The sequence below is a fragment of the Ictidomys tridecemlineatus genome, chromosome 3 (genome assembly GCF_052094955.1).
Source record: "Ictidomys tridecemlineatus isolate mIctTri1 chromosome 3, mIctTri1.hap1, whole genome shotgun sequence".
Lineage (NCBI taxonomy): Eukaryota > Metazoa > Chordata > Mammalia > Rodentia > Sciuridae > Ictidomys > Ictidomys tridecemlineatus.
In genome coordinates, this window is record NC_135479.1 from 154,745,539 (window position 1) to 155,227,850 (window position 482,312).

At 38.1% G+C, this 482,312-nt stretch overlaps 8 protein-coding genes and 3 non-coding genes across 36 annotated transcripts; 3 read left to right on the plus strand and 8 right to left on the minus strand.

Moving 5' to 3' along the window:
• Nucleotides 1-4,379: 4,379 nt before the first annotated feature.
• On the plus strand, nucleotides 4,380-70,354 carry Slc9c1 (solute carrier family 9 member C1). Its single transcript, XM_078041313.1, has 27 exons — nucleotides 4,380-4,480; nucleotides 6,823-6,951; nucleotides 8,044-8,209; nucleotides 11,070-11,198; nucleotides 20,003-20,164; nucleotides 22,019-22,118; nucleotides 24,947-25,090; nucleotides 26,190-26,364; nucleotides 28,595-28,676; nucleotides 30,155-30,321; nucleotides 31,468-31,593; nucleotides 41,373-41,470; nucleotides 44,323-44,442; nucleotides 47,666-47,861; nucleotides 49,536-49,724; nucleotides 51,697-51,846; nucleotides 53,289-53,340; nucleotides 54,431-54,579; nucleotides 56,533-56,658; nucleotides 57,769-57,867; nucleotides 58,394-58,567; nucleotides 60,973-61,104; nucleotides 61,217-61,402; nucleotides 62,470-62,596; nucleotides 66,051-66,106; nucleotides 68,042-68,120; nucleotides 70,051-70,354. The coding sequence occupies exons 1-26, from the start codon at nucleotides 4,391-4,393 to the stop codon at nucleotides 68,084-68,086; spliced, it is 3,369 nt and encodes a 1,122-aa protein (XP_077897439.1). The 5' UTR covers nucleotides 4,380-4,390; the 3' UTR covers nucleotides 68,087-68,120; nucleotides 70,051-70,354.
• Nucleotides 15,658-15,734, minus strand: LOC120884624 (small nucleolar RNA R38). The gene has a single exon (XR_005727046.1). It is a non-coding gene; the product is annotated as a small nucleolar RNA R38 (small nucleolar RNA).
• LOC120884710 (U6 spliceosomal RNA) lies at nucleotides 64,375-64,481 on the minus strand. Its single transcript, XR_005727121.2, has one exon. It is a non-coding gene; the product is annotated as a U6 spliceosomal RNA (small nuclear RNA).
• Nucleotides 70,355-76,221: 5,867 nt separating the features above from the next.
• On the plus strand, nucleotides 76,222-87,124 carry Gcsam (germinal center associated signaling and motility). 2 transcript variants are annotated; one of them, XM_078044243.1, is made up of 6 exons: nucleotides 76,222-76,360; nucleotides 79,114-79,182; nucleotides 81,565-81,609; nucleotides 82,587-82,633; nucleotides 84,232-84,260; nucleotides 85,070-87,124. In XM_078044243.1, exons 1-6 carry the CDS (start codon nucleotides 76,332-76,334, stop codon nucleotides 85,388-85,390), a joined length of 540 nt encoding a protein of 179 aa, XP_077900369.1. In that variant the 5' UTR covers nucleotides 76,222-76,331; the 3' UTR covers nucleotides 85,391-87,124. The 2 variants fall into 2 exon arrangements, with proteins under 2 accessions (XP_077900369.1, XP_077900370.1); XM_078044244.1 differs by lacking the exon at nucleotides 76,222-76,360 and adding an exon at nucleotides 76,389-76,776.
• A 2,883-nt stretch (nucleotides 87,125-90,007) lies between these two features.
• On the minus strand, nucleotides 90,008-123,781 carry C3H3orf52 (chromosome 3 C3orf52 homolog). The gene is made up of 6 exons (XM_005340990.4): nucleotides 123,360-123,781; nucleotides 114,943-115,072; nucleotides 106,487-106,614; nucleotides 95,930-96,000; nucleotides 92,057-92,238; nucleotides 90,008-91,345 (listed from the first exon to the last, which is right to left on the minus strand). Exons 1-6 carry the CDS (start codon nucleotides 123,495-123,497, stop codon nucleotides 91,341-91,343), a joined length of 654 nt encoding a protein of 217 aa, XP_005341047.1. The 5' UTR covers nucleotides 123,498-123,781; the 3' UTR covers nucleotides 90,008-91,340.
• A 6,505-nt stretch (nucleotides 123,782-130,286) lies between these two features.
• Nucleotides 130,287-165,299, minus strand: Tmprss7 (transmembrane serine protease 7). 2 transcript variants are annotated; one of them, XM_078044242.1, is made up of 18 exons: nucleotides 164,635-165,015; nucleotides 162,590-162,797; nucleotides 158,440-158,570; nucleotides 156,225-156,292; nucleotides 154,941-155,134; nucleotides 154,157-154,195; nucleotides 153,176-153,404; nucleotides 151,696-151,826; nucleotides 150,918-151,030; nucleotides 147,978-148,084; nucleotides 144,460-144,596; nucleotides 142,475-142,582; nucleotides 139,817-139,927; nucleotides 138,682-138,798; nucleotides 137,605-137,776; nucleotides 135,766-136,034; nucleotides 134,084-134,220; nucleotides 130,287-131,151 (listed from the first exon to the last, which is right to left on the minus strand). In XM_078044242.1, the coding sequence occupies exons 1-18, from the start codon at nucleotides 164,704-164,706 to the stop codon at nucleotides 130,981-130,983; spliced, it is 2,514 nt and encodes an 837-aa protein (XP_077900368.1). In that variant the 5' UTR covers nucleotides 164,707-165,015; the 3' UTR covers nucleotides 130,287-130,980. The 2 variants fall into 2 exon arrangements, 1 of the variants encoding a protein (XP_077900368.1); XR_013436880.1 differs by having other exon boundaries at nucleotides 131,104-131,151; nucleotides 134,084-134,194; nucleotides 164,635-165,299.
• Nucleotides 131,309-131,415, plus strand: LOC120884566 (U6 spliceosomal RNA). Its single transcript, XR_005727001.2, has one exon. It is a non-coding gene; the product is annotated as a U6 spliceosomal RNA (small nuclear RNA).
• Nucleotides 165,300-180,587: 15,288 nt separating the features above from the next.
• On the minus strand, nucleotides 180,588-194,247 carry Tagln3 (transgelin 3). The gene is made up of 4 exons (XM_040270392.2): nucleotides 193,830-194,247; nucleotides 192,496-192,670; nucleotides 182,477-182,579; nucleotides 180,588-181,069 (listed from the first exon to the last, which is right to left on the minus strand). The coding sequence occupies exons 1-4, from the start codon at nucleotides 194,007-194,009 to the stop codon at nucleotides 180,928-180,930; spliced, it is 600 nt and encodes a 199-aa protein (XP_040126326.1). The 5' UTR covers nucleotides 194,010-194,247; the 3' UTR covers nucleotides 180,588-180,927.
• A 6,165-nt stretch (nucleotides 194,248-200,412) lies between these two features.
• On the minus strand, nucleotides 200,413-215,084 carry Abhd10 (abhydrolase domain containing 10, depalmitoylase). Of its 3 annotated transcripts, XR_005726924.2 has the most exons (6): nucleotides 213,246-215,084; nucleotides 211,093-211,276; nucleotides 206,304-206,415; nucleotides 205,820-205,957; nucleotides 205,317-205,417; nucleotides 202,231-202,290 (listed from the first exon to the last, which is right to left on the minus strand). XR_005726924.2 is itself a non-coding variant. In XM_005340981.5 (5 exons), the coding sequence occupies exons 1-5, from the start codon at nucleotides 213,385-213,387 to the stop codon at nucleotides 201,955-201,957; spliced, it is 912 nt and encodes a 303-aa protein (XP_005341038.1). In that variant the 5' UTR covers nucleotides 213,388-215,084; the 3' UTR covers nucleotides 200,413-201,954. The 3 variants fall into 3 exon arrangements, 2 of the variants coding, with proteins under 2 accessions (XP_005341038.1, XP_077900384.1); XM_005340981.5 differs by lacking the exon at nucleotides 205,317-205,417 and having other exon boundaries at nucleotides 200,413-202,290; XM_078044258.1 differs by lacking the exon at nucleotides 202,231-202,290 and having other exon boundaries at nucleotides 205,313-205,417.
• Nucleotides 215,085-215,919: 835 nt separating this feature from the next.
• Phldb2 (pleckstrin homology like domain family B member 2) lies at nucleotides 215,920-414,552 on the minus strand. 21 transcript variants are annotated; one of them, XM_078044245.1, is made up of 22 exons: nucleotides 414,385-414,550; nucleotides 319,287-319,401; nucleotides 292,108-293,453; nucleotides 274,739-275,122; nucleotides 268,006-268,149; nucleotides 266,810-266,947; nucleotides 255,059-255,187; nucleotides 249,444-249,599; nucleotides 248,420-248,530; nucleotides 244,320-244,409; nucleotides 240,950-241,024; nucleotides 240,134-240,319; nucleotides 237,296-237,436; nucleotides 236,026-236,125; nucleotides 232,422-232,442; nucleotides 230,586-230,621; nucleotides 228,789-228,993; nucleotides 224,988-225,078; nucleotides 223,909-224,055; nucleotides 222,253-222,472; nucleotides 218,213-218,298; nucleotides 215,920-217,706 (listed from the first exon to the last, which is right to left on the minus strand). In XM_078044245.1, exons 2-22 carry the CDS (start codon nucleotides 319,351-319,353, stop codon nucleotides 217,566-217,568), a joined length of 4,014 nt encoding a protein of 1,337 aa, XP_077900371.1. In that variant the 5' UTR covers nucleotides 319,354-319,401; nucleotides 414,385-414,550; the 3' UTR covers nucleotides 215,920-217,565. The 21 variants fall into 21 exon arrangements, with proteins under 21 accessions (XP_077900371.1, XP_021576333.2, XP_077900376.1 ...); XM_021720658.3 differs by having other exon boundaries at nucleotides 240,950-241,093; XM_078044250.1 differs by lacking the exon at nucleotides 255,059-255,187 and having other exon boundaries at nucleotides 240,950-241,093; nucleotides 414,385-414,552.
• A 6,094-nt stretch (nucleotides 414,553-420,646) lies between these two features.
• Nucleotides 420,647-466,832, minus strand: Plcxd2 (phosphatidylinositol specific phospholipase C X domain containing 2). 2 transcript variants are annotated; one of them, XM_078044259.1, is made up of 4 exons: nucleotides 466,600-466,832; nucleotides 439,644-440,104; nucleotides 434,032-434,273; nucleotides 420,647-426,585 (listed from the first exon to the last, which is right to left on the minus strand). In XM_078044259.1, the coding sequence occupies exons 1-4, from the start codon at nucleotides 466,619-466,621 to the stop codon at nucleotides 426,426-426,428; spliced, it is 885 nt and encodes a 294-aa protein (XP_077900385.1). In that variant the 5' UTR covers nucleotides 466,622-466,832; the 3' UTR covers nucleotides 420,647-426,425. The 2 variants fall into 2 exon arrangements, with proteins under 2 accessions (XP_077900385.1, XP_005341035.1); XM_005340978.5 differs by having other exon boundaries at nucleotides 466,111-466,832.
• Between the last annotated feature and the right edge of the window lie 15,480 nt (nucleotides 466,833-482,312).

Here is a 482,312-nt window from a genome sequence, read left to right on the forward strand (position 1 = left end):
ATCTTTGTATTGGGTAAAGATTATTTAGGATGTTTTAAAGTTTGGGGATACTAAACTAAGAATTTACCACATATTCACCATCAGAATAGAAATTGTGTCAGTTGAGAACATGTCTTTGTGAAATTCAAGGGTAATCAGGACTTCTGGCAATTTCATTATTTTCTGAAAAGAATTTATTAGGACTGAATGTGTAAACACTTATTAAGATTATTAGATAAATAATGAGAAAAATGCTATGGGAACATGTATCTGGGTATCCCCACTTAGAGTTCAGAAAACAATAGGCTTCTTAACTAATTTTTTTTTAAAGAGAGAGAGAGAAGAGAGAAAGAATTTTTTAATACTTATTTTTCAGTTTTTGGTGGACACAACATCTTTATTTTATTTTTATGTGGTGCTGAGGATCAAACCCAGCACCCCGTGCATGCCAGGTGAGCGTGTTACTGCTTGAGCCACATCCCCAGTCCCTTCTTAACTATTTTAACTTCTGAAAGCATGTAGGAATGTGTAACTATCAGAATCATCTGGTATCTTTTATTTATTTATTTGGTGGAGCCATTATGTTCCAGTATATTTGACTTTGGAGTAAGAGTGAGTGAGTTAAGAGGTGGCAATGAAAATTTTCTCCTAAATAGTTTGATCTAATTAAGAGCAAGTATCAACAATCAAAACGTTCCTCCCAAAGAACAGGGACTTCTCCAGGAGCAGTGATTTTAAAAGCTGTGTGCTTGTTAGAATCACTGGGATGCTTTTAAAGTTCCTAGTGCCCAGGCTGCACCCCAAGCCAATTAACCTCTTAGAGTGGCACCCAGGCATCTGTACTTTTAAAAAACACTCTCCAGGTAATGCCATGTGTAACCAAGGTTGAGAATCTCTCGACTTACGAGGCACAGCTGAACTTAATCACTCACATCAAGATCTCCAGGTCTACCTCTCACTCTTGATATACCAAGGTCAAGATAAGGAGTTTAAGTATGCTTTGAGGAAACAAACAAACAAACACTAAACTAAGGCAGTCTCGTAGCTGGGGCTCAGTGTTTAAAAGAACAGGCCTGATGCTAATGGCTAAAGCAAGTTGTTTCCCTCTTGGACATAAACTATCCCACAGAACATCAGTTAAGGTCATCCTAAACCACAACAAAGTGAGACAAAACAAGGTCACTGTGCAACCCTTGCAACAACAAACATTCCCACACTCTCCTACCAAGTATTGCTTTATCTTCACCCTAGTCAGCTCTCTCCAAAAACTAGATTTATTGGGATACCCAATCAGAGAATTGGCCTCACCTTTCAACAACACCCTAGCCAGAATGAACCTTAAGTTCCTTAGACCCTCTCCAAAATTGACCCAGTCTAAGTGCATGTCTTATAATGGGTTCTATTTAACACCCTTTTACTGAGAGGTCTCAGGGATCCAAGTGTAAGCAATCTCCTTTGTGGCAACAAATAATAAACAATACCTATCAATCACAGAGGTATTTCTGGTGGTCTTTGGTTGGAGAACACTGATACCCTTTCTCTTAAGGGTTACCAAGAATATTGAAAAGTTCACTTGGAGGGTCAAACTTGAGCAATGTTGCCTCTGAATTGGGCAGATCATAGTGGTTGTTAACTTTGACTACACATTAAAATCACCTGGGGAATCAAGGCTGAACCCCAGATTAAATTTAAATCAGAATCTCTGCAGATAGGACCCAAACCCCTAGTATCACTATATCTCCCCCAGATGATTCTGAAAAGTAATAAATACAGGAATAAAAATTACATAGACTGTGAAACTATACAGATTTGAAAACAGTCCAATGGAGTTGAATTAGTTTGCACAGTCTTTCAACCTACCAGCAGAAGCCTGTCAGTCAGACCTTTCTGTTCAGGAAGCCTGACCACAGGAGTCTGTACTTTTACTTTGTTGCTAATATGACCAACCTTTATAAAGGGTTGTCTGCAAGGCTTTTAGATACTGGCAATACAGTAACAAGTAAAAAGCAGCAAGAAGTATACATATTAAAAAGATGAGCTCAACTATGTAAATGAAATATAAAAGACACTTGATGATATGCATGGAGGTTTTTTTAGTGCTTTTGAAATATTTACATGTTTATTTTTAAAAAGTCAACAATAAACATGTATTAATTTGTTTTTCTCTTTCAAAATATTGTTTTCATAATCATAAAAGAACACACACACACACACACACACACACACACACACACATATATATATATCAGAAACTGAATTTAAAAAGACAAATCACTGAACTAGAGAGGAAGTTTAATGGTAACTAACTAACTGGTCACTTAGCAAGGCTGTCAGAGGGAAAGCTATGAGCAGGTACTAGGAAATGCCAAGCTACTCTTATGAGAGAATAATAAGAATTCACTGAAGGAAGTTTAAGACCTTTGATGTAAATTCTGTTTTCCATGTAAAGTAGATAAAATTAACTGAAGGTGGCTATTATCTATTGCTTCAAACCCTTATCAATTAATGATTAACCCAGTATTAAGTAAGTTCTTTTGGTTTCAATATTTCTCATATTTTTTATTGCTGTTTAAAGATATAAAACTTAAAGAAAACCTCACCTGTTGGTGTTCCAAATGAGATTAAAGAAGGTCAGGAATATGTAACAACATAAGCTATTAGTTTCTGTTCAGATAAAGCAACAATAAAGATTGGCATATTATTCCTTCATTCAACTTCCACTTGATCTTAGCCAAAAGGCCGAGAAGTGATGTTCATTCAACTTCCTACTTGGAGTTGCTGCCAGAACATGTGCATGCCCAGATCTAAGTAATCTGTTTGTGATTATATAAAGAATCCTTTCAACTAATTAGAACAAATTTAAAAAACAAAATTCAATAAGGAAAAACAAAAGAATTCTTTCAAATAGTTGGGTAGATGTGGAGTGGATAATAAATTGAGCAGTGCTTGGTATTGTAAGTGAACCCAAGGTGTCACTGGCTATTCTGCATCACAAGGGATTCTGCCCCTTTCATTTAAGTTGAAAGTATCATAAGAGAGAGGCATTACTAATTGTGGTAAATCATAAGATATCACTAGAAATAATTAAAGGAGAAATAATGGTGTTTTTTCCTTCTTTTTAGAAAACCACCTGAAGGCCTCTTAGAAGGCAAACTTCATGCTTCTGTGATCCTCTCTGAATTTTACAGAGATACATAATAAAGTCACATTCAGATTAACTGCAAGAAACAACAGTATGGATGAATACGGAGTCCATACCAATGTAACGTTTTATAACAAACTTCCTGGCACATGGATGGAATTTTTCAAGACGGTATTATTGAGCACTCCCAAGGACCTCCCTGAAATCATTCTAGTATTGTCTTTGATCTGTGCTATTGGAGGTAAGTGTCATTCTAGCTCCAATTTTACATTATGGGTATATCATATAAATGCTACTATGGGAAATTCAGGCAAGTAGCAATCATGGGAAATAAGAGTTTTGTACTTAAATTTATACTTTTATCTCAATATTTTCAATCAAAACAATTATGTAGCATATGACTTCCATATTCTTCTCCATCAGATTAAAAATATGCACAACTTCCTACTGGCTGTGTCAGGTTCAATCTCAGCAATAAGGATAATGGAAGCAAATGAGCAGAAAATCACATGTTAGGGTAGGATGTCTCATGAGTTATACTCAAATGATAAATTTATGCCTAGTTATGATACAAAGAACCAAAATAAAGTGCTGTTCTTCAGGGGGTTTTTTTCACTTTCTTTAAGAATTATATATGGGGCTGGGGATGTGGCTCAAGCGGTAGCGCGCTCGCCTGGCATGCATGCGGCCCGGGTTCGATCCTCAGCACCACATACAAAAAACAAAGATGTTGTGCGTGCCGAAAAAATAAAAAATAAATATTAAAAAATTCTCTCACTCTCTTTTTTTAAAAAAAGAATTATATATGAAAAAGCAGAAAAAAATTAAATGAAAGAAAAAGCTATGATTTATTTGTTGCACTTTGATAACAATGATAATGTTTCTCAGGAGTTTTCATTAAATGTATTCATTAATCTTTCATTGCAAAATTGCTAGTTAAACTAACCTCTTATTTATGGTGTATTCAAAAAATAATATAAATATTTCAGTAAAAACCAGACAACCAATGATTGCTAGCAATGTTACTAAAGATAAGGAAACGAGATACATCACGGGAGAAATAAAGCAAGAAACTGATAGATTAACAATTACACTGATTCTGTGTACTGCAAGTGTGAGGGAAGGTCCCAGTTATAGAAAAATAGAAAATTAGCAATGGAACAGTAATTCATTATCCTCAGTATTAAGAAATCATAGCACATAAAAGTTCTATATATGTGATATTATATTGCCTTTCAGTAACAACATTTTTTTGCAGCATTTTTGAACATGCACTTGAAAGACTTTCCAATTCCTCTCCCTGTGATATTATTTTTAATTGGATGCAGTTTTGAAATACTAAGTTTTACATCTTTCCAGGTGTGTATAATAAATGAGTATTTTGCACTATAAGAATTACATAAATGCAAAGATGGTTTAAGAAAATTTACAAAAATACTCGTCCCCTCTCTGCCCCACTTGTGTTTGTGATGGAGATGCTTGTGATATAGAAAAAGGATCAAGGGCTGAAAAAGATGAGATCCATCTAAATATAGCCAAAGAAGAACCCACAACTGAAAGTATGTAGGCAACTCAGAATGAGCGTGCCTACAGCCCCTGCGCAGCAGTGGCCAATGGGTGTTTCAGCAGAATTCAATAGCGTAGACAAGAAATTGGCTAACAAGATAGAAGCTCAGGGAGAATGTGCTGCTGGTGCAGAATTTTAGTAGCAAAATAATTCTAATATTGAACCATCTTTTGGCCTCAGAAATGTTTCATAGGGTTTCCTTAAGAATAGATGATAGTGTGTAAGCGTATCTAGGGTAGAACTTATGAAAAAATAACTTGTCTGGAGTCAGAAGTGAGGAATAAGGTAAACTACAGATATAGCCAAGGAAGCTGTAGTATTTTAAAATAGTTGGGAACAGAGTCAGGGAGAAGAAAGGGAAAATGCTTACTATAAGTTACATAGAATGCATTACTGTATGTATTAAATAGAGCTATAGCCCAGGAGTTTGTGGCAAACTTCTGTGAAGGGCCACACAGAAAATATTTTACAGTATGTGGGCCTTATGATCTCTGTCCAGCTATTAAACTCTATCACTACAGCTCAAAAGCAGCCAAGAGTAGTACATAAATGAAGTGGCATGGCTGGGTCCCAATAAAATTTTATTTACCAACAAACCCACAAAAACCAGTAGGCCAGATTTGGCCCAGGATCTATAGTTTGCCTACCCTAGTTAGTCAGCATGGATATGAGAACTTGTCTGAAAATCATTGACTTTCCCAAATAAAATTAGCCAATAATGTTAAAAATATTACAGAAAACACACATTCATGTAAAAAACCAAAAGCAGGTTATTACTTCACTTATCATAAAGAAGTTTTATAATTATATGATTTTAACAAAAATGCAATTTCAATTATTTCTATAAACTTTATTATTTGTCAGTAACTTCTTCAAAGAAAGAGACCACATGTCAAGAGTTGTGAAGGGAGTCAGATTTTACTCCACTTTCAAGCTAGCCTGCCACAATTTCATGGTCCAGGCACAAGACAGGGAATACCTGGGTTAGAGACAGAGGATTTATTATGCAATAACAATAATCAGAGTATGAGCCTTTTCCTGTGCTTGTTCTCAGAATCCCCATTGCACAAAGAGAAACAAAGAAGTGTTAGTGAAATCTGCACACCCAATGAGACTGAATTATTAAATGAGACACCTGAGTTTAGGGAACCTGAATCTTTTAAATTGGATTGTAAAATCATTTGCTTGCTTGTCCCAGAGGGAGAAGTTATTTTTATTATTCTCGGCTGTAAATTAAACCTGAACTCTCCTCTGGAGAAACACTCTTGCTCTGTATCCCAAGGCTGTTAGCCTTACAAGTATTCATGAAACACAATCAGGGCCTGCTTTCATTAGACCTGGAGTAATAAAAGTAACTTGTGGAAAATTATCACCCCCAAAATAGTCAGTGTTTATGAGTGAAAGTTGAGGGGATATCCATAACCGGATTTACTAATGTCAATTAGATATTTTATTAACTTTTCAGTTTCTATTTTTGTTAGTCTTTTATACTTTCACATGTATCTTCTATATAAGCCATGACTAAATATTTGTATTTTCTATAATTTAATATAATCATTTATTCCTTCATGGATATTTGTGCGTCAATCCATCCATCTGAAATTTTTCTCTTGTATGCCTGAAAATCTACTATGTATTCTCTGATTCCTATGTCAATGTTTCCTATACCTGTTTACAAAAATAAAATAGGCATAGAGAAGTACATTAACTTTCTTCTGTAATTGGCAATGATAATCAGATGGAAAATAATGAAAATCCAATAGAATTAAGACTTTAGCACTTAACAAACATTATGTCATAACTTTTCAGATTTTTTTTTTTTTGTAATTGTACTGGGAGTGGAACCCAGGGGTGCTTTATCACTAAAGTACATCTCCAGCCCCTTTTAAGTTTTTATTTTGAGATAGGGATCTTGCTCAATTGCTTAGGACCTCAATAAATTTCCGAAGCTGGCCTCAAACTTGAGATCCTCCTACCTCAATCTCCCAAGTTGCTAGATTTCAGATGAGTGCCACTTATATCTGATACATTTTCAGATTTTCTTTCTCCGTTGCTAGAGATAGGAGTGTGTGGTATATATTTTATACTAAGAAAGAGATGGACAAATAAGAATAAAAGAATTTTATGTTACTAGATCCAAAGATATGCAGATGCCATACAATGGATGAACCCAGAGTTATTTTTTGGTATATTTACACCAGTAATTATCTTTAATGTTGCATATGACATGGATGTATACATGCTTCAAAAGTTATTTTGGCAGGTAAGTATTCTTTTTCAGTAATACCTTTCACTCATGAACCATATAATTTATTTTCAGATTTTTAAAATTTTGCTACAAAATAGAAAACAAAAAGGATTGAAAAAAAGTACATAGTAGGGCTGGGGATGTGGCTCAAGCGGTTTGCGCACTCGCCTGGCATGCGTGCAGCCCAGGTTCAATCCTCAGCACCACATACAAAAAAACAAAGATGTCGTGTCTGCCAAAAACTAAAAAATAAATATTAAAAATTCTCTCTGTCTCTCTCTCACCTCTCTCTTAAAAAAAAAAGTACATAGTATCAGAGTCTAAATTCAGCTTAGTATTTTAGTGAATAAACTGTATCTTGGCAATCATCTAGCACATTAGCAACCCAGGAGGAAAATGATGGGGTGGGGGGAGCAATTCTGAAAATCTGACTGGCAGAACTTCAATTAAAATTTTTATTCTGAGAAGCTACAAGAGAGCTATTATGAAATATATTAGCTCTAGGAAAAAAAAACAAACTGTTAAGAAAAATCAAATTTTAGTTCTTACAGTCTAAAGCTTCCTATATCCACATTTCAAAAGAATAAAAGCAGATAAGAAAATGCATAAAAGCAGATGTAACCCTATTTAATTTTTTTTTTTTAAATCTTGGGAAATTTGGACTGTATCAGGGAAAGACCTTGTGATAAAGTACTTCAGATCAGGAGCAGGATGTATATTTCTTTCAAAGTAATCAAAACAGTTTTGTAAATAGAAGGCATTACCTAAAACAAAACTATCAGAACAATTTACATTTTAATCCAAATCCAGGTACATTAAATTCAGACAAATGACAAAAAATGAAACTGAAAAGAACAGAGATATGATTTGGGTTGGGTTGACTCAGATGATCTCCACTAAGCCATTTCCTGTATTTCTGGTCTTGTGGGATGAGGTGGGGTTTTCAGGCAGGGGTTAGCTGGAACAGGGCCAATTGAGGGTCTTCCCATTCATGCATCTCTTGGTAGGTGCTGTTAGTGTTATCTGGTTCTATGTTTCTAAAAACAAATTGTGATCATCTGCTTTATAAAACCAATCTGATTTTTCTACTCTGAACTTTCTTTGCAGATACTTTTAATCACAATTCCTGGCTTTGTGATTAATTATGTTTTAATTCTTTGGTATCTGCAATCTGTGAATAAATTACTTTTGAAGACCATCCCATGGCTCCTATTTGCAGTTATTCTTATGAGTTCAGACCCCATGCTGACTGCAGCTGCCATAAGAGACCTTGGTAGGTATATTTTTCTTATTTCCTGTATTGAATATATCATATTTTATAGTTCACATTTGTTTATTTTAAGATCCCTTTGGGTGTGGTAGTTTTCCACTATGTGAAGTAGTCTAGCAAGGAACTGGAGGATTAGTAAAGATTCTGGAAGTGAGGGTTAGGACAGAAGAATGGGCTTAGATAGTGTCAGTAATGGGCTTAGATAGTATCCAAAAAAGGCCTTATGTCTAGTTGTTAATTAGGACAGGAATAATTTAGAATTCTTTATACATGCTTCTACTTGAGCCAACAGAACAATTATGAAGCATTACACTGTTCCATACTCATGTGGTGACGTTTCTGTTACCCAGTCTTGTTTTGATTTTTTTTCTTCTCTCTTTTGAAAACAGTCATTAGGATGATGCCACTTTAAAAGAGAAATTCTTTTGGAGTCATTGTCACCATTAAGACCAAAAGCCTAAAACAGTTAAAAATGATAAAATTATCAATCACATAGTGTTTATAATATATAAATTGCTTTTTGATAAATAAATCTATATTTAAAGGTAAAATACCAAGTTAATTTAAGAAAAGCAAAACAATCTGAGAGCCTCATACAAGAAAAGTAATAAACTAATTTCCTCCCTAGTTACTTTTTAATAATGGGTACTAAAAAAAAATGCTTCAAAATAGAATACTAATATGACATGCCCATGTATATTCTCTCTCTCTCTCTCTCTCTCTCTCTCTCTCTCTCACACACACACACACACACACACACACACACACACACTCATTTCGATTTCATCTTCACGTTATGGCCAGTTAAGGAGAAAAGACCTATATAAGACAAGTGGAAAGAAAGCATGAGGTAGACACAGCTTGTGTAAATATATGAACAAATACAAGAATAAAGAAAAATTGAATATTCATGAAAAGGAGTGAGGTGAATGTTTGGAAGGAAGTGCCGATCCAACATCAATCACCCTATCCTCAATTTGTGTCTTCCTCCCCTACTCTTTTAACCCACATTGCTACTTTTATGTGACTTTGTGTCAGCATTTTCTTTTCAATAAATATGAGGAAGTTCTATAATACCTGGAATCTGATTTCACATCTTTTTTTTTTTTTTTTTTTTTTTTTTTTACTTCTTAATGTTTTTTGGTTTGTTTTGTTTTTTTCTGGTATTTGAGATTGAACCCAGGGGTGTTTTACCACTCAGCTACATCCCCAGCTGTTTCTATTTTTTTTTATTTTGAGATAGGGTCTGGCTAAATGCTTAGAGTCTCACTAACTTGCTGAGGCTGGCCGCAAACTTGTGATCCTCCTCCCTCAGCCTCCCAAACTGCTGGGATTACAGGCATGCACCACTGTGCCCAGTTTAACTTCACAATCTTGAAACCCAGTATTCTACTGATTTTTTTTCTAACCTGTCATTTTTGAATTTAAATAATCTATTTGGTAGATCTTGCAAAGTTATTCTTATAAATGTTAGCCATCTTGATACTACCTTTTTTTTACCCTTTAATTAATTAATTAATTAATTTTTACGTGATGCTAAGGCTCGAACCCAGCACCCTGCATGTGCTAGGCAAGCACTCTACGGCTGAGCCACAACCCCAGCCCCTTGACACTACCTTTTTGAGTTTCATTTTTTCCTCACTATGAATCTTTCAAAAAAATTTTAACTCATTTCCTCTTAGCAGCATTTTTGCCTGAATTTTCTAAACAAGATTTATAAATGCATGTTCATATATATTTATAAATGTGCATTGATAAATTACATTTATATATCTATTTATGAATATATTGCTATTTACACATATACATTTATATACTCTATAATTTTATTATCTTTTTATTGGTTGCTCAAAACATTACATTGATCTTGACATATCATACATCATACATTTGATTCAAATGGGGTATGAATTCTTATTTTTACCACATGTACAAATTGCAGAATCACATTGGTTATACGTTTATACATACTGTCATACTAGTGTCATATACATATGCATATGAATGATATAGTATCTTTAAAAAATTAATCTGCCAGGACTATCAGTAGACTACATGAGTACATCCATATTGTCTTGAGCTTTCTTTGTTCTTTGGCTTATTTTATACCCTTAAGTCTGTTATTTCCAAATATTCACATTTTCCTATACTATCCTATTTTCTAAAATATAAGAATTAGGCCACAATAGCAGGACTTGCTGAATAGTGAATGTAGTGTCTTACAGCAACAATGGTGTGCTATTCCTCATGAGTATGGCAGTTCCCATGAGACGGGCTGGGCTCTCCCATCTGGTGGGAAAGCCAAGGCATGCTGCCATGATGATGGCAGGCGTGCGACAGAGAAGAAGTAGAATCTTTGTGCTTTCATCAGGTCTCATAACAAAAGAGACTGGATCTTTTCACACAGCATCTTGCTGTATGGATACAGGAAAGTGGAGGACTGGACCCTCGAGGCAGATAAGCTGTCTCAGAAACTGAATGCCCCGGCCTTTCTTCTCTTCTATCAGCAGACGTATTATAGATAGATGGTGATCAGTTTATAGAGTGGTTGATTCACAGAAGGGAATTTTACTATATAATAATATTTTTCTCCTATGGTTTTTACTCAAAAATTATTAAAGATACTCAAAGTTACAATTTAGGTAGTATAGGCAGAGGAAAAAAGATGACCAATCAGTGTTTCAACTTGGAAGATCATCATAAACAGACATAAATCAGGACGAAGGTAGGTAATACCAGGGTGCTTTCTATTCATGGGGCTTGATTTCTTAATCTATGGAAAGGAATGTGTGGGAAAGTCAGGTCATTTCTAACTGGATAATCTAGACAATTGCTTTAATACTTTACTTATATATACACACAGGTCTTTCAAGAGCCCTCACAAATCTAATTAGTGGAGAAAGTCTGATGACCTCTGTTATATCAATAATTGTATTCAGTACTATTGTGAATATTAACTTCAAAAGACAATATTCGAAGGCCAAACCCCTAGGTAAGGACCCCCTTTTTTTTTCTCAATTTCTTAAAATAAGATTTCTGGATTTTCTGAAAGCTGACATGAGTTTCATAATATCTTGCCATAAACTATGCTTATAGATATAAAGTAGTATTAGTAAAGTATGGGTGCAGTGGCACATGCCTGTCATCCCAGCAGCTCAGGAGGCTAAAGCAGGAGGATCGCAAGTTCAAAACGAGCCTCAGCAAAAGTAAGGTGCTAAACAACTCAGTGAGACCCTGTCTCTAAATAAAATACAAAATTGGGCTGGGGATGTGGCTCAGTGATCAAGTGCCCCTGAATTCAATCCCCGGTACACCCCCCGCCCCCCAAAAAAGAAAGAAAATAGTATTATATACTGATTTACCCTTTATATAGTACTGCCACCACAGCATCCTTATTTAATTAATATCAGTTGTGGTTTTGTTGTGAATATGGATAGGAGCTTTTCCTAAGGAGGCCTAAAAGAGCCAGATTCCCCAGACCTAGTCTAAACCAAAATGCTTGACAGGGATGTGAGTAGGGGCTGTCGTTAAGGTGCTGCAGAACAGCTAAGAGGATAAGCCAAGACGTATATTTACCAGTAGTGGGAGGAGACAGCTTCCCTTCCATTTACCCTGGGACTATCTCCCAGGAGTATCACAGAAAGAGGTCAACCCAGGGAGAAAGTGAGTTACATAACCATCTACAGGGCCAGAGAGCAGTGCTTGCGGACAGCAGCGGTGCCATAAGTGCTCTCATTCACCCTTTTCAGATAACCCTGAAACATGAGGGATTTCCCACCCTTTACCATATGCACATGTGTGCATAAAATAAATGACATATGTGCATTATAATAAGTGATCTTAAAATATATCTGTGTAATTATCACTCAGGACAAGAAACAGACTGCTAAACTTGTAGAAGCATTCTTACTTAATCCCCCTCCCTGGTATTTTTGGTATTGGGGATAGAACTCAGAGGCACTTAATTTCTGAGCCACATCCTCAGCCCTTTTTTATATCACTGAGTTGCTTAGGGCCTCACTAAGTTGCTGAGGCTGGCTTCAAACTCGAGATCCTCCTGCCTCAGCCTCTCAAGCTTCTGGGATTACAGGCATGTGCCTCCATGCCCATGCCTAGCAAAAAAAAAAAAAAAAAAAAAAATCATTCTTAATGTGTAATCTGAATCACTAGGCAGTGGGAAAAGGGGAGAAGAGGTATCTATGAGATAAGAATATTTTCATAATAATACTAAGAATTTATTTACCTTTTTTTTTATCATGTTGGCATTTGCACTCATTTTGGGAAAAGCAGTGGTTATTGGCCTTCTTGAGAAAATGATAACAGTATTCCACTCACCAGGCGTCTTCTGTAGCATTTCCACATCCCACTATCACCTTTCTCCCCTTGAGCAAAGAATGTTTGGGAGGTGCCTCCAGGGCATGGTCTAGCCCACACCGAGGGGTCTGTATGATACCAAATAAGCCACTCTGTTGAAATGGCACTGAGTTCGATTCTCAGCACCACATATAAATAAATTCATAAATAAAGATCCATCAACAATTTAAAAAAAAAGAAATGCAATCTTTCTGCTACATTTCTCTCAGAAATGAAGACTATCCCAAATTACCTTTCTAAACACTCAAAAAGTGTGGTGCTAGCTATACTTTCTCCTGTGTTAGACAGTGCTTTGTTGTTGAACATCCAACAACTCTGTTCACTTCTATTCTGATCCACCTCTGCTTTGCCCACCCTAGGTCTAAACTTCTAAGACTATTCTTTCCCAAGAAGACCCATCTTGGGGACTACTTCTCATCTCTTCCTTAAAGGAGCTTCCTTATCCAATTTGGGAATATGAAGCCCTTGCTTTCAGCCTCTGAGACTTGTGAGCAACAAACTAGTAAAAATTTCCTGCAAATATGATCTTCCTGAATATGACTAAGGTGAAAATAGGAGATTTTCTGTGTCCAGAGCATCCTAAAAACTGAAGGGCTGCTGGGCACTGTGTCACATGCCTGTAATCCCAGCAGCTTGTGAGGATGAGGCAGGAGAATTGCAAGTTCAAACCCAGCTTCAGCAAAAGCAGAGCACTAAGCAACTCACTGAGACCCTGCCTCTAAATAAAATACAAAATAGGACTGGGGATGTGGTTCAGTGGTCGAGTGCCCCTGAGTTTAATCCCCAGCACCCACCCCACTGGCAAAAGAAAAACAAAAAAACAAAAACTGAAGGGTCAACCTAGGGATAACTGAAAAGTACAAAGAAGTAAAATGGTTCATGCCAGTCAAGAAGATTCATGTCAGCTACTAGAATAGTATTGTACCGGGCCCCATTTAAAATACGAGATATTGCCAGGTGTGATGGCGCACTCATGTAATCCCAGTCTCGGGAGGCTGAGGCAGGAGGATTGCAAATTCAAGGCCAGCTTCAGCAATTTAGCAAGACCCTAAGCAACTTAGCAAGCCCTGTCTCAAAATTAAAAAAAAAATTAAAAGATCTAGGGATGTGTCTCAGTAATAAAATGTCCCTGGGTTCAAATCTTCAATGCCAAATAAATAAATAAAATATGATATAATGGTCACAGAATTTCAGAGAAACATATCAGAAATTATATCTACAGTCTAATCTAGAGGACTTTCTTGAAAATCACTATAAGGGGAAAGAAGAGGAAGAAGGGGGGGAGTACTAATGTGAAAATTCACTCATTCTTTAATTCAGTAATTATTTAGTGATGTGCACAATGTCATAGATTTTACTCTAGGATCTAGGAATTCATGAACACAGTAGACAAAACTGCCTTCCTTTGACAGAGATTGCCTTGTAGTTTTGGATGGCCATCAATGGAACAGAACTTTGTGGACTTATTTTTAGGTTATTATTAGAGAGCTAGAAAACTAAAATAATAATAGTAATAACTCCAGAAATAAAAACCATGCTGGAGTAATTTACTTAGACATGAGGACTTTGAACTTGTAATAACTTTGAAATAAAAATTTTCCTTAAGAAATTAAACGGATGTTTTCTGAGTAAATTTGCTTCTAAACTTCTGAAGTTACTTAAATAGTGTTACTCTTTGAAGTAATGACATATTTTATAACAGAGAAAAATGAACAAGAGTATTGTTCTTACCTTATCCAACTTGTATGTTAGCATTTTAAGAAAAGTGTTATATAGTAACAAATTTATTTGCTTTGAGACTTTTCCTTGCTAACAAAACTAGGCAGCAAACATGTTATTTATTAAATGTTATTTTCCTTTCTTTTTTTCTTTTTTAAAAAATTTTTAATTTGTTTTAATTATTTATACATGACAGTAGAATGCATTTATGCACTTTGGTACATCATACATAGATGGGATATAATTTCTCTTTTTTTTCTGAGTGTACATGTTGTAGAATCACATTGGTCATGAAGTCATATATACACATAAAGTCATAATGTCTGTTTTGTTCTACTATCCTTCCTATCCCCACATCCTCTCCTCTTCCTTCCCTTCACTTCCCTCTACCTAATCTAATGTAACTCTATTCATCTCTGATGCCCCCCTACACTTAGTGTGAATTAGCATCTGCATATTATAGAACACATTCAGCCTTTAGTTTTTTGGGATTGGCTTACTTAACTTAGCATAATAGTCTCCAACTCCATTCATTTACCTGCAAATGCCATAATTTCATTCTTCTTTAATGCTGAGTAATATTCCATTGAATATATATACCACATTTTCCTTATCCAGTTATCTACTGAAGGACACTTAGGTTGGTTTCATGTTTAGCTATTGTGACTTGAACTGCTATAAACAATGATGTGGCTGCATCCCTGTAGTATGCTTATTTTAAGTCCTTTGGGTATAAACTGAGAAGTAGGATAGCTGGGTCAAATGGTGGATCTACTCCAAGTTTTCTGAGGAATCTTCATACCACTTTTCATAGATGTTGCACCAATTTGCAGTCCCACCAGAAATGTGTGAGTGTACCTTTTCCCCCACATCCTCACCAACATTTATTATTGCCTGTATTCTTGATGATTGCCATTCTGACTGGAGTGATTTTCCTTTCTTAAGGAGAAAATAACTTTCCAACAGAAGTCTTCTAACTCCAGAGGCCTGTGTGTTTCTGAAACCAGAGTCAGCCTCCATCTCATGTTTCAGTGCCAAGAAATGGCAGCTCCATGGCGAGAACTCCTGTGGCCTGGAGAGCCATGCATGGAATTCCCCTCTCACATTCAGACTATTCCAAGAGATATTATTCTTTTTAGCTGGTAAATCTAGAAACTATGGCTCTCTTTCTGACAGGGGAATGAGTTTACTTGGGAAGGAATCTCAGTCACTTCAGCAATCCTGATGGTGGCCTCCCCACCAATGGAGGTTATGAACAAAAACTTTTAATTTTTATATTTTTTTAAGAAATAAGAATAATACACTTTATTTTAACAGAAACTACTTTAATATGTATTTTCAAAATATGTGTTACAAAGCTGAACCTCAGAAGATCAGAAGTCTTCACAAAAAATGCCATTTCAGACAGGGATAACTTTAATCAACCTCAGCTTATGGACAAATACTCTTAAATGTACTTTTCCCCCTTCATCTGCCACCTCAGAGCACCATTTTAGGATTTACTTGTTTTTGTTGAGGCAGTTGTTGCTGCTCAGGGGGCCAGCCTTTGCTTTGGTTGATTTCTCTCTTTCCACCTGTTCCACTGGATTGTTCCTCTGTTGTAGGGGACAGATGAGGCAAGGCACTGAAGATAGCAGGAAACGATTTTATTTGGCTGCAGCCAGGTTCAGAGGGCACAGCTTCTGCTGTAATCAATCAATCCCCTGAACCCCAACTTCAGGGAGTTTAAGAACTTTATACCCAGCATGTAAGCAGAGGGGCTCACAAGTTCACAGTCTGCACAAGTTCACATAAAAGCAGCTTTTTCTTTCACTGTTCTGGGCAAGTTAACCCTTCAAGGACAACACCTGAGGAGGGGAGAGCTTCTCCTCCCCTTTTTTTCCTCCCCTGCCAGCTGTTACTGATACTACCAGTTATCTGTGAGTCCCGCTTCATCACATGTTGAAGTTTGAACATCAGAGAAGCACACTGAGGCAAGCACATAAAGCAGGGTTTATTTAAAGAGGGGTAACGTAGACTTCTCCTGGGAAGGAGAAAGGGGGGCCTTGTTGGGTGTGTGGAAGACCCTGCGTTTTGGTTTTATTTCCCCCATCGGGTTTCTCCCTGCTGAAGTTAAGTTTCTGTCTCCCAAGAAGAACGTCACATAATCCCTTACCCCTCCCACTACTCTCCAAAGGGCACCAAAGCCAAAAGTTTTCTCGACCAATCCCGGTGGGACACAGTGTCTGCTCGCCCATTCCTGAGTCACCCTGCCAATCAGCGCCCACCAAGTCTCCAAGCAACCCTTCTTAAACTTAAGCTTGCAAGCTCACGCTCTCTGCCCTCTTCCTCTGCCCTCTTCCTCTGCTCTCTTCCTCTCCTTTCTTCCCCTTTGGATAGCGCCCCCCCCCCGCCCCCCATTACAATCTCTTGGGTGAGTCACTCGCCTTTCAGCCATAGCTGGTATCCTGGTATATCAAGAAGTGAGGTGTTCTGCCTTGTTTATATCTCCTAGGCTTTCTTTGTTCTCCTGTCTCTTCCCCCTGATCTTTCTCCTTCTTGCATATGCGACTAGGCCTAGGAATGCTTGGTGGGATGGCCTAAAGGTGGGAAACAGGTGGGCTGAAGGGGGAAGGGCAGGGTGGAGAAGCCAAGGACACATTAACAAGTTTATAGCTCTCTGTAGGGAGGGGCAATCCTGGGACAGGTTATCTTGGCTACAGGCTGAAGCAGGGGCAGGTTCTTGATAAGGGTGGAGGAAGGGCTCTGAAGGAATTAACATTTCAATCCCTCCATGGACAGTCTCCAACTTCCAGACTCACTCATAATTGGCCACTTTGATCTGACCTGACTCAATCTTCCTAACTATACTGACTGCCTATCTAATTCTGGCTTCCTTACAATGGAGCCCAACTGGTAACTTCTCTTATCTTAGAAATGTATTCATCTCTGTGAAGCTCCAGCTCAAGGCCAGAGGCCCTGTTAAAGGATCTGCGCCTTTTTTTTTAAATCACATTTTGCATTTGCAAACACACTTCTACAAACTACTATACTGGATAAATGTTTGTGGGAAAACTAGCAAGGGGGCGTTCAGCACCTGGAGTGCTGATCTCTTTCAGGCAAGTGGCCAAGTAAAATAGAGCAACAGGAAAATAGGAAGTTTGACTGCACTGAAGTCTTGTAGAGACTCTTTTATTGATAATCCTAAAACTAATTATGCTGAAGATTTCTGGAGAAGCTTAATTAAGATTTTCTGTGGAGGAGGGGGTACCACCACACCTCAGGCTTCTGACCCCAAGACCTACTCTCAGCTGGGATTTGAATTTTGCTGCCTTGTTCTCCCCACCCTAGCCCCCACTGCCCCAGTAAAGGGGTGAGGGCTTCCTTGCCCCAGGCTGTGCCTGGTGCTGTGGCTCAGGCTGTTTTCCTTGGCAAGGCATGGGTCTTCTGGTTGCCTTGTGGAAAGCAGTTTAGCAAAACCTAAAACTGTGAAGAATAGCAAAGAAGTGACCATCTTTCAGTGCAGTGATTTCACTTTTAGTAACTAAGGAAATAAGCAAAGAAACGTAAAAAATTGACGCATGGAAATACACACTGAAGCACTGTTTATCAGGGGTAACTTTAAAGCAAATGAAATGCCCAACAATAAAGAAGCAGTCAGTTCCACAGGCCGCCACAATGCAGGAGATTCACCCAGCGGCCACCCAGAGGCATTTCTTTTTCTGTTCCCTATACATCTTACATTAGATCTAGAATGTGAATTTCATGAGTTTGGGATTTCCTAGTTCTTGCTCATTTCTGTACCTCCAAGATTTATGACACCTTTTGACTCTTTGTAGGCACTGGATGCAAATGTACTTACTCCTTAGTGCTGCCTGAACAAAAGAAGCTCCTAAACTCCTAAAACCAAATTTTACAAACTGAAGTGTGGCTTTTAGCAAATAAAAAGAAATTATTTCCTCCAGTGTGTTTGCGGGTACTTGTAATCCCAGTGACTCAGTCTGCAGAGACAGGAGGATCACAAGTTCAAGGCAGGCCTCAGTAGCTTGGTGAGACCCTGTTTCAAAATAAGAAGAAGAAGAAAATAAAAAGGGCTGGGATGTTAGCTTAATGATAGAGAAACTCTGGGTTCATGCACCAGTGCCACACCAAAAAAAGAAAACACCGTGTATGTGTTCCACAGGAAATGAGCTATTTTTAAATCAATATTACTTTAAATGTTTAATAGGCCATTCTTTTATGTACTTGTGGGGTACAATGTGATATTTTTGATACCGGTTTTGGAAATCAGGATTGCTTCCTCATTCCCTTGGTGTTGAAGATTAAAGCAAGTTTTATTTAAGAGAGAGAGAAAGTTAGAGATAGAGAGAGGGGAACCCAGAGCTGAGTATCCTCAGGGGTGGGTGTGTCTTGCCTTTTTATAGATCTCAGATTGCCTTTCCCACCTGCCTACCTTGCCTAAGGGCAGGAAAAGAGAGCTCAAGGGGTTAGGGAAGAGTGATTCCTAGGTGGAGTTAACAACTCATTTCCTTGATAATTAGCCAGTTAACCTCCCTCTTTCCAAACAGATCATTTGCTACCTAAGATGACCTTTCTGTCCTTTGTCCCATCTCATTTTCATATTAGTACACAAAGTGGAATGAAATTAAATTAATGAACATATCCACCGTTTTGCTACCTATAATTTTTTTGATGTTGAGACATTTTAAAATTAATTATTTTGAAACATGAGTCATTATTTACTGTAGTCTCTGCTATGCAATAGATCTCAAAATTGATTGTTTCTGACCATGTAAAACTTTGTACCCTTTGATCAATAATTTCCTCCTCCGTATCCCTCCTCCCCTCCAGTCTCTAGTAATCATCATTCTCCTTTCTACGTTTTTTTAAAACGCTTTTTTAGTTGTTAATAGGCCTTTATTTATTTATATGTGGTGCTGAGAATCGAACCCAGTGTCTCACACAGGCAAGTGCACCACCACTGAGCCACAGCCATAGCCCTTCTTTCTACTTTTATGAGCTCAAATTTTGTTAAATCCCACATATAAGTGAGATTGTGTGGTATTATCTTTCTGTGCCTGCCTTACTTTAATGTCCTATAGTCCATCTCTGTTGTTGCACGTGACACAATTTCCTTCTTCTTTCTCTTAATAGCTGTGTGTGTGTGTGTGTGTGTGTGCACGCGCCATATTTCTTTATCCATTTGTCTGTTGATAGACACTTGATTGATTCCGTATCTTGGAAACAAATACCTCAATTAAAAAATGGGCAAAGGATCTCAACAGACATTTCTCAAAAAATGTTCAATAACACTTATCATCATTAATCACTAGGGGAGTGTAAACTAAAGTCACAAATGAGCTCTATCTATTATAATAATTTTTGTCAAAAACATAAAATAAGTGTTGATGAATATGTGAAGAAGAGGGAATTCTTGTGCGTTGTTGGTGGGAATGTGAATCAACATAGTCATTAGGTAAATCAGTGTAGATGTTCCTCAAAAAGCTAGATAGAATCCCATATAAACCAATAATCTCACTTCAGGAGAGATATCTAAAGGAATTAAAATCAGTGTGTTGAAGGGATATCCACACTCTGATGCTCATCACAACAACGAGCTAATTTTAAAGATATGCCAAAAAGAAGAGTTGACCCAGGGTATCATTTAAAATTAAGGACAAGTAAGTTCTATTAAGAGTTTCTATTTTCTCCCTTTTCTTTTAGGCTTTTATGTCATGCATGGAATTTGGTCATATTTTCTGGAAAGTTTCTTGTTTGGAATTCTAAATTCAAAACTGATTCAATTGTGTATGTCAACAGTTTTTGGTGATGATGTCCATCATATAAGTCTCATTCTTGCAGTTCTGTACCTCATCTTTTATGTTTGTAAGTGAACTGTCAATGCCTAGTATTAAATGATATAGAAGGAGTCAAAATAAGAATACTAGGAAAACAACTACCAGGCCAAAAAGTTTATATTATTATCAATACAAGGAATTATTTTTGGTTAAAATAATCTATCAAAAAAGATAATATGTGAATATTTAGACACAGAAAACAAGCTACCAAGAATGTAAAACAAATACTGTTATAAAAGAAAGATAAATGTGACAAAATCACAGCTGCAGTAAGTACTTAATTGAATGCCTTTCCTAGAGAAAGAATTGTGTGATCAGCTGGACAAATAGTAATTTTGGTTATACAAAGATTTGTATAATAACTTATATGCTTGGTTTTTAAGATATACAAAGAATTTTACTTCCAAAGACACAATGCATATCCTTTACATATAAAGTAGGCTCTCAGTATCTCCAGATTCTACATCAACCAACCGTTGATTGAATGTGTCTCTGTATATAATTGTATATTCTTGTGTGCAGGCACAGACCTGTAATCCCAGTGACTTGGGAGGCTGAGGCAAGAGAATCACAAATTCAATATCAGCCTCAGCAATTCAGTGAGGCTCAAAGCAACTTATTAAGTCCCTGTATCAAAATAAAGAATAAAAAGGGCTGGAGATGTGGCTCTGGAGATGTGGATCAGCAGTTAAGTACCCCTGGGTTCAATCCCTGGTACCAAAAAAAAAAAAAAAAAGTAGCCAAATAAAATATTTGCTTCTGCCTTTAACTGTGTTACTAGCCAGGACAAAAATTAAAATTATAAAGTTTATAATTTTACATCTCTAGAAGGAAAGACTATTAAATTAAAATCTATCACAATCCAAATCAAACAAAAACAAAATTTCTTGACTTTGAAATTTTATAAAAACAAGTCCAAAGTTCATTTAGGAAAATTATTGTGTGTGAATACACAACACGATTTATCTTTGAAGTGGACAACCTGCCCTACCAGGTAGCTATCCAAATACTTAATATGCCTACAGCAAATGAAATACAGCTGTAGTAACACATATACAAAGTTAGTCAAAGAAACAGAAAAGGACCCAGGCAGATGCAAAGATGCGTCAGAATGGTAATTTAACATATGATAAAAATAACACATCCACAATACTCCTTAGGATTAACAACAAATTTTGTTAATTGGAACAATGTCTGTTAAACATTCAGTGGAAATAAGAGCTTTAACAGATTTTACTGTATAATCCCCTCTGTTTTTTGAATGTATGACTTTGTGTACATATACATTTGGGTGCATGCCAAGGGACCTCACTGAGTACTCCACTCCTCTTAAAGATTTTGATCCAATTATCTTAAAGTTTCAATTCTATAAAAATTCTATGGAAATCCAATGGTCTCATGATGCCTGATCCTGGGTTTTTCCTCTTCATGATCTCCTCTTCCTCCTTCTGAATATACAGTAGTTTCTGGTTTTAGACAAATTTACTGACGATGGGGAAAAGAGAAGTTCACAGGGGAAGTAATGTCACATAGTTCACAATTCTGTATGCTCTGACAGCTACCTCTAGTTCCTCACTTTTTCATCTTTCCTACTTTTCATCTTTTTCACATTTCACTGATCTCCAGCATAGAGATTCAGCAAGCAGCCAGGCCTGGTGGCACACACCTGAATTTCCAGCTAATTGGAAGCCCAAGTTCAAGGCTAACATGGGCAACTTTAATGAAAGCCTGTTTCCAAATAAGATAAAATTAGAAAGGGCTGGGATATAGCTCAGGGGTAGGGCACTTGCCTACTATATATATATGCTAACATACATATTTTTTCACCTCTGGCAAAAATTTGTGTTCCTGTTAATACTATCTTTCCCCTTTTTAACAAAAGGTGAGTTGGTTGAAATGTCTGGAATATTCACTCTGGCCATTATGGGACTTTTTTTAAATTCTACGAGTTTTAAACCAGGAGTCGAAGCGCTTCTTCTCGAGTGAGTGTCTAGCATATTTTCATTTTGTTTCATTAGAAGCTATTAGATTAAAATAGTAATTACATTTACATAGTCTAAGTAAGACATTGACAATGGAAACTATTCCACTGAAAACCTGTGTCTTCAAATGTTTTAATTTTAGGCAAAAGTTGTAACCCCACTTTTGAGTTTGTGTTGGTTCTATTTCCCTATTAAGTCCTGAAATCTCTGACCATCTACTCAATACTTTCCAATCTAAATCCTGAACCCACTTAGACCAGGCCAGGATTAAACAAGTTGAGAGACTCATCTCAGGCATAAAATTTCAAAGGAAAAAATATAATAATTGAGATAAATATTTCAATGCAGTATTTTTTAAAGAATTGAAATTTATGTAAAAACATTTGGAGACTATTGTTTTAGAAACAATGAAGAGATGCCATATAAGGTAAATTAAAAGATTAAGGCAGGTGATTTAAAGAGGAATGATAGTCTCAGGAAAGAAGGTGTGGACACACTAAATGTGAGCCAGATTATGGGTAAAAAAGTTCATGTCTTGCTCCTATGCACCCAGCCATGGGATAAGTAGGATCTGTTGTCTGAGATGCTTTAATACACAGGTTTGGTAATCCAACCTAAACACACAATGGATACGTATGTGTAAACAGAGGCCCTGAAAGTAAACGATGATTTTTTGAGTTTGAGAAATATTACAGATGATATAATAAATTCAGAAGCCAGAAGCTCAAGGAATAAGCTCTTCATCAAGGAGAACGGCAATAAAATCATGTCAACTGCAATAAAAGTCAGTTGTACCTGTAGTGAGGGAGAATTAACTGGACCACGGTTGTGAGAGGAATTTAAAAATATATGAAAGTATTTATATCTATAGGAAGTGATTCAGAAAGCTCCCTTTACCTTCTTGCTATAACTGAAGGCTGAATCCCCCCTGAATCATCATCATCATCATCATCATCATCATCATCATCTTTCCCTTATAAGTTGTTATGTGTTTCTCACCTGCACACTGGTATTATTGAGTCTGCAGTTGAGGTAGGTAATCTCTCTGCACCTCAAAGTCATTTCCAGATCATTCTTTCTCTTACTCCAGAAGAGCCCAGTTTTAAAATCCATGCTTTCAGCTTATACCATCTGCTACAATCTAGACTGTGGTTATCTCTAGAATCCTAAATTACACTCTCCATTTTGCAGCAATTTTGGCTCCTGTCTCTCTTGAACTTTTCGTCTCCAACATTTCCCCATCATTACTCTTAGTGATGTCAATATCCATTCAGTTGATACTTACACTCTGGCTTTTAGTTCCTGAACCTTCTCTCCTTTAATGAGTTTGTCTCCCACTCTACTTCAGTCACCTTCTTCCGTGGATATATAAATAAACCACTATACAATCCCAATTTCGAGACCCTTGCTATTCCTCAAACGTGCCTAGCATGCTCCCCTGTTTAGACTCAGTTCTATCACTATACATCAGACTGGTGTTTTAGTATTCTATTTAAATGTTTCCACTCTTCCCAGATTATACAATCTTTTATTCCTGTTAAATTGATTTCCCCAGAATGCCCAGTCCATTATCATCCCTCCAGACTATTGGCTATTCAACACTGGACAATAAAAAATAATAGATGTTTAGATGTACCAAAATCAATTTGAGAGTACAATCATAGGACTCATAATTTTTACACTCTCCCCATAAGCCAGGCACAGTGGTGTAGGCTTGCAATTCTAATAACTCAGAAGGCTGAGGCAGCAGGATTGCAAGTTCAAAGCCAGCATCAGCAACTTTGCAAGGCCCTAGGCAGTGTAATGAGACCCTTAAAAATTAAAAAAATAATAAAAATAGTTATTGATGTGGCTTAGTGGTTAAGCATCCCTGGGTTCACTCATGGTAAAAAAAAAAAAAAAAGGAAAGAAAGAAAGAAAGAAAAAGAAAATCAAAAGTTCAACTTGTTTCTAGGACCCAGGCTAAGGAGGGCTTCCTTCTTGAACTTCCCAGGTTGCCCAGCTCCACTGGTGTGACCGCTCTGCTTATTACATGATCACTAAGTACTATATCATATTATCATGACGTCTTATCAGGGTTTATTTAATTTTTTTTCTTGTAAGTTTGTATTCTTCACGTGCCCTACAGTTTACTTCATTATATATTTGGAATTTGCTGAGAGGACTGATAGTGTTTTTATGTCAGGCACACACAGTATTTGAGGTGATGGATATGTTAACTAGCTTTTCCGTGGTGATGATTTCTTTGATGTTTTGAGGTTTGTATTCATGTAAATATCAAATAATAGAACTTAAAAATACACAACTTGTATTTTTCAATTATCCCCCATAAGATTAGCAGGAAAAAAAGATTCACATCTCTGAACACCAGCTAGATGTTACAGGATGACTCAGTTCTATCTCTATATACATCAGACTCTGGTGTTTTAGTATTCTATTTAAATGTAAATGAGTTTAGCTTTCCTAAAAGAAATGAAAGATTTTACAATCAGTATTTTCAAGTTGCATCAGTGATGATGTCTCCATGTTTGAGTTTCATCACACAGCATGACTACAATCTGAATATTTCTTTCAGATACAATGAAATAAGAAATACACTAATTTACACACACACATTGGTTAGAATTGCTTCAGAATCTTTTGAAAATTTACTTACCTTCGTGCCCTTTCTTTGTAGTTCAATTTTAAGCCTTATTGTGTGTTGACACATGTCATATTCATCTTTATTTGATAATGAATGGCATAATAACTCATATTGGTAAACTTTGTAAAACATTTGTTAGCTTAATTATAATTAACTATATCTTAATTTTTTTCTGAAAATGCAGATTCTGGAATTGTATATCTTTTGTTGCTTTTCTTATGGTGTTTACTTTTCTTGGAGTTTTAATTCCTGCACATACATATTTATATATATCATTTTCTGATATATATTATTCATTAAATATCTACTTCACACTGATTGTTTTAAGGTAAGAATGCTATTTGAATTTTTCCATTTATAGGAAACAGAATAAGTCTTAAGAGTATTTTTTAAATATTAATAATTTTCATACTTTATATTGAACAACTGACTCAAAATTTTCAGAGTTATCAACAAATTAATGCTCAGTAGTTTTCTCAGTTAAATACTTCATAAAATTTCTGAAAATTAGAAGGAAAAAAATTTTCATAATCTGTCAAGATTACTGAGACAACCACTATTAATATTTGGCATCCATTGTTATTTTTCCTATGAAGTTTCAAGAAGTTAAGCACCTATCATAAATAGAAATCTGTGTTTTTGCTTAAAAGATAAAGCAATTCCTATGAGTTAGAATTGAAAATACCTTTTTAAAAATTGTAAAAAAACACTCTTGTAAATGACTTTTCTCCTCAAATAATTTTGTTGCCCCCTTTTTTTTGCAGTTTTTAAGGGCAGACCAGACTGCCCATGCAGTTGCTGCAGAGTAGCAAAACCTACTGTAAATTGAATCTCAGCTCCTCACTCAAATTGCTAACATTCCACTTTCATCTAGCAATGTTAGTTGGGTTGCTGACATCAACTCAGCTAGAGCTAAGTAAGTGGAAATTGGCCCCCAATTTTTTTATCAGACAAAATTAGTGTCAAAGGTAGGAATGCTATGAAACTGAAAGAAGAAATAGAAAATTATTGACTAATCTTGGACAGATTTAGCAATGCTCAAATCTAGGAATAAAAAGAAAGAAAGGACATTTTCTTCTCATTGCTTATTTATTGAATTTGTTTTATTTCTTATTGGGATATAGAATATAGCTTTAAAAATCTCCAATTTTTATTTCCACCTGAGAAAAAACCACTCAAGAGTGATGTGAAATGACTCTACCACTTGTTCAGTAGAATGAAACAAAGAGAATAATGTCATTCTCTGGGCATGTCTCTCTATGGGATACTTTGCTCTCCTTGGATTGCATGTCAACCCTGTGTAAAAGATGGCTCAGTTGTTTCAGAGTTAGCCTCTCCATGGGGAATAGAATGGAATAAAATAGAGTGAAATGATAAGAAATTTCTATGACAAGAATAACTTTTTAAAAAACTGTTTTATCTTTCAGACTTCTGGTTTTTATAATGATGAGTCCCATTTTGTCTCGACTTGGTCATGGGTTCAGCTGGCGCTGGGCATTCATAATGGTCTGGAGTGAAATGAAAGGGACACCAAACATAAGCATGGCCCTTCTGGTTGCCTACTCGAACTTTTCTGTTGGAACAGAAAGGGAAAAATCTCAAGTAAAGAAAGTTTCAGTTTCTTATTTGAATATTTTATAAAAAAGTGTTGTCATGTTTTCAAACTATGGTTTTGGAGTAAAATAGCTCAACCCTACTTGGGCTGTAGCTATCTTGGCAAGATTGGAGAGAAACTGGCAGGCTTCCTGTTCTCTTCTCCATTTTTAAGAAGCCTTAAAAATGGGTGCACTATGAAGATTCAAGGAATTAAAACTTATAAATCATTTAAAATAGTGCTTGGTATAAAATATCCAATGTTTTAAATTTTCTTTACTCCTTAATATTCACTCAGAAGAGGCAGAAATTTACTTAAAGTTACTTAAAGCCTGAGCTTACTTAAAATTAATTACTTAAAGCTCTATTGCTTTATATAACTTTATAAGGTCACTTGTAGTAATGCTGGGGGTGGGCGGGAAGCATTTTAATTATTAGGCATAGTATATCTCTAAGGTAGTATCCACAGATTGTCCAACAGCTCTTCCTCCACAGCATTTCAAGGCAAGATAATTGCAAAGAGTTCTGGGGGAAATTTTAATATATCTGCCATTTTCATTGTGCATGCATAAGTTTTATATAAATCCCAAGTGTAAAGGGAAGCATGCAAATGTAATCTTTACATGGCTAATTAAATAATAGCTCAAATATTTAAAAATACCAACTCTTTTAACTGTTTTTGAAACCAAATGATCTAATTTTAGATGATCTCCCTCCTCTTTTCAATCTATTTTCACCTGCCTGAATAATCAAAATCAACTTGACCAGTGTAATGGTGAACACTGCATATGCATCTGGGTTCTAAAATTTTTAGTTTGGCTGGGATTTTCTGTGTGGCTATCAAAAAGTTACTTTTTTCTCACCTCAAAGGTCCGTTTCCTCATTCTAAAACAGCTAATAATACCAGTGATTTGCTGGTAAGTGTTTAACAAGTATGTTCGTGTGGGGGCAGAGGTCATAATTTTCAGTATTCACTAAATTTCCGTTTTGTATTCATTCCCATCAACAGAATACAAATCTGCCCATAAGCTTCCTGAATATTCAATGATTAGCTCTCATGAGCTGGTAAGAAGAAAATCTAGCACACCATTATCTCAAAGGGTTTCTATAAGAAATAAAAATTATATGTAAAATTCTTAGGACATTATCAGATAATAAACATATATCAAATATGAGCAATGATGATTATAGTAGTTTTATTTATAATAATAAAAAAACTGAAAACAATTCAGAGATCCTTCAGCTGGTAAATGTTCCAATATACTGTTGTGGATCTGTACCATGGAATGCTACTTAGCAATGAAAAAACTGTTAAGGTCTGTAAACAAGTCAAAATAACACCTGGCATTTTGCCAGGGGAATGTTAGAGTTCGTAAACAAGTCTGGATGGTGCCTGGCAAAATGCCAGAGGGAGTGGTTTGAGAAGTAACAAAAGCAAGCCATTAAGTGTGGAGATTCCTTATTGGTTGACTGATGTATCTAGTTTATGCTAATTAAGATAAGCTGTGTGAAATGTATAAATAGCTCTGTTGTCCTACAATAAATGGCTCCCATTCCTGCTGTATCAACGTACACAAGTCGTCACCCCCCCCCCCCCGCAAAAAACAAATTATTCATACAAATTATTGATACCTTTTGAATCTCCAGAGAATTATGCTGAGTAAAAAAGCTCATCTCAAAAAGGACAATATTAGCTGATTCAAATTATATAATATTCATTAATGTCAAAATTATAGAAGCATGAAATAGGAATAAAAATAATGAAACATTTGTATTAATTATCATGGATATATGACAAATGATCCCCATGTTTAGCTGCTTCAAAGAAGAAACATTTATTATCTTGATTTTTTGAGTCAAAAGATTGGTAAGATTCAATCCTTGCAGGCAGCTGGACTATAAAGAGCCTTGAAGACGGCCACAGTTCCTTGTCACTGGGATCTCTCCATAGCTCAGTTCACAATTAAGTAGCTGACTTCCCTCAGAATGAGCAAACAAGAAAGCTAGAAAGAACACTTACAGTTCTGATTTGGGTTTCATTCTCAAACATGAATGAAGTATGCTCAGGAAGACAGAGAATCTCCAGAGTGGTTTCATCATGCTTGACATACAAATTTCTTACCTGCCATGAGCATCTATTAGCATCATACAACCTAGCTTAATTTACATTGGGAAATGCAGAATATATTATAGTAAACTATCCTGAATACTCATTTTGTATATTTCTTTTGAATTCTAGGTACTATTTCATGGAGTGTTGGTATGCTTAATTAATCTGATTATCAATAGATTTATTTTGCCGATGGCAGTCACTAAACTAGGTAAGCACTCCTATTTACTATTCTTAGTGAATAGAAAAATATTCTAAATATGCTAATGAAATATGCTAACAATAAAAAGTCCATGTAAAGATTAATCAAAGATTTCTAGCTGAAGATAAAATTAAATTTCTAGGTAAAGTTATATTGATGGTTCAGGCCAATAAGATTGTTTATTTAAAAGCATTAGTGATTTACATTAGTCTAGTGTATCTAAATCAATAGTATAATTCTAATTATTCAATAACTTTACAAGCCTCCTAGATGATTGGTACTACTCTTACTGGTAGTATTGCAATCTGAAGTCAGAAAAGATTTCTGAACTGAAAGATTCTATGTTAAAGTAAAGAGAAACGGTAAATAAGTCAGATAATATCAGAGTCATCTGTGCATCAAAATAAACAAAAAAAAAGTATTAAATAAAATAGAGAACATAGCAGATGCTAAATTCCTGAGGAAGCTAGAAACTGGGTGTGTTTAAGAACAGAAAAACGTTTGAGGTATTGGATCTTAGAGAATAATGCAGATAATTCCTCACATATGTTTAACTGGCTTATGTGATTATGGAAGCTAAGTGCCATATCTGCAGCCTGAATGCCTGGGAACCAAAAGAGTGAATGGGGTAAGTTTCAGCCTGAGTTCAAAGGCAGGAGGACACCAATGCCCCAGCTCCAAGACCATGAGGCAGATAGAGAAAGTATAATTCTCCTTTGTTCTGTCTTTATTTCATTCAAGCCTCCAACATATTGAATGAGTCTCAGTCACATTGGAGAGTCTACCATTTTAAATATTATTCTCATCCACAAGCATCCTTACAGACATACCTAGAACATTGTTTAACCAAATATGTAGGCACCCTGTGGTCCAAAACCAAATATGTAGGCACCCTGTGGTCCAAGCAAGTTAACACAAAAATTGAATCATCTGTTCTTCTGTTTCCTCATCAAATGGGAAAAAAAGGACTCACCTGAAAAGATGATCAAGATAACAAAACAAAACAAAACAAAACAAAATTTAATACATGCAAAGAGCTGAGGCATATTTTCCAGCATAAAGTAAGCACCCAATAAGCATTAGCTCTTATTGTTGTTATTGTATCTTCACTTTTTGTAAGGAGTGTGAATGTTAAAAAAAAATGTTAGCATTCCTATTATTAAACAATTTATAATGAATCTTTATTTAATGTCTAAAAACCTTTATTTATTTATTTTTTTTAAAGAGAGAGTGAGAGAGGAGAGAGAGAGAGAGAGAGAGAATTTTTTAATATTTATTTTTTAGTTCTCGGAGGACACAACATCTTTGTTGGTATGTGGTGCTGAGGATCGAACCCGGGCCGCACGCATTCCAGGCAAGCGCGCTACCGCTTGAGCCACATCTCCAGCCAAAAAAAAACCTTTATTGATAATAAGAACAAAAGTAAGCTCTATAATCTATCAAAATGATGGTGTTCTTATTTATGAAATGTGCTCTTTTCATTGAAGGTCTTCGAGATGTCACATCAACAAAATATAAATCAGTTTATTACACATTTCAACATTTTCAAGAGCTAACCAAATCTACAGCATCTGCACTCAAATTTGACAAAGATCTTGCTAATGCTGATTGGAACATGGTTGAGAAGGCAATTGTACTTCAAAATCCATATGCAGTAAGCATGTGATATCTTTCTATTCTCACAAACTAGATATGATTGTCATTTAGTACAAATCATGTCATAAATACTAATTCATGATTTTGCATATTTGTAATAAACAGAGAGGTTTTATTGGTTATTCCTTGTTTACCGTAAGAGAAAGGAGGGAATCTTGAAAAATTAAGTGATCACTGTGGGACAAATAAGTCAAAACCCCTTTGAATATTCAGAAAATATATATTGTAAGTTCAAAAGAGGGAACAGCATATTGCATTCCTCTGCAGAGGCAGAGGAGGAGGTCCAAGTTGTAAGTTGGTACAAAGTGGGTGTGTCCTGCCTCTTTTATAGATCTTAGATTTCCTTTGTTCTCAAGCCTGCTATTCTTGCATATCTTGCCTACATGATCTAAAAGGTGGGCCAAAAAGTATAGTGATCCAAGGGCAGGAAAGAAACTGCCCAGGGGTACTGGCAGGAAGCTAGCAGCCCAGAGAGTATTCATTAACAACTCTTTGTAGTAGGAACAGTTCCTTGGACACAGGTAACCTTGGCAACAGGTGACCAGGAAGGGAAGTGTCCTGAATATTTTAGCATTTTATTTCTTTTTATTTACAACCAGCCCCCATCTTCCCAAACCTACCTGATCATTCATTACCTACACTGACTGTCCTTTTGCCCCACCCCCAATCCCCGCTTCATGGTTGTCAAACTATAACTGAAGCAGAATCGTTGAATGAGTTTGTAGCAATCGCTGCCTGCCTCTCCCAGTTCTGATTTTCTGAGTCTCAGTGGTTTGAGAAAGTGCATTTCTAACAATTCCCAAGTGCTGCTGTTGTCACAAGGGGACCCCATGGAACTACTGGCTTAAAGTATGATCATTCATGTGATCACTTTTGTAAACTTAATAATGCCATGTAAAAGTAAATATATGATATTACTCCTTCCCCTAAATCTGGCAAATATTTTACCTCCAGCATTATTGAGCAAACGGTGAGGACTTTTGAGCAAATGATGAGCATAAGAACATTTTTCTGTATCTTCCAGGTTTTCTATCATTTTTTAAAACCAAACTAGTGGGAGGATTGTTTGGGGTTTATGCTAAACAGCGCATTCATATTCATGTATTTTTTGTTGCTTTTTAATTTTTTTGTGTGTTTTATTTAGTTAAAACAAGGAGAAACAACAGAACATCAGAAGGTGGTATGTCCAGACTGTAACAAGGAAATAAATGAGACCCTTAACATTGAAGCAGTAAAGCTGGCCAACAGGCGCCTCCTGTCAGCACAAATTGTGAGTACTCTATCGTACTCATTTATTGACATTTAGGGGCCTAAAGTTATACTGAAAGCCCTCTCTCTTGCTAAAAAGCAAAGAGAAGTTCAGCATTTTCTTAGAAATTTGCTTGACAAAGAAAAGGAAAAGAGGGAGGGAGGGAGAAACTGGGAAGAAGGAAATCTACTCAAAATTAGTTTAAGTAAAAGGTAATTTATTATGAAGATTTGTAAATTTCACAGATACCAGTGGGCTAACCTTCAGGTGTGTTAGACCATCAGTTCCTTCTCTAGTTCCAATTCAATTTTTCTTGGAAGGATGCCACCAAGTCCTCTAAAAAATGCAGGTAGAGGGTATCCTATCTTCATCCAAATCTGGCATAAAAGTTATAGACATTCTGTACTAGTAGAATATAAGACTCAGACATTGCTATTCAACTACCCGTCAGGATCTTGACTATTTGCTGCCACCCATCATCTCAAATATTCATGTTGGGCTTTCCTATTGTACATAGAGCTATCAAGCATTTATCAGCTATTCTAGCCATATGGGGATCTAAGAACTGTACTCACTCTGTCTAACCTGGGAAACAAAGGATCTGTTAGACATGACTGTTCTGTCCTCAGCAATAGTTTCATGAAGAATGAAACTTATGGGTTGGGGTTGGGGCTCAGTGGTAGAGCATTTGCCTAGCACGTGTGAGGTCCTGGGTTCGATCCTCAGCACCACATAAAAATAAATAAATAAAATAAAGGTATTGTGTCCAACTTCAACTAAATAATAAATATTAAAAAAAAAAGACTGAAGCTTATGCCCACATAGTTTTATTCCTCCAACAAGTTTTCCATTTGTACCAAATTAGGTATTGCTGCTGGCTAGGCAATAGTTTCCTACCACACAGCTTCACAAGGGGAAAAGTCACCTTTCTTGTTCTACCCTCTCTTCTAAATCCAATGCTGCAGGGGGCATGAGTCTGTGAGGTGAGTGGACAAAAGGCATTCATTCATCAGGTTTCCCTGGGAAACCACCTCTGAGCAGCTTCTAAAACAAAGACAAAGGGCTGGTCTGTTTGAATACAGCAAGCCAGCAGGAATGAGAGGGAAAAATTGTCAGTGGGAAGGAAACAATGGAACAGGCTAGACAAGCAACCAGACCAGAATTGCAAAATAGAAAAGGATTTAGAAAAAGGGAGTAGGGCTAGTTCTGACATAACACTGGGTGAGTTTGACTAACCCTTCATGTGTGGCTTCCTTCATCGAAAATAATTGCTCCCTTTTCTTTGGAAAGCAGAAAGGGAAGTTTGCAAAAACTTCCTCCATAACTGCAAAAAAAAAAAAAAAGTGGTAGAATAATGAAAAAGTTCATGCAATCTGCTATATAATTTAGGAAGTAGAAATCACTACTCTGTTTTTTGTTTTGTTTTGTTTTTTACAAGTCAAAACATTTGCAGTGAGATAGAAAAGAAATCCTTAGGAGAATATGAACATCACATCATGAAAAAAAAAATCAACCACTAATTACATAATCTTTACCTGCCCAATTATGCTATTCATACAAATATCACCCTCAAAATCTGTTGGCCTTTCCCTTTGTGTAAGGAGCCATCACCCATTTCTCACTATCAGATCATCCCTGAAAGCCCACACCTCATCCTTTATCTCACTTCACCTTAGACTTGAACTGGTTCACTGTGTTCTCCTCTACAAATCTACTACTCAGATTTGTAGAGACATCCATTTTGATCTCTCCCATTTCTCATTTGACTTTTCTCCAAATATTTACCTCTACTTCTCCACATAATATAATTGCTAGCTAATTTTCCTAATAACCCTTCTAGTCAAACTCATGACCAAAGGTTCTGCCACTACTACAATCAATTTCCCACCCCATCTTACTGTCACACATATTTTGTGCATATGTAGCATATGTATACATACACAGAATTTTTCCAATCTTAAAAGTATGTCATTTTGTTTACTGTTATCTTTGTACATGAAGTTATTGAATTTTACCTTTTAGTAGAAGTCATTTACTTCCAAGGTAAATCTGATAGTGAACCAGGGCAGAATCCCAAAGGTATGATCTGTCATTAAACTGTTTACCTTTAATGAATTGCATAATATGTAGCACAAAATTGGTGTTAAGTTAACGTTTGCTCAATTGATTAGTGGTGATTATGAAAACAAACAGATTGTCTATTTTGCCATCTCAATTTTGCTCTGCTTTGCCATCTGTCTTGACACTTTAATTTTCTCTCCTTGCCTGCTTTCCTTCCTTCCTTTTTTTCTTTTGTATAGAGATGTTTGTTTTATTCTAACTATCATGCTGATTAGTTATACCTTTTGTTTCTTTTGGTAAACCAATTTAAAATATATCTAACTTTATCTTAGAACATGTTATAAACATTAATATTTATGTATCTAGACCTTTTAATTAAAATGCCAACTACAGCTCTTCGTATAGATATATTTTCCCATTTCCTTTTTCTCAATAGTGCTATGACTTTATTTTTTAAAAGGCAAAAAGAAACAATGTCCTGGGCACTGCACCAGTGGCCAAGAATACAAAGATAAATTTCATTCAGTGTTCTAAAACAACTTTGTTACTCCTCTTTTAATTTTAACTTTTATATTTTATAATTTTTATTCTAACAATTATGCTCATTAGTTATTTTATAAACAAGTCTTTAATAGATGTTCTTTCTTAAGCATTATATTCTTCAACATTCAATTTAATATTATTTTATTATTGTACTGATTATTTGTAACAACATTTCCAATTGAGAACATTTAAAAATTTACGTTTTAATGGTTTGGCTCATGCTTTTGGCTTAACATTGGAGAAAAAGCAATTTGATTACTAAGTGTCTAAAGATGATTTAGATCTGAAACTATGAGAGCTGCATCTAACTGATGATATGTTCATATAAAGATAATGCAGTAATAAGTATGAAATCAATAAATTAATAGTTATGAAATTAAATATAGCCTCTTTTCCTGCTTGAATGGTTGTAAAATTTTTTTCTTGTCACTTAAAAAATTTATGAGGTCTTTAAATCACTTCCTAATTTCTTTCTTTCTTTTTTTTTGGGGGGGGGGGCGTGTACCAGGGATTGAACTCAGGAACACTCAACCACTGAGCCACATCCCCGGCCCTATTTTGTATTTTATTAGAGACAGGGTCTCCCAGAGTTGCTCAGCGCCTCGCTAAATTGCTGAGACTGGCTTTGAACTCTTGATCCTCCTGCCTCTGCCTCCTGAGTTGCTGGGATTACAGGTGTGTGCCACCATGCCCGGCTCAGATTTCTTAGTCATTTCCAAAAAATATAATATTCAAGAAGATCAAAACAAATGCAGAAGGACTTCATTTCAAGTCTTGCTATTGTCATTAGTTCGATGTGTACCTCAGGACTACTCCTTTTAGTCTTTATTCTCACAGTTATGGAACAGGAGACTTTGACCAGCCTCTTTGGTTCTTTCCTCTTCTGATAGTCTGCGTTTTCTGCAATAAACACTCCATGTGTCTTTTTGATTCCTTTTCTCAAATGTATTATTTATACTGTTACATCTCTGATTGGTGGCTCTGTACGCTATGTCTTAACCAGAAATCCCTAGTTTTCAAAGCTGAATCTCTCCCCTCTGCCTTCTAAATCCTCAGCTTACTTTGTGAGATTTTAACTCATCTTCCTTCTAGAGGCATTTTTACATTTATCTTCTTTTGCTGATTTGGTTTCTGCAATCTCAATTGTAATAATAGAAATTCATCTATAACAGTTTTCAGAGCTTTGAATCTCAGCCACTTTTTGTTAACTGGGAGAATTTCTTCTCTATTAATATATGTTAGGAAAAAAGCAGAGCATGACAGAAAAAAATGTGGTACAGAAGAGGTGGCATACCAACTCTTAGAAGAACATGTAGGGTCAACACTCCAACATAAGGCTATAGGCAATGACTATAGGACTCCTAAATTTCATGAAATAATACCAAGAATTCATAAATGGGTTGGCAACAAATTAAAAAGCTTCTGCACAACAAAGGAAACAATTAAGAATGTGAAGAAGGAACCTACAGAATGGGAGAAAAATCTTTTGCTAGCTACTCTTCTAACAGAGGATTAATATGCAGAACATGTAAAAAACTAAAAAAAATTAACATCAAGAAACAAATTACCCAATTAATAAATGGGCAAATAAACTAAACAGACAATTCTCAAAAGAAGAAATACAAATGGCCAACAATATATATTTCAAAATGTTCAATATCTTTAGCAATTAATGAAATGCAAATCAAAAGTACACTGAGATTTCATCTCATCTCAATCAGAATGACAGTCTTCAGAATACAAAAAAATAATAAAAATGAGAGGATATGGAGAAAAAGGAACACTTTTACACTGCTGATGAGATTATAAATTAGTATAACCACTATCAAATCAGACAACTAGGAATAGAAGCACCATATGACCCAGATATATCACATCTCAGTATTTATCTCATAGAATTAAAGTCATCATACTATAGTGATACATGCATATGGTGTGTTTATGGCAGTTTAATTCACAATAGTCAAACTATGTAACCAGGCTAAGTGTCCATCAATGGATTAATGCAACATATTCACACAATAGAGTTTTATTCAACTATATGAATGGAGTAGTTTTCCTATTTTCTCTTTTAGTGGTTTCATCACTGATGTATAGGAATGCGTTTGAATAATAGGTGTCGATTTTATATCCTGCTACTTCACTGAATTCATTTATTCTAGAAGTTTTCTGGTGAAATTTTTTGGACCTTCTAGATATAGAATTATGTCATCATCAAATAATGATAGTTTTTATTTACCTATTTGTATCCCTTTAATTTCTTTCTTCTAAGTACTCTGGCTAGATTTACAAGGATGATATTAAATAGAATTGATGAAAGAGGAACTTCTTGTCTTGTTCCAGTTTTTAGAGGGAATGCTTTCAATTTTTCTCCATTTAAAATGATGCTTGTCTTGGGTTTAGCATATATAGCTTTTATGATGCTGAGGAATGTTCTTACTATCCCTAGTTTTTTTGTGTGTTTTGAACATGAAGGAGTACTGTATTTTGTCGAATGCTTTTTCTGCATTGAGATGATCATTTTTGTATCTGTATTCATCAGGGATATTGGTGTGAAGTTTTCTTTCCTCATTTACAATAGCTTCAAAAAAAAAAAATACCTGGGAATCAATCTAACAAAAGAGGTGAAATGCCGGGGTCCTGCCCTAGCGGGGTCCAGGGAGTCCTGAAGGATGAGTGGCATCGGCAAAAAGATGAGATAGGAGTCGTTCTGTTGGAGCAATCTCCAGAGAGAGAGAGAGCTCTAATGCAGCTTTCTCTGGGTCATCTTTTATTGCAGTTTTTCTCATCGTTATAGATTCAGAATACGTCATTGATTATACAATCTAAAACTTTTGCCAAGACAATTTAAAACTTTTCCTTAACCATGATTAGGGGTACAAAAAATGTAACTTTAATTTACATTTTTACAGGATATGACCTTTAGTTATTTAATTATTAAAAGTACAGAATCATTAATAAAATGCATCACTAATTTACATTTTTCAGATTTTCCCAAGATTTACTATTTTCCCCAAGATATGCTATTTTTTCAACTAATGCCAAACTATGTAACCAAACTCTAAGTCTCCTAACCTATCATTAACCTTTAAGTTTAAAGTACACCTTTACTTTATTTCTAATCTAAAATTCCCATCTAAAAAAGTCCCCTTAAATCTTATACTTAAAATATCCTAAAGTTTATAAATCATTCTTAAAACATATCAGAAACCCATATGACTAAGAACTTAAGATTCTAAACCAAAAATCTAAATAGGATAATATTTCTAACATTATTCTAAAAATATATCTTATAAAGCTACTTTAATTAATTCCTAAATTTATTCTCATAAAACTGGTTGAGCTGCTTTCTCAAAGAGTTTCTTTGTTTCTCAGTCAAGGTACACTAGTTCTCATATCTTTATAATCTTTCTCAATAGAAAGTAAGTTCTAAACATCAGTCCACTTTCCACCAATATTAACTATGCTCATCATAAATTCCTATGTAAAGTAAAAAAGGGCTTATAAAAAGAGAAGAATATATCTTTATATGTTTTAACTTTCCTAAGTGTATAATATAACTTTCCTCAATCAAGAATGAGACTACATATGGTGGGCTTTGTAAAATAAGCATAATGATTAGGTTTTCTAAGAGGCCGGAAATACGGGCTTAGGTTCTAGTTGATATAATCAATGTGGTGCCTAAAATTCTCATGACCTTTCAGAAAATAATTGTTGTCCATTATCAGATTTGTCCTCAATGTACTGAGGTAGAAGAGCAGCTTTCTACTTTGTCCTTGATATGCTGAGGGGTAGTAGAACAGCCTCCAAGGCATGAACTACCTGTAATGTTCTAGCCATCTGAAATTTAATTTGTTTGGCATTTAACATACTCATGTCTCCTGTCAGAAGCATAAGCATGAAAATGAAGAGTCCCCATTACATAAAAAAGGGTCTCATGGTTTCGGTTTCCCACCAACCAGCGTGGCTTTGCCAGCATTCATTCTCACTGTGACCCTGTCAAGACAGTGGAAGAGCAGCTTTGCCAGCATTCATCCTCACTGTGACCCTGTCAAGACAGTGAGTGGGGGATCTCCTTCACCAGTGAAAGACCTCTACAATGAAAACTATGGAAGACTAAAGAAAGAAATTGAAGAAAACCTCAGAAGATGGAAAGATCTCCCATGCTCCTGAATAGGCAGAATGTGCCAAAAACATTCACTGAAGAAAAGAGCCTATTCAACAAATGGTGCTGGCAAAACTAGAAATCCATATGTAGTAAAATGAAATTAAACCTCTATCTCTCACCCTGCACAAAAATCAACTCAAAGTGGATCAAAGAATTAGGCACTAGAACAGAGACCCTGTGCCTGATAGAAGAAAAATTAGGACCAAATCTTCACCAAGTCAGCCTAGGATCTGACTTCCTTAACAAGACTCCTAAAGCACAAGAAATAAAATCAAGACTCAATAAATGGGATGGATTCAAATTAAAAAGATTCTTCTCAGCAAAGGAAACAATCAAATGTGAGGAGAGAGCCTACAGAATTGAAAGAAAATCTTTACCACATGCATCTCTAAAAAAGCATTAATCTCCAGGATATACAAAGAACTCAAAAAACTTGACACTAAAAGCAAATAACCCAATCAATAAATGGGCAAAGGAACAGAACAGACACTTCACAGAAGAAGAAATACAATCAATCAACAAATATATGAAAAAGTGTTCCACATCTCTAGAAATTAGAGAAATGCAAATTAAAACTATACTGAGATTTCATCTCACTCCAGTCAGAATGGCAATCATCAAGTATACAAACAACAATAAGTGTTGGTGAGGATGTGGGGGGAAAGGTACACTCATACATTTCTGGTGGGACTGCAAATTGGTGCAACCACTATGGAAAGCAGTATGAAGATTCCTCAGAAATCTGGATTCGCCATTTGACCCAGCTATCCCACTCCTTGGTTTATACCCAAAGGACTTAAAATCAGCATACTCTAGTGATGCAGCCACATTAATATTTATAGCAGCTCAATTTACAATAGCTAAATTATGGAGTCAACCTAGGTGTCCTTCAATAGATGACTGGATAAAGAAAATGTGGTATATATATATTCAATGGAATTTTACTCAGAGTTAAAGAAGAATGAAGTCATGGCATTAGCAGGTAAATGGTTGGAGTTGGAAATTATCATTCTAAGTGAAATAAACCCAATTCCAAAAAACCAAAGGCTGAATGTGTTCTCTAATGTGCAGATACTAATTCACAATAAGGTGGGGGGCACTAGAGAAGAACAGAGTTACATTAGATTAGGTAAAGGGAAGTGAAGGGAAGGAAGGGGAGAGGATGTGAGGATAGGAAGGATAGTAGAATTAAACAGACATTATGACTTTATGTGTATATATGACTTCATGACCAATGTGATGTGCAACATGTACACTCAGAAAAAAGAGAAATTATATCCCATCTATGTATGATGTACCAAAGTGCAGTAATGCATTCTACTGTCATGTATAACTAATTAAAACAAATTAAAAATTTTAAAAAAGAATGAAATTGTATGAATTTATTGTTACATTGTGTGCATGTACAAATATGAGACAATGAATCCCACCATTATGTATAATTATAATGAGCAATAAAAAACTATGGGAAAACAAAGAAAAAAGAGACAGCCAACCATCATGGAGCTGGGAAAGTGAGCTTTAAATTCAGAGAAATGTGAGCTTCTAATGTCATCTCTGAAAAGCTACTTAATTCTCTGAGCCTCGGCTTTCACCATTATAAAATATAGATTAGAATATTCTCAATGTTGTTGCAAGAATATAAAACATATATTAATCAGTTTATTTTATTTTTTTTAAAGAGAGAGAGAGAGAGAGAGAGAGAGAGAGAGAGAGTTTTTAGTATTTATTTTTCCGTTATTGGCGGACACAACATCTTTGTTTGTATGTGGTGCTGAGGATCGAACCCGGGCCGCACGCATGCCAGGCAAGTGTGCTACCGCTTGAGACACATCCCCAGCCCTTAATCAGTTTATTTAATGGCAGTTACTTTTTAGGAATCAGCCATTTTCTAAATTCTTCTGTTTTGGTGGAAATGATCATGTAAGGATGAACATTTTTCTAGTTATAACTGCTTTGTCATTTGTATTGCAAAGCTTTCATGAGACCCACATTATTTTAGACATCCTCATTTTTTTCTACAAGCTAAACTTTTATCTTTGAGGAAAATGAAAATGTTTTAATCTTACATGTTTCGTTTTGTTGGATTTTTTTTGTTTGTTTGTTTATAAATACTTTAATGTTGTTTTAGGAGGAGAGTACTATTCTGTAGAATTCCTGTCATTATGAACAGATAATTTTTTTAATCCCACAGATAAATTTAAATCCCCAAATTTAGTTGATATCCTTTTCTAGTAAACTCCCCAAGAACAAAACAGTGCTTTATTTGTGTGAGAGAATTCCTGCTACAGGACCCAGGAATCCTTGGTCATATCACATACTCGAGGTACAAAGTTGGTTTCTAGAGTGATTCTCAACAGGGTCAGCACACAGACATCAAGAACCATATCAGATCATGGTTTCCACAACATCCTGCTCATCCTGCTCAGACATGAAGCTACTCAACTCTCCATCTATTGGACAATTATGTTATATGCATGTATGACTATGCCACAAAGAACTTCACTATTCTGTATAATTATTATGTATAATTTAAAAAGATTGTGCTTTGCAAAGCAGTATCGGTACATTTTATCTTTATAATAGACTGTACAGAGCAGAGTTCAGATTGGAAATATTTAGGGAAGTGAAATTAAATAAAGCTGTAAACCAGAATCACTTTAATCCTTTAGGATTTCCAAGAGTCTTTTTTTTTTAGTATTCAAATATGCATTATGAACTTTTAAATGGGAATACAGCTTCCAGCCATTCTCAGATTTATTTGGCACAGAACTCCACTGATTTTTTTGGAAACTTGGTTAACAACCAGCAATAGGTCTTTTGGTGATAGCTTGTTCCACCCGAAGCTCAGGTCTTACCTTCTGTGCTGATCTGATGGTCTAGACTTCATAGAAAGATCTGTATGTAAACAAACTGGATTATCTGGGGATTTTGACTTCTTTTTCAAAGATTATCTTTTCATAAGGAAAATAATAAGTTGTCATTGTCTTCCATGCTATCCAATAATTTTAATCAATGTTCCTTTTAGGCGAGCTACCAAAGACAATACAAGAATGAGACTCTGTCCCAGAGTGCAGCCCAGGTGTTGGTTGGTGCAGCCGGAAGCTTTGGTGAAAGGAAGGGAGAGTAAGTATGTGTTAAGAGAGGCCTCCTGTCTTAAGCCAGGGCATCTAGGAAATTATGCAAGTGAATTTTTCTGCTTTTGTATGGTAATTCGGGTTCATGTGTGAGTACAAGGCACTGCCTGTTCTACCCTCAGAGTTAGGCAAAATCACCTACTTCCACTTTGCCAAGCTTGCTGCACTTGTTCATGCCTGTGCTTTTGTACAAACTGCACCTTTTGAACAAAATGCTCTCTTCTTCCTATTTTTGGCCCCTACCCCAAAGTTAAGCTGTGGTAAATTACTTTATCTAAGACTATTTGAATGTTTTAGAGCACAGTGTTCCTTCATCTCCACATGCACATCTTCCCAAAGCACAGGTGGCACTTCAAACATCATCTATTAATATTCAACATACAAATTTTGGAATATGATATTTTTTACTTATGCATGTCAGAGACATGCATTGAATGCTAATATGTGCAAAGCTGCATGTCAGGCATTGTGGGGAATATCATGATTTGTAAATTGATGTTCCAGCTTCTAGAGAATGTCTGTTGATGGAATTTGCTTCTTTGCTGGGATGTCTGAGAGCTGACTTTGCTATTTATTAACCATTCCCATAGTAGCTCCTTGGGTTGGTGTGTCCTGTGACCAAAAACCAAGTTTAAGCATAGAAAGAGTAGAGGATTTACACAAAGGTAGCATGGCCAATGCTAAAAGTCTATGAAATTGCTCAAGAATAATGTATAGTTTATTGTGTGCTGTGCCAGACACATTTTTTTAACACTGAACGCTCAAGGTCACTCCAGGTGAACTGGGCTGACACGAAACAATCACACAGAGACAGAGAAATAGCTTTTTCTTTGGGTCTTGTGATGGCTCCTCTGACCTTAGGGATCCGTGGAAAAGAGAGAGAACAAGGAGCACTTGCTGAACCCTTTCAATGGGGAGAAGCCATTCAAATAAGGCAAAGGGCCAGGTTTCAGGGGCTTGAGTCTAGCTTCCTGATGTCTGCTGTCAGCTGATTGACTGACATCTAGGAAGGCCATGCCCATCTCACGAGCTGTGTGGGGATCAGAGGAACAGCAAGTGAAAAGACCAGAGTGAGGCCTGCCAAGAGGGGCAACATTGATTCAATTCACTTTGTGCACTCAGTGCTCATAGTTCACACACACACAGCCCATGGCTGGCTTGCCACATCTCCACATTCTCATGGCTCAAGGCTAAGGGCACTCGGTTCCTATGTGGCAGCTCCTGACACTTTAGATGCATTATTTACTTTTAGCTCACAAAAATTATATGAGAGAAGTGCTATTATTATCTTTACGATGGGGGGAAGAAAATGAAGCATAAAGATTTTAGATACCTTACTCATGGTCTTTTGTATAATAAGGCAAGGTCCCTCACCATCCAGTTAGAGACATCATCTGTTCCCTACATCATGTCTAAAGAGTGAACATGTGATGTAAAATATGAATTCAGGAGCCTGCATTACTTAGAAATTTGGGCTGTAAATGATCACATACTTACTGATATCACAGAACTTTAAGATTCATAGGAACTCATGAAATCATCAGATCTTAGCTTAGATATGAATTATTTTAGGAGGGTTTCCTGCTTCTCCAGAACTCTGTTAAACGTCCCCCTTAGAGAGTGTCTCTGTGGCAACACTCACTACACTTCAATATTATTGTTATGGGCAAGTTTTATCCCTCTTGTTTTTTGGGTAAACCCCTAAGTATAAAATTGGTATTTAATTTCTTGAGGTACCACCACATTATGTCAAAGGCAGAGACTAGTAAATCCACAGCAAACAAAATGGGTGTTCAATAGATTTTTTTTTTTCAAATAGTGAATGGATCAAATCACCTCTACACTCAAGATTTTCCATGTAACTAACACATTATTGTATTGAATCTTGAAGAATCAAATGACAACATTCTTTTCCATTACATTAATATCCCTCTAGCAGAGAAATTGCACTCATTTCAAAGTGAGAGCATTTTAATCAATAGAGAGGACAAGGTTCACCTTTAAATTCAGGTTCCATTGCCCTTCCATGAAGCCACAGGACAAGCATGGGCCTCAGGCCCATTTACCCAGACCTCTGTCACCTGTCTGACGAAGGCAGTAAGGGTTTCTGGTCAACAGCAGGGAAATTTCTTATAAAACCAAAAGGGTTGACTGAACAAGATCAAGCCACAACACAGGGATCTGACCCTTCTCAGCACAAACCCTGCAGACAATCTGAAGCAGCGCTACCAGAAAGTCTTTTGGGGTCCTTCATAGCACTAACCTTTCCATTGTAATTTGACTCGTTTCCCTAAAGATGAAACAAAAGAGATAAGTGAGATGGTCTAGCTACTTTATATATACTTAAATGAGGAGATTACATATATATAATATTATATATATGTAATCTCCTCATTTAACTATCCTAGTCTGACATGATATTTTTACCCCTAGTTGTAAGTACATGTTTATGAGTTTATGTGTTTATGTGTTCACTGCCATATCAGACAGTAGGAAATCCAAAATAAAAACCAAGGTGAATCTGAATCCTGAATATTTGAATGATATTCTCTTCCTGGGCCTTGAACTCTCTGCTCTTTTAAACCAATGAATCCCCAATTTTTGTGTGCTCTTTCTTTAATGAGTGGGTCTGACAACCTAACTTTATAATTGTGTATCTACTTGAGTCTACGATTTCATGACTTTCATCCGTACTCATGAAAATGTCTCATTCACAGATATCACTGCATAAAATGTTTTTCCTGCTTTCTGACAACACTGTGTTAAACTTATCTCAACATATTTAAAGCACATTTAAAGATCTCTCTCTCTCTCTCTCTCTCTCTCTCTCTCTCTTTTTAGATATATGACTCCTGAGACAATAAAGCATTATTCTGAAAGCAAAAAACTACTTAGCTTCCTTAGAAAAGTACTGCTCAATTGGGTATACAATACTAAGAAAGATAAAGGGATTCCATCAAGGTAAATGCTTTTGAGACTTATAAGAAATGCGCTTTATGTTTTGTTTTTTTTTTTGAAATTCCCTTTTCATTCTCTTTTTAATTATAACCTAAATACTTTGCAAAATATTTTTAAGTAGCTTAAAACTAAATTACTTGTATACTAAACAAAATTACTTTAAAAAGGAAAGACAAATAATGTTCTCTTTTTTTAATTGAGATAAATCTCATATAACATAAAATTAACCACTAGTTATTTTCAAGTGTACAATTCAATATTATTTTGTACAATCACAGTGTTAGACAACCATCAATTCTGTCAAATTCTGTAACAGTTTCAATAACCCAAAAGAAAGCCAATATTCATTTAGCAGTCATTTTGCATTCTTTCCCTTCTTTCTCCAACTCCCAGATAGCACTAAATTATATTCTTTTGCCTGCTCTGAATTTTAATAGAATCATCCATGGGTAGCCTTTTATTTCTAGCTTCTTTCACTTACCATAATGTTTTCATGCACATGAATGTAGTATGTATCATTAGCATAAGGTTCATCCACTTTGTAGTTTATATCAATATTTTACTCCTTTTTGCATCTGAATGATATTCCATTGTGTGGAATATAATTTTTTTTAACCCATTCATCTGATCATGGACATTTGGACTGTTTCCACCTTTTGGCTAGTATAAATAGCACTGTTATAAATATTTGTATACAAGTATTTGTTTGAATGTTTGCTTTCCATTCTTTAGATAATTTTATATTTAACTTCTTGATAATTTTACATTTAGCTTCTTGAGCTACCACCAAATTGTTTCCCACAGCTGCTAAACAATTTTTTTTTCTGAAGGATAAAGGGTTTATTTTTTTTTATTTTTATTTTTTTGACAAATAATTTATTTTTTATTTTATTTTTTAATTTTTAATTTTTTTATTGGTTGTTCACAACATTACAAAGCTCTTGACATATCATATTTCATACATTAGATTGAAGTGGGTTATGAATGCTAAACAATTTTAATATTAGAGAGTATGAGTTCTTCAACTCTATTTTTTCTTTTATAAAACTGCAGTAGTTATTTGAAATCTCTTGAAATGCCATATGAATTTTATGATTATCCTATCTATTTCTGCAGAAAAAAAATCACTGATATGTTCATAGGGGTTGCATTGAATCTGCAGATGCATTGAATCCGTACGTTGCTGTCTGTAGTATTATAATTTAGCAATATTAAACCTTTCAATCCATGAAAATGGAATGGAATTTCTCTCTTTAAAAAATTTAGACCCTTAATTTCTTTTAGTAGTATATTGTAGTTTTCAGAGTATAAATCTTTGGTTAAATGTAATTTTAAGTATTTATTATTTTTAATGCTGTTTTAACTAGAGTTGCTTCCTTAATTTCATTTTCAGATGGTTTATTCCCAGTGTATATGCCATATAAAAATTAAGATAATTGTATTTCTTTTTTTTTTTTTAATTTGTATGCCTTATGTTTCTTTTCTTAGAACTGATGGGAAGGGATATTGACCCTGTTTCTCAACAGGAGTTTCAAAAAATTTGTGGCTACTTTAATCTACCACACTCAAATGGCAAATGTTTACATTTGTATTACATACCTTTAAGAGCTTTTAATGCTGATTTACGCTACAACTCTTCTGAGTAATCATTTCTATTGGTTAAATTTGAAAAAAAAAAGAGATTTGAAAAGCTAGTATTGGCAGTCCCTATATTCTTTAGATATTATCGTTCCTAGGTAAGTAGTGGTACAGATTCTGAAGTCAGGTGTCTCAATTTAGAATCCTAGCTGCATGATTTATTAGCCAAAAGAGCTTTTCAGGCCTCAGTCTCCTTGATCTGGGGATGGCTAAGAAATTATGTGTGTCAAGGAGCCATTTAGATGAACAGTTAACTAGAAAGACACTTTTCTAAAGAGAACCCGGTTACGAAAGGGATAAGATCGATTACTATGTGATTATTTCTCCAGATCCCTGAGGGCACATATACATAACTATCAGGTCAAACGTTCACGTGGATCCACTATCCTATTACAGCAGGAGTGGCCAAGTGGCCAAGTGGAACCAATAAACAAAATAGTAAGTAAGGCAATATAGTATTCCAAGAGGAATGAAGAAGTTAACATAACAATAAAGATTTAAAGGAAATATGAATAGCCCTATAGTCTCTATTTTTTTCTCCTTCAAAATTCACTTATCTGACACCATCAAGACAGATTATAATCAACCATAAATTTAAGCAAAAGGTATCACAAGTGCAATTCTGTGCCAATACAGCTTTGCTGCTGGAGGAGATCAAGAACAACATTCTGGAGAGCAGACCAAGAAGGGCAGATGTATTGCTGTCATGACATTAACAAGGCTTACTTACCTTGGCTCCTTGCACATGCAAGCATTGCTTAAAGCTTTGGAGGACCCTGGCAATGTTTTTGTATTCAAAAATGTCATTTTCTTTTTTTCAAATAGAACACAAAATTATAAAGAGCTTCTGCCTCATAACACAAATGTACCCCTGAGAATGGGAAAATAATCCAGCATTATTTGATTTATTAATCAATCATATCATTTAATTTAAAACAATAATATATTATTATACTACTTGAAAATATTTTTAAGTATTATCATTATTATTATTATTATTGTATATAAAGAGTAAATTTTCTCGTCCACAGTTATACTCTTTAGTATTATCCTTGGTATGAAACTATTTTTTAAAGCACATCACCATTTCAAAATTTTTTGATAAGATTTGGGTCCATACTGTTCTAATACCACACATCTCAGACTTTCTTCCCAATTTCATGCCTGGACAAGGTAATATGTTCATATAAATTTTTTTTAAAAAGCAGATTACAGAAAGACATATACATGCTATAATTCCTTTATGTTCATAATGTAGGTAAGAGGAATTCTTATTGTTTTATTTTTAAAAATATTTTCAGTTTGAATTACCCATGGCTTATTCCAAAAGCATTTCTATTAAATGTTAAATAAAAGTTAATGAAAGGTGAGAAAAGAAGGAAAGGGAAAGGGAAAACTAAACTCAAGAGATTAAGCAGAAGAGGAAATTAAAAGGACAATGTCTGTCAGGATGACAATATTAAGCCAGTGGTGGCTGCTTTTCAGACTTAAGCATGGTGCTATGGCTACTAAGAGCAGAACTGAGTGTATAATGAACACTATTTAACATAATCCTCTTGTCAGATAAAACTCTCTCTTTATTTTACAGATATTGCTTTCTTCGTCTATGTCATAAAATAGTATTTACTGATGAATTTGAGTATATTGGATACCTTGTGGTACTAATGAATATATTTCCTATTATAATCTCTTGGATATCCCAGTTAAATGACATCTATGAGCATGAAATAAGATTCACTAACTATTATTTCCTTGCATTTTATATTCTAGAGGATCTACTTAAGGTAATATAAAATTTATGTGTGTGAATTCGTTATGTTTAATGAGACTTTTTAAACACTAACTACAGACAATTTTCAAAAAGAATATATGAAATTTTCCTTCTCAAGACAGACTTTATTTTTTAAAGATGGTGTTTAGGGTGACTCAGTAGTAAATGTGCATGCTTATAGCATTGATTCCATATTGCAAAAAATCAATTTTCAACAGTATAAGTCAAAGAGACACAGTTTAAATAGTATTATGAATGTTCTTGAACTCAGCAAGGTATTAAGCTGGTGGATGTTCATTCTATTATTTTTATACTTTATATTTTTATTATATACAGATAAACAATTGAATAGATAATGTGACAGATTTTTTATACTTGAAAAAAGTCATAGCTGGATTTTTAAATGCAAGGACAGCAATATTCTGTCATATGGATCTACAAGTTGTAGTATAAGACATTTTTCGCCAGAAGATTTAAATAAAATAAATGCACATGATGTTTGGACAAAATAAATAAATGCTGTTGCAGAGTCATAGTAGTGGAAAAGAGTGGATTCAAATCCAATCACATAGTGCTTGGTAAATTCCAAGCTAGTCAGAAAGAACATAGGGGGTATCAGAATTAAAAGGAAATTAAGCAATCCGGGCTAGGTTTAATAGTGGTAAAGAGTACCCTAACATCATTTAACACACACTGGGGTGAAAAAAACATTAAGCTAGAATGCAGTCAACCTTGCCTCTGATTTTCGTTTTCTGTGATGAGTTGTAAGCTATTATCAAGTTACTGAACTTTTCCCAACCTTAATTTCCTCTACTATAGAAGGGCAGTGTTACTAAATGATATATGAAAATGCCTCTGGATCTAATAATAGATGCCTCTTTTTAAAAATATTTATTTGTTAAATGCTTCTATTAGTCTTTGTACTTTACCAAGTTTTGAGCTGCTGCCCTAGCTATAGTTGGCTTCATACAGTCCAGCTTAGTTAAGTATCAGAACTGGACTGTAAAGACATCATTGTACTTTATGGAGATACTGAGATGAAACTTCCTCTGTGCAATCCTTGTCTCTACCTTCAACTTAACTTCAAATAATTACCTCCAGAATCAAATGATTCTTAACTCAAGAATCATTCTTACTGCTCAATTTGCAACCTGGCACTTGTTTCTCTTTTATTTATTTTTTTACCCTTTTTTCTATTGATTTCAGCTCTGCCCCTTTTCATCCTGTCTTTCAAAATCTCCATTATGTTCATAACAACAATTTATCAACTATAAAGGCACCAGTTATTGCTTTCTTCGTCTATTTCAAATCCTTACATTACAAGATTTCAAATCCTTACATTAATTCTGTAAGCATTTTTGGCTGTTTGTTTTACATTAAAGGACCATGACACACAGTGTATTTGCTTGAATTTGTCTTTTCACTGCTGCCCCTTGTTTCCAGGGACATTTTATAAATCTGTTTCTTTCCATCTATGCCTATACTTGGTGACCCATTCTAAGTCAATGAGTGCCCCTTTACAGATTGCATTGCTGAACCTGTTGGTCTTTGTTTTTCGGTGGCATTTTAGACATTCAGACTCTTAGATGCATCAGAGAAAAACCTAACTGGTGAAATTTAAGGTATTGTGGAAAATGATGTAGTAAAATTGAAACCATGACCATGTAATTTCTTCTTAAATCAACAGATGGCAGCAATGAGGAAGGACTATTTTTCGCACACTTGGAATATTTTTGAGTCAGTAATTTCATTGATTGGCATCATAGATATAATACTTACTGAGACAAATTTCATTAATTATTATTTGAATTTCATTGAAGCCAAAGTGATCTTTATGAAAATAGTTCGACTCCTTCGTATATTACGCATTTTGAAGGTAAAGAGCCAGTAAATCATTCAATTTCAGATTTCTCCTGTTTCATGAAATGTGGCTGAAATCAGTTTATTTATGGCAACCACTTTCTATTGGGTTGTTTAGATCTTAAATTTTAGCTCCCTTTGATGAATCAAATTTTATAACATTTTATGTTATGAATAATTAAATTAGGGCTGGGCTTGTGGCTCAGTGGTAGAGCGCTTGCCTGGCATGTGTGATTCTCAGCACTACATATAAATAAAGATTAATCAATGACTAAATATAAGAAGTAAGAATAATAATTTAATTAAGTTAGAAATTAGTTTATCATGTGAAAGTATAGACATACTCATCACAGCTTTTCCTTTTAACAGAGAGCAGATGAAAAATTCCATACTAATACAAGTTAACCTTGAAATAATTTTTCTTTTTATAGATACAAGAAGATGAAAGATAGAGATTAAAAAAAAAAACAACATTTACTCAAAATAGTCACAGGAATAAAACAAATAGCGTACATTCACGCAAATTAAGAACAAAAACTACATGTGCCATGTTATGTACATTCATAGCACTGTTATAGAGTGGTATCAAAAATGACCTTTGAGTATCGAAAATGGGCTTCTTTTTTTGGTACTGGGAATTGAACCCGGGGCATTTAATCACTGATCCACATCCACAGCCCTTTTTTATATTTTATTTGATACAGGGTCTCACTAAGTTGCTGAGGCTGACTTTGAACTTTTCTTGCCTCAGGCTCCCGAGCTGCTGGGATTCCAGGTGTACACCACCACACCTGGCTCTAAATCATGTTTCTATAACAAGTATGATGTGTGGTTTTCATTTTTTGTATGATTATTTCAATGACATGAAACTCCATGACAAGACATGTAAGGATATATGGACGCAGATATAATTTCTCTGATTCCTTTGCTATTCGTACACAGGGCATGAACCCATTTAAGCACTGTGTGACATGCTAAGCTAAATAGACCAATTTTATCAAGAGCTTAAGATAACATTGTAGAGTGCTTATAACTTTTATTTTGCTACTGAGAGGCATAAATCAAGTAGGTTAAAAGGATGCAGTCAATACTTTAGTATTCTATGGAATAGTAAGTAATGCTAGTGTGCAATCTAACCCAAGGAAGGCAAGTCTAGTCTATTTTAACATCTAGTTAGTTCTTTCTGATAAGAGGGAGGATATACAGTACCTACCAAAAAGTTTGGATAAAGAAACTGATAACCCATCTAAGAAAAATTTTTTTGCTCATGGATTCAGGAAAGACAAATTAGATAATCTCTGCACCAAAGGAGTTTGTCGTAGAAGGAAAATGACAAGCATTTTAGGTTCCGAAGTTATATGGTAGGATAAATGCAAAACAGTAGTATGCAAGTAGTAAAGTAAAAAGCTTCCTTTATTAGGTGATACTTGAGCTGAATCTTTTTGGGATTAGTGGCAGGTGGTTGGGGGGGAGAGTATGGAGATTATGGAGCATAGATAGGAAAACAGAGGGAACAGCTGTCTCTGCTAAAGTTAGGGAGCTGCCCATTTAAAACATAGAAGCTGGAGACTTAAACCCTTGGCAAAGGGGAGAAATTAATTGTGGAATGTATCTGGGGATATGGTAGTGGTAGGTTCTCACCCGAAGAGACCATCTAATCATTTAATACTCCATAAGATACATATATAAAGAATAAAGTTATAAGCTACAAATAGGTGCCTAATATCATCCATTATGAGTTTTAGTCATGAAGTTATAAAAGACAGCATGAATAAAATAAGAACCTTGGAAGGTTACTCTAGTTACCTTAGAAGGCACATAATTTTTCATTATTAATTTGGGTTAAACTGATCAACATATAAGCAAATAAAATTTGTGCAATATATATATATATATATATATTATATCATATATATACACACACACATAGAGAGAGAGAGAGAGAAATAGATTTGTGCAATTTACAATAGTTGTCCTGTTTTTCTCAGCTCATAACTCCAAAGTTGCTGCAAATAATAGATAAAAGGATGAGTCATCAGCTGTCCTTTCGGTATGCTATACTAAAAGGATACGTCCAAGGTGAAGCAGATGTCATGAATATAATTGATCGGATTGCAAGTTCTGAACAAATTAAACAGGTGAGAAAAATTTTAAATACTAGGAAAAGACTTCACTCCTTCTACCCGGGTTGACCTCATCCATTATGTTCTGAATCAGTACATTTAGCTGTGGTCTTTGACTCCTGGTGTGTTAATTAATCTCTGCAAAAGCTTAAACTAGTCTACATTTAAATTTCTTGCTAATATGAAACACATTTCAGTAAGTTACAAGACTCTTGTAAATCAGTTTTTGGTCCTCGTTAAACTCATATGTAGTGGTCCGCTTTCTACCAATGCAAGCTCCAGGATTTATTAGGCTTATTGTTGTATTAGATAGGAAATATTGGAAAGTGAGAAGGGACGGCAGTGTAGGGCAGAGGTTCCTCATAATGCCTAAAGGCTCCTACAATCTCCTTGTTTTTTCCATAGTAAACAGTAAAGGAAATAAAAGTGAGTGATCTCACAAATAGAAGGAAGTAAAGAAAACAATAGTTTTCTACATGGAAACTTTTTGGAATTCTCTCATTAAGCAGATGAGACTTATGAGAACAAGAGGGGTTAAATGGTCGACTCAAAGTCCCATAGATAGTAAGAGGCAGAGACAGTGCTAGGGCCTAAATTCTAGGTTTCAACTAATACTGTCATGTGCCCACAAGTTTATTGTCCAGGTAGAATTCAATATTTGCCTCCAGGAGTGATTTAGAACATTTGACTATTATATTTTATGTGCGCAAAGCTTTGTAGTTACAAAAAAAACCCCACAAAAACTGTATACTCAATGTGTGGTAGAACACAAAAAGTAGTTTTTCCTCTCTTCACCACACAACTTTAAAACTGATTTCCTGAGTTTAGTTGTCTTTTTTAATCTCTGATATTTAGTCCTGGAATTGGAGGATGCACAGGAGAAAAAGCAAAAGGAGTTAGATCACTAAATTACTGTCCAATTTTTGTCTTCATTTCAACTTTCAAACACCCTTTGCCAAAACTTTTATTAACCTTGAGGTTGAAAGCCATTCCTGGTGTCCCAAATTTATAGGGTCTCATAAAGATGAATGGTCAAGTAACCCCCATGCCTTTCCGAATCAATAATATCCTAAAGTAAGTTACCTTGAGGAAAAATATATGAGGTGCCTTTAGGCTTCTCCAAACCAGCCTAGGAATGCCATTTCTTGTTTTCTGCAGTGCTCTTGCTGAAGCAAAGAAGCCTTCAGGGCTGGAGGTGTAGCCTAGTAGCTCAGTGGTAGAGTGTGTGAGGTTTGATGATTCTTAGCATCGACAAAAGAATAAAAAAAAAAGAAAAGAAAAGAAAGGAAATGGAAACTTTTCATTGCACAAAATTCAATTCTAATTCCCCCAAAGGTCTCCATCATACTTTTCTACAAAGTTTGATTTGGTTAACTATCCAAAAGTTGTAAATGTAAAGACATTTTATGAAGTTTCATTTTTCCAATAGAGATGATAATATTTCTTTTGTTCTGTAGATGTTATTAATTCAGGTAACAAGTAATATGGAACAAGCTATGAAAGAGCTGGGTAAGTACCTTTCTTCCTACATATTTAGCATGATCATCTTTTATCCTCATGATTTCAGAAAAAACAAGGATTTCTTTTATAACTAAGCTAATGTTTAAGGAAACTTATTTCCAATAATAATAATAAAGTGGATAACTTCAACAGTCATCATAATTGTATTTTCTAGTATAAGTGGGTATAGTGTAATATTACCTCCACACACTTATTCTCACTGCCAGATACAATGAAGATCTTTTAATTTCTGTTTAAATAGTCCAAACCTGCATGCCATAACTAAGCATGCCATTTTATATCCTTATTAGTTCCGTTTTCTTCCAAACTTGTGTCTTCCTGAAAAATGGGGAAAGAAATTCCTTTTTCTCTTCACTGTCCACAAAGCTGCCATTCAAAGGTTTAGGGTTACGCTGAATTAAATACAGAAGTGTGCTGCACAAGTCTTAGGAAAAAGAGGTCCAGTACCAGGGAGTAGGCAGCAAAAGAACACAGAAAAGCCTGATAATGAGGCTAGATTAGCAAGATTGTGTATGGCAGACAGTTACCAGGACAGATAAGAGGTCATGACCAAAGAAAAGTCCAAATGTAAAATCTGCATGGATAAAATTTTCCAAGGAGCCAAGAATCCAGAAGAGACGAGCAGAAAAGCACAAATGGATGAGTCATCTAGATACATAGGCCAGGTGAGAGGACCATAACCTGGATGAATGAAAGGGTTTAAATCAGAAGGCATATCTGAGCACACAGTCCATAGGAAAAAATCCTGGTCCAAACAGAATAGAAAAGTAGATCATGAACACCCAAGATTTAGAGCCCCAAGCAGCCTCCCAGTGTCCAGGGCCAATGGGTCGATATAACTCTTAGTTTTAGGGCGAGGGCTGTCTATCCTTTCCCATGGGCTCAGGCACAGGTGTGAGCGCTGTCAAGAAAATGGCAGAACTCTAATATTACTCGTAAGAGACCATTGACAACAGTGAGTGTGTCAGGGAGAGGTTCATTTCCCCGTGTTGAAGGCTTTAGTCCATTAGCTATTGTCCACATGAAGCATTTACAAGCATATTCTCATTGCATCTGAAAATCATTTGTTACTTTTCAGGTTACTTGGAGTATGATCACCCAGAAATCGCTGTCACTATGAAAACAAAGGACGAGATTAACGTCATGCTCAATATGGCGAGAGAAATTGTCAAGGCGTTCAGGTTAGAAGGAATTCTTCATAAAATTGAAGGTGCTGAAATTTTTAAGGTAAAGTGAAATATTTTGGGAGCAAATATATTTACTTCATATGTAGTCATTCACAGAATTGGAGCCTACTTTTGACTCTTTCAATAAATATCATCCTTGAGATATAAAAATCTCACTTAAAATAATTATTTAAGGGCAAGCACCCACCATAGAAAGGTTTCTTCCTGTAGCCTCAGTGGTCAACTTCTTTTTCCATTTTAGCTCCCAGTGAAAGATCATATCTTTCTCTCAAACCAATAGTCTAATTAATCTAATCTTCATCCTTCACTACCATGGATATCAATGTGTTCTTGATAATTATCTATGATACTGAAATAACATTTCCCATCCAAGCCATAATCTATGAGAATGCTCAGGTGTAGGATTAGGACTAACTACATTATCTTTCTCAAAGTTACATAAGTGGTACAGTGACATGACATATTAAAAGATAGAAAGTTTCCCAACTCATTCTATAAACTGTTGTTATTTGTTCTTCATTTAATTAAAAATCCTAAGGATTTAGTTTAAAAGCTGTAAAATTATTAAGAGAATTCAATAGAGTACCCAGAAACAAAATAGTATACAAAATGTATCCCCAGTAAGAGACAATGTAGAAAAATATTCTTTCTAATTATTCCTGGTTATCTATAGGATAGACTCAAAATCCCTTTGAACGACACGTGAAATCTTCCCACCGTCAGCTTCCTGCCAACTTCCCAGCTCTGTTTCCTGTCTATTAACAATTGCAATTAATAGTACAGACCCAACATGAATTATGTAACACCCATGTAGTAAGAGCTAAAAAAAAATCTCACTGAGCACATATTTCTGTCAAGGAGGGATTGATGCACATTTCTAGAAAGGGTAACATAGCAAATATATTATTCAAGCACTATGGTTCCTGCCACAACTATTCAATGATGTAATTGTTGCACCAGAGCAACTATAAAAAACATGTAAATGAATGATTTGGCAGTATCCTATCCCCAAAATACTCCTTACAAAAGCAAGCATCAAGTAAAGTTGGCTTATAGTAGTTTATAATAGTTTATAGTAGTTTATAATAGTAGCTTATAATAGTTTTTCAACCCATGCTGTAAAGACTCAAAAATTTAAGATGTGAATCATCCATAAAATAATAAGTTAATCTAATAAACAATAATAAAAAAATAAAACTTCAAGGGAGCCTAACCAGTAGATTACTAATACAATTTATTGCTCAAAAATTATTTTTTTTCAAAAACTGATTGTTGGACTGGGGTGCAGCTTGGCAGTGGAGTGATTACCTAGGTTTGATTCCCAACACACACGCAAAAGTGAGAGGAGAGCTCTCGAGATTCTGTTTCCCCACCTAGACAGGAATTGCACTGGAAGAATCTCTCTGAAGTAACCATGTTGGAATTCTGGAACCTACTGAAGGGTTGACATATTCCAGGGGAAGGTTTGTGGTTAATATCTGTCAAGTTTAGTCCTTAGCACAATATCAGTTACCCGTCTCTTACCTCTCAACGCCATAACAGTTAACTGTGCACATGTCTCAGAAGCACATCATATAAAACTTGCAGAAAACAGAACACACAAAAAGGACCTTATCTTCCAAGTATCAGAAATTTGACACCTGACAAAAGCAAGGAAGAAGGTTTATTTTGGCTGATGGTTTCGGAGTTTTTAGTCCATGGTCAGCCACTCCATTGCTTTGTGTGGACATTTATGATTTATGCAGTTTTTTGACATCTTCTATACTTCAGTAAGACGATTTGTTTTAAAAAGCTAAGCTACTACTTTAGAATGATGATCATACGATGATCAAAGAAACGCAAAGATGTAATAAGAGAGAAGAGGTCAGATGTTTCTATGCAAGAACAAAAATCTCAGAAGATCAAGATTAGAAAATAATAGAAAATGACTTTTTTTTAACATTCCGGGAACACCAGTTTGTTTCATCTTCTTTTTTAAATTGTATGGTTTTAGGTAATCATGGCCAAAAAAAGAGAGGTGCTTGATTTTCAATCTGTTATCAAGCCACTAACTGTTGACGAAACTATGTATCACATCCCGTGGCTTGAGAAAGACAAAGACCGTATAGACTTTATTCAGGTAAGATTTTTATTTGCTAGTAATATCATCTTTCATGTACCAACAGCTAATCTTTTCAAAAGTAAGTATTTAGCCATGATACACTCTAAGTTAAAAACTCTCTAATTGTTCCTGATTATCTGTAGGATAAAATCAAAATCCCTTTGAAATGACACGCACAGTCCTTCTACCGCGGGCTCCCTGCCTACTTCCCATTTGTCATCAGTCCCTAATATTCTACTCATACCCATCTACTCATGGTGCCCCACACACTTGACACTGTTTTCTAATTCCATTTATCTGTGGGTGCTATTTACTTTCCTTGAAATGCCCTTCAGTTCCACTTTTTTTTTTTCAAAATTTACATGCTAATTATGTCTCCAGAAACATTCTACCAGAGGTGCTCAGAGAAGTAGGCCTTGGGCTCGATTCCTTACCATCCTGTAGTCCATCTTGGATTTGGGAGGACCAAAGGTGCTACCATTGTTTCCAGTATATGCTTTCATTATAGCGTTAAGTTCATTACATGACAATTATTTTTACATCTCTGTCACCTACTGTGTTTTTTTAGCTCACTCATCTTTTGAATATCCAGTTTCTTTCACTTGCATGCTGCATAGTGGTTACTCAATGAAAGTTTTTGGAATTAAGAAATAAATGGGTCTAACTGGCTTCAATAATATTTGTTTTCTATGTCAATCTAGTGCCAAAAGACCAATTATATCTTTTCACCTACTTAAAACATTTAGAGTGAAGGAATTTTTTATTTCATGAGCATAAGTAATAGAATATGTGCCACAAACCTTCACTGTTTCCATTATCTTTCACTCACATGAAGCATTTTCATTCTTCCATTATATCCTCATTTTTAGATTATTTCTTTCCTCACCCATATATAAACACTCCAGCTGAAATTTAAAACAGTCATGAATATCTACGTGCCTCTTTATTATTCATAATCTCTATTTCCTCTTACAAATTTATTACCAATACATTAGAATTTGCTGAACATTTACAATATTTACTTTAAAAATGTAACACTTTTATTAAAATGTGAATTTCAACATTCTCAACCACTTCCAAAATATCATTGGTAAGTTACATATTTCATGATTTTTTTTTTTTTTTTAGGAAAGAGCTAAAATTGTAACATTTGATTGTGGAAATGATATATTTGAAGAAGGTGATGAGCCAAAAGGAATCTATATTATTATTTCAGGGATGGTAAAGGTAAATCAGGGATATTTATTTATAAATGTACTTGTGAGCATTAGTTTAAGAAAAACTTTTATTATAAAATTGACAATTAATATCTTTCCATGTTAAGAAGTACATAGCTTGCATAGTTCATTTTTAGGGCAGCAGATACCACTCAAACTATAATATTGTTGATGAGAGAGAATGGTTAATAATACATATAACCTTTTAAGTCATATTTTCTCCTAGATATTAAGAATCCATCAAAAGGATCATGTTTTAAGACAGAAAATTATAAATTATTGTTCATTTTATGTTTATATAAAGTAGATATAGTTGGCTGAGCAGAAGAAAAGATCAGAGTATTTATGAATGCTTTGTGTCTAGGTCATTGCTAATAATAGGTTTACTTAAGGAGAAATAAGTATTTTCATTTTTAAAATAACATTTATGCATTATAATTGTTAAAACCAAAGTGGGAAGAAACCATAAGGTTGACAGTTTGGACAACATAAATTACCTGGCAAACGCATTTTTCTGTTTCTTTGTTCTTGAACAGCTTAAAAGAGTAAATCTGGGTACAGAGAATGAGACAATACTCCTGGAGACAGAGGAGAAAGCTTACCCAGTCATTTACACAGACTATGTGCTCAGCGGTGAAATAATAGGAGAGTTAAACTGCTTAACTAATGAGCCAATGAAATATTCTGCTACCTGCAAAACTGTAGTGGAGGTCAGAAAACATCACCTATGTCTTACTGTGGTACCTCATCCAATGTCTAATATAAAATTTAAGGTCTTTTCAATGTGTAATATGTCTACTGTTTAGTTTCAATTTATTATTATTTTTAAATAAGAAAAGTAAAGGAGCAAACTTTATTGCAAAGTTGTACTCACCTAGCATAATGTCCAGATAAATGGCTTCTGAAAGTGAACCTGCCATATGGTTAAATTCCTCTTTTGATATGGCAGTGATAGAATTAATTAATGGAAAACTTCCTTAGAGATGATTGAAGACAACATCTTCAATGTGCAGGGTTCCCATTGGCATGATTTGAACTCAAAAAGAACAGAGACTTCCATTCTTGAAGTTATAAGAAAAGAGAAAATTTATAGTTCTACAAACTATTATATCAACCCAGTTTATGGAAAATATAAGCTAAAAACAAGCGACACTAGGAAGGAATACTTAGCTAAATCTAGAATATGGAAGATTCTGCAGGACAAATGACCTGACTTCATCAACAAATAGTGTGTAGAGAGAGAGGAAAAGAAGGCAAGAGAAAATTATTAAAAACAAATTTAGGAAATACAAAGTGACCAAATATAATTGTCCTAATTTGAATAAACCAATTCTTAGAAGTTTGAGATAATTTAGGAAATTTTAATATCAGCAGAATATCAGATGATACTGTTATCTTTAATTTTGTTTAAGTACGATAATTGACGTTATATTTTTGAAACATTTCTGTCATTGGGTGATGGAAATTTAAAATTTTATAAGTGAAATTATGTGATACTTAGGATTTGAATTTAAATACTAACTTTCTACTTCAGGCTTTAATGAAGTTACTAGCACACTAACCATATAGGACTACAAAACTTGACAAAATATATGAGGTAAATGTTTTCAGCCATTGAAATAGGCAGTTTATGCCTGAAAACCTTAAGAGAAATTCACAATGTAAGCCCTACATGCACCCTGATCCCACCTATGATGCAGCGGGTAAGAACCTCATGGAAGGAGAAATGGGGAAAGTTAAGATGGCGGAAATCTGCCAAGCAGGGAGCCAAAAAAGGAACTGCAGAGACTCAGGGAGTCTGCGGGATGGTTCTCCACAAGCCCTCTGTTGAGGATTGCACATGCACAGGATGAGTAAAAGTAGAGTGACTTAGTTATTCTTTTTTGACTTTGCCACTGTGCCCAGCTTTACTAGGTTGTTGAAAATGGAATAGAGACTTTTGAGGTCTAGAAGCATCAAGGATTGGGGACTTTTAAGGTTCTATCTTGCCAGAGAAAGAGATACTTGTTAAAACCAAAAGTAGACAGTTAAGGAATAAGAAAGAATAGACTTTAGGAGTGATGATCATGATCTTGATTGGGGCTTGTTATAGATCCACCCTAACAGCTTAAGAGCAAGCCCTAGCAGAATCATGAAGGAAAAGAGTTTCCAAGTTGCACTGTCTTAGAAAATATGTTTTTTTGCTGATTGGCCCAAGCAAATCATAAAACCCAGCTGACACAAGCTCACAATAATCAGATTGTATATGAATTGCCAACTCCAGCAAGAATCAACAATTTTCAAAGACAGAATTCTACAACGTATCATCAAGAGTCATACAAAGAAATATGAAGTAGTAACCTAGAGTAAAAAATAACCACAAATGGGTCATTAGCCAAAAGAAATATGAAGTAGTAACCTAGAGTAAAAAATAACCACAAATGGGTCATTAGCCAAAAGTATATATTATTATTTTTATTAATTTAAAAATAAATTAATAAAAATAAGTATGCGAGGTAATAGATATCATTTTACAATGTGTACATATATCAAAACTTCACACAATATCACATACATACAATTTAATAGAAGAATACTAAAGAACTTCTAATGGGACCGTGTGGCCTTTTGAAATTTAGTGCATAATCTCAGCTCAGTAGGGCTAAGTCAGAAAGACTGCAAGTTCAAAGCCAACCTCAGCAACTTTGTGAGGTCCTGAGCAATTTAGAGAGACCCAATTTTTCAAAATAAAAAAATGAAACAGGCTGGGGATGTGGCTCAATGGTCAAGGGTCCCTGGGTTCAATCCCTGTTACCAAAAATAAATAAATAAAATAAAATAAAATTTAGTACAATGGGGCTAGGGATGTGGCTCAGTGGTAGAGCATTTGCTTAGCATGTGCAAGTTCCTGGGTTCAATTCACCAACACCACATCACAAAAATAAAAATAAAATTTAGTACAAGACAAGATCACAAAAATTGTGACCAATATATACATTTTATTATGTTTCCAAGCCACAGTAAGAAACTTACTAAATTGAAAACCTTAGTTTTAATGTTATTTTAGGGAAAACCTTATTTCCTCAACCATAGGTGCACAGAATGAAATATTAAATTTATATCTTCCTTTTCCCAGACATATTTTATTCCAAAATCTCACTTGTATGAAGCTTTTAGACAAAAGTATCCTGGCATGGAAGATAAAATGTGGCTAAAAATTGGACGTGGAATTACTGCCCAAAAAATCAGGGAACATTTATCTTATGAGGTAAGAGGTGTTTGTACAAACTTCTCATTAAGATATTGCCAAAAATTGACCACAAATTTATATTAAACTTCATAAATAATCAATAGGCTATGAAATTGTGTTTTTCTTATAGGACTGGAATTATAAGATGCAATTAGAGCTCTATAACATGCACATAAGAGATATACCGAAAAATACCAAAATTGGTATCTATGATGAAAGTGTAACCTATGTTATCCTCATACATGGAGCTGTAGAAGATTGTCTGTCACGAAAACTTTATAAGGCACCTTTCTTAATTCCTATAACATGCCATCAGGTAAAGAAATATTGATTCGTGTCTTCAGGCCAATATGTTTTATGTCCAACAATGTATTAGTATCAGAAAAGTCGCTATTGTAATTCAACTTTCTACCTTCCCATTATCCTCTTCCCCCCCCACTCCATAAACACCCACGACAGCCACATACAGTCTTCATCGATTGCTTTGGTAAAGCATCGATTTGCAGTCAGATAGCAGCTCCATTCCTTGGGGCTTGAGGGAAGGCAGAAAATCATGAGGAAGGATGTGGCAGGGGAAAGCTGCTCAGGACATCATTGCACCAGGATGTGGGGAGAGAAACTGTGCTCACTACAGACAAAATGTAAACCCCAAAGTTATGCTTCCTATAACGCACCACCTCCAGCAGCACCCCACCTGCCTACAGGTACCACCCAGTTATTCCCTCACTGATTTAAGGGACGACACTCATAAACCCAATCATTTCACCTCAACTTTCCTGCATTGTCTCACACAAGAAAGTCCCAGAGCCCCCTTACACTTGTCTAACTCTGTCTATCCCCTACTCATACAGCCCTGCTTATTGTGGATTTGAGTGTCAGTGTGATTCAATGCATTAAAAACCAGCACATGTTGGAATGATTTCTTGAAATATTTTTAAAACTCTTTCTGCCATATAGAAAAACTCTTTGATTAATTTTTTAAATGATAATTAAACTTCATAATTTTCTCAGCTGGAAGAAAAATAAAATATTTTTAAGAATCAATAAGAGTGGGCTGTAGCTCAGTGGTAGAGTGCTTGTCTCACACATATGAGGCACTGGGTTCAATCCTCGGCACCACAGAAAATTAAATAAATAAAATAAAGATATTGTGTTTACCTACAACTAAAAATATTTTTAAAAATCAATGACAGTACATGGAATATTGACCTTCCCACGATCAGCCTACGAATTTTAAGATATCTGTCTTACTTCTGTTGATTTACTGATAATTTCAATCATCTTTTAAATATCTAGAGAGGACCTGAAATAGTAGCTAACTAGAGAAACATTTAATTGCATTTTATATATTCAGAAATTAACTTGCATTCTACGAACTTACAGATACAAGGCACAGAAGATTTCACAAAAATAATGATTATTCAAACTTCAATTGATCTGGAAAAACACACATGGAACACAAGAAAGTATATGTCTACACCTAAAACTTCCATGAAACTAGGATCAATAAGTGAGTTATTTCTTTTGGGAAATTTGAGAACTTACTATTCTTTTATAAAATAGTCGTATATATATTTGGAACAGGTATATTCATGTTGCCTAGAGTGTTTTTCAACCGCCATATTCAATACTCATACATGAACTCAAAATATCAAGTTACGCTTAGAAATTATTGTATTTTATCTATAAGAATAAACATGCATAATTATCTTAATAATATGAAAAAATTAATGAGGGAACTTCAGGCTCTTCCCCTGAATTAAAATATTTTATATGGCAATAATAATAAAAATAAAAAGAACTGACATATAAATCACTAGAATTAAATGGGTAATCTTGATATAAATTCTGTTCTTCATACAAATTTCACATGATAAAAATTATATCAAAACATAAATGATTATTTAATAACTCCTACAAATCTGTTGATGAAAATTTGAAAAATAATTTTGAGATTTAAAATCGTAAAGAATTAAATTTTGAAATAAATAATAACAATAGAAGTTAATAGTTGTCATTTATTTAAAGGAAAAATAATGTTAGAATTTAGAAATATAAAAATTAATTCTAAAATCTTGAGTGTCAATAACCATATTAGTAATGAAGAAATAAACAAAGGACAACTTTATTTATTTATGACAGCAGAATGCATTACAATATTTATTACACATAGAGCACAATTTTTCATATTTCTGGTTGTATACAAAGTATATTCACATCAATTTGTGTCTTCATACCTGTACTTTGGATAATAATGATCCTCACATTCCACCATCATTAATAACCCCATGCCCTCTCCCTTTCCCTCCCACCCCTCTGCCCTATCTAGAGTTCGTCTATTCCTCCCATGCTCCCACTCCCTATCCCACTATGAATCAGCCTCCTTATATTTAAAACAAAAAATAAATAAATAAAACAAAAAAACATTCAGCATTTGGTTTTTTTGGATTGTCTAACTTCACTTAGCATTATCTTCTCTAACTCCATCCATTTACCTATAAATGCCATGATGTTATTTGCTTTTATTGCTGAGTAATAGTCCATTGTATATATATGCCACACATTTTTATCCATTCATCTCTTGAAGGGCATCTAGATTCCACAGTTTAGCTATTGTGAATTGTGCTTTTATAAACATTGATGTGGCTGTGTCCCTGTAGTATGCTGTTTTTAAGTCCTTTGGATATAGACCAAGGAGAGGGACAGCTGGGTCAAATGGTGGTTCCATTCCCAATTTTCCAAGAAATCTCCACACTGCTTTCCATATTGGCTGCATCAATTTGCAGTCCCACCAGCAGTGTATGAGTGTACCTTTTTTCCTCACATCCTCGCCATCACTTATTGTTGTTTGTATGCATAATAGCTGCCATTCTGACTGGAGTGAGATGAAATCTTAGAGTTGTTTTGGTTTGCATTTCTCTAATTGCTAGAGATGATGAACATTTTTTCATATATTTGTTGATCGATTGTATACGCTGTTCTGAGAAGTGTCTGTTCAATTCCTTGGCCCATTTATTGATTGGATTATTTTGGTTTTTTTGGTGCTTAGCTTTTTGAGTTCTTTATATACCCTAGAGATTAGTGCTCTATCTGATGTGTGAGGGGTAAAGATTTGCTCCCAAGATTTAGGCTCTCTGTTCACCTCCCAGATTGTTTCTTTTGCTGAGAAGAAACTTTTTAGTTTGAGTCCATCCCATTTATTGATTCTTGATTTTAATTCTTGTGCCACAGGAGTCTTATTAAGGAAGCTGGGGCCTAATTCCACATGATGGAGATTAGGTCCTACTTAAAAATATGTAACGCTTCACAGATTTGCGCGTCATCCTTGCACAGGGGCCATGCTAATCTTCTCTGTATTGTTCCAATTTCAGTATGTGTGCTGCCAAAGAGAGCACAACAAAGGACAATTTAATGAAGAAATTGAAAGTGAAATGCAGAAAAATGTTCAAGGTTGTTGATATAATAACATAATAACAAATTAGATATTTGGTTTATTTTATTAGTGAGTTTTAAAAAGAATAATAATACTTATTGATTTAAAAATGTTGTGAATTTACTATATGTACTTACTTTGTTGGTACCAGAATACATTAATAAAGTTATAGAGATTGCAAAAGCCATAAAGGTATTTATAAACAATATAATTTCAAGACATTTATCCTAAAGATATAAGCAAATAAGAAATAGAAATGTTCATTGAGCATTATTTATAAAAATAAAAACTTAGAAAAAATCAAAATGTATAATGATAAATGGATGATTAAGTAACTCAACAAGCAGTCAACAAGATTATAAGTAGGCATTAAAAATTAATGTTCCAGCCTTGTGCAGTGGTGCACGCCTGTAATCCCAGCAGCTTGGGAGGGTGAGGCAGGAGGATCACAAGTTCAAAGCCAGCCTCAACAATTTCTCAAGGAGCTAAGTAACTCAGCAAGACCCTGTCTCTAAATAAAATATGAAAAAGGGCTAGGGAGGTGGCTTAGTGGTTAAGCATCCCTCGGTTCAATCCTGGTACCAAAAATAAACAAATAAATAATTAAAAAATAAATTTTCTATTTTGTAATGTAGAGAAGGACCCTAGGATATATGTCAAGTAAAAATGCCAATGATAAAAACACTAGGTTGCTAACTTTAAGTGAATTATAATTTGTTACATTACAGTTGCATGATTTTGAAACTAAGTGGACATAAAGTACTGTATTTATATAGGTTCCCACTGAATTTAAGATTAAGCGTCCACAAGAAACATTAATGGGTCCTTCACCATATGCTCCTTCATCAGATGTCTCTTCTACCTAGCCATAGCAAACTATTAATGGTTCACCTGAAATGGGAGATCTGGGTGTGTCCCACACCTGAGCCTTCACAAAACACTCCTTCTGCCTAGAACCCTCTAAACATCCCCTTACCCTCAGGTCTCCATTCCATACAGCTAACTCCTTCTTATTCCTTTAATCTTAATTTTTTCTTCAGGGAGCCATCAACGATAATTCCAAACCTCACTGAATCACTCTCCTGTACACTCCAGTAGCCCAACATGTATGTGCTGTCCCATAGGCCAATGTCAAGTTGGTTTTGGTTTTGTTTGTATATTTGCTGGTCTGCTGTTGTACTATCTAAAAAATATATATATATATATAAGATCTTAATATTGTGCTGTCTTAGGTGTCCTTATTACTTAATGTCCCTGGCACTCCAAATACAAATTGAAAGTATTTGGAGATATTGGGATAAAAGATGATTTTGTCTCCTTACCTTTCAAACTTTCTGCACATTGTTATATGATCTTTATAATAAAATATATCTAAGCCTTTTTTTAAGGTTACCCTTCACACCAATGTCAGATCACAATGTCAGATCACAGCATGAATGAGTTGAATATGGTCTAACTTAACAATTCGACTAGTTGAAATTGTGACCCACATTTCAGTAGTTGAGTTCACACCTTCTTTTTTTTTAACTAGTTTCAAGTGGATTCCTGGAAGAAGAACTGCAAGAAGAAAGTGATGTTAAGGAGGAGGTAAACTTGGAACAGTTCTTTTTTAAATTTTGTTTGAGTAAAAGAAACTCTGCAATTTATAGGAACTACCAGTGTATTTTTCTTATTCTAAAGAGAATCATTACATAGATTTTAGTATGAAAAGTTTCTATTATCACAAAGTATATGATATAAATTGTTATTTTTTGTAAATACTAAAGAAATAACAAAGGAAAACAAATGTAAAGAGATATCAGAACTTCCTTGACTTACATTAGCATCCAGGTACCACCACAGATGGCTGTGTTGTAGTGTATGAGGCCCTTCCCCTCCACCTCATGTTAAAATTGGACTGGGGTGAAGGCTCTCAGCCTGAAGGTACAATGCTCTTGTACTCACAGTGCCTGATAAAAGCAAGAGCTCAAAAACAAATGCCATATAATCTACTTATCCCACGGTAACCTAAGTTACTCAGAAGTCCCACAAATATTGATTGATGTCATGGTTCTCTATGAATTTGGATACATCACTTGGGGATCTTAAGATCTTCAAAATCATAAGCCAACTTTGCAATAGGATTCTAAGTTATGAAACAGTATTGGGACCTGAATCAAAACTGAGTGGAGAGATACAGTGAAAATACCTCATTGCATCTCTACCAGCCTACCTCTGCCTGGAAGAACAAAGGGAAATGACAATTAAAATAAAAAGATGAGGAAGACATTTAAGATAAACTGTTTCACTGCCTGCTGGTTAGGGCATCTCTCTATTTATGGGACTACCAAGTCTACCACGCGACCTGCGCCGTGGTTTCATTAATGAGGTTCTAGGCATAAAGTTAGTTAGAAGAGATCGAAATAAAAACACAAGACTCAATTACCTTATTTCTATTGCTAGGTCCCCTCTGGTTCCCTCCTCCAACCGCCCAGCAGGGCAGCAGGGATTACTCAGGGCTAGCAGGAGAGAGAGAGCAGCACACCGGGGATCAGCCTTTTATTGGGGAACAAGAGATTCAGGGGAGAATTCCATCCAATGAAGGTTGAGGGGGGGCTGCACTCCAAGGTCAGAGTCAGTGATTGGGTCCCCGGGGTCAGTGTTCAGGCACACCCCCACATGGATGGGCTCTCTCATCAGGAAAGGGTTGGGAAAACTTCGACTTTTGCCTAAGTGCCTCAGGCCCTTAACGGTCGCTCAATCACGTGTTAGAATGGCTTCCCACAACCAAGCTTGCAGGATTCAGTTTAGTGTATTTGGGGTGTGTGGGGAGGGGAGGCGGAAAGAGCAAGGGAAGCTGATGTTCTTCCTGTGCCTATTCTCAAAAAGTACTGCTTGTCCATCAATTAAAATACAAAATGATGGCATGATGGTTGAAAATGGGAGTTCACTAAAGGACTCTAACATCAGCCAATGGAAAATCATCAGACTGTGTTATCTAGTAGATACTTTTGCTCCCTGATGTTAGATCCTGGCTGTGTTTCTGTGCCAGTTCCCTTTCCACTACCCCAAACTCTTTCCCCACCAAGACCACCTTAGGATTGTGGCTTTGCTTTCACTAACTGAAAAGCTCCCTTGAAGGCCTGTCACAACATCCTTGCAAAGTGTCCTGATTCTCAGGACAATGCACACAATGCAGAAGTCCCAGCTCTCACTCCTAATAATGTTCATTGAGCATTATTTATAAGAATAAAAACTTAGAAAAAATCAAAATGTATAATGATAAATGGATGATTAAGTAACTCAATAATCAATCAACAAGATTATAAGTAGGCATTTAAAATTAGTTTTCCAGCCTTGTGCAGTGGTGCACGCCTATAATCCCAGCAGCTTGGGAGGGTGAGGCAGGAGGATTCCAAGTTCAAATCCAGCCTCAATTGGCTTTGAACTAGATTGTACACTAGATTATAGACTAGATTGTATAAATCAGACCCTTATTAACAGCCTCAGAATTTGACTTCTGTTTCCTATCCCAATTTCTAGGCTGAAGAGTCTGAAACATTACTCGAGGAGAATATTAAAGTCTAAAGCACCTCCTAGAAAAAACCTAAATGAAAACCTGGTAAGCTGCCTCAGTTTCCTCGACATGACCAGGAACATATCCAATGGAGACTGAAACCAGAAGTGCATTTGCCCTTAGTATGATAGTGTGGATTAGAGCACTTCCCACTCGCTAGTGGATTCTCCCAGTGTCTCTAAATTCCAATTTGAAAAGTTATCTTTAAAATAAGATTCCTCTGTCTAGATTTCTTAAAACATGGGTTCCTGGTTTCCCCTCTCTATTCTGCTACTTAACCCCACCATGCAACACTGGCTGCTCCCAGTTCACTAGGCTGTTTTTTCAAGTGACCATGTAATGTTGAAAGATATCAAAAGATAATAAGTTATGACTTTGCTTCTAAGGATTTATGTTTAAGTTACATAGACAAACCATACTGGAGGACAATTAAATAGCAATAGAGGATACACTGTGGATAGTGCCAGCTGATGTTGAAGGAATTTGAAATAGAAAGAGCTGGCAATGAAGAATTAACAGACTCTTTGGAGAAAAAAGAGAATGTTCAGAATGGAGGACATGAGAAAACAAGACCATTGGGGAACCATGAGTCTAGGGATCTGACTGCTGGCTGTGCCAGATGTGTCTGTTGTAAATATCTGTGTGTGTGTGTGTTTTACATGACTTATGTCACAGGGCATAGCCCTAGGTTAAAAAATAAAAACCATCAGATAAATAGGTTTATCTTTATCTAAGTAAATGTAACCTTGCATGCCACATCCTATTACAAAGGAGGCATTTAAAAATAGATTTAAATTTTTTTAAATAGATTTAAACATGAACAATACACTAGGGAAAACTATTTGCAAGAATTATGTGCTCACAATACAAGCAATATCTTTATCTAGCATATAGCATAACAAGGAAAACTATAACTCCAGTAGGCAAGCTCATGAACAGCCTGTTCAGGTACAAGACAATATCCAATGTGGTAAAACAGTAAATTACAAAATACAAACGTAAACAACAATGAAATAGAAACATTTGTCTTTTAAAATATGTACAGTTTTTAATGTCAAAATCTATTTTCTTTGAAATAGATGGAAATTAAATGATACTGGTTTTCTTGTATTTTGCTGATAGATGAGTGAAAGCAATTTATTATAACAACAACCATAAATATGCTCACATATTTTGACTCGGCGGTTCTTGGAAGTAGCCCGGGTATTAAAGTAAGCAAAACGTCCAAGACACTATACTATTTCTAATGGCAATAATAATATAATGATTAAAAGAGTCCAAGTGTCCAATATAGAACATTCATACAAGAAAATATCACACAACCACTGAAAAGACTGGCTGTGTAGTCCAATGCAGACTATGAAGAGGAAGGCAGAACATATAACATACAATAAACATCTTTTAACCCCAAAATGACCAGAAAAAAATAAATCTAAATGATTATGTTGTAATTAGGTGAAAGCAGAGGTGGTTTTGTTCACTTCTCTTATTGTGTGTCGTTCTATTGGTGCTATAATGAAAAATGATTATTAAGCATTATTGAAGTATAACTTGAGAGTTAGCTGTTCCTTTCTGTCACTCTTTACATTCATCGATGCTATATAACAGAGTGGGAAAAACCTGACCTGAAGCTCAGCGAGGGCTAAGGAACTAAGTTAGTGTTTGCCCAGAGTGGAACATCTTCCTCCTAATAATCCATACACCACCTGCATCCAGTTCAGCAAGCCCCAGGTGCTGCTCTGACTCTACCTCCAGTTTGTCTTGCTGCCACCAATTTATGATGAGATAATAATCATATTCACTCCTGCAATTTCCTTCTTTACCCTTGACCATAAAGGCCAAGAGATATTCCACGGTGAGAGAGGGAGGGGGTGGAAATGACTCTCTAGCACATCCTGTTTCAGGTTGTTGGTCAATGCTGCGAGATTCCAAAGCTCTCTGCTTTCTTTGTGTATTTTCTTCTCTCCTGGGTTAGAAGCAGTTGACAAGCCTGTTCTGAAGATGGAAGCAAGCATCGCTGTGACTGTGTTGGGAGGCCTGCTGTGGCTGCAGCACACTTCCGTCATCCAGAGGGGCCAGCTTCTCGTTGGATCCTGCTTGGATGCTCTTGGAGCTCTGCAGAAAAGGCATCTGAACGTGGTGACCAGCCAGCTCAAATCATACATATATATTTGCAAAATGTTCTTGATATAAAATATCTATTATTTTAAATATTCAGATATCTCAAAAATATTAGAATAAGTTTTAGTCTTAAGAGACAGAAAAAAAAGCTTATGTCACCTAAGGTAGTTTGAGCATTGTCTTTAGAGTGATAATGATTCGATTCATTTTATTATGGATAATAAAATGCCACTAAAATGTGGTTTAAATGTTGCTCTTGATCCAAGTATTGATTTTTGTCATTCTTCATATTTCACTCATCTTGGGAGCTCAGAATTTCTCAGTCATAATAGTGAAGAATGGAACCTGATTCAGACTGAACCACATAACCCAACCCTAAATGAAACCTCTAGAAACAATTTTGTCCAGAACAATGAGCACAATATTAGATGCACAAATTTAGAAAATAGTTATCACAGGAGAGTGCATGCTTTGTTAGGTATACTAGCCTATATAATACACTATATAGGTATGAACTCCTGTAATCTTCATAGCAACTAGGTTAAGTAGACAGACACCTTTATTTCCAATTTATGAATGAGTAAACTTGGGTGAGTTTGAGCCATTTGCAAAAAATCCTACAACTTGTAGAAAGCAGATTATAGATTTGAAAATAAGGCATCATGCCATATATTCCTCCATACTAAACACTAAGTAAATACCTACGGAATTAATAAAAATTTAAATATGCCTTCAGGTTCAGACTTTCTGGGAGTTAAGAAATCTCAATGCTGTGCCAAACAATTGATGATGGACACATTCTTAGGAGCAAAGTGCAGAGATTCCAGTCACAAAAATGTCCTTTGTGGTAAAGATAACCTGGTTCTTTACCAAATAAAAATTAAGACAAAGGATTGAGGGGAGTAGGAATCAAACACACACACACACACACACACACACACACACACACCTTTATTACTGACCTAAGAGAATTTGATTGCTTTCTTTTCTTTTCTCTGGAATTAGAAAGACTCCAAACAGCATAAATTACAAAGTTTTTAGGTGGCCTAGGTTTCCAAATAAAATCTAAGCTATTGGAGAAGCATACACTCCACAGTATTAGGGGCTGTCAATGTCTGCTAGGTTTTTGGACTGGATTGTAAACATCTCCCTACATAAGGCACTGAAACACGAAATAACCCTAGACCATGTGTGCTGGTGTGCCCCCGCCTGGTGTGCAGGAATGGGGGCTCTGTGCCCAGGACTTCACTTTTATCTGAAAGGATGTCATGCACAGATTTTGGCCTGAAGAGGGCGCTTAGAGCTTGCTTCCATTTGACTGTCAGAGGTAACCCACTTAATTTGTTTACAATGTCCATAACATTGCTTGTTTTTTAATGATATTTTGATAAAAGGCTCTTCTTGGGCCTTTCACTTTGATTTTTAAAAATTTAGCTGAGCTCTTGAACTTTTACAGTGTCTGCCCTCCTGTTTTGCTTTTTTTTTCCTGTAGTTATTTATCTTTTATATTCTATGTTACTTTTTTTTTTTTAATGAGAAACTTTGTAAAAGAAGAAACATTTTTCTCAAGGGTCACTCATTAACAAGGAAGTACTGTGCTACCCTCCTTCCAGTCACATCTATAAGAGAGTTTCAGTGAACTGAACAAATTCCCACTTGGCTTTCAGACAATGGCCTTTCCAATCAAAATAACCCTCTAGGTTACTCATTGTTCTTGACCAGCCATTGGAGCAAAATGCAAAAGCCCAACCAGAATTACTGGGACAAACAGTTATCTCCTTTTTAAAAACATTCTTTAATAAAGACTATTAGCAATGAATAGCTGTGGTTTTCAGACATCAACCAGGACTCCTAATCAGCTCCTCTTCTTCAGCACAAAGTAAGTAAAAGTTAGATTAGGAAGAAGACCTCTCAGTATTATTACACACACACACACACACACACACACACACACACACACACACACGCACGCACACTACATTTTGTCCACACACAAAATGGTAGGCCATGGTTGCTATCCCAAATTTTCTACACATAGATGATTTAGGTAACTTAGAAGATATCCTTTAATATTTATTGCAATTATCCAGCCTGGGGAAGGAAATGGCTTTAGAAGTGAAGAATGGAAGAAACAGATTAAGGTAGTCCTAGATTTCTTAAACCTATATACAATGAACACCCTAATTTTAAATGTAGACTTTGTTATATATTTTCTTATTTAACTATCTAATTTACTAGGAAGAGGAATTTTGTGATTTTCAGATGTTCACAAAATAAGAAAATTTTCTACCATAACATTTTTCCTAGAGTTAATTTTCTGAGGGATTAATAAAAAAATTAATAAAATGACTATTAGAGATAATTTAAACCAAATTCTCCTGTCTCTCCTTTAAACCTCTCCACAGAGGTAGAAGAGAAAGAAAACCCTTAATTTTTATAGATATTAAATTGGAATAAATGCAATACATATCACAATCCCTAAAAGAGTAATCTTGCCCTTTTATATAGCCAGGCAAACAATCTATTGCATACATTTTCATAACATAAAAAAGGATTAGTTTTCATATAAGAGGACATTTGTTCCATGTGGTTCATCCTCCACTCTTTGGTTAATGTGTTCACTAATTACCTTTAAAAGAAAAATATAGTTCTCATTTATCTTTAATTGCAGGTAGATTTGCAATTTGGAGCTGGGTTTCAACTGAAGTTAAGCTCCTGGCCTTCCAGGGAAACTGGAAGATAGGGTCACTGTCTTCCTCCATAGTTACTTTTTTTTTTTTTTTAGAATTTTAATATTTATTTTTCAGTTTTTGATGGACACAACATCGTTGTTTGTATGTGGTGCTGAGGATCGAACCCGGGCTGCATGCATGCCAGGCAAGCGCGCTACCACTTGAGCCACATTCCCAGCCCCCTCCATAGTTACTTTTCCAAGAGAAACCCCCTAGGTCATTAGAGAAAAATTGCTGGGTTGCATATTTTGCCTTAAAAAGAATAAAAGTACATGCATTTCAAAGACAGAGCAAAAAAAACAAGTTTTGTAAAGTAAATACTCTAAGACAAAGGAAAATCTCTTCCCTTATTTTCAATAGTGAAAATTAGACTTATTTTAAATTTGTCTTTATGCATATAAGACTAAAACATTGCAGATAATAATATAGTTTCCTTCATGCATCAAGCCTTCTGGATTGGCATTACCTCCTTTCCTTCACAGGCTGACCTGCCTCTGGAATACTTTGTTCTCCTAGGTAGGAATTGTCTGCCTCTCTATCTATTTACCTGGAAATTCCTCCCAGAGCTAGACTCAGTCTGGAGAGCAGCTGGATAAGAATGCTCTGGATGGATCTGATGTTGCTCAATTAGTTCCCTAGTTTCTCTCAAATTGTTTCTTCCAAGCCCCTCCCCTGCCCATTTCTGCCTATACGTATAACTCTGTATTATTCAAGATCAAATAAAAAAGTATTTTGCCCTTTCTTTTATTTCCTCCATAAGGGCAGGAAGGCATCTGCTTTGCTCACCATTGAATCCACAGTGCCCAGCACATGGTAAATATTCAATATATAATTGTTGAAGGAATGAACTAATGAGTGACCACACTACAAAGAGCTGTCACATACAAGAATAATGCAAAAATACCAAGAACAATACATGTGGGGAAAAAGGTATACTCATGTTATAGTTAAAGCTTCATCCTGGGGTTTCATAAATTGACTTCCGGATCACTCATGTATAATTGAATCAAGCCTTTATTGAAGCACACTGGTTGCGACTGACCAGAACATAAAGCTGTTTCCCTGTTCAGCCCTGAACAATTGCAAGGATGCTCCTTATAAGCTTGAAAATCGCAAAAGGGACGTTTGGAGGTCTAGCCAATGCAAGCAAGCCAAGTTGCAGAAGTGAGAGAGTGCAGTCAGGCAGCAGGACGCTTAGCCAATCACAATTAGCCCAGTCACCCCAGTTACAGAAACATAGCCCCATTACCCTAGTTACAGAAACAATGCTCCATTAGGTAGTTCTGTGTTCTTAAAGGTTTCTATAGCAAAAGGAAAAGAACATCTTACCCTGGTCATGACCCTTCTACTTGGCATGGTTGTTTTATAAAATGGAGTTACTAAACAAAATGGAGTGACTTTGGCTTGACTATCACACTCACACATTGCTGGTGGGACTCTAAATTTGTGCAACCACTATGGAAAGCAGTATGGAGATTCCTCAGAAAACTTTGAATGGAACTACCATTTGACCCAGTTATTCCACTCCACATACCAGTGATGTTATGTGTTATGTCACGTCAATGTTTACAGTAGGTCAATTTACAATAGCTGAACTATGGAACTGAACTAGGTGCCCTTCAACATATGAATGGATAAAGAAAATATGGTATATATACACAATGCAATATTACTCATCTTTAAAGAAGAATGAAATTATAGCATTTGCTCGTAAATGGATGGAACTGGAGACTATCACGCTAAGTGAAATAAGCTAATCATCAAAATCCAAAGGCTAAGTGTTCTCTCTGATGATAACCCACAAGGCAGAAGAGGATAGAAGTTCACTGAATTAGACAAAGGGGAATGAAGAGCAGGGAGCGGGCATGGAATAGGAAAGACAGTAGAATGAATCAGACATAACTTTCCTATGTTCATGTATAAATACATGATCAGTGTAACTCCACAAGAATGGATCCTAATTAGAATAAGTTATACTACATGCATGTATAATATGTCAAAATACACTCTACTGTCATATAGATCTAAAAAAGAACAAATAAAAAATAAAAGAATAATTCAAAATAAATCCATGATTTCTATCCCCAAATTTCTTTCTTTTTAAATCTCTTTTCTTCCTCTTGAGATATATATAAAACTAATAAATCCTTTATAATCTACAGTTCTGTGACAAGGAATGCAAAGAGACATACCACCACCACTACTATCAGGATAAAGAAAAGAGCAGAAATTCCCTCAGTACCTTTGAAAATCACTTTCTCTCCTAACCCTTGCTTGTGGCAGACTTTGGTTTTGTCTTGTCCTGAATGTCACAAAATGTCAGTTTTATGTCTGTTTTTTAAAAATAATGCATTTGAGATTCATCAAGTTGTTGCACCAATTGGTATTCCACTCCATAGTTTGTTCAGCCATTCACCAGTGGAAGATTATTTGGGCTATTTCCAATTTGGGGGGGCAGATATACAACTTTACATACAGGTTCTTAGAGGATGTAGGTTTCACTTGGGTAACATAAACTTTGTTAAGAATTTACTTTCTTTGCTATTTCGTCTAATTTACTGGTGAGGGAGATTTTGTGAGTCTCAGATAAGCAGGATTGCTGGGTTGCATGGGAAGTCTAACTTTACACATAACTGCCATTTGGTTTACAAAGAGGCTATACCATTTCAGATTGCCAAGAACAATGTGTAACACCCTCACTTGTACTCCATTCCTTGTGGGCACTCAGTATTGTCAGGTTCTGTTTTCATTTTTCAACATTAGCCCTTCTAAAGAGTGTGCAAAGGTATTGCTTTTGGTTTTGGGCTATATCATCCTAATGACTGTGATGGTGAGCATCTTTTCAGGCATTTATTTGCTATCCATACAGTGTCTTTGGTGAAGAGTCTGTTCATATAGTTTGCCATTTTTGTTACTGGACGTTTGTTTTCTCATGAGTGAGTTCTGAGAATTCTTTATATATTTTCTACTAGCCTGTGGTTTAACCCTTTGGTTTACCCTTTTCTCTTTTAAAACAAAATTCCCCCCCCCCGACTTAGTTCTAAGACAACATGATTTAATAGGTATCTGAAATGGAAAAAAACCTCACAACCCACTTGTCATTGCAGACCGGGGGTTCCCCAGGTTCTCAGAGCTTGCACTGACCAGCAGATTCTGGTTTTGGCTAATAGTCCAGTGCACAAAGGCTTTGACATTTCTGCACGTTCTGCGTGTGTGCCTCTAACGCTCCTCCCCCGGCCTCTTCCTCCCCTAGACAGATACCCTTCTCTTTTCTGCTCTGCACAGGTGGCCAGAGCCATGCAGCCCATTCTCTAAGTCAGGAGTTGCCCTGTCAGAGTGCAAGGGGTGAGAAGGAAGTGGTAAAGGAACGGTTGGCTGAGAAGGTGCTGAGAGGACTGAGAGGATGGGGAACCATCTACAGAGGGAAAACAGGTGAGTCCAGACTCCCTACAAGGGAGCAGGGGAGAGGGTGAGGGCAACATGAGAAAAAGAGGGCGGTTCTTGGGGGTGAAGGGAATTGAATAAGGAATCTGACAAGAAATTCAGTTCCTCCTATGTGTCAGACACCCCACCAAGTTCCTTAAATACAACTTGGCCCAGAATCCTAGTGAGCAACTGCTGTGAAATGCGGAACAACTTCATCCAGAGAGGCCTCTGTGCTAGGCCACCTCCTAAGAAAGGAGCAGTTTTCTGAGGTCCTGGGGAGGGACTGCTCCCTTGAGCACAATGCTCTACAAGGAGCTCCAAGACACCTACTCTTTCTGTCACTGTTTTAAGTTCAAAACAATTAGCAAGTTTCCTGCCACCATGAAGCCTCATGTACTGCAGACTTCCTGGATTTAAAACAGGTAAGCAGAGGTCATGTACATAGGTAGAGAGTTTGGTTTAACTTTTCTAGACCTCAGTTTCCTCATTTTAAATGGAAAAAAATTATATGATACCTACCATGGAAACCTCTCGTGTGCATAATGCTAACTTAATGTCTGACGCATAAAATGATTCAGTAATCAGAAGTAAATTTTTTTTAACCAGTCTTCCTTCGCATCAAAGCAAATGATGTAAAAATAAGTACCACCCAAACTAAGGGGATCTTTAGGGTATAAAGTGACGTGGTCTAGGGAGAGGGAGCTTGCAGAATGGTATTGTTTATGGGATTTTTTGGTGTCCAAGATCTCAGATCATGCCACTGGAAAGTGGAGTACAGAAAAAGGGCGTATCCCCAAAATACCACTTACCAAAAGAAGGCTTGGAAATCATATGGAACGTCTCATGTTCCTTCTTGAGGATCAGTATTGTCTGAGACTCCTCCTCCCTGGATATTCAGAGCCCTTTGTCAGTCTTCTTCTCTAACGGTCTTCTGAAAGAGTATACATCCCTGTTTTTAAATGTGGGTGTGAGATCTTTGAATGTAGGGATTATTTTTCATTGTTTATTCACTGTTTCTTAAATTCTTGGGTCCTAGCATTGTTCCTGGATCATAACAGGCACTCCATAAGCATTATTTGAATGGTTGAAAACAAAGAAAAAACTGTCTTGAAAATAGAAACAAAATATAGATATGTTGTGAACAAGAAAGTAGAGATTGATGTCACAAGGGTAATTTTGCAGGACTTCAGTGGGAGGGTGGTGGATTATGACATTAACACATAAACATTCTGAAAAATTCTTGAGACAAACTTCTAATCATGGTTATAACATTAGATGCATTATATTTATTTTAAGTTGTAGAAGTCATTTGATTTCTTTATGTGTAAAGAGCCAATAATGTCTTTTCCCCATTTTTGTTTTGGATTTTGGTTTCTTTTGTGTTATTGATGGTAAAAGTTATTTGTACTTTAAAGAAATTAGTCCTTACATAAATATTGCAAATATATATGTATGTATGTATGTATGTATATATGTGTGTGTGTGTATGTGTGTGTATATATATATATATATATATATATATATATATATATATATATACTTATATATATTTCAGTTTGTGTGTCTTGGGCCATGCTAACTTTTATGGTTGTATGTTTGTTATATTTTAAAGATAATTGAATTAAATGTAGAAAGTATTTAGGTTTCTTGCATTTTTGCTTTAATTCTTTCCCCCTTCTAAGATAAGACCAATCCACACCTACATGTTTTGTGTGGTTTTGTTTTATGTTTAGCCCTATATATTCAACATATGCTTTCAGATTTAATGTTTTTTCAAATGGTTGATCAGTTGGCCTAGGATCCTCATTTTCATGCTGATTTAAAATGTTTTTCTTGACATATTCAAAAGTCTTGTATTGACTGGGAACTAAGTTTTTTACTTTACCCCATCACCCAGTTCCCACCCTGTCAGCACGCCCCTTACCATGTCTTTCCTGATCAAATTTGTTACAAAAACTGGGAAAACTCCCCCATAGGATAGAAGGGCACCTATGCTTTCAGGAGAAGAGCTCAGGGTTTCTGAAGGAAGAATCTGCCCCAGGGCAACCCAGACTCTCTCCATTACTGGTTGTGGATCCTTAAACAAATTGCCTATTTCAGCCTCACTTTCTTCATCGATTGGTAAGTAATAGTATGATAATATGAACTTCATGGTGGTTATATTCTGGGATTAAGTGAAATATGGCGCATAAAATGACTGGCACAAAGTAAGCAGTGTTTGTTAGTTTCTTTTTCTTCATACTCTCAACTTCCAGCAAATGAAAACGGGATTTTGCAGATATACAACCCAAACAATGAACCTATTCATTGTCTTTATTTAATTCTTTTCCTCTTCTTTTAGCCTGGTTCTCTGTCTGCCTCCTTGCTTTCTGTGAAAGATGGTGGTTTACAGGAACCCACTGCTTGTGTGCAGCCCCTGGAACCCCACCAGTGAAGGACCGCTGAGGAGCCCAGGCCTTCTCTCTGTACATTGACACTTTAGGGAATGTGATGAGGGTTCCTGGAAATTTGGGAACAAATGATTTAGGACCAGAGGTGCATGCCTAGGGGCTTTTCTGTGGCAATGGAAAGAATATCAGGTCAGAGACAGCTGTGGCGTGTCATTAGGAGGGAGTGTTAACAACTGCAAGAATGGCCGGGAAAGCTGAAGCGATTCTAGGATTACACAAACAGCACAAGTGAGCAAAGTGGGGAAAACAGAAAGAGTGAAAATCCTGGAGAGGAATTACTGAGCTCATTTCTGATACATTGAGTTTTAGGTGGCAGCGGGACACTCAAGAGATGCCTTGGAAACTCAGACTCCAAAACACCAAGCAGAGAACATCCAGGTGAGAGAACCCTATACCTAACTCTGTACCAGACTCCTCCCAGCTTCTGCTCAAGAAAAAGGTAGCCTGACAGGTCCTAGCCCTCAAATACCCATCACACACACACACACAACACACACACACACACACACACACACACACACACACACACACACCCTGCGTCAGCATAAGTGTACTTAATGTGAAGACAGGATAATAGACAATGGGGAAACTTTGGATGGGACTTGTGCTGCTTTGCTAGGAGTCTGAAGTAACTGTGAGCAACAGTCAATAAGACAGTGTCAGACTCTCTCCTACCCTGTTATAAAATAAGGGGTCCTATATCCTATTGTGTCTTTGTTTGCCTGTCTCAAATCCTTTGTGCCCAAGTTCCATCTAGACCTTCCATTTGAAACTTTATCTGTTTCTGAAGTCATCTCATTCCCCACATCATGACAATTCTTGGAAGGTTTATGAAGAAGTCCTTGAGTTTACCCTGATGCTGTTAAACAGAGCCTCATCAATTCTTCCTAACCTTCGGAGTGCCCAATTCTAAAGAATCTCCTCTAGGAAAAGAATCACCACAATGTGGAATTTGTATCCCAATGTCCAAGAATCCCAAAGTATGGTAAAATCTGTTATCCTGTTTCCTATGGAATTATTTGCACTTTTCTCATGGTTTCAGAAGGATCTTTTGAAAGAGTGGAACTAAAAATCAACTGCTGGGCCAAGGCTGTGTGGGGGCTGCCGACCCAGTGATTGGCCAACAGACCACATTCTTTAGTGCAAGCTGAGAATCATAAATTTTGGGGCAGGCAACATTGGGCATATAGTTCAAATATCCTAAAGCATATAATCCAAATGATGAAATAAATAAGAAAGACCAGGACCATTAAAACAAGGGAGAGATTGGATAGACCTGGGAGCAAGGGAAGTCTCTGTCGAAAAACGGGAACCTACAATCGCTGACTTGTAGGGGAGGTTATAGAAATTTGATTTGAGATGTGGAAATTATTGGATCTCATCCTAATCCAAAAACATTCACATTGAAATGCAAGAATATGTTTCAGAAAAGGCTTAATAGAGGAAAGAACTTACAAGTAGCTTTTTTCTATAGTCAACTTTATCTGATCCTTACAAACCCATTAGCTAAGCAGTATATATATATATATCCTCATTTTAAAATTTAAAAACTGTGGTTCAAGGAGTTCAGATATATAGATCCAGTAGTTTGAAATATACCATCTCCTTTTATCTCACTCTCATATCCCTTTTGTGAACTTTTTTCTTAGCATTGGTTTGACTCAGTAGTTTCCTTATGATGCCTTTTAGTTACAGAAGAAGGAGATGGAAACAAATGGCTTAAAGGGAACCAAAGGCAGCCAAAGAAGAGGAAGAGCTGCAGGCTGTGCCCTTCAGCCTCAAAGGATCTGATGACACACAGCCCCTGGAGGCTGTCACTACCCTCAGCCAACATGGTGGCCACAGCCACTGTTACAGTGCAGCTGGCCACTCCTCCACCGTCCCCTCTGACAAAATTCCCTGGGAAAGGTCATCAGAGAGACCTTTTTTGGACAGTGTTTTCCAAATATTCTTAACTAATGTAATAATTTATAGAAGGCTTTCACATCCAACCATGGGGGGGGGGGAGTTGACCATGTCTGAAATTCAGAAAGATGCACAGAATGATATTTAGATTTTAATCCAATATCTGTGCAGAGGGGATTTTTATTTTATCTATTGTCAATGACATGTCTGGCTATCTAGCTATGCCATTGGAGTCAGGTGATAGATGATCTTAGGTGCCAGCTAGTGTTACTTTGTTCTTGGCTACTCATTTCTTATTCATATTCTTATCAAGTATCTACTGAAAACATTTATTCTATGTCAGATGTGGCACATGCTGGTGTCATGTACCATGATAAATGAAGCAAGTATGACTCACCAATCTTGTGAAGCTCACATTCTAATAAAGAATATAGACAGGTGAGCAGACCATTAAAATGTAGTACGAAAAGGAGAAATTCAGAGTGCCCTGAAATTATGTGTAGATATGCCAAACCCACACTGGAATAAAATGACCTTTAAAGATGTCCACAGGCCTGTATCTTGATTTCCTGAAGATAATCCTGTGTTCCTCATCACAAAGGAACAAAGCAAATCTCTAGTATGGGGTGTGAGAAAACTTTTCCCTTTGCTGGGAATACAGTAAATGTTCTTTCCCCTGATTTGGAACCAGTGATGTCATCTTCGTCTTCAGAGGGATGTGTCCAAGTCACCTAAGGTGAAGGCATGCCTGGGGAAACAAAGGGTTTTCTACAGAAATGGTGAAGGGTAGGCAGCCACCTTAACAAAGCTGCATAAACCAGTCTTGTGACTGTGAGTTTCTCTTGGGTATTTCAGATGCTGGGATTGCCACGACACAGAAGAGTGTTTCTGCCTCCCGTGGTAAGTGGAGAATCACTCTTATGAGTGATTTCCCTATGTGTGGTTTCAGTGTGGTGTTTGCTCTAAGTTACCTGTGAACTCTGGGCTTTCCGTGGCCACAGTTGCAATCCTGGCACCAACCCCAGACCGCAGTCACTTAGAGTCGATCTGGGAAGCAACCCTCGGAATCGGGTGAGAAAGAGGAACAGTTGTCTCATGAGTGGTACACTCTCCTCAAACTGGCAAGCCTCAGAAGTGAGAGTGAAACTGGCTACTAATATGAAGACTTTTTTTCACACTGAAAATTCCAGGGTCTCCATGTGTAGAAGCACACCTTTCTGTTCCTTGCACAGATCATTTACAGACAGTATACTAATATAATTTACTATCCAAACTGGGACACCTTTGGAAATGATGAATATGCTAAACATAGTTAATAACTGCTAAGTGATTGGTAATGCAATTAACCACTGAGCAAATTAGGCAATATGGTGATCCTCCTCAGAGCAATGCATCCTTGTCTCCGGAGATGGTAATGGATGTCCACTACATTTATATTCCATTTTTCCAGGAGACCTTCTCTACAGTGTGTTCTAATGGAAAATGTTTAGAAGATCATAGATTAGGACTGGGAATGGCAATTATCCTGGCTCCCCCACTCATATGATATAAAATAAACTATTATTGTATTAGAAATAAACAAATAAACCTCCAAACAACCATAGTTCCCCTATACGTAAATTCCACATCAGGTTTAGAAAAGGGAAGAAAGGGAACAAAGAGAAAAAGGGAGCAGGGAGATATATGTCTATCTGGTCTCATCTTTCAATTTCTCTTTCTTATCCTCTGATTCCTGTAAGCTGAAAAGTCATCATAAAAGTCATATAAATTTAACAACTTAAAGATTTAGAATTAAATTGCAAAGGTTATTGTAATTTCTTTGGAGAGCTTCTGAATATCAAAAAAAAATTTACTTTTCTCTTTTTTTGTTTTTGCAGGAAAAAATTATGTGTTTTTAAAGCAAGGCAAGATTCCCAAAAGAAAAGTAAGTCATTGCCTTCCCATCATTTTCAATTTTGATAGGCATGTTTCCAAACTGTCCCTTCTCTATGCAGTAAAAGCCCTGTGGGCATATATCTAGGATAATATCTACATATGTTACCACAATGTATCCAATTATCTGTCTTTTGTCCCTACTGGATTGTGAGCTCACTGAAGAGAAGATAGGCTTATTCATCTCCATAAGTCCTTAGTGTCTGTGGTCTGGAGGATGAAGGAATGAACTGCAGAAAATAAATGTAAAAAGTGGAGACAGAAGACATTTATAAGGAGCTTCGAAAAAGCACAGGGATGGACAGTTAAAGATTTAGATCCTTGTCATGAGAGCACAGGAGAATCAGCAGCTACACAAGGAGCAAAGGGGCAGAGATGATAGGCTCTGCATAACAGCAATCGTACTCCTTCTGTGTGGATAACAGTTTTGGCAGGGAAAGACAAGAGCAGCTGCCAAAAGCCCACTCAGGTGGCTGGTGCACTGGTCTCCAGGGACAGATCAGTGAAGTTAAGGAGAGAGACAAATTTTGGAAGGAACAGGCAGTGAATGGCATTACATTTAGGATGCCTTTGCTTTCCTGGGCAGAGGGGAATGTAGTTTATTCACACACCAAATCCTTAAATCCTGCTTTGCAAGGTGTTTAAGTGAATAAGCTTACCCTCCCAGGCCAGCCATTTTACCCCAGGAATGGTGGGTCCCAAGAAATTCTAATCTTCATCAGAGTAAAATATGATATAAATAAGACCCCTGATGCTTACAGTCACAGACCCTGTTCTTTAATGATCATCGGGGGTTCTGGATAGCTGTAGAAGCACCTGGGGATGTGAGGCCCTGAGGAATGTAAATCTGTGCACCGCATGGCAAGCTGCATGCCACACCTGCCTCCTGTGCAGGCTGTGTGGAGGGCACCTGTTTATTTACGAGCTGGCCCTTTTGCCATTTTGGGGAGTGGGGGTTGGGGAGGGTGGCAGATGTGTTCATTTGCCTTTTTTGCTGAGTGGTCAGAGCCAGTCGATGACAAAAAACTGGCTTTTGAAAAACAGTCTTACTTGTGTCCCCATTCCCTGCAGCTTCAGGAATGGGAAAGCTCCCCTTAAGAGTTTCCCTTCTGTAAGACTTTCCTTGACCACAGCCACCACAGGAGCACCATCTCCTGCTGCCCTGCAGGACAAGCAATCCCCTCCTCATTGCATTCTGGGTCTCTCCAGTCTGTGTGCCTCCTAGGCTAGCCTGTGAGCCTCTAGAGGACAGGACTGTTTCTGATGCTTGTCCCCCATGTTCCTTCTAACAGAGTAGGTATGCAAAGGATTTTATTAAGTAAGGAGAACAGAGGGAGGAAAGCAAGGGGAGTGTGATTTCCCGTTTCACCAAGTGTGTCTCCTTCCACTTGATCTCTCAGCTTGAGCAAGCTTGGGCTGTTTCTTGTTCAGATAGCTCTGTGACTCCCCAGGGGTCTTCTGCAGATCATAAGAGCCCAATAAGGGCACCTCAGCTGCCCCTTGGTTCTCTGGTTGCTGATATTCCAGTTCTCACTCTTCTTAAATCACCTTGAGATGTGAAATTCATTGAGTTTTATTTTCTTTCTCTAGATGAAGGAATGACACCTACTCCTATCCAGGTAATAAGACCTCTTCTGACCCTAACATGGAAGAAGAACTTTTTAGATGCCAGGAATGTGAACCCAGGGCCATATGCAGGGCCTGGTGGCAGAAGTAGCAGCCCCTCTGTTGCACAATTTAGTTTAAGGAACTAATATTTACTGAGCATTTGATTTATGACAAGCAATGTACTGAGTGCTTTAGAGGCATCATCTCATGCAGCTGTCACAACAACCTCATAAAATGGTACCATTGTTTCTCCATCATTTAACATATGAGGAAACAGATTAAGTGATACTTCCCAAGGCTAGACAGCTGAAAGATGGCAGAGCCAGGAACCAAAGATCACTCCAAAATGCATGTTCTCTCCCTCTACTTGGCTCCCTTTGTTTTTATCTTCTGCAACCCCACCATAAGTAAGGCCTTTCCTTGAATTCTTTCTCTTTTTTAAGATGCAATGATCTCTATAATAAGTGATTATATCATCACCCAATTACATTAATATATCATCAGATCATTGACTTTTATGAGAAAGGGCTGCCCAGGGCCCAAGACTTAGGGAATTATACAAGGTGTTCAAGGGTCATTCTGAAACATGGGGTACAGAGAATACACGTGGGTAGTCTGTGTACACTGGGCAATATGAATGCTCAGGCTACCTTGTCTAGAGGTTGGAGTGGAGGCCATTTTTAGGAAAAATGGCCAAGAGATGGAAAGGAAATGGTAGTAGAAGAGAGACTTTACCCAGGATCAGGCCTGTGTGGAGACTAAAGTGTGAAGGGAATAGCATGAGGCCAAATCTTGATGATGACTCTCCTTTGGCCAGCAGGACGGTGCTAATCAGAGCCACACGGAGGAGCTCTGCTATGTCCTTATCCATCATCACAAGGACCAGGGAAGAAGGCCTTCAGGGACTTCTGCTGAGGTGTACTATGAGAATGTTTCCTGCAAGGCTGAGAGACCCAAAGAGTCTTTGGGAGGAACAGAGACTGAGTACTCACTTCTCCATGTGCCCTCCACTCCTAGGCAACCCCCTTCCCCAGAAGATGAATATGAACTTCTCATGCCGAGCACAATCTCCTCTCCCTCCCTAAAACAGCCACACGTACTTCCCTCCCCTTTTGAGACACAGTTTTCCCTTTTACAATGAAGAAGCTGGACTAGTGTTAATTTAGCACCAGCAGGTAAAAGTGGAAAGTGGGTGTCTCTGCCTGAAGCCAGCCTTAGGCAGGAAGCCCTTCTGTGTACAGTTTGCTAAAGACAAGGGCCTCTAAAATCCTGCTCAACATTCAACATCTGAGAGTCAACCAGTCATCCTGAACAGCACTATTTGAGAAAGGAGTGATCATCCTTGGTTCTAAAAAGAACTGGAAGTACTGTGTGGTGGAAAGAGATTTGTGGTTCCCCTGCAGCTCTGTTCACCACGAAATGTTCTTGGATTCTTACAAAATATCTTCATGATTGTTATCTGAAGGCACAAGGAAGTTTTCTCATTATATCAAGTGACCCGAGGGGGAAGTCACTGATTGCAGTGACTCAGTCCTACTCCCAATGACAGCCTGAGATACTCCTCTGAGGAATGTCCTTGATACAATGTCCTTCGACTCATTGGTTCCTGTGCCTGGGTTGGTTATGGGTTGAACCAGGAGGGTACAGTATAGGTTTTTATAAATCTTTAACCATGTTTTTTTTAAGCTTTATATTTCTCCCCATTAATTTATTTTGGTGGGGAGAGCTAGAGATTGAAACTACATACTAGGCAAGCAAGCTACTACTGAGCTACATCTCAGTCCCCCACCCCCCCACCCAGTAAACCTTAATAAGACAATCAGTCTCAAAAAATCATACTGCAGAAAGACCTTTGGAGATCCTTTAATCCCCTCATCTTTTTTTGGACTCAGAGACTAATTTGCCCATTGGTATACTAAGTTAATGGCACAACTTTAGCTAAGAGAGTGATTTCCTGGCTTCCGACTCAGTACTCCTCCAACATACTTACAGAAGAGCCTCTTCTTTGTAGTCAATCTCTCTATTAAATAGCATGTCATGTATAAAATAGGAATAAGAAGTCTACATGGGAAACAAAACTCACATCTACCCCTTCTCTGATGAGCACGTCTCCTTTGGCCTCGATTACTTATTGTCTCTCTTCTCCTTTTTTTAGTATTTCTAGAATTATGTCTATCCCTAAATCAAGTTCATCACACTGTGGCCCACTAACCGAATCTGTCCCATCACCTATTTTTGTAAATAATGTTTTATTGAGACACAGCCACACTTATTTCTTTGCATTGTCTGCTCAACCATGGAGGAGAGTTGAGTAGTTGTGACATAGACCACAGACCCTGAAAAGTCAAAAATATTAATGTTTTGTCCATTTATAGTTTTTAAAAAAATTGCAGACCTCTGCCCTACATGATCATATTTGAGATTAACTTAACAGGAATATGTTTGGTTATTGATGTAACTCATAAGAGTAGTACCAATAAAATGATATGAAAATATTAAACCACAAATGAGATGAGTGAGACCAAGAAAATTAGCAAATTAGGCTATTTCTATATTCACACCTGTGTCCTCCACTTGCTGTTTTGTTTTACTCATGGCCATTGTCCTAATTTTGGAGAAGTTAAAATAGTAAATGGTTTGTTGAAACAAACAGTAGATACATTATATGTTTCATTATTGTTTTGTTCTCAAAGCTAACCCAAGCTCAACTCTGCTATTTAAAATATGGCAAGTGCCCAATGAGGAGAAATCCAGTGGCTTGAGGCTAGGTGATCAACGCAGGCTTGCTGGGCTTTCAGCCAGCTGATGGTCTGCAGCTAAGAGTCAATCACATCCTGACATCTTCGCTTCTGCTAGTCTCCTACTTTTAGCAAAATTCTTTCCCAGGTAACCCTAACTTGGATCTCTGGCTGGAGTTCACTCAGGTTTGAAAGGAGGTGTTCATGGTAGCAGAGAACACTGTGCAAGGTGTAACTCGGCTGGGGGAAGAGTATGGACCCAAGACAGACAACCAGTGGTTCAAATCCTGGTTCTTTCTCTTCCTCTTCTGTGACCTTGAGTCTGTTACCCAGATGCTCAGGTTTTTCACTCACTTGGGAGGATTTACATTTAATATAGTAAGCAGAACCTCTATCATAAACCCCAAATAGAAATCATATCAAAAAGTAAGGAGAAACAGAAATCTTTTATGATGTATGGAGAAGAGCATGTTGATACATCTGGTGATCCAGGGCCACACAGGGACTTTCCAGCAAGGCAAAAACAAACTGATGGGTTTTTGCTGGGATTTTTTTACATGGATATGAAACCACTATGGAATTTGGTTGGTTGATATATTCTTAGTACAAAATGGTAACCTATACGTGTTTGAGTCTTATACTGTCCCAAACAGTATTTGCCTCCCCTCAGGACCACATTAAGTATAAATTCCTAGCCAAAAAGAAAAAAAGAAGAAGAAAAAGTTGTTCTTATACTGAAATTAGAAGGATTGTAAAAGGAAATTATTATGTGCTAGAGAACCACTTTGACGTGTTTTGAAATACCCACAATGATGTATGCAATGTTATTTGTCAATCAGAAATAATAAAAATAACTTATTTTTATTATTTAAGGAATGAGTTTAGTACACTTCATGTCCTTCGACTCATTGGTTCCTGTGCCTGGGATGGTTATGGGTTGAACTAGGAGGGTACAATACAGATTTTTAAATATATATTTAACCATTTTTTAAGCTTTATATTTCTCCCCATTAATTTATTTTGGTGGGGAGAGCTAGGGATTGTAACTAGAATATCTCAATTTTTCTAATAAAATTGAATGTTGAAAAAACCCTATACGTCTGTATGTAATGCTGATCCTATTTTCCAGAGATTTCTAGATTTCTGATGAAAGCTGTATACTCTATTGGTGGAAAATACATACATACACACACACACATACACACACACACATTTGTATACAATCTCATTGGGTTGAGGATGAACTCCTTACTTAAGCAATCTGTGTTCTTGATATAGACCCCCGGGGTGGAGCATTTACTCTCCCATGTCATAAATATAACCAGAAAACCCCCATCCCCTGCGCTGGGCTTCAAAGAGTACATGGCCAAAATCCAGAGGTACAATATCCAGCAACAGCAGGCTCTGTGGTCCCCATTTACATTCGTATGAGCCTCTATAAATAATCTCTCACTTTGAAAAACTTATTTGGGACAAAAGACATAAATGGGAAAGGGGCAAAGATAGGGCAGGAAATCTGTTGAGAAGTTCAAAGGTTGACACTTTTAGGACAAGCAATTTTAGGATGACGGGTAGTTCGAATCTTCTCAGAGATGAAAGGGCACAGGCAGAAGAGAAGCGACAAGTCTCTATGACTCCAGGAGGGCCTTCAGGGAAAAGGAGGTTCTGTTTTTCCATGTGTCTGACTGTTCTTTTCTAAGCCTAGACTCTTAAGTGCAGACCGACAACTTGGTCTGATGATGCTCTGCTTCTGCCAATTGTTGAATGAATCTCTCCCACTTTCTAGAGGGCACTTTAGCAAGTGCTTGGGGGAAACACTGTGTGGAGGTTGTCGTCATTGAGTCTCCTACAGCCGGATAGCCACACCTTTCGATTTATCTTTCCCGGACCATTTGTGCTCCTCATAGATCCCAGATGTCAACCCAAACCAGCACTGAACATGACTTTGGGGCACCCACCAGGGTTGGTGGCCAGTCACCATGTGTGGTGAATGGACTAGGCTTTGCCCACAAGGAATAATGGGACAATGGGCTGGTCCTCCTGGCTCTTCAGGTCTTGGTTTCCCAGGTGTAAGATGAGGGTGTTCCCTTTCGATGTTAAAAATCAATGATTTCTAATCATATAGAAAACATTAAAATCTGTCTATGGATAAAACTATCCGCAACATTGTGAATTACCTTATTAAAAAGCAATAAAACAGTAATGGGAGAGAATGAGAGCCTTTGAGAGATTGATCCCTTTTTTCTTTTCATGGATCGTACTCTGAATAGGGCAGGAGTTTATATCAAGAATCCACATATAAAAGGAAAAGGTGAGAATGTGAACTGCATCCTAAGAAGATACAGACATGTGCTAAAGAGGGCAATTATTCAAATCCCACCAGTGCTTCAGGGTTCAGCTGGAACTTCCTTCTTGTATGCAAAACCTGCTCCAACTGAATTACACTGACCTCGCATTTCTCTGAGCACCCATGACTTACATTTTGTCTTTATTTTTCAAATCTGGATATGGAACCTGGGTATCTTCCCCTGCTATTTCCTCTTTCAGATTCTGACTCCCTGATTATATGAACAGCTTCTTTTTCTCATTATTTTCTCCACAGAGAACCTCGATAAAACATATCACTTAAAAAAATATATAGAAAAAAATTTAAATTGAAAAGCAAAAAATAATTGGACACATGGCTAGAATTTTTGGTGGCAGCAGAGACAGAAGGGATTCTGCTGATCTGGCTGTCTCCTTTCTATGCATATCTAGGTGACTTCTGAAAAAGAGCAGAAATTCAAACCCTCCAATTATTTTGCAGATACTTATTGAAACCTCTTCCTGTGCTGAATGGAATGCACAGAGAAGAATTCTGCCTACCCCAGTCCAAACAGCTCCATCTTATTCATAAAGAAGAGGAAGCTGCCCTTGGGAATATGAAAAATCACTTCTGACCCCATTTACTGCAAGAAAATGCCAGTCCAAAGCATGACCCTGGAGAGACAACACTCATGAGACAAATCTGAGCACAAAAATTCAGATGCAAAAATAATTTATTGTAAATGTTTTTAAATCATTCTCCATTATATTCCAAAAAGTACAAATACACTAAAAGATTCATGTTTGACATGTAAAAAATAAAGAGGAAGAAGAAAAATTCACTAATTTAAGGAACCATCCTTATAATGAAACAATGAGTTGTAATACATGTGTCTTCTAGTTAAATAAAAAAGCAAATTCACATTATCCAGAATCCTGGCTCATAACAAGCTCAAGTCACTCTGGCACGCACCCATACATAGCAGTCCCTCACAGACTTCCACCTGTGGCAGCTAAAACACTGAGATACTGCAGCTAAAATATCTCCTTATAGGACCACACAACTGTTTCTCCTGGAAAATGTGTACAAAGGTATTTTTCTCCCAAAACAAATATTCTATACCTTCACAACAGGCAATTCTATATCCATTGAAGACTGATACAGTCCCTAACATTCCTCCTGCCCTCAAATGACAGACATAAGCTCTCAACAATTTATGCCAAAGGGACATTAGTTCTTCCTGTTTCACAGCCATTGTAGATAAAGACACACAATCAATGCCTCAAAACACCAAGTCCCCCACAAGAAGGCCAGTAACACGGGTAATACAAAGCACATGTGTGGTATCCACAGCAGAAGTTAAGCAATCTTGACGGTTATTTGATGGAAGTTTATAAAAATATAAAGGAGTGACAATGCAAAATGATGGTCACATGTTCAAAACCCACAAGGACTCATGTTTCCACAAGAGGTGTTTAGGAGTCACAGGAAGAAGGAGATGTCAAATAATTAGTAATCCCTTTCGTATTTCTGTGACTGTGTATGTAAAAGTAACACTGGATGATGTGCTTAAGGATGGTTTGCTAAGATACCCAGATATTCTGTAAAGGTGGGAAGAGTTGGAGATTTCAAAGACCAATTGGTTGAGTTCTCCCTTGCCTGGAAACTCGCTTCTCCCTGCCCCAACACAGGCTGATAGGAACCTGTCTAAAACAAAGCACTACACCACCCTTGTGCTAAAGAGAAAGTATCCACACATGGGTAAAGAGAGCCAGAGCCTCAAGAACTGCAGCGCCCACACATCAAGTGACCTGCCCCCACCCAACCCTCCCACCCATCTGACTTCCTGCTTCCTCAAGACTTGACCCAAGTGGGTCAGCGCTTGGGAGCTGCCTTGCTGGGTGTGGAGTCAGACTTCCTATCTGTGCAGAATCAGGAGGAAGGACAGTCTGGTCATTGTCACAGGATCTTTCCTGTAAAAGAGAATGAGTTCTTTTCTCTCCAAAAACTCAAGAGGAGCACCTTCTGACAGACCAGCCTCAACCACTTCATTCTGAAAAGAAAACACAGAAGAACAAGTCGTTACTTCTAAAAAACAAGATTATTTTAAACATTAATGGTTTTTTTTTTCCCCTTCTGGTTTCATTGAGTTTGAAAATAAAATTTTAGGTAAAACTGAAATGTGTGTCATTTCTGAACAGAGAATGTTCACTCTCCAGTCGGCATACATGCGTGTGTGTGCACACACACCACCCTGGACACTTTCCCAAAGGTAAATAACATTTATTGTCTACTTTTTTGGTTTTGATATAAATCATGATAAATAACATTTTGAAGCAACATTTTGGATACTGAAGATATCTTACTGTTTGGCTATTTTCTTGTACTCTAACCATAAGAACATCTCCAAAGGGTCAACGTTTTGAATCATGTTCCAGAGAGGAAAATGATGGGACTTGGCTGAGCTGGAGGTGCTGATGGAGACCCTGGCAGAACACACAGACAGCTCCTGTGCTCAACAGCATGGTTCTCTTCATGGTTTATTTTTTCTGTAACTTTTCCCAACTATGCTGTCAGCTTATGGAGGGCAGGGACTGACCTCCATCCACAATGTGGAACATTCCCGCACAGAAGCAATACCAGCTGCGTGGAGGAGTGAATGGATGGGTGGTTTGTACACAACAAGCTACTACAAGCCAAACCAAATTCACCTGCCCCCAAACTGTTCACCTACCATCCCGATTCTGACTTCTTTTCTACTTACCATAGAGCAAGAGAGATGCTGGATCAAGCCCCAGACTCTCACAATGAGGTACACTCTGATCATAGAAATCCTGTAGCAAAACTCCCAGTACAAGCTCCTCACTCATCATGTACTTCATAAAGCCATCATCTTCCCATGGAACCCCAAACTGCAGGTGATAGGTTGCTGTGGCGTTTTCACCACTGAAAGCCAAACCAGAGACAGTAAGACACAAGCAGAATCATACTGAAATTCGGGAAATCCATCTTATCAACAATATGTGTTTAGTTCTTCATCTTCTTCCTCTAAACAATAGCAAAGGGTGTACTGTCCTGAGAGAATGTACTATACTAGAAAAATCTTCCCTAGACCCATCACAGAAAGTGTGATACCCAAAGGACTTAAAATTAGCATACTATAGTGACACAGCTACATCAATGTTTACAGCAGCTCGATTCACAATAGCTAAACTGTGGAAGCAACCTAGATGCCCTTCAGTAGATGAATGGATAAAGAAACTGTGGTATATATACACAAAGGAATATTATTCAACATTAAAAGAGAATAAAATTGTGACATTTGGTAAATGGATTAGGTAAATCGATGGAGTTGGAGAATATCATGCTAAGCAAAGTAAGCCAATCCCCCAAAACCAAAAGGCAGAATGTTCTCTCTGACAAGTGAATGCTGAACCATAATGGGGGGGGGGCGGGAGAGGGTGTGAGGTGTAGAATGGAACTTTGATTGGGCAAAGGGGAGGGAGAGGAGAGGAGTAGGCCTGGGGGTAGGAAAGATGGTGGAATGAAATGAACATCATTACCCTAAGCACATGTATGACTGCTCATATGGTGTGACTCTACATTGTGTGCAACCAGAGAAATGAAAAGCTGTGCTTCATTTGTGTACAATGAATCAAAATGCATTCTGCTGTCATGTATAACTAATTAGAACAAATTTAAAAAAAAAAAAAGAAAAAGAAAATGTGATCACAGCCTCCTCCCTCTACCTAGTACTCATCCCTCAGAGTTCACTGGCAGAAGCCATTGAAGGGAGAGATACAGCCTACAGTTAAAGAATATGGCATGCTGGCATGTCCTCTGTCCCAACAGCAGTCTTCCACCCTCTGAGGCAAGTCAGGAAGCTTGGTCTCCACTCCTTGCGTACTTCCACCTGCCCATTCTCAATGCTACCCCCCAAAGTGAGGGTTAGAGTTATTCAGTTTAACATGCTCTTTATTAAACTTATAAAAGTGTTAAAGGTAAGGCCCATAGCTACCTACCATTGGCTGAGTGCAGGACCCCTGAACCACTAGGCTGCCTTGTGCACCAGCAGAGAACCACACCGCCTGTGTTTGTCCCCAAAGTTGGATTATTTTTTTTTCTGTTCCTTTTTCAGTTCCAGAGACCCCCTAAAGCAGGATGACCAAGATTTCCTGAGGAAACTCCAATGAAGAGGAAATCCTAATTCTTTCATCTTCCTAGAACATATTTTTCCCATTTTCAGAATAAAATTAATCATAGGTCTATCCTCAGTTAATTAGTAGCTTATGCTGCTCTTTGACTCTGATTCAACATTTAGGGTTTTCACAGTTATTCTAATTGTTTGGTTCACGATGACCTACATTATGCAATAAAATAATTAGTAGGTGGTCACAGCTGAGACTACTACTCTAGTACAAGTTTAAAGACATTCAAGTCCCACCAGCATGAATCAGCTACCGTCCTTGCTAAGGACAGGCAGAGAGCTCCCTCTTGTGGCCAGAAGTTAAACCAGCCAATAATTGAAACATTTCACAAAGTGGCTGACAATTCAGTCTGTAAACTCTACTATGGCCAAGTAGAGCGCCAAACCCTGTAGATGAAATGAATAAGACAGAATTGGAACTCTGAAGAAGCACAGTTTCAAGAGTGTCATTCAAGTCAGGCTGAAATATGAACTTGCAAACTCCAATCCATCTACCCTAATTTGCAGGTGCCATTACTTATCCTCTGATCTCTGCCCTTTAATTATGATTAATGGTGGTCAGCACCTTGACAGAAAGCCACCCTGCAAGCCATGGGCAAGGACTTGGAAGGGCTAATGAAAAAGTCCAGAGGCAGAATTTCAGAAGACCAGCTGAATGAAAATTTGGACTGCCTAAACCAGCCTGGCTAGCCCATCCTCGTCCCCCATGTCAGGCAACTAGGTGAACTTACACTAGGCTGCATTTTGAGGGGAGAATTTTCAAGGAAGCAATGAATCCTGTGAGCTCTGCCCCAGCAGCCCACCCACCTCTGGAGTGCGTCTAGCAGCTGATAAGCCAAAGGGCATTTTCCAGATGCCTGCTGGATCAACCTTGACTGAGGTCAGGAAACCCCAGAGACATGAATACCCAAGGCAGGGAAGTGCCGTCTCTTGCCTGTATGCAATAGCGTCCTTTTAGAAACAATGGCTTTTGTGTCTCATTTCAACATTTTAGAAACTTTTCCTGGCTTTAGAAAAAAACAAACATGCTTTTCAAAGATAATTTTTTTAATCTAAAATACAAAAATACTTAACTTTTTTCCCCCAAACAACTTTATTTCTTTTCTTTTCTTTTTTTTCAAATTAGTTATACCCCAGATAATGTTCAATGACAGATTCTCTAACACCAAGTCTTGGCTAGATTTCAGGTCATGTTTTACTCGATTTTTTGATGGGTTTTTCCCACTGTCTATCTTTACTCTGATTATATGGTCCCAGCTCCTCTGGACCCATAACCTAGAGCTAGATTCCTGAAGGCTGTGTGAGGGTCTTTTCTCTCCCAGCGTTGCTTCAATCTTTGAATTGCAAGTGGGGTCAAGGGGATGGAGGAAAGCATGCTGGGTCTGATTATATATTATAATCATATATATCTGATTATATATTATATATTATATTTCTATTGGCATTTAGTACCAGTGGTTTATGATTAAAGGGAACAATGTCAAGGATGGCAACATTAAGCAGCATGTGACTTGGGGGACAATTAAGAAAGAAAGAAGGCAGTCTGACACCACCTAGGTTTGCATACTTCAGATCCATTTTGGCCCAACCCCATGGTGTTACTACTGGCTTTAGATGCTTCCTCTCCCAGGTATCCTACTATTACAGTTTGGAAAATGTCTGGTTTTAGAGGGAGATCTCAATATGTAATATATCCTTTAATGGTCACATCGCAGAGACATCTCAGGAACATAAGACAATAAAGCTTTGCTATGTAAATCTTCTTCAAATAATTTCCAATAGTCTCAATGATATAAAGTCCTAGTAAAATGACCTCTACGAACCTAGACCCTTTTGACTACATTCCAAGCATACTAAAGATCAGGGGGAAATTGAAAAATAAAAAAAGTGTATACACATGCATAAGAAATCACAACAAACTATTAATAGTGGCTAATTTCGTAGAAGGGGGTATGATCAATTATTGGTAGTAGTGCAGGAGAAAAGAGGCATAGGTTGACTTATCCTGTAAAAGTTATGTTTTTAAATTACACAAGGAGAATCTACTCCTGTATTGTGCTCTTCAAAGGAGAAATCCAGCATATGGATTATATCATTTCCATCACATCACTATCTGAGATCTATTTCTCTTTCCACTCTTAATTTACTTGTGCATCCACATTTAAGTAGAAATGGTTTACCTGGGACTGGTTTTTCCCCTCTCCTTGTGACCTAGTTGAGTTACATAATTAATCTGGGCTTCCTTTTTCTCGTTTGTAAAATTAAAGAATTGAGCTAGTTGATGCTCAAGGAAGTTGTGACACTTGGAGATTCTGTTATTGGTTCCCTTCCTGCTCTGAGGCTCAGGGAAGTCCTCGTAGGTACAGGGTACCCGGGGTGAGCCAGAGAGGCAAGAGAAAGAGATCATAATGTTATGCTGCACACTCTTACCTGAAGTCCACTATTTCAACTGATGTGAAATAACGACTCAGAGATGGAGATTTACTGTACACATCTTCAAGCTAATCAAATAGAAAAAAAAAAATAACATTATTGATGATTATCTTCCACATCACTGGACAAAACAAGACTACCTCTAGATGAGAGATTCCACCCTAGGAATCAACCTATCTGGGCTGAGAAAGGGAAGGTGTTAGCCTATCACGAACAAAGGCTGAAGTTAGCACTCAATTAAAAGAGCCTCCTTGACCAGGCCCAGGTGACTCTGCTGGAATTCTCAACTCCTCTCATGAGCAGTGATGACATCCTATGGCCTGAGTGATGAGGATGGCCAGTGGTCACAGCAGGAGCCCACACAGTCCCCAAGGACCATGGGAAAGAGAGAAAATCCCAAGGTGGGATTGGGGGTGCATCAGCATGGGCCACTCAGCACTGGGAATGTCACTGGCCAAGGGCTTCTTTCTCCCTTCTGCAGAGCTACATTGCAAGGAGCAATGGCTGTGATGGGCCACAGGTGTAGCACTGCCCCCTGCACAAAGGGATAAATCGGGGAGTGGCAAAGATACGGAGGTTTTATTTTATACGTGAAATACAGCAAACATGAGAAAAATTTCTGACCTGTGTCTCACCTCCTAGATCTTATGCCTTATATTGTGCTACACAGATGCCCCTTAATTTATGATGGGCTTCTATCCTGATAAAATCCATTGTAAGCTGAAAATATAAAAAGTAAAAAATGCATTTAGTAGACCTATACAAAGCTGAGCCTTGTCTACCTGCACTGTTCTCAGAACACTCAGATTGGCCTGCAGTTGGGCAGAATCATCTAACACGTGTCTATTGTATAAGAAAGTGTTGAATGTCTCATAGAATTAATTGAATACTATTCTGAGAGTGAAAAACAGAATGGGTGTATGAGCGTGCTTGCACACCATCATAGAGTAATCGGAAGAGAAACCATTGTAAATTAGGGACTGTCATTATTGAGTTCAGATCTTTATTTTGGGAAACAAAATAGGGCTAAAGTGACTTCTACACCCTATTCAATTTTTCCCTCCTCTCTCCCCTAGTGCTAAAGACAATCCTGACAATTTTTCCTTGCATGTTTCTTTAAATTAGTACTTCCTTACATCCTTATGTAATAAGAATATATGATTTAATTTGTGCTTTTATTCGAATAAGAAGAGGAACCATATTCTACACAATCTTCTAAGATCTGATTCCTCCTACCCCTTTGTTGGTATGGAAATCAGGGCCTCATGCAAATGCTCTGCCACTGAGCTACACCCCAGCCCTGATTTGTTTTTGGGTTTTTTTGTTTGTTTGTTTGTTTGTTTTTGTTTGTTTGTTTTAAGATGTGTTCTCTCTCTATTGCCCAGTCTGATCTCAAACTCAAGTGATCCTCCTACTTCAGTTCCAGAGTAGCTGGAACTACAGGTGTGTACCACCACACCCAGCTTAAAACTTGCTTTTTCTTTTCTTCTTTTATTTTTTCCACAAAAAATTACATTTGAGATTTATTTGTCAGGTACATCTCAATGAAGGCATTTAGTCTAACTCCTAGGTAGATTCCATCACAGGATTATACCAATGTATCTGTTCTACTGATGGTCATGTGCATTGCTTCTGATTTTTTCCCTTATTACAAAGTATGCTGAAGCAATTGTCCTTAAACATTTCTGTTCATCTCTCTTTGTACATGTAAGGCATGCCCAGCTGCACATGTAATAGTTTCTCTGGGCTATATACCAAGAAATGGAATTGCTGGATCGAAATAAATCTTGCCAAATTGCTTTCATTTTACTCTTCTCCCCGCAATGTATACATGATTCCTTTCCCACATTCTTTCCAAACTTTTAAATTTTTCCAATTTAAGGAATAAAAAATTGTGTTTCGTATTGTGTATTCTCTTTTTCTTACTAATGAGTCTGTTTTCCTGTGTTTTACTCTGAATTGCTCATTAGTCGGGTTCTTTTCCTATCTTTTTCTTGTCTCCCTAAAGTGGTTAGTTTTATGTTATGGATGCGTGCTGTTGATAGTATGTTACAGAATCTTTTCCCAGGCTTTGATTAGTCTTTTCATCACGTATCAGAGATACTAATCCTAACCTCACAATTAGGAGAACATGCAGCTGAACCCATGTACCTTGTATTCCTTCTAAATTTACACTGGAAGGTTAAACACCTTGGTCTCTAGCAGATTAGTTCTAACATAAATCAGGACTGTACTAAAGTCTGGCTACACTCCCGGCAGGCACCTGCCCCTGGGGTTGGAGTGAGACTACAGCCAAGTATCTAAGAGCACCACCAGACCCTCTCCTCCCAGCCTGATTTCAGCACAGGCATTGTTTGGGAAATCTCGCCAGCATCTAGTGGTACATCTGTGCTGAACAAGGCTTGCCCAGCTGCACCGTTAAGGCTCAGTACCTGTTACTTTATCCAATAACAAGCATCAGAAGACACAAAGCAGCTGTGCCCAATCGGGAGCTCACCTGTCTCCTATCCAATTCCAGTGGGATCACAAGGAGGCTGTGCTTCACAGCACTCTCCCATCTAATTCACACGGTGACAACTCAGTCGCTCATTAAGCACAGATTAGAACATTTGCAGTGTGTTGTTTTTAATTTTTTAAAATTAGAGCTTAATGGTTATACTTGGCAGTTGGGTTCATCCCATCAAACTCATACACGCAGGGAAATGGATTTCAGCTCATGATCCTCCCTTTTCCCACCCCTTTTCCTTCTGCCCCCCCCCTTTTGTTTCTCTCACTAGACTTCCTTTCGCTCATCTATTAATTTGCCTTTGATTGGTTCCTTATGTAATCTTACTCTTCCATCCGCTTTCCTTTATTTTACTCCAGCTTCTGCATATGAGAGAAAACATTCAACCTTTGATTTTCTGAGTTTGGCTTAGCGTGATATTCTCTATTTCTGTCCCTTTATGGGAAAATGCCATAATTTCATTCTTTTTATGGCTGAGTAGAGCCCCATTGTGTGCAGAGCTCAACACAATTTCTTAATCCATTCACCTAATGATGGGCATCTGGGTTGATTCCATAATTTAGCTATTGCAAACACTGACTATTTGTATCTTTCTAATCTGTCTAATGGTCACATCCCAGAGACATCTCAGGAACAGAAGACAATAAAGCTTTGCCATGTAAATCTTCTTCAAATTATTTCCAAATTATTTATAAGAACCTGACTTAACAGACATTAATACATCTCCCCTTTTTGCAGGTTAAGAAACCAGCCTTCCAAGATATTAAGAAACCAATAGTACCTTCTTACTCTACTAGCGAATGGTAAAGGCAAAATTCAATTGTATGGGCAGACACGAAATCTCAGCTTTGTCCCATTTGACCTCACTACTCAGAGAGGCTGAAGCAATGTAGGAGAGTGGCTCCTGAATATCAGGGTGGGAAGAAACGATGCCCTAGTGACACGGGGAATGGTTCTGGAGCTCACAGGAGGTGGCTGTTGAGCCAGTCATCAGAAAACTTGGGAACTAGGAAAGCAGCTTTAGGGGGGATGCTAAATAGAATGAAAGACAGAAGGAGAGTGAGGATGCTATAAAGCACTAAAAATATTAGCAATATTAAACAATTATAATGTTTCTTCCTTTTGGATTGAGTTTCCTATGAGAAGGGTTACGTCATCATTTCTTCCAGTTTTCTTTGTTCTCTCTCTCCCCACCACCTCCTTCCTATGCTAATTTCTAGAGTCTAGTACTATGCTTTGTTCCTAGTAGACTCCTACAATTTTTTTGTACTGGGAATTGAACCCAGGGGCTCTTTACCACTGAGCCACATCCCCAGTCCTTTCACTTTTTATTTTGAGATAGTCTTACTAAGTTGCTGAGGCTGACCTCCAACTTGTCTCAGCCTCCCAAGTTGCTAGAATTACAGGTGTGCACCACTGCAAAAATTTTTAAGTGTTCTAGCCATCTATTGCTAGTGTTCACACTAAGATTCTTTTTGCTGAGTACAGTCTCCTTCTATATTTAGGGCATATTTACATTTGAGGAGTTGTTAGTTACACTATCCAATCTGGGCCCAAAGAAATGGAATAGGGGCCTCCCTAGCCTTAATTCAAGTGTCCCCCACTCTGTGCCTATGAGGCTTGGTACCAACAGAACTAGGAGACCAGTGAGCTAATTAGGAGAGTCTGACTCCATGGCTAAGAGGAATCACCCCTGGGTGCCTTCTCTAGGTTATTAGAGCACCATTGCTAATCCCAACCACGCCCAGGAGGATGCAGTGCACCACATGAGCAACAGGTGGCCTTAAGCAGCATAACAGCCCCAACTTTGAGGGAAGAAAACCGGCAATGGGATATTAGAAGGCCCAGAAAAACTATTAAGAAAAGCAAGGGCAATGGCATCACTTTCCAATATACTGGGACATAATAAAGAATGCAAGTGTGGCATCTGTCCCCAGTTCCTGGCACAGAGTTCCTAAAACCCCATGATGACCTGGTAATAGGGATCCTGGTACATCTCTTTTGCTAATCTTTGTTCTTCAGTCTCAGCTCCTAAACACCTTGGAATCTCCTGGGTGGTAGGAGCATCTTCTGTTCTAGTGAGGTGACTCTTGGTGAGCATCTGATTGGAGGCAGGTCACCAGAAACACCAAGCCAGGGTAAAAGCTTGGAACTCTCAGTACCTTCCCCACCATACAGACAGAGTAGGGCTAAAGAGTGATTAAATAATCCATTATGCCTGTGTGTCGAAGACTCCATAAAGATCCCTAAAACCCAGGGTTGGAAAACTTTTGAGCAGTAAAACATCCACATTCTGGGAGGGTGGCATGCAGGAGAGGCGGGCTCCGCACCTCTTCCCACATAGCTGCCCTCCTCTGGCTTTTAATCTGTATTCTTTATAAAAACTAGTAAACTGAACTCGCTGAGTTCTGTGAGTTTTTCTAGAAAGGAGGAGTAGTGGGGACCTCTGAGTTATAGCCAGTTGATCAGAAGCCCAGATGACAAGCCCTGGATGTGTGATTGGCATCTGAAATAAGGGAAGTCTTGAGATTGAGTACTTAATATGTGGGGCCTATCCTAATTTCAGGTAGATAGTGGAGGATAGTTTGGTGTTGGAAAAAGCTCCCAGAGAAGTGTTCTGCACTGAATGGGAGGATAGAGAAAAAGTTCATTTTTCCTGTACAAATACTCACTTCCGTTTACTATCCATATTTAAGAACTTCTGGAATTTGGCCTAATGGAAGAGACAGGTTATAGACCTGACAATAAGCCAGTAATATCTTAAAGTTCCTAATTTTTGTTCCTGAATCTTTTGGTTGGAAAGTGTGGGCAGGAGTCTTTTACCTCCCTATAGGTTACTTCTGTCATCTGTAAATCAGATAAATCTAGAAAGAAAGTTTTTTGAAATTCTTTTTGTGCAATTTCATTTTATACCTTTGAGACACGGCAAGTGTGGTGATTTTCATTTTTCAGAGGGAACTGGCTCAAAGCAATCTATATTTGCCTCCGCTCTGAGTGCCAAGTGCTATTTCCTTGCCAATGCATGATGATGAGCTAAAAGCATCTGGAGAATTTACTGATTTTTGGGGGGCTCTGTACAGGAGATTCAGATCTAAAGTGCAAAAGTAACATCTAAAAGTTCCTTTGACACAGAGTCCAGTCTGTATCGTGTGGTTGCTGATATTTTATTTCTGCTAGGCAAACGCAAAGCCACTCCATGAAAATAGGAAGCCAGGGGAAAGTAGCAAGAAGCTATTCACTCAATAACTGCTCTGGGAAGAATGTGGGAAGAAAAGACAAAAGGGAACCACAGACAACAGATATTAACATAGAAGAGAAGGAGAAAAAGAAACCTGGAATAATCATCACACACACACACACCACACAAACTCCTGTGATAAAAGAAGCAATTCAATCTCATGCAGTTGTTCTGACACAATCTAGATGGCGTTGCCTCTTCAGAAGCTTCTGCAGGAATCAAATGGAAAACAGATAAAGAGGACTCTCTCCATTCCATGTAGCCATGGTAGAGCAGAATCATGGAGGGCAGGTTGGTCTTGATTGGATTTTTTTTAAATCAAAAAACTTCCAGAAGACATTTATTCTGTTTTATGGAATAAAATGTGGCCTAATACAAGAAGTGAAAATACAGCCAATTGAGATCTTAAACTAAATTGTTGCGATTTTGTCCTTTGACAGATCTAGCAACTATAAAATGGGACCAGAAGGAAAGTGTTGATAACTCTCGAAACCCCTTGAGGAATGCAGAAAGGTGCCACTGACGTCCTGGGGGTGCCCTCTACCTTCCTCTCAGACCGGATTCTGCTCTTTTTGTCATGGACCTCCTTTGGCTCTTAGGGTGCCGGGGTTAGTTTGTGTTGTGAGAGAGCCTTTGAGTTTTCATTAGTAGTGACTGGCCAAGAAGTCACTGGAGAAATTTCCAGTTTTAAAGGTAACTAGTAAAAATTCAGACTTAAGGAAACTTTTTCTTTTAGGCTATCTATAGTTTATTGCAACCTGGCAAAGATTCGTTTTATAAACAAATATTGAAACATTTGCTTTTCTCCAGACTCTGGAAACTATTCGTGAATGTTCTTACATTTATGAGAACATGGCTATGTTATAAGTTCAATAAAAATTTAATCTCTTTATGACAGGATACAATTGGAAATACTGGCTTTGACCAGGATGTCATATTTAGTAATGTGCTTGGAATGACTGGCTTCAAGGGTCCCCAGACTTACAGTGTGTGAGTAAAAGCTGTCACTCGCTGACAAGCCCAGGAACCTCAAGATACTATGTGCTACTGTTAGGTACAGATAGTCTGTACAGATAGTCTGAAGTCTTCCTTGGTTGAGCTTCCTAACCTGGAGGTTTTTAAAAGTCCAATCAGATATTCCTCGTCAAATGTACAATAAAACCAATTGTAAAAGAGCCTCCATGGTTATTTTAGATATATTTATACAAACAATTAGACTAGGCCCATTCTGCAAACAAATTGGTCCTACCACAATTGTCTTTGATTAAAAAGACATTGAGGGTGATTATATAGAAAAAAAAAGTTACACTTCAGGAGAAAATCATAACAGACCTGTTATTTGATTGTAGTCCTGCTCACTGCTTTTTATGATCTACCTGTAGACTGGACTGGATTCTGAATTTTCCTAGGTTTCTGTAGGATTTAGCTATCACTCTCCAACTAAGAACAAAATGAAACTTGGTAGTTTGGCGCTGGGCAACTTGATATAAATAGGCCACTGCTATGGTATGTCCCCCAAGGCCCAGTTGTTAAAGGCTTTAATCACTGCCTATAGCATTACAGAGAGGCAGAGGTACATTTAAGGTGGGACCTAGTGGAAGGAAGTTAGGTAACTGAGGGCATGTTCTTGAGGGAGACTTGGGTGCCCCTTTTCTCCCTCCCTTTCCCCTGCCCCCCCCTTCTGCCACACACTCCTTATAATGGTATACTGTGTAGCCACAGGCCCAAAAGCAATGGGCTAAAACCTCTGAAACTGTGGACCAGAATAAACCTTGCCTTCTTATAAGTTAAATATCTGGCTATAGTAACACAAAGTAGACTAACACGGCCACAGAGTTCACCAAAACATCCGATGTTCCCAATCAGAGACAATCAGACTGCAAAGTGGGAGTGGAAGTTGATATCATGCTGTAGGCAAGTTTTCCGAAGATATTTCAAGACCCTATTAATTTCTCCTTGTTAATGCCAATCTCTTTCACTTTGAAGGATGTTATGGTCTGAATTTCATAATAACAGTAGCTTTATGAGTAACTTGACAATGTTGGATCTGCCATATCAAACACAAACCCAGGTCCTAAAAGATTCTTTGTCTACCAAACGAGTAACTTTAGCAACATCCCTAATGCAACCATTTGTTCAAATTGTCCCAGTGGTCTCTCTTAGAGTTGGCACTCTCTGCTATAATGTAACCCATCCTGGGATGCTAGGTGACAGAATTGCTGCTACTGCCTGAGCAAACAGGAATCTGTATAGTTACTTATACTTCCTGATACACATAGCTACACATTGGATATCAAAGAGATCCAGTTGCAAAACTGAACAAATAGGCTACTTGATTTAGACAGATAGGTAGATTCCTCCCCTGTCTCATTCTTTGATCTACTTTATTTTAATTGGTTTGGTTTACCTGGACCCTAGCTAAGGAACATACTTCAAACTCACGGATTATCTTTCTGATAGTCCTAATAGCAGTCCTTCTGATGTTTTATATCATCTCAAAAGTTTAAAATATTTGCAAACAGTCATCCGTTGAACACCAAATGCTTTCTCTTTGGCTGGAATGACAAAAATTGAAAGAACTCTGTGATCATGAGATTACCATAATCAATAGATGGTGTGTTGAGACCAGAGCCCAAAATGATGATAGCTGAGAGTGCTCATGCCCTCAGTTTTTATCACACTCTCATTTAGGTGTAACCCTGACAACAGAGGGGAATTCTTAAATAAAGTTACAGGACGCCATTGTTTTGAGCTAAGCTCCTGCATATACCAGTCTAAAATCAAAATAGTGTGTCATTCAGGTCACCAAGCCGAAACTAGACTGTTAGTATCTGACCTTAAGTGAAATCCAGATTAGAGAGATAATTAAATTTCCCAAACAGACCAGTTTCAATTAACATAATAATGAAGTTCCCTCCACTTTAGCATTAATCCTAACCCACACATAAAAAAGGTAACTTGAAGTAATCTAATGCTAACCAATCAGATACCAATCAGATATTTTCCTATTGTTCTACCTCTGTGTCCCCACCTTATCAGGAAAGCAACTTTGAAATGATAGATCCACTTTTGATTTTTGTTTCTTCAAGCCCTTGTCTGTTTATAAAACCTAACACCTTTGCTCAGACCATTAGAGCACTTATTCTAGTTTTTATGGAATGAAATCTTTCCTGTGGGAGACCACCTTGCATGTGACTTGAGTTAAATCCCCTGCTTGGCGATGTGACCTAAGGCACCCATGCTGCTAGACTGCCCCGCTTGGTGGAGCTAAACTCACCTATTCCTTTGTATTATTACCCCTTGCCCTGTTTAGGGTAGAATCTTCCATGGAAGTGCCTTGTGTGTGTCCCCTTCTCTCACTGTGCCCTTGGGTGTGACCTACCCACATGTGTCAACCTGCTGACAGTGGACATCATGCAGATAAACTCAGCCCCCCCAAACATGATCCCTTGCCTCATTTGAATAGCTTCTCCTCAATAAAAGGGGTCATCGCGTGCTCTCGCTGTCTCTCTTCTTGCAGACCCTTAAGGTCAGAGGAGCCATCACAGCGACCCCAAATAAAAAGGTATTTGTGTCTCTTGTGTGGTTATTTTGCGCAGCCCAGTCATCCCAGTTTACCTGGAGTGACCCCTGAGCCTTTTAGTCGCGAACAGAAACCCAGCACTTTCCCAATGCTAGAATTAAAAATAAAGCCAATTAACATCTTTAAAAATTGTGGGTCAGACTGTGAACTGTGGGTCTTTGACAGGATGGCAGCAGAGAATGCCCCAACCAACCCTAGTGATCTGGCTGCAGAGCCCCATCTTACACAGAAGGCTCATCCTCTGGCATTCCTACCCCATAAATGAAGCCGCCATCCATCTACCCAACCACCCAACTAGGAGAAGGGAATCAGCTCCCCCCATTCCCATCCAATCAGTCATTCAGTCTTGTTAAGTGAGGGTACCTCTTAGATCTCTCTGGAATCCTCCTCATTCCTCCTCATACTGCCCTAACTCAAACCTCCCTCATTTCTCAGCTGAGTGGCTACAAGACCTTCTCACTGTTCTCTTCCTGTAATCTTTCTCCTTCATCACACAGAAAGACTAAAATGAAAATCTGACCAAGTCAGTCTGCTGATTAACGTCTTTCAGTGCCTTACAAAAGACCAGGAAAAGTTCATGATCTGACCCCTACCTTCCTCCTCAGCTTCTCCCAGAGTCCTCTGAACGCAGCAGACACAGTAACCACTGTGCAGATTCTCAAGGTCCTGAGCTCTTCTAACTAGAACATTCCTACCTTGTATTTCAAAACTCATCCTGAGAATCACCTTCTCCAAGAGGCTTACACACCTCTAACCTCTCCTCAGGTTGTATAGCTGCCCCTCCTTTGTGGTACTAAAGCACACTGTGCATATCTCAATAATAGAACATACCTCAGGATTTTATGTTGATTTAATGGCTTCCTCTGCTTAGACTGTGAGCCCATTGAGGGCACAGACCACGTGGCCCTGGCACGTTATATATTGCGAGCACATATCAAATTTCCCAAACAGACCAGTTTCAATTAATATACAAATTGGATCTTCAATGAACACTACAAATTAGATCAAATACAGGACTAGAACTGTTCTCCACTGTTCTCCAAGATGCAGCTGGAGGCTAGATCTCTGCCCTTTGGCTTTTCACCATAGAAAATGCATTTCTAAGCATCCTTTTCTACCAAAATTCAAAGAATAATAGCTCCTTACTCTAAAGTTCTATGCCATTTTCTAGCAGAGTTCAGACTCTAGTGTTAAGAATTCAGTGAGCAATGTGTAAGACATAATTACCCTTTTAGTGAGCAGGTGAGGCAATTCCTCTTCTGTAATGCACTCTTCTGGAATCTTGAGCATGATGAAGAATGTTTTGTTTGATGATATCTCAAATATTTCATTTTCATCTTCATCAATATAAGTTACTAAAAAGTGGAGGGGATGAAAATTTTAAAAAGAGAAGTAAATACTTGACTAAAATAATAAACACTGATTCTATTGCCTGCTATACTTAAACATAACAACGAATACTCATCAAGGATAAAGCTAAACACCAGAAATGCTTTCTCTGAAGAATAAAAACCAGGAGCTTGCTTCTGTTACGATTAAAGGTTGATTTGTTTTATGCCCAAAAAGGTTTAAGAGGCCATCAAATACAGACTGGAGGAAGAGCCAGCGGAAAGAAGTGGAAAGAATGTAAACTTCATTAGGTTCAGAGATGTAGGCTGGTGCTGGGAGATGGCAGGGGGTGCTGGGACACAGGAAGTCATAGCAACCAACTTCATTGAACCCTCATTCAGTGCTGTGTTATCAAAGATCAAGAAGAAGTGATATCAGGCACAAGAATGGAGGAGACACTAGAAAATGAGCATGTGAGCCCAAGTCTTAAAGTCTTCCCAGCAGACAGTGCCCATGAAGTCATCACTCTAGCTTGGATCCCACAGGAGAGCAATGTTGACACACTCTATTTGCAGAAGGGAAGCCAAACTGAGCCCCGGGGCCAACAGGAGTTAAGTTTCTGGGACAATGAGCTCTGTGTTGCCTGTGTCCTAATGAAGGCTAGCTAATTAATTTTTAAGTAGAGCCGAAGGAAAAAAAAAAAAAAGCACACAAAATCAGCAGCCAGAAGTTGGCACTCAGGTAGTCATTACGCTATGCACGGAATCCATGCCAGCCTCACCAGCTGGCCCCAAACAAGGGACCACCACTCTGCTCTGAGAAAGGCGTGGGTGGGAAGAACCAGGTGCTCGTAAATGCTCCCCTCGAACCCCATGCTTCAAACATAACAAAATGAGTCTCTTTTACTGGACTTGGAAAAGCTGTCGTGGAAGAAGTTCAGTGTTTATGAGAGAGCAGGTAAGAAGCAAGAATCCTGGGACTTGTTCCCTGATGGAATTTAAAAACTGTGATGCCTCAGGAGCAAGGGACCTGAAGAGTTAACACAGCAGGCCTGAGGTGGCTCACCTGCCAAGGAATGCTTGGAGTTGGCTCCTGGCTGGTGTCTGGAAACTAAGATTTGGGGAAGGTTCCTACATCCTGGCTAAGAGCGGCCCACTGTGCCTCAAATGTTCATTGTATGAACAATGTGGCTGACATCTCTTTTCTTTCTGGAGTCTGGAGATTTTGCACATGCGTGCTAGACTGCCTATGTGATCAACTCTTAGTAAAAACACTGGGCACTGAATGTCTAATGAGACCCAGGCGGTCTAAGTAGACCAGACTTCACATGTGTACATAACCTATTGCTCTAAGTAAGTAGGTCCCGTGCAACACAACTGGGGGAGAAATCTTTGGGGCTTGTACCCAGCTTCCTCTAGAGTTCACTGTAATAAATCTTTATAATTCAAGGTACCATGTTGCTATACTAAATTATAGTCATTAGTTCAACTATATGCTGAGGCCTGTGAAATCCTAAAAAAAAAAAAAAAAAAAAAAAAAAAAAAAAAAATCACTGAATCCAGGAATGAATTTTGACAACTCCAAACAGAATTATCCCCGCATCTTTATTTGTTATAAACCATGTTTTATTTTATTTGACAATAAAATCTGGGCCCTCGTAATGGAAAATTTGCAAGTAACAGGAAATTTTTGTAAAAAGGCAAAAAAAAAAAAAAGACTGATTATCTAATCCCCACATTTTCTATTGTATATTTGAGGTTTTAATGAGTAGGTCATTTACATCCTGCTTTTTGTTGTGTGTGCTATGGTTGCTCATTGGTCTTGGTTCTTCTGTTGTTGCTAACATAGGCAAAGTCCTTGCAAAGACTATTTTAATGGCTTCATAATGCTCAGAATAGGGTAATGCACTTTCTTATATATGACATTTGATGTTTTCAGCTTTCACTGTTATAAATACTTCCTCATGCAGTAGATAGCTCGGTACCTACCACATAGATTTCTGTAGCAGACATCAGTGCCTCAGAAAGGAACTAGGTGACACTGGAGGACAGATCAGAGATTCTAATAACTGCCAAACTCAAGGGCATGAAAAAGAGAAGCCAAGTTCAAAAAGAGGGCTCCAATATTAGCTCTTAGGACATATACTTAACTTACAGCACCTAAATAATGAATCTGCAACAGGACCTAGCTAAACAGTTGTGTTTCTCAAAATTCAAATACTAACAACAACAGACTTACCCAGTCAGTAGAGTTTTTAATGTCACTAATGAGACTTAAGCTGGACAGTACTGTCCATGTAGAGAAAATAGGTTTAAAAAATTCATAAAAATATACACAAGTATGTGGGAGAAGCATGACAGCTCTTCAGTGGGAATACAAAACATGAAGCTGGAGTGGAGGCCTTAAATATCCGATGACATCAGGGAGTAATAGAGGGTTGTTAGAAGTCTCCCAGGAAGAAAGTAGAGACTAGCATTTGCAGGAGGTTAATGTGGTGGTCACTGGTGGGATGAAATGGAACTGGGAGAGACTGGAAGCAGAGAGGCCAATAGGCACTGATTTTGACTGAGTGTGGTGGGAAAAGGCAGGAAAGCAGGAAGTCAGAAAGGAGGGAGAAAAGCAAGGAAGGAATTGGCTTTACAGGTGGTCAGACTCTGTTTGAACCTCAGCCCTATTATTTACTAGTCAAATGAACAATTCACTTAAATCTCTGAAGCTGTTTTCTCAACAAAATATCACCTACATTGCAGTTGATGGTAAAGATGAGAACTAATGCAAATAAAATATCCAGCAGAGTGCCTTGCAGGATTCGGGACAATTGCTAACATGATACTATCAAGGAATGACAGATAAGATTTGGTCAATACCTAGACAGGTAGCAGAAGATATGAAAAAATGGTTCCAAGATAGCCAGCCTAGATACCTGGAAGAAAAATAGCTACTGTATTAAGAATTAAGTGCAAACTCTCTGCTATACATTTCACAGATATTTCCTCATGTAATCTTCACATCAATCCAACAGATTAAATATTATTTTTTTAATTTTTTTATTCTAATTTGTTATATATGACAGCAGAATGCATTACAATTTATATTACACATATAGAGCACAATTTTTCATATCTCTGGTTATATACAAAATATTCACACCAATTCTTGTCTTCATACATGTACTTTGGATGTTAATGTCCATCACATTCCACCATCATTTCTAACCCCCTGCACCCTCCCTTCCTCTCCCACCCCTTTGCCTTATCTAGAGTTCATCTAATCTTATCATGCTCCCCCTCCCTATCCCACTATGAATCAGCCTCCTTTTATCAGAGAAAACATTTGGCATTTGGTTTTTTGGGATTGGCTAACTTCACTTAGCATTATCTTCTCCAACACTACCCATTTTACCTGAAAATGTCATGATTCTGTTCTCTTTTATTGAGGAGTAATATTCATTGTGTATATATACCACAAGAAAAATAGCTACTATATTAAGCATTAAGTGCAAATACTCTGCTATACATTTTATAGATATTACCTCATGTAATCCTCACATCAATCCAATGAGTTAAATATTATTATTTTTGTTTTTAAATGAATACTTTGAGGCTTACAGAAAATGCATATTTTGTTCAGGTCAATGAGCTAGAATATCTTAGGGTATAGGTAGATCTATAGACTCAGGTTGAATGATCTCTTGGCCTAAAGTTACACACCTTGGTGGGAGCAGAGTGTTTCCTTCAGAAACCTGGTCTCCTGATTCACCTTACAACTAGCAGGCAGTGAACTGGGGAGGAGCACATGCTCTGGTCTGAATGTTTATGTCCCCTCAAAAATTAAATGTTGAAACCTAATCACCAACGTGATCATCACAAGTGGGCTTAGTACCCCTATAAATGATGCCCCAGAGCACTGTCCCATCCCTTCCACCAGGAGGTACAGAGCTGGAAGGTGCCACCTAAAAAGTGGGCTCTCACCAGACACCATATCTATCCACTGACACCTTCACTTTAGATGACTCCTCACCCTCCAGAACTGTGAGCCATAAACTTCTGTTGTTTACAAGTTCATGGTATTTTATTATAGCACTGAGAAAGGAACAAAACTAGTAGTTTCATATGGATAACTAGTAGTTACATCAAGGTAGAGATCTCTAGTAAAAATATCTCAAAAAAATTGTGCAGATGTACACCTAGGAGTTTCCTCCTAAAGAGGAGATGGGTGATGCCCTGGGATTTCCAAGAGAAAGAATAAAAAGTATGAAAATCAAAAACAGTTGAAGATAAACCTCATGGACCCATAAGGCAGAGAGACCAAAAGCAAAAATAGCAAAAAAGAACTAAAGTCCAGGTGTTCTGTAGATTCAGAGGAATACAATGTAGTTGCCAGAACTGAAGGCTTCAGCCAGGACAGAAGACAATGAAAAGGTTGGATTTTGTATTCAGACAACTGCTAGTGACCTTGGGAAGAACAATTTGGTACCAACGGATAGAAGAGGTTTAGGAGAATCTCTTTCTAGAAGTTCGCCAGTGCAAGAAGAGAGAAAAAAAAAAAAAAATATATATATATATATATATATATATATATATATATATATATATTTAAACCCAGTAGTAAGAAGCCTGTAGAAGATTGCTTTGAAGGAGAGATAAAGAGTAGAAAGGAACCTGACAAGGTGGAAATATCTGCAGGTCTTTGGGAGAGAAGCCAGGCGAATTCTGTGAAGATAACAGGCAAAGAATTTGGTTTTGATAAGATGAAAAAAAAAAAAAAAAAACAGAGATTTGAAGAAAAGACAGATGAAAAAGCAAAGAAATGTCAAGGTCGTGGGTCTACAGAGATGCTATCATGTTCCTGCCCCAAAGGACATTTGCATCTCAGAGCTTGCTAAAGCTGTCTGCCTAGGATTTCCTCATGAGTCACCAGACTCCAGGGGGAACTGCCCTGTGAAGACAGTCAGTCAACAGGCCAGGACCACGTGATAGCAAAATATACAGCTCTTATTCTCAACTGAAAGGTAAAATGAATCCATTCAACACAGAGTCACGTAGAAAGTCCCTGCTTACAATTCAGTACCACAGCATTTCTTCCCATGGAAGGGCCTATAAATTAAGAGATCTAAAGGATCAGAAAAGAATCTGTCATGCTGGGAGGGATTACCTGAAGGCTCCAAGAGTGCTGTAACTTGTTATCCTATTTTTAAACATCCATCTAAGTTTTGTATTAGTAAAAAGTTGCTCAGGGTCTCTCTCTGCCTAAAGAAAGGAGAACTCTCCACCCCCCAGCCCCCACCACTTGAGGATGCTTAACTGGTTCTCCAAATTATCCAGAAACAAAATTACTTTGAGAGAAAGAGGAAGGCTTTTTAAAAAAAAAAAAAAAAAAAAAAAAAAAAAAAAAAAAAAAACTTTACCCTTGACACGAAGAAATTTTAATACCTGGGGGGAGAAGGAGAGAGTCCATTAATATTTTTTCCCTACCATACTGGTCTAAAACAGGCCTCCACACTCAACAGAATAACCTGGGCTCTGACCATAAAATTGGCTGTTTAAAAAAATGCCAGCATCAGCTCAGTATGGAGGAGCACTGGCCCCTTTTCCCCAGTGTGTAAACAACAGGTACTCCATGCCTGAGTTAAGCCATGACCCTGAATCTGCCATCCCAATGGCAGGAGTGGGGAGCCCAGCCCAGTGTAAGCAATAGGGGTGCACAGTCTGTAAATGATCAGCAACAGTAATAAGACTGACTAGGTCTTATTGCTTAATTTCTGAAGGTCACCTCCCCACTAGACACTGTGCCCTATGTACCCCACTGTCCCCTCCCCAACTAGTTACCCTTCTGTTCTGGGGTGCATTTAATGCCGTGTTCTGTGTCAGCACAGTTATTACCAGCTCTGCCTGCCAGTCTGGTGGGGGATTACAGAGCCTAGAGACAGGAGATTAAGGGGTTTGGAGGAGGAAAAGCAGGAGGCCAGTGGCAAATAGAGTTGCAGAGGAATCTCAGTCTCTTAATGAATCCAGACAGGCAGAGGCACAACTCTCTACCTTCCCAATACTGACCCTTTCCCAGACAACATATTCCTCCCAGTACCGGGGAATTCTGCAAGTATTTGATTCATATCCATGGATTGGCAATTAGACAGCAGCTGAGTATTGCAGATTATCATCCCAGAACTCCCAGAGAGCTGCTTTTTAGGGGAGGCTGGGACTATCACCTCTTCCACCACTTTTGAACCTATTGCATCTATCCTCTCCCCACTAAAATTTCTTCCCTGAATTTTGACTGAGTGGCAAAGTGACCTCAATATAATCTTGAAATCCTAAAATTAGGTTACAAGACTATTTTTTAAAAAATGATCTCAAATTATTTTTTAAATGTAAGAAAGCAAAAGACTTCAAGAAAATATAACAAAATATTACTAATATGAATGGGTTTTATGGGTAACTGAAAAGGTTTATTGTTTATTGTTGTTGCTGTTGTTAATTCAAAGCCTTTTAGATATGATTTTTTTTCAGTCTGCCATGACTCTCTCTGCAGGCCTGAACACCTGAAGGTTGAGATGGCAAGTAAAACTCTCACAGCATTAACATATGTTAAAAGACAAATTTACAATCAAACTAAAAAGAAAGTTCGAATTACAAGTGTTCAAACATTATTCTCTGAATACTATCCTATGATCTTTCATGTCTCCAGAAAAATTGAGGGAAATGTAATATCTATCTTTGCAGATTATTCTTTACGAGTTGAAGAGGTCAGACAATTTTAAGAATAGAAGACAAATTTTTGGATGTTATGTTTTAGAATCCTAAATATTAAATCACCAAGATCTGCCTTGTTTTAGGACACAGATGCTACCGGATAAAATTAGTAAACTTCCAAGGTTGCACCAACTAGTTGGGATAGGACAGGACTGAGTGACTCAACCTCAGTTTCAACATCCACACGTAGGAGCCCATGTGAAGAGAGAAGGCCAAAGATTACATCCAGACTATGGTCCTCAGCATGACAGAGGAGATTTGGCACCTCTTATTAACTCTTCCAACTTAAAGCCAGCTCAAGGCCTCCAAGAATCATCCATCCCACCTAAAGAAAGCCTTAGATATCTAAGTAGACAAGGTGCCTGCCTGAGAAACTCAGATGCAGGAAGTTGGCTGATGTCATCCAAGTTGTATTATTCCTTCAGGGACTATGAAACCTTGGGCAGAAGATTAAGGGGACAACAGGAGGTGGAATGGCAAATGTACCTCCTGAGGAAGATTCCTATCAAGCCCCTGGGAAGAGACTCAGGAGCTCTCTCTCCATTTTTGCTCATTCCATAGCTTGACTCCAACCGAATGCTGGCAGAGGCCAGATCCCACAAAGGTAGATTTCAGGTCTAGATGTGCCCCTCAGAACTGTCACCCCATGTATAAAAAAACAAAACTATTGTCTTCTTTCCTATTTTGAAAAAGAATTAATTGCCCATTGGACATATTTGTGCATCATAAAAATTTTAATAATATCATTAACCATATCAATTTGGTAATGCCCTCACAGGCTTTAAAATGGTGTAGAAGACTATATCGTGAACTATTTAAAAAACATGATGCTAACAGAAAATTTCTAATGACTTGCCAAAATTATCTTAATATTACTATTAAAATTCTAAAGGTACGCCATGAACTTTAAAAAACTTGATCTTAAATTATTTTAAAAATGCAAGTAATAAAAAGACTAGAAGAAAATATAACAAACTATTATTAATATGAATGGGTTTTATCAGTAACTGAACATGTATTATTTTTTAATTCAAAATAAATAATAAAATAATAAAGAATATGTAAAGATATTATTCACAAGATAATATTTTTCTTTTATACATGCATAAAACAAATATAAAGTTATTTCTAAAATAAGTTAAAGACAGCTCATAGACATATAGATCCGTAGTTCTTTTAAAACTCAAATTCATTACTCAATATTTTATCATTATAAAAATATATCAAATATACCCAGTGAACTTGATAATTATTTTTATTGGACATATTATAAGAACAAAAAGAACTTTCAAACAAGCAAATACTGAGATGCAAAAACATGTAAATTAATGTAAGTTAAAAACATAAGAAACGTCTTCAAGATCTAATGGTCAGAATTCAAAGCAAAATACTGCTCTCCATACTCCTTCTGGAGTTTATAAAACAAACCAACAAAATATAATAAAAAACAAAAGCATGCATATCTTCCACCAACTCAATCCAAACCAATTTTCAACTCATGTCTTAAGTAGTGAAATAGCAATGAATACAGTTTCCGTTTCAGATTAGGTCACAAGCATTAAGCAAAAATGTGTCAACTTAGTCACGTTGAAATCCTCTTACCTCCACTAAGACATAAACCAATGATGATCACTAAAATGAGACCCAGGAAGATGGAGGTGATGACCATCCACAGTTTACACTTGCCGACCAACTTCTTATTGCAGGAGCTCCAGGGACTTTCCTTCTTGGCCTAGAAAGCAAAGTGAGACTGTGAGGCAGTCATCTGATTTCAAACAAATATTCTCCAATACCTGTTAGGGTCAGCAACACAGAAATGAAGGCAGCAGGATCCTGACCTCTGGACCTACACTCTACTGAATCAAGTTTATGAAAAGATATATAGGAGGCAGAATGGAACCTCACGAAGAAGTTAGCAAGAAAATACTCTGGGGGCTCTGAGACACGGAGGATAGGCAGGATTTTGAAAGGTGAATTTTTTTTTTTTACAGTTTTTTAAAATATATTTTTAGTCGATCCATAATAATTATAAATATTGATGGGGTTCAATGAGATAGTTCAGAACCTGTGTACAATATGTAATGATCAAATCAGAGTAAATGACGTATTCATCATATCAAACATTTATCACTTCTTTGGGTGGGTATGTTGGGAATACTGAAAATTCTCTCTGCTAACTATTTTGAAATATACAATAAATTGTTATCAACTGTAGTTACCCTACTGTGTCATACAGAACATTAGAAAGTTATTCCTCTGGTCCAACTGCATTCCTCCTGCACCTGATAACCACCCTCTCTCCCCTTCACCTTTCTCAAACTCCAATAATCATTATTCTACTCTCTATTTCTATGAAATCATTTTTAAGCTTCCACATATAAGTAAGAATGTGCAACATTTGTGTGAAAGATGGACTTTTGAAGGCATTCCAAAGGCAAGGAAGAACAACCATGGTGTTGATTCGTAATGGAACTGGCCAACATATTCCAAGGCTTGGGATTAAATTAGAGATAGTGAAGGGCTGGAGGCTACGCCAGAGGATTTGATTGCAGCCAGAACAAATTGTATTTGATTTGGTATGCACTGGTGACCTGTTGAAGGTTTTGGAACCCTGAGCTGAGTTGAAAATTAAGAGGAAAATCATGTATCATTGAATTGGATACACCAAGAAAAAACTAAAAGGTTACTATTGTAGTCCAGATGCTACACAAAAAAATAAATAAATAAAAATTTAAAGAATTAAAAAAAAAAAAAGGTCTGTGAAGGAAAATAAGGATCAGAAAAGGTACAGAGGAAATAATCTGCAACGTGTAAGGCAGAATGTAGGGTCAGAGAAAATAATCACAGCTGCTTTGGTTTACTGAGCACCTGTGTCATTTCACTTAATCCTAACAACCCTTCAAGGTATGCATTGGCCTGTTTCAAACATGCAGTTCAAGGAGATTAGGCAAAATTAATCCCTGGGGAGTGTCACAGCAACACTCTGGCACCCTCCCCTTTGTGTGCAGCCTCCCAGCATGGCTGAGTGGAGCTTCAGATCAGGAGCATGCCCCGCTGCCCTAGAGGGGCCCATCTGCCCCTCTACCTGCCCCTAAATGGTTCTGTGAGTCTTCTGTTTCCCACTGCACCATTAGGGAATTTCTACATGGAAACCATGGGAAATGATAGAATATAGACAGGAGAAAATGTGTTTCCGCATTTCACGCACTTGGATTTCAATCTGAGGAACATCACTTCCAGGCAGGGGGCGGATACTTTGAGCAAGCCCAGGAAACCTGCAGGCCCCAAAGTCTTCCACCTTAAAATATAGGCGCTTCTCCATTGATGATGAGGATACACCCCACCAAACCTATCATAAATTGAAAACACTGTAAAAAACACATCTAATACATCTAACCTAGCTGAGTACCACAGGACTCTGTAAGTATGAGTTATTCATCATCATGATTGTGTCCCTGTGGCCGACAGAGAGCTGCCGCTGCCCAACTTCACAACAGAGTATGATACTTGCATATCATACCAAGAAAAGATCAAGTTCACGTTCCCACCACCAACATAGAGGATTCCTTTTTCTCCACATTTTTGTCAGCATTTGCTATTCGTTATTTTAATAGTGATCATTCTGACAGGCATGAGGTGGAATCTCAGTGCAATTTTGATTTGTAATTTCCCAATGCCTGAAGATGTATTTCATGTATTTACTGGCCTCTTGTACTTCTTTTGAGAAGTGTCTGTTAAGATCATTTGCCCACTTTTTGAAATCGGATTACTTGTTCTTTGGATGTTAAATTATTTTAATTCTTTATATATTTTGGATATTAATCTTCTGTCAGATGATTAGCTGACAAAGATTTCCTCCCATTCCAGGGGTTGTCTCTCCATTCTGTTGGTTGTGTCTGGGTGGAAGCTTTTTATTTGATGTCATTCCATTTGTTAATTTTTGCTTTTTATTTCCTGAATTATTGAAGTTCTATTCAGGAAACTCCTGCCTGTGCCTAGATCTTGTTTTCCCTTGGTAGTTTCAATGTTTCAGGTCTTACATTAGTTTTTCAGTCCATTTTGAGTTGATTTCTACACAGAGTAAGAGAGAGACCATCATGGAAAACAGTATGCAAGTTCCTCAAAAAATTAAAACTAGAACCATATGATTCAGCCAAACCTACTCCTGGGTATACACACAAAGGAAATGAAGTCAGCATACAAAAGAGACACTTGCATATGTATCTTTATTGTGGCAATATTCACAATAGTAAGTTACAGTATAAACCTAGGTGCTCAGCAACAGATGAGTAGATAAAGATAATATGGTACATGCAAACAATGGAATATTATTCAGCCATAAAAAGGAATGAAATCATATCCCTTTTTGAGAAAACTGATGGAACTGAAGGTCATCACATTAAGCAAAACAATCCAGACCCAGAAAGACAAGTATCTCATATTTTCCCTCAATATGGAAACTATAACAAAGAAAAACCAAACAAAAAAACAATGATCTGAAAATAAGAAAGTAGAAAAGGGACTATTAGGGAAGGGTAAGGAGATGGGGTGGTGGGAGTGGGAGTGGGGAGGTCCAGAGAAGGTAATAGGGAGGGTGGATATTATTAAAGCACAACGTGTACACATATGAAAATGTCACCATGAAACCCATTGATTTGTACAATTAACATGAGTTACTATTTATAATATTTTTTAAAAAGGTCAAAAGTCTAAATATAAAACCCAGTTTCCACTGAAAAATCCTAAGTGGAACCTTAAGTCAGATAATATTTTGTATGTAAATACTAAATTTAGCTCACAAATCTGAAAACGAGAAATAAAATACACAAAACATATGCTAGACCAATATTAAGCTTTTATTTATGATTTGGATGTGGAATGTTCCCCCAAAGTCTCCTGTGCTAAAGGCTTAGTCTGCAATGCAGCAGTGTTCAGAGGTGGGGCTTTTAGGAAGCAATTAAATCGGGAGGGCTCTGACCTCATCAGAGGATTAACCCATGGATAGCTGCATGGACTTCGGAGAGTTGGTATTAACTACAGGCCCATGGGCCGCAGATAGAGAAAGTAGGTCACTGGGGACATGCCCCTCGGGACTAAATTTTCTTTCTCTCTGTCTCTCCTTCCTGCTGCCTTCCGCCATGATGTTTCTGCCTTGCAGCAAGTTGATCAAGAACTAAAACCTCTAAAACCATGAGCCAAAATAGATCTTTCCTCCCTGAGTTGTTCTTGTCAGGTATTTTGGTCACAGCCACAGTACTCAACCAAGGGGAGCAATCCCCTCTCAGAGTGCCCACCTGTTCTACAAAGCAGCAGCAGGCACTCCAGGAGGCTTACGCCTGAACTGACACTTGTTTATATTCACTCTTATCCTTATTTTGATGATGGCCATCAGAAAGGAAACCGTTGGTCCTCATTAGGAAGGACTACATATCAAACGTCCTTACTGAGAGGTCCCCCAGCCTGGCTGCACAGTAGAATCACATGGGGAAGATTTTCACTGACACACACCCAGGCACCAAGCAGACTGGACTGTCATTTCAAACCTTCCATAGTAAATCAACTGTTTTAACAGAATTGAGACCCCCCCACCACCACCCCTGGTCTGAAACTTCCTACCCACTATTAGGAACACTTCCCAGTACACGTGCTGTCCCCGCACCTCATCTGATGCTGCCGCTGATTGTGCTGTGTGGTTTCATGTTCAAATGCAAGCAGGATGCCCTTATCTTCCTAGGTAAACCACACAGAGGGAGGGGCAGTTCTTGAACTTCCCCATTCTTATGTTCCACAGTGTACCTCCTACAGGTAACAGGCACTTAATAAATGTGTGCAAAAAATTTAAGAACGTACTTTGAGAAATTCTAGAAGAAGGGTCAAATGGCAGGCTCCTAAGCACTGGTTTTTGAACCCAGTGTGTCCTAGGAGGACGAGGATAATGAAGGCCCTGGGAATCTGGACAGAGGAATAGCTCTTTAGCTAAGTGTTTGTGGAGTCCAGGGATAGGGCCACCTCTCACCCTGACTCAAGTCTGAAGAATTTCTCCAAAGCCACCAAAGAAAGGGCTCACAAAGGCACAGGGGCCAAGAAGTCCTGGTATAAGGAATCCTTGACCTCTCGGGACAGAAACATATCTTCCTAGTTACAGAGCTCCAGAATTGTCCGAAGCTGTTTTTTTTTTTTTTTTTTTTTTTTAAACAAGAGGCAACCAGGCCATAAAGATTAGCACAACAGGAAATGACCTCAAATGAGCTAAAAATGAGTGCTGATCATTCTTGACACCCACATTTGCCTTCACTGTGCTGTTCCTTAGAGGTCATAAATTGGGACTCTGGCAGTTTAAAAGACCAAATACTCTGCTTTTCTGGAGGAAATTAGCTAAAAATTACACAGCCCTCCTCTGTAGGAAACTCCTATTCCTGCCCAGCCCAAAGCTGCCTTCCTACAGCCTAGCACTCTTCCTTGTCCTCTCCACAGCCCTGATAGGGGGACCACTGATGGCTCTCCCCTGCATGAGTGATCTTCACAAGCTTGAAGTCATTAAAAAACAATGGTGTATCAGCCACTTCCAACCAAACAATAGAGTGCAGTGCTTCTTGACTGTTTGCACATTAGAATCGACCCAGGGATCAACATCTGTTAGAAGTGCCCCTGGAAGTTTGCAGAAGAACGTGTGATACAGTAGGTACCATCCTACATATGCTCAGTCTCTGCCCTGAAAACGGGATCCCAAGGTCATGCTGCCTCCTTCTCTGGCTTTTCATTCTCTCTTCACCAAATTCTAGGTCATGAGAGGTCACAGGCAGATTCTCCACAGGTGCCTTCCCGAGATGCTTACGAATGACACCTTGCATTCTATTTGCATTATATGGCTCCAAAATTTGGGCATCTTTCCTCTGAACACTCTCCCAGATATTCACATCCCTCTTCCTGTAAAAGTCTAAATAGGTGGCACTGGATTCTGGAGAATGGCAGGACTACCTATCTCTTTGATCCAAAAAGCTCTTCTTTTTTGCTCAAGCAGAAGCAGATACATAAATCAGGGAAATTTTTCTTAGTAAATAGGAAAATTGTGCTTATTTGGGTGGGGAGTTACTGGGGATTGAACTCAGGGGCACTCAGCCACTGAGCCACATCCCCAGCCCTATTTTGTATTTTATTTAGAGACAGGGTCTCACTGAGTTGCTTAGCACCTTGCTTTTGCTGAGACTGGCTTTGAACTCATGATCCTTCTGTCTCAGCCTCCGGAATCACTGGGATTACAGTGTAGAAACTATACCTGGTAGAAAATTGTACTTTTAATCTTCATTGTGACATTTAATCTACTTTTTTTTTAATCTGAACACAAGAGTCATTTGATTCTTGTCCTTCAATGAACAGATTATAGTAATGGGACTGTCAGCTAACCCAAGTAAGTATGACTTGCTTGCCTCAAGACTATCAATGTACTGGCTTATTATTATTCTAATGATGCTACCTCACTAATAATGTCTGAGACTTCTCAGTCAGAACTCCTCTAGTGAGCTATGCAAGAAAATCAGTGTCACTCTGTTACCTACAATCTATTTTTCACTTTTGTCCCAATGATACTGACATGTTTATAGAGACAAGAGACAAAGTGAAGTTCAATGGCTAATATTCCTTTTCCCCAAGCACCAGACTAAGAGAAAGTTCTTTATACTGCCTCTGTATAGTCCCCTAGCCCTGCTCTTCCAAGTAGAAAGATACCCATGATATAGAATGTCATCCTCCCAGGGATTCCTGAACTGTTCTTTACTCCCAAATCCACTCACCCATCCACCTGCAATTCCCTCATCCATCAGACATACCACTCAGCTCCTCATATTTTACTTAAATTACTTAATTATGAGGGATCTAACTTATAGAAATGAGTAACAATATAATTTATAATTTTGGCAACTATAATTAAGTATAAATCATGTTATATTTATACATTTCAATTCTGGATAAATGTGTTAGAAACAACATATATCTGACACCTCAAAAACCTCAGAAATGTCAGAAACACCACTGAGTTGAGCCTGAGTATTTTGGTAACTTCTCTGAATCTCCATTTCTTCACTCAGTTCCTTTATCTGTCAAATCAAAATACTGACACATGCTTCTTAAGTTTTGTTGTGATAATCAAATACATTCATGTCACAAGTATTTTGTACATAAGAGTTGTAGAACATATGCTTAATGAAAATACAAGGATTTCAGCTACAGCTCAAAACTGGAAATCTTAATACAGAATGTAAATGCCTACACAAAATCTTAAGTGTGTGAACTTTTCACTGTGCTAGCCAACATTTAATGACCCCATATGAATTGACTTTTCTAGTTGAAATACACTTCAATTTATTTTATTCTATAGAACCTGATTAACTAAAACACTCTAGTTTTTTTTTTCTGTCCTTTCTAAAGTTTTAGCTGTTTAAGTATTTCTAGAATGCCTTCCAAATTCCCATATAACACTTCACCTGCACTCCATTCTGTTGGTCAATGTGGTGTTCCTATTTGGTGACCTACAAAGCTAAATTACAAGGAGGTCTAGGATATCTGTATATACCTGACTAACAAGGAAGCCATTAAAACATGAAAAGGCAATCTCTACAAGGTGAGTGCTAAATAATTTGTAAGTGCTGATGGCCTATATGGATCGGACAGGTTCTACTCCTCAGTGGTTGTTCACAGACACACCAGGTTTCCAGAAGCATGGATGCATTATATTACCATCATTTGACAGTCCTGCTACATATCTTTTTTTGGTGAAGTTGCCACCAGAGCAATCTCAAACCAGGAAATCTTTGGGGTGAGCTGGGTCTAACCAACATAAGACAAGTATTCCCAATTCCCTGCCCTCAAGGATTCATATACCAAGTCCACCCTTGTGGCCACTTAGGCTAAAATTAAGCCATCTTTTCCAAACTTCATTCTTTTGTGGTCCCATTTCATTTAAACACAAGCTACCAACTTCCTCTCCAGGGTACCTATAAAAGCAGTCGTTCAGTACACGGAACTTCCAGGAATCAGTGCGGCACAAAAGCAATGCTTTCAACTTCTGAATTTCCTGTGTATCCCTAAACTCAACAGTTGAGTAGCCTCAGGGGTGGAGGTGGAGGAGTGGAGCCTAGGAAGTTCAGTTTGAAGTTATATATATGGGGAATTCCCTGCATGCTGTAAAACACAAGCCAGTCTCAGGGGTTAATCAGAAGATTCAGAATTCAAACTGATGCTTTAGAGTATTTGATGTGAATGAATAATGTTCCCATTGCTGCTAAGGTTGAATCACCAGTAGATTAAAAGAGGCAAAACCAAATGAGGCTAGTCTAGTCCTTTGGGACAAGATCTTTGAAATTATTTCCCTATAACTAAAATTATTTCATCCCCCCCCCCCATCTCCAGCCCTTCTAGCTCTTGCTGCTTTGCCCTTTCCCCCTCTCCCCTTTATCTGTCTTCCTGTGGAATCTAAAGGCCGGCTGAGCTGGGAGAAAATACACAGTGTGTGGGGGATGGTAAGCCTGGATGGGAATGTGAGGAGATTTGGGAGGGAGAGGGGGAAATGGTGAGATAGGAGCCCTGTTAGGAGTTAGGAGGGAGACGGAAGAGAATCTGGGGGTTAAAAAACAAACAAACAAAAAAACACCTATAACTCATTCTCCCTAATTGAAAAAAAGAAGGGGTAAAAACTAAATTAAAACTTGCATAACTTTTTAAAACCACCTATATCTCTGGAAATGCTCTCCTTGAAGAGAGAATTAGTAAAGTGCCATCTGGGTCGCAAAGGCCCGCGGAGTTTGAAGGGTCACAGGTGTCAGAGGAGCCTAAGGGTCGCGGAGTAGGCGGCGCGCTCCGACCAAAAGCCATTGGTGCCGTGGCGCCCCATTCAGAATATTCCAGTGCGCGTGACTCCGGTTCCTCGTCGAAGACGCCCGGAGAGCTCTCTAGAACCCTGACACCGGGCGGTTGCCAGGCTACTGTCCCGCGATCACGCCACCGGCGCGTTAAGGGGATCTCACCTGGTCTGGGCTGGTGTCGTCGGCCGAAGCAGCCAGGACCTGGAGGGCTCCATTGAGAGGCGTCTGCTCGTCCCGCGGCTCCTGGAGAACCGAGAGCTCCAGGTCTTCTTCTGAGGATGAGGGCTTGGCCCCTTCCATGGGCCGGTTGAGAAGAGCTGAGCAGCTCCGCAGGGAGGCCAGACCGACACACCTGCGGGTGCAGAGTCCGCGGTGGCCTGCCGGGTTCACACTCCACCCAGCAGGCGGGGAGCGCCCGCCAGACCTCAGGCAGCGGGAGGGCAGGGAAGGGGAGGGAAGGGGAGGGGCGAGGCCGGAGAGTGGCGGCCCTGGGGCCTCGGGAGGCTTTCCTCGCTCCTGCAGGGCAGAGCAGCTCTGGGACTGTGCCCTGCTGTGGGCTCCCGAGCAGAGGAGGGCAGTTTTTCTGGTTTGTTCAGGGCGCTGTCTGCTGCACCTTTCCCTGTTGGTGCATACTCGTTTTAGAGCCAATGATTAGGAACCGATGGACTGGCAACTCAGTTGGATGAAAAAAGTTTGCCTTCTCCCCCTAGGAGTGGCCGTTGCTGGGGCTTACACCAGCCCTGGCTGCCTAGCAAAAGTTTATTCATTGAATTAAGAAACAACTATTGAAGCACCTACGTGATGCTAGGTTGAGAGCATAGGAAGATGAATAATACACACACTTCCTCCTACAAGTTCAGAGTCAGGCATAGAAACATTGTGGAAAGAGTGGCAGTGAGGACTACTGACTCCAAAACCAGTCGGCTGAGTTATTTCCAACTCAGAAGGCTCCTAACAAGGAGATCCCAGTGCCAGAGTGTCCTTATTTGGAAAGTGGCATATTAGTTCCTGCCTAAAGGAATGAATGAGTGAACATAAGTAAAACACTCAAAAAATCTTCAGAATGGCGACTGCACACAGCAAGCACTCAAAAATATTGGAGATTATTCTGTATCTTTGATGTGGGAAGCCACAGACAACCCCCCCCCCCAAGCCTGTGAAATAAGCAAATGCACACATGTACAAATATATGTACAACCTCCTCCACACCCAAGGTATAGTGCAAGACTTCCAGCTGGAATTATGTTTGCTAAGCATTGGGTGTTTGTCCAAAAGATCCCACCTCTCAACTTCTGTCAGACCCACTTGGCTTCCTCCTCCATGCTACCCCCACACAGGGAATCAGAAACCATCTATGTCAGAAGATATTTATTTGTGTTCAAAAGTCTGGCACCCTTAATGCCTATGTTCAGACACTTTGCCTCAATGTCCTGTTTTTAGTGGTCTGGCACCTACTGCCAGAGCATCTGGACTTTGGACTCTACCTGCCTGCTGAAGTGGGGCTTGCTAGCTGCAGGGAATTCAGGCTAACCTGCTCTGACTTGGTTGTCTGCTTTAACAGACAGATACTAAGGAAGCAGTCTGAATTTTTCAGACAGGGTTTTTGAATAGGCTTTTTAGAAGGAAAAGTTAAGGAGAAAACTGAAGTACCCAGGGACTAGCAATAGCAGACAGTTGTTAGCACCCCTAGACTTAAAAAGTCCTGGAGCCTGATAAGAACTGGAACCACTATAGGGGGAGAAAAGGGTTCTGACAAGATCTATAGTCACAAAAAGATGCAGACCTGACTAGAAGCACCAAGAGTTCTCAAACCCAAACCCCATCCTTTACCGAGGGCCCCAACAACTTTCCTCATGGTTCCTTTCATTGATTAGAGAAATTCAGTGTCAGTGGAAGACTGCCTGATGTCAGATGGATTGTAGCTGTCTCCAAATCTGGTTTCTCCATCCAAGCTTACAGAAAAGTCTCCTTCACACCCCAGGCTCCTGTCACAAGCCTCATCTCTTGATGCTTTTTTAGCACTAAGGAAGCAAGGTTTACATATTCCCTAACCTAGACTCCCTATGGGTTTGAGAGGAGTACAGGTCTTTTTTTTTTTTTTTAATCTCTCCGTTATTAGCATCTTTTTAAAAATCTGTTCTAATTGGTTATTCTAATGACATTCGAATGCATTTTGACACATCATACTTTAATGGAGTATAACTTCTCATTCTTTTGGTTGTACATGATGTAGAACCAGTCGTGTAATCATATATGCACATAGGATAATAGTGTCCAATTCATTATACTATCCTTCCTATCTTCATGCCCCATCCCCTTCTTTTACTCCCCTCAGTCTAATTCAAAGTACCTCTATTCTTCCTTAGTCCCCTCTCTTTATTGTGAATTAATATCTGCATATCAGAGAAAACATTTGGCCTTTGATTCTTTGGCATTGGCTTCTTTCACTTAGCATGATATTCTCTAGCTCCATCCATTTACTAGCAAATGCCATAATTTCATTCTTCTTTAAGGTTGAGTAATAATATTTCCATATATATATAGATATATCACATTTTCTTTATTCATTCATCTGTTGAAGGGCACCCAGGTTGGTTTCATAGTTATGAATTGAGCTGCTATGAACATTGATGTGGCTGCATCACTATAGTATGCTGATTTTAAGTCCTTTGGTGATTGGGTGAAGTCTGCATGTTCAGCCAGGTTTTTCTTTTTTTTAAAATTTATTCTAATTTGTTATATATGACAGCAGAATGCATTTCAATTCATATTACACATATGTAGTACAATTTTTCATATCTCTATTTGTACACAATGTAAAGTCACACCATTAGGGTCTTCATACACATACTTAGAGTAGTAATGTCCATCTCATTCCACTGCCTTTCCTACCTCCATGCCCCTCCCTTCCGTTCCCTCCCCTTTCCCCTTTCTAGAGTTTGTCTATTCCTCTCAGGCTTCTCCCCAACCCTATTATGCATCAGCATCCTTATATCAGAGAAAACATTAGGCCTTTGGTGTTTGGGGATTGGCTAACTTCACTTAGCATTATATTCTCCAACTCCATCTACTTACCTGCAATTGTCATGATTTTATTCTCTTTTAATGCTGAGTAATACTCCATTGTTGGTTCCACAGTTTAGCTATTGTGAATTGAGCTGCTATGAACATTGATGTGGCTGCATCACTGTAGTATGCTAAAAAGTCCTTTGGGTATAGATCAAGGAGTAGAATAGCTGGGTCATATAGTGGTTCCATTCCAAGTTTTCTAAGGAATCTCAATACTGCTTTCCATATTTGCCGCAGTCCGGCTGCAGCAGAATAACCCGGAGGTTACGAATAACTTGTGCACGTTTATACAGTAGGAGTAGGAGCCTTTATTGTAGGACAACAGAGGCATTTTTATACATTTTGCACAGCTTATCTTAATTAGCATAAACTAGATACATCAGTCAACCAATAAGGAATCTCCACACTTAATGGCTCGCTTTTGTTACTTCTCAAACCATTCCCTCTGGCATTTTGCCAGGCACCATCCAGACTTGTTTACGAACTCTAACATTCCCCTGGCAAAATGCCAGGTGTTATTTTGACTTGTTTACAGACTCTAACACATATTGGCTGTACCAATTCGGAGTCCCACCAGCAATGTGTGAGTGTACCTTTTCCCCCACATCCTCACCAACAATTATTGTTGTTTGTATTCCTAATAGCTGCCATTCTGACTGAATTAAGACTAAATCTTAGAGTAGTTTTGATTTGCATTTCTCTAATTGCTAGAGATGTTGAACATTTTTTCATATATTTGTTGATAGATTGTATATCTTCTTCTGAGAAGTATCTGATCAGTTCCTTGGCCCTTTTATTGATTTTTTTTTAAGAAGCTATAGTTAGAATCCATCTCATTTATTGATTCTTGATTTTAATTCTAGGAGTCTTATTAAGGAAATAGGGGCCTAATCTGACATGATCGAGAATTGGGCCTACTTTTTCTTCTATTGGGTGCAGATTCTCTGGTTAAATTCCTAGGTCCTTGATCCACTCTGAGTTGAGTTTTGTGCATGGTGAGAAATAGGGGTTTAATTTTATTTTGTTGCATATGGATTTCCAGTTTTCCCAGCATCATTTGTTGAAGAGGCTATCTTTTCTCCAATATATGTTTTTGGCGCCTTTATCTAATAGAAGATAACTGTAATTATGTGGATTTCTCTCTGTGTCCTCTATTCTATACCATTGGTCTACAAGTCTATTTTGGTGCCAATACCATGTTGTTTTTGTTACTTTAAGTATAGTATATAGTTTAAGGTCTGGTATAGTGATGCCACCTGCTTGACTCTTCTTGCTAAGGATTACTTTAACTATTCTGAGTCTCTTATTTTTCCAGATGAATTTCATGGCTGCTTTTGATATTTCTATGAGGAATGTCACTGGGATTTTGATTGTCATTGCATTAAATCTGTATGGTTCTGTCAGGGTATTTGAATAGGCTTTTTAGATGGAAAAGTTAAGGGGGAAACTGAGGTACCCAGGGACTAACAATAGTAGAATATACCTTTGGGTATAAACCAAGGAGTGGGATAACTGGGTTAAATGGTGGTTGATTCCATTCCAAGTTTCTGAGGAATCTTCATACTACTTTTTATAGTGGTTGCACCAATTTGCAAACACCTGGCAATGTACGTGTGTACCTTTTTCTCTACATCTTCACCAACATTTATTGTTGCCTGTATTCTGGAGTACAGGTTTTGAAGGCAAGCAAAACAAGGATCAAATTATACTCCCACTATCTATGTATTCTTGGGCAGGTTGTTTAGTATCTATTAGCATCTTTCCTTATTGTAAAACGATCCTTACCTAGTGGAGTTAGAGGATTAAGTGAAATTATTAAAGTAAAGCATTTATTCTTGCACCTAAAAATAGCAGTCTCTATAAATTCTCTCTTACTTTTCATGACTTTAAGTACTTTTTAATTAATAATACCCACTAACAGACAATTCTTAGCACCTAGCACTAACCTTTGATTCAATATATTTTCTTTCAATATTGATTTATCTTCCCGTCCTGGATATTTTTCTGTCACCTAACACTTGCTGACACCTCCCAATATTACCTGAACTACTTAAGCTATTATTTGAAATCAGATCCTGTTTCTGGTAAATGCCAATTTCTTAATCTCAGACAACTGACCTACAATGCAGATGAGTGTTTCAACTCTCCCTAAGGATTTTTTCCATCCTGCAGCTTGACTCCAACTAAAGATTCAGAATGAGCTAGAAAGAAGATACAACTGGCTTTAGATTAAAGAATTCTTGGTGAAAGTTAAGCATTTGTTAATGAAGAACCAAGATTGTTTTTGCAATTTTTCCAAAATTTATTTCTATAGGGCAGATTTTAAAAATGTATTGTTACTTCACAAATATTTATCTTTAATATAGTTTGCAACTAATATTGATTTAATTGCTTTAGGTATTCAAGTTTCAAATTTAAATGAAATTAAAAGGCATACTTGTCAACATTTGATGACCAATGTAAGATTTTCAGTTTTGTTTCTCTTGTCATAGTACTCTGCCTTCTTTCTTTATCTCCTTTTGGAAGGAATAATTTCCCAGATAGTTAATATATATCACAAAAAATAAAGTAACATCAAAATAATAACATCAGTGCCCCAAAGCATCTCATTTCTTTTAAATAGATCTATACCTCCTGCAAACACAATAGTCCACACCCATATATTGAAGATGGCAAATAGTATTACTCTGAACATGGACAATTGGATCAATCACTCAGACCAATCAAGCCAAAGACAATTGAGAAATAATTGGCTGCTTTATGATGGTTCATTTTATCATTTTCAAGGCACTGGAAAGGAGGGCTTTGGTACCTACATATTCTCCCCTATAATATGGCACAAAATGTTCCTGTCTTTGCTTATGGGGGACATTCCACTCTGCAAACAAAATCAGTCTTGAGTTCTGCCTCAGTCCACATCTTTGCAAGAATGAAGTGGATAGTGCGATATCTTTCAGGTTCTAATGACACCTATTTTGGCATGAACTATTCAAGTAAATTAGGTTAGTGTTTATCAACCTTCCCACCAACACACACACACACACACACACACACACACACACACACACAGTGAGGAACACATACACTCACATTGAATCAGTAAGTGCCCATATTAGTAGTACATATCCCTGATTTGAAAAACTCCCCCTGATGAATCTGATAGATCATGATAGATCATGCTGGCCCTCCTTCACACCCAGATTGAGATCACAGATTTAGACAAGTTTTTGATTATTTTGTGAATAGCAATTCTGTACCTTAGAAATGATCATAAAGTAAAAAGTACAACTTGCCTTATATACAGGTAATAGCCATACCAGGCAAAATAAACCTACATTATGGGAAATGTAAGCCTAATTGCTATCTTTGCAGTGGATTCAATAGCTAAGTCCCCCACTGTGGATTCAGTGCACACTTGAGCCTAGGAATTGCACTTTCCCATAGCCAGTTTACTGAAGCCTTAGGGACCTATTCAGAAAGGTATCACCAAGATGCTTTATCCATAATCTCAGTAAAATAGTTCTTTGACAAATAAAAATATGTTGTGTGAACTGGGAAGTATTCATGTTTCAGAGAAATCATACTCATATTTCAGTCTTTTATCTGATTTGGGGATGACACATTTTGCTCTCTCTCCTTTAGCTGTTGCATTAAGATTTTCTGAGGTTCTCAAACTCCCTTTGATGATAGGATTGTTATTCCTCCTTTGAACTTGTCCCAGGATAAACAAATCATATCATTCTTCTTTTTTTCTGCTGTTCCACCTGTTTGGTGCTACTATTAACTATGGTCTCTCTTAGTGGAAAGATTATTATGAGATAAAATATGGAACCCTCTAAATCAAAATAAATCAAATTGAGAAGGTATTGAGAGTGTACTGTAGACTTAAGACTATACAAGGTATTATAAGGCTTTGAAAGTAAAAGAAAGTCTTGACCATTGGGTTTTATGAAATAACCACAAGCCAGATGATGATTCTTCTGAAAACTTCCACATGTACAACCAACATCCAAAAATCCCTTTTGCTTTTCACTATTGACCAACTTCCCACAATCTCTTTGAATTTCATATAAGTGCTTTCAACCCAACTACCACAATACTTTATTCCATCATTTTTGTAAAGTTTTCTAACCATCAGTTTTGTTTGTACACAACAATGCCATGTGCCATCGCTGGAATATGTCTGTTATTATATGGTTAGATGAAACTGAATTGGATAGCAATAATATAGGTACTTATTCTGTCAATAACATCTTTGTTTATATTTATGTTTAAAAAGGATATATTTTTCTGTGCATTTAATTTCATGGGATTGCTAATGATAAAGTGTGGGGTTTTTTTATAGGAATTCCTTATTTCAACAAATCATGTTTGCCTCAATACTTGTAAACATTTGTACTTGAACAGGAACATAAAGTATGGACAACTAGAGATCTCCCTCATTTCTTACTTTATTTTAGAGACTTGGTATGTGACAATACTTTAGGTTTCTCTCATCCTTGAATCAATGATGTCTTGATGCCTTAGGATAAATATTTTATATGCTTGGGGTAATTTTTATGGAACACATACTATATATCTGTCTTTCAATAAATATCAGATGTGTGCAATCTAACATTTTCGGTTGAAAATTGCATGACATTTTATTAATAATTATTGCATTGTTTTAAAGAATCTATCACATAAATCACAGGTAAAAATACAACTAGTACAATTATGAGAGAGAAGGGACATATTTATGAATCCAGGGAACAAAGTTCGACACTCTTGTATAAACTCCAGGAAAGTTTGCTCTTCCACATCCATGACCCCAGCTAACAATGCCAGTCAAAATCCATTTTCCATCACTTTGTCTTCGACAAGATAAAGGTCCACCAGAGTCTCCCTAAGTCAAAAATAATGTTAAGTATGAAGACATTTGTCTCATGATCATCAAGTTCGTTGTTACTGTGTCTAATAGATTGTGTTCAGAAGTCCCATTCTGATATGTTTTGTTTGGCTGGTCACTATGCAGCCTAGGAACCATCAAGAAATAATGTGATATGCTCGCTTCAGGAGCAGATACACTAAAATTGGAATGATACAGAGAAGATTAGTATGGCCCCTGCACAATGACAACAGGCAAATTAGTAAAGCATTCCATATTTGGGGCTAAGGAGCTGAACAGACATTTCTCAGAGGGAGATATACAATCAATCAGCCAGTATATGAAAAATGTTCAAAATCTCTAATAATGAGAGAAATGAAATAAAAATCACTCTAAGATTTTATCTTATACCAGTCAGAATGACAGTTATCAAGAATACAAGCAACAATAGGTGTTGGCGAGGATGTGGGGGAAAAGGCACACTCATACATTGCTGGTGGGACTGCAAGTTGGTGCAACCAATCTGGAAAGCAGTATGGATATTCTTTAGAAAACTTGGAATGGAACCACCATTTGACCCAGCTATCCCACTCCTTGGTCTATACCCAGAGGACTTAAAATCAGCATACTACAGTGATGCAGCCACATCAATATTTATAGCAGCTCAATTCACAGTAGCTGAACTGTGGAAACAACCTAGATGCCCTTCAATAGATGAATGGATAAAGAAACTGTGATTTTTATACACAATGGAATATTATTCAGCATTAAAAGAGAATAAAATTATGGCATTTCAGATAAATGGACGGAGTTGGAAAATATCATGCTAAGCAAAGTAAGCCAATCCCCCAAACCCAAAGGCTGAATGTTCTCTCTGATAAGTGGATGATGATGCATAATGGGGGAGGGGGAGGGAGAAAATGGAGGAACTGTGATTAGGCAAAAGGAAGGGAGGGGAAGGGAGGGAGCATAGGAGTAGGAAAGGGAGTGGAATGAGATAGACATCATTACCCTAGGTACATGTATGACTGTGCATATGTTGGGATGGTACATTATGTACAACCAGAGAAATGAAAAGTTATGTTGCAATTGTGTAAAATAAATCAAAATGCATTCTGCTATTATATATACCTAATTAGAATAAATATTTTTTCTTTATTTATTTTACATGACAATAGTGGAATGCATTACACTCATTATTACCCATTTACAGCACAATTTTTCATAACTCTGTATGTAAAGTATGTTCACGCCAAATTATGCCATTGTACATGTACTCTCTTTTTTTTTTGCATTACAATTCTTAACACACATATATACCACAATTTATCATATCTCTGTATATAAGGTATGTTGACACTTGAAACTGCTAATGTCATTGAATAAGTTTAGATATCTTCTTATAATAAAAAAACTACATTCATTTTTTTAAAAACTTGATTTTTAAGTCTGAGAATAACATTATAAGATTCTTGCACATGCTCCATACAAAGAATAGGTGGAAGTAGCATTAAGGGCTAACATTTATTTAGTGTTCTCTATATTCCAGGCACTGTTTTGGGTCATTTGATCCTCACAACCACCTTATGGTTATCTTTGAAGGGTGATTTCTATCTCTGGGCCATGCAACTTCAGCAGCTGGATCATGGCCACAGAAGAAACACAAAGCCTGTTTTGTTTGGCAAGTCCAATGCAGCAACCCTAAGAGCCACTGTTAGACAGTTTTCATAGAGAAAATACTTCCTTTTGAGAGTCCCTTCTGATATCTCAACTTCATAAAGTCAGGACTCAAATAACTAAAGATTTAAACATAATTCCTACAGTTTAAATCCTTTAGTATAATGTCTGACTTTTATTTTTCTATTTTAGGGAGGGTGGGAAAGTTACAACTTGCTTAAATAGCAGTCTAAATGTGCCCCTACATCCCAACTTCACAATTTTACACCTGATTAGGTAAATTCTGACAGGTTAAGAAACTGGGATCTTTATTTTAATTGATGCAATACCAGATCTACTAGTACAAATTTAGTGCATAAGCTTGATGACTGTCTGGAACAGGGATATGTAACTGACCAGCTAAACCCTAAAACAGTAACTTTAGCATTAGAGAGCCATGGGTTCCAATCCCAGCCCAGATATCTGTACTTGCTCGCTATATGACCTTGGGTCATCTATTTATCCTCTCTGTCCCCAGTTTCCTCCTCTGTAAAATGGAAGTAAAAGAATGAATTGAATGAATTTACGTAAATGATGTACCATGGTTGCTTGTCACAAAGTAGAATCTCAAAAGATAGAAGTCAGTATTATAATGAGTTTTGTGGCATCATGGCTGAAGTTGTGGAATGATATGGGAACCCATCCTGCTGTCATCCTTACTCTCTTAATCATCTTTGGTGATCATGGACATAGATTTGAAATCATAGGTTCAGAGAAATATCCCCTCCCTTGCAAGGTGACCTCCAGCTGAACCACGGCTAGAGGTGGCTACCCAGAGGGCTGCATATAAGTGTTCTTGTTACCTCTCCTATTCCTCTTCTCTTCCCACCGCCACCTGCCTATGCTTTAGATGCATGAGTAAATGAAATCCTTGTAATTTCAGAAGTTAAACAGATCCTGCTCCTAAGGAAATAGGCAGTAATCCTGAAACATAGTGTGCATGTGTGTGTCATTTTTTGCTTTGCTTTTTAATTATAAAGAAATTGTGACAGACTTATGGAGGCTGACCTCACCAAGTGAATGCTGGAAGAAGATACACAGGGATTAAAAACTGATTCTATAAAACCAGTTCTTTCGGCACCTTTCCCTGATCTTAGGCAACTAGGTCATAATTAATACCTCAGATGAGGTAAGGGGAATACCTGCCCTAGTTATTCCCCAGAGTTGCATGGATTAAATGTGAAAGCATTTATGGAAAACACATGTTGAGCAAGAGGAAGGTAGGAGGACTTACTTTGCAGGCATCTCTTTTGCCAGACATCACTCCTGCACAGAGCATCCGAGAAGTAATGATCCCGTAGGTGGAAACACAGAGGGTTTGATCAATGAGCTCTACCTCTGCTTGCTGCAAAACAGGGGAGCCTTTACTATCTGGAAAACACGTTGGAGTTGGAAATCACGGTAATGGTAATGACTACATCTCTTCAAGGTTTCATTTGAATGATAACTCAGATTATCTCCTTTAACCCTCAGAGCTATTCTTGGAGATGAACTCTATTATTATCCCTATTTTGTGATGAGTAAAAGGAATCTAGGGAGATAAAAGGACTTGCCCAGTGGCATATAGCTAGCAAATACCAACAGGATTTAGACCCAAGATCTGCCTCCCCCACCTAAACCACTGTCCCATACTCCTTCATCTCCTGCATTTAGAATGACTGTGAGTCAACAAAGCTTAGTACCAATATTTTCTGTTCAAGAGAGCTCCTTAAGTAAAGGAGCACAACTGACATATGGAAGTCTCTGAAGAATCATAAAAACAATTGTTTCTATATAGCTCTTTCACTTCCCTTTAAACATGTTTGGCTAAGATGATACACACACACACACACACACACACACACACACACACACATGCTTATAAAAAAAATGGGTAGACAATTCCCTTTGTGATATTGAAACTAAAGCATGGAGCATAGTAGCCTATCAGAGTTGTAAGTATTTGAACACCTAGCTGCCTTCTCTCTCAGGACTCTGAGGCCTCAGCATATAAAATGAAGGTGAATCTTACTACTTCAGTAACTAACTGAGGACAGTGAGCATTTGAGAAGCTGCTCACAGTGAATATTTAGTCAGTGTCAAAGCAAGCATTCAGGGAAAGTTCAAGAATCACAGACACTGTCCTAAACCCTTGGATAGGCTGCAAGGGAATCCCAGATGACTGGGAGGTCAAAGGAAAGTTCTAGCAGTAACCTCTGGGGACATGTACATGAAGCTTTGTATTTTTCTCCTCATAATATATTCAGAATCAGCTAGTTCATGGAATCCTAGTTCATGGAAAAATCATGGAAGGATGAACATACAGCCTTCCCTAGCATACTCCCTGACTTGGGTACATATTGGAAAATGATGCTTTTTTTCTGGGTGGAAAGGCACAAAAAGGTATCCCCTCTGAGTGGACCAATTCTAGGTAGGTGTAATGCCCAATCCTGGATTAGCTAAGGGCAGGCTGGATTTCTTTCTTCACTTTCATCCCTTGGCCAAGAGTCCTGGTGCAGGACATACCTGCAAAATCTTCTACATGGCTGTCTGAGTTGACAGTGGAGTGTACATACATAAAGGTCCTCTCCTTTATAAAAATGAATCACATCTTGGAATAAAAGAGAAGCCAAGGAGGAACTGTTCTTATCTAGTGGAAATCACAGCATCTCTTCAGAGTTTGAAAAGAGCCCATGCTATCTGGTCAATTCTGCTTTTGTTTAAAGGTTCCCTCCGTCTCCCTGCTTCTTTTGGAGCAGATGGAAAGAATCATAAGACATAGATGAAATAGTCTCCTCCAATCCAAACTTTCAGAGTTGTCAGGAGGCCCAAAGAAGATGATATATACAAATCTTCTCTGGGAACCCCAAAGCACAGCATCAGCATAAGTTACTCTCATCCATGTGGAAGGCCAAGCCCACTCATTCACACACGGACCTGCCTCATGCCTTCGCCCCCAGCCGGTAACCCAGCACTTCTCCCCACTGCGCACTTTCTGGCCAACAGGAGGAATACAGATTGGCTGAATGAGCTGTTTCAGGGTGTCAGGCCAGGCGACACTGAGCTGTAGCAAAGCAATATCATAGTCGAAGGTCTGACTGTTGTAGTACTCGTGGACCACAATCCTTCTCAATGGGGAAATAAACTTGGCATTCCCCTGCACATACATCCCAAGGTGAGCCGTCCACGGTGTGGGGTCTGACAACCTGGTAGAGAAGGAATGAAGCACCAAGTTAGCAGTCTGAAGAATCCCACAGTTTAGAAACAAGCACTCTACAGAGAGATGAGGGCTGAAGAAAGGAGGTCCTGACTTGCAGTGGCTTTATCTTAGCCCCTGACTCTGTCCAGAAGCATGGCAAGAAGCACAACTTCTCTGCACCTTCTTTGTGTAAAACCGGAGATTAAAAAACAACAAAACAAACAAACAAACAAACAAAAAAAAAAACGGTCCCAGGAGTGGCCAATTATAACTATGTTTCAGAAACATTCTAAGGAAATTTTCTTGCCACTGGTATTTCACAGGTCACACACAGGTCAATAATGTTTATAACTAGAGTTAATTGGTTAAATTCTTCCCATTCATTCTAACAATGGCATCTGATGGAGACAAACAGGGCCAGTAATATGGTGATCTGGGGGCCCTTCTACCAAATTCAAATGATATCAATTTCAAGACAGATTAGAAAATGAAGTGTTTACCAGTACAACGAGAAGAATGGGAAGTTATATTCCATGTATGTATAATATATCAAACTACTGTTATATCAGTCTACTGTTATTTATAACTAAAAAGAACAAATAAAAAGTCAATGTAAAAAAAATTAAGTGCTTTAAGCAGAAATTTAATGAAATTCCTTCTTGCTGCAAGCTACCAGAAGCCTCATAGCTGCTGTAGCTGCTTAAGTATGACAGTCAAAGGGATACCAAACTCCACCCCCATGATCAGTCCTTCCAGAATTCTAATGTTGACCCTGCCCCCTACCCTGCACCGAGTCACAGAGGGGATTGTAGTCTCCATGTGTGGCTTTGATCTCACCCTGGGGCAACCAAAGAGAAGTTCAAAGTGAAAAGAATATGAAAACTCTTGGAAAAAAATAAGGACACAGCAGTTTCACAGCATTTAAGATTAATGATCAGAGGTGAAGCTATTTCAGTAATTAACATGATTCCTGTAATTTATTGGAAGAGTAAATACTCAAATTGAATAACTTAGTCGAAATCTCTTAAAATTCAGAATATGAAATTAGTTTTGTACCTAAGGTCTAGTAGATTTAAATAAGTTTAAATTTCAAGTTAGATCACTTTTTAAGCTTCTCTTTCACCCTTAGCTGGGAGATCTTCTGTCTCATAATAATCCCACTGGCAAAGGTAGACAGAGCCCCTCCAATGCCAACCCTAACAGACCTTCCCAGGATCACCCCCAATGCAAACAGGGATCCCCATACTCCAGCCACCCTCCTCCACATTATCCACACAGCCTATTAGGTCTGCCCATCTGACTTGAAAGCCCTCTCTTTATTTCCTCAGTCTAGTAAAAACTATTCATTCTTGATGTTTCGTTTGTGTTCTTTCTTTATCTCAATGATACCTAAAATAAATAAAAACTATTTGACACGTAACCAGTGCCCCCATCCCACCAAAACAAATAAAAAGGTAGCCCGATTGAATTGATTTTTATTTTTTTTTCCTACTAGGGGCTTCTTCTCACAATTCAAGGCAGATGTATGGTCTGTTGTCAGAATGTGCCACTCAAGAGTAAGGTTTGGGATACCCTACCTGTTTCCATGGAAACAGTGGGCCGCAGAGAGAAGCCACTCCCTGGAGATGACGGAGGCGCCACAGTAGGCAGATCCAACAAAGTGGAGGCTGACCTGCCATGGCCAAGCCCCCTCCTGGGAGTCAGTGCCCCCGACGACTCGGTGGACAGTGGAGGAAAGCCTGCTACAGCCTTTGGTAGAGAGGAAGGGTCATTCGATTTAAGGCAGACTTGAAGAAAAACTGGAAATTAGATCAGGTTCAGTGCTGGGCTGGGAACTGAGTCACCAAGTAAGCAATTTAAAATCGCCTGCTTATCTAGAAAGGAATTTTATGGGTCTGTCTGAAACCAGCACCAGAAGACTACTCCTTCCTTCCGGAAAACAAGCCCTAACAGGAAATCTCCATACAGTAATGCATGCGGAGGCAGAGGGATCCATAGTAACAGCTGTACTGATACAAACAACAGCCCTGGTGTTAGGTGGCTAGATGGAGACGAAAAAGGTAAGTTCTGATATAACAAAATTGATAATGTGTTTGAAGCTGTGCTAATCTAAGAGAAAAATTTGTAAAACAAAGATAAATTAAAGCCTAAGACAAACTAGTTATCAGAGCAATTACTTTTAGTGTAATTTACTTTTTGTGTAAATAGTATCAATAATGGTATATAATTAACCTGCTGCCACATGGCCAATTAGAAGCCACATGACTAAAAAGAACACATGGCACAGAACAGTTAATGGGTTTTGAATCAACAAAGAACCAACAATTGATATTGTTCACAAAGTAAGATATAAGCAAAAATCCTCCAGAAGCCCACTTTTTCATTTGTCACAGGCTATTTTACTTAAGACCTTCTTCCTTCATTAGTGTTACTAGTAATTGAAAGCTCTCTTTGGAAACATCTAGTGTAGTGATGCTTAGTATCAAGAAAGAAGATGGAGAAATAATTTCAGACTCAGCTCACCAAGATTTACTATTATTTCCTGGTGTGTGGTAACATCTGCCAGGGGAATTCCATGAGGAAGAGAATAAAAATGGAAAATGGGCAAACCAGGTGGGAAGACAGGAATCAGAAGGAACAGCTTTTCTACTCACTGCAACCGACTTCATCACTTCCATCTGAACAATCCACGATCCCATCACATTTTGCATTCTGTTTCCTAAAGCAGATATTATTGCCGCACTTAAAAGTTCTGTTGGTGCACGGAATGCCTAAAAACGAATGAAAGAAAAAGCAGTTTTTTTCTAGCCAGAAACATCTGAGTAAATGACACTGATCTTTGCAAAGGATGGATTAGCCACAAAATCGCTATTTGCTGCTCTGGGAAAAATTAGCAGAGAAATGGAACAAACCCACAGTGACCTTTCAGAGCCACTGATGTAGGCAGGCAGGCAAGCACTTCAGCTGAGAGTCAATCCAACTACCTAACCTTCTTCCCCTGTAGGTGAGTGAGATGCAAAGGCGTTGGCCATATAAGTGGCTTTTTTAGGCCACAGCCTCTTTGTTATTGTGTCTTATTCTCCAAGGAAAGTCTCTGGGCATAAATCACTACCACATCCGTCTTTTTATGACATCCAAGAAAAGAAAAATTTGTTCACAACTCAGGAGGTTTGCATTTCTGTAGTAATTACAATTTTCATTTCTGACCCTTCATGGTCTCTGGCAAGTTCCTCTACATCAGATCCTCAGTATCCTAAAACTTAAGTAGCATTAAAAGCAAGGAAGTAACTGAGTACAGTGGTGTACACCTGTAATCCCAGTGGTTTGGGAGGCTGAGGCAGGAGGATCACAAGTTTAAAGCCAGACTCAGCAACTTAGTGAGGCCCTAAGCAACTTAGTGAGACCCTGTCTCAAAATAAAAATATTTTTAAAAAGAGCTGGAGATGTGGCTGATTGGTTAAGCATCTCTTGGTTCAATCACTGGTACCAAAAAAAAAAAAAAATCAGGTAAGCAATGAAAATCTGCCAGTATTCACACAGTAACGCACACACACACACACACACACACACACACACACACACACACACACACCCCACAAGTCCACTCCTGTTAAAGTCACCAACTTTAGTCACTCATTTTTTCTAGGACTGAGGAGCTTCCTCAGACAAGGGATTTTCAGTGCCAAATCTGGGTAACTTTGGGGGACACTGGGACTAGATTGCCCTGACTCAGCAAAGGCATTTTGGTTCTGATTTAGGAAGTACAACAGAGCAGGGGTCCCTTCTCACTCCAAGTGCAGTTCTGCTCATCCTGGCCATTCTCACAGTCCTTGAAGCCATCGCAGACCAGAGGGCCCTGCTGCCTGGAGGAGCTGGTGTTGCAGGCAGGTTTAACAGGCACTGGAATGAGAAAAGACACAGGGCTTGTGAGCCTGGGACATCATCTGCCTTCTCCCATGACCAGGAGTGCCCTTCTACAGGGACAAAATATTAAGATGACAAACTAGAGAGTGATTTTTCCTCAACAGCAGCACCTTCATGAGGAAAAGCTGATATTTAAACTTTGCAGCAAATCCTAGCACTTGAGTTTGTCAGATCTGATTTTTGCAATTGTGTAGATGTGTTGAACTCTGATGGTTTGCTTATTTAATTACAATTAAATGCATCTGAAGTAATCTATTTTCAGAAAAATGAATATTGTAAGCTGTTATCTAAATTGAACTTGTCTCCCCTCCTAATGAAAGTGGAAGTGTACTGAAATTATCTTATTCATACCTGTACCCCAGGCCCCTGATCACATAGGAGGAGTTCAAGGAGGTTTTGTTGAGTGAATTCATGAATGTGAGATCTTAGAGAAAAATAGACTTGTGGTCTGTGTGTAAGGAAAATCTTCTTAAGATGATTTGTTTCCTTAGAGATCTATTTCCTCAGTTAGGAAATGCAGAAAAAAATCTGAAAATAGGAAAAAATATTTTCCCTTTTTGGAATATTTTCTTTAGATTGAAGGCAGGCATGGTATATTAGCAAGTACTTTCAGAAATTGTGGTTCTTTAGACATTTCTGACTATAGACCACACTTCTCCCAGGAAGAAGCCCTGCTGGGAAAAGTCATTCCTTTCAATTGTATGTTTGGGGGACGGGGCACCAGTTGTGTATCAAATACTTTTAAAAACAAATTATTGATACTAAAAAGAAAGAATATAAAGGCAACCTCAAGAATGAATAGCTTTTAGTAGGCACAGGAAATAAATACGGCTTTCAAATCAGATGAGTAAACTTAAGTATCTGTATGGAGAACGTGGAGGGGGGCATTGGAGAGTTAGGGTGGTTGAAGTATGGGGATCCCTATTTGGATTGGGGAGAGCCTAGGAAGGTCTATCAGGATTGGCATTGGAGGGGTTGCCTGTCTTTGCCAATGGAATTATTATGGGACAGATTACCCTCCCTTAGTTATTACCAATGTAATATTAATAGAAACTGTGTAGGTTAAAGACAACAACAATGAAAAAACTATCATTCATAAACAAACCCTGTGCTCCATAAAGAGGAATGCTGAGTTTACTTTTTTGCAGATTCTGAGCTGCTCTCAAGATAAAAGATCTGTGACTTCAAATAGGATTGTTGTTAGAAGAAGAAGGAGGAGGAGGAGGAGGAGGAGGAGGAGGAGGAGGAGGAGGAGGAGGAGGAGGAGGAGGAGGAGGAGGAGGAGAAAGAGGAGGAGGAGTTGTTGTTTGAGAGTTTTAGGTAACCCTAAATTCTACCTAAAATTAAACTAAATAAATGATTCCAGAAAAATAGATTTGGAAGAGATTCTGAATAATTTTGTTTTGAAATCTTTCAGAAGAGTTTTCATGATATTTTGGTAGTAGTTTAGTCTCTACTGCTGAAATGTATGTTTACTGGATTTATTGAACCAGTTTCCTCTAATGCACTTTCACAGAAAATGTTGTTTTCTAAGATTTTAAAGTTAACCTTGAAAATGCATTGTCTAAATGCACAATAAAAATCCTAATAATTTACCTTTCCATATACCATAACAGACATTCAAATATTTTTGGAGTCATTTTTATATACTAAGAATTATGTAACTTGTTTTATAAAAATTCAGAATGTATCAGGTGCTATTAACTGTCAAGTACCAGTGGAAAATAACATTTTTTTTAATAATGTACAAAACAAACAAACAAAAAACGATTGTGGTGAATTAAGCTATTAATCACAGATCTTTACTCCCTGTGGTCATATTAATGCAACCCATCCTTGCTATGACCCCAAAATGTGCAGAGGAAATTCCCTGAGCCTTGACTTTGATCTCAGCTATGTGACCGGATTTGAGCCATGAACTATGATACTAGTGATGGGGTGCCAATCCCAAGGCCAAACCTTCAGAGAAACTATATGTTTCTGCTTGCTCCTCCTTTGCTTCTGTCACTATCAATGCTATCCATGGCTCAATGAAAGAAAGAGTCAGAAAGAATAGACCTGATCCTGACCTGTGAAGGACCAATCTCAGGATGACCCAGTGCTTGAAGCAAAGCCACCCAACTGAGCTCAGCCTAGATCAGGCATATCCAAAACAACATATGGGTATATGATGAGGAATACATGATGGGGGCTGGGGATGTGGCTCAGTGGTAGAATCTTGCCCAGCTTGCATGAGGCCCTGGATTTGATCCCTAACACTGCAAAGTGGGGGGGGGGGCAAAAAGAAAAAAGAAAACAACAGAAAAGAAGAAGGAGGAGGAGGTGAAGAAAAAAAGGAAGGAGGAGGACAAGGAGGAGGAGGACAAGGAATGACTGTTTTAAGTCACTGAGTTTTGGTATAGTTTGTTAGGTAGTGATAGATAACACTATCAACACTACAAAGACTGTAGGTGGACACTAGCAGCAACAATGGTCCTGACAAGCTACGTCTAAGAAAGTCATATTCAAAGTCTGAATACCCACCACAGAAAAGTTCATCACTTTCATCAAAGCAGTCATTTACTCCATCACAGCGCTGAGCCTGAGGGACACACAAACCAGAGGAGCATCTAAAAGATCCAACAGGACAAGCTATAAGCAATAAAAAAAAAAAAAAGAAAGAAAAAAGAAAATGTCATGTGGGTCCTGAAAAATCCCCAGACCACATTAGCAAAGAAACATGAAGCTTTAAGTGATTAGGGATTTGACAAGGTAGCAGGAGTAATTATATAATATGTCCATCTAAATAAGGCTGTGGGTAATGACAAGCCAAAAAAGCAGAACCCAAGTGAATAAAAAAAGAAAATTAATTAAACAGGAGGTCTGAGTAACCATTGCATCCAAGTCACCTTCAAAATCAAACCTCGGGCTGGGGAGATAGCTCAATCGGTAGAGTGCTTTCCTTGCATGCAAAAAGGCCTGGGTTCAATCTCCAGCACCACAAAAAAAACAAAACAAAACAAAAAAAAAAAAAACCCTCTGCCTTGACTCAGCTCCATAGCATTAATACAGACTTGAAGCATGGGAAAGCTGGAAGACATATTAGAGGCCAGCATTCTTAATGTGCAGGCTTTAGACTTTCTAGGGGATTACAAATGGGATGCTGCTTTCTCCAAATTGTCTGTGATCAAAAGCATTATTCTGCCTCTTTAATTGCATTTTCAAGTGATCTCTGTTCCAAAATAAAGAGTAACCACTGATCTACTCAAGTTGACCTAGAGAGATTAGTGCCAGACCTCAAAGCCAAGACTCCTGCCTCCTACTTCACTATCCACTATTCTTTCCTTTTCAATCAGGCTGCTCATAAAAGATCCACTCCCTCTGTTGGCTTAAATCACATCCTAAGCTAATATATGAATGTTGCTGAAATAATAAATCCTTCCTCCCTGGTGCAAAAAAACAGTGGGAGAGTGCATTATAGGTCCACCTCTGTCTCAATGGCATGTGGTGGAGCAGATGAGTCAGGGAGAATAGTCATAGTTTGAAAAGACAGAAATGAAATGACTGGCTCTTCTTGAGACCCTGCTGGAGACTGTATTATTAATACAATTGTATTAATTATTCTGAGCATAATATTCCAAATAAAAGCAGGATATTGGGGATTGTCAGAGAATAACAAGGTCTAAGTTCCTTTCGCTTATGTCATATCTTCATAAGTTCCTCAACGAATAACTTTTATACTTCCCCATTTTAAATGGGTCTAGAATTTCTTGAACATGTCCTTATCTACACTCCAGCTTCAATACTTCCCTCAGATGTTTTCTTTTCTATTAGCCACTTCCTGGTTGCTGTTCCAGCAGCTCTACCTTCTAAGTGCTGTTATTTTAATCCTTTCAATCAAACAGCTACCCTTGTGCACCATAGACCAAAATGAATCAAACTGTAGGTCTCAGATCCTCTATATGTTGATATGAACACAAAAATCAGAAAAATAACAAGCCAAAATACGGACTTGTCCTGTATTTCAGGAAAAATGTAAGAAGTTATACTTCAGTTATAAATCATAATGTCAAAAATATTAAATGATTTCTCTACAACTTAAAATAAAGCAATAAAACATAATTTATGTGTGTGTATATATATATATATATAAAATTTGTTTTTTAAAAATACATATATAAAAGGAAATAACAAAAAAAGAAGCTATACTCATTCCTGAAATATTTGAGGTTATAAGTTATAAAGCATTGGTGACCATATAATAACTTTTTCCCCCTTTTTTTGGGAGGGTACTGGGGATTGAACCCAGGGGCACTTACCCACTGAGCCACATCCAGCACTTTTTCTTGAGACAGGGTCTCACTGAGCTCCTTAGGACCTCTCTGATTACTGAAGCTGGACTTGAACTTATAATCCTCCTGCCTTAGCCTCCTAAGTTGCTGGAATCACGAGCATGTGCCACCATGCCCAGCTCACCATGTGATGACTTATTGAGGTTTTCTAAGGATCTCGTTGATAACCAGGCTTACGTTGACTGATGTTGTAACTGCCGTATTCTACCAACAGTGGCTTGTCCGAAAGCCTTGAACTGCACTGGAACTGAATGTGAACCAGAGGGCTGGGCACCCGGAAAATCGTGTGATGATCCATGTAGGTGCCACAGTACCTGAGGAGACAGGAGTAGGAGAGGACACACAGCTTGAGGTTTCATCAACTGCCTTCCTGTTGACAGTAAATTCATCTGTACTGTGGTCACTGGATTTTGTAAGCAGAGATGCACTAATGGTAGCATCAAATCCATCCTATGCTATGTGGCCACAATCTAGTAACTTCTCCCCAATTTTATCTTCTGCTAAATAGAGCAGTAAGAGTACTACCAACACTCACAAGCAAACTATGAATTTAGGCAAGGAGCAGGAACTCAGATGATGCCCTTTAGTATAGAAAAAAAAATTTTTATACTTTACATCTCAAACTTACATTAACATTCTCTAAGTTTACACTGTCATAGATATCAATTCAGAGGTTGAAATTTGCTCAGTTTTGAACAACACATTTTAGAGATCTGAAGGCAATTCTTCTAGGCCCATCTCCTTTCAGTGAAAAACAAAAATAAAACATGAAACAAGAAGGTCTTGCCCACAGACCTCTGTGCAGAGCAGAGTGGAATCTCTGAGTTCAGGTTGAAAATATGCAAAGAACTTCATCAACACTTGAAGCAAACAACTATGCTATTTCCATCTAAATCAAAATATGATATGCATCTCTGCATTTGTCCTTGGTAGAATTTCCAAGAAGTAATGTCTCTACACAATATTTCCCTCCCTTGATTTTTTTCTTACCTCTCATTACTTAATGCCACCAGGGTTCCCAAAATTCTTTTGGGAAAATAATCTCTCTGGTTAGTAATTTTGCTACATGAGCTCTGTGAGCAATGGAGTAGGAGCATTATTATACAGAAGGCCTGTGAGAAGTCCACTGCCCTGTTCGGGCAAGGCGTTTTCTAGTGTGAAACCTCTAGGGTCTCCATGGGAGACAGGGAGCAGCCTCAAGACTTGGGGTGGTACTGTCCCCTGGAACTTGTGAATGCCAGTCACTCTAGGCCCTCAAATCAGTTGGGAACCTCAAAAGCCCTTTGAATCAGACACTGGCATTCTAAAGCACAGATAATCTGTGATTTTAGGGAGGAAAGCATTCTCATGTCATTCAGGAAGAGTCTCTTGCAATTGGCTGAAGTTCAGGAACTGATGGACTGATAAGCCAGTTATATAAGGAAGAGATAGCAGGTGTAGGTGGCCACCTGACCAAGTAGGAGCCAGGTCTGAAAGGTTCCTGAAAGCCAAGCCAAGCTTTGGAGATCAGAATCTACTCTAATTGATCATCTGGAGATGGTCACACCATGATCTAAAGACATGATGTGTTTTGTGTGTGTTCTCCACTAACATCTAGGGTTTTCTTCCAAAGATTAGTCCTACTCAGGCATCTTAAAAGGGAATTAAGATAAAGGATGTTGGCCTCCATATTTGGGCTGGAGCTTAAAGGAAGATCCTATGCAATGGATCATGATGAAGGCTTAGAGACTTAGAGCTCAAAAAGTGAGAGATTGGAGAAACCCAACAAGAGTCAATTTATGTATCCAGACATATAACAAGTCAGGAACAAACATAAGTGAAATAATTTGTTAAAGTTCAAAAGCAAGTAAGTAGAACCAGGATTTGAACACAGTTGGCCTGAGGTTATAGTCTGGCACTTTCTAGAACATCCAGCGGCCTTCTCCTTGGGCTTTGCTCTGCTTTTCCTCTCTAAAGGCATCCAACTTGTAGGGTGACCATTATTTCTTTGAGGTTAGGTTCTCTGAACTATTTGAGGAAATCCTTAGTCTTTCCCCATTCCTTATGACTCTTTCCACCTTTCTCTTTACAGCCCCAATTCCCTTAGGCTAACTTCTCAGCAAGGGGTCTTATTAGTTCAATCAGAGCCTTCCCTTTCCAGTGAGAAGAAAGGATAAGGAAAGGGCTGGCATTTTAAATCCTGAGGGTACAACTAACATGAAATTAATCTGATAGGGTTTCAGCCAGCCTACAGACTACAGGAAGAACTGGCCTTTCAGGAGAAGCATTGGGGCAGAGTGCTTTCCTGGTATTGCTTGGGAGAAGATCCTGCTCCTACCTGCAGTCACACATCCTGGACTGTTTCTGCTGTGACTTGGGAGAAAAAAAAAATAATATTTCTTATTCAAAGCACAGTTTAGTCATAGGTTTATCATACAAAAGATGTGTAAAGATTTCTATATTTATTAAACACCAAAAAGCAGTACCTATGAAGCCTTGGGGCATGTTCTATAGTGCTTATTCATTAATATAATTTCCAAAGAAATCTCGTTATTTATATTAACATAAATCATATTTTTGGTCTGTTGTATGCATTATGTCCTGAATGCTTGCCCAAACACAAACCCTTATTGAGAATTATCATCTTATTTACAAACTGAAAATCAAAGATGTTAAGGAATTTGCCCTACTTAATATAGCTACTAAATGACAGGGCTGGAATTTGAACCCAGGTCTCCTATCTCCTACAGAACAAACCCTTGATTCAGTTACACTCCCAAAAGGAATACTGGCTACATTTTAAGAATGGATACAAGAACATTTTTGAATCTGCTAGGGCCTACTCCTCTGAAGACAGGATAGATGACTATTTTGCAATTTGTATAAAGGAACTGAAAGAAGGTTATTAAGGAAAAGCACTTAGGGAAGGTTTCATTTATGAAATAATAATGAGCAAAAAATTAGCAGGCAAAGCCTTCAACCTCACAGGATGCTTCTCTGAAAAGTGAAATGAGAAGCCATTCTACTGCCAAAGCAGGGTGTCCTGTATTTTGAATGCTAAGTCAATTAAATGGCTATTAAATACCTATTATAGTTTCAGAAGCAAATAAACAACACTAACAAGCAAGGAATAAATCAGAGCAAGAGTTAGGAGCCAGGCATGTACCTCAGGGAGAGCATATGCTTAGCTTGCACAGGCTCTGAGTTCAATCCCCAGCCCAAGGGAAGGGGACAGTGACCGTGGGGACTACTAGGTTGGTTCAGGAAGCCAAACTACCTACATTTCTTTGAGATTTTTTTCTGGTTAGCCTCAACCCATTTGCTAGCCTTCAGACCAAGCCAGGTCAATCAGGCCTCTATGAACAAAAGGAATTGGCTAACTTTTGTACCACCAGAACCCCTATTTATTATTTTCGCCAGTAGCTCTAGAATTTGAATAGTTTATCTGCCGAATACTTTTGTAAAGCATGCACTCTACACATGGAAAGTCCACAGAGTGGAGGTGAGGCAGAAGCCATGTCTTTAGATCAACTTTGCCCTGAATCCTGATTCAGTCCCTCAGGAGTGACAGTCCTTGTGCAAGTTTCTTGATTTCCCTGTCTCTCAGTTGCCCTCTGTCAACAGTAAAGTGGAAACTCTTTAGAGACAGACAAATCCTCTCTAGGACAGAGGCCACCAAGGATTCATCAGATTCCTCACATATGAAAATCACTTACATGTGCTCGTTGATTTCCCACCATCCATGCTCACAGCCTTTCATACTCTTCTTGGTGATTGAATAGTTATGGAATCTCAGGGCTATGCCGAGAGTTGACAGAGGGGTCTGTGAAAAACAACATCAAGTCAAAAAATGCTTTAGGCAAAGGACGAATCTCAGGCTAACATTTCCTTGCTGGCTCGGTACTTTTTGTTTCAGGGGTGTTCTACTCCTGTGCCCTGTGACCCCTGGTGTGGTACACCAGCTCCCTTGAACAACCAGGGTGGGAAGAAGTGCAGGTGGAGAACAAAGAGGATAGCCACCAGGTGCTCAAGACTCAGCTTCTGGGCCCATGAGGTGGGACACCATAGGCAGTGTCTCTGGGTTTCTGCCTGCTCCAGTTGGATGAGCTTAATTTTGCAGACATTCACCAGTAACTGAGTGTAAAGAATGTCCTCTGTTGATGAAAACAATGACGTGGCTTATTTAAAGTTTCATTCAGATCCTGTAGATAAAAGAGAAATGAATCAGCTTCCTCTTCATATTACCTGGGTATTCCTAAAGACTGTCACTGAATCATCTGGGTATTTTCTGAAAAGGTCAAGGGAGCCAGACTGCCTGCTTGTGAGCAAACATGCACATACTATGCCACGACACAACTGGCCTTTTTATTGTACTGTGTGGTGTACGTACACCTTATGTCTGATATGCCAATGTTTTAGTTTTCACTTTCACTTTGACCCAGGAATTATGGAAGAGAGGATTTTTATGTTTCTAGAGAGTTGAATTTTGGCTTACCCATTTTCAAGTTTTCTAATTCCATCTTAATTAGAAGAGAGATTATGGTTTATATTGTTTTTTATTTTTTTTTAAATTTCTTAAGAATTTGATTGTGATCCAATTATGAATGTTCCATGGTCCTTCTGCTTATTTTTATTTCCAAACTCACTGGTATGGCCTAATAGCTTTCCTGGCCCTATTTACTGTTGTGCACTATGTCTGAATCATGCAAGGAAAGTGAATTAAAATCTCTTACTTAAGCCTTGCCCACTTCTCTTTGTCTTTCCTATACTTCTTGGCTTGTGTGTATTGATGCTATATCATTCACTGCATAAATAATCATCATAATCAGATTTTGTGGATCACCCTTTTTATCTTATAAGTTGCCCTTCTCCTTACTTTCAAACCAGGAAATGTTGTGGCCCTGGTTTCAGTGTTGCCAGGTACTAAGAATGAACACTGTTTTCTTTTTACTTATCCATACCTGGTACAAACTTGCCCATCCTTTCTGTTCAGCTTTTTTTGAGTCATTTTTTTTTCTTTTGAAAATGACGAAGTTAAGTTTTTAGGTAGTACTTTGCAATTCAATCCCACTGTCTTTTTCTTTACCCATTGACATTTATTACCGTGACAGAGTTTTAGCATGCCATTATTTTGTGTTGCTCTTTCATGTGTATGTATGCATGTCTGTGCGTGTGCATGTGTGTCTCTTTGTTTCTGAAGTACATTTAAATGCAGGAAGCCGCCCTTCACCTCCCACATTTGAGAGGGAGTGAATCAGGCACTTTGTTGTTCTCAATTAAACACAACAACTCTGTTAGGCAAAGAAGGTTGATTTCCATTTTAAAGAAGAAGAAAAAATAAACAAACCCACATAACTAATCAAAGATAAGTAACTTTCCCAAGGTGAGAAAAAGCAGACCAGAGATCCAAACCAGTCCAGCATTTCTTTGAGGGTCACTCTGTTACAGTCTCTCAAGCTCCAGGAAACCAATGTGGGGGACACACAAGGAATAGGACTGTCTCATGTTCACCAAAAGCCCAGGGCTCATGAGAACACATGTCAAATTTTTTTCCAGCCTTATCATTTGTTTGTTTATTCACACACATAAAAATGAAAATTGACAGGTAATAAGTAACAGGTGTAGTATCTGCATATAACCTAGCCAAATCCTCCAATGTACTTTAAATCATCTCCAGATTACTTATAATATCTAATACTATGTAATACTATGTAAACACTATGTAAATAACTATTATACTCTTCTATAATAGTAGAGAATAATGACAAAGATAAAGTCTGTCTATGGTCAATAAAGATGTGGATTCTCTCTGCCGTTGGCTGAATCCACAGATCTGAACCCCGACATGGCTGCTCACTGTGTATATGACCAGTTTGTTGGTAGGTGGTTTACCTATCTTCCCTAACTGAAAGGTAGTTTCCATAAGAGCAGAACTTTTAAAAAAATTTTCATCCAGTTTCATAGGTCCTCAAAGTTTAAAATAGCCTGAGAACTTGACCCAGAGAAGTCTTCAATAATATATTGACAAATGCAAACCACATATATATTTACCACTTACATCTAATTGCTGTGCTATATAATAATGATTTTATATACACCGACTGAGCAAAGGTAACAACACTCTTCCCTGTCTCCATGATACTACAAAAATAAAAAAGAAAAATAATTTTTGTTTAAGATTTAAAAAATATTGTGGGGTTGGGGGGAAGAAATGCCCCACCTAGCATCAGAGGGGAGTTATATATACTTCATATAAATTTGCTGTTTGTTTTGCTTTCACAAGTGAACTATACATTGCCTAATCTGATTTTTTACTTTTATTAATTACTATTCTGATGAAGTAATTAATAATTGCTCCATAATCTCTGTTGTAATAAAATAATTGTTTGATCCTACAAGCAGGTCTTTACATTTTTAATGAAAATTTTAAAAAAAATTGGAAAAATAGCCCACATTTGTTAATAGTATGTACTTTGTATAAAAAGTGGGCTGAAATTACAGGAAAATTTAGTTTTCTAGATAATATATTTCAGTGCAGTTAAATTTTATAAAATTAAGTGATATTATACTGTAATTTAAAAAGAAAATAAAGGAAATGAAATTCTACTAAAAATAGGATAGGAATATTTTTCTAATATACAGGCAAACTAGGCTACCTGAAATTTCCAGGTACACTTGCATTTTGGAGGATAGTAGCTCGGGTAGTATGGACTTGAAATTTTCCCTTCAAAGCCAGTGGTTTCTCTGACCAACACTGTGTTTTCACAGTCTGAAAAAGATGTCCACACACAGTGATTTGCAGCTGTGAGGCAATGGGAAAACATACTACATTAATTTATCTAATTACAAATGCACAATTTTTGATTAAAACTATGGTATATTTTTTGAACTTTTTTTTTTTTTAAGAAATAGCACCCCACAGATTTAGTTAAAACACTTGTTGTCAAATTCCAAATTTCATGTTGGTTGCCAAATCCTACATTTTGACTACAGATCTGTAGGATGCTATTACTTTCTTTAAGAACATACTTCTGGAATTGGAGGTAGCAGCAGCACCAGCAGCTGCAGCAGCTATCCCTCCTAAGAAAACCAGAGTTTCATTCCACACTCGGGCTTTTTCCAAGCTCTAAATGGTAATACTTTCAACATCTTTCCTTTGCTATTTCAGCCATAGAGGAGGTGGTTGCTCCCTGAGTGTGTTACCTCTATGATATCTTCCAGTTTTCTTGTGTCCTTTTTGCCTTTTTTGAGTTGCCTAATTAACACCTTAATGCTAAGCTGACAGTTCACTCTGTCCTCTTTTGACTGGGCCCCAATTCAGGGTTCCTGACTAATTCAACCAGCATTATAACAGCCTCAGGAAAGATAAGACAGCATCATAACAAATGTTTCCAAAAGCAACTTTTTTTTTTTTTTTTATTAGAAAACACTTACTTTGTTCTGGAATGATCTCAAAATACGCCCGGATTCCTGATAGCCTCCGTATATAAGGAGACTTCAGGGTCACCAACATGAGATTGTTTGTAGAAACAAATGACATCAGTGTTTTTGTGGGTTCACAAATTCTGAAACCAGATAACAAAATGAAAACACATGAATAGCAGGCTATTGGAAGTGTGGGACTCCACCCAACAGTAACTGCACACATTTCCAGAGTCATTCACAGGTTTTTGTGAATTAGTCCACCAGGCGGGTCTTCATTAGCCAGTGGCCACAGGATACTACAGATGGAACCAAGCTGAAAAAAGATACAGAAATGTTTGTCTACAAACTACTACCAAAGAACTCTCCTAGATGGCCCTCCCTGAGCTGTCCTTGAGAACAACTTAGTGTAGAGACTATATATATAATGGCTATGGTCATGGGCTCTACCCCAGGGAAAACGGATTCAAAACAGCTCCATCAACTAACTGGATGAAAGATGCCAGGAAATCAAGCAACTAGATCCATGTGTGTACCATTTTTCCTTCCATGAAATAGTAGTAGTAATAATAATAGTATATTCCCCATAGCACTGTGCTGAGGGGTGGAAGAGAAAACAACCAAAAATATTTGGAAGGTGAAAAGAAACTAACAATGATTGAAGAATGAGAACCAGTGGCAAACTTATTCTTGCATAAAGTTTGAACTTCTAATGCAAACATTCATTACCAAATATAAATACTAATACATACATAAAGCACTGTGACATATATTTTTTAAAATAATGATAATCATGTACCCAGTGAGTAATGAATAATAATTTGTTAATAAAGCTTGTCATTATTAGTCTTTCAAATATTAAGTACCCTTAAGCAGGTATCTACTATTAAGTGAAAAATATTAGGATACGAGTAAGTACATGGATATATAATTATAAACATATATTAACTAAAGGATTTATGCTAAAATGTAACAGAAATTTGATCTGGGTAATGAGATCATGGAGTACTTGATATTATTTTCTCTGATCTCATTTTTCTACGATGAACATCTGGAATAAGAAAAAAATTTGTTTAACTATGTAATCATAGAATATTTATTGTCATACTTGACTGAAACACTAGACTTCACTGTTATTATAATAAAAATAAAATTAAACAAATATCTTATATTTCAGATATTGACTGAAGTTCTTGCTGTACTGATTTTGAGAGTCTCGTGTGCTACAAGTAAAAAACATTGAGTCTGATAGACTCTAGCAAGGATACTACTAAAGTATCAGGAATACTAAACAGACAGTCTTTGACTTCATGAGTCTACACAAAATGTTCTTTGTAAAATTTCCAGGGGAGCCCATAGAAACCAAGATTGTGGAAAATCTTTTTGGCTGCCAACAAGAGTACCTGCATTAAAGAGGTGGGGGTGAGAGGGAGAGGGAGGGAGGGGTTGGAGGGAGAGAGAGAGAGGAGGGTAGAGACAGCCTGCGTGATACCTGTACAAGATGGTGCTCCGAATTGGCAAGAGGGAGTCATAAATGGTCAGGGAGTCGGTAACACAGTTGTCAGCTTCGAGTTGGATAGACTCAATCGAGAGACGAATCAGACAGCCCACGATGGCCACCAGTTTGAAATGACACATGAGCCTCCCTGAGGTGGCAGAAATCTCCAGAGGGTAGCGGAGAGACAGATGATCTGCATACAAGTCCTGAGAGCAGCCTTTGTCTGTGGAGACAGTACTTTCCTTCTTTCTTTTCCTTTTCTGTCTTTCTTTCTTACTTTCTTTTTACTTGTTTTTTTAGGAATGACTTTTCTAGAATTTTTTTATAGAAGAGCAGAGAGCAAAAGAGGTCATGTGGAGGACCTCTGCTGTCCTTGTCAGCACAGTCCACTCTCCTCTCTTCTGGTAACACCACCCAGATTTTGCTCTGAGAAACTGTCTCTGCATTGCCTGTACAGTTTGGTTGGGGTTGAACTCACCCCTAGCTCCAGAGATGGGTATGTGACCCAGACTGGCCAATCAAAGAAATTGCTTCAGGAATGGGCATATCAGCCAATCTAGATAATGAGCTTCAACCCCAGGACTTCTTGCAGGAACTGCAAGGAAATAAGTGTGAAGGAATTTTCCACCACCATTGAGAAAATGATAAATTATAAGCTTGATCTACTGGTGATCTCATTTTTGCTACTACAATGAAGCACATGCTTATTAAAGAAGCCTCCACAGAGGAAGGCAGAGATGGAGTCCTGGTGTTTTATTGTAATCTGGACCAAACCATGCCTAAAGTCAATATATTCCACATTTGTCCCAGTTATGTAAGCCAGTCAAGTTACTTTTCTGTTTAATCCAGTTGAAATATACTTCTGTCACTTGCAATTTAAAAAGTACTAACAAACACCATCATTTGAAAAGGAAAATTATGGTCAAAAAAGATACTAATCCGGGGGACAAGGGAGTACCACATGAAAAAATTTACCAGATCCTATGGTTGAAGAATAATCTGACCGAAGCCCAGCTGCATTGAAAAAGAGAATAGAAAGAGACTATTAGTCCCAGAACTTTGTTTTATTAGAATTTTGCTCAGGAAAATTTATTTTCAGTACTTCTTGAGAACATTCAAGCCCATTTAGGATTGTACTTGAAAATAATCTAGTAGGGGATGGATAAATTGTAAATAGGTATTTTAGATTAAATAGGGTAGCCAAGAATTGATAGTTGTTGAAGCTAAGGATGTATGAGAATTCATTTTTCTATTCTCTTTACTTCTGTATATTTGGACTAATTTAGTTATAAGTCTTAAACATTTTTTAAAGGTAAGAAAGCAACCAAATAATAATTAATCTTATGACTGAAATAGTAAATGCAGTTGTAGAATTATCCACTAGAGATTTTTTATGTAACAAACTTTTCATTTATCAGCCACTTATCATATGCCTAGCATACACATATTTGTATATGTGTGTATACATATGTGTGTGTGTGTGTGTGTGTATGTGTGTGTGCGTGTGGGTGGGTGTGGTGTACAATGTATACTTTGGAAACTCAATTGCTATATGTTTTGTTCCCAGTTCTATTGTTGAATCAATGTACTATACATAATATTTGGCAACTTCTTTAACCAACACAGCTCTGATGCCTTTGGCTAATCCTGTGCCACTGGGATTGTAGAAGAGACTACTTCATTACATCTCTGGCTATGATAATGGTCCTAAGGAATGCTATGGGAAGCAATGCTTAAACACAAATTACCCAACAATTACCATTTAGTACCACAGAGTCCATGTCCACAGCCAGCCCCTGCAAGCTCCCCACAGAAGTACGGTTTATAATGCTCGTCTGGATGGAGTCCTTCAAGATGGCTGCCACACAGTCCTCACAGAAGATGTGGCCCTTGGCATGTGGCATGACAAACACAACCCAAAAGTGGACAAGGAGGCCACCTTTGTTGTTGCTGCTACAGGGGAAAAAGAGAGATGTTCAAGGATATCTCTTAGGAAGTAGACTTTCTTAGGAAAGAGACCCAACTGACAGATTCAAAGACAATAAGCACATCCTTCAACTGAACCTAACTCCCTTCTTTAGGTAGTCATTGGCTCCTATTATGGGGATTAGAAAGAGAAAGCATCCCATTATAGATTCTAATTATTATGTTAGAATTCAAATCTAGAACCATTACTATTTCTGTGGATATGAATCAGTATTTGCTGCCATTAAAAATAACAGTTTTAACATGTTTGGTACCTGGCCACTTTTGATACAGTGCCAAATCTGCTTTATCTCATTTAATCTTATGAAAAACGTCTTAGTGTTTTTCCAGTTTGACAGATGAGGAAATTGAAGCCAAATACATTTCACAACCACACAGCTAGTTAATAGTAGTAGAGAAATTAAGCCCAATTTGATTTTCAAACTGACCCCAGAGCTTGAGTTTCTAATTGGATAAAGACTGGATATTTTATAAAATAAACATAAGAGAATTTAAATAACTTGGTAAATGAAAAGTTAAGGAAAATGAGCTGCTTCACTCCAAGATTCCTCAGTTCCTTTGTGTGTCAGAGTGGACTGTGAATCCCTGTAGATATTTTGTAAGTGGTGGGAGATGGGATATAGTATATGTCGCACAATTACTCCTAAAAATTATTGCACATAAAATCTTTTAAAATTTTTTTCTCAGGGCCCTGAGTTCAATCCCTGGTACAAAAAAAAATCTCTAATAATCATTTTTTCACTGAAAATATTTTCAGAAATAGGGTCCATGCTTTATTCTTGCCTCCACCATCCACTTAATATTGTAGGCATATTCACGGCCATTTTGCCCGGAGACACTGACATAGGGATTCCAGCCCTGAGGGGAAGGTGAAATTTGGTAGATAAGGAGCAGGGCAGAGGCTGGGTCCTTAGTTGTGATCATGGTAAGAACATACAATTGCCCCTGAGAAGTTGCTTGAGAACAGTAAAATCCCAATCCTTCCACAAAAAAAAAAAAAAAGAGGGGAACTTAAAACATTGAAGGTTGAAATCTCCAAACAGAAGACATAAATTACCTGACATCTGCAACCACAGACTGCTTATAAAATTTGGAGAAGGCAGATGTTGTGTAAACAAAGTTTACCTGAAAAATAAAATAAAAATAAAATGAAAGTATCCTAATTCTTTCAAGCTTGGCTTCCTATCACAGAACTCTGTGTGTTGCAGGGACACACTCTGACAGCCAGCAAGGAGAAAAGCAAGCCTCCAACTAGTGGTCTCTAATTCCAAACTCAGACATTATCAAAATTAATCAAGACAAATCCCTACGTCCTGCAGCAATCCTTGGATTACCTACTTTTATTCTGCTGTTTAAGAATAATCGGTTATGCCCATTTATTTCTCTCTTTAAAGAATCTAGTCAAGTTTGACATCCGTTATTGTCTCCAGAGTTAACAAACCAAACTCATTTAAGCACATTTTTCATAGATTTGATGAAACCTCTTTTCAGTATTTGATTATTCTTTAAGGACACATTTTCATATTAGCCACTAGAGGGCGAAGCACACCATTCCCCTTCAGAACCGTCTCTCTTTAAATGCGCAGCCCCTTTAAATCAATCATTTTTTGCTCTCTTAGCATTTCTAAAACCAAGCTCATTCTCTTCTCCCAAGTTTTCTCCTCTGTTGCCTCTCCTACATAATAGCAAAACCACCTACTTAGTCTCCCAAGGCTGGAAAAAAAGTACCTCAAAAAATTATGTGGCACAATGGTAAAAATAAGAGCTCTGAAGTTTAAAGTCACTATGCAACATATTACCTAAATCTGCTGGGTCACCGTTGCTCTTTGTTTTGTTTGTTTTTCCCTCTGTAAAGGAGCGATCAAAATGCCTGCCTCCTTGGGATAATTTGAGGAATAATTGGTGCACAAGTATCAGAGATGAAGCAATTGGTAAAGTACCCAGTGTCCAGAAGGCAGTCAGTAAATAAGGGCCACTGTGGCTGCTTGCTGTCTTTCTCTCCCCCTTCCTCATCCTACACTACACCGTGGCTGTGCATTGCCTCTGCTGGGCAACCCCCTCCATTTTGTAGAAATAAAATTGGCAGAAACTTTCTACTTGGCAATGTGTGCCATAAGCCCTGAATTTCTATTGAACAAGGAATTACACTTTGAAGAAATCACCTAAAAAAGTAATTAGAGATGCACACAATTTATGTAGCATGAAAAATGCTATATTTTCCATTGTAGCAAAAAATGGAAACAGCTTAAACACCCAATAAAAAAGGACTTGGTAACTCAGAGGCAATTAGAACATGTGTTTTAAAAAGAATGTTTAGTAACACAGAAACATGCAAAGTAAAGAGAAAAAAAGGCAAACTGTAAAACTGAATTGTCATTAAAACTCCAGTATGCGTTATCCTCTATGTCTATGTAGTCCAGAATAAAAAGGGGCTTTATCTCTAGTAAGGACATTAAAGGTTTTAATGTTCTTGTTACACTTTTCTGGATCTTTCAGGTTTTTACAATAAATATTAATTCTATAATGAGAAAGGGTTTTTTTGTTTGGTTTGGGTACCAGGGATTGAACCCACTGAACCACATACCCAGCCTTTTGTTGTTGTTGTTTAAGGAGAGAGAGAGAGAATTTTTTTAATATTTATTTTTCAGTTTTCGGTGGATACAACATCTTTATTTTATTTTATGTGGTGCTGAGGATATAACCCAGCACCCCACGCATGCCAGGTGAGCGTGCTACCACTTGAGCCACATCCTCAGCCCAGAAATAAGATCTTGTTGAGTTATTTAGGGCTTCACTAAGTTGCTGAGGCTGGCCTGAACTTGCGATCCTCCTGCCTCAGCCTCCTAAGCCACTGGGATTCGAAGCCTGCACCACTGTCTCTGGCAGTTTTGTTTTTGTTTTTGTTTTTGTTTTTTGTTTTTTTTTTTTAAGTGAAGGAATTGCTAGTGCACCATGGTGGCATAAATGTGTAAATGATAGCATTAATTAGTATGTGCATAACCTCAGATATGGAAGGCATTTCAAAGATTACCTGATCCAATTTCTTTATTTTGCAGATGAGAAAAATAAAAATGGAGAGAGCCACTTCTTTTTACATTAATCAGAGGGAAATGATTCTATTTTATAGAAAAAATGCCCATGTTTCCTTCTGACAGCTTCCTTCACCCCCTGTCCTCTATTTCCCTTAACCCAGCTCACCTGTGACACTGATGACCCCTACCCTATCCCTCAACCCACCCACTCCACTGCCTTCCCCACCCCCAGCACCTCACCACTTGCTGGACAGTCCCCGCCACGGAGAGAAATTCCCTGGACTCCTTCTGCCGGTACTCAGGAAGAAACTCAATGTTGGTGATACGAAACATCCCAACAAAATAAAAAGCATCTTTGCTTTCTGTCTTACCTATGAGAGGAGAGAAGGCAATTAGGAGGCTTTCCAATCAGTGTGGCCACAGGCATCATTTGATGGATGTCAGTATGAGGCTTCCAAATGACCTCATTTTAAGAAGCTGCATACATTACTGGCTCATAGCCTGTGATGCTCTAAATGTACTTAATGACACCTCTTCTATCAGCAGCAAATCAACAGACCTCTTAGGATGCTCCATTTTTAGAATCTGCTTCTGGAAAATACTTAATGACCTAAAGATTGAAATCTATACATCTTGGAGTCTCTAAAGCGTTGAAAAGAACATAGAAAATTTTCATGTACCCCAAGTCTGGGGAATGTAGGGAGGTAAAAAGTTGACACCATTAAGCTCATGGTGAAAAGAAGGGAGAGAACTCCAGTCACTGAGCTCTGGAGCTCTCTCATTAGTCCCTCAAGTGACTTGTGTGGCCTGACATTCTAGGTGCTGGGCCAGTCTTCAGCTCTATCCAATACATGGGAATTCATCCTTCCCACAAGCCACCCAGTGTGGCCTTCAGCCCAGTATGGCAGGTCACTCCTGCTCCAATCCTCTGTCCTGTGAGGACTGTGGAACGTGGTATTCTGCCAGGCCAGAAACTGCCAGGAGGGGCAAAGGCAAGGCTGTTGCCTCTGTGTTGCTTTAGGGCAGCTAATAAAGAGCAGAGGCTGGGGGCCATGAGCACCTCTCCTTTCTTCCTTTCCTCTTTACTTCCCAGGTTTTGCTCCTCCTGGGCAACCTTGCAGGCTCCCGGGCCCTGGCACTTTTCTTTCCTATGGCATAATTCACACTGCAGCAGAGCTGCTGCCTGCTTGTCTGCCTCCCTTTGTGAGCTCTGAGGGAATGCACAGTAACCTGTGTATTTTCCTCTGCCCCTGTCATGCAGTCAGTGCCTGGCTTGGCCTTGGTGTCCAACAAAAGTTTGCTTTTGGAAGGGTGGTGGGGAGGGAGGTGCTGGGTAGAAGAAGAGAGAAAGAGAACATCCCTGTTAGCACAAGGCCCACCACACCACAATGCTAAGCAAATGATGGCTGAATTAAAAAGAAGATGAAATCTACAGAGTGGCAACGAGCAACCTTCCTTGTAGGACCCACCTGGGTTCACTTTGGACCCAAGCAGAGTAGTGAGGCTGTGGAGGGGTATTCAAGCACAGGGCAAGGGCAGGAAGCCTGAAATCCTGCCTCAGATTTGTTCTTTTGGGTTATTGACCTTGGGGGATCATCTTGTTTCAGACAGTCTCCCACAAAAAGCAAAAAAAAATGTCTTTGGGTTCGTTTTATTTTTATCAAGAACATGCTTCTTAGAAGTTTTTTTTCTTTTTTCTAGTTGCAGATTCTTTAAATTTGAGTTAAAACTATGAATTTTTAAAATTCACAATATCACCTTCAACCCTAAATGTGTTGTTTCCTCCACACACACACCTATCAATGCTCCAGTTCTGTGCAAACATATCCTTCTCATGTTAGTAAATACTCAAAGGTCAGAACAGCAACATTGCAAGAGAAATCATATTAGCGTTGAACACAATCACATGTACCTAACTCTAGCTCAGCACAACTTTCAAGTCCCTCCACGTTCTTCCTGATGAACTGTCCCCCTCACTTCTCAAGGCCACCCTCTACACCCACCTTTCATGCCTCAAAACTAATTGGTTTCATATTGAAGAGTCCTTACTTATCCATATTCGTTTCCTTTGGTCATGCTGATCTCTCTCCATGAAATGCCCTTCTCTGATTTTTACTCAATCAATAAACTACTACTGCACAAGGTTGTTCCAAAATTTTATACAAAAATTCTAGGGTAATGCAAATGCATCAGTTGAGGCATGGCAGGCAGATGATTGGAAATAAGTTGGCTTGTTCTCAGTTGGGATTTTTTGGCTTTGTCTTAATGGCCCATTGACTTGACTTCCCCTGGTAGTCTGTAAACCCCTTGAGGACAGAAATTGTATCTTGTTTACCAGTCTGTCCTGCATGCCTACCAAAGGGGCCAAGACAGTGGGCATTTAAAAGATGTATCAAATGAATTTTTAGGAACCTGGACTCCACCCGTAGGCAAGTTGGGTGCCTCTCTTCTATGATCACAAAATAATCAATTAAAAAAATCAATTCACACCTTCTCTCCAGTACTGAACTGTGAGTTGTTTTTTTTTTGTTTTTGTTTTTGTTTTGTTGTTGTTTGGTTTGGTTCTAGGGATTGAACTCAGGGGCACTCAACCACTGAGCCACATCCCCAGCCCTATTTTGTATTTTATTTAGATATAGCGTCTCACAGAGTAGCTTAGGATCTCACTAAATTGCTGAGGCTGGCTTTGAACTTGTGATCCTCCTGCCTCAGCCTCCTGAGCCACCGGGATTACAGGCCTACACCACCACACCTGGCCTGAACTGTGAGATTTTTGAAAGTAGAAAAAAAACTTTCTGAAGCTTATTGGAGTGCCTATCTGTGCCAAGCAAATTGTAGGCAATCGATTTATAAGTGACCTAAACAATTCAAGAAACTATTCAGTAATTCTTTGCCTATAAATTTTGCCACCCAGATTTTAGAATCCTTGAAAGTACAAGTAAGAAAGCTTTTTTTTTTTTAATTCACATTATCACTTTCCAACTCCAAATGTGGTGTTGTTTCCTCCACACACCCACCTATCAATGCTCCAGTTCTGTGCAAACACCAACTGGGCATCCAATAATTCATTTAATTCCTACACTAGCTATCCAACGAGAGTGTCAGACCCCACAGGTTATGGGCTCATTCCCACAGGACTGACACCACTTTAGATGCCAACACAGCTTCTACAAGTTAGGGTTTCCCATGACCCCCTCAGGTGTGATAATTTGCTTTAATGACTCACAGAAATCAGGGGGAAACTCTACTCATTACTGTTAGTTTGTTATACAGGATATTTTTTTAAAAATGTAAATAAGTGGCCAGGTCAACAGGTACAGCACCGGTGCTTCTGTCTCTGTGGAGCTGGGGCACGCCTCTCTCCCAGCAAGAGGACCTTTACCAATCCAGCTGCTCTCTGCACTGCCTTTTGGTGTTGTTATGGAGGTTGCATGCTGTAGTCATGATTGAGTAAATCATTGACCATTAGTGACTCCATCTCCAGTCCCTCTCCCTGTCCCATTTTTGAGAGGACAGAAGACTATAGGCCCCTACTCACACTTTTGGTTCCTCTGGCTTTCTAAGGGCTTTTCAGCCATGAGTCATCTCATCAACACAATAAAGACTCTTAAAAGCTCTGTGTTAGGAACTGGAGACTAAGATCAAATAATATATGTGTGTGTGTGTGTGTGTGTGTGTGTGTGTGTGTGTGTGTGTAAAAAAGATGCTCTGATCCTACCTAACACTCAGAAAATTACAAGAGTGTTAGAAATTCCGAGCCAGATACCAGGGGCAGAGGTCAAATACATGCCTTTCATTTTATGTCATTATGCATGTTCATTTTATGAATCTTCTATCAACTATAGAATGGGAACTTTAAGACAAGTCAATACATGCTATAATCACCGAGCTGCATGAGTAAATAGAAGAAAAAGGTGTTGCCACATCTGTCCGAAAGGATCAGATTGACAAAAACACAATAGGGAGAAAAAGATGCGTGTATAAAATGGAGCTCAGGGAGCTGCAAATTTAAGGTTGCCTAGAAACAGGCAGTGGGTGGACCGAGGAAATGAAACAGCTTGCATTCCATTCGTTTTTTAAAAGCAATAAATGCATTGTATTTTTTAACTACTCAAAATCTCCTCAGCTTCCTCCTCAGCCTTTCCCATCCTGTCTCCCGTCTCCCCTCTTGCTTGTCCATGGGAGGAAAGAGGTGGTGGTAAAAGAAGAAATGGGTTTCAGTTCTGGTTCCTTTCTCCTTAAAAATCCTCCACATCAGCTTTGGAAACAGTGTGTCAGTTTAGGAAAGAGGAAAATTCCATCAGAAACCCCGAGGGCAGGTTAGGCCTGCTTGGCTGAGCAGAACTCACATCACAAGCTTAATCCCAGAGGGACACAGACTTTCACTTACTGATGTACAGCCACAGAAGTGTCCAGGCTATGACTGCTAGGACGAATAAAAATACTGTGAAGAGAATGATTTTATTTTGGACATTCCAAAAAGGCGCTCTCTTCTTGGCTGGCTTGTTGGGTTTGGCTTTGCCAACCGGCTTTCGTGGTGGGCGTCTCCCTGGCAGCTTCCCTGGGACACTGATCACCTGAACTGATATGTTGGATATCTAAAAAAGAAAAGAAAAAGAAAGATATATTTTCAGTTAGAGGTAGTCGAGAGCGTAAATGGAATTCCCCAGTCAGGAGGTCTAGGTGCTAAGAGGCCTAACTGTATTCAGGCAAATTATTCCTGTAAGTGTAATAAGTCAATTTGTACCTAGTCACAGGATGAAGATGAGAAAAACTAGATCTAGGTGTGGCAGCCCACACCTGCAATCCCTGCTCTTTGGGAGGCTGATGCAGGAGGATGGCAGATTTCTCAAAAAACGAAAGGGACTGGAGACATATAGTTCAGTGGTAGAGAGACCCTGAGTTCCATTCTCAGTATCATACCTCTAAAAAGACCAAAAAAAAAAAAAAAAACCAGAAAAACTAAACATTATACAACCTTGGTACAATGGCTTCCAGATCCTCCCTCTCCCCAGCTCTCCAGCTACATTGAACAGCTGCTGTGGAACCGAAGCTTGAATATCATGGAGCAAAGCCACTAAGGGATCTAAAGTTCAGGGGTGAAGGTAAAGATTCTGTGTGGGTAGATTCATGTGCATGCACAGCTCTCTGTAAGACCTTTAAATATCTATATTATATTGCTTTTCTCTCATAACTAGTTCTTTCTGGATGGAGGCAGGATCGAAAATAGTAATATAAGTGAGATCCTCACAGAAATAAACGGATTTCCTGTCTATGGCTTCGTGACTGAGAGGTAGGCATGAAAAGTAGAGAGGATGCCATGGTTGGGTAGAGTTGTGGAAGAATATGCGTGTCTTACTGTCACCAGGGCTGAACTGGCTGGTGACTCAGTGTTTCAGTCGTAAACAGAAGAATGATTTTAAAATACAGCAAAGAATGAAACAAAGAACTTGTTAGAAATAAAAATTATTGGTTTAGATGTACTGATGTGCATGAGGGACAAAATGCATCATTTAACTGTCCCCTCCTCCTCCTCTTTTATTTTCTCCTCTACCTTCTGTCATCTGATGCTGTGAATTTGTTAATAATGTAGAAGAAAGTTTAGCTTCTTTGACAAAGAGATTTATACATGTCAGGGTAACTAAACGCCAGCGATGAAATAACTTTTAACCACACATTCTTTTATAAGGCAACAATCTAGAACATCAATGCTGAAGAAATAACCCCTCTTTTGCACTGCCTTTAGTTCTCTCCTTTTTTTTTTTCTTACTCTTCCTCACTCTTCCCTTTAGAACTTATGTCTTCCAATCTTATTCTTGTCAATTAATGGGATAATATGTGGCCAAGTACACTCTGAATTATTCATGGCTCCCTCATTCTATTTGCCAAACACTCTTGTCAACCTTCGCAGTGAAAATGTTGCTTGAATCCCTCCTGGAGAAATTGACCTAGACCAAACTTGCTTCACTGTGCTGCAGGAGTGAGGTGGAATTTCCACAGAGAAAAAAATATTCCCTTGAAAGATGAGTTGACTCTGGTATCAAGCTACTTTCAATCATTCCTCCAAAGAAGTAAAAGACAGAGGTGCAGAGAAATGTCGGTGCACGTAGAACTCTCAAGGCCGAAGTTGGATCATTAAGTGCAAGAACACATTATAGATAGTCTCAGTTAGCCCTGATTAAATTTTAAAGTGGAATTTGTATAGAGATCAGTACCATTTCCCTGGAGTTTTAGAAAAACAGCTGCTAATCGATTGCTGAGTACAGTACTTTAAAACAAGCTCACATTTGTAAAATCCATTGCGTACCATAAAGAGATAAAGGATTGTCTTTTTGTCCCCTTTATCTTTAGAAAGTCACACAACCTCATTTCACTAACAGGGTCAAAAGTAAAGGGCATTTAAAGCTGAGGGAAAGCTTCCCACACTCTACTTACTTTCAGGTCAGCTGGTTTGGATGAAGCATCACCGTTTTCTTTGTCCATTTTTAGGTGCATGAATGTGACCATCTAGCAGGGGTGTCTGCAAGCCAGCTTTTACCCTCTCCTGTGCTCACTAAGAAGAACGGACAGGAACTGTCACCTCAGTCAAGCTAGCTTTCAGAGGAAAGGAATCAATTTACCTCCACCAGGTCTAGTTCAGAAACTGAAGCAGCTTCAAGGCCACATTGTGAATGTTAAAGGGACCTAGCACTCATCTTTCCACCCCAAACCAAACGTGTTAATGTTACTCCAGTATGAGTAAGGACTCTCAGAGGCCAGCCCCAAGGCAAAGTTTCCTTACTAGAAACCCAGTCCAACAATGGGAAAATATTGAAAGATCATTAAAATTATTGCTGGTACCTCCTACAATCTGCCAAGAGGTCTAATTTGTGATCCTCGGCACCTGATAGTTCTTGCCTGCTCCAGAGGCTGCCCTCTCCCACCTGTTCTCCATGTTCCAGCCACTTTCTTGGAAAACTATCTTAGCAGGCTTTTCCTCCATTTTTCTCACTTTGGTTATGCAGTGTAGTAAACCCAGAGGCCCCTTCTTATACAAATCTCCTATTCCCATCTCTCCCATTCTTCCCATTATCAGTCTGAATTACATCCAAAGATAGGAAAAGTAATCCTCAGGGGCAATGTGGGATTTTTCCCTTATTGCTAGTACATCATTCCCTGTGGGCACTGGGCATCAATGGAAAGCCGATCAGTCGCCCTTTAAAGTGCACACACTGGTCTGCTAATCAGGGCACCAATTTGAGTATTAAGAGCTGTGTATAAGGAAGCAAGGAAGAAACTGGCTTAAAGTGGTAAAGACTAGGTGAGCTGCCTGAAATTGGATCTAACTTAGAGAAGAAAAGAAAAACATAAGAATTATGACATGTAGTGACATAATTTTTCTTCTTGGGTTTTGTTACTTATTAGTGACATTTGACAGAATGACTAAGAATGTTTCATAAAATTTGAAAATATAAAAGTAAGGTTTCTTTAATGGCTCACCATTTCAGTATTATCTCCCTGCTACTTCAAAAACAAACTCACATTCTATTAATTTAGCAAAATATGTGTACTAAGCAGTGGTTCCTAGCAAAGACTCTCCTTAATCCAAGTTTAGTCAGGAACCTCTGAGCCCTCTTTTCAACTAGACTTCATCCTTGGGCCTCCTCAGCCAGCTTATCCAGGTATTAGCAAGAATCCTGTAAAGTCAATTTAGCAAGAATCCCCCTCCCTTGATATCTTCTCTTAGACTTTCCATTTCTGATCCCTCACTTTTCCATTTCTGATCCCCTCACTCTGCTTATTGGCACTAAGTCCCCAGCTGTCTTTGCTGTATTTGCAAATGAGCTCAGCTCTTTACTGAAGTCTCTTTCCTGTATTGCAATCATACTGAATATAATTCATCTTTACAGCCTGTAACTGGTGTTCTGTTCTGTTTCTCTTTGACACAACCAAGAGTGGGAAGTGACAACAAATAATAGGAAACTGTACTATATGTACTAAAGGTAAAAACAATTATAAAAACAATTATAGCCTCCTTTTTATTATCATGCCCGCAATTCTAAATAATGTGAACAACAAAATACTCCTCCATAGAGGGGAAAAGGCTTTGATTAGTGTAAGTAAGTTCTAAACAACACTGCCATTATAACTGGGGGCTTTTTGGTTGGTTTGTTTGCTTTATGGTACTGGGGATTGAACACACAAAGCCTCAAGCATGTTAGAGAACTGTTCTATCTCCAAGCCAGAGCCCCAGCATTTTCTTAATACATATATAAGCTTCAAATGAGCACATTCTTATACTACTGTTATTTTAATAAATAATGAATGTCATATAGAAGTTAATTTGGAGAACTCCCAGTTGTGCAGTTTTTCTCCAATGAAAGAAGACTCTATAATACCTGTTCATTTCAAGAGCAAGGTTCTAACAGTCTAGAATCATTGGCATCATTTGAACTTACTTAAGGCTGAGCCCTTGTCTCCATCAGTCCCCAAAGGATTTCATATTCCTGCATTTCAACAGAAGACTCGAAATAAACAATCACAGCACAACCCTTGTGAAGACAAACAGAATTTTGACCTTCTTTTTCTGTCTTCCATGTGCCCATTCAGTGTTAATTTGTATTTAAAATTTAATACAGTTTTATAGAGCATGAAGTGCAAGGCTTACTGGTTTTATATGTAATATTTATTTTGCTAATTTTACTTTTAACAGCATAACTATATATACAAAGTTGAGTAAAATATATCATTGTTTCTTTCTACCTATTATAAACATTCATTTTATTTTGTGATTCTTGCTGAACATAATTTTACTACATAGAGGAAGAGGTTGTTGAAAAGTTAACCAGTAGAACAGAATGGCTCTATAACAAAGCAAGTATAACATATAATGTTAGAATTTAAGTGTTTGTAGAAGCATTTATACTAGAAAATTCTTTCAACAGTATGTTTGATTTTCTTCATAATATGTTGGTGGAAAACTGATCACCTCTGAAAGTAAAATATTCTAGATAAGTCATTGATTTTAAGAGATGATGCTAAAGAAAGCTGGGGTGTGAGAAAAGAAAGCTTATAAAAGCTTGTTGGGCAAGCATGCATTGACCTCCTTGTTGATTTTACTGGTCGGGAAGTTTTTGTACAGATCCCTTTAATCCCAGAACAGATGACCAAAGACAATCACAATAGCCAGAAATATAGGTTGGTGTTTCCCATCATAAGCATCTCGAATGTCAATGGAGAGCTTTTTATTCCTTTTTCAGGAGCAAAGGCCCCTGTGTTGAAGGAAGTGGGGCAGGTGTCTGCCAGTGGGCTGGTTAAGCAGATTGCATGCAGTGACCTGGATCAAAGGAGAAATCTCTCTCCACTGGATTCAGCAGTGGTCACTGAATCAAGACATTTAATTCAACCTATGAAAACATTGAAAATACTTGACCTTCTGTACTGAGGCTAGTAAAATGTGAAGACCTGGAGGGAGGTCCAAGTTTGCATCTAATATAAGCAAGGCTCTAAGCTCTTGCACAGAAGGCACTTAGCAGTGGGGAGTGACATACCCTGCCTTGCTGCAAGGGAGGCCAGCTCTACAGACACTGGTAGGTGCATCTCTGCTACTCAGGATTTGCTTCTCCCTATGATGATAAATAACCGCCTGAAAAGTTGCCATCTGGTCACTACTCACCAAAGCTCTCTATAGAACAAATCCTGAGAAATCACAAGATTCTGCAGGTCATCCTTGGTGTTCTACAATAAACTGGCACACAACTATCCTAGCTTCTCTTTCCCTATTGACTCACAGGAGCATGATGTTAATCTTTTGTGTCAAAATACATGGATCTTTTTAAAAAGCAAAATTACAATAGGGCATCTTAGATCTGGACAATTGTAATATGGCCTTACAAAGCTTTCCTCCTCTGTATCTGACCCACATGCCCATTGCTGCTAAATAACTCTTTCTGAAATGACTCTAATGTCACCTCTGTCCTTTACTAACAATTCCCCTATCCTGGCATTTGAGATCTTTCCCCAGTATAGCACAAGGCCACCTACCTGACTGTGTTCTGTTGTCACATAGGTAAAATGTTCCGTCAAATTATGCACTTCTGATCTTCATTCCTCCATGTATTCATCAATCTATCTGTTTACACACTTACTACATGCTTACTATGTGACAGATGTCAAAGATCTTTTTAAATAAATAAAATATATCACTCCCCTTAAAAAGCTCTCCAAGACAGGGGCAGACATGTAAGCTGCTGATTTTAAACTTATGTAATGAATACTATCATACAGATGTGAACAAATATCCTGGAATCATAAAGGAATGTGATAACAACAGCCCTTTCTCCTGAATCCTGTGCCTCCTATCAATGCTACTGTCTAAATTGAAGTCACGTTCCACACCTTAATTGTAGCTCTCCTGCAAGGTTTTGAACCCCAGCCCACAGCACTCTGTTTTCCCTGCTAACTCACAACCTTTATGGTATATCCTTGAACTTGGGATTTGAATAATATTGTGATAATGTTATAATAATTCTTCAACCACTATATGCAGCATCTTATTTGGCTTATCCTGTGTATATGCAATCTCCAAAATAGTCCAGAGCTCCTTGATAACAGATCCCTGTAAAATCCTTTCACTAAAACACCCTTGGGAAGTGGGTCAGGGATGAGATTCTTTTCAAGAATTTGTTGGGCCTAGGATTTGATTTTACTTTATTTACAAGCAAATAAGTTAGTCCTTTACTATTCCGTAGGTGGTAGCTAAAGATAACCATCACAGGGAATGAGGATATGGCTCAGTGGTAGAATACTTTCCTGGTATTTGTGATGCCCTTAATTGGAGCCCCAGCACTGAAAAAAAAAAAATGACAAGAGTCGTAAGTCTCAGCTTGTGTTGGCTCCCTTCTCACCTTAAGTCCCATGGGGGCAGCATGATATAGTCCAAATGCTGCTGCACATACAGTGGGTCCACTTCACAGCTGAGGAACTCTGAACTTAGGAAATCCACCAGTTTTATAATGAACAATAAGCAAGCATGCCCATTGTCCAGGATGGAGATACTAGCTCATCCCCAAATGATGTTCCCTACTAACACATCCTGAGAAACAAACAGGAAGGAGAAGCCAGGGTACCACATTCCTGGCATGCACAGTGTATTAATGTCTCAGGGATGCCATAACAATGTAGCCCAAACTGGGGACTTAAAGCAGCAAAAGGGGACTGTTCCACAGTCTTAGAGGCTAGAGGTCTATGACCAAAGATGTTGGCAGGGCCGTGGTCCCTCTGAAACCTCTGAATCCTTCCTTCCTCTTCCTTGCTTCTGGTAGTTTGTAGCAATCCACAGTGTTCCTGGGCTTGCAGCTGCTGCACTTCTATCTCTGCCTGTGTCCCCACAGGCTATCATCACTTGGTGTCTGGTTTCTTCTTCTAAGAACATCAGCCACATTGGAGCAAAGGCCCCTCTTCTCTAGTATGACCTCACCTTAACCAGTTACTTCCGCAATGACCCTATTTCCAAATAAGATCACATTCAGAGGTAGTAGCAATTAGGTTTTTAATGTATCCTTTTTGAAAAACACAATTTTAAACCCATACTCCCTGCCCACAGCCAGCCCTCTGGGAGTGTGACGGACCATTGCAGGATTGTCTTTCTCCTCTTTCTGGACAGAGTGAACTTGCTTCCAATGGATTGCACTGCAGACATTGTAAAACCTGGTCACAGACTGGGGTGACTACAGTAGCATTGTAACTATTTTATCCAGATGTTATCCTGAAACCCCACCCTATCTTTCTGACTCTTTCTCTCTGTGATGGGGAGGGGAGAGGATGTTGCAGTATGCCTTAGTCATGGTCCAGGAGGAGTCATGAGTCCATGGTCAATCATATTAAAGGACAGGACAAGTTAGTCCTGTTGGACCAGTAAAGGCAGAATAAAAAGTTTGATAGCTAAGTGCCATTTTCTTTATGATTCAGTTGACCTCCTAAAAAGCTCTCTTTTTCCTTTTTAATTGTTTGATATGGGAAGTGTATAAATAGTTGGCTGGGTTAAGGGACATTGGGGCAAACTATCCCAGATCAATTCTACCTCATATCCATAACCAGACAAACCCTAGGAGGCCCAGATTGACCCTAAGTACACAGTAGTCTCATGGAAAGCCATCAGTGCACTGGGCCCTACAGCCTCTGGAATGCAGCAGGAGCTGAGCTGGATCAGTGCTCGATGAAGGAGTAAGTGATGCATGGACTGCACTGACTGCAAAGGCCACCAGATTACAAAGGCATATTTTTTGAAAATCAGACTAATAAGAAAGGCAGAATAGCACTGGGAAAGCAACATAATGAGAGTATGGCAGTTTTATTTTATCCTTTCTGCTTATGTCAGAAAGGATAAAATAAAACTGATGAATGAAAATGAACCTAGCATAGAGAAATGTGGAGAAAACCCAGGAAGAAAAATGAGAGGAGGAGAAAACAAAGGGGCAGAACTCAGTCAATCATTGTCAATGTGCAATCTATAGCTTGCATTGTCCTGAAGGGCAGGCCACTTCTCAGCAGTCGGGAGTCTAGGGCTGCTGTGCTTGGCAGGTACATCTCCAGCAAGCCCAGCTCAGTCTTGCTTTCAGGGCTCTGAGCTTCTTTGGAGGTCAATGCCTCTTCATACCAATTTTTCCACAGACTACGTGCATGTTTTAGAATCTGAAATAAATACTATTCAACTGCTTGCTCGTGACCCCAAATCACCCCAATTAGAGATCTCAACAGCCTTGATGGAATTCACAAACAGCAAATCAGATAAATGCCTGAATATGCTTCCATCATTTCTATCAAAAACTCAGATGCTTGAGATTAAAATCCAGATAAGAACATCAGTGGTGAGGAAATGGCATTCTGACTCTATCCTTCCCCTCCCTACAAGATAAAAGTATTTCAGAATTGAATTAGGTTTTTTCTTCTAACAATGGTTTTGGCTTTGCTACCTTACCCACCTTGATGGGAGAGTTATATAGTGCTAAGTTATTGGGGGTGGTTGTTGTTGTTATTTGTTTCACTTTGTAACTATAGACTCAGTTTTGTTCCAGCCAACACATATAGTGTCTGTGTGCAGTTTGTGTAACATTAGCTACTAATTTATTTTTTATCTATTTCCACGCACATCTCTATTTAATCAGGCTTACTTAAAACCTTCAGGTATCTGAGACAGATACTGATCTGAAGAGGGTCTCCTGACTGTCTCCTTACTACTGACCTCATGAAAATGATAAAATGTGATTGGTTAAGTTCACAGACCTAGCGCCAAGAAAAAGGCTCCTTCCCTGGAATTTTACCGCTTGCCCAACAGGCTGAGTAACTGACTTTTGGAAGGTGCCTGCTGCCATCCTCTCACTTTCTTCTCAAGCATAAAGGGCATATGAGTAGATGTTCCTGCTAAGTGATCGCTCAGTGCATCAATTTGCTTCAATGAACTGGAAAAAGTTTTATCTTAAAAGGTGTTTTTGCAATTCCATCAGTTGAATCTCACTAAAAAGTCTGCAATAGCATCCGCCCACAGTTAGCCACAGCTGCTAAATCCCCTTACTCAGAAATGAAGGCTTTTTAGACTCACCCATAAAATGCCTTAGTGTTCCAGCAAAATAGTAGAACTTGGAATCGGTCCACAGCACTGGTATCAGACTGTGAGAGTCATATGCCAAAGCCAGGCAGCATGAATGCAAAGTTAGTGGGGTTTTGCTTCCTGACTCCTCTTATGACAAACCTACACCAGCTGAGGGAATCTCTGTTTCTTCCAATAACCTAAGGGAAGGACAATGCCTGGAATATAGTAGGTGTTCAGTAAATCTTAGCTGGGGTATATTAATTAGGTTATTAAGTAATAATAACCATCCATTTTACTATGAATTAATGAATGAAACATTGCCAAAGACCTAGTGTCACCATCCTTCTTCCTTTTAATATAAAAGGGAGAATTACAGACTGATTTGCTTCTCACAATTAAATGTTGTGCCCAAGGAGAATGCTTTGCTCATCCTACCCTAATCTTGGTCCTAGTTAAAAGATCTCAAAGACAGAAAGATTTCTGTAATATCTACACAGCAATGTAGAGATAATTTTGATCCAGAACCATATGCTAAACATTCAAATCTAACTATATTAAATATTGATTTATATCTATCTATCTATCTATAGACACACCACACACACACACACACACACACACACACACACACACACACACGTGCTCTGAATCCAGAAAAGAATTAAATTCATTCTTTGAGCTGGGTCTAGAGAAACACACACATCTGTATTTTCCTGAATGGTAGACAAGCAAACTCTTCATCATAAGTTCTTACTGGGAAAGATAAAGTTCTAGGTGTCTTTACCTGTGTATCTCCCAGAACCCTACAGTTTGTCTAAGGTACAGAAGGCAGCATTGTGTAGAATTCATAAAGTCTTGGGATGATGATGTTCAGAGCTCAAATCCTACTTCTCCCTCTTACTAGCTATGAGACCTCAAACAATCCTTTAACCTCTTTGATCCTTACTTTTCTTACCTGGAAAATTACGTAAATACTCATCTTGCAGGAGTGCTATAAACATTTAATGATAAGTATTAGTCGTGAGGGTCCTATTTTTAAGGGAACTAATATCCTTTAAAAGAAACTTCAGACAGTTGTCTAGTCCCTCCATCTCTTCCACCCTATGAGCGCAAAACATTAGTTGCCTCTAAAGGACATAGCTACAGGGCAGCTTCTTGGGGGAAAAGAGCCGCTCTCATCAAACAGAGTCTTCTGGTGCCTTGACCTTGGACTCCTCAGCCTCCACATCTATGGGAAATAAATGCCTTTTATTTACAAATTACCCAGATGAAGGTATTCTGTTATAGCAGTCCAAAGTGAAATTCCCAAGTCATTGTTTTTCCCTTTAGTTTGTTATGAAACAGGATTTCTTCACAGGCAGATTGTTATTTTGCAGTCTGAGTGAGCGAAGATCATGCCATTATAAGACTGTTCAAATGTTCTTTCAAAGAATTATTGATCCAAGACTGTGAGGCCAGAATGGATCTTTAACTTTATCTTACAGAAGGCCATCCAATATCTGTTTCATTAAAATAAAGGTCAGTAGGACAATATTTGCTCTAAACCTATCTGAATCATAGAGAGATTTATCCTTGCCCTTCAAAATAGCTTTACCTTCTTAGCTCAGGGCTATAAAAGTCGTCATATTTATTTTGATAATATATTGTAGGCTCAGAACCCCATTAGAGCTTTGATTTCTGTGATACATCAATTAACCATGTTACCCTTCAGCTTTCTTACCTAAAATATTTAAGTTGAATTCTGGAAACAATATTTCTGTTCTGGTGCCATAACTTACAATCTTTGTTTTTCTTTACTAGTCAACCCTTCTGTCTTTACCAACCCTATTGACTTCATAGACTTGTTAATGAGCATGAGTTGCTCACATATTTAATGTATGCTGTGGTAGACATAAAAAGTACTAGAATTTGTGGCAACCATCATAAAATTCTTTTGAAGTGACACCCAAATTCCATTAACATCTCAATATGCACAGTGTCTTTCAAAATATTCACAAATTTTTTTAGAGTGATAATTCCGATGAGAGTATAGAGAAATGGCCACACTTATACTTTGCAGGAGAAACTGTAAATTAGTAGTGTGAATGACAATTTGATAATATTAATAAAAAATGTATGTTCAGAAACTATGAAACTATCCCGAGGTGATTATTACAGATACACATCAGTAAGAATAATTCTCAGGGGCTTAATTTTAGAGGTAAAACTTGGAAACATTCTAACACACAACAATAAGGGAATAATTACATGAAAGATGATACAACCATTCAATGGATTTTTCAAGGAAAAAACATTCAATCCCTTCCACAACATAGAATTTTCCCTGTAGAAGGGATCAGCTTCTCTTTTGATCTTGTCAGAATATCCCCACAAGTCATCTCTCATTTCCTGAGAAGATGTATGCCCTTCCCTTTCCTAGGAAGCTTTAATGGTATACAAGTTGTGCCTGAGAGAAACTATCACACTTCCAAGAGATCATAACAACGGAGATGTTCTAAATAGGTCATGCTGATAACATATGTATTCTAATATGCTAGGATGATACACACTAAATGGTGGAAAGTGGTTATCCTGGAGGATGGAGTTTAAAAGGGTCTTTCATATTTCCTGAACTGTTAGAATATTTTTAAAAGTTATCAAGGGGCAAAACATCTATTTGCAAAATTTTTTAAAGGGAAGAAATTATCATTGTCCCATTATACAAATACCTGAAACTAGAGTTACTGTTCATACATTAAGCATGCTAAATATCATATCTGTGTTATTAATAAAGTGGCAGGAAGATAATGGGTACAAACCAACATCTATAATCACCATTTGCGTTCCAAAGGAGAATTATCTCAGAGACCAACCTACTGTAGACTATGTCGCAGCTATTTATTGCAATACAAGGAGATTTCAAGTTGGTCATATACCAAGAAAGAATTGATGTTAAGAAATACTCAGTTATCTTTCTTTTGTTTGTTGGGTGCCCATGTTAGCAAAGAACTGTTTTGACATGAAAATTTCAATTTCTGAGAAAGACTGACCACTGGAGGTGTAAGAGAATCTACTCAGTTGGCCTCTAGTCTGTGGCTTTATTGGCCACCAGAGGTGCATTACTGAGGACATTCAGGAATTACATGATGGCTGTTCAAGGTTTGCTCTCCTGTAATCACCACCACTTGCAATTAGAAAGGACACATAGCATGCTAAGTAGGTCTGTAATTTGAGGAGAAAGATTGCTGTTCTTAAAAAAAAAAAAAAAAAAGGACTTGACAATAGTTTGAAATCCAATGAAACTATTATTTTGGGGGACTGAAATAGGTAAATAACCTATCAAGGACTGGCACTTGCCATTTGAACTGGTTCAAATGCTAGAATGCTTGGGGTCAGAGAATTTTATGTAAGGGGTCATGATATAATTGATCTCATTCATCATGTGTACACTGTGAGCCAAACCCATTTGAAAGACGGCCCAGGATGTACATTATTCTAGAGGCTGACCTTGACCTGTTTGAATATGGAAAATTAAGCTTAAAAATGTTTGAGGGAAGTAAGCACAAAAAAACTCTCAAAAGAATGATGTGCTTATTTCTGGCAATAATGCTACCATAATTCAAAGCTTTCTTTGTGCTTTACAGTTACCGTAGCAATGAACAATTCACAGTCAATGGGATTATTTCAATTTTAATGACTAATTGAACTAAGTTTTGCTAATTTGAGGCCATTCAATTAAATGTACTATCAACAATAGAGCTGTGATCTATTATGCCACTAAAACTTTCTGTAAATGGTAACTAAAGAGACAGAAGGCCTGCAAATAGAAAACAAGACCTTCTGAAAAGTGAGCTCTTTGTTCCCCTTAATATAAGACTCATTTCAGTGGCAGTTGTTAGTGGGAGGGATGAGATGCAAGTGGAGAATTCTAACTACCTTCTCAGCCTAGTGTTTGATGGTGTCTTCATCTTTCTGCCTGACTTATCAAAGAACTAGAAATGGGACATTCCCACTGCAGCTGGTACAACCCTACAGATGTCGCTAGCATGAAACAAGTATTTCTGGTTCTGTGATGTACAGGAGCCTTGATCTTGATCCCTGGGTTGAGAAGTCGATGTATAAAGCTGAGAGCTTGATTTCATGACGTGATGGCAGACCTACAACCATACCACAAAAGCTTTTGTGTGTCTACATCAAGGTGAACTCTAACCAAGCTTTTGGAACAAATGCTGATAGAATTTGGTCTTTAAAAAGAAAGTAACAAATAATTTTTATGCTTTCTGTTAAGATCCTGACTTTTAAGCCTCCCTTCTAGAGATTCAGGATGCAACAAGACCTCCAGACATGAAAGCCAATGTTTCTTGCTCAACTCTACCCAGGAAAAATTTACTTTTTTTCATTAGTTCAAAGGTCCAGGCAGCTTGGGAAAAATGGTACAGAAACCAGATACATTTCCATGATGACCCAGGGTTCTTGAGTCCAGTATATTCCACCAGACATTCCCTGACCATCCCATGGCAGAGAACTTTGCCTTTGGAAGGTTCAAGTGAATGTTGCTTTCATTAGGCCCTTAGACTTAAAGAAGCAATTAATGATACAAGAAACCATCAAGGATATTCTTTCTATTCAACTCGACTATACATTCATTCAATGAAGAACCATGTCAGGTATTTTTTGTGTCTCCCAGTTTATCATATAATTCCCTAAACATAGTAGGAACTCAATAAATTCTTACTGATTGATTGACAGGGATGATTTTATAGTCAGTTTCATATCTTTAACTTATAGATGGTTTTTGCTGATACCAAAAGAGTTTTTAAATAACTAAATAACTAATAATGCCTTAGGAAGAATTAATGCGAGGATTTGCAGAAAGGCCACACACATAAAAAGAAATAAGCACCATTCCGCAAGTCTGAAACCAATTGAATTTAAATCCTGTTCCAAAAATTAATTAGCTAAATATTGTTGGGTATGTCATTTTACTTCTGGTCACTAGCATATTATAAATAAAGCTCAGGACTTGGAATTGGCAGTCTCTCCATGTCTTTAAAATAGGAAAGATCATTCTCATTCCCCAGCAACTTCCCTCTCCCTCCCACTTTTCTCTCCCAATATACTTGCTCTACTCTATACTGATCTTCCTTCTGTTATTACTATTACTATTTTAGTTTGTGCATTATAATTATGTGTGTGTGTGTGTGTGTGTGTGTGTGTATGTGTATAAGTGGGAGTCAATGTATATTCATACATGGACATAGGATAATTTGGTAGATTTTGTCAAATTATGTTAAATGCACATACAGATATGGCATAATATTATTGTGTATAATTATAATGCACCAATAACAATAATAATAAATAATAAAATAAAAGAGGAAAAGATAAATGGGACACAGTTTTCAGTTTTAATAAGGGCTTACTTCGTAAAAAAAAAAAAAAAAAAATGAGTTCCCAAAGAGCTCATTCAGTTCAAAGAAGCAAAATAAGAGAAAAATTCTTCATTTGAACTGATTTTCAAAATATATCAGTGGAGTTGGTTAGCTGCTATTTTATTTAGATTTTTTCCATCTATGGTCCCAAATGAAATAGATCTATACTTTTCTTGTCCTTTTTGGGTTTTCTAATCAATGCCAAATTATCCCCATAAAGTAAGATGTATTTAATACAACCTTTATTTTCTAAACAGTTACTTGAACTTACAGTATCTCTTCTTCCAAATACTATAATTTGCTTAACATACTCTTTCTTTAGATTATTTCACATGTGACACATATATCATATTGTTATTTTCTAGAATTTTAGTTTTGTGTTCCTACAGATATGATTTTTATCTTTATTTTTTTAGTCCTTATGTATTTAAATAAGAGTGAAATTTTTGACTCATTTTCTTACCCTCACTTCCTACATCAAATAACATCTTCCTGATCATAAGTTTTCTTATAGGAATACTTAATCTAAGTGTGTTTTAAAGAAGATCATTGTTAATATTTCTGCTTCGTTTTTGAGTTTAAAGAATTAATTAAACAGAAAATCCTGTGTTTTATTTTTTTTTTCACCTTTAACGCCTTGAAAATATTACTCCACAAGCCCAGGGTTACTGTTGAGAATTCCAAAGTCAATCTGATTCTTTTTTCTTATATGTGGTAGCCTTTACTCTTTAAAAGCTTTGGGAGTTTTCTATTCACTTTTTTTTTTAAATATTTGTTCTTTTTGATATACATGGCAGTAGGGTATATTTTGAGATACTATATTTACATGGCATATAACCTATTCTAATTAGGATCCTATTGTGGTTGTACATGATGCGGAGTTTCATTGGTAGTGTACTCATATATGAGCACAGGAAAGTAATATCAGATTCATTCCACTGTCTTTTCTATTCCCACCCTCCCTCCTTTCCCTTCATTCCCCTTTGTCTAATCCGCTGAACTTCTATTCTTCCCTTCTCCCCACCTTGTTGTGTGTTAGCATCCGCATATCAAAAAGAATTCAAACTTTGGTATTTTGGGATTGGCTATTTGACTCAGCATGAGAGTCTCCAGTTCCATCCATTTGCCGGCAAAAGTCATTCTCTTTTATGGCTGAGTAATATAGTCCATTTGTGTGTGTGTGTGTGTGTGTGTGTGTGTGTGTATAATAAAGATAAAAATCATATCTATATATAGTTTTTAAAAACTGTTCTTGCCTCTCTCTTTTTATTCTAGGAAAGTCTCAAAATTATTTCTTTAAATTTTTCCTACCCTAATTGATTTTTCCTCTCTTCCTAGATCCCAATTATATGATTATTAACTCCTATTTCTAATATTTCTTTTTGTTTACTCTTTGTGCCTGTTATTATCATTATTAATATTTTTGGCTGCTGGGGATCAAACCCAACTTCATGCATGATAGGCAAACACTGTATCACTTGGCTACAGGCCCCCATCCCTGTGCCTATTATCTTTTGTAACATGCTTTGTTTGGGTGCTTCAACTTACTAACTTATTCTTTGCATCTTTCTGCTACCAATCCTAACTATTCGTTTTATTTTTGTTGAAGTTCCTCATCTCTGGTTGACTTTTTCTTTGTAATGGATTGTTTCATGTTTCTAATATTTTCCCTTCTCATTATTTGAATGTTATTAGGTTTATTAGGTTGACTCTAAGTGATTCTTTCATCTGATCATGACAGTGCTTTCACTCTTCAAGGGTCTTCAGTTGCTACCTGTGAACTCGTATTTCCCTGAGGTCATCTGCAAGCGCAAAGTGAAGAGAAAGGAGAAGAATCTCAGGCCCAAGTTCGGATCAATTATGGTGATCTGGGAGAGCTGAAAAAATATTGAGGCAGGGATTCTTTGAAATTACAAACTGGGCTCTTTATTCTCTGTTTATCGCCTGTCCACCACTCACAGTAAGCCTTTGCCCTGGGGCTTCAAATTTGTCCAAAGCCCATCTCTAGGATGCAGTTTTCAAATAGGAATGAAGGGGTGGGAACTGGAGTGGCAGGTGGGATCATGTTGGGAGGAGAAAGTGTCCAAGTGCTGGCAAGTCTACCAATGTTCTATTACCTGCTCCTCACTCCAGCTGGGCTCCAGCTCTGCCCTGGATTTGGCAGGCTGCTTCCTACTGGGTCTGAACTGTTTTGGCTGTTTTCCTGACTCTCAGTCTCTGGTATACCAATGGGGGAGCCAGGGCAGTGTGGAAGACAGGACAAAGGATAGCGGGAATGTTCCCCTAAACCTGTCTCCTCCTTGATGGTGGCTCCCACAGACCTCCTACCCTCATCCCAAACCTTAGCACCTTCTCTCTCTCTAGGAATGTCCTCCCAGTGTTATTTCATTTTGGTATCCATCAACCTCATTTTCTTACCTTTTGGCAACACCAAGGTAAGGTTTGAGGAAAGAATTTGGCCACCATGTTGGGGTGATGTGTTGGACCATTCACCAGTAGCTATCAAAGTGTCTCAGGGACTCCTCGAGGGTACATTGAGAGGCATCTCATGGAAGCCTAAGGAAACTTAGGACTGTGAAGAACAGTCTGAAAAACTACTGCCCAAACATTTAAAGAGTAACAATGTCTCTAGTCTTATTTATATGCTAACTCATGACTCATTATATGAATAAAATTATAAATTATTGCATTAGTTTCTAATAAGTTTATTTTGTAGGAAAGGATAATATAAATCAAAAGTCTCCAGCTTATTTGCCCTCTTAATTTTCCTATTCATGAACAACAACAAAAAAAACCTTGAAAACTTTCCCATAATAAGCAGATCTCAATATTAGGCAATATTCAAGGGTGTTAGGGGTTTAGGCCCTATAGATGACTTTAGGAGAGCAAACTACATAGCCCATAACTCTTAGATGACGAAAAAACTATAAATGTCAGCTCAGACCCAAGATATTACCTGTAGCAGGAATATTAATGAAGTGAAAACTGCTCATCCAATTCACTATTTATCCACTCATCATTCAATAAAAATCATCCATCCATCTGTCCATCAGCCACCCAGCAGGTGTTTCCTGGGCACCTGTATAAGAGTTCCTTAAGAACTGGGGCTTTGCCATGTTCATTCCTGCATCCTCTACAAGGTCTAGCATAATAAGCATGAAGTAGGTACTCAAAAAATATGTGAGTTTAAATATGTTCTTGAACTCACAGCTTTAAGCTCTGTGGTGGGCAAAACTATTTCTAAATTTTCTGCTGCAATTGCCAATATAAACAGTATACTGGAGAGCTTCCTCATAGCTAACCATATTTCTACAGCTAAAGCTTAATTCCATCCTATGGGTCTCTTGAATTTAAGAGAAATCAACCCAGTCTGCAAAGTCCCAAAGACACAGAGTGAACTGAACACGTTAAGACACAAGACTAATTTGTTTATTAGGTGTGTTCTATAAGTTGACCAGGGAGATTTTTGGCAAATAAATAAATAAATAATCAAATAGGGACTTCAGGGCACAGAAAGAGCTCAGTAGGAGGAAGGAAGCGAAGTCCTTGCATAGTTCTAATAAGAACAGAAGGTGGCAGCAGTAGGCAACGTGGATTCTTGGCAGAAATGCAGCACTTGCAGAAACCAGGGAGAGGAGGCTTTGAGAAAGAGGAGAAGGTCAGAAGGTGACTGACTACCTATTTCTTTTTCATAGAGACTGTGGGGTGGAACATTGGTCCTCTCTACGGGGGGCAGGATGCGGCACCTTACATGATCTGCCTGGGCATCCCATACCCAGTCATGCCTGCCTGGGAGGCTCCCTTGTTGCTACCCATCTGCAGGCCAATTACGTTCTGCCCCTGGCGAAGCTGCTCCTCTGAAAATCCTCTTCGATTCTGCTGAGCTTTCCTGGATGGGGAGAGTGAGATGGAATAATGTCATGTGACAGATTTCAAAGCCTTGTCAAGATGTACAGTTAGACGGGCTCTATCTGAGATCATCCAATAGACCAGCAGGCCCACCCTGAGCCAGGACCTACCCCAATTCTTGCCCTTCCCTGAGGCTTGGGCCCCTATCCTTAGAAGCCCAGATGTTTTTCAGAATTTCCAGCAAAGATAAAAGAAGAATCTGTGGCTGCCTCCCTGGGGAACTGACTTTCATCTTTCCTTCTTTTTTCCCCTCTCCCCACTCTCGTTTCTTCTCCACCATTTTCAGCCATCTCATTCTGCATCTTCTGAAACAAAGTCAATGCTTCTTACAAACCATGCCATTAACCCCCTTCCACCCTTCCTGCACAGACCAAGGATTCATGTTCCCTTTTAAAGCTGAGGGACCTAGGAGTTAACAAGGGCAAATGTCTTACTCTAGGTCAGAGGTCTGAAGACTTTGCTAAAGAGCCAGGTAGTAAATAGTTTTGGATTTGCAGCCACATACTAATAATGCTGGATCAATATTCAATGGATCAATATTGAGGAGATTTTTCAAACCAAGGTCATTTAAAATGACACAAGCTAGGGGCTAGGGATATAGCTCAGTCAGTAGAGCGCTTGCTTCCCATGCACTAAGGCCCTTGGTTCAATCCCCAGCACCACCAAAAAATTAAACAAACATTCAATTCATCTTTAAAAAATACACTAAAAAATGTGACATAAGCTGGTACATTTTTATAACTCTCAATGACAAGAAAAGGGCTTCAGGGAAATTATTTACCATTTTTTTTCTACGAATAAAGCTATGCAATTTAACTTCCCACCTTCCCTGTCCTTACCCTACCTCCAAAGGAAAAATCCCCCCAAAATCTTTTTAGTAACCTGAGATGTCCATATGATTTATCATCCAGACTGGGAAAATTTGGGGAAGAGGGTGTTATTATTAATGAATTGGAACAACAGATATTAACCAGGACAGTGTTTGGCAAACAGGATATATTTAACCTTCATTAAGTACACAGAGAAAACTAAAAAGAGGGAGGAAAGAAGGAAGGGAGGGAGGAAGTAGGTGAGTGAGTGAGTCGGGGGTGGAATACTCAGGGCTGCTCAGGTCTTAATAAACCAAGTACAGACATCAAACTGCTTCTAAAAACGACCATCCATTCCCACTGATCCTCAGGAGAGGCACCTGGCCGAGCAGGAGGATCCAGATATCTAATAAGAAAGGCCCTACTCTCTCTGCCCTGGGTAGAATGCTGGGGGACTCAGTTGTGGGCCAGGAGTGCTTGCTCCTGGGGGCTCTGCATACAAATGGCCCTGGGGAGCTCCTAGGCTTCTGATCCTCTCTTTAACTGTCTGCTGCAGGAGGCAGAGAAGGAACTTTTACCTGTGGAACCAGGATGGCTCTCCCCGGTAGCAGCCATCATCCTTGGTGACTGCAACACTGCCTAGAGCCATCAGGGTCCTCTGCACAGCTGCCATGTCCTTCCCTGGAAGCCAATGAAGAGATTAAAGCCAAGTGTGTGTCAGGGCCAAGGAATTCTGGAAGGATGTAGCTGCACACCCAGGATAGAAATTCTGATAGGGGGCTGTGGATGACCACATTCAAGGGGGAAGTACTATCAAACTCTTACCAAAGTGATCCTAAGGTGACCAGTCCCAAATTACTCAGAAAGGAACACAAACAAGCCTGATTAATTATTCTCCACTCATATCAGTTACCTTTCCAATCCACTCGTACTGGCTATAGGAATAAACAGTCTGAACACCTGCAGCTCAGATCTAGAAAGGTCCCTGTCCTAAGCAGAGGACCTTGCCTTGGTGGGCTCTACAAGCCGAGGGAAGGAAAGTCCTCTGGAGGGGCTGTCAACTTGGTCTGCAGAAGAGCTCTTTCCTCAGGTTAGAAAGAGAAAAGAAAACCACAGAGCAAGGGATTGGATGGAATGATTCTGCACCAGGCACCAAGTGGGCTCCTCTCTTGTGCTTTATCTGGGTTAAAAGCATCTAAAAGCATCCATGTTCATCAAATTGAGCATTCACTTGGCTCAGTGGGCCGGAGGTCTGGCAAATGGAGAACAGCAAATCCACACAGAAAGCACTCCATGTGACACAAGTGAAAGGCCCTCTATTTTGTGATGGGTGAAAGAAGAAAATGGAGACAATAAATCACTCACTTGTGTGAGAGAGGAGAGCAAAGAGACACATGAGGTGTGGCCTGCATGGGAAGGACAGCGCGGCCACCAGAGGAGCCTGTGGAGGAGGCAGCTGGGCCCTGCAAGTCATCTGCTCCTCCCATCCTTTTTCCTTTCCTCCTTTCCAGGTGACATGCCCTAGGCTGAGAGAGATGCTGCTGTGCAGGTCACCTGCTATTTAGAAAGCAGATCAAAGGTCTGTGCAAGACACCAGTGTGGAATACAAGAGCTTGAAAGGCACTTGGTTAAAAAGGAAAGGAGCTTTCAGCCTGGCAGGGAGCTGGGAAAGTTAAGGGCAAATATGAAAAGTCCTTCTTTGGACAGAGTGAGCCATCTGTGGTCTCTGGCCCGGCTGCTGCAGCTCAGTCACTGGGGAATACAGAATTACAGGGGAAAGGCAGATGGAAAATGAGAATGGAGTATGAACTGTAATAAAATAAACAATTAAGGCTCTCACCGGAAGTTCAGTCCAGGATGTGCATTTACACAAAGAGAGAGCAAATTCTCCTTCCCTGGCCTCTCTTCCTCCACCCCCACCTCCCGCATTAACCACAGGGTGATTGTCTGGATCCTGGGGAGGCCTGTGGGACTGGCTGATGGATACAGGATGAAATGCTGTCAGTGGAGAATCCCCAGATTCAAGGAACAGCTGGGGTGGTGAATGGAGTATCTGGGCGGCAGATGGAAGGGGAAGGGCAGAAAGAATACAAGGAATTAAGAGAGAGGAAATGCAGAGATGGTTGTTCATTTTCTTCCACAGATGAAAAGCATTTCTGTAATTGTCACTGTATGACAGAATGCTTTTTTTTTTTTTTTCTTTAATAGAACTGTAGTAATGACGTTTTAAAGAATCATTCTGGGAAAAGATAGGGAGTAGGTTTGGTCTTAAGCACAGCATTCTAAAAGAGAATGACAGAGCATAGGAAGGCTCAGGTTAGGTTAGACCAATCTTCTCCACTCTGTTCAAAGGGCACACAAGAAGTCTGTTTCTGATAGTTGGAAAGACCTGTCCTGAAATGTCCAGATCTGGGGAAATGTGAAGCCTGAGCAACTCAGCCTTAGCTGCCACCCTGCAGCAATGAGGGAAATGCAAGCTTCCTTCAGCCACAGGAGTCTCCTTCACCAGGGGCGAGCTAATTAATGTATGCAAAACATGAACCCAGAAGGGACAGGAAAAGCTGTTCCAGACTAAGGAGAGATGACCAAGAACCTAGAATTATACCACCCCCACCCTCATTCGAGTAGAGTTAAAAAGGAAGTGATTACCTGATGGAGGCTGTAATGTACAGGTTTCTGAAACCAGGAGGGGGAAACATTATTACACAAGAACAAATCAGAAAGATATGCCCTTAAGAAAGGTCCCAAGGCAGGAGATTTAATACCAGTTATAGGGTAGATGCTTTATTCTGATCATAATTAACCCCATGGAGTTGGGATTATTTCTCTCCATCTACAGATGGGAAAACTGATTCAGAGAGGTTAATTAGTATGCCCAGAGTCACCTGACAGGTCAATTGGAGCCAAGCTGTAGCTTGGATCATCCTGAATGCAAAGTTCTCTTGACCACATGCCCTCTCTTGAAGGGCCCCCTTGCAGGCTAGATGGGGAAGCATGTTCCTTAGCAGGAGCCAGTGATCAGGGATGATGGGAGGGGTCACAGTGTCTGCTTTAATGCCAGGCCACAGGGAATGCAAGGGAGATAAAACCAGGACACCGGTTTTGGGCTTCACAGGATCAAATGCATCAACCCCCAATAGCCATAAGTTTTGGAATGCTTTCATCTGGAATAACTTTTTTTTTTTTTTGGTATCTTTACCCAAATAACATTAAAGCAAAGAAAAGCTGTTGGAATCAGTGTGCTGACCAAGTGAATTATTGTCAAGATTTTAACTAATATTATGACTAGAAATCTGCCATCTGTGACCAGTTCATGTCTAGCTCACTGTCTCGTCAGGACTAGCATACTTTCTACTAGAGGCTCCTGGTGGAGACTTTCACCACTCCTGGGCTGATGAGACAGTAAGAGGGCCTTTTTGCAGCCTGACCTCTCTTGCCAGTTCAGAAGCCCTGTCAAGTATCTACTGTTAGATGAGAGGGGCATGAAGAAGGAGTTGGGGCCACTTGTGGAGGCTGATTTCTGTAACCAGGTAACAAAAACTGAAATGTATGAAGAATCAATGACGTTTAAGAAGACCTGTGAACAGTGCTGGGAATAAAACAACAAAAGCTAAACTGCTTGTATCAAAGTATAACACCTGCCTTGTTGTGAAGCCTTCAAAACCACGCAAGTATAAAAAATGGCCATACACAGTTGATTCAGAGTAGATTCCCAAGCTTCTTGGCTTCTTGGGATATGGGTGGGGGTCATCTTTTTAAAAATATGAATTTTGAGGTTATTCTCTTGAGAGACTAATTTGGCCAGTAGTGGGAGTCTACATTTTTAATAAACTCCTCAGGTAATTTAAATCATCAGGCAAGCTGGAAAAATAATCTGTTCTTTCTTTATCTTTTTTTTTTAACCTGATGACTTAACAAAGCATCAGAATTACCTAAGCATCTTAAATATTCAGGTTCTGGGGCAATCTTTTGAGATGATTCTGAGACAGCCAAATGGACAGGCAAGCATTGCTCTAATACTCTAGTTTCCAATTTCTTTAAATATCATAATGTCCGGCATGTCATAAATACTAAATAATATTTGTTAAGCACACAAAGTCGAAAAGCAAAACCTATCATCAGAAGGGCTTTGACCCAAGTTGGGAGCCATCCAGAGCTCTGGCGACTTAGTATCATGTTGCTCCCTGAGATTGTTCCTGGATGTTTTGCTGGATGCTTGTGGCTCCTCAAGTCAGCTTGAGGAGGCCATTCTTCCAAGAAAATAAAGGAGAAAAATAGTCTAAAAAAGGACAAACCAGAGGTTGAGGATTTTCTAGATGCAGCAGAAATGAGATTGAGTCTTGATGGTGATCTAAGAATAGACCACTAACCATAAGAAGAAAAGTGACACAGGGAAGAGGAGAGGCCATATTCACACTAACATCTTGGGATTTTGATCAGTCTCTGTGTTTTTTTCCAGACCTCTGTCATAGGAGGAAGTTAACATTAGACTTGAAATTTTTTTAAAATGCTGGGAGAATTGGAAAGGGCTATGCAATGTATCATTCCAACTACATGACACTCCGGACAAGGCAAAACTAGGGAGAATATAAAAAGATCAGTGATTGCCAGGGTTGGGGTTGGGGATGGATAAAAAATGTACCACAAAGGATTTTTAAAACAGTGAAAATATGCTTTATAAATCTACAGCGGTGAATACACATCATTATACATTTATCCAAACCCACAGAATGTACAACAGCAAGGGTGAACCCTAGTGTAAACTGTGGGCTTTGTGTGATAATGTAGTGTCAATATAGGTTTATCAATTAATTACCACTCTGGTAGAGAACACTGATAATGGGAGGCTAGGCATTTGACGGGCAGTGGGCATATGGGAAATATGTATCTCTTAATTTTGTTATGAACTTAAACCTTAATGAAAGAAATAACCTTTAAAAAACTTAAAAAGGTTGGTAGGATGGATAGTAGCTCTCTCTCTCACCTGGAAAATCTAAAATAGAGTGTCAGGTAGCAATGGACACTTATTTGACAATGGAGAATTCCTCACTTCACATTTTATCACAAAGTAATGTTACTCCAAATACAGTCATGTACCCCAGACTATTAAATTATAATCTCTGGGGAGTGGGGCCAGAGGTTCTGCATCATAATGATCCAACCCAAGGATTCTTAATGCTGGTAAAGTTTGAGAGACATTACCACACAGATAGTTTAACAAGAATTTTGTACTCTGAATTTTTTTTACTTCTAAGGTATCTTATGCATATCTTTGGAAAGAAAAAATGAGAAGGATTAAGAGAGAAAAAAGGCAATAGAGAAATCACTTGGGTAGGAAAGTTGGGTGGGCCATGCTCTACTTTCTATTTCTACTTTTAACACTGAAAACGAGTCTTAAGTCAAATTTGTATTTTTCAGAGTTACTTCTATTTTATATCAGTCTCAACCCAGCCTTTTGCCTCTTGGAAACTGGATTCCTAAAATAATATTTCTTGCACTTACAGAGAAAGCAATAAGTGGAATAAAAATCATTTCTTATTTCCCTGAATAATAATAATAATAAAACTTAGGCATAGCTCTCGGTTTTACACTCAAGGTAGAGAAAATACTGCTGTTGTCAAAGGAAAAATGCCAAAGGGTAGGTTGGATTTGTTCTGTAGGTTTTATAAATTTCTGTTGCTTTCCTCCCCAGGATGGTGAAATAGGGAAGGATAGTGGTTCTCAAAGTGGGGTTCCCAGGCCAGCAGAAGGTGCATCACCTGCAAATTGGTAAGAAATGCAAGTTCTTGGACCTCACCCCACAGTCAATACCTCAGAAACTGGAATTGTGACCTACCAATCTGTATTTTCCCAAGATTACCAAGTGATTCTGATGCAGGCCAGAGGTTGAGAAAAATCAAATACGATTGTCAGCAGCCACTTAGAACAAAAGCAATGAAAGCTATGCTGATAGAAAAGGAAGCGTCAAGTAGCAGGCATTTGTGATGCCTCAAGTACCTCGCAGCATCCCAAAATATCTCACACTGGGTGGAATGTCTCTTCTGCTCTTGCTGTTGAGGAATGGCACATATAGTGACACCTCGCCGAAGAATATATTTGAACCTTCCAGGCTCTCCACTTCCAATGTAAACCACAACCCTCAACTCTGAGTCATCAACAGAAGGGAGCAGGAAAGACAAAACCACGTAAGCCAGGGTCCTCATCAGTGAGTTCACTGAGAAGAATAATTGGATTGGTTGATCTTTAAGCCTTGCCTGCTCTGACATTCTAGAATTCCTTATGTTTAACCCCTGCCAAGTGGTAATACAAATAAACAAGAAAGGTCAGTTACTGATGGGCTAATGGTAGGGGAAGAGAAGCCAATGTTTATTAGGTGTCTAGGAGCCAGGCACAGTGCTAAGCTTTTTACACTTGATCCTTATAATAAATCTACGTGGGAGACACTAGACTTGTTTACACAGAAGAGAGCAGAGGCCAAGCAACCTCAACAAGATCATGCTGCTGGTATTCAGCTGAAGAAGGGTTTCTATCCCTTCTTACTCCCAAATGCATGCTGTTCCATTGCTGGGTCTGAAATTGGCCAAGCTCCAAGACCCGGGGAAAGATACCAAAAAAGCAATGACCTCTGAGAGACAAGTCAATCAAATGACTTGTGGAGCGTGCACCTTCCTGTTTGGAGGGTGACCTATGAAGGATCCGCAGATGGGAGAGAGGGCAAAGGTCAAACAGGCCACCCTATCAGCTCCTGTGTGTGGCCATTAATTGAGTGTAAGAAGAGTGCCTTTCCAGCTTCATTCCTTCATCTCTTACTTGCTATTAGTCTAAGAAAGGACAGGACAATGACATGAATAATTCTATGCTGCCAACACTCCATACACTCTACTTTTTCCAGACAATATTCTAAGCATTTCTAATGTATCCCTCATTTATTCTCCATATCAACCCTGAGAAGTAGGTTCTATTAGCCCCATTTTACACTTGAGAAAATTGAGGCATAGAGGTTAATTAAAAAGCTGTGAGGCACAGATTTGAACCAGGAAGTCTAATTTCTGACTCGGGGGTCTGTACTCTCTTCTACCTTCCAAGGTAAGCTTTAACTGCAGTCTTTCTAATCAGATCCTGTATTAGCACACTCACTCTCATGTGTTCTCTAACACACATACACACACACACACATGCAAACACACACACACACACACACACACACACACACACTCCTTCCTTTCTTGCTCCTCTTTTTCTCCTCTCTCTTTTCTGTTCTCAGAAAAGATGTTCTACAGCACACTCTCCTCTTTGTCATAGACAGCTCAGCTGACTCCACCCTATCTCACCCAGCATCCACAGCAAATTGGAAAATAATCTGCCAGGATACTTACCTTCTTTAATCCTAGAGGAAAAACACCCCCAGCCTCCTTCCATTCTTCAAAACTGTCCTCCCTTCTTCTCTATCACCAGAAGGAGCTGGTCATCCCAGCTTCTTTTAGAGGGGACTTTAGTAGCTTTAGTCTACAATGCTCCTGTGATCAGGTATTTTCCTGGACCAGAGAGCCTTGGGTTCTTTTTGGAAGAATCTTGTATTCTGATTGTTCCCAAGTCAATTCCAAATATTTCACCTCAAAAGGGCTTAAGGATGATAGATGTATCTGGGGCCCCTGCTTCTATAAATAATTGAAGTCTAAACAAGAAAGCATTTGGCAATATTGGACTTCTGCAGTTTTACTGGTTTGCAAGAGAGGCAGCCTGGAAAGTCACCAGGCATCTCTGGGCAAGCAGATCTTTGCATAGGAAGAAAAGGTCAAGCCAGGAAAATGGGGGGATTGAGAGCAGTTGAGTATAAAATGCCTGCAGAGGAGGAAGAGAAATGCCCAGGAAAAGAGGGCTGGGGCCGTAGCAGCCATAACCACCATGCCATGGCTACCACAGCCATGGCGCAGGAAATTGGGAACAGTAAACTGACATGTGAGGATGGAATTAAAACCTCCATCAGAGGGTAGAATTGTAAGTTGAGTGTGGGACTGAACAAAACAGCTAGTCCAATAGCTGTGTATACAACTTGTATACCTTCACGTGAATGCAGACACACAAAAACATGCCAACACTGTTCTGCAACAGCCCTTTGATTTCAGCTTAGTCATCGCAAAACTCGTGAGTAGCATCCAGCTCTTGAGCAAGAACTCTGGCCTTGCTTGCTAGATCCATGATTCCCCATTCTCCCTGCTTCTCTGTTCAAAGAAACCAGCTTTTCCACCTGTGATCAAATATACAGTAACCAGCTCTGGCCAGAGCTTCAAACAGAGGTCCTGGGAAATATCAAGAGTGCTGTCCAAATCATAACCTATCTCCCTGAACCTCTGACCCCCACAGAGGCCTCTGGCGTCATTAAGAAACTCCTAAGCATCTACCTCCCTGTTGTCTACACTCTCAACTCTCCCCAACCTTCTGGAGAATCTACATAGAGTTCTTCTAACTACCATCAGTGACAGCACCCTTGGAATGAATCTCTTTCCTTCTTTCCTTTAAAAGCTGATCCTTCTTCTGTGCTGGTGATAGGACCCTTAGTGTTTCTTTTTCTCTTTTTCTAGAAGAATTATCCTGGGGCCAAATGTCCACAGCCCTATCTCAGGCTACCACAGTCACACCTCTTACTCTTCCTGTTCCTTAAGGAGGATCCGACACAGGGGGCTGGAGCAAGTGGTGTAGACCTCCAACAGGCTGTTCATTAGGGATCATTGCTCCTCATGCCCCATTCCTCTTGCGGTGAATACCTCCCCCGTGTAAAGCTCACCTTCATGGTCTTCAGGCAAAGGGGGAAGGGGAGTAAAGCCTCCTTAGTAATGTAAAAACAGGAAAGCCCCCTTGGGATCCCTGACTTCTACAGACCTCTCAGTTTACTACTCATACATACTTCCTGCACTTGGAGGGGGCCTCACCAGGGTCCCTTCCAACCACACTAACTCCCCCCTTCAGTCCCACACAGCTTTGACTCATCCTCCTCATTGTTGTCATTGTCATGATCATCATCAACAGCAGCAGTGGCTAGTCACTATTGTGATTCAACAGCATCTTCATGGTGTACGAGAAGGAAACTAGGCTTCCTGGCCAAAGAATGTCTTGGCAGACTAATTAAGGCCCTATTCTTTGGCATCAGAGGGCCTGGGTTTGAGTCCCAGTTCTTCTAATTACTAGTTCTCGGACAGACACACATAACCATGGGCATACTTCAACACCTGTGAAATGGGGAAATGAAAAACACTTACCTTATAATTTTGTTGGAAGAAGTGATTGGCATTATTCAGTAAAGCACTTATCCAAAGTCTAGTGTACAGGAGAACATCAATAACCCTTAGCTCTCTTTATTAACTCAGGAAACTCATCATGGGTTTGATCTAGAAAGCAGGCACCAAGGCTGGAACATGGTACACAGGAATTTAGAGGCAACTGTCCATGAAGTCCAGTAACCTGGCCTGAATTTTGGAGTATCTGAGTTTTTAAATTAATGGTAAAAAAGCAAAGTAAATCTCTTGGCATCTTAGGATTTTAACTACTTATCCGTCAGGGAACATGAAATGGCCTAAGTAGGTAACTGAGGATTACAGAGGTAACTGTTTATAACTTGTTTGGTAGAGTGCTCCTCTGCTAGAAATCTCTTCCAACCACCCCCTGAATACCCCTTAAAATGCCTTGCCTTTTGGATCAGAGGAACATTATCCATTTTCACTGTCAGTAAAGCCATTTGGGTCACTAGCCTGGGGATCCTATTGGTCAGGCCATGATGATGGCTAGTGACAATGAGCACGTGAGAGATGACTAGTGACAATGAACACGTGAGAGTCAATCTGGCAGTCCTGCTTACACTGTCCATATCTCTCAGTGCCTCGGGCAGTCCTCAGTTGAGAAAGGATTCAGCTACATGGATGGACACGCAGGTTTTAAAGGGACACTAGGCCCTGATAGTGTCTCCATTCACATCATTTCCCCAATAAAAGTAGAATGCTAAATGTGTCTAAGAATGCAATTTGATTTTTATGCCTTTGTAAGATTTCCTCACCAGGTCACTTCACAAAGGTGAAAGAAAAAAAAAAATGTCACATTCCCTGTCAGCAGAACACCTATGTGAAAGGTATAGTCACCAAGCTCCCAGATAATTGTTTAAAAGATTCAAGTGCTATTTATTTCTCGGGTTGAATGACAACATTGCACCAGATGGCTTTGTCTGTAAGCCTTGCTGCTGGTGAGTCAGAAGCACACTGGCCCCCTGCCTCCCTTCTCCTCCAGGAGCTATGATTTGCTATGGGAGGGCAACAGGAATAAAAGGCATCCATGTAACCATTTTTGCTTCCTCTCTACGGAGGATTCTGTTTACGGCACTAGTTCTCTGAGATCCTTTGCCAGTGTCCTCAGGGTGTGCATTCCTAGAGGAAAGTACCCCTTTTGAAAGAGCATCACAAAGAGGGAGGCTAATAGGGCTGCTGAGAGCACTCCCCACACACCCACAGGCACAGGGAAGAACATCCTGAGTGGCTTTCACAAAGAGATAGGGCAAAGGGGAGGGGTGCGAGGTGGGGAGAACAGACCCAGAGGTTGAAGGGCTGTTTACCTTCCCATAGATCCACCGTCTGAAAAATGTCAGTGGTCCTGACGCCATAGATCTCCGCAGCTTTTAGGAACTGGGAGATTTGCTCCATCTGCTTAAAAGCCATCTTTGACTCTGAGATCTTAGGGATGGGCTCTTGTCCTGGTGGATATAAACTGTTTATCAGCTTGCACAGGACCTGAAGGGGGTGGGGTGGGGACACAGAATCAGTGTTTCCCTTTGTAATCAATATCATAAATGAGAAGTGAATCCCTCCCCCACAATATGCACAGCACAAGGCACAGCTCACCAGGTTTGGTAAGAGCAAGTCACAGGCCCCAGGAAAGCATGGGTTCAGGGTTTTGCAGTCAGGCTTCCACACTACACCCCCAAAACTCAGATCGCCCTATTCCCAGGGCTGCACCCCACTACAGGGAGCCCTGCAGCCTATTCCCTTCTTATTCCTCCTTGTTCCCTTTTCAGGACAAAGGAAAGAATATTTACAAATAGGGAATGGCACAAGGTGATGAGGAACATGATTCCACACTTTTAATGAAGAGATGAGTTTATGGTTTCTGGGGGGAGGAAGGGTGGGTTCTGATCTGCCATGTACCAAAAACAGATCAGAATCAGTTTTCAATAACTCATCCCATGTGTGTTAATGATGTATAAAAGAACTGAACTTGAACACTGGGTGATATCTTTACCCAGACACCTATAACCCAAGTCCTGGGCTACTCAACGAATACATGGAATAGCAGTTATGTAACAGTAAATCACAGCTTGCAAGAAGAGACGGACTTGTTTGATTCAGTTGAGCCTGTGGTCCTCAAGTCCCCAAAACACACATGACAGCATTATCAAAGAAGGACTCCCTTCAGGGTCCTGAGAACCCATCCATCCACAAATGGCCATTGAGCACCTCCAGGGAGCCTGGTTCCCAGAGGTTGGGAAGGAGGCTACCCCCATCCCCATCCTTTGTTTTACTGTGTAACCAGCAGGTTCCCCTGGGGGAAGGAATGGCCCAGAAGCACTGATGCACCAAGAAGGCTGCAGAGATCACAAGGAAATATTTATCTCTATTCTCAATGGGAAAATCACGAGGGCCTCAAATTTGCCGACAACTCAGAAGGAAGCTGTGAAGCTTGGATAGATGGGGAAATCCTCGGAGCCAGCTAGGGAATTGTGCAGGGAGCATGAATTTTCCAACCCAGAAGAAGAAATAAAGGCATCCCCATCCTTCCCGTGAGAAAGACTTGGCAACAGCAGCTCCTCCCGCGACCTCGCATTGAAAGAAAGAGCCCTGGGAAGGGTTTTCCTGCCCACCACCCCAGCAACAAGATCGCTGCCAGTCTTACCGTCCCGTCCATTAACCATTTCTGAAAATGGGTCCTGCCGGGGGGCGGGTGCTCTATGTCCTCGGCGCACTGCAGGATGATCCAGTCCACCAGCTTGTTCTCCAGGTCCGCGTCGTACTTCTGCTCGATTTTCTCCTGTACCTCTCGGCTTAAGCCATAGCTGGGGCCCCTGTTAGCCATCTCTGGAAGAGAAGAGAGGACACGCGCGGCATCCACACAATAGCAGCCGCAACAGCGCCCGGGCTCCCTGCGAACAGGTCTGGGATGCGGCTGGGCGGCCGGGGCCCAGCAGCAGCGAAACGGGCAGAAAGCCGGGCGTGGTTTAAATGAAGGAGCCAATGAAGCCAATGGGGTTTCACCTACAAACGGGAAAGGAAAGCGCAGCCACGCTCCAGTGACTCTAAAATAAAACCTCGGCCCGTCCAGGGGGGCTGGAACCCCCCCCCCAGTCCCGCCTCTCAAGGAGACGAGATGATGTATGTACAGGGACTCACAATCGAGCCTGAACCCCCAGGCAGTGAGGGGGAGGGGTAGTGGTCGTTTCCTCCACTTCTCGGTAGCGCTTTGCAAAGGCAGCGATGGAGAGAGCGCCAAGAGCAGGTAATTAACAGGCCCAGAGGAACGCTGCCTTGACCTACAGCTGCGGATGCTGCATCGCGCCTGGAAGAATGGCACGCTGATTTGATTTTCTCGGGGTTGACGGGGGTCAAATCAGGGCTGTTGCTAAGAGCCCTCCAAAAGCCAACCCTCTCCTGTGTGGTCGGGCAAACCAGCCAAACTCCCTCCCGCTGGGAGCTCCTTTCTTGGATGCACCATCCCCCCCCCCCCTCGGGAGACAACAATTGTATGCTAGATCGGCAAACAGCTGCACGAGAGGAGAAGGGCCCCTAGGAGGGTCCCTTTTGCTAACTGTCCATCTGGCAGGAATAGCCAAACCTCTTTCTTCCTGCCACAATTGTGTGGCAGGGCAGGATGAGAGAAACTGAGAGCTGCAATCATTTATTTCTTCAACTGTCAGCCCAGCTTCATCCAGAAACTTCCATGGTGTGGAGAACTCTTGTGCCTCCATCTAGTTTCATTCAAGAGCTTTATCTTTTTAGTGCTATTTTAGAATAAAAGATATTAAGAGCAAGTTTTATAAATTCGTGTCCTATACATTCTTAAGAATGAAAGAATTTGGTAGAGTGTAGAAACATCATCCGTTTATTTCAATTAAGGACCATAAAGGCACAACTGAAGACTGTTGGTGGTAACAAAATATTATATTTGCATCAGCAAACAGACCTAAGGATAAATCATTTGGTTTAAATTGGCCTGAAATTATTGTAACAGTCAAGGGGCTTGGCATTTTGTCCTCCTAGAGTGTAAGATGCTTGAGGATAGATTGAGTCTCACTGGGGTTGTGTAAGTCTCTGGGTACTTTTTATGCAAAACCGAAACAAAAAAAAAAAACCATTAAAAAAACCACTCAAATATTTGTTCTTTGGTTCATTTCTTCATTGAACAAATATTTACTGAGTGCTCAATTGTCATAATACTGGACTGGAAAAAATAAAGCATAATTCTGGTTCTAGAAAGGATTGATAAATTGAATAAAACACATTAGAAACAGCAATTCTGGTATATGAATGGGACGGTGATCACTGTCCTTGTAGAAAATTGATCAGAAGCCATGCAGGAATTAACTTTTCAAATAATATATGTATTGAGAAAAATCTTCTGATGCCTGAGGTCTAGAAAATTTAATTACTTAGATGATATGTGAGTGGCGTGCCTGAGAAAAGACTTAGTGGTCAGTACTTGAAGACCTAGAAGAACAAACTCTGGGAAAGACAAGAGTGTGAGAAAGAACCAGTAGCCTTCAGGAGGTTTAGAAATAGATAAGAGAAGGTTTCGAAATAAATAAGGGAAGGGCTGACTGATGCAGGCCTTGATGTTGCATGGAATTTCAGTGAAAAAAATTCTAAAGAATTCCAGACATTCAAAACTTAGGAAGAGAGTTGAGAGAAGGGAGCTCATCAGCAGAATTACAGAAATCACTATTTGCATCTTGGGTGGCAACAATAAGGTTAGTACCAACCTGGGACTCAGGGACAGAGGCTCATACAGAAAGCATATATCTTTCTCCATGGCTGGAATTGCTCTAAGGAAAACCTTGGTTTGATATACAAAGAGGGATACAATTCTAAAGATGCACAATTGCCTCCCCCCACTCCATCTTTTGTATCCAAAGTTTCCTTACAATAACAGAATAGCTGAGGTGCTTTAAATGAATGTTGAACCTATGATTCTGGAGAGGATATAGTGGCTGAGGGGGACCACATCAAGGCATAGGTTAAATTATGTGCAGAAATCTAGAGGAAGGAGAGAGCAAGAGAGAAGAGAGAGAGGGAGAGAGGGGGGAGAAAGAAGAAGAGGGGAGGAGAGAAAGGGAGAGGGAGAGGGAAAAAGAGGGAGAGAGAGGGAGAGAGGGAGGGAGGAAGGGAAGAGAGAAATGCTTGATCTCCTGCAGGGACAGAGGTGTGACAATGGAAATTTTCTGAATACCTACTAGTATTATAGTTTTTTTTTTCTCAACAAATTTTCAAGAGCTCATATATGGATCAGATACAAAAAAAAAAAAAGAATGAAACATAAAACCTTGTTTTTGCTGCAAAGTTAAACTTGTAAAGAGTAAATGCCAGGTACTCAGGTTGTTACAATTATTAGAGGAAGAGGTCAGGGAACTAGGGTTTATAAATGAGATGACTTTAAGTATTGAAAGAGGAATAGGCATTGCCAGGTAGATGGGGTGAGGAAAAAGAGCTATGAAAGGTAGCTGGAAAAAGGCAGCTTAATTAAGAAGAAAATGTTCTAGTACCAATAAAGTAGAAGATTAAAAGGAAGTGACACAAAAAAAGTTTTCAGGAATTTTGAGAACCAATTTTTAAATTCAGCGGTAGTTTTGCAAGTAAATTATATACTTATTCTTGCTGTTTTACAAAGTTTAAATACTCAAGACCAATTGCTTGTTGATTTATTTTGCTATACTTTCTTGTTACCTGTGTTCTTAAGAATATTTGTGCTGATTGTCTCTATATGGTATAAATACTATGTAACCGTGTGCTAGCAGGCATTTCTTCTCAGTTTTGTGTTCAGAGATGTCATGGTAGTAGTTTCAAAAATCTCAATTTATGCCATGGGTGTTGGCAAATGCTACAAATTTGGGTTCTGTTTTTTTTTTCCCCCAGACCTAATTGTTAAACATTTACCAGATTTGCATGGACTTATGCATCATGCAAAGGAGTTGGAGATTTTTCATCGGGTAAGAAAACCATGAGATATGATTTGGGTAAAAGGAGACAGACAGAATGACTCACAGTTTAACTTGTATAACAAAAGTGGTGTCATCATTGCAAAAGGACTCATATGTAGGATGATACATAAAGGGGAAAAGATAATAAGGTTGGGATTTACTGTATTTGAGAGGCTCATTAGACAGTTGGTTTTATGAGTCTGGAGCTCAAGAGAGCTGTAGGTTATAGGAATATACTTGAATCATCTGCATGTAGGTAGTAGTTAAAACCATAAACATTGGTGATATTGCTTAAGATGAGTAAGTAGCATGAGAAGACTGGCAAGACCAGAACTCAAGAGAATATTAAAAGCTGTACAAAGAGAAGTTCACAAAGGAGTTGATGTGGAATGTCGGAGATGTCTGAGGATAAGCAATGTCAAACAAATCTCAACTCAAAGGTCCTTTGAGAGAAAAAAGCTGGCATATAGGCTGAGAATTTTACTCTACCACTGAGCTACAGCCCCAGCCTTTGACAACAGTAAGTTGTATCAAAAAGGCATGGACAAACCAGGAGTTGTGGCACACACTTGTAATCTCAGCTCCCTTAGGAGTCTTGAGACAGGAGAATCAAAAATCGGCCAGGCAACTCAACATGACCATGTGTCTCAAAATAAAATTTAAAAAGGGCTGGGGTGTGGCTCACTAGTAGAGCACTTGCCTGGCCCACAGAAAGCTGTGGGTTCAATACATACACACATACACACACACACACACACGACCAAGCACTGAACTCCCTGGAAAAAGGAAGAAGGGAATGAGTCAGGAAGGTCTTCACAGAGAAACTAACTGGCATCTAATCCTCTGTTGTTCAAGTCAGTCAAGAATGAAGACCAAACTGAGCTGCTGCTTTTTTGGGGGGGAGACAGACGGGGGTTGACGTTGCTGGGGATTGAACCTAGGGTCTCAACACACTAGTCAAGAGCTCTGAGCTACATCCACAGCCCAAGCTTTTTCTTTTCAGCTTCTTTTATTAGCAGAAGCAAGTTAAGCTGTCAGTTGAAACCTGAACAACCAAGAAAAGGAAGATAAAACAAGAAAGGATATTTTCCGACAAATACATATTTGGTTTAAAAAACTGCCTGCATTTTATTCTACTTATATTCTGTAAACATACTATCACATTTTTTTCATAAACAAAGTTATGTATTCTGCTTGATTGCTTCCAAACCAAAAAGTTTGATGCACAGTTAATCTTAACAAAGGTGTACATCAGCCCTCTGCAGCCACAGTTCACATATTTGAGGATCCACCAAATGCACACTTAAAATTAGCTGAAAAAAATGTATGTAGTACTGAATATGTGAAGACCTTTGTCACTGTTTCTTAAAAAATATAGAATAACAGCTATTTATATAGCATTTACATTATACTAGGTATTAGAAATAATCTAGAAATAACTTATGCTGGATAGCATAAGGTATATGCAGATGTTGCATTATTTTACATAAGGAATGTGAGCATCCTTGGATTTTGATATCCTTAGAAGGTATTGACACAATCCCTGTTGCAGAGAAGGGAGATTTAAATGTCATCTGCCTTCTTTCCTCCTCTAGAAAATAAGGGTTCTTTAGATTTTTTTTTTTAAGCTGTTCCAAATTCAATGAATAGTAGACATGGACAATTTGGAAACTGTCCTGGAATTTATGAGGTGAGGTACTTCTCTTAACCATCTTCATGCTTTTAAAACTCAAGTCTTGTCCAGAACTCTTCTCTTCCTCTCATCCACACAGAACTCTCTATTGGCTGCTTGGAGAATGACATACCGTTTGTGTCTGGAAATGTTTCCAAGATAAAAAGATATAGAAAAAACAAAATATATTATTTGGCCTTAACCTTCCTTTACACGGATATTTGTCTTATTCCTTTCCATTGCATATGCCGAAATACTTCAGAGGAATCACATCACTTTAAAAATAATACAGAAATTCCAGAGGATAATGCACACAGGGGCTGCTGGCTGTTCATGCAATTCATGTCACTGAATACATAGGATGGGGCAGTTGGAGTAGTTTTGGAGGAAAAATAGAAAATGTGGGAGGCCAACCTCACATGTGACTGAGTTAACTCCCCTGTTGGGCAATGTGGCATCAGCACCCATGCTGCTAGACTGTCCCACTCTTCTAGGGTTCAAGTGACTTCTGTCTTCCTGCCTGGGCATGTCTTCCTACAGCCCCATGGGTGGAGCTATGTTCACCTGTTCCTTTGTAATATTACCCCTTGCCCTGTTTAGGATAGAATGTTCCATGGAAGTGCCTTGTGTGTGTCCCCTTCTCTTACTGTGCCCTTGGGTGTGGCCTACCTAGATGTCAGTCAACCTGCTGACAGTGGACATCATGAAGATAGACTCAGCCCCCTGAAACCTGACCCCTAGCCTCATTTGAATAGCTTTTCCTCAATAATAGAGGTCAGCACATGTTCTCTCTTTCTGCAGACCCTTAAGATCAGAGGAGCCGTCACAGCGACCCCAAAGAAAAAGGTATTTGTGTCTCTTGTGTGCTTATTTTGCACAGTCCAAAAGTTAGCCCAGTTTACCTGGAGTGACCCCTGAGCGTTTTAGTAGAGAACAAAAATCTGGCAAGAAAAATCACAACAGTAATTAACAATGTACTAGAATACACTAAATTTCACCTCATTTAGAATTTGTGATGTCAACCTCTGCAAAGCTGAATTTTATAATAGCTTTCTTTGGATTATGAATTTCCCTTTTTTTAACCACTGAATATTTGAATGAACACCATAAAATTAACATTTTAATTGGGATCCTTGTATTAAGAAAGTCAAATTCAGTTCACCTTTAGTAGCCCTACCCATTTCTTTCTTCCACCATGGATTATTTGTGCCCATCATTCTTACTGGACTGTACTCTGTACATAATACAAATAAAATTAAAAGGTAGTGCTTCCCATGTGTTTGGCCTTATATCCTATTATCTAGGTTTATATTATGTCACTTTACAAGTGAGGAAACTGGGTTCAGTGATACTAATTGCTCAGGAATAGAGCTAGTAAATGGGAAGCCATGATTCAAATCCATGCATGAGTTCCTGCCCTTAAGCACTGATTACTGCCTCTGCATAATTATGTACCTCTATTTATACTTACTCCATTTTGCAATCATGTTTAACCTCAGAGAAGTCTCATGGGCAGAGACCCTTTCTTATTTTTCCTAGTAATCTTCATGCCTAGCAATGTCCAACTGACTCAAGAACAGCCAATGTCACTTCTGTCAATCCACAGCACCAGGCACTATGGCACACAAATCTTTTTTATTAGGATTTACAGTATACAACACAACAAATGGATCAGAGCTTAAGTGCATCTTTCTGTGTCAGGCATCCTCAATACCACCCCCAGGTTCAAAAATTTGCTAGGACTCACAGGATTCAGTATGTAGTTCTAATCACAGCTATGATTTACTACAATGAAAAGGACACATAGCTAAATTAGCAAAGGAAAAAGACACATGCGATGAATGAAATCTGGGAAAACTAGGTGCATGCTTTCAAGAATCCTAGCAGTAGAGTCACAAGGTTGAATTTAGTTTGCCAAACAATGAGTTTTTACAGCAGCATGTGAAATTTTCTGCCAGGAATAGATCAATATTCTGGACTTCCAAGTGTTCAGCACAAACCAAATTTTGTGCACAGTTTAGGCACAGTGAACTGCTTCAATCAGATGTGAGAATAGTGGGAGCTCCCTGAAATTCAAGTTCCTAGAAAACAGCCATGGACCAACCAACCTTCTAAAGCAGGTCTCTAGAGATAATCAGTCTGCTCTTAACACCTTTCTAAACAGCAATTTTATCCAAACCTTTTTCCTGTAATGCTTATAAATACTGTTTCTTAAAATTGTCCTTTGAATCAGTTTACTATCTTCTGACTCCCTCATTATCAAGTTAAATAAGTCTTTACACATGCTCATTTCATATGAGTCATGTTGTCAACTTTATAAAAATTTTACTTTGAAATAATCCAAACAGCAAAAGTCAAGTCTAGCCAAAATTAACAGCTAAAAACTACCAACTCAATATTATCAAGGCTACTAAAAAAGTTATACTTTTAAAAAAACCCTTTGTACTTGCATTTTATATTTTCCCCCCCTGATTCTCTACACTTCAGAAAGCCCTTTAAGTGGCAATTACTTGGCTATTTGTACTTAGGGCACAAATTAATAAAAAGTATTTCTGCAAGTGGGCAATATTAAAAAGATCAATTTTCTCTTTAGTTTTTACCAACCAATTTAGAAATTATTTTATATCACTGTAAAAAGCTGTGAGCCTTTAAAAGACTAAAAACCTTAATTTTAAATTCAAATGATATTCTTATTTTTAAACTTTCTTATGCTTTAGACATTTCAAATTTATTTCAATAAACATCTTCCTATTTTTGTGAACTGCATTTTAAAATCAGAATTTTATAAATTTCCATTTATAAATGTGGCAAACAAAACCCAAAATATTCAAATTTTATTAATAACAGAACATAAGAATTGGCAAGGCTAACATATACATAAGGAAAGCAAACATCTCTTGAATAAAAAATAGGAAATATTTTAACGGAAAAAAATTCAAAGACTGAAGGAAGAAAAAATTTTTCTAAACAGCAGCCGCCGGTACTTCCATCACAATGTGTATTATTTGTGCAAAGACATAATTAAATAAATACTTTTCTGATATTTACAAAATAGAGGTAAGAGGGAAAAACCTACAGTATAAGGGTCTTTGATTTGCTGTATTGCTTTCAATCTTCTGAATAATTTACATACCTATTAAAAATGTGATTCTAGTGAACTACGTTGAAAGCTTATCAATCAAGTCATCAATAGTATAAACAAGAAGTTGAATGTCTGCTTTTTCCTTCATTCTATGATCACTATGTTTTCGGAGAATGACATCTACATCTTTGCTGACTACTTGGTCAGCAACTTGCATAGATGTATGCCAAGGTACGATGTCATCCTTCATGCCATGGAGTAATCTTATAGGGCAGTTCACAGGAATTGGACTATGTAACAAGCAGTGGTGTTCTGCTTCCTTAATGAAACTGTATGGAATGTGATAAAATCCTTCTTCATGATATTTGGATGGCATGGACCACACACCTTTTATCTCCACTTCCTTTTTTACCTATTGGGAAAAATTAGGAAAATAAAAGCATGTAAGTAACATTAACACACGCAATAGGCTTTGTCTCAGGAAAGCAGACCTTGCATAAGAGGACAAAAATATAACAATAATAATTATCAAAAATTAAATATCATAGGGCTGGATTGTGGCTCAGAAGTAGAGCGTTCGCCTAGCACGCATGAGGCACTGGGTTCAATCCTCGGTACCATATAAAAATAAAGATATGTGTCTACCTATAACTAAAAAATAAATATTTAGAAAAATACTATGTGCAAGGTGCTATGATAGGTACTTTACACATATTATTTCATAAGATCTTGATAGGAATTCTGTTATCATTCCATTTTTATAAAAGTAGATATTAAAGTTTAGAGAAATCAGAAATTATGTTTGGAGTTCAAAGTGAATGTTATGGCTATGAATCAAATTTAGATTTATCTAACTTTATCACACTGCTTAAATCAGTTATCACTTCACTCCAACTAAAAGGGCAATAAGAGAAAAGTACAATAATTTCTAGGAATCAGTCCAAGAATACACTTATATTTACTTAAAATCAGATCTTAGAATAAAAGTTGTTTAAATTTCAAAATCGTAAAATGAAAAGAAACCATAAGAAGTATGTAGAATGGGTGTGGAATACAGGAAAAATCCAGCATAGAATTAAAAATGAAAAATAAGACAGAAATGAACACATGTTCATGCAATTTTAGGCTGAAGGTAAAATGTATAGTTTTTACTTTTCAGCATTTTAGAAATGAGAAAAAAAAATAGCTTGGTTTGAATAACACAGAAGTCTTCCAAATACTTCCTGAAAAACTTAAAAATATATTTTCTAGGTTTATTACCTTAAAATGAAATATTATATGTTCTATAAATCCTTTTGAGAATTTCTAATTTTGAGATTATAATTCATCTCATTTTTCCAAATTAAAAATTAGAACTTTCAATGAATAACATATACTTATTAATCACAGCAAATATAAGCAAGTACACTGAAAAAAATCCTACTTCATGGAAATAACAATCCTTTTTATTCTGACTTTCAGGATTTTTATGCACTTGGTTTTTATATATGTAATATGTAAAATATGTTATCTATTACATATCCATATACAATTTTCTATAATGCTTTATTAATTTAATATTATTCCTGGGTTTTTCAAAATTCTATAGTTTTTAAAGGCTGCAGAATGGTCTACTATGATCAACTTAAAATAATTAGCTTGACCATTCCCATATTATTATTCACTGAATATCTTTAAAAATAAAGATCTGTACATAATATCTGAAAGCTGTGCTTCTCAGTATGTCTCCAAATGATTTTAAATTAATGAAAATTCTATAAGATAAAAAAATGTATGAATCTATTAATACATGGGGTTTTCTGTAGTAAAACAACATATAAACCAAATGTTTAAAAGAAAAATGATATTCAGTCATCTTCAACCAAGATTGTTCATTTATTTGTATATTTCAGTAATTAAAACTTAGTTCCATTGGCTATTGAATGATATAGAAGCTAGGCTAATTACTGAGACACTGAATTAATAATATTCACATTACGCACCCTGACCCCCAACTATCTGTTATCTACCACTGAATTAAATGAATATATTTCATTTCAAGAACAAGTTATTAACTTTATAAAATATTTCATGTCCCAAACTCTCAAAAACAAAAAGTTCAAAAATAGCAAAAACAGTATTATCCCAAGAAAACATTCAGTATATGTAATTTTTTATACAAGAAGAAATTATCATCAAGGCAATGTGATCTTCAGAAGCTTAGATTCAAAACAGCTGTGCATCCTGTCTGAGGAGACGATTAGCAGCAGTTATGAGAGAGATCAAGTTCCAAGGCAAACAATGAGAAATGTTGAGTTTAAAATTCCCAAAGTCAAAAACGATGTAAAATTCTCTCCTGTTCTCTTAACATTGTTATGGCTAGCTATTTGTGTGGAAAAGACACAGTGGTCCCAATATCCCTGCTCTTTCCTTTTACATGCTTATAAATCAACAACTTTGCTAATGTGATCTAGAATTAGCAAATATATGCCCTGATCTTCAGACTAGAGGTCTATACAGTCATTAGGGACTATACACCACATCCTCATGCTGAGTGATGCGGATACACGTATATAAAAGCAAATGTACATAGATCTTGTCCTATGTACTACAAAATAAAATAGTTTTTAACTCATTTTCATTCTGCCACATTTTTGAGATAATATATGGCACAGATTGCAATGCAGAACTTGAGGTAAAAGTCAATGACATCCTACTATTCAATACTACATACTTTATTATCTTCTTTTTATTTCTTTCTTTCCTTCTCTTTCTGAATTCTCTATAGCAGTGGTTCTCAAATTTTACTCTGGTGGCCTGTTAATACAAATTACTAGATCCACATCCTCAATTTCTAATTCATGGTAAAGCTTAAGCTCAGGAATTTGCATTCTTATCAAGTTCTGAGGTGATGACTATCTACTTGACTGGGGAGTGTATTTTTAAAACCATTGTTCTTGACTGTTTTTTAGTCTTTAATTTCTGTGCCTTGACCTGCCAGGAGCTTAGTCCCACATCTGAAAATTTAGGTCTCTAGGAAAAAACAACCCAGGGAGAATTCAATTAATTAGAAAACACATAAAACTATACAAAAATAAGAACCTATTATTCATTATTTAATTTTTTATTGTTGAAAATAAATAATATGCTTAAACATATGGCCAAGAATAGAATGTAATAAACTAGCTATCTTGACAGTTATTTCAAAAACCTCATTTGTATCATGATCTGTTAAAAAACATGCTAATAACAAAAAGCCCCTCTTCCCCCTGCCTAAGAATTTGGAGTAGAAAAAGAATGCTACTATGTAACTAGTCCAGAATGACAAATTTTATCTATATGCACTGATTTTTGGCTGATGTCTGTCTATCCCGAAGATCTGAGGCTGCTTTCAGGCTAAAACAAATTTTAAATTGTTTAGTTCAGTTTAAAACAGTAGTGGGAATAGGTAGTACTTACCTAAATGCCACAAAGTTAAGGAGGCACAAAAGTAGTTCATGATATGTGATCCAAACACATAAATGTGATTAATAAAGAAAGTCTTCTTACTTAGTGAGACCCTGTCTCAAAATAAAAATATAGTAAAAAAAAAGGGCTGGGGATATGGTTCAGTGGTAATGCACAATGTATCCCTGGTCCCTGGATTCAACTACCAGTACAAAAAAAAAAAAAAAAAAAAGCAAAGAAAGTCTTCGTAAAAAATAAATCACAAAGTATGATTTTATTATTAATGTGGCTCAAATATTTGGAAGAATGACTTGAAAGGAACTGTAAAGGAAACCTTAAGCAAGAGACCAAACAAACTTTGTAAAGAGATCATACAAAAAAATCAGGTAAAATAAAAGATGAGCCAACATGATGTCAAGTGACAGATGATACATAAACCAATATTCAAAAAAAGATAAAGTAGAAGAATAATAGGAGGTACACCTCTGGGTTTACCAAAGTGACCTGTGACTCACCTCAACAGGAAGCTGATTAAACTGTGTCACTAGGCCATCTGCAGCTGTAGCTACACCAATAAGAGCCATGACCTTATCTGGCCGTGCAACTGCAGCATGAAGCATAAGCCATCCACCAAGGCTAGATCCAACAAGTATCTAAGAATAAAATTATATTACCATTTTAGAGAGGAATGTTTGTAAGGGAAGTAAGTAGTTTAATATAAATATAAATATATGTATTTTTTTCTTCTATATACACATAGCTACCAGACTTTTAATATTTGGCACAAAGTAAAATTCAATTATAATTAACTCTGTAGAAATATTAGGCAAAAATTTTGAAAATAAAATTCATACAATGAAAAGTAAATTGTTATTTTTTATTAGAAAGTTAAAAATGATGGAAAATGTTAAATCAAAATTGTTCATAAAACATTGTTAAACATTTAAAATATTAAATTTTCATATCTATCATGAGACTATAATTTATAAAAACAGTCACCTGTGGTCCTTCAGCTAATTCATCAATTATAGAAAGAACATCTTTTCTCCATTTCCCCACTGTGCATTCTTCTGATTTGCCATCTGAACTTCCAACTCCTGAGTAATCAAACCTGAAAAAAAAACCAAAACATTTATACCTAAATGTTTATGTATCTCTGTATATCTGCTTCTTTAATTTTGAAGATGGTACATTCGTTGTTATTAAAATATCAAAAATATAGTGAAAAATCATAGTATATATATTTTAGCAAATTGTATTGGCTTAACCTTCAAATATCTTCCATTTCCAATCACTTCCTTACCTGCTCCACAGCTAGCCCAACTCATTATCACCTTTCAAATGGACTAATAAAAAATCTTTCCATAAGTCTCCTGGTTTCTATTTTCCACTTGCATATTCTATTCTCCACATAGAAATCAGAGTGACCATTTTTAAACAGATACATGTGTTACACAAACCTTCCAAAGGCTTTCTATAATCTTCAATAAAACCCAAAGTCCTTACCATATTTTGGACCCTGACCAATTTTCTATTAGAGTTTTTTTTATTAGAAATCTTATCTCTTACTGTTCTTTTTCCCTCCCTCCCAACTATATTCTCTCTTCCTTTACTGAATTCAAGGAACACAACATCCACTTCCCTGCCTCATCAGCTCTCCTTTCTACATGGTATATTCTCTCTCCAGATATCCATCAAGTTGCTCTCTCACTTCATTCAGGCCTCTGGCTCTAATATTATACCCCCAGGAAAATTTTCTCTGGCTGTTCAATCATTAAAATTATGCTTCATTCATCATTCTGTATTTCCTTACTGTTTTATTTTCTTCATAGCACTTATACTTGACAGATAAGACACTTGATCATTGATTTGTAGCCTGTCTTCCACACTGGAATGGAGGCTTCAAATGGGCCCATAGTTTGTTTTGTTTACTCCCGCTTTCCCAGTGTCTAGATCAGTACTTTGTAAGTGGTAAAAGTTCAATACATATTTGCTGAATTAATGGTAAGGAAGGAGATCAGAATCAAATTCATCATTATGAACCTATACATTTCTCCTTGTAACTTTCTAGGTATCCAGGGGCAGTTTATATGATCTGTAAATTTTAATTCTCCCTTCAGGTCCCAATTCAATAAAGTATCAATACCATGCCTACAGATTATCCTAAACCTCAGTCATATTAAACTTTTCTCATTTCCCAGACAAGTCCTTTCATAACTCTGAGCCTTTGCATGCTGTTCTACTATTTACAAAGCCTTCTTTCCCTGCCCAAACTCCTAGCTGTTCTTTAAGTCACATCATATAAACTTGTTTTTCTCTCTGCATTCTTTCAATAGATAGAAAAACCTCACTGAATTTAACAACATCTACTAAATGAATAAAACTGGAAGGAAAAAGAAAAATTACTTTATTCAAATATCAAAGTTTTCTTGCTTTTTTGATTCTGAAAATCTAGTGAAAACTAGTGAATCTTTGTTATTAGAGTATATGAAATTATTTTATTATTAATTTTATTTTTAAGTGATAAAAAAAAAAAAGAAAGCTGGGTACGGTGGTGCACACTTGTAATCCCAGCAGCTCAGGAGGCTGAGGCAGGAGGGTTGCAGGTTCAAAGCCAGCCCCAGCAAAGACGAGGTGCTAAACAACTCAGTGAGACCCTGTCTCTTAAAAATATACAAAATAGGACTGGGGATGCAGCTCAGTAGTCAAGTGGCTCTGAGTTCAATCCCCAGGTGCCCAAACAAAGAAACAGAAATTTACATTTTCTTTAGGTTTGAAATTAAATGACTTCATATCTTTGGGAAATCTGAACAAGGCTGTTACTATAGTCTAAAACATAGTTATTGTTCCATCATCAATCCAGGGTACCCAGAAGATCAACTAAGGAGAAGAGTGCACTGGATTTCCTTTCTTCCCTCCTTGGTGGGCAATGAGGTATCATTATATGCTGCATCTTTTACAACTACCTTCCAAATATATGGAGAGGTTGCAAAATACTTGTGAAGCTCCTTTATGAAAAAAATATAAGCATACCTCAGAGATACTGCAGGTTCAGCTCCCCACCACCATAATAAAAAGAATATTAAAATAAAGAGAGTCACACAACTTTTTGGCTTCCCAGTGCATATAAAAGTTAGGCTTATGTTATATGATGGTCAATTAAGTATGCAATAGCAGTATGTCTAAAAGAAAGTACATAACTTGATTAAAAAATACTCTATTGCTAAAAATGACATCTGAATCGTTGGAAAAATGATGCTGAAAGACTTGCTTGGTGCAGGGTGGCCATTAACTTTGAAGCTGTAAAATATGCATTAATACATTTAGTGATGCTAATAGATTACAAATAAAAAATATATAGCTCCCTCTTGCTGCATCTTAATCCAGAGACAAAGGATACTAATTCAAACAATTTAGTATTTTTAAAACATTTTTTTTTCTGGTACCTGAGATCTTCCTGCTTTAGCTTCCTGAGTCACTGGGATTACAGGTATGTGCCACTGAGCCCAGCTATTTTTAAGACTTTTAAACAGCAATATAACTTTGTTCTAGCAGCTTCAATTTTTCAGGGGCATAGGCCCAAATTAAAAAATACCACTAGAAATAATTATGAGAATGCTAGCCTGAGCAGCATGTGTGTGTGTGTGTGTGTATGTGTGTGTATGTATATGTATATATATATATATATATATATATATATGTATATATATGTGTATATATGTGTGTGTGTTTGCTTGAATTCTGATGCAATTTTACTTTACATGCAATGTGATAAGACATTATGAAACCATTTTTACATGGCATATGTACCATTTCTTATCTAATAAATTAATCACTTCATCTTAACATTTAAATTTTATAGTGAGAATTACAAAAAAAGTAAATTGAGAAATTAGGAAAAATATGTAAATTGAGGATAAAATTTCTTGTAGTAAACTAAAATGCAATCAATAGTTAATAGTGACTATACTGTAATGAAGTTTGATAAGGTCAAATAAAAAAAATCTGATCAAATTAAAAATTTTAGTAAGTGGGCTATACTTTATAGTTATTGTTCCATCATCAATCAAGGTATAATTTATATTAGTATACCATCCAAAATGCAGAAAATTCACAGTATGTCTTAGAGAGAGAGGAACAGGTTATAGTTCTCACAGGCTCAGCTGAAATTTAAGAATCAGTAAAAAGGTGATTTGTTAATTCAAATTTGGGTGGGGGTCAAGAAATAGTAATAGCAATATTTGTGATATGATATTCTGCTAAGGGCAGCCTCCCTCCCTGGACAGAAGTTCCCTCTTATTTAAATCTTAACTACTTTTCAGTGCTCCTTTATGAGGTCTTTTCCATCCACTTCAATCCTCAGTTTTCTCTCACCTTACATAACTAAGTATGTTGCTCTTTTTTTTAACATTTATTTTTAGTTATAGGAGGACACAATATCTTTATTTCATTTTTATGCGGTGCTGAGGATCGAACCTGGTGCCTCACTCATGGTAGGTGAGCACTCTACTTCTGAGCCATAACTATAGCCCAGTATGTTGCTCTTCTGACTATCACATTCTGATGAGTATTTCTGCCTAATTTCCTATCTGAATTGTCTCCACCCTGATTGAAAGAATCTTAAGGACAAGTACAATGTTTTATAATTCTTATTATTCAGCACCCAGTATAATGCTAGAGACTATTTTCAAAAAAGTACTTGTCTTCAGAATAACAATTAAGTTGGAAGAGATTTTAAAGAGCTCTGACCATGAAAATAATTCTGATAAATTGCTGGGAGGGAAAAAGACTAAATCCATATAATTTATATAAATTCTGCTAATAGGTTGAACAGAGAATATCTAGCTATATTTTATAGAACTACTGAATATTAGTAAAATTACTTTAAAAACTTAGGTGAATAGATTTTTGTGCAGTTAGTGCTTAAAAAAAAAACCCTCAGAAATTATATTTAACTTAACCTCCTTGTTTTGACAAAATTTGGTTCAGTGTTTATTGACTGACTTGTCACCATTACTGAAAGAATTTGCTCTAGAACTCCAAATTCTTGAATTCCAGGCTAATACTCTTTTGACTAAACCATACTCTGCTATTAAATTAGATAATAAATAAGTGACTGTTACAGATAAACTTGAAAACAAAGTGAACAAATTATTTTATTAATATAATTGCTGGGGTGAAAAATTAGGAAATGTAAAATTAATCTTCAGTTAAACACCACCAATCCCTATTTATGCTTATAAATACTAAGATTCAAGGACTGAAAAAAAAAGAGTAAACTCAGCAAAAATGTGAATCATAGAACACTAATTTTACAATACTTTTAAGTACATAAATTACTTTTAGTTACTTTGTGTTTATGTGTGTGATGCTGGAGATCTAACATGGGTTCACACTGAAGTATACTAAACACTCTTTTGCAACTAAGCTACAACCTCATCCCTAAATACACATTTTAGAAGGCAATAAACAGTGGTCAAATAAAACCTTGTGTCTCCAGGGGGAAACCACAATAAAATTAAAAGAGATTACAAGAAAGCCAACTAATATGTCTATTTTCTTACATATCCTTTCCTACCACTATTGTCAGTCAGCACAAAGACCTTTTAAAAAGGTCTTTAAAGGTTGCTTTTACAGTCACCCTAAATCACAAGATGAAAGTTTACAGACCATTAAAATAAATTAATCTAGAAAAGTGTTGGCATTTACTTCAATTGGTTACAGCAGAAGTAATTCTCCACCACCATGCTAAATAATATCAATGTTCTCTGAAATGTTTTGTTCCTACCTTATACAGGCGTGACCTAGAGATTTGCAAAACTCCTCAATTGCCATTGCTTTTGTACCATTCATATCAGAACGATAGCCAGGAATGAAGATAACTCCTGGACTTTTGCCTTTTAGCCTCTTATAAGCCAGTCTGGGGAGGTCTTGTCGATTAAGGAAAGAGACTGATGTCTTCTGTCTGCAAACTAAACAAAGTACAAAAAACATAAATTATAATTTTTAAGTACATTTTTTTGAAAATCATATATAAAACTTTACCTTTCTTAACTCATTGATATTAAATACCATTTCATTTTGATAGGGGAAAAAACAGACTAAATTAACAAGTATTAAATTCATTAGTCATGGCATCTTTGTTTTACAACTGTGTCAAAACCAGTAACTTCAAGGTCCAATCTTCCAAATTACACAATGAAGTAGAAATTTCAAGTAAATAAAAGAGATACATCAAAAACCATTTTCCTATTGCTGCTACATAACCTATCCTCAACAGTGTTGATGAACATTAACTATACTAGTTAAAATCCTCTTTTTGGAGATTTTGTCATCTTTTTTATTGTTTGAGGAGTTTCACATTCTCTACTCTTTGAATTGCAAATATTTTTGGAAAGATTTCTCATAGGACTCTGCAAACACTATTTATTTGTGTTGGTTTGGCTTTTCATGAATGATACACACAGGTATTAGAATAATTTAATTAGAGCAGCACAAATGGTGAACTTTACAAAGTCAGTTCATTTCATTCTTTAAAAAACGTTTTCCCTAGAATAAATCAATATTTGATTAAAGAGATCAAAAGATATAGTATTTAACACACACCCCTCTTTCTCCCTTCAAAGCCATTACATTTGTGTACTTCCTTATAATGTGGGGTCCTCACCTACCCCACTAACCAATTTCTTTTACATTAAATGGAGCTGAGCTTGCGCCACTTTCTTGCAGCTAGGGAAAACCTCTCAGTTCCCTCCATATATGCTGTGAAAACTTTCCCCATTTTGGATTTGTTATGTTTATTTTTAAAAAAGCTTATTTGAAGGCTTTAATGCTCTCCCTTTTACATATAAGCCTGTTTCAAAGTTTCAATATATAGAGAAATATGCCCAATTTAAAACGTTTGGTAAAAAATGGGCCAGTTGTTGGTAATCAATTGTATCAGCAATGATTGTCATCTTCCATTTCCTCAGTTAAGCACTCAAAAAACTCCTTTCTCTCATCTTCCAGTTATTATATTGGCTGCATAAGAATTTCCCCAAGACAATTATAATTTATTTAAAGTGAATATATTCTTAACATCATATCCATTAATCATTTTTGTACAATAAGGATTAGCTGAAAGCTAGGTACATAAATGCTCAAAAAGTATTTACTAAACAGAAGAGTATACCCTTAATGAGCTTAATGAACGGACATTCTATACTTGGCTAGTACTTATACATAATACATACTTTTCGTTGTGTATAATTACAGTTAAATTTACTATGTAAGTTTAACTTTTAAAATTAGAAACAAAAGCTCTCTACAATGACCAATTAATTACTATCCTAGATACCAAGCATCTGACAGCTATGTGATAAGGGTGTGAAAAGACAAAGGACAAAATTCAACAAGAATTCAAGACTTTTTTTTTTTTTTGTGTGTGTGTGTGTGTGTGTATGTGTATGAGAGTCTCTGATGTTTGATCCAAAAACGTGTTTCCTTTGTAATAATTATGGCTCACTCACTGAATAGGAGCATCAAGAAAACAACACTACAAAACTAGGATTAAAGAGTGGCAGCTACACTTTTAAAAAGAACATGCCTCATATTTTAAGTTTCAAGTCATGGGAGGGCAGGTCTAAGTATTTTAAATCGTAAAGCCCCCAAAGCGAGTAAAAACCAAGTGCATGCAGGAAAAGCAGGCAAGTAGAGGGCAGAAGCTCCTGAAAACTGCGGGGAGTAAAAGGCCTTGGACTCGGGCTTCCAAGAATACCCCAGGGCTCCAGCAGGGCTCTCGTCACAGTCTCCACCAGAAATGTACAAAGCGCCTGGAGTGCTAAGAAAAAAGGTAAAGCGCTTTTGAACGGAGCGCCAAAAATGCATTGCACAGGAAATGACCTAACGCCGAGTGTTCGCGTTCGAAGGAACGCAGCTTACTCCCGCCTTTCGGACACTAACCTGGGAGCCACCGGGGCGCCCGCTGGGGCTTCCGTGGAAGTAACGCGCTGAGGCCACGGTGTGGGCCAAAGGAGACGGCTGCCCAGCCCCAGCTCCGACAGGGTACCCAGGCAGCCACAGCCGTCAAGCCCACAGCCGCCATCTTCCCAGCTGTCCCTGCGCCCGGCCGGCTTCTAGAGAGACGCAACACGCTTAGCTCCCAGGCTGCGCATGCCCAGCTCACTGGAAGGCGGAACTTGGTAAACCTTGCTGCTCAGCTTTTTCCGCTCAGAAGAGCGCGCATGCGTAGAGCATCCGTCGCGCATCCCGTTCTTTCTACTGCATTGTTGTTTCTTCTTTAGGGAAATTTGCCTCTAACAGTTTGGAAACCCTCTTATGGTCCGGAGGACCTTTGGGAGAGGAACCAAAAGGCTCGCTGCATCCTAAGTTCCCGTGACTTCCTGACAGTTTTAACCTCCACCGAAAACGCCTCCAAGATGCGACCTTAATCCTGATGTGTAAATCTCTGATGTCTAATCAGACATCTTCTGGTTCCCTTGCCCATTTTCAACTCATAGTATTTGTTCTAGTTTTTCATGTGCCTGCTGAATGATTGAATTATCTTGACCCCCGCTTCTTCCTATATGGAAGAATAACGTCAGCAGATTAAATCATCTAAATGGAAGAATAGGATTTAGAAGAGTAGATAATCTTTAGTAGAATATTTTATAATCCAGGAATAGAAGGGAATTTTAAAATATTTGAAAACCCCAAATTATACAGAAAAATACATTTGATTGTATATGAATTTTGACATTTTTAATGGCAAAAGATACATTAAGTCCAATGAGAACCTAGGAAAAAACTAGGCTTTACAGCATAGATACATTGATTCTACTCAGTTTACTCTTAGAAATAAGAAAAACAATTTCAATAAATTGACCAACAGCTATGAATAGGCAGTTTATGTAAATAAACATGATGTCTAATTGAAAAAAATGTGAATTTAAAAAATAACATATCATTTTTTCCACCCCATCAGAGTGGCAGAAATTTAAAAAGGGCAACTATTTGCAAAGATGATGGAAACTATCATTTATATATTGTTGCTGGGAGGGTGAAATGCTAAAATCTTGACAAGTAATCTGGCCACATTTAATACAATTTAAAATAAGCATTATTTTCAATGCCCTTTGGCCCAGTGCCCTCCCATTTGTGAGTACCTTATTGAAAACAAGAAACACTAGTCCATTATGATGCATGCTATCTACTACAGCACCATTTCTTGGAGGCAGACAAGGGAAAAAAATGAATGGACCATAGAAAAAAAGTTGGATAAATTATACAAGTGTTTCTGGACTAAAACTCTTGACATCCTTCAAAGTAATTCCTGAGGGCCACAGATATCAACCATTAAGGCCTTATCTAATATTTTTCTGCTTAAAAGTCACTTAGTTGGTGTAATGCTTTGAGGTGAAACCACTTAACTATTTTTAGTTATAAAATTTGGAGAAATGACTGGTACCAGAGCCAAAGGCAAATGTTGTATATAGTAAATCCAGCATGTCTTTGGGGTCTTAAGAACCTGTCCTGTTAGAATAGAACAAACTGGAAAAGTTGGATAAATAGAGACTGAATAGATCTCTTTCTTAAAAGGTATAATGTCGGGGTTGGAGCCATAGCTCAGTGGCAGAGTGCTTTCTTAGCATGTGTGAGGCACTGGGTTTAATCCTTAGCACCACATAAAAATAAACAAATAAAGGCATTCTGTCCTTTTACAACGAAAAAAACAGTTGTAATATCTCCCAAATAGGAAGGACATAGAGTAAGGACTTAACTTCATGACATACTACACAAGATGTTGAGCTCTTTTGCTAGTTTTCCATTAGGCTACAAAGGGACTGAATTACAAGGCAATACCCAAGGAATGTCACTTCACCATTCCGAGTATTTTAACAACAAAACACTTCTCTTTTTTGTTTTTGGATAATTGCAAATGTTTCCAATGATTCCTCTTCCTTCTTTCCCCTTTATTTTTTCAGGTCTTTTGGTATTTTATGTGCAGCAAACTAGTGGCAATATTCATACTCTGAAAAATGCTGCACAGAAAAAGCAAACCCATTAATCATTTTCTTTGTTCATCCTAACCTAGCAATTCAGGAACATTTGTGGCTTAAGACAAGTGTAAATACTTTTCCTGACAGTGATGGACTTGATATTGACCAACTTGTTTTTCATTCTGGCCATCTACTGTCAATGTTGCCTTCATTAACAACGGTGTGAAAGAACATATTGTTGAGGGCAGTTTGTCTTTCAGAAATCTGCTATCTTAATTTAGAGGGACAAATGAAGTACTCATCAAGTAAAGTTCCAAAGTTTTCCTTCACATTTGCATTTTTTTCTTGTTGGATAGAAAGATAAGTAAACAGAGTCCTGGAAATCCACAGTTATTACTGCCTTCATGTGAAAAGACAATAAGATGTCAGAGTTTTTAAGTTTCATCTCATTTTGTAAGCAATAGCAATGTGGCCAGAGATCCTTCCAATTATTAGTTTTCAAGCTAAAAATCATAATGTTAGCACACAACAATCTTTATGTGGATTCTACAATTGATTTTTGCTGATTAATCAATCTCCCATCATGTTGCAGATAGGTAACTTCTTAATCAGAAAGGAGTTTACTTTCAAATGTGAAATCAGGTCAACATTTTAATCCAAACTCAATACATTTAACACACAAATTTGAAAGGTTTAAATCATGCAAATTGATTAGAATACCCTTACAATCCTATGGAGATAATACAGTACAGAAAAGTTTTGTCTTCATATTAACCAACAAAATCTCAACAATTGCATTTCAATCTCTTAGATCATTAATCAGTTTAAAGGTGATCTCTGTAAAATCAGATTTTAAAAATATCTTCTACAATCATGATTTTTGTCCTTCATTGTTCAAGTAAAATCTTGTGTCATCCAGTTGCAAAATCTTATTATTGGCAACAGGTACATATGTATACAGACTACATTGCAAAATAAAAAAGAAAATTGTACCCAAACAGGCCTGACGGATTTTATAGACACTTTTAAGCTAGTCATTTCCCCTTTGTAAGTTATGTCATTGTTTTCTACTTCTATTTATTTGCCATGTTTGGGAAAGAGTATATTCATTCTTACAAACACACAAAACATGAAAAACTAGATTAAATGGTATCCGAAAAACCATTATAAAAGAGACTTGCCTGAAGTCATTTAATTCAACAAATTAATTTAACTCCAAAAAACAAAAGCTAAGTAAAAGAAATACATAATAAACTATTATAGAGAATGTTAAGTGAATTTTGCTTGCCTTTTTATAGAACTACACCATTTTTGTAAATAGGTATTTTAATTATTCTGTTCTTTGGCGAAAACAGAGCTATGAATTCAGAGTTAAGTCATGAGAGGCTGCAGTTAACAAGTATGCTCCATAACAATCCATAAAGAAAATATGCTACTGGTTGCCTTTACTCTCAGCATTGGGAATGGAGAAATCTTCAGCAAAATAAGTTCCTAACATCAAATGTTCTCTTTATTTAAAATTGTCCAATATGAGAGAATGTCTGTTGTCTACAGGGGCTTTTTTTTTTTTGAAACACACAGCTATTTTTTTCTTCTGTTATAATAAATGGTTTACTATATATGTTTCATAGCTTATACTGATGTTGACATTGCAATGTCAATTTCCATGGCACTTAATGGCATCAAAATATCATTTTAAAATATAGAGCAACACCAAGTGCAGTTCACTACTTGAAACTACTACTGTTAAATAGAAGTCATGCCAAGTCTTTGGTTTTGGTGCAGTACTTAAAAATTAAGGCAAAATTCTTAAAGGACATTTAAAGGACATTAAAGGACATTCTCCTCCAAGCCCTTATTTGCTTGTATTTATAAAATGCAGTTTTTTAAAAAGTCAGTTGATTACCAATAATGTCAATGGCAATGATTTGGATGCTAAAATAATTCCATATTTCCAAGTACATATATACAGACATTTTGTAAACTGTTATTCATTTCACCAAAACCAACAATTGATAAAAATAGTTCATATGAAATGTTCATATGTGATATTTATCAAAATAGTGTTTCTCACAGGAACTTTAATTCTTTTGCTACGTATGATCAAACTTTGAATTAAGCTTCTTCTTTCTTTTTACAAAAGACTTCCCAATAAGAAAAGAGTTCTGAGCATGTACAGTTATAGGAGGGGTGTGTCAGGTCATTCCATCTGAGATTGCATATGGCTTCATTCTTGTATGGGATTATTGCAGTCTGCCCTGAAGTGGACGATTTCTTCTATTCACTACAACAAGAAGTGAGTGTATCCTTCTGCCCCGGTAACTATTACATCCATCCAGATCCTCATGGCTTCGGGTGATGGGGCCACCATATAATAGATTCTGTCATGCGTCTTGACACTAAAGGTGAGTAATGGATTAGGGCTCTAAATTCCAAAAATAAAAAGAATGTCAAACAAGCATCTTGAAGTTATAACAGTAAGTACAAAGACATGTGTGAAGGGTTCTTCCTCTTTAAATGTTCCTCCTTATAGAAATTTATATTTTTAATTAACTATAACTCCCTTGCCAACTCCCAATGCCTTTCTCAGGATTGACCATCTTTCTGGTCTTTCCGCACATGATATCTCACATAGAGCTAATTACTAGTGATTAGTTTATAAAGCTTGGTACCTAGCTGGTAAGAGGTACATAATAAGTGGTGGCTGGTATTCTTAGCTCTATTAAGATCTTATTAAACTACCATTCCCCTCATAATTTCTTTCCCTTTCAAAAAGAAATATCCTACTTATTTTAATGTTAATTTTCCAGCACCATTCTGATCATATCTATTTGTTATTCTGGTACAAGTAAATTGCTTAAAATCCAAAAATATCTTTTCCCAGATTAATTATGCATTTGAATTGTATGAATTTAGAAAACTGATGCTTACCTTATTAGCATTCTTAAGGTGATCATAATATACTTCTTCAATAGCTTGAAAGTATATTACTCCTTTTAATTTAGCTTCATGCTTATCTGCAAAGACAGATTGAGGATCACCACTGATGGGCAGGAAAAATGGTAAACTCATAATTATCACCACTAACATATTTACCTACCATTTGAATTATCTAAGATTTTTTAAGATAACCTGGGCTAGTGCATTGGCCTGTTATTTATGAAGGAATAATAATAATAATAACTATCACCACCAAAACCCATGAAATTCCCAGTTCCAAGCCAAAGAAGCTCAATGACTTGGTTCAAGGCTCTTCAGCAAATTAGCAGTCAAAACAACCAGAACTACTGACTATTAGGTGAGCACACAAAGTAGAAACATTATTGAAACCCATACAAAATTTTTCCCACATTCTCCAACATCTTCATAATGGAAATATTAACATGCAGATTGGTTATAGTGAAATTTTTGAGTGTTTTTATTTATAATTTAAATAATATATTACTTATATCTTTATCAAACTTGTCCAACATGTTTCATTTTTTTCTTATTTTGAACAGTTTCTCATCAATAATTTATTATCCTTTCAATGCAACATTTTTAACTTGTTTCCAAAGATTTTTTTTAGATTTAATCATAAAAACAAAATACAAAACAACAAAAGGCTCCAATGAATAGCACCACTCTGTGATTTATTAAGTTCTTGAAATATTTTATAATTTGAACTCTACAAATATCACAATGCATGTGAGCCTATTAAAGAATTTTAAAAGCATGGGTCAGGAGGCAAGGAAAGAGACTGTCACACCCAGTTGGTGGAAATACAATTGAGACAGTCCCTTTTGGATGGCAATTGGTAGACAAACACAATTAAAAATGCAAAAATCCTCTTACTCACTAATTCTACCTTAAAACTTTATTGTATAACATCTACTTTGTTATGGCACACTGGCTACAGGACATCTGCTTGAGATTTAATAAGGTACTGATTTAATTATAGACCAGCCACACAATGGACTCTAAAACCACTGCAGCCTTTGTGTATACGGACAGGAAAGCACTCTTGACATACTTTTATGTGAAATAGGGCATGAACAAAGTGAATAATTTGTTACCAAAAGGCACAGAAGAAAAAAGAATATATACACATAACAAAGCATATAAAAACAAGGACAGGGGCCGGGGTTGTTGCTCAGTGGTAGAGTGCTTCTCTAGCAGGTATGAGGTACTGGGTACAATCTTCAGCACCACATCAAAAACAAATAAATCAGGCATTGTGTCCATATACAGCTAAAAATATGTTTTAAAAAAACAAAGACAGAAAATCTGAAAGAATATTTCAGACTTAACAGTGTCAGAAGGTCAGGACACCTCTGATGGAAAAGAGATTTTCTTTCATTATGTAGATTTTATTTTATTTTGAATTTTTTTTACTAGATAAGTGCATCTTTTCCCCAATAATAATAAAAAAGAAACAACAAAAAAAAACTCATCTTAAAAAATAGTGACTCAGAGAAATTCCCCAGAAAATAAACTTAATATATTTAATTACATTTAACCCAGAACTATTTGATAATGGACTATATCTTTGTGTTTTGCTCTTCCTTGGGAAATACTGTTTTTATTAATACCCATGTTCAGTGGGTTTCAATCAGTTTGAATGAAAGCGAAGATCAATGTGTCCTTCAAACATTTACCACGGAAAGGCTCCTGCAACAATCCATGGGAATACAGTGATACCTTATTTTCTCAAAACAGATACAAAATACAATCTGGAGATAAAAGTACATCTTGTCAGTGTTTCAAGCAGACAGAAAATTAAGGAATGAAACTTCTGTTTGTAGGGCACTTCCTCTGTGGGAAAGCCCTCTGCAGAACAGAAGCCTCTCAACCACATGGAGGGGCAAGAAGATCAATGGTGCTACTGTACACGGACCAGCAAATGCTGTTATTCTTTCTCTCTCAACAGCACTATTCCCTCAATTTTCAGACATTTTTTTTCTGTGCTTCAGCTTTCTTTCTAGACTCTCTGTTTTAAGGTACAGGAGGCCAAGGACAAAGGCAGGATCATGAATAATAGAGAGAGCTAGGACTTCAGCCTTCAGCACTCACATTTGCAGCTTCTTCAGGCATGCAAGGTCATGCGGGGACAAGCTGAAGGGCACTGCTCCTGTGGGGTCAGGTCCAGCCTGAGCAGCCATCTGGGGGACTAGATAAGGACTGCTCTAAGCCTGTGCTTGTTGGTGTTTGGCAAGGGGACCTGGCAGAGGTATGAATGTGGTTGGGAGTGGACAAAGCTGATGGTGATGGCTATGAACAGAGCCTACTGGGAAGCATTTGTCCCACTAGGTCTCACTGGTCATTTACATCTTATGTAAGTATTAGAAAGCTGATGAAACGGAATTTTATCTGTTTGATGTATTAGCATTCTGAGTAGTCTTTCATATACCAGAAAGCTTTGGATATTTTTCAAAAAACTGAAAAACAATCACCAAAAGTTTTGATTTGGAAAGTTGCCTTTACATGGATCAGAAGGATACAAGTTTGAGAAGCTGGCCTGGGGACCGAGCCAGTCACCTGGCTGCTGAATGAAAAAATGAAATAAAGTTGACAAAGAAGAGGAGTATGGGAGATGGAAATGTCTTTGAAGTTCTTTTAAAGTTTTATTTTTGGAAAATTATGGGTGAGGTTGTCTAGCATGCTGCAAAATTTTGTTTGTGCATTTTTGCCAACAAGAGGTAGGATTTCTTATTAAATAGGCATCTTTACTACTGCACTAACTGAAGAGAGCTGCTCTGGATTTTTATAAAACCCAAGGTCAGAAAGCCCTGGGGAGGCAAAGCAGGCACCTCCCAGGGACAGGCCATGTTCTTCAACCACTGACTTCTGAAATAGCTGTACCCCACCCAAGGAAGCCCCTTACTGAAAGGCATGCACTCCTGCCCATTTCCACCCCAATTCTAGGGCTCTCTAAGCCAGTGTGTCCTTCACTGAATTGAAGGGTGGTGGGTTTTCACACTCCTCCTTACATACAGTAACCTGCACTCACTGGTTGGCTTAGATGGCTGAACTGTTGTTTTACATTTTTTCTTTTTTCTCCCCCCACCACCTTTTTTTTTTGGAGACAGGACCTTGCTAAGTTGCTGAGGCTGGCCTCAAACTTGTGATCCTCCTCCCTCAGCTTTCCAACCTGCTGGGATCATAGGTATGCACCTTGGCATCTGGAAGTTTTACATTTATTACACTAACACAATTTACAACAACTCCTAGAGATGCTCATGACTGCTGATACTGTCACTCCAAAGCATAATAGCTGGTAAGATACCTGTCCTCCTCAGCAGCTGGAAAGGGAGCACAGCTAGACTTTTGCTAATAATTGTACATACTTCACATATGATCTAAGAGTAAATAAGAGGCCAGTTATATTAATAAGTATATAAGTAGGCCAGTAATACTAATATTTTTGTATTTATATAAGATTCAGTAGGGTACATCTCTTATAATCCAGCAAGTGAGAGTCCAAAAATGCTTTATGGATTTACTTATTCACTAGTTCACAGAGGAGCTTTACTCTTTGTACTTAAAAGATCATATTAGTTTGTAAACATTAACTGAATGACTGTCAGCTAGGGCTGCTTAATTGTATGTGTTAAATAAGATATATGGCAATAAATAAATAAATAAGAAGAAACTTTTTTTCTGGCCTTGTGGTTCAAAGGCCAATATTTAATGTTAAAAGCATAAATTCCACTTAATATGTGTTTGGGTTGCAGTTTATTGCAGAACTGGAATGGACTGATTCACACTTTGTTAATAATATTTTTATTATTTGAGAAAAGGAAATTCATACCACATTGAACTATACAATCTAAATATAAAATACGGTACATCCTCCAAGCTAATGTTTCCATTACTCTTATTACTTACCAACCTGTTTATACTGACTCTCAATTGCCTTTCCTCTTTAACAGAATATAGAATATTTTCTATATTCTTTGAATATACCACTTCAAGTTTTTTTTATCACCCACCTGCATAATAAGAAAATGTTCTCTTATTTCGATCAAAAACAAACCAACGTTTTTTCCAAGTTTTAATTTTTCCACCCATTTTGATGAGGAATCCTCGACAGGTCTTCTCTGTGATGGATACGTGATAACAGGTGTCAATATTGTGGCCAGCAGTTTCTACGTGGCTCCGCAAATCAAAGTCTTCCTTCCGGACAGGTAGATAACGTGTCAAGGGACGAGCCTGAAAAAGAATGAAACTCATTCCAAATAAGCCTAAGTATTTTTTTTTTCATTAGGTTATAGATGTTTAGAAGCAGAAACTAAGTAAAAGTCTAAGCTTTAAAGTGCCCATATCATTATCATTATGAGAGCTTAGGATAAAATGCTTATCATTTGGAGACTGAGTAGTGGATATTATTTTGAGCACTATGGAAAGGGTAGGTAAACTCAGACCAATAAATCCTACTCCTTGAGGTGGGCTGATGGGAGAATGAAAAAATGTCATTTATTTTAGCTTAAAAGAGGTACTTAGCTCCTAACAAACACAGGGAAATGAAGCATAAAGCTATTTGGGTTGTTTCCTGCAAATGAAGATTCCTCCATGGGAAGATTTCCATTCTCCCTGCCACAACCTAAACAATAGTTCTCCTTAAGTAATTCCAGTCATGGCATGACTGGTTGAACACTATTTAATAAGTACAACCCCCAGAGATCTTCCTAAATTATAAATGTCAGCTTATCTACACTTGGAAAGAAATTGAAGGAAAAAATGTATGTTTTGAAAAGTGAAGCTAAAATAATGTTAGAAGTCAAATCAAAGCTGGACCTAACATAAGTTATTCAGAACCAGAGGTCAAAGGGAGGTATTAGATGTATTTCATTTCACTAATAGTTAGTGCAAAGGCTTATCTACCAAGAAAGATAACCTAATATAACCATGGATAATATTTATGAAATGGTGTTCTATTTTATCCTGTTAAATAACTCTACCCCTTGGCCCTGGGGAGATGATGTAATCATATACTTGGAGGCAAAAATTTATAATCTGGATTAAAGTAGAATTGTGATTATTAGTTTGGCATTGGATACTAAATAGGCATGGATGACCTTCACTGCAAAACAGAATTTGGTAGGGAAAAGTGAAATAAACAAGTTTTACTTTGTATTTTTCTTCTGTATTTTGCCTTTGATTCTGTGGTTCTTGACTATGGTCGTGTGTCACAACTTACTGAGCCCTTGGAACACACAAAGCTTTAAAGACAGTCTTTAACTGCAGTACTATTAGATTGCAAGCAACTAGCAAGAATAAGGGAAACGATGTTTTTTGTCATTGAATTTTGTATTAACATTGTATTTGTTTTCAGAGGCTAATGCAGTGGCATTTTTCAAAGTGGTTCAAAAAAATATTCTCCTTTTAAGTGTACTCTGGAGAATGGGTGGAAGAAAATATCCTCTCCCATCAACATGTTCCATGGAAGTAAAATGTCATTTGATTGGTAGTTACCTAGAGGTTTTGAAATAAAATATTTTGTCCACTCACAGACACCTTTCATCTGATTTTGCTCTTCAGCCTTCAAGAGCGGTGAAGAAAGGGGCACCCAACACAGGATGGCTGTCTTCTACGGAATGACCACCAGGGGGCAACCCATGCTTATTCATTCAGATTTACCGACTAACCTGTGCCCTTTGTTTCTCCCTTATTTTCACTTCCTTCTCTATTAACTTCTGCCTCTGGCTAGTTTCTTCCTGCAATCGTTTTTCTAGGAGTTCTCGGCGTCGTTTTTCTTCTTCCAGAGCTCGTTTTTTGGCTTCCATTTCCCGTTCCTAAATATGATGCAGAACAATGATTATTTTAAGACATCCTGGTTATACTTGGATGGTTCCAACCAATACCTAAAACAAAATTCTATCAGATAATTTTTGGTTTGCATTTTATTCTCTTAAAATATATAACCCAGGTTAACACAACCCATACTCACTTCAGGCATAGTTTCCAAACTCATACACAGAAATGCAATCATTAAATTTAATTAACACATCTTGATCTTAGGTGAAAATCCAGCTTGTGACTATATGCAGTTATTGTGTATCCATGACATAGCTCTACCATCTTTAATAAAAAGTCTCACAAAATATCTCCCAACTCTAGTCGTGGGGTTTAGCCTTTCTTTGGAGGGCTGTATTCTAATTGAAGGTCATGGGTTTTTCAATTCCTGTTGTTACTCCATAGCTTCCTGGCTGAAGGTCACAAAGGAAGCACATAGGGAAGTTAAAAAGGAAAGGAGGTGCCCTCTGGGCAGGATGCAGAGGCATTTAGGGGGATTCCTAAGGAAGTTTGGGTTCTGACTTGAAATATTATCATAATGCCTTGGGATTTTTAATATTACAGCCATGTAGTTAGCACAAGCTGGGAAGGAAGGAAGAATGCATAAAGACAGACATTCTTCTCTGTTCCTTGGCAAAGTCATCAAGTGTCCATCAAAGGAAAACACACTACGAAGCTCCATTTCAGTTTATATCAGCACTATATGTACTTCAAGTTATGGGAATTGCAGTACATTAAGAGTCTTAGAAACCAACCCTCTAACACTTTTACATTTCAGATAAGAAAGGAGACTGAGAAGACTGAGTGACTTTTCAAACATCACGGCCTTTATTCAGGCTCTTCAAGGAGGAGTACTTCCTGATATGGAATACAGGGTTCCCTGCACCAATTACCACATCACTGACCTCTGGCACTTAGGTATTATACTTACCCTGGATTCAAGCAGCCGTGTCTTTTCGGCATGAGCCTGTTTCAACAGCCTCTCCATTTCTTCTATTCTAGCAATATTTGAAGTACTGGCACTGAAACAAACACAGAAGCCTTTTAAGAATATTGGTTCTGACTGACATGTCTCTCTGTCAGACAACATTCATACACACACACACACACACACACACACACACACACACACACAGAGTCAAGGGATGTGCATGACAAAACCCGATCATACACAACTTAAAGGATGTTCCTTACGAGTCATTTTTCTGAAGAGGCAAATCAATTCAACTTTGAAAATTGTAGGTGACACCAACTTATCTCAGTTTAGGGGATAAAACTAGGCAAGCAAAATAATTCCAATGTAAACTGCTTTGCTCATAAATAAATAAACCAAAGCCAAATCTTGCCAGGTGTGACTTCAAAACATATCCTTCAAAGTCTAAAACTGATAGCCTGTGGCAGGCCTTCCCACTGGTTTAATGTTCAGATGTCCACCTAATAAGACTGTCACCAAAGTTCTACACAAATGACACCAAACGCTTGAAGTCACTTTATTTAGTTGCAGTATATGTGTCCCCAGCTGCTGTTTGTTGTGTCTTTCTACTACTGGACATTTCACTTCTTAAATGATGATGCAAATTAAAATATGACATCCATAGATGCAGCAGCTGGGTGGCAGCCAGTTTCACGAACACTAACCTACCCAGAGTGTGAATGAAGGAACCCACAAAGGGATTCAGGAGCTTCGAAAGAAATACATCTTGGAAGAGACGTCACATGAACAAGGAAAGGAAAACATTACAGAGGGAATGACACACGAACAGCTCAGGGAACTCAAAGAGAAGGAAAGAATGTTTAACACAAGACACAACATTTTATTTTCACTTATTTACATTTTTCTTAATTTTTCTGAGAAGGATGAACATGGTCTGGGTCACAGCCTCTTTACCCTGGTTCTGTACCCTGGGGAGCCATTGCTGTTCTTGTGCCTATGCAACTTGAAGTCATTAAGGGCCTGTCATCTTCCTTGTCTCTCTTGGGCACAGACAGGCTTTCATGTTTGTGTCTTCATAGCACAGAGCCTGGTATGAGCCAGGATCAATGATTGCCAGGATCAATCATTCCACAGTAGCATTACAGAAAGAGTTAAGGGACAGTGCACATTCATGCAATAATGAATTTATAACAATGCATGTTAAAAATGAATAAGCTGAGCCCTCTTGGTCAAAGATGATTGTTAGTATAATATCCCTAAGTTATATTTTTGATCAAACCAAACTTAGGATGACTCAAATCCAGGGCTAAGAGTTCTTTTGAAGAGATAAATGACCACAGTATCACAGGGCAATGGCTTCTCTTAAAGTCAATATCATCAGCTCCATTAAAAAACACACTCTTGTTAGAGAGAGAGCAACTGGATCCTTTCAAGCTTAACAACAAGGCTGGCTTCTTAGAGTGACTTTGGCCCAATTGTTTAGGCAGGTGTTTTCTCCTGAGAAAGAGAATCCAGTAATTTCTTCTTTTTGTCATTAGCTATTGGGAGAGGTACAAAAGAGTAAGTTTTGTTCTTTTCAGCTAGTAAGAATTTAAGGAAAAAAAATATTTAATGCTTGTGCAGGAATTCTTATTTTTTCCTTCTTTGACAATATCTGATTCATGGACGAAAAAGGGACAAATTTCATTGGCCCAACTGAGAAAGCTGAAGATATATAGTGGTAGGCCATATAATGGCACAAAATTATACTTATATTCTATAGAACTAATTGGGACATCAGATATGTATGTTTTGTGTCTCCAATTAATTTGGAAATTATTTGAGTTTTATTAACTCTCAGTTTTAAAAACTCACCAATTTAAAAAAACTTCACCAATAGACTACCCTTATTTGTTCCAGTTTTATACAATCTATTCTATTTATATTTCATTGTCTACCATTTTGTTTTCTTGTTTCATTTCTCTCAACTTTATTGTATTTATATATTTATATCTTATTTATTGTATATATACATAGTATATATATACTCATAAATAATTGACAATGGTATAGATTTGTGGTATAGAACATATTTCGATATATGTATACATTGTGAAATGATTATCATGACCAACAACATACTCATCACTTCACGTAGTTTCCGTGTGTGTGTGTGTGTGTGTGTGTGTGTGTGTGTGTGTGTGTGTGAAGATGCACTGTCCCTTAATTCTTTCTATGATGCTACTGTGGAATGATTGATCCTGGAAAATACTTGTGCCTGGCCATGATAATTGTCCACATTTGCTTCACACAGTACTGACCCAGTTGTACTATCACAGGTAGCCAGTCCTCATGGTCAGAAATTACTAGTACTGTTTATAATGTTCCAAATGTCCAAAAATTGAGGACAAAGTAAAAGATTCCTATGAAAGATTAAAAGTAAAAGGAAGACAGAGGAGAATTAGTATTTCTCGTTTGTGTCATCATCTGCCTTAAAAATATTCATGTTACAGTAAAATTAGCTTTTATCCTTTAGTATGATAGAAAATAATATGATAAGTACCAAGAAAGTAATAGGAATTAATATTTGGAATGAGTGTCATGACAAAACAATCTCAGTAGGGAAGTTCTTGAAGACTGACATGTAGAATAATAAAAGACAAAAAAAAAATGCTGTGTTGAAGATTTTTTTTTAAATTATGCATTAAAATATCCCCAAATTATAAGTCTATTAAAGAGGTAATTCCATGCTGAAATTCTAGTAACATAAACTTGGTCTTGTGGTTTATTATGTCACAAAAAGCTTTTCATAGAGTTATAGAATTACTCAGTTGTGGATAATTTACCTCCACTTTTTGTTGAGACATCATTTTTGTGACTACCAGAATGTTCCATGAGCTGAACATTGTTTTTGCTTTTTCAGCACCACTACTTACATTGTCAACAAACACAAGGCTCAGAAAATAGGTCTTGGGTCTTAGAAAGCTAGAAATTGATAGTCAATTCTGCACAAATCCTTATTTTGTTAATATTATTGAACTATCTTCTAGAACAATCTTCTGAAAGCCACCTGCAATGACACCTGTTATTGCTGTTGCCTTGGTTATCTTGCTAAAGCCCTGACTCTGTGCTTGTACTTTCAGAAAATGCTAACAACCAGTATGGACAAAGGCTCAGAGATCTGAGAGTTTCTTCCCTCTCAGCCAATAGTCGTTCTGTGATGGGTGTCAGGAGAGAATGGAGGGAAAGCAGGGCTGGATTCAAGATGCCAGGACCTGCATCTGACTTTACTCAGGAGGTAGCTGGGCATTGCTAAAGCTTCAGAAGAGGAGAAACCCTGTGACCAGCTTATATTTATGTGTGCCTTTGGTTCCAATTTTATAATACTACTTTTGCTTTCCTCCAAAGTATGAACACAAATGTGAATAGTTAAATTCTCACCAAATTTTAGTGTCCAGAACAGCGCGAGGCTTTCCTTCTAACAAAACTTAAGGATAAAACAATAGAGCTCTGACTCTATTGTTGGAATTTATTTCTTTATTTGTTCAAAAGCTGTGAAAATGAACTTGGAGTACATCAACAGAGGGAACTTGATTTTGAAGCATAGTATAAAGGTGAACTCAAACGTAAATAAAGTAGGAAAATGGACTACATAATGTCTGACTGGCTAAGTCACACAAGGTTCAAAGGTCACCCTGACCCCCAACTCTCTTCTGCATTTGATTTTGTAGATATACAATGTCCCAAACTGATGATTTTAGGCTTGAAAACAGAAGGTGCTTTTCCAAACCAAAACTCTTACCCACAAAGAAATCTTACCTAGAGATATTGTCGGGTGAGCAGGCAGAGATGCTGGTCTCCATGCTGTCAGAGCTGTCCAGGCTCAAAGTGTCAAAGGCCTGGTCCTTGTAGCTGTGGTCTGGATAATGGAAACTATTCAAGTACACATTTGACTCAGATGCTGTGCGGTTGTAAAATTCGGATTTCTGTCTTTGTCCTTCACTCATCTGCTGGTGATTATAACCTAAGGGAAAATCCATGAATATGTAAATAGGCCTCATTTATCAGTCTTAGAATCTCATAAATCTACAGGCTCAAGTCAGCAATCAAAAACATCTGCATACAAAGTTTGAGCCCTGTTCGAATTTGTTTTGAAGCCAAGAAGATCAAAGAAACAACATCATGCTCAGTGCAAGCAAGAATTTCAAAGAAGTGGTCTTGTGAGTGACTTTGTCAGTGGGGATCACTTGGCACTTTCCTATCTCATTCCTACGATTCAGTGCAACTGAGAATAACATATCAGTACACACACAACTACAAAGAAACGGAAAACCAGAAATGCAATTAAAGACCTTGAATCCTCTAGAAATAGTTGTTTAAGTGAAGGCAAAGTGATGCCAAGTGACAAGCAACACCAGGGTTATGGGGCACTTGCTTCTTCAATGGCATTCAAATTTCAGGGCACTCAGGTTATAAAACAGTAAGTGGATTGTTCAGGTGTAGGCTTTGAGAAACTCACATTTCATGCCAGGTCTAATGTTTTTAATCTGGTTAAGATCCAAACTATGTACTTTTCTCATTCATATTTTCTCTCTGTATCTGCCTCTTGACTGCCAACTCATTTAAATGGTTGGACTCCTCCTAAATACTATATTTCGAACATTCTTCTTTTCTAAGCTTAACAATCAGCCTTTAACTAGCTAGTGATAACCACTTGAAAAATGAAGGCATAAATAGGATCAAAAACACCATAAATAGAAGGCATTTTCTTTACCCTGATACTCAATATTAGGTTATTGGTTTTATCTTGTGTTATTGCTTTGGCTTTCTCACCAGTAGGTAATTTCAGGTATTATAAATCAAACCGTCATCTTTTCAATGTTCTAGAATACATTCAGTAAGTAGGGATCGTGATGATGAACACATCTCTAAATTCATCAAAAGGTTTTTCTCTACAGTTTTAAATCTCTCTCTTCTTGGTTAAAGAAATGACTATGTGAATATCTCCCCTTGTTCAAGGAGTTAATGCCAATTAAGAGTTTACAATTGGACTATTGAAATTTGACTCTTGTGCTCTATTTACCTTTCAGTGAGACTTTAATTAGTGATATATGGTGAAAAGTAGGCAAAATGACAAAAAAAAAAAAAAAAAGAGGAGGGGGGATAATTCCAACAGTTTCCTTGGCAGTTGATTAAACATTTCCATTTAGAAACAGAAGCCACATCCATGATGTTTTAACAAAGCATTATCCATCCAAAGTTTCTGTAAAGTCATTTTAGTTTCATGCAGAGTTTTCATGCCATTAGTATTTGGAGCAGCTTTAGATGTCTAGGTAAAAATGTTATTTCAAATTAATTCATTTCTTGGAAAATGTTCTCGTCATTTAATCTGCCATCATAATCATGGCAGATTATGTGTAGGTATATTCTAAAGCCACATATCACTTAGCCAAGGGAAGTTGCAAAATATAAAAGCACACCATGAGAGCAGATACAATATCATTAATAAAACTGGTTAATGCATAAAGGATAAAATGAAGCCAGTGAATTCCTAAGCGTGGAGCTCGTGCTTTTTGTTGTAAAGAAAGACAAATAATTCATTATTCATATATTTACCTTTTACACTTGAACTTTTGGAATTACTAATTGCGCCTTTTAAATTGTTTCCAAATATTCATTATAACAAGGAGGACAAAAAAAAATAACAAAAATTATTAAAAAGGTTACACATGTGTGTTTCCTTATGATTTCAAAAGAGTCTGTGGCATTGAAAATTCACATCAGCACCAACTACATGGAAGACATTTCCTTGTTTTAATATGAAAAACATATCCCTAAAAGTCGGCCATGAAATTTAAAACATGCCAGAATTATTTCCCTGGCAATGACTGTGCCAAGACCTCCCATTGTCCTTCAGTTTCCTGTAAAGAGGAAAAGCCAGGGGGAGTCACCTTGTGGCAAAGCAGAAAGAGGGTCTGTTTCTTCTTAAAGCAGCTATATGTCCCTCCCTTAGCTTTTCCAGGGTTGTGGTTTTCATTGTAGTTTTTTTTTCATAAGTATCACAGAATAAGAAAGCAAAGTTATAATTTTCAGGTGAGAGAGTAACCAGTAAACTACAAGGACTTGAATCTTTCAGACGGTTCATGAGGGGCAGTTATGACCTAGTGCACAGTGTTCTATAGACTGTGAATCCCCAGACCAACTTGATATTCACCGAGGTTTAACTCTGTTTGAAAGAATCTTCTAGAGATTCAGGTGGCAGGATAAGCCACTTCTATTTTCATTTCAGCTTAAATAGAAAAGCCTAATGAGTCTATGTTTTCCCAGAACAGGATTTTCATTTGCCATACGTCCAACGTGAGCAGGGATGTCCCCCTTACAGAGCTACACATTTCTGCCAACTGGCAGCACTTCAGTGGTAACAGTGAACCCAACTGTCACTTGGCTTGACCTCTTCTTTATTGAACAAGTTTCTAAAAAAGTTTTACCTACCATTATAAATAAGGGCCAGAACCTCTCTTCTGGGATCCTGGAATTGTACTTGTATGATCATGAAGAGCTGGTCTGGAAATTCAGGCTCTGGCCCAGCCATGCAAAAGCATTGGTCCTTTCCAGAAAGGAAACCTCATAGAAAAGCTTGGGGCTGAAGGAAGGTAATTGGTAGGAGCCCAGGAGGCACCACTAGTGCGGAAAGGAGCTCTGGGATAGCCATAAACTGGACTAAGCATCCACCAAGTTAGCTCTGTCAGGGAGGACAGGAATGTCCTGCTAACCACAGGATCCCCATTTATTTAATACATGACTATTATAAAAAAAGTCATTGAATGGTGTTTTTATTCAGCTGTAAATTCCTTATATTAATGGCCAGATATGGAAGTGGAATGCATCTACTTTTGGGGGCAGGACAACAGAACTAGACTGGGAAAAAATGAGACTTGTCATTTTTCCAACCCATGTCTACTTGGATTTTGTTTTTATTTTTTGATTATATAAGCAAGAATAACATTCAGCAACAACTAAGAAGGAAAAGGGGCCTTGAAAATTCCCTAAATTCTTGCCATCTATAAAAATATAGTGCTTAAAGGGGGTTTATAAAGTGAGAACTGGTAATATCTGAGGCTTGTCTCATAGCATACACTAGGAAACAAAACAACTCTGCTCTCTTCCTTGCCCAAGAAAGCCAACAAATTGGATGTGTTAGGTCCATTCATTATCATTATCATTATTGCTAATGCCAGTCTGTATGAATTCTGGATAAGTGGACCCAAAGGGCCTTTTGGAGTTAGCCATGTGAGAGATAGAGTCTTGCCAATATATTCCAAATGTGTGCTACAAACTTTTACATGGTTACCTAGGTCTTCACTTGAAAAATGAGGCGATCTAAAATTGTAACCTGGGCTTAGAAGGATAGAATGAGCCAGATTTCCAACACTTCAGCCTCTCATAGCTCACCTGCTAAGGAATTGATTCTTCCTAATGACAATCCACAGCCAGAAGAAGATACAGGACAAGTCAGGAATGGATGAGGAGAAGGATGGAGAAAGGGAAAAAGATATAAGATCAAAAGGATGACAAGGCAACAGGAAAAATATCCAACACTTCCCACATGCAGTCTCTGATGGTGTTAGTAACAATACCTGAGCAACACAGGATGATGTTCACATTTCTAGATTAAATCTAAGTTTACAGAGAAAACTCAAGAAGTTAAAAAAAATTTTAAGATACATGCATAGTTAGTCAAAAAGCAATTTTAGAGGGAAAAAAAACATTTTACCCTTACACATCAACCAGAAAATAGGAAGAGCAAGAATAAGTTATATTTACAAAACAACTCTTTTTCCCCCCAAGCAGACAATAGCAAGTAGTTTTTAAGAGATAGGTTTGAAAAATGTCATTCAACAATCTGAAGCAGTCCATCAAGCTTTAATGACAAGTCTTCTAACATCTTACATCTTCCTAATTCCCCTCTGTAATAGCCAGCTTGCTTATTCAAGCCAGTCATGTAAGCTACCCCAGTCTCTACCAAGTCTTCTTTAAAACAGGCTTAAGTGGAATGAATAAGTAGGAGCTTTTTAAATCCTTCTGTCCCACCCCTCACAGCCTGCCTGATTTATTTATACCTGGCTTTTTATAAAGGAGATACAGCATATTTTAAGCTTAGCTTATATACATCACAATGCTCACTCTTCTCTTTATATAGATCCGGAGCCTTACAAATCAGTGGTCCCACAGCGCCCATATTTCCTGCATGGTCTGACCTTATGATAAAAGGCCAAGACCAACAGGGTCATGCAGCTGCCTGTGAATGGACAGCAGCTGCCCCCAGCATTATGTTTTTGTGCAAATATGCAACATTTTTTCTCTATTGTGTCAAAGGAATAATCATTAGCCTAAAAATCCACCATTGTAGAATTTAAAATCCACTCATTTCTTAACGATGACTTGACAATGACCTTTCTATATTTGCTGGAAACAAAAACAGCACACAAGGAAGTTGTCATACCTTTCTTGGACTTTCCTGTATTTAATAAAAACAAAAGGACAAAGATTTCATTCATTCTAAAGCTTACAAAGGAACAATTGATAAGTTGTGCAAAAACCAAAGACCATTACAACCTCAGGAGTTGGGTTCCTCAGCTCTCAGCCTTTAACTTTGTTTTCAAGATCTTTGTGGGAGTCCCACTGTCAGCGCCTTGAAAATGATACTGATGTGGGAAGGCTTATACTTACACCATCGTCCTTGATGCATCCATTATGAATAGCAGCAAAAAAATGGTGCACTTAAGTTAATTGTGTAGGTAAAAAGCAAATGATAAAGTCTACTAAATTTCAGTTAATCAAAAGGTGCTAGGTACAGTTGTTTACCAAAACCCTAGAGTTTGAATTGCATTTGCTATTTTAACAAAACCAATAGATGCTAGTGAAACAATCCTAAATGAATACAGGATTCATTCCTCCTGATCTCTGTGAGCCACCATGGCTGTGACTGTGAGAACTACCATCTCTGACCCACTTCTCTAGGTCGGGGAACCTGACCCTGGACTCACAGGACATATCTCCTGGATCGACACAGGTACGATGGTATTCTATTTCCTCAGAAGCTGCCCTATCCTTGCACTCACTCTCTCAGCAGAACCCCATTTCAGAGCTGCAGCAAAGACTGATGCTGCTGTCTTCTCAGGTGCACAGAAGACATATCAGTGAAAGAGAAGCTCACAAAAGATAAATCAAACACAGAAGATTTTGCAGGTCGCACATCCATCATATGACATAAGAAAATTGGCTCAGTTTTCCTTTATGAAACTATCATGAGGAGTCCCATTTGTTGAGGGAGAACAGAGATTAGAAAACAAAGTTGAAGCATTCCTTCAGTTTCAAAGTATTTTCACAAGAATCTGCAGACATGATAATGTTAATAGCTTTTCACAGAATTAAATCATTTGTGATCCCACCCTCCATCCTTAGTGCTCAATCTTTCCTTAAATCACTCTAATACAAAAAGCACATGAACATGTGAATGTTTTAGTTGGTGTCATGGCCAAACCAAGCTTTGACATTTTCAGCCAGTGGAAAAAATACATTTAAAAAGAAGTTTATTAATAGTACAGAAAAATACTTCAACAGAAAATAGACTTTGACCCACAGGTTAACAATGATACATGAGAGCTGAAATAGAAAGACTCATTTATGTTTATTATTTATGAATGTTAAGAGATATTTTAGCTTATGAAGAATTATATAAAAACTAGAGGTCAATCAAGGGTATTTTATTTAAATATCACCAGTGTAAACATCTCTGATACATATCAACCTTTCCTGAATCTATGGCCTCTTAAATCACTTCTAGTGTGAAGCACTAGTAATAAATAATTTGAAAGCCTTGTTCAAATATATATGTCATATAAACACATACATACATAATCACATGTATTTATAAACTTATTTACATATATGATTATGTGATATATATATATATCACATAATACATATATAATATATACTTTTTCTCTACTGGTGGGAAATCAGTGATTATCCCTCAGCACCACAAGCAGAGTGGCCAAGCGGTCAAAATTGAATTTCAGGGGCTGGGGTTGTGGCTCAGTGGTAGAGTGCTTGCCTAGCATGTAGGAGGCACTCAGCACCATAAATAAATACACAAATAAATAAATAGGTCCATTGAAAATTTAAAAAAAAAAGAATTAAATTTCAGCCTGTTCAGAGGGAGTGGTTTCAATCCTATCAATGCCTGAATGTGTGTGGAGCCAATGCCTGCCGTCCCGTCAGCTTTCCCATGTACATCCTGGTCATACTGTCAGGATGTACTGCATTGACTGCATATTGCTGAAGTCATCTGTTTTGTGCCTTTTCCCTCACTAGACTATGCATTTTAAGGCAAGGATGGTCAATTTATTTGCATTCTTGGTACCTAGAATTCTTCTGCTCAAATGTTAAGACCATTATAAATCTATCTCAAGGAGAAGCTCACTTCTGGAACTATGTTAGAGTAATTTCTTCCAGCCTCATGAAGACTATTTTAGACTCTCATAAACACACAATAATATTACAAAGAAAATATGGGAAGAATCAAAGTCCATCTAAAACAGAGTGACTACATGGTATAAGAGCTTGAGCCTACATTAAAGGCCCAGTGAAATTCTGCTGTGGACCACCAGTGCTCTATGTTATGTGTCAACTCAGTGACTTCAGCTCAAGGCTCATTCAACATAGTGGCTCAGCCACAAACCAGGAGAGTGGTCTTGGTTAAGCACCCTGATCATCTCCCTGGATCTCAGAGGTTTCTCTTTTCTTTCTACCCATCAAATGAGAAGGTTAGTAATTCTCTAGGGGTCTTCCTGGTTGGAGAGTTCTATTGAATTTATAAAGTACAATGAATATGTTTAAAATGGATCAGCTTTATGCATAAATAGGAAAAATCATCTTGATGCAATGAGAATATACATATATCCCTCCTCCAAAGTGAAACATTGAAGAGTAATGTAATTCCTCCCTGAGGAATTCTAATTCTAACGTGGTATTTGATTTAAAAGACACTTACCTCTGAGCATCCTCCGAGATTCTGAGTCTTTGGTCATGGTTGCCAGCGAGTGAGGGAGCACACTGCCACAGCTGTTGCTCTGTCCCAGAGGCAGGTGAGCCTGTGGGAACCAGGAGGGTACACTTCAACCAAAATGCACACCAAATGGTTCTTCAGGAAAAGGCCACATCCCTGTTTCCATAGCTCCTGTCTAAATGTGGAGGGCAGAGAGGGTAGGCTCTTGTGTCCTGTTTATTGATGCTAACTGGTACAGGTCAGCTGCTGTCCCTCCCAAGAAGCTCCATGGCAGTCTCAATATCACAGCACTTCCTCTGATGGCAGCAATTCCACAAGTGAAGACAGTGGGGAGAAGACACTGTCTGCAAGTTCTTCATGCATAAAGAGCAGAGGGCAGATGCAGGGGCAGGGATGCATGCACATCATGCACAAGGACAGCGAAGATTTACATTTGTTCTAAATGTACCAATTTCCATCTGCCTCTACTATATGTAGGTTGAAAACTAGAGAAACCTACTGATACTTCACTGGTTTTAGCATTCTCTTTAAAGAGCAAATTCCTTTATATAAATAACATACATCTGAGATACCAATTTATAAAATAAATCAAAACACAGATAGTCTGCTTAAGGGAAGGAGAAGGGTCCGAAGTCTTTTCCACTAAGGATTCTCTTCTCATTTGTCACTTCTTCTGTTTCTTCAATGACCCCTTGGACACATCAGCAGTATGAGAGGGAGGGTGCAGGTGTCAGAACAAACAGGTTCACATTCTGGCTCCACTAGGTAAGTCACTTAGCTTCATTACACTTCAAGTTATCCATGTATACAACTGGGATAATAATTAATAAGAACCCCTATTTCATAGTATATTGCTGGGTTTTAAAATGAGACAGTTGACAAAAATAAGTTAATACCAGGGTCAGGAACTTAGGAATAACCCAATAAATATTTAATGCTATTATTCCTGAAACCCAGAGCCTCTCATTACTAAATCTGGGATGCAGATTTGAGTGTCCATCATGGGAGTAGAAGTCAGCCACACCACCTGTACTGTGGTGACAGAGAAGATCCTGGACCATGTTCTTTAATCCCAGAAAGTACAATTTCAAATATCTTCTGAACAGAATAGAAAAGCTGGTTTAGTGGTGATGTCTGCCGAACAAGCACATTTAATGGTTTATTATTTAGCACTGTTCTTAAAGGCCTTTGAACATCAGTGAATACAAGGAGAAGACTCACGGATTGTGAAGCCCGTGGCTCTTCCGTGTCCTACCTTTGGGGTGGAGCTTCTCCCCATTGTAGCACTGCTGAAATGTGGGGAGATGGAAGGTGTGGTTTTCTTTCGAGGCAAAGTGTCACTCAGATAGAGGCCTTCTTTATGCTGTTTTTTCCTTTCTTCCAGACTTCTAAAGTGCTTTAAATGCAAATGTAAAGCAAAATAGCAAAACTTGACTAACTGAAACAGATCACTAAAAAAAATGAAGAATTATGCATTTAAAAAGAAGTTTGGGAATTTAACACAGATTTTTTTTTTTTTTTAATTATCGAACTTATCCTTGTGTTCACTACCAGATTTGGGATAGCTTATGATAAGATAATAAACACTGGAAGAATTTGTAGCTGAACCTAGAATACATTTTACAAATCCACCTTTTACTTCTATAGTGCTTGCTACTTTGAGGCCTCAGGACAAGTTATGAATTATTATGACGGCCACCACTTGAATGGCAGGGACAGCCAGTGGCCAGAGCAAGTAAGCAGTTTCTTCCCTGATCTGTTCAGATGAGTCTATGTGATGGACAGATCCTAAAGTGAGGGGGACAAGACAGGGGAAGAGGAGGAGGATGAAGAGAAAGAATGAACAATTGGAAGGTGTCTGAAAGTGGTAATCATTTCAGTCACATAAACACACTCCAAATCCATATAAAGATCCATGTAAGGTTTCTTCTACGTTATTCTTATATTTTAAAAGATCTTGACCAAAGAGATCTTACAGTAATCCCGCATAATTAAAAATCCTACAGTAACTCCTTTCTTTCCCCCTACCCTTCTTTCTTTTCTCCTAGATTTCTAAGGCAAGACTGTGTCAATTTGAAATTTATCCAAATTTTTCTTGGCCTCCTCCCCCAGATGTCTTCAATAGTAACGTGATTTCTTAATTAAAGTTTCTTTAGGTTTGATCATTTTAATACTGTGTTCAAGCTTTTGAAATACATAAAAATGAATGAATGCCAATTATGACAAATTTTAACTTTAAAATTATCTATTTATAGTTGCTAAAATCTACTAAGAGTGTACTGTGTGCCAGGTTAACTGCTCTACATGCCTTATCTCATTCAACTCATAACATTCCTGTGAGGCAGGTTCTGCATATTTGTTTTACAAATGAAGAATTTGGGAGGCAGAAAGGTTCAGTAAACTTGCCCAAGGTCACATAGCTGAAAACTGGCAGAGCTAGAATTCATGGCCAGGTAGTTCACATTTTAATAATAAAACTTCATGGTTTGGTTAATGCATGCTCTACATTTTTGTTAGATGACATCAAAACACTTCAATCTTTTTTTCTGCTATGACCAAATGTCACAAATGCCAAAATTCAAAACTTCTCAATATCTCATAATGGTACCTTAATAAAATAATAAATAGGTAACAAAAGCCCTTGAAAACATAATCTGACATTTGGCAGAAAACAACAGGTTTGAAAACTGTGATTGTTTTGCTACCAGAGACGTCTTTTAACCTGAATGGAACTATTAATGCAATAAACATAACATCAAAATTGGAGGCATTTAGTTCTTCATTCTTCCTTCTACATATCACCTGTTTTGATCCACTCTTTTCATCAACTCTTTTTTATTATTTTTATTGGTGCATTATAATTATATATAATAATGGGATTCATTATGCCATATTCGTACATGCACATAACATAATTTGATCAATCTCTTTCCTGGTACCTTCCCTTTCCTTCTCTCCTCCCTCTCCCAGATCTGCTTGCTCTGTTCCTACTGACTTCCTTTCTATTATTGGTGAAATGATTTCTCTCATATTAAAGAAAGAGAGACTGGGAGGGAGGGAGGGAGAAAAGGAAGGAGGGAGGGGGAGAGAGAGAGAGGGAAGAGAAAAGAAAATTTATTTAAAAAAGGAAGGGGGACCTCATTAAAATACAAGGGAGACAAGAGAGTAGAGGAAGGGGGTCTAGAGGGAGGGAGAAGGGAGAGCAAGAGAAAGTCTTGGGAAACAAATCTACCAAATTATGCTGTGCTCACATATCAACACGCTGCAATGAATCCCATGTCTACATATAATTATAATGCATCAGTTCTTTTTTATATCAGTTTAGGAGACAGTACCCTGAAGGAAGTGAGACAATACAGGATACAATCTTTAACAAATGCCGATAGTAAAGGAATGTAAGGAAATGTAAGGACTTGGCATAGCAAACCAGGGCTCCTATACTTTGAGGAACTAATGATTAAATAGTTGAGATGGAGTCTTGAAACAGATTTTTTTTAAAAATAACTAAGAATTAATTTACATGTACACATACTAAAATGAATGCAATAAATTGTTTATTTAAAAACTGGTTTTCTATGGACCAAATGCTCTTCTGAAATGTGACCTTGGACAAGATGCTTAGCTATTTAAGCCTCAATTCCCTAAATTCAAGACAGATCTAAATCTTATTTCAATGCATTGTTAGAAGTCTCAAGAGATATTTATAAAGTGCTTAGCAAATTTTGGTATATAGCAAGGGAATGAATTCTATATGGTTTCAATAATACATACTAAAAACATTTGGTGTTGGCAACACAACTATTATATGATGGATTTTATGGAAATACCTATTAGCATCTTGAGAAAGACCTAGAAAAGTTGTAATATTTTGCAATGGGAAGTGAAACATAAAGATGTAAAATTTGCCAGTTGTGGATGAATAAGATCTCAAAGCTTTATAATAATCCCAACACCCTTAGAACATGGAACAAAAATCTAAGATAAAAGCAGAGAAGTATGAATCCTCTTTTGGAAAAGTTGAAGAAAGATTCCACATAAGTAACTTTGTCATCAAGGTAAAATTCCCACACCCTAAATACTACTCCCTAATTACCTGTGGTTCCTGCTGCTGTTGCCTTCTGTGTTTCTTAGCTGGTAGAGGAGGAGGTGTGTCATTTAAAGGGAAAGGATCAACAGGTGGAGCCATGACTTCGGGCCAAGGGGTTGATGAAGGTTGAATGACAGGATGAGGAGAAAGAGTGGAAGGAAACATAAATCCAGAACAGACAGGTGGTCTTTGCTTTATAGGAGAAAGAAAATGTATACATGTGTCCACATGAAATGAAAGGAAAAAGACAAAGAAATGAAATTGACAATCTGTTCTATTTTGTTATAGGTTAATCAAGAAGTCACAAATGATGGACAGTCTCTTTCAGTTCAGAGTCTTGTTAAAAATCCCACACTACCATCAAGCATTTTGAATCCTTAGAGGGCATTGTAGTTTACTATCATGGGACACTCCCAAGAATGCTTTAAAAAGGAATAACATTAAAAAATATTCAGATTGCAAAACAAAACAAAAAACAGAGTCAAACTGAAAAGGTGATTCAAACCAACAATTGTAGAACGACTTCTTAGTTTCTAAGAATATTAGACTGGGTTAGAGTGCTAAGGCATTGAGCTCATTTTTTTGACATTATTTCTTCTAGTTCCCCCCCCCCACCTCATATTTCATGGTTTCTAGCATTTTTTGTGGTGGAGGAAAACTCCCAAATCAGTACATTTTATAAACTTAGAGAGCTCTGGCCCTCTGATCAAATAGAGATGTATCTGTCACACACACTTTCATTTTGCTTATTCTCAGTTAACCGTGGGTTAATTTTTGACATGAGGAAAAGCAGTGAATGAATGAAATGTCATGCCAACACACCTCCGTACTCTGTGGCTGGCTCACCGGCACAGCTGAGGCGGGCTCAGTGACAACAGCATCAGCATCAGCAGGGAACTGAGTGGAAGGGGACAGATTCGTGGAATTGCCACATGGCTCATTAATTTCACTTACACTGAGATAGCCCTAAAAGGAGGAATTCAGAAGTTAGACACACAGAAAGCAAAAGCTGAGGCATGCAAGAGAGTATTAATGTTCCCAGTACAATGGAGTTAGCTGAGAGCGGCATAGCCAGCTATCTGGGTACGATCAAATGTTTCATCAAGGAAATAATCAGCAATTAAAATGGATTTATGGTGTTTTAATCTTGACAAATGGCATTGCAAACATTAAACAGAAATTTTCTGGTGAAATCAGAATAACTATATTATCAACAACCCAACACCTTCGAATTCAAACTATCCAGAGGCATCAGGATTCGTTCTGTGGATGGAATGAGGTTGTCACTACACATACATTGAAAGAATTGCACATCAAAAAAATCTGAGGTACAAAATTGACAATGCAATCACTCACTGCCTGATTCAAGAGCCTTTTCCACAAATCTTCACTTTTAGTACTGAACCTGCTTAGTTCCTGATGAGCCTGCTGTTTCCTGATGAGTTAGAAGGTCAATAAAAGTGGGCTGAGGGATACTGGCTTTACACTAAGAAAAGACTTATAAAACAGTAATTCATTTGAAATGGAATTTAACTTTAGAGCATCTCAATCATATGAGAATAAAAAGGACACTATCTTCTCATTCAAGTGAATACAGATACACACGGACACACAAACACACACATACAACTCTAAGGTAGAGTTGCAACTGGAGGGTGTTTCAATTCAAGGTAGTTTCTCCAGCTCTCAGTTCTATCCCTACGACAGAGAATTTCCAATTACTTTCAAACTCAATAATTAAGTTTTGATTCAACTGAAAGAAGATATATGAATCAAACTTTCTGAAAAATCAGAACTCCTGAATTTTTATTTGTGGAAAAGGCACCTGTAAATTACCATGTAAAGGAATTACACAGAGCACTTATGATTTTTGCCATACCAATAAAACAATCTGAAAAAAAGAATAAAGCATAAAATAACACTCCTTTAAAAGCAAGTTAAATTTAACACTCAGTGTCTTCTATTAGCCCATCAATCCTTTCAAAAAGTGACTCTAGAAAAGATATGGCATTGTGATGTGATGCTGTTGAAACAAAAAGTCCAGGAAGGGAATCAAAGTTTTTACTGAGAACTTATAGTTACAACAAAGTGGAAAAAAACTAGAATTGAAGTTTTTATAATTTGGATCTATCAAAGTCTTCCACTTCAGAAAGAGCCAGGTATAAGATTAAACAGAAGAAAGGAAGTAGTCAACAAAGTTGTCAAATTCTATTTTGCCTGTGATAATGAATCAAAAAGAAAATTAACAACATGGAGCTATTCTTCTGCTCAGTTGATAGAGTGTTTCAAAGCCAAGATACAATCCAATTCAATACAATTCATTGCTTCAAAAATGTATGCTGCTTGTAAAAGCTCTTTTAAGGAGTTAGGTTATAAATATCACTTCTCAAAAGTAGGAAAAAGGAGAGCAGGGGAGAGGGAGGGAGGGAGGGAGGGAGAGAGAATATGAGTATGAAAGAGAATGCAAAAAGACAGTAAAAAAATCAAAACAGAAGTCAAGTTTGCTTAGTAGATTAAAGAGGAAAGAGCTGCTCAATAAGCACTAGTGGCAGAGATGCCCCAAATAACCAAAAACCAAATGTATGTTTGAAACCATGGTCTTCAGAAAAAAAAAAAAAAAAGACCAATTCATTAGTAGAAAAGGAAAAATTTTATTCTTCTATTGATAGATAAAGTATTGAACCTGCTTAATTCATTCGGATGCCACAGACCTTCAAACTCACAATGTCCAGGTCAAACTCCAAATCTTCCCTCCTAAACCTACTCTTTCTCCAGAATTTCCTCTTTCAGGAAAAGGTACTCACCATCGACCTCACTATTCAAGGTGCATTTGGCATCATCTCTCCTGACACTTCCCTTTATTTACTTCATCCATACACATAATCTATCAGCAAGAATTTTCAGCTCTACCTCTAAATATATACTAATCCAACTCATTTTCTCCACCTCTCTGCTGTTGCTCTAGTTCAAGCCTCACCATCTCCAGGCTACACAACTGCCATCATCTTCACGCTAGCGTCCCTGCCTCTCCTCAACTCCTCATGATCCAGTATTCTCTAGTAGTCCAGAGTGATCTTTAACATAATGTCACCTCCCTTCTTAAAGCCACTTGAGGAGTTCCCATCACACCTAAGATAAGCTGTATGTCACCAACATGACTCATAAGGCCTGTTCCTAACCACCTCCTTGACATTATCTTATGCCACTACACTCCATTTACAAACCACCCTTTGTTCATAGAACCTGCCAGTTCCATGTTCTGAATAATGGAGAGAAACTGTAAAAATAATAATCTGATGAAATGGTCATAGAAATATTTTTTTAAAAAAATGCTTCTGAAGTACATACACACTGAGTCACACTTTTATTGTGATGAGCAATTTACTTCATTCACCTATAAAAAAAAAAATCTTTTGTCTAGAAACTCCTAACTCTGCTGTCTTTTGATAAGTAACTTATAAACAAAAGCAAATTTTTTGGTTATGCAAAATTTTATGTAAAAGCTAACCTTTTCCTGAGCTTGTAAATGCAAATAAAAGAAAATGATTTCTTTCTTAGTCAGCATTATAATTTTCCAAATCAGAGCTAAAACATTCTACCCATGAGACAGTGTAGCTTTACTAGAGGACATTTGGGAAAGAGAAGTGCTGGGGACTAGGGAACAATAGATTAAGGATAAATACAGCCTACTGTAAACAAAGGTTCCCAATTCAGGGGAGGAAGCAGCAGAAAACATGTGGTGGGGGGAAAGAGCTGAAGAAAAGAAAGCAAACAATCTTCTTAAATGTTTGGGGACATTTTCTTGTATAAAATTGCAGAGAAAGAGAAGAGAGGGGAAGGAGATTGAAAGGAGGAAAGAGAAGAAGGGAAGACTCATCTTGGTCTAGATCCTAAATATTTCAAACCTCCAAGTAACTCCACAATGTCAATTCCAAGCAAACTACACACACACACACACACACACACACACACACACACGCTCACACTCGTGCACAGTGAATTGAATATAAAGATTATCCCTGGAATTCTCAAAGCACAAATGATGAGAGGCAGGAAAACCATCCAAGCACTGGGTGCTCATTTACATCTCTTAGGTTAGTAATATTTTTGCTCCTCAGCTTGTCACACAACACTGAGGCACGGCTCCTCTTTTCTAAGATGCTATGAGTAGACAGGTAGAATCACGGCTTACCTCTTTGAGCGTACTGGGGTTAACAGGAAACCCTTTTCCCCCAGAAAGGCTGGAGTATTTCTTTTCCAAATTACAAAGATTTTCCTTTTCCTGAAGGAACACAAAATTTGTTAAGCATGGAGTTGACCTTGGGTACCACAGAAGCACAGAGATTGCGCAAGAGATGAACATCAGAATCCTGCACTCTCCTCCCATTTCCACCTCCCCTCCTCACACTCAGTCAGAACTTCCTGTTAGTATATATCTCACCTTCTGCTAGCTACATGATGCTTGAGTTGTTTTTAATTATATTTAGTTCTATAACTTTCCATTCAGGATTAATTTTACAAAGTGTAAGCATATTTAAGAAAAAATAAATCGGGTGTTCTAGTTGGACCAAAAATGGAGGGAGGAACACCAGAGGGCCTCTCGGTCCTTGTCTTTTGTATATTTTCTAAGATTATTTTTTTATCCTCCTAAGTAAAAGGTAATCGTGTACCTTCTGGTGATATAGCATCACAATTCACGGATAGGTTTTATTTTGGAAACCTTATGGTGTTAGCTTTTGAAGTTGGGTCTATGATCCACTTAAATTAATCCAGTATTAAACAAACTTTAGGAAAACTATTTATGGGTCACATTAGTTCTGGTGGTATGATTTCCATACAGTGAAATACACAACTGTTAAGAAAATAATTTGATTGATGGGAGGGAAAAGGAAGGGACGTGGGGGATAGAAAAGATGTAGAATGAGACAGACATTATTACTGTATGTATCTATGTGACTACATGACCAATATGATTCTGCAACATGTACACTCAGAAAAATGAGATGTAATATCCACCTATGTATGATATATCAAAGTGCATAAATGCATTCTACTGTCATATGTAACTAACTAAAATTAAAAAAATAAAAAAAAATTTGATGGCTTCTAACGAATGGATCATCATAACTAAGATAAAGAGCATTTCTATTACCCAGATGTTTTCTTATGCTCCCTTCCAGTCAGCCCTACCCATGAGCAAGCACTCTTCCAATTCCCATAGCTTTACACTAATTCTGCCTGTTCTCCAACGTGACATAAATGAGCCATACAGTATGCATGCTTCTGTACTGCCCTCTTTTTCTCTGTGATGTTGTAGCAATGGTAGTTCACTCCTGTGTATTGGTGAGGAGTTCTTTATCTGTGCCCCTCTCGATAGCTACTTACTTTGTGTTTCTAGTTTCAGTTTAACATTAAAAAAAAAGTTACTTCAAAAAGTCTTGATACATTTTCTTGGTAAATATATGTTTTTATTTTTAGTGTGTAAATAGCTAGGAGTAGAGTGGCTGGGTCAAAGGGTGGGTGTATAGTAAAAGTTATAAAATAAACTTTCAAGGAGTTCTCTGAAAAGGCTGTATATTTCACACTCATATCAACAATGCCTCAAAGTTCCAGTTGCTTCATATCCATGCCAACATGTGAAAGTTTCACTTTTTCACCTAAGTCATTTTAGGTGGTACAAGATGGAACCACATTACTGTTTAAATTTATATTTTCTTGATAACTAATGATGAATACTTTTCAATGGGACTTAATGGCCCTAAGTATATATTATTTTGTGAAGTGTCTATTTAAGACTTTTGCCTGATTTTTTTAAAAAGCATTGATATTTATTCTTTATTGAGTAGTAGGAGTTTTAGCATATTCTAGATTCAAGTCCTTTGTCATTTCCTGTAAGAAATCTTTGCTTTCACCAGGTCATGAAGATATATTTGTATTCTCATGCTATCTTCTGGAATCCTTATCATGTTAATTTTTTGTTCTCAAGTCTGTCATCTCTCTTGAATTAATTTATATATGTGATATGAGGATACGATGTTTATTTTTTTCCATGGTTACCCAGGTGATCCAGCATAATTTGTTGCAAAGACTTCTTTTTCCTATTGAATTATCTTGGAAACTTTGTGAAAAATCAATAGACTGTATAATATGGTTCTATTTCTGTACTCTAGGGTCAGTTCCATTGATCTAAATGAATATCTGGATGTCTGCACTATATACTATCTTAAATACTGTAGCTTTATAGTAAACCTTGAAATCAGGTAGTAAAAATCCTCCAACTTTGTTCCTCTTGTTCTAAACTGCTTTGGCTATTCTAGGCTCTTTGCATTTTCATAAACTGCCAATTTTCATATTTGTGGATGTTACATTCTTTACTGTTGCCACAAACACTAAATTGTTTAAGTACTGAACCACTGTTCCTTCAGGAAATTCAGGGTTAAGTTCCTATAAGCCTCTGGTCACATTTTCATAAACTGATCAATAATAACTTTGTTTTATATGTGTCTCTCTTTGAACACACTTTCTGTAGTATATGCCCTTGATAAATTAACATTTAACAAAATTCAACAGCATTATTATGTAACTCATGCAAGCAAAACATCTAACACATGTATTTTCTCCATAAGACACAGTAGCCTTCTTGCCCCTAGGAATACTAGAAGCACTTAGCACCATGCTTGGAAGCCATTTGAAACAGCAAAATCACCAACTAAAAGGAAAAAAAAAGGGAAATCACAGCCCTAAAGTGGTCTACCAGAAGGACACTTGTTTACAGTATGAGAGATGGAAGGGGGAGATTGGATGCTGCGTCGTTCAGCCCTGGCTGGGAATATGCATGTTGGGTGATTCAAAACTTCCACTGGTCTGTGTGTGTCTATGAATAACTGTAAAATGGCTACAAGTATAGATTTTAGGATTACAAATACATTTTAACCAAAAGGTAAAATCACAAATGTGGAATCCATGAAATAATGGATTTCTATATGTGATATGAGGATAAAGATTAAGCCCAGCTTGTCAATTGCTACAAAAATACCTGTTGGGATTTGATTTGGATTAAAATGTCTATAGGCTATTTTAGGAAAACAAAAATATTAATACTTATGGTCTATGTATTTTACAATCTAATTCTCTTTTCTGTATTTCTAATTAGAAACTGTCATATCTGTGATTGTGCTTACCCCTTTTTAAAGACCTACTACTTAGAAATTTTTTTCTTCGCTCTTTTTTTTTCCTAAAACATCAACAGCTACTTAAATACATATGATGCTAATTTGTTATACCTTTGAATATTTGCACAAAGAGTAAAGTGGTCATAGGGAAGCTGATGGCAACAGAGTTTACCCCCACAGATCAGGGAAGGGGATTGGGACGGAAAAGTCTCCATTTACAGATTTCTAGCTGCTGAAAAGGCAGGAGGATAGTGTCAGGAACCCGTAAGGGCTGCATAGAAACCCCAGGCAGATTCATACCAGAATCATGGACCTTAGGGACTTTCTGAACCTAGACAGGAATGCTCATTTCTTGTAGGTAGGAATGTGCATGTCACAGTACAGCCTCTTTCCCTAATCCTCATTCTGGATTTAGTCTTCCTCCTGTATCCCATTCTAGATCCATCTGATATTTCCATGAGCCAAAACATTATTTTCCTAGGTAGTGGCCTGCATGCTTGGCTCAACCATGAGACTGGACCCATCAACTTTTATGTCTGATGAAATTACACCAGGAACCATGTCAGAAAGTCAAGACACAGGCTGCTTTTAACTGAGTTTAGTTGAAGGACTCCCTTTGTCACTTTAGGTGCTGGGACAAACAAGGACATGGTTCCTTTCTTGAGGATGATTTTGCTACTCCTCTAACCGAATCACCTGGGGTGTCTAATAACCCAACTAAGCCAATCTAACTCCAATGTGACATTTTCCAGGAAGACACATGCACAAATAATTGGAGTTCAAAACATTAGTGTAGCTGAGCCACAATATTTGACAGCAGTGAAAAGAATATTTTCTCTTAAATCTACCCTAAACTTGTGTTAGAATATATTTTAACTATTTGATGAAAAATGTGATTTTTTTAAGAAAAGAAAATAAGGAAAAGTAAAGATTTTCTGCTGAATTTTAACCATGCAAGGGATCAGCTTACTAGTGTGAAAATTAAATAAAAATGTACACAAAAATCTTCCTTGATTCTGAAGGCTTTCACTTTTAAAAGGCATTTACTTGGAAAGAGGCAACCTTCCCTGAGTTGGAAGCTCTGTTATATTATAACCAGTGCTGAACAGGAAATACTTACTCTTTGTAGCATCATTATTAAATTATTCTTTTCTTTTACAAAATGGTCTTGTTCTCTCTGAGCCTGCTGAACAATGTGATTGGCTTGTTTTTTCAGTGCAGAAATTTTTTCCTGTAGGAAAGAAGATCATCATAGAAAGGTGCCCATTAGACATTCCAAGGTTTGCCAGTCTGTAGTGGGAAAGGGGAAGAAGGCCTTTACCATTGAAATAATGGTGACCGTATTTGAGTAGGTGATAGGCAGTTGGTATTACCTAGAGACAAGGAGGCATTTACTTTGACCTGCCAAGTTCAATGTCTTTCTTACGGTTAACACAGTTCAAGTGATTTAAATTGTATTTGAAGAGTCCAGAAATCAACAGGAAATCTTGATTTAGACTATCAATTAATTTTAAACGTCATTTGGGAAGATGACTGATTGGGAAAAGATAACAATGGCATTTCTTATTTAAACTGAGTTGGAGAAGTAACTTTTTCATCCTTCCCTCAGTTTTATCCTTCAGTGTTATCAGGTTAGAGTTCTGGGGCGGAGTTCTGAATTTTGGAATAGAAACTAAATTCTGCACTGGACAGCTAAGTGTTGGGTGGAGTTAGTAGTAATCTGCATGGTATTTGACTGAACTGTTTCTAACAATAAATAAGCTATCTGCCAGTTTGGGGAACCGTTCAGCAATGGAAACAGAAAATTCCAAATTAAACTTTGTTCGTGGAATTATTCTGAATTTAGTTACTGTGCTTTAAATAGGAAGTAATTTAAAACAAATATCTGAATTCCTGATTTTCTAGACTTGGTTTTTACATAAAGGTGAAATTGGCTATTATTCATAAATACATCCACAACATTATGTAACGATGACTGTAACGTGTTCAGAGCCCCATAATGTGCTAAATATGATGGGATTAAACACACAAAGATATTCAGATACAAAGACACACACATACCATAGCTATCTGAATGCTATTTACTGTCACATAGGAGGAATATATCTTGATTTTTCACATTAAACATCACCTGGGAAAGGTACCTTTCTAGTGACTATGTTCCGCTGATATTCAGCCACTTCACGCAGGAGCTGTTGGGTCAAGTTCTCCTTTTCCTCATCCAGACGGCTCTCATGCTCAAGCTGCTGGAATTCTAGGTCTTCAAAGTGTTTGCTTTCAACATCCAACAGGTCAGCATCCTTTGGAGAAAAGGGAATGAAAAGAAGACACACCAGAATGGCTGCAACCTTCTTAATATTAAGAAACGATTATGAAAAGTCATAGTCCAAGATAACTTTAGATTATAACATGGACCAGGGTTAGAATACGATGATCCTCTCATTTGGAGTTGAACTCCAGAGCAGTGCCTCTACAGTGGAACTGAAGGGGACACCACAGGAAAGCGTAGCATTTACTTTACCTTTTGTTTTAGATTGCTCCATGCTTTAGAAATTCTTGCTTTAAATCTACTAAGCAGCTTTAAAATGGATAGTGAAGTATAAAAAGTATTCAACAAATAACCTAAACATTATCTGCAGATCAAAGGTAAGCTATAGTTTCTCAAGCAAATTCTTCTTTTTCTCACAATTTTTATATAAGGTTTTAGTATGGAGATTAAATAATTCAAAATTCAGCAAAATTCAGGCAAGAATTCTCTAAGCAGGATTCATATATCCAAAATGCACACAGCACAATGCAGTAGATTGTGAGGAGTTTTATTTTCTTTGCTTAATAAATATTTTCTAACATTCATACCAGTAGAATAGTACATATACACAATTTTAAACATGCATGCAATAAATATATTTATAATATAGGTTAAATGTTTTATATACATAGGGTATGCATGCTCAAATAATTTTTCTGGAGGAATAAGCAATCAAAATCATTTGGACATGGATTATGGGTGATAATGATATACTATTACAGGTTCAGCAATTGTGAACCACTGAACCATTTTGGTGGGGAATACTGATAATGGAGGAGGCTGTGCATGTGTGGGGCAGGGGCTTATGGGAAATCTCTTTATCTTCTGCTCAATTTTGCTATGAACCTACAACTGCTCTAAAAAAAATTCTATTAAAATATTTGGAGATCAAATTTTCAAAGTAGCCTTTTATAAATCCATTAAAATCACATAAAATTTTTTTAAATGGTTAAGAGTAGAACAAAGCTTTCATCAGTTCAACTAAAAAAGTTAAGCACTACTACTTTAAGAATAATCTTTAAGACATTTAAAGAAAATCAACATGAAAATCAGATGGCTTTGAATAGGAATTCTTCAACCTATGAGATACTTGAAGACAGGAATGCTATTTGTGTATCTGCATTCATGCAAGAGATCACTACACATTATATAAAATATTCTCCAATACACTTTTTAAAATAAATTTTAAAACACCCATTTAATTTTGGAGTCTCTGATAGAATAATAAAAGTGTTATGTGTAGATGAATTTTTTAAAAATAAAAATTTTAAATAATCTATGGGCAAAAGGAAGAGGTAGCTGGGCTATGTGGCTCTTAGCTCTACATAGCTAAAATAATCAGGGCATTTCATTATATTTGAATCCTTAAAGGGAACTGGAAAATAATTGTATGGTAAATTAGTTCTACTTTTTAAATAATGACAAATTAGGGTTTTAAATCAAATGGAATATATTTCTATCTTCTGCAATGAATTATATTCTAGTGATGATTCATAGAAGGGCTATTAGCTACCATGCAATTACAGTCAACACTATAGCAACAAGGCTATTATGTTAACACAGACTGTGTGTTCTCCAATTTTAAGGGCAGGAAAAACACAATTTGAAGAACATATTCAGCATTTCTTACACTTCTTTACATTTTATTTGGCCAAAAAGAATGTGGTCTTGATTTGAAGTTTTTGGTTGACATTTGCTGTTTATCAGACATTTCAAGTTTATAACTTCTAAATGAATGAATTAATGAAGGAAACTAAAAAAATAACAGACAACTCAAGTGTTACATGTTGTAACAAAATATCCACAGTCTTGAAATAGTGGACCAGCTTATATATTTTCTTATATAGGCATAGTCACTCAAGTTTTCCAGGTATTTCATTTAAGCTTAGTTTGTGGTTAAAGAGTACTGAGATAAAAATTTAAACACTTTTTTGGTTTATAATAATCTTCATCAGAAGTGGTCATATGGCTCACAATATACACACGTACTCTATGCTAGGCCTTCACCTACTCCACAACTGGTTAGTATGAAGGCCACAGACTCACTAATTTATCTGTAGTAAACATCTGTAGTAAATATTTAAACCATTGCATAAAAATTATAGCACACTAGGCTGGAAAGCTGGAAATTCGGCCAAGCTCAGCACTTGGACTCTGTGATGTAATCATCTAACCAAGCCATCTAAACCATTCAAACACGTGTCTATAAACTTTGACTTTGAAAGAAAAACTATTTGGGAGGGGAATAAAAACTTTTAAAAGATTTTAGATAAGAATAAGAATTCAAAGAATGAAATTTGGGGCCAGGACTAGTTTAACTGAGACAGAATAATATATACAGGAAGCTCAAAGTACTTGAACAGTTGAATGAAAATTTTTAAGTATAAACTTTAGTCACTAAAAGGACTTTATAAATCTCTATTGACTGGCAAGCTCTGGGGCCCAGCATAAAAGGAACTAAAACAACCGCAATAAAGAAAATTCTGTGCAATTCCTTTTTTAAAAATTTTTTTTCCAGCAACTTTTTTTTTTTTTTGGATAATTTATGTAACAGAAGTATATATACAAGATCTTTGTGTTTTCTTTGCCTAATGGAAGAAAAAGAAGAGAATAGATGTGGTATGGCCAGGAGTAATTGTAGAAACAACCTCATGGTGGCTTAAGGCCAACACTGGAAGCAAACATAAGTGGGACCCATTTTGTTAACCTTTCTCCATCTTCTGCTAAAAAGTCAAATATTTTACATGCTTTTAAAATATGAAAAATACAATAGTTCAACCTCCTCTTTCTTATACGGAGATACTAAGCCTATAGAGGTTGAATGGCTTTTCTAAGACTGAAGGATAAACTGATTTTAAAGCCAGTGATAGGGTTAAGTGTTTTTCTTAATTGTGGAGATCACTGGACAGAGTTTAAAAACAAAATCAGGAGACCAAAATCAACAATTCAGTGGAGAAATATCAAAAGTAGAGGAACATTGCCCCTTCCATGTATCTGTCACCTCCTTTTTACAGCAGGCCCTATCCTGGCAGATGACAGAGTCACTTTTAACATCAGCTTTCTTTTCCACACTGCCAGTATTCCGGGATTGGTGAGCCCATACTGACTGCATGCCAGTCATAGGCTATGAAGTCAACATCAAGTGAAAACCATATTTTGACTCTAAAGCAATGATTCAGAGGTACAAAACCCAGTTGTAAGTCCAAAATGTTGCATGCACAAGATCATTTCATCATTACAGCTTAAGTATTCAAAAGAATATGAAGTTTAAGAAAATGATTTTCCTTCTGTTCATGTACTTTTATGCTATGAGACTTGCCACCTAATGAAGTTAATCATAATCAAATAAGTTTCATGACATCTGGTTTAAATGCCTTTGGAAAAACTTGGTAATGAATGGTATTCTGAAGATTCAAAGTCTAAAGAGAAATAAGTGTGATACCACAGAAAGTTCTTAATATAAATGGGCTTCTTATGAAATAAGTAAGGTTTTACTGATTAAGCCAAGGGTCTGGTGAAGAGTTATGCTGGTCATCATCCCTGGAAAACAGAATTAGTAGACTTCAATATCAGTGGTAGAAGCTACCACAGTCAGTCATCTCTGCTAAGGAAAGGGGTCTTTATGATAAGAATTTTACACTCTGCTTGGAGAGGAAAGGGAAAGAGTCTTTGCTTTCAGTTAATGGAACAGACTGTCTGCGTTATTTCCTTTCCTCCTTTGCAGTCAAAATTCTTAGAACACATGAAAATTTATGAGTTCTTCTTCAAAATCTAGATCATGCATACAGTAATTATTTAAATTAAAGTGGGTCCAGGTTATTAATAGAACCTATCAGCTTCTATTGGAAGCAACATTTATAAAGAATACAAATAATAAAAGGGCAACTAGAGGAAAGAAAGGACAAAATATAAAAGTACAATGCTGACCTTAAATGAAAAATTACAATGACTGTGTAAAATCATTGGCCATAAGGGAGTTGAAAAACAGTAAACAAATGTAAGATTCAGGTTTCCCACCTCTTCTGTTAAGTGGGATAAACAAAACAATTACCAACTGAAATACTTTTATAAATACTAGTCTTCTCCAATCGTTTTTATCACAAAATTTCCAGAGAATTGTGACACCAAGAGACAACAAGTTTTATCTTCTTATAGCAAGTTCACCTTTACTGACTAAAATGAGTAAAGAGGAAGACACAATTGTCACAACTTTCTTTGATTCAATACTGAAAGAAATAAATGTTAAAATTATTATGCTGATGTTTAACTTATCTACATTGGATATTTTACTAAGATGCTCTCAACCTCTGCAATACATTAGTTTTAATTGTGATTTTTCATTATCCAGTTTTATTCTCAGATGTATCAGTGTTTTTGTTCTAGAGGTCATCTTGAAATTTTTCAAAAGTGTGTCAACTGACATTTTAACTCAGCTTATTGACAAGAAGGGACAAACAAAACAAATGAACTAGCCTCATTTTTTGACTCATGAAATCATAAATTGTTACTCACTTAGGACAAATTACTATTACATGACTCCTTTAGAGGAGCGAGACTTTTAATAACAGCTGCTCCAGGATTAAAGTTGGTTTGGGCTGCTGTTCAGAAGAAACAACTCAGTTGTCAAGCAAGTGTAAAATACTAAGTGGCTGTGTCCATGTTTATAAAATTATCCACTTAGGAAGCTTCCTTTGCAGAATAGAAACAGCATGGTTGTGTTAAACACTGCAAACATTCAGGATAGGAGAATTAGTAGAAATTCTGGAAAACAGAATTAGTAGACCTCAATATCAGTGGTAGAAGCTACCACAGTCAGTCATCTCTGACTGTGGTAGTTCAGGTTATTCAACCTGAGAAAATTTAAATATTAATAAGTATTTTGAAAAATAAGATGCTTGTATAAGAAGATGCTGAGGACATTCCTAATGCCCTGTGTCTTGATTCTTGGTGTTTGACTGTTGTAATCATGCTAATGAGTTCCATGTTACTAATCAGCAGGAAGAAATAGAAAAGAAAAACAATGGAAAGAGGTGAAGGGCAGATCAGAATAGAATAATTTGGGGAGAGAACATAAAATCCACTAAGAAAAAAAAATCAAGGAAAAATAGTACAATACATCAGAAGGGGCAAGGGAGATGCTAGCTGATTTAAACGCTGCAATTTTGGTGTCGGTCCTAAATCAGGAATTAGTTTTCTTTAGTTACAAAAAACAAATCCAGAAATGCTTTTGCATTATAAATTAGAAGAAAGATTCTAATAGGGAATATTTTAACTGATTAGTATGGAATAATATTTACTGTTAGCATGCATATTCCTATTTTAAAAGTATATAATGACTAGAGCTAAGAATTTATCCTATGTAAAGTAGGAAGCCATAGGTAAGTGGAACTTACTTAGGAGGGAAAAAAAGAAAAAAGAATAACAATGGGTGCATTCCTGTTTGCTACTGACCCTCTTCAGTTGTTGTTGTAACTGTTCCCTCATGGACTCAGGACAATTGTCCAGCTGGGTCTTCTGCTCGGAGTAAAGCTCCTGAAGCCTCTCTAGTTTTTCCCTTTCAGCATCAAGCTTTACCTTCTCCTGAAGTTCAGAAATCAGAAAATAGAATAGAAATTACCTTCATACCCCAAGCAGAGTGTTAGCAAACATTTCCAAGAATAACACAAAAATACACAAACTCTAGATATTCTATGAATGTAGAAACACAGCTCGTTAGTGATTTCAATAAAGGGATATAAGTGGAAGTTAAGTCAAAGGGACCCAGATTGTTGCATTCTCAAAACAGCCCATTTAATTGGGTATTGACAATGACCCACCCTTCCTTCCTTCCCTCCTTCCTGCCACCCTGTTACAAAAGCAGGGAAGCAATAGTTACGATTGAATGTTGGTCCATGGCCAAAAAAGTACAAAAGAAATGCCAACCAAATTCAGAAGCTAGCCTTGCAAAAATCACTTGTCAGGGAATAGACAAGAAAAAGCGGGCATTTATTTACATCAAAGTACTATCCCATGGTTCTATCTGCTCAAGGCATTTATTTGCTAAGCAAGTTCTAGAAATATGCTCTCAGGTCAAAGTCTCGCTATGTGCACTAGTTGATACCAGGGTCATCTGATATAGTTCTAGCTATTTGAAAAGCTTTAGAAGCTTAAGCAATGAAAAAATCTTATCTCAGGGAGAGCATCCAATTCAAGGTTTGAGAGAACTGGTACAAATGTAACACTGACAAAACAGCAAGGGGAAGGGTTAGGAGGCAGTTTGGACACAGCACAACTGTGACATTGTGGAAACATAGACTTCCTTAAAATGAATGGCATAAAAACGAAACATGAAAAACACAAACTGTGAAATAAAGGAGAGACATCAGGAGAGAGAAGAGCAGAACAAGAAGGTAGCACTAAATCCCTGCCAAGCCACACATGCCAAAGTGACCCTAGACACACTCCAGGATATAACAGGTCCATACTGTAGCAACATGCTTATCCTGACTTGGTGCCCACCCCTTAAATGGAAAAATAAAACTTCAATTCTTTTAGTGCCAGTCTTGTCAACTTGTGATGCTCTGAACACTTTAAAGCAAATTTTAGGCATGAGTCTCTCCATGTGTAACTCTTTCATCCCAAAGTAAAGCATTTTATGCAGCACTATGATGATTTGATGATCACCTTACTTTTCTTATGTTCCCTCTATAGAAACTGGTAGAAAGAAAACTAGCTTCTGAACATATCACAGAAGAAATTTTTAAAGGATAAAGTTCTAAAATAGCCCTATCAAATTATCCCTACTCTGATTTCTTAATCCAAATAGTCATGATTTCCTGTTAGCACACATTTGGATTCTTGACAATGAATCTAAAACTGTATGACACTCAATACCTATAATAGCTCACTTAAGCCTCCATTTTTTACTTAATTTTAAAATTTCCAGATTATTTGAAGAATATTTATTTAAGTTGTAGTTTTTTCTCCCCAAATAATTAAGTCCAGAAATAATAAACTTGAGAATTCTGCTTCATATATAAATAAAAAATGATTCTACAACAATTTAAATCCTCTACAAAGAAAGTTTGTCCAATATTTAATGGGAAGTTTGTTCAGTGTGCACACCTATTGAGCAAGAGCTGGAGAACTCAAGGGTTCAGTTAATGGGAAAAAAAGAATTCCAAAAAGTTAATCCATAGGAAAACTGAATATAGTAGTACCTCAATGTAATCATTTAGCCTTTGGTTTCAGAATTGTTTTCCTCTAAATAAAACCAACAATACAGAATACCTGTTGACTTCTGGCTAAGAAAATGTATTATTTTCTCTATATATGGACCAAAGATTGCCCGATTTACACAACAAGAGAATTTTATCCCCAAAGAGTCCGATTTCTAAATATGGTATCATCAGATTTTGCCACAATTTTAATTCTAAACAGGAAATTTAAAAATAAATAATCATCACAATTAAATACCACAGGTGGAAAGCCCTAAAGTTCTGTTTACAGAAAACATTGATGCAGTATGAGAACTATGGAAAGCCACTGCCCTAAAACATGATCTCAAACCTTGAAGAAATTACCAAAGTAGAGCTCTGAGGCTTTCATTTTTTTTAAATCATTAATAATGAACACAAATAAACAACTAATAAAAAAAATACCTCATGTTTACACAGTGCCTTCCTTCTGAGGTGCTCAAAGCGTTTCGCAATCCCATACAAGGGGGCAGTTAAGAGAATTATGCAAGCAAGCACCATGAGGCCTTCTGCAGCTTCTCTGTGGTTTTTCACTAATGCTGTGAGCAGCACCTGGTCTCAGAGCAAAAGCTCAGTGGGGCCAAAGTGAGGGCAAAGGAAGTGAAAGGGGAAGGATGCGAGAAGGACTAGTGGCAGGTGGGCTGCGTCATAAATCACAGAGGACCACAGAGGTGAGATTATCCCTGTGAGAGCCAGAAGTGGAACAACTTCCAGCCAGAAGGAAATTGATATTCCTCTCTTCTATTTATCATGCAGGAAGTTTTCAAAGGAAAATTAGCTGGAGGCAAACATTTAATGAGAGGAGAAACCTCACTGTCTCTAGTGAAGGTAAAATACATGGATGAACTAGATAGCACTGGATGGTTTAGGGATTCTTGATTTTTACACATAAAATATGAAGACTGAGTTATTCTCTTTCTACAGATTACAACTGGTAAACTCACCTATCCCAACTACTATAGATACAACTATAGATGAAATTTTCCAAACATCAAAGTAGGAGAGAACATCATTTTTTTTCAAGATTCAAAAGTGTATGTTCAGGAAATAGGTGGATTTAAATGCATTTTTAGTAGATTTAACAAATTTCACTTTGTTGAAGAAATGTAAGTATAAGGAATTGGAGTACTCTGGAACAATACAGATGTACAAGGGGATATTAACAAAACAGGAATAGAAAGGGACTTCCCTAGATACAAGCTGCTTCTTTTTTTGCCTTGCCTTGTCTTCCTGATGTACTGGCAAGTCCAGCTGGATCACAAACTTATTGTGAGATTCTGCCTATTTTGTATATTTAAGACTAATATTCCTAAAGTTCTATAGCTATACATGGCCAATGATAAATTTCTCAGGGACAAATTAAAGTATAAACCAGTATGTAAAATCGTTATATACAGTTGTCCCTAAGTGTCTTTAAGGAATTTTAATTTCTGGGATTCCCAAGGATACCAAAATCTGTGAAGGCTCAAGTTCTTCATATAAAGTGTCATAAAATTTGCATATAACCTATATATAAATCTTTCTACATACCTTAAACCATCTCTAAATTGCTTATAACACCTAATACAATGTAAATGCTATATAAATTGCTATTATCCTGCCTTGTTTAGGGAATAATGAAAAGTGTATACATGCTCAGTATGGATTTTTTTAAAAAATATTTTTGATCCATGGTTAGTTGAACTGGTGAATGCAGAATCCAAGCAAACAGATGGCTCACTGTGCTTGCTTTCATAGTGATATGTCTGTTCATTTATTCAACAAAGATTAAAAGAAGAACAGAGGCAGAGAAAGGAGGAAATTTTAGCATTCTCCTTATATCGCACAGTTCTATTAGATTTGTGATTCCCAACCCTAACTGCACACTAGAATAACCTGAGGTTTTACATATACAACGTTCCAGGCACCTGTACTGATTGGGTCACAAATATGGAGCATAAAGACCGTCACAAGCATTCTAAAAATCTTTCCAAGTTTAACACCAGGTAGCCAGGTTGAGAACTACTGACAGCCACCAGAGATTACGTGAGTGACAGGGCAATTATGACTTGATTTTTTTAAATGTTGACACAAGACATTAATTCAAGATCCATCAAAAATTGTTCTTAGTACCTAGTGCCATTTCTTCATAGGATAAAAGCCCTTTATTGCAAGTAGTATTCCAACTGTAAATTGTTTTACATTCAAATTAAATGCAGCTAGTAAATTAGTAAATCAAGAGATGATAGGTTTCAAGTTCAGATGCAGAGTGCCTGCCTGATGTAATAATTAGGAGTGGTTATAAGTTTACCTTAAATAATTTGAACTTTTTTATATCCAAGAATTGCCAATAATCTCGAATGAATAAATGTCCAAGGCTCATCATAGGATTATTTATTTTGCCAGATCTTTGGGTTAGAAGACAATAAAGAAGTTTTCTCAGTAGTATTCTTGAAGGAAGAAACTAAAACTTAACTTTCTGACTCTCTGTGAATTCCAATGATACACACACAAAAAATTCTTTAATACCAACGTAAGAATCGTTTTATCATATCTAAGCATGAAATACTAAGCAGATGGTTCAAGGTTATCCTGAAAAGAGGCTTAACTTATTAGCTTGAAGGACTGCCAGGTAAAAGAGAGGACACCTTTCACTGAATTTGAATTTCAGATGAATAAGAAATGATCTTTTAATGTAAATATGTTCCAAATATTGTCTGGGACATACATATAAAAAAATCTTATTTTCTGTTTATCTAAAATTGAAACATAACTGTGCTTCCTGTTCATGAAACTCTGACTTAGGTTGGGAACAGATGCAGCAATGTGTTAAAATTTGTAGTCCCTAAGTCATTATTTTTAGGGAAAGTCAACCCAAAGTCCTCTCCATATCCTAATAATCCCTTTTCTTTAAGTTATTATGCAAGGCAGACATCCCCATAGATGAGTCATCTATCTTAGATCTGTAAGTACTAATCTGATTTTTTTTCCGTTTTTGCAGTGCTGTGGATCAAACTCAGAGCCTCACACATACTAGGCTCTACCACTGAGATACAATTATAGCCCTAAAACTTTTTTCCCACAATTTTTAAAATTGGTGAATTATAATTGTACATAATGGTGGGATTTATTGTTACTCATTCATAATGTACACAATATAGCAATATAATTTGGCCAATATCTTTCACCAGTATTTTCCCTTTTTCTCTTATGCTGACTTTAATTCTTTAGGATTAATACTTAGGAGTGGTATAGCTTGGTCATATAATGGTTCCGGGCCTAATCTTTTAAGGGACCACCATACTGATTTCCATAGTGGTTGTACTTTTACAATCCCATCAACAGTGTAAAATATTACTTATTCTCCACATCCTCACCAGCATTTATTATTGTTTGTATTATTGATGAATGTCATTATGATTGGTGTGAGATGAAATCTCAGTGTAGGTTTTATTCACATTTCCCTAAATTCTGTGAAGAATTTCTAATTCTGTGAAGAATGTCATTGGTATTTTGATGGGGATTGCATTGAATCTCTATTTTGCTTTTGGTAGTGTGGTCACTTTAACAGTATTAATTCTGCTTATCTATGAATATGGGAGGTCTTTCCATCTTCTGGTGCCTTCTTCAATGTTCTTTAGTTTTCATTGTAGAGGGCTTTTACCTCCTTGGTTAGATTTATTCCTAGGGTTTTTTATTTGTTTTTGAGGCTATTGTGAATGAAATTGCTGAAACTATTTTAAACAGCTTTATTGAAATATAATTGATGAAATATAGTTGATGCATAAAAAATTTATGTTTAATGTATTGATTTTGATGATTTGTATATATGCATATACCATGATTTAAGGTTTAGAAGTGTTTTCAATTTCAGGATATTCTGAATTTTATGCAGATAGCATTGTTCATATTGCACATATTAAATGGCATTTCCAATGAGATCTGGGGCAATACCCTTTAATAAAACATATTACTATTTCTGTAGCTACACTTATAAAAGTCAATTTTACAAGACACGTTTTCTCCAAAATCTTTTCAGGTTTTGTACAAAGGAAAGATATGGACCCATGTCAACAAATTGGGAATCCATTGATTTTCCTTAAAGAGGTACATCCTTCTATCTATTTCTGAGGATATTTTTTCCTTTGGCTTTGACATTTTAATTACACAATTGATGAATGTTTACTGTAGAAAAAAAATGGCAAATCAGAACACTGGAGACTTATGAAATAAGCAACCATCAGAAAAAATAACCTCCATCTGGAATCCTCTTGATTTAATCCCCAAATCCCACGATATAGTTCCACTTCCTCTAGCCAGGGAGCTAACTTTGAAATGTAAGAAAGAGGCACGGGAAGGGCTGGGTCCTTGGCAAATGCTTTGCACTTGGGAGGCACGAACACTTGTTGAGGAATGTGGGCCAGGCTCACTGCCTTCCCCTGGCTCTGAAGGAAGGGGGGGGGGAGTAACAGGTACTTGGGCAAGATAGTCATGGAGAATACGGTTTAACTACTTAGTAATTAAGTATGTAGAAAAACTAGGAAGTTTTTGCTTATGTAGAAAAACTAGGAAGTCAAAAATTTCAGACTTCACTTAGGAATATATCATATGGAGAATAATCTAACCTTCAGTTCACAGTTAATTCTGGGTAGCTAAACAAGCGTGCAGGCCAGAGTGACTATGAAATATCACAAGATATCCACGTGAAGACATAAAATATTTACAAAAGGATGGCTTAAGCTTTATGATTAACATCTGGGTAATGGAAAGACTTCAGTAAGAGGATGGAAGCAGAACCTTTCTTTAAGCATTTTATTTGATTTTGGCACAACTGACTTTTGATTTTTATGTGCTAAAGGAGCATAGATGAAACAGATAATCCAAACCTAGCAGAAACTGAAAAACTATTTTTAGTTTTGAATTTTTAATGTAGTCAGAAACAGACAACCTGTCTTATGAAAGAAAACCTATATAAATAGATGTACACGTCTGTACTTTCTCAGAAGGTACTAAAATTGGGCTTTGCCCTTGGAGTGAGGAGTGGCAGTGAAGGGAAGACTTTGCCGGAACTGGGCTTCATGGGCTGGTAGCTTCCCTAACTCTGTCAACAAACCATTAAACTAAAACAGAAAACTAGGCCAGTGGTAACATTCTCTTCTCCTTTCACTTGATGGTCTCTTCACTTAGTGCTTCACTAAATAAACATCCCCTCTGAGTTTATGCTCAAATCAGACACTCATATTTGTTCAGGATTTATTCATGTTTATACTGGAGATATGGCTACTACCTGAGAATACAGCACACAGGGGGCATTTAACTTGAAGTCACACGGAAACAGGCTTAGTCATGCTTGTGACAGCAAAAGGCCAGCCCACAGAACCTCTGGTAAAATGTTCAATAAATATATAATAAAATACCTTGTCTATATTTGATATTGTATATATAATTATGTCTATGGTTTGTATTTTATGTGACATAATGAATGGTAATCACATATAATATGTATTAATTTTTACCAAATATTTGAAATAAAATTAGTTCCAAATCCACTAAAAAAAAAAAAATAGCATTAAAGACCATTGTCAAGAACCAAGGAAACACTGCCAATAATTTTACACTGAGATTTAAGTTCTGAAGCTACAGGCCTTGTCTACAAAAAACTAGGGACAAGATGACAGGATGTACTATCAACATTTAAACTGGAACTTGCCCAGCAGGGATATCTTTTCAGGTTTTGCTCTTCTCATTCCACAGTTTATATCTGACCACAGCAACAGGTGTATGGAAAGGGAAACGTGATCCAAAGGGCAAAGGCCACTTCCTCCTTCTGTCTTACGCTCTGACTTGACTGGCAATGTGATTACAGGGCCCCTGGCATGTGCACTTGGGCAGCTCACAGCAGCTGTCCTGAAACTTGGCCACACATAGCTCTTTTGGCAGGTGTTTGGCTCTGTGTTTCTGCAATGCCCAGCCTGGCCCAGCCGTTAGCAGGAGAATCCAAGGACAATATTCCCAAAGCGTACTAGGCAGTATTTTGGCACCTACTACAGGATGGATAAACAGTGGATCACAATGCCTTCTTCTATTTCACAGGCTAGAGGGGAAAACAAATATTCAGTACTCCCAAAACAAACGTAAATTATAAAATATGAAAAATAAAAGGTCTGAAAAGAACAGCCGTGAGAATATAATCTCAACTAGAAAGATCTGGAAAAGCTTTTCTAAAAAACGAACAGAGAACCTTAGCCCTGAAAGCAGAGACAATGAAACCATGGAGTGTGGAGAAGGAAATCCCAGGCAGGAGAAAGAGTGTGAAGGACCAAGGGTGATGGGATGGGATCGAGGATGGATCTTAGAACAAATAAAACGAAGGCCAAGGCAAGGATGGTATGAAGTATGGGAAAGGTGGTGACAGAAAGACTAGTGACAGATTACAGCTGGGAATTTAGATTTACATAGGGTACAATGGGGCACAATCCAGAGTGTTATACTGAAAGATTTCTATTCTCTAATTTGTTTTCTTTCTTTCTTCTTCTTCTCCTTTTTTTTTTTTTAAATCACCATGTTTCATTTGCTGCAAATAGATTGGAAGGGAAACATTGAAAAAGGACTAAAGAGACCTCAATGATTTAGGAAAGAATGCAGTTAGTGGACATGTGGAAACACTGAAGTAATTGAGATGTACTTTGGTAATCAGCTGTATGTGATGGAGAAAAGAAATGTCAAGATCAATTTCTAGATTTCTGTTTGAACCCATCGGAGGGCAGAGATGCAATTTCCTAGACTGAGAAGACTGGACCATGACCAGTTTGGGCCAGGTTGTTGTGGGAAGGCAAGCAGAAAGTCAAGATCAGACTTTAGCTATGGATGCATTCAATGGGAAATAACTGTGCAGTGTCTTGAGTAGAGATGTCAGGGGACTGCAGGATGAGTCAGAAGTTCAGAAAAGCATCAAGAGCTAGAGACATGTGTATGATCAGAGAGAGAAGAGTAATAGAAGGAAAACCATAAGAGGGTGATGCACAGAGCAAAGATGAGGAGGAGGGAGAAAGAGCCGAGGATAGGAGCTGTCCTCTCTAGTGAATGCTGCTCAGGAGTATGATCACAAGAGAACTGAAAAGCAACCAGTCGCCTGGGAAGCACTGAGTCCTTCCGTAGTCAGTCTTCAAATGAGAAAACTATTGGATTAGTGGAGGTTTAAGCCAACTGCAATGAAAAGAAAGGTTAATTTGAAAATGAAGGAGAAGAGAGATAGTGTACCCATAAAATTGTTTGAAAAGTTTATCTATGGCAAAAAGGGGAGAGATAAAGTAGAAATTTATTTTCATATTATAGGATAGTAGCTCATTTTTAAATGACAATAATTTTTTTAATGATACTGGTGGCATGACAACATCAGAGTGCAACAAACTCTCAGGGTTTGTGCAGAAGGACTGATTGAAGGCTTGAGAAAGGGGGATGGGATGGCACTCCTAGCACATCCATAAGGACTGATCTTTGATGGGACTGGATGCTTCCAATTTCTCACTGAAGCAGGTGGTGAGATCATTTCTAAGCCAGTGGGAGGAAAATGGGCCAGAGATTTGAAGAAAGTGAAGGTACAAAATAGCTACGTCATAAAATGGCAGAACAAGCTTATGTGAGAATCATAACCATGCTGCCAAGCAGTGCTGAGTCTCTATTTAAGACTGTTTTTCAAGAACAGTGTAATATCATCTAGTCCAGCTTTTGTTTCCACTCCCCTCATCACTTTCTGGAGCCCCTTACCCAAAGCCAGTTTCTACCATTTTTCACACTATGTGATGACAGACAATAATAATTCCACCTGCTGAGACCATCTAATCCCCCAACAGCTGCATGAGCGAGTACTACACTTTAGGCCCCTGCAGTCCTCTTTCCTTGCATAGCTTCTGTCAAGCCACCAAAACAAAACAGAAGGGATGGGGGTGGCTTCTTCGCCTGTTTCTGCTTATGTTCCTGAAGTTCTTCTCTACCTTGGGTCTGGAAAACATGGCAATTTCCTCAGGAAGTGAGATTTAGCATTGACTCAACTTGCGTCACTTTTTTGCAGAATTGATACTCATGATGGACAAATAGAATTTGTAGGCTGTGCCATTAGTGAGCTATACAGAGTCAAACAACTAGATGCGCAAGGCAGAGGATTCACGGGGAGCGCAATACCTCATTCCTATGTCCCACAAACTTTTCAACATGACATAAACAGTAAAACTTTACAGCAGCATTATTTAAGTAGTATTCACTAATATATGGTATTAATGCCACAGTATGAATACTAATGCTATAACACTATAGTATTGATATAATGCTATATAGTATGGCTAATTTACTAATGCTACTGTATTAGTAAATACTCCTTGAATTAAGCAATACTGTTGTAAACTAATAAATGCCCAAACAAGACATCTGATGCCTCCATCAAAAGTTTCTAGCTGTATTGCTGGGCACGTCGGCACATGCCTATAATCCCAGTAACTTGGGAGGCTGAGGCAGGAGGATTGTGAGTTCAAAGCCAGCCTCAGCAAGAGCAAGTCACTAAGCAACTCAGTGAGACCCTGTCTCTAAACAAAATACAAAATAGGGCTGGGGATGTGGGTCAGTGGTTGAGTGCCCCTGAGTTCAGTCCCCAATACTCCACCTCTCACAAAATGTTTCTGACTATATCAATGCAGAATCTGAAAAACATAAGCTATTAAATGAATCCCACTGCACTGCAGATTTAGAAAACCAATCCTTTGACTTGCTGTGATTTTCTAAAGAAAAACATACTGACTACTCAAATAGATTTTTTACTATTTCAAAGGCTGGAGGTAGAAAGAGCACACATGAAGTTTAATATGATGGACTGGAAGTCCAGCATGAGGAAGTAACCTCTTGAGCTAAAGCCAATCCCACAAAGTTTAATGTGAAGCTGTGCACAAAAATTGATGTGTAGTTTTTAACGCAACTTCCATTTCTGACAATATCATTTTGAGCTCATTCTCTGGCACCAAGATCAAATGCCCTTATTTATAGGCTCAAACACATAAGAGCCTAAAAAGGAAGTCACATTCAGCAGAAATTCTTTCCACACATGACCATTAGTATTTACTCAAATAGGAACATTTTACTTTTTCTCAGCTTAGTGGAGAACATGATGGGTAAGAAAAAAATGTGCTAAAGCTCATTTGCTTTTTATTTTCTAAAATCAAAATTTTATTTTTAATATCAGGTTTAGTTAGCTGTAGCTAAATCATAATGAAAGAAATTTATAATATTCTCAGAGGGAAGGAAAAATTGAAACAGACAAACTAACATCTAGAATTCTAAAATCTGCAGGTAATTTTCCATATTTCCCCTAGTAGATATCAGCTAACATACAGGTTTGTGGCCCAAAATATATACATAAGACCTCATCCAAGCTAAGTGTCACTGTGTCTCATAGACAATTTTCACTTGGCAGTGTGTGAGAACCCCCTGAAAACTTCAACATATTTTTCAAAGAGCAGTGCACTTGCATTGGAGACAATAGCAAGGCAAGACAGGTAAGATGAATGGCTCCCATTTATCTTTTTAATAGAAAGGAAAATAAAAAAAAAAAGAGGCAACCTTATTTGAATATGCCAAAGCCTACCTTACAGGGCAACAGTGATTAAGAAAAAAAAAAAAAAAAAGCTCATTATACTTTAAAGAAAAAATTCTTCTAAAAATGAAACAGAAAAGCTGATGGAAAAGTAAAAAGCAACTCACCTCAAATAGAATGAGCTGCCATGAAATATCAGATTGCAAATCATTCATATGGGCTCAGCTTTCTCTGCCTCACCTGCCCAGTACCTGACACTATTGTGACAATATGAGATCTAGAACTTTTCTATGGTGCTGCTATCTCCAGGAACATGACACACAAATCCAAGAATATGGTAATTCCATTTAGCATTTAAATTTACAGCTTTAACCATAAGAACTGCATTCAAATATAATTTTCTTTTACCTTGGTCTTTTCACCAACAATGTTCTTTTCCAGTTCTGCTATTTTCCGGTTTAGATGATCCAAAATCTCCTTCTCCTTCATAAGTTCAGTTGTTTCAGATTTCTGCTCTCCATCCAAAAGAGCACATTCCATATCCAACTAAGGATATAAAACAAAACTCAGAAACATTTCACCTTCAGGAATATTCTCAACTGCCCACTGCATTAGCACAGTTTAATAGATAATGATGTCAAAAAGTACTACCATATCAACCAGATTGGGGGACACAGAGAGCACTCCAAAGAGCCCATGTGAGACTCAGGATTTTCTATATAAGAAAATTGGAGAGCCCAGAGTGTATTTGCTAAGAAATCTAGCCATCCTGTCACTTAACTTTTCTAGTACAACCCCCTTTCTGCTTACTTTTCAGAGATATTTTGCTATTTACTTAGATTCAAGCACAATCCACTTTGGAAATAGCCTTGTCACAAACCACATTGAGAACAGCCTTGTCTTTGTCCTTAGGGCACAAGGAGTGAAAGTTACTCCAGCCCAGCACTTGGGCTCTGCATTCCTAACAATGCTGGCAGGAGGGGCTTCCAGGGTCTATGCACAAGATGACAGGTGAGCAGTCCCCTTACTCCTCTATGGGGCTATTGACATCATCTGTAAGTGCAGACATGCAGATCCTCACCAGGAATAATTATGTGCTCTCATTCCATGACAGAAACATAAAATTGCCACTATCTTCTATTAGAGTTACAGAATATGTGCTATCTGCTCCCTGTTTCACAAATCTCTAGAAAGCTGGGTTTATGTCTAATTCATGTGTGGAACTGCCCTGTAGTGATAGTGTGATATATAACTCATAGTAATATGCTCAGAAAAATGTTGCTTAGATTTGAAGCTGAATACCAAAATATAGGGTACTTCAGATAACAGATTCTGTGATCAGACACACATAATACTAGTTAAGAGAAAGTTGGTTTAAAGCTCATTAAAGATGGCTTAATGTTTTTTTCTCATCTGATTAAGAAAAAAAAACAGAAAGAAAATAAAAGAATGTAGGGCACTTTTGCTCTACACATGGTACCCACTGAACAGATGCCTGCTTGCGTCGACCTCTATGTATTTGGCCTCTGAGAACTGTGTCTTAGTGAGCAGAAATGTTTTTAAGCTACAAGGGAAAAAGGAGAGGGTGAGCTCATGGTTTATACCTCTCTGGAGGATTCATCCATTTGGTCATTTATATCTTTGATTTTTTGTTCAAGTTCTTCAAGGTTGTTCAGAATTGTGATTCTGGCATCTTCCATTGCGGCTAACTCCTGAGTCCTCTGTTCTTCGCTTATCCCTTCTGGGGTCTGAAATTAATCAACACAGAAATGGGTTTCTCACACTATAATTTCCTGATTTGACTAACAAGCCAGCTGTAGATCTATTGTCTCACAACCTCCATGACCATGCAGATACTCAAAGCATCCCTAGAACAGTTTAATCTGAACTCTAATACATTTTCCCATAGAGGTATGCTATCCTCAGCAGCTATGTCCTCAGATAAGCTCGAATAAACCAACCTCAATGTACAAATCCATATTATTTTAAAGCTAAAATAACTAAGTGGTTAAAAAGATAAGGAAGCTGTGGTATAGACAGATTGAAATGGTTTCTGCAATGTTACAGAGAAAATTTGGCACAACAGAGAACTAGAACTAAGACAGGACTGTAGACATCTTCCTCTGGGACCTCTCAAGCATGCTGTCCACCTTCATTGCAAGCTCAATGTTTTCTCTCATATCCTATGGAAGCCTCTTGAATTTCTATCCAAACTGTGATGCCACTGCTAGGGTTATCTGCAAATGAGAATTCATGCTTTTTTTTAAAATTTCTTTTTCAGTGCAAGGTAGGAAAACAAGGGCACATCATTTTGGCAATTCCCCAAATGATTAGAACTTCACATTCAATGTTGCCAGCTAATGTTTCACTTTTTGTTATGGCACTATTTGCTGTCTTTGTTCTACAGAACTTCTTGTAGATAATGTTTAAGACACTATCTGGATACAATGGGTTTTAGGACTGAAAATAGGACACACTCATTTATTTCATAAAATACTGAGTTCCTTGGCAAGGAATGAGAAACCCAACCAACAAATTAAAGTGAAAGAGGGCATACATATAGTCTTGAACAAAGTTAATGGCAAAAACTCAAAGAAGAAAGGAATATTGTGGATCATAACACACAGCTCAAATATGACCGTCGATTGTTTGAGAAGAGAACATAGTCAAATTAAAAGAGGCTCTTCTTCCTAGAATTTCAGGTTAACAATCTTGGGTATCACCTGGTGGTGTCTTTCGGACATGCCAGTATTGACATACCATGTATTTAATTCTTATCTTTCTTTGAAAAAGAAAGAATATTTTGAATGAATAAGTCAGTAATTAGGCAATTTTACAATTAAAGAGTGAAAACAGCGACCCAATTAATTATTGAAGACCAATTACTCCCTAATCCTTAAAAAGAATATTCAGATAAACCAAAATAACTGTTGAAATTTACTTATACCTCACTAGGTTTATTTAACTTATTTATCAATCCTGATAACTTTAAGAAAACATTCCATCATGTCGTATTTAATGTGTTCTTTACTCATATTCTTTTTTCTTTACTTTGTAGCTACTTAAGGAGATTAAATAATAGAGCATACAATATCTCAGGGTGGTTAGAACAAGGGAACCCGGTTTTTCCAAGCTTTGACATTTTGCTGGGTTTAATTGTCACTCAAGTCCAATATTTTATCAAATAAAACAACTGCTGACCTTTTTATCACAAACAATGGAGCTCATTGTCTTAATACTTGGGCGCTTATTTCAGGCTGTGAGGAATGCCTGCCACAGTGAATGGCATTCCAGAATCACTGACAGACATCCCAGCAGGAAAGCTCAGGAAGGCTAACATCCTGTTGGGTCAACATTACATATTAGGTTTCCACTTCCAAGGCGGTTTAAAAATATCTCTCTCAGTGGTGGAAGCAAAGCATTAAGAAAAGACAAAACAACTGAACAATCTGCAAAGGATAAACTTTATAAGTAAGTAGGGGGATAAAGATAATAAAGAGCAGCCATGATGGGTATTTGCAAATAATTCAAAAATTTTTAGAAATTTGAAGTTGCTAAAACAATAAAAGCTATTTATAGAAATACATGGCATCTAGGAAATATCTGTGAGATTTTTTTTTTTTGCTGTGTATAAGAAGTAAGAAGGAAAATCAAAAGGCATTCTAAGACAGAATGTTTGTGATAGAATGAGGTGAAAACATTGTAATCTTATTAATTAATCAAATAAAGAAACCCTATAGAGAGCCAAGGTGCAGCAGCCAATGAATCGTTTCTTTTATGGTGACCAAAAAAAAAAAAAAAGTGAAAATGTAAATGTAAGTTCATTTTAACTTCTTTGGGATTTTTTTTTTATAGTAATGGATAGAAAACACTGATATAGTGACATTTTTAATAAGCACATTACACATACATATGCATCCTCAAATATGCCATCTCTGAGGTAATCTAATCCACACAGAGAAAGGTGAGAGATAGTAGGGACAAGATACTTTCCACTTGTTCCTTTTTGGGGCAGATATCTTGTTAGAACCCTCTTGCAACCAAAGGAGTTGGGGGTGCAGAACTTTCCACCATAGATGGAACAACTGGTCAGAAAGAGGAGGCGAGCTACTCCATTCAGCTTTTGGTTCAGGTGGTGGTTGGCAGGTTCACAATGGCCCTTTAAACGTAGCATATTTCCAACTCCTGTGCATAAGTAAGTGTTGGGTAAAGTAAGTTCCAGAATGCTGAATCTCAGGCTTCATTAACAATGTTAAAACCTTCATTTAGTTAAATAAATTTAGAGTGGCTTTCATATTCCTCCCTTCCACATTTATTCCTGAATTGATTATAATGAATATTATTTACTTCGTTAAGCAAATAATCCAGTGAAAAGATTACCAGAAGAAGAATATCCAAAACAAATGGTCAGGGTTTTTCATTTGTTTTGAGTCTTTTGTCTTTTTTCTTGAGTTAATATGTGCCTCCCTGTCTTTGAAAAGTAATAAGTGAAAACTCTTTCCTTTAGACCTATCAGCCTCTCACTTGCATTATAAGCTGCTGCAGGGTAACCTGAGGTGCCCCTGAAGTTTCCTGTCTTAAAGGAAGCAGGACTTATGTCTCTTGTAACAATGGATGCTGCTCTAAGCTTCAGAGGCCTCCTATTCCACAGGAGTATATTTGAGAAATTAAAAACATCTGCCTGGATCTGTCTATTTACACATCAACAGCTTTCTTGTCAAAGCCTTCTCCAGAAGGAAACCTGTCTCCCAAAGCAATTTCCAAGAGAGCACACAGCTCAATGTTTTTAACAAAACAGAGCAGATGTCCACCAAGGGAGAGATGTAGAAAAATTTAAGATGAAAAGTAAGTCACAGATTTCTAAAGAAGCCCAATGGCTGACGACAACAGATCACATTTTTCAACTGGGTCAAATACTTAGCCTGAACAACTGACAACTTTTGATTCTTCCATGTTCCATTCTTCTCCCCATCCTAAATTTCAAACAGTTTTAACTTTCTAGCAATAAAGATAGATGTCCTATTTAGGATTTCTCTCAGCTCAGAATTAGTAAGGTAAATACAGTCATTCAAAGAAGGGATTGCAGTCCAACTGGATTTAATGGTCCAGAGTCCTAATGTATGTGATAGGAGGACTTGGCAGGCAGATAAGGACTTCTGACTAGGAACATCCAAGATAAGTCTTGCTGAAGTCAAACAAAAATGAAGAACAAACATACAAACTCCAGAGCCCCACAGACCCAGTGTGGAGGCCAGGCAGGACCAGGATAGCCCCATCAACACCCTCAGAGGCTGCACTGCCCCTTTGAACACCCAATGCCACAGCCCGCACCTCCCAGCCCCCGACTTGACACTGCATGGCTGAAAGCAGATGTCTCCATCTTGGGACACCTTCATTGCCATCTTCAGTTGTGGTAACTTCCAGCTTGGAACACTGGGTGCGCAGGTATCCATAGTCCCCAACTCACCCCTCTCCCTGGAAGCTGTTAACCTGGTATAGTGACTGCGCAAAACAAAACAGTTCTCCGAGACAGATTTGCAGACCCCTGAGTACAACCCACAAGACTTCCCGGGAGAAAGGTCTTTCATTTAGGAAGTAGAAAGAAAGAGGGTGAGTGAAATACAGTTTAGAGACTAACTTAGAGGCTAGGAACTGTGAGGTCTACAGGCGATATAAGGAGATAAGACCAAGCACCCACATCACATGAGCGGGCCCCAGAGGAGATGCTTGGGGTGCAGTCTTTTATCTGAGACCAACTGGTGCCATACCCCACTTCCAGGTGCCCTGCACCCAAGACCAACCCTTCCACCCTGGTAACCTACAACATCCTGAGGGTGGAGATACCAGCAAATAACAGAAAATATCACCTATTGGAGGAGAAAGGAAGCAGGAAAGATTCTGATATTGAACCAAAACAATCCTTGTTTCTTCTTCAGGACTTTTTTCTTTTTTATCCCTCTCTATTCTCCTGCCCTCACATCCCCAACATTTGTGAAACCAAGTGTTGTGCATGAATTAGGATACTGAGAATGGGGATGTCTGAATAGTATATTACAGTTGTATTGTATATTCTTTTATTATCTCCTGTTTTTACATTTTTAATTTTTTAAAATATTTATGTGTGTTTTATATACTCTATTGTCTTCCCACTTACTTGTCTCCCCAAGATCACTTCCTCTCTCTTCCCCTGCTACTGTCTTCTTCAGATTTCTTTTTCATATGTCCTAAGATCTAATACCTCTATATCCTCTCCTTCTACCCCTTCAACATCTTATCCTATACCTCACTCCCGGTTCTTTGTCCACCATCAGAAACTGTAAACCCTTCTGCAAACCTACTGTTATATTGTAGAAATCAATTGAACTCACCACTTCTGTATATTGTGACAAACTGTGAACGCCTTAATAGCAACCATTTAGTTTAAGGTTGTATATTAGGATCATTAACATTGTTCTTCCCCTCAAAGGAGAGGTATTGGAATCTTGCAGGGGCACTATAACCTAAAGTGTAAAAAAAGGTAACACCGCGGATCTGCAGTGCTAGAAGGAAAGACACACAACAACATGAAAAAAACAGGGAAGAAAGTACCCCAAACAAATCAAGATACTACATTATTAGAATCCATGGCCAGCACAGCAGAAGAAATGACAGAGAAGGAGTTCAAGATGTACATAATTAAAATGTTCTGTGAATTAAAGGATGATATAAGAGAGCAAATACAGGCAGTAAAAGGTCATTTAGATAAGAGCTACATAAGTAAGTACAGGAAGCAAAAGATTACTTCAATAAGGAGATGGAGGTTATGAGAAAAAAATAGACAAAAATCCCTGAAATGACAGAAACAATAAACCAAACACACAAACTCCTCTGAATATGACTATGTGATAAACTGCTATCAGAATTTAATACCATGATGTTTCTCTCAAAGAATCAATGTGCACCCTTTCCTTATAACAAAAATTCCTGATGAGTCTTTTCCGTTGTTATTGTTCTGTGGTCATAATCACCAAGAATTCAGAGTGAGACTTAATGGTAAGATTACTTAAGTTAACTAATTAATCCTATTTATTCTTAAATAAGTAAATTTACCTTATAATTATGGCACTGTTTTTCCTTTTATTTTGGTGTTCTAATTTTAGTTTAATAAAATATATATCTTTTATTGTAAGCTCCTTCAATTCCTTTTTAGAAAAGAATGGGGAAATTTTTAAATTGTGCAAAAATACTGCTATTACTACCACTACTACTACTACTAATAATAATAATAACAATACTAACAATTGCCTTTGAACCCAATTTAGGAAATTCTAAAATTGATAAGACATTTTTAAACCAACTACAATCAGAAAACTAAGTAATAATTATGATTACAAATAAATGTTAAACTCTTACACGTAAAGCAAAACAAACATACAAACAAAAATCCCATAAAGTCAATGGGATAACCACTCATGGTGATAGCTTAATTTGCCTAATTTGCCTACAATAGCTCTTCTACAATAAAACACAGGATGAAACAATTTTTAATAAGTGGATTGAAAAATACATTAACAATTCAAAATGTGAAAATATGCCCTACTGTATGTATAAAGATAAATTTGAATACCTATCAATATGATGAATTGAAAAATTTTGATAATATGCAACTTTGGCCAATGTATGGAGATGAAAGTATGTTCATAAACTATCAGTGACACTGTCACATGGAAATATAGTTTTTAGAGAGTGTAATTTTGGAAATATTGATTAAAATGAGTGAACCTACAGATGCATTTGCACAGTGTGCAAAAAACAAACATATATATCCTAGAATGTTGGCTGTGGATTTTATTAGCAAACAACTTGGAATAACCCACATGGTGTTTTCAAAATATAGAATTCAATTTCACCATTAAAAAAATGGAGTAAGGCTATTGTGTACTAATATGCAAAATGCCCAGGATATATAGTAATAAGGATAAATGCATACTGTCATGGGTGTGCATATGTGTGCCTATGCCTATAATATGTGGTTGTTTGTGAACAGAAAATATTAGGAAGACAGGTGAGATATTTAACTATACTTATCTCTCAGGTGTACAACTGGGAGTGGAGAGGGAGAAACTTCATTCTTCTCATCTGTACTGAATATTTTTTACAATGTAAATTGGTTACTTATTGTTTACTTATTAGTAAACACTCCAATTTTCTAAACCTTGTTCAGTTTATTATCTTTTACATTGATTTTTCACTGAAAATATTCTGGAAAACGTGTGTGATAAAATCTTTGGTTTCTAGCCCAAAGCACAGGCATATCCCTAGGCTCGAAATCCTGGTTTCTTTGCTACCCGGCATTACCTTTGGTAAGATACTTAGGTAGGAGGACTCGCTGGAAGCTTTCAGAAAGGCAGACGGGGGTGTTGGGGGAGTCCTGGTGAGGTCGCCAAGCAGTTCATCGTTCCTGATGTTCCTGGGGGCAAGGAAGCTGGCACTGCTCTGACTGAGGCTCCCAAAGCCCGCCAAATCCGCATTGTGGAGAGAGCCCTTCCGGTGACACCTGTATCTTGTGTCAGGGCACACCAGGGCTTCTTCAAACACTGACTCCTCATCGGAGATCTGCAGCTTTTCAAGTTCCCTGTTGATTTTCTGCACATCTGCCACGGTCGTGCCTGCGGACAAGCGACTGTCAGGCTTCGTGTACTCAGCACAGAGACTGAGGATGGTCTCCAGACGCTGTCTTTCCTAGAGCACAGAGAGAAGGGCAAGGTCAACGGATTTGTGAGAATGGAGACAACTCCCAATATAAAGGCTATCAACCCACAGACACTTGGCTGGTGCTGACTTTGCATCATCTTTTAAGGATGTATTTAAAGATCAAGATGAAACAGTTTGCAATGCCTGGTTTTGTCCTAGATACTATTTTGGCTGTCCTTGTTGATCTCTATATCTCAGGATTGACTCTAGTGCATATCTTAGCACTCGGGAAGCCATTTCTTATGACTAAATCTCTAAATACTTCAAAGATGTTTAAAATCTTCTCCTCCTAACCATCCTTTACCACCTTCTACTTATCTACCTATTATTCACTATTAGACACACAAAGAGAAAAAAAGTACTTAAAATAATATTCTAATTTAAAAGATACATCTCTATCTTGCCGGGCCCGGCAGTGCATGCCTGTAATCCCAGAGGCTCAGAAGGCTGAGGCAGGAGGATCATAAATTCAAAGCCAGCCTCAGCATCTTAGCAAGGTCCTAAAGCAATTCAGAAAGACCCTGTCTCTAAATAAAATATAAAGAAGGGCTGAGCATGTGTCTCAGAGGTTAAGCACCCCCGGGTTCAATCATCAGTACCAAAAAAAAAAAAAAAGATATATCTCTGTCTTCCTAATTTTCTTGAAGTGTTTCAAAATTTGAAAAACTTTTTTATGCCTGGTTATCATGTAAAGATCTTTTCTACTACTTTCTTATGTGAATAATTGAAATTATTTAAAAAGTACAAATGTTGCACTAAAATGAGAATTCCACAATAAATCCAAATAGAGAGATATCAATGTAACTCAAATTCTAAAATCATTAAACATTTGATTCATTGAGCTGGAAAATAAAATGATAGTTTATTTGCTTAAAAAAATCAACATATAGGCCATTGATGTCTAAAATAGTCCTACGACATGCCCCCTTTACACATGCCTCATGCAGAACAGACATTGATGCTTTTTTATTTTAGGTAGATTAATTACATATTTTGAGCAATGGGAAGCAATTTACTAATTGCCTCTCATAAACCTAGACAGCATTGTTTGGGGTGGGGAACCTCAATGTGTTTACCCTTCACATTAATTCTCATGCTGAAATGAAAAAAAAAAAAAAGAGCCTAAAACAAAGGCTATCTGTTGTGATTATATTTACCACACTGAAGGAAGACTCCAAAAGCCCTCCATATAAAAATACATTCCAAACTGCTGATCAGTAATAAAACAGGAAAATATTAAGCAGCACTAAACAGCTGTTTTCATTCCAATTTTAGCTAATTTGTAAAGTCAAAATTCATATGCAGTTAGTTCTTTTATTAGTTGAGGTAGAAACAAGTAGAAAAGTCAAATAGGAACAGTCCAACTCCCTAGTTACCATTAAACCTATCAATTAAATGACAAGTTAGAAGTCATGTAAGGTATATCTGACTTATATCTACCCTCTAAAGTACCCCCCCTGAAAAAGGGGGCAATAGCTTGATCAAAGAGACCTTTAAACTAGTTCCCATAAACTCCCACCTCCCTTTCACTGCCTGAACTTCTGGACTCCAGCTGCAGCTCGGTCCTCATGGCCTCTTCCCAGGGCAGGCACTCATGGCCACACATCCTCAGCCCCAGGCTCTTCGGCACCCTGTCCATCCAGCAACCCTGCTGCTTATTTATCTCTACAGCTGCCACCAGCTGCCAAGCCCTACCCACTTCAGCTTTATGGGGAGGGATTGCCAGGATGCAACCTTCATTGCTTTGTTTTAAACTTCTCCAACAATAAAGAAAATTCTACATGGAAATACTCGAACAACTTGCAAAAGTGTAAGTGGGGAGAGGGACAGGAGCAAAAGTTATCTTACCCTTTCTCCACAGCATCTGCATTAGAGGCTAATCTCCAAAGAACAGTTCCCTTTCTGGCATTTAGATAATTAAGTTGAAGCACCTAACCTCAGCCTTTAGTAATCTTCATAGATCTTTATATGCATATATTAGTCTTGGCATGAATTACATTCAGGATTATCTAAAAGTTATCAGTTTCCATTGATCCAGTGAAGGCTGCTGTCTTCAAAAGGATGAAAGATACTTCTGCCTAGACTGGAACACATAGCAAAATTCCTCCCACATCCTTCCCCAAATAGTTTCTTTTGCTGCCAGGGCTATTGCTTAATTCCAAAGGGAATAAATGATCCTAGCCTTATGATGAATGCTATTTCAGACAGTGAAACGCAGTATTCAAAGGCTTGTGCACAGGAAGTTTGGTCTACTGGTATGTGTCTCTCTCTATTCTCATCACACCATTCACAGCCAGTCTGTTCAGTCCTGAATCTCTCTCTCTTTCTCTCTCTCTCTCTCTCTCTCTCTCTCACACACACACACACACACACACACACACACACACACACACACACCACACACACACACACCACAATGCTGCTCACACGTCTAAAAGAAATCCAGGCTGTGCTGAGACACTCTGGCCCCATAAAAGCTACACCGAAGAAAAATAAACTGATGTCGAAAAGTACGTCAGAAGAAAGTCTGCTAGGCATTTCAGAAAGCACTTCAGGAAGCCTTTTAAGGAAAACCCGAACAGAAATTACCCTCCTAAGATAATACTCCCTTCAGCCCTCTGAATTCTGGCATCTTATTTCTTCTTATATATCATCTTATTCTGCAGCTGCCACCAGAATAATATCCTTCACTCTGTGACCCAAAAGAAGAGTAATGATTATGGATAAGAACTCTCTGAGAATCAAAGAGGGCAATGTTAATAATGATGCTGAAATCTCAAATACAAACTGGAATTGCTCTCAGCACTGAGATGCACAGCGTCCTCCCCAAAATTCAACTTTCCTTGAAGTTTCACCTGGAAACCTGCAAATTCAGGAGGCTACCTTCTTTAAGTTCTCCAAATCCTACCCAGTTTCCAAAATCATCCATCTACCATTTTTTTTTTTTTAAAGCTACCAGTACAAAGACTAAATACCCGCAAATGACCAGAAAACACTGGTGCTAAGGATTTAAGATTAGGTCACTTTGAATCAAATTAGTTAAAATATTTAAAAATTTGTGTTTCCCTTCTCTTCCCTCCATCTTCATATCCCACATGTCATAAAAAGCTTTGAAGGGGATTCAGATGTTAGAAAAAAATACCTAAAAAATATTGCTATTCAATTGTTTTTCTCTTAGAGGTTAAAAAACAAAATTGTGAACTGGGACTACGTTTTTGGACCTCAGAGCTTTGTTTCTTCTTCAGAGGCATGCGTCTGACATTGCCCCACTGCAGCTACATAGCCATCCACATTCTGCATGCACCCTGTCTCCTATATCCAATACCAGTCCATCTAGGCCTCAGGACTGAATGTACTGAATAAAAAATGAATTATGTCCCAGGAGTTTGGAAGGGTGAGGGAGCAGGATCGGGAGTTCAAAGTCAGCCTCAGCAACAGCGAGGCACTAAGCAACTCAGTGAGATCCTGTCTACAAATAAAATACAAAATAGGGCTGGGGATGTAACTCAGTGGTTGAGTACCCCTGAGTTCAATTCCCAGTACCAATAATAATAATAATAATAATAATAATGTAGGGAAACAACTGTTGACACCTAAGCACATGTGAAATCTTTATTAAATCATTCTGTTGTATGTTGGGTCACTTGTTGCATACAACAAAAGGTTGTAATACTTAGATATAATTAAATTGAAATTAGTTTTTTTTTTCTTTTTAAGACATGTACTGTAAGTATGGTTTTATTTTTCTCTTCCATTAACCCTAGGGATTCAATGTCTTCATAATCTTCTGTTTGACAAAAAATTTATTGTTACTTGCTGCCTAGTAATGTGCTTGGGATATATAGATTTTAAAAAGATATTAAAAAAGACAAATTTGTTTTCTTGATTTTTGAATCCACCATCAAATCCTTAACAGGAGGTCCGAATAAGTGATCAGTTACAGAAACAATGGTAACAGTTTATGGAAAACCTATGGATTCACATATGGGGAAACAATACACAAAAATTACAGAAAATAAATTTGAGTTGAGTCCTTAAGGATAAATATAAGTCTTGTGGTATGTTGGGGCAGTGGGTAGGCAGGGCATGTCCTTGAAGGAATCACAGAACCAAGGATACAGAATTGAGGAATGTGATGGTATGCTCAGAAATTAGCAACTAGACTGTAGCTAGAGTGAGGGATTCTCAGCTAGGAAGTAGGATGAGGTTCCTACATAGAAATGGGCCACCTATCTTCCTCTTCAAGGAATTCCAACAGTTCCAAATAAACTTTTGGAAAAGATTCCTAAAATACATCAATAAGAGTCATAAACCCTAGTTTAAAATGAGCGGCAGAATAAGAAGAGGTAGCAAGTGTGAAGAATTCCCAGGATTTCACCAACACATGCTGGTGTGTTAATCAGGTGGGATAGTCAGGAGGAAAAAGAAGCAATGGCTGAAAATATTTTATGTGAGTTTATTTGGTTTTATAGTTAAATCCCTGGGGGTAGTAACTGGGGCAAAAAAAAAATCTCTTCTGTTGCTCATCTCCAAACTCAATGTGGCCCTCAGACTTGCACTGAGCAGTGAAATTTGAGAAGCAGTGTCATTCCTGCACGAACAGTAAGTACATAATTCATTAAATGCCTTGCTTTGCTATGGCAAAGTGACCCTCCAGATGGTGCTGTCTCCATCACCCTGGGTCCCAAGTGAAGAGATGAAATAGAGGGCTCAATCAACCCACACTGGCTATGGAGTACAGGGGAGAAATGGATCCATGTTGTAGTAAACCTCCAAGATACATTTTTCTTTTTGCTTTTCCTTTTCCAACAGAAGAAACTCATTATGATTGATAAACTGTGCTTAATTTTAGGCAGAAACCTGGCTCAAAACTTGGAGAGGAGGAACTCAAGGAACCTCCTAAGGAAATCTCAGTTATTTACTATGTCATAAAGAATTCAGTTTCATCCAAACAGAGGCATGGCCTTTGCCTTTCACTTTTGGAAGGTGACCTAAGTCATAGTGAATTGGAGTCTCTGTCTAGCGCAGAGTTGGCTGCACCTGATAATCACAGGATGGGGACTGGCCACCAGAACAATTAACTATGTGAGTCAGTGTAAAAGCTTTGGGTCATGGGGTATCAGTCAACCCGGAAACTGGGATCAACCACATGGGCAATCAATCACTCACTCAATCTACAGATCTACAAAACTATACAATGAATTCATGATTAAAAAAAAAAAAAAAACTCTGGAAACTAGAACTAGGTCAAGCTTCGCTGGTGGGTGTGTACTAGCACACACCATGCCCAAATTTGGTGGAGAGATGCATCCTGATTGACAGAGTGAGGACAATGAAAGTATCACTTCTAGAACCCTCTAGACTCTGCCCTGTGCCTCTTTCCTTGGCTGGTCTCTATCTGCTTCCTTTCCCTGTCATAAACTATAACCAAGACTGTACTACTTTCAGTGGGTTCTGTGAGTCCTCTAGTGAACAATGGAACCGGAGGGTAGTCTTGGAAACTCCTGAAGGCAAGTGTCAGAAGCGAGAGAAATATTGTGCGGAGACAGTATTTTTTAACTTTGTAATTGACCTTCACATTTACCAAACATTACCTCAGAATTGTTTTTCATCAGTTTAGAACAGATAATCTGATTAAGAATCTGTACATGAAAGTAAGGGATTTTTTATTGTTTGGCTTTACAAATTATCTTCAAAAAGGTCAGCTTAATGTTTTGCTAAGAACATTTTATCTTATGGACTGATAAGTCGGCCTTCAAGTTTTCAAGAAAGCACTTCATTCTGTACCCTCAGTTTGTACTGCATATGAGTGTGGGGTTAAGCTAGAAACAGGGCACATCATTTTGGGGACTGCCTGCTCTGGAGGAAACTGTAGCTTAATGGTAAGTCACTAATAATGTGACAAATACTAACTTCTCATCAACCTTTCATCATGTGCAGATTAAGGTTTTTGATCATATACACCTGTTCTCCTCTGTACTAATAAATAACAATATATCAAGAGAGTAAGACATATACAAATAACTAGGGCAATGGATGCCACTCAGTGATTTTTAGTATATTGTTTCAAATACACTAAATATACCAAAACAAACAAACACCCTAAAGAGATAAAGGCCATCCTGCTTAAACTCCCAGATTTCCCTCTGTATCTGTCTGATCCTCCTTCCTCCAAGGTTATCACAGGGACTAACAGCATGAGCTCTGAAGCCAGACTGCTTAAGTTTGGATCCTGTACTGTAACTATCTGTGTGGCCCTACACAAGGCATTCAGCTTTTCTGTGATCCAGAAACAAGGGATTTTAGTAAAAGAGGGGATAACTAGAGTAATGAAATAATAGAGATGTGGAGATTTCTCTCCAGTTTCCACAGTAACCTGGGGAGAAGGAATCTTTTCCATCTCTCACTGTCATTGGTCCCTCAATCCCCACCAACACAAACCACATATATTCCCTACAGCACAGGAAGGCCACTGGCGTAGCTTCTAGAAAGTACTACCCTCCCAAATAAATCCATTCTCCCACCAGTGCACACACTTCATTCTTAACATAAAACTCAGGTTTCTATTCACATTGCCCCCGGCTCCACATTAAGCCTCAGAGGTCATGAGTATCTTACCCCAATGAGGCCATGCATCATCCAAATACCTGAGGAGCCTGTCATTTCCTACCTTTACTCATTCCCACAGGAAGACATTCAGTTCTTTTAATCTCCTCTCATAAATCTGTTCCTCACACACCTAATTGTTTCACTATTACTCACCTGTGTGGTGACATCTCCCTCAAACCCACTTGCCTCTACCTACTACTATTTCTAGCTGTGTTCCTAGTTTAGGAGACACTTGTACTTGAAAAAATAGATATACCTATGAAATAATATCTTTAATTATTAAAATATTTAATAAAAATATTTAATAATGTCACGAATTATATACATCATATAAAATACATGTTTTTTTAAATTTTCATTTATGCCAAACATGCCCTGAAGTAATAGAACTTTGGTTTAATTGATCCTGTTAGCTTTTATCCAGTAATGTTTTCAAGGCATACTTTTTCTACCTAGTTATCCCTAGAGTTCCATTAGGCAGGCTCAAGTTAATCTCTGGTCCTAGATATCATTTAGCTAGGATTCTCTGTATTTTATTCCTTTTTGTGATGCCTTTTTACATCATTTTGCCATTTAAAATCAACTGGCAGGCCTGTGGGTTATGAGATGTTCAATTTTAAAAAAATTAAGGTCAAAAGTGAACTACTTTTAAAATATTAAAAGATGCAGCTCAGTAGTAGAGAGCTTGCCTAGCATGTATAAGGCACTGGGCTTGATTCTCAGTACTGCAAATAAATATATGAATAAAATAAAGGTCCATCAACATCTAAAAAAAAATTAAAAACAGATAGCAATGGAAAGAAAATGCCCATTATGAATGGGGGTAAATGCACATCTCCTATCAAAGCACTGGCTGTAAAGAAAGGAGATTCATGTGATCAACATGACCATTAGTTCCACATAACATCCAAAAAAAGTGCCAGATGATTTTACTCTTATGTGGACTGACCTTGTTTCACAAGAAAATCCAAAAGGTACCTGACTTTCCTCTGTTAAAGAAATTAAGCTATTGCTCCATTTAAGAAAACATGACAAAAATCTAATAGCACCATCATCTGTTTACATTTTCACTTTGGCTTTAACCAAGTTTCAGAAATCTTCTTGTTTGTTTCTTTTGAAAGACCACAGTCTACAAAACATAATAAATTAAAATGGTTTTTGTTCTGTTTTGTTTTGAGAGAGAGAGAGAGAGAGAGAGAGAGAGAGAGGATTTTTCAATATTTATCTTTTAGTTTTCGGCAGACACAACATCTTCACTTGTATGTGGTGCTGAGGATCGAACCCAGCGCCCCAATCATGCCAGGCAAGCGTGCCACCGCTTGAGCCACATCTCCAGCCAAATTAAAATGTAAAATTTAGAATTATATTTAATATTTATTTTGTTCAATCATGATCAGTGCATTAGAGAGATCATGATCTTTTTCACATTTGAAAATCTATCCTATTCTAAACCTATCCTATTTTTATTTGAAAAATAAGAATTTTTAAAATGCATAATTAGTAAGGATGCAGGAAAGTCTACATGTAACAAAAAAGGAGGACTCTCAGATTATCACAGGAGAGTGTCAAGCTGAAGCCCCAACCTTCATATTTCACTGCTCATTAATAACTACTACCCAAACAACATATCAGTTGGAACAGTACTGTTATGTGATTTTATGAGAGATATATCACATCAAAAATACTATGTGTTAAAATTTTAAATGTATTTTACAAAGTTTTATGTATAGAAGGCAACATAAAAGATGGTATGTCTTCTTTCCAGACCTAAGAATAATGTCAGGAAACAAACCATATTTTTCTTTCTTCCAGAACAAATTGTAAAGGCTGACTCTGGCCTAACATGATTTAGGCCCAGACTTTGTGATCTGATAACAAGATGACCTTATGTAAAATAGCAGAGCTATTTTTTACAACCCCCCCCCAAAAAAGTGTATTTTAAATATATAAGAAACTTGGTTTTTGTTTTGTTTTGTTTTTTACTTCTACTCAGCACTTTTTAAAATTTCTGTCTTTACTCAAAATTCAATTAAGATTCCAGAGCTGGGATATGATTTTAGCAATTTTCAATGAGAAACAGCAATTTGCCCAACCCAAAGATTTTCAACAGAGCATGCCTCACAGAAAGATTCCCCCCCTACAGTGAATTAGACTTCCCCAGAGCAAAGTTCTTGGCTGTTCCAAACCAAATTTCGCTGACTTTGACTTTGGGGAAGATGAAGCTTACTAGCCATATTTTTTCGTATTCCTCCTTTTAAGTCCAGCTAGACTGTGTACATTATATGTAAGACAAATAAAAGAAGACTCTAAAAAGAGGAAAGAAGAAAGCAGATTAGATAGGACCACAGAGCCCCAAGTGTGGTCCCTGCAATTTCCTTCTACTCAGATCTCCAGTCTCAGAGATGGAGGAGGGAAGCATAAAACAATGGACTCAGTTTCCAGATAACAAATTTGGGTGACAAAAGGCTACAGGCTGTCCAGAGTATGTTTGCAGGACATTCTCCAAATGACAAAGTTATGCAAATGAGAGCAGATCAGGGATTATTAGAGGTTAAGGGAGAAGGAAGTGGGTGTGTCTATAAAAAACCAACTGGGGACCTTGTGGTGTCTTGACTGTATCAAAGTCATACCCTGGCTGTGATGTGGTACCTTAGCTTACCGGTATACAGGAACTCCCTGAACTATTTCTAAAAAAAAAAGTGACTCTAAGATTATCTTAAAAAGTTCAATGTTTCAAACAAAGTGTCTTCTAATAGGTCTTAACCTGCACATTGAAACAGCTGAAACAAAAATTTTCCATCAAGAAAATGAAGAATTTGTTTCTATTGTAGTGAGTATTTTGGATTCTTTTTATTTTTCTGAAAAATCAATCCTGAACCTTAAAAATATTATCCATGGCAAATATTCCCACAAACTTTTCTAGAACTGGGTAAGAAAATTTCACATTATTGAATCAACCAGAAGAGTCACTAAAACCTATTAGATGATAAGAATTAAAAAAAATAAAAAGCAAGCTCAATAAGTCACTTATAATTTAGATACACTGGGTATTTTGACAACAAATATGGGGATCATTTTACTATGAAGAATCAATTTCAATACACTATATTTTCAATTTTCATCTCATTGGCACATATTTTCCCCATGAACCTTATTCATAAGCTTTATTTCTTATTTAAAAACAAGTGTTTGTATTTTGATTTATCATTTAATGAAAGAATGAAATTTCTTCCATAGCTTGCATGATGCCGATGCCTTCTATATGTCAGCATTTAGCCTAAGGATGTGAAACTGTTGATTTTGGACACATCCCTAGCTCAGAGCAGCCATTTTTAAATGTGTGGCACCATCAAGAGGCAACAGCTTGTACTGCCACAAGAACCCAGGATTGGCTTTCAAGTATAGAGAAGCCTGCTTTTAATAGCTATTGCCTTAGACTAAGCAACACAGACTTAATTAAGACTTTAACTCTGTTTCTCCAATGTGAAGTAATTAAATTATTATTCAATGCTATTTTTCTCTTTTCACTCCCTTTCTGCCCTTTTATCTCTCCGATGGAAAAGGAAGGGGAAAAAACATGACGACATCTCTCTCTCAGTTCACTGAGGACGACTGGCAGACCTAATTTGCTAATGATTAATTTCTTAATATTTAATGAACATCTACATATATGCAGGCAGTTTGCTGTTCAAAAGACACAGAGAGAAAGTATTTGCTTTACTTTATAATAACCAAAGGTGATTTGATGATAATATTCTTCTTTATATTACCCAGTGGTTACAGATGTATTTTATTTATAAACAAAGGAAGATTGTTTATTTAGCCTTCCAAAATGGATAGCTTATTTAGGCAGTAGTTGGCATCATCCATCTAATCTTGTGATGTCCAATATATTATAATTTAACCTGTTGCTTCTCCTGATGTAAAAAAAAAAAAAGACAAAACAAATTACATACATGGTTCACATTTCTGGCTTGCATTATATTTCTGAGCTAGATCCTATAAATCATCGCAGCAGGGAGTGAAAGGAGGAAATGACAGGGAATGTTGGAATACCGACTGTTTAAAACATGAGAGGTAAGAGAAGGATCCACAGAAACAATTCCATTTAAGGATTAGACTAAATCTGAAAAATAAATCAATTAATGCAACAAAGATCATACAAACCTAGATTATAAAGACATTCATTATTTTAAAAAGTCTGGACCCTCTTCCCCTATTTGCAGTTTAATTGTCTCAATTCCTACTGGTGCAACCATAAAAAAAAATTAAAATTGTAGTCAGGATGTAGCAAACGGAAGAGCCACATCAGGAAAGAGATTCCTTTCAAGTCAGACTGGAAGACAAAATACTTTTCCATACTTAAGCGTGCCTTCACATTTCAAAGACGTTGTTCTTAAAATAGGAGAGATCAGTAATCTGAAAAACAAAATACATTCTTTGAATGTTGACTGATGAAGAAAGAAATGCTGTGGATCTTAATAATTCAGCCCAGCTCAGCCAAAAAGGTTCTGAATGCCTAAACTGTGTTGCAGGCTCAGGAGTCACTAGGAAGTGTAGTTTCCTAATCCCAAAACTGACTGATACCAATCTGTAGATTCTTTGGTCTTTAAAATAGTATCTGCATCTGACCATTAAGGGATGAGAGAACATATACATTTATTTCAAAAAACACCAAAATTTATTAAATAAACATCCTCGATTACACTTTCACTTAATTTTAGAAACACTAACTTTATGATCTGCTCAACAGTACACAAGCAAGATTCCAGGGCCTGCAGCCTTGGTTTTCATATAACCCCGTAGAGCACCAATTCTTATAAAGAATGTTACAAAGTTTTCTAAGTAAAGAAAATTTATTCATTTTCATATTTTCGTTTTAAATTGAAAATTGGACAGGAATTTCCCTTTCTGGAACTAAGAAGGATGTAATTATGTCAACATATTTGCATTCTTTTGTATAGAGCTTCACTGTTGCCTGGAACCAAATGCATACTGTCTGGGATCTAGGGGTTCAACAACAGTCACAAATTGAGGAAAAACAAAACGAATGTCATGATTAGGCATTGAAAATACTTAGTTACTCTTCAAACACCATGTATATGATGCTTCTGATACTCTACTCATCTCAATAGGATGTATAGCACCAAGCAAGACAGACATGATCCCAGTCTCTTGCAAATTAAAATTCTTTAGTTGTAAAGTGCTTTCACAGGGGCTGTAAGAGCAAAACACCCTCCAAACAGCAAAGAATTGCTGACCCACACATTTCACCTATTCATACAACTACCATGGAAATATTAATTTGTGTCTTGAAAGAAAGCCAAGCTTATCTTTAGGGAATGCATAGTGATAGGGTATGCAAAAACCCAGAAAACCCTATTCCATGGTGCCTCATGAGAGCTGGCATCGTATTACATGTTTGAGAAATAAGTATCAAGTGTGACCCTCCATAGTTCTAAATGGCGACACTGCTATTTGCCAAGGCACTGCAGATGACTGTCATCAGCCAGAAGGAAAATACTGGATTGCTACAATGCAATTTGTGGGAATCCATTGGTTCTCCATAATAGAACCCAGATGCTTTTGGCAGTTGTCAAATGAATACTCTTAACAGCAGCAGGGGTTGCTTTTTTTCATTTTCTCCTTTTCTGTTTAAAAATGACTTTTGCTGCCTGGACTATAATGTACTAGGTAGCCCATCACTACCTCTATACTGGGAAGTATGCAGATATCAAAAAAGGCAAATAAAAGAATATGTTTCTACTTTATAATGATTTTTCTAGCCTACAAAACATCTTATTTGCCAGAGTCAGCAACCCAGTCCTACTTAGAACAGAACTCAGAATGAGGGAGTGAAAACGACCACTGATGCCCAGATGGGTGCAGCGAGGTCCATGGGCTTAAGGGCACTCACTCCACACACTCAGCACCCTGCCAAGACCTCCCTTGCACTTAGTAACCCTTACTTCAGGACATTTTTAATCAAGACTTGGTATCTGGTTTCTAAAATCACAAAACAGAAAATGGCTGGCTTAATGACAAAAATATGAATTGGCAGTAGAGAGGAAGAGAAAAGGAAGAAAAATGGAAAAAATAAACATCTAAAATAGCACAGCAGTTGGAGGCTATTTAATATCAACTCAAAATGGATCATTACAATTCATTAACAGGCTTTGTTCACTAATCATGAACCTTGGAGTTTCATAATTATAGCTCCACCTTTAATTCTAACTACAATTACCCTGAGTTTTCAACAAAGATTGAACATGTTTAAAAAAAAAAAAAAAAGGATCCAAATGAAACACTGTGTATAATCACCATCAAGCTAAAAATACTGCAGATATCATGTTTAGTGAACCAAATCTCCCCTGCTTGTTTTCCTCATTAGGGAGTTAAATAAGTCTGCAGCATCTATTGATTCTATATTTATATAAGAGTAGTGTTTACTTTTTGAAAGTGGACTGACTGTGGAGCCAATTAAACTGCACTGCCCACGGAGTACATCTCACAGGCTGGGAGCCCAGAACATCTTTTCTTGGCTCCCAGAGTAAATCTCAAATGACACTAGAGCTTTACCTTCACTGACTCACATTCTCTGCAGCTTTTCTTTTCATGACTCTGTGCCATTGTTTTTGCTTGGGAATTTTGGTCAAATTGCATAGGAATTCTGGTTGGCATACCACTAGAGTTATCCCCATTGGTGGCATGCAATGACTAGTCTTTTTGTTTTTTTTTTTTTTAATGGTTTGACCACTTGGTGACCTGTCAGGTAGAAATGGAATCTATCTTTTTTAAGGTAAGAGATGACAAAGCATTTGTTTGTTGCTTCTGTTGTTTGGAACTTGTTTGGTTTCTATATGTGTCCCAGATCAGAAAAATAATTTGTTCCTAATGGAAAAGCAACCAACCTTTTGAGAGCTGCAGAAGTGACATTTGTTTCAGTGTTTACTTTTAAGGTATGGTTGAAGCTGTAGAACTTACGCTACAGTCTTTGAGGAAAAAAAAAAAATCACTGCGTTTGTGTAAATATTTTCCTTCCTCCTGAGGATAATAATAAATTATAGAATAGCTCTGCTGCTCTGACTGGTTTCTAAAAATTTACAAGGATTTAAACAATTCCAACATGCCCCAAAATTCCAAAAAAAAAAAAAAAGGAAAATTCTCATTCTTTAAATATTTTTAAGGAAAAGACCTTTCTTATTAAAACTGATTGACAATCTTTCTTTTTTTCCCATTAAAAAATAAGTTATATATAAAGTAAATCCTTACACAAATCAGACTGACTCGATAACTTGGTTCAAAAAAGAATTACACACTACACATCTTTTCTTTGTTTAATCTGTGTATAATTAATCCACGTGTAATCTCATCTTAAAAACATTTGGAACTTATTTTAATACGAAAAGACTAGTATATCTGAACTTCTAAAATGCCTTATCTTAGTTTACTAAAATTATAAGCTCTCAAGCAACCAAAATCTTATATTATTTAAGTGAAGAAATCCCCTCTAATTAATATTTGATTTTGCTTTCCCCCCAAAATCAGACACATATCTTTTTGATATCTTATATCTAAACTATCTTCAAGTTTTATTAAATACTCTATATAATCATCTGTATAAGTTTTGGGTTTTAACCTTACAAAAGGAAAGCTGCTATAAATGATTAAGTTTGTTTACAATAGTTTTAAACTGTCCAATATAGGGACATATATGAAATAAAATGAGACATTCAGCGTTCCCTAAGATAATTCCATACAGGTAAAATACCATTATTATTAATTTTATTAAAAGTGCTCAAAATTATGTACATGTGTTACAGAAATGTTCTGCATAGACATTAGTGTTCTCACTGTAATATGCCCTTACATTCAGGGGAAACACTGATTAAACAAGACATTAGTCTTACATCCTGATAAAGAATCTGAGCTCTCCACGCTGAGACTATTTGTTAAATAGCCATAAATTCACCACTGCTATTTGTTCTTACTTTCACCACGTGGTCTCAGTGTCCTCTGGAGTTTGCCTGAAGACTATGCCTAAATTGTGGGCTAGAATGTGCCTTCTGCAAAGACAGTTTCAGAGCCTCACAGATAGGACCTTATCAAGTCCTCCTGACATTTCAGAAAACAGACCTGTGGGGAGAAGGTGCTGAGCTGACCTGGCCTTGACTAGAATGAGTTCTAGGAAGCTAAATCAGATTTTTAGAACTGTTTTTAGTTCATAAATAGATGATTTAATGAAATCAACACAGTGGCCCAAATTGCGGTTAAATAAGAATTAATTACATAGGACTACTTGAACTGTTAATGGAAATCAAATTTCTAATGTGGATATGTGTTTTGGAGTATTACTGGTATTATTTTGAATCTTTTGTTGTAATGGGGAAACCCTCTAGCATTCATCTTCATCTATCTCCAACCTTTAATTTAGTTGACTCTGATTGGCAAACTAAATGAAATATTCTTTTTAGTGGGTAGTTTGTTCTCATTGACCCCTTAGAATTCAGGAAGAAATATCTTTGAGGCACTTTACTTTTCAATGGCCATATCACTTTACTTTTCAATGGCACAAACTCAATAATAAACAGTCCTTCTTTTCTAAGACAAATAACTATATGTACATGGAGTGTCACCTTTTAAAAAAAAAAGCCTCATTTCATCAAGTATGACAAGCCCAATACTAAGGAAAAGGGATTATTAGAACTTAGTATTTGGAACAATATCCACAAAACTCTCACAAAAAGTTAAATCTGTTTATGACTTAGAGGGTCCCAACCTTATAGTCAGTAAGAATGGTCACTCTGGGTTGTCAAGAACCTTAGCATATTTGGAAAATCTAGAGGTAGGAGAGATTCCCTAACATTTAAAGATTCTAAAGATTTTTTAAAGATTCTAAAACCCAATGTAGACACATTTCTTGAGTTTTGCTTTCTGTCCTTGTAATAGAATACTTAAGAAGATTTAAGGAAGATTTCTGGAGTGATAGAATCCATTGAAAACGTTCTCCCTCACTCCTTGATAAATTATCAAACGGAGTTATTTTTCTGACTTTATTAATAATAGTTGATCAGCACAGTATATATTAGCTGTCAATTTATAAGGAAGTATTTATATGCTAATTAAAACTTCTGAATTTACATCAAGGAATCAAAGCTGCAAAACAATGCCTTTTGTGACTATGTATAATCTCTGGAGATTACTTATTATTACAATGGGAGCTATCACACCAGAGCCTGAATAACTGATTCACCTAAGGAATATCTAATTCTCTAGGGGTATGTATGTTTGTTTTATTCACTACTGTTAGTTGGGATATTTGAAAGTTCCTTAAAAATAGACCTTAACTTATCAAGAACTTCAAGTAATAGATATGATTCTCATTCTAAAATGTCCAACAAATTTTGCCCAGTATAGATGTCAATCATTTCTGCCCATTATAATCCAAGGATTACAATTTTATTGTACTTCAGAGTGTTAATGAGTTTGGGATGTGATTCAAACTTACCTTACTTTAATAATCCTATACTTTCGTAAAACAGATTTACCATCTCATAGCTTCTCTCATTAAGGAAATCATTAATGATTAATAAAGCAAAATGATCTCTGACATGTATTTATTTTAAGAAGAAAATATATGCTTAACAAAGAGTGGAAAAATACCATTGTTTGTTCTCATTGATTAGTGGGATGCTCAAGGGACATTTCCTCTAGTCTTCTTATTTTCAATATTAACCACTTTAAGTATAAATTCATTTTAAATGGAAAAGGATAACTCAATAGATTTTGTGAGTATGTGTTATGGAGAGTCACTGTGTGTGCTCAGAAACAAGGCTGGAGAATACGGGGTACATAATGTGCAGGAAATGCTGAGCACCATGACACACCCTTCAACTTTCTGGACAACTTGCCACAAAGTTCTAGATAACTTGCCAAATTCACTGCCTAATTCCTGATGACTCATGATTCCACCTTCTACATCTATCATAATCATACACCTGCAGATCTAACAATATAAATAATTCAAATACGCATTTCCTCAGTCTTAAAATTTTATAAGATGCAAGAAATTTGGTAAAACTCACAACTACCGTTTGTTGGTAACTATACCAAATGTATAGTTACAAGGATTCTGAAGAGCCACTGAATTGATATTTAGGCTACTACAGACCTTCAAAATACCCACACATGCCTAACAATAGCGTCCTGGGAAAAGTAGAGATAGTGGGAGAGTCTAGGAAGTGACAGCAGTGGCTTGTACATGTGATGTCAATCCTACATCCCTACGTCACCCTTGGAATGCGTCTCTAAGGCTTAACTTTAGATTCTGATCAATGAAACAGTGAGGCAAATAGAAAGATTACCAATCGCTCCATCTCCTGCTCCCTCAATCTTTCCTCCCTCTGTCGCCGATGATAATCCATGAGGTCATCTCGTCCTGAAATGGAGCTGATGCTGCTTTTCCTTTCCCGAAGGACAGGCTGGGGGGTCCCTGAGGCCTGTCTGAGGCTGTCCAACTCAGTGTCATCGAAGTCCACAGAGCCACAAGAGAAGTTTCTCCTGGCCGCGAACACTCTGTCTATTTCCACAGTAGGAAATGAATGGCTTGGGCTGGTCCCCGAGAATAGAGCCCTGTCAAAGTCATCAGAGGCACAGGAGGAGGTGGAGGCCAGAAGCATCTTCCGAGCCACCCGAGGACTGGCAGGTACACTGAGGGTGGAACTTGCATAAGGAACGCCCTCAGAAGCAGAGGTTTTATAAGGCAAAGCCCCTGAGCTTAGAGAGGAAAAATTAAGGTAATTGTCATTGTCTATCACGCTATGAGGTAGATCCTTTTCCCCGGGTCTGGTTCGTTTGGAATTGCCGAGAGAATTTCTTGGAGGCAAGCTGAGAGGCGTCAGCTGGTTCTCTGTGGCTTTGTACAACCTGGGAAGCGATCTGCTGTAGGCTCCCATGTGGCTTAGGCTGCTGCCTGAATACTTCCTAGTTCTTAAACTGACATTTTCAGACGCAGGTTCCTTGTGTCGGGTTAACTTGGGCTGAAGTGCCAGGTTGTCCTGAATGTTCATTTTCCTGGCTTGCTTTGGGCTTGAAGGCATGCTAGCTGCCCCAGATCTGCTGATGGGAGGGGGCCCACTGTCATTCAGGGAACCACCATTCCACATGGCCAGGAGTGAGCCAGATGCCTTTCGTCCTTCCAGTCCTCCAAAAAAGTAGACATTATCATGGGATTTATTCCTAGAGCTGTATTTAGAATAGGGAGGTTTCTCTGAAAGTCTCGAGGACCTTTCAGTGTCCCGGCCAGTATAATGCTCAAAATCTGCCCTTCCAAGTGGATAGCCACTGAGGGAGTGTGTAGTGCTAAGGACCGGAGTGGGAGGCTTCATGGACATACTCTTATCGGTTTCATCAGAGAATTGCTTGCTCCCCTGGATTTTGGTCAAGGAGGGGCTGCTCCTGACATTGGTGCCCAAAGGAGAAGGGCTCCTCTTAGCAGGCACGGGTTGTGAGAGGGTTAAATATGAACCAGAATAGTCTCCATTGGCTTTAAATTTCAGGCTGGAAGAATATTTTTTTGGGCTTAGGCTCTCCATCATATTTTGGGAATCTGTGTCCAGGGATTGCACTACAAATCCTTCCTCGGTGCTACCATTTTGTAAATCCAACTGCTTTTGCATGTGGCTACACTCTTCCATAATCTCGCTGGATTCTGTAAGGGAAAAAAAAATAGAGAAAGCTTTATGTAACAAAACAAAACAACAAAACGCAACCCCCTGTGAGTCTACCACTGAACAAATAGTCTTGGAATATGACCCAACCCAATGAAAAAACACAAACTCTATTTTTCTAATAACCTAATAAAATTGCACCAGAAAAATGAAGACCAAGGACCACTGACCAGAGATTTTTTTTTTGTCCAAAAAGAAAAATATCTCAAGAGGACATGATATTTGAGGAAAGCAAATTTCTTTTTTTAATATTTCTTTAGTTTTCAACGGGCCTTTATTTTCTTTATTAATACGAGGTGCTGAGGATGGAACCCAGTGCCTCACACATGCTAGGCAAGCACTCTGCCACTGAGCCACAACCCCAGCCCAGGAGAGCAGATTTCTAACCAAGTAATGGTGTGGGAGAGTTTCCCTTTGACGTTCAAGTCCTTGGAGAACAACCTGCTCCTACCTAGCAAATGCCTAAAAGGACTCTGCGGTGGTTTTTCTTTTAGATTTCCCTGCTAAAATTATTAAGTGCTCAGAAGTAGTCCTGAGGAAACAATCTACATTTGGCAGAGAAAGAAAGTTTTGTGTTAGACACTGATCAAAAACATGAGGGTTAGAAGATAGCTGTTTAAAAGAGGGCTGTGGGAGTTTCCTTCTTAACAAGAAGACTTATAGTTCCTGTACTCATCAGAAAGAGGCAGGTGATAACAGAGGGAAAGGATGTTCCCCAAATTGCTGCTACATGGTCAGGACAGCATATTTAAAAAACCTGAAACTGCTGTCTTCTTCAAATTCCCTGGAGTCCCCAATACACCACCAAGCTCATCTTTGGTAGCAAACTCTCTCCCCCACCAGGAACATCTTTCTCCCTCTGTGGACCTTTCAGAACCTATCTGTTCTTCAAAGTGCAGATCAGAGTTCTTCTGTCTTGTACAATCAAAAATCTTTTCCAAAAATTTCCTTAAGGATATGTTTTGGATCCTAGTTTAAATAACATTAAGAAACCAAAGTTCTAGGCTATGAAAATGTCTTTGAAGTACAAACTATTTCTGAAAATGAAAAAGGTTATATTTTTAACTGATAAAAATATTGTTCTTTAATTATCAACAAAGGAAAAACACAATTTAAACATTCCTATTGAACAGATGCACTGTTAAGGCTGTCCTCCAGCTCTCTGGGATCTAAAGACACAAATTATTACATCTGTGGTCTATGTGCGCAGTGTCACTTATGGTTAGTGATAAGTTTCATGTGATTGTCTCTATAAAAGTTAAAGAGAGTATGTCTAGTATTGCTATCTTATTTCCATCACTGCCTCCCATTATTTTATTGCGGCTCACTCCCTCCCAGCTGCATATCAAGGACTTCACCCTGCTTGCTCAGCCTCAAGGACTTCCTGGGCAATTCAGGTTACCTAGTGAGGAATAGCTTCTTACACAGGCTAACGCCAAGAAATAGTATGGCTGCTTACATCCTGGTGATGATCCAACTACTCATAAAGCTGCAGCTTCACCAAAAAGATTCTGTCTTGGGTCCCTTTCCCTTTACTTCAAAGTCTTGCTTGGATGCATACAAGCCTAATTTTTTTTAAGTGTATGTCAAAAAAAAAAAATTGAGGTTCTTCTCTAGATTTGTCTCCCAGCTGGCATCTAACCTTGTCATCTGGCCCTTGCCAAGTCTTTCATTCCTCAAGGCTGGTACCCTCTCTGTTCCCAGGACAAATGTCCCTTTCAGCATTTGTCTGACTACCAATTTTAACCTTGACAGCAACACCATACTAGTTTGAGATATAGCTCATCCAGCTCCCTTAGTGGACTGAAACTAAGAGGACCCCTAGATTTAGTTGCTTCTTTTCTGAACTAATTTATCTCCAGTTGGTTTTCTGTATTGAAATTTCAGCATGTCTTGACCAGTTTTCCCAAATTAAATATTTCAATATTGAGGAAATATGGAAATTAATGGATTCCTAAGACTTTCTAGTGCTCATTATTTTAATGGCAAAAAATACCTTCAATGCCTAACAGGGAGAAGAGTTGAATAATCAACAATATATCATATGAGTGAAAAGAATGCAACCATTTAAAATTATATTTTGAAGAATATTTTATAGTATAAAATGCACTCATATAACAAACATTTTAAAGGTTCAGAGGTGGGGCTTTAGGCAGTGATGAGGGCTATAACCTCATCAGTGGATTAATCCATTTGATGATCCTAACTGTAGGCAAGTGGGCATGGCTGGAGGAGGTAGGGTCATTGGAGGTGTGGCCTTAGAGTATATCTGTCACTGTCCCCTTTCTCTTCCTCTCCCTCTCTCTTTCTCTCTACTTCGCAACTTCGATGAGTTGATCAATTTTCCTTTGCCACATCCTTCTGACATGATGTTTATGGACCAAGCCTCTGAAACCTCTGAAATGGTGAGCGCAAAATAAAATTATCCTCCTCTAAACTGTTTTTGTCAGGTATTTTGGTCAGTGAGGAACAGCTAACACATCCACCCACACACAGGTGCTCAGGCCAAATTCCTGGGAGTCGTTATTGATCTCCTTCAACACTAGCACCTCTTTCTTCATAGTATCCACTAACAAACCCTATCAACATCTACTCCTGACAGATTCTCAATCTGATCACTTCTTTCGATTTCCACTGCTGCCTCCCTGGTACAAGCCAGTTTCTTCTCTTCCTCCTATGCCTATTCTACAACAGCAGCAGTAACAATGGACTGGAAAAAGTTACACCAAAAATTAGTAGTATTATCGAGGTGGTGGTATTACCAGTGATTTTTAATTTATCTGTCTTCTACAATTTTTATTTTTCATAGTTTATATATGAGTTATTTTTCTAAAGAGAGAGAGAGAGAAAAGAGAGAGACAATTTTTTAAAAATATTTATTTTTCAGATTTTGGTGGACACAACATCGTTATTTTTTTATTTTTATGTGGTGCTGAGGATCGAACCCAGCGCCCCATGCACCCCATGCATGCCAGGTGAGCGCATTACCGCTTGAGCCACATCCCCAGCCCCAGACTAACTTAATATGTAGTGTTTGAAGACTGCAACATTTTTCTTACTCTGCTAAAACATTCTGATAAAAATGTTAATTACACATATTTATCCATTTCATACTTTATGCATCTGAAAACCTAAAATATCAAATATAATACCATCCTTGATGTGAATAAAAGTAACAGAATGGTTACCAAAAAAAAAAAAATCTTCAGATGTTTGCTGAACATAGCTTAGACAATAATACTAGTATGTTCATTTTTAAAAATTTAATTACTAGGATATTTTCTTATTTGAAGTGGTTCTGTTTATTGCACAGGAAAAAAAAACCCAAAATTCTTAACAAATAGATCTGGGTATTTTATTCATTAAATAGGTATTAAATGCATACAGCATATCAGACATTTATGAGTGGTCATTCATTAGTGTTAGTCACTGATGTTCCAGTTAGCCTTTTTTCAAGAACATGGAGGGTGGCTCTTCCTCATCCCCATGAGGGTATGTGTGACTACATTCTTCTTTCAATCAAACTTGAAAGAAGGAGACCTGTCAATTTCTAGCTGAAGCATCAGGAGCTGAGCATGGTTCACCATCTCCAATCCTCCTGTAGATGATCAGCTTCTAAACAAGTTTGTGGAGGCTTTTTCAGCCTACACCCCCCACCCCCGAATGAGGAAGACATGCACCCTTGCCAACTCTGAAGATGATCTTCAGTTACTGAGATTTGGTTGTGTTTATTCCTTTTTTGTTACTCTAAAGATGCTATCTTCACTAAGTGCTTGCTTACCAAGCTCTGAGCTAGGCATTTGGAAAAAGACGGTACAAGATATAACTTCTTGTCCTTACAATGCTTACAGTCCAAAGAGAAAGATGCACATAGGAGTAAATGATAACCATTCACACATGAATAAAGTATTGATTAACAGATTGGTAAAGAACATGGAGTCGGACTAATCTAGTAAGAATGGCAGTCTCTGGGAGGTAACTATGAAAAAAATGACAATGAAGCCAAGTCCCAGTGAACCAAAGAAGATTGGCAGGTTTTATCCAATTGTGACATAAAGTCACTTTCACATCTAAAATTTTGTGAATCTAAGAAAATAAGCGAAATTCCAAGCCCACTTGAGGTGGTCTAACCTCAGTGTTGGTAATTCAACAAGGCTCCTGACTATGACATAATAAAAACAAAAATTGTGTAAGAAACAAGCTAATTTCTGTATCATGGTTCTTAAACACCTAGGAATGTATCTCTCCTAAAATGAACTGTATTTAATAATCATGTGTTACTCGTTTTAAATCTTTTTCCATCTTCACCACCTGGATCCTCATGGGAACAGACCTAAATTAAATAGAAGAGGCATTCCCATGGGGCAAAGGCAGCAGGCCAGAGAGCAGGCAGAGCAGATGTCATCAGTCATAAGTCAAAATCCAAGCACTCAGCCCAAGCTCAAACTTTTACCCATTTATTACAGTAGTAGAAAATTCAAGGGTTTAACCCCTCATATGAAAATGCATATGTAAAACTTTTGATCCAGTAGTACATGATTTGGACATCATTTTAGATGATGAGATGTGTTAATACACTTGAACCTGTCTGAAGTTGCAAATGTTATTTCATCACCTGAATGAAATATTACCAAGCTCTGTCCCCTCTTTATTTGGACTAATAAAGCTATAGAATAGTAAACTACCACAGATTCCCTAACATTTGTCTTCTTCCCCTGCTCACACATGTCTTTTTCTTTTCCTAATAAAAATGTATAATTACTAGGGCAGTTTCATTTTCCAAGCAAAACACAATATCAAAATATTACAAACTAGTATAAACTGAAAGAAGATCGTTTCTTTTCTAGGAAAGAAACAAGCAGAACATTTACAAATCCTAAGCCACATCTGAGAGACAGCCATGAGACATTTTTCAGCCATGCATGTTTGTTGAGAAAAGTTACTGATGACATAGATGAAAGGACATGCCAGAGAAAATTTAAAGGGATACTCATCTTTGATACTCCAGTTTTTCATTTCAAACTCACTGGGCCTGTGAAGTACGTGCAAAAGGTTGTACATTTAAAGATTGATCATTAGGTACAGATGTGGAATTTATACATTCTCCCTAAGCTTAATTTCCCTGCCATTGCTGAACACATATACATATTTATCTGAACTTTGTATCTCTTGATCCTGCAAATCATTCAACCCAAAAGTTAAAGAGAATCAGCCGGATCGATGTCTTTCTGACCTGATGAGTACATCAATGGGACTGATACCTCTCCCCTTTTCTACTAGAATATTTTCTAGAATATTCTTTTTGTTTGAGGTGTGGCTGCATGAGTTGAACACCTAGAAATTGGAACCACGAAGGAAGTGTAAACCAGTAACCACAAATGTACTTTGAATGAGGACTAGGGGAGTAGAGGCAGGAGAGTGGAGAACACCATGGAGAAGTTTGGATTTAAATTCCCCAAGCAAGGAGGAGGAAAGGATGTGATTACAGGCTGTATGCAGAATGCATCAGAGACTCCAGCTGATTTGGAAGAAAGAAGGGAGAGGACGGTGGGAGGTCAAGGAGAAGGCTGCAAAGAGGCCTCATTGAGGTGGCAAACAGAACAAGGGGAAGGCAGTGAAGAAGAGAGGTCTACATGAACATGGGTATGCTTTAGAGTCTGTGGTCTTGGTCTACACTGCTGTGTTTATTCTGGGTTTCCTGTACATTTTATGTAAACGAAGAAGAGGTCTCAGTGAAACTGTGATCCCTGCATTATGTTATTGTAGAAGCAAAACAGTTCCAAGGGATTTCACAACCACATGCACATCCAAAGAATGGTGAGAGAGAAGGGAAGAATGCATCTGGTGCCCATCTGAGAGAGAAGACAACACTGGAAGTCTAAACAGGAAAGAAGTTAATGTGTGTTGAAAGGTTTGCATTTACTTTCCAATCCATAAATTGAATCCCTCCAGTACTCTTGTTATTTTATCACCTGAAATGTACATCATCTCATTGTCAATCAGCAAGTGTTAAAAGCCATGAAGAAGTCTCTGGAAGTACTAAGGAAAGTCACAGCACTTTCTTCCCTGGAGGAGAAATTACTTGAAAAACCCACCTCAGGGATCATTTTCTAAAGTTTTGTTGGAGATTCTCTTTGATTTGGTTCAATTCTGGCATTTGTTTTAATATAATTCTACCTTTATGGCAGATGACAACATAAGGCTGCTCATCGATTCAGAATACAAATGATCAAGGGCGAGTTTACAGCACTGTGACTGACAAAACTGTAGGGATTTTGGCTTTAAGATAATGAAAACACATTCAAGGGGTAAAGTTTTGAAAAATAACACATTAAAACAAAGTTTGTGTTGTGTTGTATGAGAAGAAGGGCATAAAGTCTGTCCTACGTAAATTGCGATTATCCATATAGGGGATTTATCCAGGTGATTTGGGGGGATATCTAAGATACACCATTTACTTATCTTTTCACATTTCCAAGTGCTGAACCCTGCTTAGGATCACAGGGATACTAAAAAGGCAATTGACTGGAAAGCTTCATGTTGTTGGAGAGGATGTATATTATAGAGGTAATTTTAGGGGGATGGATGTATATTATAGAAGCAGTTTTAGGAAAGATAATTTAAATAAAAATCTGGTATCAAAATGTTCACATTATAATAAAATTTGATTCTATACCCACATCCTTCCAGAGGCTCGGAGAGCTGAGAGGCTGCTTCAAATAAATATTCTGTGGCAGACAGTGGTGGATGCCTGGTGTTCAAAGCTCTCCCTGCACACTGGTGGTCCACAGGCTGGTCTCTTTCAGCACTGATGTTTACGATATGGCACTGTTATGAATAAAGCATGTGCTGATGACACGTAATTGAATTCAGACCCAGCTTAGCCTCTCAGAAGCAGTGCCATTCTGCACATGAATTCTATGGGGTACTTCTGTGGCCACCAATGGCAGCAGATGGGGCCTGGGGGAAGCTTTTAGAGGACTGAAAGGGGAAAACTCAGAAACTTATTTAAAACCCAAACTCTAAGCTCTTGGAGAACAATGGATACAAAACACCCCCCACACACACACACTCTCTCTCTCTCTCTCTCCACTAATCACAGCATCCAAACATGAGGAGGAGGGGGCTAATTAGAAGATTCAGGAATAACCACTTCCTTCTATCCAATATTATTTCAGAAATCCAAAAGCAGCCCATTTTCCCCATCCCCTGTTCTCTAAACACTATCTTTTGTCAAACTCTTCAGTCCTTCAACTTCCCCTCTACAAATAAGCCCTCCTACTTTACAAATATTTCCCCTCATCCTCAGCCTCTTCCATCTCAGCAAACAAACCTGACAGTCCACATATCCCCATGAGCATTCTGCAAACACCCACCTCCCCACCCCTAGCAAATACTCCCAGACCCGCTCCTTCCAGTATCACCGCCCACACACAGATTCTGCAAGGTCCCTAACCCTGTGCCTTCCCACTGTCTCAATCCCATTTCCATAGAACTTGCTTTCTTCCTACCCACTCATCCAGGCTTCCTAACTTCTCTTCCTTTAAACTCTTCCTCTACACTTACGCACCCAAGATTTTATATCCTAGGACAGAGAGAAAGACCACTTTGTTAACAGACATAGTAGCGTCGTTGTTGTTGTTCTTCTTTTTTGAAATAAACAAAGCAACAAATGGGTTCCAGCTCCATTTTGCCCATGTTTTTGTTACCCAAAGATATGATTCTGTTTAAACAGAATAATTATTATCTACTAGACACATGTAGATAGGTTGATATTTTCTAAGAAAGATGTTTTCCATTCCCCAAAAGATCCAGAAAGAGCAGTTCCATGGTGAGAAATGTATTTTAATGGCAGAGTAAAGAGCCTATTTTATTCTTGCAGATTGAGCCCATTACAATAGGCAGCCATAAATCTTAAATGTATAGACACACACAGGCATACACACAGACAGTCACAGAGACAGACACATGCTGTCCACATGCCACAATAGCCTAAAATGCACAAAGGCTTTTTGTGACAGAGGTGACTCTTCTGTACTCAGACAAGAAGCAGCAACCTCAGGATTCACCAGATGTTGACAGTGATGCACAGCAGGCTAGGGAGAAAGGTGAAGATCACCATATATTAAATGTTGATATGATGTCTCAGGACAGTGAATATATGATTTATTTCTTGGTTTTCTTTTCTTTTTTGTCTTTTTAATTTTTGTTTTATTACATTCTAAAGATGTCTAAAAGGAAAAATAAGGAAGACCATTAAGGAAAGTGGGGGGAGGGAGGAGTCATATGAGGCTATAAGGAGGAGAAAGGAGCCCAGATGGGAGCAGAGAGTGACAGGAGATAATGAGAACATTGAACACAGATGGAAGAAGTGGGACAGAAAATAAAAAGAAGTTCCAAGTCCTTCCTGTCACAATAAGGGAATTCGACTAACCCCAGGCTACCCTTCCCTTCTGTTAGCCCTAGCTGTATTGAAGTCTAAGGTCTGTTTTAAAAAAGCAACTCCAGATGGTACCCAAAGGTTCCTAAAAGTAATCACCATCAACTGCAAAAAACACACATCGAATGAGGATCATTCTCTCCTGTGATCAGAGGCTATTTTTAAATGTCTAGGTTTGTTTTATATTAAGGATTCTTAAGAATCTTCCAAGACTCAGTGAAGAGGTTAAAACATCAATTATAGGAATTTTTAAAATAAGTTTTTGAGCTAGTCCCTTAAATAATGCTTGTCTGTAGGAACTTTAAAATATTCTTTAACTGTTCAAAGAATTTGACTGCTTGTTTCCTGTGATAATTCTCTGTAGCCAGTGAGGAAGGCAGGGAAGGAAGACAGAAAACAGAAGCAATCTTTTTTTTTTTTTATAAGAGAGAATTTTAATATTTATTTTTCAGTTCTTGGTGGACACAACATCTTTGTTTGTATCTGGTGCTGAGGATTGAACCAGGGCCACACGCATGCCAGGCAAGCGCGCTACCGCTTGAGCCATATCCCCAGCCCCAGAAGCAACCTTAAGAGAATTTTAGGTCATTAAACTTTCCTCCCACTTGCAAAATTCCTAAATTTGCCTAAATAATCAAGATGTGACATTTTTCAATTATATTCAAATTTGTGTTTAAACAATTATTAAAGTAGTTTTAGCAATATTTTTAATATATAGTATTAATTCAGTAAGTTCAAGATTATTCAAATTAAAAGTATGCTATATCTTCTTTCAGAAATACAAAGGAGAGATAATATAGTTTGACATACACTATGAAGAATATATTTTTGAATACACCTAATTCTAGAATGTGGGAAACTCGCCTGGCAAGGGGGTCCACTCCTGTAATCCCAGGGATTCATGAGGCTGAGACAGGAGGATCCTGAGTTTGAAGCCAGCCTGGGAAACTTAGCAAGATCTTGTCTCAAAATAAAAAAAGAAAAAAGGCTAGGGTAACATACCCTGAGTTCAATCCCCAGTCCCACAACAACAACAAAATGACCAGTGAATTCTGTCAGCAAATAGCAAAGGGGAAGAAATCCAGGAGGGAAAGGAAACAGTTCTAGATTAAAGAGATTCAGGAGACACACCAATTAAATACAATGCATGGACATGACTTTGAATCCTGTTTTGAACAATCCATCTATAAAAAACAGATGACAATATCAAAGAATTTGAACACAACTGGAAAGTAGATGCTACTGCAATCACTGCCTTTTTTTAAAAAAAGTGTGATTATAATACATCTTTTAAAATGCTAATCTCTTATAATTCCATTGTAAATTATGGATGAAATACTAAGGTATTTGCAATGTGCTTTATAACAATCCACATTTTGAGGGAAAGTGAAGTCTTACAGAGGGAGCAATATTAGCATATGTAAATTAATGTTCAAGTGGGTCAATGGGTAACTAGGCTTTCATTATCTTATTTTTAGTGCAAGTTTTAAATTTCATGTATATTAAAATTTTCCACAATAAAACATTAAAAGATATTATGCCTTCTGCTAGCCAATATTAATAAAATGATATCTATACACAGACATAAAAAGTACAGTGATTCACTTTACAAAGAAGGACAGGGTCTTATTTGTAGCTCCTAGATGACTTTTTAATTTTTTTAATTTCTTTTTTTTTTAGTTGTAGTTGGCCCCAATACCTTTATTTTATTTATTTATTTTTATGTGGTGCTGAGGATCAAACCCAGTGCCTCGAATATGCTGGACGAGTGCTCTACCACTGAGCCCCAGCCCCAGCCCCTAGATTACTTTTTAAAAGCAGAATTCTAATCCCCTAGCATCTTGAACTATGTTACTTAGAAGGAATTTATTTTTAAATACCTGGGAGAAACTTGAAAGCAAATGTGCTATCAAGGTTACAGTAAGCAGGCCATTCTTTTTGCACACTTGCAAGACAGTTCTAGGTGGAGTACCTAATCAGCACTGGGATTTCTTCAGAAAATTGAAATGTGAAAGTATTCAAAACACAGCCAAACGTTCCAGATTGTAAGGAATATCATCCTCAAAAAGAAAAAAATAATAATGCTAAAATGCACCAACACCCATACACCACTTACATATTTATGATGAGGAAGGAACTGATAAACTTGTAAAGTTTTTCATTCTGTTACTGCTTGTCTGAAAGTGGAGCAACTCTTTAAGTAGGAAATTATAAATCCGTGTCTTCAGGGTTCTAAACAGTTTTAGTATTTAGATGAGGATTTCTAAATTTTCTTAAAAAATATTTCCAGATGTTTCTTATTCTTGACCATTGTTACAATTCATTCCCAGGTTTAGGTGACTCTGCCAAGTCCCCTTTGAACCCAGAAAAGTCCTCCATAGTATAATGATGCCCACCAAAATCAAGGCAGACATGTGTGCTAGAGACTTGGAAGTCTTGAATATCTGCATGCACCATATTTCAGATACTTCTTTTGAATCAGATGAAAATAACAACAACAACACTTCTGATTCTTTGAATTCAACCAAAAAAATAAGATAAATAAAGAATTCCAGGATCATTGGAGGTAAACATCCTCTATATTTACCCTGAAACTATCACTATGGACTTGAAGATTTTTGTCCATGGGAGCAAAAATCTGCTGAGTTTTCCATCATCCAAACCAGTAGAGATCAAAAAACAATGGGCTAAATTTAATTTTAATCTATGCTGGTTTTCATAACTCTGGCCACCAGACCTAATAAAGGAAGTGGTTACATTAGGATGTTATTTTTATTGTAATGGTTAATCCAGTACAAAGAACAGTAGACAGGCTGCCAAGGACATGAGTCAGGACACCCATTCTAGCCCTGGTTCTGCCAGTTAACTAAAAGGAGGGAGACTTGGAGCAAGTCACTCCACTTCATCTGCCTTCTTCATCTTGTTTCAGGATGAGAGTAAACCAGTTTGAAGATGAGAGTAAACCAGATGTGTTTTTTCTCTAGCTTTGTGGACTTCCATGAATACAGGTTAAATAACACAAGAGTGCCCATTATATAATGCAGGAAATGGAAATGACCACAGAACATAAGCATGTTTCAGTGATAAGGTGGCAGCTATTTAATTAGGAAAAGATTTCACTGGCACTGCTGACCATGACATTCCAAGGGCATGGTAAATTGTTGCAGCATAATATAGTGGGAAAAGGCCTGGTCAGAATTATGTTAGTGTAATAGAGTGTGGATATTAGATTCAGCATGATATACAAGCCGTATTTTGTCTACCTTCCCATGGCTTGAAATTTCCTTAACAAACCTTAAGCTGTTCCTGAAAACCTACTTCTGCAATGACATAAGCAGTGTGGCAGCCAGACATCACTTCCCAGTCCCCTCTGAGCATCCCTTAGCTATAAAGCACTATTCAGACTGAATTGGTCAAAAGAATGCACAAGTTGGCTATCCTTTGCCTTCACCTGCATTGGTGTTAGCTGTAAAATGGTCAAGAAATGAATCTTGGAAAACTCTTGTAAACTTTAGCTTTTTTCCATAGGCTAATTCCGCAGGCATACTGCCATCTGGAGAAGTCACATGAAATGTATAAACAAAACAGTCTAAGAAGATCATCAACACTAGTTTCCACTAGCTCTAGGTTTAACAGTAAATCTTAGAAAAGAGTGACCCTACTTAAGGTAACAGTATCAAATACTGGTGTGCACAAACTTTTCTTCCTCTTACTTTGTAAAGAAAAGCAATGCATCTAATAAAGTCAAGCTATAGGCACTAAACAAACAGCTATATAAAAACCTTTAATGACTTCTCCACATAACTTAGCCTGTTAGCCTATATGTTATTTATCTGTTTCTTTATATAGCAAGCTATGACTTTTACTCTTGGGTTTCTCTTATTTATCACTAGCTGCCACACTGCTTTAAAAATCTTACCTTTAAAGCAGTTATAACACAAAGCTCTTTTCAACAATGTCTAAAAACACCCCTCAGTATCATAAAAACAGCTGTGTGCAAATTTAATCCCTAAAAGGTCAAATTTCTGGGTGACTCCGGGATGATTACTAAATGTTTATGTTGAAATGATTTGAAAATCTGAACTCTCTTTTGATTCCATTTATTTTCTAAAGACAATAGTCACATTAATCAAATCTCCAAAAATATTTTCAATGATTTTTTTTTGAAAAAATATTCTCTCTCTTCTCTCACCATCAGGAAAAAAAAAAAAGAGTAATAAGAATAGCCAGATGAAAGGTGGTAATAAAAAGGCTGCTAACCTCTTTAGTGCAGCACCTGCAGGGGGCAGGTCTCTTAAAGAAGTCATCACTCTGGAGTTATTTTTAAATACATTGCAGGCACTTTGCTTTGTAGTGTACCCATTGACCAGTTGTCACAATGATAGCTCCCCCAGCATCATTCAGAGCTCTGACCTCTCCCAGGAAAAGCTTACTAACAGCCCTCCTAAATTGTCGGAACCTCACAGATTTGAGGATTCGATGAAATAACAACCATAGCAGAATTACTTGGCATACAAGACTAGAACCCCCAATCAAAGACCTAATGTCTAACCAATAGTAACTTGAATGTGAGAGTACACATGTTTGCAATTGATCAGACCATATGTGCACAACTTTCTGATAATAAAAAACTTATTGAAGTAAATCCTTTCCATACACAGAGCTATTCATGAATATCATACTTAGCAGTCTCTCCCAGGAAATTAACAATAATTTTGTATTTATATCATTTTCTTCCCCATTAGGGACACAGATGGAAGAGGAGACCCGGTGTAAGAGTAAGTACAGTTGCCCAGGAGTTAGGCTATTTGGTTTGTTTCGGCACTATCTAGCCAACTTAGTGGACTGGGGGCAAAAGTGTAAGACAGAAAGAATTTGTAAGATTCCTCTTACCCCTGAAGTTATTTTGTCCTACTTATCCAAAAACTAGTCAAGCTTGAATTGTCTTTAGATTCCTAATCCAAACTCTGTTCAATTGAATTCATCTTAGATACCCACCCATAGTTTATGAATTTTTCCTACAATTGCCCCAGACCATATTCATAGATGTCAGGTATCATTTTTTTCCTACATACTCAGGAGGCCTCTCTCACTTTTCTTTCTAAGACAACTCTAACCATTCTTGTGCTCTGCTCCTAATGGATAAGGAAGGCAGGGGTGGAAAATCTCAAATGTCCTGTTTTATACCTGGATTCAAAAGCAGCATCTGTCGTGTCTGTGAAACCATCTGTTGCCCACTTTGCCATGGAAAGGATGGTGCAGGCTTCAGGAGTGTCACAGGCCACACAGTGGAATTACCCCCTTCTTGGGGCTGATGCACCCGAACATATGCTTCACAGTTATCAACGCTAATGCCACCCCTCCCCCATCTAAAAGTTCATTTTCTTACAACTAAGAGTTTATTCTCTCAAACTGGGTCAGGCCCAGTTTTTGTTCATTTTTTTTTTCTAAATTCCCATCTACCCAAAGACAGAATTTTAAATTTTATAATTCTGGATTGTACCTAGAAATATGCCCCTAATTGCCAGTCACTAATCTCTGGACACCTCTTCCATCAAATGAAAAGACTGAAGTTGGTGATCTCCGAGGCTCCATTGTGCTCTAACACTTCAAATTTAAACCCAACTTAGAATCATCAATAAGCTCAAGTTTTCCCATGTTTATGGTATACTGAGACCCTTAATGCCAAAGGCAAAGAATCTAGCAAAGAAAAGGCTTCTCTGACATGATCTCCTTGTGTTGAGCTCCTACACTTAAATTTAAATAAGTTTCTTGAGTATCTAAATTAAATTAAGAACCCTAATCTTGTTAACATCTGCCCCTGAGGCAACACTCTAGTACTGGGTTTGGAGCAGGATGATTCTTTGTGTGTTCTGGGCAGGAAGTTTAGCAGCATCCAAGGTCTCTATTTGTTAGATGTTAGTAGTACTCCTCTGCTCCCAGCTATGACAACTAAAAATTCATTGTTCCAGCATCCTCTGGGGGACAAACCCTCTTCCCCAAGAAAAACCCCTGCTGTAACACATAGCATCTTTAAGAAAAATCACATCTTTTAGAAGGTTTTTTTCCCCCCAAATGGATAACATTTACACAATTAACAAAGCACACCAAGACTTAACAGATTATAAACCACATGCATTTCACCTGTAAAACATACAAAGTCACTCTTTCCAAGTCATCCATAGAACTGCCTCCTTCCTAAGAGTTGAAAATTTGCATACCCTAACCTGGATTACACTGTAAACTAACCATAACGTCAACTACTCTTTAAAAGCATTCAAAAGTAATCACATCTTCCACAGTAACTTCTCCAATGCATTCCAAAACTAACCCTGCTTACAGATTTCAAAATAAAAAATAGTGAAAAGCCAGAGTTTGGTATAATCATTTTGGTTTTTTCTTTACTTACACACACACACACACACACACACACACACACACACAAATAATACTTCTGGAGCAGTCAGCTTTGGCCAAAGTTCTTGAAAAGAGGATTTAGCAAGCTTTTAGCCCAATTTCCTAAGTATCTTTCCTTCCCCCACTTCACACAGGAATGGAAGAGACACCCCCTGCAGCCCATCTAGCCCCAAAAGAACAGCAGCTGCCAGCTGCATGAAACAGACTAAAGCCTGCAAATTGACTGAAATGATGACTACTCTAAGCCAAACATCTCATTTTTCCATCTGTGAGAATGGCTGGGACTTGCAAATCTTTGGGTCCCAGAAGGTGAAGGATACATTAGTTAACTGAGAGCAAAAGCTTGACTCCTCTGTGCTATTAAAGTTAACACCAGTTATTGATGTTTTGGAGATTTTGCAGCTTCTTATGTATATACAGTGTCTAAATTTCTACATTAAATGTATAAAGAAAAAGCCCTTTAAATCACTAAGTTGAGGATGTGAAAAGGGAGCCATGTATAGACACCACCATTACTTCTCAAAGAACCTCAGCTCTTTATTCAAACAAATATTTACACAATTGAGGGCAACGACACCAGGCATATGGCTATTCTTTTAAATAGTGGGTTACTCCAAAGGTTTATTTATCCTAAACCCAACTACTCTGTTGCTATCCTACCAGGATCCAAGAATTCAAGTGCTCCAAGGGCAAAAGTTTAACCCTCTGAAACTTCGAACCTCGTGCAGATGTTTCCCAGCTGAATTCAGACAGAAGACAAATCTCAATCACCCAGGTTAAACCAAACTAGAAAGCTTAAAGTTACAAGTACAATACTTGAAAATCTCCATCTGGAATCTATACATCCATATAATGAAGGAAATGTGGCTCTCAAATATTTACACTAACAAGCCTCCACATTTTAATGCCTCTTCTCATCCCCTCCCAACTGCACCTGGCTGTGACTAGCATAGCATCCCACAACTCCGAAGAACAACAGAAGGAAGACTTTAGGAAAGAGGACCAGGCTAGCCCAGAGGATTTCCAGTCTCCCGCAAGATTATCCACATAAAAAGCTACAGTGTCAGTCCTTTTTACATATGAAAGGTAAATGAGGAATCTCTGGAAGTAGGTTCCCAGTCCAAAGCTCTTTCAAACAGGAAACCCCAACCCTGGGAGGGACAGCCTGTCAGCCTTTTAATTTCCTGGCGGTGGCGGGAGTTAGCCAGGTCCTCAGCGCTTTAATAAGTGATGATTGCTAGTGCGAAGTTATTAAATGTACCAACAAACATTTCACTATTGCCCGCCGAACAGGGTGCTGGAGAAACAGAGGAATGAAAAGCACCTTAAGGTTTCCAGTCTCGCTATCTCTAAGGGGAGCAGAGCCCGCTGCATCATAAAACTTTTCGGGGATCTAAAGTCGAATTAGTATCAGAGGCTCTCGGTTGGAAAGACTCAAGACTGAGGCTCAAGCATAACTAGCCAGACCTTTGGAGACGGGAGGGGGATCTTTTCTGGATCCCACTGCCCACACATCCAGCTGCGGACCTCAAAGGATCTAACCAGAAGAACCATCCCTCTCTTCTTCAACATTCCAGAATTGTCCGCAAAAGTTGCCCCCGGCACCCCTGAATCCCGCCTGTTCCCTACAATAACTCTGGAATCATCGCCTTCACCTCTTCTCCACGACTCCCTCAACTGGAGGTCCACCCAGTTCCCCAGAGTCATACACAATGGGGTTCCGAGTACCCTAAAGTTGCACAGCTCTGGCTCTGGCGACCCTGGCCCGGGCTTTTGTCCCCGTTGACTGCAAGAGAAGCAAAGAAAGTCTGCGCCCTGGGCGCCTACTCACCGTCTCATCTTTCTTCTGAGCTACGGCTCTCTGTGGGCCCCGCCACTCTGTGGCCTGGCCCTTGCCCCCGCCCTCCCTTTCTCCCTCCCTCGGGCCCTAGTCTCGGTCCCGGCCCCGGCCCTGGCCGGGACGCAACTCCAGTCACCACCGTGCGCAAGCCAGCCACTCCGGACTCGCGCTGCGCAGTCAGCGCGCCCCTCCTCGGTCCAGGCAGCCACTGCCTCCTCTCCGCCCCCAACCCTCCGCTGCGCAAACGGCAGCGACCAACTCTACGGCGGGGGAGGCATTGTCCCCAAAGAGCCGCTCGGGAGAACAGAACCAGCACAGCTCCTTGATCGCGGCGGACTACAGCCCTCTCCTCACCTGGCGCAGAGGTGCAGCCAGGTCCTCTCGACTGGAGACAGGAAGGCAGAGTTGGTGCCCCACGCCACGCCTCGGTGCCCCCCCTTGGGCCGCGTTGGTGGGCTCCGCGCCTCTGGGTCCCGCGCCCCGGGCCCCCTTTCGTAAGCACAGCGGCAGGCACCGAGGAACCCAGCAGTGTAGTAGAGTACCCTCGCTGCTCCAGGGTAGTTTGCTGTCGGGGATTTTTACTGCTGCCCCATCATTGGTCGCCACCCTTCAAAGCCGAATTCACCGCAAGGTCGTACAGACTTTTGGAGGCAGACTTTCTTTATGAGCTGGAAGAAGGGCGGGAGAGTACACGTCCCGGAGTGATGATTTCCTCACCCGGTGATGAAGTTTCTGCTGGGGAAACTCCAGGTGACCACACCTCCTCTAGACATTTGGCCCCCGGGTAGGTTTACCTGATGCGTCAGAAAAGCAGCTGTGCAATGACTGGCGAACGACCTCAGGCAAGGGCTGAAGTCTGGAGAGTTTAAAATTCACTCATACTGATTGCCTTGCAGTCGTTTCTCTTAAAGTTTCTATATTTTCTGACATTTTTCTGAGCTGCAGTAACCAATGAAAACAATGCTGATGTGAACGTCCTCCAGCAGTGCGTCCTCCGAAGGCAATAAAACGGACCCAGAGCTGCCCACGGTCCACCTCCGCAGGCGAGAATGCAACTCGCTGCCAAATTCTGGGCCAGTCTCTGGGATTACAGGGATGAAAGACAACAGCCTTAGAGGAACTTAGAACCGCAAGAAAACACAACAAACTATTCAACTAACTATTCAACTTGGGACAGTGTGGCATTTAGGTCATTTAGCTCCCAGAAACAATTTCTTAATTTCTAGCATGGTAATAATGGTACTAATGCTGCAGGCCAGTTAATAAGCTTCTGTATATTATATGCAAAGTACCTGTCACAGTGAGTAGACTTAGTAGTCACTTAACAAATAGCTTATTTCATATGCTTGTCATCTAAGCAAGTAAAAGCCCAGCTTATAATCTCATGAAGTACCTCACCTACAAGCATGCTTTAATATATTTTTTCATTTGTAGAAGGACACAATGCCTTTATTATATTTATTTTTATGTGGTGCTGAGGATCGAACCCAGTGCCTCGCTAGGCAAGCGCTCTACCACTGAGCCACAACCCCAGCCCCAAAAATGCTTGATATTTTATAGGACATTTTTTTTAACTTTTCTGAGTTTTTGCCCTACAGAAATATACAAGGATCAATTCAGTGGTTAAAGAATCCAGTAATTCTCTTACACATATAAATTTTCCCCTTTCATTGGATCATCCTCATCAACTTAAATGTGTTATTTTTTCTCATCTTAAAAAAAACAAACTCTGTTGTGTCCACTTCCCCCTCCAGCCAGCCATTTGCCTCCCCCCCCATACTTCCCCTATCACTTTTTTTCCTGTTCAATTACAGCAAAACTCCATTAACAAATTGTTAAGAAAAGCTGTCTTCAACTTCTGTCTTCCAATTTACATCAGTTGGGCTTTGTTTCTACTAAGTCCCTACAATTGTTCTTGTTGAAATCAAATTATAAAAGATACAACAATAAAAGATTGTTTCTTGGTCTTCATCTTACTCAAGCAATTAGCAGTTGATCACTTTCTCCTTCTGGAATCACTTTTACTTGACTTCTGTTATACATTTCCATGGTTTTCTTCCTATCCACTGGATAGGAAGGAGGGTGCCCTACTACACTGCTTCTTATAAGTTTCATTTGTTTCATTGGAGTGTTCTGAGTTCAAACTTGGGCCCTCATGTCTATTCTTGCTCCCTTGGGGATCTTATCTCATAGCATTAAATACTATCTGTATGTTGATTACTCCCAAATTTTACCTCTAGCCTGAATTCCAGGCTCCTGGCAACTGCCCACTTGGATGCCTATTAAACTTCTCACACTTAAAATTTCCACTGAAATTCCTCCCTCAGTCCTTTAGTCACAGAAATCATCCCCACATCAGTTTTTAAATTTTGTCCTTGACTTCTCTTCTTGCCAATCCATCACCAGAGCTGGGCAAAGGACCTAACTCAGCCAAGTCATTTGAGTGCATTACTTATCCTCATTGAGAAACAAATTGCTATTCTCCAAACTCCTTTATGGATAAATGTGATAATGTCAGTACCATTCTTTGCCCAGGAATAGATAGCACTAACAGTGCCATCAAAAGAATGGTCTCCAACCACAGTCATTCTTCTGTGGAACTGTTTCTTATTGATGACATTGACCATGACATTGTACTTTGTCCTACATAAGTTGAGTTCCACATTGTGCACTCCTTTTATAATTTAGTAGTGGGGTAAATTTTTTCTCCGTTAAAAAGATATTCTTTCAAGTTGGGGTTGTAGGTTAGTGGTAGAGCTCTTGCCTGGCATGTGTGAGGCACTGGGTTTGATCCTCAGCACCATAAAAATAAATAAATAAAATAAAGGTATTGTGTCCATCTACAACTAAAAAAAATTTTTTTAAAAATATCTTCATCCATTTTCACATTGGATTTGCAGCCATTGTTAAGGAGAAATCTGTAAACCAATGCTTCCCTTTGTATCTTAATGTTCAGGAGGCTCAGTTAAACTTGCTATTCAATTATTGTGTAATGGTAATAAAGATGTTGCTTTCTCCTTTTAAACATCTTAGATGTATTTTTATTCCCAAAACTTATTAGATATTTGGATTTTACTCTGTGTTCTCAAATATATACTAAAATAGATGAAGTATAAGTAACATATTAGCTATTCAAATGAATATGAGAAAATTAACCAAAATACAATGGAAATCACTTTAACCTCCCAGGGAGACAAAAAGGCAAATACCTCAACTTTGTCTCCTTAACAGGTTTAATGATTATCCCCACATGCTGCTTTATGTTTAAACTATTACAAGACTGGCTCTCTAATTATACAGCTGATTAATTTCTGCATCAAAACATTCTTTGTGCCTTGTCTTCAATCTTTTCTGTGAATTTATTTTGCAGTCAGGCAGGGAAAGGATGCTAAGTGTGATGTGTGAGTATGTTAAGTGTGTGTATGCATTTGTGCCTGTGTGTCCTTCGGATTAACCTACCCCCACTGTCTTTATCTGGCTCACTTTTCTAATTACTTGAGGACCTTGAATTGGTCTTCTTTACCTGCATAAAGAGCTTAAAACAAGGAGTTTTCTTTGTAAGTTATCTGCTTAAATAGAGGGGAAAAAGTCCCGTCTGCAGCAGTGCTCCTAAAAAATGCAGGGATCTCAGCTTCTCTTCTGTTAGTCTTTATTTTTCTTTTTATCTGACTTTTACCATCCTTCCACTTATTTCATACCTTGATTTCAAAAAAGATGTTTTAATGTATGTGCTTGTGCACACATGTGCATGAGCATGTGTTTTGAGCCACCTGGGGTAGGAATAGAGGTGAAAATTTGATGTGTCAGGTGTATGTGGACCTCATTGCCTGAGAGGCTTCTGACAACTCAGAGCAGGATTAGAATTTAGAACATAAGGAAAGTTAAAACAAAGGCCAATTTACTAAGCACCTATTCATTTCTGTACAATGTGTGAGATGCAGGGAAAATGGCGATAAAAGAAAGCATTTTAATGATGTGCCTGTCTTTGAGGAATTTACTGACAAATATGTAACTGGAACGTGATAATACAACATAACGTGTACTATAAAGAAAAAATACAAATGACTTCAGATAAAAGGGTATGTGTGCCTCTGTGAGTCCACCAAGGAAGACAATATATATATATATCTGTCATTTTGAAAGAAAAGGGCTTTCTAGGTGGAGGAAATGACGCGACCAATGCTGGAGGACAGAAAAGCCAAGGAAGACTGGGAAATGTGAGTAATACAGCCTGCCCAAGCAGACAGAAAGGAGGTGCAGGAGATAAGACCTAACTAGCTGAGGCCAGACTTGGGGGGACCAGAGAGACAGGGGTTTGAATGTTCGATTCCATGTCTAATACCATTTTAATTATGTCATTTCCTTGCTCTAAACTTGCACTGGCCCTTCCTTGCCTGACAAACACCGGAAGAACCAGTGGCTGTGCAGGAAGCAAAACCTGATTCTATAAGAGTGGGAAGAAAGGGAAAGATGAGTAGGAAGGATAGTAGAATGAATTGGACATTATTACCCTAGGTACGTACATGATTATATGACCTGTGTGATTCCACATCATGTACAACCAGAAGAATGAGAAGTTATACTCTATTTATGTATGATGTGTCAAAATGCATTCTACTTTCATTTATAACTAATTAGAACAAATTAGAAAAAAATAAAAAAGAGAAAGGGAAAGATGAGCTTTTGCCATAAAATTTAGAGACTCCAATAAAGTCATACTGATGGTGTTTCCTATGGTAGACAAGGAATCTCTCCAACAACTGTGTTCATGAAAGCCCTAGGTAAGACACTGAATCTCCTCCCACTCCTGGCTGCTATTCTTTCATTCATTTTATGGTGACTCCAAAGTTAAAGATCCTGCAATTCTCACAGAAATAAATAAAGAACAGGTAACTTTAAATGGTTGGATCAAGTGTTGGAGTGGAAATTTAGTGACAATACAATTAAATGATTGTCCGCAGAGTTTCAGACCTACTTGTGTGAGCTTTTTATTTCATTCATTTATTTATTTATTTTGGTTACTGGGGATTGAATCCAGGGTCACTTAACCAATGAGCTACATTCTCAGCCCTTTTAATTTTTTATTTTGAACAAGGTCTTGCTAAGTTGTTTAGAGCCTTGCTAAATTACTGAACTGGCCTTCATCTTTCTGTTTCAGCCGCCAGAGTCTAGGATTATAATAAACATGTGTTGCTACGTTCAGCGTGTGACCTGTTTTCTTTTCTTTTTTTTTTTTTTAACTCTTCCACATTATGGGGATAATTTCATTGGTTCTATCAGGGATTTATAAATACAACTAATAAAAACATCGTTTATGCTGGGCATGGTGACACACATCTATAATCCCAGCAATCTGGGAGACTGAGGCAGGAGGATCACAAGTTTGAGGCCAGTCTTAGCAAATTAGTGAGGCATAAGCAACTCGATGAGAGCCATTGTCTCAAAATAAAATATAAAAAGATCGGGGAATGTAGCTCAGTGATGAAGAGCCCTGGGTCTAGTCCCTAATATCACTAAATAAATAATTGGGAAGATAGCTCATTGGTAAAGCATCCCTGAGTTCGATCCCCAGTGTCAAAAAAATAAACTCCAAACAAAAAAAATAAAAAGAAAGTAGAGATTTATTGTTAGTCCCTAATGAGTTCAAAATGGATGATGGAAGAATTTATTTCTGATACAGGTAGTGATGTTTATCACTAGTACAATGCTTGTAGACTCATTTGAATTTCTGGCTATCTTCATGAACCAAGAATTTCTGTGAGTTATAAATATGTCCTAAAGATGATAAAAATTCACTTGCTGTGTTGTCTAAATGAGAACCCAAAGAAACTCTATTTAAAATGTCCTTCTCAGGCTGGGGATGTGGCTCAAGCGGTAGCGCACTCGCCTGGCATGCGTGCGGCCCGGGTTCAATCCTCAGCACCACATACCAACAAAGATGTTGTGTCCGCTGAGAACTAAAAAATAAATATTAAAAATTCTCTCTCTCTCTCTCTCCCTCTCTCCCTCTCTCACTCTCTCTTTAAAAAAAAAATAAAAAAAATAAAATGTCCTTCTCTTATTTTTTGTTTCCAGATTTCAGTTCTTAAGGTATCAGCATTACCAAGAGTGATATAAGACTCTTCAGAACTTTAACATGGGCATATGGATTTACTTAGTATATTTTCAGTGTTAATATTAGAGTTAGCCTTACACAAAACTTAATCTAATAATAAACAGGAGGAAAGTTACATATATTGAAGTGAATTTGGTAGTTGAAAAGCAAATATAGATATGTTTAAAGTCTACACTAGGATTATTGGCCCAGCTTTCTGGGGCTTTTTTTTTTCTGATTCCTCTAAAAAAATGCCCAGGTCAGGGCTCCCCAGCCCTTAGGCCACCCCACTTCACATATGCAACTGAAGTGCTGGTAAAAGGAAACTTCCTAGGAGAGTCTCACTCCTCACATTTGGTGAGCATTGATGAGCAATGTCAACACAAGTCCCAGTGTGGTTTGTTGTTTTCCTCTTGCAAAAGCTAGTTTTGTCCCACATGCAGAAGTTATCAAAGTGGCTATCCAGGTGGAAAATTCTTTACACAGGCAATTTGGAAGGATCCATATCAGTGGAGAGCAACATTACCCTTGATGAATAATTCACTGGCAATTACTTTTCAAAAGACTTTTAGCTCTCCTGGGCTGCTAAGAGTATTTCTGGTTAAATCCTCAATGACTTTGTAAAGAGTTGAATGCTTTGGTACTATTGAAAATAGCAGTCCCTTATTTTCCATTCCAACTGCCACAATCCTCAGTACAAGAAAGGAGGACCAAGGGGAACACACAGAAGAGGGTGGGGATCACATATTGCACACCTCCAGAGGGAAATCCCTCGACATAGCAGACCCAACATGTCCAAATCATTCAGCTCCTTCTTTGTTATATTCTATGATTATGTAAAGATCACCCTATATATCCAACTCTCCAAATCTGAAAAATGTATTTAGTTCTTCATGCTTCCTTAATCCCTATTAATTCATAACTAAATCATATAATCCTATAACTTTTACCTTTTTTATTTTTGAAGTGCTGGGGATTCAACCCAGAGTTCTGTACATGCTAGGCAAGTGCCTTTCTACTGAGCTACATTCCTACTCCTTTTTGCCTCTTAAAGATTTGTCAGTAATACTCTTTTCCCTATCTTTTATACTTTCATTGATTATGTAATATTTTCCAATCCCACTGCAAAAGATGACAATGAATAAGCCCAGGGATCATGGGGATATGGATCCTTTTTAGACCTGGGGCTGGAGGGATACTGGGTATGTTGTAAGCAAGATTTACCCAAGGCAAAGGAAGGTAGAAGAGCCATATCTTAGAGAAAGGGTCTGAAAGCATCAAACTTGAGACCCTGTGCATTTGAACATGAGAAGTGATGGGGAATAAAGGAGTTGCTCATCAATGGCTCAGTACTTGAAGCTTGTGTTATGGTTGGATGTGACGGCTGGGGAACAGGAGAAGCCAGACATTGGCAGCTCCCAAATCAAGTTTCTGGTCTCAACAGCACTAATTAAATTTTCAATTATTTTATTAGCTTCTCCATTTTCCCACAAAATTCTAAGCTTTTTGAGGGCAGGAATTTTTTCCCCCTTATATTCCCAGTGCAATAAGTTGTATGTGACAGACTATAAAATAAAATATTTGTTGAGGACTGGGGTTGTGGCTCAGTGGTAGAGCCCTAGCACATGTGAGGCCGTGGGTTTGATTATCTCGGCACCACATAAAAATAAATAAATAAAATAAAAGATATTGTGTCCAACTACAACTGAAAAAGAAATATTTTTTTTAAATATTTGTTCAATAATTACATAACTTGGTCATGGATACTGAAAATCTAATCTTATCACTTCAATGCTTGGAATTCTTCAGTGACGCCTCAAGGACTTTAGGATAAAATAAATCAGGAATCCTCAGGTTAGCAAGAAAACAAACAACACAAAATAAATCATCCCGTTTTGCCAGGTTCTTCCAAATAGTTTACCTTTTCTTCCCTCCTCTTTCTACAAGGAGAAAACATTTCAATCACAACAAACGACTCACAGTTATTCGTGTGTGTCACACTCATTCACCCATTCCTTCAGAACCACAGTTTACCCAGCAATTGTTAATTCAGGAATCACCCTCTCCAGAAAGCTTTGCCCAGCTCCATGCCCAGTTTTAATCAGGTGCCAAAGTATTTTCATTGTCATTTCAAATTTTCTCTTTTACTTTTCATGTGTGCTGGAGATACACAGGCTCCATGGACTGCCCACAATAGAGTAAGACAATTCCTCAAAAATCAATCTGTGTGTGTGTGTGTGTGTGTGTGTGTGTGTGTGAATATAAAATATTCGTTTCTGGTTTTCTGGAGAACCCTTACATAGGAGCTTTCTAATTTTACTCTTTGTGTCTAGAACTTAGCATAATGAGTAAGTGAAAAATTAAACTTACTTCAAAATCACCCTCCTTATTAGAAGAGGACACTGCAGGGCAGAATCAGCTGATCATAGGGAGAGACTAATAAATTTGGTTGAAATCAGATCCCCAGCATATCCCTGAGCCTCCTACTTACTTGTTCATCTTATATATAATAAGAAATAATAAATAAAATCCACAATTTATAAATCCATTTATTCTGTTTGATTGTCAGCAAACATTTTGCAAAGATTTCAACCAGCACCACGCACCTATGAATTGGAAGCAGTCAAGTTGGAGCCTTGTCCCTCCTGGGAGGAAACAGTAGGATCTGTTACAGCCTAAAAACTTGGGATCTATCTTTGTGCATGCCATCCCACTCATTTTATGTGGGCTTTGCTTTCTAAATGACTAATGAGCCACTGGAAAAGACCACTTCACACCAGCTGCTTTCATCTTCCAGTCCCCTCAGCATGACTTCAGTGAGATATGGAGCAGTGCCTGTGGGGGAGCTGGCGACTAGAGCTCTGGGCAGGGATTGCCAGCCTCAGGCTCTTCCTGGTACTTGCTGGACTCCTGAATTTGTACTAAAAATGCCAGCTCATTCCTAGTATGTATTGTGGAGTAGATTCTTGTAAATATGTGCTTACAACCTCTGGGAATGAAGTACATGCTGAGAGAGTTCTCACCAAAATGTTGTGCATCACCAACTCCATCTTCCTTGGGCTCCTCTCTCTGGGTATCTTCCTCTTCCATCAGGGTGTTGTGTTGATTCTCAAAGGAGACACTGGGGCTGATACCAGTCTGTATTTGGCAAGAAAAGAGAGGCACCATGATCAGAAAGCTGAAAGCTGAAGTGACCTCTGAATACTGAAGGTCAACAGAGCTTCATCTGTTGAACACAGATGTTGAATGTCTGGGAAACACGCACTCCTTTTGAAGTTGAAAAACAGATATCTCTGTTATCTCACTGCTAACTCTCCTTTAGAATGACGAAACTTAAACACCACCACCATCATCACCAACAAAAGCACATTTTTAGATGGAATGTTTACAGATTAAAAAAACAAACAAACTCCAACAAATAAGAAGTTCCCTTTTATCAATCCTAATGGATGTCTGAAACTGCAGAGAGTATTGAACCCTATGCATACTATATTTTTCCTGTATCTATGATAAAGTTTAATTTATAAATTAGGCATAGTAGATGATTAATAGTAACTAATAAAAATGGAAGTGTATAATAAAAATTTATGTGATTGGAGTTTTTTCTGTGTATAGAAATAACATATTATAGATCTTTCAGAAATTTCAGCATATGATTTTTTTGCTTGCTTATTTGGTCAAGAACATTCACCTTTCCACTTAAAAGGAGCATTTTGTGGCCTGTCTTTGGCAAATCATATATATATATATATATATGTACAGTTTTATTGATATATAATTTATAAACCATACAATTTACTCATTTAAAGTGTAAAGTTCAATGGTTGAACTTTAAATGTAAATATGTACATAGTTTTATATATATATATATATATTATACATATTTATCCATCAGATATACTGCATATCCAAATTGCCAGCATCAATACTTTTGCTTTATGGGGCCTTTACTAAGTAAAATAAGGGTTACTTGAATATAAGCACTGCAATACAGTGACAGTCAATTTGATATCTGAGATAATTGCTAAGTGATTAACAAGTGGGTAGCACACACCCTATGTATACAGTGGACAAAGGATGATTTATGTCCCAAGCAGGATGAAGCAGGATGGTATGAGATTTCCTCATGCTACTCAGAGAGTGCGCAGTTTAAAACTTACAAATTTTTTATTTCTGGAATTTTCTATTTATATTTTCAGAATAACGTTGACTGTGGGACACTGAAACCATGGAAATTGAAAATTTATACAAAGGAGAAATGCTGTACTACTGTGATAGACAACACACAGACTGAAAGAGGGACCAGTTTCTTGGACTGGCTGTATTTGCTTGGGGTTTTTGTTGCTCATTTTCTGTTTTTCATCCTATCCTTATTATTTACCAGCCACCCTCTTAGGTGTTTTGTCATTTTTGTTTCTTTTAACTTTTACATAATCCCATATTACGGAGAAGGATATTGGTTCCAGTACTTGATTTTATCTGTTCTTATCATAGCCATCTTAGTGGGTGTGGAGTGGTATCATATTGTGAAACTGATAGGCATTTCCCCAACAGATAACAATGTTCAGCATTTTTCATGTGTTTATTACCTATTTGTATATTTTACTGAGAGAAGTAACTAGTTTATTTGACCATTTTGAGTTTAAGTTTTGAGTTTAAGAATTCTTGATATCTGCTAGGTGTGGTGGCACACACCTATAATCCCAGTGACTTGGGAGGCTAAGGTAGGAGGATTGAAAGTTTGAGGCCATCCTGAACACTTAGCAAGACCATGTTTCAAAATAAAAAAGGCTGGGGATGCAGCTGAAGAGGAATGTGGTAACTTAGCTCACTTTCCCCTATTTTGAGAAAAAAAAAAACAAATTTCTCATAATCTACATTCTTTAAGTCTATATCTCTATACTTGGATACTTGGATACTCTGTACTTACATCCTCTACGTATGTAAAGTATATAAATATATACTATAGATATATTCCAACTTGATATGTTCAAAATTGAATTTTCCTTTTCATTACACATTGGCTCCATTTCCTGTATTTCTATTTGTAGAAAATGATCCCATCGTCAATCACTTACCCAAATTGCATCAGACTTTCCCCTGTTCCCACCTGCCAGTTCCAGTAAATCACATTGGCCTGATGAGTTTGCCTCTCACATATATCACAGTGTGTGCCTTGCTCTCTTAACAAAATGTCCTAGTTTAAATGTTTATTGACATCTCTCCTCTGAAATTTTGTATACACCTGTAACTGGTATTTCTATCTCCAATTCTGCTACCATTAAAATCCATTTTCCTTAATACATCAGGAACAGTTTAAACAAATCCTGATATGGTTTCAGCATTTGAACTGGAGATGGGAACTGGAGATGGTCACATCATGGGGTAATGTACATTACAGGTTTTGTGGCTTTTGATAACCCAGTCTTTCTTAGCATCTAGCTCATTTGTAAAATGGAAATGAAAATACTTCACCTGAAAGTCATTATGAGAAGGAAATGAGAAAATATCTGGCCTAGTATGTGCTCAACAACTAGGAGTCCATATGGCGATAGGACCACGTCATCTCCTGGGGCATTCCTGAATCTGAGGAGAATATTGGGCACATGAAAGCTGTGGGATGCCCAACTGAAAGCCAGAAACTCCTTTGGGAGCTCTGGAGTACATGGTTTCATTTATGTGAACTGTCTAGAATAGGCAAATCTATAGACATGGAAGGTGGACTAGTAGTGATCCATTACTTGGGGTCGAGGAGAGGTAGAAGAAGGATAGTGGATGTAGTTTCTTTTGGGGGTAATGAAAATGTTGAAGAACTAGATTCTGGTAAGTGGATCTATATGTGAAAACCATTGAACTTTACACTTTAAATGAGTAAACTGTATGGTTTATAAATTATATATCAATAAAACTGTTTTTAAAAGGCAGCATCACAGAGGAGTTTTAGGTCAGTGAAAATAATCTGTATGATACTATAATGGTGGGTCCATGTCATTATACATTTGTCAAAAGCCATAGGATGTACAAACCAAGAGTGACCTCCCAAGTAAATCATAGACTTTGGGTGATTTTGATGGAACAACAGTAGATTCATCAATGATAACAAATGTACTACTCTGATGCGGAAGTCGATGGAGAGGAAGATTATGCATGTGGGGAGAGGGGTGTATGGAAGACATCTATAACTGCTCAGTTTTGCAATGAACTTAAAACTGCTCTAAATTTAGTCTTTAAATAAAAGATGAGGTCTGAGGAATGGAACACTGCGAAAGACCGGAGAATAACAATAGCCATTTTATTTAGTACTTAATGCCAGTGTTTTATCTATGTTGTCTCCTTTCATCTTCATCACAGATTCATAACTATTAGGTACTTTTTCCTCATTTTACAGACAAAACAATTAAAGCTCAAAGAAAACATAAACATTTGTTCAATGTCAACAAGAAGAAACAGACAAAAATGTGACTAGGTGTGGTTCAGTCTCGTTCTTCATGCACTGTGCAGTTTCCCATGGGCTATGCTTTTCCTAATAAGTCCAACCTCCTGGCTTCAGCACAAATACCAGTGTCTAGGCCCATCTGTTTTCCCCAAGCACTTCCACAATATTCTTAGTGAGAAGGCTTTCATCTCCACTGTCCTAGTAAGGAGTTGTGGAATGAACGCACGTCTGAATGGGCGTTCTCCTTACCTCCCCAGCACTGGGGCTTCCTAGAAGTATGGCTCCTGCCTTGTATGGGGTGACTCCCTGGTGCTCAGAACTCTAAGAGATACAGTAGTTGAGAGCTAAAGGAAGGGAATTTGCATCTTTTCAACTTCTCCTGTTTGGGGAGTTTATGTGTGAAAAAAAGAAAAACACTGATCTCAATGTTTATATAAAGACGATGCTCACACTCACCTTCCTCCTAAGATGATTCTCAGAGTTTGTGATTTCCACCCAACCTTCCATCTTTTCTCATCTAATCCTGGCAGACAAACCCCAATAGTTTCTGGTATGTGTTCAAGACATTTTATTCTTCATTCTTTTCACAATTCCTCCTTTTGTGTCTAGTTGACACCCATCAAGAGATTACTGCTTAAATTCAAATCTATAGTCTGATTCTCTGAGCTTCTGTTCTGTGGTTTGGTAGTCAGAGCAAAATGCTGGAAGTGGTTTGAGTATCCCTGAGGAAACCACAGCACCTACACACACATACACTCCCCCCTCCCCCTCCGCCAACAGACACTCCACTTTATTATAATGTGAGAAGTAGCACAGGGTGTAGCTCAATGGTATAAGACCTGCTTAGCATGCATGAGGTTCTTGGTTTGATCTTTATCACCAAAACTTAAAAAAAATGAATTTTTTTTAAAAAGGAAAAGAAAAATAGTGCTTTATAGTAAAATATCCCAATGTTTATGTGGGTTTACACTGTATCAGACACTATACTGAAGTCTTTACAGGATATTTTACCATTTAACTCTCATGCAAACATTTGTGATAGGTTTTCATATCTGAAAGGTGAGAAAGTTGAGGGTAGAAGAGGAGGAATAACCTCTCTAAGGTCATGGAGTAAGAGAGGGATGAGCAACTCCTTCAAAGGTCTATGTAACCCTAGTCAGGTCTCCCCATCTCTATATCACACTGTCCCCTTGTCCTTTCTGTTATCACCAAGCCCCCTTCCAGGAGGCTGTTCTCCTAACAATAGTACCAAGGAAAATTATTCTACATGTAAATAGGTTTATAAGCAACCACCCTGTATCAATTTAAAAATGCTAAATTAAACATTAGAAAACAAAATCAAACAGGACATTAAGAAAATACCATGACAAAGTAAGATTTATTTCTGGAATGCAAGAATGATTCATATGGGTAAATCTGTTAATACAAATACCATATTAGTAGATGTAAGAAGAGTAATCACATGATTATCCCCAGATGCAAGCAAAACAAAGCAAAACTTTTGACACAATTCAATGGCTGTTTCAGGCAAAAATACTAAAAAAAAAAAGTATTAATAGTAAATAAATTAATAGGAACTGACTCAAATTTCTGAAATACACTGATTCTTCTTTTGTTTCTATTGTTAGTACTAGGGACTGAATCCAAAGGTACTCTACTACTGAACTATATCCCTAGTCCTTTTTATTTTTATTTTTTATTTTGAGACAGGACCTTGCTAAGTTGCAGAGGTTGGCCTGGAATTTGGAATCCTCCTACCTCAGCCTCGCACCTTGGTCCTTTTAAATCCAGAAGTATTTCCATAAGATTAGGAAAGAGGCAAGCATGCTCATTATGTTTGCTACTATTGAACAGTATTCTTGAGGTATTAACCAAGAAATAAAACCATTTCCAGAGGACACGCTGGTTTACCTAGAGAACCTGAGAAAAATCAATGATAAACCAGAAAAACTGCAAGAGTAGCACAAGGAACAAATGAGTTTCTGCAAATGAGTTGTGAAGACAGTGTTCATCGCCCCTGAGTACTTTAACATACAACCCTTCAGAGAAAGATGTTCTCCAGATTACTACAATACAATGATCAAATTGAGGAAATTATTGCTTACACTAACATTGAGTTCATGAACAGCATTTAAGCTTAATTTATTATCCCAGTAATTTTCTTTATAGGATCTCAATCTAAGAACATGTGTTATATTTAGTTGTCATGTCTCTTTAGTCTTTTTTTTCAGCCTATAAGAGTGTATCATGGGGCCTCTCATACACTTATTTATTCTCATTTCCACCAGAGTAGAACCAGAGCTGATGGAAAAGGCCAAGACTGACCACAAACCAAACCCATCCTGCCAGACACATAAATTAATAATTGCTTGAGTGTGCAGAGAAACATTAGGAAGTGATGTCATGCTTTTATCTAATTGTACCATAAAAGCTTTGAAGCAGTCTGTAAAAATGGGAATATGTTAAACTATTCATCCTTTGCTGAATTCTTCCTAGGAAGACTGCTTACAAGAAAAGAAAAAAAAAAAATCTTAGATTTCCAAAACAGTTCTAAGAAAATCTCTTAGGTTAGGTTTAACAGTATATCTCTTAGGCCAGTGTATTTTCAGGTCTGGCTGGTTTCCAAGTCAATTAAGGAGACTGTTCTTACAGTAAATTTTAAACAGGCATGCAGAGAGTCCAACTTGTATTAACAAGAGTTCAAAAGTTCTAAACTGACTCTGCCTCAAAATTCAGTTGGAAATTCTTAGAAATCTGTTATATATTCCATAGGGTGATAGTTCAAATTTCTTTATATGTAAAGCTGACAACTATTTTTCCATAATTACATAAATTTTCATCCACATCAACTGAAGAATATTTAAAGCATAATTATCACATAGATCCCTCTCATGCTGTTCTCTGATAAATTTTTGTTCTCCTTACATTTTCTGAATAACCTACCCAGATACATGAGCAGATATTCCTTATTTTTTTTAAGTTTAGACAGCTTTCTTGAGCCAGTGTAAAGTATCACATCCAGAGTTTGTTTTTTAATAAAAAATTCTAGATTTTGTTTTAAGTGCCCAGGATCCATGTTTTCAAAGGTCACTCAGTGTAAGCACTTATAAATCTTGACATTCTATGTTCAGATCACCTTCTTGGTGGCAAAATTCCCCATCCCCCAACAAATATCTTCTTTGTGGAAGCCAGATTTTGTTGTTGTTTTCTTTAATGTTTATTATTATTATTATTATTATTATTATTATTATTATTATTATTTAAACAGATTGAAAAAAATGATGGGGAGAGTTTATGGAAAGAGTCAAACTCCTCTCCTGGGTTTCCAGGGAGTTTTTAAAAACACATTTTTCTTAAGTCTATTTTAGACTTTTTGAACCAGAATTTGCATTGTGGTCCCAGTAAGTTTCATTTTAAAGAAGTTTTCCAAGAGAGTCTGCTGTAATGAATTTAAGGCTGACTTTGACAAATGCTGAGAAGTTATGTTCCATAGAATGAGCACTAAAAAATTTAAAGGGTTTGGAAAATTATATTCCCTTCTTAACAAACCATGACATAATTAATATATACATTTAATAGGTATAGATGCTAAAGACATATTACTTAATTTCGCTTACTCTAACATTCCCCAAATTTGAATGTAGTACACACTTTATTTTTAACACAAAACTACTGTAGAACCCTCCAAACACAGACATTGTGAAAGATTGATATAGAAAATGACAATTTCCATGTCATCCCTCTTTTATAACAGATCAGCGATGGATGATTTGATGTTAGGTAATTCAGTAATGAACATGACTGAAGTTGTTCATAAAACTTTCATACAAGGTTTTTTAAGGCCCTTGTGCACAGTGTTATTCTATGGTTTTTCCTCTGATCCTTCCTAAACTTCAGATGTTAAAACACAGACAACTGATCATTGGTTAGTATGCATTGATTGCTCACCGTGTGCCAGATCTGTTCTAAATACTTTGTAGGCATTATACCATTCAATATACAGTCCTGTAGGGTAGATCTTATTATTAAAGGATAATGAGGCCCAGAGAAATTCAGTATCTAAACCTAAGAAAGCACACAGTAAGTGGTAAAATTGATATTACAGACATTAAGTCCAGCTGTTCACATGCAGAGCCCATTAACTACTTCATTATTCCACACAAGTAATGTAGATTCCTTGTTAATCTCCTCCACAGCCAAGGATTCCCTTGTCCACCAATACCTAGGCTCTGTCCTTGACTCTTGTTCTCCCTTCTGAGCTACAGAGAGACATCGCTAACAGCTTGTTAGTCTTCTCAGTGGTACCCGAAATCTAAAACCCAACATGTTTTCAGGAGAATCTCATCTGCCCCCTAGAAAGGACCTCTTCCTCTGACCATCTTCTTTTCATTTGTTCATTTATTTCTTCATATAACAAATAATGAGCATTCTCCTTGTGCCTGGCACTCAGCTCTGACAGACATCCAAAGGCAAACAGAACTTTTGTTCTTACTTATAACTTCTGTTCATCTCATGACTCTAGTGAACACATGCTTCAGCATGTCCTCTTTTTCCATGACATCCTTCTGGGTTCATCGTCAGCAGTGGTTTTATTCTCCAGTTGCTCTTAAGCCATACCCATTTGAAAGGGAGCTTGACTGTGCCAGATTACCTTTCTGTGACAAGTCATTGGCATGTCCACAGGTGCCATGGCAGATTGTATTCTTAAAAGGACTCCACATGCTTCTTGCCATGTGTTATTGGAGGACCTCCACCGTAAGAAGAGGTCATGTTTCTCCCTTTGGATCTGGGAGGGTCTGTAAGTACTGTGGACAAAATGCTACATATTTTTCAAGTCAAAGTACAAAATAACTTCTTTCTGGCCTTTAAGGGGTACTTGCTCTAGGAACCCAGATCCCATGCCATAAAGAGGGGAAAGACTACATGGATGTAGCTACTTAAAGGTGTTCATGATGACCCACTGGGGTCCCAGATGACATCCAACACCAACCTCCAGAGGAGTAAGGGAGCCAGCTGATTCCCTCTCCTGGCCTTTGAATGCCTCTGGCAAAGACAAGATGTTTCTTAACAACCTTACCTAAATTGCAGGTTTGTTGTCATTATTTTAAGCTGCTGAGTTTTGGGGTATCTGTTCTACAGTGATAGCTAACAGAAAAAGTGCCTCCCTTTGTTTTAACTGGTTGGTACCAGGATACGGTCACATGACAAAAAGCAATGCTTCCTGAAAGGAAGTGCAACCATACTGTAGAAATGGATCCATATTGGCCTTATGACGGCAGGTTTTAGAGCCAGTATTTTTAAAATTAATTAATTTATTTTAATTAGGCATATATGACAGCAGAATTCATTTTGATTCATTGTACATAATTGCAGCACAACTTTTCATTTCTCTGATTGTACATGATGGAGCGTTGCACCATATATGCAGTCACACAAGTACCTAGGATAATGATGTCCATCTCACTCCACCACCTTTCCTGCCCCCATGCTCCCTCTCCTCCCTCCTCTTTGCCCAAAGTTCTTCCGTTTTTCCCATGCCCTTTCCCCCATTATGGATCAGCATCCACTTATCAGAGAAAACATTCAGCCTTTGTTTTTTATGGATTGGCTTACTTTGCTTAGCAGGATATTCTCCAATTCCAACTCCAACTTAATTTTGCTTAATCTAGCATTTCCCAAATTTGAATGAAGCACACACTTTATTTTTAACACAAGACCATTTACCTGTAAATGCTATAATTTTATTTTCTTTTAATGCTGAGTAATATTCCATTGTAAATATATACCAGTTTCTTTATCCATTCATCTATTGAAGGGCATCTAGGTTGCTTCCACAGGTTAGCTATTGTAAATTGAGCTGCTATAAACATTGATGTGGCTACGTTCCTATAGTATGCTGACTTTAAGTTCTTTGGGTATAGACTGAGGAGTAGTATAGCTGGGTCAAATGGTGGTTCCATTGCAAGTTTTCTAAGGAATCTCATATTGCTTTCCAGAGTGGTTGCAGCAATTTGCAGTTCCACCAGCAATGTATGAATGTGTCTTTTCCCCCCGAAATCTTCGCCAACATTTATTGTTGTTTGTATTCTTGATAACTGCCATTCTGACTGGTGTGAGATCAAATCTTAGAGTATTTTTGATTTGCATTTCTGTAATTGCTAGAGATGTTGAACACTTTTTTTATATATTTGTTGATCAATTGTATATCTTCTTCTGAGAAGTGTCTCTTCAGCTCCTTAGCCCATATTGGGTTGTTTGGTTTTTTGGTGTTAAGTTTTTTGAGTTCTTATATATTCTGGAGATTAATGCTCTATCTGACATGTGTGTGGTCAAAATTTGTAGAGCCAGTATTTTATTATAGGATTGCTTATTGTCTCTCCAGATGGATTCACACTGATGTTTCTAAGAAAACACTTGTAGAAAAGCCCATTCTAGCTTGTTAACCCTAGAAATATTCCAAGAATACTTCTTTTACCTCCATGGCTTTAAAAATTATTTTGGTATCTCACTAAATGAATTTTATCTACAAAGCCCAATAATAAAAATTTTCATACATGTATTCCTTTAAATCCCATTCAATATTTAATGTATGTTGTATTAGATAAGTATAAATGATATCTCTGAAATTTTAAAAAGTATATGCAAAGTGACTTGCAGAACTTTCTCCAATACTTAATTACTTTGCTAACTTCAATTTTCTTTGATTTATTCTATCTCCTGTAGATTCTTAGTAGCTAGAAGGATTGCATAAAAATTGTGTTATGATGGCTCTTTCTCTCTTTCCTGCATGTCTACCAAATAAGTCATGAAGTGAGGCTGCCCAAGACACCATGCCTTTCATGATGACAACAACATGCTCAAGAGTCTGGGCTGAGTTGCTTCTTTTTGCCTCTTTCCTTATTCATAACATTGATAAACAAAGGATTGTACACACCAATGAAGCTATATGTATTCTTTGTTTAAAGTTACTGTTTATCGATCCTTATGATATCTCATAATTTAATAGAAATGTTTGAATAGAAGATGAAGAATTTTATGTTGTTTTAACTTTGTCAGTCTTTTCCAACCAGAAATGGCAGCCTTGGTTTCCCTGCTTGTTATGCATCATATGCTGCCAAGAAATTGCAAAGTAACAGTAGAAAATTCCTTTAGAAATTACTTCTTGCTCCTGTTATTAGTCTAATAGAGGCATGGAAACGAGGAAGAAGAGAAGCAATTTCGGGTTCTGGCAATCAGAGAGATTGTGGCAATAGAGAGATTGTGGATACCTGCTACCAATTTTAGTAGCTTTATGTGCTTCATTTAGTATAGCTGGGAATGGAGGGAAATAAAATTAATAATTCTCCATAACAGCTTAGCTAAAAAGTCAAAGTTCATATTGGACCTTGACACTGAATCTTTTAATAATTAGGATCATATCTAATCCCTGTTTTTTAATAGTTCTGTCACTTTGGTGATGAAAATGTTGAATGATATGAAATAAAAAACCAAAAACTACACAAAGGTATCATGCATTTAGGATCTAATGAAACAGAATGAATAGTCTTCCAGAATTCAGATAAGGAAAAGACAAGTAGAAATATTTGAAATATATAGAAATATAAGATGCCAGTGTTTCATTTTCTTATCTTTCTTTTCTTTCTTCTTTTTTGACAAAAAAAGAAAAGAAAAGAAAGGTGCAGGAGTCCAGAATAAGAGAGAGTCTGCTATGATGCCTTCATTCAGGAAAGTGAAACAATCCACCTCTGGTCTGAGTTACTTTTCAGTGTGTGATGGATTTGAACAATCCATCCAAACCCTTTCATCCAGTTCTGCTCTTTACCAATTATAGGCCTTTGTGTGATGGTGCAATATGGGAGAAATGAGGGAAGAGAAACAACCCTCTTGTGGGTTTCTATGACCTTTTGTCATTGGTATCTTGGCTCTACTTAATTCTGATGACAAGAGAAAGAAAGTTTCTTAAACTCTGGATGAATAATCACTTAAGAACTTGCAAGTGAGAAAAAAACATTGTAAATATTTGTCTATGCTCCTTTGGTTTCTCAAACAATCATGTTCCCTTTTCTTTGAGAGTAGAAGACGCAGATTTTGCTTAATTGGCAACTCCAGAGAACCACTGTGATGTCTTCACCTTCATACTCTACAGCCTTTGGCACCTCGCAGTAATTCAATATGTTATTTGCTAGGTTTAATTGGATGGAGAAAAGAGGGAGGAAGTAGAGTCCTTTGCAAGCAAAAACAATTTCTAAATCTTTATAAGAAGTTAGTAGCTAAGTTTCTTGCTCAATCTGCATTCAAAGATCAACTGGATGAAAATTAGGGGAGATCAGAAGAGCCATGAGCAGATCTGTGATTTGGGGGTGTCTTTATGATCCAGTTTTACTGTTACTTGTGGGAAATATCACAACATTTAAATCAATCAGAGGGTGAGGATGCTGAGGGTGGGGCAGGGCAACTTCCTTTGGCTCCATGCTTACAATTCTGTGGAAATCAGTCTCTGCAACCCTCTTGGCCTCTTTCCCCCCACTTGACTAATGCTGTCCATGAAGAGAGAGGGCTGTGTATTGGGAAATATACTGGGTCCTCTAGCTGGCAGCTAGTTGACCTCAGAAGTTAGTTACTCAGTTTCTCTGTGCTGTTTAATTGAGGTAGCCCCTGTGAGGGGGTGTGCTGTGACAGGTGGGTAAGTCCACCTCTTACTGGGGTATATATTTAGGAAGTCCTCAGTCATCATACGTCTAAGCCAAGCCCTTCTTCATTAGCTTTATAGTAATAGAGATGACATTTTTAACTCCATATGCCATATTTTATATCTATTCCTTCATTGTTTTCGAACTTGTTTAGGAAAAGAAAGCTATTTCCTGGCCTCCTCGATCCCTATTAAGGGTACTAAGTCTCATTAACTTAGAAATACTTACTGAGCCACTAGAATTTGCTCAGCACTATGGCAAGCCCTGGGACATCATTTGTTACTTCACAGTATAAAGTGCTTATAAAGCAGCTGGACCTGGCTTCCCAGTGGAAAGACAGATTGAGTCCATTGCTCAGTTTTGGGGTCTTTTTTAACTGAGTTATAACCCAGTAGGTTGGCCAGGAAGTACTGGGTGAAATCAGAGTTAAGACTGAACAGGATCCTTAAGTCAACCTTAAATTCATTCCAAACAGAGTTGCTTACTCTCTTTTAATAGAATCATATACTCATGAAAAGAGTTCATAATGCATTTGGAAATCACAAAATAAACTGTTCATTGTTTTTATGTAGAAAATCAATTTGGTAACTCCTTGGCTAAATTTAAATAAAATATTTTTACATTACCATCATACAGATACATTCATATAGAATAAATGTTAATGCTAACTTTAAATAAATAAGTGTCCTGGAAAATATAATTTAAATAAAATGGAAATGTTATTTATGATACATCTTTTGCTATGAATTTTTCATTCAACATTCAACAAATAATAAGCACCAATTATGTGCTATGCATTTATTTTAGCTTTCTGTTGTTGTGACAAAATACCCGAGATAATCAGTTTAGAAGGAGGAGTAGCTTACTTTGGCTCAAGTTTTGGAGGCTTCAGTCCATGGTTACTTGGCCCATTGCTTTTGGGCTTGTGGTGAGGCAGAACATCACAGTGGGAGTATGTTGCTGAGGAAATCATTCACTTCATGGAAACCAGGAAACAAAGTGAGAGACAAAAAAGGCTCAGGGTCCCCACATCCTCTTTGAAGGCATGCCCCCAAGGACTGCATTTCATTAGGCTTCACTTTGTATTGTTTTCACCCCCTCCCAATAGTGCCACAAGCTGGTGACACTTTAAGTCTTTAACATAAAGGGCTCTTGGGAGATACTTCATATCCAAACGGTGGCAGCACTATTTCTTTGAAAAGCATGGATGATAATGGAATGCAACTTAAATTCACTGCATACTGCAGAGTCTATCTCCATACCATCATCCTGAGGTCCCTTAATATCCACTTTCAGAACAAATAGCCCCAGAGAAGGAAGACAAAGCATATACACTATGCAAGCGAAGCACTGAATTTTAAATTGACTACTTTTATTTTTTGGAAATGTTTGGATTGTGTTTTTTCTCCATCCATGTTAATAAGATAAAGTTGATTGCTTTAGATTAATTTAACATAGATATTATAGCTATTTATCTAGAATTTTGAATGATTCCACATTTGGGTTGGTACTGCTCATTACAAACCTTACAGTTTTGAATAGAAACCACAAAGTGCCATGATAAATAAGTCGTCTTTACCAATGAGTGGACCTGTGCTTGTTACAGGTGAAGGAACTAATGATAAAGGGTGATTCCAAACCATCCAGCATCATTCTCAGAGGTCAAGAAAGAACCCTCTAACAGAAGGTCTGAATTCAGCCAACTAAATTGCACCCTGCCCCCGCTCCACCCCATCACTACATGACCATACCTCCCTTGGCAAAATTGCCAAAGGAATGTAGAATGGCAAATTCCTGCCTTGCTATCCTGGTATGGAGCAAAATTATGACATTATGACAGTAAGCTCTGGGCTTTAAGGATTTCCCCCTTTGCTCTAATATTATCATGCCTTCTTCTGCCCAGAACTGTTTATATTTGAGGGGAAATGCAGGGTCCAATTCTTGATTTAGTAGCCAAGATACCTCAGTGCTTCAGTAACAGAAGGAAAATGGCACCCTTATGCCTCAGAAAACTAAGTGCTTTCTGCATTCGAATGAAGAGTACATGGGTACACTTGTCTCCAATATGACCCTTGAATAATTGGATAATTCCAGCAAATATTATATTGAAGAAGTTTTATGTGGTTGGTATATTTTTGAGGCTTTATTTAAAAGATGATTTAACATGACAATCAAATATTTATAGTGTATTCATGTAAGTCATAATAAACATATTAATGACAAAGATGAATAAAATTAAATGTAACACAAATTTCATTTTGAAAAACTTTCTTAAATTTAGTTTCTTATCAACAGAGAACCTGATTGTATTTCAGTCTTCCTTTCCTTTTTTACTCTCTTAAAGACTGAGCCAAAACTTGAGAAAATTCCAGTGGACAAAAATCTTTAAAATAATGCAGCACTTAAGGAGGTACTTAAAACAAAAGGAGTGATTTGTGTGCTCTATCATTTTCTTCTCCATGCCTGGTCAATATGATTTTCTTACTGTATGGGCCTTCATGAAGAGTTTTAAAAGGTAAGAATTTTTTGGAATAGTGTTTTCCAGTCTCTCAGAGATCTCCTGGCATGTGTAAAGCCTGGGTTCAATGTCTACCACTGCAATCAATCAATCAATCAATCAATTTTCTCTAACAGCTACAGCTGTTAGAGAAAACCACAGCTTTCTGCATATTTGCCTAATTGTTCTATAATGATTTTAGCTTATGGTAATTCCTTAGATTATAGAAATTTATGGGCTTCTTCAAATCTTTTCTTTATCAGCATGTCTATTTTCACACCTATACAATACTGGTAATGTTAAAAGCTAAAAACAAACAAACAAACCAAAAATCTTTTCCTTAGAATAGTCATCATTTGAATTTAGGCCAAGTACTAAATTCTTAGTAAGCAGGTGGAGTCTTCAAGGGGTGATACAGGAAGGTAGAGAGTCTACAAAAAGAAATATAAGGAACAGTTCTTTCACAGCTATAAGAACACTTGCAGGTAATTAAGTTGTTATGGTTTGGATATGAGGTGTTGCCCAAAATCTCACATGTGAGACAATGCAAAAAGGTTCAGAGGAGAAATGATTGGGTTGTAAGAGCCTTAACGCAATCAATGATTTAATCCCCTGATGGGGTTTAACTGAGTGGTAACTGAAGAGATAGGGTATGGCTGGAGGAAATGGGAATTTGGCTTAGGTGTATATTTTTGTATCTGGAGCAAGGATTCTATCTCTCTTTCTGTCTTCTGATCACCTTGATGTGAGCTGCTTCCCTCTGCCACACTCTCCTGCCGTGATTTTCAGCCTCACCTCAAGCCCTGAGGAATGGAGTCGGCCTTCTATGGACTAAGACCTCTGAAACTGTGAGCCTTCAAATAAACCTTTTCTTCTCTACAATTGTGGTGGCCGGGTCCTTTAGTCACAGCAGAAAATAAAATAAAATAAAATAAACCTGCCTAAAACATAAGTATGTGTTTGTTTATAGCTAAAAAGCCTAAATTTACCAGAGGCTTTTCCACATAGGACATATTTTTAAATGTCCAACAAAATTTAATTTTTTTTTTTAGGATACTCTCATCACAAGTCTATCAAATTAGCTTACACCATACAGAAAATTATTGTCTTGTGTACTGGACTTCATGAATTCACTGGGCTACAGGTTCATGGACCCAGATGCTTTCCATCTGTGTTCTCTGCTAAGATTTCATTGTAAGGACAATTCTCCTCCCAATTGCATGACAGTTGACAACTGAGGTCAGGCTGCATGCTCATATTTCTACTTCCAATATAAGGGAGGCTTGTTTCTAAAGAGTTTTTAAGAACAAGACAGCTTTTTTCCTAGAAATGCCTTTTAGATTTAGATCACATGCCTGCTCCAGAACCAACCAGGGGGAAAATGTTATGAGATAATCCTTTAATAATCAGGATACTGAGGGATGTGGGCTGACTTAGAAAAAAGATGGATACTTGCTGGGCCTGGTGGCACATACCTGTAATCACAGCGTTTGATGGGGAGGCTGAGGCAGGAGGATTGCAAGTTCGAGGCCAATCTCAGCAACTTAGCAAGATCTTGTCTTAAAATAAAAAATAAAAATGACTAGGGATGTAGCTCAGTGTACAGAACCCCTAGGATCAGTACCCAACTTAAATAAAAAAGAAAAGATGTGGATATTTGGCCAAAATGTTGAAGGAACAATGGAAGAAAGTACAATAGATGCTGAATATCCACTATAGAGTTTCTGGAAGGAACATAATTCCACCATAAGCCTAAGACTTAACATGTGCCTTTCTGCTATGATGCTCTGCCTCACCTCAGCCCAGAGCAATGGAGTCAGCCTATTGTGGACGGAGCCTCTAAAACTGTGAGCCAAAATAAACATTTTTTTCTCTAAGTTGCTCCTGTAAGCCATTTTGTTCACAGCAACACAAAGCTGACTCACACAAACGGGGTGACCTGAAACAACATAAATTTATTATTTCACAGTTCCAGAGGTCTTAGCAGACTGCACCCCTTCTGAAGCCTGCAAGGTGGAATCGTTCCTTGCTTTCTCAGCTTCTGGTAGTTTATAGCAATTCTAGGTATTCTTTGACTTGCAGCTGCAGCACTTCAGTCTCTGCCTCCATCATCAGGTGATGTTCTCCATTTAGTGTGTCTCATGTCTCTTCTCTTTTTATAAGGACATATATAGTATAATATAGTCATATTGCACCACAGTCCCACCTTATTCTTATGTGACCTCTGCTTAGTTGATTATATGTGCAGTGACCCTATTTCCAACTACAGTCACAATCTGAGGTACTCCAACATAACGTTTGGGGGATACTAGTCAACCCATAACAGAAGATCACATGGAAGTAAAGGCAGTGGGGATTAGATGGAGACAGATGAGGAATTCAGTGTTTCTGAGTGGCATAGATAGATTCAGAAATTGGCCCAGGGGAAGTGAAGAAAGTTGTCTGAAATTCATCAAGTTAGGGCAAAGCAGCTCGAGAGCTGGGGGCTGCAGAACCAAACACATGACCTGGGACCCATGTGGGACGGACAGTCAGACCTCAGGTGGGCTCTGCAGCTCCATTGAGGACAGAGGAAGGATTGAGTCATCAAGGGAAATTCCTGAGTCCAAATGAGCTAGGAGTAAATATACTACAAATTATGAATTTCACCAGCTGCAGCCTTCCGTTAGCAGCAGATGCCAACAAAATCATCTATCCAGGGAGCAGCCCAAATCAGTCGTTCCACAGAAGAGAACAGCAAAGATCTGGCCAGCAGAGCATAGATCTCAGAAACATGCCTTCCCTCAGCTATTTGCAGGTGCACTTCTTCTACAGTTAGACATCATCTTGGAGATTAATGGGGAGAGGGAGTTGGATTCGGAAGGACTTGAATATTTTTGTGAGTAAGCCAAAATGAGACCAAGTGATCCATAGACAGATAAAGGTTCAGGATTGAACTGAATCTCTTATTCCTCAGCAACCCTCCCCAGTTTCTCCCACATACAGCACTGTCATCCACAGGAAAGGGGACTGGTAAGGATCATCAGCGTGGACCCAGGGAAATCTGGAAAATACGTTTCTCTACACCTCTCAATGGTATATAAATCCAGCGTATGATTCTCCATTATTCAATTACCAGGTCATTCTAAGGATTCAAAACATGTTAATGCAAACAGATCATAATTTTTACATTTGTCTCTAGTTTATATTTGCAGTGAATTTCTCTGTATGTGTGAAGATATAAATAGATAAGACTTTGATAGATTTATGAAAGGCCGGCAGAGTATTTGGTGAGTGTAGAAATATAAGAGAGGAACATCCTGTATATTCTGCTCCACAGAAGACACTCTCAGAGGCCTCTTGAGATCAATGAGTAGGGGCATCCCTTAGCTTAAACCCTTATCATCTACAGATGCAAGTTTTTACAGTTTAGTGACAAACTCCTTTTTTTGCAAGCACTATGATATGGTGCAACTTCACTTGAAATTTTTGATTGAAATATAATATTATCCAGAATTTTTAAACATGACCGAACAAACATTTTCTCAGACACACCAGCCCAGGATACAAAGGGTGTGCAAATTTTTTTTCTACTTCCAAGTTTTCTACTTCCAAGTTTTCATCAGTGAGAAATATAACTGTAGCTCTTTTAAATGAAGACTGCAAGCCTGAATAAAAGGGCTGATCAAGGTAATTCACAGCTCCCATTCTTCTCCCTGTCCCTGAGGATGTCTGACTTGAAGATGCTGTGGAAATTGCCTTAACTGAGCACCTCATCATCACCTTGTGATCTCATGATCACTAATATTACTAATACTGCTCCTTTGGCCATCTGACACAACATGTCAGAGGCTCAGACCAAGAAAATAAGTTGCTTAGCACTTGAGAGGCCCTTTTTTGTTCTTATACTATCATTCCATAAAGCTGGTATTTTACTTCAGTAGATATAATTATGTGTGTAGTGGTCTTCCCTATCTTCAGATTCTCTCTGTGGGTTCAACCAACTGCAGTTTGAAAATATTCAGAAAAACAAATTACATCTGTACTGAACATGAACAGAGTTTTCTTATTATTTCCTAAATGATACAGTATAATAACTATTTACATAGCATTTGCATTATTTTAGGTATTGAATGTACACAAGACAATTTACATAGGTTATATGCACATACTATGTCATTTAAAGAATGGATTTGAGCACCCAAAGGTTTTGGTATTCCTAGGGGGACCCTGGACCCGATCCCCCGTGGTTATTGTGCTAGTCAGCTTTTCATCCTGTGACAAATACCTGAGAAAAACAACTTAGAGGAGGAAAGATTTATTTTGGCTCAGGGTTTCAGAGGTTGCATTGTATGATTCACCCAGCTCCACTGCTCTGGCTCTGAGGCAAGGCAGAACATCCCAGTAGAAGGGCATGGTGGAGAAAGCTGTTCAGCTCAAGGCAGCTAAGAAACCGGGAGAAAGAGGAAGCTGTCAATGACAGGAAATACCCTCCCTGGGCACTCATCCAGTGACCTACTTCCACTAACCATGCCCCACCACCTATAGTTTACACCACCTTGCAGTACTCCATTCAGCCATCAATGGATTAATCCACTGATGAAGGCCGAGCTGTCATGATCAATCACTTCCCAAAGCCCTACCTCTGAACATTGCTGCATTGGGGTTCAAGCCTTCAACACAGAAGCCATTGGAGGACATTCTGGATCTGTAAAAGATGCCTAGGTACAACCATTTATATGTGTTTTATTCCAGGGCGAAAAAGAGGATTCTTCAAGGGCAAGGACTATTTCTACCGTGTCCTTATTTATAGTGCTATCTGGCATTATGTGATCAGTAAATGAAGCAAAGAATAAATGAAGAAACTGAAAGTTCTGGTGACCTTTGACATTGGTCCCAAGGAGGAATTTCAACCGGGTAAGAGAGCCAAGAATGAGAGAAGAGTGCAAGATCGGATTAATCTCTCTTAAGTCAGGCTTCTTCTCCTGCAACTTGCCAGTGTTTCCTAGAGCTCACAGGAAAGATTCTGTACCTTGACTTTGGACTTTCATTTGGGGTTTTCACAGCAATTGGATAAACTCCCATCCTTTAAAATATAGTGAGCAAATTCCATAAACCTGAGGTGGTTTGGAGACTGCTCAAGAGGATTTTCAATTCCAGCAGGCATACAGACTACTTTATATGTCCATGGAAAGCTCCTGAGCTCCCTTGCCAGCCCAGGAATAGAGAGGAGTCTAAGAGCTACCTCTTCCAAGCCTGGCTTTCAGTCTTTACAAGAAGAATAGCTGCTTCAGTTCTAGCAGATCTGTTTATTTTTAGTGTATCTTTGGTAGTTCAAACTTCTTGAGTTTCCATTTTACCTTTAAATCAGGGCAAATGGCACTTACTGTCTTACATTTAGAATTAGGAGTTATGTATACACAATACACCCGACAGTGGCATATATGATTAGTGTTGAACACATGCTACCATCATTATATTTGATAGTCCTGCTTCATATCTTATATATTTCTCTTTTCTTCTTTGATTAATTTATATCAAACAGATGACATAATTCCTGTGATTTCTAATATAGTGCCTATATAGCACAGAAAATTTTATTTGGATTCTTAGAATCCTTAGTGAACCCAAATTTTTACACACACACACACACACACACACACACATACACACATCCAGATGTTTTTTACATATATCTGGACACTTTTTTTTCCCCTGATGCAAAGTATAAAAGAGGGAGAGAAAAGCTCCATATGAAAAACCAATACCTAACTTTTCTCCCTAAGGGTCTGGCCTTGACAAGTAGACTGGGAAGGTAATCAGCATAATTAAAAGTAACCTGGCTTGCTTTTATTTATGGAGCTTGACATATCACCCCAATTTGCCAAATACTGGATTTCCTGACAAGTGAAATTCAAACTCTTCCTGTGGAAACGTGGTCATGCCTAGTAAAGCTGCTACCCCGTGGAGGTTATATATCTTTTCAGTACAGAACATATTTGCCTGCCAGCAGCCTGGAATGGAAATGAAATCTGGAGTTTCTAGTCATTAGACAGCTTGTTGAGCCTGACCAAGGTTACTGAGATTTTCCAAGGTAGAGTAGTAAGATGGACATGTTCAAATGCAACTTTAAGGTAATAGCACTTGGCAAGCAAGGTCTGAGTGTTTTAGAAGCATTACCTGCTATCGTACACACAAAAAATATTAGCTGTCATGGACTCTATGATGTTTAATTTTATGTGTCCTCTAGGCTAGATCACTGTACTCATATACTATTTAGTCAAATGTTAGCCTGTATGTTGCTATGAAAAAGTTTTCTTTTTTTAAAAAATGAGATTAACATTTAAACAAGTAGACTTTGAATAAAGCAAGTTCCTCCATAATGCTGGTGGTCCTCACTAAATTAGTTGGAGGCTTTAAGAGAAAATATACTGATTAGCCCTTAAAAGGAGAGAATTCTGCCAGACTTTGGACTTGAGTTCTTCTCTGGGTGTCCAGCTGCTGGCCTACCCTGCATGTGCTAGTCTTCATCATTGAATGAGCCAATTCCTTAAAATGAATCCCTTTCTTTTCTGTCTCTTTCTCTGTCTCTTTCTGTGTCTCTATGTCTTCCCCCTACCCTCTCTCTGTTCTGTCATTCATCCTACTGCTCCCGTGTCCAAGAATCCTGAATAATACAGAGTCATTGCACATTCTCCACCATATGGACTTGAAACCACAGAAGAGCCAATCTCTTGGGCTCCCAGGACAAGTTTCTTGGACTCTTAGAAGAATCATGAGTCTGGTTGGTCATAAAAGGTATGTAAAATCCACCACAGTGGTGGGTCACATGTTTCTTTCTGTCTTGTCTTGAGAGAAATGCTAAAGACAGACCTAATTAAGCTCAGACTAACACTGGAAGCTCAGAATCCTTTCCATGTAAGACCTAAAATTAGACTTTCTCTGAGGTCTTAAGGGAAAGAGAATTTCACAGCTCTTGGAATTAAACTCTGTTCTGGAATTGCATTCTCCCAACTAGCATAGTTTGGCTGCTGAGGTCTAAAGGCAGAAACTAGCCTGACTGTGGAATTTGTTCTGGTGATATGCTGCTATTTTAATTGTAAAGTGTGTTAGTACCCTGACAACTCTTGGTGTTGATAAACTACAGTACCACTCTTATGCAGTTGTTCTTTGTTATCTCTGGGGGATTAGTTCCAGACTCTCCCTTGTCTCAGAAAAGGCCAGTGAAAGAATCCATGACTCAAATAAAGATTTAGACTAGCTGGCCACTGAGTCCTCTACCAATTCTGTGACTGTACATACGATAGCTAGAGGAGGAAGAAAATGGTCAACACCCTAAATATGCAAATGCTCAAGTCCCTTGTATAATAAAATAAAATCATATTTGTATATAATCTATGCATACCTACCTGTATACTTTAAATCATCTCTAGATTATTTATAGTATATAATATAATGAAAATGTTATGTAAATAGTTTTCAGACTACATTGTTTAGGAAATAATGATAAGAAAAATTGTCTGTACATGTTCAGTTCAGATGAAATTTCTTTAAATATTTTTTTATCCATAGTTTATTGAATCCATGGATCTGTAGCCTAATAAAAAGGGACCTTTACTTGAGCAAAAGGACCCCTGCCATGGGGTCCTAATAATGCTCCTCTGATGCTACTTTCCTGAATTTTCCCTTCTTTTTTCTCTCTTCATCTTTTCCACAAAGTAAGGACTCTAGAAGTGGAAATCCCACACTCAAGATTTCTGGTCAGGGCCTGTGAAAATCTGTTCTCCATAAGGTATATGTCTATGTCTGAGAGGTGGACATGGCACCATTTTTTGCAGTTAATATGTATTAAACTTATAGCTGTGGACTAGTGTGAGGTACAATATATAAGAGATAAAACACAGTACGAAAGGTATCTGGAATTGAAAAGAGTTTCAGACTGTGTCACTATGTCATACACTATTCCAAGGAGTCTGAGAAGTCTAAATTTTGTCTAAATGCTGTTTCTAGTACTTATGAAGGTATCTTTTTCAAGGTTAGAAGATAGAACATATTTCCTTGATCATTTTAAAAACTGACTTTTAACTTTTAAATATTTAGATATATAAGAATATGGGTTTCATTTATACTCTAGGGCATCTGTGTCAATCATTACAACAGTGAAGGAACTTTTTTTTTTTTTTTGTAGAATCAAGTTTTAAACTAGCTGACCACTAAGTTTCTTGCCAAGTCTGTGATTCTACATGTGGTAGCCAGAGGCAGAAAAATATGCTTAGACCCCTCTTTAGAGAACTCAAGGAAAACAAAGAGAAAGAACCTCAAGTCACCAGGGCAAGGATGGTTTGACCTTAGTCCAAGTTTCCGTTGGTTAGATTTTCAACTTGAACACTACTCTTCTTCAAAGCTTCATGATTACTAAAGCCTACAAGATATTTCATATCATTCCAGATGTGGTTGCTAAATTAGGTTTTGCCAACTTTACTTGGTTTCCAACTCAATAATTTGATAAACATGAATTCATCCTCACAATCAAAATATCAGGCTCCGTTGACATTTGTTTATTTTAGGAGTAAACTGATAAAAGAAAATCAAAATGAGCCATGGTATGAGGGTAGGGTATCTTCTGAAGGATAAACAGCATTGGGATAAAGAAAAATAGTGGGTTTATTTCCTGAGAAGAAATATAGTATATTCATAGAGATGTACTAATAATATTTCTAGGACATCCACTTTTTTTTGTTATTTTAGCCAGCTTCTCAAAATTCCTTATTGCATAACTTCTAAAAAAGAAAAAGGAAAGGAGAAAGAATACCTAAAAGTTGAAATGAAGCTCTAGATGGAAAATGATCAGTGTTGTAGGATAGCTCTGGTTCTGTCATGTACTATAGATTTATATAGGTCTTCCACTTCAGATGAAAAGTGAAGTATTATTGAATTCAGATTGGTTGTATACCCTGATTTTTTTATGGATTCTCTCACAAAGCATCTGTTTAGAATTTTTCATCTTTAAGCAAAGTATGACGGTACACTCCTGCAATTCTAGCCACTCCAGAGCTGGAAGTTGCAAGAAGATTTACATCTGAGACCAGCCTTGGAAACTTAGTAAGACCCCATTTTGAAACAAAAAATAAAATAAAATAGAAATGCCTGGGAATATAGTGTGTCACTAGGTGTAGAGTGACCTTAGGTTCAATAGCTAGTATTGTTAAGAATAAAAGAAATTATTATATTTAAGGTTAGGAAATTTACCACTGTGAGCTAGAATGGCGTTTATGGACTGAATTTTCTCCTCCCACTGCCTCCCAATTTGTATGTTGAAACCCTAAACTCCAATTAGAGGTAGTGCCTTTCAGTGATATTCTAATATTGTAATTCCAGCTTCCAGAACTTTGGGAATATAGATTTCTGTTGTTTACACCATGATATTTTATTAATGGCAGTCTGAACTAAGACAGATGGACATAAACATTGCAAGATACACTGGAAGGAAAAAGCAACAATACCTGTGAGATAAAACCAACTTTGAAGAGAGAACTCATCTTGTGTAATGACCAAGGTTTAAAATTGTAGTGGTGACAGGGCCACAGTGTAGAGTTGATGGCAATTTTCTCAGAATTTATCCCATCTAGGCTGGGGTCAGGCATATGGAAAATGATATAATAGACACTGCATCTCTGGATCCCTATTATTGGTTTCACTTTAGTCCTAGTGAAGCTCCCTCTGGCAAGGGCATTACCATGAAGAGCTTAGACTTTGCAAGACCCAACTTCAACAGTGATAGTGTGTGACATTGAGAAAATATGGCAAGAGTGTTTCAATCAGACTCTTGTCCTAAAGAGTGGAAGCAGGGCTATCTGTCTGGAATAAAATCTATCCCTGGAGCTCTTGGACAATGCAATTAAGTAGAAGACTGAAGAGTTGATATCAATGGAAGAAAAATGGATTCAGTATTAAAAACCCATAGACAGAGTCAAATAAATAACAGGAAAAAATTATGTGACTATATTTTTTTACATAATTGTATCAAGTTTAGGAATTGGATTATGCCATTTATTCAACACATAGAGCCTCCAAGATCCTAGTAAAATCCTACAAAGGCCACTGTATCTCTCTATTTAAGGTCACCATAATTCTCTCTAATACTTTACTGAATAGAAACACACAACACACACACACACACACACACACACATCATAGAATTAATTTTTTTTTCAAGCAAGTGTGCTTTCCCAAAACCTATTCGTATGAATTAACTTATATTTAACAGGAACCACAACCTCATATTAGTGGCTTTTTCATAAGAGATCAATCTTAAAGATGAGTATTACTGTATAAAAACAAAGAAAACTAAACAAAAAATAAGGTTCTGTAACTCTTCAAAGAAGAATTAAAAGTCAAAGGGTCGGAAATTTAGCTTGACTTTTACTTATTAACTTAAATAATATATTACTATCCTATCTTCTTCCCCAAGAGGCATATTACTAATTAAGTGAACAGAGTTCACTATCCTTTCTACTCACTCTGATTTAACACTTATAACTCAGTTAGCTATTACTAGTTTGAGAATTTATGTCCCCAGCAGTCCAAATATTCTGAGGCCTATTTTCATATGCTGAGTTATCTCCACATGGGGAACCATGGTCCTAACTACAATTAGCTATGAGATAAAAATCTGGAGAAGAGTAATAGTAATGCTAGAAAATATGGAAAAGAAATTTGGTTAAAGTATGCATATTTTTCTACAGCCTTAAGAGAAAGTGGCACTTTTATGATTCCCCTCAAATTACTAACAAATGATAAAGAGTAGCTGTTGTATTAATTCCTGACCCTTCCCTATACCTACAAGACACCTGGTATGGAAACTTGTTCACAATTTTCTGTTTAAGAGATGTTAAATTAACTGCTCTTCATGTGGGTAAATAACATGAGACATCAATGTACAGAATCTAACATCATGGAGTACAATAATTTTTTGTTGTAATCTTATTCTACGAACTGCTTGTAGTTTGGAGTGGTGGTGCATACCTGTAATCCCAGTAATTTAGAAGGTTGAGACAAGAGGATTGCAAATTCAAGCCAGCCACAGCAACTTAGGAAGGACCTCAGCAACTTAGTGAGATCCTATCTTAAAAAAATAAGGGCTGGGAATATGCTTAGAGGTTAGGCATCCCTAGGTTCAATCCCTAGGTACCAAAATATAAATAAAAATAAAAAGGGCTGGGTCCAGTGGTTCAATCCCCTACATTCAATCCCCAGGTCCAAAACAAACAAACAAAAGAATTGCTCTGACCTGTCCATAGTTTTTAATCCACTGAAGAGTTTCTCAAAACTTTAGCTATTCATTTGCTCCCTTCATGGTTGCTATACTATACAGTACCTAGACTACTTTTTTCTTTAAATCACTCACTTTTTAATCTTTAAATGAATAAGTATATTACTACTATAAAATAAATAGAAGGAAATAACAAAAATGAATGTACAGAAAGCCTGACAATCCATTCCCTCTAATATTGTTGCTTGCAGAAATTATAGCTGGAAACTTACTTTAGTTTCTTTATTAAAAAATTTGAAATACATGAGGGACGTGTTAGAATAATGACAGAAGCACCTCTCAGAGACTTACTCCTTGATTTAGACAGAAAAATAAAGAATTGAAAAGGTCATCATTTGTGAATCGTGGTTGTTTAATGTCTTATGAATTTATCATTTAAAAATCATCTCTCTCACTGTGAACAACAGTGATTCCTTTAACAATCATTGGTTTGAGCCTAGTAGTTGACTTAGAATACTGGATAATCTATGAACTCACCACAAATTACATTAATTAGATGTGGCTGGGAACCAATTTCTGCCCTAGGTTTTTCAAAGTGCAAAACAAATCTAAATGTGACTCTCTACTTTATAGTGAATGATAAAATAGGCATACACAAAGGGTTTGAAAGGTGGTGAAAACAGTGTTCATCCCTAAAAGGCCCAGGATCTGTTCTCTATTCACAGAAATGCTGTTCTCTGATTTAAGGCATGGATTTCAAGTGTTATATGCCTACGATTCACCTAGGGTTTAGATGTGCATTCCCAACTCTTCTCCCACAGAATCTGATTTGGAAGGTTTGGATGAGGTGCCTAGAGATTTTGATGAAGTACAAGATTGCACCCTGATGAACAAAAAAGAAGGGGAAAGTAGGTTTCAACTTGGGAGCTGGTAGCAGAAGAGGTCAGACGGCAGAGGTGGAGCTGGTATCAGAGTGTAGGCCCAGGGGTTGCCTCAGGAAAACACAGAAACTGAGAGGTGAAATCCTGGACAAATGTGATATTACCCTTTGGGTGGGCTTTAAAAACTTTCTCCTACTACCACAGGAAATTAGGTTAAAGAGAAGTGTCTCCAGAGACTTGTGAATCAATGTGTGCCAATCTTTAATTCTTCCAGGGCTCAGAAAATGTTCAGGATACAGTAGTAGCTTTAGAAGTTAAAGAGAAAATATATTTTAAATTGATATTTGGAATAGAAGAGTTGATACTTAGAGGAATATTACCTTAAGCTGGAGCATTTGTCCATTTTAAAGGTTTCTGTAAATTGTTATAAATAATGACAACCTTTTATTTGGTACTTTATGTATCTGAACCTCATTGTGTTGATCAGCTTTTAGTTGCTGTGACCAAAATATCTGACAAGAACAACTTAGAGGAGGGAAGGTTTATTTTGGTTCATGGTTTCAGAAGATTCAGTTCATAGTCAGCTCCATTTCTTTGGGCCTGAGTTGAGGCAGAACATCATGGTGAAGGGTGTGGCCGAGGAAAGCTGCTCAGCATCAGGCAGCCAGAAAGGCAAGAGAAGAGAGAGAGAGAGAGAGAGAGAGAGAGAGAGAGAGAGAGAGAGAGAGAGAGAGAGAGAGAGAGAGAGAGAACACGAACAACAGAGGAAAGAGAAAGAGAGGCTGAGGAGAAGACAAACTCTTTGGAATGTTCCCAGTGACCTACCTCCTTCTATTAGGTTCTGCCTCATGCTGGTGCATTGACTATCAATGGATGAATCCATCAAGTGATGTTCTCCCTCTCCTCACCAATCTATATCAAGAAAGGCCAGGTCAGTTTGCTTTATAGATGAATTTCTAAGTTCTATCAATGTGCTGCTTCCTTCACTCATTCCCTTGTTCATTTGGTAGGGAGGGGGTACTGGGGATTGAACTCAGGGCCACTTGACCACTGGGCCACATCCCCAGCCCTATTTTGTATTTTTTTAAAATTTAGAGACAGGGACTCACTGAATTCCTTAGTGCCTTGCATTTGCTGAGGCTAGCTTTGAACTTGCAATCCTCCTGCCTCAGGCTCCCAAACTGCTGGGATGACAAGCATACACCTCCACACCTGGCTTATTCATTTTATGGACTGCTGACTATGAACCAGACTAGACCAGATGGTGGTGGTGTCATTAGTGTACCGGATCCTGCCCTTAGAGAGTTTGGAGTCTAATAGAGGATATTAAATAAGTGATAAAAATGGTGTTATAGGAACTGTGAAAAGGTAAGCTATGAAAACACTTCACCACAGGCACAGATGGAAATGTGTGACAGGTTTAAGATCTGAGTAATGAACAGTAAAAGTTACACGGGTCTGACTCTGACAACTGAGGACATCTGGGCCCCAACCTGGTTCAGACTCTTCTTTGCCAGCATGTTGGTGGTGATTAGAGCTGGGACCGTGGGTGTGCCAGGGGAAGCTTTGTAGGAGGACTGCTCTATTTTTAATAGAAGAAGTATTTTCAAAATTATAAACAAAAAAAAATCATGTCTGAGTATGAGGTATACATAAAGCGCAATTCTATCTACTGGCAGAACTTCTGCCACCACCAGTCTGCTGATACGTTCCAAAAACCATTTCAGGATCATGTCTCTCATCCCATTCAAATGTTGAAATTTTCCATAGGAAGTTTTGCTTACACATTAAAGTTTCCCTAAAACAGGAGTAGGACTAGCACACTAGGTGTTTGTAAGCTGGGGGCTGGGTGGGAGTGTTCGTGTGAAAAGATAGGTGGCAAAGACTTCTATCACATGTTGCCCCAGCCATCCTTGCTGAATGCAACTTCATAGTGGGTGTACCTTGGTACATTACATTTTCTTAAGCCACCAGTTCTCAATCCAAAACATCTCCTTCTGTCATATTATTCATTTCATAGTCATAAAGAATATAGAGCTTATTTTATTTCTTATTGTATTCTTCTCCCTCCCTTTGCTTTGTAATTTAACCATAGTGACTACGCCCAGTGGTCAGTATCCTTTGGGTGTCAACATCTGTCAAGGGTAACTTGGCTCAGTTTCACCTCATCTCCTTGTTTTGGTGCATTCAGAGACCCTTCTCTAATTCAGTAAGTTCTCAGACTTTCCCCTTTTCCAGTATGAATCATGAGGTTAGCTCTCCTGGATCTGGGTGGGGTCCTGTACTAGCTTTGCCTTCTTCAGTTCCTTGGTTCAGGAATGAACATATGTTGGGTCAAAACTCCTAGATTTTTTTTTTTGTTGTTGTTGTTTATAATTTTGACAAGTGGTTCTGTGAAAAGGTTTTTAAGATTGGTTTTGTTCATATTCACATATCATTTATAACAAATTTAATTGTTTTTTTGTTAGACTTAAATTTATATTTAAGGAAAATACTATTATAAATGAAAACTGATAGTGTGTGATAAATAGATCATATAAAATAAATACAATGAAAACAAAGCATTTCTTTTTAATTCTAGCTATAATTTAAAAAAATTACTGTGATTCAGAGGTCTAGTTAATTATCTGCTAAAATGTTGATAAAGACAATTAGCTTTGAATTTGAACTTTCTTCTTTTGTAATAAGAAAACTTGCCTTCATCTTCTGTGATTCAGTGTCATTTTGTGTTGTGTCTTTTGTCCTTTGAGACCTCAAAACAGATTCTCATTTGCTTGTATATTCACCTTTTGGAAAAACCCTGGTTTGGTCCATCTTCTGGGCTGGGCTGCAATTGGGTATGTCTGAAGCAGACTTATAATTCATTTCAGATGGTTGCACTGTGGGAGACCAATTTAGAGACCACACTCCCTTTCAGCTCGTGTGGAACATTTTTAACAAAATACACAGAATAAAAAGAAGTTCTTAAGTGGATGAAGAATAGAGCAATCATAAGTCTTGGATTTAGGTCCCCGTTCACTCATAAAAGTGTTTCACTCTTGTCAATAAAATTATATGTTCACCCTAACTAAGTGGCTTTATTTAGTTCAAGAGCTGGTGGCAAAGAATATGAAAGCTGAGCTAGGTTGGGACCTCAACCTATGCTTTATAGTTTTTCCAGTTGCTTTATAGTTATTAGCAATGCTTGGCACTCTTCCACTCTTCTTTCTTTTTGGGTATTCCTTATCATCTAAAATTTTCAACTTTGCATACATGCTGTTTTGAACTTTTAATCATAACATTTACATTTTGATAGAAGGAAAAACTTGTCATAAAACACTGGCCTGATAGGTTTGCTTGAGCTTTAAGTCACAAATTTTTCTCCTTTTCACTTAATTATTTTGCGTTTGTTAAAAGATTAACTAACAGCCCCAAAGGGAGAAAATCCAAATATACTAAAATATGCCTTTTTTTGTCCTCTTGTCTAAGAATTCTGAGCTTCCAAAATGCCAAATGAATTATTGTACGCTTTTTAGTTAATTTTAGTTGAAAATAAAACTTTTATGTATTTACTATGTACAACATAATATTTTGAAATATGTACATATTGTGGAATGTTTGAACTGAGCTAATTAACATGTATTATCTCACCTATTTATCTTTTGTGTGTGTGTGTGTGTGTGTGTGTGGTGAGAACACTTAGTTGTGGTTCAGTGGTAGAGCTCTTGCCTAGCATGTGTGAGGCACTGGGTTCAATTCTCAGCACCACATGTGAATAAATGAATAAAATAAAGGTCCATCAACATCTGAAAAAGTATTTTTTTAAATCAGTTATTTTCAAGAATGTAGTGCTGCTATTGGCTATGAGCACCATAAGTTCTCTTGAACTTGTTTCCCCTGTATGACTGAAATTTTCTTTTGACCAACACTTCCCCAACCCCAGGACATATTTAAAAAAATACTTAAATGAAAAATTTCCATTCATCAGGAGTCCTTTCACTTAAACTATCATTATATGCTAAAGCACTCTGCTAGATTTAGAAAATGGCTGAAGGCTTGGTCTTCCCTGTAGAGAAGCTGTTACTCTACAGGGGCATAGACAGAAAGTGGGTATCACAAAACAAAGCATTCTGCAGGCTTTTGTAGTGTTCTCCCTACAGCTCCTTTATTGCCCACATACCTCACCCCTGGTTCATGGCTGTCCATCCTTCCCCCTTGTTTTTCCTCTCTCCTTACTCTGGCATAAGAGTTAAAAAATAAATGGAAAATGTAAAAAATTAATTTGCCTGACTCCAAGCTATATTCATTAACTTTCTCAGCAGAAAAGCAAAAAACAAGCGGTGTTTGATGGTCCCCTCCATCAGTGTCCTTCTCTCAAGGACCAGTCTTTATGAAGCTGCTTTGAACAGTGGGGTAACACTGGGCAAAAGGGACTGTCCCAGGAGGACCCACCCTGAGTGAACTCCTCCTGAACCTGAAGATGGCCTCACCGAGTAGAAGGCAACTGAGAATGTACTAATGAGGCCATCATTCTGCCCTCCTTCACTGATTCCTTTCAAAGTTTAGGGGTTCCATCACCAAACCCCCTATTTTTTAGTTGTAGTTGGACACAATACCTTTATTATGTTTATTTTTAAGTGATGCAGAGGATGGAACCCAGCACCTTGCACATGCTAGGCGAGTACTCTCCTGCTGAGACACAACCCCAGCCCCCAATACCCTATTTTGAAAAAAAAAAAATCAGTTAATTGGTTCTCTCACCGTATCATCAAATATACTTTGGTTTTATTATATAACTCAGAAAACTTATTGGTCCCCTTTTGGAGTACCAAGTACTATTCTTGTAAGGCACTAAGTTTCATATTCTTTGGAACTTTTCACAGAAACCTATTTCATGTAGAGCACCCCTACCTGCAAAGAAACTGTGCTAAGCTCCACTCACATCAACTGAAAACAGTGATCACAGGAGGGTGCCCTGGACATACAGAAGATGTTTGAAACAACCGGAGACATGCCAGGAGAGAATATAGTGTTTTAACAAATATCTTGCCTGAAATGCATTGACAACCTTGGACATCATAGAAGCCCTAGGCATTTTTTAGATATCTGAATTTTAGAATTCAGTTTCTGAGACATCCTAAAGGCAGGGTTGGTAGCAGGACCAGAAGAAAGAGACAGAAATCCCTGATAGAATTTCCAAGCAATTTTCTCTCCCCTTGGGGCATTATTTGGATTTATACATGGGAGGTAGAAAATGACCAGCCTATGCAGGATGAAGGTTGAACAGTGAACCCTGCTCAGGCGTCATTACTTCCTTCCTCCTGGACTTTATCACGTTGGCATGTGTGGGCCAGTGTACTTAGCAAGAGCAAAGATGTTTGTTTTTAAAAAATTTCTACTGCAGATAAGTTAGGAATGTAAGCCTAATACCATGCTTTGCTGGGGTGAACCTTAAAAACATACAATTATAGGATCTGAAAAGCAGAAGGGTTTCTAGTTCCCTGTTTCTCAAACTCTCTCTCTCTCTCTTTCTCTCTCTCTCTCTTTCTCTCTCTCTCTGTTTGTGTGTGTGTGTGTCTGTGTGTGTGTGTGTTTATCTATTGACTACCAGTATCACAATCAACAGCATGTGAGTAAATAATGAAAATTCCTGGGTTTTGCCAGAGAACAACTGAATGATAGTATTTTGCAGGGGAAGCTACAGATCGGAAAACCTACATTTTAAATATACTGCCCAACTTATTTCTATGCACATCGAAGTTTGAGACACACTGGCCTAATCCTCCCTTTCTTTACTGCCAAGGAGACTGGATCACTTCTCTAGCAAGGCTAATTAATGTCAAAACATGAATGAGGCCATAGTTCTTCTAACCCCAGTCCTGTCCATTTTTCCTTATGCTTTGATGAAGAGACTTAAACTTTATTATAGGAACGATGAGGTCCTGTTTTGTGCAAACACTAAGTCTTGAAAAGCTACCCAATGAAGTAAAGTTTCCAGTTTTGCCAGCACTGTGATTTTATCAGCAGAATGCTAAAGGGAGTACATTCTTAAAGAGGCTTTAACTGGCAAGACCAGTTGCTTATCCCCCTGGGAAATATCCTGATGACTCAGAATGAGACACCTTCTGATTGAGTCTCTTCTTGCATTCAGTCCTGTTTTACTCCATTCTATTCCATGGTAACCTTGAAGTACAGCTGTTCTTACAGATACCTCCTTTTTATAGCAAAGATGTTTCCACTAAGGGTTTCATAGGATGTGTTTTTGAACCACTCGGCCAAGATGGCAGCTTCTTGAAATCCCCTCTGTGTCTACTCCTTGAGCTGCTTTGGTGCAGATGTAGCTATACACCCTGACACAGGCCGAAAACATTGCCCATTGGGACCCCCCAGTAATTTCACTTACTTTTATATTACATGCTGGATATCTTTGTAAAATTAATTTTGAACAAAATGGTCTACTGTCAAAAATAATGCATTTGCAAAATATCTATTGCTTTGAAGATTAAAATGAATTTCCATCATTTGGGATATTCTATGTGAATTGCTGTATCATTTCTATGGACCAAATGTGTCCCAAATTTATACTGTCCAATGGGAGTATACTTTAAGAGAGGATTTTTAGGAAGTATTTAAGGTTAAATGCGGTCATAAGGCCGAGGATCCTAATCCAATAGGATTGGTGGTCTTATTAGAAGAGGAAGAAAGATGGGCTGGAGTTGTGGCTTAGCTGTAGAGCGCTTGCCTAGCATATGCAAGGCCCTGGGTTCATTCCTCAACACCACATAAAAATAAATAAATAAAATAAAGGTATTCTGTCAAACTACAACTAAAAAGAAAGAAAGAAAGAGAAAGAAAGAAAGAAGGAAAGAAAGAAGGAAAGAAAGAAGGAAGGAAGGAAGGAAGGAAGGAAAGAAAGAAAGAAAGAAAGAAAGAAAGAAAGAAAGAAAGAAAGAAAGAAAGAAAGAAAGAAAGAAAGAAAGAAAGAAAGCTGTCTTTATGTACATGCACCAAGGAAGGGCTATGTGAGCATAAGGTAAAATGGGGTCTGTCTGCAAGCCAGGAAGAGGGAATCACCAGGAACAGAACAGACTGGCAGTCTGACCTTGGATTTTGGTTTCCAGAACTATGAGGAATAAATTCTGTTCTTTAAGTCACACAGTCTGCAGTATTTTGTCAGGATAGTCTGAGTTGATTGAGAATAGCCCTGGTTTCAAGCCAGGCACAATGACACACGCCTGTAATCCCATCGGATCAGGAGGCTGAGGCAGGAGGATTACAAATTCAAAGACAGCTCAGCAAAATATATATATATGAAATAGAGTTGGGGATGTTGCTCAGTGGTTGAGTGGCCCTGAGTTCAATCCCAGGTACCCCACCTCACCACCAACCAAAAAAAAAAATTTCTGGTTTCAGAAGTACATATGAAAATGCACAGTAGTAAGGCCCGGATAGGCTCCTTCCTAGAACTCGTATTTCTCATCTGCTACTCTTAGTTTTCTGTTCGTGTGTGTGGCCTGCATAGAGAAACTCCCATGTGGCCTTTTAGCCTCTAGCTTCTGGGGCTTCCTTTGGCATCAGCAATGACATGATACACTGAAACCTGCCTTTATATATTCTTTCTTTTAAAAAAAAAAACTTGACAAAATTGTAAGCACACAATATTGTATTGCTAATTATAGGCACAGAACTCTAGAACTTACTCATCTTGTTTACCTGGAACTTCATACTATATTGTATTCTTACGGTAGTATCTAACCTCTTGGGTGTGTATTCTCTCCCTGACCACATTTTGACTCATTCCCAAACCTCTGCAAGTGATGTACAATAAACTCAATGCGGCTCTTCTTTTAAATAAGTCGTTTCATTGACCCATATTTCTTTTGTGCCACCAGAAAGTAGAAGTCCTGTATGACTGATAGATCTGCAAAGCCATGTCTTAAAAATGAGAAAGAAAACGACTTTTTTAAAAGATATTTGAGGGATGAAGACCTGATATATAGTTGTAAGTTGGCATTAAAGAAAGAGAACCCATCTAGTGAGCATGTGGGCATCTTTGGGAGAAAAGAGAGGGAAATGAGGTTTGTGTGGCTGGGAAGTGGCCCATTTCTGCTGGGGGTGGACTCTCTAGAATTACTGACATACCACAAAACCACAGGCTTGGAGACAGCATTCTCATAAGGGAGAAGGTTGAGCACAAGGTCACCCAAAGGCAGAGGAAAATATTTAACTTACTATTTAGAGTTGTTTTCCTTTCTTTAAACAAACTATCCTTTAATTCCATAGCAGGAGCTTTCTTCTGGCACTTCTAGTTTATAAGCACACTAATATGTATTTATTAGTGATTTTCCCAGGAAGCCACAGCATCACATGAAGGCTCCTAATCATTTCACCGGGTAATGATTAATGTCACGTTACAGTTTTGCAGTACTATCACTGGTGAATTAATAAATCAATCAACCAGAGCTCTGTCTGCACCTTATCAGTAAAGTAACAATCTATGAATATAATTATTTCTTGATTAATTACAGCTGTCAGTTCTTTCTGGGACATATGAACTGAGCCATTGCATTTCTTGGGTAATATCATTTAAATGCCCTGCTCCAAGACCAAATATATCATTTATTTGTTATTCCAATAATGTAAACAGTCATCTAAACCCTCTTTTTCGAAGATTTTTAGTGCTAGTAGAAGGTCCCTAAATAATGAATGTGCTCATTATTATGTTGATCATGAGAATAAAAATGTTACAGTGATTGGAAAATACCTTAGCATTCTTTTTTTTTATTGGTTGTTCAAAACATTACAGAGCTCTTGACATATCATATTTCATACATTTGATTCAAGTGGGTTATGAACTCCCATTTTTACAAATTAAATGAAAACCAAAGAGAATAGAAGACTTGTCCAGACTTCATGAGTCTTTAAGGATTTTAAGTTAGAGCAAGAATTGGTGCAGATATGATTTGTCTTCTTGAAGTTACTATTCATGAGAAATGTACTTATTGCTTAAGATTTAAATATCCAGCTCTGATTGAGGGTTGAAAAGAGGCAGCACATATAGAGGTAGATGACAACCCTATTCCAAGCAGAAATAGCTAATGTCATTCATATGGAGCTCTCATGCTTCCTTCCGTGCACAAACATCAAATGTTGTTAGAAAAATGAGAAAAGATTATCAGTGAATAAAATATCTGGATGGAGACAGGCAGGCTCTGTGGTTTGATTTTTCTAAGATATCATAAGTGGTGTACTCTGAAGATGTTTTAGAAGAGAATTGGGAGCCCATTCTCTAATACACAGGGAAAAATAATATAAAATTTTAATTCAGCCATGGATTCTTTACAATGGTCATACATTAATATTGCCAAGGGAAACTCAAAAAATCTCCCTTGCCCAGGCAACTCCTCAGGCCAATGAAATCAGAATTTCTGGGCTGGGGCTGAGGCACTGGTGATTTTTAACATTCTCTGGGTGACTTTAATATGCATCTGAGGTTGAGAACTATTAGGCATAAAATTAGGGGGAAAATAAAGAGCAAAATGTAGCCTTCTCCCAACAAAGAAAATAAAGCAATATTCAGTTAACTAAGTGCCATGCAACTGGCAATATCTTTTATATGTGGTTTCTCTCTCTCTCTCTCTCTCCCTCTCTCTCTCTCTCTCTCTCTCTCTCTCTCTCTCTCTCTCTCTCTCTCTCTCTCTCTCTCTCTCACTGATAGGGTTTAAACCCTAATCTTAAATTTGGTAACTTACTACACTCCCTCCTAAGTTCTTTGTCTTAATGAAATGGGATTTCAGTTTCCAGCCAACAGAAATGATCATTTATGAAGTTTTTCATGTTCATGTAGCCCTGTGTCATGCACACTGTGAACTTAATTTATTCTTCACAACAGAGTTATGAATTAGATATTATTATCCTCATTTTATGTGAGGAAAATTGAGCTTCAGAGAAATTGAGTTAGTTGCCTAAAATACATCACTAGAGATGACAGAGCTTCTGATAGAATGGAAGAGGGGACAGTCTGCCAAAGAACTTTCTGGATTGATGAGTGTATTCTAAACTGGATTTCAGTGACGGTTGCATATATGTTCAGGCAAAATCATATAACTACATTTAACAGTGGGAGAATTTTATGATATAAAAGCAACCCCAAATTTTGATGATTCAATTTAACATTTTTTTCAACTTTGTGATGGTATGGAAATGTACACATACAACCAACCCATTTTTCACTTGCAGAATTGCATTTGATAAATTATCTGAGATATAATGCTTTATTATGAAATGTGTTTTGTGTTAGATAATTTTTTCCAACTTTAGGCTAATGTAAGTGTTCTGAGCATGGTTAAGGTAGGATAGTCTAAGATATGATTTTGAGTAGTTTAAGTATGTTAAATACATTTCTGAATTAGGAAATTTTCAATTTATGATGGGTTTATTAGGATGTAATCCTGTTAAAAGTCAAGAAGGGCATCAAATGAAGACTTCATTGAATTTTATAGTGGCTTTCTGACATTGGTGGTTCATCCAAGAAGGAAGTTTGAAGGTTGTTGTGTACTGTTAACAATTGTCTTCCTGAAATACTTTGATTGTTTATGAAAAGTATCTTTAGTAGAGCTGGATATAGTTTGTGTTGGGAAAAATTAAAATAAATAATCACAGTTTAGTGATGTTCTCCTATACATATCTCAATTATATGCAATAAGATGAAACTGGAACAAGTTTAAATTTTTTGCACTTTCAGGGATTAAAAAACCTAGGGCTTTTTACATGCTAGGTAAGGGCTGTACCATAGAGTCCATTAGTTGTAATTTTAAGAGAAAGCTAGAAGTTTAATTGGGGAAAAATCTTGATATTCAAATAGGGTAGGTCAATTTGTTGATTGACATAGAACTCATTTTTGGAGTTCTTATATTTGTGTTGCAGATAATCCAATAATGTTTTCTTTCACAAGCGTAAAAAAAAATCTTCCAACAAATTTTAATACTTTTACAACATAGAACATGCATTCTGAATGGTGACAGTAGGTATGAAAAATGTTTTATTCTTTTTAATGTATAAGTCACAGTTATATATACAGTACTTAAGCAGATGTAATTAAAATATAATAACTTGATTCTGCTATTAAATTTTATAGAGAGGACAATCAGAAAAAAAGTATAAAAAGTCTCTTTAGGGGTATGATAACGACAAAAGTTAAGAAAATGGAATAGATGAGAGGACAAGTCGTTTCAGGGAGCTAATCATCTCAATTGTCTTCAACTGATTATAGAAATTTAGTCTGGGATTTTTTCCCTCTGAATCTCCCTACTCTGAAGATACTGCTTGGTCTAAAGTCATTAGCTTTGGAAAAAGAATGAAGAAACCTAAGATTCATTTAAAAATATTTGTAAATTGAAGATTTTTATTATCTCACTTTCTTTTAAAACAACATTATTGGGGGTGGGGATGTATGTCAGTGGTAGAGTGCTTGCTTAGTACATCTGAACCCCTGGGTTTGATCCCTAGCAAAGCCAAGAAAAATAAAATTCTTTTATAACAGTTTGTGGAAAAGATATTGACATTTTTTTCTTTATTTATTTCTTCCTCCCTCTCCCTCTCTCTCTCTCTCTCTCTCTCTCTCTCTCTCTCTCTCTCTCATAGATGAGGAAACTAAGGCCCAACAGATTAACAGTTTTAGATTCTACAAAGAATATATGGCAGCTTCTGAGTGTAGTAAATGAGTACAAGAACCTGAGTTTGATCTTGAAGTCCCTGACTTCCCACCCACCCTGCCATACCCTACCCACTGATGGCTGGTTGGTGAGGTGGTGTCCCATTCAGTTACCTTGAGTTCACTGAAAATTGATTCAGATGTTTGTGTCAGGATTTGATGTGTTCCCACAGTTCAAATTCCAGGGATGACAAACTGGTATGGTGGGGTGTCACTGAGATATCCCAGGAGTTCTGCATGGGGCTGGGAAGGGGCAGTCCCTTCAGGGATCAACCAGATGGGAATTTACAGGAATCCAAGAGGTTTGGCCAGAAGAGACCCAATCTCAGGATTGCAGAGAGCCATTAGTCACAAGTGTGCATTCCATTCCATATTGGTCAGTAAAGGAGAAGCACTTTGATCCCAAACAAAAGTTTGAAGAACCACATAAGTTTCAGCTACTTGTCTCTTCTCTTTGCTTCACAACATGAAGGGAGATCTTTTGCTCGCCATACTTCACTCCTAAATAGTGCATGCAATAAAAGAATGGTTGCTGATTTCACAATTAGAGCACTGGCCAAAAACTATGAACACAAAGCCTGCATTTTTCTTTTTTTAAAAAATCTTGTGCTAAGAGATTTGTCAAAATCCTTCACACATTTTTAGAGTTCAACTTAACTCTTAATTCTTCACTTCAGCTCATTGGGGCCGTTCTCAGATTTGAAGCATATGTGCAATTTGTAAACTGCTCTTTTGTAGACAGGAACAGGAGTGGTATGCAAGTTACAAAGGTACTTTCTATATTTCATTCTCAATGGGGCTTTGGGGAATTGTTTTTCATTGCAGTAATACGTTCACTTTCTTTCTAAGGGCACCTTAGTGCCAGTGATCACCATTTCTTGGTGTTAGCTGGTATCATATATCTGCTTTTTTTTTTTTTTTGAACTTCTATTTTTCCTTTCTTTTTTCCAGAGTCAGATTGTCATTGTAACTCTGATTAATTATCTACCCTTTGGGAGCAGGACCTGAACTTTGGCTTTCCCTTTAAGAACAAAAATACATGTTTCCCATCACCCTGCTTTGCTAATACTCTACTCCAACCTCTGGGCAAAACAATTAAGTGCAAGAAAGACTGCTTGATTCCTTTAAAAGGAAAGAAAGGAGGATATCAAGTCAGAAATTAGAAGATAGAGGTTTAAGTGCTATAGTCATTTCCTTGTCTGTAAAAGAGAGATAAAAATGATGTTTGCCTCACTCTAACAAAGGAGTACATGTGAATACACTTGAACTTTCACTTATTATTCACAAGGAAGGACAAACTGTGATTGTTACTTCACAATTAGTCAAGTTAATAGACGTAATGTTTTTCCTGAAGGACAAATACCAAGCATTTCACAAGAGGTTACAAGTCATCTTGCTCTGTGCTAGTCTGGAAATTCATTGGACTTGAGAAAACAGGAAATAAATACTCTAAGGTCTCAGGGAGTATTACAAAGGCACAATGAGGTAGGGCGTTGCTAGTTATTTTGATCTTAAAGCAATACCTGAAGAACTAAGGGCTACTTGGGTGGTATCTAGGATGATAGAGAAAATGCTTTTAAGCTATGACCTGCCTATTGCTTAAAATCTAGAAGCAGAAGGTTCTTGCCCTTGCACTTTCTCTCCTCTGATGTATACTGTGCTCCTGGCAGGCCAGAGTCTGAGGAGGTGATGTGCAGCTACCACTGGGTGTCTGTTCTGGTCCAAGTGGTTTCTTGGATATAAATACAATGCTGAATTGAGCTTTATCCCTGTTGTCCCTCTACAAATTTGGGGGCCATAACTTGATAAAACCATAGCTAGAAGCCAAAACTTTTGATGTTAGTTTTAAATTCACACTTCACTAGCAATGTGGTTTTCAGCAATTTACTTAACTCTCTCAGTCTCAGTTTGTTGTTTAAAATCCATTTACTTTCAACCCTTTTAAAATGTGCAACTCAATGATTTTCAGTATCTTCACAAAATTATGGAACTATCATCCCTATCTTGTCCCAGAACATTCTCATCACTCTGAAAACACACAAACAAACCCCTATCCAACGGCAGTCACTTCCCATTCCTCCCTCTGCCCAACCCTGGACAACCATGAATCTGCTTTTTGCCTCTCTGGACTTGTCTATTCTCAACATTTTATGTAAATGGAGTCATATAATACATGGTCTTTTGTGCCTGCTTTATTCCACTTGGCATATTCAAGGTCCATCTATGTTGTAAAACATATATCACTATTTTACACATTTTACAGCTAAATAATATTTCATCAAGATTCATTATTCTGTCATTTTTTATCTTATCATTTATCACTTACCCACTCACTATTCATTGAACACCTACTGTAAACCATCCTTGTCCTAGAATCTTTGGACACACTGATTAACACTTATTACATAAATAAAGGCACAAATTTTTAACTAATATGTATGGAATAAATATGAGCTTTTCATATTCCCTCAATTAAAAATAAAATTGAGGTGAATGGATTATTTTTTATTTTTTGAAAGGTCTTTGTCCATATAAGAGGCATATAAGAGAGTACATGTAAGCTGAATATACCAGTACCTTTCTTAGAAGCCTGTTTTTTACAAGACTTTTTCTTATTGAAATCACATTGTAAACTGACCTGTTTTTTATAATATGCACAATTTAAAATGAGAAAAACAGAATTCATGACCTACCTCGTTACTTAAAAGCCTGGGTAACTTAGCTCTTTGAACAACTGGCTCAGTGCAATTCTGTATGTTTTTTAAACACAATTAGACAATTGTATGTAGAAAAAAATTCAGGAATGCTAACTTGCATACATAGTACAGATATTGACAATCGCTGTTGATTTTTTTTTCCTAAATCTGAATAGCATAGGGCATGAGACCTCAGTTCTTGTTTAGATTCTGCCTCTAGTTACCTCTAACAGATATAACTAAGAGAAGGGAGTTCATATTAAGGAGAAAATACCATTTTAAATAAATACCTTAATAATTTCACTTCAGAGTTGCGATTCAGATAATTTTTACTTAATTTTACTTGATTACAGAAAGCAGTAGGAAAAATAAATGCAAATAAGCCTAGAACATACAAAACCTTCCTACATAATGATTTTATTTTAAGCTTTTTTTATTTGCTTACTTTTTAAGCTTGATAATAACAGACTTTAAATTTTCAGTTTTGAAAAATTTGAATACTCTCAGATTTAGAATATTTTCTTCTTCTTTTCTTAAAGAGAAAATTTGGCCAGTTATCAGGACCAAGCTTTTACAAGCTCACTTTGCTTTCTATTCCTCAACAATTGAGTGATCATAGCTGAGGGACTTTGGGCAAATCATTTCATCTTGCTAAGGATTAGTTCTGTTGCCTGTAGAGGACTTTAAATGTTCATTCCAGTTCTATAATGGTATAATGGTGGAGAGATGTTGTGGAGGTTGCTTAAAACATATTTGTCAAATTAAGAGAGGTATCCCAAAAAATGCCACATGGAGGCTGGATTAAAACACACACTCGAACACACACACACACACACACACACACACACACCACACACACACACACACAAAAAGGGTAGCAAATATAACAGCAAGATATTGATGCCTTTGTCTCATCCTTACACATGAACTGAATTGTTTACAGGTATGGCAGTCAACAATAACAAGAAACATTGCTATGGCAATGGTTGAGTCTTCAGTTACTCAGTATCTTATGAGAATTGGGGAAAAGGATGGGGCTGCTTAATAGTTTACTAGGATGCATGTGTGTGGGCATGTGCATGCCTAAGTAGAAATTAAACTGTGGAAAGTTCTTTATTCATTAATTTTCCAATGTCTACTGTTTGTCAGGCACTGGAGGTGGTCAAAACTGACCAAAACATATACTGCATAGATAATCACACCAACAGATAGTGACAAATTATAACCTAGCTAGGAAGGCCAGGGTTACTTTTTTAGAGTATGGAGTCAATGGAAGCTTTCTCTGAGGAGGTATTATTTGGGTAAGACATGATGTGTGAACAGGAAGTAGCTAGCAAAAGAAGATTTCTGGCTGAAAGAGGTTAAGCCTAAGGTAGAGAAGAGCTAGATGGACTTTAAAACCGAGAGTAACAGGGAATAAAGATGGGAAATTTGTATACTTTGTAGACCTTAACATAGATTTTATTTTTTAGTATTTAAGAAAGAAACACAATCACTTGTGTTTTTAAAATCCCCAATTAACTGGTCTATGGAAAATTCCTTAGAAGTGAGCAAGGGTGGGTCCAGAGAGATTTGTTTAAGGGGATATTATAACTGTCCACCTAAGGATGATGGTGGTTTGAAGCAGATGACGGCCCAGGCACTGGAAAGAATAGATTGATGTTGACATATTTTGAGGGTAGAACCAATGGGACAGTTTCTGAGTACCTCTGGGATTTTGTTTGCTTGTTAGATTTTTTTGTTTTTGTTTTTGCTTTTTAGGGTACCTGGTATTGAACTCAGGGGCAGTCAACCAATAAGCCACATCCCCAGCCCTATTTTTGTATTTTATTTAGAGACAGGGTCTTATTGAGTTGCTTAGCTCCTCACCATTGCTAAGGCTGGCTTGAAAATTGAAATCCTCCTGTCTCCGCAGCTGCTTGTTAGTTTTTAGATTTCATTTACCTCATCCGCACAGGTCTAGAAGACTCTGTAATGTAGGATAGATATTTTTTATTGCTCATTTCCCCTCAAGAAAACAGGCCTTTGCTTATGAAAACTAGGCCATCTTGGAACACTAAAGGATTGTCTAAAAGGGAAGGAGCCTCAGGTGTTGGACAAGGCACAAGTGGGAAAGGGTGTGGGGTTTCCCAAGATTTGTAGGTGTGTAGAGATATGTGGCTTTATCAAAGACATGCTTACTTTCAAATACATATGGTTGGGAACCAGTTCTTGCCCCCGAGTGGATTGCTAGAGATGGTCGTGTTGATGGAGGCATCATTGTGGAGACCTATGTGGAGAGTCCCGATGAAGGACTTCCAGCTCCAGCTTACCATGGTGAGAATGGAGACAACGATATTCAGATGGACCACAGGGCTTGGAAATGTGCACTTCAGAGACAAACTGTTTCTAGTTAGGATACATCCTCTGCTCAGCCATCTCCACACTCACATCGCCTTTGAGATGAAGAGTGGGCTCTTAAACATTACTGAGATGTAGTTTCCTATGACGGGAGGTTGGAGGCCTAATTAGGCATGCTTAATGATTTTTTTTTTAAATAAAGAAATCTAACCAGGTCTGAGGGATGAAGAGCTATTCTTATTTGTTTCTGAAACTTATGGCACAATAAACAGAATCCAGACATGATTTACTATTTTTTCATGGGTGATAGTGGTAACCAACTGGTTGTTTTCAGAACAGCACTGGAAATGGATTTTGAGATAATGTAACTGAAATGAGGGCTGTGGCTGGAGTGAATGGAGAACAGCTGGAGAACATGTGGTCCTCTCCTCTTCCAGGAGCCATCAAAGGCAATGGGGGACAGAGGCATTCCAGATGGTTCCACCCTTGCTTCCTATATCTTCCAACATCAGATCAAAGTGGGCAGCTCTTAGGCAATGATGAGCATGGGGAGGGTCACCAAACACCTTGCCACTTGTGGATCAGGAGTAGAGACTCCATGGCCCAGGTGACTCCTATCCAGTCACTTCAGATTTATAGAACAATTTGGGACACAGTGAACTTTTCATCCTTATACATTTTAGTGAAAATATAAACTATTTAACCTTTCTTGAGGGCAGATCTAGTGATGTCTGTAAATTACCTGCAAATATTCATGTTGTCCCTCTCATTGGATTTCTGGTGCACCAACATGAATTAATCACAATCTTGGCTTATCATGTGCACATGGTCTGCATCTGTTTGTTTGCATGTTTATTTGTTTTTAATAAATTCTTAGAATGTACCACCAAAACAAATGCTCAGATCTTGATGATAACTGACATCTGTCCATAAGCTTTCTACATTTCATCCCTCTATTTCCCTCCTGAGTTGAGCTAAATCTTATTGTACTCTTCACTCCATGCTTTCCATTTTATGTAAGACAGAAAATATATAAAACTAATAAAATACCAAGTGGTATTTGATAAAAACAGTGATAGGAAAGAGTAAATTATGTTTGTAATACAATAGCATTTTCTAACCATTTCATAGATTAACAATAAGCAAGTCGGATACTATCAATTGTCAGAGTCGCTGTAAATGCATGACCTCTGGAAGGTAAGTAGCAAACTTTTCCAGGACCAGAAAGTTAATTCTTTATCAGAGGAGAATCATTTACCTGGGCAGTTTGAGTAAATCTGCTTCAGTGATCACAAATGAGGCATATGGAGCCTGTCTGTGGCTGAATGACAACAGAGTGAGCCCCAATATAACTCTAAGAGGAGTCTCTTTGTTGGCCATTTTGTAAATGGAGAAAGGCCTTTGTTTAGGAGAAGCTGCATATCAGGGATTTTCTGTGTGGTCTTTGCAGTTATAAAGCCTATTTCTTTATGGCCTATTTCTGAACCGAAACAAATATTAGAAGATCAGACTTCCACCTCCTGTAGCTGACTAACTGTATAACGCCTTTGAGGTAATGATACAATCCAACAGCAGTTGGAAGCTTGTGTACCCAGACAGGCCTCTCAAGCCCATGGAGACATGATAGCATCTTCTGTGGTGATGGAACTCTATTCCATAGAGTTCTGAGGGTGCTTTGGCTGCCGACACGTAAAAATCACACACTTCACATTATGATGGTGGTAAGAATCAAAGAAGTCATGGTTCCTAAAACTTTTCAGGAATTCAGTTTTACACTCTTCCGTGGCTAAAGACAAGGGTCAAACAAAAATGCTCAGGCACATAGCTCCAGGGATGGTAGCTTGACCATACCTGCCCAGTGGTATCCACTATTTATCATTCACTCACTACAGGTTAGACCCTATATGATTTGAGCACATAATGTATTTCCATGTGTTTTACGTAATTATTAACTCTCTAAGGTAAGATATTGCCATTACCATTTTACAGATGATAATATGCATCTCAGGAAATTAGATAACTTTCCTAAATCCATAAAGTTAGTAAGGTAATTTGAACTCAAGAACATCTGAATCCAAACCCTGGACTCTCATTCACTACCATGCATATGTGGTAAACTATTTGACTCTTCTTTTTTTTTTTTTTTTCTTAAATGGAAAACATATCTATAGCAAAACCATTTTGTTCTAAGAGCCTCTAAAACTATCCAGACAGGAAGATACCAGTCAATTATGTAACCAAATAAATGGTGCCTCTTTAATAGTTGGTTGGACAAATGACTACCTGGATTCCCCAAAGAGCGTATTATTACACTTAAAGCACATTATTACACCTAAGAACATGGGCTAATAAGAAGTTCTATTGAAGCCTACAGTCTTTTCTTCAAAGGAACTCCTAATCTGATGCCAGGAATCTGAAAGGACCTTGAACCACAGGCATAATGTGTTATTTAACAGAACCCTCATCAATTGGCCAAGAGTGAGGAGTATTGTTTTGTTTTTAACAACTGCAGTGATGAAACTCAGTCTCCAAAAGAGTCATAAAGGGATATGATGTGTGACCTTCGTGCCCCTTTCTTACCAGTATGACCCCAGCAAGGAGAACTGGCCATAGCATTTCCGACCCACAGTCCTGCAATGCTTCCCTCTGCTGTGTTCTTGCTGAGTGCCTTCCCATAAGTCATCTTTTTACTCTTTAAAGTATCTCTGTGTATAGGTTCAGCCATTCTAAGTTTCCTGCCTCACTTCAGACTCTTCACAGAGAAACCCAGATAGATGGGAGAAGTAAACAAGAGAAGAGAAAAGCCAGAGGGACCTTCGAAGAGTCTTCTTTTAAGGAGCATTCAATTAATGCCATTTAAAATAATATTGGCATGTTCTTTCTCATCCTGGCCTTCTCTGCCTTTGGAGGATGAAGGTTTTAACATTAAAGAGCAGGACTGCATTCATAAGTCCCAGACTCTAATTCTGATCTGGATTGAGTGTATCACTAGGCCAATTTTAGTTGGCTGTCACAGGAGGATAACTGGCACATCTACCCCTATGGCATTCCTAAAAGATAGAATATAACCTCTACCCAAAATAACACATTGAAATGACATTGACAAGAAAGTCATCTAATAGTTTTCTACACTTGATCGTTCCTGTGCCTGGGTTCCTTTCTCTTATTTTAAAAGCATATTTAGTTTGAAAAGTCCTACCAATTCCCTTTTGGAAAATTGTGACCCTCCTGGGTTAGGATGCATGAGGTGATGACCTTGGTTAAAGTGAAGAGCCTGTTTTGTGATCAGAAGCCTTGATCCATTTCCCACTCATAGCCCCTTCCAGTCTTTGCCAGATCAGAAGATTTCTTACCATCTATTCCTAAGTATGTTTACTGAAAAAAAATTATTGATTTATTCTCAAAAGTTTATGTGGGGGGCTTAAAAAAGTCTATATTTGAAAACTGTAGAAAAGAGTTATTTGGTACAGCTTCACTTTGGGGTTCTATTTTAGAGAAATATATAATTGGGTTGGATCCATCCTAGAATAGCCTGGGGGGGGGGCGGGGCTGCCAGTGACTGAATGTTTGTGTGGTCCTTTCTTCCCATCTGTGGCTATGGAATTCCAGAGGCCAGTGTCTTCCTTGAAGTGTTGTGCACCTGAAGGAAAGATGCAGGGCTGGAAGCCCAGAGAAGAGAGGAGAGAAAGACTGTGGAGTTATCCAGTGCTACCAGCCATGGCATTGGAAATGAATAGAAATAAACTGAGCACTCAGATTCCAACTTAAAAGTGTTCTTATCTGAGGCAGGTGTGAGGCCACTACCAACCACCCAGGAAGGCCAGGAAAATAGTCTACAGATGACAGAGTGGAAGGACCCCTCATTTTCAGCATTTGAAACTCAAGCGAAGGACAGCATACAAAAAGAAAAAGGAATCTCTTACTTATAAAACAATCTGCTCTGTAAAGAAATTCTGATCACATAGCATGCTACAGAACATACAGTAAGTCTCCCAAATGGTGAATTAAGCTTTTTTAAACAGGGAATACATTCCCCTTTGGTTTCCTGAAGTCATGAGTATCAGAACTGTAAGCTAGAGTTTCTTAAATTATCTATGGTGTATCTACAGGCTAAGTGGACTATTTACACATCATATGAAACTAGTTGAAAACAGGAGAAACAGGATATTCCTGAGGAAGGAGAGAAGCACCTTTGTTCCAAAGCATGACACCTTGATGGATCATGTCCTTGTTTTTCTCGTGTTGATTCACTTCAGTCCATCAATTCCTTAAATACCTTACTCACAAAGAATGCTCCAGAATTGAGATAAAGTTGCTATGGTTCTGAAAGAGACATGCTGGCCTTTGCAAGACGTAGTCTGCAATGACAAAAACCATGGTTTAACCCTCTTCATATCCAAACAGTCCTTTGAAAGATTTATTTATTTTTGCTTTGAGGCAGTATCTGCAGCATTTGCATGGTGATCTGTGAAAAGATGGTATTAGCTTTACATTTTTTAAAATTGTATTCAGTGCAATGAATAACTCCAGTGATCTAAGTGTGGAGACTATGGTTAATAATGTAGTATTATACCCTGGAAATTAGTAGGGAGGGTAGATTTTAGATGCTCCCGCCACATACACACATAACAACGTAAGACAAAGAATTTGACTATTGTAATCATTTAACTATGTATGTATATAACAAAATATCATGTTGCACACTTTAAATATATAATACAATTGTACACAATCTTGTTACTATTTATTGTGAATCCTGTTTTTTTTTGTTTTTTTTTTTACACTATAAATCAAAGGTCATTATTCTGTTGGCATCTTGTCTCTAGGCCCAGGAAGAATTTTTTTCTTTTTCTACTGGGAATTAAACATGCTAGGCAAAAGCTCTATTGCTGATCTAAGCCCTTATCCCTTTTTGTTTTATTTTTTATTCTAATTTGTTATATATGACAGCAGAATGCATTACTATTTATATTATACATATAGAGCACAATTTTTCTTATCTCTGTACACAAAGTAGAGTCACACCATTTTTGTCTTCGTACATGTATTTAGGGTAATGATGTCCATCTCATTCCACCATCTTTCTGACCCTTTGCCTCCTTGCCCTTTTTATTTTGAGACTAGAACTTGCTATCCTCCAGCCTCAGCCTCCTGAGTAGCTGGGATTTTAAGTGTGTGCCACTGTGTCCAGCCATTGTCCAGAAACTTCCTATCTTTGCTTCCCTCCATTTCTGAGAGAATTCACTAAGGAGAACTTTAGTGAGCACAGAGGCCTGGCTTGACTTGGACAGGTCTTTGATATAGGAAAGGATTTGTCAAGTATTAGCTACTTAATGTAGGGTAATGGTTCTTAGGGTTCTAACCCTGTACCAGCAGTATCAGTAACATCAAGAAACAGGCTAAACATGCAAATTCTTAAGCCCTGCCTCAGATTTATATGAATTAGAAATTGGGGTGCAGTCTCCATGCTTGTTTTAACAAACCCTCCAGACCCTGTTCCAGGAATATTTTTCTCTCTCTTGGGCTGCTGCACACCTGGAGATGTGTTTTTCTTTGAAACATAGTAGCAGGAGAAACAATCACATGTGTTGGGGGCTCTCTTGAAATGCTCTGTAATGACAGTTTCTGTATTTTCCCTATCTTTCTTCTTTTTCAGGTTCTATGAGGTTATTCTTAATGAAACAAAATCTGGAGTTTTACAATGTGGAAATCTGAGGGCTTTGTATTTTAAAAAACACAATTTAAGAATCCTTCCCTGTTTACAGGCTCTAAGAGACAGATCACATAACTACCTCCACAGAGGAAAACTTTAGATAACAAATAATCTGTTTCCCAGACATCACTTGTAGCAGAGAATCAGTGAACTTTATCATTACAATCACAGACCAAAACATGCTTACTCCTCAAAGATACAGATTACTCCTCAAAGATACAGATGTCTTTGGATCATCCTCTCAAACAAAAAGTGTCTTTATTGGGCACGTTACTGAAGCACAGAAAGGGTATCTCTTTGGGTTTTATTTATATCATTCTGGGACATCTTAGATGAGTCAGCCACCATGGGAAAATGTCCACATAAGGTAATGGGCAGAAAAATTGGGGGATATTGTTCATGTTTTATTTGGTTGGGGGCTCCAGAGGCTTCTCTAGTTTTATACAGGGAATTGTAAGTGAGCCTCTGCCTTAAACCTAGATGACATTGCTAAGCATTGTTGTTATATAGCTACTGGTTAACCCTAATAGAGAGGGTATGGTGGGCCAGCCTTCCTTCTGATTTATAAGCATGTGCAATGTATAGAGCTGGAAAGATCCTTAGGTATTATCTAGACCCTTGGTCTGAGACTTGGACAGAATGCATCTGTCTCTGATACTATGGCATTTAGAGTCATCCAACACAATTATCACATGGTAGCCTAATTGTTGGTCTACTGTGCTGTCATTACTTTTAAATGGTGAGATCTTTGGAAGTTCAGACTTCATTTTAATCTCTGGTACCCTGCATAGTACATGATGCAGAACAAGTTCTTACATTTTTTTAAATGAATGTTGACTGTAAGAGCCTCGGATTTAACCTCAGGTTATTGATTTCAGAGGCTCTCAATAAGATAGGGCATTAAAATGACCAGGTTTTATGAAAGTAGGCATTTGAGTTTCTACTGGGAAACCTGATGATGTAGATTATCCCACCTATTTATTAAACAGAATTATAGTGTCTTTGGTTTTGATGGGACTCTTCAGTCATCTACTAATAATATTTTAGTTCAACTCTCTCATTTTAGAATGATGAGTTGTAGCCCAGGAAAGATAAGTGGTTTGCCTAAGGTTCTGCATTCTGCTGGGGGATAGGGACTGGGCTAGAACGACAATCTCCTGGTTAGTGTTTCTTTCCCTGTATCGATGCTCCTACCTTAAGTTTTTTAAAAGAATTCAGACCCAAAACTTTGAAAGAAATAAGGGCTATTTATTAGTTAATTTTTACTCCAGACAGATCCAATTACCAGTAATGAAAATGTCAACACGTTGTTTTTGAATAGATCCCATTAATATAACAGTCATCTCTTTAAAAAATTACATAACCATTGCTTTATATATTTTTTAATCAACCATGGAAATCTAGAATTACAGAATGAATCTGGTACTCCTCCATGGCAATTCTTCCTAAATCTGAATACAATTTTCATCATCAACATAAAACTCTTCTCCAAGCAAAACATTCCTTGAATTGGTTATCAAAAGGCATGCTTTCTAGAACCATAACTATCCTTGGTGCCTTTCTCTGACAATCCTGCAACTTGTCAGTGACCTAACTTGATTCTAGATGTGGTCTAACAAAGAGAGAATATAGCAATAATATGAGGGTTTTGTTAAGGAAGCTTAAAATTATATCAATTTGTTTGCTTGTAGTTTTAAAAATCAGTATTTCTGATTGTGATTTAGGTGACTTTAAAATTCTAGGTCTTTGGACTGGGAACATAGCTCAGAGGTAAAACAAATGCCCCATATGTGCCAGGCCTTGGTTCCAATTCCCAGCACCAAAAAACAAAAGATCACTAGGTCTTTATTTTTGAGGCAGGACAAGAAAAAATTTCTGTCATTTAATATTCATAAATCAATTTCAGGTGGATTAAAAGTATGTGAAAAGAAAATTTAAAAATACTAGAGAAAAATATCAGTTTTGTTTAGAGATTCAAGAAGCTATTCTGAGCATGACTTCTAAGACATATGTCAAATAGGACAGACTGCTAAATTTTACTAATAAAAATTTAAATCTTCAATATGGAAAAAATAAAGAATGTTGAAAAGTAAGAAGAAAACAGAGGAATACATTTGCAAAATATATGATAGAGATTAACAGATTAACATCTCAAGAGCCCTTGAAAATAGACTAAAATAAATAATATCACTAGAGAAATGGACAAAGAGCATGAACAGGTGAGTCACAAATGAAGAGATAAGATGGTTCACAAATATATGATGAAAAGTACCAACACACTAGCCCCAAAGGTGCCTCCAAATTAGACTGGTAAAAATGAAAATAATTACCAATATCTTACATACACAGTATCTAAAAATCAAGTTTTCTTACAGTACCTGAGAGGACTATATACATTTATTTGTTTTGCTTGTTTTGATATGTATGATAAAATCTTAAGAAAATAATAAATTTAGTTCCCCAAATGTCACTGTTTCTAACTTCCCCTCAGAGAAATACTACAGATATGCACAGTGTTATTGCAGCACAATTGTAATATTAAAAAAAGGAAAAATAGGGCTGGGGATGTGGCTCAAGCGGTAGCGCGCTCGCCTGGCATGCGTGCGGCCCGGGTTCGATCCTCAGCACCACATACACACAAAGATGTTGTGTCCGACGAGAACTAAAAAATAAAGATCAAAAATTCTCTCTCTCTCTCTCTCTCCTCTCTCACTCTCTCTTTAAAAAAAAAAAAAAAAAAAAAAAAAAGGAAAAATAAAATTCTAACAATAGGGAATTAGTTGGTAATGTGCAACATGTCCAAAATATGGGCCATTATTATTTTTCAGTTATAAAATTGATGTTGTAGAAATACATTTACTTCATAATATAATGAAATGAACCTATATGCTAAAAAATACATGATGTTTTTAAAACATGCATATGTATAATACATATGTACTAAAAATCTTGGAAATGCTAGTTTTATCACTCAAAGTCGTTTAGGCTATGCTGCAGTAATAAGTTATCCCCAAATGTCAATGATTTGATACCATATTGCTCATACTATTTACTGATACAGGTTATGAAAGAGGGTCTTTTCCCGTTATTCCTGGAGACACAGACATATGGAAGCTCCAGAAGCTGCCTTGACCACTGAAGTAAAAAGGGTGGGGCAACTTTCACACAATGCATGACGCTTGTGGTATTTTGTTATTCAAAGAAAATCAAGAGATCATGTCTCACTTCAAAGGGAGCAAGAAGTGTGATCTTCCATGAGCTCAGAAGGACTGCATTTTTACACAGCCCTAATGACTACCACATTCACCCTTGTTTTCTTCTATTTGTTTGTTTGTATTTTCTGATCTTTCTAAATCAACATGTATAAAATTTGATTAAGAAAGATTACTGTTAGGACAGATGTCCTTAATCATGTGTTTGCGGAAGGCTGGAGATTATATTTTTAGTGCCTGTTAAAATATTTCTCAGTCCTGATCTTGATTCTATTAACCAACATATTTTCCCTCCCAGTTTGGTGCTTTTGGCAGTTTTTTAAAATGTTATTTAAATCATCATCAACATGACGCCAGGCAGGGTGAGCATTCCAACATGCCAGGGAGACTACTCCTACCAAAGGACATAGATTCACTCAACAATTACTTTTAATATGTTCGTCAGGTTGAGTCTGAATTCATCCAACTGTATTTTCATACAGTCTTCAGTTTCTCATTTGAATCTTAATGATAACAAACCTGTGAAGACCCTTGCTAAAATTGAATCTCTTTGGTATTCATCTGATGCAGTATAATAAGTTTGGCATCACTTGATCTCCTTTGGATCAAGACAAGCTTTTCTGGTCCAAATGCTTATGAATTGACTATTAATATTCAATTTTATACTTTTGCAAGTGTTTGATGGCAAGATTATCAATCTCTAAGTCAGAAGGGTTCTGGAGTACATTTATATTTATTCAGGTTTCTCTTCCTGGATGTTCCCTGATAGGTCTGTAAATTTGTTCTAAACAATCTCCATCTGGAGACTTAAATACACTTAAAGATATTTTTATCTCTTTACCATGTTCATGTTTCTGTTTCTTCCTAACAATATTTGTACAATTCTTTCAAAGAAATTGTCACTACTAAAAAATAAAAATATATAAGTAAATTCTAGGCCCAACTGGATATTTTAGATTGTCAATTGAGGCTATGTATTTCAGAAAAGAGTGATAAGCAAAGGTAATCAAGAGTTGGCTCTTCTACCATCGCCCAATAGAGAACTTGGATATATTCATTGGAGGGCTCCAGGAATCTCTTTCAGAACAAGATTTTCTCATGACCTTGTTGCTGAAGCCACAGATCTCAGAACTCCCGAAAGTACAGTTTCTAGAAATAAACATGTAAAGCAAGAATTTTTAAAAATGTGAAGCACAGAGAGTTTTGGAATTTTATAAAGTGCTGTCCTAGAATAGCAACTTGGAACAGAGGAGAAGAAACAAGACAGGAACAAAGAAGAAAACAAAAACCAAAAGACTGGAAGTAAGACAAAATTATATATAAAAATAATATCAGTATTTAAAGACTAATTCCAACTATATAATAACATGCAAATACATATATATATATATATATAAACATTTCAAAACTTTTGTCCTCTAAAATAGGCTGAGAACAAAACCAAATTTATCACTTCATATGGGCTAAGCACATGTTCAAAATGGTAGGAATGTAGAGAGGGTTGTTGCCCTCATGGAATTTACCACTGAGCAGAAAGAGGATTCCTAAGCAGGAAGAGAAGTGTGTTTAGTACTCTCTTGGGATCAGTTTTTGGTGCTACAGAAATAAGCTCTGGGAGGAGTCTTACCTAGTTTCAAGGAGAGCAGGAAGGATCAGAGGGATCTCTGGCACAAATGATGTTTCAACTATAACAGAAAAGATGTGCAAGAAGATGCCAGGCTGAAGAGGAAGATGGAGAGTGTTCCAGACTGGGGGAAGAGTAAGAATAAAAACTTAAGAAGTCATTTAGCTATAAATGCACAAGGTTGAGCTCTTGAACTCAGAGTCATCAACATTTGGCTGGGGGGGCGGGGAGCGCCTTAATGACAGGCATGCAGCCTCTCTCGTTTTTTTCTAATTCTCACTTTACGTTTTGCAAATTGAGGAAACAGAGCCATGAGGCAAGCTCACGGTTTGGAATATTTGCCAGGAATCTAGTGTCATTTCCAAGCCTGATTGTTTAACTCAGAGTGGAAGGTTTCATACATAACGTAGGTCATTTTCAGTAAAAACCTGAGCGTTTGCTACCAACTGTAAGGGTAGTCATTGCCCATTTCTTAGTGCTATAATTATTTTTTTTGTCATTTGGATGCAAATAATGAAGTTTAGCTTTGCAGTTGCTCTTTCACTTTCATATCCTATCTCCATATTTTGATTCTGGCCTTGGATCCTGTCCTATTCCTGAGAGACTAAATGAATAAACAAGAGTTTTTGGCTGAGGGAGATAGAACTAAGTCATTCTTTCCTTGCTTGATAAAATTTAAAATAGGTTGCATGCTGGCTCTTTGTTGAGGTAGATTAGTGCTAGAAGCTGTACTGCCATTGCATGTGGAGGCCATCATCAAAAGAAACTGCATTTCATCTGCACTGAAAGGAGGGTTGGGAGGCTTGAGAAAAGCCTGCAAAGTTCTCTGGATTCTTTTCTAGACTGAAAACACTTCCCCTCTCAAACTATACTTACTGTGCTTAAGAATTTGAGAGTTGACCGTGTGGGGAGAAAGGAATGCATCTGCATAGCAGAAGGCGGAAAAAAAAATTCTTGTTTTTAAATTGAATCATACTTAGAAAACTGATGATCACGTCTAGCATGTACATGAGCCTGATCTTTTTTTGTGCATATCCACAAATGAGAGATTCATCTGTGACTTGATACAAATATTTGAACAGCAGAAGACAGGGTTCTAGAGGGAAAAGGCTCTTGTGATGAAGTTTTTATTATTGTTGCAGAGGTGTGGATAAAACTCCCCAAATTAAGTTTTGGTACTGAGGCAAAATATGAATATTCCAAGTTTCCTGGCAATTTTGCCTCAAGAGGGCTCTTGATAAAGAATTTACTAGAGAAATTGGGGAAAAGAAAAAGGGGGAGAAGATAAGAGGTATGTGGATTAGTATTATGGGAAAGCATTTTCTTAGGAATAGACAAATAGGTTTGGGAACAGTTTCAGGATATAAGGAAAGCTGGTAGAGAAAGGCAAGGAAATTTTAAAGAAGTGATTACCATAGTCAATAGATCCCCTTCGTAGTTCTTCAGAAACAAGTAAAGAAATTACAATATCTTTGAAATATCTTTGGCAGTTAGATTTTTCTTAATTGTGATATCACTCTGCCACTTGGCTGTAAAGATGTCAGCTTGAATCAAAAAAGCTGCAAAATTACTTCTAAGCAAATTCCAAACATTCTGATGTTGCCTGAGATAATACTAATAAAAAGATTCTAGGTAACTACAGAAATATAAAGGATGATAATCACTCATTCAGTGATTGAATACTTACTAGGCATCTACCACATGTGTAACTCTGTACTTGACCCAAGGGGGAAACCAAGGTTTTGTGGTCAACTTGTGAAGGGTCAACTTGTGAAGACATGTAAAAAACCTTTAATTAACACCCAATGAACTTATCCATGTGTCAAAACACCTATCAAGATCTGGTACAAGACTCCATCTCTTCTGATTCTGATGCTAAGGATGGATTTGGGTCCGTGTGCCTGGTCTTCAAACCAGCAAGTGTGCCATAGCCCATCACGGTTTCACTGGAAGACTCTCTTATCTAAACACATGCTAGAGTTCTGAAAGTGCTTTCCCATGAGTAGTACGGCACTCTTCAACATGATCCTGAGATGCTATACCTCAGTCTTTCTATTAATGTGCAGTATGAAGCCCATACCTGAGAATTCACTGTGACAAATATCCGACTTATAAACAAACATTTTGGCCCACATTTTGTGAACTAGATTCCTATCTGAACCTCTGACTCTGTTCCTCCTATTGAGTCCGCAGAAGGGGTGGGGTGATAAATAGCCAGGTGTCAAGTTTCATGGCTCCGTCTCCGGTTAGCTACAGCTAATACTTACCCTAAGTATTCCTATATTCAGGATGGCCAGAGGCCTGTGTAGTTAAGGCAATACAAAAATCTTAGGAATATATATTTTGGAAACCTGTACATGTGTCTGATCTTTTTGTGCATATCTACAATATACTATTTGTTGTAGATAAATAACCATTGAAAACTGAAGCTGAAATGTTATAGAACAGTGGTTCTCAAAGTGTGGTCTTTGGGCCAGCAGCATCAGCATCACCTAGAAACTTGTTAATGTTTCCTCTGGCCGACTGAATCAGAAATTCTGAAGGTAGGGCCCGGCAGTCTGAGTTTTCTATACTACATAGTTGCTAAAATTTTTAGATCCACTAATGTAAATGTAGGGAAAAGAGGTCGTGTGAATGGCCTATTGGACCACATAGGCGCTAAAGTTTGTCATTAAATTTGCAGGTAGAGGATAATAAATCAGATTACAGAAGAGAACTGGAGAAAATTCCAGTTCTTCCCAGTGATCCCCATAGATTCCTCAGTTTCAGTTTCTATTCAGGTATGTCCACATGACCACTGCCATGTTTTCTTTAGGGATTCAGAATTGATTTTGGTTTCTTGGGACTGAATTGTCCTGACTTGGGCCCTGGGTAGTAAGAGGAGTTGTTCTATGCAGGATACTCCAAGGCTGTGGGACCCATAATGGGGGTTGAAGAACATTTCCCCTGAGAGCATGAGTTGCCTATCATATTAACTGAAACTAAGGTCAAGTTCTGTGTTCTAGGAAGGGTAGTTACAGCCCCAAAGCTGAAATCCATAATGTCCAATGTAAATATTTTGTAATCCTTAATACATCAAAATGAGGTGGATCTATAATGGTATCTATATTCGTTTCCTATTGTTCTTGTAACAAAATACTACAAACTGGTTGGCTCAAACAACAGAAATTTAATTTCTCACAGTTCTGGAGGCTGGAATCTGCAGTAGGCATTGGCTAAGTTGGTTTCTTCTGAGGGAAGGATCTATCCTGAACTTTTCTCCTCATCTTATAGCTGGTCATCTGCACGTTCACAGTATCTGTGCCTGTGTCCAAATTTCCCTATTTTATAAGGACATCAATCATAGTGATGTCCTTATAAAATAGGGACATCACTATGATTTCCATATTTTATAAGGACTCACCAAAATGACCTCATTTTAACTTGATGACCTTTTTGAAGACGTTACTTCCCCAATAAGGTTCCATTCTGATGTTCTGGGATTAGAACTTTAAAAGAAATTTCGGGGGACCCATTTCAACCTGTAACAATATACCTATTTTCAAAATTCAATCACAGGGGTTATCTGACTGCCTCAAGCCAGTAGATTGATTATGTGGTGGGACACAAATCCAGAGCTCTGTGCAAAAATCTGTGGACTCCTGTGCTTATAAGCCTTTATCTGCTGGGGCTTGTTAAGTGGACTTGCTAGAAGCCAGTCCAAATTTAGCAGGAGGAAGGGAGGGCAGTGAGGGAGAAGAACATATAACTTCTATAGTGGGATAAAACACATGTTTCCTATCTAAAGCTAGTTGAAAGATTTAGCACCCACAGTCTTTGCCCATTAGAATGGTACCACGTATTTATTGCTTTGAAGTGGGATCAGATGAAATTCAGCACACATGATAGGACTGCTAATTCTTTTCTATTGTGTTCAACAGATGGCATCAAACAACAAGTTGAGAATAGGATGCATACAGGGTCACCACAAGCTAGCATCTTTTGGAAGAAAAAATGTGGCACATAATTGAAGGAAATCACAAAAAGATGAACAAAGAATGAAAGAGCTGCTTCTAGGAATCTGGAACCAAAGTGCCTTCATCCTTTTTGTTCTTCAAAATATTCACATTTTAGAGAGAACCGATCTGATTTACAATACTGCACTAAATGCCCCTTTGTTAGAAAACAAACAAGGCAAATACCATAACTTCTGAGCCTCAATTTTTAAAGCTGCACATTAACTTCAGATTGTGTTCTGCATATTTTGGGTTGTTGCCTAAGATTAAAAAAAGAAGAAGAAAGGAAAGAAAGAAAATATGATCCTTATTTAGGAAATCATTTTTAATTTTAAAAATTACTTTCTATTACTGTCATATACAAGATAGACACCCTTTTTACAGTTTGAAAGGGGAAATAAAAGATGTTTTTCCGGGCCCTTGAGAAGATGATCTGGTCCCCAGTTACCTTTTTCTAGCAAGAACTGCTTTGCTACTTTTTTCATAGAGAACTCACTCTCATAGAACTTCCTGTAGCAAAGATTTTTCCAGCTTTCCAAAGTCCTCAGGGCCTCTTGTGTCATTCCATGTGACAGGCTCTCAGCCTGCCTTTTAGGCTCTTTTTTATTCTATTTGGTTCCTTTAACCTTTGACTCTTAGCCTACCCTTTCCAAATTTTCTTAGCAATGTACTTTAATATCTTTAGCCTAAGCATCCTTTAACAGAATGTATTTCTATCTTCTGAACCTAAGAACAATGAGCAAAGAATAGGCATAATAAGCTTTAGAGCCTATTGCCAAATCTAAATAAACTATACATTATTAAACTACCTGGTGACTAAGAAAAGATAAAGGTTATACAACTTCAAGAGTGGATGGTAACTTCCTTGTATTCTTACATGGGCCTAGATTATTTGAGTTCTATTTCTGAGCATACAAAACATTGCAAATCCCTTTTTCAGACTTTGTGGTTTTCTAGGATAGGGTGCAGTTGATTTAATATTTTCACAGGGAAAGATTTGCTCTTAGTAAGCTGGACTTTCTGGGATGTGAAGGGAGATTCCAACTGGAACAACTTGGAGAGTGAGGCATCATTGTAGAAATGTACTTTCAGATAGTAAATCAATATTTGATTTGTAAAATAAGTATCAAAGTCCCCAAACTATAAATATTTTGGAAATACGTTACAAGAATAGAAAGGACATTTCTTATATTAAAATGTTACCTTTTAATATCTGTAAAGAGAGAGATTTTGATTTTGTATCTTTCCTCTCTTCCTATTCCCTCCTAGTCTCACTTAATTGATAAAGGGACTCGAGGAGAGTTTCTGTAATTAAAGGAGAAATTTTTCCAGATCCATTACCACTTCAAGTCTAAAGGCAATCCCCTACAGTTCCAAATGTGAATAAGACCTTTTCTTTCAGTGTACTTTTTGTAGCAGTTACCAGAGGCTCCCATTCCAGTAATTCATAACCAATGGGTGAAGAACTTGCTCTGTGTGGTCACACTATGCTTAAGAATCTCTTGCCTTTCGAATTGATGTGGGGAGCTCAATATCTCTGAAAAAGAGTCAAAAATATTCCAAAGCTTGCACCAGCATCTCTGAGAATACTTTGGGCTATTTTTATTAAGCAAAGCAATGAGGCATAATTAAAACTTATTTGAGAAATGAGAGCCCCTTTCCATAAACTCAGTGTCAATTTTGGACTCTCACTCATTTAGCAATAGGATAAATATGGGTTCTCAAATGTGCAACTGTAATGTTGTAAAAAACTTGCTAATTTATTTAGTATGGAAAAGCATATTTAAAATAATTATTCTGTAGGTCAAATTTCAATCCCACATTTCATTATCTCCAGTTTTATAATTATACTTCTTGATGACTCTCCTTATTACTTAACTTCCAGAATAAACTAGATTCCATGAACATGAATTGGATAATGTTTCAAAAATGTACAATTAGAAGAAGGTCTGGGAAGAGCTATGGGAATTGAATTAATTATTATCCAGTTATTTCCAAGTCCCTTTGTAAACATCCTTCCTACCAGCAGAGAACTCTGGGCCATATCAAATTCAGCATTGAACCCAAATCATCCACATTTAGTATCTTCCTATTGTTAGTTTCTGACTCACTAGATGTTCTAAACTATCATTTACATTCCCTTCCATATGATTTTCTTCCATGGTTACTCACCTTTTTAATCTATGGGGAAAACATCTCAACTAAAGAGATTAGACTTGGTTCTTATGGCATGCTTTTAAGGGTGTGGACCAACTACACATCTAGCAAAATGATAGGCCAAGTCATTTCCCTTTCATCTTTCTGCTCCTTGGTTTCACCTTTAAATGATGAAAATGGTGGTGACAGTGGTGATGGTATCTACATCTAAAGTTGTTGGGAGGATGATATGAGATTCTACAAAGTCTCCAGAACAGTACTCTGCAATAGTCAGTACTCAGTAATTCGTAGCTATGATTTTTATCATCATTATTAGGAATTCTTATAATAAAATACTCTTTTTTCCATACCACACATAACACTATGGAATATAAATCTTTATTTGGTTCCTCTGTTTCTCCAACTCATTCCTTAAGGTGATATCTGATCCACTGAGGGTCTTTTCAGGTTTCTCAGTCATTATGTTTGATTTCTCATCAGCACAGAGGGATGCTGAACTGGGGAATGAAACCACACCCGAGCTGTGGAGCAGATAAAAGAGCTGGATCATGAAAATATTTCTTTTAGGGCTAGGTTTGGCAAACCCTCTGTTTAAATTAAAAACACCATGAATTTAGGGCCTAGTAAATTGACAGTGTTCTTTGAAATCAAAAGAAGTTAACATGACAAAGAATGTGCCCAGTTGGGGTACACACGTGACTGAAATTATTTCAAGTCAGCTTTATTTCAGCAGTTTTTTTTCCCCTAAGAATAAAAACAGAAAAATGCCATGAAAACCACGCTGAGCCCCAAGTGGGGCCCTTTCCCAGGACCCTCCACTTCTTCTCACATTTCTCATCCTGGCACTTCTTTAGTCAGTACATCAAAAACCAGATGTGCCAAGACAGTTGGTGTGTGCGTCCTCAGCATTTTGCTGTCTGATCTCCATCCATTTCCAGGGAATAGGGTATTCATTAGCACCAGGATTTAGGATCAAATTTGGTTTTTTTCTTCTTTCTCACTTTATTAATTTCCTCAACTATTAAGTCCTCCCTGAAGAGTCACTTCAGTGGAAGGGCAATTCTGCAATGTAAAAGCAAGTTTGCAGAAATACTTGCATTTCTACAGCAGATTTTCCCACCCAGACTCTTCTTGCAGACTTAGGAAGGAGATTCCTCTAAGAGACACCCCCACCCCATCACTTAACAGGAAAAGAAAGGGGAGGGAAGGTGTCAGCAATGAAGGGGCTCCCCCAGCACTGGCTTCTCTCCCCTGGAGTCCCTGTATACACAGAGCCACAATATAAGTAGGGCTGTACCCCATAATACTGCTAATATGTGATCTTAGACCTTGACTAAATGGAGAGGACACATTGGTGCTGAATATATATAATATAAAATACACACACACACACACTAAATGCCATTTGCAAATTTCTTTCTAATTAGGTTAGTATGGCTGCTTCCTGGTACCTTCTGTCAGTGTAGAAGATGAGGGGTGGGAAGAGAATGCATCAACAGGTTTTCAGTGCAAGAGGTGATATGGGAGGATACTACTCATTGGAGACATTAACAATAAACCTAAAGATCCAACTAGTTTTGTATTGAACCACACTAAATCTCAACAGTTGACTAAGAATGAACATAAGCCCTTGGCTTTCCAGATTGCTGATGGGTAAAGCATCTATGTTTATGTACTTAACCAATAAGAGTGTATTAAGCACCTACTCAGGACTGCCACTCTCTCAGGCAAGGTATTTATAAAGACATAAATATGCTAAGCCACTGTTTGTTCCAAAGAAAAGTCAAGTAAATAGATCCTAGTGATTCAATGGCAGGGATGAGAGGTGAAATGCAGAAGGAAGCTTGTGTGTTTTGGGGTTGCAGAAGCACACTTTGCCAGAGATATCAGGAGTCAGGGGAAGTTCATGCAGTGTCTCTCATACTTTAATAAGCATTGGAGGCAACTGGGAAACTTAGAAATGAGATTCATGAACCCCACTTTAAGAACTTCTGAGGATGTTGGTTTGGAGCACAGCCTGGGAAACCTCATTAATTTGAATGAACAAGGTTTCCAGGTGATTCTGCAAAAAAGAAAAAAAAATGGTTCTCAGGCTACCTTTTGGATAATGCAGTCAGAACCCTGAAATTCCTGCTTGCTTCTTTGCTTCTTTCACTTAAGAAGTGGTCTCTGACTTTTACAAATTCAACCTTTGCAAAAAAAAATAATAATAATAATAAAATAAAGTAGTTACTTATATCTTTACAAAGGCTATTTATTTTCTGTGCTTAAATTCTGGAAAGATACGCTGGGAATCAGAAATATCTGATTTAAATGTGAGTGGGAGTGGATGGGGAGGAGCCTTTGGCTTCAACTAAGAATCCTTACCTCTCTGAGGAGAAAATCCAAACTGCATTCCTCATAATTCCATCCTGCTCCAGGGGTGCAGGCCCTGCCAGGTGTTAACCTTTTGATATCCTGTGTCTTTCCTGAGACCCATAGACACACAGGGTGTATGGGCAAGCCTTTTGAAAAGAGAAAGTGACCCTAGGAACTTTTACCAGGGTGTTTAAGCTGAGGAAAATGCTAGAGAAACCCAGACTTTAGAGTTTAGACTTCACTGGGTCCTGGCACAATTTGTCCAGCTAGGCAGGGCTACGCTAGGCATTTCTGAGCTGAGAAAGCAGACAGTAGACAGAGCTTTAAAGAACTCTCCAGATTTGGGATTACCTCAAGAAGAAACCTGTAGCCCTAGCCCTGTTTATGGCTGCTCCCTTGCATAGGTTGGCTACTCTTCCTTCTTTCTCTTTTCCTTGCTCAGAATTCGATTTTAAAAAATTATATGTATATATATATATTATTTTCTTGTTAAAAATATAAAAATTAGGGGCTGAGGCTGTAGCTCAGTGGTAAAGTGCTTGCCTTGCACGTGTGAGGCACTGGGTTTTGATTCTCAGCATCACATAAAAATAAATAAAGATACTAAGTGTTCATCTACAACTAAATAGATATAAAAAGTATAAAAAATTAATTTATTTTAAAAGAAACCAGAAATATGAAAACAAGTACTTTTGAAACTGCAACTTGGAGAACTTTCCCCACATTAAATTGAAAAAAAAAAACCCTTTTCTCTGAACAGGGTTTCCTTTTGAATAATAATAACAATAATAAAAAAGATTATAGGTTCTGAGTCATTTTAAACAAATTACTTGTCTTCAGTAATGTGAATGGATAGAAGTTCATAGTTCAAGTAAAAGAGAGGTAATAAATTTTCATAATGATTACAGCCTTCCATTTCAGTATAGCATTTATCATTTTTTGGCAGTGATGCAGGGCATTCTGTACCAAATTCAAAGGGCCATTTGTCAAAATACAAAAAGTAAAAAAAAAACAAAACATAAAAACCTAACAAGAAAAGAATTTGGACTTTATTATAAAATGACAGTTAATAATTATATTTGAAATATGTGGCACCAAAATAGCTATGTCAAAGGTGACTATTTTAAGATTTGGAGATGCTTTTAAAGAAAATCTTTTCTGTTACTGGTTGAACTGTGTTCTCCCAAGGGATGTTAAAGTTCTAACCCCCAGTACTTGTAAATGTGACTGATGCTATTATTTGGGAATAGGATCATTGCAGATAATCAAGTTAAAATGAGGACACGAGGGTGGCCCCTAATCCATTGCAACTGGTGTCCTTATAAAAAGGGGGAATTTGGGCACAAGGCATTATGCATATAGGAAGAACAGCATGTGAAGGGGGGATGGTGGTGGTGATGGGTGATGCACTTACAAGTCAAGGGATGCCAAAATTCACCAGCAAATCCCCAGAAGCCAAAGAGAGAGTCATGGGACTGATTCTCCCTCAGACTAACCCTGTGGACACTTCAATCTTAAAATTCTAGCCTCTGGAAGTATATGACAATACATTTTTATTGTGTATGCCACCCAATTTATGGAACTTGACTACAGCAACCCTAGGAAACTAATACACTTACCTAGGCACAGCATCTTTTTTTCTCAAAACCTGTGAATGCTGAGATGCCCCTTGTTTCACCAGAACTGCCATCAGTGAAAGGGACCACTGTACCCTGGTGAGTGAAGAATCTTGGAGCGGAAGCCCAGGTGCCATGCAGTTGTTGGGCTGCCTATATTTTTTCACCCCTCTTATAGCTGTGTCATCAACCTGGCTGTTTTATTGGGGGGGTGGTCCCTGATTTTGTACCAAACACTGTTCTGTTCTGAGGCACTCTTCTCTGTAGATGGTCAGATCTTTGACCACTCACTGGGACTAAGATTTTGACTCTTGCCTCCCTTTGCTCATCTTCTAAGATGGCATATTCTGGCAATATCCTGGGTGGATAAGTGAGATTTCCACCTTGGGTTTCTGGTTCCCTCTTTGATGTAACATTGTGATATTGGAGAAGTCATTTTCTCTGAATACCCATTATTAAAAAAGTCCAGTGATATCATAGTGTTCCTTCAATAACATGGTAAATAGTGCTTTGTACACTACATAGCATTTTTCCAAGTGTGTTTCTATAGTTTTATAATCTGGTATATTGTGTGTATGTGTTTGTGTATGTGCACTAACTTAGACAAGAGAATCATTTTGGGGGAAAAAAATAGCATGAAAATCACAGATTCTCAAAGAATAGCCACTTGACATTGGTGTTAAAAATAGTAACAAATAAATTATCCAGTTAAATTTGCAAAGTCTTACTAATTGGTGATCTCTAAGGAAGGGGACACACACACACACACACACACACACACACACACACACACACACAAAATATGATAAGCCCTTTTACAGAGCTCTTAGGGATGACAAATGTTTCCCTAGGAAGAATTCCTACATCCCGAGGGAGCCTGATATCTGGAAAAATCCATTGATGATGTAATGAGAACCCTTCCCAGAGGAAGCACCTTCCACTCAGGGAAACGTGGGCCTCTGAAAGCAGCCAATGACTTCCAGCTGTGTGGCTCTGGCTGGTCTTTCTCATTACCTAAGTTTTCCACATATGATTTGAAGATCCTGGACTTTCTCTAAAATCCATTATAAGAACACTTGAAAGCGAAGCCAATTTTGTAAAATTATATGAGAAACTAAAAAAGTAAAGTAATTTAGTTCAACAATTGATTCTGCAGGTTAATCTATATATATTGTCTGAATAACCTGAATACTTATGGCAATCACCGTACAGGTATGTCCTACCCAGCAAGGTTCTTAATCTCTGTCTAAACCATATGTGTTTCATCAATTTTCAGTCATCTGCCCAAATACTTACTGAACATGACAGCTCAAAAGCATACAGTTTAAAGATAGAAGCAAACACAGTGAGTTAAAAGAAAAAGTTTCTAAAGCTGTGGGTTGTAGACAATATTGCACCATCCAGAGAGCGAAGAATTTTTTCAAGTGCACGTTTCTTTAAAAGTGTACCTTTCATCCTGGGAAACTTTGAAGAGGAGAAATTCCAATTCTTTAATATTCCTTCTTCCCTGAGGTTGAACATTTTTAATATGTGACCATAATTTCAGTCCTATGCTCTGTTACTTAGGAATTGATTGACAAGACTCCAACAAATGCTTGATTTGGAGCTACAAGTTGTTCAGATTGGGGAAAGACAGATGTCGAATATTTGTTCAGCAGTGCCCTGTGAGATACAAAGAGTTTGTCTTTATAATCTCTGGAATGGTGGAAAATGGGGAGAGGATGGTGTCTGAAAGAGCTACTGAGCAAGGGTTTGGACCCAAATGAAACTGTTTATTTGGGTTTGGGGCTCTCTCCCAGACCATTATTACCTAATAATTTGGACAGGCTTCCCCTGTCCTCCTCACAGTTCTACTGCTTAGCAAGGGAACATGGAGGGGTCAAATTTTCTCTTTCACATACTAAGGCTCATCCAAATACAAACATTTCTTGTACGGCGGCACCGAGGTCACTTACATATTCAACACAACTGAAGCCTGGAGGATAATTGATGAGTGCTGCCTCAGGTCATAAATAAAGTCCTGCTGAGTGTGGATCTCCAGGACCAATTTCCAGCTGGCAACACTCACAGCCACGTGTCCGACCACGGGTCGGAGGTGAAAGGGAGGCAGCAGTTCACTAAAGGCATTGTTTTCATTGGCCCATAATGAAAGGCTCAAGAAACTGCCCATTGATGGCCAGAGGGCCCCAAGAGCCCTTGTGAATGTCTTCTTCAGGCACAGACAGAAGTGGGAGTGGGTTAAGTGGTATGCTGAAGCATTCCAGGCATGAATCCTGACATTGTCTCTGAGGACTGTGCGTAGGTCCAACGAGGCAACGCTAAAGAAGCTGGCAAGGGGGATGGGGATGTGGCTCAAGCGGTAGCGCGCTCGCCTGGCATGCGTGCAGCCCGGGTTCGATCCTCAGCACCACATACAGACAAAGATGTTGTGTCCGCCGAAAACTGAGAAATAAATATTAAAACAACAACAACAACAAAAGAAGCTGGCAAGGCAGAGGAAACTCGAAGAATGTGGGTGGCTCTGGGTGATGAGATTGCGCAGGGAGACATTTAAGTCCCAGGCAGTCACATGGACCTTTATTCAGCCGGGGTGCATTCATGCAGCCATGCAGTCACTCCAAAACTTGTGGCAGGTTCAGAGGGTGTAGGTGAGGAACTGACGGGCTGGCTGATGCATACAACTCTCCAGATCTCCCCCGAACGCCACGATTCTTACTGATGATCATGTCTGAAGTTACCAGTAGTGGGCTGGGGCTAGTTCTGTGTGGACGAAAGGCATCCTCTAGGCCCTGGGTTAGCACCATAATTTGGACAGGCTTCCCCTGTCCTCCTCACAGTTCTACTGACAAATTTTCTGACCAGTGGCTCTCTTAAAACTTTTCTCCCCCACAGGCCTGTGAAAACACTACTGTGCTGTTTGCAGAGAATAATCTCCTGACTCTGATGTAAAAACATTTGTTGCAACTGTAGTTAGGTAAGCCAGCCACTGAATCCAGGATGATGAAACAGGATTTTGTGTTTAATCCCTTAGCTCCTCTCTGTGTATATCACCACTTCCTAATTCATGTTCATGCAGAAATTCTATTTTCTTCCTAGAATCCAGTTTCTGTCAAAATCACTGAAACTAAATTGGGTAATTTGCCTGGATATTACTTGGGCTAGTAATGGCTTTATTAGGCTCTTTCTAAAAGGAGGAAGTATCCCCATTTACCATATCTAGTTTTACCTTTTCTTCATTTCCTTCTGGACAATCCCAATCAGGAAATCGGGATTAATTATCTTTCCACTCATTCTCTTCTTCCCAAGTTAGCTTGTAAATTTTGATTTTTTATCATGTCCTGCTAATTTTTCCCAATTTCTACCTATTTCTCCTATACAACCTGATTCATATGTGACCTAATCAGGAACTTGAAAAATAAGCCTAAGTCATTACAAAAATTAACATCTTCATAAAATATGTAGTAGGCCTATAAAAATAATAAGGCTTGGGCTGGGGATATGGCTCAAGTGGTAGCGGGCTCGCTTGGCATGCGCGGGGTGCTGGGTTAGATCCTCAGGACCACATAAAAATAAAATAAAGATGTTGTGTCCACCAAAAACTAAAAAATAAATATTAAAATCTCTCTCTCTCTCTCTTTAAAAATAAGACTAATAATAATGAGGCTAGGTGCAGGGGCACACGCCTGTAATCCCAGTGGCTCGGGAGGCTGAGGCAGGAGGATGGTGAGTCCAAAGTCAGCCTTGGTAATGTGAAATGCTAAGCAACTCAGTGAGACCTTGTCTCTAAATAAAATACAACAAAGGCTGGGGATGTGGCTCAGCGGTTGAACGTACCTGAGTTCAATACCCAGTACCTGCGCCACCCCACCAAAATAAAATGATACTTTAGGAAATAGAAGCTATAATAAATATAATGAAACATTTCTCATTACGAGAAAAACCAATGGCTTTCCACAATGGCTAAGGATAGAGCTGTTGAAATGGGTTAAATGACAATCATAATTATAATTTGTTGAGATTTCACCAAGCAGAGTTTTAAGTACTTCATATGATTTTCCTATTTAATTTCACAACAACTAAATGTATAATTCTTGGTTATCATTCTAATTTTCAGATAACAATAACATATTTTGTCCTTTCAAAGTAGGAAGTGGTAGTCTTATTGAAGCCTGGGTTTCAAGAAGGTTTTAAAACTTCTGTTCATAATGAAAACGCTTTTTTCTAATTCTGTGCTATGTCACAAGTTATTGAATTTGCTGGTTTAGTGGCAACAATATACAAGAGGTGTACTTAGTGGAATGTGGAAGAATTCCAGATGTTTATAGATGTCTTTTCATTGACATGAGGGGTCCAGGGCAGGAAATGGCGAGTACACAATGCTGAACTCAGCTTCCCTCTGTTTCTTATAAACATATCCTCGTGTGTGTCCAGAAGTGTCAAGTCCTGGAGAAAAGAACACCTTTGTAGACCTAAGGAAAGCCCTTGGACTTCTCTGTAAACACACTCCATAGCCAGACGCAGGGCTCTGAGGCCAGTTGTCATAGGGAGGTGAATATAGTAAGGTGATCATCTTAATTGATACAAGGCGAGAGATTCCTTTGCTCCAGTGCTCCTACTGGGCCTGATAACTCCTAACAGATAAGAATACCTATTCCCCTTAGCCTTCCAGTACTTGAAAGGATTCAGTAAAGTTTATCAAATAAATAAAACTGTTTTCCTAATTTATTTAGGCTGAAATATTCCACATTTGGTAAACACTTTTAGACCAAGTGTTAAATTGCAGTCTTTAAAGTTCTACAAATCCTCTGAAATCACACACATGTTTCTGTGTACATGTGGGAGTTTTGGTGAGGTCCTTAGCTTTCATCATATTCTCAAGAAGTTTCTCAAACCAGATTGTTTAAGAGTCACTGCTTCATGATTTACAAAGAGGTTACACTTCATTGTTTTGTTTGACCTTACACAAATGCTGAGAAAGCTATTATAGTGATCCTTAGTTTGCAGAAGATGGCAACAAGACTGAGAAGGATGGCAGTGTTCTGATTCCAGACCTCTGTTCTTCCTATATTTGCACGGTGTGTGCACACACACAAGCACATATGTCAGTGGGCATATGTGCACATGTATGTTTGTGTAGAGGAAGAACTGGTAACAATCAAAGGTTAATGTGGATTCTACATCATTGACTCTAGGGTGATTTTTTCCCCCTCCTGAAGTTTAGAGAATGGGACAATTGCTTCCTATCCATTCAGCTTCAGTTCTCAGAAAGCTGCAGAATGTGGGCGAATTCTTCCTTCACTTGAAGTTCTGATACCTCCATAGATTGTCTAACTATGAAAGAAGATACATCCCGATTTGCTTTTGAGCCTTAGCATCTATGTAATGGGGTTAAAATACCATTTACTCTGTCCTAACCATACTTTTTTTATGCCTTTTTAAAGGCACCTAAAAACATAACTGACTTCTGGATCCATCATCTCTTCTGGATGCTTTGTTCTACTTGACAGCTGAGACTCATTTTCTCATCTGAAAACTAAGTACTTCAGAACAGAATAATTTTATGGATGCCTTTTTTTATCTCTAAAGTACTCTTTCTATGATACTGTTGTGAAAGAAGCCAATGGGGCAGGGAAAAGGGAAAGTATAAAAGCAAAGAGAACAGCGAGTTGTCAGCTTTTCATTGCTGTGACCAAATGCCTGACAAGAATAACATAGAAGGGAGAAAATTTATATCTGTTCATGGTTTCAGAGGTACAATCCATGTTGGCTGAGTCTATTGCACTGGGCCCAAAATGAGGCAGAATGTTGTGGTAGAAGGACATGGTGGAGGAGTACTACTCCATTCAAGGTGGCTAGGAAGGATGGGGGAGGCCCACAGGGAAGTTTAACTCTCTAGGAGCACACCCCTAGTGACTTATCTCCTCTAACCACACCTCACTTGCTTGTGGTTATCACACTGTTCATTGAAACTATGATGACTGATTAGGTTACAGTTCTTTCAATCCAATAAATTTACCTTTGAACATTCCTTATTTAACACAGAAGGTTTTGGGGGAACACATCATATCCAAATCATAGTAAATGGCCGTGTGGATGGAGTTCCAGAGTCATTACGTCCCACTAGTGGCTGGTCACCGTCCTCTCCATCCCCTCAAACACCTTGAGTACTGTCTTTACTAGTTTCTCTCACCTCTTCAGGAAATGCATTTGTCAGAACTAAGAAGCTTCAAACACAGGTGTGATGGAGTAAGCAAAGGACTATGAGTAGTTCAATTCTGTTGAGAATTTGTTGAATTTCAATACTCCTTGTAAGCCAAACCTCACTTGTGTCCCTGTTGACAAGAAGCAAATCAGAGCTTTGCTGACATAAACCCCTGGGGCTCTGGAGAGGGTAGACTTGATGACCCATGGAGGTCTTCCATCTTTCAGAAACTATGATTCCACAATTCCACCTCCTGGTGATATCGCTGGGGAATTAGCATGTAACATGAGGCATGAAAGATAGTTTGAAAGGACGTTAGGGCTCAAGTCTGAGTAAGTGAACTTTGCTTCCTGCACAACAAGATCAGGGCAGTTTTGTGGTCCAACACCAGAAGGCACCTTCCTGTTGTATACTGAGCCCTTAGAGCTCAGTTTTAAGACATTATGGCAGAAACAGATACCCCTGGAATGGATTAATGCTGCTGCCCTGCCTCAATACTTTCCTTTCATCACATAAAATTTCATTTGACTGGAAATTGAAATGTGAAAGTCTGTGGGTACTTTCTCCTATTTTATGAAATGTGGCAAAACTCTATCTCAATATGCATAGGCTAAAACAAAAACTGATTGCTAATGAAGGCCAGGTTGGGGATGGGGTAAAGGGCAATTTATAAATCATACAACAAACCAAGTTTAATGCAAGAGACAAAAGAATGCACAAAGAACTGTACTATTTTACCTTGCACTCTGTCTTTGAAAAAAAATTTATAAGAATCTCAGATATCGGAATTATTTTAGTCATTTGTATCAAGTAGGTTGGTTGTAAGTGCTTTCAGGAGTTAATGGGTCTCTATTCATGTAACCAGTTTGCCACATAATAACTACCATTCCTGGGCTGCCCACCAACAGTCAAGTGCTTCTCAAACAACTCTCCATTAGATCCTGCCTGTAAGCCTATAAGCTAGGTGCTGTTATCTTGATTGTATAAACAGAATCCTGGATTTCACAGAGGTTTGTAACTTGCCCAAGGTCACAGAACTTAAGTAGCGGGGTCAGAGGTCAAGCTCAGGTCTATCTGGCTTCAAAATTGTGCCATTACCAGAACACCAAAATGTTTCCTTCCTACATTAGCATTTTATCTTCTTGAACAAATACAACCATAGATGCTGTGTTCATCTGTTGGGGCTGCCATAATGGCATATCATAAATTGGTAGGTTAGAAACAAATTATTTCTCAGTTCTGAGGTTGGAAAGTCTAAGATTGATGCACTGGAAAAATTGGTATCTGGTAAGAGCCAGTTTCCCGGTTCCTAGATGGTAACTTCTCACTTTGTCCTCACAAGGTCAAAGGGGCAAGCTAGATCTCTAAGGTCTCTTTTATGAGAGCATTAATCCCAGTCATGAGGGAAGACATTGTCCCCTCCTAATACCATCACCATGGGGCTTAGAATTTCAACACAGGAATGGGGCGGGTGGGGGGGGATGCAAACATTTATATCATCCCTACTTCTTTACTTTCCAAAGGGCAGTAGTAGAGTAATAATAATACCAATACACATGGCCCAACTCTGTGGCAGTGACCACCCTAATATTTTATAAGTTATTAAGTAATTTATTCCTTCTAAAATCTCACAATATGTAGACACTGACAATTCCTGTTCACAAATGAGGAAACAAGGACTTAAGTTTAGAAACTTGTCTAAGATCACCCAGCTTCTGAGTGGCAGAGCTGGGAATCGAAGCCAGAGACAGAGGCTCCTCATGCCATGCAGTTCACTCCTAGGCTAGAGCATCTTGTCGTAGAAACAGGTCACTCAGAGGAGACCCTCTGTACTGTTCAGACTGGTCCGGGACAAAGTACGTGAAGATTTGATTATGTAGGAGAGTGCTGGGGATTCAGTGAATTGAACTTCTAAAATCCTTGAACAATTGCCTGACAGGCGGAATTCTGGGCAAGATCCAAAAGCTAAGGGCAGCCAGCTCCCTGCCTTTCCTTGAGGGGTACCTGTATGAGTACTGGTGTCACACACTGCTGGGCCAAGGTGCTGAAACAGATGGTTCTCAGAGCTTGAGCTAGGGCTCCTGCATCAGACAGGGAGCTAGCTTTCATCTTTCCATTTCTCTTCTCATTTGTTAGTCATTGCTTTGTTTTTCAGAAGCGAAATTCTTTGGAATTCTTAGGAACCAGAGGGTTTTGAATCTGTAATGTTTATAAATTTGCTGTGTGAGTGCTGGTAAATTAGGCTTCTTTTTTGCACATGCAGTCATATTTTGACCGAAACCAAAAAAAGAAAAAAAAAAAAAGACTATTTGAGAATCTGTGGGGATCAGAGCTGAGTATTGTGTTACAGAAATTTTCCATTTCAGACACAAAATATACAGCAGTACATGGGCCAAAAAAAGGCTGAGAGAGACTCCAGGAGGGCCTGAAGAAATAATACCTCCGTCTTTAATCCTAGGGAGTGTGGCCAGGTTCTTGAGAGGGTTGTCCACAAGTTCTGGATTTGATCACTCTTAGGTGCCTGAGTGTAGGATGATGATGATGATGATAGATTTCACAGGGCATAATTTAGGATGCCCTTGGGGAAGGTACTAACCCTTGGTGCATCAGTTTCTAATATATGAAAATGGGATAAAACCTTAAAGTTCTTGAGAGTGCTAAAAACGTACACATTGATTATATAATAATGAGATGGTGATACTTGCTAGATAATTATTAAGCAATACTTATAGCTCATATGTATGGAGGCCTTACTATGCATAAACCAATGTGTTACAGCTTTCTAAATACCTCATTTTCTCTTCACAACAACCTGATGAGATCAGACATACCATTAATTCCAATTTTATAAGGAGGAAAAAGCAATTTAGAAAAGGAAGTGACTGACGTAAAGAAGTTTATTACCCCAAGTATAGATTGGGAGTTCTGACACCGAAACTCACACAATGACCCAATACCCTAAAGATAGGACCTGGGCTGAATCCAGTGGATGAGACAGGGGACCATCTTTTGTTACTTAAAATGTGTTCCTCTGACATCTCATCCTATTTTTTAGCAGTACCCCTTTCATGGTAACATGGAACCACCTATTTTTAATAAATGTGCTGGTTTTCCAGATAAACAAATCGGTATTGGTCTTTTTGGCTCAAATCTGAAGCTAGTGTTGCCGATGCGGTGGTTCTTACACTGTGGTATCTTGACCAACATCACCTGGGAACTTGTTAGAGATACAAAGTAGATCTACTGAATCAACAACTCTGGGCATGGGACCCAGCAATCTGTATCTGAGCAAGTCCCCAAAATGATTCTGATGCAGCTAAAGTTTGACAACCACTGGCCTCTGGGATAAGGGAGAGAGTTAAATAAGGAATAGAGGTCCAACTATGATTCTTAACAGCTGCTAGTGACTCATTCTCCCCAGTCATTCCCTTCTGAGTTTCTGTCCTTTTTAGGATGAAGGATTTGCTCGTGTCCCGTCTTGTGTGATAAATTTCATCAGCAGTGTCCGTTCTTTTCTGAATCAATGCTGTGCATGAGGAGACTGAGCTTTATCCATCACCATGTGTATCCATTACCCACTTCTCTTTTAGGAACCATTTGTTAATTTCCCAGTGTGCATGATTAGCTTTAAGTTACCCTTCATGCTTTAGCTTTAAATTACCATTCATAATAGGAAAAAAAAAAAGCTTGAAAGAAACTATAGTTCTAAGTTGAATGGGACACTTGCAAAAGTGGCATGAATATCTAAATAGTCTTGATTTTAAAAGTTCCAAGCAGTGCTGTGAAGGAGTCAAGCAGCATCCTGGTCCCTTCTCTGCAACTTCATACCTACAATTTATCACAAGGGGTAAAACAACTATACTGAAAATGGGGAAAGTCGCTGACTCCATTTTTAAATGTGAGCTATCGCTCAAGCTTGTCTGATTCTCAGCTTCATCAGTCCCGCATGCTCCCTGTAGGAAAACCAAAACTGTGTGCGCAAGATCAGGAAAGTTTTCTGTCTTCTAATTCATTTTCCAGGGGCTGGTGTGAGATTGGTCCCACAGCTCAGCACAAATCATCCTTTTAATAACTGTGCAAACATAACTGAATAAAAATGACTCCAGCTTTGCTAGTTTGTGACCAAAGCCTTGCTTGGTATCTGAGATGCTGCTTTTCCTAATTGAGAAATAGTAGAAAATTTTACTCAGCTTTGCCAGAAAGTGGAAAATTATGGTTATTGATTTGATCTGCACTTAGCTACTTTGGAGTAGAAGGATATTTTTCTTTTATCTTAGTGAAGGTTCACTAATATTAAATTTGGGTTTGAGAGGCCTCTGGATTCCATCTTACATCTCCAAATAAGGTAAAATAAAAATGTTTAAAACGTAAAAGTAGTTAAAGTAGTTTCTGCTGACAGAAAGTTTTTAAGTTTCAAAAGAGCTTTCTGCAGCATTCTCTGTTGCTATCTGGTCTTATTTTAATTCACTGCAGACACACCAAAGAATGTAAGTCATGAGCCTGGGTTAGCGACATGCAAATGAAGGCAAGATGTATTATGTGCAATAAAATCTGGACTAATGGAAGTGGAGACTGCTGGCAATGCCTGCCCTGTGATGATTCTGTGGAAGAGTCAGCCGCCCACATCCAATGAGGAAGAATGAAGAAACAGACTTCACATGGCCTTCCCTATTTGACAGATGCACTAAGTTCTCTGCCCTAAACACCCTTGTCCTATAAATTGATGTTCTTGCTATTATAAACCAACAATTTCTAAAAAAAAAAAATCTAAAAGCAAAACTCTTAATACTCACTCAATTACAGTCCACTAGTTCAAAATTAAAATTTTGGAGACAGATAAACTCAAATCCAAAAATCTGGCCTTATCTTTTATGAGTTGCGTGCCATTGGAAGAGTTATTTAACCTGTCAGACTTATTTCCTCCCCTATAAATTTGGGATAAAAATTATCACCTCATGGATTTGCATGAAGATAGATTTGGATATGATACAGTGAATTTAGTAGACAATTTTATATTTTGTAATCTTAAACTCTGTTAGTGCAAAGAATACATCCACATTACATGTATATTCTCTATCTCACACACACACATACACACACACAGATATACAAAATGTTAATATATGTATTGCACAATAATCTCAGTGCTAGAGTCTAATATCCACCCTCCCCCCGGTACTCATATGTTGGAACTTAATCCCCAATGTGAAAATATTTGGAAGTGGGGCTTTGATTTGGTCATGAGGGTGGAGCCCACATGGATAGAATCAATGTCATTATAAACAGAGTTCAGATAGCAAGCTTGCCCTTCCACCATATAAGGATAAGTGAGAGATACCATCTATAAACCAGAAAGTGAGCCCTCCCAGATACCAAATCTATCAGTTTCTTGGTTATAGGCCTTTCAACTTCCAGAACTCTGAGAGATAAAATTCTGTTGTTTATAGCCACATCAATGTTTATAGCAGTATAATTCACAATAGCCAAGCTATGGACACAACTTGGGTGCCTTTCAACAGATGAATGGATAAAGAAAATGTGGTATATATACACAATGGAGTATTAATCAGCCATAAAGAAGAATGAAATTATGGTATTTGCTGGCAAATGGATGGAACCAGAGACTATCATCATGCTAAGTGAAATGAGCCGGAATCAGAAAGCCAAAGGTCGAATGTTTTCTCTGATATGTGGAAGCTAGTCCAAAATAAGGAGGGAAAAAAGAGAGAGAGAAAGGGAAAATGGGATAGAAGATACCATCAAAAAAAAAGGGAGACCCATAGATGAAGATTGAGGGTGATGGAGACGAGATGGGATAAGGGAAGAACAAAGGGAAGAACAAAGAAATGGGGGCTGGGGATGTGGCTCAAGTGATAGCGCGCCTCGCCTGGTATGCGTGCGACCCGGGTTCGATCCTCAGCACCACATACAAACAAAGATGTTGTGTCCGCCGAGAACTGAAAAATAAATATTAAAAAAATAAAAATAAAAAAAAGAACAAAGAAATGAATCTAACCTAACTTTCCTATGTACATACATGAATATACTGCAGTGCATCACACCGTCATGTATATCCACAAGACATTAACGAAAAAGAAAAAAATCTAAAAGTAAGAAGATCAGTAGAGTAGAGGGAAGGGAACAGGGAGAGGGAGGAGGGGAGGAAAAGGGGAAGTACTGTGGACTGAATTTGAACAAACATATTCCATGATTTTTTAGTCATGTTAAAATGAATCCTATTGTTATATAGAAGCAAAAAAGAAACAATAAAAAATGTGAAAGAAATTATGTTGTTTATAAACTACCAAGTTCATGGTGTTTTGTTACAGCACCCTGAACAGATAAAGAAAATTAATCACTGAGAAGCACATATATTATGGGGATATATATATACGTAAAACATTTACATATATATTATATATACATATGTATTATATGTATATATATATATATATTACATATATATAATAGTTTAGTTCTAATCAGCTCTGAGAAGCAGCAAATTTTCTCCTTTCTTTCCATAAAACATCACAATGAATTTAGTGATTCCTGGCATCCTGGATGATGCTCACAGGCCATGAATGGCCAGGCCACATCGGTAGAATCTGTTACCTAGCAAAATATAGCTTGTTGCACATGTGTATCCATCTAAAAACATGATTTTATTACGGTTGTTGACTCACGGTTTAATGAATTTGATCCTATGGAACATGTCAAGTCATGGATACTTCAAGCTATACTAACCGCAGAAAAACAAAGAAAAGCACCTGAATGTTTTATTGGGAAATCATCTAATGAAAACGATATTTCTAAGAAAACTTGATTCTTATCTTTAAAATGTGTGTGCTTAATAATTCAAGAAAGAAACTATCAATGTCAAAGGATTATGTCTTCTTAAGTTTTATAAATGAACTCCATTAAGGTGCTTTATACATTTCAATATTTAAAAAGTAGAGAATCAGAGAGGTAAAAAAGGATGGCAGAATTTTAGTACTTATTAGGATACGAGTGAAAGCATTTCTTTCTTTAAAAGTGTGTGTATGTGCTCATGCACACACACACACACACACACACACACACACACACTAAAATTTAGAAACTCCCACAGACTAGAGGAATGCTGAGAGAGGCATTAAGAACCCAAGCTTTGATGGTGGGGGATGGTGGAGAAATGCATGAGGTCATCGGCTCCACCCTGTCACAGTGAGATTATCCCCCATATGGTAGTTTATGTTTCTGTGGTTTGCTCTGGGCTTGGGCTAGTTTTCAGTAATTTTCTTCAAGGTCCTCCAAGCCAGTTTACAATTATTTTGTGAACTATTAATTCCATCACATGCTTGGTGAAATCTACCACAGTCTAATAAGCATATGGATCTGTGCTCTGAGATGCAGCTTAGAGTTTCCTTCTCTTGAATTTCAACTCTCTACCTCATTGCAGCAATACCTTTTTACCTCCTTGGGGTTTAAGTTTTTCCCAGACACGGAGTGTTTTGACTAGGTCTTACTCCATAATTCACAAGAGACTCTTTAAGACTCTGGTTTGTGTCTCCAGCTTGAGGTTTTACAGAATGAATGGAACATGAGGTGGTAATAAGTAGTGCATAGTTCATCAAATGCCTCGGAGTTACAGCTTGTTTTGTTCTTTCCTTCATCTTTGATTCACACCAAACAAGGTATCTTGAGTGTTCACCATGTGAAAAGCACTAGGCCATAGTTCTTGGGTTTTGGACCCTGCACAAGTTTTCCTTTCTGGTCTACTCTGTGTGATCATTACGGGGCTACCCATCTGCACACACACACATACACATACACACACACACAAACACACACACAACTATGGCTTTTTCAAATCTTATTTTAAATATTTGGTACTTGTTTAATGTTTTATTCACTGAGATCACAGGCCAATTTAGAATAGTTTCCCCCAAATTTCCAGATGAAAAAAAGTCACCAGTGGCATTTAAAAAAAAAACAACAATAGTTTTTGGGGACTCATCCCTGGCATATATGATTCAGTGGAACTTGGAAAACCAGAGAATTTTATTTTTAGAAGAGTTCTCCTGAGTCTTTTCAACAGATAAGTATAAGAAGCAAGCACTGAAGTAGAAGATGATCTCTCAGGTCATTTACAACGTTCACTGGTGCACTTCTGGCATTCTTTTTTTAAAATTTTTTTTAGTACTGATGTTTGAACCCAGGAGCACTCAACCACTGAGCTACATCCCCAGCCATTTTTTTGTGTATTTTATTTAGAGACAGGGTTTCACTGAACTACTTAGGGCCTCACTACTTTACTGAGGCTGGCTTTGAACTCACAATCAGGACTGCCTCATCCTCCAGAGCCACTGGGATTACAGGCATACACCATCATGTCCAGCTCTCAGACATTCTTGGTGAATATTCTTTAAGGTATTAATTAATAAATTAAATCAAACTTCTTTGACCTCTGGCCCTGAAGTGTTCTTGTTCCCTGAATTTCCATAGCAGCCATCTACATTATTCAGCAGTTATTCATAAAACTAACTTGTAAAATTTCTACTGTGCTTCGAACATTTATTTAAATCTTCAAATTTTTTTTGACATTTTGGATTTCTTGTAGTGCTTATGAGGCTCTGGCAGACACCTTGAGAGGTAATATTTTATACTTTTAAAAATTCTTCATTTGGTTCATGCAATGCTTTGCTCTTGGTTGAATGAGGTTTTGTTTCTAATTTAATTTTCTCTTTAAATATCGATATCTTACTGTAAGGGCAAAGAATATATCATTTCATTCCATATGCCAAGAGGCATGAGATTTGGGAACCCTTATTTTATCCTTGTGCTGCAGCTGTTAGGTACTCATATAACCCCCTAATCCTTTGTAAAAACTTAATCGGGCAGCTGCCTTGATAATATGAGTTTCAATGACAGCCTCTGTTGAGGAAAATAATATGCTATTGTAGTAAGTTTCACAGATTAATGATGTTTCTCTGCAAGGAAATGGCTAATGGACAGGAGTTACCAAACTGGAAATGAAGCTACATGCTAAAAAAAAAAAAAAAAAAAAAAATCACCTTTAATACCTACCATGGGATGGAAGATACTCTTTGAATTTAGGAATGTTGGCATCTTTGTTATACTAATGGACTAATTAGACTGCTTCAGTGTAGCTGAACAGTTTCTTAAAGTACTTTGAACAAGGATACTATTGTTAAAGAAAAAAAAACAGTTTTTTTCATTTGAGCCATTAAAATTATAGGGAGGAAAATGAAAAAAGAAATTCTCCTTACAGCTTTATTTTTTTGTTCAGCTGTGACTTCTCCAACCTAATCACCAAGAAGCCTGTGTAAGGCAGGTCTTGTTTATTCAGCAGTTTGGTCTGGATTCCTGTAAAATTAAACATAGGTTGACAAATTAAATTTAACACCACCACCCTCCAGGACATTGTAAATGTGAAGGAGACAAAGACAAAATGGGAATGTTATTCTAATGGGGCAGTGTGAAGTCAGGTTCAATAAAAAATGAATATCTTGTTTTTAAGTATGATTTAGTATAAAGAATATCTGCCAACTGTTGGTGTTGATTATTTTTAAGTCATATATCTATATTGTCTTTTATACACTACTAAAATGCATGTCTCTGTTTCTGCACAGCTGATTTTTGGAGTAAGAATTTACCAGAGGTACCTATTTGGTTCTTGAGTGAGGCAGTTCACTGGTGTTTATATTACCACAGTTTAAGGTCCCTTTTAAGAATTCATTTTTAAAAAACTCATATGTTGTTGGTGATTAATTGTGTTAAGAGAATTTGGTTTCCTTGAGTTTAATCCTCAAAATGGATTTTTATTTTTTTTAATAAAAAAGTTTTACAGATAATCTGAAACTCATGTCTCAACAGAATTTAGTAGGAAAGTCTTCTCAACCTTGTCCCGGTTTGTTTAGAAGTATAAATGAAAAGACTATGAAAACTAAAATGAGAAACTCATGTTCAAAGTATGGCTTTGAAAGGAATAGAAAACCAGTATACAGTATTAAGGAAATGTAATTAATCTAACCAAATATCTTCATTTGCAAATTGCTGAATTTAACTAAAATAAAATGGGTGATGATAAAAGGAGACATTGGGACATTAGTTGGCTGATCTGGAAGGGCTTCACAGGAATACCAAGTGAGAAAGATTTTGTCATTTTTGCTTTCCCTGTTTTTCTCTTTGGGGGAAACTCAGAAGGAAGCCCAAGCCAAAAGTGTTAGATGCTTCTTTGGCAGCTCAGGCCACCTGGTGTATCTGTCCAAGATACTTAGTCTTCACGGAGAAGTATGTGTATAAGGGGGTGTTTAGAGATGCTGCTTGGTGACTCCGACAGAGGTAAGTCAGGTGTGGCTGGTGGAACTGCAGCTGGTATCCATTGTGATAATGCCCCCCAACAGCATCTTGGACACATTCTTCCTGGTGCACCATCTTTGTTCCATTTTGCTTCCTTCTGTGCGCCACCTCCATCTCCAGCCTTCCCAGTCTTTCCATGAACCATATCCACTTCCCAGTCCTCCTTTTGATTAATTTGTTTTTCCTTACAGCTCCAGAATTACGAGAGTTAGTGTGTCCATGGAACCAAGAACCCTAACTGCAATATTGGGCTTTAATCCAGCTCTTTAGGTACAGAAAGTACAGTGTGTCCATGGGACCCCAAGTAATCAGGTTCTGGTTAGGTTCTAGGGGCTGCTGCACTTCTCAAGACAGTGAGGTCAATATCACGTACGTTACTCATTTATAGTTTTATTATGTATGTATTTGTTTGGTACTAGGGATTGAACCCAGGGCGCTTAACCACTGAGCCACTTCCCCAGTCTTTATTTGTATTTTATTTAGAGACAGGGTCTTGCTCAGTTTCTTAGGGCCTCACTAAGTTGCTGAGGCTGGCTTTGAACTCAGGATCCTCTCGCCTCAGCTTCCCCAGCTGCTGGGATTATAGAGGTGCACCACCACTCCTAGCACTAGTGTTACTCATTTAAACTCTTCTTTGTTCCAATTAATATTTGGGATCACGTACACAGAAAAACACAACTCAGCAAGATAAATAAATAAACAATAAGAGAGGGAAAGAGGAGGAGTTAAAAATAAAGGTATTGAAGCACGAGTCAGATTGTTAAATCTATTATTTTGTAATAAGCAATGGAACTTGCAGGCAAATGAGAACACGTGGTTCTACTGGTCCTCACATTCTCTTCCCTGTGGGAGGGGCTTCCTAGGAAGCCAAAATATAGTCACAGGCTTCTGGGGAGTGAATGATGAATGCCCTCAAAGCAAAGGAAATGGGGCCAACTTTGGAGGGGTAGGGTCAGCAAGGAACAGTCCCTGGGCTCCTCTGTCAGCCTGCAGGAGCTCAGTTCCTAATTTTGGTTCTGCAGTGTCCTTTAAGTTTCTCCTTTTAAAATGTAAATATATTTGGAAGAGATCATACATTAATTATGTAAGTAAACAAACTTGATAAATTAATTTACTTCGTCAACTTTTCCCCCAAATTTCAGTCATTTGTATACTGTCCTCACAATTTTTCCATATTCCCCTTCTACCTATTCTATTAAAGTTCTTTTTTATACCTCAATGCCTCTAATACCTTTGTTCTAAATAATATAAATGTGGAAGCTTGCTGTGCTACATATTTTTTAATACTCATGGAAATAAATCCATAGTATTAAAATGATTATATATCATCATCTTGCATTCCAGGGCAAGTTTAAGTGAGCTGTGATTTTGTTCTTATTTAAAACATTGTGCATAAATTTTGGGAGTCTTTACTAGTTAAAAAAAAAAAGATGTGTACATCCTATTTTAAGCTTTGAATTAGGGTTTTGCTAGAGTTTTGTTGTTGTGCCGGATTCTAAAGCTTCCATCGACGTTTTGTGTCTTTTGAGCACTGATTCCACTTTTTGATATTTTTTCCCTTCAAATTCCTATGCTATGTCTGAAACACCTTAGTTAAATATAACACTTGCAAGACTGGATCTCAGTGTTTGGAACCTGTGTCTGTCAGAGCCAGTCAGTAAGACAAAAGCCTTTCCATGTTTTCCAGCACTGAAGGTCTGGAAGAGTGCAGTTTCTTGAACTGTTACTGCCTGGCTCAGTCCGCCAACCCTAATGTGCATGATTCTCTAGATGCTCAACTTGAAGCTGCTTGAAACCTCACATCTGATCTTTGCCCATGCATCTGCCTATATCTCCCTCTGGAGAACAAGGGCCTCTTTTCCTCTTCTTTCCTAGTCACTGATCCTTGCTCCAGGCTCTAATCTGGAACTATATGGAGATGGCTGGAAATCAAATTCCTGCTTCTCAGCAATGTGGAGCCTTAGAAGGGTTTGGAGATGCCAAGTGACAGAGACAAACCAGTACAGAGCCATATAGACTTTATGCACCAATCTTTCCCATACTAGGCTTGTGACTTTCTTAATTTCTTAATGCCTCAATTTCTCTAGCTGTAAAGAGGGAATAGCATTGTTAGCTACCTTGCTAGCTACCTTGCTTGCTACCTTGCTAGCTACCTTGCTTGCTACCTTGTTACCTTACCTTCCTAGCTGGGAAGGTTGCTGGGAAGACTGAAACAGTGCACGCTGGGCTTGTAAATCAGTGTCTGGCGCATATGTAAGTGCTTTTAGTATATATTGGCTATTCTAATTTTATTATTACTATTAAATTATCTTTTTTCATGTTTTCACCCATGTTATTTTTTTAAAATATTGAAAAACTTATTGAACATTCTTTCCTAGTCTGCCTATTGATTTTTTTATAACATAATTTTAATTATTTAAATAATTTTAAGATTCTTCTTTTTATTTAGTGGTTTCATTGTTTTACAAATGCAATTCTTCTTGCTCAGTGTTTTTTTAAACTTTCCAGCAACTTGTTGATATCTGCTTTCCTCTTTCTTTTCTATTATAAGCATATTCTTTTTTTACCTTAAAACTTTAATTTCAATAAGAACTTGGGAGGATCACACGGTGAAGCCATAAGGTTAATTTGCTACCTTGTGAAGAAGCCAACAGAGCTATTTTTATCCTAATTTCCTTCATTTAGCAGTACTGAATTAATAAACTCCTACTAACAATAGTTCACAGTTTCTCTGCCTTATTGTGTGTCAGGTAGCATGCTAAGGGCTTTATAAATTCATCTCAGTCTAAGGAAATAGGTACCAGTATTATCACCAATTCTTTAAAATGAGATTCCTGAGGCTTCCAGAGGTCAGGTGACTTACCCAATTTCACACAGTTGATAAATGGCAGAGCTGAAATGTAAACCCAGATCTGTTGACTCCGCAGTTCAAGCTCTGAACTATCACTGCTGCATGGATCTTATCATTTTATGTGGCTGCATAGTATCTGTATGTGTGTTCATATCCACTCCCTCTCTGATGAATTCTTAGATTTGTCAAAAAAATTTTTAGTATAAATAAACCTCACTTAAATATCTGTGTATTATGGAAAACACTTTATGTACTGCACTCTTAATATTTTCTAAAAATATGTTCTAGGTGTGAGTTTACTAAATCAAGAGTTACCTACAGTAAAACATTTTTATATATTTTGATAAACTGCCCATAATAATAAAGCCTTGGCAAGTGACACTCCACCAGTGGCAATGTGTCAAAATGCCTGTTGCCCACATCTTACCAATGGCCTCTAGTCCCCGATTTTTGCCTGTCTCATAAAAAGAAAATATTGCCTTATTGTTTAAATCTGCCTTTATCTCACTGTTAATGTGGCTGAACATCTGTTTGTATGTTGTAGGTCACATCCTTTCTTCTTTGTGAACTGTCATTTCATTTTCTGCCCAACTTTCTACTGGGATTTTTGCTCTAGCTGGCATAGATTCATAAATACTTTAGGGAGAATAACCTTTTTACCAGTTATTTATGTTGCAAATGTAGTTTTCCAGTTCACTTTCTATTTTTATCTGTTTATAGAATTTGTAAAAGGAGTTTTAAATATTTATGCAGTCAAATCTACCCTAATAATTTGCATATATTCTTTCTTTCAGTGGATAGAAGAAAGAAACACATAAAAGTTGATCCACTAGGAGTCTGATTTATGATCTGAGTCTCTAAAGGAATCATACAATTCAACAATCTGTTTGGCCCCTACCTTAGGAAACATCAAAATTGTTAAAGATGATGAAAATTCCACTTACATTCTAAATGTTTACCTAAGTCAACCTAAGAAGGATTTCTAGGCAGGATAGGTTGAAAGCTACAAGCTTACCCTTCTGGTTTATATTCTGCTTTAAATGTGCAGCATTAAAGTCCAGGTTGGGTTTGGATGTTAAATGCTGACGCTTTGGGTGCTGGGTATGTTGTCCCTGTTATTTAATCTCCAATTTCCCACCTGGGCAGCTACTGACATCAAAAGACTTGGCTGTCACTTCTCCAGTTTTGTACTTTGTTCATCTTTTGTGTTTAAAGTTGCTCCGAAATCAATTTAATTTAAGTCATAACTGATTAGAGATCAGATTTGTAATAGGACTGTTCACCAGACAAAGGTCTCCATGGTATGGGGATAGTAGGGGTAGCATATGAGGCCTGGGCCACAGATCATGTTTCTAAATCAAGTCTCCAGGTTCAAGGGATGGGAATTAGGAATGGACTAATTCAGGGCAAAGTTCATCTTTCGCCTACATATTAATTAGAAAGAACTTTTTGTATTCTCATCTTTTCTTTCTCCTTCCAAGGATCAAAATTTTCTTACCCAAGACTACTACAACTCTTGTAATTTCTCTTCCTTAGGATATTTGGTAAATCCCTAAAAGAAAGCAGCTTCTTCTTCAAAGTCTGAATTATTAAAAAGGAAGAATGCAAATCCTAATCTCTTTCTTCTTTAGAATACTACTTGGACTTCAGTTCTCCTGGTAGTCTTCCTGAGCTTCTATTTGGAACTTCACCATGTTGTGTTCAATTATTGCTGCTCCTATGGCCTCCCATGATGCTGTGCTGCCTCTTCATTGGTTCATCTGCTTGGTGAGATAGTTATCTCCCTTTTGGGCAGAACTGTAAACTACTCATCTCTAAATCTATAGCACTTCATATTGAATCTGTGTTAGAACAAAGGAAAATATTTGATTCCAACATGCTGTTATGACCTTGGCTTAGGGGAAGTGGGAGTTAATAGCTTTTTATATAAATGCATGTGAAGAATAGTATCACAGCTGGAGGTTTATCAGATAGTGCTTACAAGAGGAAATATGGTGACCCTCCGATAATCTCTTTAGGGGAACAGCCAAAGAGTTAAGAAAAACCAGACATGGTTAGTATGTGTGTCTGCAGAACAAAAGAAAAAATATGTTTGGAGGGTAGGCTATGCACACAATTCTAACAAGTGATGCTCAGGTCACTGTATTCATTGGCCAGTTTATCTGAATTCCATTAGTTAATCTTTCTTATAATACCACCTAAAACAAGATGGATAGTAATGGGATATACAACCCAACATGCCAAGAGTTACTTGGAGACATCTGAAGTTCATATAATTAACCAATCCCGAGATTTATTTGGACATTACAAAAGAATTTTTTACATGCCGAAGGTTCTTGTATTGTGCCTTTTCTAAAAATGATCAAAATATGTTGTAGGGTAGGCTATCAATAGAAATCTTTAAGGCCAGTCTTTTAAACAAACACTTGCTAATTAATTCCAGAAATTATAGAAGTATTTAGAGTTTGTGTAACCCACATCCAGGAATAGTCCAGACAAGATTTTTCTTATTGCAAAATTCATCTAATGCCCTTGTCACACTAGGATTCTTTCCATGGAATACACACACACTACTTGTAAATTATTTTAGTTCCACCTCAATCACAGCCAGACACTTGGAGTCCCCATGTACTTGAAGATTTATAACATGAAACCCTCCTCTGGGTTAAAATGCTGCCTTCCTCCACTTTGGCCCAGTGGGCTGTGAAAAACTGGACCATTGGGGAATAGGCCTGCATCTTCTGGAAAGCCTCTCCTGGATAAGCTGCCCTTTCCTTAACTGTCAGGCAGACAAGGGCTCAGATGGGAGATCCATGGAGTCTGACTTCCTTGACCACCAAGGGGCTGAGGGAAGGTTATAAATAACCATAGGAGCAGTCAGATAGTATTTTTACAAGTAGAAAATAGAGTTCAACTTTGCTTCATGTGCTTGCCTAGCACATGTGAGGCACTGGGTTCAACCTCCAGCACCACACAAAAAACAAATAAGTAAATAAACAAAATAAAGGCATTATTAATAATAAAAAAAGAAGCAATGTGCTCACTGATACTGCAGAAGAAGTTACAAGAAGACCAACTGATAGTTACCAGCCAAGAGAATGAATGGAATTGTCCCATATTCCAGCACCTTGCTTATTTTTGTTGCTGTTTTTTGTTTATTTTATTTGATGGGTGTCTGTTTTGAATGCATTGTGTCCTCTCCCCTAAAGTTCCTGTGTTAATGCAGGAGTGTTTGGAGGTGAAATACTGGATTATGAGAGCTATAATCTATTCAGTCCACCCAAGTTTGAATGGACTAATGGGTGCTAGCTGGGGGCTAGTGGGGCTTGCCTGGAGGAAGTGGGTCACTGGGGGTGTGCCCTGGAAGAGCTCATCTTCCCTGCGGCCCCTTCCATCCTTTCCCTTTCTCTCTCTGCTTCCTGGCTGCCATGAGCAGCTTCCCTCTGCTGAGTTTTTCCATGTTGTGCTGCTTCACCTTGGGCCAGAGGAATGGAGTCAGCCCATCATGGACTGAATCTCTGAAGCTGTGTGCCAAAATAAACTTTCCATCCTCTAAGTTGTTCTTGTCCAGGTATTTGGGTCACAGTGATGCAGACCTGATTAACACAATGGTAATACATGGAAGCGCAGTAGTCTGCATTTGAGGTCGTTTGACATTGATGATGATTGTTGGAATTATGAGCCATTCTGATTCTCTGGCCTCATTAAGAGATAGTACATGGTTAAATCTCAAGCCTATCCTCCTCCTATCCAGCTTTAATTGGCTGTATATGGGTAACTTTTGATGATCACTTGTGGATTTTGTGGTTCTAAAATGTGACTATAATCAACATGGTTATGGACTGTGTCAACTGAGCGTTCCCTCCCCCAAAAGAGACCTAAGAAGGAGTCAATTAGATATGAGGAGTAGAATGAAAGCTGAAGAGTGGGAAGATTTGGTAAGATTGTTGGTGAGCACCACGGAAACTCACTTGAGGAAACCAGTCAATTCTTACTGAATTCACATTATGTCCCTTCCGCAGAAAATTATCAGATATCTCCCAATGCCAACAATTAATGTTCTTCTTGTTTTCTTCTTCAAAAAGGGACCAAAATAAACTGTGAGGTAAATAACCTGGAAATGAGACAAAAGACCACCCATGCCTGGTTTCTTTCAGTGCTTTCTTGAATGGAGGTCCTTTGCCATCACTTGGGAGTGTGGATCTTCAGCATCTTACAGCTCCCTGGTCACAGGTTTGAGGTGAAAAAGTGAACCAGTGTGGGCCTGGACGCTAATTCATTGTCTTCATCAAAGTTTCTAGCCTGCTTTGGTGTTCAGTGCAATGAACAGTTTTCTTTGAACAGTACTGCCCTGGGCTGCCTTCTTCTACACAACGTCACAGTGAGCCAGCATAATTCTTTTCTTTTTTATGTGGGGAAGTAGAGCAGAGAGGAGTGAACTAGCCCTAGAGGTAAAAATAAAAATAAAAATAAAAAAGTATCAGTGCTTGGAATGGAATGTTATGATTCTGCCCATCATTCTGATGACCATTAATTTCTGCAGATTGTAAGAGAGAATGCAGTCTTTCCAAAGAAAACTGCCCTTTCAGTTCAGGGCCTCAGGGAAGATCTTTGATGCTGTCTCACTTCCTTGATGTGTCTTTGTGTCATTATAAATAGTCTTTCAAGGAGCTTACAAGAAAAGGCAAGAGCGCAGGCACCCAGTTAACAAGAGCCCAGTGAGTAACCCTGGGCAGGGCAGCTGGCTCAGGGAGGGGCAGGTGGGCAGGGATGGCCTCAGGATCCAGAGCTGACTTAAAGCTCCTCCACAGTGCTTGTCCACTGTTTTGTACTTAGAGAAAGCATGGATCTGTCTCTCATTCATCCGCCTTCTGCTTATAATGTCATCTGCTCTTCCTTCCCCAAACACACACAGTTCCATCTGACTCACTGCCATGTTTCTATAACCTTGAGCAAGCCACATCACCTCTAAGAGCTTCTGTTTATTTATAAAAGCAGGATAACACTCATGACTGCCTGCTTGCTGCAGCTCTTGTTAGTGGCACACACGTGTGGCAAAGCTGAGTACTGATGCCAGGTTGCAGCTGGACAAAGGAAGCCAGATGTGGTCCTGCATTTTCCTGGCTGAGTGGCTCCTTCTCTACAAAGATAGATGTTTCCTAGCCTCTCCAATGTAGGACATCTCAAGGTTAAATACCTGGGATTTCTTGAGTTATTTTTCATTTTCCTCTGCCCTTAACTAGAAGATAGGGTTAATTGTCTAAGCATATTAAAAAGCACTTTCTGGCCTCCGTTTCCCTGGGTTTTTCATGGAGTACCAAATATCAAAACTGGAGGAGACCTTATAGATGGCAAACTCCCAACTTCCTGCCTCAGTATTGAAAATGAGAAAAATAGAGGTTGATAGAACAGAATTGACTTGCTGGGTGTTGTGTGATTAACCTGTATAGTGGCAGAATCAAACAAAAACAAAAACAAACAAACAAACAAAAACAAAAAAATCCAAGGTCTCCTACCTATGGAGCTATTCTGTTCCAGGACAGCAGAAGAGCAGGCAGACTCTTAATGTTCCCTCCACACCTCTGGCTAATACATCCAGTCCAAAGTCTTTTATAAAAATCATTTTCTTTGCTAAATTCACATTACTACCTATAAATATTTACCGGGACTCCATAATATCCAGGGTACTGTATTCATGGTTATAAGCTCACACACATACCCTCTTGCACACACACAAGACTTAAGAAGATTGGGGTTTGATCTGCTTTGTAAGTGAAAAATGTTATTTCTGATGAATGGACATATTATTTAGTACTGTTTTCACAGTGTCTCTCACACATCTGTAGGATCTATATAGGAGATTGTTGCCAAATTGAGAATGACCCTTCCATAAAGTGTGATTATTCACTTTGAGGATGCAGATGAGTACACAACTGAAACTCAGCCGATGGCATAAAGCCTAAACATTGGCACAAACCCACAGAGAAAGACAATTATAGAGTTGGCATGAAGATGCCTCTGTTGAGCTGCTTTATATTCTTTTGGTTGGACAGCAAGTTACCAACACAAGCATATTCTATAACAATAGACTCTCATGGAGAAGGAAAATAAGATGAATTTTGGTAGAGAAAGGTTAGATTCTGGAAAGTGTGAGGACTGGTCTGCCTATGTTCAGAATTCCTAGGTAGGAAGTAGAGTTAAATTTTGTAAAATACATATTTGAAATTGAGGATACTTCTCCTTGGAATTGGTATAATCAGATCGGGGTGTTTGTTGTTCTTGGGCCATAAAGAAACCTGCCATGTACTTATTTATTGCAAAATTTTCTCGTTGGCCTCTGAGTTTTCTCTCCTCTTACAGCCTGCTTATGTACTGATCTCAAGTTTTCAGCAGCTTACCTTGGGAATCCTAATGAGATCACCATAGAAATGGGCTGTCACCCACAGAAGTACACATGAGCCCTGGCCAAATGCACACTACAAGGTTTATCTTAGAGAAATGCATCCTTGAAAACATCAGCCTGGTGATGACAAAAAAGAATTCTGCCTCGTTAGAGTTCTCTGCAGGAAATATATTTGATAATGTTTTGGCTTTGCAAGGGGAAAAAATGGACTATGTGGGGGTTACCTCAGTGCATAGTGAAACTGTAATTCAAAAGATTTGAGTCCTATTCTCCAAATACAGAGATCTAATGTGAAAACAATCTCATTTTCATTTTCCTTTCTGGGAACCCCTCCAAAGCATGGTAAATTGCCAGCTTTCTGTGACCTCCAGTCCCCTTTACTGCTCCCATAGGAAAATTGACCTTGGGACTGTGGAGAGGAGGAAACCCTGTTCATGTGGATGTAGGGAAGAAGTTTCATTCTCTGTTTGTTTATTCCCCCCAAATCTGGGTTCTCCTGTACCACAATCTATAGAACCACCAAGTCCCAGAAATGAGGGCAAAATATATAATAAAGATACACATTAATCCCAAGCAAGGGCATGGACAAGAAAACACGGGATGGAGACTCAGGCAGACAGTCAGGAACAATTCCTCATGAAGTTTTAGGAATAAGGAAACATTTGATCTCCAGATGCACAGGGGACATAGGACTCCCAAGAGCTTCAGAACATCTTAGGACCTAAATAGAATTTATAGGGCACAGGAATCCCTCCTTAACTATAGCTGGTTCTCCACCTCATAACAGATTCTTACTTGGTGCAAGATTTTCTTAGGTTCCCAACCGTTTGACCCATGGGACATTCATCTGATTATTGTGTTAACCAAACAGAGAATGTATGTGCATGGGGAGGCTCTGACCCTTTCCCAAGAATACTGTCCTATATGGACACAACAGATCAGAGGACAGTGGCTTCTTACCTTTCTCTTAACATGAACTCCTTTGATATTTTTGTCCTTGGGCACATGGGCTTCAAGGATTTTGGCCTTTAAGGCAGATTTTATTAAGTAACAATTAACGTCTTTATTTTTATTACTCTGAGAAAATCTAATTGAGAGTAACAGCATTACCACCCTGACCTGATAGAATTCTAGCCAAAAGCAAAGAAATTGCTGTTTGAGTAGGTCTCTAAAGCCTGAGAACAGGCTGTGTAGTCATTTGGTATTTTTAATTTCTGAAAATAGCTTCAGGGCTCCATTCTTGCCATTTGTAGGCCTTAAGAATCCAGAGAACTTCTTATGTATTAGAAAAAAAAGAGCAAAGAATTACAAGTGCCCTAGACCTACAGAATTTGTAAGCTGAGTGAAACAGAGAGGCTCTCAGAGCTGTTGTCTCAGGTTTCTTATCTGAAAGGATATCACTTAGAAATGTACTCATCCCACAGCGCTGTCAAGAAGATTAAATAAAGCAATGAATGTACTAGAAAGTTTCGAAAGATTTGGCTTTCTCCCAGGCAAATTTCACTACTGAAATCAACTTTTAAAAATATTGTGAAATAAATGAAAAAAAATGTTTCCTTTATATTACAATCAATCAAACAATGTCTGTGAAACAGGAGATAAGAACAATTATCTCTAGAGCTTCAGAAAGGGATGAAAACGTGGACCCATGGGCAATTGTTATGGGGTGCAGGGGTGTGCACATGAGTGGGTATTTTGTGGTTACTTTCCTAGAGGAGAGGAAAACACCATGGTACTAAGTTTTATAACTGTACAGGGTCAGGAACATCTGGTGGAGATGGAAAGGAGAAGGAAATGTATACTCTGAGTATCTAAGCAAATACTTTAGGAAGGACTCTTTATGTTTTATACTCAGAATGCAGACAGTGTAAACACTGGATTGAGCAAATTTCCCAGAGCAGAGCACTAAAGAACGTGGGCTGTCTCATCAGCCAGATACCAACTCAGATTTCACCTTACCTTACTAACTCTGTGACCTGGATAAATTATATAGTTTTTTTTAATGAGAATCAAATAAAAATGTGTAGATACACAGGCAGCAGATCAGTTCCGTGTTATAATAAGCCCACGATCAAGGCAGAATGTTGATATGGGTCCTTAAGTTCCAGCTTCAGCACTTTCTCTTCTCCTGGGGGTTTAGTGATAGAATGATGGCACATGAGTACAGTTCATGTGGGGTCAGTTGATTAGGAAGGGTACTGGTGAATGTGGTGATGCAATTCCCATTTGGAAGGCCTTTGCTATCACATTGCTGAGGTATGTATGAAGCAGGTCAGTAAAAAGAAAAAACTCTGTTCAAAGATGTTCAGCTGACCATATCTCACTGTGGCATTTCTTTATCTTGCTCTTGTAAATGCCTAGGGATTTTAGCTACTTTGGAATTTCTACCAGGTGGCTATTGAAATTTTTAGGCTATATCTGAACACAAGGGAGGCTGAGGATGGGGGTGGGGAGGGCCTGTTGCTGCAGATTACCCATTTACAGCTTAAATGATACGGACACACTGAACTCCCAAACATTGTGGGTCTGTTTGTGTTGCAAATACCTAGAGCCTTGATATGATAGACTATTGATGGCTCCTCTTGCTTTTAAGTCAAATCTGTTGTATTTAGATTAGTGGACCTTAGTTGAGGTGCATGAGATAGTAAATTCTTGAGTTACCAGAGAAGGACTGGGATGGGTTCATTTATTTCTCTGGAAATGTTTCTGGTGTTGTACTTCAGTTGGGGATTATGGGTTTGAGTCCATGCAATAGAAAGGAACAGAGGTCTAGCCTAAATATTAGCTGGATTTATTTAGTAAATATCCAGGATCGGGAAGACTATAGTGACTGCAGCTGTTAGAAACACTTCCTTTATCTCTCCATCTGTACCTCCTGGTACCTCTCCTCATGGAAGGTCCAGTCTAGTTTAACCCTGGCCTTTTGGTTATAGTGGCAGCAAACTGGCCTCAGGCATGATATCCTCAGGCAAGGCCCAGTGCAGAACCTGTTAATCAGCTTTGTTTACCTTAGTGACCCTCCCATTTTTGCTCCTCCATGTGTTAAATTCTATGACCCTATAGGACAGGCAATCTGTTGGAAACAAGGCAGAGTTGAGTAGAGTTCTGGTTAAGCCTATAACTGCACAATGTTTATTTATTTATTTATTTATTTATTTATTTATTTATTGTAGTACCAGTGATTGAACCTAAGGGCACTTAACAACTGAACCACCTCCCCAGATTTTTTATTTTTTATTTTGAGACTGTGTCTCAATGGGTTGCTTTACAGCCTGGCTAAGTAGCTGAGGCTGATGTCAAACATTCGATCCATCTGCCTCAGCCTCCCAAGCTGCTTGGATTACAAGTGTGCACCACTGTGCCCAGCTAACTGCATGATCTTGAGCAAATTAATTGACTTCTGTGTTCTAACTTCCCAACATATAAAAGAAATAACAATGTCTATCAGATCCAGTCAGTCTCAAGAATAATCTCCCTCTTTCTAATATCCAACATATTAAATGGAAAGAAAAGTTGGATATACTCTCAGGGTCTTCCAAGGTATTTTTGGCTATGAGCCAGATGCTGCATAGAAAGGAGAGGTCAGTACTGTGTCTCTGTCCCTGAGGCAACCTACAGCAGCAGGAGAAAATCTGCCCAAAGCATTCAAATGTTCTGAGACCCTTCACCTTCTTTAAATCTGCCTCCATCAATTCTGTTATCGTGGAGCACGTGCTAGGTAACACCCACACACACATTTAACATTTTACAGGGCTTAATATTTTCATGGAATTCACAGTTTTCCAAAATTCTCTACAACATTCCTGGGAGATAGTCCGGATGTACCCCAAATCGCATGTGAGGTTTGTGTCTGCAATGGCTTCAATTCCTGAATCTAATGTAACTGCTACAGCCACTAAAATTTCCAGCCAGGAACCTCTCCCAAGCAGATTCACTTCAGTTCCATAAATGATTGACCAAACTGCTGTCAAACGATACCTTGTCTTATTCATGGCCCACCCCATTCCCTAAAAGGAGTTTAGAAAAATAGGGCCTCCTATCACTGGGCTCCTAACTAATAAGAACCAGAAAACCATTCCATGGACCTGACAAGTCAATCTGGTGACAATATGACGGCATTTCTGCAATTAGAGGAGTTATATTCAGACCTGAAGAATATTATTTTTGTGTTTATTAAAAACAATATTTCCAGAATGTATAGGGTTGAAAGGGAAATTTTCATTTTTTTTTATGATTACTTCATAACCTTATTCTCCCTCAAGAATCACTTACTACTTTGTTCCATGTAGTTTAGACTTCCAGTAATGGGGGGATGCTTTCCCCAAAGCCACAAGCTCTTGTGCTTGAGGTGATATCAAGTATCAGATTTGTGCATGAACCTTGCTCATGTTTATTAATCATTGAGTTGGGAGGGTCCTTGCGGTGCTTACTACTCTAGGTAGGATAAAAGCTTACCTGGTTAGAAGAGAATATGGATCACATGTTTGAAGAAAGCTGTCTTCTGCTACATATGTCTAGTCTGTTTAGGGACTCAGACAAGGACCTCAGTGGTCCTCCACTAAAGGTAGGAAATAGCTTTGTGTCAGTAAATCATTGACGTGGCTGCCTGCATGTGATAAGCTTAGGTAAACAGGCTTGATTCTGCTCCAGTAATTTCAGGACTTTTAACTCCCTAGGTTCCAAAGCAGAAAAATGCACATGGCTTTCCTGGAGATTCTATCACTTGAGCCCAACAGACTTCTGAACAGACAGTATGTTCCTCAGAAATACATGCACACTGTCCTCACTGGTATATCTTGAAAGTAGAAAGAATTCATGCAATCAGAATTCTGGAAGAGAGCCATTTCTGTGGATCCACCATCCATGGAAAAATTTCAATATATCCCAAATATGATTTCATGTATCAAAAGATACAAAGAAACCTCCCAACTTTTTGAAATTTGTAGAACACCAACCACATTCAGGGGAGAGAGAAGATGGAAAGAAATATAGCCTAATTTCCAGAATCTGCTGACAGACAAATGATTGAATTCTCCTGATACACAAGCTCAGCCAGCCTATCTTCTTCAGTAGATCATGGCCAGAGACCCTCCAGTTAGTTAAAACAAGGTACTTCTTTTGTAAATGAGCAGACAAATCACCTACCTTGGTTGCTGCTTTTCAATCCAGATTCTCTTCTAGCTTTCCTCTTGACTCAGCAGTGCTGATCCACAGCTATTTCAACCTGGAGAGTATGGGACTCTTCCCCCAGCAAGGCGCTCACCACACTTACTTCTCGCTCTGTCTGGCTCCTGCAGGCAGTGGCCACAGGCAGCAGCTTGCTTGCAGTCAGGTATGTTGACAGATGTGAAGGAGGGAGTCTGCGCTGGTTTCAGCTGCAGGCCCAGCCAATCATTACACACCAGCCAAGTTCCTAGTCCTGCTCAAATCTGACCAGAAAGCTGAGAGTCACAATCAGAGAGCAGGACTAATCAGGGCAGGAAGCAGAGACAGATAGCTACTGACTGACTATCCAGCAAAGTAGTTGCCTTGAAACTGGATCTGTCAACTGGACAAGAAGCCCTAACACTAATTTACATAAGAGATGAAAATTTTATTCCCTTATATTTCAGCAGTCTCAGAAGGGAATTTGGAGGTCACTATATCAAGTCTCCGATTTAATAATAAAGTTTCTTTGGTTTAATTCATGTCTGATGAGAACCACCTAGCAGTTCTTTGACTAAATACGGTTGCATTTATTACATATTTCATATATAGGACCACAAATCCTCAGGTTAACCTTGGGGTTTTATTCTTATTTTTTGATTGAGGGAACAGGGACTCAAAGGGGTGATGGTCATACAACTACTAGATACTGACACTGGGCTAAAACTCAGGGCTGCTTTAACACCAGTGCCTGCAACAGTGAACTTTCGAGCATGTTCGGTGTTAGGTTGAATAATAGCTACCCAAAGATGAGCATGATCAAGATGACTTCCAGAACCTGTGAATATGTTACTTTACATGGTAGAAGTGACTTTGTAGATGTAATTAAGTTAAGGATCTTGAGATGGGAAATTATCCTGGATTATTCAGTTTTGTCCTTATAAGAGGGTAAGAATCAGAGACAATGTGGTGACAAAAGCTGAGTCAGAGATTGAAAATGCTTCAGTGCTAGCTTGGGAGATGGAAGAAGGGACCACAAGACCACAAGACAAAGAATGTCAATAGACTCTAGACGCTGAAAAATCAAGGAAATGGATTGTCTAGGACTTTCAGAAGGAGCAAGCTCTAGTGACTCATTTTAGATTTCTGACTCCAGACTGCAAGGTAATTGATTTGTGCTGTTGTGAGTTATCAAGTTTGTAGTGATTTGTTACAGCAACAATAGGTAAGTAATACACACTCCCTCAGAAATAGTCTTCATGGTGGTGAACACACTATCTCACTTAGCATTCATTCCACATAAAGCCAAGCTCCACATTACTGAAATGGCAACTTGTTGCCCTACTTCTTCACGGCACATAATGCACGTAGGGAGGCAGTTGGAAATTGTGGGGAATGACACTGAAAAGGAACTCAGAGTCTAGATTTTAGATTCTAGTCTCAGCTCTGCCTTAGTGTAGGATGGCCTTATGCCTTAGCCTAAGCAACTCCATTTTAAAACTCTAGTTTGAAACCTGAAGTCTCACCAGGCACACCTACAGAGCCCTCTAGTATGGCCCTCAGGCACAAACAAGTCACTTCTCCCCATCCTGACGAGCTCACAGTAAAGTCTCTGTCATGTTGTCCTTGCCCAATAAGGGGGAAAGGCAAGGAAATCAGGTTAGGGACCATCAGACCAGATGTTTTAACCCTGGAGCAAATGGCATCACTGAGAAATCCAGTGGCAGCTGATAGTGATTGCAAGGGTGGTCAGAAGCTCCCAAATTTAGTATAAATGTTGGAGAAAATGAACAGATATTCAGCCAACCAACACTGATGCACACAAGCCTGAGAGCCTGATGAGGATCCAGAATAACATCCCAACTCTTCTCATCTGCCCAATCCTCTGTGTTGTTCTCAGGGCTCTCAAACTCTACAGCAGCCTCTTGACTCTGGTGAGAAAAGGACTTCTCCCTATGACCCTGTCTTCAGTCAGCTGTCAGCTCCACCCCAGGAGAAGCCTGCCTTGGTTCCTGACATGATCCCCATGGTCTGAGTGAGTGTGCATCTGCTAGATTTAGAGCCTAAGGCTTGAGAATTTTGATCTGACCTTTGAGCTTATCATGCAGAGGAAATGTCTGTGATGAACCTGTCGTGATTAAGTGTGTTTACAGTGTTTACAATTGTTTGCTGTGAATTGATTATGTCTACTGCAGTGCCTAGCATTAAAGATTGTCATTTTCTTGATTAAGAACCTATAGAGTGAAATTGTATTGAGTGATCTGAGTGAATAAAGCATTGAAAAGGGCAGAAGCGCGTGGACATTTTTATTTCTCCCCCCTCAACTACGTAAGTGGCACCTTTTGCCCATCGCGACACTTAGCCAGTCAGTTCTTTATGGGCTTTCAGATTTTTCTCTTGTAATGGTAGTGCTTAGCACAAATGTTCTTTGATCCTTTCTACATCTAAAGTCACAAAACTTTAAAATCGTAGTCATGTAACAATTTGAATATATTTGAAGATATTCTTGTCACTTTTCTCCCACATTTTCCTGTTCCAACACCCCCCCATTTCTCATGTAACATGACCTCTGGGCCCTTCCCTCCCTCAGTTGCCCTCCTCTGGGAAAGCTCCATTTCACTTCAAAATTTGGTGCTCAGATCTGCTTTTGATGTCATTCTTGGAGCCATTCTTTCTTCCCTTGCTCTTTGAACACACTCTCTTATAAGATTCCATGTAACTATTCCTTGGGAGTGTTTGGATTTGGCTTAGTCTTTTCTTCTTATCTTGTCTTGCCTGGCCTTACCTTTTAAAAGAGAGCACCTATAGTGAACAAATCCATATGTCTTAATTTTTTTTAAGTCGAAAGGACCAAGTCTATCCAGCATACCTTAAATCAACCATTGTTTCTTGCTTAAATGATAATTCTTAGACACATGAAAGAGAGTGGTTTAAAACAATTTAGGATCACAAATTTCTCTAAGAAATTCAATGAAAGCTATAGAAAGCTATACACACATTTTTTGTGTGAACACTATATAAGATTTTCTGCGTCATTTCAAGGCATGCTAGCTGACCTGAAGCACTACCCTGTGCATTCTACACTCACAAGGTTGTTGCTTAGTGGAAGCTTTTCAAAAATCAGTCTAACACTTTCTTCTTACACTTCATGGAGGTCCTAAAAATGAGACCCACTGGGCCTGGATTGAGTGAACTTCCAGTAAGAATCAGGGCAGGAACGTCTTTAGGCCAAAAAGCAGCTAAGTTCTTAGGTTAAACAAAGAACAGCTTTCAGTGGCCTCCTTCTACACTAAGAGCTTTGCTTCTTAGGACCTTTCTCTGCAGGATAAATCCTGTTCTTTAGATGCTTGGTCCCTTAGATTAAAGCCATCTGACTGCCTAAGACTTCTCTCAATCACATGATGCTACTGGACAGAGGCTAACACTCCCAACCACCCCATGCTATCCCCAAACACTGCCCAGCTGTGAAAACACCCTGGTCTGACTTGTGCTTTTATTTTTTGACACTTGTCCAAGCCTTCCTGGGTGAGGTTTGAGGCACATGAGCTTTGTCCACTGTCCCTCCCTTGCAACCTCCCACTCTCTCTGAAAATGAAAGGCTTCATGTCTTAAAAATAATAACACTCCTTTGGTCATAGTGAGCAGATTTGCAGAGGGGTAAACAAAAACATACTGCTGATCAGGAAGAATTCCTTTGGAGGAAAAAAAAAAAAAACCACAACAAAATCTAGGACATTCAGGCATCCTAACATCAGGGATTCACAGAAAAGGAATCACTTTCTAAGCTGAAGAACTGGAGTTTGCTCTCTGGTATTCCATGTTTACCCAGAACAGCCGTCTGTGGATAGTCTCCAAGAACTTGATTTCTCTAGTTTAAATTCCTCCATAGGACATGGAGATTATCTGAGCATAGACTTCTGCCAAAAACATGAAGAAAGTTCCCTTATGAAAGAGAGAGATGACTTTCTATCTCAAGTAGTACCTATTTATATATTTAGTGAGTACAGATGTTTAGAAAGACAACAACCAAACCCAGTTGTAGGCAAAAATGTGTGGCTGAACCAAGGATACCCTTCCTCGCAAAATGAGAAGAATCACAAATTTAGGCCATTCCTATAGCTTCTTCATAGTGCACTCATTAAAAATCTTAAATTCATTTTGAAAGGGAATTTTATATCACTACTGAAAACCCAGGACCACTTGCTACAAAGAGAAGATAACCACAAAATAAATACAATATAAACAAATAATACTAAATGTTAGATATTATTACCTTTCTCTGTGGAATGATAAATAGGATAGACAAGTTTCATCACTAAATTAAGACTTCCTTCCTAACTAATCAGGATTGATTAAATGATTAGTGGTCTTGATGCCTAATGTTAAAGATGTGGCCATTTCCACCTCATAAATATCATAAACATCACCAGTGGCATGAATTCCACTTTCTGAGCAATGCATATTTAGTCCAGAAATGTCCTGCCTAACTGAAAACCAAAGTATATTTTTTCATTGACTCCTCCTGAGATAGTATCCTAAGAAATTAGAACTCTAGGAATTGGGTCTAGACTTACCTATTATGAGCATTTCAGATTAGAAAGCTTCCAGAAGTGGTAACCCCCAATAGGTACATCATAAGACATTGTCTCCAGAGACTTCCTTATATAAGGTCCAGCTCTTTGCCCCTGACTACCACCCTTTCTCACCTATTGAGAGATAGAGATAGATAGATAGATAGAGAGAGAGAGAGGGGAGAGAGAGAGAGAGAGAGAGAATATGACCCAGTCTAAGCATCCAGCATCTGCTAGTTGCTTTGACCTTCTGCTACACAGCCCCTGTAAATATGCCACACAAAGAATTTTCAATACATTTCTCTTCCACCATCCAAATCTAGCTACTTTATCTCTCATTGATTATTTCCTGCTAAATCATTCAATGAACACAAAGGTTAGCAGCCAATCATGTTAAAAAGATTTTGTTTAGTACTATTTGGAGAAGGAAAGTATAAAATTCCTTCCCTTAATACTAATATCTACTCTTGAGAATTTACTATGTACCATGATTTGTGCTAAAATGTTTTCCACACATTTCCTTATTTAGTTTTGTAGCTCTCTTATTTGGATTAACACCTTCATAGCAGAAATTTAATAACCCTATGTTCTATACACATAGAGATACAGAGATAATTTGCTTTAAGGTCACATGGCCAGAATATGATGCAGTTGGAATAGAAATCTGGGTCTGTGCATGTTTATAACTTTGTAGTAATCTGATAAATCAATCTGTGATTAGATATTGAAGACTTCCTACATAATGCAAGAGCTCCATTATCTTAGCAGCAATATATTAACCACGGTGTATGTTGAGAAATTGAGGCAGGACAGCAATATCTCTGCAATTAAATCACACAGGTTATACCTACTCTGCTTATGTTTGGACCCAACCAGTTTTTAATAGTAAGTCACTAAAATATATACTATTTTAGTGACTTACTACTAAAAACTAAATTGGAATCACTGAACGTGGTACTTATTAAAACCAACCAGAGGACATTAGAGTTACTAAACAATAAATACAGGCAGAAAATTCTGACTGTGACTATGTTCTAAATTGCTATGAACTTAAACACATGTATCATTACTCCTAATCACCTGTTCCAACATTCAACCATATCAAATAAATGATTACTTAGAATTAATTGAATCTCTGTTAAATTCATAGAAAGAACATTCACAATAATCCATTATTTTGTAACAGATAAGGCAAAATAAAAAAATCACTGAAAGTGCATTTAGATATTCTGTAAAAAATAATTAGGAATGAGAAAAATGTGGGACATTGCAACATAAATTGAAGGTCCACTTTTATTTACTCATTGTGTGCACAAATCATCTCTTGAATTGCTCTACTTCTGGGCATCCAGGAATCACTCAGTTTAATGTGCATCAGAGAAGGCAGCAGCATGAGAATATGGATGTCAATAAGAACTGGTCTAAAACTAGTACAAGTAACTGAAGTGCTCTAAGGATAAAGCTTGAATAAAGCATGGATGATGTGGTTATGTACATGTTTCACACACTGTTCATCTTGGGAACTGTGGGCATATTTAGCTAATCCCAACATGTTCTAGGCAGAGCTGAAAGGATGTTCATCTAATATTTGCATAATGAGCTATTTTACTGACACTGAGTCTGTAAACAAAATTTGGAGTGAATCCAATAATATAATGTTCATTAAAACAAAGGAAACATGCCTGTCAAAGTTTTGATGTTTAATATTTATTATTAGTTATAAGCCTATTTATGTCATTCAAATCAAGTACAAGGAAACACATCATGTCATCATATCCCTTGACATTTTTTTTCACAGTTAAAATGAGGTATTTTGGCTTTACAATGTTCTAGGTTGAATTACACAGTTTAATCAAGGTAACAAGAAGAGATATATTTGAACAATTATTTCCTAGAGGGGAAAAAAGCCAAGTGAATGTGTACAAATAAGATAATTAAGCCATAAAACACATTTCAGAGTATCAAGGAGCATATATGCAAAATTTTAATCCTAAAGCCTTAAAATTGGTACAATTTATTATTATTTTTAACTTAACAAACATGCACTGTAGTGTAAAACAAGTAATAGAGGAGAAAATATAATATCTATTAGAGCATTTATCAGATCCATAAATTATCTGAATTGATCAAGACTTATTTTCACTATGACAATTTCGGTATTTTTTAATTGCTGATCAGTGAGGTTAAGTATTATAGTTGGCATATACACAATACAAATAATGCATACACAATCTGTATTTAACACTTACTAATACTGGGTTGTAAATTAGTAAGTATAATAGCAGCAAGGTAATATTTCTAGAATAGGTTCTAAGATTTATCATGTTGGTAATACAGATTCATAACTGAAGTGTTATTAGTGCTATAAACTAATAACAATGTAAAATTTCAAATGTACAGAACTACCAAAGATCTATATTTGCCTTTTCAAAGTGCTGTGCTTTTTATTAAGCTTAAAGCTTGTGAGCAAGCCTATGCTATTTGAACAAAGTGTTGGTCCCAAGTTCTGGACTGAAATCAAGTATCATTCTAATGATTGGGTAGGGCTGGGAGACAGAATTATGTACTGAAAACAATTAAGAAGAAAAACCTCACTGTGATAGAGTGTGCTGGTCATCACTGTATATATGTATGTGCTTTTGCCAGCATCCTGTAATGAAGAGTGATTGGCAGGTGATGGAGGATGCCCAGAAGACAAGAGGACAAAGTGGTATTCTATGAAGAAGAGAGGAAAGTATCACACAGAAAAGTGCCTCTAGCCTGCTGATGAAATTGCCTCAACAGACTGTGGAATTGAACTACCAGAAAAAGGAAGGGAAATATTTTATCTAAATCATTTGATTTAGAAATGAGTTTGAAAAGTCCTAAGTAGAACAAGTTTTGTTGAAGATGCTAAAACACTATATCTAAAGCAGGATAGCATTATCTCAGAGTATTTTTTATAATATCTAAGACTGTGCTATTTTAAGAAAATCAATAGCATTTTGTAATGTGTACTTCCAAGCTAGGGCTAGTTCAGAAATACAGTGCTGTTGTTGTGCTGTTTCTCGCAGGAAGCTGGGAATCCAAAGGTTAAGGAGGTAAGGTGTCTCTTGGGGGCAGTAAAGAGCTGATCAGAATCTTCTGGTATTAAGGGTAAAGTTTCCAGGTAAACCTCTTATCATTTAATCACTGCACTCCTGTGTTTCCCAGGGCAATATTTTTGAATGACAAGCTATGGTGGCAAACATCAGGATCCAGCCTGCAACAGAGGATCAAAATATACTGGAAAGTGAGTGGAATTTCAATGGGCAACCATATTCTTCTGTGCCATACCAAATTTCCTCTTGGCCTAACAAGACTATTTAGCATATATGGAGAAAGCCCACCTCTCAGAAACCCATAAGCATGTTGAAAGGTTTTTTGAGCCCTACATATTTCATTACACATAATACAGAAGGTGCCATTCCCAGTCAAGTTCTGTCAATCTACACCACACTTTTTTAGGAAGTGAGCCCACGTTGGATTCTCTATACACATGCATAGAAAGAAGAATTACCACAACTGTACATCCCCTGAGTATAAGGCATTTAATCCAAACATAGGGATCTTATATTTTCAGGAACCAGTCACCAAGGTTTTCCAAACACTCATCACTAGGTAGCAGACTGCATCTTTATTACAGATGAAAGAACTAGGGACAATTTTGCACAGGGTTGCTTGCTCAGCTGAGGGAGTGGAGTCTTATGGCAGTGTCCCATTCATTAGCCAATTCTGTTTCCCAGAACCTAACAGGCAATGAAGAACACTGCAAAACTTCCCCTCTGGCAGGAATGCAATCTGCAATATCCTGATTTTGTGTAAGCCCTTTTTCTTCCTAAGAAAGGTGCTCTATAACATTGTCCTCTTGGACAGAAACATAATTTTTTATGTAAATATGAGGTCATGCAAAAAGAAACTATAAAATAGTTAAGATATATCATCACCTGGACTCAGATCTTGTGCTTTTCTTTGCATTTATTTAAAACTTGGATTTGAACTGTGGCTTAACCTCAAAAATTCAGGGCTCTGGACTCAGCACTAAGGAAAATGACTAAACAGTTATTATTGAGTCAAATGCAGCAGATATTAAAAAAATCTTGCATGACCCTCTTTCATCTGCCATTAATAAAAGACTTTAATCCTCAATAACTTATCATTTTATTCCATCAATCCTATCTTGACCTCTCTCTCCAGTCTTCAGAATATCTTTTCTTTCCATGACACCACATGGTACCTCTAATAAGCTGAAAGTCCAAGCCTTTAAAACATTATTTTCACTGATTTGAAATCTGTGATGGTCCCTTTGCCACAAAATCATGGAAATGTGATGGTGTTGGAATGGTCGGTGGAGCTCATGAAAAAAACAATTATATTTCTGAGTAAACAGGACCCCAAATTCTGTGAGATTAATTCCTCATTGGCTTAATCAAGTAGCTGTTTAGCTGATCTTGAAGTTAAGTCTGAGCAAGTGTGAGAGTCTTTGTTTGATCTTGTTTTGATCACTCAGAACTTGTTGGAACAAGTGATGGGGATGGATCACCATTTTTATGGTTGCAAAATAAGTCATTGACCTAAAGTCTACTTTCTCTCTGTGCCATGCGCCGGAGTTCTCCTGTGTAACCTCATGATCAAGGAACAGAATGCACACTTTTTTTTTTTTTTTGCAATAAAGTGTGCCTTTTTCTGAGGGCAGATATTCGAGTATTTACTAAGAAAAAATCCTCCTTCCTCCCAGAACTCTAGTGCAGATTTGCAAAATTCAAGCAAGGCTGGCAACCCAGAGCAGTATGGAGGAGCAAAAGCCAGCATGGGCTCATGCAGAGCTAGGCTTTGTACATGAAATCTTAGGATTTTTCTGTTCTTCTGTGTCGTGCTCCATGATTTTTCTCTTAGCATGCAAACACCAAGATGCATTTAAATGTCACAATTCAAGAGAAGTGCAACTATATATTTAAAAATGAAGAAAGAACATCAAGTAAACATTTTACTGGACAGTCAGCAGCCTTTGGGTGTTGCTCACCTCCTGTGCAGATACCTGTCAAAACACCTGGCCTCATAGCACCAAGCACCTGGACAAAGCTGAGGCTCAAATAAAACAGAGCAGAATAATTCTCCTCTTGCCTCCTTATCTCTTTGTCAAGTACCACAGGGTTAGGAGAGGAAAAATAATCTGGTCCTTAGCAAATGACCAAGAATTAAAAACCAAACCAAAATGGAGCAATAAAAACAAAAATAAAACCCAGAGGTTAAGCTAGGGATTTCAGAGCCAGTCATTAGACTTCAACAGCAGAACTGAGGGAAAATTTAGAAAGTGAGGACACCCACCTTCTTAGGCCCTACAGAATTTGACAATACTATCCTAGAAACCTCTTCAGGAAAGAGTTCAAATACAAGAACAGGGAAAGTTAAACCAGATTTTCCCATAGGCATTCCTGTTGTGATCTTCTTGAGCTGAGGATGCAAAAGGTCAGGGCTTAAGCTGCTTTACAGAAAGTGAAGGCTGGAAGACCAGTAGATGGGGGGACGTAGGTGCTGTTGGTAGCTCACCTAAGATATCCCCCAAAACAGGCAATGTGCAAAAAATCTGTCTGTGAAATCAAAGGACAGAAATGGGAAACTGCTGGAAGAAGAGTCCAGCAATCTTTATAAATGCCCACATCCATTCCGGATTCCAGGTTTATATTTTCTCTTTAAAAATCCAAAAACGGACACTTCCTTAGGGATCCCATCAATATAACAGGGCTGAGGGACATCAAAATGAGTGCATCTTGAGGCCCAGTTTTATTTCTGGCTTCTTTCTTTCCAGCTTTCTGCTGGAGGGTCTACTCAAGGATTGAGAGTTCTTCATGACCCATTCCATCTTCTGTCCCTGTGTGTGGTTCGACAGTTGTTCTTGGATCTGGATCACATCCACACATCCACATTGTCCTCAGCAGGTTTAGGGGAGCCAGGACACCTGCCGCAGAATCCAAGTTCACTCACAGACCTGAGATGCACAGTCCTGGTAAGGGGAGGAAGGCTGCGGCAGCCTCTGTTCTGGGCAAGGAAAGGTCAGTTATCTCCTGTGTGAGTGCTCTTGAGGTCAGAAGCACTGCAGATACTTACTCTATAAATAAATAATGAATAAATAAATAAATAAATAAACCAAAACACAAGAGGGCTCTTTATAGATAAGCACCTCTTATCAGTTAAAAAAAAATCCCCTCTTGAGTTTCAAAGCCCTCATGCAGTAGTGATAAGTAGGCTCAGAACAACCTGCAGAAAGTAGAGCAATCAGACAAGCACTGGAAAAGTCCCAACACTGGGTATTTCTCACTTGATGACACACAAGTCATCCTAAAGGTCCTCGAGGTAGTCTTGTTTTCCAGGAGTTTTAGAATGGCTCCAAACCCACTTGGAGCTTCCTCCTTTAATGCCATTGTACTCTCCCATGCATCCTGCGTCAGCCTCCATGGTGTCATGGACAAAGTGCCTTCTACTTGGCACTGTATGCCACTGTGAAGGTCTCAGTCATAAGCAGACAACAATGAAATGCAATTCCAAGGTCTGGCTTGAAGACCCCAATCCAAAGAGGACTTTGCCAAAATGATGCAGGTGTTCACTCGGCAGTTATTTTAGAAAACTACTAGAGAATAAAATCAAAGAAAGATGGCATGCAGCAAACATGCATGTCTATCTCTTGATGGGCCCTGTACCAAAAGATCTCCCATCGTTGTTCCTTCCCTTTTAAGAAGGCCCCCCCCCCATATACTAGAAAGGAATTAATGCTTTAAAACTAGAAAACATTTCTGATATCAAGGGCAGTATGCACTGTTTAACTGAAGAATTCAGGTGACCAGTTACCAACACAAGGTATGCATAAACAGCATGTAGATGAGACACCTTGGTGACAAACAGGTCTTATTCCCTCAGGGAAGTAGTAGAGACATTGGACAACCCTGGAGAGAACTGATGCTTGGCTTCCTGTCCTCCCGGAACAGAACCTCAAGTTGAAGTTAGAGCCAGCCACAGGGCAGTCCAAACCTGCAATAATGAGTCATCCTTTGGACCAGGAATACCTTTCTGGCTTAGCCTTCTCACTGGCTCAAACACAAGACCCTGGAAACCAATAGAGAACTGGATCAATTGAGGGATACTCCATATTCCAATGGACTGGAGACCCTATTTCCATATTCCATTCACTACCTCAAGTCACTGTGGAGATTCTGACCTTGAGCACATGAAACATGCTTTCTTCCCTTAGACTTAAGCTTTTTAAAAGTCTCATTTGGGAAAAATGCAACTGAAGGCCCTGTATTGTTATCCCAATGGCCCTGTGAGGAAGGAAAAGAAAAAAAGAAGCACTCCTCCTCTTTTCACTACCACTGCCCAGGGGCCACCCCCAACAGGAAATTCTTCAAAGAATTCTACCCTGGATCAACAACTTCAACCCTAGGTTAAATAAACAAATCAGCATTTAGCCAAAGCTCTGTCCTCCTGCAGAAGGTCATTCAACTCAATGACGGTTGTGGCAAAGTCCACCAGGTCCACGAAGTCAGACGTGATGATGTTGACACCCATGGCACCAGGCTTCTGAGTTTTCACCCAATCCAGGATGGCGGGAAGATTCCTACACAGAGGAAAGTGTTAGGAGAAGAGAGGAAAGACCGGAGAGTTTAGAAAGACTTCTCCAGAAAAGGAAACACAACATTTCCATCAATATAACATAAGTATGTTAATAAAGCACAAGCCCCCAGGGCTAAGTCCATTTAAGCTTATATCTCCAGCAAGGATGAAGTTGTCTCTAATCCATCAGAAAATTAAATTTTCCAGGGTTTCTTTAATAGAAGAGGAGATTATTTGTCCCAAGCATCAAAGGGATACCCATGTCAACAGGACCTTGAAACATTAAGCTCAAGAGTCTAATTATTGCTGGGTTCTTTGATTTTTTTTATTATAACAAAAACTTCAAACATATGCAACATTGAAAGAATTTTACAGTAAGTAAATATATCCACCACCCATAATTTACCACTAAAATTTTTCTATACTTGCCTGCCACTTATCTATTCATCAACCAACACTATCCTTCCATCAATCCAGCTGTTTTTCACATAGTTGAATGCAAACATTTATACACATCCCCTAAATGCTTCAGGAAAAATATGATTAAATAGGAGTCTCCATGTGTTTCCAGTTTTCTTGAAATAAAGATTACATTCAATAAAATGTGCACATCTTAAGTGTGCACTTACTGAGTTTTGACAACCATATATAAATGACCCAAACTCATAACTATATAGAGCATTACCAATACAGTTCTCACATGCCCTTTCCCAGTCAATTCCTGCTCCATTCCCTCAGAGGCAACAACTTGTATTGATTTTTTTCCATGATAGATGATATTTACCTATTCTAAACTTCATGTTGACCATACAATGTGTATTCTTTTGTATGAGCCTTCTTTTATTCAGCATAATGGTATTCAAACTCATCCATGGCATTGCATGGATCTGTATTTTTTTATTTTGTGGGGTTTTTTTTTGTTTGTTTGTTTGTTTGTTTTTGCACCAGGGATTGAACTCAGGGCACTCAACCACTGAGCCACATCCACTTCCCCAGCCCTATTCTGTATTTTATTCAGAGACAGGGTCTCTCTAAGTTGCTTAGCACCTCACTATTGCTGAGGCTAACTTTGAACTCACGATCCTCCTGGCTCAGCCTCCTGAGCTGCTGGGATTACAGGCATTCGCCACCATGCATGGAGGGATCTGTATTTTTTATTTCTTAAATACTGCATACTATTTCACAGAATGAACATAACACAGTTTGTCCATTTTTCTATTGATGAATACACGAGCTGTTTCCAATTTTTAGTTGTTATGAATAAAACTGTTATGGGAATTCTTCTACAAGGCTTTTTATGGACATTTGTTTTCATTTCTCTCAGCTAAATACCAAGGCATGGGATTACTGTATTATAAGGCTGGTTTACATTTAGCATTATGAGAAACTATAAGACTTGTTTCTAAGAGATTGTGCATGTGGATGCTGCCTCATATCCTTCCTCAAATTTGGTGCTATCTTTTAATTTTAGTCATTCTAGTGAATATGTAGTGACATCTCACAGTGTTATAATTTGCATCTTTTTGATGAATAATGGTGTTGAGCAGTTTGTCATGTGCTTATTGACCATTCATGAAGTAGCTATTCGATTCTTTTACTAACATTTTTCACTTTTTGAACATGTTCAGCTACTGATATTACTTATATGTCCTAGGTTCTAGTCTGTTAGATTTTTTTTATTATCAACAAAGTATCTTTACTTAAAATGCTTTCAACCAATCTTTATTATATTTCATTCTTTTCTTTTGCTTTTTTAAAAAATTTATATATGACAGCGGAATGCATTATAATTCTTATAACACATATAGAGCACACTTTTTATATCTCTAGTTGTATACACAGTATATTCACACCAATCTGTGTCTTCATATATGTACTTTGGATAATAATGTAAATCACATTCCACCATTATTTATAACACCATGCCCCCCCGCCTTCTCCTCCAACCCTTCTGCCCTATCTAGAGTTTGTTTATTCCTCCCATGCTCTCTCTCCCTATCTCACTATGAATCAGCCTCCTTGTATCAAAGAAAACATTCGGCATTTGTTTTGGGGGGATTGGCTAATTTCACTTAGCATTATCTTCTCTAACTCCATCCGTTTGCCTGCACATGCCATGACTTTATTCTCTTTTATTGTTGAGTAATATTCCATTGCCACTTTTTTTTTTATCCATTTGTCTATTGAAGGGCATCTAGGTTGGTTCCACAGTTTAGCTATTGTGAATTGTGCTGCTATAAATAGGAGTCTCCAAGTGTTTCCAGTTTTCAGAGGAAAGTGCTGGGAGAAGAGAGGATGTGACTGTGTCTCTGTAGTATGCTGTTTTTAAGCCTTTTGGGTATAGATTGAGGAAAGGGATAGCTGGGTCAAATGGTGATTCCATTCCCAATTTTCCAAGAAATCTCCATGCTTTCCATATTGGCTGCACCAATTTTCAGTCTTACCAGCAACGTATGAGTGTACCTTTTTCCCCACATCCTCACCAACATAATAACAAATGTTGATAATAAAAAATGTTGCTTGTCTTCATAATAACTGCCATTCTGACTGGAGTGAGATGAAATCTTAGAGTAGTTTTTATTTGCATTTCTCTAATTGCTAGTGATGATAAACATTATTTCATATATTTGTTTATTTTCTCCCATCCTGTAGCTTGCTTTTGTCTCAATGACACATTTGGATGAGTGGAATTCCTTAATTTTGATAGAATCAAACTTACCAATTTGTTCTTTTATAATTTCTGAGATCTAAGAAATCTTCATTTACTCCTCATTCAAAAAGATATCCTATGTTTTCTTCTAAAAGCTTTATGAGTTCAGGTCTAAGATCCATCTCAGGTTAATTTTTGTGTATAGCATAAAGTAGGAGTCAAAGTTCACTTTTTCCACACAGATAGACAGTTATCCTGTCACTACATGTGGCTTCCTGATAGACTGATATCTAATCAGTTGCCTCATGAACAGTCTGCTGGTGCCATTTTTGAGACTGAAGGCTTCCTATATTTTTTCCCAGAGCTCAGTTTAGTGACATTTAAAACAAAATTCAGTGTGATGGTTTCTACATTAGTAGTAAATGTGAACTACCATGGGCACTATAGAGGAGAAAGCTGTAAAGTGCACTCGTAATTTTTCATCATGATAAAAACAGCTCACTAAATCCTCAATGGGTTGAAAATGACTAGAGGGAGATAGAAACTGGCGCGTACCTTTGGTGAAGGGACCGAAAATTTTTTAGGAAGATTTGCTTTAGGTCAAAAATTGAGAATAAGTGAAGTATTATATTAACTCATCTCTTTCTCTTCTTTTGGTCACACTCTTTGGTTGTCAATTTTTCCCTTCTGTTTCTTTCAGAATACATCTAAAGCCACCCTCCCTCCTTTAGGAATACATCTAACTTCTCAGTCTTCTAGAAAGACAATGTTATTACAGCCTTGGTAGATTTTTTTTCCCCTTCCCCTCTTGCTTTTCCTCTTACCATGATGCCTATAATCAGTCCTGGATCTCTTCTCTTAATCAGTGGACTCTACTATCAACTCAAATCAATTTACATTTTATATTTTGTACCAGATTATGACTTAATAGACTACCCTCCCAAGAATGCTCTCAGTTTTAGCTGGGATTCTTGAGAACTTAATAATCTCAATATGACCTTAACTTGTTGAATTTTGCTGTCCCTCAGCTTCTTCCTTGTAAAGCAGTGGTAATAATGCTCTCAGACAGATTTGGGGGTAGAGATTAAGTAAAATAATATATATAAAGTGTTTAGTGCAGTACCTGGGTTACATTAAGTAGCATGTAAGCAACTGGCAAAAGAAAAAGAATCATGAATAAAAGAGTATAAGGTAGAGATACTTGGGAGCTGGAAATTTTAAAAAAAAAGCCTTCAAAAAGTCATCTTTTTTTTTTTTTTTTTTTTTTTTTAGGCAACAAAATGTTATGATCTGAGTGTTAATACTGACCTATTTTGGATACAGAGTTCACAAATATCTAGTGGCCCACGTGAAAAACCTGCTAGTACTCATGATAAGAAGCATTCAGACTTCTTTTCAAAACAAAAGAACAAAACAAAACAAAACAAACACAAAACAAAACAAAATCCCCTGTCTGTTAAAGTATGAGGTGCAAGTGCCATCTGCTGGCTGTCTTGGGAATGAACAGAATTGAAGGCCTGGATGCAACCCCAGCCAAACCTTGAGGGATCCCTGTTAGTCTGAGCAGAGAAATGTGGGGAGGGTGTGAATCTGGTTTCCAGGAAAAAAAGAGCTCTGCATCCATTGCGGGTCAGTCTTCCCTAAGGCACCGATAAAATAACTGGGATTATGTGTAGAGAAAAGGACACGTAGAATCCACTGGAAAGAGGAGCCACTTTATTTTCTTAACTCCTGGCACTTCCCAGGATGAGAGGCCCATGAACAAGGCTGACAGATATTGCTGACAGCCCCTCAGGCTACAATCCCCTCAGGGTGCAAAACAGTAAGCTAAAAACTTCCCCTTGGCTTTGGGGCTCACTCTAGGTCAAGGCTGGTTCCCACTGCCTTCCTGGGTTTCTTACAACCAGGGATGGCATACCTATTCTATGCCAGGTACTGTGGTAGGCATTTCCAGGTTAGGATAATAATCTTGTGGGGTTCTATTAATCCCTTTTAAATGGTGAGAAAAACCACAGCCCAGAGAACTTGTCCAAGGCCACACTATTGCCAAGGGACGGCACATGAGTTTGCTAAGGTTTCCCTAATAAAATCTATGCTAGGTGGCTTCAACAACTAGAGCATATTTTCTTTTATTCCAGAAGTTGGAAGTCTAAGATCAAGGTGCCAGCAGGTCTGGTCTCTTCTGAGGCCTTTCTGCTTGGTTTGTAGATGACCACCTTCTCACATTTCCTATGCCTGAACACATGCCTGGTGTCTACATTTTCTCTTCCTTAAACAGTGAGATTGGATTAGGGCCCGTCCTAATTATCTCTATAAAAGGCCCTTCTCCCAATATAGTCACATTCTAAGGGAGCATGGTGACAGCTTCAATATATAAATTTAGGGGTTAAGGGCATAATTCAGACCACAACAGGGACCAATGTAGGCTCCAGTCTCAGGCCCTCTGATTTCAGTCCATGTCACCTTCTTGAGTTCCATGTTTGCTCTATCTTCAAGCTTAGGCAAAACTCATTTTTTTCTGATTTCAGGGGGAGTGCTAGGATTCTGAATTTTAGATTTCTATGAGTCTGGTGGAAAGTACCATAAAAATTCAGTTTTTGTGGATTCCTTCTAGGGTGATGAACCAAGGTGTATAAGAACTCATGTCCAAAGCTTGCTGAAGGCTTTACTGGGGTCCCATGGGTGGGGTTTATCTCCCTGCCGAGAAAACCACCTCTGCATGTGTAGAATAATGAAGCTTGTCTTCTTCCCCTTGGTTTGAGATGATAACCCGTGCTTAGGGTCAGCTGAAGCACCCCTATTCTTTTATATCTTAGGACAGACACTCTGAGTGCTGATGCTCAGGGGAGGGACAGATGTTTGCCCAGTAATTCAGAGGAGATGACAACCACATGCTGTGCTGGCATCTGGGAACACATTCCTCACCAGACCTGCATTTCCTCCTTTGGTTGATGAGCAGACATAGGAATGCATGATCACACCCATGATATTCTTGTGATGAACAGGGATTAAGATGCCAAAGTATCTTTCCAAGATCAGGGACCTCAGCCTACTACCAGTTGGATAAGAGCTCTGGCACACTGAAAGATCTTGGCCTTAGGCACATGCCACTATCATTACCACCAAACAAGGAGCTTGGGATTCATTTGCAGGCATATTAAAGTGCTAAAAATTAACAAATATAAAAATCATGGTGAAATTGAGGGTTAACAGTTGTAAACAAGGAGATCTGACCAGATTTCTTAAGTAAGAAGACAAAAAGCCTGTGGAGCAGGAAAGAACAGGGCAATAAAATGTGCTATATCCATGGTAGTGTGGCACGCTGGAGAGGGTGGTAGTGCAATGACCAGAGTACTAGATGTGTGGGTCACCTAGAACCACTGGATTCCACCTTAAGTGGGGATGATGAAGTGCTTTAGAGAATGGAGCCTGGCTTGGGTTTAAAAACCAAATGAAGTCACATGCAAAAAAGGCATTTCATACTCAGGAAACAGTAAAAAGATCTAACTTACGCTGATTTTTAAATAGTCCTTCCTCTCTTACTAGTACAGCTTTCTGTACAGATTTTTATTGTAGTGATTTTTCACATTTCTAAGTAGAAATGTTCATACTAGTGTTTTCTGTGAGACTGAGAATTAATTCCACAAGGCAGACACTATTATTCATCTTGTACATTCACACCTACTTCCTCTTAGGTACTCAGTTTGTTGTATGAATAAGTAAATAATGTTAATCTACAAGTTTACTAAAGATATGAGGAAAATGGTGCAAGTTCATGAATATATATTATTTTTTAAAATTTATAATTCTGAATCCTCCAAAGACATATCACACTGGATTGTTTGGTTCAAGCCAAGTACATAAATTCTAAGTTAAGAGTTACAGGCACACCAAAAGGGGTTTCTGGTTCTGTCCATAGTCTACAAAATCAGGAGCTTTCACCAAGAAAGAAAACTGCAGGTATTTCTTACTCTCTAAATTCCTGATTTACTGTTATCTGAACTCATGCTCTCCAAGCTCAGAAACAAACAAATAGGGACAAGTGTTGAATGAATATTTCACTATTTGAAATCTGAACTCATCATACGGAACTCAGGAATCAAACTGATTCTTGTGAATATCTTTTGTTACTCAAACATATTAGCTGGAATTGTGAGGGATACCCTATTGTTCAGATGTATTATTTACATATATATATGTAAATAATACATCCATCTAAACCATCCTTTTCTTGCAACACCTGTCATTCACTGTATTCATTGGTGTCCAGGATAAAGAACACCATCTCCTATGAAATGATTGAGTGCTTCCTGCTTAATTGTACAGTCAGGCTTAATTCTTCCTTGAGGAAGTATTTGAAGCTATGTCATAGAACTTAGGACTCATGGTCCCCATGGAAGGGAGAAGAACAAATTCTTGATGGGCCACATCTGAATTCCTAGCACTCAGCAGAGTAGTTTGTGATTCATACCACTTAAATGAGTGAGTACCTGGGCTAACAGGGCAGGGGCAGGGACATGATGAGGCCAGATGTCAGAAGTGGCTTTGACGCAAAGTGGGTTGCCTTAGTATCAAAATGTAGAGAGTATTTGTGGAATAATGTAACATTTTAATGAAATGTTTAGGGTTCTTTTGGGCACTATTAATGCAATCCCCTTCAAATTCACATCTTATTTCCAACACTTGGTGTTTTTAAATTTTTTTTTTTAATCTCTAAAGTTTTACTTCGATGTATTCAGAAGAGAATCAAGGTAAATATTCTTTAAAAACCTAACACATGGGGTAGAAGCAAACTCTTACCTATGAACCAGGGTGTTCTTGAGGCCCCCCACAAGGCCTCGGGCGATGGTGTTCACTCTGGGGGTAAGAATTGCCTGGGAGACATGGAAGGAGCCCTGGGGGGCGCGCTCACTCAGGGTGGTCTCCAAGAAGAGGATTAGTTTTCTCACACTTGTGGTATTTGCCCAAGGTGCTGGAATCTTCTTTCCTGGCCACAAGAAGGAGTACTGCTTGTAGAAGGGACAGTGGTAGAAGATAAGAACCTGAAATGTTCAAAACCAAGAAAGGCAACTCATGAAAAAGCTGAATGCTAACTAACCCCTGGGATTTACACTGATTACTGGGAGGAAAGACAAATATATGTGGGAATGAAAAAATGGTTATGTACATACTTTAAAAAAATCAATGAGCAAAGATTTACTAAGCACTTCTATATGACTGACTCAAAGATTCTTTTATTTTTTTGTCATGAACAACTTTGGAAGTCTGGTAAAAATCACTGCCACCTTCTCAGAATTATAAATGAATATAAAACAAAATAAACAAGATCACAAAGGAAAATAAAATAGACAAGATGACAAAGGAAACCAATGATAAGAAAACAGATCTATGAATACATTAAGTACATTTGTAATAAATAAATGCATACCCCTCCTGATAAATTCATTGCATAAAATATTTTATTGTGAGTTTAGTAAGTCTCACAATTTGAGTTAGTGATGAGCACAAGTGAGGTTTTAAGATAGCTGCAATAACTGAAATGTGAGATGGACATCTATGGGGATAAAGTAATAAAGCCAACACCGTTGTGGGCCACTGCCTGTACTTATAAATGAATTTTCAGTTAAAGTTTAGTAAAAACAAATGTGTAATATTTTACCATCCAAATTCAGTCTTTGTAAATTATATCCATTCATACCCCCTTGGGAAATCTATGGACTTCAAGCGTGAAAACTCTCAGGTTGGGTTAGCTCATGTGGTTTAGAAGTCATGTTTCCTGTGTTCATGAAAATGACACCGAGCTCTTGGAGTTTCGATAAACACATTGAACTGATTTGTGAGTCTTTAGATTTTTAACTATGTGCACTGACTCTGAATGAAATCATGCCTCCCAGTGGAGGAAGGGAATGTGCCACTCGAGACAGGGATGACTTCACAGAGGCAATGGGCCTCCAGTGGGACCACTCACAATGATGGTAATTTTGAAAATAATTAGCCAGCCACATCCACAGCATTAATTAGTGTCTGGGAGGCAGCTGTGGGACAGGGAATTGCTATTTCAATTGTCCCAATTCGGATCTCTGTGTAGGTTTCTAGAAGTAATATATTTCTTGCCATTTTGAGCTCCCATGATCTGCTAAAGGAAAGTTCTGGGTATGCAGGGTCCCTGGACTACAGTCCTCAGATAGCTGGCCTGGAGCCCAATCCTCCAGGCACCCAAGAACAAGGGCTTTGCAGTCCATCCTGTTTCCAGTGTACATTTAGCTGGTGACTAAGGTGTTGACTGACTGTCCCAGAGGCCCAGAGCCAGCGAGTGCCAGGCTGCATGCACTAAGCAGGGTCATGGCTTGCTGTTTTTAATGGTTTTGAATAATGCTGACTGGCTGCAAATGATGTCTGTGGTAAACACGCCTTAATGAGGTTAATCACAGGCTCACAGTAAGCAGATTGCCTGGGAGATCTTGGAGGATTTCCTCCTGGCAGTGGTGTAATTGGCAAGTTTGGAAGGCTGGGGACTCCCAGAAGAGCTGCCCTGGGCAGTGGGCTGTGGGAGGGGGAGGAAGCTGTGCAGGCTTGTGTCAGGCCTGCCACAGGTCTCCCTTGACACCTGGCCCCTGGGCTAAGCATCCCCAAAGGACAGTGCTATCCTTTGTTCTGCCTTGAAAAGGTGCACACAGTACAAATTTTGCAAGGGGGCTTCATGCTTTTCCTCAAGTGCCCTGTTGAGCAATCTGACCCTGAAGGTTTCAGGGGAATTTCTGCCCACAGTGGAGGCCAGCCTAAGCAAATCAGCTCTCATTCTACAAGATTTCAGGGGTGGAGTCTCTCGCCTGTGCTTTGCATCCTCTTCCCCACCTCATTCTGCTGCAGTTTTCTCTGAAACACTTTACCCTACAGCTCAGCAGCTCTTGTTCGGTTTTCCTCTTGAGACAGTTTTAAAAATCTCATTTCCTTTAAGAACTATTCCTTGATTGACCGCCTCTTACTTTGAGCATTTCTTTACTGGGGGCCTTGGGAGGCAGATTTATGCTATGTTCTACTTTTCATCTGATTTATTTTAAAAAAAATCCCTTCCTATGCTACAGAGCATTCAAGGTAGTCTTATCTTGTGTTTGCATATTAATTGTTTTGTATTTACTAGAGTTGTCTATTCCTACCTTCTCCATGAGATCATAAATACTTTGGAGATGTACATTCAATCTTCTGATTCATTGTACCCTCCGACCCCGTATGCATGCCTGTGAGCTGCGACATACCTGCATGTTGAATGTATGAAATTTGACTAGATCATAGTACACTTTTTGATATTAAATTGCATAATAAAATACTCAGGGTTAAACACAAGGCAGGTCATTACATAATGAATATTTAGAGTCTGACCATATTTAAAGTGGGAGCCCAACCCAGCACAGCAAAAAGACTGGTAATCCTCCTTGAGACTTCTTGTTTTAACTTTTAAAGACTCAGCACCAGTCACATGGGGAAGGAAGGAGCATAGGGGGATCCTGGGATTTAGACTGCCCTTTCTGATATGTCATCATAGACTCTGCATAACTTTAGAGGTATTTGAGGTTGGATGACACAGTTAATTTGTCCCATTCTTAAAAACCACAATGGACTTTCCTTCTGCTGCTAGAAATTCACTGTTCACACTATTTGTTATTCCTGAAGATACTTCTAACTCCTGCAGGTTTGTAGTCAGTTTAGTTTGCAATACATCAGCCATTCAGAATATGAGCAGGGTACAAAATTCTGAACTTTTATTTGAACTCAAATTAACCTTACCTGAAACCCCATATCAAAACCTTTCCTTTTTTCTATTCTACTCTGGGACCCTCTGAAATTAGGGGCTTATTTATTGATAAAGAAAAAGCATTTTATTAGCAAAACAGATGAGAGCAGTTGTGAAGTGATCAAGGAACATGAACAGCCCTCAGAGAGCAGCAGAAGCCATGGGAAGTCTGGAGCAGAAAGAACCTGTGATGGAATCCTGGCTCTTCACTCACCCACAATGTTTTCCTCCAGCAAGTTGCTCAATAAACCTATGCCTCAGTTTCTTCATCTGTAAAACAGAGTACTAATAAAGTACCTATCTCATAGTGTGGTTAGGAGGATCATGTGAGTTAATCCATTGCCTAGCACATAATAAAGGCTTAGGTGTTACTGCTATTATTACTATTATCTAGTGATGTGAAAGAGAAACTCTCCGGGGATCAAAATCTCTCCAGGTTGATTGGACCTGTGACTTTGAATATATATAAACTTGGGTTTGGGGGCGAGATGTGATAAATATTTGGCAAAATATCACAAAAGTTTTAGTGAGGAAAAAATGACTTAGACATATTTTAACAAATACTAAGATTTACCTCAATCAGCCTCTGTGGAGTCAAAACATTTAGCACTTGCCATCAAGTCTTCTCATTGGTTTCCCCACTTCTGCCCTCTCCCCCCTGCCCCTGATGTTGTCCTAGCACAAGAATCGGAGGGATCCCATTAAGACCTGCATCAGGGCAAAGCTGTGCTCAGAACTCTCCCCTGTGTGACCACCGACTATCTCTCTGTCCTCTTCCTGCTCTTCATTACCTGCTTATTAGCTTCTGTCCCTGTTTTTCCTCAAAGATATCAGGGACACTCCTGCTTCAAGGCCTCTGTGCTGGCTGCTTCCTCTGCCTCCAAAGACCCTCATGTTTCACTCCTTTGAATGCAACCTTTTCCATAAATCTTCACATAGACTGCCCTGCTCATCCTATGCAAAACTCAACCAACTCACCCACACAGTCCTGGTTCCCAGATACCATGCTGAGCTTCTCCTTTTCCACAGTTCTTATCACTTTTCACCCACACATATTTATTACCTTTGTTCTATGACCTATCTCTACCCACTTGAATGAAAGCTCCACTAGGGCAAGATTCATTATCTGCTTACTCACTGATAAGAATGGTACCTGGTACATACTGGTATTCAGTAAATATTTACAAATACAGGGGCTGGAGATGTGGCTCAAGTGGTAGGGTGCTTGCCTGTCTTGCGCGGGGTGCTGGGTTCGATCCTCAGCACCACATGAAAGTAAAATAAAGATGTTGTGTCCACCGAAAACTAAAAAATAAAAATATTAAAAATTCTCTCTCTCTCTCTCTTTAAAAAAATTTACAAATACATAATCTTTAACTTATTTTTAACTAAGTCTCTCCCTGAGTTCAAAAACATCTGCCTCTCTTAAGGATGTTTTGCTTTTTGCATTTATTAGGCAAATAAGCAACTTTGCTTTAAGGTACTTGCTTTTTTTTTTTTTTAAGAGACTAAATTATTGGTTGCTTGATGTGATTTAGATATGAGGTGCTCCCCGCAAAATTCATGTGTGAGACCATTTGAGACCATTCCATTCTAAGGTGGAATGGTTGTATGGTGAGAGTTGTAACCTAACCAATGGATAAAAACATTGATAGGGATTACCTGGGTGGTAACTGTAGACAGGTAGGGTGTGGCTGGAGGCAGGTAAGGTGTGGCTGGAGGCAGGTTTCTGGGGATGTACCCTTGGAGTTTTTGTCCCTGGTGAATGGAGCTCTCTCTGCTTCCCATTGCCATATTCTAAGCTGCTTTTCCCCTACCACTCCTTTTTCCCATGATGCTCTGTTTCATCTTGGGCCCAGAGGTATAGAGTGCACCGGAATCTCTGAAACTGGGAGCCCCCAATAAACTTTTCCTTCTCTTTAACTATCAGGCCTTGGTCACAGTGATGAAAAAGCTGATCAAAACACTGTTCTTCCCTGAAGCTCTTCCCTGCTGCTACCATCCGTGAAACCAGAGTGGAATGTTTCTGAGTCCCACTTCCTTTGCCTGATTGTGTCCCTCATGGTCTAGGTTTGGAGGCTCTTCTGGAAACACACTCTCAGCAGGTGTGTTCAACAGGTCTTCCTTTCTTAACTCTGTCTGTGACCCAAATTCTATGAGGAGGGCCTGTAAAATAGTCATTTTCCTGTGACGAATGACTTCATACAACTTTGTCAGCTAATACTGCTCCTTTTCACTCAATACCTTGGCAAGGGTGATCTGCAGAGACCTGAGAGTGTGGGTTTAAAGCAGGCCTCTGGGAAGATAGAATGGTAAGGACCTACTGGCCCATTTCACAATTTTGCCTCCGGCTAGTTCTGAGCAGGCCTTTCTGTCAATTTACATGCCAAGCAGATTGCCAAACTTTAAATATTTGGCAGGGGTTAACCCAGTGAAATAGAGCTCAGGGAAGCTTTGCAACTATCCTAGAGCTCAGGAATCAGTGTACCAAACAATCCCACACTTTCCAGCCTTTGAGCCCAGGGTTGAGCTGTTTTACAGATGAATACACAGGAAAAGCAGAAAGAGCTGCCTTCGTGCCCTTGACTGCTCGTCCCTCCTGTCCCTCCTTCCCTCCTACCTGGCACTTCTTCTCCCACAGGGTTTGCAGCGTCATGCTTTCCACACTGCAGGCTGGACACAACTTGTTTTCAAAGGCCTCCTGGATCCGGAGAACCAGGCATTTGTGATGCGCCTCATCCATGGCATAGAAGTGGTTAAAATCCAGGAAGACAATCTCTTTGGGGTGTTGTGTAAGGAAGGAGTCAATCTCCATCAGCCCATCCCAGACCTTGATGCCAAAAAGCCCATGGATAAAGTAGATCTCCTGGTCTGTGTCCCCTGGCTTGGAAGACACACGCAGGTCAAAGTAGCGGATCCCAGCTTCCAGCTGTTCCCGGAAGGTCAGGTTCTGAGTCACAGACCATTTCTTCATGAGCTTCTTCACCAAGGAGATCCTGGCGAGGCGTTTGATAGCCTGAGTTTGGTCAGGCCCCACGGGGGACTTTTCATCCACCCAGTAGCTGAATGAATCATGGGAACCTGGACAAGGCAATAAAAGGGAAGAAGACATGAGGTGGGAGCTGGGAGCATGGAGCCAACCGATAAGAAAACGACCGCAACAAAAATGAAGAACGCAATGGATGAAAACATTGTAAATGGATACTTGCAAGATTCTCCAAGCCTGCTGAGGATGAAATAAATGCAAATAAAAGCAATGCAGTCATATTAGCAGCTTGTTAAGCCCAGGGTAACACTATAATTCTCACATATTGCTAGTGTGAGGTAAATTAATAAATACTCTACTGGAAAGCCATTTAGAAATATGTTGAGAAACAGTAGCTTTAAAATATTCATTTCCCTAATCCAGTAATTTCATTTCAGGAAAGCTGTGTGGAGGGAAGAAACTCAAATATTAGGAAATACAAAGATGGTTGCCAAAGAATATCCAAACACAGAAACTGGAGGTTGCTTAAGTGCCCCTCAGAGAAAAATGCTTCATGGTGGCACATACACTTTATTTACGCTGTCACTGAAACAAAGGGCAGAAAAACACTATGTCTAGGTAATGCTGGGATAGGCATTTTAATTTTAGGAAATGTAGAATTTAAAGAATTGGTCCCCTTTTTGTGCTTTTAGAATATAAAAGATAAATAAAATTTAAATATTATGTACATGTGCCATTTTACTATTGTAAAAATCTGAGTCAGTAGGGATGATTTCTTGACAGATCAAATAATCTGATGCACTGAACACAAATTAGTGATCTTGTACTCTTTTTTAAAAACTGATATCTTGATAGTTGAAATTGCTATTCAATGGTTCCACTACATATTCTATTCCTCTGCCTTAAGAACAAGAGGGTAGGAATCCTCTTAAACACTGAAATTATTTTGGTATAAAGTATAAGTGACTGTGATCTGTGTACTTCTAACTATGGTAAGAAATTATTTTACTAGTAAATATTTCAGGTGAAATTTTCTTTAACAATTATTTTTAATTTGTCATTACTTTCTATCCATTGTCTTTATCCTGTTTATTATCTATTAACTCATGTGGCAGGATAATTTGTTTAGGGCTGTTCCTGGCTTTGAGGCTGGGGACAACACAGAAGTTGACATGTACAAATCCAGGAGGAAAACGTCCTCGTTCTGACACTACTAACCATGTCTCTACCAAAAACACTCACATGAGAACCAAAATTCTTGCATTTGTACTAGTTCATTGTCACATGCTTTCTATTTTACTAAATTTTAGAGTAGGAACTTCATATCTAATATGAATTTTTTTATAAAACTCTATTGTTTTATATTATTTTGCATTCTCTTGAAAAGAAATCATCTTGCATTGGCTTTACTATTTTATCATCTCAGAGATAAAGTGAACAAAAGAAAATCAGGTGACAGATGATGCTCTATTTTTATGCAGCATCTAGAACATGGAGGGGATATAAGTATTAAGAAAAATCATATTTATTAATCCTTAAGCAAATTGAATTTTGCAAGTGAGAAAATTACCAGCATATTTCAGATAAAAAAATTATCATTACTGATAGAAATGTGGAGCAAGTCCCTTCGGATCTTCCGCATTGGTTATCATTGTTAATAAGACTCACTGGATACTTGCCTAATGCTCTGCTTCCTTTGGCTATACAGAAACAAGAAATTTTTATATCTCCTCATTGAGAGATTTATTACAAATACCTTATATACGGGTGGTGAACAGCCAGTTCTTTCTAAATTGTATTAAAAGCCCAGCTGTTCAGGATGCAGTGTGTAATACAGCACAAGGCACATGTTGAACTTAATTCTTCCCTGGGCATCTGGGAATAGCCATTATCCAAGCATGGAGGAGAGACACATCCCCGCTGGGGTTCGTTTGTTGATGCTGAGCCCAGTTTCAACTCCAGAGAGAGATGTGCTAACAACCTCCAACACTCTTCTCCATGTCTGAGGACTGTGCAGAAATGTGACAACCAAGGGACCCTAGGGGCCGTTTCTGAACATGCAGGGTACCCAGCTCATCCCATAGAAAAGAGAATAGGCATAGTCCCCTTGAACACTGAGTCTCTCTTAACTCTGCTCCTTTTTCATTTCTCTGGTTCATCTCATCCTTTCTGACATCCTGTGCTTGGTACCTACTCCCCAGCCTGACAGGATAAGATGATGGACAGGTTGTTTGCTGAATGTTTTATAGTGGCTGTCCTGCCTAGGCTGACAGCAGTCAAAAGCAACCATCACTCAATAGCTACCATCAATATTTTTGTCTTTCTATTTATTTATTTTTCTAGACAGCTTTTGCCTATTACAGAGTGAGTTACATAACATTCCAGCAATGTCATGCATTTAACTACTTTGTGAAAAAAACAGGCTCAAAATGACCTCCCCCGTGTTGTGCGGACAGTATTTACAATGTAAAGCAATCTGCAAACAGTACTTATAAAAATCCTTACATTTTACAGTGTAAATTCATTACATTGCAAATTCATTATCAAAATTTCTTCCCTTCTTCTCTTTCCAAGGAAGTTATTTTACTCTTTAAAAACAGTCTACAACAAGAGCGATTCCCCCACTTGCTCTGGGATACATGAATTAAATTCATGTACTCCCCAGAAAAGGAGCAATATGACTCTGCTCATTAATCCTTGACTTCTTCTTTGAGAGAATGGCTGCATGGGCTTTGCTAACGACAGCAGTTCCATGCTTTCTGGTTTGTTTAATGACAAGGCCAGAAAACAGTTTAGGGGCTCATCCTCTGTGAATTCCTGCCGATGAAAGCTTTTTCACTGCTACTACCCAGCACTGACTGTCATCTTTACTCGACCCTCTATGTCTGCTTATCTCTGTCTAAAATAGACTTAAATGGTGCTCTTTTAATTAACACAAAGCACTTTCCCTCTTCTGGCTTGCCCTCAACACTGCTGTCTTCCCTTTCCCTCTTGTGTCAAAATCTTATTAACCCTAACAACCAGGCTTGCTGCCTTTTCCTGCTCTGACTTATTATTCACTCCTCACCATCTAAGTCTTCCTTCCACCCTTTTATTGTTGATCCTGACAACTTCTAATCAACCAAATAGTTTTATTCTTCTTGGCTTCTTTGAGGTCTTGCCAACCTAGCTCTTTTCTGGAGCCTTCCATAGCCTTGAACTCAGTGATAGGGCTGCATATTTCTGGGCTTCTTATTCTTCCTTCATCTCTGTCCTTCTATCTCTTTTGCTTACTCCTCTTCCTCTCTCTTATTTCCAAATTTAAATGTTTTCCAAGGATATGTTCTCTATTTTCTCCCTTTTCCCACTTCAGAGATTACACACCTCCCAGTTGACCACAGCACATGTTATGTAGGTGACACCAGAAACTTCCTTTCTAGCTCAGACTCCTTTAAGTGTGGTCCTCCATCTGGCAGCTTGCACACAAGACAAATTACATATTTCCTAAGTCAGCAATTCACACTGTTCTTGTCACCCCTGCAAAGTGCCTTTCCTGAATTCTGGCCAATAAATCACCCAGTCACACTTGAGATCTTGGATTCTTTTTGAATTCTTCCCACACCCCAGTTCCCTTCTTCCAACTAGTTATCGAAATTTTACACTTGACCTTTGCAACAAATATCAAACGTGTCTCTTCCCTCAACCTTTGACTGCTGCTCCTCATTAGTAGACTCATTCCCTGTCAAATAATCAGGACTAAAAGGACCCTTAGTCCTTTCACTCCAGCCGCTCTCTAATTTATTCATATCAAAAGGTAGTGATTTTAAGGCACAGCTATGATTATGACACTTTCCTCCTGTCTCCCAAGTCAGGTTCAAAAATCTGAAACTGGGAGTTAGGACTTTCTCCAATATGGCTCCAGTGCCTCATGGCCTCATCCGTCCCCAGACCTCGCTATGTAGCCTGGCATCCTTGGAGTGCAGTATACCTAGAAAGACAGATCTCTTTCTGGACTCTGTTTACTCTCATTTGCTGCCACCCTTTGTAAAATATTCTCTCATCCCAAATCTGTCCATATCTCCTCCCCAGAATTTACAGTCCATATTAAATTGCTTGCTCCATATCTCTTTTCTTATCTGTAAAATGGGCACAACAGTAGCTGTTGTCATAGAATTGTGAATATTCTAATACATGCCAAGTTCTTAGGTACACGCTGACACACAGGAAGTGCTGGACTATCATGATGTGCATTATTAACCAGTCTTTGTTAGAAACCAGAGGGCAAAGGACTTATCAACTGAAGCTCCTTATCCTCAATACTGAGGTTCTGGAAGGTGTTCTTTTTTTCTGTGCTTGACTCATTGTTCCTCACAGTCTTATTGGTTGATATACAGAGGACAGATTAGCCTGCATTTTATTGAACACAGCTAACATTCTCTAGTCACAGACTAAGCTGTCACAACCACTTCTAAAATCTTATCATTTGATTTTGCTACTTTCTGATCACAATTACTTTTCCTCTGCCTCATTGCAACAGCAACTTTACATTTCCCACCAATCCCAAAGCCCAGTACTGGATTTTCTTCATCCTTCAGCTTTTTTCTGAGGTCATTCAGTTACCATTGTCACCTGCAGGGTTAGTATTTATAACTATCTGAAAGCTGTTAGGATCACTGCTAAATCATATTACTGTCTTCACATAAATTATGTGCACAGCCCCAAGATGCACATGGAAATATTAACACGACATTTTCTAACAACATTTTTTTAAAGAAGGAAGGGAAAGAAGAAGGGTCATTTAAAAAAAAAAACTTTATTTTTATTTGTTTATTTTTATGTGGTGCTGAGGATCGAACCCGGTGCCTCACGCGTGCAAGGCAAGCGCTCTACCACTGAGCTACAGCCCCAGCCCATAACAAATTTTTTGATTAACAGCAAATGTTTTTCTCCTCTTCTGTAAGTTTTAGGAAACAATAAGCATCAAACATTATTAGATCACTATATTCAGACTTTTCTCCTCAGGGATTTTTGCTGTCATCTGAAGACTAATTGTATAGGTAGTAAGATATATGAACATAAGTCCTTCCTTAATACTCTATAATCCTAGGACCACTTTTAGCTATAGAAAAATAAAGGTTTCTTTTTCTCCCCTCCATTTTCTGGAAATTTAGTTTTCTGTGTTTTTATTTACACAGTTATTATTCTTTTTTCTTTCTATTTTCTTGGACCATCAATAGCCATTAATAAAATTTCTTCTTCCTCTCTATACATACCAACCCCTGGATAATGTATGTAAAGACACTTTGTAATAGAAAGCAGTGATCCATAACCTTAGATGTTAGAATCATTCAGAGGGAGTTTTCAAAAAACACAACTCCACCATGATCCCATCTGGAATCTCTCTGCAGTGGGAGCTCCCCAGATGATTCTCTTGCATTCCCAGGCTTGACATCCATGGCCATAATACAAGCTTATCTTTCCTAACAAGTTCATTGGTTTCTGTATGTGGCTTTCTTAGGTTGCTCATCTAGTGATTTCAATTCTCCAAATAACAAGATTGCTTTTCCTGTATTGAGATAGATGCTTTCTTCGCTATCCCTTTGTCTAGGAATGCCACATTCAATGAATAATCACAGCTTTTAAATGGAGAAAAAATATATTGGGAGACCTGGCTTTCCTTACTGTTATTTTCTAGGCAGTGATTAGAAGAGGTTGCTTGAGATTAATAGGGGCCTTTGGGATGTGTGTTTGGTTGGAGAGTTCAGAAGGAAGTCACTGGGGCAGCAAAGCCCTGAGGAAAGAGAGTTATTGTGGAAAGAGGCTCCAGGATCTTTGTTTGGAGCTTCAATCATTTCTTCCTGGACACCACTGGGGCACAAGAAAATCTAAGAGGCCAATAGCAAGAAAGAAGGCGACCCTGTGAGTTGCAGGGACAGTCAGTTTGTTCTTTATCTGGAGCGCACATTGCTGCTTAATTCTTTTGCAAGTTTGTTATTTGGGGATTAGAAATCTCAAGTGAGCATATGGCAGTTTTTAGTTAAAACACTTTCATTACCCATTTCTCGCAAATTGGAATAGTAGCCATTTTCTGAACGCAATTAGAAAGAACTTAAGGTAAGCTTCTTGGGAACCTGATTTCTAAATAAAATGAAAAGAATTTGAATTACACACTCTGTACCTAAAATGATCCACTGCATTACAACACAGTGGCCCATCAGAACATGTGGTAATCATACTCAAAGCCATGAAGGGAGGAATGGGGCGGGAGTTCAGGGAAACTTCTTTACCAAATCTCTGGGAGGCATACAGGGAGGTGGGGGTGGTGATCCCATGTCAAAGAACTCATCACATGACCTGTTTAAGACTCTCTCTGTCTCCACCTTCCTTTAGTACTGCTCTGCTTTGCTGAGCCTTCAACTTTGAAGTCCATTCACCTTTCCAGGCTGGCTCACAGACCCCTTCCTTGACTGGGTGCTTCTCACGATTCAGAGTAACTGGCCTATTAGCAGTGACATCACAAAAATTAGTTCTTGGGGGGGGGGGAAATTTTACTCTGATGCACAGATATGCATAAGGTACATAAATAGATACATAGTACATCTGCAGTATTAAAATTTCACATGGGGGTTGCCATCAGGATAGGGATGTTTAAAAAGACTGCTGAGCAGAGAGATAATAAACAAAAGGCTGAGAAACAGTGCCCTAGACTGAGCCCCTGGCTTGTCTGGCCTCATCTCTGAGACTATGCCTCTTTTTGTCCTTACTGGCATGTTCTCAAATCCCTCCAGCAATTGTTTCCCACTGGACCTCCATCCATAGGTGACCAATTACCAAGAAGTTCTATTCTCATTTTCTGCCCCAGAACACTAGAAGGCTGGGAACCTTTCAGTTCTTCTCTTCTAGTTATCTCTAAGGTATTCCCAGTTGTCATCTCTGGGACCAAGAAGTCATTTCTCAGCCCCAAAGGATCCAGACTAGCAGTCTATATATATCAGCTTAGGAAGCAGAAATTTACAAATGATGAGCCCTGAGGCTAATTTAGTGAACTACCTCAGCTCGGAAGAAGCTAAGTGGAGAGTTCTCACAGTGGTTAAGAGCATAGGGTCTGGTACCAGGCTGCTTGAATTCCTAATCTACTGATTAGCTACATAACTGAAATACTGTGTTTTGTTTCCTCATCTGCGAAATGGGGATAACATCAGTACTAACTTCATTGGTTTATTGTGAAGACTAAATGAATCAAGTCAGGAAAGCACTTGGAAGATTCCCTGGCCAATAGAATGAGCTCAAACATAACTTATTATTAAAGAATTTGTCATCTTCTACTTGGATGATACTATCAGAGAAATAAATAACTGAAATTTCAGTAAATATTTATATTTAGGTACTGTCATGACAATTAACATTTAGAGCTGGGAAAAAGAAGTCTGAAGTTTAAGTGATTTATTTTAGGTTAAAATCAATATTGAAGGAAGCAACTTCAAATCACAGTATTATACAATTAAAGTTTCTATTAGCACTAAAACAAAACTTATAAATGATGTCCAGTCTATTTCTAGGTCCATAATTGGAAATAATCATGATTTGAGAGTGTAGGAAAAAAAGTTCCAAGAATGTTCTTGAACCTTTTTTAAAAAATGATAGAATCAGACATCTGCAAGGGATTTAAATATAAAAAATAGAAAAACAAATCTAACCCATTGTAAAAAAAACATGTTGGATAGAAGATTTTTGGAGAGTAAAAGTCCACATAATCCATTATTTAAAATGGAAACAAACAAACAAAAAAACCCAGTAATGTCTTTCCAGCTTATGGGTTGAAAAAAGCACCCTAACAGTTTTCACAAGTATCATTAAAACACTCAAAACATCTCTTCTGGATTTATTTTGAGCAACAACTTTTCTGTATTTTCTCAACATGCTTTATCACTTCCTGTTTTTCTTTGCAAGTATGGATTTTTGAGGCTTCTTGACTTTGCCCATTTTATTCACAGTCTTTTTGCTTTTTTTGGAAGACATTTTCACTTAATAATGTGATAAGTTGAGAGCACTAATGCAGAACTCCAGTCTACTGGGAAAACAGCAGAATAAGGATGCAACGCATTCTCCACCTTCTGGCCTGGATGCACCTGCAACTTAAAGGTTTTAGTTAGCTCATGCATGTAAACCGACTGAAATGAGATTTAAAAAAAAATTCAGACAGTGAATTCCCAGTAAAACATAAGTGTTATAGCAGATGTATAGATAGGTAGAGTTTGGATAGTGAGGGATATCTATACAGCTGTTTAGAACTAATGTTCTTTCAATTAAAGTATTTGTGTGCATGTCTATATGTATATGTATAAAACTGGCCCATTTGAAATTAAATCCAAAAAAACCCCTATTATTTAAGGGAAAAATACTACTTTTTATTTATTTGAAAAAGTATCTTTAAGAGAAGTGAACAAATCTATTTGTCTAAAATATTTGATAGAACTTCTAATAGATAATATTAATTTTTCTCTAAAAACATTTTAGAGGCAAATATTACTCTAGGACCATTTTTGATAGGGTCACCTAAGCACCACATAAACCCCATATTTTTATCAGGACTTAATCATATTATTTTTGTAGAAATTAAGATGATATGTTCCATTACAAGTTTGGGCTAAAAACATGTACTTGACATGCATATATTTTCTATTAGAAATAGAGAGTTCCATTAGAGTTTCTCTATTTTATCAGTCTGAATTTTAGGTTTCCTAATTTGTAATTTGCATATTCTTTCCCTGGCTGTTAGCCTACATCATATGTTGTTATGGGAGGCCAGAGTAATACAGGCAGTTTGGGGAAAAAAAAAAATCACCTGGTACAGTAGATTTTTCAGTTACCCACTGAAGCTGATGCTGCACAAAACTGCACTGAATGTTAAATTTATTTCTTCTAAATTAATGTAAAATACACACAGTATGTACAAATTCTATATTGTGGGCAAATTAAGATTTTAGTTGCAAAGACCCTGCCCAGTGCAAAAACAACAACAACAAAGAAAAACAGGCCAAAGACCAAAAACTTGCTCACACTTTAGTAAAGGTAGGTCATTCATATGATGCTGGCTACCAGGAGGTGTCTGGGCAATAGCAAAAGCTCAAGTGGCCTGGAAGATGATCAGTGCAGACAGCAGAAGAGAAGGCTACACTGTGCTATAGAAAAGACATTAAGTGTGTAAGTCCAAGAAAGAGAGTAATTTGCTCCTATCTCTTAAGAAGGTAAAGAAAGGAGAACACACCCCAAATGGAATTGGAATCAGAAATTAGAGGCTCAGTAGGACAATGGCTCTACCTCATACTGTCAGTCCAACTTTGAGTTTCAGAGATGATGGCCTGGTTGCTTATTAAGCAATTTTAAAGGTTTTATTTTTTTTCCTCTGAGAGAATAAAAGGAATTCATGCTTTGATTTACACAGAGAACAGAAGATTCTGTCTTCACAGACTTTCTATTAAAATAATCTCTCAACAATATTTTTTAGAAAATGGACTGGAAAATGAGATTTAGTCTTCAACGTTATCTTGCTAAAAGTGCTTCATTTTAGTGACTTATGATTTTTTTAGAAGTTGAAAAACAAAAATCAAATGTATTAAAATGAAGGCAGTCAAACATTCCCACTCAAAATCATTTGATTAAAAAATCTGGCAATTTTCCCAAGGTTTGGAGAGATCATTGTTGACAAATGACTAAATTTACAAATGACTCCAAATGTCTCAATATGTGTCAGTCAGCAAGTGCAATTCAGGCATTTCTCACTCATTTGGGCACAGCTCACTCTCTCTGCATGAGTGTGCACTCAGATTAGGTGGTGACAAGAACTACGTGGGCCACATCTGAGGCCCTTCAGAGAGCACTGGTCCAGCTGGCCTCCAGGTTGCTGGTAGTCAGGCCCTGACCCCCGGTGGAGGCCCTCCCTTCCAGTGTTTTCCTGACTCAGGACAGGGGCCAGCTCTGTTGGACTGGGGGCTTTCAATTATGTCCTTGTGAAGGGGCACACAAGCAGAGCAGGGACAGAGGGAATCAGTCTAGCAGGGATGTAAAAAAATTACAGGAACAAACCACAAATCTGGGGCCAGTTAATGCAGAATTTTACCCATGACTTCTTACAAAATGGGCATGTTAAAAAACAAAAATGCTCTCTTGAATGTGCATAGTAAATGCCTTATCTGGAAAAGAGCATGTGATAAGAGAAAACAAGCCATTTCTAATCCCCATTCTCCTCTAAGCAGAGTGAATCCTGGTAACTGCAGTATCTTCTGTTTGCTAAGCACAAGCAAAATATTCATCTCTGGCATTAAGAGCTTTTGACACACTTGAACCGGTATTAATAACTGGGTAGTTCACACAAGTTTGGATACAGAAGCTTGAAAACACCTAAGCAGCTTGGGGAGGAAGGGGAGAGAAGCCCACCCACTAGGAGTAAAGGCTGAGGAAACTGAGACTGGAAGTGGGGCAAAGAAAGGGGATCTGATAGGGGGATGCAGGATGAAGGAAGCAGAGTCCCAAGAAGAGACAAACCGAATGCAGAGTTCTCATAGATGCAGTGCAATTTCACTTCTGTGTTTCTCACTAAAAGATGAATGAATATTTTTAAAGTGACAATTTAAAAGGGTGCCCTGTTATTAAGCTGTCTGAAGAACACAGGTGTCTCAATCCAACTCTGTTTTGAGGCCCCATCCCACCAGGAGCTCTGCTTTCTCAGATCTTCCTTCCTGGCATTGTCTCACCTGGTACCTGGAAAAAATTCTACAGGCAGAGGCCAATCTAGCTGGGGAAGAGGGTTGTACTACCCAAAGGGGAGAAGAAGGTAGAAAAGTGTAAGGGGAAGCCCTTATTTGTTTATTTATTTGGGTGTACTGGTATTAGAACCCTCTCACAGGGTCCAGAAGTATACATACAGGTAAGCAAGATGTACAGAGTTGGGGGCATTCTAAGGAGAAATCAGATGTACAAAATAAAGGAACAAAAGAGCACAGTAGAAAATGAGATGAACAGCAGGAATAGCATTTCACGAATACTACAGCAATAGCCAAAAAATGCATTGTTCAGTTAATCTGCACAAATAGGAGATCTTCAAAAATGAGGCAGGGAATGTCTTTTCATTAGTTGACTCAACATTCACGACCACAAAAGGAGCCCAGCTGGAGCTTTACTCTGCCCAGAGGAGCACTCTGGTGGCTTAGAATGAGGCAGGTCTGCACCACCAAGACCAAGGGGCTCCAGCTCTGTGGCTCCACAGCTATAAATGACTCTAATGAGGAGCTTTTTACAAATAATGCATGCCTCGTCTCATGTACTGTGTGTGCCTTATTTCAAGGTAACAGATTACCAGAAAGGGAGAGTGAGCTACTGGGACTCAGAAGTGAGGCCTGCAAACTCTGAACAGTCTTTTAAAATCTGCTCTGGAAGGACAATAATCTACATAAACCCTTCTGGGACTGCTGTACCTGAACATGTATTTGTATAATAGAAGCCAGCCCATTTCTTCCTTTACTTTTCCAGGTTGTGTAACAAAAAGATGGTGGCCCCTTTGTTGTGTTTCTCTCACCCCTCCCTCCCTACCATTTATACACCATTGAACTATTTCCTGCAATTCTCCAATAAGGGGGTGGAAGATACAGATGGAATGGCCAGACTCTACACTTGCACTGACATTTAAAGGTCAAGTCTCCTTGTATCATAAATAATGATATTTTCCTCCCACATGTACAAAAGGGATAGCTCTGAGAGCTACTGGGGCGGGTGTGGTGGTGGGGAAACCTTTGAAAGTTCCCTGGGCGAAAAAGATTTGATTTACTGCAATTTTGCCGAATGCTTTACCTGTGATAGCTTATGTCATAAAGAGCTGAAGAAAATTAAAGGATGAATCCATCCAGCTATTGTTTTGTACCTCTATTTTTATCGATTATAATACGGTTTGCTTCACAATAAATTAAGATTCCTAAAAGAACTGGAACAATGACATAAATAGGACCTAGTTTTCAAAAATTTTCCTTCATATACGGTGTTTTATTCTTTTTTTTAACTGCTAGACCTTTTGTGCTAGAGATCAGGTGTTACCTCTGAAAGAGTTTCTATCTGTGGGAATACCATATGGCCAAGTACCACTGAAACTTCCCTGTTTGAAAGAGAAATTGTTTTGGAGGAACCACATATTCAGCATGCATTTCTTCAAAAATGGTCTCTTCTTTTCCTTGCCTCCAGTGCCCATGGAAGCTTTTCCACCTAAGAACTAAAAGACACTCGGTTTCCCTCCCCAATGTTTGTACCTCATATTTCTACATTAACTTGCTGGTGACCCCTGGCAGGGGCTCTTGTCTGAAACTAACTAAAACAACTTCAATTTGTTGAATGTTTTTAATCACATGCCAGGCTGGGCATTTTATTTACATCATCTCATCTGATCTCTCCCACAATCCTGCAAGGCAGTAGTCACATGCCTGCATTTTATAGATGAGGAAACAGAGTCTGGGATTAGCTCAGGGTTGCAAAGATTCTAAGTGGCCACCTAGGATAGATATCTGGGTCTGTCAGACTCAAATCCACATAAAGATTCTCTAGGGATAACATAATTTCTTCTATATCCTTGCTGATTAAGTAAGTCAAATACATGCTCATCTACTTTTGATAACATCCAAGGTTTTTCTTTGGAGCTAAATGCCTGGCCCTCATCCCAGTACAGAGAAAATTGACTAAAGCTATTTAAATTTTGTAAAGACTGGAAGAATTTCTATATAGGGACACAGGAGGGCACTCTAACCTTCTTTCCGTTGAGTAAACATTTCCTTTGTAATTCCACTGCTCAGAACCTTGGTCCCAGTGCTGGTTCTGCTTTGGTACTTATTTAAACTTGGGTTTGCAAATTCATACTCGTAGCTCAGTTTCTCCATTTCTAAACTTAGGAAGGTAGATAAAATAAGCCTTAGGGTCTCTTCTATCCTGAATTGGATGCTTCCAGTTTATTAACTACTCATTAAAGGGATTTATGACCCTATTTAACAAGGACTATTAACGATTGCAAAGAAATGTCTCTTTCATACTTACCACACTTAAACTGAAAATGTACTTTAGATTTAACTCATCGTATATACAAAAAAAAAAAACCCTCAAATCATTTCCAAAACAGGTTGTTATTTCTTTTTTGATCATCCAGAATTTCATCAAATTGCTGGAGAAATTCTTTCCTCTCCTCCAGATTCACAGTGACATTTTCCTGTCCACTGACACTGGGTCTACCCTACATTGACCAAATGCATTGGCTGGAAGCTCGTTGCTTGTTTAGTTTCTATGTCACAATTTCCTTTACTCTAAAGGTTGGGGCTCACTACTTTGTGGGCATTTTTAATAAGATTTATCATGGGGGCTTTGAGAAGATAATTCACCTTTGTTATCATGAAGATTGGCTGAAATATTTCACAGTGCAGGGTTATTTTAAGATTCATTTGACAAACTGAAGAATAACCAAGATAGAAAGATGCTTTTCAGCAGATCCCCTCAAGGACAAGAAGGGTCTTTTTTCCTTCCTATAAATGAACGGCTAAGCCCAGTGCTCTGACAGAGGAAAGGGAAAAGGGAGGAGGGAAAATACAATAAGTCACAGTCTAAATTACATGGAATGATAGGTTTAAAGGAAATTTGTACATTACACTCAGCAGGGACAGTGAGTAGAAACACACCCACTCTCAAAGACCAGTGTTCTGAGGAGCTTGCCTACCTGCTAATGCCTCATGCTGATTTTTTTGTACAGAGGCAAAAGATTTTTCCTCTGCTAGAGCCTTGCTGGGTGATTACTACACAGACCACTTAAACCAGTAGGCTGCTTTTGTTGCAAGTCAATAAAAAGCCTCCTAGATGTCTGGTCTTAAAAAAAAAAAAAAAAAAAGAGAGAGCACTTGTTCAGCCAGACCAGGTCAGCAGGAAGTCCTTCAAACATAACCATCCTCATGGGTGCTTCAGCAGAAGAGCCCTGGCATGGAAACAAAGCCCTCCGATTAAAAGAATACTGCCTTTTATTACAACCAACTAAAAGTGCTGAAGTTATAGCTGAATACTAGGTCAATTTCCAACTCAAAAAATGTGCTTTACTTAAATGCAACTAAATAAATTTGGTAAGGCTAATCTTCACAATTCTAGCATTATTATCAGGACTTTTTCAATCTGTTTAACTTCTCTGTGCCTCAATTTCTTCATCTGTAAAATGGGGTTAACAAGAATACCTACATCACTGGGTTATTATAGGATTAACAGGGTTTACATACATCAAGTAAAGCAATATTGGACACCTATACAAGTGTGATTAAGAAGACTATTCTTTTACTTTTGTTATTACTATTATTGTAGTTTTCTTATTTTAAAAGCCTTAGGACACCTTAAGATTTTTCAATGCTGTTACAAGATTGTGTCTCATCCTAGGCATTATTACTTGCTTTCTTAACTTACCTCAAAATATCTGTTCTTTATGCATAAGTCCTTTGTAGACATTTCAAGATTCCATGTCTCTCTCTTCCTTGCCTCTCATACTACCTCCATTTTTTCCATAAGGTACTCATTCTGAGCCAGACACCAATTGTACAGAGAAGACAAAACACTGCTGTGCCTAGCAGAGAGACAGAGAACAGTCCTGGTGGGTGACACTATCCCACCTATAAAGGAGACATGCATAGAAGTCCATTCTGAGCTGTTTCTTACAGGATGAATTATAAGTAGCCAAGTGAAGTGGGGGTGGGTATTAGAAGAGAGGGCATTATGGTAGAGAAAAGAGAAGTTCAAAGACTGAAGTAATAAAAAGGACATTATATTTCCTTCTGGGGTTTTCTTTGGGTCCTACATTGCCTCTGGCTCCCTAGAGGTTACAAAACAAAGATCAAGTACTCAGTGCAATGTTGGAAACAATCCAGTATAGGTGTGTTTTGCCAGATCTTTTCCATTTCTTTCACCTGTCATTTCTACAGTTAGCTATGGAGGCTGTTATGGTTTCAATATAAGGTGTTCCCTCAGTGCCTTAATCCACTAGAGTGGTTTAACTGGGGGGCGGGGGGGGGAACTGTAGGCAGGTAGGGTGTCACTGGAAGAGTTAGGTCTCTGGGGGTTTCTTTGGGGCATATACTTTGTCTCTGGTGAACAGAGTTCTCTCTCTGCCTCTGGATTGCTCTGTCCTGTTATCCTCTGCCAAGCCCTTCCACCATGATTTGCTGCCTCATTTCAGGCCCAGATCAGTGAAATTGGCCATTTTTGAACTGAAACCTCTAAAACCATGATAACCAAATAAGCTTTTTCTCCTCTAGGTTCTTCTTGTCAGATTTGTTTAAAAAACAAAGAAGCCTTACTATTCTTGGGAACTATCCTATTGTTCCTAGGCTTCTTCACAGTTTAATTACCTATATGTGACCAGCTTACAATCATTAGTTTGAGTCACCTGGCTCCAGCATGCCAATTTAACTGCTCTTTGCTTTGTGCTTCCAGGGCATTTAGTTCCTACCTGATGAACTTTGAACCACCTGACTGTAAGTCTTTAAGGGCAGGATAATGTCTAATTCATGCCCATATCTCCAGGTTTGGTAAGTTTCTGGCATATAGAAGGTATTTAATACATAAATATCGAATAAATAAAGTCACGAATATCTGAATGAACAGACGCACAGGGGACTGCCTAAAGCTGGTAAGTATAGATGTCCTGATCCTTTTCCAAACTTCTCTGTTCCTTTCATCTCCTTTACACAGGTAGAGTTCACTCTCCCTACCTTTTCACTCCCAGCACCTATTTACCCCTAGATCCATTTATCTCCATTTGTCCTTCTAGCTTGAGTTATCTGGGTCAATGAAGAGGAAAAGTGTCAGAAAACACAGAGTACAAAAATAAATCAGAAGGGATGACTAAAAAGAGGGCTATAATAAAATATTGCACTGAACAATTTAAAAAATCCCAGAGAGTAGATTCCCTGAAATTTATACCTGCGTAATTTATTTTCTAATAACCTCTCCTTGGGACCTCTCATCTCACACATTTGAATTAGGTCCTTGGAAAAAAACGCAGCATTTGTAGGGGTTTTGACTCCCTATTAACAAGTGCAGAAAGGCTGAGGCCTATTTAGCATATTCAAAATGAGCCAGCCTGGAGTCCCAGAACCAGACTGAAGGACCATTTAGTAGTCTTCCATCCGAAGAACAACATCTTTAAACCTTCTTGTCAATCCACAGGGACAAACTTCACCTCTCAGCCTTCTTTTCCATGAGGCTTGTGGGAGAGTGTTAATAATAACCACCAAACTGCCAGTGAAATCTAAGAGAGCCATGTGGCCAATTTAATTTTTAATCAGTTGCCCATTGAATTTGTAATTACCCACAATACAACAAAGCAATGTGGAAGGCAGGACTCCTGGAAGCAGAGGATATTGATCAACTTGTTCATTTTTATGTGTGGAGAAGCTAGTGAGCAATCCACTGCTTAAGAACAGATATCAGTCTTGGATCCTGCTTTTACCCCCACCTGGCTGGACAGGTTAAGTGGAGTACATGGGAAGTTTCCAGGGTGCTTTTCAGACTAATGATATTTTCAAATGAAATATTTATGCATGAAACAAATGCAAACAGAGCTTCTCTGGTTAAAGGCCTCTCTCCAAAGCCCTCACTCCTGCCCTGAGGTGTCCTGGGAGGTACCAAGAGGGCAGCAAACCTCTCCAGGATTCTGAAGGGCACAAGAATTATTCAGTCACCATAGACAGCCCCCAAATCAAGCCCCACAGCCTATGATTCATTCAAGTCAAAGGGTTTTCAATGCCAGTAATGGGAGGTACTTGAAATCCCTCCACACATGGGTGGTCTCTATTCTCTTTTCAAAAGATTTACTTCTTCCTCAAGTGTTCTATAGACCCAGAACCCCATACCCCAAAAGATATTGTGGAAATGATTCATTAATAAGAAATTCTTCCTCTATTCTGCTAATGTTCATTCTGCCATCTCCAAAACAGCTGGCATCATCTTTTGTCAAGTAGCCCCTCAGGAGGGACACTTGGGCATTCCCTGAGGAAATGTCTCAGTTCTAGATGACAATATCTATTTAACCACATTTCATTGTTTAACCTATAAGAATGATGCTGAGGTTTAGGGTGGGAGAAAAAATTAAATTAAATGTTCTATTACAAAAATTCTCTTGCTTTTATTGAGTCTTTTGGTACAATTCTGTACATCAATGTGTGAAATCAACAGTATTGATGACTGAGGTAAAAGTAACAAAAGGTTCACATTTCAGAACTGACTGGCACACATAGCTAACTCCCATGCTCACCTCCCAGCTTCCAATATGACTGGAGAAATAAACAAGAAATAACAGAACTCATGCAGAAGAGACAGACTGGAAATTCTCCTCTCTGGGACTTAAAATTTAGGATAGATTTTCTGAAAGAAGTAAAATTTTAGTTGAAATCTAAAATAAAATAAAATAAATAAGGATTCAAGCTTTAAACTCAACCCATCTGATCTTAGATGTAATAGTAGCCATAGGTGAGGGCAGGGAACATACAAATTGTGAAATATAAGATTCAGTCCTGAATCACCCCCCGTCCCAGCTCTACCTGTGTCCTCTCAATTCTGAAATGTCCCACAGGTACCTCAAACTCAGCATGGCCCAGACTAAGTGTATCTGTTCCTTCCACCACCCCAAAGCTGCTGCTTCTCCTGTGCTAGTGTCCTTGGGAATGCCACTTCCTCCCACTTACCACTTATCCAAGTGTTAACACTCCACTTAATCACCATGGCCTGTTGATACTTCCTTCTAAATGTCTCCAGAGTCTGTCCCTTTTCTTAGCCTATGGTTTTACTCTCTTTTTCAGGTCACCTCCCACTTGAATGACCTCAACAGCAGCCCAATTCGTCCCCTTGGTCACAGTTCTTCCTGGTTCCCCACATTCTGTGCTGCAGCCAGAGAGATCTTTCTAAAGCACAAAGTTGACCTTGTTATTCACTTGCTTAAATCTCCTCACATTCCTGTTAAGATAAAACTAAATCCCTTTAACATGTTTTATTGTACCTCTAAGTACCTTTATTTCCAGCCACTCTCTTCCTTATAAACTTTGGTACAACTATGATAAATTATTTTGGTTCATTAATGGCCACTGTCTCTCTTAAAGGTCATCACCCATATTGTAATCTGCTGCCCAACCCAGAATATTGTTATCTGGAGGGCTAGTTCCTGTGTATTCTCCAGAATTTGGCTTCTCATGATTTCCTCCAGGAAGCCTCCAAAGACTTACTAAGGAGCCTATATCTTCTTCCAGCTGTAACCTATACTCCCACAGTTCTCCTACATGGCATGTTATAACTAACTGATGAAATATCCATTCCTCCAACTAGACCGTAAGCTCTTTGAAGGTAAGGACTATGTCTGTATCAATCATCATCGAATTACCAGTACTTGGTAGTGAGCCTGGCGTATGGAAGGAAATTAACACACTCATTTTGTATTGAGTGAAAGAAACAATGATTTTCTCACCTTAACCCTCACTCTGTCTAATAACTGATGGGTCATTATATTTCATTTCATTTTTATACAGTTATCTTACAGGCTTCCACCTGACCAAGTCTTTCAGTGGCTGCTTTTGGCTTTCAGGATAATGTTCAATCTTAGTATGGCATACGAGGTACATTAAGATCTAGTTCCTGTCACTTTTCCAAGCTCAATGCAAAGATCACCTGTTCTTCGAAGCCCAGTTTATCAAGCTTTTATCTTACTACTAGTAATAAAATTGGGCATTGGTTTCCTGAGTGTTATACTATGCATTCTTTTCTTTCATGTTTGAATTTTAGCTTTCTTCTAAGATCATAATCTCATGAAAATCAGAAATAAGAGTCTTATTCATATCTATAATCATTTTATCTAACACAAATGCTGGCACAAAAGGATACTCAATATTTTGTGACTTAATTTTCTTTTAAACAGATGCAGTTTTCTACATGGGTAATGGAAACTGGAAAAAGAAAAAGGAGTACACAGGCACTATTTTTTTTTTTTTTAGTCAAATTAATACAACATGCTCACAAAATTTTCATGAGGATCCATATGGACACTTCCTGCTAGGATCTGAACTCAAACCTAGGGAGGATGGGTACAAACCCTGTTTTCACCTTTTGCTGTTTGGCTTTTTATTTTTTTAAATCTAGTTTCAATCGCAATTTTAAGAATACTGCTTTCAGTACATAGCCTTCAAATCATACATGTTCATAAAATATTCATCCAAGTCTGACAGAGTCTGGGAATTTTTCAGTTCTATCATTACTGCAGACTATTGCTGCATTCCAAAACATTTCAATTACTGGGCACAAATGAGTCCTATTTTCTCCTTTATTTTGATACTATTAGATCGGTACAGAAAAAAAAAGTGATAAAATATCCTTTGAGAAGAAAGGATATTTTATAGCCAACAGTTATAGAGTAACTGAAAATAAATCTGTTATTCTCTTAGTCTGCCTAGTAGACAATGAATTCATGAAAAGACTACCTGTGTCTCCCAGAAAACACAGTCTAGATGTCCCCCTTAACAGCAACACAGGGCTCCACAGCCCAGCCCACTTTCTCTTGGAAATGCCATCCTCCTGTATAATGTTTGATTCTAATGGTGTGGCAATACAATCCAAAGCTCTTCCAATATTTAACTAAACAAGTGAGAAAGTAGCAAGATTCCTGCTTAACCAAACACATGAAGTACAGAAATTTGATCACAGGTTTTCCCCACCTAGATTTGTTTCTTGATGTGTGCTCAAAGTCTTTTCACACACACAAACACACCCACCTATTACAATATCTATAAGTAATCCTTCTTCTGCAGGCAGGCCTGGTTCAAAACTCTAATTGGGGTTAGTCAGCATTTGCAGAGCGGTTTGCAATTTTCCCAAAGGCAGTTACAGGATGCTGAAACATTGGCTGACATTACTTTGAGTGTGCTGTACCCATAAGCTCCTGCTATCCCTAGAGAGATATGACAGATGTTACCACCTGTCACATCTAGGGAGGTCAAGTCAAATCACGGGTTAGGGACCAAGCAGCAGGCTTCCACCATATGACCTGACAGCAAGCGTGGTCCAGGGCATTTATGAAGGGTGAAAATAACAGGCATAAGAACCCAGGCCTCTGAGGGCAAAGTCAAGCTCACAGCCAAGTATGTGTATGGGTGTGCGTATGTGTGAAGATGAGGGAGGATGCTCGCATGATCGTATGGGGATGACGCTTGTGCTGGGAGATAAGTGATAGAACATGTACGCAGGTTCATTTATAGGAAAGCATTCTGCAGTACTCTCACTCTAGAGCTGGAGACACAGGACTGGGCTAGGACTCAGGTAAATGATGAGGAGATGGGAATAGAAGCAGAATGAACAATGTGGTCCCGTCACGTCACAGAGAACTGAATTTTTCCCAAAGGCTTCCCATGTGCATAGATGACAAAGTCTGACATTTTTTGGCTCTCTTCATCAGTCACCCTCACACTGCATTTAAGACTCCTTGGGCAGCCCTCTGAGTATCCTTCCCTTAACTCTAAAGCCCCCTGGAGGGGTGGCCTGTCAAGTTGCCCTAATCTGATCAAATAGAGTGCCATGGCTTAATTGGATAGTCACCTTCTTAATGAGATTGTGAATTACCTGAGGGTATGGTCTGCATCTTACACCTCTTCTTTGTTATCTAGTCTAGGCACAGGCTTTCAATAAATGAATATTATGATGTGATAACAACAGTAATTATTATTATATGATGCTCATTTTGTATCAAGAAAGTACACTATCTGAATTAAATTCTTACATTCAGGCAAATGAGGTGGTACCATGATCATCTGTTTCAAAGAGAAGGACACTAAGGTACAGAGAGGTTAAGTAATCTGCTTCAGATCACACAACTTGAGGCGGGTAAATCCAACCAGTCTGGCTCTAGCATTCATACTATTAACCAATCCATGATCTTGCTTCTTATAGATATGTGTGATTTCTGAATTCTTGGTGGTTTTTGTGTGATTTGTAGGGAAGGTGCTCAGGTAGTGATGAACTGTCTCAGAAGAAGAACCTATTAATGGGACCATCAAAGTTATAACCTCTTTTTATTTTTCACAATGATCACCCAAAGGAAAAATGAGAAGCAAAACAAAACACTATCTCCATTTAAGAAATCAATTTTTTTTTTTTCTTGACTGAGTCAGAAATGGAGCTTCAGCTTGGTCCTTGGTTTTCCAGTCTCACATCTGTGAAAGAATGGATTTGTTCTAGGCCCAAATCACAGCTTATGCTATCCTTCAAGTAGAGCCAACCAAATCTTTGTGTTAGACAAGCTATTCTGCAGTCTTTGGGGATAGTTCCCAACTCTCTTTTAGCTAAAATAGACCTGGTCTGACTTCTCACAGTGGGACTTGAGTTATGGCTCCATCATTCTTGTCCCCTTAGTGATGATGTCTCCTTGTGGGAAGAAATCAGGAGCCCACAGGGAGAAGAGCAATAGAAATTACCAAGTGGTCATCAGCATGACTGCAACCCTGAAAGGTAGGATTCCAGAAAAGTAGGAAAGAAGAGAAGGAGATGAACACCAGCAACTTGAGAAGACAGAGCCATCTGGGAACTGGAGAATATGAGGAGCACCTGAGGAAGGGCAGGCATGGAAAGGGAGGGTGAAGCCAGGAAGAAGAAATAGGAGCAGGGAGAGGCAGCAGCCAGGCAGGAAAATGAGACGCTATAAGGAAAGAAGGCAGAAAGCATGCTAGGTGAAAGAATTGTTTCTAGAACAGAAGTTACACCAAGTTCTGCCTCTGACTCTTCTGGCCATATTTTCTGTCTCAATTCTTTTTGTTTTTAAAGGGGGCCTTCTATAGTAAGGCTTTAGAATAAGACACAGCAAGGAACGGATTGGAAAATCTTCCTGTGGCTTCAGGTGGCTATTTATGAAAGGTGAGCCTAACTAATCTGCCCATTTAGTTCTGATCCCAGTGGAAAATGAGGTTGGCTACAAGACACTTCTGCAGCCTTATTTACTCAGCAGGTCTAGCATTGAATTATTTGCATAACAGTCACCAGTGATTGAGCTGCTGCCTTCTACAAGAATTTAGGGTTAAAAACAGAAGTAAGCCATATTCTTTATCTGCAAGTTGTTCATAGACCATGGGAAAGACAGACACCTAAAAATAACACTGTGTCAGGAAGTGTTATGATAAAAGTACCAGCAAGGGATATGGAGGGGCAGGAGAGGGATCTTCCAGCCAGTTCCTGATTGAACCTCAATATTTAACTTTATTTTACTTGGAAAGTCCTCTTCCTAACTCTGAACACCCTCCAAGCCACATCTTTTGAAATCCTGGACATTCTTCAAATCTGGGTCAAATGCCATTTTCTCAACAAAGTAGTTCATCATCTTAAAAGCTGTAATTAATCTTTCTCTTCTGTGTTCTTATGTAACACATTATTTATATCTGTTCTGACATTTACCCCAATTTGTTTCTTTCTTTAAAACTATGTTTGGTGGGGGGGGCGGGATGGATGGATGTATGGATAGACAGATTTACTGATTTCATTACATTGTAAGGTTTTTTTGACTATAGGGTTTGGTTCATCTTTTGGTCTCCCACAGGCCTGAGCGTAGAAGTTTCATAAAATATACTCAGATGGAAGTTCATTTCAGTCAATGAACCTACACATCCCCTTTTAGGATGCTGAATGGACTGGATCCTGCTTCATTTTGGGAAGTTGTGAATCCTTGTTTTTGTTTTAAGGAGGCATAAAAGAAATGGCCTTCAGACCTAAAAAAGACCAAACCATTCTTTCCATCTCTTTCTAAATTTGGACAAGAAATAGGTAACAAAACAAAACCCTCAAATTAATCAAGTGATTTTTAATCTGGAAAGGACTCTGTCTTTCATTTGATACCATATCTTAACTATGAATGAAGAAACTAAGTCCTGAGAAATTCAGATACTTCTTCAATATCACACAACCAGAATCAACAAAATTTCCCAACAGATAAAATAGTTTACCTTTAATAACAGAGAAAGAGCATGCTTAAAAGGAAAAGAAAAAGAAATAGCATTAAAATATACAAAGAAAAATAATTCATTGAAAGGCAGTACACATTATAGAAAAATATTTCCCCTCTCAGTCTACCTATCCACAGAAAATATCATGTTTTCAATAATATCAATAAATACATTATGAATACACTTGTAGAGTTTAGAGTTTTAATTTTAAAACCCAACTTTTGCAATTTCCAGATCCTTCAACCTTTTGGACATCAAATGGTTCTATGAATTTGGCAGTAAGAAGTCTTCTGAGGTTCTTCTCTAAGATATTTCAATATGTTTGAGTGGCACTGGTGATTAACAGGTGTTCTTAACAGTTGCAGAAGTAAAATAGTACATGAGGCTCAGTTGAGAGGTGCACATTCACACATGTTCTCTCCCGTCATGACTTAGGAAAACACAGCAGGTGCACTCAGATCTGACACAGTTCACTCCATTCCAGTTCTGCTATTATTGCCAGAACCCCTGCCTTATCCCTGACCTTTTCTATGTCACTGCTACCCTCTCCCTCTCCTGACAGAGCTGACCCAGTCTTACAGATGCCCTGGAGCACACACACACACACACACACACACACACACACACACACACACAAACACACACAAAAAAGTCAAAGCACTAAATTTGAATTTGAAATTGACTGGGCTCCAGTTCTAAATAAAGATCTATCTATCTATCTTTCATCAGATATATAAAATTAATACATCTATCTAGTTAGCTCTACCAATCTGCCTAATCTTCACAGTGATACATAATCACTCAGATAAAGACCACCTGGTTTTAAAAAGTCTTTTACTCCCTGCAGAGTGTGGTCTGTGAACACTGGTTTTCAGTTAGAGACTAGCTACATTACTCTGCACTTCCCGAAGCCCCCTCAAGGGCAAAGGGACAGTATATTGGTTTTGCAGCTACATACAGGCTTAAATACTAGCTCTGCCACTTAGCAATTGTGTGATCTTGAGAAAATTACTTAAAATTTCTGGATAATCATTTCCAAACTGATGATGTTAATACCTACTTCATGGAGGTGTAAGGACTTTAGGTTATGTCTGCCTAAAGTTGCTGCACGGCAGAGTTCAGTAAGGAATAGTTATTATGAAGAAAGTGACAACAGGGGGAAGAGCAAGAGAGGAAGAAGAAAGATGATGACCCCACTTTCCGAAAGTCTTCCATATTTCAGAATTTCTCAGCAAGGCTTGGCAGAACTTGAGTGCCACCATCTATCTGAGCTTACTTATACAGACACTTATGTTCCATCCATTCTTGGGTGAAAAAGACATTTCATAGTAGTGAATTCAGCATGTTTTTCAAAAACAGATCCTCCTGCCCATCCACCCGCTTTTGTTTTTTGCTTAACAGGACTGGACTTCACAAAACAGGGTGAAAAAATTCCTGAGCCCCACATAGCAGCTAATCATAGAATTTCCAGGTACCGCAACAGACCCCAGCTGTTTGCTTCCCCAGCAATTCTAGTAACTGCAAGATATCTTATAGATCACAGAAAAAAGACACCCAACTCCTTTCTGGAGTTCTGGAGTCAGAATTCACAGCTAATCCACTAGCAGAGCTGCTGCTACAGTTTGAGCTATCCAAAGTACAACAAGAAAGGAGGAAGCTTCTACCTAACCCGGACATGCCTGGAATGACAGGGCCATTTATGACCTGCCTCAGATGCCATTCTGCTTGCAAACACACACTACCCTCCATATCATTCGACAAAATAATTGCACTGGAAAGCCTGAAGGCAAATGACTAATGTTAAAAGTGGCCCATGCATCATTTCAGTGATGACTCCACAGGCGTCAATTAAACATGGAAAAGACGTGTTCTGAGGCATGACCATCTGACATTTTCTAACGAGCTGTGTGTAGTCAAATGTTAGTAAATCAGAAGGGATCCTAAGTATAAAGAAAGATGGCAGCTCTCTCCTTGCTCAAAAGCAGGAAGGACCCATGAAGACATCGAACCTGGAAGACCTCCAGAAAACGAGGTGTGCAACGAGCCTGGATGTGAAGTTAGCACTGTTCTTCCTCATGCATAGAAAGCACAAATTAGGGTTGCATGAGGTCATGTTTTCAGCCACCAAAAAGGCAGACTGCTCCAGAGAATGCTTGATAGTCTGCCTGGTAGTCTAGAGGTGAACTTTAATTGTTATGACTCCAAGTGGGAGAAAAAAATGGCAGTAGTCCATCCTTTGCTCCTTGAATGTTTTCCAAGTTATCAGCACTGTTGGACTTTGCTCAGCACACTAGGCCAAGTTCACTGTGGTCTAAACATCTGTCCCTAGAAACCATGTTTAATATCCTCTTCAGTGGAAGGAAAAGAACACATTTAAAAAGTCTAATGAGACTAATGTCAAGGTATAAAACCCCCAGCAGAGGCACAGTAGCTGGAGCAGAAGTGCTTTTCAAGACTGCAGTTCTTGATCAGTCAGGCAGACACCTGTGTATATATAGACAAAGCTTCAAACACCACCACCTCATCACACCTAATGACTACCTGTGATGATAGCTTGCAGTCCCTATTTCTGGCCTTTCCAAAAACAACAAGAACACAAATATGTGTCTTTATACTCAGTCCTGATTCTAAACCTATTCTGTAATGTTTATCTGGTTTTTTTTTGTTTTTGTTGTTGTTGTTATTTGCTTCTCTAATATGAGAAAGGAAATATTTTTCAGTTTTAATTTTGATCCAGATCTAAAATTGTTGATGACTTTTTAATCGTTACCCTTGATTTCTCCTTTTTTCTTTTAGTGATTCAAGTAAGTGCACCCCACACATCCCCTGGCCCCAACATTAAGGTTAATATTCATAGAATGAGGCTATCAAAAACAAAACCAACAAAAACAACAGTGCCTCCTTTCTCATGAGTCCTCTTTGCCAATGATGCAGTGTTCTTAAATCTCTTTACAGCAGCTGCTTCAGTGTTAAGTTTTGGGTTTGGAATAAAAGGGGTCACTGACAATTATTTTCTCAGCACAATGGAAAAGCAACCCAACCCATTAACACTAAAATGGCAGAATTCAACACAGTGTGAACAAGTAGGAATAGAAGAATACCTGGGATTGCCAGATTGGAAAGGGGGACGTTGTGGAGGTGAGGGGGGAGCGAGGCCATCCAGTCGGCATTGCAGACGTCTGAAGCGGTCTTTGTCCCGCTGGGGTTGGGGGAACAGATGGTCCCCATCCTGAGTTTCCTCCTTGCCTTTCTAACTGCTAGCATCCCTTTGGATCACAAATTGGCCAGGTTCAGCCCAGTGACACTTACTCACTGTTCCAGCTCTCTAGACATTTCAGGGCCACTTTTGTCACGCCAGTCTTTCCAAAATGCCTTTCTGGCTGGGAGAGGGGTCAAAGAACCGGTTCTCTACCCCCAGCGCCCACAGTCCCCACCCTTTCGGCCCTTTCTCTGTTCCACTCCTTTAATCTTCTCAGTCCCAGCTCCGTTAAACTTCTTACGTTCCCCTCTAGAGAGAGGGGCGGTAGGCCCCTAGAAATAAATCATAGAAAAGGAAGGTCCCAGGAGCAGCCACGCCCGGAGCTACTCACACGACAGGTGCCCACACGGCATGCTGACATGCCTAGGGGTCTGCACACATGGGCGCCCCCGGGCGCTCCATCGCTAGCCGGATTTATGCTTCGGTGTATGTCACTGGGCTGTGCATAAACGGGGCCTGCCTGCTACTCGCTCCCGGGTCCTCAGCGCGGACGCCGCCTGCCCTGTGGCTTCCTGAAAGGCACTCACAAGAGTAACCGGCGGCACCCCGACTCCCGGCGGCCCCGCCCGCACTGCCGGGCAGATTTGCCAAGCTACGCGGCCCGTGATTGGCCGCTGGCGCAGCGCGCTCCGATTGGCCGGCGCCCTCTGGGCTGCCCCTCCCTCCGGCTTCCACACCTCCCTGGCTCCCAGGTCTCCGCCCTCCGCTACTCCTGCTTTCCTGAGTGTAGACCGCTGCCTCCGCAGCTACTGCGGACGTGGAGATTTGCAGGCTTTGGGCAGTGGGTCCTCAGGTCTTCTTCAGCCTTTCACACCGCCAGCACTCAGGTGTTCAACGAGACCACAAATGTTTCTCTACATCCTACCCCCCCCCCCCGCGCACACATTCGAGTTGGTGACAATTACCCACAAAGTATTACATTTCTGTAAATCACAGTAGCAGCAGAAATAGGGGAGTCTCAGAGGCCCAAGAAGCCGAGAAAGATGCTATATCTCATATTTAGATGAAAATATCAAGGATGGTTTGTGTTTCAAGCATTACATTATTAAGATTCTCCTACACAATACTTAGCAGCCGATCTGCACTAGGATTCCCACTTTATGGATGAAGAAATAAATGATATTTCACATTTGTATTGCTCGGTTGTTTGAACCTTCTTTTAAATTATTTGTCCCATTTTCTCCTCACAGTACCCGAAGGCAAGGAGGATTGCTGGTATGCTTCCCTTAACAGATTAAATAGTCCGGGAGCAGGTCATGCACTAGAACTATTTGCAAATTTCATTTTGGAATGGGGCCCTGTAGCCGGAAGGTCTGTAGACATACAAATGTGTTCCCCTGCTTTCTGCAGTGTCCCTATTACTTCAAACTTATTTATGATGGGGTCTTTACAGTCTCTACCGATATGAGAACTTTGCATACCGAAAGTCACAGAGACATTTTGGCAAACAAGCAAATTAAGAAAAGCATCCTGGTCTTGATAGTAGGGCTTTGGAGAGCCTTGGTCAGGCAGATTCTCAGTGACTCAGGAGAACCTTGAGGGAAGAGAAAACAAAGGCCTGAAATCACCCAAAGGGAAGACTGCAGGCTCTTGTACAGATCTGTAGATATATTATATCTGACTCTCTCTCTCTCTCTCTCTCTCTCTCTCTCTCTCTCTCTCTTTCTCTCTCTCTCTCTCTCTCTCTCTATATATATATATATATATATATATATATATATATATATATTTAGATAGATAGATACAAAATTCCCAAACACAAAATATATGGAAGCCGCATAAGGCAAACAAATGTGTTATTTAACCTCAACTGTGAAATGCTTATCTTAAAGCCTTTTTTCCCTTGCATTTTTCAGCTGTTAACGGAAGGAGGGAGCATATAAGATAGCATCAAACTCTGGAGACTTAAAAGGCATTACTGAGTGAAAACTAGAAACGAAGAGAAGTGGAACTCCCTCAGAATGAGCTGGTTTGCACCTCTCTGAAATTAGGAGCTAACCTATTTGATTTGACCAAGAAACAGTTCAAAAGGAGGCCAACACTCTTCCTGAGTCAGTCCTGGAAAGAATCTTGAAGATGAAAAGAGCATCTAGTATAATAGTTGGCATATAGAGGTGCTCAAAAAATATTTATTGGAAGGAGAGAGGTGCTCTTGAGACATGCTCTGCTGGGCTTTAGGTATTACCTAAAAGCAGTGTTTTTCAAAATTAAAGGTCCAAATTAATCACATTTTTCTTAAATAGGCATGAAATGCCCTGGATAGTCTGCATTTCTAACAAGATTCCAGCTGATGCTGATGCGGCTGGATCAGACTATACTTTGAGAATGAGCTCAATTTGATAGATGAGGGTATCCACAGCTTCTTCTCCCTTTTCCAAGGTTTCTCCCTTTTCCAAGGTTTCAAAGTTATATATAACTTTTGTAATTAAAAATAAATGTACATTAAAAATTCAGACTAATGAGCAGAGGCTGGGGCTTAGCGGTAGGCACTTGCCTGGCATGTGGGAGGCACTGGGTTCAATTCTCAGCACTGCATGCAAATAAATAAGTAAATAAATGTCTACCAACAACAAATAATATATATTTAAAAATCCAGACTAACAATCTCTAAGAGAATAATTTCTCTGTCACATTATATAATGAAAATTAACATATTAATGGGATTTTACTACTGTACCACAGATGTTCAAGAAAATATTTTAAAATAAAATTAGTATTTAGAATTTGAATAGTTAATATTTTTGTCTACTATACCATAAACAATGTCAATGAGAGAAGAAATATATTAATAAGAGGAGTGAAATTTTAAAGCAATTTGATGTTAATGAATAATTGCAACAAAATGGAGTGTTTGGCATGTACATATTATGCTGGTTGGTGCTAAGAATGGAAGGAAAGTTAAATTATCCTCAGATCTATAAGCCAATAGAAATGAGAGTCAAATATGTGAATTTCCAATTGCAATGTACAGCAAAATAAATAGAGAACAAGACATATGAAGATAATCTAGAGGTGTACATTTTGATGGGGGAAGAGCTAGAGGAGAAGGCATTCAAACTAGGTCTTGAATTCTGAGAAAAGCTTCTGATCATGGAAAAATAGGTGGTGCACTATGCTGTGGGAAAGGGAGATGGAGCTGAGAAAACCGAGGCAAAGCTAGGACAATCAGCAGCAGATGCAAGAAACAGAGAGCATGCTAGAGCGGCACAAGGGATAACACTTCTACTCTCTTTTCCCCTTCACAAAAGCCCTGTGAGTTAAGCACTGGTGCTATTCCAGGGCTTACAGGCCACGTAACCCTGCCCAAGATCTCACAGCTAATTCATGGGAGAGCCATGACTCCAAGTGTCTCCCCTGCTATGCCAAGGACTTGTGAGTGTATGTTACCTGTTATTACTATAAACCACACAGAGGGTGTTTATGACCAAATTGATTAAAGAGTTTGGCCTTTTTCCTTTTCTATGACAAAAGGGACCATTGTGAAGGGGAGTAAAGGGATTCACATTTTACTTTAGGTGGGATTGTCCTATAGAATGGGAAATGGTCAAGGAGACAAGAGTCTTTCAGGTAAATCATTGAAATTAATTATCTGTGAAAAAGATGTGAGAAAGCATGTGAAGGGCCTGACACCAGCTGAGTGGTCTTCTTTCACTCTGGTGCTTCCCTCTCTCATCACTTCCAAGGGCCCACAATTCTAGGACCTGAGTGCAGCCTGAAATGAAGTTTCATCATTTGAAACCTTCATCAAACTGTTCACTCACTTTTTAAAATTAATTTTTAAAAATTTTTTAAAATTTTAATTTGTTATATATGACAGCAGAATGCATTACAATTCATATTATACATATAGAGCACAATTTTTCATATCTCTGGTTGTACGCAAAATAGAGTCACATCCTTCATGTCTTCTTACATGTACTTAGGGTAATGATGGCCATCGCATTCCACCGTCTTTCCTACCCCTATGGCCCTTCTCTTCCTCTCCTTCCCCCTTTCCCCTTTGACCTATCTAGAGTTCATTTAATCCCCCCCCCAGCATATTATGAATCAGCATCCTTAAATCAGAGAAATCGTTTGGCATTTGATTTTGGGGGGTTGGCTCATTTCACTTAGCGTTATATTCTCCAGCTCCAACTATTTACTTGATGCCATGATTTTATTCTTTTTTAATGCTAAGTAATATTCCATTATGTAAATATGCCACATTTTCTTTATCCATTCATCTACTGAAGAGCATCTAGATTGGTTCCACAGTTTATTGTGTGGATTGTGAATTGTGCTCTATAAACATCGATGTGGCTGTGTCCCTGTAGTATGCTGTTTCAAAGTCCTTTGGGTATAGATTGAGGAGAGTCAAATGGTGGTTCCATTCTCAGTTTTCCAAAGATTCTCCATACTGCTTTCCATATTGACTGCACCAATTTGCAGTCCCACCAATAATGTATGAGTGGACCTTTTCCCCACATCCTTGCCAACACTTTTTGTTGTTTGTATACTTAATAGCTGCCATTCTGACTGTAGTGAGATAAAATCTTAGAGTAGTTTTTATTTGCATTTCTCTAATTGCTAAAGATGTTGAACATTTTTTCATATATTTGTCACTCATCTGCTTGTATTATATACAATCAAATTCATTTCTATAAATGCATTCAAATATATTTTTTTCTGGTTTGTTACCTCTATTGGTTGATGACCTTACTGGATTCCCAAAGAGTTGATTGGAGCATTAGCATTTACCAACTCCTTAGAGGCTACATTATTCATTGAAGAGTCTATGTTTTAAAACTGGCTTGTTTTGTTTGAATTCATGCCATAAATGAATAATAAGGGTCCTAAAGCAAGTACCCAAACAGCTTACCGTTCAGGCAAGTCTGGTTGGCAGGATAAGCTGGCCTGGATTTTACTTGATTGCAGGTCTCAAAGGTCCTCAAAGGAAGTATATTAAGTTAGTGATGCTGAGGTTGGGGCTGTCTTTGACCCTAGAGCAGAGACCCTATATAAGTCTTATCTCCTGATTGTGTTCTAGATGGGCCGGAACAGACCCCAAACAGAATCAGGACCCAGGCACATTCGGTCCAGGGACATTGGCTGGAACTGAGTGAAGCTTTATGATGCTTTCAATTCCACAGTGATGTCTCATCCACACTATTTTATTCCTGGCTGTGGGGTGGGGTGAGGGTAAGGAATTGAAATGAGGTGCCAGGTTATGAAAGATGAGATGGAATTTTAACTGATTTGTTTTGTAGCTTCATCTCATCAGAGTCTATTCTTAGTTAACCCCAGTTTCCTTCTCCTAGTTCAAATTAAAAAATGGTGATAGGGTAGAATGAAGAAATGGCTCCAACATGGGTGGTGCTTGGGGACATGACAGCAGTAGTAATTACCCCCAGGAAGAGTGACATAATTCCTGAAGGGGACCTTCAGGAAACTCCAAGGTAAAGGCCGTGCTAAGGCACACTGACTTGTGAACACATTATACACTGGAGACCCTGCACACATTCCCATCCAGGAAGCATTTGGGATGCTGGGATCCAGTAATTTTGTTGCTCAGGGCTAGAGCCAGAGACTGTTGTTTTGTCATTGTTACTGTGACACATTCCCTGATTTTATCCAGGTGGTGTGTCCCTGAGAATCTGGGTAAGAGCAGTAGTAGCTTAACAGGAAGTAGTGATGTGGATATTACCTCATGCCCACCTGGTGTTTATGGCTCATAACTGAGATTGCCTAACGTCGCTAGGGTGAATGGTGCAGAGGCTGGTCAGAAGATCCTTTCTACCATATTTGAAAGCACAGTGCTCAGGAAGACCCTAAAAACGATTGTGTCTTTTAAATGATTTGTACATGAAGTTTTTCTGCTATATTTTAAAGAAAATTTCCATTAGCAATACCATCACATTGGTATAACATTTTTGAGAGGAGCTACTAACAAGTGATGATTATAGAGTTTGTTTCAATGCCCATTTATTCCTTCTCCCACTTCAGGCTGCAACTCTTCCTACCCTACTTTCCACCCCTAGAAAATATCATTGAGCAGCAAAGTCCCTGATTTAAGATGTTATGGAGCCACCTGCTGGTACTAAGGGCACACTTCAGACACTGAAGATTTTCCTTCAGTTTCAAATACCCCAAAGATGTCAAAATCACCAGCACCAGCAACAATGGGGAGCTTATGCAAAGAAGGGATTCCCAGGGTCAAGTGCCAACTTCTGAATCAGATCTTCTGAGCGTGACATCCTTTCCCCCTGTCTTTTAAGTAGGCTCCCCAGGGGATTATTATGTCCCAAGTACTAGAGATCAAGGCTTGGAAATGTCAAACAATTTCCCATTAAAAAAAAAAAAAAAGTTAAAATAGGTAGAATGACAGAGTAAGCGATTCTTATCCGTGTTATATATGGATGTATGCCATTTGAGAAGAATATATTTGGCAGACATAGTTGATCTCAACTTCACGGGCAGGAAGGCCAACTGCTCTGCCTCTCTTACCTTTCTAATGTTATCTTGCCCCCAGCACCTCCTACCACAAGGTTCCTGGAATATGATAATTATATCAATTATTAGGAGTCTTTGTGGCACGAATACCAGTTAGGCAGAGGAGGAGGTGAGTCCCTAAGTTTGAAAAGGATATTGGGCAAGTTTGGCAAGAACAAGCCAGTAATGTGATAAATGGAAGCCGGAGTGGCTTGAGCTTTCTGGGCTCTCCAACCATATTCTATTTTTTCCTTCTGCTAGCTATAGATACCTTTTTCCTTTATAAGGTTAATTAAGCCTTTTCTTCCACTCCTGTTTATTACCTTTCCTCACACAAATCTTTACCTCTTTTATTAGAACTGGTGCTATTTCAAAGCTTCTTAGACATAAGTATGGACCTGAGATTCTAAAATCATGCTGCTAGCAGCCAAAGCTAGAGATTGTGGTTTTAGGGGTACCTTTCCAATAAAGTCTTCATGTGGTCACAGATTCTAACCTCTGGTGACAGCTTACAATTTTTTTGATCTTCTCCTGTATTTGCCACCCAGGATGAGATGCTCAGACCTTAGGAACATGATGTCAGAAAACACTTTGTGAAAATCGAGGAGCCTGACTAGGTGCTTCTAGCTTCTTCACCGTGGGAGGACTGGTGTGTGCAGCTCTAGGCAGAGCTGCTCATCTCCTCCACCACAGCTGCCCTAGCCCTGGAGAAGAGTAAATGCAGAGTGATTGGAACAGGAGCACTGATCGTGGCATTTATTTCTAGTTGCATAATTTTTTTGTTTTGTTTTTTGCAAATCCACTCAAATTCTGTTACATACACACATGTACATCACTTGAATACAATTGATGCTTCACAGGTACTATGTTTGTCCTGTACCTTTTTAGTCCCTTGTGAAACATAACAGACCTGTATTTATTATGCCCTTAAATATGAAAATGCCAGTGCTGGGAGAAAGGCACCAAGAAGTCGGTTAGGCATAAGAAAGTATTCTTGGTTCAAGGTAGAAGGCAGATTTGAAACCAAAGCTTGAACTAATGTCCGTTTGTACAAACCTTAGACAATGTGGGTCAACAGAAGGTAGAGAATCAGAAATATGGGCCAAATTTCTCTTGCCATCCTAGGCATGACCATGTCTTAGAAGAGAGTAGATGACTCGAGATTATCTGTCCAGGACTTAACTCTCTGCCCTTGGCTTGATCAGGAGGAAGTGTCAGCTGTAGGGCTCAGCCTGTCCTTTTACCACCAGATGTAGAGTAGCAGAGTCAAATCAATTCACTCAACCCAGGTAGAAGAAAAAAGGTGTCTGACCTAGGTTTATGATTTCATGGTTCCTCTGTTGCCTAATGTGATCTGTTTTTGCTCCTAGAGGTTTAGGTCATGGGTTCTCATTTGACTGGACTGGTTTTTGTCTACTTATTACAGTCTTGGCTGACTCCTTGGGTTTAATTTTTTTCTCTGTGCCTGTGATACCTGCCTGATTCTACCAATCGGAGCTAACTGAAACCTCATCTAGTGACCTTTTCAATGTAACACATCTACCAAGCCACCCAGATTTAGGTCCTGATCCTTTCTTGCCTGACTGTCCTGCCATAATAACAACAACTAGAAGAAAAATATAGATTTATAGTGGATTATATCAGTGACATGAATGAGTCAAAAAACAAAACCAACGAACGAAAAATCTCAGCCCACCATATCTGAGTGAGAGATATCACCCACCTTTAGCTAATTCTGTTTCACAAGGCATTTGGTTTCTCCTGTTTGATCATTCTGTATCACCTGTCATTCATTCACACAATACTTGGTTGAGCACTAACTTGTCCAAGGCTTGCCCTCATTCTGGGGATGCAGAGGTATACAAAACAGCTTCCTGCTTTAGAGAACATTTGAGTCCAAGAGAGGAGTTTAGGACTGCATTTCTTCAACTGGCAGTGACTTTGCAACTCTTGATTTAAATGTTATACCAAAGCAATAGCAGCAAACTAAAACTAAAAACTGTTATCTCAGTAAAATATTGAGTATCTGCAAATTGTTTATTGACCAAAAAAAAAAAAAAAAAGGATCTGTGTGCTGAAAATTTGGAGTGATGGATACAGTTTCTAGAAGTAAAATGGAAAGTTTTCCCTGAGTCTGCTGCCCTGTTTGGGGACTCCCAGCAGGAATGCTGACCTGGAGCCTGTACCCACTGCTGATGTTAGTGGGAATCTTGCTGCAGGGCTGATGTGAACTGTGAACTGTTTCCATAGTTGCTAAGGGGGCAACAGAAAACACTGCCCGGGGTCCGGGGTGTTTAGGGGAGGACTAAAGTCTCTGGTAAAGTCTGGGCAGACACTGCTTAGACTCCTTTGATACAAAATGGTTTAATGGTAGGAGGATATGTTTGCCCTGGAGTTCTGCAAAAATCAAAGGACTCTATTCATTTCCTTAAGAAAGAAAAATCGATTGAAGTTTTGGTGGATCTCAGCCAGTACCTAGGGCAGAACAAGATCCAAAAAATGAAATAAAAACAGTGAACTTGCATGATGAAACCTCATTTATTTTCTTCTGAACTTTCAGATTAAGCAATGTTTAGAAAAAAAGAGAAGGAAAACTTTCCCCAAAGAAACAGATCTTTGCATTTTGTCATAGTTATTTAAGGGTTAAAAAAAAATAGGCTGGTTTGGAATCAAATTCAGCATGTTTTGTTAGTTTCTTGTTTGGGTACATTTTATTTAAACTTTCTACTTGGAAATAATTTCAGACTTAAAAAAAGATTGCAAAAGTAAAAATAGTAAGCACACATATACATAAACACAAATCCCATACATTTTCTTTACTGAGATTTGTCTCTCTTAATATTTTACCCTCCTTATTTTATCATTTGGTTCCTTCTCTCTCTGTATGCATGCATGCATGTATATGTTCATGTAAATACATATTATACAAGTGCACATACATACACTGGGTGATCACATTGGGTAATTGGCCTTTCACACTAAATATATCACTGTGTATTTTCCAAAGAATATTTTCTTACCAATTGTAACAGAGTTAGCAATACTTTTGTCTAGACTTCAGCCTGTATTCCAATTTTGTCAGCAGTTCTACCAATGTCTTACATTATTTTCCTTCCTTCTAGTACAAGACCCAGTTTAAAATCAGGGATTGCAGTTAATTGTCATGAACCTTTAGCATCTTTCAATCTGAAAGATTTTTATTCTTTGTTCACACTGACATTTTAAAAAAATACAGTCCCCTCCCCATCTTTAGCAGGGTATTTTTATTTCATGTTTATTATGTTAACTCATCATTGGGTTTTGTTTTTTAATTCTCTGTCCTAATACTGCATAACTGATGTGTTCTCTCCAGAATATTGAATAGGGAGAAACATGATGTCCCTCTGCCCCTCATTGGTGATGTTAGTATTAACCAATTGGTCAAGGTGATGTCTAATTTCTTTACTATATAATAGTATTTCTCCCCTGCCATAACTAGTAAGCATTTTGTAGAGAGATGATTAGAAACCTTGCAAATATCCTGTTCTTCATTGAAATTTTTCCTTAATGATCCTAGTTTGATATAATATTTATTATGATGATTATAAAGATTTAGAAAGTTATCTCCCTTCTTTGTTTCCAATCTTCTCTCGGTATGCTGGGGTGGATGAGGTTCTTTTTTTCCTCTCTATATACCTACATACATACATGTGGGCATGCATGTGTGTGTATATATACACATACATACATACTGGCAAGGACTCAGTTATTCCTAGTCTTTCATAGTGGTTTCACATTCACTCTCATATTTAGTTATATTGGTGCTCAAATTATCCTAGAGCTATCCAGTGGGAGTTCCTTCAAGTTTTTCCAGCATATTTCTGACATAACCCTCACATTTTGGGACTATGTTCTTATTTTCTGATATGACAAGATAGTCCAAGCTCATTTGTATCTACTTTGTCCTTTATCACATATTTTTTTCCTGAGAAATTCTAGGTCATTTCAGCAGGAAATTATAGTAGAGACCAAGATTCAGGATGTGTTCATCGCTTCTGAAACATTCTTGCTTCTTAGTTCTTTAAAACAACATATCCTTGAATAATAGGCATATGTGCGCACTTACAATACAACACACATGCACATGCAGGCACACACACAGAATTGTGATCAAAACATCACCAATGAGGGACAGGTGGACATTGTGGGCTCCAGATGTGATACCTGGGAAGAACACTTTCATCCGTGTATACATGAGCACACACACACACACACACACACACACACACACACACACACACACTGAGGAAGTAATGAGTTCACATGGACACCTCTAACTGGAATCTAACCCTGAACCCTGTGTTCTTTCTCGTCTTCCAGAATTGTAGGCTCTTTCTCCTACAATGAAAACACAGGCTCTGAACCACAGCACACTTAGTCAACACTGTAATGTATGCAAAATGTTTTCAAGATTGCTTTGCTTATATCACTAAAAAACAAAACAAAACAAAATCCAGATTACAAAGCTTTCCATGTCTGTTTTAATTCTCCCACTTGCTCCCCACCTCCACCTTACATCAGACTGAGGATATACAAATTTTGTGTTCACAGCTACCTGGATTAGATTTTTCTCTTTTTCTCTTTCACTGTGATTATGGTATTTATTTGAAATGCAAGTGGGCTCATATGTATCAGTTTTCGAGTTTTTCCCTGTTCTTTGATTTTATTATTTGAATAGGTAGAACATTATACCCTTGTGTCAGACGGAACTATGCAGAGGGGTATATACAGTGAAAGTCACTCCTTCCCACATCCTTTCGACCCCATCCCTACCTGTTACAGATAACCAATTCCACTGATTCTTCGTTTGTCATTCCTATTTCTTCTTGTAAAAACAGGCACATGTGTACAGATGCTTCTCAACTTATGATGGGGCTACCTCCTGATAAACCCATCATAAGTAGAAAATATTGCAAACAAAAATGCATTCACAGCATCTAACCTATTCAATATTCAGCTTGAAACACAGGACCCAATAGTATCTGTCATTTACCCTGCAGAGATCACAGAGCTGAGTGAGTGCTTTACCTCAGCATTAGAACCAGCATTGGGAGAGAGTATCATGCTTTATTCTACTAGCTCAGGAAAGGATCAAAACTCAAAATCTAAGGTATGTATGGTTTCTACTGAATACATATTGCTTTATGTCATCATAAAGTTGAAAAATCTAAGTTAAACCACCATAAGTAGAAAGCCATTTGTATGTAATTTTTTTTTCTTATTTTTCTTCTTTCTTACACAAAAAATATACAAAATATTCTTTTCACTTTGCCTTTTTTTCTATGAATATCTTCTGGAAATCACTCATCAGTTGATAGGAATTTTATCCTTGGCTGTTTTTATGGTTATCCATCTGATCTGGTTTGGACCTTGAATGGCCCCCAGAAGCCCATGTATTAAAGGCTTGCCTCTCAGGGTGCTGCTATTGGGAGGTGGTGGAAGCTTTAAGAAGTAGGTATAGAGGGGGTCTTTAGGTCACTGGAGAGGTGTGCTTGACATGGATTGTGCCACCCGGGCCCCTTTCATCTTTCTGTCTTTTGTTCCCTGACCGTGAGGGGAGCAGTTTTTCTCACCACCAGCTCCTACCATGATGTCCTGTGGCCCCAGAGATCCCAAAGTGACAGAGCTAAGAATCATGGACTGAAACTTCCACAACTGTGAGTCAAAAGAAAACTTTTCCCTTTGTATGGTTGATTATCTTAGTTATTTGCTGTAGTAACAAGAAACTGAGTAACACAACATTATTCAAATTTTATGTATTTACCATGGTTTATTCAGCCAACCCACTCTGCTTGGACATTTAGATACTTTACAATAATTGCTTTCACAAATCACAATGCCAAGTGCAAGCTTGTGCATATATAATATAATAGTTTTGGAAGTAGAGCTATAGGATAAATTATTAAAGAGGAGTTATTAGGTCAAAGGATAAGTTAATATATTTATTTTTTCTAGATATTGTCAAAAACCTCTCTCTAGTAGTCACATTATTTTGCATTGTTATGGTTTGGATGTGAATCATCCCCCAAGACTCAGGTGTTAAAGACTTGGTCCCTGATGCAATAGTGTTCAGAGGTAGGGCCTTCAGAGTCATTAGATCATGTGCCCTAATCTCATGAGTTGATTTATCCATTGAGAATTTTATAGCTGAATGGATTACTGGGAGGTGGTGGAAAATGCAGGAGATGGAATCTAGTTAGAGGGAGCTTGTCCTTGGGGGTGTGCCCTTGGGGACTCTATGTCTTGTCCCAGCCCCTTCCTCTCTCTGCCCTATATAAATGATTATATAAGTGATTTTCTATCATCAAATTCTTCTTGCATGACTGGTATAATCCTTAGGTAAGGGTTTGAATTCATATCACTATTTCAAATAGGGTTTTACTATAGCGTCCTTGCCCCATGGGTAGTTTGCTCTCTGAAGTCTTCTAAAACATATTTGTCATACTCTGTCCCTGAAATAATACTCTTTTAAATTTCTCTTCATTGGGTATAATGTTATTTATACATATCATACTGTAATATACATATTGTTTAAATACTCTTATTTTCATGCTCTAGATGGTTTTCTTTGCTGTGAAGAAGGCTTTTAGTTTGATGCTATCCCATTTATTGTTTTTTAAATTTTATTTCTTGTGGTTTAAGAGTTTTGTAAATTGGTGAAACCCCTCTGGAAAGCAGTCTGGCGAAAAACTAGGAATGGAACCAGTATTTGATTCAATTATCCCACTCTTCCGCATATATCCAAAGGATTTAAAGTCAGCATACTACAGTGGTACAGCCACATCAATGGTTATAGCAGCACAATTCACAATAGCTAAGCTATGGAACCAACAAAGGTGCCCTTCAATAGATGAATGGATAAAGAAATTGTGGTCTATATACACAGTGGAATATTACTCATCCATAAATAAGAATGACTTTATGAACTTTTCAGGTAAATTGATGGGTTTGAAGACTACCATACTAAGTGAAATAAGCCAATCCCCCAAAAAACCCAAAGGTTGAATGTTTCCCCTGATATGTCAAAGCTAAACCACAATAAAGGGGGATAAAAGAAGAAGAGAAGTTCATGGGGGTAGACAAAGGGAAACGAGAGGAAGGGAGAGGGGATAGGAATAGGAAAGACAATAGAATAAATCCAACATAATTTCCCTATGAACACATATAAAAATACCTAAGTGAATTCCATAATTGTGCCCACCACAAGAATGAGGTTCTAATTATATATATATAGAATAAGATATATTCCACACTTACATAATTTCAGCAAAATTGATTCTACTGTCATTTATAACTAAGAAGAACCAATCAGAGAGAGAGAGAGAGAGAGAGAGAGAGAGAGAGAGAGAGAGAGAGAGAGAGGGGAAGAGAACAGAGTAGAGAGGTGAACTCTCATACATTGTTCTCAGGCTATCAGGTCCACTATCAAATTGCTCTTCAGAATCCACATACCTATTGTTCCATCCTCTTTACCCTGCCTTGCCGGCACTTTTACATATTTTTCTGGCAAAATCTGTGCGGTATTATGCCGTATTCAGTTTTATTTGGTGGTAGGCCTTCTTTGGACAATAAATGAGGAGTAATCTGACATAACCCAGTACAAATATGCACAGGCTCCCAGCATTTAGCAAGGCTGGCTGGTTATGGCTCCATCCCTGTCCTGTTCTTTATGGTTTGATATTGGGTCTATTATCCTCAGTGTTCTTCCCCATAATCATGACCTCTCAGAGCTTTTGAACAAACATGAAGTATCTGAGTAAGTACAGGTAAAGAATGTAATAGAGATTGAAGGGTTCAGAGATGCCCTCTTGGGGGGAAAATTAGACTCTGTTGTTCTTTTTCTTAGGTTAATTTGTAACCAACTAATGTCAAGACCTATCAAAGTTGCACCAGATGGGGTTAAAGATTAATTCCAAAACTGTCCCCTGACCCTATTCTTGCCCAAGGTCACATTCTTCTGGATTCTGGTCTTTTCTTCTGGATGCAGCTGGGACTCTTGTTAATGATCATAGAATCTAAGAAGAAAGCCTCTTTGAAGGAGCCGGGCAATAAACCTCACGGCTTCCACCATTTCACCATGTACTTTTGACTAGAATAATGGCCCTTTTCTGCCAGTTAATGTATTTTTCTTCCATGGTGTTTGCTTTCGTTGTCTGTGCTGGACTTTCAACCTTAGCTGGTTGGCATAGCCAAGATTGCTAATGTTAAGAACTCAGTTACACTGCGTGTTTCAGCTCTCATCTCAGAACACAGTTTCTCTACTGAGCTTCTTTCTTTACTGGGGACTCCTGGGAAACATCTGGTGTTGGAAAGTTTCTCTAAACTTTCTTTTCAACTTCTGATTTTGATTACTTGCTTTTCTCTTTTCATTTCCTAGTTATTTTTTTTCATATTTTCTAGGCCATCCACCCCCAGGGATCAATTATTTCTACTTTTTTTGTTTTGTTTCCTTTCACAATTTTTGGAATTTAATACCTGGATTTTTTTTAAAAAAATCAATATTTACTTTAATGCATACAAAACAGTTCTCGTCTGTAGGTACAAGGAGATAACCAAAGCAATTTCAAATTGATCACACCCTAGATGGGAGGCAGAACCTGGGTCATTATTGTAGTTTTATGACTTCCAATCATGGCCTTGGGTAAGTCAATTACATAGAGACTTTCACTGCTTATTTGTAAGATCTAGCTTGACCAAATGTTCTATAATTTTAAAGACCTATAATACAAAATTAATTTAGTGAATCCAACTATATTTTCTTTAGTTAAAACTCTTGCTGTATTAAAGAAAAGCCGTTTTTTTCTTTCTTTTTTTTTTTTTTAACTAAAGCTCACCTTTATCCTTTAACATAGGTGTTTACACATGAGTAGAATATGCCTTCCTCTGGATCTATGTGTACCAACTAACCATTGTCTCAATAGTGCTGTACAGAATGTCCATAATATAGTATATTTAACATATGTACCTATTGAGGTAGATAGACTGGGGTTGGCTGATCTAGACTGATTTTGGCTTTTGAGTCTGCCCTATTTCATGAGTCTCTCTCCTTTTTGGGGGGTACTAGTGTGTTCACCTGAAAATCTTCTCATGGCAATGGCAGAGAACTAGAGAGTAAGTCCACTCATAAAGCACTTTTTTTCAGACTTGGTTTAGTCATGCCCATGGTATTCCATTGCTCAAAACAAGTTTCATAGCCAAACCCAAAGTCAAGGTAGGCTCTTGGAGCAAGAGGGAAAAGAAAATTGTTATTTCTGAATAACAATGTGGTGTAGCACAGTGTTTTGGAAATGAATGATGGAAAACTTACATATGGCTTCTCAGGGAAAACAAAGGTGGCAATAAAGACATGTGGAATATTTGAGGTTTTGGAGTCTAGTGTGGTTGCTTCTCCTGTGGCATATTACTATGTCTACTTCTAAAGACAGGAGCTGCAGGTTTATGGCAGGCTATATACATTTATTTGCACATGATTTAAGGAGATCTTGATTTGGTCATTTTGGTCAAATGAAGGATGTCAAGTTCGCAGTACTACCTAAA

Coding starts and splice junctions, on each gene's coding strand:
- Slc9c1 (XM_078041313.1), top strand. CDS start 4,391: ATGCACTTGAAAGACTTTCCAATTCCTCTCCCTGTGATATTATTTTTA. Junction 25,091..26,189: donor TTCACACTGATTGTTTTAAG/GTAAGAATGCTA, acceptor TTTATCTTTCAG/ACTTCTGGTTTTTATAATGA. Junction 44,443..47,665: donor GATAAAGGGATTCCATCAAG/GTAAATGCTTTT, acceptor TTTATTTTACAG/ATATTGCTTTCTTCGTCTAT.
- Gcsam (XM_078044243.1), top strand. CDS start 76,332: ATGGGGAACCATCTACAGAGGGAAAACAG. Junction 81,610..82,586: donor GAGTGTTTCTGCCTCCCGTG/GTAAGTGGAGAA, acceptor TTGTTTTTGCAG/GAAAAAATTATGTGTTTTTA. Junction 82,634..84,231: donor GCAAGATTCCCAAAAGAAAA/GTAAGTCATTGC, acceptor TTCTTTCTCTAG/ATGAAGGAATGACACCTACT.
- C3H3orf52 (XM_005340990.4), bottom strand. CDS start 123,497: ATGGAAGGGGCCAAGCCCTCATCCTCAGAAGAAGACCTGGAGCTCTCG. Junction 115,073..123,359: donor ACGACACCAGCCCAGACCAG/GTGAGATCCCCT, acceptor TTTGCTTTCTAG/GCCAAGAAGGAAAGTCCCTG. Junction 92,239..95,929: donor GTTGAAATAGTGGACTTCAG/GTAAGAGTGTGC, acceptor TTTGGCTTTCAG/TGGTGAAAACGCCACAGCAA.
- Tmprss7 (XM_078044242.1), bottom strand. CDS start 164,706: ATGGTCACATTCATGCACCTAAAAATGGACAAAGAAAACGGTGATGCT. Junction 142,583..144,459: donor CAGTTACAACATCAGTCAAC/GTAAGCCTGGTT, acceptor TATTGCTTATAG/CTTGTCCTGTTGGATCTTTT. Junction 134,221..135,765: donor GGGGCGAAGGCATGAGGCAG/GTCCGTGTGTGA, acceptor CGTGTTTTCCAG/ATAGTAAAGGCTCCCCTGTT.
- Tagln3 (XM_040270392.2), bottom strand. CDS start 194,009: ATGGCTAACAGGGGCCCCAGCTATGGCTTAAGCCGAGAGGTACAGGAG. Junction 192,671..193,829: donor AATGGTTAATGGACGGGACG/GTAAGACTGGCA, acceptor CACCCCCTTCAG/GTCCTGTGCAAGCTGATAAA. Junction 181,070..182,476: donor GAGCCATCCTGGTTCCACAG/GTAAAAGTTCCT, acceptor CTCCCCATCCAG/GAAAGCTCAGCAGAATCGAA.
- Abhd10 (XM_005340981.5), bottom strand. CDS start 213,387: ATGGCGGCTGTGGGCTTGACGGCTGTGGCTGCCTGGGTACCCTGTCGG. Junction 211,277..213,245: donor GGCGCCCCGGTGGCTCCCAG/GTTAGTGTCCGA, acceptor TACTTTGTTTAG/TTTGCAGACAGAAGACATCA. Junction 205,958..206,303: donor AATTAGCTGAAGGACCACAG/GTGACTGTTTTT, acceptor TTTTATTCTTAG/ATACTTGTTGGATCTAGCCT.
- Phldb2 (XM_021720658.3), bottom strand. CDS start 319,353: ATGGAAGAGGAAGATACCCAGAGAGAGGAGCCCAAGGAAGATGGAGTT. Junction 232,443..236,025: donor ATCTCGGAGGATGCTCAGAG/GTAAGTGTCTTT, acceptor GATTGTCATTAG/GAAGAATCAATTCCTTAGCA. Junction 225,079..228,788: donor TCACCCGACAATATCTCTAG/GTAAGATTTCTT, acceptor TGTTTGTTTCAG/TGCCAGTACTTCAAATATTG.
- Plcxd2 (XM_005340978.5), bottom strand. CDS start 466,273: ATGCTAGCAGTTAGAAAGGCAAGGAGGAAACTCAGGATGGGGACCATC. Junction 434,274..439,643: donor TGTGGGAGAAGAAGTGCCAG/GTAGGAGGGAAG, acceptor TGAACATTTCAG/GTTCTTATCTTCTACCACTG. Junction 426,586..434,031: donor AAGAACACCCTGGTTCATAG/GTAAGAGTTTGC, acceptor TCCTCTGTGTAG/GAATCTTCCCGCCATCCTGG.